Genomic DNA, 576,716 nt, shown 5'->3' with positions numbered 1-576,716 from the left:
TGCCTGAATAGATTTTTAATGCAGACAAAAATGCCCTGTTCTAGGGGATTAAATGCCATAAAGGACATTTATTAGTAAGGAAGGTAAGTTAGCACTAGGATTTAGCCAGGAAGGGATGGGCTATCTCTACTGTTTTGTGCAAATGCAGTCAGGAATATGATCAGTACTGCCTTTATCTATAAAGCTGTTAATCTCTGAGCCTTGAAGGAAAAAGATAAACACAAGCTGCCAGTCTTTGGTTTATAAACAATAATGCCAGCATAAGAACACTTTTTCTGAATTAGTTTCATTGGTGCTTTGTCCCTGAAGTCAGGAAGCACCTTTACAGTGAGGGACTACCTTTTAAAATTCTTTTGATAATGTGCAATGCCCCAGGCCACCCAGAACCCCATCAGTTCAACACTGAAGATGTCAAAGTGGTCTACGTGCCCCCAAACACAATGTCTCTAATTCTGCATCTAGATCACAAGTCATAAGGATCTTTTAACTCTTCACACGTGGTACTCTATAAAAACGATTGTCAATGCTATGGAAGAGAACCCCAATAGAGAGAACATCATAAAAGCCTAGAAGAATTACACCATTGGGTATGTTATCATCATCATAGAAAAGGCCATGAAAGCCATCAAATCCAAAACAATCAATTCCTGCTGGAGAAGACTATGTTGTGCCTGATTTCACAGAATTTATGACAGAGCCAATCCAGGAAATTATGGAACAGACTGTGGCTATGAAAAAAAAAAAAAAAGGTTTTTGTTGCCATTGCTTTTGATGCAAAATTGACAAATGAGATTTAATTAAACTAAAGAGCTTCTGCACAGCAAAAGAAACTATCATCAGAGTGAAAAGGCAACCTACAGAATGGGAGAAAATTTTTGCAATCTATCCATCTGACAAAAGGCTAATATCCAGAATCTACAAGGAACTTAAACAAATTTACAAGGAAAAAAAACACAATACCATCAAAAAGTGGGCAAAGGATATGAACAGACACTTCTCGGAAGAAGACATTTATGCGGCCAACAAACATATGAAAAACTCATTATCACTGGTTATTAGAGAAATGCAAATCAAAACCACAGTGAGATACTATCTCATGCCAGGTAGAATGGCAATCATTAAAAAGTCAGGAAACAACAGATGTTGGAGAGGATGTGGAGAAATAACGCTTTTACACTGTTGGTGGAAGTGTAAATTAGTTCAACTATTGTGGAAGACATTGTGGTGATTCCTCAAGGATCTAGAGCCAGAAATACCATTTGACCCAGCAATGCCATTACTAGGTATATACCCAAAGGATTATAAATCATTCTACTATAAAGACACATGCACATGTATGTTTATTGCAGCACTATTTGCAACAGCAAAGACATGGAACCAACCCAAATGCCCATCAATGATAGGCTGGATAAAGAAAATGTGTCATATATACACCATGGAATACTATGCAGCCATAAAAGGATGAGTTCATGTCCTTTGCAGGGACATGGATGAAGCTGGAAACCATCATTCTTAGCAAACTAACACGGGAACAGAAAACCAAACACTGCATGTTCTTACTCATAAGTGGGAGTTGAACAATGAGAACACATGGACACAGGGAGGGGAACATCACACACCAGGGCCTGTCGGGGGGTGGGGGGCTAGGGGAGGGATAACATTAGGAGAAATATCTAATGTATATGACAGGTTGATGGGTGCAGCAAACCACCATGGCACATGTATACCTATGTAACAAACCTGCACGTTCTGCACATGTATCCCAGAACTTAAAGTATAATAAAAATAAAATAAAAATAAATTTAACCATAAAAAAGGTGAGGGGTGAACGGTTGCAACATATGAATCTTGGAGAAATTCAAGAGCTAATAGACACCACACCAGAGGAATTAATGGAAGAAGACCTGTTGGAGAAGACCTGTTGGAGATGAGTGCTTCCAAAGTAGTACCAAAAGATAAAAACAAAGACATGGAAGAAGCAGTGCCAGAAGCAAGTTGCTATAAGTTAATCTAGCAGAGGGGTTCTCATTTTTCAAGATGTTTTTGACTTCTTTTACAACATGGATCCTTGTATGATACAAAACTAAAGCATATGGTGGAAGGAAGATTAGTACTGTATAGAAATATTTTCAGAGAAATGAAAAAGTAAAAAGTCATATATTATGATGAATTTCCATAAAGTTACCCCAACTGTGCCTGGCTCCTCTGCCTCCCCTTCTACCTCCTCCATCTCATCTAACTCTTGCCACTCCTGAAACAGGGAGACAAACTCTCCTCTTTCTCCTCCTCCTCCTCAGCCTACTTAACATGAAGATGACGAGAATGAAGACATTTATGGTGATCCATTTTAACTTGATGAATAGTAAATACATTTTCGCTTCCTTATGATTTTGTAACAACATTTTCTTTAGTTTACAGTATATAATGCATATATTGTAACAATACAATATATAATAGATACACAAAATACGTGTTAATTGACTATGTTATTGGTCAGGCTTCTTGTTAGCAGTAGTTAAGTTTTAGGGATATCAAAATTATACATGGATTTTTGACTGTGTGTAATCATTCGCAAAAGTACAGAAAAAATCATGTATTCATTTATATTAAAGATTCAGCTAAGAAAATAAAGCATTGTAATGCTAAAAACAAAAGCCATACTTCTAGCCATAAGTTTCAAATTAATATTCATTGGGGATATGTGATACCCAGCTACAAAATTAGTTTCAAAATCTCCTATTCATTTAATAGTCAAAATAACCAGAATTGACATGTTAGCTTTTGTAGTCATGAAAAAGGTTACAGAATAGGTTACAGAACATGATTACAGAATAGAAGAAATTGAGGAAATTTTCTATAGAAAACAATCATATTTTTGCAGATGGTAAAAACATATGAGTATATATATAAGAAAAGCCAAAATATTTGGTATAATGATCTGCCTGGCTATTCATTAGTTATTTCACTCCACTTTATTTTATATTGCATAGAGATACACTCATGCCTCAGAATCATTATAAAATACACAAATGTAATTCATAGAAAATTTTTGTTTACAATATATGCATTTGCTTTTTCTTCCACGTGATTGCAAATAAATAGCATAATTTAACTTATCCATATAACTTGCAGCTGTTGAGATGTTTCCAAATATAAATATTGAGCAAAGAAATACTAAAAAAATGAAATGTGCTAATGGTATTATAAGTAAAATATATATATATTCATGATATTTTCAGACCACATTGTTTTCTGTACAATTATTTAAATGGTGAAACCAATGTTTCTATCATCTAGATGATGGTTAGAAAAAAGCATTTTTCATTTAAGTATACACTGAGCTGCCAAATTTCAAATTATACAAAGAAACTCAAGTGTCAGGCTCAGTGCAATGAAGAATACTTTTCTCCTATAAAACAGCTTAATGGCACAGAGCTTGCATGAGTCATACATATCCAGACCTTGAACTCACTGATGCATTCAGAAGAAGCCAAAGATTAATGTTTAATAAAGAGCAGGTCAGCTCTGGCCATTTTAATTGCAGGAAGATGGTTTGCAATCATTTGGTGCCTTAGGCCATTGTGGTGTTCTCTTGACTATTCCACAAAAGAAATCAATCTTGCTTTTCTAAACTGTTCTGATAATCAGCAGTAGAAACCAGATTTTTAACCAAATTAGAAGTTATTGTTCAATATTATGTCATACATTTGCAACTGTTTCTTCTCAAAACACACACTGGGCTACAAATCCAAGAAGCAATTTTTGTAGCGTGTTTTCTCATTTCAAAGTAATTAATAACACTACTGAAGCCACATGGCTAATAATAGCTAGCTTTTATTGAGCATATACTATGTGTCAGTAACTTTTCTAAGCAGTAAATCAATAATTTATTTAATCTTCACAATACCCTTCTGAGGTAGATATAAAGTCCCTAACCTATAAATGAGAAAATTGAGCACAGGTTGTTTAAGTAACTTGCCTGTATAATAAAAGCTGGAGTCAGGATTCAAATCCGGGTTGTCTGGGTTTAGCAGTCACCCTCCTAATGTAAGCTATGCATGAGATACGTGATTACAAGCAAGTTACCTATTCTTGCTGAGCTAATCTTTCCTATCTATAAAATGCGAATAATCTTGAGGATTTTTTTTTTTAATTTAATGGTATAAAGACCATTATTTGTCAGGGACTTTTTTGCTGTTGTTGCAATGAATGGAAGTATACTTACGGTACCTGTAGCCACCCAGGTACAACCATAAACCATTCTATGCGTTTTAACCAGGTGAGAATTAAGTAGGACTTCATTGCACAGGTAACAGAAAAGAGCTAAGAAGCCAAAAAGGGCAATGAAGCAAACTAAAGATTAATAACAGCACAAAGCAGCTACCCCTGCTAGGCTGGAAGGACATGGGAGGTTAGCAGTGCTACCTGAGTCAGACAGTGGCAAAGGTAGGGAGCCACAAAGGAGATAGCTGCTCTGAAGTCACTGCCCAATGCAGAGAGAGAAGGGAAGTTATATCCTGTTTCTCCCTTCTTCCCGGCTCCTCCGGAAGTCAGCTGACACAGGAGACGGAAAAGCATGACCCAGGAGATGGAAAAACATAACCATCAGAGGCCAGTCCTCCCACCAGAGATCCGACCAAAGCAGCTGAAGAGTGAGGAAAGGATCGGGGATCAAGAAGTCCATGAGAAAATCATAACAAAATTGTAAATCCTAACAGATATCAAGTTTTACATCTCACTCTTCTATATTTCATTTCAATTTTGCTTGAGGATACTTCCTCCACTCTTACATCTCTCAGCCTATTAATTGCCACATTGCACTGTTAAGATTTGTGTGAATGCCACCTTAGTAAAGTAGGGAAGTTTTGATGTATAGTAATCATATTTTGAGGATTATCATGATTTATATATAATGTGATAACCTTGACTTTGCTTCCAATCTCCATATTTAGTATTAAGGTTTTTGATGTGTTCTATTTTGTTTTTATTTGTATTAATGATTTCCCATAGAAAGCTAAAACTTTGCCCCATGGTCTAAGTTAGAAGTGAGAAGCAAATCAGAAGATAAAAGGAACTCACCTCTGATACTAGATGAAGACTTTGCAACCAAAGTTTTATTTATAGGTGACAGAAAGAATGTGATAAACTAGATCTTCAGTAACAGCTTTGTAGTAAATGAGAATGGCTGTTTGTTAATCAACCACTAGTGAAAATCAGGGTCATGCCCTTCAATTTTACTTAAATTATACAGGGGACCATATTGTGAATTTCTGATGTTTTGGCTTGACATACTTAAAGATGCATTTCAGTATCCCTTTTAAGAGGTCTATAAGTGATGGGGACAGGACGCAGAGAAATTCTAGGCATAAAAGGGCAGGTTCCCAGTGAAAACCCCACCCTCAAGCCAAAAAGCCTGAAACTGCGGCCCAAAGTGACAACTTACATCCCCGTTTACCCACTCAAATGTTGCCTTTTTCTAAACTCATGACCCCGCCCCTCCCTATCCTGTGCCTGTAAAAATCCCAGACACAGGTGGTAGAATGGACTGTGGCTAGATATCAGAGAGAAGTGGCTTGACTTCAGAGGGACAGCTTGATGGCATACCTTCAGAGAAGAGTCCCCCAGGAGAGAGCCAGACTCCAGGGGAAGATTACCTATCTGTCCCTCCCCATTTCAGCTCCCCTTCCCGCTGAGAGCCACTTTCATCAGCAATAAAATACCCTGCGTTTACCATCTTTCAATTCGCTTGTGCAACCTCATTTTCCCTGGATGCCAGACAAGAGCTCAGGAGACACGAGTGTAGATACAAAAGGCTGTCAAGGCAAAGGGCCCACTGAGCTGCAATGTCAGAGGTAAAAGAGACGGTAACCTGCCCCTGGGGTTTTGGGGGTCGCACATAACCCCACAGGGATGCTGCTGGGGGTACCGCATGAAGTTTGCTCCTGCTAGCCTACAAAAGCAGTTGGCTGGTTCCTGCATTCGCTCACTCCATTTCCTGTACTCATTCATTTGCATGCTCCCTCCTGTGAGGAATTGAGAGCAGCTGGCTGAGTAAACAAGGCACCTCTGTCGCGAGTCCCGTGAAGGGTCCGGGGAAATATCCTGTATCATAAGTATATGAAACGTCTATATATTCTATGTTAATATTTCATCATTTATATGTTAGCTATTTTACATTTACACAGAAAGAAAGAGTCAAAAGTGAAGCGATTGCTAGTTGGGTTTCCTAAGAATAGACCATAAGCCCTAGATTTGAATGCAGGACGTTTACTGAGGAGTGCTCTCAGGATCACACTTGTAGCCCACTGAAATGAGCTGGGTTGGGTGAAAAGAAGCCTTAGACTGCTATGCAGTCACAACAAAGATCTCAGCTACCTTGCCAAAAGCCCTGGAGCTAGGATGAGCACTCAGAGCTGTCCAACCCTGGGGCAAAGGAGCTGGGCTTTTAAAACTCAACATTCATCAGTCATTAGAGGTAGGCTATTGCCCAGGAAGGGAGTGACCTTTGGCAATGGAGCTGAAGCCAATTTCCAAGTGGAAAATCACAGTTGAGAGGTGTTATCTACCAACACTCCTAGCATCTAGAGGAATGAGGGCTTCAGGCCTCAACATGGGGCAGGAGTAATAATTTCAGCATTCACTGCAATAGCAACACTCAATATCCAGAAAGTACTACATACTAATGAGAAGATGACTGGCTGAATTTATTAATTGCTATAAATGTTAATTTAGGTTTTATCCCAGTTTTTTGGATACCATTTCCTCAATCCTAGGTACAACTAAAGATGGTAGATAGCCATCTAAAATGGCACCCAAAAAGCCCTGCTTGCTGGTATTCAAGCCTTTGTGTAATTGTCTCTTTTGTATCTGGCCTGGACCTAGGGACTTGCTTCTACCAAATAGGGTATGGCAAAATGATGGAATGATATTTCTACAATTAGGTTATAGAAACCTGTGACGGCTGGGGGCGGTGGCTCACACCTGTGGTCCCAGCACTATGGGAGGTTGAGGCGGGCGGATCACAAGGTCAGGAGATCAAGACCATCCTGGCTAACATGGTGAAACCCCGTCTCTACTAAAAATACAAAAAATTAGCCGGGCGTGGTGGCACGTGCCTGTAGTCCCAGCTATTTGGAAGGCAGAGGTAGGAGAATCGCTTGAACCCGGGAGGCAGAAGTCGCAGTGAGCCGAGATCGTGCCACTACACTCCAGCCTGGCAACAGAGTGAAACTCCATCTCAAACAAAACAAAACAAAAATCAAACAAAACCTGTGACATCTTTATGGTCCTCTCTGTCCTTGTCTGACTCACTTCGATGAAACCAGCTGCCATACTGTGAGCTGCCTTTTTGAAGAGGCTCCCATAGCAATGAACTGAAAGTGTGGTCTCTGGCCAAGGATCTTAGGGAGACAGACTTCCAGTCCAGTAGCTGACAAGGAACTAAATCCTACCCAGAAAAACTTAGTGAGATTGGGAGTATATCCTGCCCTGGTTGAACCTGAAGATAACTACGAACTTGGCCAACATCTTATTGTGGCCCCGTGAGAATCCCTGAGTGGGAGAAAACAGCTACACCATGCCAAGATTTCTAAACCACAGAAGTTTCACAGTTGTGAAATAGTAGATGCTTTGAGTCACTAAGTGTTGGGGTGATTTTTTTATGTAGCAATAGATAATTAAGCAGGTATTATCCATTAAACTTGTTTTTTTTTTTTTTTTTTGTTCAAGGTCTGGCATGGTACCATATCAAAGTCTTGTTAAATATAATGTTTAGTTCAACTAAATATCTAAGCTCAACATAGTTCTGCACTTCAGCATTGAGAAAAGAAAAAAAAAGGGAGCTAATCCATATGATGCTATACTAGCTCCTCCTTTTTCTGTTTCCCAGGAGGTTCTTTTTTAAATCTTGGTATTTCCCACAGTTTTATCCTTAGTTCACATTTTTGGTTGTACTGTTCAAGACTATATTAAAAACCTTCCAATGAGCATTGATGTAGGGGAAAAATGCTGAAATAGTGAACATAAACAGAAATTATTAAGGTAATATCTAACACAGCGAGCAAGGAAATTATACCTGATATGGGAGACAATCTAAATGGAGTATCAAAGAAGAGACAGTTTTTCAGGACTGAACAGGTTTAATCTTTAAAATTCTGACTGCAAATGCTATATTTGCAATAGAACTTTAATATATGAGAACAATGTTTTAATTCAATAACTCACTATGTACCTAGTTTATACACTTGATACAGAAAGAACAAGGGTCTGTGACTTAACTTCTACCTCCTCTGAACCCACAATCACTTAAATGTGAATTTCTGAATGTCAAGACTTGAAAGATTTCTAAAACAAGTCTTGCTTTTAAAGTGCTATGAGAATAAAATATTTGACTAATAATTGTAGAACAGTGAATAGTTTACCCAAATCACAAAGCATGACTAAGAGGCTAAGAGGATGTTTTAAAATGAAACAATGCAAAGAACTTGGTAGGTATAACAAGCAAACTAATGATCATGTAGATTGCTCTTGGCCTGTCTTGATAGACGCGAAAGTAATGATCATGGTAAAAATGACTTTAAGATAGTAGAAATAAGGCCTAACTAGAAACAGTAACATGAAATTGAGTAAAAGAAAATGTAGTTTAAATATCTTAAAGCACCTGTGTAAACCCCATCATGTCAGCCTGTGGAACACTTTTCCAAGGGATATCTTCAAATCCCCTGTGGCTGAGTAATTTAAACATGAAATGAGGAAAGGATTGAAAAATACATTATAGAGAACAACTTCTCTTCAGCAAAGGAATGTGTTGGATGACTTAATAACGATCTATGGTGCTGCTGCCTACGGTATAATTTGTGTGGCACCATAATGAGACAGGAAGTAAATTGTGATGAATTCAGAGATGTATGAGAGTGTGTGCATGTGTATATGAATAACATGTGTATATACATATAGATAACATGTGTTAACATGTATATATGTGTTTATTTATTATAATTTTCTATTAACTCATTTTACCATTTAAAAATTAATGACCCAAGGAAGAATTTGTTTTTTTTCTTGAGAATAGTGTTTCCAGGGAAACATTTTGTAAATGTAGGGCTCTTTCTTCCTGCTGAATTTAAATAAAGCAGATATTTAATCTCTTTTCTTGTCTATTTTCCTGAACATCACTAAGGTCTGTTCAGCACAGCTAATTTAAGTCCTTAGTGTCTTCCATTTGTTTCTCTTGAACAATTCTCTTTGAACAATTACAAAAAGAAACAAATGGCACTTTTTGTAATTTCTCTTTAAAAAGTCTTTAAAAATCATAGTAGCAGTTCATCCTGAGGTGAAGGAAAGGATGCCTAGAGGCAAGGCATCAGTGAAACTCCACTTCAAACTAGTCTAGTGAGCAGCCCATGCAGAAGCTAATGGGGCCATTTCTCTGCTCAGTGCTCAGCACAACCTACAGAGCTTTTCTTTAGGGCTTAGGTTGAATTGTTCCTTTCCTCCCTCCTTCACATACTTCAAGCTGAAAGATATGTTTCCTTTGGTGGGAACACAGTGCAAGAGGTGAAATCATTAACAGAGATGCAATGTCACTGGCTCCCCAGATCTGTGTCAGCTTAAAGTGCCAACTGTGGTACCCTTTCATCTTGGACCTAACAATGAGTCCCAATTCTTATAAATTAAAAACTATACACCAAAAGGTTGTGCTTATTTAATCTTCTATTTTTTTTTTGAAACAAAGATGAACAATTAGAGAACAATTATAGTATATGGACACAGCTGTTCGCCAGTTCTGAAAAGAAAAAAGAAAGAAAGAGTGTGGGGGAGAACCTATATCATTTTGTTTCATTGGATCTGCTGCACCAATTTGCCGTCAAATTGAAACAAAGAATTGAATTCAATAATAAGAATAATCTTATCATTAGTATAAAAACTTGTAAGCCCAGAGTTAGAAAAATAATACAGTATTCCTGTGTCAAAATTTAACATGTAGTATCACTAATGTGATATCATTTCAACATTTCTTGAAAATATTATCTTATTTTTCCAAAGGTAGAATCTACCCAAAACAAAAATGAGTGAATATCAGAATTCTGCTTTTGCTTGTTTTCTTCAATGTGAATTTTACAGAATATGTATAGTCAAATGGATGTTATATGCTGAGAATCTAAGTTATTTGTCAGGTAACTAAAGTCTAAACTTTCATAGCTTTGAAATGATATGGACAAATGCTTCAAGTTGTAATGGAAAGCTTTTAAGTAGTTAGAGCTGTCATTGAGTTCTTTACATCATTTTTAAATACTAGCAATATAGCATTCTCCATTTGCATGATTCCTCACTGATCTTTTTAAAACAATAAGGACCAGGTTCATTTTAAGAACATCTAGTTCTTAATTTGTTGACACTCTCAACAATTCTCATTATTCTTTGAGATTCATGTTCCCCTTTACTTAAGTATAATGAGTCATCTAGGATTACATAATAATCACAGACATTTTCTTTTCATTTGCTAAATGCTTATCCATTAAATAGTTTTGTCACCTCACATGTTCATAAGTGACAATCCAGGAGATAAGATTATTATCTAGACATTGAGAGACTCTCTTTCTCATTTAAATTTTTGGTGTGGTTTTATGTTTGTTTGTTTGTTTTTTTGGGGTTGTGGGGGATAGAGTCTTGCTCTGTCACCCAGGCTCTAGTGCAATGTCGAGATCTCAGCTCACTGCAACCTCCACCTCCTGGGTTCAAGCAATTCCCCTGCCTCGACCTCCTGAGTAGCTGGGATTACAGGTGCACACCACCATGCCTGGCTAAAATTTTTGGATTTTTGTAGAGACGTGTTTTCACCATGTTGGCCAGGCTGGCCTTGAACTCTTGACCTCAGGAGATCTGCCTAACTTGGCCTCCCAAAGTGCTGGGATTACAGGCGAGAGCCACCACACCCGGCCTTTGGTGTGGTATTTAAACAACATTTATGGGAGAAAAAGAATCAGGCATTCGCATCAGAGAGTTCACTCCCCACACCAAAATGGCTAGAGACAACAAAAAACAAAACAAAACAAAATGGCTGCAGGGGCACTGAGTTGGGATCAAAGCCTCATGTTGACATTTTCATCTTAAATCACAAGTAGAAGAATGGTGATAGGGAGAAAGGAGAGCGCAGTTGAGTGCAGTACAGGACCATTTAGCAGAAAAATCTGTTGAAGAGACGGTCCTGCTTCCATAGCTCCAATCCCCTACTTCTGGATGGCTGAGGTCCTGTATATTCTGTATTCCATTGCATGCAGGTGAACAACTGGGGTTTGTCTAGAACGGTTTCAAAAATTTAATTCATTTCCTTATTGACCACTATAATCTACTAACTTAGGAAATAGGGCAGATGGCATAGAGAGATGCTCAATAATCACTTGATAAAAGAATGAATGATCTCATAGATGAAACATGTTCCACTTAAAGATAGTTATTTTAGCTTCGTGGACTGCTAGAGTGTATACTCTCTGAAAACACAGACAGTTTCTGTCTTCTTTACTGAATTACCAATACCTAATATAATATCCTGGCACATGGTAGTGAAATGAAAAAAAAAAAAGAGAAAGGTCAGATGAAAGAATTAATACTCATATGATGCAGAAAGAAAAATATTTGCATGAGGTAGCATTTCTTTTTCCTCAAATGAAAATGTAAGCAGTTTTAAGGTGGAATAATGTTAAAATAAATGTACCATATAAGGGGGAGATGTATTTTCATTTTACAATATGTGTATCATATTTGGGGGAGACTTGAAAATTGAATGTCATTTTGTTTTTCCAACTCAAACTTTTCATCAAAAAATATATCAAAATTAGGACGTAGTCTCACTGTTTACCATAATCATTACAATATCAGATAAACAGACATGGGTTTATCATCATTTATCCTGTGGATGTATTTATTCTCATATTTTTAAGAAACTAAATACAGAAAGGAATTACCCCAGAAAAAAATAATAATTATGATAATAAAGTAATATCACTTAGATATAAATAACTTAATTTGGAACTGTTATGTCTCTCATAAAATGGTAAAAGGAAATCAATTTATGTGGAAAGCATTGGGATAATAATATAGATCACCTTGAAGACAGAGCAGACAACCCAAGGAGGATCTTCATTCAATGAGCAGTTTCAAAAACTGGGCCTTGGTAACTCCAGTCAATTGGCAGCCCTTGCTAAGATGCAAGTTTGGTCTAACAGGAGGGAATAGGGCTGACTGTTGGAACCAGCGGTAAAATAAGTAAGTGAAGGGCATGGACTCAATCTGGTTTCCAGGAAGTTTTCAAAGCATGAAGCTGGAGAGCAGGCACCAATTGGCTTTCACAGGGCATAGGAGAAAAACCCAGTAGGCCCCCGCAAAATCTCAGCCTTCTTCCTCCAAATCTAAACAGAGGGCCCAATCTCTTAAATTAAGAGAACAATTAACATTTTCAAACATTTCGGTGGAAACTAATAACTGTTTTCTGGACACCGTTTTCTCTAACTAGGTGAGTAGAAGCTTTTACCAAAAAAATGTTTTGTATTATTAACAATAATGGTAATAATTTGTAACATGATTGAACAGCAACTGTATGTCAAGTTTGTCATAACTACTATGCACAGATTATCTCATTTATTCCTTACAGCAACTTCATGAGAAGGCATTGTCATTCCCATTTTATAGATCAAGAAATTGAGGTTCAGAGAGTTTAAAGACATTGCACATTTCCAAGGTCATACAGATAATTAGTACGACAGTTGTCATTCCAATCTAGGTGCACTGAGGATGTGGGCCACACTGATAATCATTAGGCCTTATTTCAGACTGGGCTTCAGTACAACCTGTGAAAAGGTGGGTTGTTATGTTGGCAGTATACTCATCGTATACATTAGTCAAGGATAGGTAGGAACTGGAGAAAAGTAGTTCGCAAGGCACCTGGTGAACTTTGATGCTTGTCTCAATTTGATTAGTATTGTTTTATTCTTTAAAAAAATTAGTATTATTGGTATTTAGCCCTCGTTTATTCCTAATTATTTAGTATTGTTTTGCTACTAGAAATATAATTTGTATTTTACCCTTTTAGTCTTCTATAACTTTCTTATTACAAGGCTATGAATATATATACACTGAGAATACAGATAATCTAAAAAAAGATGAGCCTGAAAATACACTCTCAGAAGCCTGTAAAACAAAACCAAAGAGAAACTTATTTATAGGACTGATTCAACATGTCGGATTTATCCACCTCCATACATTTTCATTTGGGCCATCTGTAATTCTATTTCTAGAATACTTAATTGCATTTTTTTAAATTATAAAACTTGGGGGTACACTATTCAATTATGAAACATGGAATTGTAATAATCCCCTCAGTATATGCTTAATTTATTTACTTTTTAACTTTATAGTGATGTGTGGCCATATATTGTAGATACCTTTAATCCTAAAAGCATTAGCTAATGACTATTTTCTGTACTTGCATAATGTCCAACAGCTGGATAAAACTGAGAATTTCAGTCACTATTTTGGAGTTCTTTTTAATTGAGGTCACAAATACTAATAACTGGCCATATCCAGGTGTGGTAGAAGTAATCAGTTGTACACCAGGATCCTTTCCCTCTTTTCTTGGGCGCAAAGCTTAAGCATATTATCCAGCCTGCTTTGCAGTTGGGTAGGGGCAAATGACTGAATTTCAGCTAATGGAAAGTGAGTAGAACAAATGTGTGCCATTTTAAGGCCTTGACCATAAAAGTCTCCCACATACAGCACTCCATACTTTCCCCTTTCAGCTAACCAGGGTGGTGACCACAACCCCTACCCCAGAACAAACATGGAAGCCACTTGTTAAAGATGATGGAGGCATTATCACCTGCATCTCTCATTGTTTGTGTGGAGCAGTGGAGAGCAACTTCCTCAATCCCACTTCCAACTTTCCCACCGTTAAACTGCCCCATGAGTAACAAAATGTTTTATTTTGTTCACCCTTTATGTGTTAGAACTGATTTATTTTCACAGCCCAGGTGACCTACACTCTAGGTGAGTGAATTTTTTTCAATTCTTGGATAGTATTTTCATTTGGTTCATTTTTTTTCAAGGATTGAATTCCATATCAGTTTTTCACTCACTTGAGGAGCATCTCTGGGGACTGTGAGAATGTGCCTTGCAGACCTCCCCACTTCAGGGAGAGGACTTAACCAAGGGTCCCAAACTGCATTTGGAAATCCATCACCTCATTTGAGCTGAGGATGTGCCTGCTACAGCTGCTCACAAGCAGTGAATGAGCATGGCAGGGATACTAAGGCCAATCTGTTCCTGGAGGACCCGAGCTATCCCCGACAGCTGACTTTGGCTTAAAGACAACACAGAGGCTTTGGCAAACTGAACCTTCCTTAGACTGCAGGGCAGTTTAGGATATGTCCCCTCTATTGTCATCTCTACCTTCCCTTCATCCAGTATTAAACTTGCACGGTGATCTGATCACTCTCCTAGACTTATTCAGCTGCTCCAGGCTTAACTGGCTCCTTCTCTCTTTGCTTTCATGCAGGTATTCCTCCTAATATAGATACTAGGATATTTATTTATTTGTACATAAATCTTGACATAGTCCCTTATTGGCAACTGTTTCTCAGTATTGCAGACCCCATCTATTAACAAACAGTATGTGCCATTCGTTACCTGGATATATTTATTAGTTTCTAATTTCCTAGGGCTGCTGTAACAAAATACAACATACTTGGTGGCTTAAATAATCAGAATGTATTGTCTCACAGTTTTGGAAGCTGGAAGTCCCAGATGAAGGTATTGGCAGGGTTGGATCCTTCTGAGGGCTGTGAGAGAGAATCTGTTCCAAGCCTCTCTCCCAGCTTCTGGTGGTTGGCTGGCAATCTTTGGTGTTCTTTGGCTTACAGATGCATCACCCCAATCTCTGTCTTCTTCTTTATGTGACGTTCTCCCTGTGTGTGTCTGTGTCCAAATTCTTTTTTATATAAGGACACCAGTCATACTGGATTAGGGCTCATCCTAATGATCTCACCTTGATTTAGTTACCTCTCTAAGGACCCTGTTTCACATGAGGTCACATTCAGAGGTGCTACGTGTTAGGACTCCAGCATATTTTTTTTGAGGGGGCGCAACTCAACCTATAACCGAACTATTAACCAGTCAATCACAAGATTTTGCTTCCCATATGCTTAGAAATAGCAAATGACACACTTATGGAATCACCTCTTTTTGTAGCAGATGTCTTAACATGATAAAATCCATAGATTATATTAGCAATGGATATAAAACATTATTATTCTTAAAAGTACTTTAAATCCTATGGGAACATGGTTAAACATAGCTCACCAATCTAATGAAATTATTATCCATGATACAATTTTCAACAGAAAATTGTAGAATACAAATCAAATGTCAACCCAAGAGGGAAAACCATGCAAATAAATTGCTGAAGAAACACTGCGATGGTTAATTTTGTGTGTCAATTTGAGCCACGAGATGCCTACATATCTAATCAAACCAAACTGGGTGTTTCTGTGAGGGTGTTAACCAGAAGAGAATAGCATTTGAATAAAACAGATGGCCCTCCCCAATGGGGGTGGGTATCAACCAATCCACTTAGGGCCCGAATAGAACAAAAAAGCAGAAGGTTAGACTCATTCTCCCTCTGCCTAACTGCTGGAGCTGAGCTATCAAACTTTTGCTTTGTATGCTTTATTCTCAGGCCTTCAGACACTGACTGGATTCCACAGAATCAGCTTTCTGGTACAGAGGCCTTTAAACTACACACCCCTGTCTTCCCTGGGTATCCAGCTTACAGAAGGCAGATCATGGGACTTCTCAGCTTCCATAATTATGTGAGTCATCACCTTATATTAAATTTCTTTTGATCTATCTGTCTGTCTATCTATCTATTCTATTGGTTTTGTTTCTCTGGAAAACCCTGGCTAATACAGATGTTGGTAACAGGATTGGTTCTAGAGGAATAGAATTTTAAGGATGAGTTTTCTGAATTGGTTTTGGGGTTCTGGAATTGTCTCTATAATCTTATTAGATTTAAATCTGCTAATGACCTTATTTCTAGTAGTAAAGAGAGCACTTATAGTCCATGGTTGGAACCGGTAGTACAGATATGGAAAATATCTCTTGGGTACTCCTAGTCAATGGCTTATGAAGCAAATTGCTGGCTGATTGTGCATGTGGTACTTTTAAACATTTTCGGAAAGCTAATTAATATAATGATGTTGATTGATTGCTTGCTCCTAATGTTGCTGGACGAAGTGATGAAAGAAGAAGATGAGCTCAGGAATTCAAATTCGCAGCAAAAGTGCTGTATGTGTAATGGTCATGTGCTGTATGTACAATAATGATAATGATTTGTAACATGATTGAACAGCAACCATATGTCAAGTTTGTGATTACTACTATGCACAGATCATCTCATTTATTCCTTGCAGCAACTTTATGAGAAGGCATTGCCATTCCCATCTGATAGATCAAAAAATGTGTGTGCTTCTATGTGTGCCTTTAAGGAGACCCATATCTCTTGTAAACACAGGGCTGAGATTATGGAAAATTAAAGGTACAGTCTCATCTTGTGACTAGCTAAATTATAATGCAAGTTGAACTCCCAGCCCTAAAGGTATCTACTGTTAAAATGAAAATATTGATTGGGAAAGAATGGAATCCTATATATTGGAATGGAGACGTGTAGGAAGATGCGATGAAGCTGGGGACATTGAGCCCCTAAAATTTGATGAGTATTTTTGCCAGTGGAAGAAGTCTCCACAGCCCCAGTGGAAACAGCCTTCCCATTCCCAGTAGTAGCAGGCTTTCTACCCTCATCTAAGAAGATTAATTCTGCATTGCCTGGGGAAACTTAATGGCCTCACCAGAAGTAGTTTCTATGCAAGACAAGGCTGATTCTCTTCAGAACCCACACCTAACACCCCTCTTTGCTTCTAGACCTGCAACTAGACTCAAACCCAGCAGACCCCAAAGGTGAGGTACAAAATATGGCCCATTAGGAGGTGCACTACACTCCAAAAGAACTACTTGAATTTTCTAATTTACATAGACATAAACCTGGAGAATATGTGTGGGATGGATGCTAAGGGTATAAAACAATGGTGGAAGGAGCATAAAGTTGGATGAGTTCAATGTTGATATGGGCTCACTAAGGAAAGATTCTGCATTTAATGTTGCAGCTCAGGGAGTTAGAAGGGGCTGTAATTTTCTTGGTTGATTGGCTGAAACATGGACCAAAAGATGGCCCACCATCAGCAAATTAGAAATGCCTGACCTGCCTTGATTTGATGTAGAGATGCAAAGGCTTAGGAGGATTGTTATGTTAGAGTGGATTTGTCATCTAAAACATACTCACCCACACAGGGAGGGTCCAGAAAACATTTTTCCCTGATACTGTGAGAAATAAATTTGTGGAAGGAATCCCAGCATCCTTAAAGAGCTTTTTGTTTTCCATAGGCCAGACCTTATACAGTTGTCCCTTGGTATACATAGGGGATTTGTTCCAGGACTTCCTGCACATACCAAAATCTGCATATACTAATGTCCTGCATTCAACCCTGTGGAGCCCCTAAGATATAAAAAGTTGGCCATCTAAATCGACGGGTTTTACATTCCATGAATACTGTATTTTCAATTGCATTTGGTTGCTAATGTCAAATCTGTAGATAGTGGAGGGCAAACTATATATTAAAAAAAAAATCTGCATATAAGTGAACCCATACAGTTCAAACCCATGTTGTTCAAGGGTCAACTGTAGTAGGAAATGGAGATATTCAATTTGGAAACCTAAATGCAATAGGAGTAATGCTATTCTGGGAGTAATAAAAGTAATTGGATGTAAGTGGAGGCAGGCACTCAATGGCCAAAGGCAAGGTGGGCACGCTTACTGTAAGGGACAGCAAAGGCAAAGCAGCAATTGGATAGTCTGACTTGTGCAGACCTATGACATTGATTTATTGATTATGGTGTTCCTACAATAATCAATTAGTCAGATAGATAGGAAGCCTACTAAAGTCTTACTTGATCTCTATATGCAAAAATGTTCTAAGTCAAGTGAACAAAATTCTAACCCAAATCATGAAAACAGAGAGTCATACCTGACAGGCCACAGACTTCAGAAAAGAAAAAAATGTCATGACCCCTTAATGAGGTCTTGGGCCTGTATACAGACTCAGAACCCCTTGAATGAAGGGGAGGCTAGGAACCTATGAGGAAGGATTCTGATACAGTATCAAAAATTTATACTGTCAATCATTATCCTACCCTTTTCCACAGGCACCTATGGTATTTTACAAAGGTAACTGTGTACTGAAGAAGAGGAAATAATCAAACCTTTCAGGACATACCAGACACTGGCTCTTAACTGACACAAATTCCAGGAGACCCAAAACATCACTGTGGCCTATCAATCAGAATGGGAGTTTAGGAAGGTCAGGTGGTCAGGGAAGTTTTAGCTCAGGTTCATTGCACAGTGGACCCAGTGGGTCTGTCAATCCATTCTGTGTTTATTTCTTCAGCTCCAGAAGGCATAACTGGAATAGATATATTCAGCAGCTGGCAGTATCCCCACATTGGTTTCCTAGCCTGTGGAGTGAGGGCTATTATGGTGGGAAAGGCCAAGTGGAAACCAATAAAAAAATCCCTCTATCTAGAAAAATAGTAAACAAAAAGCAATACCACATTCCTGAATGGATTACAGAAATTAATGCCACCAAAATTCACTTGAAAGATGCAGGGGTGATGATCCTCACCACATCTCCATTCAACTCTGCTATTTGGCCTGTGCAAAAGCCAGATGGATCTTGGAGAATGAAAATATAGGCTAAAACAGGTAGTGACTATAATTGCAGCTGTTCTGTCAGATATGGTTTCTTTGCTTAAATTAACACATATCTGGTATGCAGCTATGGACCTGGCAAATGTATTTTTCTTGATACCTCTTTGTAAAGATCACCAGAAGCATTTTGATTTCAGTTGGCAAGGACAGCAATACACTTCCACTGTCCTACCTCTGAGGTATACTGACTTTCCAGCCCTAAGTCATAATTCAGTTTGCAGGGATCTTGATCTCCTTTTCCTTCAAGAAGATATCATACTAGTTCATTATATTGATGGCATTATGCTGATTGGACTTACTGAGCAACACGTAACAACTATTCTAGTCTTACTGGTAAGGGATTTGCTTATCAGAGAGTGGGAAATATATGTAACAAAAATTCAGAGGCCTTCTACTTCAGGGAAATTTCTACAGGTCCAGTGGTGTGGAAAATGTCAAGATATTTATTCTAAGGTAAAGAATAAGTTGTTGCATTTGGCCCCTCCTGCAACCAAAAAAGAGGCACAGTGGCTAGTGGGCCTATTTGGATTTTGGAGGCAACATATTTCTCATTCAGGTGTGTTACTCTGGCCCATTTACTGAGTAACCTGACAAGCTTCTAGTTTTGAGTAAAGGCCCAGAATAGGAAAAGACTCCATAACAAGTCCAGCCTGCTGTGCAAGCTGCTCTGTCACTTGAGCCATATGATCCAGCAGATCCAGTGATGCTTAAAGTATCCGTGAAAGACAGGAATGCTATTTGGAGCCTTTGGAAGGCTCTGATAGTATTTGAAGCAAAGCCCTGACACCCTCCGCAGATAACTACTCTTCTTTTGAGAAACAGTCCTTGACCTCCTGCTGGTCCTTAATGGAGAATAAATGCTTAACCATGGGCCACCAAGTTATGCAACCTGAGCTGCTCTTTATGAACTGTGTATTATCTGACTCACCAAGCCATAAAGTTCAACAGGCACTGCCACATTCCATCCTCAAACAAAAGTGATAGATATGTGATCAGGCCTAAGCAGGCCCTGAAGGCAAAAGTTACATATAGAAATGACCATCTTAGTGCATTTGTGTTGCTGTAAAGGAATACCTAAAGTTGGGTAAATTATGAAGAAAAGAGGTTCATATAGCTCACAGTTCTGCAGATTATTCAAGAAACATGGCGCCAGGGTCTGCATCTAGTGAGGGCTTCAGGCTGCTTCCACTCATGGTGGAAAGAGAAGGAGAGCCAAGCATGTGCAGAGATAACATGAAAAGAGAGGAAGCAGGAGAGTGAAATTGAGGAAGCCAGAGTCTTTTTAACAACCTGATCTCTTAGGAACTAAGAGTGAAAACTTACTCATCAACATGAGAACAGCACTAAGCCATTCATGAGGGATATGCTCCTATGACCTAAATACCTCCCATTAGGCCCCACCTCCAATATTAGGGATCAAATTTCACCATGAGATTTTGGGGGACAATCATCCAACTTACAGCAATGACCTAAATGCCCATGGTCTCCACTCTGGTTCCAACACTTTCTATTTCTCAGCCTGCACCTATGGCCTCATGGGGAGTACACTACCATCAGGTGAGTAAGGAATAGAAGACTTTGGCCTGGTTTACAGATGGTTCTGCATGATATGCAGTTACCACTCAAAAGTGGACAACTGTAGCTCTGTAGCCCCTGTTGCGGGACATCCCTGATGGACTGGAGTGAAGGGAAATCCTTCCAATGGGCAAAAATTGCAAAAATTCAAATGGTGCACCTGGTTGTTTACTTTGCTTGAAAAGAGAAATAACCAGATATTCTATCATATACTGATCAATAAACTGCAGTCAATGGTTTGGCTAAATGACCAGGGACTTGAAAGAAATATGATTGGAAAATTGGCAATGGGGACATTTGAGGAAGAGTTATGTGGGCAAAAAATGTGAATATATTTCTATGCCATATAAGTGTTCACCAAGGGGTGATCTTAGCAGAGAAAAAGTTTAATAATCAAGTGATTAAAATGACCCTTTCTGAGGAAACCAGTCAATCTCTTTCTCTAGCCACATTGCCATTGCTCAATGGGTTCATGAACAAAGTAGTCATGGTGGAAGGAATGGAGGATATGCATGCGCTCAGCAACATGGACTTTCACTTAACAAGGCTGGCACTGATGAATGTCTAATCCAGCAGCAGAGAACAACACTGAGTCCCTTGTATGGCTGATTCTTGTGGGTGATCAGGCAGCTAACTGCTGACAAATTAATTAAATTGGGTCTCTTCTATCATAGAAGGGCAATATTTTGTTCTTACTGAAATAGACACTTACTGTGGTTATAGATTTTCCTTCCCTGCACAAAATCCTTATGCCCAAATTCCCAACTGTGAGCCACAATCATGCCACTGCACTCTAGCCTGGGAGACAAAGAGAGATCCTAACTCAGAAAAGAGAAGAGAAGAGAAGGCTATGATGACTGAATACATGTGGGGTTAAGGAAGAAAATACTCTTCTCAGCACCACTATGCACTTATTCTAAAATTGACCACATAATTGGAAGTAAAACACTCCTCAGCAAATGCAAAAGCATGGAAATCATAACAAACAGTCTCTCAGAACACAGTGCAATCAAATTAGAACTCAGAATTAAGTAACTCACTCAAAACCGCACAACTACATGGCAACTGAAACAACCTGCTCCTGAATGACTACTGGGTAAATAAATTAAGGCAGAAATAAATAAGTTCTTTGAAACCAATGAGAACAAAGACACAATGTACGAGAATGTCTGGGACACAGCTAAAGCAGTGTTTAGAGGGAAATTTAGAGCACTAAATGCCCACAGGAGAAAGCAGGAAAGATCTAAAATCAACACCCTAACATCATACATAAAAGACCTAGGGAAGCAAGAGCAAACAAATTCAAAAGCTAGTAGAAGGCAAGAAATAACTAAGATCGGAGCAGAAGTGAGGGAGATGGAGACATGAAAACCCTTCAAAAAAATCAATGAATCCAGGAGCTGGTTTTTTCAAAAGGTTAACACAATAAATAGACCACTAGCCAGACTAATAAGAAAAGAGAGAAGAATCAAACAGACACAATAAAAAATGATAAAGGGGATATCACCACTGATACCACAGAAACACAGAGTACCATTAGAGAATACTATAAACACCTCTACACAAATAAACTAGAAAATCTAGAAGAAATGGATAAATTCCTGGACACATACATCCTCCCAGGCCTAAACCAGGAAGAAGTTGAATCCCTGAATAGACTAATAACAAGTTCTGAAATTGAGGCAGTAATTAATAGCCTGCCAACCAAAAAAGGCCTAGGACCAGACAGATTCACAGCCAAATTCTACCAGAGGCACAAAGAGGAGCTGCTACCATTCCTTCTAAAACTATTCCAAACAATAGAAAAAGAGAGACTCCTCCCTAACTCATTTTATGAGGCCAGCATCATCCTGATATGAAAACCTGGCAGAGACACAACAAAAAAAGAAAATTTCAGGCCAATATCCCTGATGAACATTGATGCAAAAATCCTCAATAAAATACTGGCAAACCAAATCCAGTAGCACATCAAAAAGCTTATCTACCAAGATCAAGCCAACTTCATCCCTGGGATGCAAGGCTGGTTCAAGATATGCAAATCAATAAACATAATCCATCACATAAACAGAACCAATGACAAAACGGACATGATTATCTCAATAGATGCAGAAAATGCCTTCAATAAAATTCAACAGCCCTTCATGCTAAAAACTCTCAATAAACTAGGTATTGATGGAACATACCTCAAAATAATAGCTATTTATCACAAACCCACAGCCAATATCATACTGAATAGGCAAAGGCTGGAAGCCTTCCCTTTGAAAACTGGCACAAGATAAGGATGTCCTCTCTCACCACTCTTATTCCACATAGTATTGGAAGCTCTGGCCAGGGCAATCAGGCAATAGAAAGAAAGAAAGGGTATTCAAATAGGAAAAGAGGAAGTCAAATTGTCTCTGTTTCCAGATGACGTGATTGTATATTTAGAAAACCCCATCGTCTCAGCTCCAAATCTTACACTGATAAGCAACTTCAGCAAAGTCTCAGGATACAAAATCAATGTGCAAAAATCACAAACATTGCTATACACCAATAATAGACAAACAGCCAAATCATGAGTGAACTCCCATTCACATTAACTACAAAGAGAATAAAATACCTAGGAATAAACTTACAAGGGATGTGAAGGGCCTCTTCAAAGAGAACTACAAACTACCATTGGAGGAAATAAGAGAGGACACAAACAAATGGAAAAAAGTTCCATGCTCATGAATAGGAAGAATGAATATTGTGAAAATGGCCATAGGGCCCAAAGTAATTCATAGATTCAGTGCTTTCCCCATCAACCTACCATCGACTTTCTTCACAGAGTTAGAAAAAACTACTTTAAATTTCATATGGAACCAAAAAAGAGCCCATATAGCCTGCACAATCCTAAGCAAAAAGAACAATGCTGGAGGCATCATGCTACCTGACTTCAAACTATACTACAAGGCTACAGTAACAAAAACAGCATGGTACTGGTACCAAAACAGATATATAGGCCAATGGAACAGAACAGAGGCCCCAGAAATAATGCCACACATCTACAACATCTGATCTTTGACAAACATGACAAAAACAAGCAATGGGGAAAGGATTCCCTATTTAATAAATGACGTTGGGAAAACTGCCTAGCCATATGCAGAAAACTGAAACTGGACCCCTTCCTTATAACTTATACAAAATTAACTCAAGATGAATTAAAGACTTAAACGTAAGACCTAAAACCATAAAAACCCTAGAAGAAAACCTAGGCAATACCATTCAGGACATAGGCATGGGCACAGACTTCATGTCTAAAACACCAAAAGCAATGGCAACAAAAGCCAAAACTGACAAATGGGATCTAATTAAACTAAAGAGTTTCTGTGAAGCAAAAGAAACAATCATCAGAGTGAACAGGCAACATACAGAATGGGAGAACATTTTTGCAATCTGTCCAGCTGACAAAGGGCTAATATCCAGAATCTATCAGGAACTTAAATAAATTTACAAGAAAAAAACAACCACATCAAAAAGTGGTTGAAGGATATGAGCAGACACTTCTCAACAGAAGACATTTATGCAGCCAACAAACATGAAAAAAAGCTCATCATCACTGGTCATTAGAGAAATGCAAATCAAAACCACAGTGAGATACCATCTCACACCAGTTAGAATGGTGATCATTAAAAAGTCAGGAAACAACAGATGCTGGAGAGGATGTGGAAAAATAGGAACACTTTTTCACTGTTGGTGGGAGTGTAAATTAGTTCAACCATTGTGGAAGACAGTGTGGCAATGCCTCAAGGATCTAGAACCAGAAATGTCATTTGACCCAGCCATCCCATTACTGGGTATATACCCAAAGGATTATAAATCATTCTTCTATGAAGACACATGCACACGTATGTTTATTGTGGCACTATTCACAATAGCAAAGACTTGGAAGCAACCCAAATGTCCATCAATGATAGACTGGATTAAGAAAATGTGGCACATATACACCATGGAATACTATGCAGCCATAAAAAAGGATGAGTTTATGTCCTTTGCAGGGACATGGATGAAGCTGGAAACCATCATTCTCAGCAAACTAACACAAGAACAGAAAACCAAACACCACATATTCTCACTCATAAGTGGGAGTTGAACAATGAGAACACATGGACACAGGGATGGGAACATCACACACCAGGGCCTGTCAGCGGGGTGAGGGGCTAAGAGAGGGATAGCATTAGGAGAAACACCTAATGTATATGACAGGTTGATGGGTGCAGCAAACTACCATGGCACATGTATACCTATTTAACAAATCTGCACATTCTGCACATGTATCCCAGAACTCAAAGTATAATAAAAATAAAAATAAGAAATGAAGATAATTTTTGGAGTTCTAATTTGGGCAAATGGACACATTATAAATCATCTAGTATAACAGGAAAGAAAAACAGTTCTTATTCATCTACAACATCAGGTTTATTTAAAATAAAAATGTATTTTCTATTTGTTATTAAATTTATCACAATGGTTCTTTTTTTATTGTCACTAGAATAGGGAAGGATTTTATAGGTTTTTACTGTTGTGTGTTTGTACCTAAGGAGAAAAGCCTTTTGTGTAAAGAATAGCAAAATCACTAAAACACCTTAGAGGTCTTTATTCTGTTTAAACAAATTCTCAATGCTAATTGGACATAGATGATTTCATAAGCATGCTCTCTTCAGAATATGTCCCAATATACATCAGAGTACTTACTATGCATAGCCAGAAGTAAAATTTCAATCATTTGATAATTTCTCACTTGCTGTGTTTTCTTTTAGGAAAGGTAAATTATTTTTTTCTGATAAATAAAATGTTTTGAAGTGTATAGCTAATTTTTAAAATCCAGGACCTCCACTAGCATATTCAGACTATGTCAAGGTTGATTTTTAAAGAGCAAGTACTTTCAAGTCTATAAGAGAAGGAAAGGGGACATGAGTGGAGGTTAGGGAGAGACAGAAAGAAAAGAAGGAAGGAAAGAAGGAAGAAAGGGACAGAGGGAGGAAGGGAAGGAGAAAGAAACAGGTAGAAGGCATATATCAGAATAAATATAACTTTTTACTCTGAGGAACACTTTAAAATACACACAATATGCCATATGGTGAGGGCCTATTCTTCCATAATATTTAAGCAGAAGGACTTAAGACATGTAATATATTGCTTTCTGCCTATAATACAAAAAGTTCAGCCAAAAACTGGTAATTACATGAGGAAATAAAATATTCTTGGTGGGGGGAAGACAAACTTCAAATTCCACCATACAGAGAAAGAGATTGAGTATACTGCGAGCATTACTTTAAATTAATCTGGAATGAAAGCATCATAGATCTCTTAAAAACACTAAGTACTTAGTATAGGTAAAACAATAAATTTTGCTCCAGAGAGTACCTCTGTAGCAGTCCAAGTGGTGCTTATGGTAACTTAGAACTAAAATGACATTTCCTCCGCTATTATGAATTGCATCTCTATGACAAAAATGTGTTCCTTAAAAGACTGAGCTGGTAGAGTTTCTAATGTGTATAAATATAAGTTTTCTATACTGGAGAGAAAAATTGCCTTGGCTTATATGAAAATCCTCCCTTCATTGAATCCTAAACTTGAAAAAGATAAACCAATAAGCTTTAAAAATAAATTAAAATGCCATAAAATAACAGCTCATAAATAAAGGCTGCCTATTGCTTCTAGTACCCGAGAACAACTCTAAGTTGCTATGTTTCCTGTTCTATGCAAAGTAAGAAGAATGGAAACCCTTCTAAGCACATTGTCTTGGTGGGGAAGGATGTATTTAAATAAATATGTTTGTTCTGATTGAGTTAATGCAAACAAGGTGTGTTGCTGTAGCAGGGGTTGGTTACACACATATAGGGGTAATTTACAAAGATAATAGAGCATAGGGTGTAACACATGCTCAAGAGTCACACTACTGCCATCCAAATCTAGGCTCTACCCTTTACTAAAAATTGTGGTTTTTTTTAATTTTTTTATTTTTTACTCTTTTTATTATTATGATTATTATACTTTAAGTTTTAGGGTACATGTGCACAATGTGCAGGTTAGTTATATATGTATACATGTGCCATGCTGGTGCGCTGCACCCATTAACTCGTCATTTAGCATTAGGTATATCTCCCGATGCTATCCCTCCCCCTCCCCCCACCCCACAATAGTCCCCAGAGTGTGATGTTCCCCTTCCTGTGTCCATGTGTTCTCATTGATCAATTCCCATCTATGAGTGAGAACATGCGGTGTTTGGTTCCTTTACTAAAAATTGTTGCTCAAAATCCTCATGCTGCAGTTTCCTCTTCTGGAAGAAGGAAGTGATAAAAGTTATCTATCTCAAAGTGTTTCTGGAAGTATTAAAACTTGCATTTCTCATCAGGATTTCTCAACTCCAGTGCTATTGGCAGTGGGGGCTAGAAAATTCTTTTTTGCAGGGGGCTGTCCTGTGCATCACAAAATATTTAGCAACATTCCTGGACCCTTACTAGATGCCAGCAACAACCCCACACAGGTGTGACAACCCCCAAAAGATTCAGACATTGCCAGATGTCCCCTGGGGGTCAAAGTCTCCCCAGTTGAGAACTAGTCATATACAGAAAGTGCTTGTGGACATAATAAGGATTCAATAAATACTAATTAATAATGACAGGATTCCCACTTGATACTTTCAGAAAGCACTCAGTCTTATGAAAAGAAATAAAAGTCAAAGGTATCTTCCAGAGAAAACTATAATTCAATACCCACCACATCCATTCCCCAACCTGCTGCACAAAAAGAAACACATACCATAAAGAATATTCTATCAGCATTCAATAAACTTTTCTACTTCTAAAATACACACAAACACACACACACACACACACACACACATCCTTGTTTTCATAAAAGCTATTTCTTTTTTGTTCTCACTTCTCCTAAATAATTCCTCTAATTCATCTTTGTTTATCCATCATTGCAAGATTGGTTTTAGTGCCTACTCTTACCTCTTCTGGAGCTCCATTCCCTTTCTCTGGAAATTCTCATCAATGTTGACTCCTTCCCAGTGAGTTGGTGGCTTAAACCTCTCAGTCAGACCACTCGCCTCCATTCCAGACCAATATTTCTAATTGAGTAGATTAAAAGAACAACCAACCAAAAATGCACTCGTATTATGTTTGTACCCTAGTCCTCTAGGCTTCTGAAGTTTATGTTTGGTATTTAATATCCAAGGAAAGTTATTTGAATCCACATGCCGCACAATGGTAGACAGCTGAATTCCCTCCTCGGTATGTTTAAAATGTCTTCTGAGTGAGAAAGCTACATATACTCTCTGGGCAGTCATTTCTTCCTTAGAATTCCACTTCCCAATCCAGTTCTCTTTTCATCTTGCTTCTGCCTATTCTTCTAAATCTCTTTTGTTTAAAGAATGAACAAAATGTTGCTTTGGTGAAGTAACAATAAGCATAATCCTGTTGTTTTAAAAACTCTTTTACCAAAGATTTGAGGATAACAAAATGAAAATAAAACAAAAACACAAATTCATTAAAAACTGCATAATAGCTGCTCTTTCCAAGGTTTATAAGCCATCCCTTCCATTGAAAAAGTCTAGTGCTTACTGTCTCTCTTCACATTGTTACTAGGTTTCTGTTCTTCCCTCTCAGACTGTTTTCTTTCCAATTATTTCATCCCTCACTCACCCTGGCTAGAACAACTTTGGTTTTCTACCTCTCATTTTCTATCACAAAGTTCTGTAAAATCTACCTTTCCAAAATTAAAATTTTGACCCTGCTTTTCCCTCTGTATTCCCAAGGAATTAATTTGTATCCACTTACTCGAATTATTATAATTTTCTGTTTCTGTCCATTTATATGAGATGTCCACTAGGCAGATATATATAGAAAAAGTTATATTGGGGTGGGAGGAAAGGGAGATAAGGTGAATATGGCTAATGGGTACAAGACATATTTTTGAAGTGATGAAAATGTGCAAAAATTAGATTGTGGTGATGGTTGCATAACTCTGTGAATACACTAAAATCCTTTTAATTTTACCCTCTATAATGGTGAATTATATCCCAATAAAGCTAATTAAATAAAACCCAAGGGATAGAAAAAGGTAGTCTGAGATTTCACACTACTTGCAAGTAAACCAGTTAGCCTGCCACAGACTCAAGGATGATGGCAAAAGATACAGCATTCCTGGGTCAGAGACAAAGGACTTTGTTACTCATAGCACAGCAAACACCATGAACATCATCACATTTGCCTCAATTCCCCTTGCTCCTGAGTTTCATGGGGTGACACAAATGGGCCTGGGTGGATATATGCAAATGGTAGGTTACATTACATGAATGGAATCCCAAGCTTCAGAAATCTGAACTTTTTATAATGGGCACTAACCCTTCCTCCTTTGTTCCTTGCTCCAGTGAAAGACATAATCTCTATCTCCCAAGACTGTAAGCAAACCTGCGCTTTGCTCTAGAGGAAGACACTATAGTTTCCAAGGCTATTTTGCTGTAAAAACATACTTGAAAAGATGGTCCAAAATGAGGGGCAATCAGTGCCTCATTCACTTAGACATGCAGAAACATGAGAGATCCATGAAAAATTGTTCCCAAATAGATGGTAATTCAAGAATTCTCCATAGCAAGAGAGAATGTTAAAAATCAAATCTGGAGTGAGACCCGAAACAAAAGCCCAAGACAGTCTTATGTTTTCATTATACTGATACATAAAGCAGATGGAAAGCAGAGTATAAAATATGGGGAAGGGTGAAGTGAAGAATTGTAAAAGTCAAGACAGAAGAATAGACAGAGTATTGGGCAGATAACATGGAGTGGTTCCGGATATTTAGTTGATTGTTATTCTTTATAACATCTACTGTATTCTCTGTGAAGCTTTAGGAAAGTTGTCAGGATATGGCCTCAAAATGTACTATATAGTCATCTAACTAGCTACTCAGGCTGCAGTCACACCTCTTCTAGTTTTTGTTTTTGTTTTTGTTTTTGTTTTTTAGGCTGGAGTGCAGTGGCCTGATCATAGCTGACTGCAAACTCAAACTCCTGGACTCAAAGAGTCCTCATGCCTCAGCCTCTTGAGTAGCTAGGACTATAGGCATGCACCATCACACCAGCCAATTTTTTATTTTTTGTAGAGATAAGGTCTCACTATGTTGCACAGGCTGACCCTGAACTCCTGGCCTCATGCAATCCTCCCACCTCAGCCTTCCACAGTAATGGGATTACAGTCATAAGCCAAAGTGCTTGGCCTCTCATAGTTTTAAAATATGGCTCTACTAATATCACTCCCTTTAACATAAAGTTCAAACTTCTTATAACCCTTGTATTCTTTCTTTAATAAGGGAGCGTCTTCCTAAAATAAAGGCAGTCCTTTATATCAAAAATCCACCACTCACTGATGCATGAAGGAAATTTATATTTAGCATCAAGTTTGTTGTCCATATATTGCAATATTTTCTGATCTTTTACATTGATAGCCTGTCTAGGGAACCTAGCCAATATTCAACTAATGAATAAAGATTGCAAAAACAGAACTGAATTAATTAAATTCCATTGTTCCACTTTCTTTGAACATACAAATGTGGCCCCTTCTTGGCCAGTCTGTCAAGACAAAAGAATATTAAGGATGAAAGAAGTAAAGTAGTAGAAGAAGTAAAATATATCTAGTTTCATTTTGTACCTTTATTCAAAAATTACAGTTTCCTTGTCATTTCAATGGGTAGAATATTTTAAGGCAAATCTACCCTATCTGCAGCAATCATTCCTGGTTTTCTCTTCCATCCATAATCCAGGCTTAAATCATTTTATCATATCACAATTCCTTTTAATCTAATTGCTTCATTCCCTTTGTATTGTAGCCTAAAAGCTCTCTTTTACAAAGCTACCTAATGATTGAATTAAGTCCCTGTTTAACCAGATGTATCCATTTTTGAGTGGCTTAATTCTATCTTCATGAAAGGGAAAGTAATATTTTGCATAGAATGAAATTGAAAGTCTGAAAATTTGGCCACAACCAATGGAAGTAGAAATAAAATTAGCCAAGAATGTGTTCTCTAATTTAATTTTAATCTTTTGAATTCTCCGATAGAAATTTGGATCTCTTTCACAACATTGACTGTGGAGAAAACATTCTTCACTTCCATGAACCAAAGGCCTGAGAAGATTGTTTTTTTATTAGCTTTTTTTTCTTTTCTTTTCTTTTTTTTTTTTTTTTGAGATGGATTTTTCTCTCTTGTTGCCCCGGCTGGAATGCAGTGACGCGATCTCAGCTCACTGCAACCTCCACCTCCCGAGTTCAAGCGATTCTCCTGCCTCAGCCTCCCGAGTAGCTCGATTACAGGCATCCACCACCATGCCCAGCTAATATTTTGTATTTTTAGTAGAGACAGGGTATCACCATGTTTGCCAGGCTGGTCTTGAACTCCTAATCTTAGGCAATCCACCTGCCTCAGCCTCCCAAAGTGGTGGTATTACAGGCATGAGCCACCACGCTGGCTGTTTGTTTTTTTTTTTAAGTTCCTGAGGGTAATTTCTAAACATGTCTTATATTCTATTCCACCATTCTCCACATATTGGACATCCCAGTCCCCCTGAATATACGTTAAAAACGAGAGTACAATAAATACCACCAACGTGTGACATTATTTTCATGTAATGGGTAATCACCACGCATCACCAAATATCTTCTAATATGCAGAGGTAATAGAATTCAAAATTACATATCCCTGTCTTTAAGAATCGGAATGTGAATGCAATTTTGGTTCTGCCTATTAGATTCCTATGATAAATATATGAGACTTTAATTTGAGTTAACAAGAAGATAGAGGCAGAATATGATGTGCCTGCTTTGCTAGCATAGATTGTGGTTAGAAGTTTGAGGTTCTTGAATCAATGGTTGTTCCTTAATTCAACAAGGAGCTTCCAATTTCACCAGGTTTTTGCTGAATGAATGAAAGAGTTAAGGCAACAAGGCCCTGGAGATGACAGGTCCGTTACAGACTTCTGCTTCTAAATGTACTGAACATGGCAGAAGCAATAACAACTTTGGTGGCTTAATTCTGTGATATGATTTTGAAAGTTGATCATGGAATTATCACAGCTGTACTTCTCTGTTCTTTCCTGATATTATGTAAAGTCACAGGCACCCATGAAGCTGACTGAGGTAAATAAAAGCATTTAAAAAATCAATTATCTTTAAAGAAATTTCATTATATGCAGAAATTTAAGAATTATTAAATAAGTAGAAGTGCATCAAATCAAAAAGCAACCTATGGAATGGGAGAAAATATTTGAAACCATATATCCAATAAGAGGTTAGTATCCAATGTATGTAAGAAATTCGTACAACTGAATAGCAAAAACTCAGTCCAATTAAAAATGAGCAAAAGACGTGAATAGACGACTTTATAAAGAAGAACATACAAAAGGCCAAGAGTTGTATGAAAACACGCTCAACATCACTAATAATCAGGGAAATGCAAATTAAAACCACAATGAGATAGCACCTGACACCTGTTGGGATAGGTGTTATCAAAAAGTAAGAAGATAAAGAGTGTTACTAAAGATGTGGAGAAAAGGGAACCATTATATATTGTTGGTGGGATTGTAAATTAGTACAGCCATTATGGAAAACTATATAGAGATTCCTCAAAAACTTAAAAATACAACTACCATATGATCCAGAAATCCCACTACAGGATATAAATCCAAAGGAAATGAAATCACAATCTTGAAGAGACACCTGCACTCACATGTTCATTGTGGCATCATTCATCATAGCTAAGATATGGAAGCAACTTAAGTATCCATCAGTAGGTGAATGGACAAAGATGAGATACATAAATGCAATGCAATATAAGCCTTAAAAATGAAAGAAATCCTGCCATTTGTGACAACATGGATAAACCTGAGGACATTATGCTAAGCAAAATAAGTCAGCCATAGAGTGACAAATACCATGTGATCTCACTTATGGGTAGAATTCATAAAGTTGAACTCAGAGAAACCAAGAATAGAAAGGTGGTTAACAGATGTTGAGGGGTTGGGGGAATGGGAGTGATGTTCATCAAAGGGGACTAACATACAGCATGGTGACTATAGTTAATAATATTATATACTTGAAGTTTACTAAGGCAGTAGATTATACATATTCTCATCAAAGGTAACTTTATAAGGTGATGAATATGTTAATTAGCTTGATTTTGATAATCATTTCTTAATAATATATAGCAAAACATCACAGCATATACCTTAAATATAAAAATAAGTAAAGTGCACAAATATAGTGAGAAATAAACTATAAGGCAAAACACATTTGCAAAGGGGCATTTTTATTACATTAAATCCAAATCCTTCTCAAATTAATTTTAAAAATTGAACAAAACCTTCTTGAGATAAAAGTCTGTTAAGTCTACTATATTTCAAAAAATATCTCTTTCTTATCCCAGAATAAACTCTTTCAGCTTCAAAATATATACAATAAAGACAAAATTATCACAAATAGTGCCATCAAGTAAAAATACTATTATTGAAATTTTGGAGTGTTTCCTTTTATGTATTCTTTATTCAAAAATACCTGTTTTATGTAGTTTTGGTTTTATTATAGAAACTATTTCATAAACCACCTTTTTCATAAAACCGTAAGAATTTCTCATATCATTTAAACTCTTCAAAAAAATTACACTTAATTTCTGCATAGTATTTTATAAAAGGGAACACTTCTTTCCACTTACAGCATTTTATACAGTAAGTGGAGCAATTTTCCAAAACACTCATGTCATTTTGAAACACCCCTTACTCTTCCCCATGGAGATGGAACCAATTACCAGGCTTGCGCCCTCATTCATTCATGTCTTCCTTCTTTCAGTCAACAAGTATACTTTAAGGACCTGTAACAAGTCAAGAACTGTTTCAAAGCTGAGGAGGAAGTAATGAAAACAGAAAAACATCTTAATCTCACATTGCTGGCATTTGAGGTGGGTTTAGGGTAGCAAGATGAAATATACAAAATAGGTAAGTAAAATATGGTAGGATGGATGATGTCAAGTTCTAAGGAGACAAATAAAGCAGGTTAGGGGGATGTGAATCCCAGGAATTGCTGTTTCAGATAGGGCTTTTAGATCAGTTTCCTAGGGCTGCCATAACAAAGTGCCACAAATTGCATGTTTTAAAACAGAAATTTATTGTCCGACAGTTCTGGAGGCCAGAATCTGAAATCAAGGTGTCAGCAGGATCATGTTTCCTCTAAAAACTCTAAGAAAATTCTTCCTTACCTCATCCTAGCTTCTGGTGGTTTGCTGGCAATCTTTCATATTCCTTGGCTTGCAGTAGCATAATTTCACCTTCATTGTCCCATGCAAGGTGCTGTCTCTGTGTGTCTGTATTCACATGGTCAGTTTCTTACAAGGGCCAGTCATATTGACATAGGGACCCACCCTAATGCAGTACAACCTCATCTTAACTAATTATACCTGCAGTTATCCTATTCCCAAATAAGATTACATTCTGAGCTGTTGAGGATTACGACTTCAACGTATCTTTTTTTGGGCAGAGTTCAACCCATAGCAGCTGCCAGGAGAGCTCTCATGAAAAAAACCAACTTTTAAATAATAGCCCCAACAAACATGAGAGGATGAGTCATGGGGATATGTTGGGAAAGAATGTTCCGGGCAGAGAAAATAGGAAATGCAAAAGTCCTCAAGCAAACGTATTCCTGGTATGTGCAAAAAACAATGTAGGCTAGAATGACTGAAGCAGAATAAGAAAGGAGGAGAGTGGTAGGTCACTGGGTCAGGAACTAACAAGGGCCCAGATGGCCTGCCTTTTAGGCTATGGTAAGAACTTTAGTTTTTACCATCATATAGATAAAAAGTCATATTCACAGATGAACAACACAATCTGACTTAGTTTCTAACAGAATCACTATGTTGGTATTAGATTGAATAGTCCAAGGAGTAATGAAAGGAACCCAGTTGGGAAGTAATAGCAAAATGCCCAGGTGAGAGATGATTGTGAGGGAACCAGAATATTAGCAGAGGATTTGGTGAGGGGTGATCAGATTCTGAATGTGTGCTGGTAGTAAAATCTATTAGAAATGGGTGCATTGATGATGCTGAAGAGACATCCTAAAGTAGATGAGAAGATGGCATTCAGTACACAAGCTCAAGAATCGGCCTTTGCTAAGAGCATGGCTGTTGGGTGACTGCCATTACCCACATTCTCAAGTGGGTAAAGGTAATCAATGAAGATCCAGAGGGCAGGTTTTGGTCCTTTTCTTCTTCCCTCATGTCTTAGTCGGCTCAGGCTGCCACAACAAATACCACAGACTAGATGAATTAAACGCAAAACATATATTTCTTATAGTTCTGGAGACTGGAAATCCAAAAGCAAGGTGTTAGTGAGGTTAATTTCATTCTGAGACATTTCCTCCTGGCCTTTAGGCACCTGCTATCTCACCATGTGTTCATGTGACTTCTTATTTGTGTGCAAGCAATGGAAGAGCACTCTGGAGTCACTTCTTAGAAGGACACTAATCCTATCAGATCAGGGCCCCACCCTTAGGGCATCATTTAACATTAATTTTTTCCTTAGAGGCTCAATGTCCAAATGTAGCCATACTGAAGGTTAGGAATTCAATATATGAATTGCAAGGGACATAAACATTCAGTCCATAACACCTCTCAATCCAGATTGTTGAGAAATAGTGATCTGAATTCGTACATCTGCCCTTCAGATTCAGTCTTCCACATAAGAGAAAGAAGTTTCTAGTCTAGCCTTTCTGGCTGTCATATAAAGCCAAACTAAGTTTTATCAGTTATAAAGGTGATATTTATTTTTATATAGACTGACATTTTAGCTTTGATATATTCCATTGAGTGGATATACCATATTAACTATCTCTCTGTTATTGGAAATTTTGTTTTTTCTAATCTTTATTCATTAATCAAAAAGGTTTTATAACTTTCCTTACACATATCTTACATATTTCCTGTTAAATTTAGTTCACAGTGGTGGCTTATGCTTGTAATACCAGCACTTTGAGAGGCAGAGGTGGGAGAATCACATAAGGCCAGGAGTTTGAGACCAGCCTGGGAAACATAATGAAACCCCATCTCTAAAAGAAAATTAAAAATTAGCAGATGTGGTAGCTTACATTGTAGTCCCAGCTACTTAGTGAGCTGACGTGGGAGGATAGCTTGAGCCCAGGAAGTGGAGGCTACAGTGAGCCATCACCATGCCACTGTAATCCAGCCTGGACAACAAAGCAAGACCCTATCTCAAAAAAAATACTTACTAAATTTTTCTTTTGTGTGTATTTTCTTTAATTAGGACACTTTTATAAGTATATATTAATATAGTCTATAAATAGTGATATTTTTTGTCATTTCCAAAATTATAGTTTCCATTCCTACCTCAAGTTTAACTGCATATTACAAAACTTATCCAAAAAATAGGTTAACATATAATGGTGTTATTGTCATCATTATATGTTTCTAATTTTATTGGGAATGTCTTTAAAGTTGTACTGCTAAACATAATGTTAGCTGTTTACTTAAAGCAAATACTATTTATGATATTAGCATAGAATCCTATTTCTGGGTTTATTTTTAATAGAATAATTGGGATTTTTAAATAGAAATGGTTGAAATGTTATTGAATGCCTTTTCCTCATCTCTTGAAAAGAATAGTTTTAATATATTTGATCTATTGATGGAATTTGTAATGTGTTACCCCATTTAGGCTGCTCTAACAAGCAACATAAGCCAGTGGCTTTTAAACAAATAACAGAAATTGATTTCTCACAGTTCTGGAGGCTGCAGAGTCCAAGATCAAGGCACTGGCAGATTCAGTGTCTGGTGAGTGCCCACTTCCTGGTTTATAGAAGGCATATTTTGTTATGTCCTCACATGGCAGAAAAAGGCAATAGCTTTCTGGGGTCTGTGTTATAAGGAAACTAATCATAATCATGATGGCTCTGTGGTCATGATCTAATCATGTCCTAAAGTCCCCACCTCCTATTCTAATACCACCACCTTGGGGGGTAGAATTTTAACATACAAATTTTGGGGAACACAAACATTCAGACCACAACATGTCATATTAATCTATATCTTGACATTACACCATCCTTGCATTTCTGGGATACTCTCAGATCACGTATGATAATGAGCTAGGTCAACAAAGCATAAAGGTCATGTAATGAAACTCATATTAACAGCCACTTCCACATTTAGGCAATTCACTATTTTGAAAAACAGTATATTGAAGTATTTTTAATTCTATGTTCATGAGTATTAACTATTTCCATGTTGGGAATGTAAGCACAAGAAGTTAAAAATGTACTCTGCAATTACGTTGGAAAGACCTGTCACCAAAAAACAAAAAGAGGAAGATATGCTCTCGTATCATTTTTCATACCATTTTCCTGCATAATTTTTGGCAAACATCTAAATGTAGCTATTTGCAACAATCAAGGAAATCAAATTATTGGATAGAGTGAGTCAAATAAATAATATGAACAAAATTACTAAATGACTGAATTCTTCATTTTCCAAGGCTGTTTAAAAGCTTATGTAACAAAAATGCATATGAATGTCTTTTTAAGAATGAACATTTTATTTCAGCATTGTCTAAAATGTGCCAAGATAAAATTGGTCTAAATTACAGAGTTGCATTGACTAATCCCTTTGAAATTTCTTCATCTATAATAAGAAGGCTAAATTTAGTTCCTAGAAGTAAGATGGAGCAAAAAGCAATTGACATCTTTGAGTCTTTTATTTCATGAGAAACTTGGGATATGAGTTCTCGGAAAATAGTTGTCACTTTGTTTATCACATTTATCTGTGTATAAGTGTTCATAAACCACAGTTTAATAACGCTAGTTATGAGGGGATGTAAAAGTGTGTATCTGTTCAACAAACCAGAAATATATTTATCTGACTTTAAAACACCACATATATAATGCTGATTTTCTCTAATTTTTTTGTTTTGAAAATATTTAAACTACAGAAAAATTGAAAGGTAAGTACACATATAGTCTTCATCAAACTAAACATTTTGCCACACTTACCTCTTCTTCTGTTTTTTTGTGATTAACTATTTGACAGGAAGTTGCAGATGTTGTATTTATGCCCTACTGCAGCATACATATCCTAAGAATAAGACAATCACCTACATTATTATACTAAGAAAGTCCATATTAATGCAATAATATCCAAAATACACTATGCATTTCAATTGTCCTCAAAAGAAGTATCTTTCTTTTTTCCTATCCAGGAATTAATCCTTACCTTTGGTGTTCTGTCTCTTTACATTTTTTGGAATTAGGATGGTGCTTTCCTCCATTTATATTTTGAGGGTTTTTTTGTTTTGTTTTAAATGGCATTGTGTTTTGTTCAGGCCAGTTGTCTTATAGAATTTATCTACATTCTGGATTTGTCTGCTTATTTTCCAAGATTAAATTCAGTTTAAATATTTTGGCACAAACATATTACATAAGGGATATTACATACTTTTTACTGCACCATACCAAGAAGCATTATCAGTGATGATGCTAAATTTGATCATTTATTTAAGGCTCTGACTTAAAGTTGTAATTTTTTTCTTTCTATTTAGCAAATAATCTGTTGGATAATACACTGGCATCTTATCAATATCCTATTCCCTAAAAATTTTTTACCCCATGGTTTTAACACCTATTGGTCATCTTTTCCTGAATCAGTTATTATAGACACTGCCTATTTTAACACAATAAAAATACTTTCCATATCTGAGAATAACCTATGTGCAGTATTTATAGCTGTCTTCTTTTTAGATCCTCTTTGTGCACTGTAACAGTTAATTGTGTAGCAAATCCATCAATTTATTGCATCAATATCATTAACAAACAACAGGAGTTTTGACGTATTTTGTTTTTTCAAAATATTGTAAATGTCTTTATGAATGTCTTTGAACAAAGTGAGCTTTGTATAAATGGTTATAACATGCTACCAATGATTTCTCTCAAACCATGGCAAAGAAAATATACATAATGGTACCCTTTTGTCTAAAGTGCATCTCCTACCTTGGAGAAACCATTTCCTCCTTCCTAGTTCAGTGTTTTCATTCAGGACATCATTGTTTACATGACTATTTAATCAAACCAATTATCACAGAGTAATCCCAATTTCATAATTACAGTCCTTTCTCTTACTTAGAAGTGCTCAGAATTTACACCCATTTGACAATTAAAGCTCCAAAACAGTTACTAAAGCCTTTTATATCTGGTTTTCATTAGTTCATATTAAACGATTCATTGGCTTGATTTTCACTTCAGTGAACCCTCTCATAAAATCTGGTGAGACATTGTGGTGATATAGCACGTGAAAAGAAATGAATTAATACATCAGCAAAAACACTGCCAAGCTGACTATCTTAACACATTTTATTATCTCGTGGATATACTTGTCACTCATGAGAGATATATCAAAATGAGCAGAGTGAGGACTCTAAGCAGTTTCAAGGCTGAAGGGATGAAATGAGGCACGGGCTCTGCTTTCATTTACGGAGCCAGGTGTGTGTGTAGTCAGCAAGTCTCTCTGGAGAGGCATTATTCAGTGGGCAGTTTCCCAGTATTATAGAGGTTCCCATTAATGCCCCTGCAATTAAGGTTTTTATGGCATTTTACTATTTGAGGCCATAATTTCAGATTGGTACATAGGTTGTATGTGTGTGTGAGAGAGATTTATTTTAACTTATAGTAAATGCTGAGTGCAAACTCAGCTTTATTGTGGAATAAGACTGTATGCATGGCACATGTGTGTACATGTGTGATTGTATGTTTCTGTATTACAGAAGTGTGCATCTTTTTATATCTGAAAGCATAAACGTCAATATTTTTAAATCCAGTAATTTTAAAGGATATACTTTCTTAAGTTTATTCATGGGAACTTAGAGAATGCAACAAAAACTGTATTTGCTTTAAAAAAAAACTTAAGATAGTAGTTTGGATAATCTTCTAAATCTACGTAAATCATTTCTTATAAATGAAGTCAATTATGAAGATGATTTAAATGCTGTTGTTGATCATTGGCTGTGTCTAACAATGTCTGGTAAGATGGAAAGCAGTAAAAACATAGAAACACAGGTACAAGAAACAGCCCTCTGAAATGCAGCAGCCACCTCCATTCTCCTCTAGTAATATTAATAAAAAAAATCTGCCTTAGGATAACTAGGTCTTCAACTTTTCAAAAATACACCTAGACAAAATTTACATATCCTAAGAGATAGATATGGTGCTTTGTAAACTCTAAAAAGTTATAAACATTTATAAGAATATAGAGACCAGGGGCTGTACATTAACTCACCAAAGGTAAATTGCTTTCACATTTTCCAATCAAGAACACAACAGTGGTTTTTATGTCTGGAAATTGAATTTGGCCTAACAGCAAAAATAAGAGATGCAACTTCATTTTATAGTGATGTGAAGACATATCTCACTTCCTGAGACCAAATGTAAATGTCAGGTCAGAAGCACATTCAAACCAGCTCTTTCATTTGCTCATGTGTGAATGTTAAAAATCTTTAAGCCTGTTTGACATCTCCAGAATATAAGATTTTCATTGGAAGACATTTTTGTCATTTTTGAAAAATTTTTTAGAGACGAAGCCTCGCACTGTTGCCCAGGCTAGAGTGGATTGGCATGATCATAGTTCACTGCAGCCTCAACCTCCTGGGCTCAAGCAGTTCTCCTGCCTCAGCCTCCTGAGCAGTTAGGACCACAGGTGTACACCACCATGGCTGGCTAATGTTTTTTTATGTTTGTAGAGATGGGGGTCTCACTGTGTTGCCCAAGTTGGTCTTGAATTCCTGGGCTCAAGCAATTATCCTGTCTTGGTCTGGGATTGCAGGCATGAGCCACTATGCCTGGCCTTGTCTGTTATTTTTTGAACTCTTTATCCCTAGGCTGGTAAGTAGTAGGTGTTCAATAAATATTTGTTGAATGAACATTTGTTGTTCTTTTCTCTAGTTGCAGATCCTTCTCTTGTTGCTTAAGCATTGAGCTAAAGTAGTCATTATACTTTTCAGAATGCTCTTCTCTCCCTAAACTCTCTTCATTAATACATCAACTCAGGGCTTCCTCCAACTTCTCTTTAGATATTGGTCCAAAAGATACTTCTCCAACACTAACTACTCTCACAAGTTCTAATTTCTCCATTAGTTGACTGATGCTTCACCTCAGTGTCTTTCGGATTTAAAATTTGATGTAATTATAAAGAGCCCTGGATTTGGAATCAGAAGATATGATATCACATCCTAGCTTTGTTAGCTACAAACTGCACTGAAGTTAAATGACATTATCTGGGTCTCTGAACTTCTGTTTCTTCATCTATAAAGTAGAGATAAAAATAATTAACTCCCTAAATTTATGACAATACAATTAAATTTGTGTGAAAAGCTTTTTGTAAAGCCCACAGCATTGTATACATGTAAGGGAGTTATCATTGTCATCATTATTCCTCATGCCAAGCTTGTGTCAATTTCCCCATTGGTTTATAAGATCAGTCTTTTACTTGACTTCCTACTTGGCTAGAAGAGTTAGGAGACCCTAGTAGCAGATGACTTTTCCTAAAGCACAACTCAGATTATGTTATTCCTTCATGCAAAATTCTTCCACGCTTCCCTGTTTATCTATTCCAATGTCCAAACTCTTTTGTCTTGACTTTAAGATCACATGTTACTTTTTCTTCTGATTCATTTGATCCTTCCTCCTATTCATTATGCTCCTGTGAAATATTATTTCACATATTAGTCATCAAGCTTTTCCTCTTTCAATTCCCTTTTCAAATGGCTTCTGTCTCCTTGAATTCCATTTCTCTTCCGGTGTTCAAATCTTGTCCTTCAAGACTCAATACACCTGGTGTGTTCTGCTCTCCCAAGAAACAAATGTCAATATCGGATTAGATATGTAAGAGATTATTTTTTTCAGAAAAGGCCTGTAAAATCTAAAGAGGAGGGAGAAGAAGGCAAGGACCTACAAGTCTGAAACGTGAGGAAAAAGTAAAAGGAAGGACAATCATGGAGGAAGTGTATTATCCTTCAGCAGATTTTTGTGAAAGTTTCAGCCAGACCAGTGTGAAATCTTCAATTCCGAGTCTCCTATTAGAGAAGCTCCACATCTCAAAGGAATGAGCCAGAATTAGAATCACCACTCCTATGACTGAATATTTGTGTCCTCTCCACCAAATTCATATGTTAAAATCCTAATCTTCAAGGTGGGGGTAGGAACATTGCGAGGTGATTAGGTAGTCCACCCTCATGATTGGGATTAATGAACTTATAAAAGAGGCTGGAGAAAAATTCCTCATCCCCTTGACATGTGAAGGCAAAGCTAACATGCATAGTCTATGAACCAGAAAGTGGGCCCTCACCAGACACCAAATATGCTGGCACCTTCATTGTGAAACTACCAGCCTCTAGAACTATGAGACATAAATGTCTGTTGTTAGTAAACACCAAGTCCCTGGTATTTTGTTATAGCAACTCGCATGGACTAAGACACATGCTCAGTGATTAGCTCATTTGATCCTATAGAAAGGGTGGCCTAAGCTCAAAGACAGCAGTAGACCCAGAGAGCCACCTGTTGGAACTTGCAGTTAACTACTTTCCCATGAGCAGGGAATCTGAGTGGTATATTTTCATGGCCTCCATGCACGGCAACCTATAAGATGTTTCACCCATCCTTCTACTCAACCATCATAGAATGTTACCTCTGAAACTCTCAAGAAACTTATCACTTTCAACCTAAAATTTAGTTACATATGTAATAGCTTGCCTACTAGATTATAAGCTCTTTTAGGAGATAAACCATTTCTGTTTCATTTTTGTTTTTTCTAATGCACACATTGGATTTGAAATATAGCTGTGGACTGGGTAGCCATGAGGGAGATGCTCTGAGGGACTAAAATCTAGCTGTGGGGGGAAAAACCATGTTTTGATTATCTATTTGTAACAAACTACTTCGAAGTTTAGTGGGTAAAATATTAGAAATTGATTATTATTCCATGATTCTGTGGTTTGATTGGGTTGATCATGAAGCTCCCTTTTTTCATGAGATATCATATAGGCCCCCAGGTATAATTAAAGGTCCAAATGGCCTCACTCATGTGGATGAATGCTGGGGCTGTTAGGCAGGGACTTCAGTTCTCCATGTAGATTATTCCATATAGCTATTTGGCCTACCTCATATTATAGTATGTCTGGGATCCAAGGAAGATGTTTCAAGAAGACAGTTTAGTGCCTGATTTTAATGTTGCATTGGCCAAAACTAGCCACATGAGCAAGCCTAGAGTTGATATGGAGGGAACTCAGATGGGCATGACTATCAAGGGGCATGCATCAGGGGGAGCCAACAAAGTCCCACACACCATTTAGATGATACATGAAAAACTGGTTCATCAGAATTAGATTGTTAAAGTAATTGCAAGGAATAGAAAAAGGGTAGAGGAAATAGGAATAAGGAGATAAGATTTTGAAAAAAGATTTGACAGAAGAAGATAGACTATATTATCTTGAAGACTACTACTTTTGAAATTATATATAATTTTTAAATTACATCACCAACTTTACATGACAGTAACATAAATCTCAGACTTAAGCAAACAATACTAATTTGGGAGATGTCCAGAATAGACAGAGTTTTTTCAAATATCCAAAAAACACACATACACACACACACACACACACACACACACACACACACACACACAGAGTTTTGTTTGAGAATCTCATAACATTATGCCCACAAACCTCATGCATGCTAGATTTTATTAAATATTCTGAGAATAGAAATAATATTTAAAAATCCAGAATACAATGAAAAATAGGAAGAGAAAATACAATTAAAAATAGGAAGAGAAATTAACATGAGCAATTTTAGAGTTGTAATGCCTTTGACCCATTTCATTTCTAAAAGCATTCAGCCAACTACAATGACTATATAATTAACCAAATAGAGAATATTTCAAGATAAACTTTTAGCAAATTATCTTAGTGTTTAAAATGAGCAGATTTTCAAACTGTAGGGCAGTTTCTCCAAAGGGATTCACTGTACCCTTAGGTGTCTGGAGCTAGTAATGAAGGGTCCTTGGGCTGTTTTATAAATTTAGAAACATAAGATATATCAGCTAAAGTAAAGGAAATCACCAAGATATTTTGCTTTTGCCTGAAGTTATATCAAGCCAGTATAATAGCCTTAGTTTTTATCTAATAATCATAAGCTCAGTTAGAAATTTGCTTATGTCTTTTTACTATGAAATGAGAAAATATTTATAGCTCTAAGAGGAGAACTATGTCCTCAGGACCTTGAATAGTCCTTGATTTACAGTAGACAACCAATGGTATTTGTATAATAAATAAATGAAAGCAAATTAATCTGGTGATTTAGTAGAGAAAATATCTCCAAACACGGGATTCATGAAAGCAAAACTATAAATGAAGTCTTTGTTGAGAAGATAGGGAGTCTTATGTCTTCTAGGTACTAAAATATCCCACCCAATATCACTAGAGTCATTACTAAATATGAGTAACTACATACTCCCAAACCAATGAACTAATGTCCACGGTGATTGGCTCCAAACGTTAACTGGGTTATCACTGGACAATAAACAGCTATAATTTTTATCTTAAACATGACTTTAAGAATCATTTTGATGTACTGATGTAGTGGAAGTTGAAGCAGAAGGCTTTCTGTACTGCAACTTCTGTATTAATTATGGCTTCAGTTTTATATATGTCCCACTCATAGTTGCTAGGGCTATAGAATTGTAACCCTCCTGCCCCCACACATGGCAACTTGATCATTGAAGAGTATTTTAGATGCGAGAATATATATTTCCTTTTTCTTTAGGACACCAAGTTACTTAAAATAATTGCTTATATTTTAAAATACCCAATTCTAAGGCATTCATAATGCTTTTGAGGCCACTTTTCTTATCTCTACAAGAGGGGTCACATACTCAGGTTCTTCTTACACAACTCTAAGGGGTAACTTGATGACTTGTTTGTAAAGTCACTCATGGAACTGAGGAAAGAACATAGATTGCTGACCACAATTCTACACCACCTTTTCTAGTACACATTTCATCAACTGTACTATATTTAAAATGCTGAAAAGCATCACACCTGCAATATTTTTTTTACTAATTTTACCTAATATATTAATTTGAAATGTATGTATTTGAAGTATTACATCATATACTCATTAAAAAATAAAAATCAGTAGCCAATAAATATTGCTATATAACCAAAAGGTGCTTTACTGAACTCATAAATTCAAATTCTGAGGTGACCTAGAATAAACATAATATATATGCTTTTCTCAGGTAAATTGTGTATGCAAGCAAAATTTAACCAAAATATTTCTTCTAATATCTAATATGATAATAAAAGTTTTGATGACTTAAATACATTTTGATATTTATCCTATATTTACATGAGAGCCTAGAATGGCTCTATTAGCAACATCATAATATATGCCTATACATTTAAAACTATAGTTATATATATTACCAGGAGACGAATGCTCACGTATAAAGTATATTTCCAAAGTAAGCATAATAACCTATTTGTCTAGGTCTTAAATATATGAGAACATATTACTCCTTTCACTACTCTATGTGCAATTTTTCAAGATATACAAATATCATTGAAATATTTAAGCGCTTTGTGAACATATCATTGAAAGGCCTTAAACATCTTTGCAAATATTATTGTGAAAACACTTGTAGGATCAGGAATAAACTCTTCTGATAAACAAATCAGCTCAGTCACTGTGTAATACTAACTCTAGTAGAACATGGCTAAATATAATTAGATCCTCTTAAAAGAATAAGCCCTAAATAATACTTCTTGTCATTTCTTTCAAATTGTTTAAGTATTTGAGAGATTAAATATTCTAATGGATTATTTTCAAGTTTTGAATCTTATTTTTAGTAGTAAGACTTTAAGTATTATTGGCAAGGAAAACTAAGTGAAAGTCGCTCCTTATCTGGGAATGACAGTTACCAAATTGATAAAACAGAGTTTGACTGTGAAGGATAATTGTTTTTATGTCAACTAGGATTCTTTAATTTGATTAGCTGTTCAAGTGCTGCACATTTTAAAAATATAAACGTATATTAAATGGAAATACAGCATTTGTGAACATTAATATATTCACTAACTATTGTTTCAAAATGAGTTATTAGAGCCACTAGTTACATCAATAAAGGTAAATTTTGTTTAAGCAATAGGAGTTTCAGTTTTGAATATAATGAAATAGCCTCCTTTTACCTTAGTCCTTCTGCTAAGTACAAGTAAAAATCCCCCCACATAATAAAGCAAAATAAGAAGAGTTTGAAAGGTAGAAAGAAGGAGGCAGATCTTGAGATTTGAGGAATAACAGAGTAGTGAATTCCTAGGTTGTCTTTCTGTTTCTCACATATCCCTGACTAGGGGCTGGAGAAGCTGGCAATTCAGAAATGCCAACAGGCACAGATAAAAATTGGTCCAAGAAAAGACTGTTCTGTCTAGCCAAAGAACCAGGAAAAGAGTGGCTTAGAAGAATAGAAAACCTCAACCAACACCACAGGAAAAACAACATGTTCTTCCCACCTCATCACCATCACCTCTTCTTCCTCTCCAGTGGTGTCATCAGAGTCCAAGTGGAGAGCCTGGGCCTCCATCATCATCAGATGGGCAGTAAGCAGCCCTCTGCTTCTCCTGTGCAGTGGGGAGGTTGGGCTTGCAACCCCACTCAGCTTTAAGAGGTGGGGTTATACTACTCCAATCCTGCTAGTGCCAGAGGAGGGCCACTGGAGAAGTTGGACCATCTCCCTGCACTGGCAGGAGGAACTCCTTCCCCTCCCAAATAGAGTGTTGGGCAGAATTTCAGAGAACAGAGGATAGAGCTAGTAAAAAGCATTCTTCAAACTTATATAGAAAGTCCTTAGCAAATTATTAAGATGCCCACATGAGAAATCTACCAGATTTAATATGGCAAAAGATTTGAGAGCTGAACTGCTGTGTGGAAAATCACACGAGTTTTCAGATCAGCCTTTGAGTACCACACAAAGAAGAGCAGAATAGCACTGCAAAGACTCTGAAAACAAAATTATTGTAACCACAAAAGTAGGCCAGAGCATGTATGCTAATCCTAAACAAGGTAATGCCCAATAAAATAGAAGTTTTAAATAGGATCTAGAGTCTAATAATACCAGAAATTTCTAGGATACATTTGAAAATCATTGTAATATCAACAACCAGAATAATCACACTAGAATTAGCAATTCATAGATACCAAGGCCAAACAGACACAGTTATCAAAATTATCTGACGGAATTTCAGTGCAACTATCCAAAAACACTTCAGTGAGCAATTACAAACACTCTTGAAATAGAAAGTTTCAATGAAAGAAGATTGTTTTAAAAGAACCGAATGAAAATTACAAAATGGAAAAACACAAAAACCAACATAAACATTTCACTGGATGTACTCAATAATAGAATAGAGATAACAGAGGAAAGAATCAATAAATCTGAAGACTAATCAATAGAAAATTACCCAATTTGAGCAAAAGAGAGAAAATAGACTGAAAACAAAACATGAACAGAGCTTTGGGACCATGTAGACAATACAGAAGATCTAAAACTTATGTCATGGAGGTCCCAGAAGGAGAGGATAAAAAGGGTCAGGCTGAAAAAGTATTTGATAAAGTCATAGCTAAAAATTTACCAAACTTGGCAAGAAGAAAAACTCTATGTATTCAATAAGATTAATGAGTCCCAGAAAGAATAAACTCATCGAAATACATATTAAGACACATTATACTCAAACTTCTGAAAACAAAAGAAAAAATCTGGAAAACTGCTAGAGTAATATGGCTTATGAGGCAACAATGAATCAAATGACAGCAGATCTCCTCTGAAACCATGGAAGCCAGAAGGAAGTGGCAAAACTTGCTTTAAGGGCTGAAAGGAAAGAACTTCAATACAGAACAAATTTCTATATACCTCAAGAAAGAAGGAAAAATAAAGACATTTTCAGATGACAAAATTAAGATAATTTCTTGCCAGATAACCCAACCTACATAAATGGTTAGTAGGTCTGCAGCTAGAAGGGAAATTATAACAGAAGGAACTTGGAACATCAGAGGAGAAAAAATAATATTAGAATGGGAAAAACAGGAATAAATAGAGTATTCTCATCTTGAGTTTTTAAGTCTTTAAAGTTAAAGACTGTTAAAGATTTAAAGCTGCACTTTCCAATACACAAGCCACTTATGATTTGCGGCAATATAACATTTGAAATGCAGCTACCCTGAGTAGAGATGTACTTTAAGTCTAAAATACACACTCCATTTCAAAGACTTAATACAAAAAAACTGTAATGTATTTCATTAACAGTTTTGTTGATTATATATTGAGACAATAGTATTTTTGACAGATTAGATTAAATGAAATGTTACTGAAATTGAAATTAACTTTATCTGTTTCTGTCTCATTTTTCTAGCGTGGCTACTAATAATATTATATATGTGACTCCCATTTGTGACTTGCATTAAGTGTTTATTGTGTCACGTGCAGTTGCTGCATTAGGTGGACAGGTGTCGGAATGAGCTTGAGAAGTCTGAGGATGAGTAACTCCCAGACAAGTTAATCTGCTGCTGAGAGAAGAATAGGCACTTCTGCATTGGGCTGGGTCTGTCTCAGGATTGTCCAGACAAAGGATATGGGCATATTTCCAGGAGACCAGATGTAGGCCCAATGTGAGATAGCCTGGTGAGCTTGCATTGAATCTTTTGCCCAGGAATTCCACTCAGAGGGGCAATGGGACCCCAACAGTGAGAGAGAGAGTTTATGTGGCAGTGAAACACTGAGAACCAGGGAGAAGAAGATAGCAGGAGAGTGAGGGCATTACCTAGTCAAGGGAATTGTAGGAGAAGATTCTCGTTGAGCCATTGGGGTCACGCAGATCAGTCTCCAAAGAACCCACAAGTGTATCCCATGAGGGAAAAGTTAGCTTTAAATGCCTACCTGCTCAAAGAGCGCATTTCAACTCTGAACAGTATTAGTCAAATGTCTAACTCCTTTCTTTTTGTCCTCTCCTTTCCCATGCCACTTAGGGGTCAGACACTATAACTGACAAGATGAAGAAGGGGCACAGATGCCAATTGGAGAAACAGCAGACAGCACCCCTCTTTCCTGCTTGCATTGGCTAGCCTTACCACAAGCACAGGCTGAGAAAGGGGGTGTATTAGTCTGTTTTCATGCTGCTATAAAGAACTACCTGAGACTGGGTAGTTTATGAAGAAAAGACATTTAATTGACTCACAGTTCCTCAGGCTGTACAGAAGCATGGCTGGGAGGCCTCAGGAAACTTACAATCGTGTCAAAACATAAAGGGGAAGTAAGCACATCTTACCATGGTGGAGCAGGGGATTGAGAGACAGAGAGAGAGACAGACAGACAGACAGAGAGACTGAGACTGCTACACACTTTGAAACCATCAGATCTCATCGGATCTGGTGAGAACTCTATCACAAGACAGCCCTAGGGAGGATGGCGCTAAACCACTGGAACCCCCGACTATGATCCAATCACCTCCCACCAGTCCCCACCTTCAATAAGTGGGGATTACAATTTGACATGAGATTTGGGTGTAGACACAGAGTCAAACCATATCAGGGGGCATAGTTAGTATTTTAAATGAGCTTAAAATGTTGAATATTACCATGGACTGAAAATATTAATTACTGTTTAGAGGAGATGTCATCATCTGAAGTAACTAGGTAAGCCTGAACACTTGCCCTAAATTTCATCCAAAAAAAGAACTATGACTAGGGGAAAAATTAATAATCAGAACAAATAAAAAGAGGAGAAAACAAGAATAAGCATACTTTGTGCTTATATCCCACTAGACATGCTTGATCCACTCGTCGGCTATTTTGGGAAGAAAGAGGAAAGACTAGAGGGGAAGCTGTTCACCTATATAGCAGTAGTATTTGAAGAGGCAGTAATGAGATTACTAGTGGTTTTTATTTTCCTATTCTCTGATAGGATTTTTTTTTATCTTATAACCTAATGGGATTCACACTTTAAGATTTCTTGTGCCTCCAGATCAAAACAAGATGCCTCTCTTCAGTTAATATACAACTTTCTCTCAGAAAGATGGAATGGTTTCTTACTAAGAGCTGTTGCATGCCTACAAAATATTCAGATGCATTCAAACTACAGTTTATTCTTTAACATTTCAACACAATATATTAAACATCATTTTTACTATTATATATTTTGAAATTTTTAAGTTGCATTTAACAAAAAAAAATCATTTACGGTGTGTTTAAAAGGGTTAGTTTTTAGTCTGAAGTTAATGTGGTAGAGTCAGAGATCTTAGGGTTGGGCACTGGAAATAACAGGATATTGGTACGTGCACAGAAATAATGCTTCATAGGTCCTCATTCATGTTTCTTAACTTCACTTAAAAAGCTTATATACACACACATACATACAATATTTTATATATTCCACACCATTTTGCTCATAAAATTATGTATTTTTGGGAAATTTACTACAGAAATACATAGTTTATAATATCATTTGTTATCTTTCAGGGACTTTTTCAATAAGTTTTTCTATAAGAAATCTTTAATTTTTTATTACATATATTTAAGGGTGTGCATTCCTGGACAATCAGAATGATTTAATTCAAAACTTTAGTTATAATTTTTTTTTTTTTTTTGAGATGGAGTCTCGCTCTGTCACCCAGGCTGGAGTGCAGTGGCACGATCTTGGCTCACTGCAAGCTCCGCCTCCTGGGTTCACGCCATTCTTCTGCCTCAGCCTCCCGAGTAGCTGGGACTACAGGCGCCCGCCACTACGCCCACCTAACTTTTTTTTTTTTTGTATTTTTAGTAGAGACAGGGTTTCACCGTGTAAGCCAGGATGGTCTCGATCTCCTGACCTCGTGATCTGCCTGCCTTGGCTTCCCAAAGTGCTGGGATTACAGACGTGAGCCACCATGCCCGGCGATATTTTTTAATTTATAGAAATGCCCAACCTCCTTCAGAGGAGCATTGGAATTTAATTAATCACTTGACTCATGAGAATATAAAGTGTTAGATCAGTGTGAAGATTTTTTTGTTACAGTTTTTTCTTTGTCCAGAGTACAGAGCTGTGAATTAATTTCTACTTCACCCTCATAAAGAAAAATATTTTTAATGTAAATAAGTATTAGAAGAGATTATTTGAAGTGTCAGTCAATAATTTTGCTGTTTGGGTGATGGTGAGTATGCAATTGAATGTCACGAGAGAAAAGATGCATAGAGAAACTTTCTTTATCTTCTTCATGTTGTTTTCATGTATCAGATGGGATCTGGTAGCTAAAACAGCGAAATATGACTGAACTAGTGGAAAAACAAAGAAATCAAATATTATAAGAAGCTGATATGTCTACATTGAAAAAAGTAATACAAATACATATGTGCATGGATGTGTATGTACGTATATATATGTGGAGAGAGACAAAGACAAACACACAGAGGGAATACCAGGAGTGTTGTAGACAGAATTCCAAGATGGCCTCCAAATTTCTTGTTCTCTGCTATATTTGCCATGTATATGTTTTTCTCTTGAGTGTGGCCAGGGCTTATGGATATGAGGGGATATTCCATTTCCTTGATTAGATTACATAAGACATGATCATGGCAAGCTTGAGAGATTAATTCTCTTGATGACTTTTTAAAAAATAAATTGTGATTCTATGAGAAGGCCAAGGCCTAGGCTAGCCAAGGCTAGGACCAGAGGGCAGCCTTAAGGAACTGAGAATGATCCCAGAGCTGAGCTCCTTTCTGCAGCCTCTACAGAAAGCATGTTTTCTAGCTGTTTCCAGCTTCCAGAGGACACCTACATTCTTTGGCTAGTGGCCCCTTCCCCCATCTTCACACCCAGCAAGTATGGTTCAAGTACTTCTCGTATCAAAGCACTCACTTCTTCTAATTTCCTCCACATTTAGAAATTATTGTGATAATATTGGACCCAATGGAATAATCCAAGAAAATCTACCTCTCTTAAAGTCAGCAGATTAGCAACTTTAAATCCATCTGCTACTTTAATTTCTACAGATTTGCCATGTAATGTAACATATTCTTAAATTCCAAAACCATGGACATCCTTGGGGAGCCATTATTCTGGCTGTCAAATACCTCAACCAAAAATGGGCATTAGGGTAATGATATAAAGACAACACAAACATTTCAATTTTAGGAGTTTATTCAAAAAATCTTAATTATATGCTCTTATTCACATTTAGAACATTTGCAGTTATTAAAACACAACAATGCTAAATGTGCTTTATATCTTTCTATGTCATTTCTCATACATTGTAAAGGTTTTTTTTCAAAATAAGTTAAACCAATATTATAAATAGAAATGTTAATACACACCTTAATAAAGACATAAAATATATTCAAAAGTAGTATATTAAACTAGTATTTATTTGACATTATTATCTTCCAATTAATTGTGTACTTTAGTAAAAGAGCCAAAAGCCTCTCCTTATTACTTAGGATAATCAGGTATGTTGGCAGATTCATGTTATATTAAAAGCTTCCTTTTTATTTTATGGAAAATTAATTTTATGAAATAGCAAGATTAGCTCTCTGAATGAAAATCCAAATATAATATTAATATAAATATGTTAAGATAAAATATTTATAGAAAAAGAGTAGGGATAAACTGTATGATCTCACTTCATTATTCCTTAAACCCATTCCAATTAAAAAAAACTACAAGTCAATTCTGCTTATAAATGCCACTAATGATATTCATTATATTACAAAACTATAAGTCTACTTTTTCCAGAGCCTGGTGAAAATTCTTGTTCAGTTAGTATTATTGAATTACAGACTCATTATCTCTTAGAAAACTTATTTTGTCTGTCTGTCTCTGTTCACCAATTTAACTGTGCTCACCATATATCATGGGCAATGCTCCTCTCGTTCAGAGAATGATTCATGATAAATATGTTTATGAAATAAGCAAATACATTCCTTGGTGAAAACAAATTGTACTATGGAGCCTTTTGCTCTAAACAAAGAAAAGTTTTACCTCAAGGAAAGAAATACATAAAATCAGCTCAACAAATCCTTGTGTTCTCAGCCACAGGCAAACAAAAAAATATGTATCAACCTGTGGGGCTTGTGTAAATAATATATAATACTTGAAATATTATCAGACAAATGAAATTTACTTTAGATTGTATACTCTAAACTAGGTGGGAGGTGGTATGAAATTCATTGTAATTTAAAATATACACATATTAGCTTAGAAGAGGACAAATATGTACACTAAGACTGACGAGATCACTGTAATCAATGCTGTAGTTTACAGTCTGATGAATGTGGCAATTTTTTGTTTGCATTATTTGTTAGTTGCTTTTTTGTTTATTCTAAATACTGCATTATGCCTTATAATGCAAATTCGCGATTTGAAAATACTTTAAGAGACGGTGTCAAAGGCCCTTTAAACCTACAGTCTGGCCAAATTAAACAATGGTGTGGTGTTATAGTTCTCAGAGAAATTACTCTACAGGATCCTCTTATATTCAACAACTATTGTGCTTGAACAGTGTATTGAAGATGACAAGACCAGCAAGCAAGAATCCCTACTGATTCTCCCACTTTAGAGTGGGTGGATTTATCAGTGAAGTTAAGGGCAAATATTCTTTCAAGATTCTCCTGCTAAAAAATCAACACAGACAAATCAGTAGCATTTCTGAAAAAGAAATCAAGAAAGCAATCCCACTTGCAATAGCATCAAAAATAAAATATATAGGAATAAATTTAAATAAAAATACATGGGAATAAATTTAAATAAAGAGATGAAAGATATTTACATAAAAATTATGAAACATTGATGAAATAAATTGAAGACAAATATATCCTTTGTTCATGTATTTCAATAATTAAAATTTTTAATACGTGCATATGACCCAAAATGATATACAAACTTAATGCAATTTCTATCAAAATTCCAATGACATTTTTCACAGAAATAGAAAAAGCGATACTAAAATTCATGTGGAAACACAAAAGATGTCGAATAGCTAAAGCAAAAAGCACAAAGTTTGAGGCACTATACTACCTGGATCTCAAAATCTACTAGAAAGCTGTAGCAATCAAAACAGTATGATACTGGCATTAAAACAGAACATAGATTAATGGACCAGAATAGAGATCTCAGAAATAAACTCAGGGATATACAATCAACTAATTTTTGATAACAGCACCAAGGAGACACCATGGGGAAAGGATAGTTTTTTTTTCAATAAATGGTGTAGGGAAAATGGGATATTCACATGCAAAAGAATGAAATTCGACCCTTGTCTTACAACATATGCAAAAATCAACTCAAAATGAATTAAAAACTAAATGGAAGACCAGAAACCATAAAACTCTAGAAGAAAACAGGGGAAAAGCTCCTTGACACTGGTATTGGCAACACTTTTTTGGATGGGATGCAAAAAGCACAGGCAATCAAACAAAAATAAACAAGTGAGACTACAACAAACTATAAAGCTTCTGTGCAGCAAAGGAAATAAAATGAAAAGGCAATCTGGATTGGGAGAAAATAATTGCAACCGTTTATCTAATAAGAGTTTAATATACACAATATAGAAGGAACTCACACAACTCAATGGCAAACAAAACAACCCAATTTAAAAATGAGCAATGAACCTGAATAGACATTTCTCCAAAGACAGTTGGCAAGGGTGCAGAGAAAAGGGAACACTCGTGTAATGTTGGGAATGTAGATTAGTGTAACTATTGTGGACAACAATATGACAGTTCCTAAAGAAATTAAAAATAGAACTATCATATGACTAAGCAATCTTTCTTTTGAGTATATTCCCAAATAAAGTGAAATCACTGCCTCATAAACAGAGCTTCACTCCTATGTTCATTGCAGCATTTTTCACAATAGCCAAGATATGAAAAAATTTTCAGTGTCCGTCTACAGATGAATGGATAAAGAAATTGTGGTATATGCATACAATGAAATTTTATTCATTCTTAAAAGAGGAGAGTCTGCTGTTTGCAGCAACGTGGATAAACCTAGAAAGCATTATGCTAAGTTAAATAAGCCAGACACAGAAAAAGAATCAAACGTGGAATCTTTACAAAAAAAAATTGAATACATGGAAACAGAATCAAGCTGAGGCTACTAGGATCAGGAGAAATAGCAAGACGCAGGACAAAAGGTACCAAGTTGCAATTTTGTAGAAGAAATGTCTAGAGATCTAACAAATACCATGAGAAGTATAGTTAATAATATTGTGATTGTAACGATAATTGGCCAAGAGAGCAGATTTTTAGGTACTCTTACCACACAAAAAAAGGAAAGAAAAACAAAAGTAGTTATGTGAGATCATGGGTATGTTAATTTGCTTGACAGTGGCAATCGCTTGACTATACATACGTATATCAACGAAAGAATATCAAAACATCATGTTGTATACATTAAACATATACAGTAAGAATTATTTAACTAGTTAATTAAAATATAATACAGAATTTCCTGCATATACCTAGATATACAGTTCTGTAAAATTAAGATAGTTGGAAAATTCTGAGTCAAGTAGCACTTTGAAGTGCTCCCAAGAAATTTAGTTGTCCAGAAATCTAGAGTTTTACTGGAGTCCTCCGTAAATCTCAAACATATGTAATGGCATCCCAACTACAGGCAAGTTCCTGTGGTTTAGAGTTCACGAGAAACCCCTGGGACAAAAATAAAATAAAATAAAAATGAAGTCATATTCTATTTAACCTCTTCTCATTGTGTTCCCAGAAGTGGGAGAGAGTTCCTAAACACAATTTTCAATCCCACTTCAGTTATTACGAATTACCAAATGCCACAAGTTGACAGTGTGCACTAAATGAAAAGTGTGTACAAAAGAATGCCTGGCTTGTGGTTGTTGTACAGGATGAATGTTCAGTAAATGCTTGGAATTTAAACCAAAATGTACTATATTCTGATCTTGTATATAACAGTATTGTTCTAATATACCTCATAATGACATATAATTGGATTAAAAATGGTTAGCCTAAAATCTCTGTCATAAAATATCAACAGTATTACATAAAATATGCTTAATGTTTGCTATGGACTGAATTATGTCTCTCCCTGCTAAATTTACATGTGAGGTCCAATGTGAGCATATTTGTAGATAGGGCCTTTAAGGATATAATTAAGGTTAAATAAGGTCACAAAGGTGGGGCTCTGTCCATAGGATTAGTGTCCTTGTAAGAAGAAACACCAGAGATCTCACTCATTCACTCTTCATGCACACTCAGAGGAACAGCCATGCAAAGACACAGCAAGCGGGAGGCCATCTGAAAGCCATGAAGACAGCCCTCACCAAAACTGAACCCTGCTGACACTTGGTCTGGAACTTCTAGCCTCCAGAACTGTGAGAAATAAATTTCTGTTGTTTTGCTATGGCAGCCCAAGCAGACTAGTAGAGTGTTGCAACTCATACATGCTATTTTCCTTCCCAGAAAGAAATTAATCTATTTCATCTCATTCCTTGGCTATTAGACTAAGAAAACACACACACACACACACATACACACACACACACACACACATAAACACACACATGTGCCTGTTTCCAATTTTTCTTTATCAGTTAAATCACTGTTTAATTCCACTTTGGATACTATTTTTATATCATCCTTGTATGGGCTTTTTCATAACCTATGTCTTGGGATTTCCAATTTCATGTTCTTAAAACTGTATGAGTGACTCTTCCTTATCTAATTTTCCCAAAGCAGACCTACATCTTTTGCCAACAGTGCCAAATATCTCCAGAGAAACCTCTTACAAAATCCCTTTGACTCAGGCACAATGCCCTTTAGGCTACTCAGAGACTTTCTGAAATCCACAGGTTATTTGCTTGTGTTACTCCCTGTGATTTATTGTATAGTAGGACTTTACAAGATAGTTGCTAAATCAATGAGTAGAAAAGGTGTATACTTCTTCACCCCTGTTTTGCTGCTTAGGTGCTTGAGATGATGGGCTGAGTCTACCTGACTCTGACCATACACTTGCCTTGTTTATGATGCTCATCCCCTTGAGACCTCAAGAGCTGACCTTGAGACTTTGCATAGTGGCTTGAGACAGTGGAACTAACTGGCTAACCAAGAACCAAGAGGTTTTTTTGGCCAGAGTTTAGGACAGAAGTCCCTACAGCAGGGCTCTAGAGACTGCATACTCAAATCTAAAAAATCTGTTAGTAGGATACTTGCATATTAGATGTCCATTCACCAAGTTGTCTGAGAACATTTTCTGCAAATGTGGCAGACAGTGACAAAGATTTCAAAAGTTTGTACAGCTATGGAGAAGATTATAGACACCTTAGGAACACCCTTCTCCCATATTACCAGTCATAGAGTAATCTGTTGGCCAGTCTTAGGAGAGAGATTAACAAACCTCTAAATCGACACGTTTAACGGTACAGATCCAATGCCAAGTATATCAAATTAAGACCCAAGATCTTGTTATAAGTGATTGTGTCTATCGCTCTGTGTGTGTGTGTATGTGTGTGTGTGTATGTGTGTGTGTGCACGTACTTGGCTTTGTTTTTCTATACAGCTATCATTCATTGACGAATGAGGAACTCAGTAAAACACAGAAGTACTCTAAGTGTTTAAGAATGTGAAGGGCAAACTCCCTACTTCTCTCTCTATTAATAAAGTGGTTTCATTTGTTTCACTAGTTTGAAGTCTATGGTTTACCAGTAATATTACCAATAAAAATTTTCAAGCAGCTGTCACAAAAAATATGACCTTCCACCACAGCTTCTGATGCTAGTGCTTAAAAGTTATGAACCCATGAATGGAACACTGTGTGTGTTCAACTTCTGGGTTGGTTGGATTTAGGTAATGAGAATCCAGAAATCTTTCATTGTTATAGGAAGACATTCATTTGGATATAAACATACAATAGACTACATCACTTTAATGACATGATGACCTCTTTCTAGCATATACAGAGCAGGGGAAATCAGAAACTAATATGACATGTCCTATGATATTAAAGAAGGAGAGATGAAGTTAAAGAAAAGGCACAATTGAGTCAAAATACAGTGTCATGCATGAGAATACAGGTTTCTTCTATGGATGAAAAAGCAGAAGATAAGAACAGGGAAAAGTTAATCAGGTCACTGCATAGGTATACAGCCATTTCTGGTTATGCAAGGTTCTGCCATGAGTTTGTGCGAAAAATGAAGCAGCTCCACTTACGCATATATATCTGCAACATAATGAGTATGGAGAGAGAAGAACCAGCTGCAATAGAAAACATCACTCACTTATTGAACCAACAAATATTTATCATGTACTTTTTAGATGTCAATTTCTGTTGTGTTGTTCAATATGGTAGCCATGACCTGTGTTGTCCAATATGGTAGCCATCAGCCAAGTGTGGTTATTAAAATTAAATTAAAAATCCAGTTTCTCAGTATTACTAACTGCATTTCAAGTGCTCAATTGGCACATGTAGCTAATGCTGCCTTATTGGAAAGCACATACATAGAACATTATGATCATTGCAGACTTCTATTGGACAGTCCTAGTCTCCAAATAGGGATACAGCAGTGACCATATCATAGTTTCTTTCTCCACAGAGCTTACACTATCATTGAGGAAACAAAATAAACAAGAAAGTTTAATATTTGATGGTGGTAAATCCTGTGGTCAAGGAGTATATGATATGCCATGGAGGATGGTTGGGGGTCAGGGAGAGATGTGTTACTTTACAAAGAAAAATCAGGGAAGGCCTCTCTGATACAGTGACACTTGAGCCAATCCTTCAAGAAGTGGGGTCACCCCACAGAATATCTTGGGGAGGAATAGGCAGGAACAATAAGTACAAGGGCCATGATAAAATAATGCAGTACTGGGAGCACCAGCTTTAGCTTTCCCAAATGCTTGAAACTCTTTAATCTTTGTACAGTGATAACTCTTAAGACAAGAGGCACAGGACTTTCTCAAAGGTAGGAAAGATCTGCTTGCATATATCTCAAAATATTTAGCAATGTGGAATAGAAATAGGGATGATACGAAAGGTTTTGCTTGCATGTAACTGCAATAATAACTTAGTCAACTTTTATTGCTCTCAGATAAGTAGATTTTACAAGGAAGGTGTGGTAACAACCACACTGCCCAGAGAATTGCCTACTGGGGTACACCTCACATGTCTCTAAAACAATTGCTCCATCCTTATTGTAGGGTCTTGTATTCAGAGCATATCCCTGAGTTTATTTGTGCATTGCATATATTTCTATATGATAAGCCTATAAAATAGAGCATCCCAGCCAGATCAAAAGAAATGTAGTTGAGTAAACTAATGGTAGCTCAAAATCTGATGGAATCTCAGGAACTAAGGTAATTAAACTATGTGGGGAATAAGTCTTGAGCTCTCGGCATTATCAAGAGCTTGGGAACTCAGATCAGAAGATACAATTAGCTGCCTTTGCAAACACATTGTTAGAAGGCAAAGAATAATAGACTTAAATCAGTTTTGTATTCTGAATTACAATCTTGCTCTTACATTAATGGACCAATAACCATGTCAAAGTCATAGATGATTCTGAGATTAAATACTATGAGGTTTAAAAAAATCTTCATGCTCTCAGTAATGCCATGGATCAGATACTAATGATACAAGGTCACATTAAGAAAGGGCAATTGGAAGGCACCTGTTTGCTAATAAAGACCTATTGAAGTCATAAGCAATCAAGACAGACTTTGATTCTGAACATAAACAGCAAACAGAATATTTCATAGTGGAGGTAAAAAATTGAGTCTAGTTTCCAAAACAGCAAAAGTCAAGATTACTGCCAGAGCATCCTGTGTTGGTGATGCAATCCCTGAGTGGGCAAGAATGACCTCATTATGTGGTATATTTTGGGCATTGTTCAGAGCCTCGTTCCCCCATCCACCCAAAGATTCTGTGAGCTACTTAGAATTCCTTAGTCAATTACATTTCCACTTGTGTTAGCTAGAGTTGATTTCTGTTGTTTTCAATAAAGATCCTTGACTGACATTTTGCTCTCATATAGTCAGAGGATTCATCACTTCCAATAGATACTGAACAGATCAGTGATGGAAGGAAATGGTTCGAGCTAAAATTTAAAGGAAAACAACTCTCTTGAGAAAATCATGGTTACTATTTTCCTCCAATTGTGTTGGGTTTTAAAATTTTGAATGGGAAAAACTTTTAAAAGGGGCCTGTAGAGACATAATGGCAAGTTATGGTGAAAAGATTAATAGTAGTATCTCCTTTTTGTTTTTACCAAGTGCCTTTATTCTTTTAGTCATGTAACATATTAAAATGTGAAGAATTTTATTGTATATTCACATTCTTATTCATCCTGAAACTCCTGCCAATGTTGTATAATAAATGCTTTGTTTTAGGTTTGAGCATGAGTAGAGTTCAGAGTCTTATGTATACTGGGAACACAAGATGCCAATGTACTTAAAGCTTTTATAATATAATTTAAGGGAAGTCTAGTAAATTCTTGATCTTTACATCATTAGTCATTTACAAGGGAGCTTGAATCAGATGACAATACCTTTCTCTAAGGAGCTACAAGAACTTGGCAGGTATTAACTTATTCATGTTCTCACTGATTTTAGTGTGATATTACCATACTCATTTTAACATCAGTGTAACTAAAGGACAGGAAAATGAAACATTAGTGTGAAGTCACACTTACACATACTGCCAGAAATCATGTCTACTCTTAAAGCTTATAAGGAAAAGAACAACTAAAAAATTAATCTCTTCTTTAATGTCCTCCTCATTATGAGTGTGCATAATGGTAAGAATGAAAATTGTATGCTTTGAAAACTTGAATTTTATTCTACTAAATTTTTATCTTGATGACTGAATTACAAGTGTAATGCCCAGTTTTATATGTCAACTTGACTGGGCTAAGCGATAGCTGGTAAAACATTATTTCTGGGTGTGTCTGCAAGGATGTTTCTGGAAGACATTAGCCTTTGATTAAGTAAACCAAGTAAAGAAGATCCTCCCTCAGTGGGCATAATCCAACCAGTGAGAGACCCAATAAAGCAAAAAGTCAGTGGAAGGGAAACTTCTCTCCCTCTTTTTGAGCTGGGCCATCCATCTTCTCCTGCACTTGAGTTCCTGGTTTGCAGGCCTTTAGGCTTGAACTTAAATGCGCTGTAAGTTTTCCTGTTTCTCCAGCTTGCAGAATATCTTGGGACCTCTTGGCCTCCACAATCACATGAGCCAATTTCCATAACAAATATCCTCTTATATGTATCTCTTTATATCCTGTCGGTTCTGTTTCTCTGGAGAACTCTGATAATACAATGAGACTCTTCAGAACATGTCAATCTCACAGTTAATTTTAAGTTTTTGAGGGTTTAAGTAGGTCCCTTGAGATTTCAGCACCCCAGCATTTTTTGTCACTGAAATCATGAAAATTCTGACTAGGCCTTTGCTTGCCTGCACAAAAGCCAACATCCCTTGTTCCCACAAACTAAAAAATTACAAACTGCTGATGCACTATTTCTTTGTCAAGCAGGAGGAGATAGCTTCAGGGTCACAAGAAAATTTTGCAGAAGGAATGAATGTCTTTATGCCTTTAAGGACATTGCAATCAAACTGCTGACGCCCAGAAGTCTGGTTGTTCAAGATGTTATCTGAGACTGAAGAAACACAGATTTTTCCCTTGGTTCCTGGCAACTCCCCCTCTCTTATTCTCTAGCTGCATAAAAACTCCCTGCTGATTTTTGTTGTTATTGTTGTTAAGATGGATTTGAGAGTTCTTGCCCTCCTGCCCTCTCACTTTGGCCAAATCCAATGAACCTTTCACATCTCCAACCACCTGTGTGTCGGTATTTGGTGTCAACTGCACATCAGGTACATAAGCCTCAACTTGGGCTTCTATAACAAAGTCACAAACTATTACTGCATTTATTCATCATCTTCTCCCATAATCTACCTTTCCATCATCCATGAAGACTAGAACTCAATAGATAGTCCAATAAGGTCCAGAGGTTCTGATTTGGTTCCCTGTCTTCTTGCTTATTCTAATAGATGATGCAACTAGTGCACAAAGCTAAATGTCTTCTTTAAGCTTGCATAAAATGCGTGGCTCAGTGATTGGCATGCTGTTCTCCGCGCCCCCCCTTACATCCACAACCAATTCTAACCAGTTAATTCTTCATTTTATTTTAATGACCTATCCCAGATAAAAAGCTAAAGACACCCCATTCAGCACCATATAAGAATTAAAATGAAAAGGAAAATACTTGTTTATTTGTTTTTTAAGGCCCTAATGCTTTGATGAAAAGCTGCAGCAAACAAAAAATTCAGCATGAAATTTCAGGTGGGTGATGTGTGTGATTGAAGGGGTTGGGCTGCAGGAAGAAAAGTGAAGAGAATACTGAAGGAAAGTGGATGATAGTAGTAGCAGTTTAGAGCTAAGATCTCTTCTGACAATTTTTCTCACTGTCAGAAGTCAACAGAGTGTCCTGAATAAGTAATACAAGGTTATTCCAACAATTTTAGTTTGAAACTCAAGGCGAAGCAAAGAGAGCTGCCTTGTGTCTAGAGTTTGGCTGGAGGGTCCTCAGAGTCTACTAAACGTGACAGCCAGCCAAATCCCCTGTATCAGAGGAAGGCAGAAGCAATAGACCAGAAACAAAACCCTATGGTCCAAGGTTTGAGAAACATGCCCAGTAGTTTTGTGCCAGGGAGAGTGGAGAAGGGAAGGACAAAACAGTAGTTTGCACATTCAACACATTTTACAGGCAGACATCAAAATTAGTCATTACCCTATAAATGGAACATCTTTGCATTAAGTGAAGCTCGTGGTTTGTTAGACTTTTTTTCCTCTCTCTGTTTTTTTTTTTTTGTTTTTTTCCAATTTTGGTACTTAATAAAATTCTGCTACATTTACACTACAACAAACAAAGGAGTGAATTAACCTTTCACAGTTTCACAGAGCTTATATTTGGAATATTAGTAATTTTCTTTTCTTCAGAGATGGCCAATATGTAATCCAAAAGAATGGGTGGTGGAAAGTTGAAAGAACTCAATTGTGATGTGCAGATGACCTGAGGAGTTTAAGGAATTTCAGTGCATGTGTTACTGCTAAGGAGATAAAGAAAGGTCATGTCAATTAAAGTATTTTTAAGACCCTTTTTACCATGCAGCTGTTGATCTTCTGATGTAGTTACATTTCCTAATTGTCCCAAATAGCCTCTGGGTTTCACTGAATATCAACAGAAGGATCTCATTTATCACTCCCTAATCCAAACCATAATTCATGTTTTCAGTTTTTCACCCTTTTCCTAGACTCATCTTCTTGGACAAAGGACTTCTCCCCTTGAGGCTATTCCATCTAGTGATCACTCCCTACATCACTTACGATCTTTTATAATCAATCATATCAACAATGGGGAAGTCACTCATCACTAGGTTCTTTATGTTTCCATCATGATTGTCCATGGGAACTTAATGCCTGTTCTAAGGCTATGCAGGTCAACATCAGCGACTTGTTCTTTGGAAGGCCATATAGCCATTTTGAAATGGAATAATTTGGCAACTCTTGCCCAAAGAATCACATCCTAGTAATTAGAAAGAGGTATAGACATACCTAATATTTAAACCTACAGAGATACCTCTGGATGCAAGGTCAGTTCTCTATTTCTTAAACTGTTTTACTCATCCCTCTCCCCTACTTTTTTTTCAACTGCATAGATGTCTTGTTTTCTCTACAGAGACACAATGAGTCCAGTCAGTTCACCTCAAATATTTCTCAATTTACTCCCATTAAATATGGAAGTATGTGGGCTTTTCCTGTGGGATAATAAATGCACTTGAAAATACTTCATGTCTAATCCTGAATTGAGACTGCAGGGCAATGTGGAAAAAGCATGTCCTTTAGATCTTGTTTGAATCTTTGCTCTGCTAGTTACTACCTACACAGCTAAGGACAAGATCTTCACTTTTCCAAGCCTCAGTGTCTTTAATATAAAGATGATAATACTCAATTTTTAGAGTAGTGAGAATTCTGTGAGATAATGTATACAGAGCACTTATCCCATATTTTTTAAGTTTAAAAGTTTATTGTTATTTTTGTAAAACTGATACATTTTCAGAGTACTTTCTTTATGTGGTATTCTAAAATATTAAGTTTCCAAGAGCCCAACATCTAATTAAAGGGATAGCAGTCATGTAATAATACAAATTATTGTACAAATGTACAGAGTTCGGTTCAATTATTGATCAACTCAGGTCTACAATGTTTGAAAATTAAATAATTCTAACTGTGCAAACTGACGTTCAATTTTTTTTAGTAACAGCAAAATTGTAAATTTTAAATAATGGATTAGCACCATCACATTTCTTTACTCAAGAAATTTCACGAGGAAGTATGTATTACTGACAGCGTTTTCAGAAAATATACAGAGCCCCTGACTTACAATGGTTTAAGTTTTTTTTCTTTTTGCTGGGCTTTTCAGGGTAATAAATACATTATCGGTTTATAATATTTGTGACTTAGGATTGTCAGATATGACACCATCATAGTCAAGAAGCATCTGTATAAAGAAACATCTTTTTCCTTGTAGTTTTAAAGTGTCTTATGTTGGCACCAGGCTAGATGGCTGTGGCTTCAGAATAATTTTTTAATCTTCCCAAACCCTCCCATTAAAAACAAAGCAACCAAGATAACAAGACATAGAATAAACAAACAAACAAAAACCAAAAAAGCCCACTAGCAAAATAATAAAAATTGAAGTGGAAATTAATAAAATATAAAAATAACAGAGAAAACAGTAAAACCAAAGTTTGCTTATCAAGAAGATCAATAAAATTGACAGACTTTAAGTAGACTAATAAGGAAAATAAAGAAAATTCATATTAAGAAAATTAGGAATGAAAAAGTGTACATTACAATTGACATTACAGAACTAAAAAGAATTACAAGGAATACTATAAACAATTATATGCCAACAATTAGACAAAAACACAAAATGGATACATTACTAGAAAGATACAAACTACCAAAGTGACTCAAAAAGAAACAGAATATATGAATAGACCTATATAAGTAAAGAGAATGAATTAATAATAAAATATTTTTTACTGCAAAGAAAATCCCAGGCCCAGATAGATAGCTTCACTGGCTAATTTTATCAATCATTTAAATAAAAATTGTGACCAATACTTCACAAACTCTTCCAAAAATAGATGAGAGTAGAACCTTTCCTACTCATTCTATGAGGTCAGTATTTTCATGATAGAAAAATCAGATACCACAAGAAAACAAACAATTACAGATCAGTATCCTTTATGAATAAATACAGAAAAATACTCAAAAAAAATAGGAAACCAAATCCAGAAACAATAAAACATGTTATACACCATGACCAACTGGGATTTATCTCAGAAATGCAAGGTTGTTTTAACATTAAAAAATCAACTAACTTAATATATTAATAGAAAACAGGGCAAAAACACATAATCACCTCTATAAACAAAAGATACATATTTGACAAAATCTCACACCCTTTCATGATAAAACACTCAACAAACTAGAATTAAAAGGAAATTTTCTCGATGTGGTAAAGCGATCTATGAAAACCACAAGGGAACATCATACTTAATGGCGAATGACTAAATACTTTCCCTGTAAGATTAGGAAAAAGATGTCTACTCTCACTACTTCTATTCAATTGTTGTACTGAAGGTTCTAGCTAGGGAAATTAGGCAGGTAAAAGTTAAAAGATAACAGATTAGAAAGGAAGAAGTTAAATTATCTCTATTTGTAGATGATATGGTCTTGTACATAGAAAATCCTAAGGAATCTACTTTTTTAAAAGAAACCATTAGAACAAATAAGTGACTTCAGCAATATTGCAAGAGGATGCAATATCAATATACCAAAAGCAATGTAAATATATAAAAATGAAATTAAGAAACAATTCCATTCACAAAAGCATCAAATTGAATAAATACTTAAGAATAAGTTTTACAAAATAAATGCAAGACTTGTACATTCAGAACTACAAACGTGGTTGAAAGAAATTTAAAAAAAGAATAAGAAATTGCATGTTGACAGATTAGAGGATTTAATATTGTTAAGATGGTGATACTTCCCAACTAGATCTATACATATATCAAATTACCAGCTTACCTTTTAACAAAAGTTGATAAGCTGACCCTAAAATTGATGAAAATGCGTAAAAGCCAAAATAGTCTTTAAAAAATATAACCAAGTTGAAGGACTCACACATTCCAACTTCAAATCTTTCTACAAAGCCACAGCAATCAAGACAGATAAACATATAGATCATGTAGACAGACATACGTCAATATAGCAAAATTGAGAGTCCAAAAATAAACCCTTGCCCTGACGGTAAATTGATTTTTTTATTATTATTATTATTATACTTTTCGTTTTAGGGTACATGTGCACAATGTGCAGGTTAGTTACATATGTATACATGTGCCATGCTGGTGTGCTGCACCCATTAACTCATCATTTAGCATTAGGTATATCTCCTAATGCTATCCCTCCGCCCTCCCCCCACCCCACAACAGTCCCCAGAGTGTGTTGTTCCCCTTCCTGTGTCCATGTGTTCTCATTGTTCAATTCCCACCTATGAGTGAGAATATGCGGTGTATGGTTTTTGTTCTTGCGATAGTTTACTGAGAATGATGATTTCCAATTTCATCCATGTCCCTACAAAGGACATGAACTTATCCTTTTTTATGGCTGCATAGTATTCCATGGTGTATATGTGCCACATTTTCTTAATCCAGTCTATCATTGTTGGACATTTGGGTTGTTCCAAGTCTTTGCAATTGTGAATAGTGCCACAATAAACATATGTGTGCATGTGTCTTTATAGCAGCATGATTTATAGTCCTTTGGGTATATACCCAGTAATGGGATGGCTGGGTCAAATGGTATTTCTAGTTCTAGATCCCTGAGGAATCGCCACACTGACTTCTACAGTGGTTGAACTAGTTTACAGTTCCACCAACAGTGTAAAAGTGTTCCTATTTCTCCACATCCTCTCCAGCACCTGTTGTTTCCTGACTTTTTAATGATTGCTATTCTAACTGGTGTGAGATGGTATCTCACTGTGGTTTTGATTTGCATTTCTCTGATGGCCAGTGATGGTGAGCATTTTTTCATGTGTTTTTTGGCTGCATAAATGTCTTCTTTTGAGAAGTGTCTGTTCATGTCATTCGCCCACTTTTTGATGGGGTCGTTTGTTTTTTTCTTGTAAATTTGTTTGAGTTCATTGTAGATTCTGGATATTAGCCCTTTGTCAGATGAGTAGGTTGCCAAAATTTTCTCCCATTCTGTAGGTTGCCTGTTCACTCTGATGGTAGTTTCTTTTGCTGTGCAGAAGCTCTTTAGTTTAATTAGATCCCATTTGTCAATTTTGTCTTTTGTTGCCATTGCTTTTGGTGTTTTAGACATGAAGTCCTTGCCCATGCCTATGTCCTGAATGGTAATGCCTAGGTTTTCTCCTAGGGTTTTTACGGTTTTAGGTCTAACGTTTAAGTCTTTAATCTATCTTAAATGAATTTTTGTATAAGGTATAAGGAAGGGATCCACTTTCAGCTTTCTACATATGGCTAGCCAGTTTTCCCAGCACCATTTATTAAATAGGGAATCCTTTCTCCATTGCTTGTTTTTCTCAGGTTTGTCAAAGATCAGATAGTTGCAGATACACGGTGTTATTTCTGAGGGCTCTGTTCTGTTCCATTGATCTATATCTGTGTTTTGGTACCAGTACCATGCTGTTTTGGTTACTGTAGCCTTGTAGTATAGTTTGAAGTCAGGTAGCGTGATGCCTCTGGCTTTGTTCTTTTGGCTTAGGATTGACTTGGCGATGTGGGCTCTTTTTTGGTTCCATATGAACTTGAAAGTATTTTTTTCCAATTCTGTGAAGAAAGTCATTGGTAGCTTGATGAGGATGGCATTGAATCTATAGATTACCTTGGGCAGTATGGCCATTTTCATGATATTGATTCTTCCTACCCATGAGCATGGAATGTTCTTCCATTTGTTTGTATCCTCTTTTATTTCCTTGAGCAGTGGTTTGTAGTTCTCCTTGAAGAGGTCCTTCACATCCCTTCTAAGTTGGATTCCTAAGTATTTTATTCTCTTTGAAGCAATTGTGAATGGGAGTTCACTCATGATTTGGCTCTCTGTTTGTCTGTTATTGGTGTATAGGAATGCTTGTGATTTTTGCACATTGATTTTGTATCCTGAGACTTTGCTGAAATTGCTTATCAGCTTAAGGAGATTTTGGGCTGAGACAATGGGGTTTTCTAGATATGCAATCATGTCGTCTGCAAACAGGGACAATTTGACTTCCTCTTTTCCTGATTGAATACCCTTTATTTCCTTCTCCTGCCTAATTGCCCTGGCCAGAATTCCCAACACTATGTTGAATAGGAGTGGTAAGAGAGGGCATCCCTGTCTTGTGCCAGTTTTCAAAGGGAATGCTTCCAGTTTTTGCCCATTCAGTATGATATTGGCTGTGGGTTTGTCATAGATAGCTCTTATTATTTTGAGATACGTCCCATCAATACCTAATTTATTGAGAGTTTTTAGCATGAAGGTTGTTGAATTTTGTCAAAGGCCTTTTCTGCATCTATTGAGATAATCGTGGTTTTTGTCTTTGGTTCTGTTTATATGCTGGATTACATTTATTGATTTGCATATATTGAACCAGCCTTGCATCCCAGGGATGAAGCCCACTTGATCATGGTGCATAAGCTTTTTGATGTACTGCTGGATTCGGTTTACCAGTATTTTATTGAGGATTTTTGCATCAATGTTTATCAAAGATATTGGTCTAAAATTCTCTTTTTTTGTTGTGTCTCTGCCCGGCTTTGGTATCAGAATGATGCTGGCCTCATAAAATGTGTTAGGGAGGATTCACTCTTTTTCTATTGATTGAAAGAGTTTCAGAAGGAGTGGTACCAGTTCCTCCTTGTACCTCTGGTAGAATTCGGCTGTGAATCCATCTGGTCCTGGACTTTTTTTGGTTGCTAAGCTATTGATTATTGCCACAATTTCAGAGCCTGTTATTGGTCTATTCAGAGATTCAACTTCTTCCTGGTTTAGTCTTGGGAGGGTGTATGTGTCGAGGAATTTATCCATTTCTTCTAGATTTTCTAGTTTATTTGTGTAGAGGTGTTTGTAGTATTCTCTGATGGTAGTTTGTATTTCTGTGGGATCATTGGTGATATCCCCTTTATCATTTTTTATTGCGTCTATTTGATTCTTCTCTCTTTTCTTCTTTATTAGTCTAGCTAGCAGTCTATCAATTTTGTTGATCCTTTCAAAAAACCAGCTCCTGTATTCATTAATTTTTTGAAGGGTTTTTTGTGTCTCTATTTCCTTCAGTTCTGCTCTGATCTTAGTTATTTCTTGCCTTCTGCTAGCTTTTGAATGTGTTTGCTCTTGCTTTACTAGTTCTTTTAATTGTGATGTCAGGGTGTCAATTTTGGATCTTTCCTGCTTTCTCTTGTGGGCATTTAGTGCTATAAATTTCCCTCTACACACTGCTTTGAATGTGTCCCAGAGATTCTGGTATGTTGTGTCTCTGTTCTCATTGGTTTCAAAGAACATCTTTATTTCTGCCTTCATTTTGTTATGTACCCAGTAGACATTCAGGAGCAGGTTGTTCAGTTTCCACGTAGCTGAGTGTTTTGAGTGAGTTTCTTAATCCTGAGTTCTAGTTTGATTGCACTCTGTTCTGAGAGACAGTTTGTTATAATTTCTGATCTTTTACATTTGCTGAGGAGAGCTTTACTTCCAAGTATGTGGTCAGTTTTGGAACAGGTGTGGTGTGGTGCTGAAAAAAATGTATATTCTGTTGATTAGGGGTGGAGAGCTCTGTTGATGTCAATTAGGTCTGCTTGGTGCAGAGCTGAGTTCAATTCCTGGGTATCCTTGTTAACTTTCTGTCTCGTTGATCTGTCTAATGTTGACAGTGGGGTGTGAAAGTCTCCCATTATTATTGTGTGGGAGTCTAAGTCTCTTTGTAGGTCTCTAAGGACTTGCTTTATGAATCTGGGTGCTCCTGTATTGGGTGCATATCTATTTAGGATAGTTAGCTCTTCTTGTTGAATTGATCCCTTTACCATTATGTAATGGCCTTCTTTGTCTCTTTTGATCTTTGTTGGTTTAAAGTCTGTTTTATCAGAGACTAGGATTGCAACCCCTGCCTTTTTTTGTTTTCCATTTGCTTGGTAGATCTTCCTCCATCCTTTTATTTTGAGCCTATGTGTGTCTCTGCACATGAGATGGGTTTCCTGACTACAGCACACTGATGGGTCTTGACTCTTTATCCAATTTACCAGTCTGTGTCTTTTAATTGGAGCATTTAGTCCATTTACATTTAAGGTTAATTTATTGTTATGTGTGAATTTGATCCTGTCATTATGATGTTAGCTGGTTATTTTGCTTGTTAGTTGATGCAGTTTCTTCCTAGCCTCGATGGTCTTTACAATTTGGCATGATTTTGCAGTGGTTGGTACTGGTTGTTCCTTTCCATGTTTAATGCTTCCTTCAGGAGCTCTTCTAGGGCAAGCCTGGTGGTGACAAAATCTCTCAGCATTTGCTTGTCTGTAAAGTATTTTATTTCTCCTTCACTTATGAAGCTTAGTTTGGCTGGATATAAAATTCTGGGTTGAAAATTCTTTTCTTTAAGAATGTTGAATATTGGCCCCCACTCTCTTCTGGCTTGTAGTTTCTGCTAAGAGATCCACTGTTAGTCTGATGGGCTTCCCTTTGTGGGTAACCCAACCTTTCTCTCTGGCTGCCCTTAACATTTTTTCCTTCATTTCAACTTTGGTGAATCTGACAATTATGTGTCTTGGAGTTGCTGTTCTCGAGTAGTATCTTTGTGGCGTTCTCTGTATTTCCTGAATCTGAATGTTGGCCTGCATTGCTAGATTGGGGAAGTTCCCCTGTATAATATCCTGCAGAGTGTTTTCCAACTTGGTTCCATTCTCCCCGTCACTTTCAGGTACGCCAATCAAACGTAGATTTGGTCTTTTCACATAGTCCCATATTTCTTGGAGGCTTTGTTTGTTTCTTTTTATTCTTTTTTCTCTAAACTTCCCCTCTCGCTTCATTTCATTCATTTCATCTTCCATCACTGATACCCTTTCTTCCAGTTGATTGCCTCAGCTCCTGAGGCTTCTGCATTCTTCACGTAGTTCTCGAGCCTTGGCTTTCAGCTCCATCAGCTCCTTTAAGCACTTCTCTGTATTGGTTATTCTAGTTATACATTCATCTAAATTTTTTTCAAAGTTTTCAACTTCTTTGCCTTTGGTTTGAATTTCCTCCTGTAGCTCAGAGTAGTTTGATCGTCTGAAGCCTTCCTCTCTCAGCTTGTCAAAGTCATTCTCCATCCAGCTTTGTTCCGTTGCTGGTGAGGAGCTGCGTTCCTTTGGAGGAGCAGAGGCACTCTGCTTTTTAGAGTTTCCAGTTTTTCTGCCCTGTTTTTTCCCCATCTTTGTGGTTTTATCTACTCTTGGTCTTTGATGTTGGTGATGTACAGATGGGTTTTTGGTGTGGATGTCCTTTCTGTTTGTTAGTTTTCCTTCTATCAGACAGGACCCTCAGCTGCAGGTCTGTTGGAGTTTGCTAGAGGTCCACTCCAGACCCTGTTTGCCTGGGTACCAGCAGCGGTGGCGCAGAACAGTGGATTTTCGTGAACCGCGAGTGCTGCTGTATGACCGTTCCTCTGGAAGTTTTGTCTTAGAGGAGTATCTGGCCGTGTGAGGTGTCAGTCTGCCCCTACTGGGGGGTGCCTCCCAGTTAGGCTGTTCAGGGGTCAGGGGTCAGGGGTCAGGGACCCACTTGAGGAGGCAGTCTAGTCTGCCCGTTCTCAGATCTCCAGCTGCGTGCTGGGAGAACCACTGTTCTCTTCAAAGCTGTCAGACAGGGATATTTAAATCTGCAGAGGTTACTGCTGTCTTTTTGTTTGTCTGTGCCCTGCCCCCAGAGGTGGAGCCTGCAGAGGCAGGCAGGCCTTCTTGAGCTGTGGTGGGCTCCACCCAGTTCGAACTTCCCAGCTGCTTTGTTTACCTAAGCAAGCCTGGGCAATGGTGGGCACCCCTCCCCCAGCCTGGCTGCCGCCTTGCAGTTTGATCTCAGACTGCTGTGCTAGCAATCAGCGAGATTCTGTGGGCATAGGACCCTCTGAACCATGTGCGGGATATAATCTCCTGGTGTGCCGTTTTTTAAGCCCGTCGGAAAAGCGCATTATTGGGGTGGGAGTGACCCGATTTTACAGGTGCTGTCTGTCACCCCTTTCTTTGACTAGGAAAGGGAACTCCCTGTCCCCTTGTGCTTCCTGAGTGAGGCAGTGCCTCGCCCTGCTTTGGCTCACGCACAGTGCGCTGCACCCACTGTCCTGCACCCACTGTCTGGCACTCCCTAGTGAGATGAACCCAGTACCTCAGATGGAAATGCAGAAATCACCCATCTTCTGCATCACTCATGCTGGGAGCTGTAGACCAGAGCTGTTCCTATTCGGCCATCTTGGCTTGACCTCCCGGTAAATTGATTTTTGATAAGGGTGTGACGACAATTTAATGGAGAAATTTTTTTAGCAAGTAATACTGGAAACATTGAGTATCACAAAAATTAAGCTGGAAGTCTTCCTTACATGTATACAAATACATTTTTAACTCAGAAATGTATCATGCACCTAAATGTAAGACCTAAAACTTAGGAAAAAACACAAGAGTAAGTCTGGGTTACTTTGGATTAAGCTAAACTGTAGGTATGACACTGAAAGCATAGGTGATAGAACAAAAAAATAAATAAATTGGACTTCATCAAAATTAAAAACTTTTGTGCTTTAAAGGGTACCATCAGGAGAGCAAAAATACCACCCACAGAGTAGCAGGGGATATTTGAAAATCATCTGATAAGAGATCTGTATTCAAAATACATATTTTAAAATCTTGTATCTCAGAAATAAAAAGGCAATTTATTTGAACAATTAGTAAAGGAATTGAATGGATTTTTCTCAATATAAGACATATAAATGATCAGTAACACATAAATAAAAGTTCAACATCATTAGTCTTTAGGAAAGTTCAAATAAAAACCACATGAAATATTGTTTCATACATCATTATGTCTATCCTCAAAGAGACAAGCAATAACAAGTATTGGCAAAGATGTGGAGAAACTGAAGCCCTGACCCACTGCTGGAATTGTATATGAAATTGTGTGGTTTCTTTAGAAACAGTTGGCAATCTCTTAAAATGTTAAACATGGGCCAAGTGCAGTGGCTCAAGTCTGTAATTCCAGCACTTTGGAAGGCGGAGACAGGGGGATTGTTTAAGGCCAGGAGTTTGAGACCAGCCTGGGCAACACAGTGAGACCCTCTCTCTACAAAAAAAAAAAAAAAGAAAAAATTGAAAAAACCAAATTAGCCAGGCATGGTGATCCATGCCTGTGGTGCTAGCTAGTAGGGAAGCTGGGGTGTGAGGGTCACTTGAGCCCAGGAGTTTAAGGTTACAGCGAGCTATGATTGCACCATTGCATTTCAGCTTGAGTGACAAAGTGAAACCCTGTCTCAAAAAAAAAAAATTACTATATGGCCCAGTACTTCCACTTCTACATGACAGAATATGTCTCAAATGCAAAAATGCAGGGACAGGCCAAAGTGCAACTCCTGAAAGACACATGACGTAGCAGCAACCATGTGGGAGGACATAAAGAGAAGCAAAGAGATTTCCAATGGTGCAGAGAGTTAGAGACTCCATGAAATGAATCATCAACAAGTACTCATTCCCAAATAGGAAATTCTCCCATCTGCATGCAAAGTTCAGTGGGCCAATTGGGAACAGCAACAGAGACTGGAAGAGGCCAAAGCAGGTGCCAATTCACAGGTGAACGAAGGAGACATTGAAAAGTGTAGTCAGTACATGGCAGTCTGGGCCCTGTAAACTCTAGAAGTCAATCTACTTAGCTGGTTTCCAGCACTCAGTTCATGCCAAAAAGAAATCAATGAAAAGCAGCTAAATTGAGAAGAAAGGGGGCACTGGGGCAAAGAAAAAAGAAATTCCTTTTCTTTTGAAAGTAGGGAGGGGGCAGACAACACAGATCTCAGAGTGCACAAGGCATATTATTAAATATCTAGTGTTTATAAAAGAGGGTGAATCCCTAAAGGTATGAAGCTAGCAAACATATCCTAAGCCATACCTCCTCTACTAAGAGAATAGTGGTTCTCTTAGCACAACCAGTGGTTGTGCCAGCCAAGCGCATATTAACACTCAGTTTCAAATTCATCCTTCTATACTCTGCTCTGTGCTCGGGAGCTGGTACTCTGCAAACTATTTGCTAATTGGCATCCTGTTAGGTTCTGTCAATAGTAGGAGATACTCGAGCAGAACTTAAAGGCAGAGAAAAGGAGAATGATTTCTTCCTTTCCTGTTTTCACACTGTTCATACAATAATGCCCATAGCAGCAGTGGTTTGTTGCAGTCTCTATCTGCCTTGAGCACTCCAGAACTGCGCTATTCTCCCCTTCACTGTAATTCTTGGCAGTTGAAAAGGCCTCCTGATCAGATATTCTGAGTTAATCTACATGAGGTCTTCATCTAAGCTTTGGATGTTTTAATAAACCCAACTTCTTCCCTGCACTTCTCCAGGCCTAAATGTAATAGCTGTGTCCACAGCTATAATCACCATATTACCATAGTGTTCTCTGTTTATTCAATCAGACACTCAGCACTTGTTTAATCAATTTATGTATTAAGTTCCCTGTATTACAATATCTAGTTTGGTTGTTGTGTTCCTGTAGAGACCCTGAGAAGGCTCTTTGGTTGATTGGTGCTGTTTTTGAATGCAGGCTAGATTTATGGCAGTTGTGAAATAGAATCTGAGTAATTCACAACATCCAGTGGCATCATATCAATTAAACTGTAAGCTGTTGTTGTTTCTGACAATGTGGCTATTGGAGTAAATATCTTGGCAGATCAAATGGTGGTTGCCCTTTACAATTGCAAAGTAGTGGGAATGATAAGACCTATGGGGAAGAATGGCTGCTGCTTCTTGCCTTAGAGAGTTTTACAAAAAGAAGGTGGCAAGTTTGAGACTTTAAACTCTTCATTTAAGTCATAGTAAAAGAAACAAAGAGTTTCTATTCTATGACAAATCTAAAGGAATCGCTTATTCCTTACACCCACAGAGCCAACCCTGCTGAAGGTGAGACTACCATTTAATTGTACGGGTTGAAGAAGTGCAATGTAAGTTGAATTTACAGATTTACCAACTGAAAGAGCTTTGTTTGAGAAGGCTGGAACCCTGTGGTTTGAAATGGAAACACATGGGTGAACTTAAACAATGCTGAGCATCCAGAGACTCCTGGGTTTTCTAAGTCGTCTTTACCAGGAAAGGCTTCCCCTCCTTTCTCCAAGGAAACTAGCTCTCCTTTGCTTGAAGACCATATAATAAATGTACCTGAGGCAGCAGTATGGTAGGGAAACATTAAGTACCTCAAGACCTACCCAAACTACCCTTTACTGGCTCCAGACCTATATTTTGTGTCAGATCTCAGCAGGTTTGTAGGAAACAAATGTGAACCAAGAAAAAGTTTATATTTCAAAATAATTGTAATGTTTTGTTCATCTATATCATCAGAAACCTTGGGAAATATATGTGAGAATGAATTCTAAGAGTGTTAAACCATCAAGAACAAAATATAATTTTTGATTATGCCAAATGATTGATATGGATGCACTTAACAAAGACTAAATTTAATGTGATGACTTCTTCAGCTAGTAGCAGCTCTAGTAGTTTTTATTTTTAACTAAAATGTGGACTAGAAAGTGGCCTATATTCAGTAAGGTTAATATGCTAGTATTTTAGTAAAATGTAGAAGAAGGGATCTGATGGTTTAGGAAGACATGGATGTGGAAGTATATTTATTATGTGGTATTTGGAGACAATAACCCTTTCAACAAAATATTGAGAAATACTTTAAACATGGAGGCTTCCTGAGAGTGAGTGGTACAGAAGACCAACACTGAATTCTCAATGTCTTTTATGACCTATCCTTACAAATCGCACACCATCACTTCCTCATTATATTATTGGTTATACAGTTTAACCTGATTCAAGGCAAGAGGGAATTGTACAAGGACATGAACAGCAGGAGGGAAAGATTTTTGAAGGCATAAAAATAACATAAAAACTAAAAATATTTGGAAGCTGGCTACTACAACTTGTTTGTGCATTTGACCTTAAAATAATCAAAATACCTTAAAAGATTATGTTAAAATTAGAATAGACATGTCTGTCATAGCAGTGTCTTAAACTATGAAGGAAAAGTTGTAATACTTAGGTATTCTAATTGACTATTGATTTGCTAGCATAATCAATGTGAGGAAATAAGTAACTAAATACAAAATTTGACCATACATCTCTTGTTTGACAGACACAAAACACAAAAATAACTGAAAAAATAATCTCAAATTTTGTGTGTGTGTGAACATGTTGGTGGTAGTTCCAGTAGTGTTTTTTTTGAAACTGTTATATGTATATTATATTTAGAATAAAGCAAATTAGCAATTATACTGGTGTCATCAAGGACATGGATTTTCAGGTATAATATCAATGAAGTCATATACAATTCCCATTCAATTAGTTCCACATTTGGAATTCAAAGATTCTGCATCGACTCATTAAGTATTACATATGCATCTACTAGCTCTTCCTTTGAAAAGGCCTAGAAACAACAAATTAGCCTAGTTGCCTTACTTCACTAGTGCTCAGATTAGAGTCTGTATATATCATTTTCTATAAAAGGGAGCCAGCAGCTCCTTGAGTGACTAATTCCAGTGCTGGGGGAAAAATGTATGAGATGAGTCTGGAACATTTTGTCAACCCGAAAGCAAAATAATCTAACAGAGACTGCTGGGGTTTAATCAAAAGGACTCAGAAGGCACCTTGAAGCATCCTCTACTGGAAAATGAATTAAAATAAATCAAACATCATTAAATCCATGGGCTCTTAAGATTCTTTTAAAATACAATAGAAAAGAAAACTCTTTGTTCACCTTTGGAAGATGCTATTCATTATTTTGAAAAGTGGTTAACACAGAAAAGAATTAAGCATTTACTCACTTTTTTCTATATCAACTGTATCTCAGGGCAACCAAGTATGTCTTGAGCAGTTTCACCTGATAATTAGGTTTAGCTAGCAAGTGTAAGAGATATAATTATAGTATCAGCTGACAGGAGGGCATAGGGTTATAGAAGCAAAACCAAAAGACCTTACTTAAAATTCTATACAGTCACACCTTCTGGGGAGGGGGCTAAAGGGAAAGGGAAAGAAGAAAAAAATATATTAGGGGGAAATGAAGAGAAAAGAAAAAAAAATCCTACCTGCACAAAAAATAATCACAAAAAGTAGAAGTGCCAAAATCTGCGATAAGAAAGAACCAAACAGTGCAAGAATTTTGGCACCATGAAAAATCTGAATGTAGTGACACCACCAAAGGATCACATTAGCTCTCTGGCAAAGGTCTCTAACCAAAATGGAAATGACAGAAATGACAGAAAAATAATTAAAAACAAAAATTGAAAGGAAGCTTAACAAGATCTAAGACAAGGTTGAAAATCCACACAAAGAAATTTGTAAAGCAATCCAGGAAATGAAGGAAGGGATGAACATCCTAAAAAAGAAACCAATCAGAGTTTCTGGGTTGCAAATCTCACTTAAGAAATTTAAAACTACAATTGAATCTTTATCAATAAACTGGACCAAGCCAAAGAAAGAATTTCAGAGTTTGAATACCAGTCTTTCAAACTAACCCAGTCACACAAAAATAAAAAGTAAAGAAGTTTTTAAATGGACAAAGTCTTCAAGAAATATGGGATTATGTAAGGCAACCAAACCTATGAATTATTTGCATTCCTGAGAAAGACAAATAAAAGAACCTGAAAAATATATTTGAGGGAATAATTCAAGGAAATTTTCATAATCTTGTTAGAGAAGTAGATGGCCAGATGCAAGAAATACAGAGACCACCTGTATGATACTATAAACAAATGAACATCACCAAGGCATATAGTCACCAAACTGCCCAAGTTTAATGCTAAAGAAAAAGGACTCAAAGGCAGCTAGAGAAAATGGTCAGATCATGTACAAATGGAGCCCCATCAGGCTAACAGCAGACTTCTCAGCAGATACCTTACAAACCAGGAGAGATTTGGGGTCTATTCTCAGCATTCTTAAAGAAAATAAATTGCAACCAAGAATATCATATCATGCCAAACTAAACTTCATAAGTGAAATAAGAAATCTTTTACAGACAAGCAAGTGATAAGGGAAACTGTTACCACTAGACCAAGCTTACAAGAAATCCTTAAGGGAATTTTAAACATGGAAACAAAAAAACCATAACTCCTACCACAGAAACACATTTATGAACACAGTCCGCAGACCCAGTGAAGCAACCAGACAATAGAAAATACAAAGCAACGGCTAACGACTTTATGGGAGAATCAAAATTTCATATATAAATATTAACCTTGAAAGCAAATGGCCTAAAGGCCCCACTTAAAAGGCACAGAGTTGCAAGTTGGATTAAAAAAACAAGATCCATCCATCTGCTGTCTTCAAGGGACCCATCTCACAGGTAATGGCACACATAGGCTTAAAGTAAAGGGTGAAAGAAAGATCTATCATGCAAATGCAACACACAACAAAAGTAGGGGCCATTATTCTTATATCAGATAAAACAGACTGTAAACCAACAACAGTAAAAAAGGACAAAGAAGGGCATTACACAATAATAAAGAGTTTGATCAAACAAGAAGACTTAACTCTCCTAAATATATAAACACCTGAAATTAGAGCACTCAGATTGATAAAACAAATATGTCTAGACCTGCAAAAAGACTTAGACAGCCACACAATAATAATGGGGGACTTCACCCCACTTACAGTATTAGATCATCAAGGCAGGAAACTAACAAAGAATTTCTGGACTTAAATTCAACACCTGACCAATTGGACCTAATAGATACCTGCAGAATAACCCACCCATCAACCACAGAATATACATTCCTCTCATTTACATGTGGAACATACTCCGAGACTGACCACATGCTTGACCATAAAGCAAGTCTGAATAAATTCAAAAAAATCAAAATTATACCAACCATAATCTTAGACCACAGTGGAATAAAAATAGAAATCAGTATAAAGAAGATCTCTCAAAACCACACAATTACATGGAAATTAAACAACTTGCTTCTGAATGACTTTGAGTAAACAACAAAATTAATGCAGAAATAAAAAATCATTTGAAATAAATGAATACAGGGACACAACATACCAAAATCTCTGGGATGCAGCAAAATCAATGTTAAGAGGGAAGTTGATAGCACCTAAATGCCCACCTCAAAAAATTAGAAAGATCTCAAATTAACAATGTAACATGACACCTAAAGGAACTAGAAAAACAAAATCAAACTAACCCCAAAGCTAGCAGAAGAAAAGAAATAACTAAAAGCAGAACAAAACTGAACAAAATTGAGACCCAAAAATGCGTCTTTAAAAACCCAGTGAAACCAAAAGTTGGTTATTGAAATAATACACAAGATTGATAGACTGCTGTCAAGGTTAACAAAGAGCAAGTATCCAAATAAGTACAATCAGAAAGGACAATGGTGATATTACAACCAATCCTACAGAAATACAAAGGATCCTCAGAGACTATTATGAACAGAAACTCTATACACACAAACTAGAAAATCTATGAGGATATAGATAAATTCCTCAAAACACATAATATCCCAAGATTGAATCAGAAATAAATTGAGGGGCTGGGCATGGTGGCTCACACCTGTAATCCCAGAACTTTGGGAGGCCGAGGCAGATGGAGCACTTGAGGTCAAGAGTTCAAGAACAGCCTGGTCAACATGGTGAAACCCTGTCTCTACCAAAAATACAAAAAAAAAAAAAAAAAAAAAAAAGCCAGGCGTGGTTGTGAGTGCCTGTAATCCCAGCTACTTAGGAGGCTGAGGCAAGAGAATTGCTTGATTCCAGGAGGCAGAGATTGCAGTGAGCCAAGATTGCACCACTGCACTTCAGCCTAGGTGATAGAATGAGACTGGTCTAAAAAAAAAAAAAAAAAAAAAAAAAACTTGAAACCCTGAACAGACGAACATGAGTTCTGAAATTGAATCAGTAATAAAAAACCTACTCACTCACAAAAAGCTCCAGACCAGAAGGATACACAGCTGAATTCTAGCAGATGTACATAGAAGAGCTGGCACAAGTCCTATTGAAAGTATTCCATAAAATTGAGGTGGAGGGACTCTTCCCTAGTTGATTCTATGAAGCCAACATCACCCTGATACAAAAACCTGGTAAAGACAAATGAAAAAAAAAAAAAACTATCTGCCAATATGTTTGATAAGCACAGATGTAAAAATTATCATTAAAAAAGTTAATTCTACATGATCAAGTAGGCTTCATTCCTGGAATGCAAGGATGGTTCATATATGCACATCAATAAATGTGATTCACCACATAAACAGAATTGAAAACAAAAATCGTATAATCATCTCAAAAGATGCAGAAAAAGCTGTTAATAAAATCTAACAGCTACTCATGAAAAGAACCCTCAAGAAACCAGGTATCCAAGGAACATACCTCAAAATAATAAGAACCATCTATGACAAACCCATAGCCAACATCATACCAAACAAGCAAAGCCTGGAAGCATTCCCCTTGAAAACTGGGAAAAGACAAGGAGATGTAGTCTCATCACTCCTATTCAATACAAAAAGTCTTTGCCTGAGCAATCAGGCAAAAGAAATAAATAAAAGACATCCAAAGAGGAAAATAAGTCAAACTATCTCTCTGTACCAATGATATGATTGTATACCAAGAACAATCCTAAAACCCCTGCTAAAAGTCTCCTGAAACTGATAAATGACTTCAGTAAAGTTTAGGATACAAAATCAACATACAAAAATCAGTAACATTTCTATGCACCAATATGGTTGAAACTGAGAGTCTTATCAAGAACACATTCCCATTTTCAATAGCTTCAGTGAAAAATAAGATACCTGGGAATACACCTAACCAATGAAGTGAAAGATCTCTACAAGGAGAATGATAAAACACTGCAGAAGGAAATCAGAGATGACACAAACAAATAGAAAAACACTCCATGCTCATGGATAGGAAGAATGAATATTGTTAAAAAGACCATACTGCCCAAAGCAATGTACAGATTCAATTCTATTTCTATCAAGGTACCACCATCATTTTTCACAGAACTAGAAAAAAACTATTATAAAATTCATATGGAACCACAAAATAGCCTGAATAGCCAAAGCACTCCTAAGCAAAAAGAATGACCCAGAGGGATTACATTACCCAATTTCAAACTATACTAGAATGCTACAGTAACCAAAACAGCATAATACTGGTACAAAAACAGATATATACACCAATGGAACAGAATGGAGAACCCAGAAATAAAACTGCACACCTACAACCCTCTGACTTATGACAAAGTTGACAAAAATAAGCAATGGGGAAAGGCATCTCTATTCAATAAATGGCTAGCCATGTGCAAATGAATAAAATTATACCCCTATCTTTCACCATATACAAACATTAACTCAAGATGGATTAAATATTTAAATGTAAGACCCCAAACTATAAGAATTCTAGAAGAAAACCCAGGAAACACCATTTGGGACATCAGCCTTGGGAAGGAATTTATGACTAATTCCTCAAAAACAATGGCAACAAAAACAAAACTTGATAAGTGGGACCTAATTAAACTAAAGAACTTCTGCACAGGAAAGAACTATCAACAGAGAATTTACAGAATAGGAGAAAATATTTGACAACTATACATCTGAGAAAGGTCTAATATCCAAATGTATAGGAAATTAAACAATTCAACAAGCAAAAAACATATAATCCCAGTTAAAAATGAGCAAAAGACACAACAGGCATTTCTCATAATACGATAGAAATGCAGCCATCAAACATGCAAAACAAGTTCCACATTACTAATCATCAGATAAATGCAAATCAAAACTGGAATGAGATACCATCTCACATCAGTCAGAATAATTATTATTAAAACATCAATAAACAAATGCAGGCAAAGCTGCAGAGAAAAGGGAAAGTGTAGGTACTATCGGTGGGAATGTCAATTAGTTCAGCCACTGTGAAAAGTAGTTTAGAGATTTATCAAAGAACTTAGAACTACCATTCAACCCAGCAATCCCATTACTGGGTATCCATCTAAAAGAAAATAAATAGTCCTACCAAAAAGACACAGTTACTTGTATGTTCATTGCAGCACTATTCACAATAACAAAGGTATGGAATCAATCTAGGTGCCCATCAATTGTTGACTGGATAAAGAAAATGTGGTATACATATATCATGGATACTATGCAGCCATATGAAAGAACAAAATCATGTCCTTTGCAACAACATAGATGCAACAGGAGGCCATTATCCCAAGTGAATTAACACAGAAACAGTAAACCAAATACCACATGTACTCACTTAGAAGTGGGAGCTAAACAATGGGTACTCATGTACGTAAAGATGGCAACAGTAGACCCTGGGGACTACTAGAGCAGGGATGAAGAGAAGGGGGCAAGGGTTAAAAAACTATTGGGTATTATACTCAGTACCTGGGTGACAGGATCAATCATACCCCAAACGTCAACCTCATACAATATACCCAGGTAACAAATCTGCATGTGTACCCCCTGAATCTAAAATAAAAGTTGAAATTATTTTCAAAATAATAATAAATATCACCATTTTGCAGTCCATAGTGAATTAATGAATTTAGATAAATGATAGATTTGGAAAAAGAGGCATCCACGCTTCCTTTTGGAAATACACAAAACATCCTCTGAAGTATTTATGCCAAAGAATCTAACCTGAAGATGATCAAGCCCATAGATCTAACTTCCCAGTTTCAGGAAAAATGAATCAGAGGAACATATTACATAATTCCATAGGAAAATTCAGACTGTCATGAATTATAAGACGAATGACTCAGCTTCTTCAAAACGTAAATTGCAAGATAAAAGAGAGAAAAGTATTAGTATTTTAAAATTAAAAGACTTACATATATAAACCAATTACAGTCCGAAAAGTTGTTTGTCTCTTGGTCTCACTTGAACATTTTTGTGAAACAACAGGCCATATTTGAACATGGACTATGAGATTTTCTATTAAGTTATTATTTTTAGTGTAGTAGGGATATCAAAAAATTTTTAAAAGCTTGTAGTATGTAGATATATGTATTGAATACAGATTAAAGATATGACTGATATTTGCTTCAAATTAAAATCAAGGAAGGTGAGTGTGGCTATAAATGAAACAAACTGGCACTGAGTTGTAATTGTTGAGTTTGAGTTAATAGGTATATGCCATTGAATTATATTATTTTCTATACCTTTACATATATTTGGAAATTTTTATTTTTTATATAGATATATATAAAATATATATGTATATATATGTGTGCGTGTATATATATATATGTGTGTGTGTGTATATATATATACTTTTTTTTTTTTTTGAGACAGGGTCTCGCTCTGTCACCCGGGCTGGAGTATGGTGGTGCCATCTCGGCTCACTGCAAGCTCCACCTCTTGGGTTCATGCCATTCTCCTGCCTCAGCCTCCCGAGTAGCTGGGACTACAGGTGCCCGCCACCACACATGGCTAATTTTTTGTATTTTTAGTAGAGATGGGGTTTCACCATGTTAGCCAGGATGGTCTCGATCTCCTGACCTCCTGATCCGCCCGCCTCAGCCTCCCAAAGTGCTGGGTTTACAGGCGTGAGCCACCGCGCCCGGCCTATAATATATATTTTTAATTAAAAATAAAGGATATGTGTTTTAGATTTTTGCTATAAGGCCATGAAAAGCACTTTTAATTTTGATGGTTGTATCACCACGTCTTGTGTAGTCCTACAATGGTATACATTTCATACATGACAATTCCTATGATTAAAGTAGCTTCTCCTTGATCTGTTTTGTTTCTGGCACATGAGACACCAGCAACCTTATGGATTAGGACATGTCTTTATGCCCAGGCTCTAAGACATGAGGCTAGAGCTAACAATAAAAGTAATGACTAAGCACTGTCTGTTATTTACCTTTAGTTAGATGCTCAAAGCTTTGCTTTGAATTCAACAATAAGCCAATGTAGTTTTGGCTGAAAATAGTCACTTAATTTTATAGCTTATTGACTTTGACAGTCTAAGAGAACATGAATTGTAGAGAGATTTGATGTACATGGGAATAAAGTGATTGGGCTAGTGTCTTATTATCCTTGCACCTCCACTTTTTCCCATTGTGCCTGGCATACAGTAAGTAATAAATAAATTTTGATTTATCATTTTAAAAAGGAAGAGAGAGGTTGAGGGAAAGAGAGCTAGAGGAAGGGAGGGAGGGAGAATGGAAGGAAGCTGTACCATTTATCTATTGTTGCAATAATGCTGTGTAAAAAGAACCATGAAACCTCAGTGGCATACAAAAATCAGCTTTCTGTGCCCAATTGTCTGGGGTACTTTCTAGGTAGATCTGCTGAACTTTATTGCATTTGCAGGTCTCAGATGAGACAACAGGAATATATTGGCTGTACAACATGTCTCTTACAGTCTAGCAGGCTAGATCAGGTATGTCCTCATGGTAATAGAAACAGTACAAGAGAGAGAGCAAGCTCAATCATTCAAGTACTTTTCCAGCTTCTGCTTGGTCGTGTTTTGCTGCATCCTGCTGACCCAAGCAAGACACACAGCCAATCTGAGAACATTACTAAGTTAGATGACAAAGGACACGAATACCTGGAGCTGGGAAGACTAAGGCCTTTTTTTTGTTTGTTTTGGCCATCTTCCACAACAGAAATAAAAATATTAAATACGTGGCTGAGCACATGGGAGCTCTGAATATTGATTGCTTTTCTCTTTCAACTCCTAAACAAAGACAATTGGAATTATAGTGCCAATTAACTGAATTAACTTTTGGCTTTGATTTTTTTTAGTTCCATTGGAGCTTTTATATCATATTTTCATTAATCCAACAAATATTTATTGAGTTCAACCTCTTTGCAAATATCTGTATAAAGCATTGTCATTTGCACATGGTAACTACTTGATAAATATTGACTTAAACAGCAATTTTAGTCATAGATTCTTTGTCTATGTAGCCCCATTTCTTATTTGGCATCATTATCTCATATCCAAGAGTTGTTCTAGGTGAATCAAGTGTTAGCCTGCTTCTCCACTCCTTATATTTCCTTGGATATGGAGGGAGCCCCATCTTCTAGGATCCTTGGCCTCTGTATCCATATTCTGACTCCACATCAGGTGGACAGCTTTTTAACTAGTGAGCATGGAAGGAGAAACTGAGCACTTGTAGTTCTATCTTTCTATTTCTCTTTATAGAACAGTTTTAAACCAAAGCTATTTTTCTACTTTGATCCTCTAAGAAGTCCCTGTTACTGTGGGAAGAATCCCACCCAATTTGGGGCTGAACACGAAGAAGCTTACTTTGCCTTCCAATAGAAGCCTCCAGTATTCTTTGTATCCACAAAAGAGGCATTTTGGTTTCTGTTTCCTTGATTCTGGTTTAGAACTGGTATGTGGAAAATACATTCTAGTTATGCTTCCCCACCTTCGAGATACATCCAGTAACTCATATTTTATTATTCTCCAGTGACATATTGTACTTATTATCAGAGTGTTGGTAGTCACATGCATTAGAACTAATCCAAAGTAGAATACATGAATACGTTGCCCAGACTACATAATCAGTGGCTTCCTCAAATGTTTTTCCAGGATGGCAGTGTGCATACAGTGCTAAATGCTTGACCAAAAGTTTTAAATATAATCAATTATCTGATCTATAAAATGATTAATATCCAGAACTTTGAAAATATCAAAATGACACCCTTTCTTATATGCTTTTCAGTGTCAACTTTTGTCTGCGGATTTAATTTAAAGTCACTTTTACACTGAAAATTTCAATAGCCTCCATTTTCAATAACATGTTTCTTTTTATTTCCCAAATGATCTACTAACTTTAGTTTTGTGTAGTGTATTTTATGCAAGTATTTTCCCAAACCAGTTGTATAATATATTTTAAAAAATCAAAGATAGCTAGCTAATCTTGCAAATAGAGATGCTGGATATACAAATTTTAAGTGACATCAGCCCTGGCCTATGTTTGAAAATAAAGAGTAGTTAATTTCCGTGATTTACTATTATTTACACTTATTTGCTAACAACTTATATTTAAGCTTATTTTTAACCATCAAAAGAGTATTTCCAGGTATGTAATATAAGTGTTTTGTTTATGAGTAATGAAATTATTATAATTATACTCACAGATTACTTATTTGGTTCCAAACTGAACGGTGAGTAATAATAAAGTGAATTAAACATTATTTATGAGTTAAGCTGTACCTTTTCATGACCTACTGTGCTTTCAGTGGTAAGCAAGGGCATAGGAAAGATAAGATCTATCATATCTTATCTTTCTATCTTGTATTTCTATCTCCATAGAAATACAGTTCATCCTTCTTGTTCAAAAAGTGTTTGGATAGGGTTCACTACTGATTTGAAATTTAAATAAAATTTTGCTCCGGAGTGAGAAGATTTTGTTAGTCATGCATGTATTGCTTTTTTTCTAATATGACCTCTGTTTTCAAATGAATGACTTGTTCCTCTTCAAAAGCTGATGGATTCTATGAGGGGGAAAATCTACTACAGCTTTGAAAGACAACTATTTGCTTTTAATGCTTATTTCAATATTTTTTGATGCAGAAGCTAAAATGCATCAAAACCAATTTTCCTGGTTTTATTTATATCAGGCTTATCATTTTGGAAATGTACTAGGTATACGAATTTAATGGAAGGACTGTGACTTTTCATGCAATCCTAAACATGGCTCTTAATTTAAACATACTGAAAAATGTGAAAAGTGTGGGATAAAAATAACATTGCTTTACTTATACTAGATAGTGGGTCTCTTTGGTTGCATTATATGACTGAGTTGCAAAACAAATATATAGAGTACATATATTGTGTTCTTTTCATATTACCTCTTTTATAGTAGGAAATTGACTGATGTAGTTGATTAAGCCCATTTCACCAGAAAATGAGGCAAAGTTTATTTTACTCTATCTAAAAATAATTTTAAAGGCCAACTCTAATCTCATATGTAAATAGCTATTAGCTAGGTACTAGAGATGCCTTTCATTGTCATCAAAATTAAAACCTTTATATAGCACAAGAAAATAGATTCATTTTGTAAAATAATACTCTTTCATTCTGCCTGGGAAGCCTTGAGGTTTTAGCAATAATAACTGTAGAATTAATATTAACACTTATTTTTGTTCATAGAAAATTATATTTACAGAGATTTAACCTTTTAATTTAAAGATTTAACATTTTAAATTTAACATTTTAATCAGTGGAGTTTTCAGATTTTTTTTTAATTCACAATCGCTGTTGTCCTTAGATGTTTTTTATAGCTCAGATAATTCAAAAGATGAGCATAAATTTAAAAAGCTTAGCCAAGGTCTACCATAAAAGCAAAAAAGAATTATACAGCTCTCTGTGTACAATGGGTAAAACTGTAAAACAAAAATCACTTCTTAAAAAGTATTTTATTGTTCTTTTATTAAATCATTGGACATATATTAAGTGGCAACTTATGCTAGCTACAGCACTAAGTCTGTAAGAAAGAAGGAAAACAAAAATCTGCTAGCATATTTAAGCTTTGTAATTATTTTAGGACACAGGGTTGGGTACTATTATACTCTTTATTTTCTAGATGAACACACTGAAGCTAGCTATGTTAAATAAATTTCCCAGGCTATACAGCTGGGAAATGGTAGAGATTGAATCTGGATTTATGCTTTTTGGCATTATATCATAGATGACTCTTTTTTACTTGATGGTTTATTTGCTTATTTCCTCCACTAGACCCTAAACTCCTTGAATTCTGAAATTTATACATTTTCCTCCCCTTGAAAATACCTTTGCGAATCACATTATCTGGAACTCACTAAATGTGGCACTCACAATAAATGCTTAAACAGTCTCCATTTAAAAGTCATTTTTATTAGTGGGTCTTTCCTATCATATTTAAAATTATAAATCTATCCCATCCCCCCACACCAATTTTCCCTAAGTTTCAACTCTGTCTATTTTCCTTATTCTTATGACCATTTGACACACACACACACACACACACACACACACACACACACATATATATATTTTTTTTATAGGTTTATTATTATCTTTCAATCTTTGCTGGAAACTAAGCTCTATGAAATAAAATGTTTTTGTCTGCTTTTCTCACAGCTGAGACAAAATAGTGCTGGAACATAGTACAACATTTAATAAATATTTGTCGAATGAATTAATAAACATCCGGTTATCGGGATATAAAATAGACATCAGAGAAAACCCAGCTTGAAAGCCACTGCAAAAATCCAGATGCTGACTAGCATGACTAAAATGGTGGTAGTGAAAAGAGGAGAGAAAATAATGAGTCTAAGAAACATTTAAGGGATAAGCAAGGTTGGTCTTGCTTACCAAATAGATAAACATTAGGCAGTGTCTTTTACATGTGCAAAGACTTACATGACATCAAATGAATTCCTGGCATCTTAGAGCTGGAAAAACTTAGACCTCAAGGTCATCACACTTTGTCCCCTCAATATGAGGAGGAAACTGAGATTCAGGCTGGTTATGTAACATACCCAAGAGTTCCCCTACTACGACATGTTTCTTTGGTAAGCAGCAGCATCTAGGTTTATAATGTATCATTGTAATTTTTGTGAAGGTAAAATTTAATATGAAGTTTTGGTTAATTTTGGTATGCACCAAAATCAGTTGTGAACTGAACTAATGGGTCCCTCTGATTAGTTCTTATGTATTTCTAGCCATTCAACCACTCCTCTCTAACCCAAATATCAATATTTTGCATATGGAACTAAATAATAGCAAAGTCTAAACTTAAACAAAATTCTAAATGGGTAATGAGAAAATTAGAAACTATAAAATACAGGGAAATTCCATAATAAGAGTTTGATAAGATTATGCCTTTTGTACTTGCAATACATCTATTAAATGTTAAAATTGATCTTTAGAGCTAGCTGAATATAAACGTTTTTCTGATACTTAAGAATGTTACAAGAGGAAAAAGTTCATCTTAGCAAGGTTGTAAATGAAATTTAAAAAGGTTATTTCAGAGTACAAATTTGAACCATAACACAGAAAAACTAGCATTTTAAAAATTTCCTTTTATTCATAAAATTAAACTTGAAAGAGTGGTTTTAACACCATGCTATTCCAATTCTCAGACTTGTTACACTCTAAATAAAAAAGCACAGTGATGACAAGTCTCCACAAATATTTGTAGATACAATTAAGCACACATTTAATATTTATATATGTGTCTTTAAAAGATTACCAATAAATAAGTGGTGAAATGGTGATGTTAACTAGGCAGCATTTTATATGTTTGTTATAACTTTGCAAAACCCTGGGCAAATTAATAATATGGGTCCCAGAAAGATGACTAACCTGGGTCCAGACAAATTAACTATAAAACAAGTTAAACTTCATAGGAGTGCTAAGATGTTATTATTTCACCCCAAATTTTTTTAGTTTACAAGATTTGTTGCTGCACTAAAATAGCACAAAACAAGTAAGATTTGAATTTTTTTCTTTTTCTTTTTTTTTTTTTTTTTTTGACACGGAGTCTAGCTCTGTCACCCAGGCTAGAGTGCAGTGGCAAGATCTATCTCTGCTCACTGCAACCTCTGCCTCCTAGGTTCAAGTGATTCACCTGCCTCAGCCTTCCAAGTAGCTGGGATTTACAGGCGCATGCCACCATGCCCAAATAATTTTTGCATTTTTAGTAGAGACAGGGTTTCACCATATTGGTCAGGCTGGTCTCGAACTCCTGACCTCAGGTGATCCACCCGCCTCAGCCTCGCAAAGTGCTGGGATTACAGGCGTGAGCCACTGTGCCCGGCCAGATTTGAATTTTAACCAATTACCCATGATTTATGTATTTTTTCCCCACACTCCCCACGTCCCTTTTGATGACTTCCTTGCCTTGGTGGAGTCAGAAAATGAACAACCATCCCAGAGGCCAGGGTGTCACTCTATTCTGAGGTCTTCCAAAACTGGCATAGGTGCTATTTTCTGCTTCTAAAAGAAAAACACAGGTAGCCATATAAGTGTTAGTGTTTTCAAGCCTACACCTAGTTCATCTTGTAACTTCACCTGAACCTGAAGCTCCATGATAGTCAGGCCCCATGTTTAGCACATTTGGGCTTCTGCTCTGTCTACACTGCTTCCAGGGCTGTAGCTTCATAAGCAGCTGCAGTTGGCCTCACTCCTGATCTGCTGGTTGTTGCCTAGCTCACCTGTATTCCACACTTTTTGAGCCTGCAATATTTTCTGTTTCATGGCTGATGACTCTGGTTCCCATTTCACTGGGAAAATACAAGCACTAAGAGAAGTTTCTCCCCATTCTTATCACCATATTTCTTAGTCTAGCTTTACTTCTGCTTTTTTTGTGAATATACTCTCCATGCACCTATGAAAGGCCAATCCCTCTTATCTTCTGGATACCATGCGTTCAAACACACCATTCCAGCCATTGTTCCCTTCCTCTTCTACTTTTTAAAATATTTTCTTCACTACTCATCCCTATCAACATACAAACATACTAAAATGCCTCTCTTTAGAATGTTTCCCTTGAAGCTATATGCTTTTGAGTTACCATCCAATTTCTCTTATGTCTGTTTAATCATCCTTCATATTCCTTCAGCTCTCCTTTCTCGCTCCCCGGTCATCTTGACAGCTGCTCCTGACTGGGGGCCATCCTGCACCTTAAAACAAGAAGACGGTGGCAGAACATGAGATTAAAAAGTCACTGAAGTCCATCAACTCTAGGCTTCAACTCGTTATTAAAAGTGGAAAGTATGTGCTTGGGTACAAGAAAACTCTGAATTCGATCATGCAAGACCAAGTGAAATTGCTCTTCCTTGCCAACATTCTTCCTGCCCAGCTTTGAGGAATTCCCAAATAGAGTACTACAGCATGTTGGCCAAAATTGGCATCCATCACTAAGAATATTGAATTTGGTCAGTGTGCAGAAAATACTGCAGAGTATGTACACTGGCTGTCACTGATCTAGGTGGCTGATATCCTTAGAAGCATGCCAGAACAGATGGGTGAAAAGTAAACCATGCAAAATTTTTCTTTAATAAAACTTACCAAAGTTTGTTTTAAAAAGTAATTTACAAGAGAGTTCCATACTGTCTTCTTTCATAGTCTGTTGAGCCCTTTCCATCCCCTAACCTGTCACCAAAGTTTCTGATAGCTACTATATTGCTAAATATAATATCAATTTTACTCCACATCAGCAGCTTTTGACAGAATTGCTCATACCCTCCTCAACATATTCTCTTCACTTGGTTTCTGACTACCACATCTCCCTCAGCTCCCCCTGTACTTTACTGGCTGGTTGTTCTCAGTCTTCTTTGCTTGTTCCACTACATCCTCTCCACCTGCAACCCAGAGCTTAGTTCTCAGGCATCTTCTCATCTCTAAGCACACAAACTCCCTGGGGGACCTCATTCTATTTCATGCTTTTAAGTACAATCTAAAAAAATGGCAACCCTCAAATAAATATTTGCAGCCTAGACATGTCCCTCTGACATGTATATATTCATCTGTGTCTTCCACATCTCTACCTGGTTGTCTCAATATTACCAGATCCAAAACCAAACTTCCCATTTACCCCCACCAACCCTGTATCTCTCATATTTTTGTCCAGCTCAGCAAATGTCAACTTCATGGTTCCATTTTTTTCTAGACAAAATCTTTGGAGTCATCTTTGACTCTCTCTCTTTCTCATACATTGTGTCCAATCCACCAACAAAACCTATAGGCTATAGATTTTTAACATAATCATCTTACTACCTTTACTCTTCTTAAAATAACCATCCTATTAAAATAACCATCTTACTACCTTTACTGCTACCACCTCAGTCCTGACTATCACTGTTACAGGAAAAATTTGGGATGCTAATGTCCCCTCCAAACTGGGAAGGAGCTGAGAGACCAAAGAATGACTCAGGCAAGTCCAGTTTGACAAGATGAATGTATTAAGACTTACATACAGCACACCCCTGGCTGGTGGCAGGACAGCTCTAGAGATCCATGCAGCCTCCCATTACTAAGCTGCTTTTAACTAATTTTCTTGCTCCTTGCCTTTTGTGGTTGAGCTTTGATAAGACTCTTTTTCTCAGTGGGTTCTCATATACTCTCTGGGATGTTTGGGTTCTCAGGGACACCTGCTCCTTGGCTAGGCACCATGGTCTTGGCTCACTGCCCAGCCTTCAGGGTTCAGGCAGGGGAACATACACCCTTATGTAGTCTGGTCGGGGACCTATCATGCTATAATAATCATTTCTGAGATTATTGAAACAGCTTTCTAACTAAAATCCTTGTTTTTACCCTTGCTCTCTCAAAACTATTCTCCACAGAGATAAGTCACAACAATCCTTTTAAAGTCTAAGTCAGATCACTGCCATTCTATGCTGAGAGCCCTCAGTTGCTTCCTGTCTCATTCAGAATAAAAGGCAAAATCCTCAGTGCCCTCTAGTTCTGGTTCCCTGAGGCTTCTTTGACCTCACCTTCTCCACTCTCCCCTTTGTTCTCTACTGACTTTCGATGATTTCCTTGCTATTCTATGAAAAGACCAACCTTGTCACCTTGGTACCTTGGCTGTTGCAGTTTCTTCTGCATAAAATGTTCTTGTCCAAATATTGTCACAGACTTCCTTCCTATCTCTGATCTACTTTGTTTCATCAGACAGGCTTTTCTTAAACTCATATAACAGGGTAACACTCCATCTTTGACTCTTTTTATCTCCTTATTATACTATATTTACCTCCATAGCACTTACCACCACCTGACATATGCCAGCCTCCCACACTAGAAGGATGGGTCAAGGAAGAAACATTATTTGGTGCATTGGTTTAACTCCAATACCTAGAACAGTGCCCAGTAAACAATAGCTGTTCAATAAATGTTTGTTGAATGCTGTTGTCACCCATTACAGCTAAAAGGACAATTCTATGCTTGCTAAATGCAGCCAACTCTTTCTTCAGACATTTTAATCAAAACAACAAAAATTTGGTGGAATTCCATGTAGCTCTTTATTTCCAATATGTATGTCTTGGCAAATGTGCTCCTTGGTTTTATAATCCCTTTCCTTCCCACCTTGGTCACCCTTCTTATGTTTGTCAGCATGGATTTAGAAACTTAGCACTGTCCATTTCATTAATGACCTGTAGAGTAAATTGCTGCAAATAATTGCCTCCAGCACCTAAGATGCAGAGAACTAAAGTAACAAACACTATACCCTTAAATCCAAAGGAGGTCTTCAACTCTGCTGCGATTAGAAGATTTTTACATAGTAGATTCTGCTTACTATTTGAAGTGTCAAGTGAAACTTTGTTCCCAGATTCAAGTCACCTTGAAAAGCTTAAATCCCTGGTATAGAAGCCAAGCACAGTAGAGCTTATTTCTCCTGTAATTAGATGAATAGGCTTCATTGGAGGTTAGCTAGACATATCAGTACAGCCTTTTGGCTGCTAACTAGTGCAACTGTGGGTGTTGGCACCATGGGGGCTGGCTGGATACATTTTGGAGCAGGTATCAGCAATCTTTTCCTGCAAAGGGCCAGATAGTAAATATTTTAGGCTTATTGGCCACATACTGTCTCTGTCACATACTCTTTTTCTTTTAACAATTCTTTAAAAAAATGTAAAAACCATTCTTACAGCTCCAGGGATGTACAAAAACAGGTCACATACTGGATTTGGCCCATTGGCTACAATTTGCTAACCTCTGATTTAGAGTTTAGCCTCTTTTTGTAACAAGTAAAATGGGTCATAACAAGTAAAATGGGTCAAATGTAAGATTCCCAGGACCCAGGAGAAGAAAGACCTATAGAGATGGGGTGTTAATAAGGGAAGAAAAATTCAGGAGGCTAAGGCATGCAGATCACTTGAGGCCAGGAGTTTGAGACCCGCCTGGCCAACATGGCAAAACCCAATCTCTACCAAAAATACAAAAAGTACCAGGCCATGGTGGTGCATGGCTGTAATCCCAGCTACTCGGGAGGCTGAGGCAGGAGAATTACTTGAACCAGGGAGGCGGAGGTTATAGTGAGCCAAGATCCTGCCACCGCGCTCCAGCCTGGGTGACAGAACAAGATTCTGACTCAAAAAACAACAACAACAACAACGAAAACTTAACAAGCCACTGAAGAATGTCCTAGCCAACTAGTAATCAGTCGAACAAGTGGAAATTCTAAGTGTAGGCCACACACAGTAAGCTACATGGAATGTTATTTCAAGTGGCCTTACAAGAGGCAGTGGATGAATGTCAAGGCAGGTGAAATATAACTCCGGTGTAAAATAGATCTGTTGGAAAAAGGCGGAAGACCTGAGGACTGGTCTTAAAGGCCTGAGTTTTATTTCTATCCTTGTGAAAAGCATGGCACACACAGAGTTTCTTACTGGGAAGAACCCAGATGAAGCAGTTGACCAAATATGTAGCTACCATTTATTTGGTGTTCATATTTTATGGAAAACTTAGCATGTGCCAGCTATTCTTCTAGGTATTGTAGGTATAGTAGGAGACAGATCAGACAAGGTCCCTGGAATCATGTAGCATGCATTCAAGTCAGGAAATGGAGACAGTGAAAAAAACATGAGTAAACAAGATCATTTCCAATATGGTAAGTTCTTAGCAATCAGTATAGAGGTGGTAAATTAGGATAATGAACCAAACTGAAAGTAACAACCAAGGCTTTAATCACTTGCTGCCAGCAATGAAAACAAGAGGCAAAATAAACACTGGCTCACCAATGTTCCATTTTCCCCCATAGAACAGCACAGAACATGGGGTCAGATGGATGAAGTGCAGGTGGGAGAATCATCTATCTCACTGCCTAGAAGCCCCAAACAAAGGGCTCCTGCCTCTTTATGTATCTATGGGCTGGAGGAGGAGGGGGAAGAGCTAGGAGTGTAAAGGTACTTAGTCAAAATACATGTGCTGAGCCAAGGTCCCTGATAGACAAAGAGGCCTTCAAATGCAGGGGCCTAGGCTAGCAATGCAGATATGCCTCTGAGAGTATAAGCATTGTTGCTGGCTGGGGGAGGGGATGCTATGCTAAGTCCTTGACTACAAACTACCTCCAGAAAAGAATCAGAAACTGCAATGCAATGGCTATGGCGTAGAGACAGCGCTCATCTTCCCACTCCCACCCTAAGGCCTGCCCAGCAAAGCCTTGTAATTGCCTATACTTGTGCCTGAAAGATCACATGTAGAATTTGGGCCTGGAAAAGGACTCCCACTTAGAAGAAAGCTGTGTGTGTGTGCCCGTGTGTGTGTATGTGTGTATAAAAGGAACGCCTCACTGAGAAGACACACTAGCACACCATTAAGCTGGCACTCAAACAACAAGAAGGAGGTCAGTACACAAAAAGTTGTAAGAAATAGCACTCCAGCCAGAAGAAGAGCAATTCCAAAGTGATACAGCAGAAGCTAGGGAGATTCAAGGAACAGAGAAAAGGCCACTGTGTCTGAAGCATTGTAAACAAGGAGAGTCTGTTATGAGATTAGACATCTCATCGCCTGAGCTCCTGCTGTGCTCCAGGCACTTGGCTGGAAGCTAAAGTTATTGCCACAAATAAAACACAGTCTCTGCCACCACTGCATACCCATTCAGACTCAGGTATACTCATTGCAATTAAAAAGAGAAAGCAATTAAGATCAATATTTATTGAGCCTCCGCTGTATCAGGGACTGTGGCAGGAGCATTTTAGTATTGAGTCCTCAAAGCAACCTCGTAAACTGAGTTTTATAATCTGTGTTTTTACCTAGGAAGCAAATACGTCTCATTGAGGTTAAAAACGTTATCAAGTACAACCACTTGGTAACTGCAACTACAGCCTATCTTCTTGCCTCTGTACCACAGTGACTGGCAGTTCGGAGACTGTGATTAAGAACTAGGGTTCAAGGGCCAGTGAAGTCCATGAACTAGGGTAACTTGCTGTTAAACTTGTACCTACTTTCTTGAGACTCTATCTACCTCTGTCCAAGTTTTAGACAAAGGTAGATAAAGGTAGGTAAAGATTTATTTCAGAGTCTTACATGATGCTGAACATACATACTGTCTATGTGGCTAAGACTGCAAGTGCTAGAAGCTGCTGAGAAGGTCAGCATGCAGACCATTATTCCAGCAAACCTCTCAATACCCCACAAGCAGCCTGGGCCCTTTATCCCTGGGCACCCCAGGGTCATATTCCTCACAGTGTGCCATGACTCAATTTTACTTCCACATGGTTTCAGAAACACCATTCTAGCTTACATCTTGAATGGAAACACAGTCCTTTAGAAAAAATGATGGCTGATTAAAAGAAAAAAGCAGTAGGACTTGGCAGAATAAGCAAAAACCTGAGACTGAAGCACTCAAAGTTATTAGACTGGCTCAAAAATAAACCACTGTGTCTGCCTGGGAGATTTCTCTCATCTTCTCTTCCATTTGGTTTTATTTTACTGAGAATATGAATGTGTCAATTTGTAGCAAAAAGAAATGTGTGTCCTAGTGTTCTTATCTTTGAAATGGGGATAACATATACCTACGTTCCGGGGTCTGAGAGGGACAAAGACAGCGTGTCCTGCTCAGCACACAGAGTCTGGTGACGCAATAATCACAGTATTTTTATGGTCTGAATATTTTCTCCCATTGTGTAAGACATTTCTCAAGGCTCAAATGGAATGTCCCCATTATTACCTTCATTTGTTACTATGTTTCTTCTCTTGCATACCGTCTTCCAGGATTACAAAGAGGATGATTAATATTTTAAAGCAGCAGCACCAGAGTGTTGTTACAGACTGTCATTCTAACCAGGGCATTTTAATGCAATTGTGCAATGTGACTGGAGTGGAGACCTCAGGTTAATGTCTACTGTCTTTCACTTTCAATTTAAACAGTAGATTAAGGATGATTTGCTCTTTTTGAACATGACAGAGACCTTTTGAGATGAAATGTCTTTAAGCCAATTTGGTTGCTGAAGTTGTTGGACCCAAATCCCTGAGGGTAAACATTATAGTGACTGCTGAGAAATATCTCTCAAGTTCTTAGAAATGACTGCTTTTCAACTGCAGCAATGACAGGGAGGAATACCAAAACAAAATGCAGCATCATTTCTGTCCCTCACATTGAATCTATTCATATCAAGACAACACTTTCCTTAGCAAAAAAATTACAGCTTATTTCTATTCACTATTATCTTTTTTTCCTTTTATTGAGTGGTACATCATTGATTCTTCTCTTTCCTGAAAATATGCTATACATCCTTATCCACCATAGTTTTAAAAGCTGTATCATCCAACTCTTAGTTTTTCTTTGATTCAATTCAATGCTGCCATGGGCTGTCAAGCATTTCTGATGCGAGCTTAGGCAATTAACCCCTCTTCTGTATTGTGTTCTCAATTTTTTTTTCAGTGGGGGTAAACCAATATAAGCTTAAAAAAAAGCTAGATACTATGAAATGAACAAACATTGTCCTAGAAAACCATAGAAAAAAATTAATTATTCTAGTCATTCATATGCAGATTTATTTTTCCCCCACTGTTGCAGAACTTTGCACATAGTAAGTGCTTAAAAAATGGTTTTCTTTTTAATTTTGTTTGTTTTTAAGGAGCAGGAATGAATGATGCATTTTTGCGAAAGTTTCTCTCCAGATGAATTTTAATAAATCTATGCATACACATGTGCCTGAAAGATCTGTGAGGTCTTAGCTGTTATAAGCATAATATAGTCAGTGACTAAGTCACTTACATTTTATAATCTAAAATCCTTTAGGGGCCTGAAGTTTCAGGACATTCCCACTACAGAAGAGTCTTCAAACAAAAATATTCATAGTGTTTAAAACAGCAGAAAAGAGAAAACAACATTAGAAAAAGTACTCTGAAGAAATTACAATGAAAGGGGGAAAAGCTAAATTTACATAAGACTTACATCTAAGGCTGGGCATGGTGGCTCACGCCTGTAATTCCAGCACTTTGGGAGGCCGAGGAGGGCGGATCAGGAGGTCAGGAGATCGAGACCATCCTGGCTGACACGGTGAAACCCCATCTCTACTAAAAATACAAAAAATTAGCCGAGCATGGTGGCAGGCGCCTGTAGTCCCAGCTACTTGGGAGACTGAGGCAGGAGAATGGCGTGAACCTGGGAGGCGGAGCTTGCAGTGAGCCTAGATTGCCCCACTGCACTCCAGCCTGGGCCACAGAGCAAGACTCCATCTCAAAAAAAAAAAAAAAAAAAGACTTACATCTAAGACTAGGATAATCTCTCTTACTTTTTTCCAACTTACTCAGTGAGAAGTGGGAAAGTTCAGTGAAACTATATTTTAAAAGATTTAATAAGAAAAAAAGGTAAAATTGTGCCATGTTTTTGCATTGTATCTTCATCTCCTTCCTGTAGTATGTTTAATATATTTATAATTGAATCAAAAACATTCCAGATTGAAGTAATTTTGTAATTGCTTTTATATTTATAAAATTTTTAATTTTGAAGTATAACTTGTTTTTAAAAACCAAATGTAGATTAAGAGCTTCCACTAGAGAAAACCTAGCCTAAGAAATATGTATTAGGTAATGATTCACATAGCTTCCTCTTTGTCTTAAAGCAACAGATGACATTATTTCTCTTAATTCAATCACACAGTCAATCAGATGTGCATTCTTTGCTCCTCTTGCTTCTAGTTCCAGAAGCATTAACTTTGCATCAGAAGCAAACTAAGATGTTTTATGTTTCAGTTCTCAGCTGGAAAGAACACATAGGGTTACTTCTTGGCTACCTCTCCCGGGAATGCTCCTCCTACCGGCTTTTGACTGTATCACAGTGAAGTAAATGGGGCTGTGATCTTTTTCATCCCAGTTTCCTTGTGTTCAGAAAAGTGGCTATGTCAGAGCAACAATCGCTCAAGCTCAAAATTTCACACTTCAACTGAAATTCAAAGAGATTTTTATTTGAAAAGAAGCTGAGAATACCACTATGTTAGTACAATATACCATATTGTATATTGCAATCCTCAAAGTCAGGGAAAAAAGTCTCTGAATCTATGCTATGAATTTTTCCTCTGCATTTACTCTCTCTCCTCTTCCATCCCTCCTCCTCCCCTATTGATGACTGAATTCCTGAAGGATACAGAAGACACACACAGCTGGGCCTAAAAAAGTTGTATGCATATATGGATTGTGTGTATTAAACTATTTACACTGGTGTGTAGGAGAAAGCGAGAGATTTTGTTGAACGATAAAGAGCTGGGAAAACAGAGGAATGGGAATTGAGAGTAATAAATGTTAAGAGCCTCAACAGCTGACATTTTAAATGTTTACAAACCACAAAATTTCCATTAACATAAGCTGTGTTATTATAAAGCAATAAGACACAACATAAAGGGACACACGTACACAAATAATCTCTATACATTTCCTGCATCAGAACAAATGGCACTAGATGACGTCTAAGATTCAGGAACGACTACCTTAGTCTTAGTTCATGTACAATATAGATATTTGTAGAGTTCAGAAAATGCATAAAGCATGAGGACATTTCCCTCTTAAATTGCAACTAATTTCTTCCACAGAACATTATGTTCTAGTGTTCCCTAATGGCATAGTCAACTTCTATAAAATATCTATTTATATTAAAATATTAAGCTCTAATAATGTGCTTAACTTTTTTTCTTAGTTCTCAACAAAATACATTAGTTCAATGCAGGCTCCTTGATTTTTCTAATCATGTTTGCTAATCTGCAAAATTTAGTAATTTGCAATGGATCTCCCGGTCATTAGTGTCAATTAAGGAGGCTCTCCCTCATACCAGATGGTACTGAGGGAACAGAACAAGAGAGTGGGAATAAAATGTGTTTTCTAAAACCCTCCTACATACCACTTTAAACAAAAACTGTGTGACTTTTAAAGAAAAAATATAGTAAGAGTTGAGAACGTAACATCTCATACTTGTGTAGCATCTTAAACCCAAGATCCAAGAAATAAAGAACTGACTAATGACACCCTTATAAGCTGGGTGTACAAAGACCATACGACAATGATTTCCCTTTGCATATAAAACAAAAATGGTAGTCCACACAGGCAAGTTCCTGTTTTCACACTGCCCTGTGCTTAATTTTAAAACCTCCATCATTCACAAATGAAGAACTAGCAAATCCTCCTTATTCCATCCTATCTACTTATGATTTGTTTCCTGAGACAGCAAGAAAAAACTAGGAAATAATCTCAGCCTTTACAAGGTCCAATACATTTCATTAACAGTGAGTGTCCCATGAACGGGAGCCAATTTTTCTTTTTCCTTTTTTTTTTTTTTTTTGTGAGACAGGGTCTCACTCATTCTGTTGCCTAGGCTAGAGTGCAGTCAGTGACGTGATTTTAGCTGGCTACAACCTCCACCTCCCAGGTTCAAGCAATTCTCATGCCTCAGCCTCCCCAGTAGCTGGGATCATAGGCATGCACCACAATGTCTGGCTAAATTTTGTACTTTTACTAGAGAGGAGGTTTCATCACGTTGGCCAGGCTGTTCTTAAACTTCTGGCCTCAAATGATCCACCCACCTCAGCCTCCCAAAGTGCTGGGATTGCAGGCATGAGCCACCACACCCGGCCTAGGAGCCAATTCTTATCCATCATTATGAGGTGTCTGCCTTAGTCATGGGCACATTGCAGGTTGGAAATAAGTAAATGATGAATGAGGGAATAAAGGAATAAATAACGGAATGAATGAATGCGGTCTGTCTTCATCCATAAATTTCTCTTTCTGACCATCCTAACCACAATGCTTCTGCATCCTTTTATGCCTCCTTGTCTTAGGTTAGGTTCCCTCTAGGAGAAAAGCTGAAGATAATGATTTCAGCGTTATAGCTTATTTGAGAAGTGATCCCAAGAAACACAAGTACTGGAGTGGGGAAGTGACAGAAAAGGAAGTTTATACAAAATATGTCAATGAGTAGATCAATATGGCACAGTGCACAGCTGGGGCTCAGTCCTGATGGGGACTTCTGGAAGACTCCATAAAGTAGGCTGTATAGTGGTCCCACCCAAGGGGCAATGAGGTTGGCTATTTATATGTCAAATGCTGTCCATCAATGGTTGAAGTCTGCTCCTGGAAATGTTAATAGCCAGGCATTTCTAGCTTGCCGCACAAAGCATTGAGAAAGAGAGAGTCACAGGAGCTTACAGGCAGAAGCCATGGGCTTGTACAGACAGTGAGTGCTGAGGAGAAATGAGCAGGATGGTGACTGGTACTATCCCATGTAACAACAGACCTTGAAGGTTTTTGCCACTATTCTGTATGACAAAAATGACATAGAACTAAGTTATGGCAGTCTAAACCAATTACATTTTTACTGGCATTTAGAGACAATTTACCTATACAGGTACAAATATGCATGCAGGTAGAGGCAGCATCCTGTATAACTCAATAAGCAAAAACTTAATTCATAACTTTCTTATTTTTTTCCATTAAAACCAACTCAGTCAAGACCCATATATAAATATCAAGCTATCAAAACAGGTCAGTTATTTTAAAAAGAAGGATCATTTGCTTTGGTGTCAGTTCTGTTAAAATCTGTGGAGTCCTTAGGGAAAAATGAGGCATCTCATCATAACTCTTGTAGGAAGATCACATTCCAGACTGGTCCAATACCAGAAATGGTTTTCTTGATCTTTGTAACCCTACCACATTAGATACTTCCAACCAATTTTCAGGACCCATCATCCCAATGAAATATATTTTGTTAGTATTCAAAAGTGAGAAATTAGCTCCACCTTGGCACATAACTGACTTTAGAACTTTCTGTCCTCATCAAAATAGCTTATTATTATAGCATCCGCAATAACTTGATTTTTTGTCCAGAATTATCCCACGTCTTCATACTTCACCTTCCTATTAAGAAAGTTTAGAGCTCTCAGTATGAAATGACTTAAGGGCTATGATTTGAAGGAGGAACATGCACCAAATAGGAGTTTTTGGATGGAAGAAATAATCTAAGAAAGTTTCTAAGTATGCTACTATACTTGAAGTCCACAGGCCCATATGGCCCCAACAATCTGTGTCTCTGCCCACATAGGAACTCCTGACGTGCTTCTGAATGTAGTCAGATGTTCCCTGAAAAACACACATATTTAGGGCATTTGTTAAAGCCCAGATTGTAGGAACAACCACAGGAGGGCTTATTAGTGTAGTTACTGATGGATATAAGAGTTACAAAGGCTGCTGCTGAATCTTAAATCTGACCAAAATCCATGTCACTACTTTAAAATTCATTCCATTTGCTAATTGTCATCAAATGTATTGCTATGAACACTCCTTTTTAAGATTTTCTAGTCTCCACTTTCTAGTTAAGGTAAATTTGAGATTCTCTTTTCCCTATTTTCTTTCTCTCTTGCTCTCAATTGAAAATTTTATTTGACAGATTAGGAAAAGCTAATGCTTAAAAAGATTAGTCAAGTTTTCCCAGGACACACACTTACTTAGTGGCAAAGCCAGGATGCTCATACACAACTGACTGCAGAGCTTAAGCCATTGTCCCCTGTGTCGTGTTTGCAGTGACAACATGACAGAGCCCAATATAGAGAGAGGGTGAGGGTTGTGGTGGAAGTATTAAGAAATTAAGGAAGAATCCATCAACAACTGGGAAGAGAGGAAGGGGTCACAGGAGAAAATAATAGAGAAATAAGGTAAGAGTCAATGAGTTATAACTGTATTTTGCATTTATATAGCAGTATCTTTTTCCTCAATCTTATCAATGCATTTTGTACACATAAATTATCCAATATATATTCAATATTTGTCCGTACCTACTATAATCCAGGTACTATTCTAGAAATTGCAGATAGCAAAAAAAAAAAAAAGCCCTAGGCATCCTAGATTTTTCCATTGCAATGGGGCAGAGAAATAACAGGCAAAGGAAGAAATGGACAGATAGCTAATAGAACATCAAGTAGTGAAAGATGAATCACATTCAGCAAAGAATGAACTATTAAATTAATGCATCTAGTTCATTCTTCCAGTTCTAGGTTATGCATGTAGTTCAAGCATCAAGTTTAAGTATCTAGTTCATTGTTGAATTAATTAATGAACTAGTGCTGTTTCAGATAGGCAGGCCTCACTGAAGAAATAACACTGATTATCACTTGGCTGTGATTGTTACTCCAAACACTGCTTCAGGGAGGCAGGAAGGAAAGAGAGCATTCTCATTTCCCTGAGAGGAATTAAAGTCCCAGCTCAGTGAAGGGACTTGCCTATTTTTGTCATTATAAAATCTGGGATGAACTAGAAAACTTCAGATACTCAATTCACTGTTAATAATAATTGTGTTTGTGAGTTTGTTTTCTATATCCATAATCTCCTCTGCCATATGTCCCTATTGGCTAGACAGGGCTTACCTCTTCTTACTCCCATGGTTTTTTTTTTTTTAAACTGATGAGCAAACTCAGGGAAAAAATTATAAGAAACTTACCCCAAAGTCAGAGAAGGAAGGGTCTAAGTCTTAAGTAGAGTTCATTCTTCAACCCTCTGTTCCTGTGTTCTTACTGCGTACTCCAGTATCTTCCGCTGGATCAACAGGCTTCTAGTAAATATTGATCCACTTTCTGCAGTAGTAATTTAAGGGAGTGGACATATTTCAACAAATGTCACCCACCATCCACTCAGCCTTCTTAAAATGAGCTGTGCTATATTTCAAAGAAATGTATGAACAAATTTCTTAGTAGTTTGTCATGTTCATCAGTCATGAACATTTGTTGATTTTTCTAGTCTTGGGTTTTTAGAAATCATGGATCCTTGTAAGAATATGATGAAGATTATGAACAGCCTCCCTATATGAATATAATTTCAGGAGGCACTTTGAGACATGTTCTTGAACTCACGGGGGTCAATGGACCTCCAAGTTAAGAATTTTTGATAAGGACTATTGCAATTGTGGGCCCACACATCCCATAAAAGCAAACAAATTAGCCAGCTTTCCTTAGTTATATCTTCTGCATTTTCAAATGAATGCAGTGTCCATCAGGAGATTAAGGGAATGGAGGTGGGGGGTGGTCAGAAAATGTACATAATTAAGAGAGGGGGCAACCTATGACCTGAGTCACACAGAGCTGGTTTATTTATGTGAGCTTTATATTCTAGGACATGGTGCTTAATGTCTTTGAACCTAGTTTGCTTATCAATAAAATGTGGAAATGGTCACCAATCATCTTAAATGAGATAATGTGTGCCAAGCACTGAGGACATTGTTGACACCTTTGTAAATACTTCAGCATTGGTCCTTATTTGGTTTATTGTTATTGTTGTCATGGTGGCGCTATGACTAATAGTGGGTTACCAATCCATCAATAAATTACTATACTTCACGTGATAGAATTTTGACAAAAGCTCTTATTTGGTATGAGAAGTTATTAATAAACAAAGTTCCAAGTTTTGCCAGAAGCAAAATCAGGGAAATGATCAGAAAATAAACCTCTATATGTTGCACATAATATTTTGTAACATAATATTATTTAATTGAAATAAAGTATAAACAAAAAAATAGTAATTGATATTTCAGATTTTTTACATATTTAAAAATTTTGTTTGTGAGCAAAACACATTTATATGCATGATATTTTAATTGGACACATTTTCCATCAGCAGGATTATGTCTCTATGTTTTGAAACATTATACAATGAAAAAAAGGATTAGCAGAAAGGCAAGAACACCCCCAAAATATTTTTCACTGCATCTGGGGATATGCTAAACAACATCTGAACAAAGATAGCTGACTTTTCACTGCCCCACTGATGCATTTGGATTTATCTACGAGAAAGATGAGACAGTCGGTGTTTATCTATTTGAATATATTTGCTTTAAATATTTACACCATGCAAACTGCTAGAGCATTTTGAGGATATTTTGTGAATTCCTCATAAAGTTTTAGTTCAAATGAAACTTGTTGAAAATGTCAGCTTGAATGAAACCATTTGTTGACCAGAATGAGCCTTATGTTATCAGGATGATGGGAAGTGAGGAAGTGTGTAGGTACAGATATTCATTCTAACTGACCTCAGTTTTTCTCACCCATAAAATAAGATACAATTGAGCTCCTCCAATAAAAACTGAGTTCTCAGTACTTCTAAAAGGACTCTTATTTGTTCCAGTCCCTCTGTTTTCTATAATCATCACATGGCAGATACTGTGAATTGTCCAAATGCACACTCATTCTCTTCTACTTTGTTAGTAACAGAAACCCCATTGTAGCCAGGAAAAAATACTCACAGCCCCTTCAAAACCAAATATGATCACTTAATATTTGATTGACAAAACATAAAGAGAAATGATTTGTGGGACTTCTGGAAAATCTCCTTAAAGGGTGTGCCCTTTGCCTCCCATTCCATGTCTCCGTTGCCTGGGGTATGGACCTGCTGGGAGAATTGGCATCGCCGTCATGGTGGGTTCATATGGGGCATTCTAGGGACAGCAGGGCAGTAAAATACATGCAACCTAAGAATCTGATGAGTGTGGAGCTTCTACACTAGTCTAGGACCACCTACCTCAGGATGTAAAAATGATAAATTTCTATCTTTTGCTTTTCTATACTTTACAATGGCAACTAATTCCAATTTTTATTAATTTTTATCAGCAAATCTCTTAAACCGATTTTCTTGCCTCCAACTTGATAGTTGGCTTTCATTGACCACCATTCTTTCATACACTTAATTCAACAAATATTCAGAAAAAACCTACTGCATGTCAGTTGCTAGGCTAGCAGCTGATGGTTGATCAAGAAACATAATAGATACAATTAGGGAGCTTATAGTATAGCATGGGGCAAACCATTAAACAAAGAAGCAAACAAATAAATGTATAATTATAAACTGTGGTGTAAAAACGGAAATAATGTGAGGAAGGTTAAAACAAAATATTGATTTAGATTGAAGTCCCAAGCAAGATTCTCTAGAAATGATATTAACTGAAACCAAAGGATGCACAAAGTCACTTGGAAGAGATTTTAGAAGAGAATAGCCTGCCAAAATAATGAAAACAAGGTAAGAGTTTAATTCACTTAGGAAACTGGAGGAAAGTCAGTAGAGTCAGCACGGCTGGAGGTTATAAGGTAATGAAAGGGGAGGCAAGAGATGCCTCTAGAAGGGCGTGCAGAGGACACGGGAACGAGAGTCTGTTGGTAATGCTGATTTGAAATTTTGTTCTAAGGGCAATGAGAAGATATGGAAGTGATTCAAACAGAGCATAAATTTATTTTTGTTTTAGAAATATTATTCTTGTTGTAGTGGGAAAAATGGATTGGAGGGGTGCAAAAGTGGAAGATGAGAAGAGAAGATCAGAGTTAAACACAGGGATCCAGGTGAGAGAAGCTGGTAACTTAGACCAAAAGTGATGGCAGGGGAGATGGAAAGGTGTGCATATTTGAAATCCATTTTTCTACTTGAGTTGACAAAATATTTAAAAAGATTAAATATAGAGGGGTAGTTGGAACAAAGGCATGATGGCATGAGCACCTGGGAGTAAGGAGGTACCATTCCTGGAATACAGAAGCCTGGAAGAGAAAAATGTTTGGAAGGAAATAAAAAATTTACTTTTAAACTGGTAATAGTTTTACCTCCTCATAAGACATCCAACTGGGAATGTCAAGAAGGACATTGGATAAACAAGTAGGGGGCTTTGAAATGTGACTTTAAAAAATGCGAGCCCCATGTATCTCTTTCCTGCTCAAAACCCTTCAATGCTTCTCATTGTCTACAGGTATGAAAACATTCAAACTCCTAAGCATGGCACTCTACTCCACTTACGAATAAGCATTAATCCACTCTTTCAGTTACATATCCTGCTACGTCTTCCAAATGCCCTGAATCCTGGTCACACTGGTCCTTGAATACACCAGTAATTTTCACAACTGGGTGCCTTCTTTGTTCATATTGTCTGCAGCTGGTATACAGTTTCTACCCCTGCCTCTTGCCCATATTTTTAGCCTAAAAATAGTGCCTATTGGAAGGCACAATTCAAATTCCAAATCCTCTGTTTTCCTTAATTCCTCTCTATTATTCCTTCCTCAGTATGATGTCCTCAGTCTACTTACCTAGGTATGCAGGAAACATTTTCCAGACTTAACTTGCCTTTTTTTTGAAGCCCATATTCTACCTGATGACCAAAAACAAAAACAATGTAATTTAGTCAGCTACAATGTTTCTAGGTGGTTTCTCAAACATAAATTTATCTCAAGCACCAAAATATTTTCAGTCGATTTAAGATTGTTTCAGTCATTTCAGGATCCCACACTGCTTCCTCTTTTCTCTAAACAGATACATTATATTTCCTTGGGTACTTAGGCACTGGGGAGTGGGTTACTTGTTATCTAATAACATCCTCCACATTGACTGATATCTCTTTATGTTTTCCAGCATCTGGACATCACCCTCATCTTTCCTGGTCCCCCAGTTCATATGTTCTTCCACTCTGCAGCCTCCTTCTCCCTACTTCAGGATGGAAGTCTCTCTTACCTTACTTCCACACACTCTATGACAGGAAAAATGTGGTGTTCTCTCATGTTGACACAGGCTCAGAAAATGTGTTGGGATTGTCTTGGGCTTTCTGATTCTTCCCTGGAGGCACATAAACCCTAGACATCCATTTCATTGACATTCCCATTCCATGGGGATCTTCTGAGACATTGCCAACCCCTGGTCTTCCAGCCAAAAAAAATATATATATATTCTGTCCACATCTGCACTACTGCCCAGATCCCTAGAAGGATTATCTGAGGCTTTTATCACTTGCCCTCTCCCTCCAGGTTTTTAGAACCCCCCCTCTGAGGCTCTAATTCACTTGCCTCCTCATTGACTCTTCTTCCCAGTCCAGGCTCCTCCAATTTCTGAGTAAGGGGTACACCTGTCCTCCCTGTCTGCCCTTTTAAATACATTAAGAACATGAACTTCATTTCAATACTCCTACCAGCCTAACTATTTGAAATTCAGAAATCCTGGCTCTAACGCATCACAAATCTTGGCTCAAAAGACTAATTACCTCCCTCATGGGTTTAAAAAGTCAATTTAGATATTCAAAAGCCCAAAACTTGGCTCATTGTTCCCTGTGTTCTGTGTCACCATTCTTCTAAAGTAATACTTGGCTCCTAGGGAGTAGGGGTGTCTCCTGGGAGTAAGGAAATAGAAAGTGAGGAAATGATGAGGTTTACACAATTGTAAAACTTAACTCCACCACAAGTCTTCCAAAGATAATGCACTCTGCTTATATTATAGTTCACTCTTTTTGAAAATCTATCCATGCTTTAAGAGAGGTAGTCTTTGAGATAGTTAAAAGGTCCACAGCTTTTGTGTCACATGGTCTCAATTTAAATCTCAGCTGCACAGCTTACCAGCTGAGAGGCTTTGGGCATTGTCATTAGCCTTTCTAAGCTTCAGTGTATTCATGATATTAATTGTACCAAAACTCAAAAGATTGTTATGAGAATTAAATTACATAATCCATATTAAGCACTTACAACAGTGCTTTGAAATGTAACTAAGAAAAGCTCAGAAAGGCCTAGTTTTAATTATTATTGGCCAAAAATATATTCCTTGAGTTTCAGAGCAAATGAGACCATATGGATTATCTAATCCAACACTGTCATTGTGCAGACAAGGAAAACAATTTTCTAAAAGACATGAAGCCTGGACTCACTGAGTCTCCTGACTCTAGTACTTTGTTTTCTTGCTTTATGTATTACACCACACCAGCTACTCAGCCACTTCACTCAGCTGAGGGATCATAAAGTCTGAGTCTATTTAAGGGATTATGTTGTATTTATTAGTAATAATCTCCAACTAAAGATGTACAAAAGAATAATATTGATGCTGAACACTGATCATGAAAATATGCAAGAACCTTAGGCTATGTTTGAAGACCCAAATCCGTGAGTCATCCTTTCTCTATATTCATGAAAAAATGCATTCAAAAGACATTTAAGGCAATAAATGTAGTTTTATTGCTGACTTGAGCTTAAAAGTTAATTCCTCATCCTTAAAAAAAAGTCTCTCAAACTCTAGTATTTATCTTCAGTAATCTAGGAATTCTCCAAATTTAAAAAAATATTTTCCTTTTGATGATAATCTAAGAATTAATAAAAGTATATTCTGAGTCAATCTTTTGTCCACCTTCTAACAGAATAGGGCCTATTTTTGTATGTAATGCATAGGGAAAAGTTGGTGCCAAGAGATTATATTAAGTGATATTGTTAATGTATATTGGTTATATGTTTAATTTTAATGTATCTTACTGAAATAAATTTTGGATGATTGAAAAATGACAGCAATCATTCCCCATTCATTGTGTATATTGTTTGTTACACATGGAAAACATTACATTATGTTTGCATGCTAATAGGAATAATAGATTAATAGAAAAAATCTGATAATGCAGAAAAGAGGTGATATATTTGCAGAGCAAAATTCCTTGAAGAAAATGAGTGGAATCAAATACATAAGAATAGCATCTTCTATAAGAGCAGTAGTATTGGATGCATGTAGCAGGAGGGAAGATATATAGGGACACGTGTATGTATTTGGTAAATGTGGTGCCAGCAAGATAAATAAGTTTTCTTCTCATTGCTTGAATATTTTTAGTAAAATAAAAGCAGAGCCACCAGATCAGTCCATTTTGAGATTGTGAGAGTGAATTCACTGGGAAATATAGTGGATATTGCCTGGAAGTGCTGAATACACACTTAAAGTTTAACCTAACCAACAAAAATATCCCTATAATAATTGGAAGGAATCATTGACAAAAAAGAGAGAATATGAATAAAAATGCAACCAAGCTGTGGCACTAAAAAAAAAATTTTTGATAAAAGTGATTTTTTGGTTTTTTAAAATATAATAAAGGGGTGAAGAATGGGTGCAGAAGAGCAAAAACACTTAGGTTGACGCTAGTCTTCTGAAGGTACCCTATTGCAAGTTGATGATGTGCTTGAAAAAATGGAACCAGAAAGTAATCCACTAAATGGCGCAGACAACTGACAAGTACAGAAAGTGGCAGAAAAATAAAGCCAGAAAATATAATCTGTATATGTCCAGAAAATGCTTCTGGACATATACTAGAGGCATAAAGACAAAATCAGTGTTTGAAAATGGTTGGCAGCAAGTGAAGATCCTGATGTAACTGATGTCCATGAGATATTTACTCAATTTCAGGAAAGAGAATGCCAGAAAATCCTAAGCATTTGTTAGGAGAAAAATGAAGAGTGGCTCCAACCATCTGACGATTTTTACAAATAATAAAGTATTGAGAGGTAAGAGTGAGCATTTAGGCCCACCTAGGAACTACTTACCATGTGGATATAATTTGTGAAAAGGTTTCTTTCAATAATCTAAAGCTGGAATCACTAGGGCCATTTTATCTCTATGGTACCAAATCCATGCTCTAGAATAACAAGGAAATAGCAAAGATTCTGTAAACATTGTTTTGGTGCTTATTGATAAGATATTATGAAACCAATTCCAAATAATCTTAGCAGACAAGTGAGAAGTAAAAGCAAATAGAGACATGGGTTCTTTTACATTAGTTGATGAACTAGATATAAGTAAAACATAAAAACTGAATCTCCAGCCAAAATTTTGAGAAAACCATGAGTATAAATTGAATAAATCATGATTAATGTATGTGGCCATAATAGTATAAATAGCAACTTTCAGGGAACCAGAGGCTTGCCAAGATGGGCCCCAGCTTTCACAAAGTTTCCAGAAAAAGCAATAGAGCACATGCAATTAAATTAGCCTTACTTCCATGGCAGGAAAGTTATAGGCATAATCCTATTTTCAGAAATGTAATCTATTGAGATCAAGGCAACATTAATTCTCAGTTATCTACTAGAGTTATTTGGGAAGGACACATAAATGGATGGACAAGGAGGAACTGGTGGATAATTGTTTCTGACAGAAATTTTCAAGATGTTATTAAGCCTCTGTAATAGAATCACATTCTGTTGACAAGGCAAGAAATGATTTTTTTAAGGTCTTTGTAAAATAGCCAGTTGAACCTTGTCTTCTAACCCACCTCACTTCCCACCCTTTCCAGAGTCCAAAGAAAATTATCAATATAACATAAAAGTAAGAATCTGTACATAAAAATATCAATAGGTGCTATTCACATTCCGAAAAAATGTCATGAGAAATAATTACCATACTGCAGTGCAATTGGGTCCAAAAGATGTCTTTTGTCTCCTTTGCTTAAGAAGGCAAGCAAGGGAGCAAGTAGAGGAGATTTGATCCATTTAACTTGAAAATATGAGAGCTGGAGTTGAAAGAAGGCCATAGTCCAAACTGGATACACTCCTCATGGTTTACTTTCCCCATTAGAATTCCACAGCTGCACAGAGGTGTTCCACACAGTCTCAGCAAGTGGAAGGATGGCAGGGCTTCCACCTGACATGAGGGTGTGAAAGTGAGGGCAGCAACAGTAAGAAGGCCAGAGAGTATCATAAACATACATTTGTAAAAAAATAAAAGCTAAAAAAGGCCAAGCAGAAAATAAATAGTAGATATACTTGATTTTTCAGACAAAAAATTCAGTAAACATGACGTCTCCTGGAATTTCATATTCAGTCTATGCCCTCTTCCCACTGTACTTTGACTCCAGGATCTCTGCACTTGTCACATAAGCTGACACAAGCTGGCCCTTCAGACAAAAGCAAAACAAGAAAAAAAAAACTTTAATAAACACACCAAATACGCACATGTGCGTGCACACATACACACACACACACACACACGTAGACACTGTATAGATCACATTCTGTGACCCATATTCAAGTGAGAGAATATAGAAGGAGAAGTTGGTTTAGGAGCAGCATTGATAGAGTTAATTTTAGACATGTTGACTTTCAGGTGCCTGTGACAGCCTGGGAGGAAATGTTTGGTTGGCACCTGTGGTGGGCTCCCTCTGAGGGGGTCCCCACTGTTCCAGGTCCTGGCATTCAGGCTCTTGTATAATCCCTTCATCTTGAGGAAGAGTGGACCAAATGACTCACTTCTGATGAACAGAATACAGCAGACGGGATGGGTTGACACTTCCAAGATTAAGTTATAAGAAGATTGTGATGTCCTTCTTGCTTGCCATTCTCTTATGCTCTCACTCCTAGGGAAGCCCTCTGCCTGATTATCTGCCCAGTGGAGTGGGCTGTACAGGAAAGAAATTTAAGAAAGGCCTCAGGCTAACCCCTGGCAAGAGCTCAATCCTTCCAACAATCATGAGAGTGATCTTGGAAGCAGATTCTCCTCCAGCTGAGCCTTTAAATCCACTACAATCAAAGCAACACCTGGATTGCAACCTTGTGAGAGACCCTGTGCTAGAGGACCAGCTAAGTAGGGCCCTGATTCCTGATCCACAGAAATTATTATGAGAGACTGTCTGTTGTTTTAAGCTATTAGGTTTTTGGATAATTTGTTACACAACAATAGATAACTAATACAATACAGTAATTGAATAGAGCAGTTTGGAACTCAGGGTAGAGCCTGATTTGGAGTCTGAGGTGGAATTTTAGGGAAATCAGTGTGTAGGGATGTTGAAGTCATGGTTAAGAATGAGATAATTCAGAGAAACTCTTTAATGAGTGGAAAGAGGACCAGTGAGCGAAGTCTCCATGTTAAGCAGGCTAGCTTACCTGCTCACAACCTCACAAAATAATCTCTTTGTCTTTCTGTAGGATTTTTTTTTGTTTTGAAACAAATTCATTTCATACACAGTGATAAATAAATATTCAAAAGCATGTCAACGTCACATAATTAGTGACTCTCTCTAAGCTTGAGATTATAATTTTTTATACAGCGTAATGAACACAAATATCACTCTGGCTGCTTCTTCTCAGGACCAACTATAAAATAGAAAATTGCTAGCTTACTGAGATATTTTTATTCTAGGTCAGAGTGTTCACCAAAAATGCCTTTGAGTTATTTTTAACTGAGGCTGCTTTCTGAGAAAAGGCAAAATGTCAGCAACAACCAGTTAAATTAGGTTTTTCTCTTGGTTCGTTTCATTTTGTATTTTTGGATCATGCATTATGCTACTTGGGGAAAACAATAAAGAATAATTGGAAAAATAAATTGCAGCTAAAATTAAGTAATTTAACCTTTTTCTTAAATGATGGTAGGAATAGTAAACCTCATACTATGGTGATATTTTAATCATCAACATTTTCATGCCAGCGTCAGCAACCCCTGCTGGCTTATGTTCTGTCATACCTGTGGACATTTAAATTCCGAAAATATGGTAGAAACCATCTCTATGTGAAAGATATAAGCTACTCATATAATTTATTTACATTTTTATAGCAACAAAACTGGTTATATTGCAACAATAATTTGAGAAAACTCTTTGGCCTTGCTGAGGTCCAAATGTTTGCTACAAAACTTAAATTTCCTGGGCTTCTTTTTTTCCATATTATAAAACAGATTGCTACAATGGAAAAATTGAGAAAATGACTGAGATTACAAAAGGCAGCTAAGTATAACAGTCAGAAATTGCAGACAATAAATTTTAAAAAGTAACCTTTATGGTAAAAAATAAGGTGTACTATTCCTTTGAATGAAATGGAGGCATAGATTATATAATTTTACAAAACCTGGAGCTTAGTAAAAAGTCTAACCTAAGATAAAACCCAGCAGTTATTATTTCTTCTTTTTTCTATAATTTTGGGTATGCTTTTGACCAGGAAGTAAAGATGAAGGACAATGCACAAAAGATTGCTCAGAGTCCAATCATCCCCGAAGAAATATCCTATAATTTCCATAGATCTTTCCTATTGGATCTTCCTTTACTTCCTCATCAATTCCACACTGGTGTGCTGATTTCCTCAGTTTGCCTCTTCACATCAACCCTCCATGATTCTTCATTCTGCTCTGTGTCCAAAGAGAATGACATTGATGGGCTGCATAAACCAGACCCTCTTGTCTTCTACCCCTGTTTGGGTTTGGCCTGTGGCAGACATTGGTAGGAAATCGGAGGGCTAGAACAAATAGAAGTCAAGGTATCTATTTCTCTGGGTCCTTTCCTATCACACCACAGGCTTTGGCTGGTGGCAACAGGTAGTTCCTGGTATTCTCTACCAAAGGCATTTTTCCTAGAGCTTCAACTTACTTCAGGTGTCACTTCCTTCCCTCACCCCTCTTCTCCTTTTCAGCATAGGATGTTAAAGTCCCTTCATTAAATTCCTCTCAATTATTTCATTTGGGTATATCGTGTACCATCTATTTTCTGCTGGGACCCTGAGTAGTGACATGGCCAACACATACACTATATAAATTGATATATTTATATAAAATCACCAAAAGAGTCAGTGACTTTTTTTTTTTTTTTTTTTAGGGACAGGGTCTCACTCTGTCACCCAGGCTAGAGGGTACTAGCACGATCATAGCTCACTGCAGCCTCAAACTTGTGGGATCCTCCTGCCTCAGCTTCCCCAACAGCTGGGACTATGGGCACATGCCACCACACCCAGTTAATTTTAAAAAAGTATTTGTCAACATGGGTACTCACTATGTTGCCCACGCTGATTGCAAACACCAATGGTTTTTAACTAGAAGAATATATATGCACACACACACACACATATGTATATAATTCCATATGTGTATAACTATATATTAGGTTATGTGTATATTATGTATACCCATATGGAAATACTAGCAGGCCATTTTTTTTTCTTCTTATGTACACTTGCTCTGTAAGTTCAAAAAATAAAATGTTAGGAAGGAGAAAGTGTCTTTGGGCTCAACAAATTCCCTTTTCTTCCAGACCTTAATTGCTAATTTTCAACTCACTTAAGAGCAGTATGGGCTGCAATAGCACTCTCTTCCCCGCCTAAAACAATGTACTCTATAATAGCAACATCCCAGTCTTATCTTTCAATTGATAAGTGACCCACTTTTAAAATGTTTACATCTGCAATTGGATACTTCCATTCTTCACAATTTACCAAGATATACAGACATTGCTGTTTCCCGGGGTACCTATTTGATTCCTGCCCACTGTCTACTACTCTTCCAAGTGGTCACGTAAATAGAATATAAAGGAAGTAAAGCACAGAACCATCGTCTTCTCTCTGATTCTAATGTCCCACCCCTTCTGCTGTGAGCCAATAAATAAATGAGCCAGAGCCTTATGTTCTTTTCATCAAGTAACGTCTTCACTCTTCACAGCAATCCCTAAAAATTCTGCACATTTTTCAACGTTGAATCTGAAGCTTGGTCTTTTTCTCCAGGAAAGGTCTCTTTTCAACTTCTCAAGTTGGCATTTAAAAACCATAAACTATGCTATGAACTGCAACGTAAAAGCCCTTTCCTACGAAATGTAAAATGCCAAAGTGATATTTACAGAACTGTAAATATCTTCCTCATTTAATTTGGAACTGTCATATGTAAGGGCAAGAAGTCACTCCTTAGTAGTGCTGAGGAAAATTAGAACAAAGTAAAATAAGTAACTTTTCAGTCACGGTTCACCCTCACAGTTTCAAATGTCTCTGTTGTGGAAAGTCAAATAGGAAACAAGTGTGTCATGGCAAGACCTAAGAAATCATTCTTCCTTTAATACATGGAAAATAGGCCTTGAGACTAAAATTTACCAGAATTTTGTCAAAGCTCCATTCCAAACATGAATAGTTATTAGACTTGTCTGGGCCTTCTTATCTGTAAAATGAAAATAGTGCCATTAACTACAGCTCTTGAGAAGATATTGTGCCTTCTTCCTAGGAGACCTCATTAAACGTTAGATCTTTTCTCCATCACAGCCTAGTAAAGGAGATAAGACATATCCAGACAAAACAAATTAGGCAGATGATACAACATTTCGTTTTAAAAAGTATAAATTCCTGTTAGAAGGGAGGTAGTCACGTCAAATATTAAATTCGGGCAGTAATGGGTAATGGGGAAAAAGTAGGGGGTGAGAGAGAAGAATTTTAATACTGTGTGACATGTTTTAAAGAGAACAAGATATGTTTAATGAAAGGAAGTCATAGTTTTCCAGCAGACTAAGTCACTTTTCAAAAGATCTTATAGGAGATAAGTCTGGAAAAGTGAGTCTGTACCAAGTTATAGATGATCTTGACAGCTTGGAAGAGCCCTCTAAAAATTTTGACCTCAAGTCGATAGGTAATAGGAAGCTTTAGTTTCAATGAGTTGCTATTTCTTTGTTTTATTTTTATCCAAATGCCTAGAGACAGGTTTTAGGAAAAACTCATTTGCAGGTTGTGTATAGATTGAATTAGAAAAGCAGCTCTTGAGGGTGAGATCAGCCAGGAGCTGCTGAGGGCAGCCCTAGCGATGATGATATGAACCATGGTGGATGCAGAAGAACCAGAAAGGAGCAGAGAAATGTGAGAGATGAATCAGTGACGGCTGTAAGGGCGGTCAAGTTTGTTTGAATTTGTTCGTTTGTTTCATTTTCAATCATATTCCAGTGAATATTTAATAATCATTCCTCTGTCAGTCTGACATTATGCTGGTTTCTTTCAGAGATGTCAAAGAAGATTTTTTAATGCTTTTTTTCCTTCCAACTCTTCTTTTAGGTTCAGGGGGTACATGTACAGGTTTGTTACATTTTTGTGTTGCTGGGGTTTGATGTACAAATGATTTTGTCACGCAAGTGAGCATAGTACCTGATAGGTAGTCTTTCTATCCTCACCCTCCTCCCACCCTCTATCCTCAAGTAAGCCCTGTGTATATTATTTCCCTCTTTGTGTCCAAGTATACTGAGACCATGTGGCATTTGGTTCTCTCTTTCTGCTTTAATTCACTTACAATTATGGCCTCCAGCTATATCCATGTTGCTGCAAAAGACATGATCTCATTCTTTTTTACAGCTGCATAGTATTCCTTGGTGAATATGTACCATCTTTTCTTTATCCAGTCCACCATAGATGGGCATCTAGATTGATTCCATGTCTTTGCTATCGTGAATTGTGCTACAGTGAACGTATGTGAGCATGTGTCTTTATGGTAGAATGACTTATATTCCTTTGAGTATATACCCAGTAATGAAATTGCTGGGTCAAATAGCAGTTCTATCATAAGTTCTTTAAGAACTTTCTAAGATGCTTTCCACAGTGGCTGAACTAATTTACATTCCCACAAGCAGTACATAAGCACTCCTTTTTCTCCACAATCTTGCCAACCTCTGTTATTTTTTCTTTTTTGACTTTTTAATAACAGCCATTCTGACTGGTGTTAGATTGTATCTCATTTTTTTATTTGCATTTTTCTAATGATTAGTAACGTTGAGCGTGTTTTCATGTGTTTCTTGGCCACATCATGTGTATGTCTTCTTTTGAGAAGTTTCTGTTCATTTATTCATTGTTCATGTCCTTTGTCCTTTTCTTTTCTTTTTTTTTTTTTTTTTTTTGAGACACAGTCTTGCAATGTCACCCAGACTGGAGTACAGTGGCATTGCAACCTCTGCCTCCCAGGTTCAAGCAAGTCTTCTGCCTCAGCCTCCTGAGTAGCTAGGATTACAGGCACCTGCCACCACACCTGGCTAATTTTTGTATTTTTCATAGAGATGGGGTTTCATCATGTTGGTCAGGCTGGCCTCAAATTCCTGACCTCATGATCCTCCTATCTCGGCCTCCCAAAGTCCTGGGATTAAAGGCATGAGCCACCATGCCTAGCCCCTTTGTCCACCTTTTAATGAGGTTGTTTGTTTTTTGCTATTTAAGTTCCTTATAGTTTCTGGGTATTAGATCTTTGTCAGATGCATAGTTTGCAAATATTTTCTCCCATTCTGTAGGTATTCTGTTTATTCTGTTGATAGTTTCTTTTTCTGTGCAGAAGCTCTTTAGTTTAATTAGGTCCTACTTGTCAATTTTTTTTTTTTTTTTTTTTTTTGCAATTGCTTTCGAAGTCTCTGTTATGAAATCTTTGCCAAGGCCTGTTTCCAGAATGGTATTTGCTAAGTTTTCTTCTGGGTTTCTTATAGTTGTAGGTTTTACATTTAAGTCTTTAATTCATCTTGATTTAATTTTTGTCTAAGGTATAAGAAAGGGGTCCAGTTTCAATCTTCTGTATATGGTTAGCCAGTTACCCCAGTACTATTTTTTGAATAGGGAATCCTTCCCCATTGCTTGTTATTATTGATTTTGTTGAGGATCAGGTGGTTGTAGGTGTGTGGCTTTATTTCTGAGTTCTCTAATCTGTTCCATTGGTGTATGTGTCTACTTTTGTATCATGCTGTTTTGGTGACTGTAGCCTTGTAAGTATAGTTTGAAGTCAGGTAGTGTGATGCCTCTGGCTTTGTTCTTTTTGCTTAGGACTGCTTTGGCTACTTGGCTCTTTTTTTAGTTCTATATGAATTTTGTAATAGTTTTTTCTAATTCTGTGAAGAACGGTGTTGGTAGTTTGATAGGAATGGCATTGAATCTCTAAGTTGCTTTGGGCAGTATGGCCTTTTTAACAATATTTATTCTTCCTGTCCATGAGCATGGAATGTCTTTCCATTTGTTTGTGTTGTCTCCGATTTCGTTCAGTATTGTTCTGTAATTCTTGTTGTAGATATCTAAACATTAAACCCAAAAGAGAACAAGTAGGTGAGTGTGGTGGCAAGTGCCTATAGTCCCAGCTACTTAGGAGGCTGAGGTGGGAGGCTCACTTGACCCTAGGAGTTTGAGGCTGTAGTGAGCTATGATCATGCCACTGCATTTCAGCCTGGGTGACAGAGTGAGACCCCATCTCTAAACAACAACAACAACAACAAGTAAAAGATGTTTCTGTGAGGAAAAATGATGAGTTTAGGTTCTCATATACTGACTTTGAGCTGTGAGGACATCAAGATGGTCATATTCAGTAGAGGGTTGAAAAAAAAATCTGAAACACAGAGGGTCCTCAGTTCTGGAGATATAAATTTAAGAACCAATAAAGTTGAATACTGAAGACACAAATGCAGGTGAGATCAAAAGATAAAAATAAAGAGTACTAAAGGCATTGATTTTAAAAAATGCCTATATTGATAAAGTGGAAGAAAGGCTATTTGAAGAGATATAATTAAAGAGCTCACCGGAGTAGGAAGAAAATCAGGGTATCATAGAGTATTGTGAGATAGTATTGCATATCATTTAAGAAATTACATACACTACAGTAAATCCAATAGTATGAGAAGAATATTTGGTAGCATGTTTGGTACACTTACTATTCAATAAATTGTGTTAATAATAAGAATAAAGTAACTTTTTTCTCAAAAAAAAAAAAGTGAAATTGATGAGGTGTTAGTATTGTTGCCATTTTACAGATCTGAAAAAGAGGCCAGAGATGTTAAGTACCTTTCTCAAAGAGCCGTAAGAGTGCTCCAGGCTCTGTCTGACTCTAGAATATGTTCTTAACTGGTAATAATTGGTCTTTGGTGAGGCAATTTGTACTGAAATTCCTTGGAAAATGATTTATAGTTAACACCTATTCAAGAGTGTATATTCCTGCTTGCTTTCTGAAATCTTTTGTTTTGCTACACAAATTTGGTTTTGCTCAGAAATCTGGAAGCAGTGGCTTAAATAGCATTAATTATCAAACATAAGTGTGGGTATCATCAATTAATTAATTAATTATTAATGCCCACACTTGGCCTCTAGTCCCCAGACATTTTGCCTCTAAAATGTTGCCTAGACAGCTTAAATTTGTTTTGTTAAAGGGTTCCTGGGTATACAAGAAAAGTACTAGAAATTGTGTTGCTTTCAGTTTGTAAAACATTTGTATTCTGGGCTTCCATTTTGAGATTAAATTCGGAAATGAATTAACTAAATTAATACAATTAGCTCTCCCTTGATTAGACACCTGCTTTGCTGAGTTATAAAAATATTGTCAACCAAAGCAAGTGCATCAACCACCCAAAAGAACCCCTTTTTTATTATGTTAGCTATTAACCTCTTAAGCCAAAATAAGGCAGGATAGCATACTGAAGATACATATATATGTAAACCTACACATCACATGTATATACCTATAAGTTGATTAAATTTCTACTCTTAAATTCTCTAAGAATATATTTTTCAAAATTTGATAAATACTATCCAATATGCCCCTTACAAGACAAACTTAAATCATTAGTGAATGTATTTAAAAGAAAGATATCAACAAACAGTAGTTAGAAAAAATAGTTTATATAGCTTTATTAATATCGAATTGAAAAAGCTTCAAAGCAAAAGGAACTTCAAGAGATACTGATCACTATGTGAAAATAAACATTACAAATTACCAGGAAGCTAGCCACTTTAAACATGTATGTTCTTAGTAACATAGCTTCAAAATTGAAAAATCAACTGTTATAGGTGGAGATTTTTAATACATCTCTCCCAGTAGCTGATAGATTAAAGAGACAAAACCAACAACAACAATGAAAATAAATTAAAGTTACTTGCCTCAAGATGGATGAATTTCAGAAGCACAATGGTGAGTAACCAGCAAATCACACAGAATGTAGATTAATGATGGTATAAGGTTGAGGGCTACAAGGAGGAATAGGAAGTGACTGCTAATGGACACAGGTTTCTTAAAGGACAATTAAAATGTTCTAAAATTAGATTGTGTTGATGGTTGCATGATCTGTGAATATACTAAAAACCACTGAATTGTATACTTCAAATGGGTAAATTTTATGGTATGTGAATGTCTCAATAAAGCAGTTTTTATAATGTCACAGAAAACTGTCCAGAGTGTAGATACTACTCGCTGCAATTAAGAGGGCATAAGAAAAATTTTATAATACATATTTTAAAATATGGCATTCATGGTAATAAACATATGTACAAGATAATGATAAGGGCAAAGTCAAAACCGTGCTGTTTCTTATCCCTGGCTGCTACCACAGTATGCTCTATTTTTCTGATTAGATACCTCCATAATTTTATTGTTATACTTTAAAATTTTACATGTTACGTTATGTTCTTTCATCTGTATACATTATTTCATAATTTAAAAACACTGATAACCGGTTTCATATCAATTCTAATCATTTGTCCTCTCATCAAAAGTCTAAATATTGTAGATACGACTACTTTTCAACACAAATTCACACATATTATCTCACTTTACCCTCACAAATAACTGAATCGGGAAACCAAATATCATCATTCTGGCCAGGCATGATGACTCACACTTAAAATCCCAGCACTGTGGGAGACCAAGGTGAGAGGACTGCTTGAGTCCGAGAGTTTGAGGTTGCAATGAGTTATGATCACGCACACCAGCCTGGCCAATGAAGCGGAACCCCGTCTCATTTAAAAAAAAAAAAATCATCATTCCATTTTTTAAATGAGAAAAAGAAAAAAGTCCAGTTGAGTTGATAAGTACAGAGTCATTGAATAAAACTGTAAATTCTTGTTGGTGGCAGAACTAGCACCCACATCTTTCAACTGAGCCGTGCTTTGTTGTTGTCTATTTCTTTAATTTTCTTCTCTAGAAAAAAACTCTGTGGAGATAATGAAAATAATCCACAAAAGTAACCTGCCACTCATTAAATCCACTGTCAGCAAGAATCTCTACTCTCATTATGTCATTTAATCCTTAAACAACTAACTCTGTGTTGTAGGTACTGATATCCTGATTTTACAAGTGAGAAAATGAAAACATAGAGAAATGTTTACTTACCTAAGATTATAAAGTTAATAACTGATAAAAATGTCATTCCAAAGCCCAGGCTTGTGTGGTATCAGATCAACATTTTCAACCAGCATATTATCTGGCTAGAATTTAATGCCAAAACACTGACCGCAGTTAAGAGGGCATAAGAAAAGTTTTATAATTTCTATGAAAATACATTAAATGCATGTAACTGACAATACATAATAATACAAAAATTAGTACTTTAGGATTTTGTCTCCTATTTTCCTGACATTAGCAAATGATTTACACACTAAAGAGAACACTCCCCACATTCATTTCCTGAAACTGATGAGTTTAGTTCCTAGATTTATAATTTTATATGTCTTTCTTAACAGATGAAATTTCTAAATTTCATTTATATCAGTATAATCTCCAATGCCTGGAATAAATAAATGTCTCAGTTTGGGAATGAAATTTATTTATTTTAAGTTGGAGCTTAATTGTTGTTTTCAAAGAAATGTCATGAACTGGAATATAGGGTAGGGAACTCGGTAAAAAGATAGGTGATAGGCTTCCAATATAAGATGAATCCATTGCGTTCAGACCACCAGTGTCATTCAAGGGACTGCATAAGTGACAGAATTTGTAAAACACCTATTTTTCTTTTAATTTGTTTGATTGTGAGCCAGGCAAACATATTTTTTGATATATAGGTGAGTCAGATAGAATATTTGGATACTCCTTAGGGTTAGTACCAAAATGAAAGAATGCAATACCTATCCCTTCTAAGAGAGGGTCAGTGTTAGCCCTTATCGCATTGCTGAATATCAAGCTCTAACGTGGCAAGTCAAATTTCCATGTTTAGAATTTAAATAGCACTGTCAATCATTACTTTTTAAAAAAATTTGTGAAGCACACCAACAGAAATGCAACAACATCCGCAATTTTCTGCTGTATTTGGGGGTGTTGCTGAAGGAGGGAACTTATGTTTGCAAATGACACATGCTCTGTCTCCACTTAAGTTCTTTCATGCCTCTACTAGGAACCTGACTGCTCCCATCCATCTTGAGAATAAAGGCTATATTATGGTCTATTCGATGTATGAATAGTGTTTATCAACAAAAGATTGAAAATTACGCTTTGCAATTATTCTGTGAATTTTTTATGTTGGCTTCATAATTATCAAGCTTATTTAATCATTCTGACATAATCAAATGGTAAAGAAGATATATGACTGTACTAAAGTTCTAATATTGTGTTTTTAAATTTAAAAAAGCTCTCGGCTGGGCGCGGTGGCTCAAGCCTGTAATCCCAGCACTTTGGGAGGCCGAGGTGGGTGGATCACGAGGTCAGGAGATCGAGACCATCCGGGCTAACACGGTGAAACCCCGTCTCTACTAAAAATACAAAAAAAAATTAGCTGAGCGTGGTGGCGGGCCCCTGTAGTCCCAGCTACTCGGGAGGCTGAGGCAGGAGAATGGTGTGAACCCGGGAGGCGGAGCTTGCAGTGAGCCGAGATCGCGCCACTGCACTCCAGCCTGGGTGACACAGCGAGACTCCATCTCAAAGAAAAAAAAAAAAAGCTCTAAAAGGAATGTTGGCTTATTCTGTATCAGTGGCCTATTATATTAATAAAGATGTTTAAATTTCCTTTGGATTATATTTCATTAAAGTAGATATTATACAGAAAAAAATAATTACTTTGGTAAAATGCCTGGAAAGTATTTATGTATGTTTGCTCTAGCGTAGTGTGTATGCCCAGTTTCATGTTACTGTTTCTTAATGGACTTAATCTCTTGTAGTCTTTTTATTAATTAATATATTTTAATTCTATTTGACTAAGCTACCATATAAAATGTTGATATATTAAGGATTAATAATGAATAGGTTATTAATCTCGAAGTTCAGTATATAATTAAAAAGGGAATAAAATATAAAGTTTGAAAATAAAAATTATTTTAAATCCTTTAAAATGTATCCATGTATATTTAAATAAAATGAATGTATACATGTAAAATAATTCTGGGACTAGAAGAGTGTAGGGACCACCGAGTTCTGACATGAAGTGAGGCTTTAAGATAAATGTTTGGGATTGTTGAAGGCAGAAGGAAAGGGCACCATAACATGACAAGCTTTTGGTGATCAGGCCACACTCCCTGCCAGGACTTCTTGTCTGTGGGATGAAGACATTCAGCTTTACAGAAAAACTCAAAGACTCTATTTTGTCCACTTTCTAAAACTGGATATTTGAGAATCAGGGAATCCTATTTAACTTCCTGCTGCCTCCATGATGTGGAAATAAAGAGAATAGAAGACCTCCGTATTGATGAGGCCCACGAGCTTAATTTGAACAGGGCAGATCCACTGGGTTTCCAGGATGTGCATATGTGATTGAGGTGACAAGAGTGAACTCAAGTTTTCATAATTTTAGGGGTAGATTTTTAACTCTTTTTCCATAGTAAGAAGGACCTTGGGGTTCCTAGTGAAACTTTAAAATTATCTGCTCTACTGAAGGCCAGGGCCAATGGGAATATAACTGTATCAGAGGTTTTCAGAGGCTTTGATTCCTGGAGCATACTGATCAATTGCAATGGAAGCCCTTGAGGAAGATATAAATCCCAGGAATTACATACTGAGTGGATTACAAAGCAAAAACTTTGTGAAAACTGCAAATGTGTGATGCTGCTTTGAAAAACGGGTCAATGAAAGACAGCTGGAAGACCAGTTTTCTAGCCTTGTTTACATCATGGAAATGTAAAGAAATAAAACCTTCTGGGAGAAAGAATAAAACACGAAAAAAGAAGAGTTTGGGAAAGAGAGATTAATGCTTAGGAAGCAAACCAAACAAAGTCCAGGAAAATAATCACATAAGTTATAGAGCCTTAAAAATAAAACCTAGGAAACACTGCAGTACCTCAATATGCTAAGGGTAACAGGTAGTATCCTCAGGCCGCAGACAAGAGGGGCTCCTGCTCTGTTTCTTATGCTTTATAGGGTCCCACATTATCATACACACATGCGTGCATGTGTGTGCTTGCACAAATGGATTCAAACACACATAGGCAACTCCTTACTTTGATCTTACACTCAGCACTAACAGAATATGACCATTAAGACACCACAGAAAATGCTTCTCCACATTTCTGGTCCTATGAGTTCAAGTAGGTCACTGAGTAGGAAAGCCATGAAGGCTTGCAGGTTGTGCTGCTGCAAATGTAAGAGAAGAGCATGGTTCCTAGTGAGAGGGATTTGAGTGTGTGAAATTGCTCCAGGAATAAAAATGACAAATTAATTTTCTTGTCAAACCTTTTCTCCCAGGTACCATGAAGAACTGAATTCCAGTGTAACAAAGTATCAGTCTCATTAGTGCCAAGCATTGATTTTTATTGTTTTGCTTTGTGTTCCCAATAATGCCCCTAGAGGTACTCTTGAGTTTGAGTGGTATTTACAATAGTTGCACATGATGGCTGAAAAACATTTTGTAACATTAGACAATTCAGATTCCTCTTGACTATGCATATGCTTAGGTCTACACATAACCAGATGGGCTTGAGTGTTAGAATTCAAACATTCAAACATTGTAATTTTTTAAAATCAGATTTTATTTTTTAAATATAAAATTATCACATTTACTTATATAATTTTCAGTTTAAATATATTTACTAATTTTAATTTGTATTTTCTTTTAATTTTAATATATGATTTGAATATTTTCAAAGAATATGTTTTTATTTGTATTCAATTTAATAGCACAGTACTCAGGGTCCAGTCAGGAAAACAGAATCCACACCAGTTATCTTTACAAAAGGAATTTAATATGAGAAATTTGTTAAATAGGTTTTAGGGGACTGAAAGGGGAAAAATATAACACTGAGTAATATAAAGTTAGCAACTGCTGAAAGAAGCTACCACTCTTTGAGTGGGGTGAACAAAACGAAAAGATTCGGTTTTTAGAACCTAGAAGTTTATGTGTAGCCCTACAGAGCTGAGACCCAAACCTTTTAAAGAATAATACTAACCAGACAGTGCTGGTACCTCAGGGGCCTGGAAAAACATCCTCACGCAGCTGGAACTAGTAGCTAAGGAAGCTATGCCAACTTTCTGATACTGGTATCTCTTTGGGGACATAATGAGGCTGGTTCTGAAATATGAAACCAAACAAACAAAAACAGGAAACTGAAAGCAACAACCATTGTCAGGATAAAGAAACATTGCCAAAGGGACTCTAACAAGAATGGGAAGTAAAGTCATAGGGAAACAAGCCCTTCTTTCTACTGTCTTTCCTCCTTAAAAATTAATCAAAGAAATTTCTGTGTAAATCTTCAGTAACCTAAAGACTAAACTGCAAGATTAAACAACAATCCTTGAAGAAAGCAATAAAGTGGCATGCATATGTAACAAGCAAGGGAAAAGATGCCCAGAGTTTAAATCCCTCATGCCTATAATACAATTGACCAGGAGTCCCTAATTACTTTTCTTACATTATCCATTTTATGTTACCTTTGCCCTCAACGAGAACCTCGGCTGGTTGGGGTTCTTTATCTTACAGGAGGAACCAAAACTTCATTCCTAAAGAGTCTGAAACCCTAGTGTTTCTTACCTGTTTGTTTACCTTGCTGTAGCTGTTCATTAAATTTTACTATCAGATATGGAAATATTAAAAGGGACCCCAGGGAAACCACTAGGTTCTAGCCATAGTCCACCACAGCCTCATTATGAAGGAGGATCTCAATTTCTTCTTGATAATTACCACAGCCATTAGAGAGCCTTTACCAAGCCTTTCTTGCCTATTGGTTCAATAGCATAAAAATTCCAATATACATGTAGCAGTCCAATTCAGCGGAATTCTTCTCATGACCACTGTCATGCATTACTCCTTTGAATATTAATGCTCTAAAGCAATGTAACTCTTAAGTTGCAAGGACTGGAAGCAAAAAAAATAATCCTGTGGGTGAGTTATTAAATGTATTAGTGAGAAGAGCCATTCCCATGTCTACCCCTGAAGCCCAGAAATTACACAGTGAATTGGTCACTGATTCAAGCATAAACTACATTGTTTCAGAGTACTGTCTCCCAACTAGTGTAATTGAGTGTTATTAGGAAAACATCTTAATTTACCAACACATAGATGAAATATAATTTTAATTTTTGACATATTATGTTTAGTATACATTTTTGATGAAAATATATTCCATTTTGAACTCTTTAACTGTAATTACACTTTATTTCATAAAACCTTAGATTATGTTGATTGCATAATCATAATTTCATTCTAGAAATAAAATATGTTTGAATGGAGCTCAACAAAAGATCCTAAAAAGAAAAGAAAAAAAAAAACAGAAAATCTGCAAAGAGTTGATCTTCTTATGCTTTACATATGCTAACAAGTAATGCCAGCTACTCGAGAGGCCAAAGTAGGATGCTCACTTGAGCCCAGGAGTTGGTAGCCAGCCTGGGCAACATAGTGATACTCACCTAAAAAAAAAAAAAAGGTGTAGAAAGCTAACAATAAAAGTGAATAGATGACATGCAAAATACACAAGTGAGATATTAAAAATACTTAATGATGCTTTAGTTACTAATAAAAACATAAAACAGTACAAATATCATTTAATTATCAACTTAAATTGATGAGATGAAATAAGACATATTATTTAATGTATGTTATAATTAGTAATTAAAGCAACAGAAATATAAAAGAGAACTACCCATATCAAATCCATGATTCACAACTAACAAATGTAACTCTGGACTGCCTGTTAGAAAATGAAGAGAATTATATTCATGCTGTTGGTAAATTGAACAAGGGAAAAAACAAAGGTTCTTGATGATTAACTATGTTTATTGGGTGGTATTTCTGGAAAGTGGTGATCATCATTTTGAGAGCATGAGAATATCTCTAACAAAACATAGTGCTAGTCAAATTTATTAATACAATTTTCCTTTCTATTATCCTGGCAGAATATTTATACTTATATTTATTCTATACCAAAAATTATTTCAAATATAGAAAGAGACTTTAGAAATGGGCTATTTTAAAATTGTGATAAAATATACATAATGCATATAAAATTTACTGTTTTATCAATTTTTTTTTTTTTTTTGAGACAGAGTCTTGCTCTGTTGCCCAGGCTGGAGTGCGGTGGCATGATCTCAGCTCACTACAAGCTCCGCCTCCCGGGTTCACACCATTCTCCTGCCTCAGCCTCCCAAGTAGCTGGGACTACAGGTGCCCGCCACCTTGCCCGGCTAATTTTTTGTATTTTTAGTAGAGATGGGGTTTCACTGTGTTAGCCCAGATGGTCTTGATCTCCTGACCTCATGATCCTCCAGCCTCGGCCTCCCAAAGTGCTGGGATTACAGGTGTGAGTCACCGCGCCCCGCCCATTTTATCAATTTTTAAGTGTACAGCCTAGTGGCATTATAAACATTCACATTGTTGTACAATCATTACCACTTTCCATCTCTAGAACTTTTTCAACTTTTTCACTATTTCAAAATGAAACTCTTTACTCATTAAACAATAACTCCCCATTCTCCACTCCCCCTAGAGAAATGTTCCTTTATATTCCAAATGCAAAAGCAAAGTATTTAGTTTCTACTATTAGATTTTTCACAACCAATCTTCAAGATCGACTTTGGACTTCATTTGTGTATTAGTCCATTTTCACACTGCTGTGAAGAATAACCAGGGACTGATTAATTTTTAAAGGAAAGAGGTTTAATTGACTCACAGTTCCACATGGCTGGGGAGGCCTCAGGAAATTAACTTAAAATCATGGCAGAAGGTAAAATGGAAGCAAGGCACACCTTCTCAGGGCAGCAGTAGACGGAGAAAGATTGCAGAGGAAGTACCACACTTTTAAACCATCAGATCTCATAAAAACTCACTCACTATCATGAGAACAGCATGGGAGAAACTACCCCCATAATTCGATCACCTCTCACCAGGTCCATCCCTCAACATGTGGGGATTACAATTCGGGATGAGATTTTGGGTGGGGACACAGAGCCAAATCATACCAATTTATGATGGGAAATATTCGAATTAGCAAATGAAAGACCAAAGTAGGAAACATCACTTGCACAGAAACACACACATACAAACAATTACTAGAACCAGGGGCGAAAAGAGTGAGAAAAACAATAGGAAATCAATAATATTCAACACAGATGAGTAAATGCCAATATAGAACACTTGTCTCATGCAACCAGAAGCACCTTTCAGGAGCAAAAAGATACCTGGGCTTCTGTTCTTTATGCTTGTACTCTAGGCACCTACATCAGTGTCAAGCTAAAATTTTGTTTCTAAACCATGTTATGTAAAAGTGCACGTATTTAATCTCTTTCTTCGGGATAATAGGAATTCTCACTTAGAGTGTCTATAGTTTACTCGAAAAAGGTAATAAGAGACCATTCAGTACTCAGAAACTGCAGAGTTAAAAAATAAAAGAAGTTTCTATTTGGAAACAGAGTTCCATTGCTCACATTGTGAAAGCCACTCTCCTGTGAGCCTGTGGTTCCTAACCACCATGTGGCCTGGCTGGCCGTCGGGGTGCTCACCCACGTTTGTGTGAACATGTGCATTCTCCATTTCCTCCTTTCCCATGGGCCCAGGACGTACATTGGCATATTAAATAATACATATGCCATAAAAATCACACAACTAAAGAATTCTTGGTGTTCAAATCTGCAGAGAAGTATCTGGTCTTTGAATAACAAAACCAAAGTTTGCTAGCCCACAATGCTTAGTTATTTTCTGTTTCTATTTTAGGTATAATTCCTCCCATTTTAAAAGAGCATTTTTTTTAACTTATGCGTGTGTTCCCTTTTGTGAAGAGTGAGAGAAGGTATTTCTTTTAACATAGCAGTTAAAAAAAAAACATGTGGCTGGGCGCGGTGGCTCACGCTTATAATCCCAGCATTTTGGGAGGCCGAGGCAGGCAGATCACGAGGTCAGGAGATCGAGACCAACCTGGCTAACATGGTGAAACCCCGTCTCTATTAAAAATAACAAAAAAATTAGCCGGGCGCGGTGGCGGGTGCCTGTAGTCCCAGCTACTCGGGAGGCTGAGGCAGGAGAATGGCATGAACCCCGGAGGCGGAGCTTACAGTGAGCCAAGAATGCGCCACTGCACTCCAGCCTGGGCGACAGAGCAAGACTCACTCTCAAAAAATAAAAAAAGTTACCTGTATTATTTTGGTGTGTTTTTTTTTTTTTGTTTGTTTGTTTTTGCTTTTTCTACCTTTTTCCATTTCATGGAAGAACGCTGTTAGCATAAAAACCAGGAGCTAGTGGGTAGTGACCCAGTGAGGTGGGTTGTCAGCCACAGATAAAAAGGCAAATACATTTAAAAGGCCATTTGCTTTCAATGACTTATTAGGTAAGAGATTTAAGCCCTTGAGTTTCCCCTACCCCCACCCCGAGGGCATTGTCTTTTACTCTGAAAGAAAAGAGAAAGGAAACAATTTTTCTTTTTTTTAGAGAATGCCAAACATAAAGTAATTTTTAAATTTATTATATTCTTAAAGGTTGCAAAAATGGATGGCATAAAGAACTGATAAATCTATCACTCAGTTTTGCCCTCTAAGTGACTCTAAGCGATTTAGATGAGGTGCACATTGAAATGGGAGAAACGTCAAATTGAGCTCGGATACCTTTGTCACTCACCTGGCAAAATTAGCTTAATTTTGTATGAAACAAAGTTTTGGGAACTGCTTTCGCTATTAACATTTTATGTTTAGACATGGGTAGGAAACTTTTATTTGCATGACTAGAGCCAAACAAACTTTTATATTATTCAGGAAAAAAGATACAGGCACAACCAAAGGAAAAATTCAAAGGATGTTACCAGGAAAAAGAAGGGGAAGGAATAGTCTCACAGTGATGTTAAAAGACACATGATTTTCAAAATGGAGAAATATGCACTTCTCAAGCTATCTATGACAAAGAAGAAGGAGAACGGACAGCCCTAACTCCATCAAGTTCAAAAAGTAGGGCTCTGTTGTCATTCTGGAGCCTTGACTCCTTATGGTTGGGGACCAGGTTAGGAATTTCTTTCTCTTTTCAGGTAGCTGGAAGTGGACTCCAGTAAAGCTGACAGAGAGGCCATAAAGACCTGCACTCTTCTAGGCCACTTTCCAGATGGAGGAAAGAACAAAAAAGAAAAAAAAAAGCAGAAAATCATTTTCACCACATTCAAATGTATAAGTAGAGCCTCAATTCCCATAAAGGCTCTCCTTATACATTTTATTTATAAATCATATTAATCCTTGGAAGCCAATAAGAGGCCAACTAATGCACAAGAAATGCTCCTTTATAGTATAAATGGATGACACCTAAAACTCTGTACAGTGCTGTAAGTTAAACACATGGACTGGGAATCAGCTTCTAGCATTAAAATGTTAAATTCAGCGGCATAACTTATATATACATACACACACGTGTGTGTGTGTGTGTCTAATGCTTTAATCAACCAATCATACTGGAGCAATACTAAAAAAGAAAATACAAGCCAGGTGCGTTGGCTCACACCTGTAATACCAGCACTTTGGGAGGCCGAGGCAGGTGGATCATCTGAGGTCAGGAGTTCGAGAGCAGCCTGGCCAACATAATGAAACCCCATCTTTACTAAAAATACAAAAATTAACCAGGCATGGTGGTGCGTGCCTATAACCCCAGCTACTCGGGAGGCTGAGGCAGGAGAATCACTTGAACCCGGGAGGTGGAGGTTGCAGTGAGCCGAGATTGCACCGCTGCACTCCAGCCTGGGTGAAAGAGCTAGACTCCGTCTTAAAAAAAAGAAAGTACAGAGCTATGCGCAGGTCATTTGTAAATGTCAACACAAGTTCATCACCTTAAAGAATTTTCCATTTCTTTTTCCTGTCTACCATTGCAGCCAAATAGTTCTGTATAATCTCATCTAATCATCAGTAAATTATATCTAAAGAGGCCAGCCATGCGCAGATTTCATTTCACCTACACTCTAATTTTACTCTCCTGTAGTATCCTTTCTTAAATTAAACCAGGTAGTTTAGAAAGGTATTTGAAACTATATTTGGAGTTAGTAAAAGAGCAAGAAAAAGGGCAGGACATTCTTGTTGTTCTCAGGGATACGAAACATGAACCAATATAAAACCAAGAATCCAGACTTCTGTGAAACTCCTCTAGAAAGGCGGTGATATATGGAGCATTAAAGGTAGTAACACAGTAATTATATTTCTGTAGTAAATAGCAATGGTTACATAATCATTGCAGTCATTTAGAACATGTTGAATGTATCAAAAGAGCCATGTGCATTTGTGTATGGATTTTCTGGTATGTATATAATTTCCAGTGTTTTTATTCAAAAGTTTGCATTTGAATCAAAAAGAACTATTTAACAAATTGTATTGCTTTCCTGTGAATTCCCAGGCACTTAACTGTTCTACTGGTGATACAGCCATGTACAAGCAGGCTTAAAATCCCTGCCCCTATTAAACTAAAATTCTGTTGCAGTTTTTATTCTCCAGTTTGGGTCAATGTTCATCTTCCAAATTGTGAATGGTAAATAGAAGTAGAAGAGAAAATATAATTAAGAAGCACCTTTAAAAATCATGTAGTTGTACTATAGTCCACTCATTTTAACTTGGGGAGTATAACTGCATAAATATTAAGACATATGAGGATCATCTAATATCAGAACAACTAAACATCAGTCTATGATAAAATTCAGCACGGCTCCGAGCTATAATAATCTGTAGATCATTGGTGATATCCAAGTTTAAGAGTTCTGGGGAGAACAGCCTCCAGCAAATCTTATGAGAAAGCTGAATATTTTTAAGAGTTGATTTTGGCTCTTTGTACAAGTTGAACTCTAATATCCTCAGGCGGCTCACTACTAACCTAACCACAGCTGTCACCCTTCAAGATTTGGCCACTTAAGATTATACCCATAAAAATACAGCCATCGAACAAGGAAATCCAATTCTCCAACCAAGATATAAACTGGATTTTCCTTTAGATAACTAAATAAAACTCAGTGAAAATCAGTTATAGATTGTTGGCCAGAGAGGTGGGACCCAAGGGCCCTACTTTCCACCAAACCTATATAGGTCAACCCTGTAGCTGCCTGCCTGTCTGCCTTGGTTACTACTGAGGGCAAAGATGGGGCTTTATGATAACCATTTGGGGGTTGCCTGATATAAAAGAAGAAAGTAATAAAACATGGACTTTATGACAACCTTTTGATTCTCAAATAGGGATCAGGTGCCAATCACAAGTAAATCTGAAGATGTCATTTCATGTAGCTTTCTCCATTGATTTTGCAAGTTTTAGAGTCTTACTACCACTTGTTGCCTCCTTCAATGAAAGGCCACTCCACGTGGAGTGGAGATAAGACAGCCTGGGACTTCCCAAAGGTCAAAGCCTTCTGGAACTTATTTCCATGAATTTTGGAAGCCTCTGGGCTCTCCAAACTCAAACTTTGTGACGCAGATGCTTTATGTTGTGGATATGAGCTGATGACAACAGTGAACTCAATGAAATCGAGCCACAAAACTTAAAAAGAGAATATGACAGGTCATGCTGATTGAAATTTATTCAAATATTCCAGCCTGATACAAATTCCATTTTCAGTGATGTACATATAGAAAGGCCACTTGTCATAAAAGCCAGATCTAGTATTTAATATCTCTTTTCCCTCTAATTTTTATTTTTTGGAGATGATACAATTAAACACACACACACACACACACACACACACACACACAACTTGTGTATAAGCATTGTATCACCCCTGAACCTTTTTTCCCCACATAAAATAAACTCAATGTCTTTTTCTCATACTCTTTCAAGAATTTTCATTAATTATATTTTGTTAATAAGTAACTCAATAATTTGTATTTGGAAATATTTAACTCTTATATTAAAATTGTTCAGAGGGAAATGTATTTCATAGACAAGATGAAATTTCCCCCATCACAACGTTATGAAAACTGAATTTCCTCTGTTTCACATTAATTTCTATACCTTCCTAATTTTGTTTAATATTGATAGCACTTCCACTACACCTGCTACTCAGGCTGAAAACTTCAGGGATTGCAGAATGATGTCTTGTTTCTCTATTCTCCCTTCTTTCCTTTCTATTTCCCCCAAACTTTCATCTGTATATCATTACTAAATATTAGGTAAAATATTCTCCTTCCTCTCTAAATTCCTTCCCAAGCTTCATCCTAACCCCAGTTGTTTGGACTTCTATACTGTGACTTACATTTAGTGCACATCCCCTTGTCACTGCCTTATTCTATGTGAGTGCTTGTTACAAAGATGGAACTTAGTCCTTTAATCCAACTCACTTATCCCTTCCTGGAAGCCAAATTTCCAGTCAACCTCTGCATGGTTTATACCTCAAAGATAAATTTTAGGTCCTCTGATTCTTAGGAATTGAACGGGAAGCATTTGGGCTTGACCCTCAATTGACGTAAGAAGTGGCACCAGTCTCAGCTCTTTAATGTTAAGCCATGCTCCCTAGTGCATTCCTCCAGGGGTTATTTCCCTCCCCATGCACCCCTCCCAACATGTGCTAAGTGCTTCTCTACAAGCCCCTTAGATTCTGGGTTTAGCATCCTGAATTTGCAATCCTGGATATGCTGCTCACTAGATTTGTGAACCTAGGCAAAGTGATCAGCATCTCTGGGCCCCGGTTTCCTACCTGTAAAAAAGGAAACACGGATAGCACTTCTTTCATACAGTTGTGAGAACTGAGTTAGCAGAAAGTTCTTAGAACGATGCCTGGAATCTGAAAAGCACCAAGAATATTTTCCATTATTTTATTTGAAGGATACATAAATTGGAAACATCTCAAGATTCTTTTTCAGTTGGGCACTCTAGTTCCTCTTTAGTGGTTTCTTCTCATGTGTAGTTTCCTGCCTATCCTCTCTCACCCCTTAAACTCAAGCACTATTCATCACTTTAACATACTGAAATGCACCTGCTCCAGGAAATATTTCTATACATACCATATATCCCTCCTATTACTTTGTTATTCTTAGTCCTAATTCAGGCAGGTGCATGCGCACGCATGCATGTGTCTGTGTGTGTACATCACATATACGTACACATACATATATAATTCATTGGCATAATTTTAAACAAGTATTACAACTGTCCTAAAATTACCCACATATTGGTTGCTCATCTCCTCAATTAGATTTTAAACTCTCTATCCGCTCATTTTTCCTATCTAGTCCAGGACTGTAGCAATAGCATACTAATTCATTTTTAAAACTCTTCCTTATTATGTGCCAGGTACAATTACATGGGACATTACGCTTAATCCTCACAATGACCCATGAGGTGAATATTATTACCCCCACATTGATGAGCAAACTGAAACCTTGAGACTACATAATCTGCTCAGGCAGGACTTAAATCTGAGCTTTCCAGGCTCTTAATAATTTTCTTTCCTACAGCGAGTTTACCTACAGTACTTAGAAAGCACTTATAGAGAAAAGAAGTGACTAATCTGAATGCTGTCATGAAGTAACATGATCTTCTCTTAGACAAGTCCAGAGAATTAAATTTTAAAAGTTTCTGTACTTATAGGAGTATAAGTTTTAAAGTCTGACTGACTTATGGTCAATACTTGGCTGCAACAATTCCTGATGGCATGAGCTTAGGCAAGTAATCTAATCCCTCTAAGACTTGGTTTCCTCATTGATAAAACAGGATACTATCAACCTCAAAACACTTTTTAGGAATCAAATGGACAAAACCATACAACGCACATAGCTTAACTCTTTAAAACAACTCAACACAAGTGTGGAAAAAAATTCCATGGAACACTTAAAGGTGGACTGATGTTTGAGATGAAAAACAAAACAAATATCAGAAGTATTTGGAGAAGCCGAAGTGGGATGACATGGAGGGTAGGGGATGTGGGCGAATTTGACGTAATTAAGTCTTTATCGCATAAACCTAGTTCTGCCTTTATATTTAAAAATTAACATGGTTTATCATTTGTTTCAATTTTCTCAAGTATGTAAAGTGTAAGGAAATCTAAGGATTCATTATACAGTTTTGGTTCTGTAGAGTTGTCATGGAAATACTCTATTTTGTTTATCTTACTTATTTATATATTCTTCCTCTCCACATACACAGATAGCTTGTCTCTGAAAGGCAACCAGTTTCACAATTCAAACGAAAAGATCTCCTCCCACCTCCTGGAAGTAGAGATGATCGAGCTTGGGTTTCAGTATGACGGCTCATACTGAAGAAAGGAAACCAAAACAACAAATTAAAAATCATGAGAAAGCAAAGAAATTCTAAGTTCCTCTTACATTTATAAACCTACTTCTGAATATCCTCAAACGACTTTCTTAAAACTGAATTCATTCTAACGCTATGAGTCATTAATGTGGTAAAATAGTAGAAAACAAATTTCAAAGTGACATAATCTCATAATCTTTCCTTGTCAGACTCCCATGTCATCTCCTAATTGTTACTGTATACAATCTACACTGGAGAAGGGATGGCATGAGTAGGTGACCAAAAGGATGCACCTTCTAGTGCCTTCCTAGGCGATCGGGCAAGTGGACTTCTGCATGTATGCCATGAAGAGTATTTTATATACAAATGATGATCACAGTAAACTGACTGATAGAGATAATTTTGACATGTTTTATTTTAATCAATAGTAAGGTTATTAATTAGCTATCTTTCACAATAGAGAGCTTTGGCCTCACAGACTTGTATCATCAGTTCCATGTATCTTCACTTTCTCAAGAGTCCTGAGCATCCCCAAATCAAAAACGAAATTATCTTTGGCAAGAGTAATATGCTGTTCAAAAAAGGATAATGCTTGATACAAGTTCTTGGTCATCTAAAGTTTAATATTAAATCTTGCCCTTATCAAAATATTAATACTGCTTCACAGAATAAACATGGTCTTATTACCCACAAAGGGAAATTTCTTTTTATTTTTTTCAACCCACTGTAGCAATACTGCTATTCTTAAAGATTGTGCTCAAATTTGTAATATAATATTCTTATCTCCTTTCATCATACTGCAATATATTTTTTCATGTGGATAAGACTTATAGGACTACAGTGTCTCTCTCTTAGTTGCCATATTCAGAAAAAGAGTATTTTGATAGCTTTCAATATTCTAAAAGTTTAGTGCAGGTGTCAAATTTAATTAAAATAAGTGTGTATAAGTAAAAGTTGTAGAAAATCAGGCTGAATATAATATATTGATACTGGATCTTCTATTTAAAAGGTCATTTTCAACTTAAAATAGAGATGCTGAAAAATCCAATTTTCTGATACCTACTAATTTTCCTGCAATTTTCTTCTTAAAAATTCAATGAAGATGGCAATCTTATCAACTGAGTATATTTTTATTGAATATATTTTTGCATATTCTTGCATATGTATGTATGAATGTACATATTTAACACGTCACACATTTACTTCTAGTAGAGTGCCTGACATATATGAGTGGCTAAATAATATTAAATAATTTTAAATACTGGAATTTAGATCTTTAGGGTGAGGGAGGAGCATCTAATAATGTTTTCCTTAAATAAAAATATTTAATTATACAGTGAAAGTGGGCCATGAAAATGTCTTAAAAATTCTATCTAGTTGACAGGACATATTTTTCAATATTATTTAAAGAAGAAAATATTGGAAAAAAGTTCTGTGCAGCTCAAATATTTAGATAAATCTATAGAGTGAACTTTAATAATTAAATATAGCCTAGTGGATAGTTAATATAAAGCATGATGCAGTGCACACTTTTATATCTTAATATTTTTTCTTTTATGTTTGCATTGCTCTTCTAACATAGTCCATGCCTATATTAAACATTAGATACCAGAAAAGTATCTGTTTTGAATAGAGAGGCTTTAAAAGCCTAAACTCTAGATGAGAGTATGTTTTGTTCTTTATCTATGCATTTTGGTATTATTTAAACATGAATTTAATGACCAATGCAGGCAAAATATGCACTTATCTAGTATATGGGTTCCTACACAGCATTCGCTTTAGGTACTCACCTACTTTAATTCCTTATAAAACAATATTACTAGTAGTCAGATTTCACAACTCACGCTGCCTTTAGAACATCAAACTTTTTTTATTACTGTCACTTCATTACCTTATTCTAAATCATACCAACGTCCTGTGACCTATTTCATGAAAGGCAGAAATTGTCAGGAATGAACTATCATATTTAAAATCAATATATTCCCTAAAGCAATCTTCTATAAGTCCTTTACCTCCTTTTAGTTGTTGCTGTTAAATCAACTAGGACCTCCCTTTTAATTGATGCTTTTGTACTTTTAGTGACTCTTCTAACAATGCTTCTATTATTGGGCATGTGTTTTGAATAGGTTCCTTTTCATGGAGTCATTGGAATAACTAGGAACAAAAATAATAAATTTGATGTATTGGTTCACTGGAGATTTAATTTTCTGTGGATCCCTGCTTTTACATTTAGTTAAGGTTTAAGAGCTCAAAGTATTATTCTTGACAACATGTTAAATGTTTGAGGTATGGATGTATAATGGAATAATGCAATAAATGTCTTGTGTCCATATTGATTTTTTAGATGAATCTGCTTTGAAAATTCTGGCACCCAGCAGCCCAATAGTATTTAACCATGGTAACCTTTGAGTTTTTTTAAAGAGTGTGGCACTTCTATACTCAGGTGTAATCCCCAGCAGACTCTTAGCGAGAGAAGGAGAATTGATCCTAATCCTCTCGTGCCCTAAGGTCATTTCAAGGAATCAGGCTCTCAAGGGCCACACTGCCAGGAGAGCTAGGCAGCACCAACAAGTCAAGCCACAGTGTGATGTTTTCTACATTGTCTGGTATTACTTTCAAGAAGAAAGTGTTCCTTAAGAATGAAGGAATGACTGGCGCACATAGCTCTGCAACATGTGACAAACAGCAAGCACTATTTCATGCCTTCACATGAGACTTGTTAATACAAGTTTTTTGATGACTTTATGAGATCCCTTAGAAAGTTGGATAAACTAATAAAACAATGAAGGCAGTCTGCCTTCACTGAACATAACTGAAGGACCAACAACATGTGGAAAATCAAGGAAAGTATTTATCGTGCATGGTAGATGCCTCAGGATTCATGCATACATGTGATAGCAAAGACAGGCTGTGAAGGGAACGAACAATTGAAGGAAAATAAGGGCATGTTATCTCTCAGGGTCTCCTTCATTTTCAAATCTCTATACTTTCCTGGTCCACATCCCTGGCATGCGTTAAAGTGAGTAGCTTCCTAAAAGGTCCCTTATACCTGTCAAAATTTCAAAACAGCTGTGGGAATCTTTTTATATAGCTTTCATTTTCCTAAGGTTCAACACGAAGGGAGGGAAGGAAGGACAGAGAAAAGAAAGAAGGAAGGAAAAAATGAATGAACAAATAAAAGGATAAACAAACTGGTCTTTAGTGAGAAACTTTGATGAAAGAAATAGAACCACCAACTATATTACAACATAGCTTTTTTTTTTCTTTTTCTTTCTCAGCTTTTATTTTAGGATCAAGGGGTACACGTGCAGGATTGTTACAGAGGGATATGGTGTAATGCTGAGGTCTGCGGTATAACAGAAACTGTCACCCAGATAGCAAGCACAGTACCCACTCGTTAGTTTTTCTGCCTGTGTCCCCTTCTTTCCTCCTCCGTTTTGTATTTCCTAGTGTCTATTGACCTCTCTTTACGTCCATGTGTACCCCACGTTTAGCTCCAATTTATAAGTAAAAACATGCGGTATTTGGTTTTCTGTTACTGTGTTAGTTCACTTAGAATAGTGGCCTCCAGCTGCATCCATGTTGCTGCAAAGGACATAATCTCATTTTTATTATGGCTGTGTATATGTGGTATATACATACCACATTTTCCTTATCCAATCCATGGTGTATATGTACCACATTTTCCTTATCCAATCCACCATTGATGAGCACCTGTGTTGATTCCATGTTTTTGCTATTGTGAATAGTGCTGCGATAGACATACGGGTACATGTGTCCTTTTGGGAGAAGGATTTATTTTCATTTGGATATATACCCAGTCATGGGATTGTTGGGTTGAATGGTAGTTCAACTCTTAGTTCTTTGAGAAATCTCCAAACTGCTCTTCACAGCAGCTGGACTAATTTACATTCCCATCAATAGTGTATAAGTGTCCCCTTTTCTCCACAGCCTCATCAACATCTGTTAGTTTTTGACTTTTTAAGAAAAGGCATTCTGACTGGTATGAGATGCTATCTCATTGTGCTTTTGATTTGCATTTCTCTGGTGATTAGTGATGAAGAGCATTCTTTAATTTCTGTTGGATGCTTGCCTTCCTTTGAGAAATGTCTGTTCATATCCTTTGCCCACTTTTTAATGAGGTTATTTGTGCAATTTTGCTGCTTTTTATTTCTGTTTTCTCTTGGTCACTTATCAAGGAGCAATTTTCAAAAAAAATCATAACAAAAAGCAGTGGTATCCTTCTTTTTATGTTAAGTATTTCTGTTTATTCTGATGATTTAGGACACAGGTGATTTCAAGTTCATCTTTAGAGCATGTTTTATTTTTTATTACTTTCTTTCCTTTAAAGAGCTGAAAGTAGAAAATTATTGGGGAAAATTATCTTCTATTCATGTTTCATTGTTAAATGTATTCATGTCAGTTTGGCAAAATCACTTTCATCATCCTGAACTGATTTCACTAATATTTCCTCCAGATTGCTTCCATATTACGAGTTATATTTTGACATGCCGCATTCGCTGTCTTTTAGGGCCCTCATCCACACATTCAACAAAAATTTCTTGAGTGTCTCAGTCTGTTATGTGCCCACACTTGTCTAGCCCATGGGGTTACAGCAATGACCCAGGAACCCTTGCTTTCAGGTACTTAAGGGGCTGATTCAATAGCACAGTGATCCAAATCATAAATATCCACTTTGTACAAAACCTTTTCAATAACATCTAAATCATTAGGCACTTAATCATACATTACTGCTCTTTCTTCAGAGCACCATAAGTAAGCAATTGAGAAAAATAATTCTAAGTCATTTTCCTGAAATAGGAAAAAAATGATTTTTATAAACTTCTAAACTTTGCTTCTAATACAAGTACATGTTAGTTTGTTTGCTTCTAATTTTTCAACTTGGTAAAACATCTGTAATGTTAATTGGATCATTTGTCAATTGTCAGCATGTTTTTTCAAATTTAAATTCTCTTCTCAGCATTCATTTGTCATATCATTTAATATTACAGGGTGCACCCTTTTAAACTGTGTGCCCTACATACAAAACCATCTAGCATAAATAATACCTGAAACCCAGAGTAACGTTAAATTCTTCAACTAATAGAATTGAGCCCTATGAAAACAATATGTAGGCCAGTGAAAATAAGTTTGTTTTGGACAATCCTGACCCCAATAAAAAACTTTCTAGAGTAGAAACATTGTCCAAATCTACAGCAGTGGAAACCAACAGTAACTTTTAAAATTCATGTGTACCTTTGGCTTAAATTTTATTGGATTAAGTGGCATTTAAGAAGAAAAATACATTCTGTGTTCCTTTCACACTATTTCACTACTGCCAACAGATTTTAAACTTAAGCATGTTAAGCTTAAGTTTAAACTTAAGATTTTAAACTTAAGCATGTTGAGCTTAAGTTTAAACTTAAGATTTTAAACTTAAGTGACCCCCCCCTCCAAACAAAGCATTACGACTATGAAGGACTCTAAAGCAATTTTGTAAAATGTTAGTTGAAGTCTCTGAGGCTGCTAAAGGCCAAACATATGGAAGTTTATTTTCCATTTTTACTGACTGTAGTTTTATCCAGACCAATGGGCCTCTTATTTCATAGTATTTTCTCAGTCCATTGCTCTAAGTTCTTGGCTTTCACCACAATCAGGATGATGGAAGAAAGCAGAGCTACAATTACCACTGTGAGATCCTATCTGACACACTACTTTCCAAACTGCTATAGCGCCTTAGACTGTCTTTGACCTTTTCCTCATCTTGGTGAGCTAAGAAGAAGAAACTCTCCCTGAGCTGTTATTTTTCTCCTCAGATCCATAACTTGTAAAGCCTTCACACTGAGATATCCTGATCTTAAGAGCATACAATCACAATCTATTACCCCAGAAGCTTCCTGGAGATTCTAGGTTACTGCTTTTGCTGCTTTTTTTTTTTCTTTTTAAAGTAGTACAAAACACTGGTTAGCAGTTGTTTCAAATCAGAAATCAGTCTAGCTAGTGAATTTTATCTGACATAGCATAAATTCATGACTGTGCTGTTTTTGTCTTGCTGAATAAGGACATATTGCAAATAATTGGAGTGAGGAAAAGTTTCATTGTTTTCTTCTTTTATGTTCATGTGTTCTTATACTTTGCTGTAATTTATGAATATACTGCCTTGTATTGTTTCATTATATTGTCTCGCTGTTGGAGTAAGGAAAAGTTTCCTTGTTTTTTTCTTTTATGTACACTTGTTCTTTTCTTTTATGTACACTTGTTCTTATACTTTGTTGTAATTTACGAATATACCACCCTGTATTGTTTCATTTATATTGTCTCTCTAGGTGGACTATAAATTCCTCAGACCAGTGAAGAGATTTTATAATTTGTAAAAGCCTCTTTTCATGTCCGACACTGAATAAAATGTAATAAGTAAAGCCTTTCTGAAATAACTAATTGGTTAATTAAATGACCATTTGCTTTGAAAGAAACAAATTCTATAATAATTATTTATAAAATCAAGCATTTTATTTCCAAAGCATCAAAATTAATTTTGAACAAATTCATTAATATTTGTAAGGTAGAAAAATAAAAGAGGATACAAACAAATGGAAGAACATTCCATGCTCATGGGTAGGAAGAATCAATATCGTGAAAATGGCCATACTGCCCAAGGTAATTTACAGATTCAATGCCATCCCCATCAAGCTACCAATGCCTTTCTTCACGGAATTGGAAAAAACTACTTTCAAGTTCATATAGAACCAAAAAAGAGCCCGCACTGCCAAGTCAATCCTAAGCCAAAAGAACAAAGCTGGAGGCATCACACTACCTGACTTCAAACTATACTACAAGGCTACAGTAACCAAAACAGCATGGTACTGGTACCAAAACAGAGATATAGATCAATGGAACAGAACAGAGCCCTCAGAAATAGTGCCACATATCTACAACTATCTGATCTTTGACAAACCTGAGAAAAACAAGCAATGGGGAAAGGATTCCCTATTTAATAAATGGTGCTGGGAAAACTGGCTAGCCATATGTAGAAAGCTGAAAGTGGATCCCTTCCTTACACCTTATACAAAAATCAATTCAAGATGGATTAAAGACTTAAATGTTAGACCTAAAACCATAAAAACCCTAGAAGAAAACCTAGGCATTACCATTCAGGACATAGGCATAGGCAAGGACTTCATGTCTAAAACACCAAAAGCAATGGCAACAAAAGCCAAAATTGACAAATTGGATCTAATTAAACTAAAGAGCTTCTGCACAGCAAAAGAAACTACCATCAGAGTGAACAGGCAACCTACAAAATGGGAGAAAATTTTCGCAACCTACTCATCTGACAAAGGGCTAATATCCAGAATCTACAATGAACTCAGACAAATGTACAAGAAAAAAACAAACAACCCCATCAAAAAGTGGGCGAAGGACGTGAACAGAGACTTCTCAAAAGAAGACATTTATGCAGCCAAAAGACACATGAAAAAATGCTCATCATCACTGGCCATCAGAGAAATGCAAATCAAAACCACAATGAGATACCATCTCACACCAGTTAGAATGGCAATCATTAAAAAGTCAGGAAACAACAGGTGCTGGAGAGGATGTGGAGAAATAGGAACACTTTGACACTGTTGGTGGGACTGTAAACTAGTTCAACCATTGTGGAAGTCAGTGTGGCGATTCCTCAGGGATCTAGAACTGGAAATACCATTTGACCCAGCCATCCCATTACTGGGTATATACCCAAAGGACTATAAATCATGCTGCTATAAAGACACATGCACACGTATGTTTATTGCGGCATTATTCACAATGGCAAGACTTGGAACCAACCCAAATGTCCAACAATGATAGACTGGATTAAGAAATTGTGGCACATATACACCATGGAATACTATGCAGCCATAAAAAATGATGAGTTCATGTCCTTTGTAGGGACATGGATGAAATTGGAAATCATCATTCTCAGTAAACTATTACAAGAACAAAAAACCAAACACTGCATATTCTCACTCATAGGTGGGAATTGAACAATGAGATCACATGGACACAGGAAGGGGAATATCACACTCTGGGGACTGTTGTGGGGTGGGGGGAGGGGGGAGGGATAGCATTGGGAGTTATACCTAATGCTAGATGACGAGTTAGTGCGTGCAGCGCACCAGCATGGCACATGTATACATATGTAACTAACCTGCACAATGTGCACATGTACCCTAAAACTTAAAAGTATACTAATAAATAAATAAATAATAAATAAATAAAAATTGTTTGCATTTTTCTGTGGTAGATAATACATATTATACTCAGTTATTCATAACACATATACACTATACATATGAAATATAGATATACAAATATATCACAATACTATCAACTAAGTTGTGAAATCATGTGGCATGAAATGAACCAAGTCCTCTTTAAATTGTAAATACAGAATACTGTGTGTTTTTATCAAAGGAAAATATTTATAGTCTATCTATTCTCACATTCCTAAGAGTTATTCAAAATCTTAGCATTAAAAGTCTCTAAGAATGCAGTTGTATATCCAATGAAATCGATTGTTTTATCTAATCATCTAGATAATGGCTTAACTTTCTGGGTAAAATATAAACTGGCTGGAATCTTTGTTTATTCCCCGTGGACAGCAAGTCTCTGACTGTTTTGTTTTTTTGTGTAATCCAAACACCGAAAACAGTGCATGGTGCTTAATAGGAACTCAATAAATATTTGTTGAGTAAATGGCTTCTTATTGTGTACAAAAGAAAATATGTGAGTTTACATTTCATGGAGTTATCTAAGTGAAGGAGACAGGATAAAGGGTTTTGCAGGGAACACCATGTGTGCAAAAGCCCTGTGCGGAAGATAATGAGTAATGTTTGAGAACTGAAAATCCCAAGTGGCTAGAATACAGAAACTGGGGGAAAGTGGTTTAAGATAGCCTCGGAGACATAAACGGGCCATATTATAAAAATCTTTTCAGGTCATGTTAAGAATGCGGTCTTTATCTTTAAAGCAATGAGAAGTGGTGTGGAATTTTAGGCAGGGTAGTGGCATAAGCTGATTTGTATTTGAGGAAAATTACAGTTGTAAAACTGAGAAAGGTTGCAGGGGCAGCATGAGTGGAGGCAAGGAGCCCAGTTAGGAGGCTGTCTGGTACTACAGCCCAGTTAGGAGGCTGTCTGGTACTACAAGTGGCAGATGATGTGGGTTGCACTAGACAGTAATGGTGACTGTAGAAAAAAGTTTACAGCTTTGATGTAAAGTCACAAAGTACTGTGTATCACCTCCATGCCATTTATCAAACTTTGCAATTGCCCATTTGTTTCTATGACTATAGAGTGATGTCTACCACTACTGATCTCTGCCCTCCATCAGGCTGACACTAGGTCTAATTTGGCTGTCCATTCTACCCCAGTGCTGAATACCTGGCACACAGTAATTGCTCCATATAGATTTGTTGATTACCTGAATGGAATTATATTCAAAATTAAAATTGTGTTATCACAATACATAAAAGTAAAGAGAGTTTTGCTAAACATTCTGTGTCCAAAACGCTTAATTTTAGAACTTTAAAAGAAATTTTAAAGTGTATAAAAAACCATAAAATATATAGGAATCCTAGAGTTTAGTATGTCTCACAGAGTTTCTAAAAGCTGGATGGTTTAGGTAGCTCCACCATGAGTTAGCCCACTATCTTATGATGTAATTTATTGCATTGGCAAATAACTGGGTTTTAAGAGTAATTCTTACAATATGACAAAATCTATATTCTTTTCACTTTCACTGTTAATTCTAGTTCTGAAGTCTGGACCAACATACAAAAATTCTAATGCTTTTATTATTTCAAAGTTATTTAAATATTTAAAGATGGCTCTGCAGAGTCTACTCTTTCAAGTCTAAATAATTTCAGCTGCTTTTATTTGACATGCTTTCTAGACTTACCATCCTAGACTTCTGAAAATTGTGATGCTTTTTTCCAAATGCCTTTCTTTAGATGCATTTTTGTTTGCCAATGCTTCTAAAACGTATAGCTACGTTTGGAAAGCACCATATTGTATAAATATACAGACATGTATTTTTAAAGTTTATGAGACAAAGAGTCAGCACCATGCTGCAACTGTGGTTTGATCAGCATTGTGTGCAATGGGTTTGTTGCTTCCCATAATCTTAGCATCATTCACAAACCATTTAAAAAACTAAAACTGACTGAGAAGAAGTCACATGCCTAAGTTGGGATGTGCTGATTCTTAGTCCATGCTTTCTACCTGCATAATTAGATGTACTTCTGGATGTTTACAATAAAAAGATGATGATCAAAAGAATAAGTGATCTTTACCATAATATACTTCCATTGCTAAAAATATACAATTACTATTGCACATCTAATTTCCAGACAAGATCTCAAAGCACTTAAGTGCAAATATTTTTTAATAAATTAGTCTGGTTTTCATATAGGCACATAGATAATGTTGTCGTTATAACTAAAGTTCTCTTTATATGAAATATACCTCACCAAGGGAATGTACATCTGTTTTCTGAAAAAGAAATTCAAATTGAGAACCTTGTCAGTATTAATTAGGATAATAATACAAACCACACTAGTTTAGTTATTTTCACTCATCTAATAAGCTCTTCAATAAAGATCTAAAAATGTATTTAAAACACATAAAACAAAATCATGTCTAATTATGAAGGGTAGTTGCTATTTTAATCTGCTTGCAGTTTTCAAACCAGATATAATGTTTTAGATGTTGTATCTGATATACTGAAGTCCAGTTACTATAGGATAATTAAGTTGGTTGTTAATTGTGGGATGTAACTGAAACAGAATCCATTATAAACTATAATATCTATTATTAAATGACAATTATTCCTATAAATGTTATCATTGGCTTAATAAATCAATATAGGTGATTTGAGAAACTATTAAGAAATGTCTAATTTTAAAATGTATTAAATTGTACCTTGTCTTATTGGATCTTCTAATAACAGATAAAATAGTACTTGTATGAATTTTTAAAACACACTGATGTGGACAAACACAGAAATACTGAATCTGCATGGCAAAAATACATGTCATAATGTATCATACACACAGCTAACATTTATTTTACAATCAACATTTTTTTTTACTGAGTACCTGATATGTAAAGTAGTATTATGCAATCTCTAAGAAATTTAGGTTAGAATCTGTTTTACTTGTGTTGTATAATTTTAAATAATAATGTTTAATAATATACATATACTACTTTTTAAATATATAAACACTATGTATAATATATGCATGTTTTCATATGTGTATATAATTTTAAACTGGAACACACTTAGATAATTATATGTATTCATTTTTCTATAAGCAGAGTAGTCATTAGTTTTTCAATAGATTAAATATTGAATGTAATTAAATTCCGATTCAGATTCACAGCAGGCTCTTTACACATAGCAAGTCTATGTGCTAGAACAACAATTATTAGTGAGTACAATAAATAAGTCTCATCTCATAAAATTCAAGAAAAAAATATCATCTGGACAGTAACCTAAAAACTAGACCAGGTAATCACCTGAGGTTCCATTTATTTACATTAATCTTCATTTCTGCATTGTAATTTTCATTTGTTGAATAAATTTCCTCTTACTGCAGATGAGAAGCATTCTACAAATATACCAGAACTAGTCCAGCATTTTTCAAACCTCTATTTTGATGTCACCTAAACACATTTTGAAAGCCCTTCACAAAATATTTAGTTGTTTAATTTTTCATAAAATTCTAGTCATTGCAAATTATATAATTTTTTAACATGTTGTAATTATTGACTTTTAAAATAAAAATTTTATGTCATTTAAAATGTAGCCAGTGGTGTCTACATACCATGGCAATTTTATACTTGTCATTATTCATATAAAAATACATTAATACATCTTTTCAACTGTCCAGAAATGTAATGTCATGACTCTTCTACTTGAACTTATATATCTATTTCACTTACACCGACAATTTTATTAAAATTTAATGAATTATTAGGTTTTAGTCTTTTATTGTTCCCCCATCGTACTTCTCTGCTTTATAATATGTATGTAAATTTAAATTTAATTTTTGAAAAAGTTTATCTGACTATAAGGTGCTGAAGTGCTAAAAATTTCTTTTGATAAAGACATAATTGCAATAATTAGTTGTAAAAATGAGTAAAACAACATAAATATATTACGTTTTTAATAAATTTTATACATAAAGAGCAAAATTTTATTGGAAACTCATTTCTTAATGAGATGGAAGCAGTTCTATTCCCCTGATTAATTTATATATCTGAGGATGAAGATTACTTATTGCCAGACAAAATAGTGGTTCACTATCAATTCTATTCTATTTGATCCACTACCAAATACCGAATCAATTAGATACTCCTCCAAGTTTGTTGAAAGCAAAAAATTCGAAATCATGACGTGCAAATGGATTTGGTATTGTTATTAGACTTATGTACTTCCTCAAAGCAAACACTCACGTTTGTAATTGTCATTTTATTTAATACTGAGAGTAGGGTTTCTACACTATAAGACAATTCAACAATGGTTGCAACACAAGATAGAAGAAAAGGATGCCCCTTTTTTGTGAAGTGTAAGAGAAGGGCAATCGTAGAAGGAAGTGGGAAAAGAAATCAGGCTTAATTTCTCAGTCATGCTTTTTCAGGCTGATACATATTATTTTTAGTACTTATGAAAATTAGAAGACCTCTGATCTATTTCAGCATTCCACTAGCAAAACAATCCATTCTGAAACAACCTTGAGAGGTATTAACAAATATTCCTAGCCCTCCAGGTCCACATTAGCTCAATCCAAGTTTCATTGTCTGAGATGTTCTCATTTTGGAAAAGAGGCAGGGCTGTGGAGGAGGGATTCTTTTGTCCCTCACTAATATCCAAAAATTCCACCCACTTCTTCTGAATTTCCCATTTATCTTAATTGTTCTGGACAGCAGTGAGACTGAGAATAATGATAATATGTACCAAACCATCATGAGACCTCTCTTCCTCTGATGATCTTAACCAAAATCATCATTCTAGAGAACGATATACTTTTAAGGCATGGTGTCATCTCTCCCATCCCCAAACACAGGCACTTACCATTTAGAGTCGGAAGGATCCATTTCTGCAACTACTGAGGATTCAACTTCATTGATTGAATTAACTTTGTTTTACTAGTAACACCGATCATAGTTGTTTTACTTCATTATATAGGTCACATTTTAACATCTTGTCCATACTTATATCAGGGAAAAACTAACCCTCTATGGCATTCCCTTGAGTTAATATAGGCAAACAATTGTCCAGAAAGAAAATGGTATTACATGGATATAAATTTTCTTAAAGACTCTTGCTCCTACTAGTGAAACTTAACTTATATTAAAGCTCACAAATCATCTGACCTAGAGTTTTTCCATGAATTGATATAAGCGTACCAAAATGAAATATTCAGGATTTGCCCATTTCCCTTTTTTGAAAAGTACTTGAACATTTGCCAGTTTTCCAGCCTTAAGTCGTCTCTACTATTTACATTCATTTACCAAATATCAAAATCTTTATATATCTATATGCATATATGCATTATTCTCTGCCCTAGGATTTAATTTGCATTTACATACACACTGCTAATATAAGACATCTAAATTGATTTTAATTTCTCTTAAAATGAGTAACTATTTTACTCTCTGCATTTTGAGAATATTTTCTTGACAGAAAAATAAGGAAGCACCAAGGTGGGAGGACCACTTGAGGCCAGGAGTCTGAGACCAGCTTCAGCAACATAGCAAGACTCCCATCTCTATTTAAAAAAAGACAGCTGGTTTTGGTGGCACACACGTGTAGTCCCAGTTACTCGGGAGGCTGAGGCGGGAGGATTGCTTGAGCCCAGGAATTCAAGGCTACAGTCACACCACTGTACTCCAGGCTAAGAGACACTGCAAGATCCTGGAAAGAAGAAAGAAAAGAAAAGAAGGAAAAAGAAAAAGAAAGAAAAGAAAAGAACAGGAGAGGAGAGGAGAGGGAAGGAAGGAAAAAATAAAAGAAAGAGGAGAGAGGAGAGGAGGAAACAGAAAGATGAGGAAGCAAAATATTAATTTTATTAAATTAATCATAATGTGCTGTTTCTATACTAATTACAATGTTAGAATGCTTTCTGTTTTCATCAATTAGAACAACAATGTATTTATATTTTTGAATGCAGCATTTTAAATATTGGATATCATCTACTTAAGCAGACATGCAAACATAGATGCTTAATGTGTGAACTATTGCATTTCCATAAGCATTTAAATCACTGGTATATATTCTGCTAAATGTATTCCACTGAGGTGGTTATTGTCTGAGGACTTAATTTCCCTTAGGGCAGTTTTTACACTCTAATATTGTCCTTAGCATAAACATATTAGGATTTTTTCATGTGGTAATATTGATATCTGTTCTCAAGACTCAAGCTACAACCTTAAAATTTTTCTCTGAATGAGATCTTTTATATAGTCTTCACAAAATAAATATTACTCATCTCTAATAATTTGTATTAACTAGAAATATCAAATTATTGTCAATATTCTGATATTTAATAATTCCAAATATTTAATAATTCAGGATAGACTAAGAGTGAACTGGAAAATTTCCCAGTCTTAAAAAGTGACAACACATTAACTTAGTCATAACTACTCATAACTTAGTCATAACTAGTCATAACTTAGTCATAACTAGGTGCATAAGAGATGAAATGCCAAAGTTAACACCAGGTCCAGGTAAACTTAAAAAGCAGAAATACACAAACAGGCAGGATAAATTGGAGCACATGAGCCTTCTATTTTCATATGAGTCTCAAATGGATGGATGTCAGGATTGGAATATTTCTAAGTTATTATTCTAATCAAGTCCTGTAGCATTTTTTGAGGACTTTACTCTTACAGGAGCCATAATAGCACCTAGAGATACAAACTTCTTAGCCATAAAAGCTATTCTCCATGTCATCACACTAAAGAAATGAGCACAGATATGCCAATAAATAATGTGCCCAGAGCACGGTGGCTCATGCCTGTAATCCTAGCACTCTGGGAGGCTGAGGGGGGCGAATCACGAGGTCAAGAAATTGAGACCGTCCTGGCCAACATGGTAAAACCCCGTCTCTACTAAAAATACAAAAATTAGCTGGATGTGTTAGGCACACACCTATAGTCTCAGCTACTCAGGAGGCTGAGACAGGAGAATTGCTTGAACCCGGGAGGCGGAGGTTGCAGTGAGCCGAGATCATGCCACTGCACCCTAGCCTAGTGACAGAGCAAGACACCATCTCAAAAAAAAAAAAAAAAAAAGAATTGCTCAGGGAAGGGAGTTATCTTCCTCTCTGGGAGAGGTCGGTGACTATTTCATAGATAACAACTAGGCCACTTTGGTAGATGAATACTCATTTAACAGGGAGACACATAGCTAGTGAATATTAAGTTCTCTTCTGCTCATATGAGATAAAAAGTTGTCATAAGAAGTGACCAGGGCCCACTCCTGCCACCACTGACACATGTGAATGCTGCTGGGAGACCTCAGGACCAGCCCACCCAGTGTACTAGTCTTCAGCAAAGCCTCACCACAGCCTCCACAAACAACCACAGCCTAAGCCACTGAGGAGCTCAAGGACAATACTGATGTTGATCACAGCCAAAGAAATCATATGGAGACCATACTATGGTGCTCACCCCGAACCAAACCAAAGTACACTACCCAGCCAACATTATAGATCCATCAACAGAAAAAAGTATTTTTCTATGAAAATAATTTAATAGGAAAGCTATATCATAAATTTGGAAGAAATTACTGTTAAGCTAGATGCACAAATATTAACTTAAAAACACAGGAAACATAAAAAAGTAAGGAACCTAACACTTTCGAAGGAAAATAATAATTTTCCCATAACATACCCCAAATAAAAGGAAATCTATGAAATGTCTGAACTGAAAAGGAATTCAAAAGAATGACATTAAGGAAACTCAATGAGACACGAGGGAATACAGAACATATAATCAGGAAAACAATTCATGATCTGAATAAGAAATTCAACAAAGGGATATTGTAAGAAACAACTAAACAAAAATAGTGGAACTAAAGAATTCTATAAAATAAAAATACCATCAAGATGTTAACAAGAGACTAGATCAAGCAGGTGAAGTAATTTCAGAACTTGAAGAGAGGTCTTTTGAAATAGCACAATCAGACAAAACAAAAAAAGAATAAAAAAGAATGAAGAACGTCTACATGACATATGGGACACCATCAAGTGAACAAATAATACAATTTTTGGAATTTCAGAAAAGAGATGAGAAAAGGCATTAAAAATCTATTTTATGATAAATCTCCAAACTGCTTTTCACAGTGGTTGAACTAATTTACATTTCCACCAACAGGGTATAAGTGTTCCCTTTTCTCTGCAATCTTACCAATATATGTTATTTTTTATCTTTAATAATGGCCATTTTGACTGCTGTGAAATGGTACCTCACTGGGGTTTTGATTTGCATTTCTCTAATGATTACTGATGTTGAGCATTTTTTTTCACATATTTGTTGGCCACAGCTATGTCTTCTTACGAGAAGGTGTCTTCATATCCTTTGCTCATTTTAATGGGGTTGCTTTTCGCTTGTTGATTTGTTTAAGTTCCTTATAGATTCTGAATATTAAATCTTTGGCAGATGCAGAGTTTGCAAATATTTTCCCCTATTCTCTAGGTTATCTGTTTACTCTATTGATAATTTATTTAGGTCTACCTTGTCAATTTTTGTTTTTGTTGCAATTGCTTTTGGGGACTTAGTCATAGATTCTTTCCCAAGGCTGATACCCCGAATGGTCTTTCCTAGGTTTTCACTAGGATTCTTATAGTTTTAGGTCTTACATTTAAGTTTTAATCTATCTTCAGCTAATTTTCATATAGGATGAAAGGTAGGGGTCCAGTTTCATTCTTCTGCATATGGTGAGCCAGTTATCCTGGAATTTAGGTATACCATTCAAGTCAGCAATCCCATTACTGGGTATATATTGAAAGGAAAATAAAACATTCTACCAAAAAGACACAGGCACTCATATGTTTATTGCAGCAATATGCACAATAGCAAACACATTGTGTCAACCCAGATGCCCATAAATATGAACTAGATAGGGAAAGTATTTGTACATATATGCCATGGAATACTGTGCAGTCATAAAAAATGATGAAATCATGTTATTTTCAGCAACATGGATGCAACTGGAGACCATTAGCCTAAGTGAATTAACACAGGAACAGAAAACCAAATACTAAATGTTTTCACTTGTAAGTGGGAGCTAAACATTGAGTACACAGGGGCATAAAGATGAGAACAATAGACACTAGGACTACTAGAGGGTAGAGGATAGGAATGGAGGCAAGAGTTGAAAAACTATGAGGTACTATGTGCACTACCTGGGTGATGGAATCACTTGTACACCAAACCTTAGCAACATGCAATTTCCCCCATGTAACAAACCTGCACATGTACTCCTGAACCTAAAATAATTTTTTTAAAAAACTAATAAAATAATGAAATAGGGGAAAATTTCTTAATTCTTGGAAGACATATAGACATCAATATTCAAGAAGCTAAAAGTTCCCAAAAGACTCAACCCAAACAGATCCTTTCCAAGGCACATTATAGTCAAACTGTCAAGTCAAAGGAAAAGAGAGAGAATTATATTTTTAAAAAAGCAGGAGAAAAGCATAAAATCACATATAAGGGAATTCCCAACATATTAACAGCAGATTTCTCACCAGAAGCCTTATAGGCCAGGAGAAAATGGGATTATATAGTCACATCAAAAGAAAAAAATGCTACTTAAAAATACTTTACCCAACAAAGTTATCTTTCAGAAACAAAGATGAAATAAAGTATTTCCAAGACAAGCAAAAACCAAGGGAATTCATCACAACTATATTGACCCTATAAGAGATGTTTAGCAGAGACCTACATCTGGAACTAAAGGATAACATCTACCATCATGAGAATATATGAAAGTATAAAACTCATTGGTAGAGCAGATATGCGAGTGAGAAAGAACAAGAAATAAAATATTACTAAAGATAAACAACAGATTGCAAAGATAAACAATAAGAGGCGAAGAAAGGAACAAAGGATATAGAAAACAATCAGAAAACAATTATTAAAAATGGCAAGAGTAAGTCCTCATCTATCAATTAAAAACCTTGAATGTAAATGGTTTAAATTTCCCAATTAAAAGATAAACACTGATACAGCAGATTAAAAATAAAAAAAAAAACAACAACTATACACTGCTTACCAAACCCTTACATCCCTATTAAGTCACACATAGATTGAAAGTAAAGAAATGGAAAAAAAAGATATTCCATGCCAATAGAAATAAAAAATATGCAGGAATACCCGTACTTATATCAGACAAAATAGACTTTACGTCAAAAAACAAGAAAAAAGATTAAGTTTATTATATAATGATAAAGGGGTCAATTCAGCAAGAAGACAAAATACCTTTCAAAGTATTTGCACCTACCAACAAAGAACACAGATATGTAAAGCAAATATTATTGGAGTTAAAGAGAGACATAGACTCTAGTACAATAATAGTTGAGAACTTAAATACCTCACTTTCAGCATAGGACAGATCATTTAGACTTAAATTCAACAAAGAAACAAAAGACTTAAATTGCACTGTAGACCAAATAAACTTCAAAGACATTTATACAATATTTCATCCAACAGCTGTAGAATACATATTCTTCTAATTAGCACATGGAACATTCTCCAGGATAGAACACATATTAGGCCACAACAGGAACTTCAGCAAATATTTTCTTTTTTTTTTTTGAGACAGAGTCTCACTCTGTCCCCCATGCTGGAGTGCAGTGGCACGATCTCGGCTCACTGCAAGCTCCGCCTCCCGGGTTCACACCATTCTCCTGCCTCAGCCTCCCGAGTAGCTGGGACTACAGGTGCCCGCCACCAGACCCGGCTAATTTTTTTGTATTTTTCGTAGAGACAGGGTTCCACCATGTTAGCCAGGATGGTCTCAATCTCCTGACCTCATGATCCACCTGCCTCGGCCTCCCAAAGTGCTGGGATTACAGGCATGAGCCACCACGCCCGGCCAAATTTCAGTAAATATTTTCAAATGGAAATTATATAAAATATCTTCTTAAACAACAATGGAATAAAACTAAAATTCAATAACAGGAGAAACTCTGGAAACTCTACAAATATTAATCCATGGAAATTAAATAGGTGGTCACTTCTAAGACAGCCGAATAGGAATAGCTCCGGTCTGCAGCTCCCAGCAAGATCGACACAGAAGACAGGTGATTTCTGCATTTCCAACTGAGGCACCTGGTTCATATCATTGGGACTGGTTGGACAGTGGGTGCAGCCCACGGAGGGCAAGCTGAAGCAGGGTGGGGTGTTGCCTCACCCACGAAGCACAAGGGGTTGGGGGATTTCCCTTTCCTAGCCAAGGGAAGCTGCGACAGACTGTACCTGGAGAAATGGTACACTCCTGACCAAATACTGAGCATTTCCCACAGTCTTTGCAACCAGCAAACCAGGAGATACCCTCCCGTGCCTGGCTCGGTGGGTCCCACACCCAGGGAGCTTCGCTCACTGCTAGCACAGCAGTCTGAGATCGACCTGTGATGCTACAGCTTGAAGGGGGAAGGGGTGCCTGCCATTGATGGGGCTTGAGTAGCTCACAGTGTAAACAAAGAGGCCAGGAAGCACGAACTGGGCAGAGCCCACTGCAGCTCAGCAAGGCCGCCTGCCTCTATAGATTCCACCTCTGGGGGCAGGTCATAGCAGATTAAAAGGCAGCAGACAGCTTCTGCAGACTTAAACATCCCTGTCTGACAGCTCTGAAGAGAGCAGTGGTTCTCTCAGCATGGCATTCAAGCTCCGAGAACGGACAGACTGCCTCCTAAAGTGAGTCCCTGACCCCTGTGTAGCCTGACTGGGAAACACCTCCCAGTAGGGGCTGACAGACACCTCAAACAGGCGAGTGCCCCTCCGGGATGAAGCTTCCAGAGGAAGGATCAGGCAGCAATATTTGCTGTTCTGCAGCCTCTGCCGGTGATACCTAGGCAAACAGGGCCTGGAGTGGACCTCCAGCAAACTCCAACAGACCTGCAGCTGAAAGGTCTGTTAGAAGGAAAACTAACAAACAGAAAGGAATAGCATCAACATCAACAAAAAGGACATCGACAACAAAACCCCATCTGTAGGTCACCAACATCAAAGACCAAAGGTAGATAAAACCACAAAGATGGGGAGAAACCCGAGAAGAAAAGCTGAAAATTCCAAAAAACAGAGCACCTCTTCTCCCCTATAGGATCACAGCTCCTCGCCAGCAACAGAGTAAAACTGGACAGATGATGAGTTTGACAAGTTGACAGAAGTAGGCTTCAGAAGTTTGGTAATAACAAACTTCTCCGAGCTAAAGGAGTATGTTCTAACCCATTGCAAGGAAGCTAAAAACCTTTCAAAAAGGTTAGATGAATGGCTAACTAGAATAAACAGTATAGAAAAGCTCTTAAATGACCTGATGGAGCTGAAAACCATGGCCCGAAAACTTTGTGATGCATGCACAAGCTTCAATAGCCAATTCGATCAAGTGGAAGAAAGGATACAGTGATTGAAGATCAAATTAATGAAATAAAGTGAGAAGACAAGATTAGATAAAAAAGAGTGAAAAGAAATGAACAAAGCCTCCAAGAAACACGGGACTATGTGAAAAGACCAAATATACATTTGATTTGTGTACCTGAAACTGATGGGGAGAATGGAACCAAGTTAGAAAACACTCTTCAGGATATTATCCAGGAGAACTTCCCTAACCTAGCAAGGCAGGCCAATATTCAAATTCAGGAAACACAGAGAACACCACAAAGATACTCCTTGAGAAGTGCAACCCCAAGACACATAATTGTCAGATTCACCAAGGTTGAAATGAAGGGAAAAAATGTTAAGTGCAGCCAGAGAGAAAGGTGGGTTACCCAGAAAGGGAAGCCCATCAGCCTAATAGTGGATCTCTCGGCAGAAACCCTACAAGCCAGAAGAGAGTGGGGGCTAATATTCAACATACTTAAAGAAAATAATTTTCAACCCAGAATTTCATACCCAGCCAAACTAAGCTTCATAAGTGAAGGAGAAATAAAATCCTTTACAGACAAGCAAAGGCTGAGAGACTTTGTCACCACCAGGCCTGCCTTACAAGAGCTCCTGAAAGAAACACTAAACATGGAAAGGAACAGCTGGTACCAGCCACTGCAAAAACATGCCAAATGGTAAAGACCATTGATGCTATGAAGAAAATGCATCGACTAACAGGCAAAGTAACCAGCTAACATCATAATAACAGGATTAAATTCAAACATAATAATATTACCCTTGAATGTAAATGGGCTAAATGCTCCAATTAAAAGACACACTGGCAAACTGGATAAAGAGTGAAGACCCATTGGTGTGCTGTATTCAGAAGCTCCATCTCAAATGCACAGATGCACATAGGCTCAAAATAAAGGATAGAGGAAGATCTACCAAGCAAATGGAAAGCAAAAAAAAGCAGGTGTTGCAATCCTAGTCTCTGATAAAACAGACTTTAAACCAAAAAGATCAAAAGAGACAAAGAAGGCCACTACATAATGCTAAAGGGATCAATTCACCAAGAAGAGCTAACTATTCTAAATATATATGCACCAATACAGGAGCACCCAGATTCATAAAGCAAGTCCTTAGAGACTACAAAGAGACTTACACTCCCACACAATAACAATGGAAGACTTTAAAACCCTGCTGTCAATGTTAGACAGATCAACAAGACAGAAGGTTAATGAGGATATCCAGGGCTTGAACTCAGCTCTGCACCAAGTGGAACTAATGGACATCTACAGAACTCTACACCCCAAATCAACAGAATATACATTCTTCTCAGCACCACATCACACTTATTCTAAAATTGACCACATAATTGGTAGTAAAACACTCCTCAGCAAATGTAAAAGAACAGAAAACACAACAAACTGTCTCTCAGACCACAGTGCAATCAAATTAGAACTCAGGATTAAGAATCTCACTCAAAACCGCACTACTACACAGAAACTGAACAACCTGCTCCTGAATGACTACTGGGTTCATAACGAAATGAAGGCAGAAATAAAGATGTTCTTTGAAACCAATGAGAACAAAGACACAATATACCAGAATCTCTGGGACACATTCAAAGCAGTGTGTAGAAGGAAATTTATAGCACTAAATGCCCACAAGAGAAAGCAGGAAAAATCTAAAATTGACACCCTAACATCACAATTAAAAGAACTAGAGAAACAAGAGCAAACAAATTCAAAAGCTAGCAGAAGGCAATAAATAACTAAGATCAGAGCAGAACTGAAGGAGATGAGACACAAAAAACTCTTCAAAAAATCAATGAATACAGGAGCTGGTTGTTTGAAAAGATCAACAAAATTGATAGGCCGCTAGCAAGATGAATAAGAAAAGAGAGACACATCAAATAGACGCAATAAAAAATGATCAAGAAGATATCACCACTTATCCCACAGAAATACAAACTAACCATCAGAGAATACTATGCAAATAAACTAGAAATTCTACAAGAAATGGATAAATTCCTGGACACATACACTCTCCCAAGACTAAACCAGGAAGAAGTTCAATCTCTGAATAGACCAATAACAGGTTCTGAAATTGAGGCAATAATTAACAGCCTGCCAACCAAAAAAAGTCCAGGACCAGATGGATTCACAGGCTAATTCCACCAGAGCTACAAAGAGGAGCTGGTACCATTCCTTCTGAAACTATTTCAATCAATAGAAAAAGAGGGAATCCTCCCTAGCCTAATTTTATGAGGCTAGCATCATCCTGATACCAAAGCCTAGTAGAGACACAACAACAAAAAAAGAGAATTTTAGGCTGATATCCCTGATGAACATTGATAAGAAAATCCCCAATAAAACACTGGCAAACTGAATCCAGCAGCACATCAAAAAGCTTATCCATCATGATCAAGTCGGCTTCATCCCTGGGATGCAAGGCTGGTTCAACATAGACAAATCAATAAACATAATCCATCACATAAACAGAACCAAAGACAAAAACCACATAATTATCTGAATAAATGCAGAAAAGGCCTTCAATAAAATTCAACATCCCTTCATGCTAAAAACTCTCAATAAACTAGGTATTGATGGAATGTGTCTCAAAATAATAAGAGCTATTTATGAACAACCTGCAGCCAATACCATTTCTGAATGGGCAAAAACTGGAAGCATTCCCTTTTAAAACCAGCACAACACAAGGATGCCCTCTCTCACCACTCCTATTCAACATAGTGTTGGAAGTTCTGGCTAGGGCAATCAGGCAAGAGAAAGAAATAAAGAGTATTCAATTAGGAAAAGAGGAAGTCAAATTGTCCCTGTTTGCAGATGACATGATTGTATATTTAGAAAACCCCACTGTCCCAGCCCAAAATCTCCTTAAGCTTCTAAGCAAATTCAGCAAAGTCTCAGGATACAAAATCAATGTGCAAAAATCACAAGCATTCCTATACACCAATAATAGAAAAGCAGAGAGCCAAATCATGAGTGAACTCCCATTCACAATTACTAAAACGAGAATAAAATACCTAGGAATCCAACTTACAAGGGATGTGAAGGACCTCTTCAAGGAGAACTACAAACCACTGCTCAACAAAATAAAAGAAGAAACAAACAAAAGGAAGAATATTCCATGTTCATGGATAGGAAGAATCAATATCGAGACAATGGCTATACTGCCCAAGGTAATTTATAGACTCAATGCCATCTCCATCAAGCTACCACTGACTCTCTTCACAGAATTGGAAAAAACGACTTTAAAGTTCATATGGAACCAAAAAAGAACCCACATAGCCAACACAACACTAAGCAAAAAGAACAAAGCTGGAGGCATCATGCTACCTGACTTCAAACTATACTACAAGGCTACAGTACCCAAAACAGCATGGTACTGGTACCAAAACAGAGAACGAGCAATGGAGAAAGGATTGCCTATTTAATAAATGGTGCTGGGAAAACTGGCTACCCAAATGTAGAAAGCTGAAACTAGATCACTTCCTTACACCGTGTACAAAAATTAACTCAAGATGGATTAAAGACTTAAACGTAAGACCTAACACCATAAAAACCCTAGAAGAAAACCTAGGCAATACCATCCAGGACGTAGGCATGGGCAAAGCTTCATGACTAAATCACCAAAGGCAATGGCAACAAAAGCCAGAATAGACAAATGGGATCTAATTAAAGAGCTTCTGCACAGCAAAAAAAAAAAAAACACTATTATCAGAGTAAACAGGTAATCTACAGAATGGAAGAAAATCTTTGCAATCTACCCATCTGACAAAGGGCTAATATCCAGAATCTATGAAGAACTTAAACAAATTTACAAAAAAAAAAACCAACCCCATCAGAAAGTGGGTGAAGGATATGAACAGACACTTCTCAAAAGAAGACATTTATGCAGCCAACAGACACATGAAAAAATGCTCATCACCACTGGTCATCAGAGAAATGCAAATCAAAACCACAATGCGATACCATCTCATGGCAGTTAGAATGGTGATCATTAAAAAGTCAGGAAACAACAGATGCTGGAGAGGATGTGGAGAAATAGGAAGGCTTTTACACTGTTGGTGGGAGTGTAAATTAGTTCAACCATTGTGGAAGACAGTGTTGTGATTCCTCAGGGATCTAGAACTAGAAATACCATTTGACCCAGCAATCCCATTACTGGTTATATACCCAAAAGATTATAAATCATTTTACTATAAAGACACATGCACCCATATGTTTATTGCGGCACTATTCACAATAGCAAAGACTTGGAACAAACCCAAATGACCATCAGTGATAGATTGGATTAAGAAAATGAGGCGCATATACACCATGGAACACTATGCAGCCATAAAAAAGATGAGTTCATGTCATTTGCAGGGACATGGATGAAGCTGGAAACCATCATCCTCAGCAAACTGTCACAAGGACAGAAAACCAAACACTGCGTGTTCTCACTTATAGGTGGGAGTTGAACAATGAGAACACTTGGACACAGGGTGGGGATCATCACACACCAGGGCCTGTCAGGGGTGGGGGCTGGGGGGCTAGGGGAGGGATAGCATTAGGAGAAATACCTAATGTAAATGAAGAGTTGATGGGTGCAGCAACCCAACAGAGTTGATGGGTGCAGCAACCCAACATAGACACATGTATACATATGTAACAAACCTGCACGTTGTGCATACGTACCCTAGAACTTGAAGTATAATAAAAAACAAAATTAAATAACATTCACCTGAACAACCATTGAATCAATGAACAAATTAAGACAAAATTAATCGAAAAATTTTTTGAAACAAATGAAAATTGAAACACAAAATAAAAAAAATCTATGGGATATAGCAAAATCTAAGTGGAAAATTTGTAGCAATAAGTGCCTACCTTTAAAAAGTAGAAAGATTTCAAGTAAGCAATCTGACAATGCACCCCAAGGAACTAGAAAAGCAAGACCCAACCAAACCACAAATTTGTAGAAGGAAAGAAATAATAAAGATCAGAGCAAAACTAAAGCAAAAGAGACGAAAACAATACAAATGATTATTAAGAAAAAGTGAATTTGGTTTTCTGAAATGATACAAAAATCCACAAATTATAAGCTAGATTAAGAACAAAAGAGAGAGGACACAAATAAAATCAGAAACAAAAAGGGAGACAGTGCAACTGATACCACAGACATGCAAAGGATCATTAGAGCCTATTTTGAACAACTATATGCAAGCAAATTAGAAATCATAAAGGAAATGGATAAATTTCTGAATCCATATAAACCACCAAGATTGAACAAGCAAGAAGTAGAAAACCTGAACAGACCAATAGAGGTCACAAGGTTGAAATAGTAATAAAAAGTCCCCCAAAAAAGAAGTGTCCAAGACAAGATGGCTTTCTTCCTGTATTCTACCAAACTTTCAAAGAAGAACAAATATAAATTCTTCTCAAAATATTACAAAAAATTAAAGAGGAAGAAATTCTTCCTAACTCATTCTATAAGACCAGCACTACCCTGATATCAAAACCAGAGAAGGACACAACACAAATTAAAACTACAGGCAATATTCTTATGATTATGATGCAAAAATCCTCAACAAAATACTATCAAACCAAATCCAGCAACATATCAAAAAGATAACACATCATGATCATGTGGCACCTATCCCAGGAATACAAGGATAGTTCAACATATGCAAAAAAAAATCCTGATAAATCACATCAACAGTATGAAGGACAAAAGCCATATGATCATCACAATTGATGCAGAAAAAGTATTTGATAAAATTCAGCATTCTTCATGATAAAAACTCTCAACAAATTAGGTACAGCAGGAATATACCTCAATACAATAAAGGCTATATATGACAGACCCACAGCTAATATCATACTGAATGGGGAAAGCTGAAAGATTTTCCTCTAAGAACTGAAGCAGAGAAAAAAAGGCCACTTTCACCACTCTTATTCAACATAGTATTGGAAACCCTAGTCAAAGGCAAGAGGAAGAAATAAAGGGCATCCAAATTGGAATAAAGGAAGTCAAATAGTGCCTCTTCACGAATAACATGATCTCACATGTAGAAAAACCTGATACTCCACCAAAAAACTCTTAGAACTGATACGTGAATTCAGTAAAGTTTCAGGATACAAAATCACCATATAAAAATCAGTAGCATTTCTATGCATCAATAATGAATTACCTGAAAAAGAAATCAAGAAAGCAGGGTGGAGTGATATGGCAGAACAGAAGACCACATCATTTATAGCCCCTGCAAAAACACCAAATATTGACAACTATCTGCACACAGGAAAGCACCATCACAAGAACCAAAAATCAGGTAAGCAATCCCAGTACCTAGTTTTAAATTCATGTCATTGAAAGAGGCATTGAAGAGGGTCAGAGAGACAGTCTTGAATCAGAGACACCATCCCTCCACCCCCAGCAACGGCCATGTAGCACAGAGAACCTGTACACTTGGGGAAAGGAAAGTGCAGTGACTGGAGGACTTTACATTGAACTCAGTGCTTCCCTGTTATAGCTGAGAGCAAAGACATGCTGGGCTCAGCCAGTGCCCGCTCATGGAGGGAGCATTTGGACCAGACCTAGCCAGAGGGGAATCAGCATCCAATTAGCCAGAACTTGAGTTTCTCAGCAAGCCGCACCACCATGGGCCAAAACCTAGGTAAACTTGAAAGATAACCAAGGACACAAGAACTGCAATTCCTTGGCAACTACTGGGCTGGCTCAGAGCCAGGGAACTAGAATGGCATGTGACCTAGGGAAACATGAGCTAGGGTTGCTAAGGAAGTGCTTTCACCACTCCTCCCCCAACCCCGGTCAGTGTAGCTCACAGCAATGACATTGTCTCCTTCCTTCTGCTGAACGGCAGGAGAGTGAAGAATAAAGAGGACTTTCTTTTGCATCTTGGATACCAGCTCAGCCACAGTAGGAAAGGGCACCATGCAGAGTCCTGAGGTCCCCAATCCAGTCCCTAGCACCCTGCAACCAAAAGGAAACCTGCTTTCTTGAAAAGAAGGACCCAGTCCTTGCAGGATTCATTATCTGCTGACTCAAGAGCCCTGGGGCCCTGAATAACAGGAGTGATATTCAGGTTGTATACCGTGGGTCTTGGGCTCTGAGTCGTGTTGACTACAGGTGTCACTCAGAATATTTCCAGCTGTGGTGGCTATGGTGGAAGACTCCTTCTGTTTCATAAAAGCAGAGAGAAACGTAAAGAGGACATTGTCTTTTACCTTAGGTACCAGCTCAGCCACACTGGGGTAGAGCAACAATCAGGCTCTTGGGGTCTCCAATTCCAGGACTTAGCTCTTGAACAGCATTTCTGGACCAGCGCTGGGCCAGAGGAGAGCCCACTGCCCTGAAGGTGAGTTCCAAGCCTGGCAGAATTTACTGTAAGAGCCTGACTGAAGAGCCCTTGGGCTTTAAGTGAACACTGATGGTGGCCTGGTGGAACCCCCATGTGGGCCAGTGGAGGTGGTGCCTATAGGAAGAGGCTCCCCTGCCTTGAAAAAGAGGAGAGAAAACAGGAAGGATTTTATATTGTGGTCTGAGTGCCAGCTTAGCCACAGTAGAATAGAACATCAGGCAAAATTCTAATGCTTTTGACTCCAAACCCTGGCTCACAGACAGCATTGCTGGACCTGCCTAGGGCCAGGTGGAGCCTGGCACCCTGAAGAGTAGGACACAACATGACTGGCTTTGCCACCTGCTGATTTTAGAGCCCTAGGGCCTTGAGAGAACATAGGTGGTAGCAAGGTAGTGGTTACAGTGGACCTTGGGCAAGACTCAGTGCTATGCTGGCTTCAGGTGTCACCCAACACAGTCCCAGTGTTGGTCACCGCAGGGGTGGTTGTATCACCACACCCCCTGTTCCAGGTGGCTCAGCACAAACAGACCTTTTTTGTTTGGTAGAAAGTAAGGGAAAAGGGAAAAAAGTAAGGGAAAAGTTCTCTGTTTGGTAATCCAGACAACTTTTCTGGATCTTATTCAAAACCACCAAGGCAGTTCCTCTACAAGTCTGCAAAAACCATAGCACTACTGGGCTGGGGGCCCAAGTCCCTTTGAATACCTGGAAGGCCTTCTCAAGAATGGGGGGAAAACACAAGCTCAGACTATGAAGACTACAATTTAAACATAATTATTCAATTCCCAAACACCGACAAATGTCTACAATCATCACAATCATCCAGGAAAACATAACCTCACCAAATGAACTAAATAAAGTACCAGGGACCAATCCTAGAAAAACAGAGACATATGCCCTTTCGGACAGATAATTCAAAATACCTGTTTTAAGGAAACTCAAAGAAATTCAAGCTAAGACAGAGAAAGTATTCAGTATTTTAGCAGATAAACTTAACAAAGGGATTGAAATAATTGAAAAGAATCAAGCAGAAATTCAAGAGTTGAAAAATGCAATTGACATACTGAAAAATGCATCAGAGAAACTTAATAGCAGAATTGATTCAGCAGAGGAAAGAATTAGTGAGCTTGAAGACAGGCTATTCAGAAGATAAAGAAGAAAAAAGAATAAAAACAATAAAGCACACCAATAAGATATAGAAAATAGCCTCAAAAGGGCAAATCGAAGAGCTATTGGCTTTAAACAGGAGACAGAGAAAGAGATAGGGGAGAAAGTTTATTGAAAGATGTAATATCAGAGAACTTCCCAAATCTAGAGAAAGATATCAAGATACAAGTACAAGACGGTTATAAAACACCAAGCAGATTTAACTGAAAGAAGACTATCGCAAGACATTTAATAATCAAACTCCCAAAGTCAAGGATAAAGAAAGGATTCTAAAAGCATCGAGAGCAGAAAACAGATAACATACAAAAGAGCTCCAACACATCTGGCAGCAGACTTCTGAGTTCAAACCTTACAGGCTGGGAGAAAGTGGCCTAAAATATTTTAAATGCTGAAGGAAAAACTTTTATCCTAGAATAGCATATGAAGTGAAAATATCTTTCAAGTGTGAAGGAGAAATAAAGACTTTCCAAGACAAACAAAAGTTGAGGGATTTCATCAACACCAGACCTGTCCTACAAGAAATGCTAAAGGGAGTTCTTCAATCTGAAAGAAAGTATGTTAATGAGCAAGAAGAAATCACCTAAAGGAACAAAACTCACTGTTAATAGTGAGCACACGGAAAAACAGAATACAGAAAAACACCTATAAAAACACAGAATATTATAACACTGTAATTGTGGTGTATAAACTACTCCTATATTAATCAGAAAGACTAAATGATGAGCCAATCAAAAATAATAACTAGGCTGGGTGCAGTGACTCACACCTGTAATCCTAGCACTTTGGGAGGCTGAGGTGGGTGGATTGCTTGAGTCCAGGAGTTAAAGAACAGCCTGGACAAGACAGCAAAACCCTGTCTCTACTAAAAATACAGTAAGTTAGCTGGGTGTCGTGGCTTGTGCCCGTAGTCCCCGCTACTTGAGAGGCTGAGATGAGAGAATCCCCTGAGCCCAGGAGTTAAAGAAAAGCCTGGGCAATATGGCAAATCCCTGTCTCTACTGAAAATACATTTAGCTGGGTGTGGTGGTGTGTGCCTGTAGTCCCAGCTACTTGAGTGGCTGAAATGGAAGAATCACTTGAGCCCAAGAAGTTGAGACTGCAGTGAGCTGTGATTGTGCCAGTGAACTTCAGTTTGAGTGATGAGAGAGAGACCTTGTGTCAAAATAATAATAATGATAATTAGTATCATTATTATTATAGCTACAACAGCTTTTCAAGATATAGTATAATAAGACATAAAGAAAAACAACAAAAAGTTAAAAAGTGGGGTATGAAATTAAAGTGTAGAGTTGCTACTAGTTTTCTGTTTGGATGTTTGTTTGTTTATGCAATAAGTGTAAAGTCATTATCAATTTAAAATAATGGGTTATAAGATAGTATTAGCAAGCCTCACAGTAACATCAAATTGAAAAACATACAATGGATACACCAGCAAATAAAAAGCAAGAAATTAAATCATACCACCAGATAAAATCACCTTCACTAATAGGAAGATGGGAAAGAAAGAAAGAAAAGGCCACAGAACAACCACAAAACAAGTGACAAAATAGCAGGAGTAAGTCCCTGCTTATCAATAATAGCATTGATTATAAACGGACTAAACTCTCCAATCAAAAGATATAGAGTGGCTGAATGGATGAAAAAACAAGACCCATTGATCTGGTCCCAGCAAGAAACACACTTCACTTATAAACACTGAAAATAAAGGGGTGGAAAAAGATATTCCATGTCAATGGAAACCAAAAATGAGCAGTGGTAGTTATACTTACAACAGACAAAAGTAGATTTAAAGACAAAAACCATAAGACAAAGAAAGTCATTATCTAATGAAAAAGGAGTCAATTCAGCACCAGGATATATTGATTTTAAACATATATGCACCCAACACTCGAGCACATAGATACATAAAGCAAATATTATTAGACCTAAAGAACAGGATAGACTTCCATACAATAATAGCTGGAGGCTTCAAAAGCCCACTTTCAGCATTGGACAGACCTCCTGGACAGAATCTCAGCAAACATTGGACTTAATCTGCATTACAGAAGAAATGGACCTAATAAATATTCACACAATATTTCATCCAAAGGCTGAAGAATACACATTCTTCACAGCACATGGTCAGTGTCAAGGACAGACAATATCTTCGGTCACAAAACAAGTCTTAAAACATTAAAAAAAAAAACAGATAAAATCAAACATCTTCTCTGACCACAATGGAATAAAACTAGAAATTAAACGAGGAATTTTGGAAATGATACAAACAAGTGGAAATTAAACAATATGCTCCTAAATGACCAGCAGGTCAATGAAGAAATCAAGAAGGAAATTTTAAAATTTCTCAAAACAATTGATAATGAAAACACAACATAATAAAACTTATGGGATACAGCAAAAGCAGTAGTAAGAGAGAAGTTTATAGTTATAAGTGTGCACATTGATAAAGAAGAAAAATTTCAAATACGTAACCTAACAATGTATCTTAAACAACTAGAAAAACAAGAGCAAACTGAACCCAAAATTGGTAGTAGAAAAGAAATAATAAAGATCATAGTAGAAATACATGAATTTGAAATGAAGAAAACAATACAAAAGATCAATAAAACAAAAAAATTGTTTTTTTTTTTTTGGACAGATAAAATTGACAAACTTTTAGCTGGATTAACAAAGACAAAAAGGGAGAAGACCCAAATAAATACATCCAGAGATGAAAAAGAGACATTACAACTGATATCACAGAAATTCAAAGGATTATTAGTGGCTACTGTAAGCAACTATATGCCAATGAATTGGAAAATCTAGAGGAAGTGCATAAATTCCTAGACATACACACTTACCAAGATTGAACCATGAAGAAATCCAAAACCTAAACAGACCATAAACAAGTAATGAGTGAAAAGTCTCCCAGTAAAAACAAAAAGCCTGAAACCCAATATATTTAAAGAACTAATACCAATTCTACTCTTCTACTCAAACTATTCTGAAAAATAGATGAGGAGGGAATACTTCCAAACTCATTCTACAAGGCCAGTATTATTCTGATACCAAAACCAGACAAAAGCACATCAAAAAAAGAAACCTATAGGCTAGCATCTCTGATGAATATTGATGCAAAATCCTCAACCAAATACTACCAAACCAAATTCAAAAGGATAACTGATCATGGGCAAGTGAGATTTACTCTAGGTATGCAAGGATGGTTCAGCATTCACAAATCAATCAATTTGATATATCAACAGAATGAAGCACAGAAATCATGTGATTATTTCAACTGATGCTGAAAAAGCATTTAATAAAATTCAACATCCCTTCATAATAAAAACAATAAAAAAAACTGGGAATAAAAGGAACATACCGCAGCATAATAAAAGCCACGTGTGACAGACTCACCGAATGGGGGAAAAACTATAAGCCTTTCCTCTAAGATCTGGAACATGACAAGATGCCAACTTTCACCAGGCTTATTCAGCGTAGTACTGGAAGTCCTAGCTAAAGCAGTCAGACAAGAGGAAAAAAAATAAAGTGCATCCACATTGGAAAGGAAGAAGTCAAATTTTCATTGTGTGTGTATGATATAATCTTACATTTGAAAAAAATCTAAAGACTCCACAAAAAACTACTAGAACTGCAGTATACAAGATCAACATACAAAAATCAGTAGCATTTCTATATGCCAGCAGCGAACAATCTAAAAAAGAAATCAGAAAAGGAATCCCACTTACAATAGCCATAAATAAAACTAAATACCTAGGAATTAATTTCACCAAAGAAGTGAAAGATCTCTACATAAAAATTATAAAACACTCATGCAAGAAATTGAACAGGACACACAAAAAAAGGAAATGTATTCCAAGTCTGTTGATTGGAACAATCAATATCGTTAAAATGTCCATGCTACTCAAAGCAATCTACAGATTCAATGCAATCCCTATCAAAATACCATAATATTCTTCAAGAAACAGAAAAAAATTCTAAAATTTATATGAAATCAAAAAAGACCCAGAAGAGCCAAAGGTATATTGAGCAAAAAGAACAATACTGGTGGAATCACATTGCCTGACTTCAAGTTATACTACAGAGCTCTAGAAAACAAAACAGCATGATACTGTCATAAAAACAGACACATAGACCAATGAAACAGAATAGAGAATCGAGAAGCAAATCTGCATACCAACAGCAAACTCGTCAACAAAGGTGCCCAAAACATGTATTATCAATAAGTAGGAACTTACTCCTACCATTTTGTTATTAGTTTTCTGGTTGTTTCGGGGTCTTCTCTTTTCTTCCTTCCTGTCTTCCTCTTAGTGAAAGCGATTTACTTGGTGCTATGATTTAATTTCTTGCTTTTTATTTTTTGCATATCCCTTGTATTGTAATTTGAGGTTACTATGAGGCTTGCAAATACTATCTTGTTGCCCATTACTTTAAATTGATGATGACTTTACGCTTATTGCATAAACAAACAAACATGTAAAAGAAAACTAATAGCAACTTATGCTTTAACTTCATGACATTGGTTTAAGAAATGATTTTTATATGACCCTAAAACACAGGCAACAAAGCAAACATAGAGAAATAGGAACATATAAAACTAAAAAGCTCCTGCACAGAAAAAGAAACAATCAAGAGTGAAGAGAGAACATGTAAAAAGAAATAAAATATTGCAAATTCATTATCAAACAAGCAACAAGTTCCTTGTGAATACACAAGGAACTCAAACCACTCAGCAGCAAAAATTAATCCAATTGAAAAATAGGCAAAGATTCTAAACAGACATTTTTCAAAAGAAGACATAAATGATCAAGTATATGAAAAAAATGCTTAACATCATTAATCATAAGAGAAATACAAATCAAAACCACAGTGAGATATCATCTCATCTCAGTTAGCATATCTATCATCAAAAACACAAAAAATAACAAATGCTGGTAAGGATGCCATGGAAAGGGAACTCTCATACACTGTTGATGGGAATGTAAGTTAGTATAGCCATTTTGAAAAACAGTATGCAGGTTTCTCAAAAAAACTAAAAATAGAACTATTGTACAATTCAGCAATCCCAATACTGAGTATTTATCTAAGGGATGAAAAATAGGAATACCAAAGAGATACCAGGACTTCCATGTTTATTGTAGCTTTATTGAATAAAGTTCAATTTTTAGTTCTATTTTTAGTTCTTAGTTTTAGTTTAACCAAGACATGGCCTCAACCTAAATGTCCATTGCAGGCGAATGGACAAAGAAAATGAATATATGCACAATGGAATACTATTCAGCTATGAAAAATGAAATCCTATCATTTGGGGTGACATTAATTACCTGGAGGACATTATGTTAAGTCAGGTAGAAAAAAGGCAAATTATTCTCCCTTATGTGTAGGAGTGTGTTAGGGCATTCTTGCATTGCTGTAAAGAAATACCTGAGACTGGGTAACTTATAAGGAAGAGGTGTAACTGGTTCATGGTTCTGCAGGCTGTACAAGCATGGCACCAACATTTGGTTGGCTTCTGATAGGGGGCTCAGGAAGCTTACAATCATGGTGGAAGGTGAAGGGGGAGCAGGCATATCACGTGACAAAAGCAAGAACAAGACTGGGTGGTTGTGGGGAGGTGTAACAATTTACAACAACCAGATCTGGTGAGAACTCACTCATTATTGCAAGGACAGCATCAAGCCATGACCCAAACACCTCCCACCAGGCCTCACCTCCAACATGGGGGATTACAATTCAACATGAGATTTGGTCAGAGACAAACATCCAAATTATATCAGGGAGTTTATAAAAATTTTTCTTATAGAGGTCGAGAGTGGAATTGTGGTTATTAGAGGCTGGGAAGGGTTGCGGGGAGGAAAGTTTAGGGAGATGTTAATAAAGTTACAGCTAGACTGGAAGAATACTAGTGTTCTGCAGCACTGAAGGGTGACTATGGTTAACAATAATTTAGTGTATATTTTCAAAAAGCTAGAAGGGAGAATTGTAAAAGTTTACAACACAAGGAAATGGTAAATGTTTGAGATGATGGATATGCTAATTATCCTAATTTGATCATTACCTATTGTATACATGTATTAAAAGATCACTGTATCCCATACATATGCACAATTATCATATGTTAACTAAAAATAGAAGGAAAAATAATAAACGTGGATAAACGTTAAAAAAAAGAAGGAAATTATCTAGGGCTGGGATAAACAGATAATCCAAAGAAGGTAAATGAGATCATACATGGCTTCCATCCCCACGTTCTGGCCATTGACTATGGAAGGCATAGTTTTGCAACTGGAGGTTTGTAGAGATTTATAGAGTAAGAAGTTGGATGCACTTTTCTGCAACTGACTTTGAAGGGAAAGAGATGCCCTGTGTGCCCCCCATGCATGCCGGGAGAAAATATGACATCAAAGGAGACCATCAGAGACCCAGGCGGGCATGAAGCCAAATGAGGTATCTACAAAGTCAAAGCAGCAAATCTACCCCAGAAGGGGTGAAATTCTATAATTTTGAAACATGACTATTTATATCCTCTTTGTATTCTGTTTTGTACCTCTTTCTAATATAATACGGCCACTTTTGAAAATGTATTATCTCAACTGTTTTGAGGGAAACAGGCTGCTGTCCACACTTGAGTAAGAATGGGAGAGGGTACGGATAGCCTTACAAAGAAAAACCTTCAAGAGGAAGTGAACCCTAACAATACACGGGGGCTGCAGTGGGGAATAGAAAGTTTAGGATGGAGTAGGTGTTCAGAAATGTCCTCAAAACATTTTGCCCTATGCCTTTCAATGAGAGTGCCCCTGTAGAGGACTGATTAAACTTGATATATTGACCCTTCTGTGAGGTAAACAGAATCAGAAAGGAGCTGGCTTTACGATGCTCACCAGGAGAGCCTACTGTTTCAAAGGCCTACACAGACAGGCCCAGCAAGTGGATGGCGAGAAATACAACACTGATTCCAACACAGAAATGCTTGCTCTCTGCTCTGTTCAAAAAGGGAAGCAAGGACTTATATGTTTATGCAATCATTTATTCCTTTAATCATTTTATAAATATTCACTGGCCACCTCCTAAACTTTGTGTTTTGTGCCAATGGCCAGAGAAAGGCAGAGCTGCTCTGATGTGGTGCAGGGAAAGCTCAAGTCTTGCAGGGAGTTCAGAGACTCCCACTGCTTGCAGGAGAGGAAGCCACTGCAGCTCTGGGTTAGTTCAGCATTCAGACATGCAGAATTCTGCAAGGCCTGTAGGTGTATGACCCACCATATGCTAACCTTCAGACAAACCAGGGCAGACAGGAAACTGCTCTATCACTCAAAATGTTATTAACAGGTTTGGAAAAGATTTCTTCAGCCACTGAAGCCTGAGTATGAACATGAATGGTAAATATATATAGTAAAATTAGAAAAAAACAGAAGTAATTTTGCACGAGAGAAAAGATTAAACTAAAGGGAAGATTGCAAGGTGAGGTGGCATAAAAGAAAAAAATTGGACTTGGTAGGAAAATCCTATTTTGCACTTACTATATACCATGAATGATATTAGGTCATTTTATATCCATTTGTAGGGTGATACTTCAAAACAACTCTATTTATTCCAATTTTATCATTCCCTATTTAAAGATAGGTAAACCAAAGTTTATTTAGTTGGTTTAAGTAACTTGCAGAAAATCATACAGCTAGTAAAGATCAGAAGTGAAACTGATATCACATATATTCTATTCCAGAGTTTTTCCAATATGAGCAGAAATCAGAAGAGATCATCATCTGGTGTTGAATCTGTCTCTATCTTTCTTTGGACAAGTAAATTTGGCTTTTGGGGCCTCAGTTTCCTTATCTATAAAATTGTGTTCCCTTGGGTCTCATCTTAATTATGATTGAAAAATTGATCATGCTTTGGTTCTTTACAGAACATAGGTGGAGAGAAAAAGGGCAAATGTAGAAAAGGCTGAAGTCGTGGGAAGAATGGGCGGTAGAAGGATACAGAGTAAGAGGTTAAAAGGTTAGAAGAGGATTGGGAATTATAAGTTGCAAGGAGGGTAAAATTTTAAGTGTATACTCTGTGTAGGGGTGTGTGTGTGTGTGTGAGTAAGGGTGTGTGTGTGTGTCACGTACGTTAGTATCACTTGGAAATGCTGGAAAACTAATGACAGACAAGTACTGGTCTGAACCCCAGAAGAAAGAACTGGTTCACACACATACACACACACACTCCACATCTCCCACATAGCAATTACTAATCTTGAAAATCTGGGCAGGTTGCCTCACAAGGAAAACATAAAATGCAGAGGCTACTGTTAGCCAAGTGGCATTTGATCTGGTAGCCAGGCATGCATTCAGGGATAAGCTAGCTTTTCCACCCCCAGGACTCACATGGCTTCCAGCATGACCCTCATTTGCCTCAGTCCGTTCCTCTCTTCTGTTAAGTCAGCCTTATGTATCCACAAGTTCTGCATCCACAGATTCAACCAACCACAGATGGAAAATATTTGAAAAAAAAAAGCAGCATAACAAAAAATACAAATTAAAAACAGTACAGTATAACAACTATTTACAGAGCATTCACATTGTATTAGGTATTATAAGTAGAGATGATTTAAGGTGTACGGAAGGATGTGCATAGGTTATATGCAAATACTATGCCATTTTACATCAGGGACTTGAGCATCTGTGGATTTTGGTATTCTCAGGGGTCCTAGAACTAATTCCCGTGAATACCCAGGGACGACTCTATAAATTCCCTTCCAGGAAACTCACAGCTGGGCTAGAAAGGCTTCTGCATCTACTTATCAAAGCAAAACTTAAAACACAATCTTTTCTGTAGTGTATGGAAAATTAATCCAATTCTGACAACTTCTTCTCTTTATATAGTCCAAATTCATCTATTTACAACACTATCAAAACAAAGGAAATGACATTATACTCCCAACCTCTCAAGAATAGGAACCTTCAGTACCTTCAGAGGAACACAAGAAACACCCTTTGGGTGTGACAAAGGTTGTTTATGCTCCGGGAAACCCAGTTAACTGTCTGGAACTTCTCTCTGGCATCCCTTACTTGTTTGGCATTAAAAAACTACCTGAAATTCTCAGCATTTAGCTCCTGCTTATAAGTGAGAACATGTAATATTTGGTTTTCTGTTCCTGCATTAATTTGCTAAGGATAATGGCCTCCAGCCCCATCCGTGTACCCACAAAGGGCATAAATCTAGTTGTTTTTATGGCTGCATAGTATTCCATGGTGTATATGTACCACATTTTCTTTATTCAGTGTACTATTGATGGGCTTCTTAATACCTGAGTGATGAAATAATCTGTACAACAACCACCCATGATACAAGCTTACCTACATAACAAACCTGCGTACATACCCTCGAACTTAAAATAAAAGTTAAATCAAAATGAAACTACCTGAAATATATAATTGTGTGAATGCTCAGACATCTGCATATAGACTTTCCCCTATTTCTTTAGTTTAACAAGTGGATAGGAAAGTTTATAAACACATAGTACATATACTATTTTTCATGGTTGGTTTAAAGGAGTTCAAACATAATTTTGACTATAATTATTTTCAATCTCAAACCTAAATTCAATGGTTTTACTAATAATATTTGTGTGTTGCTTTAGTTATGTCACATATGTACGATTCATTTATTTTGTGGCCTAATACATGAAAATACAACCAAAATAAAAATTATCTTTGAATGACATTGTGGGACCTGCAATTCAGTGTCACCCATACAAATGGAAATAATGTAGGATTTGAACTATTCCGAAGTTTTTAAATGGGCCAATTTAAAGATATTATTAAGATGCTCAGGTTTTGAAAATTATGACATAAAATGCAAAGAAGAGCAATCAGACAAGTTGCTACCAGGAAAAGCATTCATTTTTTACTTTGCAGCTCAAATCAACATCTCCATGACATTCATGTATTTATAAGCTCTAAAGCAGAGCTTCACAGTGGGGGCGAGGTGGGAGACTATCAGAATCACCCAGGAAGCCTTTTCAAACTACACCAGTCCTCCTCTCCCTGCAGTCCCTCCTCCCCCTGAGATTCTGCCTAGATGTGTCTCTGAACTTGAGCAACACCATCTGTTCACTTACAAAGAGGCATTTTTATCTCTAAAAGGGCAGGTTTCTGCACAGGAGCCTCTAACATGTATAGAAGGCAGGGAGGGGAAACCCTGAAACATACATCAATAACATAATCTCCCAATTGAATGCTGACATGTTAAAAGATGGATATGTCTATAATATTTTCTGAGTGATATATTCAATTGGTTAGCCTTTATGCTAATGAGATGAAAATTGCTATTTTAAATACACACATAGGTTAGTAAGCTTCATTCTGCAAGTTTTCCATAAATTCAGGCTTCATTCTTGGAAATTTTCATAAATGCAAGCATTTGTAGAATTAAGTAAAAGAGTGTGGCAATCTCAGCTCAAATCAACTAGTGCTATTAGAAAAGCATGGTGGGTGAGTAACATCAGCTTTCCATCATAAGGAATATGAAAAGCCATTCTTATTATATACACATTTCCCATTGGGTGAATTCCTATGACCAACATGTCACATTCCCTTGAATGTTTTCCCTCTTTAAGAAATATTGTGAACATTTGTAGATATTGTTCTATTCTGCACAGAACTGACCTTCTAGGTCTCCTTTGCTGCAAGTGTTACCTTGAGTTTGTGAACATAAGGTATAAACAGAAACACGCTGCTCACATTTTTATGTTATAATCACATAATTGAATCATTTTCTTCTATCATGCTTTTGCCAATTTATTTGGAATATGGAATATGTTGAGGTTTTGAAACTAAGTATTCATAAACTATTTCATTTTGAAGAGTAAAAATATTTGTATGAGTGGATGTAGCATTAGATCATTTATGAAATAAAAATACTTAAAATGTTACAAATATATAGTCATGTGTCACTTAACATCAGGGATATGTTCTGAGAAATGCATCCCTAGGTGATTTTGCCATTGTGCGAACATCATAGGGTGTCCTTAGACAAACCCAAATGAAATAGCCTACTACACACCTAGGCTATATGGCATAAGCCTACTGCTCCTAGGCTACAAGCCTGTACAGCATGTTACTGTACTGAATACTATAGGCAAATGTAACACAATGGTATTTGTGTATCTAAACATAACTAAACACAGAAAAGGTACAGTAAAAAAATACAATTGGTATAATCTTACGGGACCATTGTTGTATATGCTGACTCTTGTTGACTGAAACATCGTTATGCAGTACATGACTATTTAATATAACAAGCCATTTATATCAGTGACATGACTAAAAGATTTCTGAACCATCTTTTACAAATAGGTACTTAGTAAATTATAATAATAATTTTTAAAAGCTTATATTTATTAATGTTTACTCTATCCAAGCATGATTATTAGTGAAGTATGTGAATGAATTTGTTTGACCTACACAACAATATTACAAGGTAAGTACTACTATAAAGTGGCTATTACTATCCCAATTTATAGACAGGGACAGATAACTTATAAGCAGCTCATGAAATTTTCTGTGGTGACAAAGTTAGTAAGGGACACAGCAGGAATTAGAAGTTAGGAGGCATTTTTGCTTCAGAGTTCATGCTCTGAAACACTTGACCACGGTAGAGGTGCGCTGGTGCCCCGTGGCTCATCCTTGTGTTGAGTCTTGCTAGCCCTGCAGCACACGATTACTACCCATGCCCTTGGCTTCTACCAGTGTGGAGATCAAGAAAGTTACTATGGTTTTTTAACTAGTGTTACCTCCTGTGTCCTTTTTCACTAAGGGCATTCAGGATGTCTCTGATGCAAAATTGCCTTCGATGCTCAGAATGCAGAATAGCTTCCTTTAAAAAAAATTTTTTCCAGGGTACATCATGTTGATATAAGGTGATCTCCCCCTCTTAACTTAACTAGAAGTTTCTATTATTCCTTCCCTATTAAATACACCCCATGGAGAGCAATAGAAACAAAGACTTGACTTCTTTGTTCTTTGGAGCAAAGTCCTGTGCTACTTTGCATTGGAGTAGGTGATGATGATTTAAATATTACTATAACACAGTAAAATCCTTCTTGAGAAGCTAGCTAAAAGTCTAGAATAGTAACATATATAAACAAGCAGGCAAATCATTGCAAGGCATTTATTCTTAAAAATATCTAACTTGTAATATTTTCATAAATTATAGTGTTGGATCGCCCACTGAATCCTGCTCCATAATACCTGGCTGTTCTTGGCTAGTGGGGTAGTGGCCCTTGTGGGTGATTATCTGAACTATTGCTTCCTTACTATTTAACTTCATCTCATTCTTTGGGGACTTGTATTTCACACAGTTCTGTTTAAAATACCTCTAGAAAATTCTCCCTTGAATTGTTTTACTCCTTCTTTCTTTCTCTGTATTTTATATTTGTTTTCCTCCATGTGATGACAAAAATTTATTTCCGTTTTTACCTTCTTTGTTCTTTTAATTTAATTTCTTAACATACCGTAAACAAACAAAAAACAACTATGATCAACATAAGGCTAGTTAGCACTAGTGCAACACCTATGTTAAAAAAAAATCCTTCTATTTCCTATTGAAATTAGACATGAAACAAGAAGAGGGGCTTCACGTTTGGAATTGTTGGAAATAACATGAAATGAACTTAGAAATCTCCTTAAAAACTTTACACTTTCCTCCTCATTCTTCTTTATTTTTTCTACAAGTATAGAGATCAAATGTTTTGCTTTTGTTTCATTTAAGTTATATTTGGATTGGATTATATATGCTGTAATAGCATTGTTTTCCACATAATGACAGATGATTAACAAGATTGTGTGGGCTGAATTCCAAACCATAATTTATGGCATGTTTCTGCAGGATAAAGCACAACACATTTCTAACAATAAAGTTATAAGTAAATTTAGAAAAAAAAGAAAGTAAAAGATTTCTAATTATAATGACTGATTTAGGTTACATACTATAAAATATTCTTATTTATTATTTTACTTTAAGTTATTTATTTATTTTTAAAAGATTTATTGATTACCTTCTCTGTGCCAGGTAGAGTTTTAGGGACTTTGAGAAACAAATAATATGGCTATATATCCAAAATGTTGGTGAGTCATTACAGTATTTCTTGAATAAACGATTTAAAGGCCCAATGAACACCAGTAATCCTAAGAAATTAATGTGTCCCACTTTCCTTTAAATCTTATTTTTAATTCTTTAATGACTTTTAATTAAGTTGAGGGTGGCTTACTGTTACAAGTAGTTTTTCAGGGTTACATAGTTTATTCTTAATTATATCATGAATATTTAATAACATAAATTTCTCATCCTGTGTTCTGGCAGTAGTAACCACCATCCCAATCCGGCATCTTGTATATATAGCCTTCACTCATTTTCTGCTTACTACTACTTACATCCAGGCTCTCGCTGCTTCTCATCTTGATTGTTGGAATATACTCCTAAATGGATACTCCATGATTTTTCTTCCCACTTTAGTCCAGCTTGCACATTGCTGCAAGAAATGGTCATGTTATTACCTCATTGCCCAAAGACCTTTGGTCACTTCCTATTCTATGCATAATGTGGGACAGACTTCCTAGCAAACCACAAAACACCTTTGAAAAAATAGCTCTATCTTCATTTCCAAATTTTCCTGCCAGTATTTGCCTGCATCCAGATAAATTCAACTTCAGATCCTAAGTTGACACTAATTTAGCATAGGCAAGTTAACCCAAATAAACCTCAATTTCCTCATGCTTAAAATGAGGATAATAATGATACCACTTCATATGTAGTATTGTTGTGTGTATTAAATGAATATCTCTCTTTATACAAAACAACGTGTTTGATTAATGAGTGTTCAAAAATGTTAACAATTATAATTTATATAATGATAATGATAAGAGCATTAAGCATGATGCTTTCTGGCCTCCAACCTAAGTCACTCAGTATTTGCTATTCCTGTGCTCCTTTTGCCTGCCGTGGCTCCAGTTCTTTCTTCTCCCCAACTCAGCAAAAGCAAATTCTATTTATCCTTCAAGACCTGGGTCTAATGTGCTTTCACTTAAGATCTCACTGATTCCTCAATGTGAAGTAAGTGTCCTTTCCTCTCATCTCCCATAGTGATGTTTCTATAACTCTCTCACCGCACTTTTCAGAGTCAGCCTATTTAGTTCTATAGTCTGTCTTATTTTCTATTAGCTTAGTAATACTATCAGGGAGATTGTCATTTTATTTATCTTGAGCTTAATCTGAGGACACGATTTCTCACACTAGGCACATTAGACACCTCTTGCTGCAACAGTGCTGCATAAAAAATTAACCCTGAACTCGGTAGCTGAACACAAGCACCTTTTTTTTCTTGCTCATGAGTCATTTGGTCTGATGCAACTCAGGCTCTGGGCTCCACACAGCAAGCACAAGGCTCCAGGCTGCCCATCTCTCCATGTGTCTCTTATCCACCTTGGTTTGGTGGTTACCTGGAAAATGTTCTAATGCCTTAGGACTAATGGTGAGAGCACATGAAAATGAGTAGAGGTATGCAATGGGAGCAACTGGCACACTGTAGCACCTGCCCAAGATCACTGGCCAAAGCAAGTCCCATGGCTAAGCTACCATCAGTGAGAGAGGAAGCCAGTACGACCCACAGTGCAGTGGGTGGTCCTGCAAGGCATAGTGCAAAGGAAATAATCGGGTAATTCTATTAACTGGAAAGGAGTAAAGAATAAAGAATACTGCAACCTATCATCCTCTGTTCATTCTAGAACTGCTTTTTTAAGGACAGGAGTTCCCTGTAATGGTCTTTGGAAAAGCAGGTCTGGGGCAGTGAGGAATCATTGAATAAGATTTTAGGACAGTAAAATGACAGGTTTTACATTTTAGAAGGTCTTTCTGGGAGGTGTGGAGAGCATGGATTAGAATGTAAAGGCAAACTAGCTACTAAGGAAATAATTACAAGACCTCTCGGTAACAAGCAAATATATTGTGAGTCTGTAGGGCTGGTGATAATGGGATAGATCCTGTAGCCCTTTAAGTAGTGAAATTGAATGGACTTATAAAATAGTAATTGAATAGGTGATGTGGGCAAAGGAGGGAGATACTGAGAATAGCTCCAGAGGTTATACTAGGGTGGTATCATTCATGTATAGAAAGCCACATCACTAATACTATTCTTCAGATGATTATGTAAATTAAGTACAATAGACAATGTAAAGCATATCTTACCATAATGACATCTTCAGTATAGACATATTACAAAGCACTTTCACACAGATTTTATAGTCACAGGAACTTTGTGCATTCATATTGTTATCATTTCTTATAACAAATACGTGCAAAGAACTTACAGGGATTTCTGAGCAAATAACTTAGATAAATGGAGACTTAAATTCATGTTTCCTGATCCGGAGTCTTCCCACCATTCCATTATGTATTTTATTTCTTCCATCTGTAAAATGAGAAAAACGACTATGGTCTAACTTGGCAGATAAATTTAAAATAAAATGAGATATTAGAAAAGCTCTGGTAAGCAATAATTATAATCTCTATCCCCAGTAATACTCTTCTAAATTAGATATTCTATTATTTTCCTTAAGTTTTTATTGACCTTTTCATTGTTTGCTCCCTCTAATAGCAGTTACAACATGCTACACCAATGCAGAAATCACACTGGATTTTATTTATCTCTTCCTTTATTTCTTCTTTTTGTCTTTCTTCTTTCCCTTTCTTCCTTTGTCCCCTGCATCCTTTCTTCTTTTCTCCCTTTCCTTTCTTTTTTCTCCATCTTTCCTGGTATCTTTCTTTATTTTTTGCTTTGCTTCTTTTTTATAAATATTATTTCTACAGTCCAACTATAAACTCCATGAAACTCTACCTCAATGCTACACAATTTCCAAAAGTTCAGTAAATACACTTTAGTGAACTGAATAATGGAGTCCTTTCCATCTTTCTATTTCCCAATGTGATAGAAAACACACTCACCCTTCCCCTGTTTTGGAGACTCCAGAGACTGAGGCAAGAGGATCACTTGAGGCCAGGAGTTCAAGGCTGTCGTGCCCTATAATTGCACCTGTGAATAGCCAGTGAACTCCAGCCTGGGCAACATAGCAAGACTCCATCTCTAAAAAAAGAAAAAAGAAAAAAGAAAACACTTTCCTCCCTTTTCTCCTTTTTTTCTCAACCAACTATAGAACTATTTTTCATTTACCTGTAATTCTTCAAATACACCCTCAAATGCCCTGTCTTAATGTCTTTCTTTCTGTGCCTTCCCCTTGTTGCTCCTCTCCAACAGAGTTGTGTCCAACTCAGATGATCTGGCCAACATGCACAACACCCTTCTCCTTATCCACCATTTGTGATTGATCTTAGGGGGCTATTTGACAGACCGTCAAGGAAATGGAAACTACTTGGGCTGAGGGCTTCCAGAAAAGTTATTTGGAAGGCATCTAGGCTAGATGCAGCCCCTCAGGACTGTTCCACCTTCTTCTGCCTGAAAAGTGAAACATGACTCCTGGAGGTGGAAAAGCTATCAAGCAACTGTGAGAATGAAAGCTGTACATTCTGGAGCATGGAGCCAAGACATGAAAAGAGCATAACTGAGCTTCCACAGTGGCCATGTACTGTCTACTCCCAGGTTCCTTATCGTTAGAGATAAATACACCCATTGTGTGAAGAACAGTATTGCTGATACACAAGTGTGTGTCTTACTTTTAGGTAAATCTTCTTCTCAGGCTCCCATATCCTTATATTCCCACAACATTTTTGTGTTTATTTAAAATCCTTTTGTTTATTCATTTATATTGCCTGTAAGATTCTGAGCCATTGCTACACAAGGACTATACCTCATGCATATTTTTCCCTAGGGATCCTAGAGTGGAACCACAATATAACAGGGGGGAAGTGAAAGTTTTCTGAATTGAATTGGATTTAATTCTTCCAGTCAGTTAATGGGAAAAGCAATCCACAGGGGGCTGGCTGCTCTTCAGCCTTTCTTAACTAGTGCTCTTCTTTTGCTACAGTGATGTGTTGTTGCACAAAAGCCTGGAGAACTCATCTTGCCTCATATACCACAGAATAGGGATTTGTTATTTTGTCTGCCCTACATCCATTCTCTTTGGCATCTTTTTTTTTTTTTGTATTAATCATTTTCTATTGTATCCTTTTGGAGAACCCCTTATCCCCATTTTCAATCCAAGTTTCCAGTTGGCAAATATTGGCACATGACCAGGCCTTGCCATTCAGTATATGCCAAACATCTGGCCATGGTAATTGCCTCAGTTGTGAGTATGTGGCCCAAGATAGGCCAGGGCCATAATTCTGTATTTATTTTTTGCCATTTGGAAACGAGTGTGCTTTGTGTTGAGATTGACAATGATAAAGACAATGTAAACCTGGAGCTGCTGGGAATCCCAGGATGGAGATCATAAGTCTGTGAATGAAACCAAAACAGAGGAGAGCATAACCAAGATATTGAGGGTGGGGGGAAGTACTAAGTCCCATGAGTGATATTTAAATTCATGGGTCTAAGACATCATCCCTCAAATCAGACTGTCGCTAGTAAATACTAACTGTGTGTGACCTTGGGCAAAGTTACATAACCACTCTGTTTCCTCATTTATGAAACGGAGATAATAATGGCACTTTCATTCAGTTATGATGATTAAATGAGATAGCACATGTAAAGAGCTTAGAAAGTGCCTGACACACAGTGAGTGATAGTAAATGGTATCTATTATTAAATAGATATTTCTTATCCATAGTTTTTGAGTTATGCACAGTGATAAATTATCTTTTTGCTTAAGCTGGTTCGAGTTGGGTTTCTTTCACTTGCAACCAAATGGGTCTTATCTAATAGAATTAATAAAAAGCAGAAAGCCCTAGAGAGTTTTGGTTTATGACAAGTTAAATCTCTTTCTCTGGGCTAAGGCAGGGAAGGAGGATTGAATCAACTGAATCTAGACCATCTGGCTCTCCTTCGTTGATGTCTATCAGTAACATTATGTGAGGTCTCTGAACTCCCAACTTGTAGGAAAGGAGTTTTCCTCATCACCATCCTATTTATTCACTAAAATCCTCTTTCTCCTATGTTGCCAGTTAATGCAGTTAATAATATCCCTGGTATGAAGATTTATTTTTAAACCTACACAAAAAATATAAAAAGTGAGGAATCAAACATATAAGGAGAGAGATACAATGAAAGAAAATATTTCCATAATTAAAATATATGATCAATTGTTTTTGATTTAAGCTTTAAACTGGAAACTTTTTCAGTACTAGTTCCGAGTAAATGATATTATTATGAAGCAGCCTACATGCTAAATAGCATACTTTTCTTGGTGTAGATTTCTGGAGGGATATGCAGGGGATTTGCATGCTTAATTCCCATTAGCACCTGTCACTGGGATTTATTATCCTAGAGTTAATTCTCCACTCACTGCAGCCAAGAAAAAGAAAGCCCTTGTATATGGATTTAAATGAAGCTTTTCATTTTTCAAGATGAGATGAATTTCCTGTCTGTTCCTTAAACACCTGCAGTATTCCAACCCTAAAAAGTCAAATTCCAATAAATTTTTGGTGAAAATTTGGCAAAACTTGATTTTATTCAACAACTAGAAAAGCCTACTCATAATTTGATAACTTGAGAGGCTGAAGAGGAGAGGAAGAAGGTTTAATGAAGGACTTAGCTCAATTTTAAATCCATTGGTTCTGATTCAATCCATTCAATATTCAGTAAGTATTTATTGATCACCTATTATGTACAAGGTATTGTTCCAGGTTCTGGGTATAGAGCACTGAATGTATTAGAAAAAAATTTCTCCCCTGAGAAGCATACATTTTATTGCAGACTGCATATATATATACATGTATACACACACACACACACAAATATATATATACACATATATGTACATATATAAAGTAAGTGTTATATGCAAAATCAAAGCTGGCAAATGATATTTTGGATGATAGATTGTTGCTATTTTAGGTAACTTGATCAGTGAATGCCTCCCTAAGCAGTGTCATTTGAACCCAGATCTCGATGACTTTAGTAAACCTATTCTCAGGAGCCTATAAAACACTATTATTTCTCTCATGAGGAAAAAATGTGATGATCAACAAAAGTAGTCAGGATGTTAATTCACAAGACAAGTTCCATCTGTACTTGTAGAGAGCAGGAAACTTGCCTGCTGTGTAAAGCTGATGTATTGCTGGTGTTTTTCCTGTCCTTTGTGTGGTGCTCTCACTCTCTTCCCCCTTTTCCACCTCATTACTCTATACCACTTCTCAAACCATTCTCCTGCCATCTTTAGGCTGAATTTCAGTATTTAACTACATTTCCTCTTTTAATCTCGTATTCTTTATTTTAAGGAACTAATTGCATGTGGTATCTGTCACTGAGTACCTCAATACCCCAAACAGGAGTAGGCGACAATTTCAACCTTCTTTAGCTGTCCTAGACTTTGAGGAGTCTTCCCCATTGAGCTTTTTTGGCAGGAAATCAGTCAATATTGATTGAGTACCAACTATATATCAGGCTCAGTTTAGGAGCTGTGGTTGAAATAATGAACAAAGGCAAAATCTCTGTCTTAAAAGAGTTAAATTCTAATTTAAGAAGACAGGCAATAAAATTGTAAATAAATAACTTTTGGATGTCGTTGATGTGATGGTGAGTATGTGTGGAGATTTCTTAGTACTTAAGCTGTTGTCCTTCTTAGTAAAATTGTACATATAAATATAAAGTATAATAATAATCCCTTGTGAAGTCATTCTCAAAATACTTGACAAGTTATTAGTGGCCTCGATACACCATAAAATATGGTAGCTGCTGGCCACATGTGACTATTTAAATTAAAATTAAATAAAAATTTCCAATTCACACTAGCCACATTGCATGCAAGTAGCCACATGTATCTCATAACTACGACCTCAGAAAGTACAGATATGAACATGTTCTTCATTGCAGAAATTTCTGCTGAACAGCACTGGTGTAGATAGCATGAGGCTAATGGGAATTTTTCATCAATGGTAAGAACAGCAGTTTACAATTTTGGCGTCAGGCATTTTACATATGTTTAACTTACATAATCCTCAAATAACCCTATGAGATAGTTCCTGTTACTAGACCCATCTTACAAATTAGGGAAGAGAGGCACCTAGCTTTAATGTTCAATATCAGTCAAGTAATAAGAAATGCTAAGAACTGAAGGCAGACAGTCTGGTGCCAGCACCCACCCTGTTGTCAAATATCTTGATGTCTTGGTATGGAGAAGATGAAGAGAGTGAAGAAGGGTTTTGTGTGGTGGACAGAGTCTCCACAGAAATAAGAAGTGGCCAGTTTTGTCAATGTCTTTGGCAAATACTACCTTTTCGGATCTCCCTGATTCATCCGAGATAGGTCTTATTGCCTAGATGGGGCTGTGCAGGCAGAATCATAGAATGTTAGAACTTAAGAGAACTTTGAAACTATCAAAATATTTCACAAATGAAGAAACTGAGACATTCACAGGTTACCTGACTTACCCAGGGTAACAGAGTAGTTATGACCACAGCCAAAATTAGACCTCATGTTTCCTGCGTGTGTGTGTGCATGCGTGTTTACACATGGCCCCCTTGGCACCAAGAGCATAAAATTCCCTGATGTATTATTAGTTTAAAGACATGCTAATCTTGGGAAGTGATTTTCTTTTTCCCAAAATGTTGTCTGTGTCTGTGTGTTGACCTTTTAATAAATTCACTTTCCTTTTGTCTAGTCTTATTTTACCCACCCAATCTTGCATCCCTCCATCATGACCACAGGGATTCACAACCCAGCTACGTAGACAATTATTTCCTGTAGAAAGGTAAACAAATTCATAGCAGCTCGAGTTCTTACACACACTATTAGAAATTTGAAAAACATGTTATAGGCTCCACCATCACTTTGAGTATCTACAAATTTTGCTTTGCATTTTTTTTTTCTAAGAGAGTTTCTCTCGGTATCGCATCACCACCCTTGTCAGCCACCAACATGCACGCAAAGAAAGCACTGTTGCAGAATGAGTTTCCGTCGAGCTTTTAGTTTCTGTTCCACTGCAAAGGGGTCATACGCGCTCAGAACATAAAGCAGTCTGACTGGCGCTGACAACCCCAGGACAGCAGCCGGCTGGGGCAGTGCAAAAGCTTCATGCCTTCTTCCCCAACCAAGAAGGACTTCAGTTCGAGCCCGCACCGGCTTCGTCAACCGCGAGACCCGAAGTCGTAGACCGAGTCCAGTCCTAGGGAATTCGGCTGAGGCTTTGCCGGCGCGGCGAAGAAGGTGGCAGGCGGCAGGCTGAGCTCCACTGGACACAGCCTAGTGGCCCGGGGCGCGCCCGCTGCACTCCCGGCGTCCAGGTCTGGCGCACCGCGGGAGGCAGGCGCGCTGCCACTCTCCGCAGCCGCTTCGTCCCCTGGTCTGTCTCGCCTCGGCTTCAGCGGGCAAACCCACAGCTGGTCTCCTGGGCGCTGATCTCCCTGCAATCCTTGCTTACATAAGGCGGGCGGGCGTGCTCCCGCCCCCGGTTACCCCCCAGAGGAGTTGTGCTGCGCCCTCTACGCCTCCTTGGCGAGCGCCTTCGCGCACCCGTGCGCCCTACTCTAGGATGTGAACCTCCTTGGCCACCCAGCAGCGACAGCCGGGACATCTCTCCGCCGGCGTGAGAACACTGAGATTGGAGACCAGAGCGCCTGACGGTGCCCAAGCTTCCTCCCTCCGTTCCCTCCTCCTCCAACTCCCCCCACTTCAACCCCCACCCCCACCCCCACCCCCGGTGTCTGTGTGTGTTCCTCACAGGCGAGGGGACCCGGAGAGCAGTCCAGACTTCGGCGTGCGGCGGAGCTGCGGCTGCTCCTGCTGCTGGGGGGAGCGGCGGAGGTGGCCGCCTTGCGCCTCCCTGGACTTCCCAAGTGGGGGCAGAGCAGTCGCTCGCGGGAGACGTCAGTTAGAAGGCATTGGGAAAGAGGGACCTTCAAACTCCTCCTCGGCGTCTCCTCTCCTCCCCCTTTTGGCCCCTGCCTTTGGAGAAAGTGGAGTGTGGCGCTTGGTTGTCGTTATTTCTTCGGACTGCTTCGCGGTGCACGGATTCAGCTTCTGCCCAGTGGGGCTTTCAGCTGTTTGCGCGTCTCTCTGTCCCCCTCCCCTCCCCCCGGCACACCTCTGTCTACGATGAGGAAAGGTCTGCGGGCGACAGCGGCCCGCTGCGGACTGGGACTGGGATACTTGCTGCAAATGCTCGTGCTACCTGCCCTGGCCCTGCTCAGCGCCAGCGGCACTGGCTCCGCCGCCCAAGGTAAGGGGGTCCGCCAAGCTCCGCGGCCACCTCCCTTAGCTTCTTCCTTCCCTCCTTCCTCTCCTCCTCCCCAGTTCTCTTGACTTCCTCAATTTGCCTCGTTGCTTTCAACTGGAAACCACTCTAAATTCCACTTTCCCAACTAGTCAAGAAGCTTTGATTATAATAATAATAATTATTATTATTATTATGTTTAATCTATCTTCTGAGATGGGCACGAATGGACCAGGGACGAACGGGGTGTGGACACGCAGCCGATCCGTCTCCATACGTGTGGGAGCCTGGAGTGTCTTGTGCCCTTTCAGCTCCGCACGCGCACGTTGTTGCATATTGCACACACGGAGGTTTGGAAAGACTCTCGGTGCGGGTGGCTGTGTGACATACCGTAGATGCACCCCGAAGCGCATGATGCGCAGAGGCTCCCCGCGCTGTGCCAAGACTGGGGTAGCAGGATCTTCACTGAGTCTCTGAGCACACTAGACCCCGAAGGGCGCTCAGCTAAGGAAATGTGTCCATTACTGTCAAGGACTCAAAAGCACCCGTCCCCCTCGCCTGCTGCTTCAGGTGCTGTGGAAATACACAGCTCACCCGAATCCGCGTACCCGGCTGGAGGCAGGCCCGGGATGTGCATGCCTCTGCACTCATACATACCCCGCTTCATGCCTGCTTCCCACCAGGGGATGTAGAAATGAAAATCCCGGAGCTCTGGGGGAACCGGCTGCTTGTTCAAACCAAATCCGAAACTCCCCGGGGTAGTCGACCAGTTTATAACTCTGACATTTTAATTTAACGCCTGTGAACTTTAACATAAGTGACCGGGGCCCTGGGCGAAGCCGGGTTGGGAAGAGTGTGGCCGGGAGTTGGGGATGGGTAAGGGAGGAGGGGAGGCTCCGGAGCTGATCGCCCGGCTCCCTTCTTGTCCGCCTAGTTTGAAGTGTTAGCAGCAGCTCCCAGCCTTCAAAGCCGGGAAAGCTGACTGGAAGGGAGCGCAGAAGAAAGAGCCAAGGCTGTCCCCTCCGGGGTCTCTTTCAGGTCACCTGGGCCCCAAAACTTCTGGCCAAGCCCAGCTCCTACTTGGGTCTCTTAGCCCACTTCAGTGGTGATAGCCGGCTCAGGCGAGGCAGCTCAGCTTTTCCTGGAAGAGGAGAGAATGAAGGAAGCTTATGCAGCATTCAGAGGCAATTCAGGGATTCTCCCTTCACTCTCGGTTACTCTTCCTTCCAAATTTGGAGAGTAAAGGGAGGCTTTACGATAGCCCCAACTCCCCAGGTGATGTTCAGACACCCTAGGGTTTCCGGACAGCATTCCCTCTGATCTTAGAGAGGCGCTGGGGGTGGGGATGGGGGTGTTGGAAGCGGAGGAGAGCGCCTAGCATAGGAGTGCGGTCTGGGTGGAGAGGTAAGTGATTAGCAAGGCTTTGTGAATTAGCGATAGCTTCTTCGGAAGTAAATTTTCCTGCTGCCCTGCTAAGTGGCCCTGCTCATAAATCCTTCCTTCCTTTCTCGCCAGATGCCTCCCATCCCTGAGGTTCTGCTCTGGTTTTCTTATGCACACCTCCAGAGTTCATCTGTCTGTCTATTTAAAAAGGAATCTCCACCGAGAATCATAGCTTGTGGATTTCCTAAAATTGATAAGAAGTTCTCAGGGCGCTAGCCAAGGGTGCTTAGAGGGGGGTGTTTGGAAGCTTAAGTGAACAACCTTATGAATAGTCGTGGAATCAACCGCGCGACTCCCTGTGGAATTCGCCTGCTGTTACTGGGCATACAAAGGACTGAGCCATGGGGGTGGGTGGCGGGAGAGGGGGACGGGGCACGGTGAGAGAACTGTTTGGGAAAAAGACAAGTTAAAGTCCCCAAAGATGCCAAACAAGAGATAGGATTCCTGCTAAGAGCTTACAATAACCAAATTAAAAAGACTGGGTAGAAAAAGGATCAATAAAGATAATCAAACAGCAGATTGTAAATGGATTAATATTGAAAGAAGAAGGGAGAAGAGATTAAAAAGAAAAGATGCTTAGGATAGACTTTTTCTCTTGCACTTTTTGTAGCGTAGGCAAGTTAAAGATTGGGGACTGATTCTCATCTTAAGTGGAAAAAGAAAATGTACTCCGTTGGGTGTATGCATTTCACTGCAGTTCTTGTCCATTTCGTTTATTTAGTTCCTTCAGTTTTTGATTAGTAAAATTTTTGTTTGAATCTCATGGTCTGTAAAATGCACTATTCCACCGCTTTTATCTTTGTTATCCTCCATGTTCCAGGGATAGCAGCTCTTCCTGTGTTGTCTGTTAGTTATCAAAGGAAGGATAAAGCACCAAACTCCACTATCAGCTACTACCTTCATCACTGCAGTACAGTAACCCAGCCTGTTTATCTTGAGCCACCGTTAACACTTTCCTTGCAGAATCACACATTTTATAAATGGTCTGATAGTCAGACCTCCTTTTCCTTCTTATTCTTCTTCTTTCTCCTTTCCTTGGACTAGAACACTAGCCCATACCCTCAAGGTATGATTTCCTTGTGGTGATGACTTAAAGATCCAAATGAACTATTTCTTATGAATGAAAGTCCAAGAGCAATTAACATGGGAAAGTTACTTTAAGCACTTTACAATGTGGATGAGGTTTTTATTCTGTTGCTGAAGTACTGCAAAAATTAGAAGTATGTATATATATCTTCAGAGATAATCAAGGAAACAACAGATATTTAAGATAAAACATAGAATAGGCATTATTTGTGAGTGTACTGAGTTTTGTAACTGTGGTTTAGGCAGCAGTCATTTTCAATAGGTCCTTGGGAAATTCTCTAGGCTGTAGGCAACAACTTTCTCCTTTCTGGCTATGCCCTAATTGTTTCATTCAGGATTGCTGGGAACTCCTAGCTCCAGGGAATTTGTAGTGTTTGTGACTTCCAAGAATGAAAGATTTTACTAGTAAAAGGCAGTGTGTGTGTGTGTGTGTGTGTGCGCGCGCGCGCGTGTGTGTGAGATCAGTGTGCTTCTGAATTAGGACCCTCCTGGTTTATAAATGCATTTTATCTGGGCTACACAGCATTGATATGCTGCTTATCTAGCTCCAACTAGTGTTATGAGTGTTAACACCACCAAACTCAGGACAAAAAATTACTGAAGTCTCTAATTAGATTGGGATAATTCCCTATTATCTTAATTCATAGTTTTTTTTTTTAAATAACATATGTCTTCCTACAAAAGAGTAAAAATTCCTTTATGCATGTTTGCATATTGGTGTGGTACAAATAGACAGTCAACAGTGAAGACAACTAAAGTTCATTACAATTCTATCGTATACTTTTTCATTGTAGGAGTACAGAAAGTTTATGAATTCACATTAGGAATATGCAATAAGGAAAAGTAGGCTAGTTTACTTCTGTTTAGAAAAATAATTTTGTGTATTCTAGCTTAGAGAATGCTTAAAATCTTCAAAGAATAAACTTTTCAAACACTTGCAAAGAATTAGGAATCATTAGATTATAACTGACATTTATTGACTCCCTGGACTCCTGTATTCTGGATACTGAGGGTAAAGAGTTAAATAAGACAGGGTCCTCGAACACCTCCTATTGTAGTTTGGAGCTGGTTGTCCTAGTCAGAACTTGTATGGGTCTATTTTAAGCAACCCCCCCTAAGGACATGAACAAGGCATGAGCTCTGCTAAGTAAACCCTGTTAGCTTATTTAGAATTATTGTTGAGACTTAAACATAACTGTTCTCTAATGTATGCTAGGTTCTCCAATTAGTGCCAACAGCAAGTGTGCTCTATTAGGCCTTAACTGCGTTTAACACTTTTCTGATTTAGGTCATGGCTTTGCAGAAGCAGCAGAGGGAGTCACTCTCAGAAGAAACATTAAAATTACAGGCTGCAACCACTTTAGGAAGATAATGGGGAAAATTGTGGGGGTTGAGATTGAGCCAGTGCTATTGCCTTGAAGTTTTAGCCTACATATTTTTTTAGTTTGACTTTTATATTTGTGGCAGTTAAAAACAAACCTGTTCACATTTCCTCACAAATTAGAAACAATGGCTTCTATGGATAGAGTATGGTATTAGAAGTAAAGTTCTTAAGCAATTATTGTGCACTCATATTGCATCCTAGGCTGAATGCTATTTGTTAGAAACGGAATGTAACCAGGCAGTTTAAGCCCTACAGGAAGACAGAAGTAGAACCATGGAATTATAATTCACTTTCTTAAGTATAAAAGCGGACACAGGTATAGTACTTTCTGGATTCAGACATCCGAAGATAGTAAACATAGGTGAAGCTAGGATTCTAATGTGAGTGGTGGGTGGGGGGTTCTAAAATTTCTACACAGAAGAACGTGGGAGCAGTGATTTGGCTGGAAGTTGTATGTTCTTGAAGCTAAGTTTGCGTTGCAACAGCATTTTACTTAGATTTAATGCAAGTTTCATCTGGCTCTGGGGAGGCACAGGCTAAGAGCTGTTAATGGTGTATGCCCATTCTGTCAGTTAACATAGTGATTACCAATGTTTCCTAATACTGCTTCCAGCACCTCCAGCTGTGTGACTATGAGCAAGACATTTAACGTTTCCGTGCCTTAGTTTCCTCATATGTAAAAATGAGGATAATATATACTACAGGTTACAATTAGAGCAGCTTTTAGCTCATAGAAAATAAGTATTATTCCTTGACTTTCAATTCTACAAACCGTTGGCAAAGAAATCTAGATGTAAAAGAAACTAAAGGTCAATAATTTTGAACTCAGAGTGATGATAGCTGCTGACACTGCTTCCCCAAAAGCAAGAAATGGAGCTATCTGAAGAGATGCTGCGGAGTAGATCATTGTAAACTCCTGGACAGAGTACAGTTCTCTGAACAGCCTGTGGGAATCTCATTCCCTTCCACAGTCTCTTTTCTTCCCTTCTGTTCTCTCTGGGAAAATTAACCTAATATTAGTTCTAAAAATGACACGTTAAGTCACTCCCAGTTAAGTCCTTGCAAGAAGCTCGTCCTTGACTTTCTATTTTCTCAAGGGATACTGAAAGATAACTTTTCATAAATCCATGAACACTATTACAGAAAAAAGGTACACCCCAGGATTTCTGATAAGGGTTTGGGGAAAATCAGACCTTTATGTGAATGTGGACAGTTTTTCTTTAAAAGAAAATGGACACAAGTATATACTCTAAAGAACATAATTGGTTTTCTGTTCAAACAAAATAAACATAAAAATAGGTCAACACGAAGGCAAAGAAAATTCACCAGAACTTTCATTTATTCAAACTATATTTGCAATAGGAAGTTTCGTTATCCTAATTTAAAACAGCACAGATAATCTAGATGACATATATTTTGGTGAAATATTTGCATCTAACTCTTATTGTTTAATGGTTATTGCCATTCTTTGCATGTTTGGAGCAAATGTTTTCTGTCAGACTTTTGAGATAAAATAAGAGATTTGTAGGGCATTTTATATTACTTACGGTTTAGATTTTTCTCCTACAAAATTGTCATTCTGCTTCTATTATTGGTTCTGGTTCTGCACTCTTTCTTTTTTAACCTGATTTCTTAAACCTATGTATGGATGCTTCTTTGGTTTCATTTCTTACTTGGATTTGTTATTGCTTATGTATTTGTGGAGGAGGGCTACATGAATATGAGACCTTTGGTATTATTCCAGTATCTCTTAGCTCAAGGATGTTTTACTCACAGAAACTTGGTGCTGTTTTTTAATGCTACTTTGAAGTAGAGTAAGTTTGCCTTGAGCGATATTCAAACACTAGTGTTTCCCTTTTTTCTAGTTTTAAAAAAAGAAACTTAGTAATGGGATAATTTATAGTTTCTCTTATTTTAAATATTTGTTATTTTCAAACTTACAGAGATTTTAATAAAAACATTTTATAGGAACACTTTTATGAGCTAACAAGATCAGAAATAGAAAACTTTTTTTTTTATCCTGTCTACCTGTATGGAGCCACCAGAAGAATTTCTGCCTTTTCATGAAAACCCAAAACATATATCATGTTGCAGATATTTGGACTCTTTATGAACAATATGTTTGAAAATATTGAGCTGAAATTTCAGAATTAAAAAAATAGTTTTGTGTTGAAGTTGTACTGTGGTTTTTTGTTTTGAGCATTGCTGCTCCCCAAAATGTTGCTCATATATAATGAGATTTTGAAATACACAGAAGAATGTTTCCAGATTTTATAAGTATTTAAAACATACCTCCCCTTCTACATGGAGTACATAGTGTTAAAGTTGCCATGACATTAATTAAGTTGAAGTTACAATTTAGAAAGTGAGCTATAGCTTTGAAAGTGCCAAATATGCAGATATTTGTCCTTAGGTCAGTATAGCTTTTATTAGCAATGAGCAGTGATTCAAAAGTGCCTTGTGTGGCAAAAGTGAAGTATAACATCTGAAAATCCCCATGTTTGGTGAATACCCTCTTTTAGTTAAATAACTAAACACATCTTATTGCCAACGTGGTAGTGGAATGTGAGCGTGAGGGGAGCCGGGTGAAACTTCATTATATAGATATGCCTGTTAGAGTTCTTATTTTAAATACCAGGGCTCACAATAATCATATTAACAGATGATATTGATTACTCAGATTTAACACCAGAGTTACCAGTCTTACTTATTTTAAAATGTTGTGAGGATAGGGGGTTTTATCTTCATTAATCATGTTGTCATGTGGATCCTGTGGCTAGTTTCATTTCTCAGCAATTATGAGAGCTATAAAAATGCCTCATGTAGATGACCATGGATTATATCCTCTTCTAACTGACGATGTGAAACAACAGAAACTCCCTCAGCACACTTAACAAGTTCATTGATGCATGCTAGTATTTCTCAGTTTTAGTCAATCTCTTAATTGATTATTTAATCATGGACTGCCTGAACTCTATTCTTATTTATTGTTTTCTCTCTTTTTATTTCTGTTCAGAAGAACCACCTTATATGTGGATATTTCTTTCCAATAAAAACAGAATAGTGCTTGTTTATTAAAATGCATCTACAGTCCAGTTGTAAGGGATATATCCATAAATAGAAATATATCCATAAATAGAAATGCAGGTTTTCTCAAAATTAAAAAAACTTAGAGTATATAATAATATAAAATATAAATATGTAGTACAGAAGTAAAGCACAGCATTTGTAGATAAAAGTGATCATTTTAAATTAATTCATAAAATACATTCTCTTAGATAATAGAAGTTTAGTGCAATCTAATGGGGTACGTGATATAAAAGTATCCACTTATAATTACAAGTAAAAGAAATTCATGTGCAGCAGTCCTTCCTTAAATGCAGGAGATACTTTCCAAGACCCCCAATGGATGCCTGAAACTACAGATAGTATGGAACTCCCATCTACACTGCTTTTTTTTCATCTGATAACCGAGATAACTACTAAGTGACTACCAGGTGGGGAGTCTATACAGCATGGGTACATTGGATGAAGGAGTGATTCATGTCTGAGAGATTTTGTCACGCTACTCAGAGCTCCATGCAGTTTAAAACTTACGAATTGTTTGTTTCTGAAATTTTCCATTTAATGTTTTTGGACCACAGTTGACCTCAGGTAATTGAAACTGCAGAAAGTGAACTGCAGATAAGCAGGGGGACTACTTTACCTTTACTAAAGGTAAAAGGAGCAATTTGGGACTCTTCTATTCTCTATGAATTTGCATATTTGTTACTTGTATTCAAATTCAATATTTTAAATAATTCTAATATCTTTTTGGAATTTCATATGGCCTTAAAAACCCTTTGAAGAACTAGATCAAAGATTATATTTTAGCCAGTGGTATTCCATAACTTTTATAGAAACTAAAAATGATAGTCAGTGAAAAGAGCACTATGTTATTATACATGATTTTTGGAGATCTGTATTATTACTAATCAAAATCAAACAAGTAACCAAATTATTACCACAACAAAAACTTTATGATTGGAAATACAAAGTAAATAATGGTAATTTCACTTTGAACTGTATGTCTATGTGAAATACATTGACATTTGAATTTCGTTTTTGATTAAGGGAAAATGATATATTTTATCTCATTGAATAAAGTGTTTGGCAAATATACACATTGTAGCCGCCCAGTGGAAGTGCTCAAGTTTAGCAAGCAGCAATCTTGAAGTCATTCTAAATGAAACATTGATTATGGTGCCTGTCATTTTATTTAGCAACTTTCCTTTTTCCTTCTGGATCTCCTCTGTAAGATGATGAAAGAATAAAGCTTAAAAATGTGTTAGGGATCAAATTCAAGGATTGAAGGAGGCTCAGACATTCCCCGCCCTGCCTCCCACAGCCATCACCCACAGAGCATGCAGGGTGGTGGAAAACAGAAGCCCATTTGAGTAACTGCTCTCAGAAGCTGAGGAAAAACCGACATGTTCAAATGATTTATTTGTGCTATCCGGAATAGAGACCCTAGATCAGTATTTCATCATAATATTATTCAACAGGCCCTCTGACTTGAAACTTTTACCTAAATAGAGTCTTGATTTGCACTTATTTCAATTAATATAGCAAAAGAATTTGGGAAGTATTTAAAAGGTATAAACTTGTAAGAAGTTTGAATTTTATTGGAACTATTTGGGCAGGATGTGCTTGTTTGAGAAATCTAGATTTAAATCAGTGCTATACTAGTATCCTCCAGGGGTTTTATAAAATGCTACTTCCTAAGCTACTCCGTTAAGAATTGTTGTCATTTTTATTTTTGTTTATATTTATACACACATATATAAATCTGTATAGAATTAAAATGACCACAGTGAAAAATATTATAGTTTATTTACTATTACATGGTAAAAAAAAAAAAAGTAGAAGGATGGCTAGGATAAGTTTTGGCAGTAAGTATGTTTTCCCGGTAGCAAGGGAGAGGAGATCATTTTATTGGATTTATTAGACGTGGTGATCACATGAAAGATACACATGCCATTTTTTATTGAATTAAATAAATATGGAAATATTTCCTGGGAGGGTGTTTCCAGGCCGATTCTTAACGAAATGAAGAATGACAAGGAGAAGACAAATATAGTTCACTAATTCCCTGTGAGCATATATGTGCTTACACAAATTGTATGTGAGTGTGTGTGTTTGTGTAGCTTTTTATGTTTTAGGAGCAAGAGTTCATTTTCAAACAGACTTGGCAATATCCTCAAAAAACCAATGGAGTCTATCAAACCAATGGAAAAAACTTTTTAACTTATAAAACAAATTCATAAAGATAGTCAAGGACTTGAAACTTGGATTTAATCACTGATTTCTGAATGAAGAATTATATCTTACTTTTCTGAGAAAAGTTGCCTTGCTCTTGGCAAATTGCGAAGTCATTTCCCCAGTTTCCAAAGAGATGTTTTTGTCTCATTAGTGCAGTGGCTTATCTGATGGAAACAAGTTCTCTCCTGTCATCCAAGTGACAGAGACTAGGGGATCTCCACTTTCACTGACTTGTTTCAAAGCCGTGGAGGAGAACTGCTGTTGTTTTCCTACACGGTGGACTATAATTTGTTGACCAAAGGAGACTGTCGACTTTTATGCATGCAGTGCACGCAGGAGTAAAATCCTTTCTTCACATTTATGAACCCCTCTCTGGGTGCTCTCTGGAAGAGACAGCATGTCCCTGGTAAGCACCCTACATGAGGTGACCTCTCATGTGGGCTGATTGAAGAAGAGGTCAGTTGTACTGTTCTTCTCTGACCAGAATAAAGTGATGGTTTGTTTCAAGCTCTTAATCAAATGGAGTTATGTTTGATTTTCTTGGACACCCTCATATGCCATATTGGTGGCTTTATTTCCAGGTTTATCCATTACTTCCATTTAAAGCTTTATTTAAATGGATGAAGATAAAGTCAATTGCGAGGAAGGAAAGCTTGTTACTAAAGAAAGAATAAACATAATTTTATTCAGGATATAGTGATATATGCTTCCTTACTTATATTCACTACTGTATTAAATACAGGTTAACATATGAATATTTACATAATACATCAATATATAAACATATATTGATTATTATTGTCATACATTCCCATATCACTTGGCATTTTTGAACTAGGATTTTTAAAGTGTGTAAGTAAATTCTAGGATTAAGCAAACTGTTTTGAATGTTTTCTTTCATACATATACCATTCATTGATGATGTGGGGTTTTCATAGTGAAATATGTAGTGCACTGCTAAGAACAGCAAAATAAATAATAATGCATTACAAAGTTTTCAGATTACAAGTCTAAATCCTAATGAGGGAGGTTGCCTGTTTAATGCTGAATGCAAGTTTAAAAAGAGGGTCTTAAAGATAACAGCGGACTCCAGAGTCCTTGAGTTTGTTTTGCATTCAGTGACAGTCACTAAATTAGGGAAAGGAATGTTCAAACAACACACTTGAGGAAAAGTGATTTTTATAGAAAGGAGCCATTTCTGCTAATAGCCAGTAACTGCACATAACCCCGCTGACATTAAAAGTCCATTAGCTAAGCCCAGTTTCAATAGCAGCTGATGCAGTGTCAGCTAAATGTACATTGGAATTTTTTCATATAATGCAGTAATAGCAGTTCTATAATTTTTTTCCCTAAAACTACATACATTAAGTAAAACAAATGTCATCTGATAGTAGTGGCAGGGCTGCTAATAAACAGGCAGAGATTTGTGATGAAACAAAAGTAACAGTCTATATAACAAGAAGATAATAAATAGTAGTGATGGTTTTTAAAGGGAGCCTTTGAGAAAAATCATATGGAGAAGCTTAAGCTGACATTCAGAAAGAGTTGTTTCCATAGAAGCACATATTAACATGAGCTACTTTGAGAAATTTATTTAAAGTGAAGTGATTTTTTTTACTTTTAGCTGAGTGTCTGGTTTTTCAGTGTATTTTGAAACTATACGACGCTCCCCCCACCCCAAACACTGTTATGTGTGTAAATGGGAGAGAGAGTAACGAAATTAGAAAAGAGAGCAAGTAAAAACAGGAATGTGTCCTAATATTTTTAAGGTGATCACTATAATAATCCTTTTGAAAGTAGTATGATGCATTATTGCTGTCTGAAATGAAATTGAAGTTTGACACACCCATATTATCTCCCCCAAAAGAGTTGCTTATATATACATTTTTTCATCTTTTGAATATTTTCTAATCTTCATTTCAATCATCTGAAAGGCAAGAAGTTTTACCGCAAATTTACACTAGTATCCAAAGTTCATTAGTAAGTCGTCCTAACATATTCTCTAGGACAGTGTTCTGCAACTATGAAGCCATTGTGGAGACAAACGAGATTGCTTAGTAATCTAATGTGTGTTGAGAACAGGGCAGTAATTAATCAGTGGCTGTCGTGCTTACACCACTATAAAGTATTACGAGAACCTCCACGCCGACCTTCCCCTCCCCTATTATCAGACCATTAGTGAAGCTCTGTACAAGTAACAACAGTGGAGCCCTGCTTAAGCATATGACCCCAATAGCTTGTGGATAAGCTTTGTGAGCATTTTCACAACGGTCACTTGAATTCTCATTATACTTTCTAGTAGTCAGAATTATTTATTCAATATTCTAACCAGAGGCATCACATCTTTTATTTATTTATATTTTAAAATTAAGTCCATATTTCCTTATATGGGTTTTAAAAAAAAACTCTCACATAACCCATCATTTGTTGGAAAAAGAGAAAGCAAAGAAAGGAAAAGGAAAAGCTTACTCTTAACCGTAGTGGGGTGGCAGAGATTTCCCCCTATGTTAATAGATTTTCATACATGCATTTCTTAATAAAATCAAGAGGTACTCTTTGGTGTTGTTAACTGTTTTAATTCAGTTCAGGCCATTGTAAAAGCTTATTTTGAGTGATTTGGGAGCTTACATGGTCAGGGTTTAAGCAATTAAATTACTAACCAAAATCCCATTTACTAACATATTGCATGAGGGACTTGATGAATAATCTCGTCTTTAGCATATAACTCAAACATTAATAACAGAAGGAAATATGCCTCAGTTCAAGCCATGGGCTTTGATTTTTAATTCTAAACCCATTTTATTTTTTTCAGACTCAAATATCTATTAAAAGTGACTATTTTCCATATGTTTTTCCTTTTGTATTGCATAAAACTTAATTCTATTGTGAAATGAATAAAGAATGTCATTGTATTTGGCCACACAATAAATTTACACACATCTATGAACTAGTATTATGAAACTGAATTATGTTGAAAATAACAAGATGATGCCAGACTGACTGAAATAGGACAATTATTACATTAGATTTTGGAATAGGTTTTAGAAAAAAATTACCCTGCACTGTTAATGCACTGTTACTTTCATGGATAACTTTAAAAGTGTGTTCTTTTTTTCTGTATGAATGACACTAAAAAAAAATATATTGAGTGGCTGGGCGCAATGGCTCATGCCTGTAATCCTAGCACTTTGGGAGGCCAAGGCCGGTGGATCGCCTGAGGTCAGGAGTTCAAGACCAGCCTAGCCAACCTGGTGAAATCCCATCTCTACTAAAAATACAAAAATTAGCTGGGCATGGTGGCATGCACCTGTAGTCCCAGCTACTTGGGAAGCTGAGGCAGGAGAATCACTTGAACAGGAGGCAGAGGTTGCAGTAAGCAGAGATCGTGCTATTGCACTCCAGCCTGGGTGACAAGAGCGAGACTCCATCTCAAAAAAAAAAAATATATATATATATATATATATGTATGTATGTATATGGACTGCCAACACATTAGAGTATGGATTGATCCTTACTTGATTATTTATTATTTATGCTTATAAAACTTTTATTAAAATAGTCTTTAATAACTTTCATTTTTTAAAGTATATCATGGCTGTGTTTCCTTGAGTGAATGCTTTAAGTCTCTTTTTTTCCAGCTCAATCTTTCTTTAATTGCTAGAGAATTAAAAATGTACTGGATGTGTGCATATATTTGTATGTATGTGTGCACCCGTGTGTGCGTGTTTGGATCTGATAATTTCCTGATATAGGAAATGAATCAAATTACTTTGAAAAAAATATTAAGATGTACAACCAAATATATTCATCTGACACCTGTACTGGCCAAATACTAATGGCAGCCTTTATCTAAGTCTCTTGGTAAAGATGAATAAATTGTGCTAAAATATGTCCTTTGCAAATTGCATACAAGTTAAAATCTTAGTTTCACTTCATATTTTCAAGGCGAAGATTCCAATAATAATAGTATTTACATCATAGAATTGTAATTAACAGCGTCATCAAAAGTGAAGAACTGAGAATAGCTCCTGGCACCAAATAACACTTAATGCACATTAGCAATTGTTGCTGTGCCGTTTTATTCTTATCATGTAAGTCTATGCTATACAATGATTTTTCACTTGACGTTACTATGAAAATAATTAGATATAAGAATGACAAAATTGCATTCCATTAGGGTTACCATCAGGTGAAAGAATGTCATATGGACCAATAAAAGCATGTTGTCAAAGGTAAAATTCTTAAAATAAATTGGTATGTTTTAAAATCACATTATTTTTTGTACCCAGTTAGGTTATGAGATTCTGATTTTACAGTAAAACTCTTTGGAAAGTCAACACACTTTTGTTCCAGTTTTATGAATAAGCAAGTTTAGGTGATTTCTTTTTTCCTGTGCCAGGTTCTGAATCTAGAATATATTTCTATAAAACTACTACTTCATAAATTTTAATGAAAAAAATAAGTTTGTGCTTTTCTCCACTGTACATTTGCTGTATTCGTAAAGACAAAAATAATTAGAAAGCAGGAAGAATAGTTAGCAAACTTTTTACCCTTTGCTAACATTTAAACTCTTTATAAAGGAACAGAAACAATTAACCTTCCTCACTGTATCAGAAATTTTAACACAACGAAGTCTTTACTGATACTAGTATAAAAGCAAAAATTAATTAAACTGAAATTTCCAAGCAAGGTCAAAGTTCTACATTTGCGAGGGGACACATTATAGTATAAGCAAAAAAGAAATTAATTAGGTACCCTACTCTTAAATATATATGTTTTGACTGACACATATTGCATTTAATAAAATATTCCTAAAATGGACTAATGAACAGACTAGTTAAACTCTATAGTTTCTAACAAGCATATATGTGTTAATCATGATGTAATTAAGGAGAAGGGAATGGAAAAAATATCCAAAGATCATAGTTCTACTTGAAAATGTTTTCTAGTGTGTATTTGTAAAATGAAAGTGTACTGTTGCTTAAGTAACAACTTTATTTTGAAAAATAATATGAATAAAGAAAAAACCTTTCAGCTACAAAGAATACTCATTCTTATTTGTTTTGGTTCACTGTGACATTTCTTTTATATTTTTTAAAATGTGTCATTGTAAAATTAAAACAAGACAAAACGTAAAAAATTCTTATCTTCAGAATGTGTCAACTTGATAGGAAGAACATAACCCAATATATTTATAACCCAAATTAATGCAATGGTGGATCTTTAGCAAACATAATGTAATAGACGCATTAACTAACTAAATAAACAAGGACAACTCAGTCACCACTTCAGGATGATACCCCCACAGGAAACACTTTAAGTAGGTCTATAAAACTGATTCACTTGTAATTTTCTTTGTCCGAAAATCAGGTTAACACTCTTTTATTTTTTTAGCCCAACCCTCCTCCCCAACTTCCTCAAGTGCTGTGCTGTAGGGAACGTTCCACGTTTAAAACTCTGCAGTCAACAGTATGGTTTAGTCCCTACATAATTATAAAAATGTTTTATCTTTATAGGATATTATTCCATCTAAAGAATCCAACAGAAGCAACTAGAATGCTTTTAATGATTGATTAAACTGCTTATGTGGGGTTTTATGCTACCTAGAACATTGAATTTGTAGGAATTTTTATTTGAAGATTTCCAGGGAGGAAAAAACAAAACAACAAAAAATATGAGACTATTTAGAATCCCTTCTTTCAGGCTATATCTGTGTTGTTTTCTGAAATAAAAACACGCCTCTCAAAAACTAATTTTCTGAATATTAAACTGTCTTAGGAAGTTCTATTGAATGATTACTGCCTTTTTTGTTTTTGTTTTCAAACTAACAAGAACGATGCTTATTTTGTGCCATAATGTATTATTTATTTGCTATTACTTCATCGAGGATGTAGAAGAGCAATTCAGAGAGCCAAGTTATTCAAACAAATAAAGAATTAAATTATTTCCTGGAGTCCCACATATTTACATGTTCACAAAAAATGTAAACATATTCAAACATTTGACGATGTTATATTTAATGATGTATTATTTAATGATATCACATTAAATGATAAAAATTATTTTATCATTTAAAATATTAATAAAATAATATTATTCATATTATTTTTCTTGTTTTTTTCTTTTTTTGAGACGGAGTTCTGCTCTTATTGCCCTGGCTAGAGTGCAGTGGTGCAATCTCGGCTCACTGCAACCTCTGCCTTCCGGTTTCAAGCAATTCTTCCTCGGCCTCCCAAGTCGCTGGCATTACAGACGCCCGCCACCATGCCCAGCTAATTTTTTTTGTATTTTTAGTAGAGACGGGGTTTTACCATGTTGGTCAGGCTGGTCTCGAACTGCTGATCTCGTGATCCACCCACCTTGGTCTCCCAAATTGCTAGGATTACAGGCGTGAGCCATCATATTATTTTTCAAAATAAAGTTGTTACTTAATGATTAAATGATGTTACCTAAATATTTTTAAAAATATGTCCATTTCTCTCAACTGGTTCACTGAAGAAGGTTCTTCCTGCTTCCTGTCCTTTCTCACTCTCCTCAAACCTCCACACTGAAGTCAGGAAAATTCTAAGAGACACCATCAGTAGAACTTTTTTTCTTAAAACCTTTTTTTTTTTTTTAGCTTTACTAAACAGTTACCTTTAGAATATGATCTGAACATCTTACCATGACTGACAGGAGTATTTGTGCTACCCTCTGACTCTATTCCCTGTCATTACAATCTCCCGGACCATGAACCCTCCCAAATTTGGCACAGGCTGTTCCAGTGCAGCCCCAGTAGGTGACATCCTTTAGGGTTTTCTCACAAGCCACCTTGCTCACTTACTATCAGCTTTCGCTTAAGCTCTTTCATTTGCTATGAACAAGTGTTAATTCCTCAGATTCCCTAGTTTAGATCTTCACCCCTTCTTACAGCAACCTTTCCCATCTCACAGGAGCACTCTTCTTTTCCCTGTGTCCCCAGTTGGTAGGCCAGCATGATGAGTACAGGAATTGATGAGTTGATTCTGGTGTCTCCAGGATGTGATACAGCTTTTGGCACACAGCCAGAATGTAATCGGGATTTTTTTTTTTTTTTTAATGATGTTGGGTGAATGCATATTTTGTTGATGCATACATAACGCATCTTGGAAGGACTTTGAGGACTCAGGTTGGTAAAGTTCATTGAAACTTCCCAGGTTCTCTTCATCACCCACTTTGAGAGTTACTAGACAGAGCAAGGTGAATGTGAAGTTGTAGGTGGAAATCAAGACTATCTCAGGAGTGAGTGCTTCCCATCTCTTAGATTCTAGCTAAAAGGCCAATCTCCTCACCCTCAGAGATCCATCTCTAACTTCAGACTTTCTACCCTGTGATTTGGGACTATTAACTAATGAAGAACTTGGATTCTGTTGTAGTTGAGCAAATAAACCCCAGACAATTGATGTGTAAGCATTAAGAGCACGGTTGGGCTCTAACTGGTTTGGTCAATTTTGATTTGGTCAATTTACCTAAAGACAGAATTGGGAATTAAAGAGGTGTACAAGTCAAACAGCACTGCAGTACTGCCAGAGAATCTTTCCTTTTATTCAACTGTAGAATTCTATCTTATGGAATATTGACAAAATACATTGACTTTCAAGTTGAGTGATGAAATTTTGTTCTATATTGGGGTTATTGTTGTGCCAAAAATCACCCTATGGTGTATTTTTCATTTTTCTCCACTATAAAGTCAACAAGTCTCGTGCAGGGCACAATGGTGTGAGTGTGAGGTGGTGGGAAAGGATGCCTATAGGAACAGGGGTAGAGTAGTAAAATAAAGAAAAATAAATATGTTTTGGAGTACATATTAAACCCAGTGTTTCCCTGTAATTGACTATTGTCTGAAAATTCTTTTGGTAGGACCACAGCCTATTATTTTTGGGCAGGATATTTTGATTTTTTGACAAGGAAATAGTACAGTGAAATGTATCATTATAAGGTGTTATTGAATAAAATATTCTCATAAGCACTTTTAAGGTAACCAAAATATGTTGTGGATTATGCTACACTGCTAGCAAAGAGGAAATTATAACAAGTAACTGCTTCTTGTTTCCTAAGACTTCAGTAAACACAGACCCAACTTGCCCTGCATAATTACCGCAGAGAGCTGTGCACTGGTCTTTAACTGGTAGTTGTTTGTAATCAAGCAGCCTGAATCTTGCTTTGACATAAAGCAGAGGAAGTGGTTAGGAGACAGACCTGTAATTATCAGCAGCAGGTGCCCATAATGGAATGCCAGAGAGATGTTTAAACATTACTTTAGGAAAGACTTCAAGACTGTCAATTTAGACCAAACAGCATTTAAGGAAAAACTGGCTTGAAAACAGTCTTAAAAGAATACTTCTCTGGAAACAAAGAAAAATTTAAGAATCCCATTAATGCAAGTTAACTTAGTCTTTCTTCCATACACCTAAATACTATTAAATTATGAAGTCTAAAACAAGGCTGGACTCCACTTTCAGAAAAGGGATGATTTAACAACATTAGACTTTCCGGTTATTAAAAGGTTTATTTATGATGTAAACAAAGCTTTGTTCTTTATTTTAGTAAGAATCACATGAATATATTGGATGAATGACACACTTCCTTTTTTAAATTAATTTTGATGGTTTCAAAGGTCATCGAATCTTGATTTCATATTCATATATGACCAAATATATTTACTTGTCAAGTGCTGCACAAAAATGCACCTTTCAGCAGCAGTTTTCAATTTTCACTTTTTTTTCTGAAAAGTCCTTTCTAAATACAACTTATGAAGAATAATAAGCCATATGATAAGATGCTGTATCTTCGATAGAAACTTGTAATCATGTTATAAAGGAACTGTTAAATGTCAATTGATGATGCCAGCACCACTTTTAGAAATGCACTTAGCGTTGTTATTTTGATAGTGCAATATACTTCAATATTTCTCTCAAGCTATGCACTACTGTGGTTAGTATTAACTTACAGGAAATTCTGTTGTATGAGGCATAGACTAAAGAAAGCCAACAAAACATAATTGCCTTGGTAGTGTTTTGCATTTTTAAATGAAGAATTTTATTTTTCTTTCTTTTCCAAGTAAGAATACACTTTTGTGTTTGTTTTTCTGTTGTGGGAGTGAATGAACTTTGTGGAACTGAACACCTCCTAATGGAGAGGGGAGTCATGATATATCTGTATGACCCCATTCATTACCAGATGTGCTTAGCATATATTTTTGGAAATACTTATTTTCCTGCCTAATGCTAACTATATATTTATCATTATGAAAACAAATGGAAAAGTCAATCATTCACTGCACTTGCCAGAAATGCCTTCAGCTCCCACAATAGTTATATGTCAGAATCTTGCCCCACTTAAAAGCAAGACAGAAAATTTATTCTGGAAATTTACCAGGAGAGACCAACCCTCAAAAATGTAAAGGAAAATATCTCTGTAGCTAAATAAAAATAAACTTAAGTCACACTTGATGCATTACACTTAAGATAGCCCCATCTAAAAATATATATGCAAGTTGCAGAGCATTTCAGTTGTTGTTCAAAGTGGACACCAAATATGGAAGACAGATTCAAGAATTACCTAAACTTCGGTGGATTAAAAAAGGAGTGTAAAATTTTTATGATTTGTCATTTGTCTGCATATTTTGACTTATTTGGAATTCTTTTTTCTTACATTGTCAAGTAAATTAAACTAAGCCTGACATTAGGCACACAGTTTATGTAGTTGTAACAAAGCATCAAAGTAATTGAATTCTCGCTAGGGAATTTTTAAATTAATTTATTATTACCATTTTTTTTTTGAGACAGGGTCTCGCTCTGTTACTCAGGCCGAAATGCAGTGGTGCGGTCACAGCTCACTGCAGCTTCGACCTCCTGGACTCAAGCAACCCTCCTGCCTGAGCCTCCTGAGTAGCTGGGACCTACAGGGATGCACCACCCTGCCTAGCTGATTTTTTAGTTTTTTGTAGAGATGGGGTTTTGCCATGTTTCCCAGGTTGGTCTTGAGCTCCTGGTCTCAAGCAGTGTACCTGCCTGGGCTCCCAAAGTGCTGAGATTACAAGCATGAGCCACTGCACCTGGCTGGTATTCTAAAATTTATATGAGGATAAATGTGACTAGAAGTATAGATGTGGAACTTTGTATATATATATTTTTTATGTATATATATAATATATATATACACATATATACATATAAATATATATACACATATATACATATAAATATATATACATATATACATATAAATACATACATGTAATGTATTCTCTCAAATCACAATTCAGTTTAGTTTTTTTAATGGAGGAAAAAAATCAGTACAGCTGAGATGAATCCAATTCTGGAAGTATTAGTTAGTATATCCCATAGAGAGAAATGAGACAGAATAGCATAACATATGGTACCTGCCTTTAAGAAACTTAAAATCTTGTCAGGATGATAAAATATTACAGATAAAATGTATAAAATCATAAGCTGGTAAACGGATATGAAAAAAATGAATAAAAATATTTTGGAAGAGATTAAAGGAGAGATAAATGTGCTTTGTTAACTTTCTGCTGGAATGAACTATTACCTAATTTTCAGAAAAAAAAATCAAGTAACAACTTTCATTGCCTTTAATAAGAACTGTTCTTTTAACTCACAGAGGCTACTGGAAGTGTTTTGTTACAGCCATGTACAGTTATATCCTCTCATCGCCTCTTTCCATTTTCTTCACCTTTCAACTTGAGAGCCTATCTTCCCTGGGGCCTCTCCTTTTAACAGCTCTTGTCTTTACCTTGAAGTGGGGAGCTGCACAGAGTCCCTGTCTCTAATTTCTTGAGTCGCTCTCTACTTGGCTCTCCCAGGGTTATACTACATTTCTGCAGTGCAAAATGGGCCTCCAATCCAAATTTAGCTGTTTTATTACATACTCTGTAGCTAAGCCACTTTAGGCCAGACATTACCACATCTCTCAGCAACAGAGTTTGAGTTTGTCAAGTTGTGCACATTTGTTGTCTCCTTTAAAATACAGTTTTACGTCTTTTAAAACTTGTTTGGATTTTGAGTAATGGTCTCATTGGTCCTCTGATGTTTACAAAATGATGTCAGTGCTTGAAGGTAAATGGTGGCAACGTTAGATATTTCTCCTTTTCCTTGAAGGCCGTATGAAGGGAGGGAGACCCCAGTGCATGAATCTCCATGGGTGCGAAAATTGATAGAGTTAAGCACAAGCAGCCTGTAGAACTACTTCAAAGTCAGTTTTAGAAATTTCTATAATTAACTAGAATTCTTCAGGTAAGTTCAAATCAAAGGGGCTAGAGGACTTTGTATGAAGGACTCTGAAAATTAGATTTTAAATTCAAAACATAAGAATGTTTTGCCTAACAGCTTTCACAAATAAGTTTCAAAACATAAACAGATTGTTAAGAGATATATATTAATTTTAAATTTGATCATGTAATAATTTTTAGAACTGCAATTTCCTTACTCTGTAATCCTCCCACTAGTAAAAGCTTTTTGAACTTTTTCTTATGTCTTTGTCATTTGGAAAAACTAAGAGTATTTTTAGAGTAAACAGTGTATAGGATGCCCATGAATATTTCTGAAGCTCTGGTATTTTCTAGTTTTAGGAATAGGAATGTTGAAAACAAAAATGTGGGAGGAATATAGGGGAATAGTGTAAAGTGATTTTGCAATATAGTGTCAGAGCCATGCCTGTGGTAGGCTTTTATTAAAAATTTCTCCATCAATTGCATTAAAAAAGTAAAGAAACTTCATATTCTAGATTAATAAGAAAATCACCCCACATTCTCTCAAATAAAGTTTGCATAATTCCTATGAAATTGCATTCTTTTCATTTGGCATGGAAATTATATGTCCATAAAAATAAATTTCATTTTTCTTTAAATAGGTAAAAATAGTAATTACAAAAGCAATTATAAATCTTTACTATGTTAAATATATATGCACACAACTATGTATTGAATTGACAGCTATATGATAGCAACATAAAGACCATGAGGAAAGACGGAGGCTGAGAAATACTCCAATATTTAAAAAAACTCAAGTTTGCACAGCTTACCAATTAAGTATCAGGAGTCTTTCTTTAATTTATCAAATCAGTTTGGTCACACTGATCAGAAGTCCTGATTTGCAGTTGTATATTTTTGTGATTTAAAGTGAGTTAATTTATTATTTCCCAGTAAATGCAATTTATTAAGCATGAAGTATAAAACAATGTCAAAGGCAGGAAAAAATGTTTCAAAGTCCTAAGTGAAGTAAAATTAGGCAAATACTATTAACGTGTGTGATGCGTTTTTGTTGTTACTAATATATTGGGAATTGAAATTGACAGCATCTCTTGAGTTCAGTTAATTTTTGTCACTGGATTGTAAAAGTAACTTGTTTGAGGATCTTCATTTTTAGGAAGTTTGTGAATAGGGTAAATGCATGGGTATATTAACTCATTTAAATACAGAGTTTTGCGTTTGATTTTTAAAATATTGTCACTTAACTTGAAACTTTATCCTAAAAAGCTATCATACTATGCCTGTATTAAAGACATGTTTTGCTTTGTATTATTGGTTTCTTTTAGTGCTACATATTCTTTTAATAAAATTCAACTTTCAGCTAATTTTATTTATTAAGGACTTAGTAGAAATAATTATTCTTTTGTGTTTTTATTGTTACTTTGTACTATTGGTAACACAACCATGTTAAAATCATTTTTTTTCAATCCACATGAGTAGTTTCATAGAAATACAGAACAAAATTCACATTGTGAAACATATTTTAAATTTGGGAAATGAGAAGACCATTTAGGCCCCATATTCAACTTTTTTTTTAACTTTAATTCATTATACAATGTTTAGAATATAGTTTTTTGTGGTGATTATTTAAATACTCTGGGATTTAATTTGCCTTTGAAGACACAAATTAAAAACTTGATAGATAATGGAAATGAGACATTTGTATTACTTACTAATTTGGTAATTTTAACCTATTTCTGGCCATTTTTTGTTATTGCTTAGTAGACTTAAATTTAAAGTATAGCTTGACTAAAATTAGTGTGGAAGAATATTTATTTACACTTTGTATTGTAAATCTTCCTTTTAGAGCATTTTCTTCAACAGGTTCATTCTTATTAAACCTACATGTCTGTCTATCTACAGCGCTGCATGAAAGATTGGGTGCATTATAGTGACTCAGAGGTAGGGAGACCACATAATTTATTGCCTAAATTGGGTCATTTTTGTGCAGGAAAGGGAAAGTTATTAATAATTGTTCCTTTACAAGTATAAACTGAGATTGTCCTGGGTAAACAAGATGGATAATCACCCTACCAGGACACTGCAAGATCATGTAATACCTTCTTAATCACTAGGGGAAAAGTTAGATCATGCTCACAGTGGATTTAGAATTAAATGTACTATATTCTGTGTCTTTGAAAAGTCGTTGCCCTTTCATGAATTTGAAGAAAATAATTGATTAGTCAGAACAGTTATCTTCTTGCCCATGTCAAATAACAGAGTATGCTTTACCTGTGCACCTTTAGTCTTTCATTAAGCCTATTCGAATTTTTAAAATTAAATGTGTTTTAGAAAGTAACACAGTTGGCTTCTTATGACAGATGATTTTTCAAAAAGCCTAGAAATTAAGATTTGTTAAACCGGGAACAAGACAAACCTAGAATCTATTTTGCCAGAGTTGATATAGCCCCCTTACCTCCCATTCTTGTTAGCTCTTATTCCACCACTGGGAATTGTCACTAATTGACTGTCACTTTTGAGTAGAGTAGTTACTCTATACAACAACAGAACACAAAACAGAGAAAACCTTGACAGTAACTTTCTGTAAAGTTTATTTGCTTGACACTTCCACATCCAGTATCTTGGACTTTGGCAAGATATATTAGCTGTGTATGTCTTTTTTTTTTTTTTTTTTTTTTAAGAAATAGGCTTTGCACACTGCTATGAAAATTGAATATGGGTTTTTTAATGTACTGTCTTAGGTGAGAACTTGAGTATCACATTTCGAGTTACATGTATTTCACATCTTTTTATCTTGTGGGATTTACAAAAATCATTTGATTAAAAATTTCTAGAATGAAAAACACCAGCATAAATCTTGACTGAATAGAAAGAGTGAATAATGATAAGTACCTGGAGTCATGAGTTTCAAAACGTAGTTCTGCAAAGTTATAAGAGTATATGGCTGGAATTTTGCTCAAAGAGAATTATAAAGCAGATATAATTTATTTTAGTACTTGAGCATTCCTAGGTATTTTAGGCAGAAGAATAAACTTGAGGGAAACAATTAGTTCTATTTACTCAGTTAGAACTAATGCATTAGGCCAGCAACACAGGGGAGTGCATTCTCAGAATTGCTGCTCTTATGTATGTTAAACTTCCTTTTGGCATTTGAGCTTCCAAATGTATCCCATCAACTCTGTGTGCAGTGTTTCTTTTTTTGACAGGAGCATTTGGAGGGAGGGCTTTCTCTAATTCAACCAGGCTTCGGTGACCCATTAATTTGGCATCATTTTTAAAAAAGAACAAATGAGAAACTGAAACCCAGATGGGGAACTGACTTGCCTTGTGTTCAGAAACTTGACCTACCCAGAACATATATTTTACAGATGAGGAAACAGACCCCCATAGAGCTCAGAGTTCACACAGGAGTTAATGTAGAACTGGGGCTACAACTCATGTTCCTTGGCTCCCGGTTCCAGCTGCTTTCTACCACACAGCACTGCATCTTCAGCTGCCCCCATGCAGATTTATATTGCATGCCTCTGAGTCTTATGCTTCCTTGGCAAACCAGGCAGTCGCAAGCTCCAGTGCCTACTGGGACCAATGAGGTTACGTGAGTAAGTGGGCTGAATGTAGTACAACAGATTCTGCTGGAAAGTGTGGTGATCTGGAGAGCACATGTCCCGTCTAAAACAAAAGACTCCAGGTTCTCACTGCAGGAATATGGGCCCAATATGGTGGCAGCTTCCAGTTTTCCAAGAAAACCCAGATCTCAATTTTTATTTTAAATGTCTTATGCAGGACAGGCCAAAGAACATGCATGCAGGTGGATATTTGCCAGCTGCCTGACAGATTGCAGCCTCCACTTAAGTGCATGTTTCTTATCTCCCTAACAGCAGCAATAATAATCGCCCCTGTTGCATAAAACATGCAAGGCATCATTTATGTCTTATCTCTTTTAATCCTCACAATAACCCAGAGAAGTGTTGAAGATGAGGCACTGAGGCTCTACCAGTTTGAAGTAATGTACCAAAGTCAAACTTAGCTAAATGCAGGGTTAGGATTGAAACATAGATCTGTCTGATCCCACAGCTTTCAATCTTACCCTAACACCCTTAGCCTTCCTGATGCTTCATCCATTGCTGGTTGAATTAAAGCTACCAAAAATCTATAGAGTTTTTCAAAGTCCATTTCAATTCAACTTTTCCAACATGTTTTTAAACGTGTATTGAATCATCACTATGCAAAAAGGATTGTGTGCTCTGAAGAGGACCAAGATAATTTCTAGAATTTAAATCACTTCTCTCGTGCATTAAACTTCCAACTGCTCATTTTGTTGGCTTCTACTTGGGCTGACATCTATTTCTTCTTATTTTTCTTCCAGGAAAAAAAATCAATAAATTATTTGTGAACCTTTTATAGAAATGGAATTAAAGCTTTTAAAATTTTTATTAGGGGATTGATACTTTTGACATTTATTTCTAAAGGTAACATTGTTTGAATTTGATTTATTATGTATTTGGTAATTGGAATGCTAAGTGACTACGTTTACATGTGTTTTTTTGTAGTACATGGTTTTAACAGCAATTGTAAAAATTATTTTGTTATTAATTATCTTGTTCTTTCAACTTCCAATATAGCAACATCCTAGTCACTTTGGTGAAACTAGCAGAATAATTTTTTGAAAATTGATTTCTAATATTTTTATTATTTTTTCTCTCTCTCCCTCTCTAGTACAGCCATGCATTCTTTCACAAGCTATACCCCTAATCAGTTGCATAGACACGTTTCATTCCAACTACAGTCATAACTTTTCATCTATCCTAGTGCCCGTTTCTGCTACGTGCAGAGATGATCAGTTATGTCAAAAGAAAGGTGATGGGAAATCTCTAAGGAATGGACACACAGTGGATGCTGTTGCTTTCCTGTCCTATCTCCTTTACTGGCCCAGTGCACACATCCCCCAGCTGCTGTCCTGTTGGCGGCTAAAGGCTCACAGCTGCCCCCTTCTCCCCTCTCCAAGGAATCTCCTTTGACTGAAGCAAGAGCTGCTTTGCCTGGTAGGTTTCCTCAAGGTGAGAACAATTCTGTTGGGCAGTTCATGCTCCAGAGGGTCCAGAGGCTTGGTGAGGCTGAAGCTTGCCTCTGGTGGAGACCACATTCTTGCTCAGCCCCTCCTCTGCCCTATCCTGACCATCTCACTCTCCCCCTTTCCTGTGGGTGTCCCTAGGTGAGTCACATTCACAGACTCCCTCTGTGGAGCTCTTCTTTTAGGGAATCCAGGCAAAGATAAGACAAGGTACCCATCAGTGTTGATGAAACACACTGTAATTTTCTAGAAAATGTGCCTGCAACTGTGGGGCACTTTCGTTTCTTGTGCTTTGCTCTGGTCCCTGGCATTGCAGAAGACCAGAAACCACAGATCTTGGAGTGTTTGAATAGAACAATTACGAGAACATGTGACATAGAATACAGGATAGTCTCCCCAGCAGTTCCAAGCACAGATAAAAACTCACTATTAGGAGAAAAAGAAAGAAGAGGTTAAGATTAAAATATTGTAATGATTTCAAAAATTATTCTGGGGACTATAAAGCCCTTTGTATTGAAGGTTAATGGTGATAAGAGAATTTACTGTGATTTTAGAGGTTGACTCTCAACTCTGAACTTTTAAAGACTAATTAAAAAGTCAGGATACTTTCTTTTCACCATTGATTTTTTTAAGCTTTTTTTTGTGTGTAGGTTGCTTTTCATGTTAACTTCTTCATAAAGATGAAATTGTTAAAATTTTAATATAACCTCTCATTCTGTAATTTCTCTCCCTCTCTTCCTCCCAAACCTCTTCTCTCTCTCCCTCATGTCTCTCTCTCATGCACACCTGTGTATGCTTTTACTTTTATATCTTCATTCAGAATAGCTTTCATCCAGCCTAATCTATTTTTACTGAAAGAAATATTAGCATTGCACTTTAAAATCGATTGTTTAAAGCTCCTGCCCATTTGGAGGGTACCAATGTATGAACAATTGAGGATTTTATATTTTAAATTATTTTATAGGAAGGGTATTTTCCAAACTTTTAAAATATAGAGTATTAGAGTATTACTTAATATATAGAAATAAATAATATAAACTATACCTTTATACAATGTTTAAATAATGTCTTTTGTCACATGCATCTGTTCAGCCAGGGACTTATTTGTAGATGATCTTGGAAAATTGAATACGATTTACTATATACAATTATATTAAACTAGAAATAAATTAGTGGAAGAAATATGGTCATATTTTTTTCAGAAAAAAGAAATGCACATTTCTGACATTTATTTTCAGTTTGATATTCATTAAGTTGAATTACACAATTTGTAACTGCCAGTTTTCTCATTCACCAAGCCAAGACCAAATTGAATGATAAAATTAAATAGAAAATTATGTTTACTTTTTCATAATTGCACCATTTAGTGTTATCCCTTGCATTCTGTGATATATAAAAATGGATAGGAACTTTAAAAAATATACAGTCATTTCTTTTTAGAGTCCACATTTTTGGCAAGTATTTTGGAAGGTTTATGAATATCTACGTAGCTTTCTCACATTTTTCCAATGGATGTTTGCTATGGACTGAATGTTTGTGTCTCTCCACAATGTGTATGTTGAAATCCTAAGTCCCCAATGTGTTGGTATTTGGATGTGGGGTCTTTGAGAGGTAATTAGGACTAGGTGAGGTCATAAGGATGGACCCCTGATGATGGGAATCAATGCCCTTATAAAAAGAAGAAGAGGCCAGGCGTGGAGGCTCATGCCTGTAATCCCAGCACTTTGGGAGGCCGAGCCAGGTGGATCACCTGAGGTCAGGAGTTCAAGACCAGCCTGGCCAACATGGTGAAACCCCGTCTCTACTAAAAATACAAAATTAGCCAGGCATGGTGGCACATGCCTGTAATCCCAGCTACTCGGAAGGCTAAGGCAGGAGAATTGCTTGAACCCAGGAGGCAGAGGTTGCAGTGAGCTGAGATTCACGCCATTGCACTCCAGCCTGGGCAACAAGAGCGAAACTCCACCTCAAAAAAAAAAGAAAAAAGAAAAAAGAAAAAAAAAAGAAGAAGAAGAGACACTAGATCTCTCTTTCTGTATGTACCAAGGAAAAGCAATGTGAGGATATAACCAGAAAGAGCCCTCACCAAGAATCTAATCATGCAGGCATCCTGGTCTCGGTCTCCAGAACCATAAAAAATAAATGTTGTTTTAAGCTGCCTTGATTATGCTCATTTGTTATAGCAGCCTGAACCCATTTAAGACAATGTTTCTTGGAGGGGTACTAAGATAGAGAGGGGCATCATTATTTTCCCAGGCTACATAGGAACAACAGGTACCCAGGTTACAATAAAGAGGATATACTAGGCCGGGCGCGGTGGCTCACGCTTGTAATCCCAGCACTTTGGGGGCCGAGGCGGGTGGATCACGAGGTCAGGAGACCGAGACCATCTTGGCTAATGCAGTGAAACCCCGTCTCTACTAAAAAAATACAAAAAATTAGCTGGGCGTGGTGGCCGGCACCTGTAGTTCCAGCTACTCGGGAGGCTGAGGCAGGAGAATGGCGTGAACCTGGGAGGCAGAGCTTGCAGTGAGCCGAGAGGGCACCACTGCAGTCCAGCCTGGGCGACAGAGGGAGACTCCGTCTCAAAAAAAAAAAAAAAAAAAATACTAGATAGTTTTTCTGAAAAATGGTTTTTAAATGTGGCTTTCTTGATGGCTCAAGAAATTGCAGCTTCTTTGTTCCATTTCAGTCATTTATCCAAAGAGATAATGAATATCTCCTTAGGCGAAAGTATTTATATCAGAGTTCAGATACAAACTTCCATCATATTTTCACCATTATGCATTTTGGAGCTTGTCACACCAACTAATATAACCTGACAAGTACAATGAGTCAATCGGTGTTAAAAAATGAAAAATGTTTAAGTGTTGAATTTTACTCTTGACTTATATTTGAATCTTACGGTAGATAATCCTTATCTTTTAAAATTAATTGTATTATCTTGAAAGAATGACACGACAAAATATCAATATACTTACAAATATATTTTATATTCTATTTTTAGAGGTGATATGATCTGTAGAAAGATCTAGAGATCTCTTCCTAGGTTGAGTATTTAGAGACTTGATAAGCTCTGTGACCTTGGGAAAGTCATTTTACCTTTTTGGAGCTTCAATTTCTTCATTGATCTCAAAGTGTTTGGAGTGTTGCGAGAGATTCCTACCTACTTCCTCTTAGCGGAAAGCATAAGAATCCATCTTGCTTTGCTCATTGAATGGTTTTGTATAATTCCCAGTGGTTCAGGCACTGAATGTCTGGGTTAATGACTCTTTTGGGAGTACAGCTTCTTCATTATGAAGTCAGCATGTTCCAAAATGTCTTTATAAATCATCTCTATTAAAGATGCAGGCATTTGCAGTTATGCAAGACAAAAATACCTTCAGCTATGTTTGCAGTTTAGGTTTGAAGGAAAGTAGGGCAGACAGTGGGAGAAATGGGAAATCCATAAAAAGTCTTCCCTTTCTGTTCCCTTATGCACACTGGGCAATTAAAACACATTTAATTGATTACTCTTCCAATTAATTCCATCACTAGTATTGACAAAAGAAACTGTTTGCTGTGAGGCAGTTAAGCAGGTAAGTTGAATTTACTTTAGTCCAATGAGTTCCAGTCAAAATGTTGCCCAATCAGCAGCTGAAGTAGGAAAAGTTTGTTTTTTTTTTTTAAATGTGCTAATGTGTGCTTATGTTAGCTTTTCTGTTGAAGTTTTTTGAGTTAACAATGCAGTGTTTTGGGCCGTTGGTCATAAATAATGGTGTTGGCAGTGATGATGAAATAAACTTGGGTCCATTCTATGGGTCTCTTAAGGGGGAACATCATTTAATCATTCTGGAATGATCAGAGTGGTGTGATGGCCTCTAAAGAGGTCTCTGGTTTCCCCTCCAGATGGATTCTTATTCCTCTGGGGTCTTCAAGGTCATGCTGACCTTATTGTAATAGCTAGATACCAGGTCCTATTGCTGAATGGGCCTCAGATGTCAATTACTACTCCCCTAGAATTTTTTTTCTTAACCCATGCTTGCAGTTTAGCAGACTACTCAAGCATCATAATAAAATTCTCTTTAACTCTCTATACTCTATGTCTTGAAGCAACATTTCCCAAATGTTGATTTAACCATGAAGCAAGTTTCCCAAAGTATGGTCCATGGAACACTAGTCCTGAAGGGTGTAATACCTAATAATCCATAGAAAATAGAGACTTTCTCTAGTCAAGTCCCTCCCAACCCCAACTCTGAGCTTCAAAATGAAATTCAAATAAGACACTTTGGGAAGTAATACTTTAACTTTATTCCAATCTCTCTAGTTCTGTAGTACCAAGGTATCCAAGTCAACGTATTTCTCACTAGATCCTCCTTTAAAAAATATTGTATAAGCTTACTTATAAGGACTTAAATCTTTGGAGAGCAACCTCTTCATCAAAGAGATGTTAATGTTTTATTTAATTATACTTTGAAATCAAGTAAACCTCACACAAAGTAGATCTTGTTTGATTGCTTCTTTACAAATGAAATGAAAACATGTATCTTAAAGATAAATGCCTGAAAAGCATTTTTAAAGTGAAATGATTGTTATTCTGCATATTGAAAATTATGTATAAGTCTCTTCCAAGGTGAACTACTGGAGTCACAGTTAATTTCCTAGGCCTTTCTCCGTATTTATCTATGTAACATTGGGACTTCAGATAGTTTTCTGTATAAATATGCATATTTAAAGTCAATTTAAAAAATATTTTGACTATATTTTGCAGCATAATTATGAAATCAGATTTTTCCATTTATATTATAGTTTTACAGAGTTTACATCTTCTCATTGTATATGGAGTCTTGTCTTTAGTGACCTCTTCTTTAGGTTACAAAATTAACAGATAAATGAGGTGTTGCTAGAAGAAAGGGAACAAGGATCATCTTTTTGTTCAATGTAAATATTGGGTGCTAGATAGTCCATGATTTATTTGGAGTGAGAAAATGGGCCTTGTTTTTTCAGACACTATCCCCAGTGACACATAGGCCAAACATAAAGGAGATTGCCTACCCTTAGTTCTGGAATTCTGATGGAGCAAGGCCTTCTCTCTGGTGCTTTATTAGTTCTTGGACAAGGACTGAAGGGTTATGTTGAATAACACGTTCACTATCTCAGTCTTTTCTCCTCATTAAGGAAAAAAGAAATCTGCCATAATGTGATCCATGATTAGAGTTAATGCAGTCTCTAACGTCTCCCAGATGTTTTAACGTCACTCACGTCACTTGCAGAGTTTATAAATGTGATTTGTCTACTGGTTTATTCCTTTTTGTAGCAAACATTATCTTTCTGCTTGAGAAAAAAAAATCTAAATCAGAGACTCAATGAGTTACTTAACATAATTTACAGCGTGTTTAGAAACAGTGCTAAAATGCAGAGTATGTAATCAATGGCACATTCTCATAAAGAATGTATTTGCACTTTGTAACAGAAACGTGATCATGCCAAAATGACCAGATGTCTCTTCTTATTGGTATCCCGTTTTTTGGTACTGTGCCTCCATTCCAACTTTTCATGGCCATAAAATATTTTCCTTTATTTCAGTACAGGGTTGGGAAGGCTGTAATCCCAACCTGGAAGAGTATATCTTTGCAGTATTGGGTTACAAGTTTAATTTTCAAAATTGTTATCTTTATCCTGATTTTTTAGGAGCATTTCAATAAGATTATCCTTTTTTGTTTAAGTTTCTGCATGCATTGGTTCAGTTTTTAGTTTTGTGTATATGTGTTTATGATACAGATGGGACTCCCTCTTTTTCCTTTCATTGTGTGTGCTAGGCACCCTACCTCAGGTAGTCCGATATTTATGCATAGTCAGCCTGAATCCAGTATAAGGTCACTGGGAGTTAGAAATCCCCTAATTCATGGATTAAAACATAATTGAACAACAGATGAAGAAGATGCAAATTTCAAGAAGTAAGAATTGTATTTGGAGGAAGCAGGGATTTTCTGAGTTGGATTTGAGGAATAAGATAACAGTATCTTGCATTTAAATAACAGTTTAATATTTTTATCATTATTATCATTAATCGTTGTTTGTATCTCGCTTTACAATTTTTAAAGCACGGTTCATATGCTATGACATTTGGCCTTCACAGTTAGTTTTTGAGAAAAAGAAACAAAATTGATGTTATCCCTAGTTTACAGAAAGGAAACTGATCAGTGAGTGACTGAGCCATGAACACATCCTTCCCAGTCTGTGCTGTTGCATGACATCATGCTCCCCGGAAGCCTCTATCCTGGGGACTTCAGTTCCCTTTTCGTAGTGCTCTCCATGTGTATGTACAACAGGAAACACGGTAACTTGGCACTCGCTGTAGGTCCTTTAGGGCACACAGGAAGTGTCATTCCAAGAAGAGATTTTAAAATGCCTGGTCGAAATGAGGCCTTCTGTTGCTTGGCTCTCCAAGATGATAAACACCAGATGCAGACATTGATGTAACAATGATTATCCAGGCTGATGAGCATGTTACTTTGATTACAAGAGCCATGGACTTAGAAGCAGGACTTGGGAAAGCTTCGGGAGCAGCAGGAGATTTTGCAAATCCATTACTCCCTCCACTCTAAAGGCTCCAGCGTCCACTATGAAGAGGGCGGCCGACTGCCACTGGCATTTACACACACTCCGCCCCCAGCTTTCACCATACACCAATCAAATGTCTCCGAAAACAGGGAATTTGGTCTTTGTAATCTGAAAAGTCAGCCCAGCTTCGAGCAGTTTCACAAAAATTGGAGATCATGTGTGCTTTCACTCTTCATTGGACACTCAGTGCTCAGCATATTTTGGTTGAAGAAATGGAGGATATTCCAAACCAAAGAACCTTCTGTCCCAGTCAATACTGTTTTCATTTGCTTGATATTTAGAACCTCCAGTCCACAAGGTTCACATTGAAGAATTGTCTGTGAGGAGCCATATACTGGGACAAATGAAGATATCATATTTTAGTTAAATATGTGCTAATTTAAATCACATTTTATTTTTATTCAAGCAGTATAATTAACTATAACTGAATTATTTTTAAGGATTCAATCTGAAAACATAGGTAAACATTACTACCATATTACTGAGAAAAAATGACAATAAATATTTGTTTCCTACACAGATGATCCAGTCCAAAAGCATGTACAGTTACAGTTAATTTTTTACTTGATTTGTCCTATTTCAGTTCACTTCAACGTTTTTATATGAAATTTAATATATTCATACATACATGCACATAGAGCATTAATATATGCATACATACAAAATACCACATCATTAGGGATTGTTTGGTTAATGTTTACACAAATTTCATGACATCTATATACACTGTTTAGACTGCCAAGTTTTTCTTTGGATGAAGCCAGCATACAGCCCTAAAATAGGAAAATATGATGTCAAAAAGTAAGAATTGCCAAAATTGTTGTTTGTGTGCCAAAATTGACCTTCGTTTTAGGATGCATTATTGCAAATAAAGTCCTGTGTTAGGTTAGATGTGGTAGGTGTTTTTTCCCCTTAGATCTGTTGGATCTATGTTGAACATCTGTTGACTATTGGCTATGCATAGTGGATGATTACAGCTATTTAGCTGCATTATCCATGCTTAACATTCACTCTCTAACATAAGGGAAAATTTTACATGCTTTCAATTATCCATTTTCCTCAGCTAACAAAAACTGAGGCTCACTAAGGAAAACCTAATACGTTAAGCAGAAATACCTTAAAGTTCAAGCTATTAAAATACTAATTAAGAATTCTGCCATTGGGATTTCATTCAGACTATAGGGCTGTGCAGATTCAATTCTTTCAGTATTACCTACTAAGTGTTTAAATTTGGGCAAACCCTTAACATTCTGAGCCTCAGTTTGTCCATCTGTGAAACAGAGGCAGTAACACCTTACCCAAAGACTCTAGCAATTATTTGAGAAGATACATGTGAAAGCAGCATGTACTATAATTAAGAAATAAATTACAATTATTAAATTAATTACATATATACTACTAGAAGCATATATTGTATAAGAAGTGAGATATTCTTGATGCTATTTCTAATCATTGTTAGCTTTCCATGTTACATATATAAAGTATGTGTAAAACAGTTGATTAATTTCCTGTCATTTAAGTGTTATAAATAATATAGTCCTTTGCAAATTAGATATATTTAAGATCTTTCATTATGGAGATGGAGAAATATCAAGGAATATATCACCATTTAAATATCTCCTCATTTAGGGCCAGGCATGGTGGCTCATGGCTGTAATCCCAGCACTTTGGGAGGCTGAGGCAGGTGGATCACAAGGTCAGGAGTTCAAGACCAGTCTGGCCAACATGGTGAAACCCCGTCTCTACCAAAAATACAAAAAATTAGCCAGGCATGGTGGCACCCACCTATAATCCCAGCTACTTGGGAGGCTGAGGCAGGAGAATGGCTTGAACCCAGGAGGCAGAGGTTGCAGTGAGCCAAGATCTCGCCATTGCACACCAGCCTGGATGACAGAGCAAGACTCCATCTCAAGGAAAAATATATATATATGTGTATATATGTATATATATATATAAAATAAATAAATAAATATATTTATATTGCTGCTCTTATAGAACACACAGGCTAATGTAAGAGATAAACACTAAAGAGATATATAGAAAGGAATTTAATTGTAATTGTGATAAGTACCTTGAAGGAAAGATACAGTAAATTATAGAAGTATATAATAACTGGTGGAGATTGCCAAAGAAGGCGTCTCAGAGATGATTTAACCTCTAAGAGAGTTCAAAGAATTAAGGCCAATAGAACTATAAAATTTTGTAAATTGGTCAAAGCATACCAAGTTCACCCACATCTCTGAAATATCTGAACTTACTTTATATTTATACCTAATTAAGGAGCCTAGATTATTTCTGGTCTTCCCTTAATTTATATGCACAAACTGAATATAGACATTTAAATATAAATACAAATTTTGTTACTATTCCTTAACCAGTCAAGCTTATCTATAACAGATTTGATACTGGGTTGTTATTTACTATTGACAATTTTTGAACAATTATCTTGTATGAACATGTTCTGTGGAATGAGACGATGGAAAAATGAGGAAAATGTTACTGTGGAAATGACAACACTGGTTATTCTCAGAAAGCTTCTTTGAGAAACAGGGAGTTTATTTATGGCTAATTTAGCGAATTTGATATTGATTCTGAAGTATACCATCTGCCCAGATCATGGGGTAGCACATATTTTATATAACCCCAAATTATTCAAGTGATGGGCTTTAAAGTTTAAAAGAAAGTTAGGTTAAGCAATTTATGAGCTCTAAAATTAAAATCTATGTATTCGCAAAACAAATGAATTTCCCAAATAAGTTAGACATACATTTAAGAGACTTGTCATGATGGTTGACAATACATGAGCGTCCAAGAAAAATATATCGAAGTTTGAATATTTCAAACTCCCAGAATATTCAAAAGGCTTTTGCCAGCCTGCTCTAAAGCTGTTGCGTTAATGCCTGCCCCTCCTTCACCTGTTTCTCTCTTAAATTTGATGTGATCTATCTATGTATGTCTATATATTCAGCAATACAAATAAAATAATTGAAATTTACATTTTAATGTGTTGTCTTCATGTGTCTTGATAATATATATTAAGCTTGAATTTTGTGAGGAAATTAATATGATTTACTAAGAAAATTTCAGCAAAATTTGTCTATTAATGAGGGGAAAGGAAAAGTAGAGGTCATACTTAATAATGCTGACAGATCTTTATGTTTCTAAAAGATTTCAGTCTACATCAGTGGAAGCAATGTATATTAGAATGTATTTGTTTATCCAACCATTACCTTCTTATCACATTAGGAATGAAGGCACCACTTAGCACACTGGGCTGGTGTGCGCCTGGCATTCTGAACCTTAATCTGACTAATGCTCCCATTGCAAGATGTAAATAGATTACAAAGAAAAATTCAATATTTTCTCCCTTCTCCCACCAGAGCAGCCCACATTAGTTGTTTCCTGCCATATAATTGCATTACATGCCGGGATGTAATCCATGGTTAATGGCAGTCACAGTCAACTGTCACTTTGCTTTTAGCCTCGGTCATTCAGTATGATTTACATATTTAGCAACCATGACGAGACCTAGATTTGTCAAACCACTTGTGGAGGTTGTGATGCTAACTGCTACCAAGAAAATTTTTGTTGTTGTTGTTGAAGGACATCTTTGCAGGCGGTAATGCACGTAGATGCAGAGCATCTGTAATGTAAATTAATTAATTTATCAAGTATTTTTGTGTCCTTAAAAATATTTACTACATTACTGGATTAATACTTCTGATTAATAATTTTCATTACCTGGAAATTAATTTTTGTTTTAGTTTCTTATCAATTAAACAAACTTTTAAAAATAAAAAAATTACTTTTGCTTAGTAGTAACAAACATATAAACTTGTCTCCATAAACCTGGCATAAAAATGTTGAAAATCTAATTTATCACAGCTATTAACAAAACATATAATTGCATATAATAAATCTTTGAACCCCATTGAAATGTCAGAGATGGTAAATTTTAGGAGATTTTGTTATGTAAAATTGATATCAATTTAAATGCACTTAAGTCATTTAGTTATTCATATGAAACTCTCCTCCCTGGGGTAACTTGAATGCCCAAAGATTGGCAGAATGAAAGGTGAAGGCCTCTCATTGCTTTATTTTATACATGAACTCTCTTTTCAGAACCATGCCTGGTTTCCCATAACACATCGTTCTGGGAGAAGAGGGTTAAACAATTATTAGCTGTGAGTGAGGAATTCTTATTGTTTGGTTGAAAATAGTCCATCCAGTTTCTTTGTAAAAATCCCGATGATCTGTAAGCCTAAGAATAATTGCCTTACTCCAATCCACTTCTCATACCTTCATCAGAGTGGTGTGCCTGTGTGTATGAATATGTATGTAAAATACAAAAGTAATGATTTTTTACTTTATTTTTGCACAATTTTCGTGTGTTCCCTCATCAAGTTCCAGCTTGAACCTTTAAATGTTTCCTATCGCCAACTTAAAGGAAATCACAGTTCCCTGTAGGAATGGGGCATGCCAGGTCCTCCACCTTCTCGCTCCTGCCTCCTGCCTCCTTCTCCAGACCCATTTTCATTTCCATATTCCACTTACAGTGCCATGTTCTCCCAGCACTTGGTGCCCAGTGTCTGATATGCTACTTCCTTCGCATCTAACAAGTAGTCACATACCCTTCAAGTTTCTGCCAAAACAAGATGATCTGAACAAAGCAACCTTCTTCCCTTGAATCTTCTTCCAGACAATACCCAGAATGTAGCCCCTTCCCCAACTTCCTCAGAAGAAAACTTCCACCTCTTCATTTCCACAGTAATTGGTACATATTTAAATTTGTATTGATTTTTTTTTCCATTGCATTGGTCTGAATGTCGACATCTTTCTCCCACATGTACGAGAAAACCCTTCAAGGGAAGGGAGTGTTGATCAGCTTTATCTCCTATGCATCTAGCAGGGGACCTAGCTAAAATGAAAGCTGCGTTGAGAGCAGATCTGGTTACTGTTGTATCCATGAAACCTAAATAGAGGTTATGCAAGTATCTGCTGAAGGAATGAATCAGTGTACCTACTAAGTGAAGAGATGTGGATTGTGTTCTGGTGGTTCAACATTTCTCTATCAATTTCTGTATCTTGGTGTTCATTGTTTTCCTCCATGTAATTTAATTATGTTGGACATTTAACACTTTTAATACTAATGGCATGTGGAGGAGAGGCAGCTTCCATTTTTCCTAATAATTCAGCAGAGCATTTCTATTATGTCTAGCCTGCCATAAAAATGTTGACGTCAGAAAACACTTTGATCCTGATATTAACACTTTGATCCTGATATTAACCCGATATTAACAAAAGCAATCTTTTGTTAAAGAACCCCCCGACAAATACAATTAAAAATATGCAAGTGTTGCTAAACTCTCCTTTGTGGTGCTTAGGTTTGTCTTCTGCCCTGATATTATTAGCTTCTGCTAATTTGACAAGGTCAGCAGTGGCACTATCTGCCTTGCCATTATCAAAGGTTGTAAGGCATTTCTCTTGGATGAATCACAAAATCATTAACTTCTCTATCACTGAAAGAGCTTCCCAGCTATTCTTTCTGTCTTTCTGAATCAATATCCCCAGGGTATCAGTGTCCTTTTATATTCAACAGAAATTATGAAATCATTCCACCCGTTTCTCAGGGCACTAGCTAATGGGGACCTGAAGAAGACTTTAATTGTCTCTGACAACAACTCAACCACTTTTTTCTTCATATGTGGATCCTGTTCTGCCCAGTAAAAGAAGGGACAAACCAAGTTAGGAAAATGCCGAGGCAAATTTCGGACAGTGTTGAAGAATATTCCACAGGCTTTTATTAAACTCCCATTCTATGGAGATTATATAACATTCATTAATGTACTTTATACCAAAAGATGTTCCTTGATTTTCAGTGTCAGAGATGTCCAAGTTACTGTATGACAACTTGCCTGGGAAAGTCTGGTTATTTGATTTTTCTACAGCACACTACCCTTAAGGTAAAAATTTAAAGATAATAAATTCTGAAGGACTAAATAACATTAAAGGAATGTATTAAAACCATTTTCAAATCTATATGCCTATGTGTATATGAAGAGAGAACTAGTACAGAGATATATGTATATGACTTGCTTTAATTCTGTATTCTCAGTGGCTGGTACACAGTGGGCACTGAAAAAATAGTTTTGAATAAAAAATTAAGGAAAAAAAGAATGATTATTAGCTATAGCTAGTGTTTTTAAGGCAGCTATAGTCATTCACGTATTTATAACTGAGAGCAGAGTGTGGCTTGCCCTCTAGTGGTCTGTTTTAGCGAACTTTAATCCTGGCCTTTGAAAGATAAATATTTACTTGATAATAGTAAAGTATTTATAGTAAAATATTTACAAATGGATGGTAAAATAATTTTCATTTTTAATAAACATATGTCTAATAAAGCTTTCTTTTGTCCATTTTAAAATTTTATGGTGAAACATCAAAGAGAATTTGGAAAACTAGAAATAAAAGGACTTTACCTTTTAGAAAAATGAAAATATTTAATATATGACATTGATATTTTAAGCCATATATTATTGTTTTTTAGTTATACTTCCAATTTCTGTGCCTTACGTAAAATACGGAGAGGACTTTAAATTGTTTTTCCTGTCTTCTATTACATGTCAAGTGTTTCACAGATGGAAAACAGAATCTATCTAACAATATTGTAATTATCGACGTGAAACGCAAACGCACTCTTCTTTTGGAATGTTCTAATTATGGCTACTTAGGAAACTACTGACAATTTATATACTAGTGTGGCTGATTAATACTTACCTTTTCATGTTATTTATATTGTTTATATTTGATTACTATTATGCAAATAATTATTTGAATTAAAATGGCCTGCTACTCTAACATCAAATATAATAATATACTGAGAATACAATTAAATGAACATACATAAACACATTTCACGAAATGTATTTTTCTCTCAAGAATTCACTAATTATCTAGTAATTGTGTTCAGTCTAGGTAGTTGCAGTTATTTTTAAATGAATTAATAACAGGGTACACACATTTTAAATAATATTTTAAGCAACAGGCATTTAATCAGTTATGTAAAAGAATGGATGTCAAGCTTCAGATTTTTTATTAAATTTCTTCATCTTATTTGTTGATTTTAGCATCTTTCTTTATTTTAGTTTATGATTTATATAATAGAAATAAAGGTGGAATTTTTCTAGCTACAATTCAGGGCCTAGAAATTAGGAGTTGAGGGCTGAAATATGTGCAAAGGAGCATAGAATTATAGACTAAGATTCTGTGAGGAATCAAAACTTTAGTCTGTATTGCACTATACTCTGACTTACTATCATCAGATATAACATTAATAGTTATATTGAAAAGTATAGGTACAGACTGCAAAAAAATGTATGGTTACTAGAAAAAAACTACAAAAAAATTTTCTCTGGGCTTCAAAGTTTTTAATTGTGATAATAATCGAGAATAAACTTAATCAGATGTTATTAAATATTTTTTATTTTTGGTATTCCACTTATATATGTCAAAATTCCTACTTGTTAGAAAATTAAGCTTTTCACTCAATTCTCCCAGATTTACTTAAACTCATTTTTGAAATTCAGCATTATGTAGGAATGCTACATATCATTTCCATAGGAAATTGTGACTGTAACACCAGTTTCAAAATTAAAATGATTTTCAGTTCTCTTCCTGAATCTAGAATATTCATGTCTAGATTTCTAATAGTTTCTGGAAGAAAGAAGATGTTTACTCCTCCAATAAATTTGGGATACTATATTAAAAATATTCTTTACTGTAGGACATCTCAAGGCCCATTAAAATTAATGTGTAATATTAATCTCCAAGATGGGTTATAACATACAGCTCATTCTCAAGTTATTTGAGGATTCCTTTTTCTAGAAACTTTGACCAATACCAAATGCTGATCTGGTTTTTTCCTTTTTGGGAACAAACTAGACTTGAGTAAGTCACTGAAAAATGAGTAACAGTAAAAATGGAGAGAAACGAAAACACATCAAAGAAAGAGGGACATAATGAGTCACAGCATGAATAAAAACATAATTTCAAAGGGCATTTTTTTTAGTTCAGCCTGTCTGGAGCAGAGAATTCATATTGACAAATACTGTTTATTGAATTTGAGCCAATAACAAGATCAGATTGTACAGAGTCTAATTGCCAGGTTAAGGGATTTAGGCTTTATCATATAATGTACAAGAAGCCATTACAAGTTTTTAATAAAATAGATGATAATGTCCATCATTTATTAAGCACTTGTCTTAGAAGCTTTTCTAAGTGCTTTCCCTGTATTAACTCATTTATTTCTCTCAACAGTCCTTTGGTGTAGGTAGAGAATAACGGAACAAAATGTCAATTAACTTTCCCAGGGTCTATAGCCTAGTGGATGTTGGAGCTGGCATGTGTAGATCCCTAAGCAGTGTAATTCCAGAATTGTTGCCTTTAAACCCTATTCTATGGTATAAAGAGTATCCTGTATAGGGAGATTAATCTGGAACCATATGAAGGATGGATCCAAGAAGCAGAAGACTGGAAGAAAAATTGGTTGGTCAGGAGGCTTTTCCAATAAACCAAGTGTGAGATCCTAAAGTGTTTAATGGGATGCCAAGAGGAATGGAAAGAAAAGGGTGAGGTTTAGAGATTCAAAGAAGGTAACATTGATACTAAACATTTGACTTAATTCATGGCTTCACATTGATCCAGGGAAGTGGAGTTCCCTGTATGCGTTTTAGCTGATGGTAGCATTAACAACAAGATGACAGAGAAATTATGATACCACTGACAAAACTGAGGAACTCATACAGAAGAAACAGTCATAGGGGAAGACGATGAGTCTGAGTTTTGAAGATCTTTAGTTGGAAATGATGTCAGCATACTAGAATTATGTGACTCTATATCGAGAGGAATAAATGGCTATACATAGAGACTTGGAGTCTTCAGCACCAACATGATGGTTGTGATCAGGGGAGGCTACGAATTTTTTCAGGACAAGGATGAGACAGGAAGAGCTGAGGCTAGAGAATGGGTCTTGGGATCCGCTAAGTGCTACAAGTGTGTAGAGGAAGAAAAATCAGAGAGGAAACTAATATTTTAAAAAGGAAATTGTAATGTTGCAGAGCCATGTAGACAAATATCCTTAAAATGATGACATGCAACACTGTAAAAAAGGACAAAAAAGAGAACCAGGAAGAGGGGTGGCAGTTAAACCATCTCATTGGTTTGGACTGTTTAGATGTTGTTAAAAAGAATTCAGTGAGTCATTCCAGAGTTAGCAGCTGTCGTTTATCTATCCTAATTATCTAATGGTGCCTCATTAGCTCATTTTTTCTGGTCAGTTTAAATAGATAAACACTTTCCTTTGTATCTGCTGATTAATTTACTTGGTATGATATTATATTAAAGAAGAATTGAAAATGATTATTCTCCCATCATTTAAAAAAGTATGTTTGATAGTTTCAAATTCATGAGAGTAAAAACTTGGAAAACTGAAGAATGCAACACATTTATCAAATTCCTGGACGTTTGTTGACTTCCTACTCTGCTTCTAAAATTGTAATGATTTTCAGGTGATTTAAGTGCAATTTCTAGTCATTTAGTGTATATGTGTGTTTCTGTGTATATGCACATACTATTTATTATTTGTTATTTGTATTATACCTTGCATGTATAATATTTATTAATATCTTACTTACATTTATTAATATAAATAACCCTTAAAATCAAATGTACCCTCAACATCAAAAAGTGAAGGCATTAGAAGAGAGTAATAGTGAAAGAAAATCAGATGTATCCTGGATATTATCATTGGCATATAATATATATATTATTATCACCATATTGTGTGTATATATATGAAAGTATTTATTAGTTTTCTTAATGCAGTACAGCTATTTAACAACCCCAGATTGCTAAGGTTGTTACTGATTAATTTTTCCCAGATTTACCATCTGTCTGGGCTGACTACATAGCCATTTTGCTAGGGTTTTCTTCCCCGCCTCTGTAAAAATTAGCCTTACTCAACATGACGACTTTTTTAAAAATGTAAAGTAACACGTCATATATTATTACATCAAAGACCATTCAAAATAGCAACTTTTAAATATGTGAGTGACAGGATAAATTACTACCGAGTATTATGCTTAACATCACTATCACCTAGAGCCAAAAACCATCATGCAGTGTTGGTGGTTTGGTGACATATTTTGACTGGAATGTGCTGTGCTATTGGGCATCAGTCAAATGTGGTAATTTATGATAATTACTCATCTGAGGCAGATAAGAAAGCAACATCCTAAATACAAATACTGTCATAGCACTATTGCCCTGAACTGGTTGCCGCAGAGTTGAATATTCTGCAACAACTTTGTGATTTTACTTCCAATTTACTTTTGATTATTCTTATATGATATATAGAATCTTGTCTACTTTTATCTACATTTCCTGAGAAAGTAATAAAAATAAATGGCCCCACCTGTTAAGATTAAGATGAAAATTGAGATTTCATAATGAAAATAAAAATCAGATGGATGATGTAAATTTTAAAAAACATGTTTTCTCATCCTTTTCTTTTTTCCAGATACTAAGAGAAAAGGCACATGTCAGCATATTTTCTAGTCTTCTGGTAGCACTTTCAATAAAAAAAACCCTTTAGAGTTACTCTTTACCCTTGAAATGAGTTCAGTCTTGTATTCTTTGTATCTACTCTTGGTCTTCCTCAAAGACAAGATAAATCAGAGTTGTGACCTTACTCCTACTCTTTCTAGAAGACAGATTCTCATTTCTTTCAGAAACTATGGTGTTTGCCTTTTCAACATCTCCTGTATTTAAAAATTGACAGTCCCAGCAGTTTTACAGTTAGATATAAGGCTATATTGACACATATTTTCCCCCAGTAGTGAAGCAAGTGATAAATTCTTATGGAGAGCATGAAAGTTTCTAGAACAAAAATGCAATGTGCTTCATAATCTAAATCTGACAAGTGTTGAGGAAGAACTTTTCAAAATAATGATCAGACCAATTCGCTTTAGTTGCTTAAAATATTATGTCACCCAATGACAGAACCAAAAAAAGTGTTTATAAGGCATACTGCATAATTAGGAAGTAAATTCCTAAGATATATGGCTAATACAGCAGGGTTTGAATAGCTCCATTTCTAAAGCTGAATCATGGTCTTTGATGAGAGTGGGTTATAACAATGCAGGCTTTGAGAGCCTTGCAAAATCTCAATTAAGTTGCTGAAATGTTTCCACAGTTTATTTTTCTAGGATCTTTTCCATGACTGCTCGCTCATAAAGACCTGGCTGTGGAAGGAAATTGGACAGGAACTCTTGAATTGGCCTCTTGTTTGCCTAGTTCTATTGACCTGTACCAGGGTGGTTACACTTTGGAGGCCGTAAGTTGTTCATTTGCTACTGTTCTTAATCAATAAATTGTTCCTTGCCAATGAATAATTAGAATCAAATTCTGATAACGGACCAGTTAAAGCAGGGAGCAAAATTCTGAAATTAAGAAGTGAATATTTGTTGATTTTTCTCTTTGAGCCCCTGTCATATATAGCGTTGTCATTTTTATTTAGTAAGAGATTATTGGAATACTTGGGTAAATAAGCGTAAGTCTCTTATTTTAGATGGGTTGCATTTGAACACCTTAAAAATATAGAAGTTTTTTAATGAAAGCAATTGTATAAAAAATAAAAATTAATATCATAAGATCATAAAAACTATAAAACAGACCACCCCCAAATTTAAACTGCAATGAATGACATCATAGGGCAAAGACATTAGTTGATGATTCATATTAATGAGGGTATGCACACATATATGCATATGTAATATCTTTGCAAAAGCTTTTTAAAGAGCTGTTAATTTGATTTTGGCACAAAGGTTAATTTTTCGTGCCTTGTTATAATGTGTCAGCATTTTTTTGAAACCACAGCTCAATTTTGTTACTATATTTGTAGACCTGAAGTGACGTGTGTTTTTCTCCAATTTAAAAGAATTTTCTCCTTGCCTTTAAATAATAGACAAAATCCGTAATGAAATACCCCCTGAATTATTCAGTACCTTGATCATGATTATAATTTATGCTAGCTTTTTCAAGAGTGCTATTGAGAAGTTTAGTTTACAAAGATGTGATTCATATAACACATATATATGTTCTTTACATGTATCTGCCACAGACTTGGGTCAAGAGGAAATGATAGTTGCCCCAAATGGACAACTAGGAATTTGAAGACAGAAAGTTAAAGAAATGCTAAAAGTGCTGTTTGCTTTTTTGCTGTATTTAGAACTGAGCGGTGGGTAAGCTTGTTCAGAGGGGAGTGCTGTTTGCAGTAAGTAAGAGGCAGAAGCCCTAAGTGTTCAAAGACAAAGAAAAATGAAATACATTTGCCAAAAACTGGAGGACCAGGAAGTGCCATCTTATATTACCATCCACTGAATGTTCATTATTTCATAGAAAATGTCGGTGGGACTTCAAGAATAGGAGTCATGTTTTACTGCTAACATATGTGGAGTTAAGATAAAATCATGCATTACAAAACTGTAGGAAATAAGTGTTTAGGATTCTTAGTGATATTACATAGTGGTGATTGATTAATGACATAAATTTGAAATTCCTCTTGGACTGATGTGAACTGATAATTAGGGACTGTGGTGAAAGAGAAGAAAATGCCATAGAATTCTGAAACTAGAATTTGTTTTGTTATATCAAGGATACAAGTGAAAAATTTTCACTGAATATAAGTGAAATGGTGGGGGAGCAGATGGAAGCGGTCTTAACTGACAGCCAACAATGAGGAATTTGGAGGAGTGATGAGGGGCCATGCTATTTTATGCTTTTCTTAAAGAGTTGGCTAAATGGTTTTGAATATTCTTCAAGTAAAAGGACAGAAATATAATAAAAAGTACATAAAGCATGTTGATTATTCTATTATTTTAGCATCTTTTAATAAAGTTGCTAAAGGGTTTATTTTATTTGACATCTATTCTTTCAGAAGGTTTGTGTCCTGATGGCAGCCAGATGATATTAGAAAAAAGGAACTGAATTTGTTGCATTAGAAAATTATGTCAAATGACTCTCTAATAGACAATAAATTACAATTACAAATCAAAATAAAAGCCAACTTATTAATGTTACAAAAGAAGAGATGTATTGTCCAATAATTACAAACTTGAAGAAAATGGGTGACATATTGTCTTAGTTCATTTTGTGTTGCTATAACAGAATACCACAGACTGGCCAATTTAAAAAGAAAAAAAGTTCACAGTTCTGAAGGGTGGGAAGTTCAATATTAAGGTACCGGCAACTTTCTAGGGCCTTCTTGCTGTGTTATTCCATGGTGAAAGGGGAGAGGGTGAGAAAGGACATGAGAGAGAAACCAAGAAGGGGCCTCTCTTTTGTAACAAACCCACTCTAGAGTAACAACAATAATTCATTGATGAAGGCTGAGCCTACATGATCTAATCACCTCTTAAAAGACCACCTGTCAATACTGTTATATAGGGGATCAAGTTTCCAACACATGAATTTTGGGAGACACATTCAAGCCATAGCACATATGAACCAAACTTTTTCACTGAATAGGAAGTTAAGATATGGAATACACTTAGTGAATATAAATAAAAGTTAAAAGAGTAAATTTTGTAATGGACAAAGAGCAAATGTAAGGTTAGTCAGAGTCCAGGATAACATCATTTGAATAATCTTGGATGTGATATCTGTGCGATTCTTTGCGGGAGAGAAATTTTAAAGATTATGGTAATAGTTAATACCACTATAATATTCAATATAACCTGAACTTAAATCTGTGCTTTTCCCTAAGAGGAAGTTACAGGGAACAATTTTATTAAGATTTTCATACAATAAAACTGTCTATTTTCATTTTTAGTAATAATGAAAATGGTAACTGACATGTACTGAGTGCTTTCCACGTGTGTGTCAAGCCTGTGCTGAGCATTATATGCATTGTCGTGTAACTGCTCAGATTAAATGTAAGTCTAGCACAAAATGTTTGTCCATATAAGTCAAAAAATGTTGGCCGAGCACACCCCTATAATCTCAACACTTTGGGAGGCTGAGGCTGGAGGCCGGCTTGAAGCCAGGAGTTTAAAGACCAGTCTGGGCAACAAAGCAAGACCACATCTCTACCAAAAGAATTTTAAAAATAAGCTGGGCATGGTGGTGTGCAACTGTTGTCCCAGCTGCTTGGGAGGCCGAAAGGGGAGGATCGATTGAACCCAGGAGTTCAAGGCGGCAGAGAGCTATGATTGCACTACTGCAGGCAGCCTGGGCAACAGAGCAAGACCCTGCCTCTTTAAAAAAAAGTTTATATGATAATTATTTTCTGTTACATTTCTAATAAAGTTTCTAATCCAGTTTTTACAAGGTGATTGGGGGCCAGTCATAATCCATTGTTGCAACCAATCACACTGGAAGTAACATGTTCGTCATTAAAAGACCAACTGTAAATGCTCCTTTACTTTTGTCAAAACTAGTAATGAAGTAAGAACACAGCACCATGATACGAATTTTAAACATTCCTCAACTAATGGGCCATACTTTTAGAAGAAATAAAACAGTGGTCACTTCTTCAGAGGCTGATTTGTCAACATAACACTAAGGGAAAAGAAAAGTCCTCTCTTCTTCTGCTGTGGCTGAATCACCACAGGCTTCCAATCAAAAAATAAATATTTCCAACATAAGAGGAAGGAAGCTTTGGTAAATATATGTATATATTTTTCAAAAACTGTTTTACATGAAAGAGGTCATTCATCACTGTAAGAATATTTTCAAAGGTAGCATCAGACGTGAAATTCAAAACTCCCTCAAAACTGAATCCTGAAAAAAGAACTATAACAGACAAAAGAATCCTTGGGTTTATATGTGTTCCTGGATTCTCTGATTTGCCTTTATAATACTTTCACAAGCTATAGTTTATTATTTTTAAAACCACTTTACTTCAAAATTATTGTATTTCAGCATCTAATCCATACACATGTAATAAGAGGAGCCAAATAATTTATTAATTTAACAATAGTGATGGAGATTTCTGCACTCATTAGCATGTAACAATATTCATATTTGTTAGGTTGAAAATGACCTTTGCCCTATGAAAAGTTTTGTTAAGCTAATTAGTAACAAAAAATATGTTGCAAATGGACATTGTTAGCCTCCTTAAAAAGCAAACTTCTTTTAACTTCTCTTAATTAAATAGCAAAATTATGTGTAAATACTGTATTTGTGGAATGATTGATACTTGTTGCTGACCAAAAAAGCCCTAAATTATAGTCTAGTTTTCAGAATTCTGAGCCAATAAAAAAAATGCCTCTAGCTAGTTCTTTTAAAGAACACAAGCCCACACTGAACAGAGGGCTAGCTGCTTATATGTCATTAAAAAGCAAAACCTAATTGTACTATCATGTATTTATTGCGTCTATAAAGCACCTTCCAAGAACTTAAGTAAGAACATTAATTTGTACCTGTATTTTAATGCAGAAGTAGAATTCCATCTCTTTCAGTGCTTATGAGTTTGGTGTTTTAATTCCACCCCAAATTACCTAAATTCTACAAATATTTATTAACACACAGGGAGTAGTATTATTCTAAGAGTTTTTCGACTAATGATCATGCAGTAGTATCTAAAATAGCTATTGATGTTAGAAAGTTGTAACATTTCTTTTCCATGTAATAGCACATGATATGCCCAAGGGAAAAAATATACGGTATTTGTACATAAACCCAATCAAGGTGATATCAGTGGGACTGAATTTTTCTTCCTTAAATAACCAGTAAATGAAAATTGCTCTCTAGCATCTCAAAGGAGAAAATGCTAAAAACTATTAGCTAACAGAGCTTTCTGCCTGGCTGCATTAATTTTCTATTCATTTTAGTAAAAGGAAAGTTTTGATAGGCCTTATAAATTACAACATGTTCCTAGTAGACTAATAGCTTGAGGAAGAACATATAATAGCTCTCCTTAATCAAAATAAGAGCAAGTTGTTGTTTATGCAGCTGAGGAACCTTGGATCAAGGGTGCTGATTTTATTATTTCGATGCCAAAACAAAAGTAATCCATATAAACATGACCAATGTTTAGAAAGGTTAGGAAAAAACTTATTAATGTGGCTCTAGCAGGCAGAGTTTTTTGGGAACTCATCCATTTTTTATAACTAGCTTGTTTTTTTTAGAACTTAATATGGCCAGACATTGTTGTATAAGCACAAGGGCCATCATATTGAGCAAAACACTTCTATAGTCCCTGTTCTCATGGAATTTATTGTCTGGCAAGAAACCAAATGGGTAGAATAAGGTTTGTAGGACTTTAAACTCCTTCAAAACTGGAGACCATCTAACTATTTATTCGTTGTGGCATGATAAGGTGCTAAGAATGAAACCAAAATGGAAATAATATTTATGTTCTATTAATATTAAAAAGAAAATCCTGCAGCACTTCTGTGAACTGGGTGTTATAGGACTGGCTGATCCCAAAACAAAACTCCTACGTTTTTATCATTTATATTAAGTTTCCATGTCAATTGGTTTTACTGGTCAAACTACCTTTAGTTCATCTACTATTGAGTCAGACACTAAAGGTGTATTAAGTCTTCCAAGGATGGAGGGATTATCCTCATGTGCCTACTGTTTCCTGAAATTTAAATCTGCACTGAATGGCCTAGGATGTATAGACAGTTAACCTCCCTGAAACACAGCCTATCCTTTTTTGTTAATTTCCACAGTGAATGACAGTTCTTTAATATCTATCTTTTCCTCCCCAGTGCTCCCATCTTATATATGTGCACATACATACCTCCAACTTCTAACCGGACATCAATGTAAACTTACCTTAATAGCTTTGGCAGATACCTGTGATCAAGGGGAGGGAGCTTACTGGAGTGTGTTTGGTCTCCCTGGAAGACTGAAGGGGTTTAGGTTTCCTGTAATTGACTCCTGTGCTCCTCCCTTTTTCTCCCCACAACTTCACTTCTCTCGCCAGATCAGTGTCAGTAGGTAAGTAAATCCATTATTTGAAAGCTGTCTGTTGACCTTTTCTTCATGATTGATTGCATGAAAAGTGCATGGGAGTGAGATTTCCAGAGAAGAGAATGGTCATGCTACCTGCCCTTGCCACTTCTCCCAGAATATCACTGGGGTTTCCCACAGAGGCAAAGGCTGCTTGGATAGAAGCAATACCTGAGAATGCTCTCAAGTAACCATGGTGAAGCTGAAAGCCACATCCAGCATTGCTCCACAGCCGGTGAGAATTATTTATAAAGACAGGGCAGGGGCTGAGTGGTTTATTGGCCTTCAAAACATTCCTGATGGGACAGTGACCAGGTCTGCAGTTGCCTAAGGGTGTTAAGCCAACTTTTAAACCTCCACCTATTATATCCAGAGTATTCCTTCTAACTTGGACTTGAAGAATAACCAGATTCCAACCTTTTCTCAAGTTGGAAGTTACATAATGAATGATAGCTGTCCTAGAATAAGAAGTATATTTTAAAACTTTATACCTTAAAATATTTTTCTTACTTGAGTCTGCATTTCATCAGGTCTCCTGTAAAGCTTTAGTTTTCTTCCATGTCCATGAGGAAAAAGAGGTTTCATTATCAAGACTCTTCTAATAGTGAATATTTTAAACTTGCTCTGGAAAAAATTAAGCACAAGTACGTTTGGAGAAGTACATTTTTATTTTAATAAGACAGTAGATTTGTTGCAGCAAAAGATAGCAAAGTATCAGTAGTTGAAATAGCGATTATATGTGTCTTGACCAAACTTAGAATCCTTATGAAGTTTTACATGTCATTTCATACAAATCAACTCCAAAATAAAATTTTAAAGGCAAAATTTGAATTCAGTTATAGTGATATATGATCCTAAGGAAAAAAAAAAAACACTGTATGTTCCAATCTGAAAACATTTTTGGAAGGAATAAAACGATAAAACAGAAGGGGTTTTTCACTGTTTTTAAAATTTTATAAATATGTAGAGATTGGCTTAAAGTTTGGGATACAACAAATCAGTGAAGAAAAAATCGTACCATTATATGTTAGCATCAGCTAACATTTGTATACACTTTTTACTTTTTAGAGTACTTTGGTAAGGAGTATCTCATTCAGTGTTTTTAGAAAAGATGGAATGTTTTCCTTTTTTATGTAACACTTTTCAACTAGTCAAAGGAAAATGTTTAATTTTAAGTACAGCTACTCTTGCTTTCCTTTGCTTATGGCTTACTGAATGATCTTTCCTTTTGCTAAAATAATTAATACTATATAATTCTGATTTGAGGCTAGAAAATAAGAAACTCAAAGATCATTACAACTGGTAAGCAAAGTTGTGCATGGGGCTGAATAAAACAACTCAAAAAGAATGATTATTCAAAATATTGTTACCTAATTCTGCAACATTAAGGGAATTATAAGCAGTAGTTGCTATTTCCTTGTTCTCTACTGACTTTCGGGGTCCATGATAGATGTTTGGTAAATAATAGTCTCTGATGCTTGAAAAGCCTTAAAGCTACTTATTATTATCCCCATTTTACAGATAAGAAAACAGAATGTGAAGTGGTAGAGCAATTACCTAACTCTAAACCCAAGTCTCTGAGATTTGGAAGCTGTGCAGCTTGTGCATTATGCCATGACTATGATATATCTGCTCACTAAGTTGAATATCATGTAGCTATTTAAAAGCTTATTAAAGAATTATGTAGGATTATATGAAAATACTTGGGAGGAATAAATGACAATTTTGGTCTCAATAAAATGCGTATTTTTTAAAAGACTGGGAAAAACACAAGATAAAAATGGTTTTCTTATTATGCTTTTCACCTTTGCTACAGTTTCTTAACTTTCTCTAATACCATTATAATTATATTGCTCAAAAACATCTATTTTTAAATAATAAATGGATCAAATGGTCAAGTAGTAAATGAGTATGTGGAAAATACTATTATTTTATCTGTGTGCATTTTGTAGTGTATTAAATTCATTACATTAAGTCTTGTTATTTGTTTACACCACTGAGAGACCATTAGTGATTTCCACATGAGTATAGCCCATGTCTTATCTACACAGCGTGAAGACCAGCACAGTGATTGCCCTATAGTGTCTGCTAAATAAATCCCAGGTGAATGATCATTGAATAAACAGGGATCTTTCTTAAAACTTATTAATAATAAAGAGTTTGTGAAGTAAGTGTAGAATAGAATTAATAAGTTTAACTGCTCTTAAATGGCTTATATAGCATATATCAATATGGATTTATATTTTAAAGTAAGTGCAAGCTGTGGTTAAAAGCAGACACTTTTACACTGCTGGTGGGAATGTAAACTAGTACAACCACTATGGAAAACACTATGGAGATGCCTTAAAGAACTTAAAGTAGAACTACCATTCAATCCAGCAATCCCACTATTGGGTATCTACCCAAAGAAAAATAAGTCATTATATAGACACATGCACACGCATGTTTATAGCAGCACAATTCGCAATTGCAAAGATATGGAACCAACCTAAGTGCTCATCAACCAACGAGTGGATAAAGAAAACGTGGTATGTATATACCATGGAATACTACTCAGCCATAAAAAGGAATGAAATAATGTCTTTTGCAGCAACTTGGATGGAGCTGGAGGTTGTTATTCTAAATGAAGTAACTCAGGAATGGAAAGCCAAATGTTGTATTTTCTCACTTCTAAGTGGGAGCTAAGCTATGAGGATGCAAAGGCATGGACTTCAGGGATTTGGTGGGTGGGAGGGGAAGATTGGGAGAGGGTGAGGGATAAAAACTACATATTGGGTATGGTGTACATTTCTTGGGTGGTAGGTGCACCAAAATCTCAGAAATCATCATTAAAGAACTTATCCATGTAACCAAGAACCACCTGTACCTCAAAAACTATTGAAATAAAAATAAAAATTAAAAAAGTACAAATATCTATTTCTTGTTATATTTGTCCTCAATGCTACTGTCATTTAGTACCCAATATTTATGTTACTTGATCAAATTAGGGTTCTCTTGGATACAAAGAATGTCTGTTTTAAAACCTAGGATGAACTAAAAGTGATTCTTTTGTTAGTGGCACATACTAAAATATTTTAAGGTTAAAGCTTACAAATGACTGAGGATGGGAAGTTCATAATTTCCTAGTTAAAATGACAATCTATAATTGTTTTCCCTTCTATATATTTAAAATACATTATACACCACAAATTTAGGGATAGTGTAATTTGAAATACATACTCAGTACTTTTAATTTTCCATCAGATACTAATATAGTCTTCTTGACCAATCTAGGTCATTCACTTGTTTAAAAGAAAAAAGTTATTAGACATTTTTGGTTAAATCCTAATTTCTGAGGCTCAGTAAATGTTTCTTTTGAAAGTCAGAAAAGAGCTAAAATATGTAAATACTATATACACTGTCAGAACAGGATGCCACTCTTCTTGTTGCTAAGTTAATGAGTAAGGATTTATGCAATAATACTGTTTTTCTTCAGAGTAGTGTAATCTTCTAGTCCTCAGATGTTTCAGTTAGTTGTAGACATTTTGACATTAACAAAACATATGTTTCTATGTGCCATGTAGATAGGATAACGTATGTAAAACACCTTAAAATTGCAAAGTGCTATACATATGAAAAGTGTTGCTATTAATTTATGTCTCTGAATAATTTCTATTTCTCCATATGAATTGAATATTGCTTAAAATCTGGGTACTTTGTTACTCATTTGAACTTTAGTAAATCTTTGAATTTTCTTCTCCTTTTTGGCCCTTCAGATTGTTGTTGCTTCTGTAGTCGACAGAGTTTTCCACTAATTTCATAATTTTAAAATGAGGATGATAGAGTTGGCCTCTAAAAGAAGATGAGCTCTGGAGTCAAAACATGGGATTTTAAATCCTAGATCTGCCATTTAATAGCCATTTGAACTTGGACAGTTATTTAACTTGCTGAAGCCTTGGCTCCTTATCCATAAAATATGGATTTTAACCCATGTCCTAATTTATTCACTGAGATTGTTGTGAAGATTCAGAGAAATCATCTATGTGGAGTTAATGTGATCTTTATGATGTTAAGTACATATCAATTATTATCTTTTTATTATAATATGTGCAACTCAATTCCAAATAACATCTGCTATCCTCAGGGGTTTCATCAGTGCCACAGAAAGATACTGTGCTTAATTTTGTTTTGAAACTGACAATCTCTTTCCCTCTGGTGTTAGAGGCAATGGTTTTATCAATTTCAGGGGCAGCTTTTATAGACCAATAGATCCTGACCTCTATACTGGGTACAATTTGTCTTAAAACTGACAGAGTTACAAGTGATAAAAGGAATATAGTGCTGTTGAGAACATTCCCAAGAGAAGGGAGTGGGGAGTGTGTTAGAATCTTGTTTTCAGTTAGTTTTAGAAAATAAGTGATTACTTAGAAAGAAAAAAATAGAGAACAATAATTTGCCCTTTGAAATGAGAAAAATTAATGTAGATATGAGGCACTAGGGAAACATATAAAAATTCTTTCCAACTTAAATACTAGCTGACTTCATTAAAATAATTAGAAATGCCTATATTGATTCACATGCACAACTGTATATAACTGTATCACTTTGGTTACATTTGGAGAAATAAATCCTACTTCCAAATATTCTCTATATATGGTGGCCATATATATTCATATAAAATATTAAATGTTATTAAAATTTATCATGAAATCAGTTTTTCCCCAATTAATGTTTTCAATTAAAGGCAATAGTGAGTTACTTCTGGCTACTTACAATAGTGAAAATTTCATAGTAAGTTGCAACTTTAAAAATTTGTATCAGTTCTGCTCTTTAAAGGCATGTAAATATGTTACATGAACATCATTTAAATTGTATATTTAAATGTTTTAATTTTAGCTAAGATTTAGTTTAATAAGTTTTAAGCTTAGCATTGCCTCTTAGAAACAGAAGACCTCTGTCCTCCATTGACCAGATTTGCTTTTTCTTATGTGAACTTTACTTCTCCAATTTTAAGAATTGTGTTTAATATGGGAAGGCCTTTTAAACAAAGATATGTCCTTGAGAGGCATTTGTGCACTTTCTTTCTATAAAAGCATTGAATTCTGTTGGCTATACTTAAGGGGTGGGGAGGACAACAAGATCTGAAAAATATCTCCAGTGCAAATTATGGGGCCTCTTGGTCTAATTTTCCAACAGCTGAAAAATTTCATCAGCACTAACTTTTTTAAAGGTTCTGAAATCTTTTGAATGAATAACAAGTTGCCATTACTAATAAGCCAGTTGAATATCTTTACATATCCAACACACTGGACATTGTTATTGTATTTTAAATGGCTTGCTTTCCTATAAAATGTAAACTGATTTAAATATCATTTGATTCACACTTCACATTTGCCAAATAGCACCACTCTTCAAGCCTTTCCACTGAGTTAAGCAGTATCAGCTGAACATCTTTCCTTTTTTACTCATTGATCATTTGAATGATTTTTCTTTCTTGTCCTTTTCAACCTGGGGAACATTTTTAAGAACCCTGGAGTGAGCCGAAATAACTGATTCCTGCAGTTTTAATATCTCCTTATTGAATTTTGATATCATAGTTTAAATTTAATCATGAAATGTATCATATAGTTGGCATCTTTGGCAGATACAATTTTTAAAAGCGAAAAAATGGCGTTGTAATTGATAGAGAATATTAACTGTACATAGTAGTGGAGATTTCCTATCTATCATTTGCCTTCAGATTGTTTATTAATATAGCAGAATTGGCCTTTAGGTTGGAATATTGTTGATCAGTCCGCTGTCTTTTGACTTAATGATTTGCAAAACCTGCTGAAACAAGCAGGAATATACAGCCAGCTTTTGTCAGTATTTCTTAAATTCCTAGCCCAGTTACTGGATGCCATTAAAAACCTAGACAACTTTTGCCCCACAGTACACAGTTAGAAATGAGTACTTAAGCACACTTAAATTTGAAGGAAAGAAAATTTGAAAGAAATTTTTTTTAAAACTTAGTGTGTGTTTTGTAGTACCATTTTTTCCCAGATTAAAAAAAATTGTTAAAGTTTAATAAAGCTCACCATCTAGTGTTTCCATCCACTGACTAAAAAGTGTATTGTTGGATAAAAATATTCAGAAAATTCTCTTTAAAAATAGAGTGTACACAATAAAACTTCGGTTCGCAATTCAGTGTTTAAAAGTCTGTTCCTGACCATATTTCCTGCCATCTTTCCAACCATGAATTCCGCATTGTAATTGGATTGTTGTGCTCCCAGTTTTCCAAAGAGGTCTCTTGACTTCCTAATTCAAAGCTATATCCTTATTTCTGGCCTGGAATTCCTTATAACTCCTTTCCATTCCATTATGACTTCAGATTCTAGCTCCCGGAACATCTCATCCCTAATAGCTGCAGCCCATGGTCATTTCACATTTACCTGAATTTATTATTGCATTCATAATCTTTATTTTAATTTGGAATTAAGCTTACATTATTTATAATAATGTTGGTTACCGTTAAAGCTGCCTCTAAATATGTCATATGTTGAGTGCTCTACAACATGAATCCCGACATATAATCGGTGTTTAATAAATATTTTTTAGCTTTTCTGTAGTTTAAAAGGGTAGTCTGAATCAGTCAAAATCAGAATTGTCTATAAATTTTAAAGAAATGTTATTTACTACTCAATATATGCCTAGCTATCCAAATATTAACAAATAGGAATCTTTGGATAACTCCTCTGATTAATACCTAGGTGAAAATGACATCAAATAAAGCAAAAAATCACAATTATTTCAAAAGTTTTTTCTGTTTAGTTAAACACTGCATTTGAAAGAATTTGCTCTTCTGATCTCATTAGATAATGGATTTCTCTCAGAGTAAGAGTAAAGTTCATCACAGCAGGCCTCTCCATTAGTAACTTAATCTCCATTAAAGGTGAAGTCAAGATTTTTGTGTGTGTGATAACGTGAATTTTTGTGTGGAATTATTACATTTTCCTTTTGGACCTTGAATAAAATATACTTTTAAATCTTAAACACAGCTAAAAGCATTAATGCATAAGGTAACATAAAGATAAACCTTTAAGCTATCTAGTATATATTTTATGCGTGGTTATCATAAAAACAAAGGACAGATAATAATTCAGTCTTCTAAGGCTGCAAGAGAGCAGCTTAGTAACTGGATGCTTTCTGCTAAGATTATTCCATGTTAATTTTAACAGGAAGCAGAAACATATTCAAAAATTGATACGACAAAACGCTAAGCACATTCTAATTTTTAAAGAAATTAACAATAAATGGCGGAAGTAGCATGATAGAAGCAAACACATATAAAGAGTTATGAGCTATCATAATCTTGGCTACTCGGGGCAAGAAAACAATAAATTAATTAAGATAGTGTAGCTATTCATAAAATAAACCTATAATTCCTTCCCCAAACTATACATTGCTATTTAAATAGCATAGGAAATATAGCCTATTTTATATTAGAGATTTATTTTTATCATCCATCTCCCTATTTCTTTTCCTCACAACTACACACACACCCTCACACACACAGACAAAGCAAGCTTTCTTGTAACATTTTGCACAATAAATAGTAATTAGATAACTAACACACCACACTTCAAGAATTTCAGTATATTTCCCATGTTTTACACATACATTTTGATATAAGCCAAAATGGTCTGGCTGTCCTTGATGCTCCCAAACAATGTCAGTGACAGCGACATTATAGAGTTTGGACACATATTGATATTTAAATGGAATTTTCTGTTTGAGAATAGAACAAATCAGTAAATGACTCAAGAATGCCTTAGTAAAAAATAAATAAACACAATGCAGAAATAAAATCATCATTTTATTTGGAACACAACATATTTTACTATTGCTTTATAATTGATAGTTATAATTTTACTATTGCTTCATAATTTTCAAATACATTGTCTCATCTGATTTCTGGAACTATCTGATGTGGTAATTACTAGCATTTGTAACCCTAAGTGGGTTCACTAGCGGGTGAAGGAATCAGGATTTGGATATCTGTTCCTTGTGACTGTCCAGTGGATTCCTCTCCAAGTAACAACTAACTGCACAGTAAGCAGAATGAATTATCCAAGAAAACTGAATGGCTATTTTACTGACTTGTCTATATATAGATGGGCAGTTTTTCCATATGTAAGTCTTTAAAATGTTCATTAAAATAACTTTTGTTTAGTCTCTTTGCCTAACACCAAATGTTTCTTATCCTAAATTCTACATTTCTTTCTATCAATAAGTGAATATGATCACTTTTACAAAATATTGTTTCTTTTCTATCTTTAAAATAGCAATACAGCACTATATTGAGGCGATTTTCCATTTGTGCCTGTAATTATTTTGTCAGCCTCTAGTTAAACAATTTACTATGTTCACATTTTCTTACTTGTGTCATGCAAAGTTCTCATATATACCCACTTTTTTGGCCCGTCATTGAAAAAGTTTTGTTTGCAAATATTTTATTTTAGAAGGGGGCAATTTTGTGATCCCCCTCATCTTACTTTTCTGCTACCACCTTCCCATTGATTTGTTCATTCAACAGACATGTATTAAGCGCCTACTCTGTTCCATGTGCAAGGCATTACACTAGATAAAAACATTCCCTACCAGAAGTTCTCTCTGTCTAGCAGAAAACAGGAACTATATAGAATTAAAGAAATCAATTATATTCTAAACTTGACCTAGTACAATGAAACGAGACCTGCCTGGCTATATAATAACTTGATAAATTATTTGATAAATTGTTCAATTTTTAAATCATTTGTTACAGCATATTATACCTTTTAAAGTACTTTACTGTTTGTCCTTTAGCACAAGTGAAAAACTTCAGAGTTAACGGCCTATCTTTAGATGTTCCCTTAATCAATGTGACTAAAGAGTTAAATGTATTCAGAAACAAAATTTTATTCTTAGCAGGAGGATTATTGAGAGAGAACTACTGAATGATAATTTTTTTCCATTTATATTTGTGGTTATGCTGATCTTTTAGTAATATTTTACTGAAGCAATAAGGTAACTCACTAAAATGCAGATGAATCTATTATGTGTGTTACTTATGCCTTATTTCATAGATATATACATGCAGAATCTGAGACATAGTCAAGATGTTAATTATTTTATAGTGATTAGAATAAATTAACATAGGGGTTTTTTATATATTAATTAAAAGTTCACAATGGGAGCAGCTAAGCAATAAAATGTGACTGAATGCTTATTTTACTATGAACTTTAGGTTTATTGGCAGAACTGTCTTGAAAAGTTCAAACTTTTTAGAGTTGTCACTTTTTAATGCCTTTTTTTCTTTCAGTGATTTCTCTAAGGACTTGTGATAACTTGCTATATTTGATTTTGGCCAATGTGACCCCTTCCATCTTCTGGAAGTGCATCTCTTGATTGCCATGAAATCGTGTTCCGCTTCCCTTTTGCCTCTCTTCCTCTCAGATCTGTCCGTCTCTTTCTCCTTTCCTGGCTCTTCCTCTTCTCCACAACTGTTAAGTGTCCAGGCCTCAGGACTCCATCTGGGGTCCCCTTCTCTTCTCTGTGTACACATGTATTTTCCCCAGTTGTGTGCCATGGTTCTGATTATCCTTCTTAGGTAATCTCATTAAGTTCCATGGACTGAAATTTGACTTATATGCTAATGACTCCTAAATTCACAGTTCCAGCCCTAACTTTCCACTTGAAATCCAGAATCATACACTCATCTGCATAGTTAATGTCTCCACTTGAAACAGGCTCCTCACATACAACCTATCCATAAAACAAAAGTTGTTTCTCCCCCTTCTTCCGTTACCCCAAAATTCCTCCTCTGCATCCCATTCCATTCGTCAGCTTCTCACTGTGTACTCCAGTTATCAACATGTCCTGAGACTGATTTCACGGCATATGTAGAATCCATCTACTAACAGTCTCCCACACATACATCTCTCCATCTCTCTGCTCCCTTCCAGGGCAGGACTCTCACATCTATAATATGGCAGTAATCTAACTGTTTCTTGCTTCAACTCTTGCCCATCCAAAACACATTCTGCCCCAGACAGTGAGGATGGGCTTTTAACATCTATAGTAGGTCAGTGACTTTCTACCATGTGATCTTCTAATACCTCATCTCTATCCTCAGAATAAAATTAAAAAATTACTCTTCATCGTGGCCTGCAATGCCTTGTATCATCCCACTTCTCTCTGCCTCCCAGGTCACATCTTCTGCCGCAATCACTATCACTGAGTTCCACTGGCCTTAATTCTGTTCCTTAAAAATCCCCATGTGCTTTCCAACTTAGGGCCTTTGGTTCCTGTTTGCAGTGTCCCAACCTCAGAAATTGAACATGTCCTTTCTTACAGGCATTTGTTTTGTGTCACCCTATCGTCATGTCTGAAATCTTATAACATATATTCTTATTTTTCCTTCCTTCCTTCCTTCCTTCTTTCTTCCTTCCCTCCTCCCTCCCTCCTCCTCTCCCCCTCCCCCTTTCCTGCCTCCCTCTCTCCCTGCCTCCCCTCTTCCCTTCCTTTAGTCCTGTCTTCTTTTGGAATATACTCATTTTTATTAAGTCATGATACCCTCATCCCCTTGGTGCATAACACAATTTAACATAGCAGAGAATAAATACATGCCAAATTGGATGGTTTAGTCAAATTCTTATTTTTTGAACTGATCTTATGTTTTCTGAGGATACAGCCCAAAGCTAGAGAGCACGCATAGTTGTGTGAGAGTGAGCTGCTACTTTATCTAACATTATTTTTATCTAAAGTTATCTAAATATTTGAAATATTCTATGCTAACAATTTTTGCCTCCTCCTGAGGCTGCGAATAGAACTATTCTCAGATGGTCCCAAAGTTTCAGCACATTACGGCAGTTAACATAAAGCTTTTGGAAATGTTATATTAACCACTAAGGGGCATGTGCTACCATTAATCTGTATTACGAGTTCCTGTTGTTAATGGTAGAATTTGCCTGAGTGTGCATTTTTCTCCTTAAATCATGTATAATAGAGTATTGGTTCTTAAGAAATTACAGATACCAAAGAACTGATATTAAAATACTTAAAACATGTTGAGTGTGCCTGTTAAAGAACCAGTTCTCAGAAGCTATGGAAGTACTGCTTTGTTTTATCTTAAGGAAATTTTAGTTGAAAATCTGCTTTAAAAAGCTACGGAGAGCTGGACTATTGCTGTCAAGGAGGATATAAAGTGTAATTCGTTTTTCTTTTTTCTTTTGCATTTATATCAAGTAAATTCATGCAAATCCTTCTTAGAAAATATTTCTGTTTAATTGTTGTTATGAATAATATTGTCAGTATATTGTGTACATAGCACTTTCAGATTTTATGTATCTACTTATATTCAAAGAATTTACATAAAATAAATAACCTTAATATCAGTATTCCTGCTATTGACTCAATGGTTATTTTCAGAATATTTCCAGGATAGAGACTGTTTAAAATGTCATTTGGGCTTACCGTAGTTTGACTGAATGGGACTAAATTGCTTTGTTGATTGGACCAGTGTGTTAACCAAAGGAAGGTGAAAGGTTATCACTATCGTTAGTCCTATACAAAACATCCGAAAAGTTTTGAAGACAATGGGATGGGATTTACTAAAATTCTCTTCAACCTTCTTGTAAACAGTCTACTTAAATTAAAAAGACGAGCCTAAAATTTTGATACTATAGCCCAGGAGGAAGGAGTTAATCGATAAGGAATGCAAGGTCATAAAGTATACTTTCTATTTCCTTATAAGAAACTAAGGCTATAGTTTGACTTGCTGCTTGCCAACTTACCTATATGGTTACCAGAGTAACTTCCTGTTCTAAATTATGCTGTATGAAACTTACGTGTATTTTCTTAATTTAGACCCCAAATTTAGATTCTATTTATAATAACTAGGATGTGGTAGGAGAGAGTTCTCTAATAACTTCACATTTGTAGTTTCTTGCTCAAAATGAAAAACTTTTTGGTGGCACATAAGTATTTATAGTAGTGTAAGTCAATACACAGCACATTTAACCAGATCATAAATCAAAACAGTCTAAATAAAATGAATTAGGCAAAAAGCAGTTTTATTTTGATTGATGATTTTATAGTATGAGTATTAAAAAGTATACCATAGAGTTAATGTTTATTTCCCTTCTGTATCTCTTGTGGCAAAATAGGTGCTAGAAATTTATGAGCATATTTTCAACTGGGCATAAATATTTATAGAGCCTTAGAGAATATGCTACCTCCATCCTTTAATAAAACCTCACATTCAGGTATTAGAGATAACTATTTATGCACTCCTTTGTTTATTCAACAAGCATGTACTGTTCATTGTGAGCTACAAAGCAATGTGCTAGACACCAAGGATCCCAAATCAAATGTTCTATTTATCCTCAAGGAGACTAGAGGGAAAGATGGTGTTTTAGTCTCTGCTGCTATAACAGAATACCACAGAATGGGTAATTTATAGTGAACATGAATTTATTGCCTCATGGTTCTGGAGGTTGGGAAGTCTAAGATCCAGGGGCCAGCATCTGATGAGGGCCTTCTTGCTGCATCATTCCATGGGAAAAGGCCAAAGAGTGAGCGAGAAAGAGCAAGATATGAATGTGTGGTCTCAAGCCCTTTTATAATTGGCCTTGATCCATTCATGAGAATGGAGCCCTGATGACCTAAATACCTCCCATTAGGCTTCACCTCCCAACCATTGCATTGGAGATTAAGTTTCCAGCAAATGGTTTTTTGGTGGGACACATTCAAACCATAGCATGTAGCAGTATATCAATTTTCATAGTACATTGTGATAAGTTCTATAAAAGAGAAATGCTCTGGGTGCCAGGGTCTTGGTGGAGAAGCATCAAAATCAAATGATGGGATTCAGGATGTTTTTCTGGAAGAAGAAATACATTTAAAACATTTTCATCAGAGGGTAACTCAAGCCATCAGATTTGCATTTTGGAATAATAACTCTGGTAGCAGTTTGGAGGCTGTTGGGAATAAGGCCAGACTGGAGATATGGACACCCATTCTTGGGAGATCAGCGTGTTAAGTGTAGGATAATGGATAGTATAAATATGGACACCATATACTTGGGAAACCAGTGTGTCAAGTGTAGGATAATGAGAACCTGAACTATGTCAGTGACAGTAGAAATGTCAAGAAGAGATGCCAGAGTATCAACACAGCAATGATTTGGAGTCAAAGAATTTTAGAAAGTGAAGGGATTGTGGATGGTGAAGGCCTATATTTATACATTAGGAAACAATAGCCCAGAAAGTGATGCATACATATAATCTAAGTCTTAGTCAAAGGGGATATTATGACTTCAATATTCTCAGTGATGAACATGCAGTAACTTCAGAAATGTTTTGTGCCTTAAGATTAATATAATAATAATTTCTGTAATGGTCATAAATTCTAAAAATATATGTTTTATTTTATGTATATTTGACTTTTAACCTTGAACAAATCAGAAACTAAAAAGATAAGCCTGGTTTTTTAATCAAAGCTGATTAAATCATATAAATTATTTGAGCCAAAGGTTGCCTCTTAAGTAACCTAATATTTTTCAGAAAAATATTTTTATGGTTCATTTCCAACATAAATTTATAAAATCATTTTATGTCATGCAACTTTTTTTGATGATCGCAGGGTTCTTAATTCTTAATGGAAAAGATATTGGAAAGTTGTATAATTAAATGCGTGGTTGGACCTGTGGATACTGTGTTACTATTAATACTCATAAAAGTGACGATCTGAGTAGAGCATAAATGTAGTTTATAGAACCCTACCTGATAGGCTTGACCATTTTAAAACTATAGCTGGATCTAATGACAAATAAATTATAGGAAAAAATGACAAACTTTGATCAAAACAACTTATCTTTCTCTTTTCACCTTTAAGAATGATAACTAATATCAAGATATAATTTATATCTGACTGTAGTAATTCAGGGACATATCATCATCATTCAGTTTTCAAGTGCTTATATTGTTAAATGCACAGAGCAAATATAAGGTGTTCGACTAATTTGTGGTGTTAATGTTAGTTTCCTTTGGTGCCACATGAAGGTTCTTACATATCATGCTCTTAAAAACACTATAAAGTGGTTTACATAAAGATTTGACCTTAGAAAGATGAAGAATTTCTTCCTTTGATGATGATTCAAGTGCCTACAACAAGTTCTTACAGATCATTTTCTCTTTACTACACGTTTCCTAAATAAATAGCTTGTGGTATTTCAATTTAGGCACATCTTTAACATTTGGGACAACTTGAAGCACAACTCATTTAGTATCATTAAAATAGTACAGACTGTCATATTCTGTCTTAGCATAAGATATCTGGTAATTCCCAAGGCAGTTTAGTTCAGTGAGTTTAAAAAATTACATGTCTTCTTATTAGAAATTGTTGCCAGAACACATAATGAATATGATACCAATTTCCACTATATGGAAATTTATATTTTTTCAAAAGATATTACATTACTAAAGAAAGAAAGGCAGAATATAAATGGCAGATATTCATCACTGAATTTGTTTTTGAGACCACTTATAGTAATTATGTTACATAAGCCCAAAGAGTTTATATATGCTTGGATAGATTATATTTGTCATTTTAAGCATTGTTTTAACCAAGGATACAAATTTATGAAGTGTTTACAGGTTCAAAAATAATTTCCTATAAAAATAACATGAATAGGTCAAATGATTTGACTTTACCTTCAAAACTTATCCAGAATCTCACCTTCACTACTTTAACCTTGGTCCAAGCCACTGTCATCTCAGAACTGAGTTACTGTACTAGCTTCCCATTTAGTTGATTTCTTCGGAACAGGCTAGGCTTTAGCAGCAGTTAACTCTGAACTCTCCAAACCTCAGTGGCTTAACACCAAAATATTATGCATCTTCTTCACAAATGTCTACTTTATGTTTGCATGGGTAAGGATACTAGAGGAGCTTCTTATTGTCACTCAGGGATCCAGTCTGACAGAGGCTGAACCATGTATAAGGTCACCAGTTGAAGCAGCAGGGAAGAAAGAGACCGGAGAATCTTGTAGCCTCAGTATAGAAGAGACACATGTCACTAATGCCCACAGGTTGTCACCCAACACCAGTCATGTTGCCTCAACCCCATCTACACAGTGGTTGGGAAGCATACCTGCTCGTGAGCCCAGGCAGAAATGGGAACAGGATACTACTGGGCATTCATAATATCTCTCACACTGGTTTGGAAAATCCAAATTCCTTCCTTGCTACAAGAAAGTCTCAATGGGGCAGCCAAAAATGGTCATTTTAATGTGTTAGGTCATATCACTCCTTTGCTCAAAATCTTTGAATGGATGCATTTTTCACTCAGAGGAAAAACCAGTGTCCTTATTATGAAGCACAAAGTCAAATATACACCCACCCATGTGGCTCATTCCCTGACTTCCTGTAGGTCTGCTTAATAGAGAAGCCCTTCCTCATTACCCATTTTATTTCTCTCCATAGCACTCACCACTCTGATATTCTAACCAATATGGTTTTTTTAATATTTTTGTTGATTGTTTGTCTCTTCCTACTGGAATGTGACCTCAAAAGTGCAAGGACTCTTAAATTCACCATTTAAACCCTAATGCCTAGAATGGTGCCTGACATATTAGAATATGAATGAATGAATGAAATGCCCTAAAAACTGTATTGTGAATCCCATTTCCTCTGTGTAGTTAACTTGTTTGTCCTATCGTATTCCTCAAGAACTGGAGGAACTTACTTTCTTTTTTCCCTTGTTTCTTGAGGCCATCACAAAAATTAGTCGTAGAGGGACTTGTCCTGCTTAATGGGATCCAGGTTGAAAACAGTAAAAATAAGAGATTACAGCCAAACCTGGGGAACAGCTACTCTATTAAGAGATGTTATCAAGGAGAGGGAACCCTTCAGGTCAGCAGAGGCCTGATTTGGGGTGATTGTAAGGATGGCTTCTGAGTCAAATTGAATTAATGAGAATACAATATAGAACCATAAAAGGGTCTGTTTCTCAGCCTTACTAAATTCATTCTTAGGATGGGATTGTATTTGATTTTTGAAGTGAGAAAAGCTTATCAGAATGCCATTTTATATACAAAAATTGTAGTACATTTAAGATTTCTAGTGGGCAGACTCATTATTAACATGAAAAGCAGATGAAAATATATACACGTTATTATATATGTACACATTTCTATTAGTAAAGGGGTGAATATTTACAAAATAAAGAGAAAGAGTTAAAGATAACATAAAAAGTGCTGATCTGACTTTAATAGTCGCAAAAGGAAGAATATTAATACCCTTTTAAGTTCACTTGACAGGAGGTGAACTGTCAAAGAAGGAAAGACAGAAGGGAGTCTGGGTGAATTATTTGCTGGTGTGAGACTGAGGATTTTTATGCCTGAATGGAACTTGAGTTCCTTGCCAGTGGGCAGTCTAATATACCAGAGCCAAAACCCAGGCATATACGATTAGCAGAAGGTCTTGAAAACAAGGTAGTCATGGGCTGGTACTTTTTTTTTTTATTACTGCATGTGTTTTTATTATTATTATTATTATTATTATTATTATTATTATTATACTTTAAGTTTTAGGGTACATGTGCACAATGTGCAGGTTAGTTACATATGTATACATGTGCCATGCTGGTGTGCTGCACCCATTAACTCGTCATTTAGCATTAGGTATATCTCCTAATGCTATCCCTCCCCCCTCCGCCCACCCCACAACAGTCCCCCGAGTGTGATGTTCCCCTTCCTGTGTCCATGTGTTCTCATTGTTCAATTCCCATCTATGAGTGAGAACACGCGGTGTTTGGTTTTTTGTCCTTGCGATAGTTTACTGAGAATGATGATTTCCAATTTCATCCATGTCCCTACAAAGGACATGAACTCATCATTTTTTATGGCTGCATAGTATTCCATGGTGTATATGTGCCACATTTTCTTAATCCAGTCTATCATTGTTGGACATTTGGGTTGGTTCCAAGTCTTTGCTATTGTGAATAGTGCAGCAATAAACATACGTGTGCATGTGTCTTTATAGCAGCATGATTTATAGTCCTTTGGGTATATACCCAGTAATGGGATGGCTGGGTCAAATGGTATTTCTAGTTCTAGATCCCTGAGGAATCGCCACACTGACTTCCACAATGGTTGAACTAGTTTACAGTCCCACCAACAGTATAAAAGTGTTCCTATTTCTCCATATCCTCTCCAGCACCTGTTGTTTCCTGACTTTTTAATGACTGCCATTCTAACTGGTGTGAGATGGTATCTCATTGTGGTTTTGATTTGCATTTCTCTGATGGCCAGTGATGGTGAGCATTTTTTCATGTGTCTTTTGGCTGCATAAATGTCTTCTTTTGAGAAGTGTCTGTTCATGTCCTTCGCCCACTTTTTGATGGGTTTGTTTGTTTTTTTCTTGTAAATTTGTTTGAGTTCATTGTAGATTCTGGATATTAGCCCTTTGTCAGATGAGTAGGTTGCAAAAATTTTCTTCCATTTTGTAGGTTGCCTGTTCACTCTGATGGTAGTTTCTTTGCTGTGCAGAAGCTCTTTAGTTTAATTAGATCCCATTTGTCAATTTTGGCTTTTGTTGCCATTGCTTTTGGTGTTTTATACATGAAGTCCTTGCCCATGCCTATGTCCTGAATGGTAATGCCTAGGTTTTCTTCTAGGGTTTTTATGGTTTTAGGTTTAACATTGAAGTCTTTAATCCATCTTGAATTAATTTTTGTATAAGATGTAAGGAAGGGATCCACTTTCAGCTTTCTACATATGGCTAGCCAGTTTTCCCAGCACTATTTATTAAATAGGGAATCCTTTCCCCATTGCTTGTTTTTCTCAGGTTCGTCAAAGATCAGATAGCTGTAGATATGCGGCGTTATTTCTGAGGGCTCTGTTCTGTTCCATTGGTCTATATCTCTGTTTTGGTACCAGTACCATGCTGTTTTGGTTACTGTAGCCTTGTAGATAGTTTGAAGTCAGGTAGAGTGATGCCTCCAGTTTTGTTCTTTTGGCTTAGGATTGACTTGGCGATGTGGGCTCTTTTTTGGTTCCATATGAACTTTAAAGTAGTTTTTTCCAATTCTGTGAAGAAAGTCATTGGTAGCTTGATGGGGATGGCATTGAATCTATAGATTACCTTGGGCAGTATGGCCATTTTCACGATATTGATTCTTCCTACCCATGAGCATGGAATGTTGTTCCATTTGTTTGTATCCTCTTTTATTTCGTTGAGCAGTGGTTTGTAGTTCTCCTTGAAGAGGTCCTTCACATCCCTTTTAAGTTGGATTCCTAAGTATTTTATTCTCTTTGAAGCAATTGTGAATGGGAGCTCACTCATGATTTGGCTCTCTGTTTGTCTGTTATTGGTGTATAAGAATGCTTGTGATTTTTGTACATTGATTTTGTATCCTGAGACTTTGCTGAAGTTTCTTATCAGCTTAAGGAGATTTTGGGCTGAGACAATGGGGTTTTCTAGATATACAATCATGTCATCTGCAAACAGGGACAATTTGACTTCCTCTTTTCCTAATTGAATACCCTTTATTTCCTTCTCCTGCCTAATTGCCCTGGCCAGAACTTCCAACACTATGTTGAATAGGAGTGGTGAGAGAGGGCATCCCTGTCTTGTGCCAGTTTTCAAAGGGAATGCTTCCAGTTTTTGCCCATTCAGTGTGATATTGGCTGTGGGTTTGTCATAGATAGCTCTTATTATTTTGAGATACGTCCCATCAATACCTAATTTATTGAGAGTTTTTAGCATGAATGGTTGTTGAATTTTGTCAAAGGCCTTTTCTGCATCTATTGAGATAATCATGTGGTTTTTTTCTTTTGTTTTGTTTATATGCTGGATTACATTTATTGATTTGCGTACATTGAACCAGGCTTGCATCCCAGGGATGAAGCCCACTTGATCATGGTGGATAAGCTTTTTGATGTGCTGCTGGATTCTTATCAAGGGCTAACTTGTGAGAGCTGCTTCTGTTGCAGCGAATTCCATTGTGATCATCTTAATATGCTCCTTTTTTGTTTTTATCTGAGGTGTAATAAGTAGGCTGTGTATAATGGTAGAAAATGACATAGGGTGGTCTTTGAGAAAATTCTTCACAAGATTCTATTATGTATACATGAAAATGGTAGCATTTATTGCTCATTTCTGAGGACATGACAACTAGTATTTTTAGACAACTCTTTCCTAAACTATTAAGTATTGCAGAAGTCATAAACTAAAGCCCTATTAGTCATCTTTCTCCAGAGAACCAGAGCCAATAGGCTATCTATATATACACACACAAACACATATATGTATATGATTATAAATATATATGCATTATATACATTATGAATGTATATATACATGTATACTTGTGTATACATATATATGTACATACATACACACATTTATTTATTTATTATAAGGAATTGGCTCAGACAGTTATAGAGACTGAGAAGTCCCAAAATTTCCAGTAAGCAAGTTGAAGACCTGGAAGTGCTGATGGCATAGTTCCAGTCTAGGTTCCAAGACACAGGCCCGAGGTGTAATTTCCAGTCTAAGTCCATGTCAGAATCCAGTGGCAGAACTAATGTCCCAGCTCAAAGACATTCCAGGAAAGAGACAGAATTTTCTGTTACTCAGCCTTTTTGTTCTATTCAGTCCTTCAACAGATTAGATGAGGCCCGTTCTCTATGGAAAAGACAATATAGTTTACTCGGTCCATTGATTCCCATGTCAATCTCATCCAGAACACCCTTACAGATATGTCAGTAATAACATTTAATGAAATATCTGGGCACTCCATGGTCCAGTCAAGTTGACACATAAAATTAACTATTGTATTCATGAAAAATAAATTCCTTTTTTTATGGGGATTGGTTTTCTGGTTAAAAAATATATGTTCACTATCTTGGGTATCTTATAAACTAAGCTATTCCTTATGATTATGAGGATTTTCTTTCTGCGAAAGATGGTTCATTCGCCATTTTTGGATCTTCCACTGGGTACTATAGTTGTCAGTTTCAGAACCTTTGTATGTTTCAGATATTCATTTAGTTAACTGAGAGGAATAAACTGTCTACTCAAATAATAACCCAATTTCTACCCACTGTTGTGGTTTATACTACAAGATCTCAATCCTGGGTGCATAGCAGTATCATCTAAGGAAACATATCTCTTGCTTCTGGCATGATTTTTAATCACATGCCCAGGGATCTATCCAATGGTCTAAAATTCCATATCACCTAAGCCCACATAGAAACGGTGATCACAGTTTTTAATCAAAAATAGAGACACACAGTGAGGAAGAATGTACATATAAAGTTAATGGAATATAATATTTGAAATCAAGACAAATCTGGACAATGAAAATTCATATAACTCTTTATACAAGTCAACATAAGAATAGAGCAGGTAGGCATGCAATTTCTAAAGGTAGATGCTTGTGTTAGTCTGCTTTGTTTTTCCATAAAGGAGTACCTGAGGCTGGGTAATTTATAAGAAAAGAGATTTATTTGGCTCATGGTTCTGGAGATCGTACATCTTCTCAGCTTCTGGTGAGGCTTCAGGAAGCTTTTACTAGTAGCGGAAGGCGAGGAGAGCCAGTGTGTCACATGATGAGAGGGGGAATAGGAGAGAAAGCAGGAAGGTGCCAGGTTCCTTTTAACAATCAGTTCTCACACGAACTAATGGAGCGAGAACTTGCTGATTACCATGATAAAGGCATCAAGCCATTGATGAGAGATCCACTCCCATGACCCATATACCCGCCACTAGGGCCCACCTCCAACACTGGGGATCAAATTTTCATATGAGATTTGAAAGGGATAGATATTCAAACTATATCAGTGTTCAAATAAACTATAACCTGGATTTTGGACATTAGAGTCAATTGTATCTACTATTGACAGAGTTAAAAAACAAAATAATAAAATGCAGATTGATTAAAGAAGAGTCACTCTAGGCTAACTGAATTGCTTGTGGGGATACATACACATCAGTGTCATTTACAACAAGGGTGTGGAATAGAAATAACCACTCAGATATTGAAAGGGGCATCAACATCATACTACTGTTCCTAAAGATAACAAGAGAGATATATGGTGAATTTGAAGCAGCCCTGAACCATCGAAATCGGTGGAAGAACGTTTAGAATCTCATTAGCTGATATGCAAAGCAAATGTCAGGTAGAGATTGAGAGATTGTTGAGTAGTCTTGGAGAAAGTGGCAGCTGAAAACAAGAAAAATGAAAAACCCCAATCCTTGTCCTTATTCTTGTCCTGTCAATCATGGAGCTTAGAGACAACCGAGGCACACAGAAGGTTCAGCCTTTACTGGCAAGGATTACTAGAGTAAAAAAACTGATGCTATCCATAATGGATAGGGTGGTGGTAGGAGCTTGAGAAGCAAAAATAAAAATGAAGAGGAGATTGTCAATTAAGAGTGGGTGTAAGGACTAATAAAGACTTGTTCAAATTTGGTATTGGGTTTTGGGAGTGGTAGGAGTGAGCTAAAAAACCTAGTAATAATATTGATAATAACAATATTCATAACATTTTGTTGAGTACTTATTATGCACCATGCACTGTTCGAAGCACTTTACATATATGAACTTATTTAATTTGCATGTCAACCTGTAAAGTAGGTACTATTAATTGGTCCCAGAGACAGGCTACCTCATTTGGTTAGGGTGACACTAGAGATGAAATTCCAACCCAAGTGAGCCAACTCCAAAGCCTGTCCTCTTAAGTATAGGTATGTGCTTATTATACTTAAGTTTGTGCTCTGAAGTATGACAACAACTAAAGGCATCTGTGTCTAGATGGCTCTTCATGAAAATCCTGCTTTTTACACGCACATCATTATTGTGGATGTAGGAAAGTTTAAATGTAACAGGAGTTTGCTGAACAAAGGCTAATATGTTGTCTACTAGGCAACCCTTTTATAAGGCTGCTGGGTGAATGAACATGGACAGGGATGAGCACATCAGAGTAATTTAGGTTCCAGAGCTGCTGAGCTCTAACAACTTTGTCTCTCCATCTCATGTAGGAAAAATTCTGTCTGGGAGGCAATGGTGCCCCTCCCCTTTAGACAGTGCTTAGAATGGCTCCACCAACTTCAGTTTCACAGAGCTGGCCCTTTCTCCAGTCCACATTAATTTCCCATTAGGCTGACATTTTTTCTTAGATATGTTATTATTACTTGAGCCTTTGGCCTGGAAATCAGAAATCTCTTCAGTGTTGCAATTTCTTTCCTCTGATCCATTTTGTGATCATTTCATATAGTTTAACCCTCACCGTGTAATCTTATTTCCAAAAATGTGGCCTGCCTATATATATATATGATACAAAAGGAATAAGAAAATCACTTGGCTAAACAGGACCTCAAGAGGGAACCTAATATATGTCATAGCCAGTAGGCAAAATCTTCTCCTTCCCAATATATATAAGCAGTCTAATTTAATCATCCTAATGGTTATCTTTAGACATTTTTATTTACATTAAAATGAACATTCCATTTCTCTTGCTGTCTCTGTCGCATATTTGTGTCTTTTGTGTGTAAACGTGCACACTCATGCACATAGTCACAAACAATCATAATTCAGATTCTGGATATGTCCAAATGAATGAATTTGGTGTGAGATTCTTTCTCCCCATACAAGGTTGTGGAAAAGAGCACAGACCCTGGAGGCATTCAGACCTGAGCTAAAAATCATGAGTGACTGAAGAATTACTTAATCTCTGCTAGCCTTGGTTTTCTTATCTGTAAACTGGGAGTAAGAATAGTATACACCTAATAGAGTTAAGAAGTTTAAACAAGCAAAAAAAATGGACAAATTCTTACTGCAATAATATGTATTATTTAATACTAAACAACTATAAATTTTATTATTTGAAGTAGTTGCATGCCTTTCTTCAAAGCAGCATTGTTTTTTCAGAAATATTTGAAATTCTGTGTCAGAACAGAACGAACAATATTTTGGAAACTATCACAAAATATGAATTCGTGTTTTTAAATTTAGCAAAGGTAATAGGGACAAAGGAAGTCTTCTCCGAAAAAAACTAAAGGACACCCCAGTTCTAAAAAGTTATATTTTATTTGGTTATGTAATTTGTGCAATATTTCATCTATAATCTACTGTCACCTTCTGGGGAGAAAAAAATAGCTCAGTCTGTCATCCCCAAACTGTGACATTCCTTTTATGACTGCAAAGTACCCTGTGGAGATGGTAGATGCCAGGCTTTTTAAGACTTTACAAAGACTGGAGGCCAACTGCTTTCAAACAGAAATATTTACCGAGAAGCTAATCCATGTATCAGAGATCTGAAGAGAGAGAGCATGACTAACCACTGAAAATAGGGCTCATTAATGGAGCAATCTGCAATGAGCCCAGAGGGAAGTTCTCTCATTCTAGAAAGGATGTGTTTAAAAGGAAAGGCCAAGAAATGGAGTTAGATCAAATGATATATTTGAAGTAAGGAGTTGAACAAACTGACTTGAGTGAATATTAATCATAGTGAACAAAATGGGCCCGTTAAGTTATTACAGTTCATCATATGGTCTTCATTCCAAAATATTTACTTATCTAACTGGGAATGTTGACCAGTACTTGATATTTTATAATAATGCAGGTAAGCATAATGTGTGCCTGACATAATTATGTGAGCTTTTGAAAACACTTTATTGTCATAAGATGTAGCGAGGACCTGCTGATTATCATTAGACAGCTTGTGTATTTAGGTAATGAATGATTTGGTAATAGTTTTTATTCAGGCTTATGCCAGAAACAGATTTATTTTTAAATTATTTTGCTAAAAGATAGGAAAAGCTGACATGTGATGTTTAGCAGTAAGTTTTCCCAGGTGGGTAGCTGTTTGTTTTAGTATGGGAGAACTTATTTTTAAAACCCTTTTTTGTGAGTTTAAAGGGGCAATGGACTTAATTGTTCTGGTCATGCAAAATATCTTTTATTCTGGATGTCTTCTGACTTTATATTTTGAATATATATCTATTTCAAATATCTATCTATCTATCCATCTGTCTGTCTATCTGTCTGTCTTTCTCTCCTGACTGTCACAGGACAGAAGCAAAGAGAGAGGATCCATCAACTGAAGAGTCATTAGCACTGGTTGTTTTTAATATACGCCATCATTGAATTCTCTCAGCAACCCTTTAAAAATTGGGTGTTATTATTACCCTCCCTTTGTAAATTGGGAAATTGAAGCAACTTCAATTTCCCAATTTCCCAAGTAATGAATTAAGTAAGACCCAAAATGGGTCTTGGATTCAGATTCCGTGTTCTCACATGTTCCCTTCAATAATGTGGATCTTTCATGGGGTCCCCAGTGGTTTTCATCATCTTAGTCAAGAGGAGAGAGTATAAAGACACCCCTTAATTTAAGACTAGATTATCCCTTCATCATTGGGAAAGTTGAGGCATTTGACCTAAGCTAAAAGTGAATGAAGCAGGAGGTAGAACCCTAGGACCACTCATAGATGGAGCTGCTTGTTAGACTACATAGCAGGCTCTGGCAAGTGGGCTCTCTGGGATGAAGTGGTGCAAGCAAGGGGAGAAGATCAATATAAACGTGCTTGATGGTATAGGGTAATTGATATTTATTTCATACCAAGGCACTGTAAAGTGAACATAAAAAGTCTTAAAACTGTGGAAAGAGTCATCTGTGGTGTTAGAAGTCAGAAGAGTGGTTATGCATAGGGTGGTGAGTAGTGACTGGAAGACAGCACAAGACAGGCTTCTGGAATTCTGGTAAAATCTCTTTCTTGATCTATGTGCTGGATGAATAATGGTTACAATTTGTAAAATTCAAAGAGCTCTACATTATAATGCATGCATGTCTAAGTTTTTATTATTCTCCGTTATGTTTATTTTATTCTTTGTTTGCATATAATTGTATTTCTGTTTCCACATTATCTGGTCCCAAAGGTATTAGTTTTTAACAAGTTAGTCAGTGTCTTTTAAAATTATATGTACCATAGGCGAGGCACAGTGGCTCACACCTGTAATCCTAGCACTTTGGGAGGCCGAGGCGTAGATCACCTGAGGTCAGGAGTTCGAGACCAGCCTGGACAATATGGTGAAACCCCATCTCTACTAAAAATACAAAATTAGACAGGGGTGCTGGCAGGCGCCTGTAATCCTAGCTACTTGGGAGGCTGAGGCAGGAGAATCGCTTGAACCCAGGAGGTGGAGGTTGCAGTGAGCAGAGATTGCACCACTGTACTCCAGCCTGTGTGACAGAGTGAGACTTCATCTCAAAAAATAAGAAAAATTACATGTATGACAATGTATAATAAAACTCACACACGTGTGTGTGTATGTCTCAAGCCTGGTTTGATTCCATCTCAACTTTGTGGCAGTGGGACAGTCACAGAAGGCAAATTGGCTCTGAGAAATGCAATCACATTTTTGTGCAATATAGACAAAATGGGAAAAAATAATACTAATGCTTTCTGAATGAAAGGAAAATATCAAGTATAGAATCATTGAAGGAAGAATTTATCATTGAAAGTTTAGGTGATATAAGCAAGGAATTTGATTATATGAAATATCACTGTCTCCACACAGAGAAAATTGAAGGCTGAAGAAAAACATGTTTTGTGATTATAGCTTACCAATGTTAGAAGGCCCTGTGATCTATCTCAGGGATTTGGACCTTGAAATCAGGTGGAAACTATTATCCTAACAAACACTTCTCTTCCAAAATTCCATCCTTCTGAAACTGTGCTGGTCTCTCATAATTAAGTCATTTATAGCTACCATCTCCCCTCTGTAGAAGTTTTTAGTGCAAGTGGTGTTAGACTTGGAACATGGCACAGAGGAGTGGAGATCTTAATGTTTCTTGACTAAATTCCACATAGGTCACTGACTGAAAATCTGCCTGTGTGTGACCATCTCTAATAAAACTTCATCTTATGATAGGCTTTTTGCAAATAAGATACTTAAGAATAACACACTTCAATTTACCATGGATTATACCTGTATCAGGACAACATGAAAGAAAATTTAACCATTGTAAAGGACAGATCAATTTTAAGTGGAATTTGCTCTTATCACAAAGTCTAAAGATAAATGCAGGCAAATTTCTCAGCAAAAAAGAGAAAAGGATACAACACATTGTTCATAAAATACAAAGAAGCAGCAAGCTCTCAAGAGACAAAAAGAGAACAGATTGCTTAACTACAAAGTGGGAACTTAAGCTTTCCATTCACAGATGTAAAAATAAAACAGGACCCCAGGTTACCATGGATGAAGATATGGCAGAAATCTTAAGCTATTGTATCTTTGGTTTTGTAATCAAAATCTAAGCAATTGATTAAAATCAGGTTGCAGATATTTTCAGTATAATTGTCCCTAATCACACATTCCAAGAGGAAGTTGTAATGAAACTTTTGAGTAGAAAGTCAAAACACAAAAGAAGAGTTGGCATGAATTACCCTTGGGTGAGTGTATCATGAGGTTAGATTTTGAGGAACACATTAGGAGTTAAATTCCAAATGCCCTGTACTGTTGGGAGCAAGGTATAAGATATTTGAGTAACAGTTTCATTATTAACTAATTTGTGATCTTTTTATTTCAGTGGAGCATAAGGGATATGATAAAAATTTGCTACAAATAAACGACAGCTTTGTTGAACAGGAACACATTTTTTTTTTTTTAGATTTTACAACAATAGAACGGGCCAAATATCCTTGTAAATTACATTAATGAGACAGATTGCTACTTTTAATGGAGGCTCTGTGCTCTACATTGTGCCTTATGCAAATTTGCCAGTTAATAAGCCTGAACAGTGTTTCTGTTTGAGGAAAATGAATCTGAAACGATTGTCAGATTATCTGTTTGGCATGCCTGGCTGGTGTCTGGAATGGCACTTTGCTAATGTGCTATTACTCAGTGTCATTAACCCACACAAATGATTGAAAGGTGAATTTATATGTGTACCATGGGGCTCAGCACAGGGAACAGGCTTCAGTGAAATGAGGCTGCAAAGGATAAAATGAACCATTCATTTTTTACCTCGGTTTTCATGTGCTCACTTTAAAGACAGATGATATTTAAATACATGAAAAAGAATGAGACAAAACTATTACTTAAAAAACACAACTTTGCATTGCATTAATGAATTAAAAGTTATGTAGTTGAAAGATGAGTATTCCTCTCCCCCTCATGATCCTCATACCTGGGAGATAGTGGCAAAAAGGGCATATCAATTAAATACCTTTGAATCTATCTCATATAAGAATATTTTGGACACTTTAATTTAAAACTCATGATGGAAATGTGAAATGAAAGGCTTCTCCTTCATGAGAAGAATTTAATTTACACTTCTGCAAATTAATTAAAATACTTTAAAATGGAAAACTTATTTTTTAAAATAATACAGATTAATACAGCAAAGCCATCAAATGGAAGTTATGAAATATTTTCTAGTTTGTCTCTTTAATATCTTGTTTGATATTTCTTCACTGGGTATTTTAACACACATCTATCCTTTTGAATTTCAAGGGCATTGGAAATTTTGAATAAGCCTGTAAATAAAAGTTCACGCCCTTATTCTTACAAAATAAACAGAAAACATCCTCTTAATGTGATTCTTTCTGCACAGCTAGACTTATTTTCAGACTTAACAGAGACACTTGAGGCCTAAAATACCTCTAACCTAGCTGGTCTTACTCTATGTTTTAAGGCTATTTGGAATTTAAAAAGAGAAAAGAAATCAGACTTAAAAAAAAAAAGACAAAATGCATACAGGCGTAAAGTTTTTTGACAGTGCGTTTATGGAACTCATCCTTACATCACGTGCTGTTAAGATTCATAAAGAAATTAACAGGGGCATCCCCTCAAAACTGTTAAAGTTATGTATGTGCCTATATGCCTATGCATGAAAGGAAATTTGACGTAAAAATATAGAAAAGCAAACTGTGTTAAGAAAAAAATTACTCTTCCAATAAGATGTCATGATATCAATGAATTTGAGGGCCATGTTGACAGGCAGTGAGTCTTGGGTCAGGGTGTGGTAAACTGCATGTCAGGGGGGTCCAAGTACTCATGTAAACTGCAGGTTCCCAGGAATGCTTTCTTGTTTATCTCTGAAATGCTGTGTTCAGTGGCTAATTTTCTCTGCTGTGATATTCTTTTACCCAGGAAATCCCTTTATTTAAACACTGCGTAATTTCTAATGACCTTTTTGAGTGGTGTCATCTTTCTATTCCTAGTACATTCAAAGGTCTTGTAAATTACATGTTGGTACACTTACATGAAGTATATAATCCATGAAAACTTATCCACACATTGTTATGCTTTTAGCGTAATATATTTAGGTTATTTTTATTCATCCAATTTCAAACAAAAATCACCATTTCCAAGGAAAATCATTTTTTCTACTTTTAATTCCAGCCTTCTCAGTAACGGCTTACCACCCCCACCCCGCCCTCATAGAAATAAGGAATTTTAAGTTCCAGCCAGTCTTCCTATATTTAAATTTAAGAAGTTGCATGAAGGATATTTCCAAATTTCCTAATTTAGGCTCATTTTACTTGGATAGTGATTTCCATCCTTGGATTTTTTTTTCTTTCATAAGGATAAAAAACTTCAAAAGTATATCCTGACACTCATGATGGCTAGAACTTTTTCAGTACCATTAATCTTGTTGAAAAATTAAATATTTCATACTTCTTTTTTGTTTTTATCAAGGAAACCCTTACAAATTAAAATGAATAATTAGTAATTTCTGCTTAGCTAAGCAAATAGACCACGAGAGTAATTCAGGCTCGTGAGAAATGGCTTTTCTTTATCGTTTAAAAATATTTATCAAATCAAAATGTTGCTTCTTTTCCTCCTCTAGTTATAAATGCTTGTTAAGTATAAACTTTGATGTGCATCTGACTTATTTCAAAAGCATTTTGCAATAGCCTTTTGAGTGTGCACTTTGTTCACGCTTAAGTTTATTGCCATCACATACTGCTATTTTTTTCTGACTCTTCACTCTGCCCTTTATTGTCCACTACCTGCCCCTCTCCCCCAACACTAGAGCTACTCAAGGTGGGCTGCCCCTTCCAAGGCTATATCTCATTCACAGGCACAGTCCCTATCTCCTTCCCAGATGTTGTATACTCATGGTGCCGTCCATTCTCTGTCGACCAGGTAACCCAAGGTAAACTGATCAACAGAACCATGTTAATTTGTTCATTTATTCTTCTTTTTAAAATACATTTGACCCTTGAACAACATGCGTTTGAACTAAGTGGGTTAACTTATACTTGGATTTTTAAAAAATAAATATATGGAAAAACATTTTTGGAGATTGTAGCAATTTGGAAAACATTGCAGGTGAACTCGAGTAGCCTAGAAATGTAGAAAAAATTAAGATAAAGTTAGGTATGTAATGAATGTAAAAAGTATACATACATACTAGTCTATTTTATCATTTACTATCATAAAATATACACAAACCCATTCGAAAAACATAAAATATATCAAAACTTATGTGCACAAATACAGTCTGTGCATAGTACTATTTGCAATCCAAAGAAATGTAAACGAACATAAAGATGCAGTATTAAATAATAGCTGCATAAAATTCACCTTAGTACATACTGTAATAATGGTGTAGCCACCTCCTGTTGCTATTGCAGTGAGCTCCAGTGTTAAAAGATCCACTAAAAACACTCTTTGATGCTATTTATATCTGCATGAGCAATTTGTCTCTCCAGTAAATTGTGTACCACGGTAAAAGTGATGTCTCTGGGTTCCCACATGTTTATTTTCTTGTTTAGTGCAATACAGTAAACTTTGATTAACACCATGGGACCTACATGAAGTGCCACTAGTAATGCTGAAAGTGCTCCCAAGAAGCAGAAAAAAAGTCATGACATTACAAGGAATAGTTGACTTGCATGATATATACCATAGCTTGAGGCCTGCAGCTGCAATTTCCCATCATTTCAAGATAAATGAATACAGTTTAAGGACGATTGTAAAAAAAAAGAAAGGAAATATGTGAAACCGTCACTGCAGTTATGCTAGCAGGCATGAAAACCTTGTACTTTTTGCAAAATACATTTTTATCTTGTACTGAAAATGCAGCCTTTATGTGGGTGCAGGGTTATTATAAGAAAGGCATACTTTTGACTCACATATGATTTGAGAAAAAAATGAAGACATTGTATGACAACCTAAACCAAAAGGAAGGTGAAAGATCTGAAGCTGAAGAATTTAATACCAGCAAAGGATGGTTCGATAATTTTAGAAAGATTTTAAATGTCAAGATAACAGGAGAAGCAGCTTCAGTTGACCAGGTGGCAACAGTGTCCAGACTCCATTAAGAAAATCATTGAGAAGAAACAATATCTGCCTGAACAAGTTTTTAATGCAGGCAAAAGTGACCTAGTCTGGGAACGAAGAAATGCCGCAAAAGAAATTTACTGGTAAGGAAGAGAAGTGAGCTCCAGCAATTAAGGGAGGGAGGAATAGGCTAACTCCAGTTTTTCACGCAAATGCAGTCAGGGTTATGACTGGAACTGCCCTTATCTATAAAGCAGTTAACCCCTGATCCTTGAAGGAAAAAGAAAAACATCAGCTGACAGTCTTTTGTTTGTAAACAATAATGCCTGAGCAAAGAGAACCCCTTTTGTGAATTGGTTTCACTGATGCTTTGTCCCTAAAGTCAGGAAGTACCTTGCCAAAAAGGGACTGCCTTTTAAAGTTCTTTTTTTATTGAACAATGTTGCTGGCCACCCAGAACCCCATAAGTTCAACACCGAAGGTGTCAAAGTGGTCAACTTGCCCCCAAACACAACATCTGTAATTCAGTCTCTAGATCAGGTGTCATTAAGACCTTTAAGGCTCATTAAACATAGTCCTCTATGGTAAAGATTGTCAATGATATGGAAGAGAACCTCCATAGAGAGAACATTATAAAGGTTTGGAAGAATTACACCATTGAATATGCCATCATTGTTATAGAAAAAATCCTGAGAGCCATCAAGCCTCAAACAGTAAATTCCTGCTGGAGAAAACTGTGCCCAGATGTTGTACATGACTTCACGGAATTTATGACAGAGCTAATCAAGGAAATGATGAAAGATATTATGGATATAGCAAAAAAGATGGAGGGTAAAGCATTTCAAGATATAGATCTTGGAGAAATTCAATAGCTAATAGCCACCATGCCAGAGAAACTAACAGAAGAGGACTTGATGGAGATGAGCACTTCCAAACCAGTGCCAGATAATAAAAAAAGACAGAGAAGAAGCAGTACCAGAAAATAAGTTGATATTAGACAATCTAGCAGAAGGGTTCTGATTATTCAAGGCTGCTTTTCACTTCTTTTACAACATGGATCTTTATGTGATATGAAACTAAAGCAAATGGTGGAAGGAAGATTGGTACTTTATACAAAAGTTTTAAAGAAATGAAAAAACAAAAAAAAAAAAAACCCAAAAAACAGATATTATGATGTATTTCAGTAAAGTCCGCCAAGTATGCCTTCCTCTCCTGCCTCCCTTTCACTTCCTCCACCTCTGCCACCACCCTTGAGAGACTACAAGACCAACCCCTCCTCATCCTCCTGCTCCTCAGCCACATGAAGAAAATGAGAATGAAGACCTTTATGATGATCCACTACCTATTAATGAGTAGTAAAGATATTTTCTCTTCCTTATGATGCTCTTAATAATATTTTCTTTTCTCTAGCTTTCCTTATTGTAAAAATACAGTATAAAGTATATATAACATACAATATATGTGTTAATTGACTGTTTATGTTATTGGTAAGGCTTCCAGTCACCAGTAGGCTATTAGTAGTTAAGATTTGGAGAATGAAAATTTATTCTCAGATTTTTGGCTATGTGAAGGGTTGGTGCCCCCTAAGCCCAGCATTGTTCAAGGGCTAACTGTATTGACCCTTCCTAAGAGACTTTCCTGGAATCAATACTTTTATGCAGTGACTATGCAGACACAGGGCATCATTTACCTTTCAAATAATTTCACGCTCTTATTTCTTATCTTTGGAATCCATGTAGTAATTTTCATTAACTACAGAAAATGTTGCCACATAATGATGATTGTAACTTCCAGTGATAATGTGAAAAGAAAATATATGCATGCTGCAAGGGTTGTGCCTGCTTCTCCCAGCCCCATTCTCTCTCTCTGTTTTTATCTGTGGGTTGATCTTTATATGTTTCTCTCTCTCCCTCTGCACACACACACTGATTGCATTTCCTGTTGTTCTATTCCTTCTCTATCTTCCAAAAAAAGTGATTGCATTCATTATCTATTGCTGCGTAACAAATTACCCCAACATTTAGCAGCTTAAAACAAAAACATTGGTCATTTCAACACTGGTTCTGAGGGTGGGGAATCTAGGAGTAGCTTAGATAGTTGGCTCTAGCTCAGAATCTCTCATTAGAGAGCAGTTAACCTGTCAGCAGGGGCCAGAGCCATCTGAAAGCTTGACCAGGGCTGGAGGATCTGCTCCCAAGTTGTGTCAGTCCTGTGGCTGTTGGCAGGAGGCCTCAGTTTCTCATCATGGCTCGAGTGTCATCATTACATGACAGCTGGCTTCCATGGAGCAAATGATCTAACACAGAGCAAGGTGCAAGCAGGAAGCCACAGTACCCTTTATTACCCACTCTCTAAAGCTGCACACCATTAGTAGTGAGTCACTAGATCCAGGCCACACCCAATGGGAATGAAGTTAGACTCCACCTCTTGAATGGCTAAATGACGTCGTATCAAAGAAATATGGACACACCTTAAAATCACCATCTTTCTTAAGAAAGAAAATATCTCTGGTCACTTCAATAACACTATAATGTGATTTATGAATGGCTTTTAAAAGTAAAACAATGAGTATCTCCTTTGAGGCCTGGGATTTTTTTTTTCTCGTATTCACCCTATGTCCATAGCTCAACTCAAGCATAGAACCTGGCAGATAGTAGCTGGTACTGAACAACTATAGCATTAATTAATTAATTAATGTCTTCAAATGCTGGGATATGTTTTCTAAACACTTGGAGTTTTACTACCAACATTTGCTCCTCTTGCTCTGCTTCTAATAATGTTAAACAGGGGAAAATGGAATTGAGGGTATTTATTCCTTTAATTAAAGATTGATTTAAAAAGTTACAAGCATCATAATTTATCTCTTAATTACTGTCCAAATGTATGTGAAGTTTATATGTAGTTTCATATATGTTGATTATCTGCTTTTAGAAGTCTTGTTTATTGTCTGTTACCTTCACTAGATTTTAAGCTCCGCAACGGCCAGGATTTTTGCCTATTTTGGGTAAGGCAGTATCCCCAAACTATGACATTGTGTGACTCTATGAGTAGGTACTCTATGAATGTTTATTAAATGAATTAATTAAAATTTTCACTAAGCTAAGGATGTCAGAACCTTGTCATTTGCAGGGATTTTGCTTAGACAATTATACATTGTCATACTTACTTGGAGATCTTCAAAATCCCTCTCCTTTTTCTCTGGGCTGAAGACTTCAGCATTAAAAACATATGATTGAAACACATACTTATTGCTGTTGCCAGTATACAGGCTCATCAGAATGACCAGGTTTACTTGACTAGCTTGTCGCTATATACCTTGGAAAGCATAGGGTAAGATAATGGGCAGAAAATCTCTACAGTCAAAGTATGGCAAAGAAAAGCTCTGAATATTGGTGAAGATAGAAAACATGTTCCAAGGCCCGGGCAGGAGTGCAGAAAGGAGAAAGGTCACTGGGGAAATTGCTTGTTTGTAATACCAGTCCTGAAATTAGAAATGAAATAGCATGTGCAAATCCAAACTTTTTTTTAACCTGACTGCTTTGGATCCATCTGTGTATTTTGTCATCATTAGCTTTTCTAATTTCTAGGATACAAATTGCTGTAGATCCTAAAATAAGCTACTGAATATTCTCTATTCATTTTTACGCACCCCATATGTTACCCAAAATGATGGGCAAATCTACCTTAAAGAACCACCAAATCTGTTCAGAAAGGATGGCACTGGGAGAAAGACTATTTGGCTTTCTTCCTACATGGAAGAAAAGAAACACCTCCAGAGGAGCTAGGACATTTTGTGAACCCTACACGATATTGTAGCATAACACAATGATTCAAATACTTGTCAAGTTCAAAGTGACTTTAGAGACTACATATTCTAACCTCCCCTTACAACATTAGATAATTTGGATAATTTTCCACTTCAAGTATGTCAACACGATGGTTTTGATGATTGCACTTCTTTTGTTCCTACTTTAGAGATGGGAGGGACTGGCTGCAATATACCTTGAGAGGCTATCCCCTGGCAGGGATTAGTCATGTTAGGAGTCTCTTCAAAATAACTCATCTGCTTCCCTTCCTCAGCATTCCTCTGTCTTTGTGGCTGTTTGTTTTAAATTTTTTATTGTTTACTTAACATAGCCTGCAAGTGACCCATACGGTATTCATTTGGAACGATGCGCCTTAGTGAGGCTTTTTATGACACCCTGCAGATGTTAGGCAGCAGTCCCACGGTTCTCACCATCACTGGGGACACACGTTCAGCCTGGATCATCTCTCTGTGAAAAGCTCCACAAGAATATCTTTTTCATTATTTAACACCCACTTGTCGTATTTTATTTGAACATTTGATCTTCAGGTTCACTTATTTAGCCCAAAGTGAAAATGTAGCACCTAATACCGTTCTAAAAACTAGTAAATGTTCTAAGTTCTGAAAATGGGAAAGAATTATGATTTTTCATAAAGTTTCAAAACTTACATGAGGTATAGGTGGGAATACACCCTCAGGTTGAAACAAAAGCCTATTAGAAACTTTTTTCATGCTCATGATAAGAAAATAAGACAGTGATTTGTTTACAAAAATCATACAAATAATTCTCAAAAGCCATTTTGGTTACAAATAGATATGAAATTATTTATAATTAAGCAATCTATGATGTTCGGAAATTATCATCGGTAAAATGTTATCCTCTATTTAATTATGCATTCTTGTTGATAATGCATAAATCCCTGTGATTATGTTCTTAAGTTAAGGAATTTAAAATAGCTCTATTTTAGATGCTCCTACTTTTCTGACTTAAAAAAAGCCTTTCGTATACCAACCAGGATACCATCCAATAACAATTCCTAAAGCTTGGAAACTTCTCTAATCAGACTCTTCTTAATGACGCTGTTCTCAATACTTGTCATTTTTAATTGTAGATGGCAAAAACAGCAGTAGCAATTTCATTTCTGTAGGAACCAATTCATTATTATGCAGCCTGCCAATGATGCTCTTGTTCCAACTCCTCCCAGCATGCCAACTTAGCCTTCACCAAATATTTTTCCTTTAAAAGTAAAACAATACAGAGCTTTTGAGTGAGTCTTGTGGTGTGGTTCAGTATCAATAGTTTCCAAATCGATTTTATTGGATCAAGAAAATGAGATGTTTCCCTCCATCTACATATCCAGCACCTTTCTGTTACGTAATAGAAATGGTACCTTGTGAATAATATTGTTCCTTATGTCATTCTTTCAGCTTACGCAAAAGTATTTATACCGTTGTATTTCATTTTGCACTTCCTGAGAAGACTGGTTTACAGTAAAGATACGCAGTTATTTTATTAAAATGCTTCATTATTTAAGGTGAATACTGGTGACTTAATAATAGTTGGAGAGTTTAAAAATACTAAGGACAGAAACCTCTTTGTGTTCACATATCTTTTGCCCTCTCTAGACTGTTCCTAGGGGGCAAGACCTGTTTCTTATTCATCTTTGTATATGGAGTACCCAATACAGTAGGTTGAAAATAAGGAGTCAACAGTTCTATTGAATAAATGAATTGATGGTTAAATGGATATAAATGTTGCTAAAAGTCATATGCTGAGATTTGCAGTGTTCTGAGATTTACATTTACAATAATCTGAAAATTAAAATACCCTACTATTTTGATACCTTCTCTTTTCTTCTTTTTTCTCTTTTGTCTCACAAGTCATGTTAACTAAAGCAGGTTACTCATAGATTTTTACTAGGAAGATGTTTCAGACCTGAAACCCCCACGTTTCCTCCTCTGGCCATCTGCTCTGTGCTCTGCTTTCCATTAGGATGGGTTCATTTTCTGCCTCATGGTTTGGACTCTGAGCCTCAGTCTCTGCTTGTGCTTCGTTCAGTGTTCACCATTCATGGCATGGTTGGGCTTCTTACCCTTTAAATCAGGAGAGCCTGGCATCTTCCTAAGCTGAGACTGCTCTTACCACGACTTCTTCCTGAACGCCCTTCCTCTTAGCGGCAGAGCCTTCTTGTTCTCCCTGTTAGGGATGTGTCCACATATTCAGCGGCTCTGCAGTCCCCGCAGCCACCCGTCTGCGGGTGTAGGTCACAGTTAGGCACTGCAGCCTGGCTGACACTCCAATCACTGGCCATATTCATCAGCCCTTTCTTTAGTGCTCTATGTGGCTAGAAGCCTGGTTTTTCTCCAACATGAAAGCCCGGTGTTTAGTTAGTGGAGAGAGCACAGCATGTTTGAGGGCGGCAGCTGGAAGACTACCTTCCCCACCAGAAACAGATCAAATGGTCATTTGAGATATTTCCAGGTTTCCTTGTTTAAAAGGCAGACAGATCAAAGACACTGTCACCCTCAAAGATTTGAAGACTAGCAGAGCAGCCTCAAGGCCATCACCCCCTCATGACCCCTAACTGTTCACTGTTTGTGGTGACTTTGCACTATGTGATCTGCCTGTCTACCTTAATCAAAGGATCTAGAGAATCAAATACTAGTACACTTAGTATTCTGTCTTGAATATCAACAAGAATAGGGCCATTTGTTAGTTATTTGAATACACTGGAAGAAAGTAATCTGCATATGTTGTTTTTAAATTTGCTACATAAACCCAGGACACATGCTAGTGATGGTTGTAGTTTCTATATTTTATTTTTAGGAAATGTCTAAAACATTACAGCAGTTAAGTCTTATTTCATTCAGAAAGCTTTATCTGACTTTCCCTTAAAACCGAATTACCTCCTGTATGTTGCCATATTACAAGAAGTTACCCTAGAACTAGGCATTTCTCCTGAAATTTTCATTTTTATAGTCAGGGTTAACTTGACTATATTCTGCACTAGAGTGATTTTAGGCTGATAAGGTCCTTTATGAGCAGAGGATGGATCTTATTTATAATTTTTACCCGTAATATCTAATATAGCACCTGAAACAAGTTTACCACTCAGTAAGTATTTCTTGAATTTGTTAGTATAAATTCCTAATGTACATTGTGCTCTTGTCCTGTGACTAGTTTGAATGTCCCATTTTTTTGTTGTCTACATTTATAACTATTTACTGTATATCTACTTTGGTATAATATGTGTACACATACATATGTCAAACAGAAGATATTTAGAAAGAGAAAGGGGGGGAAAGTGAGCATTGAGGAAATGTTTTGCCCATGCGGTAATGGTTAAAAAACAGCAATGGATTTTCTTGAACGCGGTTATATTTTATGGTATTTCAGCATATAGCCTTTTCTCTATTCACTCACCTAAAAAAAAACCCAAGGCTCTATCAACTTGATTGAGGAAAGGATTGTGGGAATCACTAAAAAGATAAAAAGTCAATAAATAGTTCCAACTGCCAATCATATAACCACAAGATAAAAAAAGAAAATCAAAACAGGCAAATACATGTTTCATTTTATTTGGGTAAATTTCCACATATGAAAGAATATCTTGGGTTAGCAGGGAAAGCAATCTGACTTTACCAGCAGCTTTGCAAGCATGGTCACTATCATCGCCACGCATCACCTCTGATTGACTTCCTGCTTGCTACCAGGTTCGGTTGGTGCTGGATTAGAAAACACAGAGTTTGAGCAGTGCAACAGCATGCTGCCGGTGGGCTTGCCAAATTAAAGCCCCAAGCCCAGGGTTGTCATTGTTGTTATTTTCATAGAAAAAGACTAAGGATAATGTAACAGAAACAATTCAAATGGCCAGAAAATATAGGAAAATGTGTCTTTGTTAACAGTTAATTCTATTAATCAGCTTGAGATATTTGTAAGGTAAAATTGAAATGGTATTTAGATTAGTGTAAATACTTGATTCTCTTGTTTGGATTGTAATTGTATTTTAGACAAGCCAACAATAATTTATAATTTTACTTTGGGAATATTTTTCTAATTATATTTGATTACAATATGTTCACAATACAGTATTTTAGTAACAGAGCATAACATCTTCTTTTTTTGATTTCTCTCCTTTGTCATCTATTCAACTTGCTCTTGCCTTGTGCTTCATGTTGGAAAAGGACTGTATCACATCTTAACTTCATGGGAAGAATCAATCAAACATTAAGTGAATTATTATACATTGCATGCCTTGCACTATCCTTGGAGGAAAAAGATACTTTGCATTAAGAAGTCTTCCCTTCAAGTCTTTCTGAAAAAGTAAATGATCTATTTATATCTTCAGAGTACTTAACTAAGCAGAATAACTATCATTGTCAATAATTTAAAATTATGATTTATGAACATGTTCTACAATAATAAAATGTTTGTAGAATTTAATATGCCAAAATATCAGAAAATATTTTAAACCATCCATTGTGCCTACATAGAAAGTATGCTATTTATAATTTTTGTGAATAATAAGCATCTTTCATATACCTATGTGGCAGTTAGAACTCTAGGATGGACCACATGATGGCTTCCTCCTGATATACAAACTCTGTGTAATCCTATCCCAGTAATAGTGGGTGGACCCAGGAATGTGATGAAGTATCACTCCCATGGTTATGTTACATTGTTTGTCAAAAGGGATTTTGTAGACATAATTAAGGTTCATAAACAGTTGACACTGTGTGTATTAGTCTGTTTTCACATTGCTGATAAAGACATACCTGAGACTGGGTAATTTATGAAGAAAAAGACGTTTAATGGACTTACAGTTCCACATGGCTAGGGACGCCTCACAATCGTGGCAGAAGACAAAAGGCATGACTTACATGGTGGCAGGCAAGAGAGAATGAGAGCCAAGTGAAAGGGGTTTCCCCTGATAAAACCGTCAGATCTCGTGGGACTTATTCACTACCATGAGAACAGTATGGGGGAAACCGCCCCCAGTATTCAGTTATCTCCCAGCAGGTCCATCCCACAGCATGTAAGAATTATGGGAGCTACAATTCAAGATGACTTTTCGGTGTGGACACAGCCAAACCACATCACTGTGTTGGACAAAAGGAAGATAAGCATGTTGCTAACTATTTAAGTTATTGCTTAGAGAAAAGTTATTATTAGAATGGCTATTTAAAATTTAGTATTATGAATTCATACATATACATGGATAGACTTCTTGAAAATTCAAGTTATAAAGAAATACGAAAAACACCAAAAAAAAAAAAAACACCACATGGACAGTTCCATCCACCAACAAGAGCATAAAATGCAGTTACCCACAGACAATCCCAGTGGAGGTACTTGCTGGTAACTTGTGACTCCTACTCCTTTTTAAAAGTGCTGTTTTCTTCTATTTGATTCAAAGAAAAATTTATTTCCACAAGAAATAACTGGAATCTGAATTAAGTACCTGTCAGTATATTTTGATTCTCGCTATTATCAATAATAATCTGTTGCCATTTAAAATAATGCATAAGTGCTTAATGTTATAGGAATTATATTTCATGCACATTCTTAATCCATGAGTGAGTGACAAATATGCTATATATTTATAAAATTATGAAGAATACTTGTTTCAAACTTATGGTAATGATATTATCATAATAAATGAGTGCTATTCTATAATGAGAGCCTTTTAGGGAAATTCTTTTAGGCCATTCTGGGATCATGTGGTGAACCACCTTTAGAATGACATTCAAGTCTCCCTGTTTTGAAGAAGTTGGAACCTATACTAACTGCTCTTCCTCTAACTATGTTGTCCTTGATAAAACAGTCTTTTGCCCCATTGTTCAAATATTTATAACTTACAAAAAAGTTTATCAAATCCACTGCATTGAATTGGCTTGTAATTATAGTCTATTGTATACATTGATTGCATTTTTTCCATCTACAATGTGACTTATGAGTCTGATATAGTCTCAGTCAATTACATGTGTATAATCATTATTGAACCAAAATAGACAATGGCAGGTCTGGAGCCAGTCTAGTCTGATACCTTAATGGGCCTTTAGAGACTTTTAATACACTGACTACTGGAATAATAGTCAGTCTACTGAATGACTTTGTATATTTTGATTTTTTTAAACTCTTGAGGTACAAAAGAAAGTTCTTAGAGGAAGGAACATTAAGAGTAACAATCACAATGCCATATGAAAATACTTGAATTCCAGATGTACTTGACTATGCTCCACATAGGAAGCGATGAGCAATTTGAAAAGAAATTTAAGAGTTGCTTATATTTGGAACCACTGTAGTACTTTTGCCTCTAATCAAAGAAAATATACAGTGGGATTCAGAGTTCCTTGTAACTTTATGTTCTTTCTAAAAATAGATGTAGTGGACAAATAACCCAGGAAAATTCCTAAAAGGATAACAGGGGTGTAAATCAAAAGATACTAGTAATATCCACATATACCTAGTTCAGAATTTCAAGATAAGAGTAACTAGAAATCTTTTTAGAGCAATCACCAATAAATTATAATTCTATACTTCATTTATTTATATGTTAAGGGATAAGGCTTGGGGTAAGTTAAAGTGATATATATAAATTCCCATCATACCATTTAAAATATGGGATTACTATGAAGTTCAATATTCTATTAAATAATAGTAATAACAGCACTTACTCATTGGATCATTATGGGGATTAAAAGAGTAGGCATATGCAAAGCTATAGGAAGTACTCAATTACAATATAATTATTATCATTCATTTATTCCTTTACACCAAAATTTCATAAGTACCTATTACCTGTGTGACAGAGAAAATATATTTTAATAATCAAACTACCCTGAAAATGAGTTTTAATCTTGAAAGACCTTAGAAGAGGTCTCACTGAAGTCTTTTCCATTCTTCAATTAGCTCTGGTAAGGAAGGCTATCAATTTTTGTGGTTCAAAGGAAAGAAATGAAAAACAAATTTTAAAATTTTTGAAAGAAAAAAGAGATGGAAAAGACAAACTGAAACTATATATTTGTCAGCTCCATGAAAAAAGAAAGAGATATCTAACGGGAAAAGCAGAAAATTCTACTGTATGTATTTTTCAACAATTTTTTTACTTGACAGAACAATCATATTCAGCAAAATTCTATTAATAGATATGATACAGACCTCTTCCAAACCCTGTTTTTATCTCAGTTACCCCTATTTTCTAGTCAAAACAGAAGTAAAAATATCATACTACAATGGGACAGACTCACTCTTTCCAATGCTGAGCTCCATTTTGGTTCATTTGAAACTTCTAAACGCCTAAAAATATTCTGGCCCTATATTAATAATGAGCAGCTTGGAGCCTCATTTCCTTGTAAACTTGCATTGAAATTATGTAATAAAAAATTTAAGTGACGGAGGAAATGTACACACACACTACACAAACTGATCTTAGATTGGAAATTGTGGACTCTTTTCTAAGGATAGATTCTCCTAGGTTAGCACCACACAAAAAGCTGTTCACATTTCTCAGAGTTCTATAGAACAGAATGGGTTAGCAGAGTTCTCTGTCCAATCTCCTCAGGCTAAAATTAAGTTGTTAGCTGGGGCTGCCATCTCATCCGACGTTCAGATCCTTGTCCACATGCTTTCGTTGTGGTTGTAGACAGAATTCAGTTTCTTGTGTTGTAAAGCAGAATTCGCTGTTTTCTTGCTGTAAGTCCTTAAAAAGACCATCAGTCTTTCTATTTCTTTTTCTATTTCTGTGTCTACCTTTATCTCAATCTCTGTCACTTCTCCCTCTCTCTCTCTTTCTCTCTCTCCAAGATCTGTGACTGAGGATTCAGAATTAAATAGTTAAAAACTTCAGTTTGACCCTGGTACTCCAGCTGCTGAAATATTAACAGCATTAAATGCGGGCAAATGGGAAACGTGAGTGTAGACCAGAAGCCGTTCAGCCGTGTGCTCTTGTTTTGTTGGTTCCTGAGAGTAGAATCTCTTGTGCTTTTCCCAGACAGATGAAAAGTGACAAAGGTGGTAGAAATATTTGATATTGTTACCACAATTCTTTGAAAGCAAAATTTGGCAGATGGATAGAGAAGATAGGGAAGGGGTTAATGTTCATGTTTGTTTTCTTTTTTTCAAGAAACATGCTTTTAATATGGTGTAAAACACCCTAGACAAATCTGTACCCTATATGAAAAATGGTTCCCTTCTTCATTTTTTAAAGTATATTTGTTTGCAATCAGTACATATAACAGGTTTGAAAAAAGGAAAATAACAGGAAATAGGGATATTGCTAATGTTTCTCAATTCAAATTGAAATGAATTCAGAAAACAACATTGAATAACATATTATATTGACATAAAATATTAATGTGTGTAAACATATAGGTAAAGGTATTGTGGGAAATTTCTGATTAGCTTTTAACTTGGTCATTGAAACATTATGTCAGTTGATTCACTTAAGAGTATCTAATAAGTTCTGCAAATGCACAGAATTTTCTGGGAACATTGAACTTAGAAATGAACATAGTATTAACATCTTATTGCCCATGTTACTTAAAATATTAAAAGTCAGTCATTTCTTCAGTGAAAATAATTATAGTCATAGAAAATGTTCTAATTTGCTTTTAATTTTCTAAACAAATAAATCTCAACCTCATATTTGCATAGGGAACTGAATCTTTTAATAGTATTTGTATAAGTCTCATCAATGAATGTGTTCTATGCATGAAGTATGGAATATCTAATTATATTTTTAAAAAGAAAAACTTTCATTTTTACACATTGGTACATAACTTCACCTTCTTCAACTTCCCAGACATTTCCAATGTCCAAATTTTGGTTACGTCCTTGAATTTTTGTTATTTCCTTAATATGTCTGGCTTCAGGAATTTTCTTCTTTTAAATTAAACAATATCTGTTATCTGAAAATCAAGTGTAAAGGCAGCCATTCACTTCATTTTCAGGATTTATATTGAACACTAGAACCAAATTAATCTCTTGCACTCCAGAATTAAGAAGGTTCTAATGACACAGTCAGTGAAAATGTACAGAATTATTACAGTTGAGTTTACCAAAGCAAGTTAGTCTATTTCCATCACCACTATGATTAAGTTCCTTTAACTCAATGAATTCCCCATTCCCACAACTGACTTTCCTGCAGTCTTAATAGCCAACTTGTATACTTTCCTTATACCTAGAGGATTTAAATATGAAATCAACTTATACTGTAATTTTATTTTACTTGAACACATTTTCTCTTTTCATTTTTTTATTTTACTTTCTTAGTCGGTGGTGTGTTCCTCCATATTAAGGCTTTCATTGCCTTATAATTATTACCATTATACACACGAAAGATACAATTGAGGGGAGTACCTTTACATGCAGCCACTCAGCAATATAATGAGCTGTGTGTTTTTCACATGGAACAAAGTCCCTAGATGTCACTCACAGGCCTCACCGGGTAGCAGTCATTTCTTTGGCATATCAACTACCATCTATCCAGCTGGCTTTCAAACTTGTGGTTTCAGACACTGGTAAATTTAATCTCATTTCATAGGAATACTGATGTATCAAACCAAAATTGCAATTTAAAATGAAAAACATACTTGTTACCTGAGTGGAATACTCCTATGGACATGGTGGATGTAGTCTAAATACATGAGAAGTCAAATTATGTAGAACGTCAAGTTATTAATAACTTGAACTAATATCTCAAGGACAAGAATATCAAGGTCTGTATGATGAAAGCATTTTCTCTCTGTATGCAGATGCACATGGAAAAATAAGTAATAAAGGTTGCTCAGAATCAGAATAAGGATAATTAGATAAGCCACTTTATTTATATATTTATTTATTTATTTGAGACAGAGTCTTGCCCTGTCTCCCAGGCTGGAGTTCAGTGGTGCAATTATAACTCACTGCAGCCACCTCAAACTCCTGGACTCAAGCAATCCTCCAGCCTAACCTCTCAAGTGGTTTAATTTTTTGTAGAGATGGAGTCTTGCTACTTTGCCCAGGCTGGTCTCAAACTCATGCAAGCAATGCTCCTGCCTCAACCTCCCAAAGTGTTGGGATTCTATGTGTGTTCCACCACACTTGGCCTAAATTGCATGCTTAATGGTTTTGGGCCATTACAGATGGACACCAAATGCAATCGAGGTTTTGTTAATGGGGAGGGAACAACATAACCCCTTACCTCTATCTCCAGCTTAGACATCACTTTGCCAATGGGAAAGAATTCCTGAAGTTTATTGCCCAAACCTCATACTTTTCTACAATGTTTGAAAGATACTTTGAATATTGACCTCTGTGATGACTCTTTCAATATGATCTCATGGATGATTAATACTCTTCTGCCTTCCCAGGGATTGGGACACTATTTTTAATACATGTACTCTATACATTTTTCACATTTCTCTCTTGTTCCATTCTGTTTCAGTCTTATAATGTAACATTAAGAGAGCAGTATAATTTCTTATTATTTTCAAGTTTTTGAGAAATAACTCATTCTGGGCTGTAAATATTGATAAATATATACCTCTTAATGTCTTTCCCATGCACTTAATTTTTATAATCTAACTTAATTTTTAAATTTAAATTTAAATTAGAAATGTTCAGCGATCTTTGGATACTGATATGATCAAATCATTAGAAAATGAGTTTTATAGGTGTCAACAGTTTATGCTATTAACCACAATGACAACCAGAAAATCATTGAGTCATAAAGTCTCATTCTACCTTCTAGAACACTTAGTGAAGAACCTGGTAGGTTAAAGAGTGAATCAAGTATACCTGTAGCTAATTTTATAGTACTCCTAATCTACCTCTTCCTCAGTGTATCATTTCCCCTCCTCCACAAATCCCACTTGCTTGTTTTCTTGCAAAGCTGCCAAGAAACTGTGAACAAATTTACTGTCTGAATGACTGATTGCTCTCTCAGTGACCTTGAAAAATTGCTTGCATCATTAAAAATTCATAGAAAATAACGTTTTGGAGAATACTCATATGTAATCACAGTACCTCCTGCTATGCTACTATACTATTACAATCTTCTGAACTTTAAAAACTATCTCAAAGACATTAAACTTGCTCTAGGTATCTAGTTAAATCAAAAGTTTCTTGCTGATTTTTCTTTCTCAAATATTCTGCATATTCTCCATGCAGAAAATTCTTCCACCTTTTTCTGCATATGGAGAATAAGAAACAGAAAATCAGAGTGAAGAGTCTGATTGACTCTAAATTTTTGCGACATGTCAGAATGCCTATTTCAAACTGCCACAAAGTATCAAATGAAGAGTGTCAGTTGTTCTTTTAATTGAGGTGAAATTCGCGTAACACATAATAACCATTTTAAAGGGTGAAATTGAGTGGTTTTTTTGTGCACTCACAATATTGTGCAACTACCACCCCATCTAGTTTTGAAACTTTTTAACCCCGCAGAACATCCTCTACCCTTTAAGTAGTAACTCCATACTTCTCCCTCTTCCCTTCTTCTGGCAACCACCAATGTGCTTTCTGTCTCTATGGATTTGCCTATTCTGGATTTCAATCGTTTTAATTTTAAATATGTACAAATTACAAATTCTGCTTATGCATTGATTGTATGCCTCATTTTTCTTGAGGAATGAGACATGGAGGACTAGGATGTGAAATCCTAGTAATAATTCCTGGAAACTCTGACAAGATGGTAAAGTCTCACCATAAGCAGCCTTCTGATCTCTCTCCCAGAACAAGTATCACCCTCTACTGTAATGATCTGCTTATTTGTCTGTATTCTCTTCAAGACAGTAATCACTGGTGGGCTTTTTTTCAAACTGTAATGCTTAGCACAATGCCTTTATATGCTTCAGTCCTTGGTGTTTGCTGAAGGAAATGAAGGGGAACAGGAAGAGAAGAGGTGGAGCTCATTAGTGATGTTTTGACCCTAGATGAATAAATGAAGAAATGATTTTACTGGGTTCTGTTTCTTTTTTGTTTTTTCTTTCTTTTTTTTCTTCCTTTTCTCTTTTTTCTTTTTCTTCTTCTTTTCCTCCCGATGTCTGATTTTCCTGAAATTAGTTTGAAGACTATGGAATTGGCTCCAGAATATACTTATTGTATTAAAATTGACCTTACCTTGTCTTATCCAACATTTGGCTTTATTAGCATATAAGCAATGATTATGTGTCATGTATTATTATCTAATTGGTAAAGAGCTATGTTTAATTATCTGGGTAATGCAATCTGATTTTGATCTGTCTGTTTTCTTTCACTAGGCTTTCTTTCCTCTTGCACAACACTTGTCTCTCAACCCACCCCCAGCACCTTGCCCAAAGCATTGGTGCTTAGTCTGGTAGGTTCAGTCAATGAACACTCACCCAGTGTTAGAGTGAGATAACTAGTTAGATGACGGCCTATGGAAAAGGGAGAAAAACTAGTTTCAAATCCCTTCCTTCCTGTATATTTTCCGTAAAATCTGATTATTTTGCATGGAATAGTAGGAAATATGATCATATGAAAACCCAGTGTCAACCACATTCAATTTCCTATAAGACAGCTTCCTTTTAATGGGCAGATTGCCCACAACAAAGAGTAGTGAGTATCATTTCAGCAATGGATAAGATAAGCACTTTCTTTTACCTTACCCTCTTTCTTTCACTTCATGTTTGAAGATAATGAATGCTGGTAGATCTGTGTTGTATGTCTGAAAAAAGCAAATGGTAAACAAAAGCCTCCCCTATAATTCTTTAAACCTCAATGCTCATGTGCCTTCATTCTCTGTTGGCTTGAACAAACAATTCCTTCATAGACGAGGCATTAGGAATGTATTTTAATCTTGTTTCCAAAGTTCTGTGAAGATAGTGCTACCTATTTGATTTGTGGAGAAGAATGGGTCCTTGTTGATTTTACAGAATTTCTAAGGAAATTGTTTTCTGCTCATTTCATCTTTCCTCTGGATAACACGTCACATTATCTTGTATGGTAGTGTCTGCTGTTCGCTTCTCAGTGCCATTAACATACATCTGGGCCACCCTTTGTGTGGAACTGTCCCCTGGTGAAACCCTCCGTGGTCTGGGGTGGAGAAAGACTGCAATTTACAGAGTCCATTATCACCTCTGGACGTGTAGAATGATAATGGAAGTGACAGAGGTGCAGCTGAAAATTGGCTCTTAATATTTTATGTGTTCAAGCAAAGGATTGGAAATCTCATGCTGCTCTTTAGGGAAAATGAAGTATGTGGGATTTTTTTTTTATCAGAAAGTTATATGCAAAGAGTTGACTGCAGGATTTCAAATAAATTGTTACACCATATTCATTTCTTGTTAACGAGTACTTTTCACTAGGGAAAAATACTTTTGTGTGAAAAATTAATATATGGAAGCAAAATGTATCAGCATTGAAGCAAATTTAAAATAATGTACCATATACATTACCACTTTGTTTTAACCAATATGCTATGTCTATAGAGTCATAAATATTTGCTTTAAAAGGTTATCTTTAAATTGTTTGGTTGCTTTTTGTTACTTTCCACCTAACATATTCTTTTCTGACTTACAGACACGACCATGTTTCAAGAGCTATCACGGTCATGTTGATTTTGGAAACGGAAATTTTGGGTCAGATATTTTAGTGTTTAAGACATATAGTATAAGATAGAAAACAAATACAGTTTCTGAAATAGTTACATTGATAATTTAACATTTATCTCATTTGTTATAATGTTTATTATTTCACTAAAGAGAGGTGTTTATCAAAAGAATTCTTTCTTGAAAAATATAGTTGCTTTCTGTTTTGACTAAGACGTGAAACAATACAGTGTCTGTAGAAGAATTTTATTACTTTTCATCAATCTGATCTCAGACAAAACAAAAGTAGTAAGACAATATTCTTTCTTACTAATAAAAGATTAAACAACTTGAAATTTAGCAAATGTTAGGATATGTTTTTATTTCCTTAATGTATATTTATGATGAGAATTTCCAATTTCTCTACTTTACCAAATAGTAACTATTAGGGTTATTACTATATCACTATTGACTTATGGTTAAGATATCGAGATTTTACATTTTGAAGCATTTGGAGATGAAGGGATAAACTTGGTGAGGTTTTTCAGTAACATTTCAGAAATGACAGACTACTTTTTCTTATATGTTTCTGTCGAAGTTTCCTTTCTGGAAATGAATATCACTTTACTAAGCTGTAAGCAGGAAAAGTTTCAAGCTGCTGTGGTGGGCTTCAAACCTAATTTAAATCAGCATTGCCTGCCATTTTGAGTAAGGTCCCTGTAGATCAGTTTATTTAGATGTGTAATGTGATTCAGATGCCACTGACAAGATCAGATTAACAAGACTTCCACGTTGAGATTTAAAGTGACTTCTAAATGCTACAAACACTCTACTAGTGATGCTCAACTAATTGCTACGTAAGTCATAGATTTTTCATATTTTTATGAAACAAATGTAGTTTTTACATTGTATGGAATCAGTATGAATACCTTTACTTTAATCACTAACATTTATTGAAGATTTATGTGCTAACAAAATTATAGGCACTTTTACATATGTTCTTTATGCTACATTAGTCTTTTGGGGCATGCTTATGAGGGAAAAGGTGATTGTCCTGGTCTTCATTCGCCCCAGACCTAGTTTAATTCCTGGAAATTGATAGGACCTCAATAAATATTTCTTGAATGATTTAAGACATTACTTAAGCCATGATGACAAGGATATCTATGTAAACATTTTAATTTACCTTTTTCAAATAAGCAACTTGGAAAATATGTATTAAATGGATGACTTTTTTAGTTTACTCCATGCCATGCACTGCAGTTTGTGGAAACACGTCACTCTTATTTAAGCAGCATTACTAATAATAGATAATGAAGAAATAAATTTCTCAGAGAAATAAGACGGAGAAAGGAAGCTGAAAGAATGATACCACTCAAATAGTTTTTCACAGTGCAGTTCAAAACCATTAGATCTTTGATGTAAGAAGTACCACCAAGGCCAGGTGCAGTGGCTTATGCCTGTAATGCTGACACTTTGGGAAGCCACACCAGAAGGATTGCTTGAGACAAGGAGTTTCATAGTGACACACACTCTCTACAGAAAAAAAATTTTTAATTAGCCTGGTGTGCTGGCATGCACCTTTAGTCCCAGCTACTCAGGAGGCTGATATGTGAGGATCACTTGAGCCCAGGAGCTTGAGGCCTCAGTGAGCTATGAACCTATGATTGTGCTACTGCACTCTAGCCTAGGTGACAGAGCAAGATCCCATCTTCAAGGGGGTTGGGGGAAGAAGCACCACCTTACAATTTACATCCTGCTAATTACCTATAATGCCTAGATGCAGTGATGACATGGTGGAAAGGGCAGATCTGTTATCTGTTCTCTCAAAGGGAAATGATGTATAGATAGAAACAGAGAGATTCTTATAAAATAGAATTCTCCTTGGTGAGTTGCTGACTAAAATTAAATTGACATAAGTAAATAAATCTTGAATAGTTCAGGGATTGTTCGTCCCTGCTGACAGTAACAAGAAACTTGGGTACGGGCCAGATTTTCCACTGCAGTCTGAAGAACTTTGATTTCTTGAAATGCATGTCACCAAAATTTGACAAATGCTCCAATATTTAAACACTACTAGAACCTAGAACTTTCCCATACAAACAATAAAATGTAAGACTAAAACTTAAATGACTTTATTGTTTCAATAAATATAAGACTAAAGTTCTTAATAAAGTCACTAACAGATATCTTAGTTGGCAGATTTACTAGAAGAGTTCTGTACAGGGTTTATATGTAGATTTGTTCAGTTACAAGTTTGAAACGTTGCAGAATTTCACATTCCACTCTTTATACAAGCTTCTATTTTCTGACTAAGAACTGCCACCACTTTCTTAGATGTCTTTATGTTTTCCTCATTCCTGTCAATGGCTTGAAGAATTGGCATTCTTCTGGGGAAACATTTTTCATGAGAGAAAAAGATTTTTGTTATTTTATGAGCATGAGAAAATTAGCTATGTGAGATGTGGATGCTGCATACCACCATACACCTTACAGGAAGTCAATATTCATTATAACAAATTTAGAATTATTTTTCATTGATGAATCTCATATTAAAAATTAAGTGTTCAATCCATAAGTGTCCGTGATTATTTTTAAAGGGGCTGGTTTCATGAAAGGCCTGGAATTTTGGTGGTCATGACAGGCAATGGCCCTCTCATTGCTTTTGCGTACCAAGCATGTACATAAATAGAATTCCAGAGATAAAAACTTCATCAAGTTGAGGGCTTAACTGGTTTGCTGTTTTGAGAAGGGCCAGGTAACAGTGGTCTTTCTTTTTGTTACCAGGTATGGATGTTCCCTCTGGGTCCTGCCAGGTCTAGAACAAAGTAGCAATATTTCAAGTGTCTTTTTTGTTGATATAATTTGTTTTTTTTTTCCCAGTAGGAGCAAGTTTGCATAATCAGTATGTGGGGATGTGTGGGGAGTAAGGGGAAGGCAATGGATATGGGGTCTTACCTGGCGTAGCCTTGGATCAAATGGCCCCATGACATTAGAAGAGTCTACTTAGAGTCCCCAAAGAAAAGGGGCACCTAGAACAGATTAATAACTACTTCTGTTTTCAAGTTAAACTGGCCAGAAAACACATGAAAACAATTTTAGCATCCAAATACAATGAATCATTAAGTGATATAAAATGTTTATCTCGAAAGAGAGTGTATCCATTACTTAGAGCTTTTCTGTGTAAAAATGTATTTCCCAGGTGTAATGACATTAGCATATACTTTCATGTCAAAATTCTGCAGGCTTGGTAGTTGTAATTCAATTTATTAAAGGAACATACGTGGAAAATGTTATTGCTCTGTTCTTTCTCACACCACCATATGTTACACTTGCCACCATTTTCTCTCAACTCCACCCTGAGTTAAAGCTGCTTTTCCCAGGATTTGGAGACATTTTGCTTATCTTTCCTTAACTCGATCCATTATGTGCCATCACTAGAATTTAAAATTGATTTCATATCCATTTAAATTAATTTGATCCTCACAATAATCCCAAGAGGTAGACAGAGTGGATTGTATTGTTAGTGAACTTCTTTCTCATATGAGGAAAGTAAGGCCCAGAGGGGTCGTATGGGTTGCCTCTGGTGATGAGGTTTTCGCTTTTCAAATGTTGCATGTGTGGCTACAACCATGCTTCATTGTTCTTCCCACAGAAGACAGTGTCCACAAATCAGGCTTTCTCTCTCTCTCTCTCTCTCTCTCTCTCTCTCTCTCACACACACACACACACACACACACACAGAGACACACACATTAGCAAAACTTGAATACTTGTGACATGCTAACATCACCACCATTTTCTCTCAGCCCCGCCCTGACATATCAGGGTGAGACTATCAGAGTGGAGCTGAGAGAAAATGGTGGCGATGCATGTTAGCACGTTACAAGTGTTGCTTTTCTCAACTGGACATTAGCTGGAAAGTGTCAGCAGGAAAGAGATTGTTTGCTCTACTGATGAAAGCCCTTTCCTATTAATCTGTCAAAATTCTGTCTATCCTATGGTGCCAGCCCAAGCCGCTTCTTCCTGAAAGAATATCCCCTTTCCTACAGGTTTCCTCTGTTATTATATTCTTTACAGTCTGCCTTACGGTAGACTATTTATTTCCTATCATTGCGTCTTAATGAATCTAAAATTAGGCACAGGCTGGGCGCAGTGGGTCATGCCCATAATCCCAGCACTTTGGAAGCCGTGGCAGGCAGATCGCCTGAGATCACGAGTTTGAGACCAGCCTGGCCAACATGGTGAAACCCCGTCTCTACTAAAAATACAAAAGTTAGCTGGGCGTGGTGACAGGCACCTGTAATCCCAGCTACTCGGGAGGCTGAGGCAGGGGAATTGCTTGAACCTGGGAGAAAGAGGTTGCAGTAAGCCGAGATTGCGCCACTGCACTCCAGCCTGGGTGACAGAGTGAGACTTCGTCTCAAATAAATAAAAAAATAAATAAATAATAAAATTAGGCAGGCCTGACTTTTATTTTCAGAACTGTCACTTTAACTAGCTATGTGACACTGGGCTAGTTGTTACATTTTGTAATATAACTTTCCTTGTCTATAAATCAGGGCCCTTGTCTCAGTGAAGTTTTGAAGCTTAAAACATGTAAATAGTTAAGCAAAATGTGTGATACATATAAAGTGCTCAATAAATGGGACCTGCTATTATTTTTGGATTTCGTATCTCTCTGGAGTTTAATTCAGATATTCATTTTCCTATGAATCTAGAATAGTAATTGAATATAGAATTTTATAACAATACATATATATGTATTTCTAATCTCTAGCTCTTCAATTTTTTACTAGACAAAATAGATTCAGATCTAAGAAGATGTATCTAGATAAAATACAACATTATGATCATGCTACAGAGGAACACATCTTGATTCTATAACTCCAAGTATTATGAATATGAATAATTTTTGTATGCAGTCAATTCCTGATTAGGTCAAACAGAGAAAGAAACTTAAGAATAGATAATGGTAAGATTCTGCCAGTCTACTAAGCTGTGCATAGGGAATGATAGAGAAATGCTGTGGAGACCACCTTGTGCATGGATAGCCAAGATAAAACAGTGGTATACTGGTCATGCACAATCAACAGACGTATTTAATGCTCCATTATTGAAAAACCAGATAATCGCAGAAAATGAACGGATTTTTTTAAAGAAATTTATATTGAGTAAAATTCACCCATTTTAGTGTACAGTTTTATGAGTTTTGAAACGCAGTGTGTAACCACTATAGTTGTGTAGCCAACACAATCAAGATGTAGGATATTTACTGTTGTGTGCCAGTGAACCTGAAATCAGGCAGGTTTAAATTTAAATCTGCGATCTGCCACTTTCATTAGATGCTTGTCATTGAACATTTTCCTCACCTCCAAAATATACCCTCATGTCTACTTTCCGTCAATCCCTACCCTTGCTCCCATTGTCTGGTCACACTTACTTGTTTCCTCGCCCTGAAGTTTCTTTCTTTCCCAGAATGTCATATAAATGTAATCTAAATAATCATCATTATGAGCTTACTGAGTATTGCACAATTACTGTATGTAAGAATTTGTATTGTAATATTAAGTAGTCCCTCAGAGTCTATCACCATATGGAATGCTCATTTTCCGTGGATCGAGTCAGATAACTATTTTTGAATTCTTGTCTTCCATTTTGTAGATTTTTTTTTTCCTACAGCCTTTCCCTCTGTCTTTACAGCTTGCCTTCAGTTTGCTCTCTGGCTACATCTTGCTATGCTCTCCTCTTCTTATTTGCTACTTATTTGTATCATAGTAAATCAGATTAAATAACTTGTTGAATCGTTGGTTACTTAAGAACAGATGAGTTCTGAATGAGGCCGGTCTCTTTAGGCACTCTCTTGAGACAAAGTGTGTCCTTCCTTTATTCTAGGTACTTTATAAAATCTACCTTTATAAAAACCACTCCACCCCCCCACGTTGTTTTTTTTGTTTGTTTGTTTTGTTTTGTTTTTTTTGCAGGCTCTTTGTTATCTTCCAGAAACGTGATATTCTTAGTAAGTAACTTCCGGTGGTGCTATCTTAATAATAACAGGGAGTCACATCGCAAGCTTTCCCTCTCCTCCGCTCCAGCACTGAACACCTGTGTTTCACTGAGCAGCTGAAGACTTACTTCTTCCACCTCTTCAAAAATGTGTCTTGATGACTCCACTCGATCTACATTTCTCTCACATTGCTCAGAAAATTCATTTATTGCTTTTTTGCATACTCATTTGTTTCGCAGTAACTTGAGGCTTCTCGGCAACAAAATTGTCAAGAACTTACTTGTACTTTCTCCTCTAAATGCTTTCCTTCATACTAGACATATTATTGCCAAACCAATAAATATTTACCGATTTGTTGCTTGATTCGCTGGTATAAAGCAACATAAACAAGAGTATCCTTATCTTACTGAATTTGTTTACTTTATGTTACTGATTCTATCACAGGGTGTACTATTTTTAAAAAGCCAATTCTACAGGACTGTTGTTATCAAGAGCGGAATTGGAAAACATGCCAGCTGAATCCGAACGGAACAGAAACCTAAACTGCATTCAGCTGCATTCCCTCCCCTTTTCACTGCAATTTATCTAAAAGAAAAAAAAAAGATTCATTTCTCTAATTAATTCATCTAGGAAAAAAAGGGTTGGAGGGCAGATGAAATTCAGGAGAAAAAAACTAAGAATGGAAATGATGTATAGTTGCAAGTAGGGAAGGACAAAATAAACCTTAGTAATTTAATTTACAAATCATCCCCTGAAAATTGATATATATTTGTTATATGAATTGTCTCTATGCCCTCTCCATTACAAAAATAGAAAAGCAAAAGGCAACTAATAATGAAAATAAGTTGGGTGAGGTGACAGCTTTGTCATTTTTTTAATTGGATTCGCGCTCTCCTTCCCTTCTGAAATGACGCACTCAAGACTCTGCCTCCACAGCTGTCAGTTTAGTTCCCTCAGACATTATTAAACCCTGCAATGAAGCTTCCATTGGAATAAATCTACCAAAAGTGGCTCTTCATATGTTTCTCTGTACATTTCTAAATATAATTGAAAACTGTTTCAGTATGGTATTTCAGTTAATTTTTTTTAATGGAAGCAAAATCGCGGAGTTGCAGACTGGTGATAATCCCCTGCAGATATAGGACTTTCAGAGCTAGCCCAAGAGCTCTGAATACAGGGAGTCAATGGAGGAAAGTTATTGATTTGCTCCTCCAGTTCTGAGGACTGTTTTACTGTGTTGTACCTACGGTACTTTGTCCCCTTGGCCAATCATACAGGTTCCTAAAGTGCTTTAAAAGGCAATGCAGGCCCGGCGCGGTGCCTCACGCCTGTAATCCCAGCACTTTGGGAGGTTGAGGCGGGCGGATCACGAGGTCAGGAGATCGAGACCATCCTGGCTAACACGGTGAAACCCCGTCTCTACTAAAAATACAAAAAATTAGCCAGGCAAGGTGGCAGGCCCCTGTAGTCCCAGCTACTCGGGAGGCTGAGGCAGGAGAATGGCGTGAAGCCAGGGGGGCGGATCCTGCAGTGAGCGGAGATCGCACCACTGCACTCCAGCCTGGGCGACAGAGCGAGACTCCGTCTCAAAAAAAAAAAAAAAAGGCAATGCACTCCAGCTGCCTATTTACTTGCTGTCAGACAAGCAAGTATCCCCACTTTATAAGTGGGATTGCTGAGGCCCACAGTGAACTTCCAAGACCCCATGGTGAATAAAGGAGAAAGAGGTCAATGAGCAGGTCTTTATCTGCCAGTGCAGTTTTCACTGTAGAACCCCACATTAGCAGAGATGAGCTCAAGTCTGTTGTCCATCTGTCCATTCCCAGTATAATCTATGGAGTTAGTTTCATGCTCTCAAAGGATATTCAGGAGACCATTAGCATATATGGAGATGCGCTATATTAATAGCCATCTCCATGGTACAAGACTAAGGAATTCACTCTGTCAGTATTCAAAAATGGTGATGGAGTCTTAATGGATTAATATATGTTTATGTATATAAAATAAAACATTCATGGTTTAATTAAAGTGTTTGTAAATTATCTTGATTTTATCTTAGTGAAAAAATAGGGTGTTTGTATTATTCAAGAGAGAGTAGATCAAATCCTACCAGTACTTTGATTGAAAATTCTGTAATCTCACAGAAATTCAATAAAGAATAATAATAAAAAGAAACAATAAATATATAGTTCAAATAAACTTTTCTATACCCCTTAATATTGATAGAATTCTGTATAGGAACATCATTTTCATGTTGTATCTATAAAAAAAGCACAAACTGAAAATAAAAGATGGTTAAATAATAAAAGGAAAACATTTTTAAATGTCAAATTTTCAGTGAGTTCCAAATAAAAGAATTATTTATTACATTCTCAAAGGTCCTAGATTCCTCTGCATCCTTGCAGCAAATGATTGGCAAATTGCTTTGATTGTTCATATAATATCAGTGTGCATTTAGAGTAACAGAGACCCTCAGTCATTTGAAGAAATCTTTTGAAAGTTAAGAAATGTTAAAGAAATAGTATTTAACATACTAATACATACTGTGAGTAGCAAAAATAGGTACCCTGTTACTCTCTGGTAGTTTCTAATTATACTTGAAAAATAACAACACAAAAATACACAAAGACCTCTGAGGCCCTCCCTGATCTCTAAGATGTCCCTTGCCTGGCTGTGTCCTTTCTGATCTGATCACGTAGTATTCTTTTCCCTGTGTGACACTGACTTTCTTGCTGTCTAATTGTTTAGACTATCCAACCTGCTTGCCATATCCAGCCTCCTACATTAGCTGTTTCCTCTCCTTGGGATGTTCTTATAGCAGATTTTGTATTATTTCCTTATTAATATCAACTAGTCCTCCCTTAATCAGTCTGGCTAAAATATCCCCAGCTTCTCACTCTTTCTTTTTTTGGAATTAGCTTATCTCCTCATGCTCCCCAACTGGAATGCGAGCTCTTTGAAGGCAAGGACTGTCTTCTTCATTATCATGTCCTCCAAACCTAGGAAACATCTGCCAGCGTTACCATTATGATAAATAATACAAGAAGAAGCTATACATACATACATAGCATATATTTGCATGAATATGTTTGTGTGTGTATGTGTGTGTGTGTGTGTGTATTGGCGCACACACTCATGCATGGACTTTTAGGAAAGAAATTAAGGACACGTCTGCATACATTACTAATTATTTGGCGCATTATTATATTAGGCTACATTTGTGATTGATTCTATATAAGACAGCTATTATTTTACCTCACCAAAATTCTTCCAGCTGTGAATAATAGAAGCAGAAGAGAATATATATTGTTAAAAATGATAAGTGTGCCTGTAGTCTCAGCTACTTGGGGGCTGGGGTGAGAGGACTGCTTGAGCCCAGGAGTTGGAGGCCAGCCTGGGCAACATAGCACGACTCCATCTCTAAAAAACAGGCGGGCTTGATGGGTCACACATGTAATCCCAGCACTTTGGGAGGCCAAGGAGGGAAGATCGCTTGAGACCAGGAACTTAAGACCAGCCTGGGCAACATAGTGATACCCTGTCTCTACAAAAAAAAAAAAAAAAAAATTAGCTGGGCATGGTTGCACATGCCTGTAGTCCCAGCTACACAGGGGGCTAATGTGAGAGGATCACTTGAGCCCAGGAATTCAAGGCTACAGTGATCTATGATCACACCACTGCACTCCAGCCTGGGCAACAGACCAAACCCTGTTTCAAAACAAACAAACAAATAAACAAACAATCAAAAAACAGTAGGGTCCTTCAAGACTTTGAAAGTCTTGAAGTCTTCAAAGATAATTCAATCTCTTTCTCTCTACCCCTGCGCTACTACTGTTAAGAGAGTTAAAACTCAAAAAGTTGACATGGTTCACAGCGTCACATGTCTAGTAGACTATACAAGCAATTCACCAAACTGGGCTCCTGAATGGAAGTCATAAATTCTTTACACTAACCAGGTTGCCTTTCTTTGCTCTGTGCTGGGTGATCCACCAACTGACCTGCTTAGCGTGTTAATCTTACTAGTTTACTATACTATTTAGCTTCATGAGAGCAACTTATTCTGAACAGTGCTCAAGAGTCCAGCCTCCTGAAACAGACTGTTTGGGTTTGAATTCTGACTGTACCATTCACTAGATATATTGCCTTAGTTAGGTAAGTCACATCACTGTGCCTCACTTAATTCATCTGTAAAACAGTGATAATGATACAGGTCTTTTGCTGTGATAATTAAATAAAATAATTTATGTAATTAGTTACATTACATATATTATGTGTCTATGTATATATATGTATTACATATTCATATACAGAACAGTGTAATTATACCTAGTTTTTGCAAGATCTCCAAAACATTGATTTGCAGAGTTACTTAGAATAAAGAAAAATTGAGTGCTAACTTAAACAAATAACATTAGGCCAAAGTAATTTAGCAATTTCTTTATTAGTCAAATATTGATTGAAAAATAAAACAACCTGGGCATATTTTTCACTGATAATCACAGAGTCCTCCTTCGTTATTCATTAAATAATTTTAATATTATCTTTTGAAACATACAATTTTGAAAGTGAAATTTACGCAAAGAGCATAATGCATTCATTTGAAGTTCATTTGGAAGGATTTCTGTATTAGCAGTTCCACTGCTTCCTTTTGTTGAGCTAGGAAATGAGGACATAGCCATATTTGTTCAGGAATGAATAGAAACATGACACAAAAGCAGAAGTCTGGTGGCCTGACATTGAAATTGTCCTTGTATATTAATTTTTTAAGCAGTTTTTAAGACACCGTTGAATTTAAGCAGCCTCCATAAAGGAATGCTTTTATGTGGTCAAAACCAAATTTAGAAATCAGAAATTCTTAATTCCAATAGTATATAGACTCTATTTCCAATGACCTGTCCAGTTTCGTTTTTATTTCTCTTTTTTAAAATTGAATGTGGCTTATATTTAATATTTGTGAAGTCCTTTCAGATTCTTCAAATGAGCGACTCTATATAAATGCAGAAATAGCATTGTTAATTCCCAAGAGTATTATAAAAATTACTTAATGTTTGTAAAGTACATTGAAGATGAAAATTGTGATGTAAGCAGTAAGTGTTAAGTATTATTTATTAAAGAAAAGCATGTTAGAGCTATGGTTGCTGATAAGTACTTTTTAAATTTCACCGAGTTTCTTTCAAGTTCACTGAGGCATGGCCAAATGTTATTCAAGCACTCCAGGAATCTTCCCTCCTTTTGGGACTTACTGCTTTTTTTTTCGGTGTCAGGTCTTCGGAATCTTAATTTTCTCTTACTAATTATCACCATTACTGCTATCTAAAAACCTAGAATGCCTTAAAATTATATACAAGTGAAATTAGCTATATATGCAGTATTTTTGAGTGGAAAGAAGTAAGTAGAGTCTTCTACTCATACTTTAATTAAAAGTCATACCAATATTTGAAATAATCATGAAAGTACTGAATAACTGGAGAGAGCCTAACATCCTCTCTGAATGGTATATGATACTAAATTGCTGTTAATGAAGGTTGAAAAAATTGGTCTGTTTTGTTTGAATTTCTTACATTTGGAGAGCAAAATATTTTTTAAGATGTGACTAAATTCATCTGGGTTGTCTCTTTTCCACATTTATTCCCTTCTCTAATACTAGCACATAGGGAAACAAACAGAACAAAGGCAGCAAACACAGGTAAGCCACCTCCTACTGAAAACAATCTACTGTCTCCCTTTCTCCATTACGTGTACTTCTGGCTTTCCTATCCGTGCAGAACAATAGCCTCTCTGTGATTTTATAATCTCTGCAGGAAAACCAACAAAGGTATCTGAGGGTCGCTGCATTGCCAGAGAACAGCAGAGGCAGAACCACCAATGGAAAGCAGAAGCAGCAACAGGTGGCCGATTTTGCACAAAATGCAGGAGAGAAATGTCTCCTAGTGCATAAGGGAAAATAAACAGCATGATTGAGTAGGTCAGCTCTTAGCTTGTCCTCTCTTCCTGTATTCTCTCTTTTTTTCCTCTCCTTTTCTAACATTTCAACCTCTAGGAAGGAGTTGGTGACAGAGTGGTGCCATGAAATTAGAAGAAAAAGACTGACATTCAATTTCTTAGTGCCTGTGGGGTCAATACACGCCCTGACATATGGGTTTACGTTTCCCACCCAATTAGCCAGTCTAAATGGGAATATTCATTGTTCTAAGCAAATCCAAATTGACATCAGCATCTCCCAAATTTATTTGACCTCAGAACACCTTTTTTCCCAAAACACCATTAACATCCTGCTTCTAGAATGCACTTTGGGAAATGATGCTTTTTATACAATCAAAAAAGTTTCAATTACATATTCAACTTATCACATTAACACGGAAGTATGTGACATGTTTTTGGAAGGTTTCCTTCAAATAAAATATTTTGTTTCCAGAAGTATTTCTCTTTCATCTATCAAAAGCATATCTGTGACTCTAACCATATCCAATAACAAAGGGGATGCTTGTGCTTTGTGTTAAATAAACTTTCCCTTAAAACATAAGAAGGAGAAGAGGAAACAAAAAAAAAAAAACCAAAACCTCATGTAACACTTCTTTTTGCTAAATGATTCAGATTTTTCCTCTTGAGTTTATGGTTCAAACAGCCTTTGAACCCTTCTTTACATCATCCACGCCAGCCGTGCTTATAAATCTTTTCCATTCTAGAAGCTTGAGATGTTTTATTATTTATCTGTATTTGTTGGGGCCAGCCTTGATAAAGCAGATTGTTTATAATGGAACTGCTTACTGCAAGGGCCTGTAAAAGAAAAATAAGCTCAATGTGGCCTGTGAACTTGGATATGCACCAGGGTATAATTTTTCCTGCTACATGACAGGGTAGAAAGAGACTGAAATCACTGATAGAGTTTTGGGAGATTTAAAGATTGAAAACAAAGCTACCTTGTACCATCTTCACTTGGGGAGAAGGAAAGACCCTTAGCATTTAGGGAAGACCTCGTCCTATCCTCCGTTTATTGATGGGTTTCCTCAATGATTATGGATAACTGGAAAAGGAGAAGATAGGTATCTAGAGGCTCATTTCTGGAAAACTAAATATCTACAGAAAGCAGCAATGCTCTCTGCAAAGTTTACAAATAAATCAATCAATAAAATCAGCTGTTTAGGAATGCACACACAATATTTTATATTCTGGTACATTTCATAGAATGTGTGCTTAGATTCATCAGATGCAGAATGGAAATAATCATATAGCAGTCCTTCCTTATCTGCAGGAACTATGTTCCAAGAACCCCTGTAGTTGCCTGAAATGATGGATAGTACCAAACCCTATGTACACTGTATGCCTAGCTCTTAAGGATTTTTGAGTGATAACTATATTATTGCTATCTCTATGTATCAGCAAAAAGCTAAAAACATTTTTTGCAAACCAAATTTTTCTGTTTTGAGACATATACTTTTGCATTATGCTATACTTTTCATGTATTTTTGTGTTCATTTTATTTATATGATATTTTCAAAAAGAGACGTTCCTATAGTTGAATTATTAAATAAGAGGATATCTGTTCCCAGAAAGTTATCTTGGCTCCAGAGCCACCAGAATTCATTCTTCTAATCTGCACTGATAAATATTGATATGTGGTAATTTGGGAGCTTTGTTTTAATGGGAGAAGAAGGTTTTTAATTTTCACTGGTAGTACTTTGACATGGTCATGGAACCTCTGAGTTCAGGTCCAGGGTCCTCACCATCTTTCTGAGAAATATCTTATTAAAACTAGAGTGGTCCCTGGCAAAAGCAATAACAACAGCAACAGCAAACAACAAATTTTTAGTTATGTTGATTGACTTACCTAAAATCCTGATCTGGTAGAATGGTGCCAATATATATCTGTAAATGGAGATCCTGTGAGGCAAAGTTTCTTTTACCATGAGTTTTGTTATAGTGATGGAAAAGAAAATTCACACATAGTATTAATGAATTTAGAAGCATGAATGTGCAAAGTTTACCTGCAGCTCTGCCTTTATCTTTACCATCCAAATAAACCACAGCTAATTAATCACACGGAAGTCCTGGGCTCTGATAAAGATCCTACCACTCTATTTTATTTCTTTGGATGCTGCAAAACAATTTAGCAAAGTTTTCTTAGTAGGGCTATTGCTTTTCTTACACAATCATGTGCCATTGCATGAGACCTTACCACTGATGCTCTATCAGCGTCAATGGCAGACCTTCATTTCAATAATAGGGCCCAGGTAATTCAACTTACTTGCAAATTTGCAGAGTTGCAAGAAAGCTAATTACAGTTGTAGTAGGTACCTACAAAATATGGGTGATGTCTGATAGTCAAAAATTTTCTGTAGTTTATTTTATAGTTTCTTATTTTATCATGTATATGCATGAAAGAAGGGCTATCTCCTTTATTTCCTAAAGGTTATTCAGCATCTCTTATAAAATTCTGTATTTTTTCCCAAGTGCTACAAGTTCCTTTTACAATATGCCACAGAAATAAAGAAAAGCTTTTTTTCTCATTTATACGATACTATGATTTGTAGATATTCAGTAAATGGAATTATTGGTCTTAATAATTTAAAATCTTGTGTACTTTTTGAATCCTTGAGAATTTTAGATTGTAGAAAAAGAACTATGATAGTATAGAAATGCAAATTCAATATTCAGGACTATCTAAATATGAATTTTTTGTAATATTTTAAATAAAATACATTTAATATATAAGAATTGACATGATACACTAATGTAAATCTCACAATTAGAATTGCATAATTGATTCACATCAATAATAGACCTATATTTGATGTTCAGCTATGCTTTTACTGACTTTCAAATGGTTTCTGTTTTGCTTAATTGGTTTGGATTTGCTCTGTCAGGTTTTTTCCCTTTATTTCCTCAGTGAGAAAGTTGCAGACCTGCTGTTTTATATGTCTCTGTTTTTTTTTTTTTTTCAAGAAAGAAAAAGGCAAGCAAAAATCTATGTTCGATTAAAGGCAGTTTATTCTGAGTTTATGAGCACTTCAAAAAAATGTCTCCTGCCTTCATTGAAGCATTATGAAAATCCCATAGTACATCTGTCATAGAAATTAGATGCTAGAAAATTCCATTAAAGATCATTATTTCTAAGATTATAATATTGGCTGTGTTCTAGAAAAATAGAGCATAATGTCATGAGGGCATCTTTCCCACACCCTTCCTCAATTGTTTTATTAGCTTATTCTGTATTTCTATTGGTTATAGATTGACTAGCATTATTCTTATATATATTAGCAAAATATTCTGATATTTCAGCAGCTTGAACGTGTTCATTTTTCCCTGAGTTACTCCTAGACTTAATTAAGAGAAACAACCTGGGGCCTTTTGTTGAGTGACCAGTCTTTACATTTTTAGCAAGAAGACTGCCTCAAAAAAAGTGCCCAAACAAGGATTAGACCATCCATCCATAGCAGTTTCTGTAATTAGTTATATATCTGCACAGCTCACAGTGTAATATTTGGACAATCACTCTGGTTACAATTTGTCTTTAATTTAGTAATTATGAGTTTTGTTTTTACTCTTTTTCCTATGGAGGAATCTTTTCTAGCTTCAAAAATATTTCAGAGTCCACCTCCAAGAAAATAATTCTTGCAGTTTTTTGAAAATATTATATATTATTTAATAGAGGGGTACTTCCTCCATTTCAGAAAAATATACTATGGGTTATTACTTTTTATCTAGCTGTTAATGATTGATCCTATGAATTTTCTCTTTGGATTTTTTTTTTCATCAGATAAATTATAATTTCTCATCTCTCCAGTTATTACCAACTCTGAAAATGGGTAATCTGTGGATATTATTGGAATAAAAATTATTTTAATATAAATTTGCATCTCTATTATAGGACACTTTTAAATTGTGGAGAAAAGCTTCATAAAAATCACATAAATAACAACAGGAAATTGTCCAATCAGTTCTGCTATACATGACATAAATGTTCCTTAAATTTATCTCACTATGCAAAATTGGAAATAAAAATCACAAGAGTTTGTGGGGGAAATAGGATTGGAGCATAACATGCAAAATTTGAATTAAATACACACAAATATAGAAGCCTAATAAAACTGATGGAATATTTCTACACATGCAAATGGTTAAGAAATATAAACGCTACAATAAATATGGACTTCACCTTGAAAGAGACCTAAGTTTGCTTATGGAAGAGGATGTTGGAAGAGTTGCAGCTTGGGAGTTACTGTGAAGAGGTGGAAGGAGGGTTATCTGAAATCAGACAGAAAATTGTAACACCAGATGTGGATGGGTATGGTCCCTAACACACATGGCAAACTGAGATACCTGTTAGATGTTTGAAGGGTTATGTGTATGTATTTTGTATATTGCTATGTAGCTTGGTTCATTGGATGCAGTTTTCTATAGTCACACATTGTTCCTCACAAGTAAAGTAATGCATAATTAGATGGGAAATTTGTGTCATGCTCAAATTTTTCCCTGTTAGTAATTCATGTTTTTAAAATAAGAGTTATGACAGAAGACTAAACATCTGAGAGACAGGCACTCTAACTTTCTAATTGAAGACGGTGAACCTAGCTGTGGTAAAAAAGAGGTGGCTATTTAATAATGTCACTAACATAAACATAATTAAATGACAACATTTTGATTTTTCTGTGTACCATTATGAAAAACTGAACATCAACCTCCCTGTCCAACTTGATTCATTCATTCACACTGGGTTTTGCACTGAGAAGTGACACCTTACTTGAAAGGGATATCAGAATTGGGAGGGCCACTTAGTAATCATGCAACATTTCAAAACCTTTTGTTTGTCTGCTTCCTTGTACTCTATCTCTGGAATTTGTGATTCCCAACCAGTCAGTACAAGCAACCATGGCACTGTATTCATTTAATGAATGAATATATTTAAGGGAGCAAATGAAAGTGTGGGACATGCAAAATGTATTCAACTATCCATTTCCTGTTGTACGTTTTTCTGCAAGAGCAAAACTCTTCTGTGATGTGTTGCTGTACTCTGAGAGAAGTTAACAAATATTGGTAGGGAATGGGCTTTGACAAACTGCAGTGCCTCTGTGGCCCTTGCACTGCTGTGCTTTCATATTCTGGAGCTAGACTCCAGTGTACAGAGTAGAAAAATAATAAGTTCTTTGAGCTGAAACTTCATAGTCACTGTGGGATATTCAAGAAGGAGACCAATGCGGAGAAAGATAATATAGTCATGGCTTTGAACTTTTCCTAGATTTTACTTGCCAGAAACCAAGCGAGAGTCACTCTGACACCTTATTATTACTAGCTCTCTTTCTCCATGTAGGGAAAAGTGCTCCACAGTCCATGTCAATAAAAGTGAAAGGGAGTTCACACATGAGAGAGAAGGTGGTCTGAATTTAGTGTGTAAAGGAAGTATATAAAGCTAAGATCTATTCCAAGCCTCAGCTTGGAGGCCACCTTCAATGGCAAGTCCGTCTTTTCCTTTCCCTCCGATTCAAGTAAGGTGCCCCTTCTTGCGTTTCCAGAACACTTTTCAGACTGTATTATATGTATCTGTTTCATTGTCGGGTACAGAGTAGGTGCTTAGTAAACATGTATGAATGAATGAATAAGCATTGGATCTCAGACCTTACTGTGAAGAGGAAGAGATAAAAGATAAATTTATAAATTGATTATGAGATAATGTGATGCATTATTGTAGAATGAACAAGTAATGTCCAAGAAAGAAGAGATCAAAGAGGGCTATAATTCATTCAGTCAACTGCTATCTGCATCCTGTTTCCCTGTGTTAGATGAACTAGTGGATTAGAAATATATAGTCCCTACAATCATGGAACATGTAAACTAACAAAGCACACAGACATTAAACAAAGAAAACATAAACATGTATAATTCACATTTTGATAATAATTATAGAGCATAACTGGGAAGACATAATCTATATGGGCAGGCAGGGAAGGCATTTTTAAGGAAGTGATATTTAAAAGTGATGATCGAAGATGAGGAGGGACAAAAGGAAGGATTAACTTGTGCACAGGCTGTGAAGGCATCAAGAGCTCAGCTGTGTGAGAAAAAGAGAGAAGGCTGAAGATGAGTGAGCTGGGTAGGCATGCTGGGCTGGCATCGTGAGTAGAGAAACAGGCTGGAGCCAGATCATACTTGGTAGAAGGTTTGGATTTTAACTGAGATGAGTTTGGATGCATTTGTCAAAACTCAGTGAATGTAAACTTAATATTTGTGAATTCTATTTTGTGTAAATATTGCATGAAAAAAATCTAAACAAATATTGAACTCTGGTTAATGATATACATGTTTAAATATTTACTGGGACGGTTCTTGGGTTTGTAATTTACATTGAAATGCATCAAAAAGATAAAATTGATAGAGGAGTGGATAAATATATAGAAGTATGATGAAACTAGTAAAGTAAGTTACTAATAAATTGAAGTGGTAGATATACAGATATTCACTGCAAAATTTCTTCAACTTTGCTGTATGTTTGAAAATATTCATAACAGTTTTGGAAAAAATAAATGCTCCAAAATGAAAATAAGGAGATATATAATAATCATACAAAATCCCAAAACCCAAAAAGAAGGATTATTCTAGGATATTACCATTTGATTCTTGCTCTGTGATTTTTTATTTTTATGGAATTGATACCTGCATTTTAAAATAATAAGCATATCTCATCACTTTAAAGAAATCATTTTAAATTATTTGCATCATTTTACATTACTTAAACTATCAAATCTTTGATGAGGTATTTCTTTGACTAAGTATAAACACAAATCTCTTAGACTAGAATGCATCAATCCTCAACTGTCCACCCAGTACCTGTCAGTGTGGCAGAAAGGAGGTGAACACACTGGAGTCTATTAGTGTAATCAGTTCTCAGCAGAAGATTCTACTTTTAAAGTTTTTTAAGATTTGTGGTTGACGTAACTGACATAAAAGAAAGAACAATTGTTTCTTTGAAAGTAGCTAAGGGTACCCAAGAGTCTCAGTGTATTCAGTAGTTTAGATTCTAACTTGTTTCTGTGAAAATGTAAGTAGCATAGTGTGAAGGCTGTGGAGCAGATTGCTCTTTTCCTTGATGAGTTGCTACCCACTATGAGCATTTTGCTGATAAATTAGTGCATCACACAATGTTAGAAGCCTTGTGCTTGATCTCCCCATGTTTTCAATGAAAACATTTCCCTTTTATTGATGTTTGTTCTTATTGACCCTTTGAGGTCAGAAGACAGAGTTTCTTTATTAAATCAGTAAATCAGGGGTATTTAATTGGCTCTAGAAACTTCTGAGTGGTTTTGGCCTATTCCAGCCCCAAACAGGGTTCTGACCAACCACTGTGAATTCTGCTTTTCCAGGAAGGTAGGGGGTGAGGGATTATAACAGGCTCTGTGTAAATTGTCACTTGCTCATTGCCTTCAAAGCACTGGTTTTCTTGGTGTAGGCAAAACGCCAAAATCAATGTTTTTGACTCACATAAAGAAATAGTTTAGCATTTGGAAAACTGTATGATTATCCCTCTTTTTCTGACAGGCCATCAGACATTTAAAAAATAAAATATGTCTTAGGTTTTTACAGAGGAACTTATTTTTATTCTTCATGTTACATCAAAAATAATGACATGAGTGTTGGCCTTAGCAACTGTGTTAAGATCAATGATACTGCAGGAACGATGAAAGTAGACTTTTATAATGAGAGCAAATGGCCCGGAGTCTGTGAGAAATTGCTGAGGATCCTTTTACCGTAGCACCATTGCTAATTAAAATCTAAGAATCAACACCAAGATTGTTCAGGAAACACAAATACTGATTGGAGAACCAAACTTGAGGGTCATTCCAATTTCTAAACTATCTTCATTGGAATTTAACTTTTTAAAAAATGTCTCCAAAGCGTCATAACCTCACTTCTATTCATTTCCTTTTACATCTCTTACATTTGTTTCCCTAGGCTTTCTGTTCTTGTGCTTGAGATCATTATTACTTGATACGGGGCAGTGACAAATGAGGGAAGCAATTTGTTCAGAAATCATGCCTGTGGCAAGTATTTCTAGACTGGAGAATGTAGCCTCATTTATCATCATCATTATCACTGAAAAGCTATAGGTCAGGAATGTCTTAAGTCCCCTGTGTTTCAGCATTGTCTATTAAATTGGGGTTAATTAAAATGTCTCTTCTAAAGGTACTTCTCTTGAATACACACACACACTTTAACTCTGGTCTTTTTTAGCAGAGCCATTACTCTATTTCCTGTAGGGAGGAATGGAATGACATGTGTAGGACATGATTTCATTTTTTAGACTAGAAAAGGAAAACCACCTAGAGAGTTGTGACCTTCAGACATGTCGACGGTTCTACTCCCATGTAAAGTCTATAGTCCACTTTTAAAACATTTTTTTTTAGTCTTTACCCCTTATTTTATTGATATTTTAAGAAAGGAAAAGTAGCCTCAATCTGTGTTTTTATCCTTCCTAAGAATATATTTCCCACTCTAGTGTTTCTGAAGTTAGAATACATAGGTATTAGCTGGGAAAATTATTTAAAGTACACATCTCTCAGCCCCATTACCAGAGATTTCAATTCAGTAAGACCAAGATGGAACCTAGAAATCTGAGTTTTAACAGGCTTTCGAGATGATTCTGATACCTGTGGTACTTGGACACATTTTTGAACTCTGCTTTCTACCATCACTATAGAGTGGTATGGGGGTGAGCATAAGGGGTGCTAGGAAACTGCACAGGAAGGGAACCTAAATTAAAAGATGGTAGCACTGAGATTCGAGCTGAGAGCTGAAGGTCGCATGGGAGTTACCTAAAGGCAGTTGGAAGTGCATGGGGTATGAGAGGGTGAAGACATTTTAAACTCAGGTTTACTTGAGTAAAAAGACATAGGGGCTAGAGAGAAAATGGTACTTTTAGGGTCCACAAGTGTATAAATCTGGATGAAGAATGATGTGTGAGTGGCTAAGGAGGTGGGATGTAAAGATGAGCTTGAAGAAGTGAGTGGAGGTCAGACTGTGAATTCCTCAAAGCCATGTTCAAGATTTAGGAAAACATCCTGCTAAACACCACTAGGACTTCTGTAAGCTGTGGAGCTCACCACCATTCATGGGTTCTTTCACGTTCTTAGGCTGCATATAGTCTTGGGTCTATCATCATGATAAAAGGAAAGCTGCTTTCAATGTAATTTTCATTTCCACTGCACCTTCCAAGGGTGAGACCCTACAGAGAAAAACAGGTCATGAAGTAACATGCAAGAGGAATGGCTTTGTGAATATATTTTATTTGAAGATAATTGGTACTTAATAATTCAAACAGCTTACTTCATTGACTTTGAACCATAAATATTAGGAAGAGAACACTAGAACTGTGGTGAGACAATGTCATGTGACAAAGATTAAAAGGAAAACAAATGGTCGAAGATTCCACCATTTGTGTTTTGTGGTGTGTATTTTGAAGTGCATTTCTTTTCTAATAGGTAATTGAAGGTAAACCAGGCATTTTTATCATTGATTTTGGGTACATTTAATCATGACACTTAAATAAATAATCATCCTCATCCTATTCCACAAATTAATGTTTGAATACATGTTAACCTTCCGACTGAAAATTATTTTAAAGACTTTTTGAAGTTCACAGCAAATTTGAGAGAGAGGTACAGAGCTATCCCACAGATGGCACTCCCTCCCACATATGCATAGCCTCCCTCATTATTAACATCCTGTACCAGAGTGGTACATTTCTTACAGTTGATGAACCTACATTGACACATCATTATCGACCAGAGTCCACAGTTTACATTAGGGTTCACTCTTACTGTTGTACATTCTGTGGGTTTTGGCCAATGTATAACAACATGTATCCATCATTATAGTATCATACAAAGTATTTTCCTTGCCCTAAATATCCTCTGTCTTCTACCAGTTCATCTCTCCCTCCCCACTAACCCCCAGCAACCACTAATCTTTTTACTGTCTCCATAGTTTGGCCTTTTCTAGAATGACATATAATTGGAATCATACAGTATGTAGCCTTTTCAGATTGGCTTCTTTCACTTAGTGGTATGCATGTAAGTTTCCTCCATGTCTTTACAAGGCTTGATAGCTCATTTGCTCTGAGTTTTTCAATGCTACCCCTACTTGTTTTCTCTTCCTGGTTAAGGATATGTGTGTATTTCAATATGTGCTTATGTGTCAATAACTGCCAGTCAGGAATGACAAGAATATATGTTAGAAATGTAAGAAAATTGCTAACTTGAGCTTAAATTGGATGTGTTGACTCCACTGTTGTGAATGAGGCTTCTTTGGCCCCGATCTGATTCGTGTCAGTATACAAACACCTCGAAATGGAAAGCTTACAGCCTGCCAGGAAGAATAATTTTTTTTCTTCTTTTTTTTCTCCATTTAACTTTGAAAGTGGGAGGATTTGAGTTTTTGATTGCCAAATAGCTGTCAACTTAAAACAACTAGATTTTATTTTCTTATAGTTAATTTCTTGATCTGGATCAAGTTCTGAGCAAGAAAACAACTACCACTGTAAACAGCTATTGGGGCAAGAAAAAGTGTACTTAATATAGTACAGACACAATCTGTGGTCTGTATGATTGGATGGTAAAATTCCAATTTGTTGGCTTGTTTTTTTTGTTTGTTTTTTTTTTTTTTTTTAAGAATCACTAAGTATTATTTAAAGGGAAGATCTGAAATGCTCCAGCAAGTAAAAATCAAATCCTTAAGATAGTTTTTAAAGACAGTTTCAGACATGTCATCTAAACGCTAGTTTTAAAGTGCTACCTAATGAACTAGAAGAGGCCTTGATTAGCAAATTTGCCTGCATTTGGTCTACTGAGTAGTGAAAGCCTTGTTTATGGTGGGTTCTGCTTTCTCAAGTTGCCCTCCTTAAACAAACAGAGCAAGAGCAGAAAGCTTTTAGATGTACAACATGAAGCCTTACAAGAAGCTGAAAGTCAGCCCATGAAAGAAAGGAGCTGTTTAGTGGGTTTCCAGTTAAGGATCTGGGTGGTGCTGGAAACAGAATGGTAGATAATAGACTCCTAGTGACGGGGCTGTCAGGAGATAGAAAACTGTAGCAGCTTTGTGGGAAAATAGAATTGCTGGGTTTGCCCACTTGACCTTTACTCTGAATAGATGGGCTTAAGAAGATCACAAAGGACTTTGCAAAAAAGTAGTCTGCTCAGTTCTTTTGGTGCCTGAAACTCCTTTTTAATTCTGGGGAGTTTTAAGTTTGTTTCTTGGTATTCTTAAAGGGATTCTGTGAAATCCCTATTGTCATTCCATAGGTATGTGTTTTAAATGAAGGCATTGCTCACTATATGGCCATCACATGTCCTGTGCAGCAGTGAAACTAACTGTTTATGGGAAAGGATTACTGAACAGGGACTCCAGCATCTGTACACTCCACATTATCACTCCTATCAAAGGCATTCATTGAGCCCCTTTCCATGTTTCTGGATAATTGCATAATCTTATTTAAATAAGAAACGCAATCACCATTTGAAGGCAAAATGTGTATCAAATGCATATATACTGCTATGTAGATGAAAGGCTTGCAGATTAATTGGCAGCATTTTCAGAAAATAGGGCTTGACAGTAGCAGTTCATGTGAAAAAGATCTGGGAGGTTTTAGTTAAGTACAAGTTGAATATGTGCCAAGATTACGATGTGGTGGCCAACAACCCAATTTAATCTCGTAATAGTTACATGTATAGAATTACAATTTTCTGCCCTAGGATGCATGGACACTGATTGCACATTTTAAAAATTATGTCCAGTTATGAACATCACACTCCTGGATAAAATTAGCAAGCTTGAGAATATACAGAGGAGACTGAAAACTCTGGAAAAAAAAAAAACAAAACCCTAAGCCCTTTAAAGGAATTGATCATAGTTAACATAGAGTAGAAAATCTAGCGATTTGGATGGAAGAGAAATGGTAGTCATGAATACAAATTTCAAATAGCTGAAGGCCTATTATATAGAAAAATATCATTTGTGAGTTTTCAGAAAATTTATAGTTCTTCAAACCACACATAAGAATAAATAACAGATGGATTAAAGAGACAGATGTGGGAAAATATAAAGAAACCATAAAAACTGCAGAAGAAAATAGAAGCAAATACGAACATACCTCAAAGATATTGTGGGTTTGGTTCCAGACCACCACAATAAAGCAGATATTACAATCAAGTGAGTCACGTGAATTTTTTGGTTTCCCAGTGCATATAAAAGTAATGTTTACACTATCCTGAGTCTATTATGTGTGCAGTAGCATTCTATCCGAAAAACAATGTACATACCTTAATTTTTTAAAAAAACTTTATTGCTAGAAAGATGTTCTTTAGCAAGTTATCATATTTTTGCTTGTTGAGGGTCTTGCCTTGATGTTGATGGCTACTGACTAATCAGGATGGAGGTTGTTGAAGACTGGGTTGACTGTGGCAATTTCTTAAAAATAAGAGAACAGTGAAGTTTGCCGCAACAACTGACTCTTCTTTTCATGGGCGATATCTCTATAGCATACAATGCAGTTTCATAGTATTTTACCCATAGTAGAACTTCTTTCAAAATTGGAGTCAATCCTCTCATACTCTGCTGCTGCTTTAGCAACTAAGTTTATATCATATTCTAAATCCTTTGTTGTCATTTCAACAATATTCACAGCATCTTGACCAGGAATAGATTCCACTGGAAACTACTTTCCTTGCTCATCCATAAGAAGCAACTCCTCATCCATTCAAGTTTGACCATGAGATTGCAGCAATTCAGTCACATCTTCATGTTCCACTTTTAATTCTAATTCTCTTGCTAGTTCCACCACATCTGCAATTGCTTCCTCCACTGAAGTCTTGAACCCCCTCAAAGTCATTCATAAGGATCACTTCTCCTCTCTAGCTATGAAAGTCCTACATGGCATCTTCTTCCAATATATGGCGGTTTTGTCTACATTAAAAATCTGTTGTTTAGTGTTGCTACCTTCATCAATAATCTTAGCTAGATCTTCTGGATAACTTGCTACAGTTTCTACATCAGCACTTGCTGTTTCACCTTGCACTTTTAAGTTATGAAGATGACTTCTTTCCGTGAACCTCATGAACGAATGTCTGCTAGTTTCTAAGTTCTTAGCTTCCTCAGTTCTCTCAGCATTCCAACAATTGGAGAGAGTTAGGGTCTTATTTTAGATTAGGCTTTTGCTTAAGAGAATGTTATGACTGGTTTGATCTTCTATCCAGACCACTAAAACGTTCTGTGTATCAACAATGAGGCTGTTTCACTTTCTTTTCATTCGTGTGTTCACTGGAGTAGCACTTTTAATTGGCTTCATGAAGTTTTCTTTTGCATTCACAACTCAGTTAACTGTTTGGCACAAGAGGCCTAGCTTTCAGCCTCTCTTGAATTTTGGCATGCCTTTCTCACCTAGCTTAATTATTTCTAGCTTTTGATTTCAAGTAAGAGATGTGCAAATCTTCCTTTCACTTGAACACTTAGAGGTCATTATAGGGTTATTAATTGGCTTAATTTCAAAATTGTTGTGTCTTAGGGAATAGGAAGGCCTGAAGAGAGAGAGAGATGAGAGAATGGCTCATTGCTGAAGCAATCAGAAAACACATAACATTGGTTGATTGATTTTACTGTCTTATATGAGTGTGGTTCATGGCACATCAAAACAATTACAATAGTAACCTCAAAGATCACTGATCAAAGATCACCATGGCAGATTTAATTATAATGAAAACTTTGAAATACGGCAAGAATTAACAAAATGTGACATAGAGATATGAAGTGAGCACATGCTATTGGAAAAATGGCACAGATAAACTTGTCCGACACAGGGTTGCCAGAAACCTTCAATTTGTAAGAAATGCAATATCTGCAAATACAATAAAGAAAAGTGCAATAAAATCAAGTATGCCTATTTCTAACTTCTTTTGGAGGTGGTATGGATGATACCGAATGAAAAAATGTAAAAGGAAGTGCTGCTAGTTATGATTAGGAATATCTGAATTATTAAAAAACTCTTTGAAGTTATAATAAAAATTTAAAACATGAAGCTGAAGAAATTATTAAAATTACATTTAACAGTACTTAATGGTATGAATAAATGTGCACAATATAATGTTGACTAAAAGATCTCTAGATCAAACTTTAATTTTTAAAGTTGAAATATATGTATTTAAATAACTACTAAGAAATCATTTTTAATCAATTTCTTTGGGTATTCAAATTATACGCTTTATGTTTTCAGAAAGGTATATAAAGTAATGAATATAAAAAAACAAGTGAGTCAATTATTTAGACTTTCTGAGTAAATAAAGTTAACAAGGCCGGGCGCGGTGGCTCACGCCTGTAATCCCAACACTTTGGGCGGATCACGAGGTCAGGAGATCCAGACCATCCTGGCTAACACAGTGAAACCCTGTCTCTACTGAAAATACAAAAAAATTAGCTGGGCGTGGTGGCGAGCGCCTGTAGTCCCAGTTACTCGCGACGCTGAAGCAGGAGAATGGCGGGAGCCCGGGAGGCGGAGCTTGCAGTGAGCCGAGATCGCGCCACTGCACTCCAGCCTGGGTGACAAAGCGAGACTCCGTCTCAAAAAATAAAATGACATAAAGTTAACAAAAATAAGATATTTCTAACAATTATACTTTTAACAATGTCTTATGGCCTATGGGCTGTCTCCTTCATTAGAAGAATTTGTGTAGAAAATCACTGTAAATCTGAGATAATATAGAATAGATTTCCTATGGTAGGAAGGGATCCTGTATTTGGTGATCTCAAACGCCTTTTCAATACTGACCTTCTAGAGGGGAAAGGCAATTTACAATTTGAAACATTTTGCAGATTGGAGTGGAAAAGTGACAAGTAACATTGAAATGCCTAATTTCAACTTTAGACATTTTTGAAATGAAAAAAAATGTAAGTCCAGAGACTTAAAATGATCAAGAATACAGCCGACTCAAATTTCCTGAAGCCTAGTCCGGTCCTTTCCCTTCCGGTAGAGACAGAATAGTTTGGTGGGTAAAAGTGTCTGGGTTTGAATTTAAGTTAGGAGCACCTCCTGTTTCTAGACTTCCCTGTGCCTCAGTTTCCTCATCTATAAAAAATCTGGGGCGGGTGCGGTGGCTCACTCCTGTAATCCCAGCACTTTGGGAGGCCAAGGAGGGCGGATCACGAGGTCAGGAGATCCAGACCATCCTGGCTAACACAGTGAAACCTGGTCTCTACTAAAAAATACAAAAAAATTAGCTGGGCGTGGTGGGGGGCACCTGTAGTCCCAGCTACTCGGGAGGCTGAGGCAGGAGAATGGCATGAACCCGGGAGGTGGAGCTTGCAGTGAGCCGAGATTGCGCCACTGCACTCCAGCCAGGGCCACAGAGCAAGAAGCTGTCTCAAAAAAAAAAAAAAAAAAAAAGAAAAGAAAAAAAAAATTCTGAAGCCCTGTTACATAGAAAAATATCATTTGTAAAAACTTAACCGTACTTACAATGTTGCTGAGAGAATTGAGCACTTCAATATATATGAAGCCGTCAGCCAGTACCCGAAATATGTGAGAAATCGGTATTTCCTACTCTTCATACACTGTGTATATATACACAGACACGTATATATGGTAATTTTGGTATTTCAATTTTGGCTTCCGTGTGTACACACACACATACACTTGGAATGAGGGGTGGGGGTAGGGAGGGATGTCAAAGGTTATTCCGGTTTATTTTTTTATTTTCATGTTATCTTAGTACCTTCAGAAGTCACTCATCAGGGTCTTCAACATTCAATATGATTTACTAAAAATTCCATGAATCAGTGAGAAAAAATAGAACCCTTTATAATTTCCCCCATTTAAAAGGTGACACATTTTTACATGTGAATTAATGCTGACCTTTTTATTTAGAGTTTAATAATATTTAATTTAGTTTGTGGAAACTGATCAATTTTGTTATATAGTTTTCCACCTTAAGACCATCTAGATTGGGCCATAAGCATATTTCTATTCATTTTAGAAACAATAATCACTATACTAAAATGTTTGTTTCCCTTTTGTGTGTATCCTTAACTTTAGAAGATTAAAAAGATGTTCGAGAACGTTTACCCCAGTGTTACTATAGCCTGGCTCTTAATCACACCAATAGAAATGCTGACATGTACATGAACTTTTCTGTCATGTGTGCAGGAATGGGCACAGATAGAGTCTGCACCTTTTACAGAAAAAGCCTTAGATGACTTATGCCTCTGGAAATGTACTCTTCATTTTAAAAGACATTTCTTCTAAGTCTTCTTTAAATGTCTTCTGTGTGATTTATCTCCCCAATTTCCAAACATTCTAAATACTGAAAGACGAAAATCTCAAAATGTATTTATTTGGAATGGTAAAGAATACCATGGGAACTTTTTCTGTCTTTTTGAATGTATTTTATTGTGACAGCTTTTTCAGATCTTGTAGTGATCCATGGATAGAATCCCTCACATACAATTCCATGACCTCGTAATTCCATGGCGTTACTTACATTTTTAAAGTATAACTGCATTGAGAAAGGTGAGCTGAGAGCAGGCAACTTACTTTCTCCTGCCATACAGAAACAGCCAGTGGGCTCAGCTGCCAGGGAACACAGGTGGATAATCCCTGTGCTTTCTGGGCAGCATGGCCAAAGCACTGTTGTCTTTAATGCCACAGAGGTCCAAAATACAGTTTTATGTCCTCCAATTCCCAGAGAGAAATTCCTGTCAGTCTACTCACATGATTTTTAGGCTCAGGAAATTCTCTCTAGCAAAAGATACAATCCTCTCATATAGTAAGTGTTATGGTTGCAATGGGGCTTGTCAAGGGATTTGTCTGCATTAATAAAGGTATTCCCTGGGGTAGTGGGAAAACGTCTCATTGTTGAGCAGAGACCATCACCACTTTATGTATATTTAATAATAATGCTGTTCCTGAGCTTTCAAAAATCAACAAATTTAAAATTCTGAAATTGTAGACTGCTATTAATATTTTTGTATTATATGTGCTATGCCTAATCCCAGCGACCTTCCTCATAGTATTCATGTTTTGGTTTGTTTGGTTTTTTTCTGCATCTGGAAGAGGAAACACATATAACCACACATGTGTGTGCAAATACGCATATAAATGCAGCAGAATTATCCACTGGCAGCCATATTTGCCAAACTAATTAAAGAGAATAGCGTATTAACATGCACACCGTAAAGCAAACTCCATTCTCTGTAGAGCATTCTCTCACTGAGATACAAGGACTTTATCTTTGCACAGTGGGTCTGAACTAATTGAGATGTCTTAAAAAACAAGTCAGTTAAGAAGGTTGAGGCGACGGATGTTGTTGCAGAATTGTCAGTTTGCAAGAAAACATTCTTTGGAAAAAAATACAGCCCCCGGTTGCAAATCTAATCAGTGGCGGGTATGGGAGGTGGGGAAGAGAGCATAGAGAGAAAAAAACATGTCTCAAAGAGAAAAAAAGAGCAAGACCCTAATTGAAATGGGAAGCATTCTCATTTTAGAAAATGTTTTCTTAACAGATTGCTTTAGCCCTCTGCCTTAAGGTTTTTGATTAAATTAATGATGGGAGTGATAAGCTCCATTAGTGTTGCTGTTTCCAGAGGGAAATTGTCTACAGCCTACTCTTTTCCTTCCTTCCCCAAATCTCAGGTATGACAATAGAATTGCTAATTGAGACCATAACATGCCAAGAAGATGAACTTAATATTACTATGCAAATGCAGACAATCCAGGAAATTAATATTTCATGTGTGCCTACCTAAACGAGTAACGTTTCCATTATGGGCTTGGTGTCACTCAGCTGGGAAGCTGTTGCTGCAGCTTGTTGTCGTCAGTGAGGTCTTGAACTTCTCTTTTTTGTTTCATGTTGCCTGCTGTCTTGGGACCAGTCAGCACATCTGACATGTGCTCTGTTGGCCCTTGCTGTTACCACAGATCTTTTGCTAGTGCAAATAAATGAAGTTGTTATGATCCATAGGACATTATCAACTTGATTTCCTGTCTTAGTAGTAAAGTATTAGAGAAAGAAAAGCAGCTAAGTCTTCGATAATAAAGAGGAAAAAATATGTCAGTAAAATGAACCATAAAATCCATAATAGGAGATATGATGGGGACTTTTCCATGCAACATAATTAGCAGACTGAGTGCTCTCAAAAACACAGTAAGAAGAGTGTTACTTTGAGGGCCTGAAATAGTTATAGTAAATTATTCATAAACGTGTGTTTGTCAAACATGATTATATTTCATAATCTGATGAGAACTATTGTGTTAACAATTAGCAGTGTGTGTGTGTGTGTGTGTGTGTAAAAGAGAGTGTATAGTAGGAGTATGAAGCAATCTTGGTTTTAACATTCTGATTCTTGTTTTGAATGAAATATCAAATAATAGATATCTCCTTAAGAGCAGAAACCAAAACAAATCTTTGAAAAAAAAAAAATCTACCATAGTACCTGAAAGAACAACAAGCATTCAAATAGATGTTCGATAAATATGTTGGATATAATTTATTTTTACTTTTCCAATTTTGTTGAAAAATAGATGTATCCTAGAAATGAAGGGTGGCAATGTAGGCCAGAGAACAGTGGGCTTATTGGGGTCTCCCCTGTTCTCTCTTATGCTGTCTGTCTGCATGGCCAACCTTTATGAAGAATAAACTACAGTTATACTACAGCTATTCTATAGTAAAGAAACTTTTAGAGGAACTAGAGTCATAAAAATCTGTTCCAAAAAGATCACATGGAAGTGATTCTGATGTAAAATTTTGAGGATCCAGTATAATTTGTTTGGATAGAAATGACTGGAGAGGGGATTTTAGGTTGAAAATACATGTCTAATAATGGAGAAGGGGAGAAGTCTTGGTCCTATTTGCCCAGATGGAGTGAAAAAGCTGAACAAGAACATTCTAGAGATTGAAGATAGGATTCTTAGAGAACAGGTCCCAAATTTTAAATTCTAATAGGTAGCAGATCTGGAATTAAATGCCAGGAAGGCCTTGGTTTTAGGCTTCATAATCTTAAGTGCTAATCCCATGATTTTATAGAATTTGATCAAAGCAGCTTTTGTCCTTATTTAGTGGAAACTTTTCTTCATTATAAAGTTATGCCTCTTTTAAAATGTAACCTGGATTATTTATATTTCCCTTTTCTAGTCCTTCTTTGAGTCTCATGTATCTTTTCCATGTCACCCACAGTGATGGTGTATTCAGCCACAGATGCCCCCTGTGAAAGATAAGATAATGTTTTCTACCTTTTTATTGAAACCAGTTTTTCGTTGAAATTGTTTACTCTTATAGGTCATTGTTGTAAAATCTAAAAGGCAATTCCATTTAAAAGAAGGAAAACAAATGGACTAATGAGTTTAGGCCAATTTAGAACTCTAAAAAATATTTTATATATTTTAGCATATGCATCAATAAAACATAGTTGCATAAGGTTTTATTGGGACATATTTATCAATTCCCTTTTAAAAATAAAAGAGTGTAAGGGCTAATAACTAGAACAAATTAGATTTGTTAAATCTCTAGACTTATGAAAATATTGATTATTTTATTATGTGTCCCCATTGACACAAATATGTCTAGCATTCTCAATGAAATTGCTTACACAGTAGACTAAACCTTCCTGGATTTTATATTAGACATGAATGTAACAACAAAAAATAACAAGAATTAGAACCTAAAGTTACTGTCTTGGTACTTGTTCAATGAGCTTTCATCATATTTTGGAGGGAATAGGTGGATAATATTTTCCAATAAAACGTTTAACCTGATCCATCGTTTTTCAAACACACAGTAAGTGTAGAATAAATTAACACATACTAATTGCTTATGGATGCTTTGTTTTCGCATCTGATTATAGGTATTCATACTTAAGACATCTCAAGAGGAAATGTTGATAATGTCATTTCTTTGTAATAAAAAGACAGACCATCAAAATTGTGGAAGTATTGTGTTATAAGATATTTTTAAACATAAAAAGCCATTGTAAAAAATATCCATCCTGTCTATTTCTGTAAGAACATCTGAGCTATTCCGAGCTTACATTTTAGGAGTTAAGTTCTAGAGGCCAATGATCCTTTGTTTGGGGTATTGAATATTATCTAGTATATCCAGTACAGGTTTAAGAGTAGTTGCTATTTTATAAATGTTCAACATGGACCAGAAAAGCATCAGTCTATAAATGGATTCCTTGGGCCCAGAGCTCTGACAGAAGAAAAGTTTGAGTGTTTGGGGGTAGTGGGGTGGTGACTGCATTACTATATTACTGCAGCATTTCTGGTTTATGTACAGTAGCACTCAATAAATATATGTTTACTTTAATTGAGTAGGCATAAATAGCATTCACCAGAAATCCTTTGCTGGCAGCCAGCTGCATTTGACTGCTGAGAGCCATAGCATATCCTCTCTGAAGTTGGAGGGAACACAATCTCTTTTCAGTGTTCACCTTTTCTCAAAAAGCCAGAAGATCAATTATGATTTCTTTATGTTCACAGGTAAAATGGTTTAACAGAAAGTAAATTTCATATTATCATAAAGAACCCATGGGCAAAAAGGCAAATGGAGTAAAATGCTAGGTTTTATGACAGTTATTAGAGAATTCTTAAGGGTTTTTATCTATTTTAAACATTAAGAATTACTTTTTTCCATATATGTTGACATTATGGGGTTACCTTATCATCTTAACTTCCCTGATACAAAACTGAGGAAGCTTGGTGGTATACTTAGAGACCAACAAAAGAACCACCTGGGGATAATCTTTCTCCATCTCCACCCATCATTTAACACCAATTTGATATCAGTGTTTCAGCTGTTCGAATACTGACTTATCTAAGGAAGTCTATATTTTTGTTTATATTATTTCAATTCTAAATATCTCTTTATGGGAAAAAATAAGAGATGCTTAAATATTGAAGATCATCGTGTCTCATCTAATGAGGTGGATCTTCCAGAATCAGACTAAAGGCAGATATACAGAAAGTGAGCACCAGGAAAACATTCTGAAGTCGGGGCAGGAGGCAGGGGAAGGGCAGAACAGAGGAGGAGGAATGGAGTTCGTCCTAGACTTTGGGCTGCACATGTGCTGTGAGAAATTGGTATTGGCCCCTGATTGTGATGAAGAACAGGGACTTCTCTGTAATTGTTTATCATCTTTCTAAAGAAAGTTGGATATTTTTTTATTACCACTGAAAGCTTCACATGTTCTATGTAATGGCTAGAGGTATTTGATAACATGTTTTCTATTTTTCTTTTTCTAGTTTTTAAATAGATGGTCAGGAGTCAGAGAGGCATGGACAGCTGGTGCTTACTCAGTAAATGATATTCATGTTATTATAGTAAAAAGTAGGCCTCAAGTTACTATAAATATTATACTTCTCAACCCCAGAATGGCATCCCTATTCAAATATACATTTTAGATCACAGCATGATTACTTGTAATACATTTTGTTTTCATCATTTCTTTCTTAATTTTGTTTCTTAAAATTCCTAACCACATTTAGTCTAAAAATTGCTTAAAAGATAATGTAACACTTCTCCTGGTTTACAAAAATTGTCAATGAATCAAAGTGAAAAACCTCTTGTCATCGCGTTTCTAATGAAACTTGTATAATTTTAGAATTGAACATTGAAAGAGAACAATAATCACAAACTGATATTTCAAAGAAAAATGCAATTGCTTTGAAATGTAAATTATTCACTATAGCAAGACTAAGGCTGTGAAAATATGAGTCTAAAGTCCTGGAGGTTAGGTCCTCACTGCTCCTTCACCTAAGTGGAGGAATTGTCCCTAAGATGAATTTGGAAGAAGCAACCCATTCTAAAAACAGTTCCCCAATGACTTTTTGCTCATTCGCTAACCTACTATCACACCACATGGAAGAAGGAGTCACCATAAAGTTTCTAATCACTTCTTGAGACCATTAATTGCCTTAATATATCAGTAAGTCATTTTCTTTGGAACAAAATACAGCAAGAGTCTAACTGATGCTCAGAGGGACAGGAGTAAAGGTGCAGGAAAGGAAGCACAGGAAAATGAATTTCAATTGCTTTGTATTATCTGTGTTCATATATAGTTGTTTTAATTGTGTTTGAGAACAGATCAAAGGAGAAGAAAGAATTGATGTGGTGATGATAAACAACAGCAACCACATTTTTAGTTGGACTTGGCACGATGTCAGAAGCATACACGCAGTCCTATGTGTGCACACTCACCTACTCACCTACTCATTCCCTTTGTGCCTGCCCCCGTTCCTTCCTGCCTTGGCTCTGCCTCATACATAATCATCTTATGCATAAGGAAATACAACTATGAAATGTTATGTCAATTATAGAGATTTTATGTATTGCTAATTAGCTTAGGAACTGAAGATGCTTGCCTCCTTTTTTCCCTAAATTGGTTTTTAATCAATCTGAACAGCATCCCAAGGAAACATTTTGAAAGAGAATTACAAAATGGTCATCAGGAAGATTTTTCCTACTCACTAAATGTGAAAATCACTATGCAACAAGTGCATGATGTCAAATACTAGAAGTTTATTAATAATGATAATAACAATATAGGTCAAAGAGCTCTGTGCGTGTGGAGACATATTTAAAACAAATGATTAAACTTAATGCACATTCAGGACTTACGGGGCTAATATCTGTGAAAAGATTTATTAAATCTCCACCTGGCAAAATCATTTCCATGTGCAGTTCATTTTCCGGTGTGCCATTGAAGCTCTAAGTCTTCATACTGCAGAGATCCCGACGGCACTCATTTTGAAATGTATTAAAAATATATGTAAGAGCAAGAAAAGCATATGGAGTTCATTCAGCCCAGTTTTTTGTTCAACAAACTTGGATTTAAATCTTGCTTCTCACACTTACCTTGGGCATGTTCCTTGGCCCCCTTTTCTCCCCAGTAAGAGAATTGTCATAGAATCTACCTTATAAGGCTATTCCAAGAATTAAATGAGACTACAGACTTGTCACTCTTTAAATTTCTGGACCAGAAGTGAGCTATCATAAGCATTCAGTAGCTCTAATATATGCATTCAGTAAATCTTTGTTGAGTGTTTACCTGGTGACAGGATGGGCACTCTGCTAGCTGTAGGGTCCTTTCAAACAGCTTTACATTGCACACGCTATTAAATTCTGACTTTTTCAAGAAGTACAAGCTATTTAATTATATCAGGTATTTGGTTCTGCTGCTCTGTGATTTGGACATGGCATGTGGACATTTTGATAATGATACCATAGAAGTTTTGAAAGTGAAAGCATATTTTTGCAATGCTGATAAAAGCATATTTATGTGAACTGGATCTAACTGTCCTAATTGTCCGAATGTCTCCATTTAACCTGAATCAAATAATACCTGTTTTTCACTTTCACATATTATTTTTCTTTCTACCTCCTAGCCAGAGAATTCATGTCGCACTTAATATGACAGCAGAGGAGTGCCATCATACCCGCACCCTTCTCCCCTCACTTTTTTCTTTGAGACTTTATGCTAGTCACTGTCCCCAAGATACTCCCTACTGTTCCACTCAGTTCCTACAGGCTAATACTGTTCAAGGATGAACTGAGGAATGAACCTGTCTTAAACTAAACTTTCTAGTTCTTTAGGGAAGCTACAGTGCACATCACGATGTAAGCACTTCCTCACTCTAAAAATTCTTATTTAGCCTGTATTCTTTCCAAACTCTTAGTCTAGTCCCTAAAGTAATACTGACAGATGTTTCCTTGGTCTCTGCTGACCAGCCAGCCCATTCTGTAAAATAAGCACTTAAAGGTTCTTCCTCACATGGGCTTAAATCTTTCTACTTTCCATTCTCCAGCTATTTGTCTGCCCTCCGAACATTCACAAATAAATGTATTCCAAAGACTCCCTTCCCTTGCTTATTTTTTCAATTTTATCTTAACATGCCCATTTCCATCACGTTTTATATGATCTGATTAGCTTTGAAGTTGGGGATTGGGGGATGAGAGGAGACATAATTGTCTTTCAGTTATTGCCAGAGTGAAAAAAAAAACAACAATTTTAAAAAGTGACTTTCAAGGCACTTGAAATGTGGTCTCAAAGTAAAGATCTTTGTTTAGAATGATAGGATCATTCTTAGGGTTGCCATTTAACGCCTGTACTTTCTGAATTTAAGCAATAAACCTACTCTAGTTATTCCATACTTTCTAATTTACTCATCATGGATGAGTAAATTATAGCAATCCACGAAGGTTGCTAACCATCAAGTTGTTTTGGGAATGAGTTCTGATGCATATAATAACCCTATTTTAAAAATCAAACTTTACAAAAATGAGTCATCAAACTTACGAAAACCAGACAGTTGACCTTATGAATAGTGTGTAAATAGTGACCAGAGACAAGAAAAGTGGCACATAAACAACCCTCAATAAATATCAACTCAATCATTAAATGATTTTCATCTACTTGCCTTTTTTGTTTGCTTCTTTGGTTGGTTTTCTTAAGGACAACTCCAAGAGTTTGCTATGAATCATCTGATCCCTCCTCTGAGATTTGGTTTCAGAAAGCCACGTTAGGGATAGGAAGCTGTAGGGTTTTGTTTTGTTTTTTTTTTAACAATTTTAATGATATCTTTTGCTGAGCTACTTGAGGATCACTGCCCTCTTGTATTTGGGAACTTTGAAGTAGAAAGCTGTGACTAAAAGAAGAAAGTAGGAGGGTGCCAATAAATGTAGACTATGTTGAGACAAATATTAATGGCAAATGAAACTTTTGCATGCCTAGAATTTTAGAAAATTATTTACTTGGTTCTTTTACATGCATGCTTCTGGTGATCCCTTTAAGAGTTAAAGGAGTCTGTGACAGCTCTGGCTAAAGTATCCAGAAGACAAGAAAAGAAAGAAATCCTTGGCTGCGATGGCCCAGGCTCAAATGGATTTATAATCAAGGGAGAGGCTTACAGTTATATGAATTTAATATGATGAGTAAATATTATTGTACTGAAGATTTGGATTTTATCTTATTTCCCACTTGTAAAAGAAAGGTCACAATAATCTCCAAAATTCTTTTCTTCATCTTTTCAGCATAATTATCCAGATCATTTTCTCTCCTTCACTGCACTGTATAACCTCCTTGAAGAAAATGTGTTTAAGTTCAAAGACATTTTCCTGAACCTGAATAAATTACCTCAAAATAGTAGGTTATGGGTTTCTGCCTCTCATTAACATCATGTGGATAAGGTTATAGGCATTAATATCCTCATATAGAGGAGAATTTACTTTAAATGTACGTGTATATTTTATTAGAATAGAATGTGGACTAAGGGTTAGAGAAAGCTGACATCACGAAGTGTTCACATCCCTGTGGCCACACAGTAATAAGCTCTGTGTTCATGTTAAATACAAAAACAGCTTGGTCTAAGGACCTTCGTTGCTAGGTATTTTCTTTATACTCTGCTTTTGCCATCATCTGCCAATAAATTCAGGTAAGACCTCCCATTGCCTAACAGAATTTAAATCACTGCTGACAGGCTTCACAGGAAAGCCACCCGAGTGGCCTACTCAGCTTGTGTCTGGGGACACTGGCAAGCCACCCGGGAGGTGTTGGCAGCATAGAGTGGCCTTTGTAGGAAGTGTAGACCCTTGGACCCTTGCTTAATTTCTTCGTCAGTATGACCCTCCATCTTCTTTTTTCTTATCTGCTCTTTTTTGGTAACTTTCTCTCTCTACCAGACCTATTTTTTGTGGGGGGGAGGTGGGGAAAAGGGGAAGGAAAGGGCAGAAACTGCAACAGGAAATTTAAGGGGATTCCAAATATCTGATAAAAGAACCTCTCCTTAATTTCAGATTTACTTACCAACCATTTGAGCTATTGAATAAATTAACCTGGTGTGATATTTGGGGGTAACACATACATCTGATCAAAGAGAAATTGGTAGTTGCCCATGTGCCTCCACTATTTAATAAGATACTGACATATTTGGCTCTGCATTTGGATCTGAGTGCAAATTATGGAACAGCTTTTCTTTGATGGTAAAGACACAACCTTCCCATTTGCAGGCTGTCTCTTGCATAGAAAAGGACAACCAGGGAGCTGTTCTGCAGCTAATTTGACACCTGTACATTTGCAGGGTGTGCAGTAGGGAGCTGTGTAGCCAGATGACCCAGGTAGCTGCTATAGAATATTTATGTTCTTCTGCTTTCTTGGCTGTTGCAGGGACTTGCAAATAGGCTACGCGGAAATGGTTTCAACTAGTTGAGAGAAACATGTTTTTAATGAACAAGTGTTATTATTTGGAAAGGAACAAAAATGAGGTAGAACACAGTCCCAGAAAACACTTTCCGCAGTCTGTGTAGCTTTCAAACCTTCATTTCCACCACTGGGAAGATGAATTCAGTTGATTATTCTGAATCGTATTATATTCAATAAAGTGCAAAGGTAATAAGACCCTCCATACAAATGTGGCATAATCAGAATAATTAGATGTTAGATGATGCCTGGATGATGAGCTTGATGAATGGCAATTCTGAAAGGGAGTTTGGCCTTCTGTAGGAGATTGCTGGCAGCCAGGCCCCACCATGGGTGGGCCTTGAGAAAGCAAGGCTGAGGAGGCAGCAGGGAAATATAGGTCAGCACTCTTGTGGGCATCTCCAGAGAGCTAGGAAAATCCTGCTTGCGTTGCATTTACAGTGCTATGAGAGATCCTGGAAGCAGAGGAGGAGAGGCCACTGCAGAAAACTGACCAGGGTTTGCCTCAGGATTATGAAAGCAAATTATAACTCCAACAAATCAAGGAAAGCTGTAAATCAGGAGGTTGGAATGTGGCAAGGGCTTTGGCATATGAGTTTGGGGAACTGAGTGTGGTAAAGAGGGAAGGTGAGTTTATCAGAGGGTCACATGGGATTCATTCTTTGCTTACCAATATGTTTTGTACCTGTGAAATAAAAAATTTCCCTCTTGACTTTTGTTCAATTCGCAGAAGTGAAGGAAGTCGAGAGAGAATCCTGGGTATGTAGATGGAAAGTAAGTACTCATGCCAGGGAAAATTAGGAAGCTGACAAAGTTGCTTTAATCCTTCTCTACTGTTCCTGTCCATGCCAGCCTCACCCTTTTGCTACCTGGCCTTTCTCTTACCACCTATTTCTTGCAACGTATGCTCTCCCATTCTTTCTGTTGACAGCGGGAACCCAAAAACTACTTCAGGGTCAGTTGGTGACTCATTGTGTTAACTCTCACAAGAATATTTACATATTAATTGTCTTACATGAATAAGGCAATAAATCATGTATGAAATAAATTGTAAATGGTAGATTTTCAGGCATCAGTAATTTTTTTGTGGGGGAGACAATTGACTTCACACTGTTTCTCATATCATACCAAATCTGGTGACTTCTCAGTGTATTCTTAATATATTCATTTATCCAACAAACATCTATCGAGTGTCCATGATTCTGTGTCAGGCACAGCTCTCAATACTTGAAAAACAACCTCAAGATAAAGGTCAGTTCCTTCAAGGAGCTTCCAGTCTAGGATTGGAGGGGACCTAACATGAGATTGCCATCAAGTGTGAGAAAAGAAAAGCAGGGTCCTTGGAAACCTCCCCTGGCACAGCTGTGCCACACAGAAGGTGTTCAGGGGGCACATTCTTCATGGAAAATACAATATTAATATGAGATTGGAATTTTGTGTGGAGCGATATTAACGTGGTGAAGAGGATTGAGAAGGGTAGTTTGGAGAAGATGGAGAAACAGGTACGAACATTAAAAGGCTTAAAGCAGCACACTCTGGAGAATTACAAGTCAGTTGGCATGACTTGAATGTGAGTGTTGAGGAAGAGAGGAGTAATGACCAGAGATGAGATGAAGAAGCTCACGCAGGACACTATGCCAACCAGGAAGTGGGCATTTATATTGTAAAGAAATAGGTCAGATTTAAAGCAGACACTGACATGACTAGAATTAGGTTTTAGGAAAAAAAAAAAAAAACATTCCACAGCATTATGGAGAAGTGGTGGGAGAGAGTGATGACAAGAGGCCAGGGAAGGCCACTTAGGAGACTCTGGCAGTTGTTAGGCAAGAAATGAGAAGGTCCTTAACGAAGACAGTAGCAGTGGATACAGGCAGGAGAGGGCCGGTTGGAGGGAACACAATGACTAGTCTGAGATCCAGTTACCCCTGCTGAAATCCATCAGAAAAGTTTCAAGTTAATAATTAACTGTATTCTCCTAAATATCACTTAGCCAACTAGTATGATTTTAAATTTACAAAGAAAAGAGATTGCGATCCAATTTATGAATTTCTAATCTGCCTAATTTCCTCCAGTGAAATGCAAGTTTGTACTGCAGTATGTGAATTATTTAAAATACATGCACTTTTCCTGTAGTGTGCAGATTTACGGTTGGATACAAAACAGCCTGATGCTAAACATATGTGAACATTCATTTTTGAAAATCAGGAAACCAGAGAGTTACTATTTCCTGCAGGAACTTCTAAAAGAAACCAAAAAAGTAACATAATGTGCCAGAAAGCTCAAGGGAATGGATAAAGTAAATTGCAAGGTTGGGAAATGTGGCCACCCAAAAGAAGATAACTTTCTCTTTAAAATTCTGCACTATGTACCCCTAATCAGATAGGCTGAGTGACTTACAGAGGATCCTTTGTGGACATCTGAGGGTTTTTTTTGCCCCCTAGACCAAAAACATAAATCTTGTTCCTCTAATAAAGACGTTTCAGGCAGAAAGTTATGATAGTATACTCAATATCTTAAAGTTAGATATGCCAAGACATTGGAAGACATCCATCTTCCCTGTCCTGGTCATTCTCTGGTTTGTCCCGAGGGGCTGTGGCATGTGTTTTCTTTGAAATTTTCAATAACAGATAAGAAAATAATTTCTTTTGGATCATCAGCTTCCCCTGCTGAACTCCTGCTAGGTTGACTTGTAGAGACAATTAAACCAAGCATTTGCCAGTTTAGGTGGACATTGTTATTGCAGCATTTGTCCCTTTCCTGACAAATTACATTATTCCTCTGCCCTCCAAACCATTAGAAGGTCCAGAGGGAACCAGGTGGTGGTGAGGAGGGGCTGATCTCACATTTGTCAACCCTGAGGCAGAGCTAGGCTGAGTGTCCAACTCCCTTTGATTCTGTACACTGGGCGAGCAGGGTGGGGGCTTGATTGGGGTAGGATCCACATTTGAATGCTGTCATTTGCTTCTGAGCAGAAGGCCATCATCTCTAGTGTTCAGAGTGAATGTGATGCCCCCAGATCTGTTCAATAATTGCCCTGATTTCTGCCTGAGGCTTGACTTTCTTCTAGCTAAACGCTGCATCCCCTAACACTCTCCCCCAGTACTAACAAAGTGGCTCTTTCATTCTGCTCTGGGCGGTAGCAGCATCTTTTGCCTGCACTTCAGCTCTGAGTCTGATTCAGCATCACAAACTTCCCTTTGTGAGCATCTCTGACTCCACCCTCTTCTCTTCCTCACTGAAAAATAATGGGGTATTTTAGTGAACGCTGAAACATCTGTTGAATTCTAAAGAAGAGGTGGAGTCTTAAATAAATGTGCATAAGTAAGAGAAGGCAGGTAACCCCTTGGGTGAAATCCATTTGTCTTTTTTCCTTTTTTCTTTTCATTAATGAGACTGGGACCTAGTAGGAGGTATCATGCATTTAGAGTGGTACAGGGACATTACAACCCAGTGGATTAGGGCTGGTTTTAGGAACATGCAGATATAATTAAGAGGTGCATCAGTCCAGGACAACAGTGCCTAACTTCTCTGAAAATCAGCGGTGTCATCTGCAAAGAAGAAGGAGTAATACCCTCCTTACAGGCTGGGGTACAAGTATTATATAATACATAGTAAGGTACTAACATGGCATGCTAAACACCCCAAAATCACTAGCAGTCACTATTTTCATTGCCATGGTTGATTTTCTGCTTACACTGTGATCATCTACTATAAGAGGGTAGAGCCATCAGCCCACTGGGAGATTGGGTGTGGAAACATTGGTTTAACGTTAAGTCAGCTGAGCTACACAAAGCCCCTCATTGATGTCAGGCCAGCCCTAGGCGCACATAGAGGCATACAAGAGCAGCACTGCTTATGCCCTGACAGACATTAGCCTCTTGTGACAGGTGAGGAATGGAGCAGAGCAGATCCTCAAACAAGTCAAGAAATAGATAGAATGCTTGTGAATGCAATGAAGAGGAGAAAGGACTGAGATAGGGAATGGTGGGCAGAGTGGGTGCTTGATTTAGTTTGCCTGGTCAATGAGGGCCTGTCCAAGAGACATATCCCCCAACTGGACTCATAGAGGATATTTTTTTTCAGTACCAAAAAATTGTGCCCACCTTCACTAAGTAGTTGTACTTTTAATATCCATTGATTTGAGGATACATAAAGATAAAAGGCAATTGTGAATGCAATAGAAAGCTTTTACACAAGTGTGTATTTTATTCATCAGAGCAACATTAATGCACATTTGAAAAATAGAGTTATACATATGTGTAGGATATATTCTTGATTCCTTCTGAAGATAATGCTGGATTTGAATTTGGAGTTAAGAATGTGGACATTTTAACCTTATCCTGAGTCCCTTGAACTGTTTGATGTCTGCAGGTTGGGAGTGATGGATGAGAGTGCAAAGATTAGACAGGAAATACAAGAGTCCTGAGTCATATTTTCATTTTTTTTCCTAAAGATAAACAAAGAGCAAAGAAGTCATTTACCTCCTTTGAGTCTTTTTTGTCATTGGAATGAGAATAGTAATGCTTGTTATTTAACCTCCTAATGATTGTGTGAGGTGGAACTAATCTGATAGATAGGAAAGTTCTTGCAAAGCGTTTTGAACTATGTGAGGATAAAGCATTGACAGTGGCTTGAAATAAGAGAATCAAATAATCTAGAATATAAGTCAATTGTTATTTAAAAAAACTAACTTGTCAAACTGTGTACTTCACCTGCCTCTTTGTAAATTCGGATCATGGGTAGCTCTGCTAGCATTGGCTATCTCAGTCTGTTCATTTCTCTAAATGATGTGGGTGTGAGTCAAATCATAGGCTCCCAAGTGAAAGGGGGTATTATTCTCAACCCTCTAATCTTCAGGAAGGTTATTCCATGTTATACTTAAGGTTATACTTACATGCTGTAGATCACCCTTATCTCATATTTGAAGAGAAATGTCTTTCTGTCTTTAAAAATCTCTCTTGTATATATTTTCTGCTCTCTTGTGTATAATGTAAACCCAGAAATAAATTTTTACACATTTTTATATTAGAAATATTTCAGTGCCCTAAGCACAAATATTTCAGTGTATTGAAAGGCCAAACTTGATTCTCTTTCTTATTAAACGGTTCAGTGTTCAGTTAGTATATATCAAATAATACTGACTGTGCTGCTTTTTAATACTTGGTAACAAATGCTTTACTATTGAGAGAGGAAGATTTCCCTTAGAAATCTAACATACAGAAGATGAGCAATTCAAAAAGATTCTATAGTTCATCATGTTTTAATATTTTATATTTAGAATGATTGACTCCAAAGACAAAAGCACTAATGAAAACAGACTGAATGCATTTATGTGATACAGAACAGAAAAGGAAAGTTGCAGGTGAAAAATTTTGGTATCTTATAGACAGAGAATTTTAGCTAGACAATCAGAAGTATTTTCATTTCACAGAAGTCTCAAAAATACTTCCAGCCATTTAAAGCACATAGTAGATTAGATATTTCAGAAGCATCTGAATATCCTATGACAATGAAATATGCTTGCTGCATTTTGTATTCAATTTTTATAAAAATCTGCTTTGAAGTCTTTATTGAATTAACAATTTATTTTAAAATGAATGTATTTAACAATACATTAACAACATAATGGAATTACTTTAATTTATAGATTAAGTAAATGTGTAATATATTTTTACCATAATAGTAAAACATGACATTTTAAAAAGCCAAATAATTCCTTACTAACTGCTGAGCAACCCACTTACTTTTGACTCTAATCATTTCTTCTGGTTTTTACCCAGGTATTCCTAAGTAAAGTGTTTATTCTATTATTCTTAACATTTTTAGCCATCTGTGATTGACTTTCAACTATTGCAAATTGCAATTTCACCCTGTTATGAGCCCTTTTTCCATTCCATATGCTCCCCTCTCCTAGCTGCCCAATACAGTAATATAACGCCTTTTGGATAAATTAGCATTAAGTGTTTACAGCCTCTTGGTTGTACAAATGTTATTTGAAGGTGAATCATCATATTAATTTATTTACTTTCTTGTATGACTTCTTGTTTTAATTGAAGTTAATAACTTGTCTCTTTGTGCCTCTCTCTCTCTCCTCATCCTTAGATTTCTACATACTAAAATTAATGTATCCCTAAGTGCTTCCATAAAATTCCAGAAAAACTACACACATCATGTAATTTGTCTGTTTCTCTTTGGATGCAATCCTTCTGGAGACCCCTGCCCTTTGTCTCAGCTGAGCATGATTGGTTTTAGCTTCAGGAATGTTGAACAAGTGAGGTGTCCACCTGCGATTTCTCTGCCCACTGCCCTGCCTCTACCCTCTCACTTTTACTGTACACCCTCCCGCTTGAAATTCCTCACATCCCATTGTATGTTTTACTCCCCACAGCTGGTGAAACATACCCTTTAGCATCTTCCTCAAAATGAATAAGTAGGTAAAATTTTAGTGCCCTCGTATCCCAAAAAACACCTTTATTCTCTTCATATAGTCAATCGATACTGTGCTGCATATAAAATTCTAGATAAGAGCTTTATAATCTAAAACTTTAGCTTTTAATAACTCATCTTATTTTCATATTCAGTGTTTTTGACAACCTTAATCTGCTATTGTCTACTCTCCCATTCTCTTTGTTCTAGTGTTTGTAGCTTTTCTATTTCTTCACTGGAATTGGGGATTTCAGGAGCAAAGTACAATCATTTTTGTATAATCAATAACTTATACCTCCTTCTTGAAGCCCCTAAAAATGTCCATTTAACATTATGTCTGTTAAGTTTGCCATCTATAACCACTGAATTATTTTGATTTTAAAGGCAAATGTTTGCATTTTTGAGTGAGCATATTTTTAAATCATGAAATTGTTGAAAATATAGTTTGAAGTGAACTAGCTTTTGAAAAATATATAAATTGCTTTTTCTTAACATTTTGAAACCTTAAGATTTGAATCTGAATTTAATTCTCCAGAAGCATATAATGCACTTATTTCTCAGTCTTTGATTTGCTCTATAAATTATACTCAGAAATTTAAACTTGGAAATAAAGAATGAGTAAACGTTGTTAATGAAGTAGAGTGGCTTAAGGGACTGACGGTGAAAGAAATCAGGGGTTTTGACCTAGTTTTGTTATACAACCTATTTTTTTGCCATGTACTGATAAATTTGGACTGTGAATCAAGTCTGCCCTAGTTGCATCCCATATAAGCCCTGCCTAAACTACAGTTGTCAGGTTTCATTTTAGAGAAATGAAATCAGGGATGGACCTAATGGAATCAAACAATAACTTTTCAGATGATGTCAAGGTCTTTGAAAATCCTGCCACGGTACCTATGGATCATGGCACCATCTCCAGGAAGCCCATGCTGTATAATGCAGAACATTAACTGGAGGGGAGGGCACTGCTCACCCAACCCAACATTAGTGCAGATGAAGCACTGCTACAGATGGGAAGCAGAACACTGAAAAGCAGGGACATGGGAAACAGGACCAGTAATTTGGTTTTTCATGTCAGGATGAAGTGAGAAGTCATGGTATTGAGGAGTCAAGAAATATTGAAATCATACCTTTACCTAGCATAAAAGTCGATTTGTTCCTGTTTTTTTCAGTCCTCGTGACATTAAAGCAGTGATCTCAATTTTTTGCTAGTGCCACGGAAAACTCCTAACATTTGTTAATCTTCATTTTTAACAAACAGAGACGCCTTGGACCCCTGGCCTCTGGCAAGCAAAAGAATCTAAGTAAATGATGAAACAGAGTTGTATGTTCATTTCACATTATGGTAACCTATTGATGACAGTTGATTCTGATTTCCATTTACTGTGATGACATACAGTTTCCTCTTATAATAAATGTGCTCAGTAAAAACATTAATACATTTCAAAGAAAATATTCACAAATAATAGTAAAGGCAGTGAGAAAATATATCAGAAATTGTGAGCCTGGTGCACACACAGCTAACGTGTGGGAAGTTCAGGCACGCAGCAATAAAACAGGAGACCTGGACTTCGGTTCTGTCCATGGCAAATATATGACCTGGGCAGTTCATGTAACTTTTATTTGCTTCTACTTCCTCATCTAAAATGAGGAGTCAGCTCAGATCTCTTAATAAACCCCTTATATTTCTTAAATGTTGAGATTTCAAGGATTTTCTTTGCGCTTAATATAGGCACAGGTTGTTTTGGGTTCGCAGCAACTAGCAAGGAGGAAAAGATCATGAAGCAGCTGATGATAACCACCCAGGTCATCCCCCTGAGGATCACTGGAATGATAGAATAACAGACTAACTGTCTCATAGAGCTTTAGAGCTTATAGTGAAAAGGAAGAGCTCTTTGATTCCCCTCACAGGGCCACAAGACGTGTGACAGAGGTGTGGCTCACCTGTTCAGTGCTCCCACCACTCAAACCCCTTCCGTGAGGGGGAGTATGCAGATGGGCACATGTAGAGGCCGGGGCGAGTACTTTGGGCTCCAGCTCTGCAGTAGTGTCTAGGGGTGGGTGCCTGCAACCCGAGAGTTACAAAGCTCTTTCACCTTTGCTGTCCTCAGATGGCTTGAATGTTAACGGGCTCAATGGACGCTCTGCCTTTTTGCAAGAGCAGAGGGCCAATATGATGCTTTCTGTACCCCAAGCTCTTGTCCAGCATCCCGGAAGATTCGGGTCACACACTCGAAGAATGAATGCAAGGTTTTATTGAGCAGTGGAGGTAGATTTCAGCAGGATGGATGGGAAGCTGGAAGGGGGGCATGGAGTGGGAAAGTGATCCCCCACAGGAGTCGGGCCTCCCACTGGCTAAACTCCTCTTCAACTGCCCCCAGCCAGACTCCTCTCGGCGTTCAGATCTTCCTCCTTTTCTCCCTTTCTCTGCCACGTTGTTCCACCATCCATCTGCTGATCTGCTGGCTTGCTGCTCTGCTCCGAAGTTTGGGGTTCAGGGTTTATATGGGTGCAGGATAGAGGGCATGGTGGGCCAAATGGCAACTTTTTGGGTACAAAACCAGAAATTCCTGTTCTCATTTAGGGCCGCAGATATACAGGCTTGAGGGTGAAGCCTTTGCCAGAGAACCACCCTCTTGTATCTGTATTTCCCTGTGTCCTGTCCACATCAGTAGCACTCTTAGAGATCATTAAGATGAATTCTCCCTGCCAACACTCATTTAATAAATGAGAAAACAAGTGTCCCAGAGAACGTATGTGGCCCATTATTATACAGTTGAATAGTAACAGGCAAAAAACTATTTATATCCATGGGCTTTGGCCTAGAACCCTGGCTCCACTTTGGTTCTCTTCATTGCATATCATTATGGCCTTGGAATATGATTTTCCTGACCTTATAATGCTTTTAAAAAGGGAGAGCGATACCTGGGTGCTGATTTTTTTTTAATCCAGTACTTTCAGAAATGAAATGAGTTTCATCAATACCAGCAGCTAATCAAAATAACTCAGGGCTACTTTTGTTTCTGACATACTTTGGGTAGTTTTGTCCAAAAATATTCTATTTCCCTTTGATGGTTAGATCTAACTGAAATGTGGGATATACCTGGACCTCTCCCCAAGAACGTTGTGAAAATAAGCAGCAATTATAAATGGCTTAAGAATTGTATACAGTTGCATTATTAATTTATGTTTTTTGTCCATTGGTGATATAAAATAAAAGCGATTCTTTTCAAAAAAAATGGAAGAGAAGAAAGTTTACATGCTTTTTGGTTTTTCCCTCCCAGGCCTTTAGAGTCTATTGACTGTTCATCAATTTAATTATTGTGTTATGTATGTCTAATGTACTCACCACACAGGAGGCTAAGTAGTTTCCTTCCCCCAAGGTAGCTTTCAATGGCTGGAAAACGATCCATCTGTGAGCCACACTGGCCTCTTCGGAAATACCCTCCTATTGATTACAAGAGAGAATTGTAAAAGATTATTCAAGAGACACTACTGAGGAAACATATCAGTGTTACTTTAATTATGACCTAAAGCAAATTCTTGAAACAAGGATTGAACAAGATCCACAGAGCACCGAAGAACTGTGCAGTGGATGAGTAAGCCAGATAGAGATGGACAAAGACCAGAGGAGATGCACTTGGGAAATGGTAATCCATCTGTAGCTGCTACGAATATGGAAAACATCTATTTATTTTATTTCAATAATAAAGGTATTATATTTAAAATATTTACAATGGCTCCCAAAGTGGGGCAAGGTTTTGAAAAGTAGCAGAAATAAAGTGAAAGTATTAGCAGGTATTTATTGAGTACTATTGACTTCCCTGAAATGAAACTTTCAGTGGCCTCCTGCTGTCTATCAAATGAAAAGCCTTCTTGTCATCTCCACACTGAGCTGGTTCCCAAGTGTGACTCCCAGCTACTGAGCAGCAGCGGGGTTCCAGCTCACCTGTCCTGTTCAAGAACATGCCCGAGATTGCTCTACCAACATGAGTTTGCTCAGGCTGTTTCTTCAAATGTTCTTCTCCCAGCAGATTCCAGTTTCTGCCTTTGGGATTTCAATAATACTCAGAGGCTTATTTCATGGCCTTACTCTGAAAAGCCTCTCCTGATTATCTCAAGTAGATGCAAGCTTTTTCTCTTTTTTTATTTTTATTGCCTACCACACTTATTCCTTGTTCTACTTAGTAATTACTGGCCCACGTGTCTAATTTTCTCTTTCTTCCCCCAAGACTGTGAAGTTCTTGACATCCTATGGAACATAGCAGTAATTTATACTCATCAAATTGAAAAGATATCTTAAACACCTTACAATGTATTTTTAAAGAAATAGTATCTCATACATGAAAAAGTGAATCACTGAAAATTCAGATCACTGTTAGGACCATAGAAGAAATGTCTCAAAGAGACTTATTAGTTTCTTAATTTAGAATAAAGGGAGCAATCTCTTTAGACTAGGGGACTCTAAAGAAATTGCTGCCAAGGAACTAGGATTTAAAATAGATTTAGAAAGGTTTAGCTAATTGCAGATAATAATCTAGAGAAATGGCATGGGCTAAAGTGTAGAGGAGGAAAGTATAGGCTGCAATCAAGAGACATAGTTGCTAAATGTGTGTTATAGCATATTTATATAGTGATAGAGGGTTGCTATAGCTTGCAAAATATTTTTCTTTATATTATATGTGTCCTCAAATACTACCCTGTAACACTAAGGTGCCATAATGTTTTAAGGCCCTCTGGGATTATCTGTTTATTCTTCTCTCCTATTTATCTGTGTGATCAGAAACAGAGGGAACCATTATTATGCACTTTTATTCCCCTCAAGGCTAAGCACTTTTTAAATAAATAAACAAATGGAGAATGATTGTGCTGATTATACAAAATAAGTCCCTGAGAGAAGTGTGCTTGATCACAGAGCCCACACTTAAACATAAGGCTTCCTTGTCTGTCCAGTGCTTCTAGCATGCTAGGACAGCAGGCCTAGGCAGAAGAGAGAAATCTGAAAATGTACATCTGATGAATATGATAAATAGGGTAGCAGCCATTTAAAAATTAGAACCAATGGAGTAAAACAGATGATATCTAAGATGTATAATGGCATCAATTAGAAGGCATTCTGAAAAAAATTACAAGTAGGTAGAAGTGGATTTAAATGAAGATATTGTATTAGTAGCATTACATTTCACAAAATGAATAAAACTACAAATGATACATCTTTAGAAACAGCTTTTAGACAAAAACTAGATAATTGATATGTGAAATTGCATGAAGACAGGAGAAGCAGCATTTTGCCAATCTCTCTAGTAATAACCACTGTCCACATCTTCAAGAACCACAGTAAGATACCACTTTCGAAAAGGCATCCTTGACACATTCCACATTCCATTGTACTGTAATATCTCTTGAGCTTTCAATTAGAAATCTGTATTGTTTGATTGTCAGCTATGCATCTGGGGATTACAAAGGTGAATAAAATATTGTCCCTGGCCTCCTCCCAGAGGGAAGTATATCACACAACTCTGCTCGGATCCACTGAGTCTCACCTCCTTCGGGCTCTGGGCTACTTGTTATGCCCCAAGTAGGGGCTCTGACTCAGCTTCTCAGGGTTAGACTGAAAATATCACGAAGAGGCGCTGAACATATATGTTGAGTTCTTAGGATTATTACCCAATCTGTATTAAATTACTGGGGTGAGGCACAGTGGCTCACTCCTTTAATGCCAGCACGTTGGGAGACCAAAGTGGGAGGATTACTTGCCCAGCAGTTCAAGACCAACCTGGGCAACATATTAAGCCCTCATCACTGCAAAAAGCTACAAAAAAACCTTAGCCTGGCACAGTGGTGCACTCCTGTAGTCCCAGCTACTCAGGAGGCTAAATTGGGAGAATCACTTGAGCCTACGAGTTCAAGGCTGCTGCAGTGAGCCATCATCACAGCACTGCACTACAGCCTGGGTGACAAAGTGAGACTCTGTCTCAAAAAAATAAAAAAATAAAAATAATAAAAATAGGAATAAATACATTATTAGCTCCTATGTTTTGCTCACAGCTTTAATACCCCCCTGAAGTTCCCCTAATTTATGCCTCCTGTATTGCACATGGTAGGCACTCTACTAAGAACAAATTGAAGCTTCCAAATTAACAAAATATATTGAATAAAAAAGAAAAATACCTCAAATGTTATATCTCAAGGACAAAAAGTATTTCTTTTAGTGAGAAAATCGTCTCAAATATAAAAATAAAAAGAGAATACCTTAACATCCAAAAACTCAGTCGTTAAAATAAAAGAAAATGAGAATATCAATGAAGAAAGAATCCGTTTGCTGGCAATTTGGCTCCATATGTGATTTGGCAGCTGTATTAGTTTCCTACTCCCCTGTAATATTTACCACAAAATTAGCAGCTGAAAACATCCATTTATTATCTCACAGTTCCTGTGAATTACGTGACCAGGCAGGGCTTACCTGGGTCTCACAGGCTGCAATGCAGCTGTTGGTCAGGGGCACATCCTCATTCGAGGCTCAACCCAGGGTGGAGTTGGGGACTGGAAGGTTGATCCACTTCTAGGCCACCTCAGGTTGTTTGCAGAATTCATCTCATTGTGGGCCGGGCGCGGTGGCTCACGCCTGTAATCCCAGCACTCTGGGAGACCGAGGCGAGTGGATCCTGAGGTCAGGAGATTGAGACCATCCTGGCTAACACGGTGAAACCCCGTCTCTACTAAAAATACAAAAATTAGCTGGGCGTGGTGGCGGGCACCTGTAGTCCCAGCTACTCGGCAGGCTGAGGCAGGAAAATGGCATGAAACTGGGAGGCGGAGCTTGCAGTGAGCCGAGATCGTGCCACTGCACTCAGCCTGGGTGACAGAACGAGACTCCGTCTCAAAAAAAAAAAAAAAAAAAAAAAAAAAGAATTCATCTCACTGTGGCTGTGGAACTACGGGCCACATTTTCTCGCTGGCTGTGATCAAGGTCTGCTCTGAGCTCCCACAGGCTCCTTGACATTTCTCCTCTCTCAGAATATAGCAGCTTACTTCTTCAAAGCCAGCAAGGTATAATGTAACCTAATGATGGGAAAGACATTATGTCACCTTTGCCAGATTCTGTTAGTTAGAAGCAAGTCACAGGCTCCTTCTGCACGCAAAGAGAGGGGATGATGTAACTCATTATTACCTGCTTAGAATGTGTTCACCGTGACAATGTTGTCCACTACAGTCTATATATATGCAAATGATTGGCTACCTTTATCTATAACAATGTCAGAAACAAAGTCTAATGACTGGGAAGTTGACCATTATTTCAAGATATATTCCTGTGAATATATGAAGGCATTGTGCTCAATTAGGGGTAAACAGTGGAGATGCAGTCCCTATAGCTGTAAAGCATAGTCTAATGGGGAAGACTAACATGAAAGACAAACAAACAAAAATCCTACTCCCATACATAATTAGTTTCTAATAAGTACTGAGGAGGAAAGGAGCAGGGTTCTAAGAAAATGACTAATGAGGAAAATCCACTCTGGTGCTATAAAAGAGAATAAGAAAAAGTACTTTGAAGTTGGTGATCAGGGCATGCTTCCCTAAAGAAATGTCATTTGACTACCTAAAGAATGCCTAGAAGTTATTCAAGAGGAAGAAAACTTGAGGTAGAGTGAACACAAGAGCAAAGGCCCTGAGGCAGGAACAATTAGGTCTTTCGGAGAAAATGGAAAAATACCAGTGTAAATAGAGAATATGCCCTGTGGATAGATAAAAGTGGGGAGATAGGAAGGGGATTCAGGCCATCATGAGGATTTTACATTTATCCTAACTGCATGGGAATCCATTGAAGAGTTTTATGCAAGGGACTGACATAATCCAATTTGAAAATCACTAAAGGAGAAACAATCTTTTGCATTTTTAAAAATCCTCATTAACTTGAAAGGGTTCTTGCCTCTTGTATGTAGTGTGATGCTTTTTTGTGGAGTTGTTGACAGTATTTCCCAGGTAGTCTCTAGGGAAGACACTGCCGAAATTAAAGTAATTGGTATTTAATCATGTCTTAGTTAACATTTTTAGAATACTGCTTTTAGCATGATACTTCTTCCTATGTCATTTTTTTGTCCTTTTTAAAACTAGTGATTGCATTTTTATTTTAGGGACTTAAAAACATTGCAGGTGGCATACTTCTGTTCATATTTGTTATCCCAATTTTGTCTAAGGCATTAGGAAGACCTATGTGATATAAATAGCAAGTTTAAAGTAAACTGACCTTATTTTTGATGATTTCAGTAGAGAATTAAAGAGACTAGATTCTACAGTTTTCCTGTATTATTCAGAGAATTCATGGAGTAAAATATTTCAAATTTCCTCTCCAGTAAGAAACAATACTTTTTTTCTGTGATTTTTATCTAATTAGCTCTAAAGCAGCATTTATATCCAAAAGCTCTCTACAGCAACTCCATTCCCATGTAGAATTCACTGTAGGCAGAAAAAGGACACACTGTTGAAGTTTTTTGCTACCAATTAAAAAGCAAAATAGCAAAAACCATCCCACTGAGAAGGCACAGACTAAACCTTATCTCATTAAGACTAAGTCTACATGCTTTATTTACTTGTGGTTGAGAATCAATGCCCTATTGTCTTCTAGACATACATAATTTGCAACAGAAACAAGAAACAGGAGATACATCTTCATTGCTTTGTCTAACCTAGTAATTAAAATGAGGGTTTTTATTTTCAAATGGACAGTATTAGCAAGTCAACAATGGCTTAGAATGATACAAACACTACATGGAGAATTATCTGCTACAGTAGAACTTTCCTTATTACCTTGTGCTTAGCAAATACACAATTGTTGAATGAATGAATGAATGAATGAATGAGTGAATGAAGTTAGATTAGTGCATTGCATCTGTTATCTCACTAGTTTGGTAGACAGTTTGCAGAATCTGTCCACCAAAGTTGGGGAGCACTGGGGTCAGGATCAAGGGATGATGGTTTCTTGGTTTCAACTTTGGTAAAATGAAAAGTAGACTCAATTATTCAGCAATAGAGGATACCTTTCCATAATATTCTGGGAAGATATAATAGTTTGTTCTACTACCCAAGTAGTTTTGATGAATCAGGTAAGTGGTTTGGATGATAAGCATGGAATCCTGTGTTTTCATTTGCATGTGTTTAATGATATAAATTTTCTTCCTGTACTTTGGGAGCAAGGATGTATGTTATCCACTGTAGCATTTTACATAAGCAAAAAAAAAAAAAAAAAAAGCTACATTTGGCTACTTCTCATTGGGAAATTGTGTCCCAAGGGTGCAATAAATATGCCAATTTTATGCAACAGATGTAGGACTGGACACATTGAATTATGAAGATGGGGCAGAATGCAGACAATTAATAATGCTACTGCTCTAAAATATAGATGAGTTTTAAAGAAATGTTTTGATAGTTGTCTTGATGTTGTATAATAAGATGATTTCTACTCTTTGCTTTGCACAGTTAATTTAAATGTTCTTTGTTCTGTAAAGTCTATGTCAAATAGTCTGAAGGGCAATCAAAACTTAGATGCTATTTTTTCAGTATACGGACATTTGTCCAAAGGATTGAATTTTAAGGATGGTATTGGCCACATCATGTACGTTCATGTCCTATGTATTGAGTGACACAAATATGCAAAACATATAAAAAGAGTTATGTAAGTTTCTATTTGCAATTTATCCTGTTCAATGTGCTTTTTCTACTTTGGAAGAATATATTTAGGATGTACGTAAAAAATTAATTATTAGTGTAATATTTAATGGGAAATTAGGAGAGCTATAAAGACACCAGGTTCTTTGTCTAGGGGAGAATTAACTAAATCCTTTAGATGCCTGAGTGTTTTCTTACTAACTTTTCTTTAATGTTACTATTTAAAACTCCTTGGTAGAATGGGATTAGCCAAATATCAAATGTGAATTATCACATCCATATTTGTTTAGTTGAAAATACAAGGGTGGTGCAGATTTAAATGCACCAGTTTATTAACCTTGGAGTTTGTTAGACATTTTTGTTTTGTGTAAAGCACTTATATTTTTCAGAAACATTTTTGTTTTGTGTAAAGCACTTACATTTTTCAGAAACATGAGTGGAACTTCTGTTACGTTCTTTAAGAAATTCCTTTTAATTCCCACTTGTCAAAAGGCTGCATTTCCCTGCTGTAGACTCTTCCTTTGGCACCCAGACAATACACACAAGACTGCCCACCCTTCCTTTTTTCCCTGCCCCTTCTCTGGCACTCAGCCTCCTGGCTTCCTCGACCCTGAATGCATCAAACCCATGACTCTGCCATAGAGCCTAGCACATGAGAGGGGCTTCGTAAATGTTGATATGCTTAAGCTTTTTGGGCTTTGATTCCCCTACCTGTAAACTTGGTATAATGACAGTACCTACTTCATAAAGCATTCATGAAGATTAAATAAGCTAAATGCAAACTAAATTAGTTCAGTTGTTAACATAGGGTCACAATCAGGGATAATGGTTTCTTGGTTGCAACTTTGTTAAAATGAAAAGTAGATTCAGTAATTCAGTAATGGGAGTTTTTATGGGCTTAGAATGGGGAAATGCATGCTGATGGGTCCACGGGTGGGCTTGGAAAAGCACCATTCGATTGGGTGAAAGGCATCATTCAGAAGGAACCAGTCGAGAGAGGGTAAGACAGGGATAGAAGTTTTCACTCCAGTGGTGGACTCCATCTGGAACTGCCAGCTCGGTTTTCAGGCTTTAAACTGTCCTTTGGCTTGAAGGTCGGGTTCAAGCCATCCCTGTCTGCCTAGAAATTTGTCTGTCTCCTGCTGCTATCATCATCATCAACATCATCATCATCATTGCCTTTAGATAAAATTAAATACTCATTACAAGTAGAGATATTTCCCTGAGAAAAGAAAATGTATATCATTTCTCTCCTCTTCTTATCTCACAGACTTAGTAAATTTTCCAAGGACCCTTGAATCATGTCTCTAACACCTTTGCTTTAAAGTGAAAAGCAGGAAATCCAGGGGGTTGGAATATCTTACCCAAGATGATAGAGCTAATTAATGAGCAACATATCCTGAATTCATGTGTTCTGATATCTATGGGTCAGCACATGTTTTCTACACAGCAGAATCTCTCTCTTCCCCTGTAGCTTCTGAAGTTGCTAAAGACAAACCCTCCTATTAATATCCTCTGGGTTTATTCTAGGTTGAAACCTTTGCCCTCGTTATTGGTTATCTGTTAATGATAGCCTGCCGGATGGTTCCTAAGGCTCTTACTGCAAAGGCTGATACATAGAAACATAGAAGTTTCCTTATGATGAAGCCAGAGAAGCTGTGCTGCTCTGAAAGCTGCCCATCTGTGTACTCCAACTCTATGAGACCCAGAGACAGGCCAACAGGCCAGTCTTCATGGGCTTGTGGCTTGAAGGCTACTGGACCTTAGAAGGGCCCCATGCTTGGTCTAATGCTCTGCTGTGGCTATCTTAAAATTCTTAATGTTCTTTGAATGAAATTCCACATTGTCATGTTTCTCTCTGCCCTACAGCTTTTTTGGCCTGTCTGCTGAAGAAATAGTGGATCTTTGTGATAAATCCCTGGGCACTCAGGGAACTACTGTTGTATGGGAGAAACTGCTATGCTTTTAATAACAAAAGTCAGGACTAGAAACTCCCCCGATTAGTAATATAGATGAAAACTTTATTTTCATTAGAGCAGCATATATTTTTTCTAACAGGACTTTTTAACTTTGATATGACAGAGGAAGAGAAAAGACCTGCTCTCAGGCAGCTATACCCTTAGTGTCTGGGAGGAGGACACTAAGAGAACTCTATAGATTTAACCTGGACAAATTCCTCTCAAGCACTATTTAAAGGGACTTTGTTCTAATTTTTTAAAAAATAAAGAACATAATTTGACATATAAGAATAAAGTTAATAATGCTTTGATAAAACCTGTGCAAAAGGAAAATAGCTTTATTGAGACATTCACCAGCATTTTGACCATACAACTAGACTAATGGCTTTGTTGAAAAGTAAGGTAGTAAATTCAAAATCACAGAAGTACATTCCCAAAAAGCAAATAACTTTGCATCCGATTAGCATTTTATTCTAGACAACTGGAGGAGCTCAAACTAATACTATCCATAATATGGGCCCACCTTTATACACTGGTATTGAGAGAGGCTTGGCAAAATGACATGCCCACCATGGAGAGCTCCACCATATCATTTCCCTCCTGGGCAGACAGGAGGGCTGAAGAAGCAGACTGGTGAGAAATGGGCAGCTCACTCTGAATCTTTGCCCTTTGAGTTAATTCTAGTTGACCTACTTGAGCAATGATTGAGGAATTTTTGATTCAGTTTGCCCTGATCTATCCCCTGGTGAGCATGGGCTTGTTATTTTTTAATGAAACTATTTTCACAGCCTGTTGTTTTTGGTGTCAGAGATAGAGGAGAGTGAAGTTATTTTTTTTTTTATTCTTATTCCATTTTTTTCATCAATCCTAGTGCCGCTTATGCTGCTGAATTGCATTTTACTGGTGTCTTGCAGCAAAGCATACTTTCTAGCAAACAATGCAAGAACACTAACAAAGGATAAAAATAATACCAGGCAATGACCAATGAGAAAAGCACACACACACACACACACACACAGCAAATACCTTTTCATAGCAGATGCCAGAATTGTAATTATATAATTTTGTCACCTTTCTTGCTTTATGTAACAATATCTGTTGGGAAGTACTTGTCACGAAATTGAATATTTCTCACCCAATTCATATCTTATCTCTTAAAATCAATGTAAAAGTACTCCTTTATATTTTTTGTTGGTAAAGTGAACTCTGTTTAGTTACTCCAGTTTTCGCCCTTTGGCAGTTAGGGTGGGTAAAAGTCGATCCCTGTTCTCCCAAGAGGAGTTTTCCAATTAGATGCACTTTATTTCTAGAATAAGGAGGATCTGACTACACAGTTAGCACCCCCCATTCGTGAGATTTCATCACCTCCTTTCAAAACTTGCGTTAGTGGGATTGGAGGGTTTTTTTTTTTTGTAAATTACTATTAAAGTTTCAGAAGTGGATAGAAATCTGTTATTTAGAAAGCAGCTGGGTACAGAAGTCAAGCTGAGCTAACTTTTAAAATAAATCAAATGGAGAAGCAATACTGCAGAAAAGAGTAGATTTATTTCACAGTATGAGCTTTAGTACATTAAAAGCACAACTAAAGGCAATGCACTAACAATAGTCAGTACAGATTTGCAGATAAGATGTCCTTAGCTACCCAGCCATACATCTTCATTTGTTTTTCCATTTCTTAATAAAACGATCAGAGAATAGGTTTACAAAACTGAGTGTCATTATCATGACTTTAATCTTGTTTAAATTCAAAACTGTCCTCTAGGCTTTGTGTCTAAAGGAGAGATTTATAGCAATCTGTTTTTTTTTAAAAAAAAAAAAACAGTAGATTGTATAAGAATTACTATTTGGATTCTATATTTCTAAAGAAAGCAACTCTGTAATTTTTGGAACAGCTCACTGTAATAAAACATCAGTAGGCTTTTAATTTCAAATGAATAAGCGATCACGGGAAGAATGTATCAGCACACTGAATATTCTCTAAAGCTGGTAAAATAACACTCATATCTGTAATTCAGGGTCAAGATGGATAATTGGACCATAGAAATAACATCTACAGTCAATACTTAGACACAACAAAAAATTAAATATTTGGAAATGTCAATGGTATTCAGTGGAACTTCCTAATCAAGTCCTGAGTGCCAAGTGGAATTACTCTAACTTAGAAAATACTTCAGGAGCAGCTTAAAATATAGAAAATGTCCAGTGGGCTTATCACACATAGTATGTGTGTCATAATCATCTCCAAGTGACAGCCTTTTGCCTCTTTACTTGATATTCCCCCCTTGATTCCTCCAACAGTGTTCCACCATCAACTAGTATGACTGGGTCACGAAAGTTCCATCTTGGAAAATTCAAATTACTTACATTCACTCAACACTTTGTGTTTAATCCCTTGACTTTAAAATAATAACTCCTAATATCTTAGGGAGGAGGAAGTGACATTACAGTCAACAGTCATGGCTTTTAGATTCCTTCTGAACCATCTAAGTCCTCCATCTGCCCTACTCCCACCTTGCATTTTATCATGAAGTGACACATAGCAGAAGAGCAGTATAATAAAGTTAAGCCAGTGACTTACTACTTTCCCCAAGGGTAGAAATCCCCTCTGTTTCTTTTCTCTTTTGTTTCCAGGTTAAAGGGTGCATTTGCAGACATCTAATACCATGCATGCTGATCTGAAGGAATTTCCCTGGGGGAATGTGAGATGTATATGTCTTTTTTATAGTCTTATGGGAGACTTTTACTTTTAGATAATCACAGGTAAATCAATATGGTTTTAGTCCCTCTGAACCAATAATATATGTTTACTGAATTGGATTATAAAACATATTATAAATTAAAATTATCTTATTTTCTTTCTTAAGATGCTTTTTAATACTTTGTAGTGATAAGATTTCTGTAGTGGAATAGTCTATCGAAAAAGCGTTTCAGCCAGGCTCCGTGGCTCATACCTGTAATCCCACCACTTTAGGAGGCCGAGGAGGGAGGATCACTTGAAGTTAGCAGTTCGAGACCAGCCTGAGCAACAAAATGAGACTCTCTCATCTCTAAAAAAAAAAGTTTTAAAAACTTATCTGGGCCTGGTGGTGCATGCCTGTAGTCCCAGCTACTTGAGAGGCTGAGGCAGGAGTTTCGCTTGAGTCCAGAAGTTCAAGGCTGCAGTGAGCTATGATCCTGTGCATTGCACTCTGGCCCAGGTGACAGAGTGAAACCTGTTTTTTTTTTAAAAAAAAAAAAAATGTTTTGATACTTCAAACTCTTAAAAATTCCTTTGTTAAGTATATAAATTATGCCCAAAATTTGTGCCATTTTAAAACTGAGTAAGCATTTTAACTAGAATACTTTATCTTAGCCTAAAAATGTTATCTGTTATATAATTATTTTCTATTGACTCACAGAAGATGCTAGAAATAACTATATAATTACTCAATAATGAGCTAAGTTTCTAGGGAGTGAAGGGAGTTATCCTTGCTTAAAAATTGGGTAATTTTTTAAACTTACCCAGTTTTTAAGGTTAGCTTTTCTAGGGCTTAAAGATACATTTCTGTAAAAAATACTCATTTGTTTTTCAACCTACATTAAAAGAATATTATGATTACCTCTTTTTTATTTTGAGATGGAGTCTCACTCTGTCACCCAGGCTGGAGTGCAATGGCACGAACACAGCTCACTGCAGCCTCGACGTCTGGGGCTCAAGTGATCCTCCCACCTCAGTCTTCAGAGTAGCTGGGACGACAGGGGTGTGCCAGGGGTCAGCTAGAGCTGGGGTTTCTCTACATGGCCCAGGCTGGTCTCAAACTCATGGTCTCAAGTGATCCACCTCTCTCAGCCTCCCAAAGTGCTGGGATTACAGGTGTGAGCCACAGTGCTTTGGCCTCTCTTTAAAAGTGCCTTTTTTTTTTTTTTTTTTTTACCATGAAAGGACAAAGCTCACTTTATATTTTGTAGAGCATGGTATTTGAACAAAGTTAAGGGATTGGTCATCATTAAAATAGTTATGACACTGTCTACTAAATCATTTGTATCTATATTTAATACATCAATACAGAGTTATAGAAGTTCACATATAAAATGTGGTATTGACAGTGGAAGAAAAGGAAAGAATACAAGATATATTGGAAAGAAATGACAGATATCTGATTTTCTAGCTCATCTCTTATAAATGATTTAATACATGAAAATTATTCAGCATAATTTCTGTGATTGTCAGAAAATGACAATCAGTATAATATACTGAAAAATGATTTAGATTAGTTGTAGTCCTAGGCTCTTCACTTTCTAAAAATGTGTCAGTTTATCCCAGCACATTAGGAGGCAGAGGCAGAAGGATCACTTGAGTTCAGGAGTCGGAGACCAGCCTGGGCAACATAGTGAGACTTGGTCCCTACAAAAATTAAAAATAAGTTAGCTGGGTTCTATTAGTCCATTTTCATACTGCTATGAAGAAATACCTGAGACTGGGTAATTCATAAAGAAGAAAAGGTTTAATGGACTCACAGTTCCACATGACTGGGGAGGCCTCACAATCATGGCAGAAGGTGAAGAAGGAGCAAAGACACATCTTGCATGGCAACAGGCAGGAGAGCGTGTGCAGGGGAACTCCTATTTATAAAACCATCAGATCTCCTGAGACTTATTCACTATCCTAAAACAGCACAGGAAAAATCCACCTTCATGATTCAATTAACTCCCACCTGGTCCCTCCCACAACATGTGGGGATTATGGGAGCTACAATTTAAGATGAGATTTGAGTGGGGACACAGCCAAATCATCTCACTGGGCATGGTGGTGTCTCAAGCCTGTAGTCCTAGCTACTCTGGAGGCTGAGATGGGAGAATCTCTCGAGTCCAGGAGTTTGAGCTTGCAGTGAGCCATGATTGTTCCACTGTACTCCAGCCTGGGAAACAGAGCAAGACCCTGTGTCAAGAAAAAGCCTGTCACCAAGTTGCTCTGAGTTAAATAAGTGGAAGTGGTGCTATGGAAAATGTAAAGCATTATGTAAGTGTCACCTTCTTAGAATTCGTGTAGAATCACCAACTTTAGAACTAAAAGTTTGTAGAGACCCCAAGCCTCTCTGACTCCATTATGGAAATAAGGAAATAGGCCCAGGGAGGTGGGGACAATTGCAGGACTTGGACCTCAATTCAGACCTCTGGACACATTTCATTTGTTTGCTTGTGTGTTTATTTATTTTTGTATATTTACTGTTGGAATGTAGTCTAAAATAGAACACCATTGGGATCATTAAGAAGTGTATTGTTGTGTCTTTTTTTTTTTGGAAATGTGGAAGCCAAGAATGAAAATGCTGTAGAGATTTCTTCAGTTGCATCCTCCTCTGTTTAGAACTTCTGGGGAATGTGCCTGTCTTTGAATAAATGGAAACATCCCTTGCAAAAGTTGTCTAGCTAGTTTCAGGCTAAGCATCTTAACAAATCCTGGCTTTAACCTACCAGTCCTATCTGAAGTCATGGAATGAGTTAGACACCCCATGTCTCCCAGTTTTCCCTTTTATTTCAGGTGATTTAGCACTTACTGAGTCTCCTTCATAATGAATTAGTATGATACTTTTTACTGTAGCAACTAGAATGGAGATTATGATCGAAAAATAATGTCATTTCAGTGAGTTTTGGGGCATACTATTACACTATTTTCAAGACAATTAATGAACTTACAGTCATACTTTCTAGCGTAATGCTGTCCAATAGAACCATAATGGGCACTACATACTTAATTTTAAGTTTTCTTGTACTCACACTAAAAAAGCGAAAAGAAGCAGCTAAAATTATCTTAATAATATTATTTTAATTCAATATGTCTAAAATATTTCAACATGTAACTAATATTTTTAAACTATTAATGATAGATTTTGCATTCCTTTTTTTAATACTGTCTGAAATTCAGTGTCTATTTTATACTTACAGCACATCAAATGTGGATTTTAAATTTTCATCAGAAATACATGATCTGTATTTGATTTCATAAAATTTATATTTGAAAAAAGTAAATTTACATACCCAAGTTATTCCAAAGATACTTAAAATTATTCCAATAACAGAAATAAGCATCAGTCATTGATTTAAATTTTAAATCAATTATTATAAATTAAAATTAAAAATTCAGTTAATAAGTTATATCAGCCACATTTCAAATGCTAGATAGCCACATATAGCTAGTGGCTACCAGATAGAATTATCGTTCTAGATATTCAGTGCTGTCACCAGGATTATTGCTGTAGAAGAGAGATAAAAAGTTCATCTATCCATCTATTTTATTTTATTGACTAGTGCTTTATTTTGCAATGCAAACATTACCTACATACCTTCTGTAATTAATACTTAGATTTTCCTTTCAATATTGAATAGTAAAACATCCATTATAAGCACTGATGGGAAGATAAACCTTGGGAAATTGCCTTAACTGTGATTGTTAGTACTGGAATTGACCAGATTTTCTTTCCAACAGCTTTGCATGTTTTGTGGGTTTGTATAACCATGTGCCCTGCTTTATAAATACTTTCAGTTTAACCTGCTTTGTTTCACTTGATTGCTCTAGTATGGTTAAAGACAAGTGTTTTTGAATAACAGCAGGCCTATCAAATTGCCAACTGGGAAATCCATGGAATATGCTTAGGGCAGCTTTTTGCAGCATTTCCTGTACCTGGCAAAGAATTTTTGAAAAAAATGTTAAATAGCACAATGGATTCTTAACTGGCAGACTCTAGGAAACACTTTTATATATAATATATAGGCTTACTAGTTGCCATTACTTTTTAAAAAAATTAGGGCTTTAGGCCCATGTAGAGAGACAGTATAGCAAAGAAATTAAAAGCATGATTCTGGAGTCAGAACCATTTAGAAATGATATGAATTTGTCTGAAGTTACTTTACCATTCCAAGCCTTAGTTTCCTCATTCTAGAATGGAGATAAGATTAGGACCTACTCAATGAAGTTATTGGAGAATTAAATGATAATATGTCCTTGACTTTGTACCTGTCACAGAGTAAGTGCTCAGAATATGAACTGTTACTCTACAAGACTAGTGGAACCACAGGCATCATTACACTTGAAACTCATCACCAGGAGTTAAGAAGAAGGAAAGCAAATACTGTACGTGACCATTGTGAAGTTAATTCAAGGAGCATAAACCCTAAAGAGTGGCATACCAGTGGCCTCATCCCCGGTTTGTTTATTTGTTGTTGTTTTTAATTAGGGTGCAAAATCTTTACATCAAGAAGCAAAAGGAATTGTTCATCAGTTTCACTATGTGATTTTTGCTTTTCTTTACCTGTTCCAAGATGGCTAGTTTGATTATATTGTGAAACAATAACTTATAAAAAAATTCTCTAAAACCATTCTATGAGTAATAGATCAGACTTTTAATCAAGGTATTATTTTATGTTCTGCAAATTATAGCAAAGATAAACATTGTGAAGTACATTTGCTAGTTTTATGTAGTGCCAGATTGGTAAATTACTGTACTTTTTTGCTGTCCTATTATTGTTGGTGGTGGTTGTTTTTTAATTTACATCATCCTTCATGTTCCTAGACTCCTATTTCTCAGAGCCCTTTTCTGTATTATTATTATTAATGTGGCATGTTTAATGTTTATAGTATTTCCATAAAAATAGTTCATCTCTGCTAGGTAGTTTTCAATGTTAAAGCAAATGTGCTTACTCATTGAATATGAAAAATATCCCTCTGGAACAAATGTAGAACCATCCATCTCTTGAACAGAATTCTTACGGGTTTTACTTATCTGCCTAACTGCCTTGAAAACAGCTTGGAAATCATTCCCATACTTTTGGGGAGCAGTCAATCATTTAGACAGTTTCCACTGAACAGCTTAAAATAATCAGGTTATTACAAGTAAAAATATTTTAGGATGGGTATCTATGCCAGCTAACATGAAAACCCACACTGAACTGATGTTTAAGATGTATTATTACAGGCAAAAAGAAAAAAATCTTACTTTGTTTTTTGCACTGGCAGATTACAAAAGTTCATGGGACAGCAGTCATAGAAACACAGAGTTTTAGGATGAATTATGCATTATTTTAAAAACCTTTAGTATTGAGTTGTTAGCCCTCCATGTGGATAGAATTTCAGAGCCCTTATTACATTTTAAAAGTGAAGCTAGGGCAGAAAGTGACTCAAAATTAGAAATGTCAGGATCTTCAATTTTGAGGTATGGCCATTTATTCTTAAAGATACTGCATTCAAACAAAAAGGAGTCAGCTGAGGTGGCTCACGCCTGTAATCCCAGCACTTTGGGAGGCCTAGGAGAGAAGATAGCTTGAGCTCAGGTCATCGAGACCAGCCTGGGCAACATAGTGAGGCCCCCATCTCTACAAAACCAATTAAAACTAGCCTGGCATAAGGGTGGGTGCCTATAGTCCCAGCTACTTGAGAGGCTGAGGTGGGAGGATGGCTTGAGCCAGGAAGGCCAAGGCTGCAGTGAGCTGTGACCACACCACTGTACTCCAGCCTGGGTGAGAGAGTGAGACCTTGTCTCAAAAAAAAATAAAAAGAGAGAGAGAGTGAGATAGAGAGACAGAAAGAAAAAGAAATAGGGCACCATTTCAAAGAAAACATAAAAGCATTTTTTAAATATTACTTCTTTATGATTTAGAATGGATATTTTTTCTTCCAGAAATGAAAGACAAGTGTCTCTAGAAGACCAGACTTTAGAATAAACATTGCAGCAAATGTCCAAGCCTTGGCATATACCCCATATTTTGTTGGCATCTTGTATAGGTTTCTAATCTTATATTATAACCCATATGAATGTCCACTGAGGACCACAAAAAGATCTTCATGGAGAAAAAAAACACAGCTTCACACATTAAATTAAGCATAAGAGGAGCACAAGACTCGGGCTTTTTTTGGGGGGAAGTGAGAACAGCTCCAGCATTCGTTCTTCCCAGCAAAGGTGAACATATGGCCATGGTGTCTCCTGCTATCAACATTTTTGCCCCTGAGAGAGACTAGCAAGTCGGAACTGGTTAGAGACCATCAGAGAGAAAGAGAGATCATCTGCATCTCAAAGGATTAAACAAGCATTGGATAGAGAGGAACAGAAGGCTTCAGGTAGAGACAGTGGTGTGTGATCAAAGCCATTCATGTCTTAACTTTACAACTGTGTGGAGAGCTCAGAAGGAGGAAATATGTGAGCAGATCAAAAGATCAGTGTTGCAGTAAAGAAAGAGATAAGATTGAAAAAATGTGGAGAAGTGAATACTCAGCCCATAATACATGCAGAAAGTATTATCTGGGCTCAAAAGTTGTTGTGGGGTAGGGGGATGGGGGAGGGATAGCATTGGGAGATATACCTAATGCTAGATGACGAGTTAGTGGGTGCAGCGCACCAGCATGGCACATGTATACATAAGTAACTAACCTGCACAATGTGCACATGTACCCTAAAACTTAAAGTATAATAATAAAAGAAAAAAAAAAGTTGTGTCAAAGAACTCAGTTAGAAATTGGTTGTAATAATACAGTGGTGAGCTAGGACAGAAGGAACAAAGAGATGGGAGAAACATTAGAAAAATTACCGGGAGAAACACTGACTGCAGGTTACAATGGCTGGTCAGAAGTGGGTCAAGACAAGTTTCCAAATGGGTACCAGCAGTAGTAGTGGTACCATTAACAGACACTTTGAGGAGAGCGAATGCCAGGAGATACTGGTTGGGGAGGACTGAGGCTTTTTGGTGTTTTAACTTCGTATAAAACAGAGTAACTTTTAGGTTTCATTTTATGTAACAATTTTCATGCTATAACAGAGCTTGATTTTTCTCAGGTCATTACTAAAATATCACCAAAGAGAAGAATTCTGGATATATTAGAATTCAAAAAGATATTAAATAGAAAAACAAGACTGGGGAATATATTTCTTAAACATGTGTAAGATGTTTGCAGGTTACAAGCAAACCTCCATGTAGTCTGTCTACTGGAAGAATCATGATGGGACTGGACCTTCAACCACTGGCAAGCACTAGAGATAAAGTATGGATAGCCATCAGTAAACATAGTAATTTTGTTGTAAGAATAGGTTAGATTTACAGAAGTCCTCTCATGGCCGTGTATAAGCACTTTTTTTTTATTTCCTCTCTCTAACAGAAGAACCATCTACTTGATAGCAGTGGACACTTTTGATGCTTTTAATTGTAGAATCTTGGAATAATACACTGTGCTATTAAAATTGCTCTTCTACTTTCTATAGTTCTATGAAATGGAAAATCATTTGGCTTTAGTTGTTACTTATTTAGTGATGACAAAAATGAATTTGAATGAAAACACAAATTTTTTACAAGAACAAAATTGAGCAGTACAGCAGTACGGGTTTATCCATCTTTCTGCAAGTAGTCATCTACCATTTTTATAGGTTACGAGCACTTCCGCACATCGACACAATAGGAACAAAATCATAAACAGCACAGTTATGTTCTTAGAACGTGTTTGAAATAAAATGAAGTCTTTATGAGCATGAAAAGTTTTTTTTTCTTTGACTGCAAGTCTACAAAGCACTGTGAATGGATAATATGAACAGGGTGCCCATAATTGTTCTAATGGTTGAGAACATTTCACCTCAGTCTGGAGGATTTCTCATTCCCACTTCCAAATCAGCTCCAGACCTCCCCCTGGGCACAAATACAACATGAAGCACTCCTGTCTCTTCTCCTTTTTAACCCTGTCCTATCTGTACATTCTCCACCTAATTTGTTAGTAGCACCAGTCTTCCAAGGAGACACTTCATTCCTAACTTGTCCCTCCCCTCTAGTAACCACATACAATCAGAGGTCTAATCTCAATTTAGCCTTTAAGAATCTTAAATTTTGTTCCCTCTTCTCCGAAGATGCTATTTTGGTAGAGGCTCTCCTGGTCTCTCACCAGCTTTGCAATATCCCCCTGCCTACTCACCCGCTTTCTGTCTTCTATCCCTCCAATCCCTCTTCCGCATATCCTACAGCATAGTCATTTTCAAATGGAAATCTGGACTTGTCATTTTCCCCCTGAAAAATTATTTAATGACCTCCTGCCAGGATGTCATTCAAGCTTCTTGATTTGACCCATTAGGTTCTTACCCACTCTCCAGCCTTTATCTACACTCATGCAGTGTTGACTGTGGTCCAGCTTTACCACACTCCTGGACGTTCTTCGTACCTGCTCTGCTCAGCCCCCTCCTGGAACGTGGTGAGTGTTTAGAGTGCCCTGGACACACACTCCCACCTAAGTGGCTCATCTTTCAAGGTTCCGCAAAACATGATCTCATCTAAACTTTTCCCCTGCATGCCCATCTGTTCCCTTTGCTTCACACTTATACTATTACTCCTGTATTTGTAATCATTTTCAACCTCTCTCTCCATGACACCGTGTGCTTTTTAAGGATAGAGGCTATCCATAAGCATTCTGTTTCCAAGACCAGGTACAGAACCTAGCACGTAATAGTTATTCAATAAATATTTCTCTCATGAAACTAAAAAAGTAGGTACAGATGGGCTTCACATTGGGCCCTTATATCTGTACATAATGAAATATTTGGGCTTGGAACATAGCATCCTAGTTATTACTTTATCTTAGAGTAAATCATTTTTGAACACTGTACTACTAATTAATGGCTCTTTATGAGTTAAATTAGTTAATACTATTTACAAATGTGTTTAGTATTGAAGTAAAATAACATTCTGAGACAATCTAGTTCCCATTTTTTAACCAAAGAGACAAGTTTGAGTTTCCTGATGTGAAGAGGAAACCATTTGGTCTTATCAAAAATTAAGATGGAAAGGTTACATGTGCAGTTATTTGCTAATGTAATGAGAATGTCCATGTCTCCATTTATTAAAAACTGGGAAGTTTATATTAAAGCTGATTGTCATGCTTCAATTAAGTTAGCAAATATGGATGTCAATTTTATCACAAATGCAATATTAAAACTGATGTTTGGTCTTGTCTTGAATGCAATGATTAAATTCAATCTAGTACTCAACTCTCTCATATTGAATAAAAAGTAAACAGCCTGGTGTTTTCCATATCATGGAAATCTCCCTGGTTTGCTGTTGTTGGGTATTTATACATACATGCAGTTAGCAAAAGGTAAGCAGATTCATCATTAAGTTGTTGTATTGAATCAGTAAGGTGATAATTGAATCTTAACATACCAAAACAGAAATCTCAAGAATGGCTATTATGGGACTAGTTTTATAAAAGGGGAAAACATAAAATCAGTAGAAGAGATTTGCTTTTAACTTCCCAGTATATCGTATGTGTTTAACAATAACAATAAATAAAACCCATGCACATATAATTGAATGTGCTTGTTCATTAGTTTGGAAAAGAGATCTGCTCATTAGTTTGGAAAAGAGGTATAACAATAAATAAGTGTGTGTGTGTGTGTGTGTGTGTGTGTAAACACACACATATTTATATTTCTCAGATAACTGATGTGTCCTTTGCTGGAAGAAGAAAACTATGAGAAAATGTTGGTGATATACTTTTTCTTCTTCTGTTTTTGTATTTGTTATTTTTGTGCTTATCTTTAGTTTTGATATTGGATTAAACTTTGGCAGCTTTGCTTACTGTTTATTCTAGGGATGCTTCTTGTATGGGGCCTCTGTTATCATATCCTGCTAACAATACAGTAAATGGAAATTTGGGGAAAGCAACAGTAGGAACTGCTGTGTATCTGCGGTTAAGTTAATCAGATTTTGATACCCCAAAACCAACACAGCCCACAAGACTGATAGCCCAATGCTGCAGTAAATTGTTTCTTAGCAGGAAATCCACAGTAGCAGTGTAATTTGGACAATGGAGCATTTGACAGCTAACCCATCAAAAGCAGTGCACCCTGAGGAAGTTGCTCACTTCTGGCTTTACATTCAGCCAAGCATTGATAAAGCAGTGGCTAAGTAGGAGAATCAATTTAAAATCAAATGATAGCAAGGCTATTTATCCCATTGCCAAAAGAGGACAGAGACAGAGAGTAGATTATTCCACCTGAGGACTCTATACTGTCCTTACCCAAATGAGGGGATGGGTCAATTATGCCTTCTCAATTCCTTTTGAGTGCCAGTTTTCTCATATATTAATATTTCTCATATATTAATATAAGCATGATTAAAAGCTAAGCTATTGTCTATTCTCAAAAGATGGATTTATGCAAAATGATTTTGGATTATTCATCTTAATGAAAACACTCTTTTTTTTTTTTTTTGACAGACGGTCTCACTCTGTCACCCAGGCTGGAGTGCAGTGGTACAGTCTCAGCTCACTGCAGCCACAAGTGATCTTCTTCCCTCAGCTTCCCGAGCAGCAGGGAGTACATGCGCATGCCACTATGCCTGGCTAATTTTTTTATTTTTTGTAGAGACAGGGTTTCACTATGTTGCCCAAGCTGGTCTCAAACTCCTGGACTCAAGCAATCCTCCCTCCTTGGCCTCCCAAAATGTTGGGATTACAGGTGTGAGCTGCACCACCTGGCCTGAAAGTTTTTAAGCTTCAAGTCCCACAGAACTTAAATATGTTCCTGAAGGGCCACAGTAATGATCCTGGTAAAAAGGACAAACACTTATTGAAACCTGCTACACTTGACCTGAGCAAACTCATTAGCACCAATTGTGGATTGACTGGGAAGCTTGGAGACAAGCTTCTTACTTCGTCTGGGACTCCTGAGCTTGAGAGTGGATGCCTTAGTAACCCTACAGTTTGGGATTTGCTCTTTTCTTCTAAGAGACTATTACCCACCAACTGCCCCATACACACACCTATACCTGCATTCCAGGGTTGTGATCAATAACCAATCACTATTAAACTGGCATCATACCAATATGAAAGTCCTCCGCTGTCTCAATATCCCAATAACCACAAAGATCTATAGTTCTGATTTAACATTTTAGCAGGTTTTTTTTAATCTAAGCACTTACATTGCCATTTAATCAATGTATATGCAATACATCATGCAATAATTTCAGATATTCATTGTTGACAGTAAAGCACTCAAAATTTAGACACAAACTATCAAATAATTAAGTGGTACAATTTGATGTGACATTCTAATATCTGAGTTTAGACATATTCCAAATTTAATTTTTTTGTTAAATTTAATACCACTCAAGTTTACTGTCTCACGGACAGTGATATATGGTGGTAGAGGAGGAGGACTGGTAGTTCTTCTTTCTGGTAATAAAGCTAGAAAAGGCATGTTTGTTTGAAAAGATAAAATTAAAAGACACACAAATAGGAGTTGTTGCCCCTTCACTCCAGTTTTCTTCTAGAAACTTGGCATCCCCACACATACACACGTTTTCCTTTCATACCAGATCTGCTGTGAACTTCAGGCCATTCCGTACATTCATAAATAATGTCACAGAAATACACAATCAACACATCCAGCTCCATGGTATAGCTCTTCAAAGTGGCTCTCGTGGATGCACTATGATGTTCAGTGATGATGAGTGTTCATACTCAGAAGCAAGCATACATCTCACTCTGTACCTATAAGAAATTTTTTTCTTGTTTGATGATAGTGCAATAAACTTTTTTTAAGTATATGTTTCTAAAACAAAAAGCTCCTTAAGAATGTAGTTATACAAAGTAATTATCTCAGGTATTTGAATTAAGAATATTAAATCCTAAATACGTTGTTTTCTTCTCCTATGTAATGAGTAAAATCATCTTTAATATAAATTACATACTTAACAAATATTCATTGCAACAAAGGTTTTAAATTGGTATGGTAAAATTGCACAAAATATGAACTTTCACACTGCAGTTGTCACATGGTCCCTGGGAGAGCCATCCTTTCTGTAATGAGGTTAAGTTAATTAAAGTGGGCTCAATGCTATTAGCTGCATGCAAAACTGAAGGTAAATGCTTAATCATAGAAATTAGAGATGATTATTTAATGAATTCTGAATAAATGTAAGGTTTTAGTCCAGCACGTTTGCAAAAGGGGATTGTTTGTTACACACAGAAAGGTAAGAAAAATGTCATTATAGAAAATCTGGGATTTAGTTCGCAGGGTTTTTGTTTTGTTTTGTTTTTTGTCTTTTCTGGGTAAATGGTGATCTTAAGAAGTTATGTTAAAAATAGTTTGTAGGCCAAGCGTGGTGGCTTATGCCTGTAATCTGGTGATTTGGGAGGCTGAGGCAGGATGGCTTGAGGCCAGGAGTTCGAGACCAGCCTGGGCAACACAGTGAGACCTAGTCTCTCAAAAAAAAAAAAAAAAAATGTTTCTTAAGTATTAGACATGAGGAAAAATAGCAATTTGTAGTAATAATTGTATTAGTGATCTCAAGATTCTTTATAATGTATGATTTCTATCTCTCTAAATTTGACCATGTTAATGAGACAAAATGTAAACTGATCACCTTGACTTTTTAAAATAAATTGAACTGTTCTATATTATTTTAAACATTAAATCCAAAATATTTTTAGATACGTATAAAGTACACAAAGGAGCTAGATATGGGAATATAGCTAAAACAAAAGTAAGAGCATGAGAAAATGGGACAAAATATGATTGATTCCCATCAACGTGGACAAAGAAGCAGCGAATCAAGACAACAGAGAGGGCATTAAAATAAAGTAGGGACCAAAGAGAATTTTGGAAGTGGAAACCTTAAAGAAGATGTTTCAGAAAGTTTCTAATGGAGTAGGAGCAAAGTAATCAATGAAACAAATGCTGCAATAATAGGTATCATTTTACGTCATGCAGCCACACGTCTTTCAGCCACCATTTATGTCTTAACACACCTACAAGCCCAAACTAACAACCCTTCTCTAAGAGTAGCTGACAGAACTAACGAAAGCCTGAGGCAGCGCAGCCATCTTGTCACCTCCGTATCTTAGCGCCTCTGCCCTCTCGGACTCCTTATCGCGCCTAAGAAGTACCAAGCCGTTCTTATTCTGATGGCTGCGGAGAGCTGATCTACCACCATGTGAAACTAAGTCATGTGAAACTAAATCCAAAATTCCACAAGGAATGAGGTCGATCTATCAGTGAAAATAATAGCCCATTTGAGCGCTTCTTCTTTCTCTGACCGGAAGGCAAGCTCTCCAGAGTCCACTGGGGATATTTCCTAAAAACACTTTGAAAGCTCACACATGTGTACTGTGATTTTTAGAAAGCAGGATACTCCGCTTGGGGAATAGGAAGGCCTCTGTAACAATGAAAAATGGTAGAAATGGGAAAGATTCATGAACATGTCCAGAGAGGTTTTCGCATAATTTAATGTTGTTTGTATTTTCTAAAGCTTAGATAATTGCTTGTTAAAGACTCCAGCAAGTTTATAGATAGAGTGCTTGCTACATGATAGTCATTGTATGGCATAAACCTATTTTAGCAAATTTTCCAATAGTGCACAGCATGCATCTGTGACTGAGACAAAAATCAATGCTTATGGATTTAGCAGTGTAATCCTATCACTTGTTTTGTGAGATATGATTTGAAATGTAAAGTACGTTAAGACTTAAGTGAACTTGGAGGCATGGAGTCTCTGGGGTGTTTCTTAGTATCCTATTTATTATTGATCAGACTATTTCTTTATTGTCTCTCTACTCCTCGCCCCAGTTATCCTTCCTCCCCTGCACCAATAGTTTTTAAATTATGTGTATCAGAACCAATAAGTTATCCTTAGTATGAGGGCTTAGTTCCTACTTCCAAAGTAAGGAATAATATGTAATTTTTCCTACCCAGAACATAATCATGTAGCCAGTCAATTTAAGTCTTAGAATAAAAATACTAGTAAAATGTTAGCTCAAGTTTCCAAGCTTTGCAAAGAAGACTTGGTGTTTTTTCTAGACACATTTCACAAAGACAGTAGTAAATCAACTACTTCTAAGCAACTTTAAATAACCCTAAATTATTGTGCTTAGTAGCTATAGGAAGTCACTAGTGTAAAATTTTAGAAATTGTAGTTTTTAATCTGATTTTGTCAAGATTTTAAAACCACATGCTTGCTCTACTCTCAAATTTACTATGAAAGAACAATCAAATACAGTTTGAAGTAGTTCTACCTACCTGGAATTATTCATTCATTAAATAAATATCTATTGGAGATCTATGGTATGCCATGTACTGGGACAAAGTCCTCAGCCCTTATAATGCTTTTATTCTGGTGATCCATCAAAAGCTATTACTCTGTGGAGGCTATTACTAATTAGAATTTGCAAAAATTGTGTTTGTTTAAGTAAATGCAAAAAGTCCGACTCTTTTCTTAGCTTCTGAAATGATCATCAGCCACAATACCCTTAAGATATAAAAATTATGATAGTTACGTAGGCTTTCTTCAGTACTTCAACCTAGCCTGATTTGAGATAAAATTCTGTTGAATTTAGTAAATGTTCTTCTTATTAATAGATTATATATCTAAGGATCTGATTTTTAATTCCTACTTTGAAAGTGAGTTACATTTTGCATTTACTGTACACTTTTGATGTGGCCAATTCAGTTGCAAACTAACATGAATTGTTAAAACTATAATTCTCATTTCCATCAGCGTATTCCTTTGGGAAAGAACATAACCTGTCCATGAAAGGATACTCTCTCTATATATAAACTACTGAATCTTGGATTTCTATTAACTATGTGGCTTTTAGACATAGGTAAATGTAGTGAAAGAAAATAATGTGAGCTTCCATCTAATAAGACCAGACTCTGTCTTTGAAAATAATTATTGGAAGGAGGGTGGGGAAGGAACCTGTGCCCATTCACATGAGCTCTACTTGCTGTATATTTAAAGCAAGTCAGTTATCGAGAAGGAATCCTTCAGAATACCGCGAACATATGGAAACTAGCTGCTTATACATATTGTCTAACTCTTTTAAAAGTTATTTTGACTTTAAAAGACCAAATCCACAGAATGACCTTGAGCTACTATTAATCCACCTAACTGTAGGGCGTGAACACAGAACACATCTGCCATCTGTCAGCTGAGAATTCCCCTGGCACCACCCAGACTCCCACTCCTCACAAAGTCCTCTTGGGGCTAAGATGACTTAGAGAGAGGTCTTTCTTTGCTGGCAAAGAAGGAGTGCATTTAGACTAATCATTAAAACCCATTACCTAACAAAGTGCATGTTCTTAGGGAACACAGAGATACTTGCCAATGAATTAATCAGCAAAATAGGCTAGGAGAAGGTGGGATTAGCAGTCTCAGAAAAGATCAGAATCCATGAGATGCCAAAGCGGTTTCACTTGCCATAAATCTTCACCCAATTAGAGGGATTTTTATCTTAACATTTCAGGGTTCTATCTGGATTTAGTTTCTTTGTTGCTCCACAGTATGTTATAGCTGGGGCTGGAACAACGACCAAGGTTTTCCTGGAGCTTGATAGGGAAAATCATTTATTTGAATAATTGATCATTCAATTAGCAAAGCAAATGTTGAACAGTTGGACAGCTCTTTTTATCAGTGTTGATGGGAAGTAATTGGCTGTAGTTCATTACAAAGCAGAAAATTGAAAAGTGTGATTTTGAAATAATATTAAATACAACCCCCACCAATAAAGCCCTCCTGCCTACTCCTTTTGTCATTGTTGTTTGGTTTTCTTTTCCCTCAGTGCTATTACATTCCAAAGTAAAAATCAAGGAACTGATTATGTTCCCTGGCTACTACTGAACAGTGATTTCCCTATACCAGTGTGTCTAGTGTTAAATAATTCTGCAGAGTAAGGCCTGCAAGTGGAGAATGATATTAGCACTTCGCTGGCTTAAAACAACAGCAAAAAGGCAGACAACCAGAACTGTTGTAAAGGGAGCACTGGAGGGGCTCTTGGGCTCAGCTGAGTTTCCACTCAATTTGTAAGAAGAAACCATATTTTCAGTAAAAATACTTGCATATTAAGTGGTCAAATGTGAATTTTTAACAATAAAATATTGGATGGATGTAGAGTGTATTCATTATACACAACAATAGTGGTTTATCTTAAAAGTAATTTGAAAATACTTAGAAACAATTTGATACAATTGCAGCCTATTCTTATTTCAAAGTAACTTTAACCCTTATGTCAAATGACTGTATTTTGGTTCAAAATCATGTACTCATAAATCAGTTGTCATCATAATAAAAATATTTTATAGGATCACTTGAACATTTCAAGAGGTTCTTATAACTTGGAAAGAGTTATTTAAACTGATTTTTCAAAATAGGAGCTTCTAAAGGTATAAATTGATTCCTGGTTCTCAAGCTGACCCTGTTTTTAGCCAACATAAATATTGATAAATCAGCATAGCATTTATATATACTTGTTCATATAGAATATGAAAACGATTTTAATGTTTAAAAGGAATCTATTTTCTTTTAGTCTCTAATATCATATAACCTGCTTCTTAGAGTAGAAACTGGATTACTGTATAGTTCAGCAGTACAGAATTAAGAACAAAATAATTTACTGAAAACAAATATATATTTGTGTGTATGCATATATATATACATACACATAAGATATATATGTATAAATATGTATGTATTCATACATATATGAGATGTATGTGTAAGTATATATAGAAAGGAACAGATATCTCAAGGGAAAATTTTAAAATGAGTTAATGAATCAAACATTGATTCTGTTTATTCTGTATATATATATATTTTTGTTTGTTTGTTTGTTTGTTTTTTGAGACGGAGTCTTGCTATGTTGCCCAGGCTGGAGTGCAGTGGCATGATCTCGGCTCACTGCAAGCTCCGCCTCCCAGGTTCACGCCATTCTCCTGCCTCAGCCTCCTGAGTAGCTGGGACTACAGGTATTAGTATTTTTAGTAGAGACGGGGTTTCACCGTGTTAGCCAGGATGGTCTCAATCTCCTGACCTCGTGATCTACCTGCCTTGGCCTCCCAAAGTGCTGGGATTACAGGCGTGAGCCACCACGCCCGGCCTATTCTGTATATTTTAAAACTATTCTTGGATGAGAAATAACTTCCACAATAATGCTAAATAATGAGCATGCTTATTTTATTCCTGGATTTAAAGGAAATTTCTGAAGAATTTTCCCATAAAGAATATTGCGTTTCGCCTTAAGATAGGTACTTTGCTATTAGAAAATTGTTCTTCTAATCTTATTTTCAATGGTTTTATTAAGAATGAGTGTTAAATGTCATCAAAAACTTTTTGCCTCAAATTAATTGTATGATGCTTTTGTGGGTTTTCAGATTAGCATTTTATATTAACATGTTTCTTTATAACAATCATCTTTATATTCCAACTTTTATCCTGTTTCTTCATTGTAAAAGGAATACTGACGTATTTCTTGAAAATGGTCTCCTTTAAAATAATCCATTGTCATTTTTTTACCCTGTTTGGAAGTATGGATAATGTATTTTTCTATGACATGAAAGAATCTTAAGAGAAACTACTTTGATATTGGTTTCTTCTTATTTTTACCTAAGTTTTAAAATGCTTTCTTCAATTATGTTCTTCATAACCAATTCTAATTCATTTTTATGGTGATTCTGAACTCCTATTATGTATCTCTGTGTCTGTCATTTTCTCTCATCATTTCTTAATTTAGCTTTTGTTTGTTCATCTCCTTCTTATCCAAATGTTTATTGTGAGTCTACTACGTGACAAATTACTAGGCAAGAAGGATGAAGGAAAGATAAATACAATAAAATATCCACTTTCCAGTCTCTGTTAAGCATTTTTACTACATGTTACTCTAACCTATATTCTTTTCTATATCAATTCAACTGTTTCATGCTTGAAGTGCTGATTTAAATATTCAGCATTATAGTTCAACCTGCGATGTTATTATAATTTAGCAACCATAACATTTTTAACTTCCTGAGAGTCAGTACTGTAAATTTTTCTAAACTTTGTATTTACTTTATATGACATATATATTATACTTGATTTCCATACTTTTCTGCTTCTTTCATGTCCTCTTGAGAAGGAGTCTGACTGCACCAGACCATGCCTCACTTAGACTGGGTTAGATGGCCTGCCACCCTGGGCCTCCCTCTCCAGAGGGTCCCCATTTTGAGCCTTTCCCCAACTATGCTCCTCCTCACCTACCTTCTCTTCTAGATTATGCCTTGGGTAGTCAAGATTCCAGAATTTTCTGCTCAAATGGCTCTAGCTTGCTTTCCAGGGTCTGCATGGATCATTTGCTTGGGCCTGTCCTCTCAAGTAGAAGCCTTGCTGTCAGTGTGTAAATCCCTGATTCTGAGGGGAGGCCAAGGAGCGACTGCTTGTAAGGGGTGTGGACAGAGCATGTGCAGTGGACCAGGATGGCCATAGAGGCATATGCAGGGCTGCTTATGGCAACTAAGGAATCTGGTCATTGAAAACCCGTGACACTCAAAGCACTTAAAGAATGATAATTTGGAACTTAGCTTTATAATATATCTCTAGAAGATATATTTGTCAAGATTAGAGGATAATAAATATTTTACTTAATACTTTGTTGCCTTGATATATAACCTTGAAGTATCTAGGCATATGGTGTGCAAACCTCCATTTGCACTCTTATCCTGAGCCCGGCAAATGTTGAGGGCAAGTCTGCATTGAAATATTATTCTCCTTTGTTTTCTTGAATTATTTTCATAATTCATTAAGAAGAGTCCTGAGGGATGTTGCTTTGACATCTCCTTCCTGTTTTCTTAACATCAGAGTACGTGCTCCCCGAGTTTTTTGTTGGTATGTCAACTTGCTTATAATGTAATTTAAGGGCTAATTCAGACCCATTCTTCAAATGCAGGAAAAGATCACAGTTGGAGGCCAACTGGAGATCAGATCTCATGTGTAGTGATTCCATTAGAGATTGTCATCAAAATAACTTCATCATATTTAGAATGGCTTAACAAACTAAGATGAAATAATTTTTACTCCTGCTTTCTTATTTTGAAGCATAACATAGTTCAACATCAGAGGGACATTAATGGAAGCTCGCCACCCCCTTCCCACATTTGTAAAATGAATCAGTGTCTTTCCATCCCATATTCAACAGCTAAGCTATTTATGTCCCATAAACTCAGGGCTCATTCACTTATTCAGCAGCTATTTCCTGAGTGTCTACCTTGTGCCAGTTGCTGTGCTAGTGCTGAGGATACAGCCGCGAAACAAACAAACTGTTAGGACATTTGGGAGGAAGAATCAGATAAACATCATATCAACACATCAACAATTGCCACAGTATTGGGCAGGGATAAAAGTCACCAAGAAGAATGAAATGGTGCGTAAGGAGACGGATCACAGTCAGGGAAGTATTCTTTGGCAAAGCAACAGTAGAGAGTGCTCCTGGATGCGTGGAGGGAGCAGGATATGTGGATACCTAGAAGGATATTATTTAGTAAGTATTAGAGGAACACCAAGAAAGTCTGAGTGACTGGCACAGATTATGGGAGGGAGAAAATGTTAGGAAATAGAATAAGAAGAGGGTCAGCTCATATAGATGTAGGGCATTCTAGGCCATGGTAAAATGAAACCATGGAAAGCCGGGGAACAGTTAAGTAGTGTTGTGGCATGTGTTTACTTATGTTTTTAAAAGATCACTCTGGCTGTTGCGGGATAGTTGCGTTTAGGGGTCAAAACAAGGAAACCTGCAAGGAGGCCATTACTATAGTACAAGACAAGAGATAGTGAGATGATGGTGGTTTTGACTCTGTTGGTAGCAGAAGACGTTGTAGGAGTTGAATCTGAGGTATATTTGGTCTTTAGGAAATCAGAACTTAATCCTAGCTTCAAGGAGTGCTGGCAGAATCTGCTACAACCTTGTATTGTTTTTACTCTCCTGTGATGGTGTAGCTGCTTGAGGATTCTTCCTGATCAGGACCTAGGGCCTGGTGCTACTTCTTACACCCAACTTTTCAGAAATCTAAACTGAACTCTTTTGTTATATTTGTGCATCCTCTGAGCACTATAGAATGATGTCTCAGTACCTTGCATAGAAGCAGAGCAAGAAAATCTCTCCTGTGTTAACAAACCACCAACCACACATTCGTTCTGCCTGTAAGTGCTATATTTTATATCTATTTCTATTGTAATATGCCTTAGATCTAATTTTGAATGTGGAACGAATACTCATTTTTAATAAAAATGTAATAGTACCCAAACAGGGCCAAAGAAACTAAAAATCAGGATGTTAAATCCCATAAAATGTTTTTGACTATTTCTCAATTTTATGGAATAACAATAAGAGGAAGAATTAAGAAATCTCTTTGAAATCAATAATACCTAACAGAGCAACCTTTCCCGTTTGGAAATCGCTTTTCTGTATGTGATAGGGGATGTCATCCAAAATATCATGGAGACCATTATGTCTGCATTTGTGTCAGTGGGTTTGCCTAATTTAGGTCTCAAATACATGGATGCCAAACACTTAGAAAGCAGCTGTTCTTCTAAATGTATTAAGCAATTTACTTTAGGTAATGTAGCCTATAAAATTTTAATTTTGGATTAAATAAGCCATATCCTGCAGCATGCCTACTGCACCTTGATATTCAAAAGATGAAATACGGGCATATTTAGTGAATTTCTTCTCAGGATGCTCCACTGGAGAAGGGTCAATAGTTTCCTAATGAAAGTAGTCAATAGCAATTCCTCTTAGGAAGCTCAAGGAAATTAGCATTAAACAACAGGCATGGGTGTCTAGGGTTTTACACAATTATGTGATAGGATTGTTACATGTTTCAGGAAATGGTTTCAGGAGGCATTGCACTGAAGAGGCAATTGATAGGAAACAGTGCAATTGTCCTGGCTCTGGGGCTGGCTGCATTACAATGTAGAAATCAGAAAGACACATAGCTTGAAAATCTATACTAAGAAATGCAGAACATGGTTTTTATAAATAAATTGCCAAAGTTAGTAAGGGTTATTGCATTTTAATGTCATGATTTGGAAGAGAACAGATGTTTTATTGGGTGAAAATTTGAGTTAAATACCCATTTGATTTCCAGCTTCTCAAGTGTCCTTTATGCTACTGTGAGGTTTTGAGCTGTGAAAAACTATTTATTGAACAAACACTTACGTAGCCCTGGTGTTTCCAGTGCTTTGCACATGTTAACTTATTTAATTTACATAACAATACTTTGAAGCTGGCGATTCAGTTATCCCTGTTTCTCAAGTGAAAAAAACAAGACACAGAGAGGTTAAGTAACTCATCCAAATTCACACAGGTACTAAATAGTGAACTCAGGCAATGTATGTAGATGCAGGACTTGCCTCTAAACCATCAGATTATGCTGCATCTTCCTATCAGTTTTCATCTTTTCCAACTCTAACCTCAATCACATTTGATACTCCCCCCCCCCCACAAAATATACTGTGTTTTTATTTCTTTCTTATCATAGCTGTAGGTTCAGCAAATGTTGAAGAACAGTGACAGGTCTGCCTTATGTACAGTGGGGTTTGCAACATTTTAAAAAGCAGTATGGATTTTTCTCATCTTTTATGTTTCTTTTTATTTCATGTCCGTTTTTCTGTCAAGATATAACCTATGGAGAAACGTTATGAAACAGCATTACACTGAGGAGACTATCACAGCTAGGGGAAGGCTGCCTCACTGAAGTGTTACTGAAAACAGACAGGCTTTCAATCCATGTTTTTTGGACTAAACAATGTTTAAAGTAACTTTATCAATAAACAACTAGAAGTTTCTAATTTCTAAGTAATTGGCATTACTCTTTTCTTAAATAATGTACTAAATATGAATAGATAAATAAACCTAAAAACTTCCTAATGGCCCCAGGACCCTGCTATGTATTGTGATCACTAGATAAACAACGTCAAGACAAGCTTAAACCTATAGCTTTCCCTCTACAGACCGCTTACTTATTAGAAAAACGAATGACCACTTTGAACTACGTATTCTTTTGAATGACATACTCTTTTGTACAACCCAGTGATTATTTTATTCATATAATCATTGGAAATCATGTAGTGCTTTTCTTATGATGCTGTTGTCTTACTGTGATAAAGTATAAACCTGTACGCGGTAATTACATGGAGTCACCCACAATGGGTGGTGCAGTTTGCTGCTTTTGCAACTTCAGAAGAATGAAAAACACAAATCAAGCTGCCAAATATAAGTGAGCAAAAGAAGGTTAACAAAACAAAACAACAATTAGCTGAAAATGAGTACAAATAAACCTTTCTTTTCATGTAGGCTCTACTTTTCATGAGTGTACCCAATTTTGCTTGCAAAAGCCAGTGACAGGAAACCAGGTCCTAAGGCCCAACTGTGGCCAGGAATATGCAGCCTTTTCCTGCTAGCATTTTTCCTGCTAGCATATTGGTGAATATCAGAAATCGCATGTACAGGCAATGCTGTGACATAAGCAAAAGTAAACTTTCTCTCTAGATGATGCTATATAATATAAATATAATATGACCACATATGAAATTTAAAATTTTCTAGTAGCTGCATTAAAAAAACAAATGAAATTAATCTTAGTAATATAATTATATAGCCCAATATATCTAAAATATCATTTAACATGTATTCCATAATAAAATATTATTAATGAGATATATTACCTTCTTTTATGGCCTGAGTCTTTGAAATTTAATCATATTTACATTTAAGCCACATCTCAGTTTGGATAAGCCATCTTTCAAGGCTCAATAGCCACATATGGCTACTGGCTAATGTGTTGGAGAGCGCAGCTCTAGACCAAGCCTTTCTCATTCTTTAAAAGAATTTGAAATGTATGCTCATTAGTTTTTTTCTACCTCTAAAACTATATCCTGTGTATTCTTGTGGACAGTGAATAAACAGATGGTAAAGTTATTCTGGGAACACAATATGATAGAATAATTTTGGAAACAGTTTTGAAAAAAAAAAGGGGGGGCTACAAAAAGCAGTTTTATCCATACTTGTCATTTCAACTCGTTTTCTTCCTCTGCAATGCCGTCCTTCCTATTTATTCATATTTTACCTACCGCTGTAGTCGAAACTTTCTTTGTTGCTTAATTTTATTTCTATCTGTGCTATCCAATATAGCGGCCCCAGTTACATTGGACCATTGATAACGGTATCAATGGTATTGCTAATGTGACTGAGAAATTTTTAATTTTATTAAGTTTTTGTTAATTTAAATTGAAAACTGCTACTGGATGCAGTTATTAAGAAACTTTTTAGTACACTTGGAATATTTGGATAGGTTAATCTCCTTTTTTTGGAGATGCGATCTCACTTTGTCGTTCAGCTTGGAGTGCAGTGGCGCAAGCAATCTCGGCTCACTGCAATCTCTGCCTCCTGGGCTCAAGCCATCCTCCCACCTCAGCCTCCCAAGTAGCTGGGACTACAGGCATGCACCACCACACCCAGCTAATTTTTATATTTTTTTGTAGAGTTGGGGTTTCATTATGTTTCCCAGGCTGGTCTCAAACTCCTGACCTCAAGTGATCTGCCCACCTCAGCCTCCCAAAGGGCTGGCATTACAGGTGTGAGCCACCACACCTGGCCTTACTTTTTGAACTATAAATTTTATGAAAACCGAATTAAAGTCAAGTATTTCTGGTAAAAATTTAGCACCAAATTGAGATTGCAGAAAGTATACATAAAAATACACACTGGGCTGGTCGCAGTGGCTCATGCCTGTAATCCCAGCACTTTGGGAGGCCGAGGTGGGAGGATCCCTTGAGGCCAGGAGTTAAGGACCAGTTTGATCAACATAGTGAGACTCCATCTCTACAAACAAATTCAAAATTTAGCTAGATATAGTGGATGTCGAGGATGCAGTGAGCTGTAATTGTGCCACTGCACTCCAGCCTGGGTGGCAGAGCAAGACTTTGTCTCAAAACACAGACACACAGACACACACACACACATACACACACACACAGGATTTTATAAACTTGGTACAAGGAAAAAAATGTAAAATATATCCTCAATAAAATTTAATGTTGAATATATTTTGCAATAACAATATTTTGGACATTTTGGGTTAAATAAAATATATCATTAAAATTCCCTTGTTACTTTTTACTTTTTTAAAGTGATGACTTGAAAATTTTAAATTACATATGCGATTTGCATTATATTTGCAATGGACAGTGCTGGTTTAGGTCTCACCTGGACTTTGAGAACATCTCAAACACTTGATTTGGAGAGTAATGGCCAAGAATATAATGCATTCCTAAAACCTGTAAGTCATAACTGGCTTACAGGTGGCCTCTTGAAAAAGTCACAGGGTTTAATGAAGTGCATCATAAATATACATTAGCTGTCATCAGAGACAGCCTACCTTTCAATTTATTGCTCTTTGAAATAATTTTGCCTTTTTTTGTTTCTAGAATTATTTGTTTTTCTTTTTTCATTTATTTACATTTTTAAATGAATTGATAATTCTTACCAATGCCATAATGGGATGTGAAATGTAGTAGTAAGCCTATAATTTGTAAAGCATTTTGAAATTGATTGGTTTTTTTTTTTTTCAAAAAAGATGTTATAAAAACATGTTATTTTACTTAGTTTCTATAGACAGGAAAAGCACATAGACTTATTAGCTTATTGAATTTGCTTTTCTAAATATCTCAGTATTGAATTGAACTACTCATTTATGATATAATTTCATACATCACAGATAGCTAGACAGTGTTATTTTAGACGTCAAAATGTTTTTAAATCATGAAAGGGGTATTCATACGCTATGCTAACAGGCTGTCAGCACACCAGAGACTGATTTAGACTGTGTCTGGGTTACTTTCATGACCTCTAATGCATCTGTGAAAGCATCTATTCACTGCACCATATCTGTCTTTCATCAGAATGAATTTGTCAGCCATTTCTAGGGAAGATAATGTAAAATAATTTTCCACATGTCTTATTTGTATTTCATTGCTAACATGATCTATAATGTTCTTAGATAGAAGCTGATCAATTCAAAAAGAATTTCTTAAGCACCTACAATGGGCTAAGTATGGTAGGTAATATAATTGATCTCCTTGAAACAACTAAAATTTACAGAGTCACTGAAATTAGCCTATGTGAAAAGTTTAAACATCAGAGTAAAGAAAGATAAGTTAATATTATTAGGATAAATAGTATGTTCAAAGTTTGATTATCATCAAGGTAACATAATTAATATTCTTATAGTCCAGTTGTCTAGGAGTTACCAATAAGATTTTAGAGAAGAGGTGATCACATTTTTAGAGGGTAAGTATAAAATATTTAATATATAGAATATTTAAAATATTTAACATCTACATTCAAATAAAGTGGCAACAAAGCATAGTGTTAAGAAGGACAGGAAAAGGCCAGTACGGTGGCTCACGCCTGTAATCCCAGCACTTTGGGAGGCCAAGGTGGGAGGATCACTTGAGACCAGGAGTTTGAAACCAGCCTGGGCAACATGGCGAAACCCAGTCTCTAAGGAAAAACATAAAATACAAAAAAATTAGCTGGGCATGGTGGTGTACGCCCATAATCCCAACTACTTGTGAGGCTAAGGTGGGAGAATCACTTGAGCCCAGAAAGTGGAGGCTGCAGTGAGCCATGATTTGCCACTGCACTCCTGGATTTTTCTTTGAAAAAAAAAAAAAAAAGAATGGGAGAAGTAAGAAGACTCAAATTCTAGGTCTGACGTACCAGTGAGCAGTGGTATGATTTGGGGATATGTTAAGTTTTTTGAGCCTTTATATAATATGTTAAATGGGGATTAATAAACTCTGCCCTACCTAATTGACAGGGTCTTAGTGAAGATGAAATGATACAGGTTTGTGAAGGGTTTTGCTGAACTTCAAATGACTAGTCAAATGCAAGACATTATTATAAATGTAACTTCCTAAATTCCTGTGATGGCTTACAATATCCCTCTGCTGCCAGCAAGCCTGATGGCATTGCAAATTATACTTGGGCAAAAACAGAAAAGTTTTGGTATAAATTGCCTCACAAAGAAAAGTTATTTTTCTTTTGAAATAACAGCCTCAATGTTTAGCTCTGCTGTTTTAATGTGACAAAAATTCGCTTAACAATTAAAAAAGAAACAAAACCAAAGTTAGGTTTGACTGGACTTAATCAGAAGACCTCTTAGGGTTGTCATCTGGAGCTATAGCCTTTGAAAATCATTTTGCACTTAGGTTTGCAACTAGCAATTTTATGTTGACAAAGGTCCTACCAATAATTGCTTCTTGTTACATTTTACAATCAACTTCATGACTAGGTTAGTATTTGATTGTTTTATTCAAATAGAAGATTTTGGAATGTGAAGCAATTTCTCAAAACATAGAGCCATCCAGGAAAGAGATTGGGATTTTAATTGTGTTGCCTTCATTATTGTTGGATGCTCCAGGCAGTTAGAGTTCCTCAAGAAGTTTAGGATAAAAGAATACAGTGACTCATCTCTTACAGTAAATCTTGGATGAAATATAATTTGTAAGTTGATCAGTGTTTTCAGGATCACATATTTTATTTTATTTACTTTATTTTATTTTTGAGATGGAGGTCTCACTACATTGCCCAGGCTTGTCTTGAACTGCTGGGCTAAAGTGATTCTCCCACCTCAGACTCCTGAGTAGCTGGGACTACAGGTGCACACCAGTGCACTCAGCCCATCACATGTATTTTATTAATACAAAATAATGCTTACCTCGACTTCACTTCCTAAAACATCATAAAATTGTACCTTTCTCTTTTGAAAAGTAGGTAACTCCAGGCCCTTTGTGACAGGACCAGATAGTGGGTTGGCAGTACTTTGCTGTAGGATATTCCACTGAACCAAATTTAATTTCTCTTCAAATGGAAGAAAACATAGCATATTACAGCTTATAATTTTGATTTAAAAAAAAAAAACTTCTCAGAAAATTCTTTAGAGCAGAGAAATCCTGGGGGAAAAAATCACATCACTTTTTACATAGCAGCTAAACCCTAGATAAAAAGGAAAATAACACCTGGTAGATGAGTGCCTGAGCTCAGATCTCTAGAAATCATCAGTCATCCCAGACAACTGGGTCTTGCTATTGTACTTACTTTAATGTTGTTTATTCTCAGTGATTTTTCATGTGCATTGATATTTAGAACATGTCTCATTTTAACTCTATGTATGTTAGAAATTGATCTGCATTTGAAAAGATAAAGATCAATTGGCACTTTGACACATTTGAGCATTGAAAAGAATATTTTAAAATAGGTTTGAGCCATTAGAAATAACATTATGAAATATAATATTTAAACAGAATTATAAAATTTTCAGTAAGGGTATTATTGTAATAGCAAAATGGAGTAGTACTTTTAGTGATATATTTTAATTTTGAAAATATATATTTATCTTTTACATTATATATTGTTATATTTTTACATTATTTATATGAAAAATATAGAAAATAAAATATATATTATATTAAATTTTTGTATTATATATTTTTAAATGTTATATAATTTTTTATTGTATTATGTTGTATTGTATTTTCTTTATTTCTTTTCTTTTTTTTTTTTTTTTGAGACAGATTCTTGTTCTGTTGCCCAGGCTGGAGTGCAGTGGCACAATCTCAGCTCACTGCAACCTCCACCTCCCAGGTTCAAGAGATTCTCTTGCCTCAGCCTCCTGAGTAGCTGGGACTACATGGACATGCCACCATGCCCAGTTAATTTCTTGTATTTTTAGTAGAGACAGGGTTTCACCATGTTGGCCAGGGTAGTCTCGAACTCTTGACCTCAGGTGATCCGCCTTTCTCGGACTCCCAAAGTGCTGGGATTACAGGTGTGAGCCACTGCACCCGACCTAAATATTTATTTTTTACATGTAAATAAATATATACTTAAATATAAATATATCTATATTAGTTACATTGTTTTGTTTTGCTTATGGTGTCCTTTCTTGATAAAGAATTTGACAGTGCTTACAAAAATACATAAACTGCAATGAATAAGATAAATCCTTGAGAAAGTTAGTAGGGCAGAAAAATAAGGCAATGATGATAATGATTTGATGACGATGAAGTGGTTGTTCAGTGTGGCATCAATACTAAGCACTGCTGTAGACACTTTTGATGTACTTACTCATGTAATCCTCACAATAACCTTAGAAATATCTTAGGATGAAAAAGAAATTAAGGTACATATTCCAAGTCACAGAGTTAAAAAGGCACTCATTTGAAATCTGTCACCCGGCCTTTGAGCCTGGGCTCTGGGTCACTGAGCTCCCCTGCCTTCTCCGTAAAACCAGCAGGTAAAATTACATATACATTTTACAGGGTGCCACACATTTGGTTCTAAGACTTAGCAGCTAAATCAAAGCTGCAAAAGCAATCATAGTGTCAATAGGATAAAATATCAGTCATTTTGAAGATAAAGTGAAATGCTTTACAGATTTACTTGAAACTACCTCCACCAAATATTGAATGCTGTGTCAAATTGTCCCCATATCAATAATGGGATATAGTTCTTGAAAGCATCCACACCTCCTAACATCAACATTTTAGCAGCATTTTGGTGTATCAAAAAGAGGTTTCCTTTTCAGTATCTCCAGACACAATGATGTAGCTTGTGCAGTTGTTGGTGGAGTCACATGTTCTGTGCCAGGAAAGCAGTGTTGTATTTTGCCAGCTCAGCTACAGTCAAACCTGTCAGCCTTCAGACCTTTGGTATTTTTGAAATGCAGTCCAGGAAGTGCTCCAGAAAGTTTCACGGCATGGTTGAGAGTGGCAGCAGAAAGTGGGACCAGGAGTCATTGAGATGGGTCATTTTGAACATGCAGTCAAGTGGCACATCTTAATATGTTGGTAAACACAGATGTAAAAGTATATCAATATGTCACCCCCACACTTTATCCAAACACTTTGCCCAGTATAGTTCAAATGAGGTTTTCAATTGCTTCCCCCAGAAGTGTGAGATTCAGCATCTACGTATGGTAGGCCAATTGCCCCAAGCCTAGGGCTGATGCTACCTTGCTGTGCAAGGAAAGAGGTGATTAGGTCTAAATTTGACTCCTGGAGTGAGGCCTCAGGGTGGCTCTCCAAGGTGTCAAGGGGTACTGTAGCTGTTATTTCACCAGTGAAAAGCGGCATCTGCATGAAACTCTCAGAGGTTTTTTGTTTTTGTTTCTTTTTTGTTTTGTAGCTAAACAATGAACTAACTTGGCACTGTTTCAGAAGGGGCATTATATCAAAGAACATTCTTTCACTCTCTTTTGTGACTGACAAGAGACAAGCAAAGCCTCTTTTATAGAGTGCAATTAATCACTATCAAAACACACAGCTGTTGCTTTAATTTGGCTACTAATTTACTTATAGTTTGATTTTGCCACTTAAAATGAAGTATTATCACTGAGGCAACAATGTGAAAGTATGCTGTTGTAAACGATCTCTGAGTCATAAAATCTCCACTTGTTTTGCCAAAAACTTAATCTGATGTTCAATGAATCTCCCACTGCCCGAAGACCTCTGTAATCCTGGGATGCGACATTTTGTTTGCAGACTCTTGATTTAGTGGTGCCTCTGCCAAATGATCACTAACAAATGATAGCACAGCCAAGTGAGATCAGTGAGATTTGTGTCTGGTTTGTGTAATGGTAAGCCGGTGGTGCAGCTGTCTGCCAGAGACTCCCCCTAAAAACTCAGATATAGTGAGCAATAATCAGCTCATTAAAAAATGAAACAGCCAAGAAGAACCGTTATGGTGATTGAAAACACTTGCTGGTGCAAGTGTGTCCATGGCCCAGTCCACCAGCTGGCAGAGGTGTAGCTAGGGTTTCTGAGTGTGTGTAACTCCAGGGGGTGATGTTTACATAAACTACAATATGAACGGCGCCCCCTAGAGCTGTGTAATATGATATCCCTGCATTTTGTAGTCTACACTTTTTACCTTTTCCATGGTATCCTATTATTATTTAACACATTTGTATTTCCACTTGCCTATAAACTCCTTTATAACTTGTTTCATTTTCTTGATCTTCATATTCCCAGGCCCTAGAGTGCCTATGGCATAGAGAAGGGGTTTTCATTTAAAGTTATTCAATGAATGAAATAAAAGTGCAAATATATTTTTCAAAGCCAAGGATTTTAGCTTTTGTGTTTTAACAAGTAAGAACTTTCCAAAAATACCATTCATATTGGTATGTCAGCTCAGTTGTCACATGATATAACAGTGAGGAATCCTGCGGGTGCAAGTGAAAGAAGCCCAAATCAAGCAGGTTTAAGTCAAAAAGATAAAAAACACATTTATTGGTTCATGTAACAGAAAATCCCAGAATTAGACCCATCTGGCTCCATCACAGTCAAATCCATTGCTCTAAATGATGACCTGACCACATTCTTGCTCCATCTCTCAGCTGTGCCTTTCTTTGTGTTGCTCCATGCAACCTCGCTGTTTCCATCCCACATCAAGATGGCCATGAACAGCGTCATACTAACAGCCAGTCTTTCAGCAATCATTTTCTCCCCATCACAGCAAAATCCCAGATTTCATTGTAATTACACTGCCTTGGGTCATGTGCTCATCCTGAACCAATAATTGTGGTCAGAGGATTGGAACGCTCCGATGGGCAGGAGGGGAAGCGAGTGGGAAACCGAACCACGTGGCCTAAGAGGGTGGAAGAGGTTTCTTTTTCAAAACAAGAAGAAATAGATGATAGAAAAAGGAAAAACAAGATGTTTTCCTGACATCATTCCTCATTTAACAGGTGTTGAAACTAGGGCTCAGAGAAGACATGTGACTTGACAATGTAAGTCTTCTGACACTGAGTCCAGTGTGTTTTTTACCTTATCTTTCATTAATTGTTGGGCTGTTTCAGTTTGTAAGTGATTAGAAGTAAGATATATATATATATAATAGATAATAGATAATCTGTTTTTTATATATATACGTCACGTAGCATGGTGCTCTGAGAACACTGAAGAACAAGAAGGAGTGAATGGGTTGATTGATCATTAGAATCATAAGACTATTTTTTGAGCCTTTGGTTCAGTATGATTCAGCTTGATTTCCTAATCTGTGAAAAAAGGCAGTTTGATTTTTTTGACAGATCATACAAGTAGGTAGAAGCTTTTTCGGAATTACTGGCAGTGATTTCAACAAAAAACAATCCAATGCAAATGGCTGTCTTATTTCTCTGCACTCTTGACTACTGAAATGTTTGTTTTGTTTGCTTTGATTTGGATGTGGTTCTAGTTTTGGTGAGAGTGAAGTGGCACTTTGGCCTGAAGGACTGTGTGTTTTAGAGAGTCACAGACATTCGATCTGCAGCCCACACTCACAGGAGACACTTTCATAAATGCTGCATGATTCCATGTCCACATCTGCACAGAGCAGCACATCCTTGGTGATCACATTTTATTTTAACTTAGTTTTGTTTGCTTTTTAATTCACTTTTTGTGGCAGTTCATCTTGAAGGTATGAAAAGGATAATGATTTCACAAGAACTTGAGTTGAACGCATGCAGAAGAAGAGAGAGTTAAAGGGACTGCCCTGAAATCAACCTGCTTATTTAAGTAGATTTGAAGAAAAACAGAGTATGAAAACAACAAATCAGCCTGACTTATCTAAGAAGAGTGGATAAAATAGTCCCTGCAGGAGGAAATGTGTAACCAAATCCAGTACTTTATCACATCTTCATGAAACCTTGAAATAGCTCTATGAATTTATATTGTTTCCGAAAGACATGTGATCCGTGCTGTCTTATCCTGCCCCACTGTGAACCCTGAAATCAATCCATTGCTCTCTCAAACTTTGGGAAAATGATATGCTGGAAATGTCAATGAACTAGCTGCAGTCACAGAACGTGTTTTTACTTTCTGAGTTTACTGAAGTGGAAGACAGAAAGGATGCCTTCCTAAAAAATAACCGCATATACTCACAGACCTATATTTTCTAGACATGAGTACGTTTCTATTAAAATGCCTCCTTAACATGAGAAAACCTTGTAATTACTTTCTTTCACAAATCATTTGCCTCCTTTATATTTCCAAAGATGGCCAATTCTAATTTCTTTTTTGGAGGTTTAATAAAACAGAGGCCTTGGAGAAAGGAAATGGATACCGTTCAAAGAAATCCACCTCCTGAAACACAAGAGGCCAGAGTTAGATCTTTGGTGCTTCCATCTTTCCACAAATCACTCTCGTCTGTTTCAGCTTACATTAGCTCATAATCATTGTTTTGTATTGTAGATATTCTGAAGAAGCACACTATCAATGGATAAAATGCAATTTAAGATTTCTGGCTCATAAGGAACAGTGAAAGGTGGCTAAACATTACAGTTGTATTGCACTACTTAACTTGGAATCCTTTCCCTGTATGTTTTTTGCAAATTTTCTGTTTGTTTATTTATTTCACAATACTTTTAACAGTGCTAATCTCTTACTCTGTGGAGCAGTTAACAATTCTCCAACTGGTTATACATATCCTGTGCCATTCGTGTCTTACTGCTCCTCTTCATATTGTGGACAATGATTTGCTAAGTCTTTTTCCTTTAACTTACAGATTACCAGTAATTTTAAATTCACAGATAACTTTTAAAACATTTTTATAAATATATTGGTTAAATAAATTAGAAAGTAATGCAAATGAAAGAATAATAAGAACATGTCATTGTAATCTCTGAAGAGACCAGTATATATAGCATGTATAAACGTATTGTTGAAAAGGTAACATCTGTATATTTCTCGTTTAGACCTATAACTAATAAATAGATGTTGGTATCTCCTTGGGAAACTCCACAGAGTTTATTATTCATCAGATGGTTCTCTAAGTCTATGTATTGAGTATTTGTCAAGCAAAAAGGGAATGTTTGCTACTTACTAGCTTTATAAACATTGGGCAAGTTAATGGACTTCTCTGTGCCTGTTTTTTAATCTTCAGAATGGCAGTAATGATATTACCCACGGTGCTATTGTGAGAATTAAATGAGGGAAAATATCCAAGTCCTTAGTAGGATACCTGGCATATTGTAAGTGCTTCTTAAGTATTTGTTATTCTTTAAAATATTTTTTTCAATATTGTTACTAACCATAATACTGTTAGAGAATTATTTTCAAAACCAAGCTTTCACATTTTGGGAGGCAGTGTCATGTTTACAGCAGTCAGGCTTACCAAGCCAGAGGTACCTAGATTCCTTTCCTAGCTCTTCTATTAAACAGATGGATAGTCTTGGGACACACTCAAAGTTTCAAAACCCAAGTTTTCATCTAGGAAAAACACAGGGAGCTTTAAAAAGTTGCGTCCCAGAGGGTAGCTGAAAAATGAGAAGGTAATATTATTAAATAATGTAGAAAAATGGCTTCATAAAGAAAACTTCTCTCACCTTTTTTTTTTTTAGAAACAGTATAGGTAGCAATTATTAAACTGAGAAAACACTTCTCTAGTTTAACAAATGATGCTGAAGCTTGTCGTTAAATCTCATCCAATTTTTTTTGCCCTAGAGCTGAACACCTTTGGCCAACAAAAGAAGTTACATGCCTGATTCTTAAATTTGTAAACAAATAAAACATTATTTTCTGTTTATTTGTACAATGTAGAAGTAGGTCTAAAGTAATTGGCAACTTGGCAAGTTTTTATTTTATCTCAACAGTGAAAATACTTAAGCCATGGCATAGCCCCAGACTTAATTTCTTATATCATTCAATCTTCACTTTTGTCTTCTGATAAATGGATACTAGCTACTTAATTCTTAAATCCAATATGATTTCCAAAACAAACTTATTGGGCATGACTTCAACTATACTGGTTGGTTAATCTTTTACTTTTGATGTAGAATTTAATTACAGACCTCAAATATAACTACCTCCAAATACAACATGAAATCTTAAAACTTTAACTGCCTTTAAGCATAGCCAGAGTCCTTGGAACTTTTTATTTATCTGCAGACTTCTACAGAATAACAGTTTCATGGCTGTGGAAACATTTGTCATATTTCAAAATCTAGTCTTTATCTGTGGCCCTAAAGTAGATTTAGGTCTTGCAAGATTTTTTTATCTTATAAAAATAGCTCACTTCTTTCAACTTCATGTAAAGATTGCAGGCTGGGCTAAAGTGACAAAGAATGCCTTAAGGGGAACTTTGAATGAATAACTTTAAAGGAAACTATTTTCACCAAAGACTTGTCCAGATTTAATTAGTTATGAGGGTCAAAGGGAGGGAGAAAAGGCCAGAAGCCTGAAGGGATTGCCAGAGTAAAATGTTAAGGAGAAGTGAGGACTCACGTGGAGAAGGAAGTGTAGCCACTTGAAGTTTTAATAATTTTGTGACCTGGTGTCAAGTATTGTGATTTCTAAGGGCAGGAGAGGTAAAAATGTGAAATATTAACCAGCACTGTTCATTGCTAGAGGTGACTCATACCCTTACCATCTTCTTCAGTATATTGGGTATATTATCCTTCAAAATAATAAATTTTGGAAGAATGTCATTTGCTCCATCAAAAAGGATGAAATAAATGTGGTTTATAATGAACATTTTCTCTCAACAGAGTTAACACTCTTCTTGCAAAGCCACAAAAAAATGAATTCTATCACATGCCACAAGGAAACTATGATTTTAAAAAAGGACACACATGGATCTAGAATTGATCTACTTTAAGCTAAAGGTAGAAACTGCATTAATAAGGATTGTGATGCTTTTTTGTTTTTGTTGTAAAACACCTGCCAAAATTTTGGTACCATGTAAACATTACCAAAGCCATAAATGTGCAGTGGTGTTTTTTTTGTTGCTTGTTTTTTTGTAAATATTGTATGATGGTAGCTTATACTAAACATAGTAGGTCAGCAGTTGGCACATAATTGGTTTATGATAGCACCAAGTTTGTAAGGGATGGATCAAGTGAGGCAGAGTATTTATTTAAAAAGCAGTAGTCAAGACACAGAACATGTATAGCATTATCCCATTTATCTGTTTTTGAACACTGTATGTGATTCACACACACACACACATTCATTCTTTACTGTAAAATTTTAGCTACTAACATATGTTACTATTAGTGTTTTTTGTGGTTGTCATTTTTGTTTTTGTTTTTGTTTTGAGACAGGGCCCTGCTCTGTCACCCAGGATGGAGTACAGTGGCTTGATCATGCTTACTACAGCCTCAACCTCCTGGGCTCAAGTGATCCCTTCACCTCAGGCTTCCCAGTAGCTGAGACCACAGGCATGCACCACCAAACCTGGCTATTTCTTCCTTTTTTTAATTTTTTGTAGAGACAGAGGTCTTGCTATGTTGATCAGGCTGACCTCGAACTGCTGGGCTCAAGCGATCCTCTGGCCTCAGCCTCCCAAAGTGCTGGGATTACAGGCATGAGACAACAGGCCTGGACAGTATTTTAGTTTTTTAATAATAGCTTTTTAATAAGGAACATGTAACAGCATAAAAAAAATGCAAGGCCAGGTGCAATGGTGCACGCCTGTAATCCCAGCACTTTGGGAGGCTGAGGAGGGTGGCTTGAGGCCGAGTTTGAGACCAGCCTGGGCAGCATAGCAAGATCCCATCTCTACAAAAATATAATTTAAAAAATTATCTGGGTGCAGTGGCACATGCCTGTTGTCCCAGCTACTCAGGAGGCTGAGGTGGGAGAATCACTTGAGTCCAGGAGTTGGAGGCTGCAGTGAGCTATCATTGTGCCACTGCACTACAGCCTTCTATGTCACAGAGTAAGACCATGTCTTTAAATAAAAAAAAAAACAAAAAAAAGGAAAACAAGAAATCAGTAGTCCACAGGGGTAGCTCAAAATTAAGAAGAGAAAATAAACCTCAGATGAATTAGAAATGGGTTGGAAATGTTGTCACAGACCTTACAAAGTCAGAAAATACATAGCAGAGCCATGAAATTTTGATACTGGCCTGGAAGGTCTTCCCCTTAATACCTGTGCAATCTCAGAAAAGTCACTCAGACCAGTTGCGCCCAGTTTCCTCTTATATAAAACGAGACAGTTTTACCAACTCTAAAATTCACTGTAGATATTTACTTATGCAACAGATTACTTCTCTATAACCTCAAGCAATACTCACTCATGTTTTCCCACCCTACAGTTTTGTAACTGCCAGTTAGCCAGTGAGAATGGCCACAAAGAAAGGAGACATTTCTCTGGACCTCTTTCTCTTGCCTTGTTACCCAGGCCTCTCTCTCACACAGTCCTGATACACAGCCATGGTGGAAGCACAGACTCCTAGAGTGCTAAGGGACTTCTAGACTATATTCACTTTCTGGAAACTGCCATTTGTGTGTATGATGTCTTTACAACTTGGATTTTTGTTTATAGAATATGAATCAATCCATCAGCTCACTTAAACACACTTAGAAAAGGCAAAAGATCATTATGAATGTGGCTGGAACCAATACCAAGGCCTCGAACTCATGGTTCAATGTTCCTTTCACCACTTGCTGATGCCTCCCAAGCAGTACTTGAAAATAAACAAATTTTGGTAAGTGATATGGTAACTGGAATTTCTACATAGGGAGATTTTTAATAAGCAAATTCTGAAATTTTGATTATAAGTTATAGCCTAAATTTTAATAGGGAGAGAACTAAGATAAGACAAAAACAATTTTGTATACCATAGGAAAGAATGAGGAAGAACGAGGAATCTGTTTTTTTTTTGTTTTGTTTTTTTTTTTTTTTTTTTGCTACAGGGTCTTCCTCTGTCACCCAGGCTGAATGAAGTGCAGTGGTGCAATCACAGCTTACTGCAGCTTCTAACTCCTGGGCTCAAATGATCCTCCAACCTCAGCCTCCTGAGTAGCTGTAACTACAGGTGGGTGCCACCACACCCAACTAATTTTTAAATTTTTTGTAGATACAGGGTCTCTCTATGTTGCCCATGCTGGTCTCAAATTCCTGGACTCAAATGATCTTCCCACCTCAGTCCCCCAAACTACTGGAATAAGAAGTGTGCACCCAACCAGTAATAAGGAGTCTTAACAAGGCATTAACACAAAAACTAACGTATTGTTTATTAAAAGTAGTAAAATGAAGAGTATTGACTTTTATATTTTTAAAAATTGGGGGAAACATAGTTTTAGGAATCTCTATGTATTCATCCATTTATTCAGCAAACCTCGTCTTTTATTTATCTTTGGTTTTGCTATGTACCAAGAGTCCCTTAGCACTCTAGGAGTCTGTACTTCCACCATGGCTGGGTACTCCAGATTAATAAATGAAATGCACAGAAACTTGTTCAGATAAACTCTGTTTCATGCTGGGGGGGTGGGGCGCAGAAAAGAACAATGTAATATATTACTGTGTGATAGGCACAACGGTGCAATGATGCCCATTGTGCACTGGTAGCAGGGGGAGATGGCAACAACCCCATGCTGGAAGGGCCCAGAATGACTTGCTGGAGGAAATAAAGCTTAAGGTGAACTTAGAAGACTAGGAGTTCACCAGGCACAGGAGAGAAAAGACATTACTGGTGGAGGGATTAAAGAGTACTAGAGCTCAAGTGTATTTAGGAAAATGAGAGAAGCTTGATACCAAAATAGACATTCAACAAGAAAATAAGGCAAGTAGAATATTTTTATATGTGGATATCTTATCTTGTGGTCATCTCTAAGCTAGGTCATTTACATTCCCTTATTTCATGTAACCCACACACTGTCGCCACATTGCCATATCTACAGATTTTATAGCCACAAAAACTGAGATTTGGTGAAATGTCAGAAGTCACATACCTAATAAGCAGCAGTACTCATATTTAAAACTAGGTCTGTGGAATCTCAAAGCCTATTTTTATAGCAATTACACAATTCTTAATCTATGAGAACAAAATCTATATTCTTTCCTAGATACAGACAGCTCTGCAATCATTTATTCAAAAAATACAAATTCAACTCCCTGAGCATAATAAGCACCAAGTATGCAAAGATGCATAACAGCCAGCTAGTTAGCTACAGAGCTAATTATAAAAGGTAGTGTTAGAAATAGATATAAGCCCCTAACAAGTTGAAGATACGGGTGGGAGAGAGATAGAAAATGGTTCTAAACTGGCACAGGTGAAGAGAGTCAGAGAAAACTTCCTAAAAGAAATGATGCTGGCTGGGCATGGTGACTCACACCTGTAATCCCAGACAGCACTTTGGGAAGCCAAGGTGGAAGGATCACTTGATCCCCGGAGTTTGAGACCACCCTGGGCAGCATAGCATGACCCCATCTCTACAAAAAAATGTAAACATTAGCCAGGCATAGTGGTGCATGCCTGTAGTTCCAAGTACTCAAATAAGGCTGAGGTGGGAGGATGGCTTGAGCCCAGACATTTGAGGTTACAGTGAGCCATTATTGCACCACTGCACTCCAGCCTGGGTGACAGGACAAGACCCTGTCTCTTAAAAAAAAAAAAAAAATATATATATATGGAAGAGTTAGGTAAAATACGATAGAAAAGTCATTGAAGACAGAAGGTGTAGAAACTGCGTGTTGTGTGCATAGGATGATACAGGGTCTGTGTTTTTGGAATGTGGAGGGCAAGGCAGGGAGTGGTGAAAGATGAGGTTGGAGTGGTCAGCAAGCTATGGAGGCCCTATAGACCATGTGGGCAAGCTTGGATTCATCTTATAGGAAACGAGGAGCTACAGGAATTTAAACCACAGGGGGACTTAGTCAGATCTTACCTTTAGACAGCAGGCACACAACAACAGTTATGAAGATTTGAAAATGTTTAGGCAAAAAATGATGATAATAGTGGAATCCGAAACAGAAAGAAACAGATTCAAAAAGTATGTAGGTCATACAATGAGTAGAACTTCGTTGTTTTTATGTTGGAAATGAGGGAGAGGAAAGAGTCAAAGATAATTCTTAGATTTCTAGCTTGGGGCAATCCTTTGATTTTGAAGGTTTTCTGTGCTCATGAACTTCATTAGGACTTATGGACTTCTGTACTTTTCATGTGTATTATTAACAAATCATTTCACTGAATTGAAGTAATAACTTCTACATTCTATAGTCACTAAAATAGTTTTTTAATTTTTAAAGAAAATCTTAAATTAGAGTTTTTAAATGGTTATTTAGTTAAAATATACTTTAAACCATATGGTCTTATCGTTGGTTATAACTATTTTTAGTGTCACAATAATTTTAATGATAAACATTGTACCACATCAACTAAGTTTTCTTTTTTTAAATAAACCAAATATTCTTATTTTCAATATATTTCTATTTTCTTTTCATAGTTTGCAATATTATAAATTTAATTCTTGTTTTCAGTTTGGTGATGTTAGTCTCCTTCACTATCTTAGCCTAACACTCTGATATAATTTTCCATGCTTGTGACTTCTAAATATTTATAAAACAGTTTTTTCTTTGGAACAAAATTGGCACAGTGTTGAAAATTTCTTGAAGATGGGTTATAGGTACTTGAGGTTCTTTAATTTTGCATATACTTAATTTTTATAATATTATGAAATATATAATGCATGCATATTTTTGATATAGATAGATATGGTTAGATTATATTCAGGTAATTTAATTTATAATATATAATCTATCCATGGGGATGACATTAATTTTCTTCATAGTTCTTGAAACAAGTCATCACTTTTAGATGTGTTCACTTAAAATGAAAAGTTTTAGAACCCGCTTAGGTGTGTGGTAGAGCTGACTGCAGTAAAAACAATTGAGACCCCCAAATTGCATTAAAGCATTTTTACAGTTGAAGAGCAAGTAATGGTTTTATCTGGGAAGATCATTAATAGATTTTTGAATGAACTCAAAGTCATTAAGGAATAAGGCATTAAGTGCAGAATAAATAAGTGAAAGTGGAAAAAATTTTAAAGGCTATATTGATGGAAAATAGAATCACCAAATTTGGCTTTGGTGGAATGGTATTAAGTGAAATGGAAATTAAATAAGCTTTGGGCCATGTTGTGTGGAATGCTGAAAGTTTCCAGCAGAAGCTGTTATAATTCCACATTCATTTGGGAATGCTAATGTAATGATGTGGCATAAATGGAGTTGAGAGAAGAAAATCTAGAGCAAGGCAAATCAGTATTGAGGCTCTTGTAACAATTCAAATAAAAATGATAAGGACCTCAACTTGAGTCCTGGTGATGAAAAGGAGAATAGGAGTTGAGGGTGAGTGAAATAATGAAGAGCTGGTATGCACTGTAATTGTCAATGGATTAGGCCTGACAGGGAGAAGGAATTCCAAGCTTTTGAACGATCTTGTAGTCTGGATTGGGGAGCTGTGTCAACAGGGGAAGGTAGTTTTAGAAGGAAGATAAGTTCATCTGATGTCAAGTGTTGAACAAAATGGACAAAGTTTCTGATCCCATAAAGCTTGGAGTTTTATTGGAAGGGAAAGGAAATAAACAACTAACTTAGTAAACAAGCAAATTTGAGAAAATGATAGGTAGTAAGAAATAATCAGATAGAAGGAAACGTTCTTGGAGGGAGAAATAGACTTGAGATACAATGGTCAAGAATCCCTTTGTCCAGGGTACATCCTGAGCTGAAACCTAAACGGCAGTGAGAAGAGGAAATATCCTTCCTAGAGAAGTGAAGGGCAAGTGTGAATACCCTAGGGTGGAAATGAGTTTGGTGTGTTCAAAGATACAAACACCAGTCTGTCTGTCTGGAGCATGGCCTTGAAAATGAGACATAGAGGCTGGCAGCAATCAGATCAGGGGAGTTCTTTTCGGCCTTAGTAAGGAGTCTGATTTCATACTTGGTCAGTGCAAAGGCATTGAAGGGTTTTAAGAAACAGCAGAGTGGAGTGGAAGGTTGTGTATGTGACATGATCTGCTAACTGAAGCCACAGTTGGGATGAGATGCCTTGGGGAGAGACTAAAGGAGAAAGCTTGGTAAGTATCTGACTGTATCCAGGCAGCAAGGAAGAAAGGGAAAGGTCGAAGACATAGGACAGGAAGCAATAGAGTGCTAATGAACAGTCCCCCAAAGAGGAGGAAGTTTGCAAAAGGAGAGAGTTGGTGCAGTGGGGTCAAATGTCAGATGAGGCCGAGAGGTTGAAGGGGCACTGTATTCAGAGGTGTCATCTTATTTCTCATTCACAACACGTATTAGAGTCAACTTGAATTATTCAGTGAAGGAATGTATTTAGTCCAAGGCTCTACACATCTCATGGTGGATGGCATTAGCACTTGCATAGAAGATACATATTTTTTTTAATTTTTAATTTTTTTTAAAGACACAATCTCACTCTGTCAACCCAGTAGGAGTTCAGTGGCATGGTCATAGCTCACTGTAGTCTCAAACCCCTGGGCTCAAGCAATCCTTCCTCCTCTGCCTCCCAAAGCCCCAGGATTACAGGCATGAGCCACTGCACCTGGCCACATAGAATTTTTTAAATGTGGGAACTGGATCTGTACTTACAAACACTAAAGGGACAGTTTTTAAATATGCACATTTCTGTTTTATTTTGTACAAGGATTTCTTCCAAAGTTTCATGATTTTGATTAATAGAGTAATTCCTATAAACTTCTGTCTTATCTTACAGAACCTCTTTAAGAACCACAATGCAAATTAAAAAAAAAAAAAGCCTAACCCTAAAGTCAGGTTTACTGCCTGACCCTGAAGTAGACATTGGTTATGCAGCAGTGAGTAAGATAGGCACTGCCCTTCACCCTCTGAACATGCCATCTCATGGGGAAGAAAAGTGAACCAGGAAAACAGCAAGGAGCAAAGGGAGAGGTTAGCAAGGGCTAATGTCCAGGAGTGGGGAGGCCTTCAGGTGAAGGGGCATTTAAACTAATATCTGAGAAATGTGTAAGAGTTATGAGAAATGGTGGGGATGACATTGCGGGGAGGAGAATCTGACAGTGTCTGCCTGGCCAGGCTCTAGTCCCCAGTTATTCAATCAAACAATAATCTAGATGTTGCTCTGAGAAGCTTCAGCTCTGATTTTAAGGCCTTTCAACTGATTGAATCAGACACATCCAGATTATCTAGAATAAGCTCCCTCACTTAAGGTCACTAATTGTGGTCTCAATCACAGCTACAAAATACCTTCACAGAAACACCTAAGTTGATGTTTGATTGAATAATGGGGAACTCTAGCCTGGCCAAGTTGACCCATATAATTGACCATCACAGAGATTTTTCCAGAGAAGAGAGCATGTGTCATGCAAATACATTGTAATAATGAATTTTCAATCTTTATTAGATTATTCTATATTATAAATCATTCTTATTAGTTAGCTAGTAAGGCTTAACCCTATGTTTAAGTTGTCCTATTTGTCTGTCAATAATTATTGAATTTTTACAATATTCCTATGGGTAATCTTTTTTTGTTCTTCAAATTCCTGAGGTTCACAATACTAGTACAGGGTATGTAGCTCTAATCATTAATAGGGAGTAAGGAAATGGTAGAACTTTTTTTTTTTTGAGACGGAGTCTTGCTCTGTTACCAGGCTGGAATGTAGTGGCACGATCTCAGCTCACTACAACCTCCCCCTCAAGGGTTCAAGTGATTCTCCTGCCTCAGCCTCCTGAGTAGCTGAGACTACAGGCATGTGCCACCATGCCCAGCTAATTTTTGTATTTTTAGTAGAGATGGGGTTTCACCATGTTTGGCCAGGATGGTTTTGATCTCTTGACTTCATGATCTGCCCACTTCGGCCTCCCAAAGTGCTGGAATTACAGGCGTGAACCATCGCGCCCAGCCGGAACTTTTTCTTAATTCCCTATGTAAGACCCTCCACATATTAGCAAACGTTTCTGATATCCTAAAATTAAGCACGTTAAAGTGAATGTCAAGTACTAATGAGTTACAAATTAGTTATAAACATGATATTTACATAACTAGACTAATAGACCAATTTCTATCATAAAGTCAGATTATCTTAAATTTACTATCTTCTATTTCATGATTTCTTTTTATAAGTAAAAAGATTTCATTGAAATATAAAGTGTGGCTTCCACTATAGTAGCTAAGACAGTCTCAGCAAATAGAAAGTGATCAACCAATATTGATTTCTAAGCCAAATTTGAGAAAGCTACTAAACTATGTTAGTTTAAAGTCAGAGGTCACAGACATGAGGACGTTAGGGCATTGGAAAATAGAGAAAAATGAGATAAAGGCAGGAAGAATTAAAGAAATGTTACACATTATACTTACAAGTACCATGGTCTATAAACACAGGTTTTAATGGAGACATCAAGTGATTTTTTTTATAGAGTCAGTATCACTGATTTGGGAGGGTTGAATTTAATGAAGAGACTTGTGGTTATTCTAAGCTGAAGTAATAGGTTGCATGTGGGAATATTTTATTTCTCTATCTCTTGATTTGAATAAAAGCTCAAAAAGCAGAAAAAATAGGAATCACTGATAATCTAGGATTTGAAAAATCTGTTTCAAATAAAGGTTAAAATCCCCCATAAAGCCCTCCAGTCCTTTTCCCCAGAAGTAATGACCATCAATGTTTGTGTGCATCAGCTTCTAGGTTTTACCTTATATTTCTTGTAATGTGTGTGTGTGTGTGTGGGTGTGTGTGTATGAGGGAGATACAGCCACCCACCCACACACACCCACACACACACACACACACCCTTTCTCTCTCATTCTTTTTATTTTTGTCTGCATTTTAAAAATTTGTAATTTTTGTGGGTTCAGAGTAGGTGTATACAGTTATGGGGTACGTGAGATGTATTGATTCAGGAAAACAATGCAAAATAATTACATCAAGGTAAATGGAGTATTCCTTACCTCGAGCATTCATCCTCTATTTGTGTTACAAGCAATCCAATTATACTCTTTTGGTTATGTTGAAATGTATAATAAATTTTTGTTGACTGTGGTCTCCCTGTTCTGCTATCAAATACTAGATCTTATACATTTTATCTAACTATGTTTTTATACCCATTAACTCTACCCCCTCCCGCCCTCCCTCTCACTACCCTTCCCAGCTTCTGGTAACCATCATTCTATTCTCTTTCTCCATGAGTTCGATTGTTTTACTTTTTAGCTCCCACAAATATGTGTGAACCTGTGAAGTTTGTCTTTCTGTACCTGGCTTGTTACACTTAATATAATGTCCTCCAGTTCCACCTGTGTTTTTGCAAATGACAGAAACAGTCTTTTTTTATAACTAAATACCATTCAGTCATAAAAAATCTTTTTTATAGATTGTAGTTTTCATTGGATTTCTGTAATGATCAATGGTGTTGAGCACCTTTTCATATACCTGCTTGCAGGTAGTTTACAAATGGGTACTTTGAAAATGTGGTAGATATACACAATGGAGTACTATACAGTCATTAAAAAATACTTTTAATGACTGAATAGTACTCCATTGTGTATATCTACCACATTGTGCATATCTACCACATTTTCTTTATCCGTTCATCTGTGGATGGACACAGGTTGCTTTCAAATCTTGGCAATTGTGACTAGTGCTACAATGAACATGGGAGTGCAAATATCTCTTCAATATACTGATTTCCTTTCTTTTGGGTATACTTAGCAGTGGGATTGCTTGATTGCATGGTAGTTCTATTTTTAGTTTTTTGGGGAACCTCCAAACCATTCTCCATAGTGGTTGTACTAATTTACATTCCCCCCAACAGTGTATGAGTGTTCTCTTATCTCCACATCCTTTCCAGCATTTGTTACTGCCTGTCTTTTGAATAAAAGTCATTTTAACTGGCTTTACTGGTCATTAAATTTCATTGTAATTTTGATTTGCATTTCTATAATGATCAATGATGTTGAGCACCTTTGCATATACCTGCTTGCCGTTTGTGTGTCTTCTTTTGAAAAATGTCTTTTCAAATCTTTTGCTGATTATTTAATTAGATTATTAGATTTTTTCCTGTACAGTTTGAGCTCCCTATCTCTTCTAGTTACTAATCTCTTGTCAGATGGGTAGTGTGCAAATGTTTTCTATCATTCTGTAGGTTGTCTCTTCACTTTGCTGATTGTTTCCTTTGCTGTGCAGAAGCTTTTCAACCTGATGTGAACCCATTTGTCCATTTTTGCTTTGGTTGCCTGTGCTTGTAAGGTATTATTCAAGAAATCTTTGCCCAGCCCAATGTCCTGCAGAGTTTCCCCAATCTTTATTTTTAGTGGTTCCATGGTTTGAGGTCTTAGATTCAATTCTTTACTCCATTTTTTATTCAATTTCTGTATATGGTGAGAGATAGGGGTCTAGTTTCCTTCTTCTGCCTACGGATACCCAGTTTTCTCAGCATCATTTATTTAAGAGACTGTCCTTTTTCCAGTGTATATGTCTGGCACCCTTGGCAAAAATGAATTCACTGTAGGTGTATGAATTTGTTTCTGGGTTTGTTATTCTGTTCCATGAGTCTGTGTGTCTGTTTTTATGTCAGTACCATGCTGTTTTGGTTACTATAGCTCTATAGTATAATTTGAAATCAGGTAATGTGATTCCTTCAGTTTTGTTCTTTTTGCTCAAGAGAGTTTTGGCTATTCTGGGTGTGTTGTGGTTCCATGTAAATTTTAGCATTTTTTTTCTATTTCTGTGAAGAATGTCATTGATATTTTGATAAGGATTGCATTGAATCTAGATTGCTTTGGGTAGTATGGACATTTTAACAATGTTGGTTCTTCCAGCCCACGAACATGGAATATCTTTCCATTTTTGTGTGTCCTCTTCAATTTCTTCTGTCAATGTTTTACAGTTTTCATTTTAGAGATATTTCACTTCTTTAATTAATGCCTAGGGATTTTATTTTATTTGTAGCCACTGTAAATGGGATTATTTACTTGACTTCTTTTTCAGATTGTTTGCTGTTGGCATATAGAAATGCTACCGATTTTTGTATGTTGACCCTGTATCCTGCAACTTTACTGAATTTGTTTATTAGTTCCAATAGTTTTTTGATGAAGTCTAGGTTTTTCCAACTATATGATCATCTCATCTGCAAACAAGGATAATTTGACTTCTTTCTTTCCAGTTTAGATGCCCTTTATTTTTTTTCTCTTGTCTGATTGCTCTAGCTAGGACTTCTAGTACTATGTTGACTAACAGTGATGAAAGTGGGCATCCTTGTTGTTTTCTATATCTTAGAGAAAAAGCTTTCAGATTTGTCCCATTTAGTATGATACCAGTTGTGGGTTTGTTGTATATTACTTTTAGTGTGGTGAGGTATATTTCCTCTATACTCAGTTTGTTTTAGTCTTTCTATCATGAAAGGATGTTGAATTTTATCAAATGGGTTTTCATCGTCATATGTTGTTGATTTTCATTCTCTCAATAGGATGTATCACACTGATTTGTGTATGTTGAACTATCCTTGAATGCCTGGGATAAATCCCACTGGGCAATGATGAATTATCTTTTTAATGTGTTGTTAAATTCAGTTTGCTACTAGTTTGTTGATGATTTTTGTGCCAATGTTCAATATCAGGGATACTGACCTGTAGTTTGATTTCTTCCGTATGTCCTTCTGGTTTGGGTATAAGGGTAATACTCACCTGATAGAATGAGTTTTGAAGTATTCCCTGCTCCTTCATTTTTTTGAAATAGTTTGAGAGGATTGGTATTAGTTCTTCTTTAAATGTTTGGTAGAAATCAGCTGTGAAGCCATTGGGTCCTGGCTTTTCTTTGCTGGGAGACTTTTTATTACTTCTGTGATCCCCTTACTTGTTAATGGTCTGTTCGAGTCTTGGATTTCTTCATGTTTCAATCTTGGTAGGATGTATGTGTCTAGAAATTTATCCATTTCTTCTCCATTTTCCAATTTATTAGAATATAGTTGCTCACAGTAGACTCCAATGATCCTTTGAATTTCTATAGTATCAGGTGTAATGTCTCCTTTTTCAAAAAACTTGAAAATGAAACCAACTTTTGTTTCATTGATCTTTTTTATTGTTTTCTTCATTTCAATATCCTTTATTTCTGCTCCGATCTTTATTATTTCTTTTCTTCTACTACTTTTGGGTTTAGTTTGCTATAGCTTCTCCAGTTTATTAAGATGAATGTTTAGGTTGTTTGTTTGAAGTTTTTCTACTTTTCAGATGTAGGCACTTAAAGCTATAATTTCCTCTTAGTACTGCTTTTGCCATATCCCATAGGTTTTGGTATGTTGTGTTTCCATTATCATTTGTTTCAATAAATTTTTAAATTTACTTTTTAATTTCTTCATTGACCCACTGGTTGTTCAGGAGCATATTGTTTAATTTCCATGTGTTTGTACAGTTTCCAAGATTCCTCTTGTTATTTATTTCTAGGCTATTCCATTATAGTCAGAGAAGATACTTGATATAATTTCAATTTTTTAATTTTTTAAGACTTATTTTGTGGCATAACACATGGTCTATCCTTGAGAATGATCTATGTGCTGAAGAGAAGAATGTGCATTCTGTAACTGCTGAGTGAAATTTTCTGTAGATATCTATCAGGTCCATTTGGTCCATAGTTTAGATTAAGTCTGATGTTTCTTTGTTGGTTTTCCATCTGGATGATCTGTGCAATATTGAAAGTAGGGTGTTGCAGTTTCCAGCTTTAACTGTATTGAGGTCTATCTCTCTCTTTAGCTCTAATATTTGATTTATATATTATATTTGGGTGCTCCAGTGTTGGATGAATATATATTTACAATTGTTATGCCCTCTTGCTGAATTGACCCGTTTATCATTTTATAATGACCTTCTTTCTCTCTCTCTTTATATAGTTTTTGTATTGAAAAATCTATTTTGTACAGTTATTCCTGCTCTTTTTTGGTTTCCATTTGCATGGAATATCTTTATCTGTTCCTTTATTTTCAGTCTATGTGTTCCTTTATAGGTGAAATGTGTTTCTTGTAGGCAACAGATCATTGGGTCTTATTTTTTTTGTTTTGTTTTATAATCCATTCAGTTACTCTGTGTCTTTTGATTGGTTTAATCAATTCATAGTCAATATTATTATTCACAAATAAGGACTTATTCCTGACATTTTGTGATTTGTTTTCTGTTTGTTTTGCAGTCATCTTCTCTTCCTTCTTTCCATTCTCCCTGTCTTCCTTTTAGTGAAGGTTTTTTCCTCAGTTGGCATTTTTAAATTTCTTTGTTTTTTATTTTATTTTGTGTATGTTTTCTGATTTGAGGTTATCATGAGGCTTGTAAATGATATCTTGTCATCCATTATTTTAAACAGATGACAACTTAACACTGACTTGTATAAACAAGCAAACAGAAAACTAATAAAAACTCTACACTTTAACTTTGTCCCCTGACTTTTTAACTTTTTGTTGTTTCTATTTATTCTTTATTGTACTGTCTATGTCTTGAAAAGTTATTGTTATTATTTTTGATCAGTTCACCTTTTGGTCTTTCTACTCAAAATATGAGTAGATTACATACCAGAATTATAACGTTATAATATTGTGTGTTTTTCGTATACTTGCTATTACCAGTCAGTTTTGCACCTTCAGATAATTTCTTATTGCTCATTAACATTTTCTTTCCAATTGAAGAACTCCTTTTTGCATCTCATGTAGGGCAGGTCTGGTGTTGATAAAATCTCTAAGCTTTTGTTTGTCTGGAAAGTCTTTATTTCTCCTTTATGTTTGAAGTATATTTTCTCTTGATATACTATTCTAGGAAAAGAAGATTTTTTTTCCTTCAGCACTTTAAATATGGCAGGCCACTCTATCCTGGCCTGTAAAGTTTCCACTGAGAAGTCTGCTGCCAGGTGTACTGGAGCTCCATTTTATGTTGTTTTTTTCTCTTGCTGCGTTTAGGATCCTTTTTTTATCCTTGAGTCTTTGGGAGTTTGATTATTAAATGTCTTGAAGTAGTCTTATTTGGGTTAAACCTGCTTGATGTTTTGTAGCCTTCTTGTGCTTGAATGTTGATATCTTTCTCTAGGTGTAGGAAGTTCTCTGTTATTATCCCTTTGAATAAACTTTCTACCTTTATATCTCTCTCTACCTCCTCTTTAAGGCCAATAACTCTTAGATTTGTCCCTTTGAGGCTATTTGCTAGTTGTGGTAGATGTGCTTCATTTTTTTCTCATTCTTTTCTAATTTGTCTCTTCTGACTGTGTACTTTCAAATAACCCGACTTCAAGCTTACTAGTTCTTTCTTCTGCTTCATTAATTCTGCTTTTAAGAGACTCTTGATGTACTCTTCAGTATGTCTGTTGCATCTTTCAGCTCCAGAATTTCTGCTTGCTTTTAATTATTTCCATTTCTCTGCTAAATGTATCTGATATAATTCTGAATTCCTTCTCTATGTTATCTTAGATTTCATTGAACTTCCTCAAAGCAGTTATTTTGAATTCTCTGAAAGGTCATATATCTCTCTCTCTCCAGCATTGGCCAGTGGTGTCTTATTTAATTTTCTCGGCATGGTCATGTTTTCTTGGATGGCCTTGATACTTGTGGATGTTTATTGGTGTCTGTGCATTGAAGAGTTGTAATCTAAGTTTTTGGTCACTCCAGCTATGTGTGCATTAGGTGGCATCCCAAGCCCAGTAACACTATGACTTTTGCAGACTCATAGAGGTCTTGTGGTCTTGGATAAGATCTGGAAGACTTCTCTGGATTACTAGGCAGAGAATTTTGGTCTCTTCCCTTACTTTCTCCCAAACAAACAAGCAGAGTCTCCTTCTCTGTCTACTGAGCTGCCTAGAGCTTGAAGAGGGGTGACATAAGCATCCCTGTCTCTACCCAACACTGGGACAATGCTGGGTCAGACCTGAATCCAGCACAGTACTGAGTCTCACCCAAGGCCCATGGTAGCCACTGCCTGGCTATCATCTATGTTCTCTCAAGGCCCTAGGGCTCTGGCAGCAAAACTAGCCAGGCCTTTGTTCTTCCCTCCAGAGAAGCAAGTTGCCCCCAGCCCTGTGCGGATCCAGAGGTAACATCTAGGAGCCAAGGCCTGGAGTCAGAAACCTTAAGAATCTACCTGGAACTCTATTCTACTGTGGCTAAACTGGCACCCATGCCACAAGACAAAGTTTCTCCCGCTCTTCCCTCTCCTTTCCACCATCAGAGGAGTCTTTTTCCATGGCCACTGCCACTGCCACCCCAGGCCCACAGCAAGTACTGCTTGACTACCACCAATGTTCACTTAAGGCCCAAGGGCTCTTCAGTCAGCTTGTGGTGACTCTTCCTTCAGGGCAGTGGGCCCCCCTTTGGCCCAGGGCAGTTTCAGAAATGCCATCCAAGAGCCAAGGCCTGGAATTGGGAACCTCAAGGGATTCATGTGGTGCTCTGTCCCACTGTGGCTGAGTTGGTACTTAAGGTGCAAGACAAACTCCCTTTTACTCTTCCCTCCCTTTTTCTCAAGCAGAAGGAGCCTCATCCCAGTCCATTCTCACTACAGCTGGGAATGTGCTCAGTCTGAAGCCATATGAAGCCAGCACGTCTCTGAGTCTCACCCCAGAACCACAGCATGTACCGCCTGGATATTGCTGCTGATTATTCAGGGCCTAAGTTCTCTTTACTCAGCAGGTGATTAATTCTGCCAGGACTTGGTCCTTCCCTTCAAGGTAGTAGTTTTGCTTCTGGCCCAAAGCGGCTCTAGAAATGTAGCCTGGGAACTATGGCCTAGAATATGGGCCTCAGGACTGCCCAGTACCCTATCCTACCGTGGCTGAGCTGGTAGCTAAGTGGCAAAAGAAAGTCTTCTTTACTCTTCCCTCTCCTCTCCTCAAGCAGAGGGAAGGAATGTCTCCTATAAGCTGTCAGCCATGCTGCCCATGGTTAGGGGAGGGGTGGCACAAGCACTCCCTTAGCCAGCCTGGCTGGTATCTCACTAGGTAGCATGTTCCCCAAGTCCAGTGGTTCCGAGCCTGGCATAGAACCATTATTTGCCCAAGAATTGTAGTCTTTGTGGCCTAGACTGCCTTTCAAGTTTATTTAGGACCTTACAGCCCTTAGCCCATGGTGGCAAGGCTTAATAGAACGCAGGTTCTGACGGTAAGGATGGGTGAGTCCCCTCTGGCTAGGGCAGTATAAATGCTCCCTCTGTGGGCCCCAGCTGAATTCTGCCCCATTTTGGTTTCTGCTGTGACAGGGTAGCACTCTGTTCCAATGCAAAGTCGCACAATCACTGCCCTCTTCCTCCCCCAAGGACACAGATTCTCTCTCCACACCTCACAGCTACTGCTGGGAGTTGGGAGAGTGGTGACATTAACAATTCAAGACTGTCTTTCCTACATTCTTCAGTGCATTTTTCAGTGATATGAAGTTAAAACCAGGTACTGTGATCACTCACCTGAGTTTTGGTTCTCATGAAGGTGCTTTATGGTGTATATAGTCAATTTGATGTTCCTGCAGGGAGGACAATCAGTGAAGGCTTCCATTTGGCTATCTTGCTCTGCTTCCTCCCCTCCCTTCCTCCCTCTCTCCCTCCCTCCTTTCTTTCTTTTTCTTTTTTCTTTTCTTTTTTTCTTTCTTTCTTTCTTTCTCTCTCTTTCTTCTTTCTTTCTTTCTCTCTCTTTCTTCTTTCTTTCTCTCTTTCTTATAAAAAAAATGGTATAATTCTACACAAACTGGCCAAAAACTTGTTTTATTTGCTTGCCCTTCTAGGTCAATACGTACAAATCCACTTTCTTATTTCTATTGGCCAGCCAGTGTACTTTTGCTTGGATGTTTCAGAAATTATTTAACCATTCCTCAGTTGGTGGTCAGTTGTTCTCAGTCTTATTCAAATAAGTAATTCCAGCTGCCTTTTGTTGTAATATATCATGTATTCTTTAGACAAATAATGCTGCAGTGGACATCTTCGTACATATGTATTTACACTTTCATGTCATTCTGTCTGTAATATGGATTCCAACAAGTGGGATAGCTTATTTGGAGATATGCAGAGATGTAATTTTTACTTATATTGTCAAATTCTATCTTCTGTGATACCCATTTACACTCCAGCCATATATGCAATTGCACATTTCTTCACCTCCTCATCAGTCATTGAGTATTTTTTAGCTAATTTGGTAAGCAAAAATTTTCTTTTGCAAAAAACATCACATTGCATTTATTAAATTATTTGCAAAAGGGGGTAAATGTGTTTGTGTGAAAATGTCTTCTAAGAATACACTGTAGACTACATGGCAGAGGTAGAGATGATAGGCTGGAAAACACTTAGGAGGATAGATTAATTAATAAAAGTCAGAGTTCATGAAGGCTTAAGCGGGCAGAAAATGGTGCCCCCTTTTCAGAGTTAAGTGGATATCAACTAGCATATTAGCTGTATATTATTAATAATGTATGGGCATGATTTGGCAAGTATTTCTTTAAAAGCAAAAAAAAGTTTGTTTTGAAGTTAGAAATCATTCAGTACTTCCAAGTTGTGCAATACATTTAAGGCATTATGTAGTCAACGACTTGAATTTAAATGATGAATCCATTAATATATTGCTTGAAATATAGACCATAGTCTTTGTCTTCCTGAGGATATTTTAATCAAAATATTAAAAATAAGCTGGAGTCTCATTCAACTAGTTAATTCCAGCTGCCTTTTGTTGTAATATATCATGAATTATCTCTCTGATGGATGGGTAGCCAAATGCAGATAACATTAGCTTTGCAGTCATTCATTTTAAATTGCTCTTGAATCACTTGGAAGTAAATTCCATTTCAGAGGAGTATGCTTCAAGTCTCAGACAAAGAGATAATGGTCCTATATTTTATGATATAAGCAATAATAGTTTAAGTCTTATGATTCAGAAATATAGAAACTTATGTATTAAGTTGATGAAAATTAAGGCTTGATATTTAGCAATAAAATCAGCAACCTAAAGCTCCCTAGATTGATGTTCATAGCATAATATATTCCTGTGAAGAATTAGGTGGAATGAAAGTCTATAAAAATAATACATGGTGAAAAGCTTTCTCTTCTTGGGTATAAATGAAACAGCAAAAGCCTATGTGAGATAACAGAAAAAAGGAAATACTGAGATTTATTGATATCAAGATAAAAATGGTACTACTGTTGGAATGTCAGTATTGAGTAATAGTAGAAAGTGGAAAATTAAGTCAAATATCAGAGGAGGGTAAAATGAATAATAGCGTTACATCTAAATCAAAAATGCGTTAAGTTAATACTGAATTCAATGTACAGAACAAAAGCAACTCTGGAAATTTTACCTTGTTAATTTGAATGAACTACATGTACAAAACGTGTTTCACAATTTAATTAATCAAGTCATTTTGCCCAGATAGCACAATGCAGTCAATACCAGCAGCTGGGGTGTGCATTTATAGAAAAGGTAATAATTTGGGATACCTGTGGCATGTTGCCAGAAATAAGTTCACAGTCTGAAGTTGCTGTTCACAAACTGAATTCTTATTATCACCCTAATGTCACTCCTTCAGATATTTATATTAAAAAATAAAGTGGTAAGAGGATGTACTCACTGATGTCCTTGAAGAAAAAAAAATCAATTTTTTTATAGCTCCAAGTTTTGCAGCATGACCTTAAGCTGTTTTTTTCATTTTGTTTTGTGGGGTTTTTTTGTAGTATGGTAATATTAATTGAATTGAAGGTACTGATCTCAGTAAACAGTCTACCACTTCAGGGTGGAATCACAGATTTTCTTATCCCCATGGGTTCAGCAGTCCTTTAATGCCCTGAAAAAGTAAAAATTTTAGCATGGCAGGGATTTTACTTATTTTGGAACAGAGGACCTTTGATGGGCACTAGGGAACATCCAAAGGAAGGCCACAGACACATAAAGTCACACACCTTCCCTTGCACACCATTGCAAATACGCTTGCTTAGAGAATTGATATGAGCCTGAGTTTCTCAGTCTGAACAATTGTGTTTTCCTTTAGAAAATAGCTAATTACCACAAGAAGCTGGAAAACAAACTAAGTTCCAAAATGAATATCCAGTAATAAAGATGCAATTTCATTTTTCAGACTTTCCATGAAGTGAGATGCTCATTTACCTGACATTTGTAGACAGGGCTGGTTTCACGGGTATGTGACCTCTGCTGTCACACAGGACCAGTGTTTGGTTTAATGTTCTGCTGTCACAATCTCAGAATTCTTAATAAATTTTTAATCAGGGATCTTGAACTTTCATTCTACACCGGGCCACACAAATTTTGTAGCCAGTCCTGTTTGTAGATATTTCTATTGTTAAAACATCTTATAATTGTAAATGAATCTGAGGCACTATAAACTCTAAAATTCCTTGTGAATCTCTTAGGAATGATCAAAGTTGCCATTAGTATAATATTCATGCATTTGTAAGATTTTTATTGACCCCATATAATGTGCTAGACTTAGGGAAAATGAAAATGAAATCAATATAGTCCCTGCTTTCAAAGAGTTTCATCTCTAGTGTTAAGCATTTATTGTATATTTCAAGTTTTTTGAAAATTGGTAATAGTCTTATAAAACCAATTGCAAAACTGAAAAGTAGATTCCTCCACTTGTATGACTGGCAAATGCATTACACAGAGGAGCTAAATATTCATGTAGGATAAATAGTATTTGTAGCTGATCACTTTATCTTTAAATACATGTAGCTATAGTCATGCTGGATGTTTAAATTAAAGTTTTCATCTATTATTTCAGTTGAAGAGAATTGGCTTGCTTGTTTCATTTTCAAAACTTTCTCTAGAATAGAAAAAAGTTAGGATACAGTTTCGTAAAAAGATGATTTCTAAAATAACACTGTATCTGAGAATTAATGCTGAAACTTGACAGTTTTCTATGGAGCAAGAATCAGAAAGTGTTCTTTTAGTATGTTAACTTGATGGTGGGACCAACTTCGATGGTTGAGTAAGGTACCCAGCTCATTTTTGTATGTGGAGAAGGCAAGGATTTCACAACAGGGGTGAGCCCACTGATAATCAGCTTATTTGCATTTTATCATATCTGTCCCACTGTACATATCTACTAAATCAAGTTCTTGAATTTTCTATATTAATATCATTCTCAACAACTGAGTTGAGTAATAGAAGTGATATGCCATATTGCCTATAACAGGAATTCATCCAGGGCATAGGCTTGACTTTACTTTGTGAATATTATAGGAAATCTTAATAAACTACTATGCTGTGGTTGGCTAAGGCATCTCTCTAGATAAACTTTTAACGATTGATTCTGCAGAAACTATAATGATATGCAAAGAAAAACTGGATTTATTAAATTAAAACATTTCTAATGATAGAAATCTTCCTTAATAAGTTGCATTTTCAAGTGTTAACAAACATCTTGAAAAATCAATAACTGTGTGAAACCTCAAACCAAGATATAGGTTCATCTCTCTTTACTTGTGGTGATCATGTTGTCTTAAAAGTCAAAATTAAGGAAATACAAAGTTAGTTTGCCCATACATTTTCTAAATATATTGTTAAATTATCACTTTTTTCCCAGCATTTAACAGAGCTGCTTTTGACTTGAAAATGTGTGACTTTTTTGCTTCCATTTGTCTTTTCAGTAGTTTACAATAAAATAATCAGAAGAAAGAGATACATGCTTTGGCAAGGCAGAGTAATCAATTTTTAGTGCCTATGAAGTTTTTCTATAGCATGTGAACATTTAAATACTTTTGCTATATTATTGAATAAGGTAAGGTAGTATACAATCATCTGTATCTTGCAATCATTCCTTTTCAAGTTTTACCTTCTGAAACAATGGCTGAAAGATTTATTATACTTTGCATGCTTAAATAAATAGTTATTAAATACAGTCACATGTTTTATGTGTACAAACATAGTTAAAAAATAAAGTCTAGTTGACCTTCCACCTTCATAAATAGTAATAATTAAAACCAACAGCTAACTTCTATAGAATTTGAGTCATGTTTTGCGGAGCTTTATTGATTATCAGCACTGTCCATCATCACATATAACAGTAAGTGCTTTAGAAGAAAAAAAATTGGTTAAGACCTTCAAGACATCAGTTTCATGCTGATGGATTTGTCAATAGTTCAGTTCCTCATCCCTTTGCCTTTCTGAGCTATGTTTATTTAAGCAGTCTTGAATGTTCTTGCATATTGACTAAAGGAGCTGCAATTGATGGAAACAAGGTTATTCTTTAGTAAGCTGACAATTTTGGTCCTTGATGTTCAACAATGGAAAAACTAGAAATGATGCCCTGCCAAAAGAAAGCAAATTAAGGAGGTAAAGTGAGAAGAAATATCTAGGTATAGGAAACAACATTTACATTTCAGTGTCAAAAATTTACTACTGTGGGCAGCTTGGAATGCTAGTTTTGTCAGTGATGCAAGTGAAGTCAATTTTTACTGCAAAACAGAGTAGCAGAGACCGGACATCATTACTATTTGACAGCTATCTTATGACTTGAATGAAAAAAGTTCCAAGCCAGTTTTCTTAGTGGACAGATGTCCACTATACCAATGGCTATCTTCCAACACAGGGCAACAACTGAAGGAGAAATAAAATGACTTTCAAGACAATATGTGAGCAACCAGCCTTTAAGTACCAATACCATGCTCTATATTTACTACTGAATATACGTACATTTAAAGAACTTGTAAAAAAATTTTAATTTTGACATCAGAGTTTTCAATTACGTATTTGTAACCAGTTTGGGGAATTAGTAATAGCTCTGTTCTCCTCTGTCCCAATTGGAAGATTATTATTAGGCTGAACTTATTTATGGTGTGTTGGAAAGACTGTTTTTACCTTGACTTTTGTAAAACACAATAATAGGTTTTATTATAAAAAGCACATTTATTATTAATTTTTTATTTTGAATCATGCAGAATCCAGGTTTAAAATGTATCTCAAAGTGTGCAAATTATCTAAAGTGGTTTTTAAATTTTGGGTTGAATGAATATTTCACACAATGACATCTTTTGAAAATAACAACAGATTTGAATTGGAACGTAAATATCCTTAATTAAAGTTTCTAATATTTCTGCTCGGCTCCTTGCAAAGTGTGTAAGCTTTATCTATGAGCCTTATGATTTTCAAATACATGTTTCTAATGAAGTTGCTCTTGCTTTTGTCTGCTCTCAAGGGTGACACTCTATAATGGGAAATGTAGTGATACATTGGGAAGATCATGGTTTTTAATTGAGATACACATGAATTCCAGTTTCAGCTCTGCTATTTACTACCTATGTGCTCAGGGCAACTTACTTATCCTCCCTGATGTTGAGTTTTGCTGTGTATAGAAATGGGAATAATAATCCATATCCTTAAATGACCAGTCAATAGATCTAACATACAGCCTGGCACACAGCAGGCATTCAAATCACTTAATTACTGCATTTATAAGTCACTATTTTTACATGACTAGCAAGTAGAAGGCAAGTTGTTACAATGTGTTAACCATCTTCCACTTTCTTCTTCTTTCTCAGATGATGACTTTTTTCATGAACTCCCAGAAACTTTTCCTTCTGATCCACCTGAGCCTCTGCCACATTTCCTTATTGAGCCTGAAGAAGCTTATATTGTGAAGAATAAGCCCGTGAACCTGTACTGTAAAGCAAGCCCTGCCACCCAGATCTATTTCAAGTGTAATAGTGAATGGGTTCATCAGAAGGACCACATAGTAGATGAAAGAGTAGATGAAACTTCCGGTGAGTTTTCCATTGCATTTGCATTGCACTTCAAGATTCACTTACTCACTACTCTAGCATGTGGACATACTGTTATTTCAATTAGTGGAATGGAAAATGGAGTTATTCTCTGACAAAAAGTTTTGAATTGGTTTGGTTAAGGTTTGGTGATCTTGTTTCATGTGTTGAAAAGTAAAATGGTGTGAATAAATCTTGACTTGCTTCCTGTTGGACTACATGAAATTAAAACATGGTTCATACTTAAGAAGATAAATAATGCGAATGAATAGACTGACAATGTTAAATGCCCAAGCAAATAATAATATTCTTGAATTGCACCTGCGTGGTAGTCAGATCTAAATATCCCGAGATCTGGGGAGCATTTTTAACTTGGATAAATTGAACGTGTTTACATTAATGTCTAATGTTAATCCATGTGCATAGTTTGCCCTTATATTTGTTAAGGATTTGTAAATGTCATAGATTCAAAGTATCTTATACTCATAACTTACATCCAAAGTGAATCCTAACTTCCTAACTCTTATCTAAAATTAAATTGAGGGTGATTCAGAACAGTGATAGTGTAGGATTCATGAACAGAAGAAATGGTAATTGTAGCCCTTTCTCAGAGGGTCTTGATCTGATTATCTTTGCCCCTGGCTTGGTTAAAACTCCTGACTTTGCTGCTCTGTAAATACCATCCTTAAAGATAAAATACTAAAGGCAAAGAAAGGATGGAGTAGATTCTAATAACCTGTGGGATTTCAATTAGATATAAAGGATAGCAATTTTCTGCTACACAATGGATAAATTAGGGTAGTTGTGGAATCTCCTGGAGTTCTTTTAAATTGGAAACATATATATCTTTCCATGGTAGCATACGTGTTTTTGCTCTCCAGCAGACAGAATAACTCTTTGAACTTTCAGATCTCTTCCAGACTTATGATTTTGTAATGTTGACATATATTTAAGTATTAATACTTTATTATTCAACATTTTCAAGCCAAAGAATATCAAGCATGACAAAAATTGAAGCATTTAAATATCTTTTTTACCCTTACTAGATATCTCTCTGAACCAAAATGGATACACATGTTCAAAATCCAAATTGTAAATAATTCATATTTGTTCCCAAATGTTGGATTAACCAGAGACAAGTAGAGACCAGCACTTGAGGGCTCTACTTTCTACTTTCAAGATCTCCGACAAGATAAATAGCATATTGATGTGACAGAACATAAAGAAATAGAACAGACTATGAGAGGACTGAGAAGAGGCAACTTTTTAAAAAGCATGTAGGACATATTCTTTATAACATAAATGGTCTTTGGAAAATCAGGTGGCAACTCTACATAATTGCTTGTCAATTTGTGAATCAATATGCTCACTGAATGCAAGCTGATGACTGCAGATATAACTGGGTATCCAATTATAGGGTAGCTTACTTCAGGGAATTGTCCCACCTCTTGGTCTAATTACTCAGAAAATAACTCCACCAGATGTCTTCAAAATCTCAAGTGGATTGAGTTTTATTTGTTTCAGCTCATGTATTTGTATAGATTTCAAACAAATAAGCTTTAATGATAAAAGGAAAGAGAAATAACAAAAACTCAAATACGTTACAACATATTCAGGCTTATCTTTACTAAAATAATGACATGCCTATATAGGAAGATTATAAATAGAAACAAAACTATTCTTTTTTTATTATTATACTTTAAGTTTTAGGGTACATGTGCACAATGTGCAGGTTAGTTACATATGTATACATGTGCCATGTTGGTGTGCTGCACCCATTAACTGGTCATTTAGAATTAGGTATATCTCCTAATGCTATCCCTCGCCCCTCCCCCCACCCCACAATAGTCCGCAGAGTGTGATGTTCCCCTTCCTGTGTCCATGTGTTCTCATTGTTCAATTCCCACCTATGAGTGAGAACATGTGGTGTTTGGTTTTTTGTCCTTGTGATAGTTTACTGAGAATGATGATTTCCAATTTCATCCATGTCCCTACAAATGACATGAACTCATCATTTTTTATGACTGCATAGTATTCCATGGTGTATATATGCCACATTTTCTTAATCCAATCTATCGTTGTTGGACATTTGGGTTGGTTCCAAGTCTTTGCTATTGTGAATAATGCCTCAATAAACATACGTGTGCATGTGTCTTTATAGCAGCATGATTTATAGTCCTTTGGGTATATACCCAGTAATGGGATGGCTGGGTCAAATGGTATTTCCAGTTCTAGATCCCTGAGGAATCGCCACACTGACTTCCGCAATGGTTGAACTAGTTTACAGTCCCACAAACAGTGTAAAAGTGTTCCTATTTCTCCACACCCTCTCTAGCACCTACTGCTTCCTGACTTTTTAATGATTGCCATTCTAACTGGTGTGGGATGGTATCTCATTGTGGTTTTGATTTGCATTTCTCTGATGGCCAGTGATGGTGAGCCTTTTTTCGTGTGTTTTTTGGCTACATAAATGTCTTCTTTTGAGAGGTGTCTGTTCATGTCCTTTGCCCACTTTTTGATGGGGTTGTTTGTTTTTTTCTTGTAAATTTGTTTGAGTTCATTGAGATTCTGGATATTAGCCCTTTGTCAGATGAGTAGGTTGTGAAAATTTTCTCCCATTTTGTAGGTTGCCTGTTCACTCTGATGGTAGTTTCTTTTGCTGTGCAGAAGCTCTTTAGTTTAATTAGATCCCATTTGTCAATTTTGGCTTTTGTTGCCATTGCTTTTGGTGTTTTAGACATGAAGTCCTTGCCCATGCCTATGTCCTGAATGGTAATGCCTAGGTTTTCTTCTAGGGTTTTTATGCTTTTAGGTCTAACGTTTAAGTCTTTAATCCATCTTGAATGAATTTTTGTATAAGGTGTAAGGAAGGGATCCAGTTTCAGCTTTCTACATATGGCTAGCCAGTTCTCCCAGCACCACGTATTAAATAGGGAATCCTTTCCCCATTGCTTGTTTTTCTCAGGTTTGTCAAAGATCAGATAGTTGTAGATATGTGGCATTATTTCTGAGGGCTCTGTTCTGTTCCATTGATCTATATCTCTGTTTTGGTACCAGTACCATGCTGTTTTGGTTACTGTAGCCTTGCAGTATAGTTTGAAGTCAGGTAGTGTGATGCCTCCAGCTTTGTTCTTTTGGCTTAGGATTGACTTGGCGATGCGGGCTCTTTTTTGGTTCAATATGAACTTTAAAGTAGTTTTTTCCAATTCTGTGAAGAAAGTCATTGGTAGCTTGATGGGGATGGCACTGAATCTATAAATTACCTTGGGCAGTATGGCCATTTTCATGATATTGATTCTTCCTACCCATGAGCATGGAATGTTGTTCCCTTTGTTTGTATCCTCTTTTATTTCATTGAGCAGTGGTTTGTAGTTCTCCTTGAAGAGGTCCTTCACGTCCCTTGTAAGTTGGATTCCTAGGTATTTTATTCTCTTTGAAGCAATTGTGAATGGGAGTTCACTCATGATTTGGCTCTCTGTTTGTCTGTTGTTGGTGTATAAGAATGCCTGTGATTTTTGTACATTGATTTTGTATCCTGAGACTTTGAGAAATGAAACTATTCTAATATCGAACGCTTATAACAATTTCATGCTATGTTGGTAACACACCCACACACACATATACACATATATTGAGAGAGATTTCTTCTCTGTGAAATCTTTATTTTTTATAATTGTACATAAAAATTAATTAATATTACATACATCAATGAATAAGACTACCTTATAAATTAACTGTAAACTAAAATAGTTTGCATGTTTTCATTTAAATTCAGGAGAGATAGATGAGAACTAAGAGAAGATTTAGGAAATTCAGTACTTTCTCAGTTCTCCTGAGATTCAGGAATGGAGTAATATACAACATAGCTTTATTAGGAGCTTTCATTTTCATCCAGAACTTTACAGAAAAGGCCAGCATCCAGCCAAAGGCTGACATACTAGACTCATGTAGGTATTACCTTTAAAGTTTTGAAAAACTTGGTGGGAATGTACATTAGTACAACCTCTATAGAAAACAGTATGGAGATTTCTCAGAGAACTAAAAATAGAACACCATTTAATCCAGCAATACCACTACTTGGCATCTACCCAAAGGAAAAGAAATCATTACATCAAAAAGATACCTGCACTCATATGTTTTTCATAGCTCTATTCACAATAGCAAAGATAGGGAATCAACCCAAGTACCCATCAGTGGATAATCAGATAAGGAAAATGTGATATATACAAACAATAGAATACTATTCATCCATAAAAAAGACTGAAACCATGTCTTTTGCAGCAACATGGATGGAACTGGAAGCCATTATCTTAAGTGAAGTAACTCAGACCCAGAAATATATTAATAAATGCCACATATTCTCACTTGTGAGAGCTAAATAATGTGTACATGTGGATGTTGAGTGTGAAATGATAGACAACAGAGACTCAGAAGGATGCAGGTGGGTGAGGGGGGTTGGTAATGAGAAATTACTTAATAGGTACAGTGTATGTTATTCAGGTGATGGATACCCCAAAAGCCCTGACTTTACCACTATACAATCTATTCATGCAACAAATTATACTTATATCCCATAAATTACTACAAATAAAAAGAATGAAGTTAGGAAAAAGGCAAAGATGCCCACAGATACCATTATTAATTGGTATTATTCTAATCTACTAGCCAGTGCCATTAGACAACACAAGTAATGAAGAGGTACAAAAATAGTGAAGAAAGTAGAAAATTATCATTTATGACAAATTATGTGATTTTTTACTCCTGGAAAATGTATGCATTTTAAAAGAAAAAAAATCTTTAAATGAAGAGAATAGAGAAAATAGGTGATAAAAAATTTGTATCACCAACCAACTTTCCTATGTACAGACAGCCAATTCAAATTAAAATGCAGTAAAAGATGTCATTTAGAATAGCTATGTAAAAGAAAACATGTAGGTATATACTTATCAAAAATTTTGCAGAATTTTATAAAGGAAATTTAAAAATCCTACTTAGAGGCAAAAAAGATATCATGACTTACATTAAGGAAAGACATATTCTTGAATGGAAAGGTCGAATATGTTTAAATGTCTAATGCTTATAAATGAATCTGTAATGTCACCATCATTTTATTAAAAATAATTTGGGAAAATAGCTGAGATAATTCTTAAATAGTAGAGTAATGAGGAAAACCCAACTCATTATAAATATAATGCTAAAGAAGTTAAAAGAGTTTGATCTTAGCAGAGGACAAAACGTACAGATTAATAGATTAAAATAGAGATCAAGAAACACTAAAAGACCTAAGGCATTTGTACCTATTACATTACCTAGAATGTAATAAAGATCAGTTTTTCAACCAGTGAGGAAAATAGTTTATTCAATACATGAATTGATATAACAAGATAGGAAGTTGGAAATAGAAAAATAATAAAGAAAACTTGAATCTATCTCATTCTTTAGAATAAAATAAATGCTAGATGTTGGGGCTTAAAATCATCATCATCATCGCCACCATCACCATCATCATTAGTAGAAAATTTGGCAGTTGGTTGGTTGGTTTCAGTGGTGGGCATAGTCTTTTAAATTAAGACACACAATCTATAAGTCTTACAGGAAGGCATTATTAAATTTGAATATCCAAAGCAAGAAAACCACAAACAAAACCAAGAGACAGATTTAAAAACTAGTTATAGTATCTGTGGCTATATATTAGCCAAAGGGCTAATTTTATAAATACATAAATATCTCCTAAACTATATTTAAGGAAAAGATCAGCAACCGAATAGAAAATCGAGCAGAGTTGTTGATATAACAAGATACAGGAACAGCAATGTAAATGGTAATTAAGTATCTAAGGAGATGTCATCAGGATCCAAACATTTGTTAATATGTAGTGTTGATTAAAGGCATAATTTCTTGATGGGTGTTTAAATTGATACAATCTTTTTGAAGGCCCATTTGAAAATACCATCAATATTGAAAGGTATATAGATTTCACTGATTAGTTACAAACCTAGGAACTATCTGAAAATATAATTCCAAATGTGCACAAAGCTTGTCCATTGAACCTTCATTGCTGTTGCATAGCAGGGACTGTTTATCCCTACTGTGATACTTTTAAATTTATTTTTTATTTTTCTGGAAACAGTGTCTTCCTCTGTCTTCCAGGCTGGAATGCAGTGGCATGATCATAGCTCACTGCAAGCTTCAAACTCCTGGGCTCAAGTGATCCTCCCACCTCAGCCTCCCAAATAGCTACAACTACAGGCACACCACCATGCCTGACTAATTTTTCATTTTTTGTAGAGATGGGGTCTTGCTATGTTGCCCAGGCTGGTCTCCAAACTCCTGTGCTCAAGTGATCCTGCTGCCTTAGCCTCCCAATGCACTGGTGAGAGAGGAGAGTTCCCTCCACCCCTTCTGGGACATGGAACAGGGGTATGGCTCATTTACTCTTTAAGCCACACTCAAACAGCTTTCGAGAGGGGGAGCATGCAGGTGAGGGGGTGCAGGAGCTGGGGCGAGTGCCTTTGGGCTCCAGCAGGAAGGAACCCTTTACCAGCCTGCAGCAGTGAGTAGAAGTTGCCTAAAATTTTCTTTTTTGGTTGTGTCTCTGCCCGGCTTTGGTATCATAAATCAAAACCACTATGAGATATCATCTCACACCAGTTAGAATGGCAATCATTAAAAAGTCAGGAAACAACAGGTGCTGGAGAGGATGTGGAGAAATAGGAACACTTTGACACTGTTGGTGGGACTGTCAACTAGTTCAACCATTGTGGAAGTCAGTGTGGCGATTCCTCAGGGATCTAGAACTAGAAATACCATTTGACCCAGCCATCCCATTACTGGGTATATACCCAAAGGACTATAAATCATGCTGCTATAAAGACACATGCACACGTATGTTTATTGAGGCATTATTCACAATAGCAAAGACTTGGAACCAACCCAAATGTCCAACAATGATAGACTGGATTAAGAAAATGTGGCACATATACACCATGGAATACTATGCAGTCATAAAAAATGATGAGTTCATGTCCTTTGTAGGGACATGGATGAAATTGGAAACCATCATTCTCAGTAAACTATCGCAAGAGCAAAAAACCAAACACCGCATATTCTCACGCATAGGTGGGAATTGAACAATGAGATCACATGGACACAGGAAGGGGAATATCACACTCTGGGGACTGTGGTGGGGTCGGGGGAGGGGGGAGGGATAGCATTGGGAGATATACCTAATGCTAGATGACACGTTAGTGGGTGCAGTGCACCAGCATGGCACATGTATACATATGTAACTAACCTGCACAATGTGCACATGTACCCTAAAACTTAAAGTATAATAAAAAAAAAAAAAAATTAAAAAAAAAAAAAAAAAAAAGAAGTTGCCTGTGACAGAGCTCTGGAGCCCCAGAGGGCACATGTTATAAACAATGCTATTTTAGCTTTGCCTCCACGGATGGCTTAAATGTTAACAGCTCCGTGAAGAGTCAGTGTGACAGCCTTTTTGGGTTCCTGCACCCAGTGTGTCCTGAATTCTTTTTCATCATTAAGGAAGAATCAGGTCACAGGAACAGTTTATGAATGTAGAGGATTTTATTAAGTGGCAGAAGTGGCTCTCAGCAGAAGGGGAGCTGGAAGGAGGATGGTATGGGAAGAAGGTGATCTTTCTGTGAAGCCCGGCCATCTGCGGCCAGGCTCCTCTCCAAAGTCATGCAGTCAGAAGTTATACTGCCCCATATCACTGGGGCTACAGGGGAAGAGGCCCTAATACATTTTAAAACAATGAGGTTGCTCCAGATATGAAGCTATAGAAAACTCTCTGAGATAAAATTTAGAATGAAAGCCAAAGTAGAGAACACTGTGTGTGATATGCTTCCATGTATAAAGAAAGAGGATGCATGTATATTTGTATGTGCATTGGAATTTTTCTGGAGAAACATATAACAAGCAGTTGACAGCTCAGAGTCTGGGGTGATAAAGGGACTTTTATTGTTTGAGTTTTTTTCAATCCTGTGAATGTGTTATTTTCATAATAAATAATGAAACCTGAAAAAAAGCCCATACCACTTTATTGCCTCTCTTTGCCTGCTATCATAAATCCCCAATATGGACAAATATTGGTGGAGAAATTTGTAGGCTTTTTACGTTAAAGCTTTTTGCTTTCCTGTGAGATCAGAAATATTGTGAATGCAATTGAAATAAAGGCATTTGTTTTTTTAGGGGTGGAGGTTGGGGGGTTTTCCCTGAAGCTAGATCCACCCTGCAACTTTGGTTCTCAACTGGAGTCTGACTGTAGTATTGTTGGGGACTTAGTGGTTCTTAATAGCAAGAAATGTTAGAATACATTAAGTCTTGAAACGTATTTCAAATCAGGTAAATTTTCTTAGTATTTGAAAAAATCAAACCTGGTTATCCTATGATAAGACAGAGAAAAGACATTGCAAACAAGTTGCTTTTATACATACCTCTGACTTATAATCATATTTAGAAGGATATTTAGTGACAAGCTACATTACCTTGAGACTAAGAAAAATTGACTACATTCAATAAAATATCTATCAAAGGTAACTTCATATTAAAAACCTGCAAGACAATAAAACTTAAACAAAAATTTATTCTCCAACTCATAAAATTTTATTTTAAATTATGAAATCATTAAATAGGAAGCAAATAATTATTTCTACTCACTGAGTATATCTATCCATTGATCATAACAAAATATACTGATTGAAGATCATTCATTACCATTACTCTTTGCCTTTCCATCATTTAAACCACAGTTGCATTTCTTACATGTATGCAATATAAGAAACAGAAAAGTGGAAAGCAGCTTATAATAAATGATTCAGAAATTTTCAATATTTGAAAGTTCTTGATTTGGTAATATAGTAATACATACCTATGTTGCCTTCAAAATTCCATAGAAATCATGATCTACTCAATATTTTGTGGTTACATTTTTAAGAAGAACTCAGGCTCAGCTGTTTGCTTTCTATTTACTTGAAGCCTTTTCAACTCTTGTTTCCATGGTACCTAAGATCTACCATCTAAAAGCAAATATTTTTTTCTCTATGAAGAAGCAAAGGAGATTAGAAAACCATGGTTATGTTGAAATTGTAATAATCCCTGAGATTTTCCTTTTTCATCTTTAATTATTCTCAAGTTAGCAGAAAATATCAATAAGGTCAACACAACAAAAATAAAAGTTCCAGGCCTTATACTGAGCACCTTACATGTATTCTGTTCTTTAGTCATCACAAGTGTCTTATGAGATAATTTCTAAGATTCTCCTTTGGTAAATTAGGAATCTGAGGCTCTGCAGGATGAAGAAACAAACTTGCCTCAAATCACTTAATGAGGAAGTGACACAGCCAGGATATGAACCCAGAGCTCTCTGCTTCCAAAACCTTTGCTCTTGGCCCTGCGCCTGGTGTCTCCCTAAATTTTACCATAACTACTGAACACAGAACAGTTAGTCTAAAAAAGAGCTATGCAATACAATTATTTGTTTTCCCAGGAAGAGAAGGGCTGCTTCAGAGTGTCAGCTGTATGTGCATTTTTCATGTTTTATTTGCCTTCCTTGCCTTGTGTCAGGTTTTCCACATGCAGACCTTTGTGATTCTTTAACATAATAACATAAGCTAGTGCTTAGGGTCTGGTTTTCCATTCTTGAAGGCCTTTGCTCTTTGGCCAATTAGCAAACAGTCAGCCTTAATGGAAAAAAGGAATTGATGAAGAGAAGCTATAATTGGGCATAAATTTAAGTGAATTGCTTCTAATCAAAACCTAGACTTAGGTATACTGTGCTTACTCAAGTCCCCATTTGTTGCAGGAGTGGGAACACTGAAAATCTTCCTCCTTTTGTATTCCTGTTTCAGATACCTCTTCTCTCCATCCAGGCACCAAAAATTAAAATCTCAGCTTCATCCTTCACTCCAACAAGCAAAATGATCATCAAGTCTTGCCAATTTATTTTCAAATTATCCTTCTGTTTTAAGTCTTGCTTATACTCCCCTTCTACTCTTTAATATATAGCTCTTTGATTATCTAAATAGCCACCTACATCTTCTTTATTTTGGCCTTTTTCTTTTTCCAGCAGTTTATTCTCCAAGTAGTTATAGGCCTAAAAAACAAGCGTTCAAATGGTTTTTCCAAGTGGTTGTCATTCCCCCTCTTAAAAATATATAATGGTTTCCCTTTGTCCATGAAATAAAGCACATCCTGCTTGATCTTATCTTCAGTCTTCAGTATAATTGGCTCCTAATCAAACTTTCTAGCTTTGTCCCATAGTTTCACCTTTACCACATGCCTTATATAGTAAGCCGATATGGTTTTTCCTCTTAAACTGTCTTCAACAAACCACCAGTGTCTTATAAGTTCTTAATAGATGTTATTTTGGAAAACAAGAAAACAAAAGCTTTGCAGCCAATTTAGGAAACACTGTAGTAATTATATTCCCGTTTTGGAGAAAGTGTTAAGTCATCTTAATCCATTTGGGCTGCTGTAGCAAAATACCACAGCCTGGGTAGTTTATAAAGAACAGAAATTTATGTCTCAGAGATTTGGAGGCTGGGAAATCCAAGATCCAGCAGATTCATTGTGTGATGAGGGCCTGCTTCCTTCTAGATGGTGCCTTCTTGCTGTGTCCTTACATGGCAGAAGGGGCAAAGGGTGCCTCTCTTGCCTCTTTTATAAAAGCAGTAACTCATTCTTCATGACAATTGCCCCCATGGCCTAGTCACCTTCCAGAGGCCCCACCTCCTAATACCATCACCTAGGGAGTTAGTATTTCAACATACGAATTTGAGGGGATATGAATGAGACCATAGCAAATGTATATTAGCACAACAGTCCCCAACCTTTTTGGCAGGAGGGACCGTTTTCATGGAAAACAATTTTTCCGCAAAGTGGGAGGGGGATGATTTAGGGATGATTCAAGTACATTACATTTATTGTGCACTTTATTTCTATTATTATTACATTGTAATATATAATGGCATGATTATACAGCTCACCATAATGTAGAATCAATGGGAGCCCTGAGCTTATTTTTCTGCAACAGTCCTATCTGGGGGTGATAGGAGACAGTGACAGATCATCAGGCATTAGATTCTCATAAGGCGCATGCAACCTATATCCCTTGCATGTGCAGTTCACAATATGGTTTGTGCTCCTATGAGAATCTAATGCTGCTGCTGATCTGACAGGAGGCAGAGCTCAGGATGTAATGCTCCCTCACCTGCTGCACACCTCCTGCCATGTGGCCCGGTTCCAGTACTGGTCCCTGGCCTGGGGGTTGGGGACCTCTGTATTAGCATGTGAAAGTCTTAGGAAAGGTCTGTAGTGGGAAAACCTTATTTATTTATTTATTTATTTATTTTTTGAGATGGAGTCTCACTCTGTTGCCCAGGCTGGAGTGCAGTGGCATGATCTCGGCTCACTGCAACCTCCGCCTCCCGGGTTCAAGCGATTCTCCTGCCTCAGCCTCCCCAGCAGCTGGGACTACAGATGTGTGCCACCATGCCCAGCTAACTTTTGTATTTTTAGTAGAGACGGGGTTTCACCATGTTGGCCAGGCTGGTCTTGAACTCCTGACTTCGTGATCCACCTGCCTTGGCCTCCCAAAGTGCTGGGATTACAGGCATGAGCCACCGCACCTGACCCGAAAACCTTATTTACTATTTGTCAACTGTAATCTTTTTCACAGAATCTCTAATGAAATATCATGAGATCTTAATGTCACACCAGGAGATGATTTAGGAAATGCTGCTCACACATTTTCAAAGGGGAACTACGGGAGATCTGTATAAATTCTATCAAGTGATGCCTACTCTTTTCTTTACCCTTTTGAGCATTATAATCATAGAAACATGAAGTTTTGAGAACTATGGCAGTCATTTAGTTCAGCTTAATTAATTATTGGCATGCTCTTCATTAAATTGAGTGAAACTAATTTTTTATTATCTTGACTTTGTGGACCTACTTACGTCAGATGGAACTTCAGAAAATAAGTTTGTTCACATCCTGTCCTCTTATTATTAGTCTTAGATAACTTGAAAAAGACAATTATCACATCTCTCCCCTCTTCAGTCTAAACATTATAGCTGAAGAGAAAGCTCCATGAAATCCGGGGTCGTGTCTGTGTTTTTTACTGTTCCTGCTCCTGCTTAACATGGTGTTGGGTACTTAATAGGGGCTCAACAAATACATTTTGAATGAATTAACTATCCCTTATACCATAGTTTTCTTCACTCCACCTCTGTCAGCATCTTACTCATTCTTAAAGAAGTATCTCAAATGCAGTACTGTGAATGAATCTTTCTATATACAAACCCAAGTCATAGGTAAATATGTCCTCATTTCTGTTATTTGTACTTCCATTTTCATTACATTCATGGTGATTGTGGAAATATTTTGATAATTCATATGAAATTATCAATATTTGACCTTCGGCTTTTTCTTTTCTTTTTTTTTTTTTTTTGAGACAGAATCTCGCTCTGTCACCCAGGCTGAAGTGCAGTGGCATGATCTCGGCTCACTGCAATCTCTACCTCCTGGGTTCAAGAGATTCTCCTGCCCCAGCCTAAAAAGTAGCTGGGACTACAGATGCTGCTGGCATGCCTAGCTAATTTTTGTATTTTTGGTAGGGACGGCATTTCACTGTGTTGGCCAGGCTGGTCTCAAACTCCTGACCTCAGGTGATCCACCTGCCTCAGACTCCCAAAGTGCTGGGATTATAGGTGTGAGCCACCGTGCCTGGCCAATATTCAACCATTTTTGAAGTGCAAAAATCACAGTCTTATATTCAATATCATGTGTTATTTATTAAAGTTATATTTATGTATACATATATTAATAGATGTGCATGTATATATAATATATGTAATCTCTGTCTCTTCAACTAGATTGGAATGGTATGGTATAGTTTATATTTTGTAAAGCTTTTTCTTTTCTGTAGTTTATAACAAGGTGCTAAGCACAGGCAATGATCAATGACAGTTTATTTTCTGAGATTATAGCTACTCATCCTACTAAATTTGTGGAACTGAAATTTAGTGAGACAAACCAACAGTGTGTATTTGGAATATTTCATGAATAAGTAATTTGAGGAATACATAAAGATAGCTTAATCTTCTGTAAGAAGAGTTACTTTATACAATAAATATACCTATCACACCAATTGTTATTCTCCATGTAATCATTTTAAATTCAGTTCTCATTAACAGAGTGAACAATTTCAAAAGGAAGTTATGTGGGTTTTGCTTAAATTTTAGTAAATGATGCATAAAATTTGAAAACTCTACTTGAACCTCATTCCATAATTTTTTATTTAAGTCAGTGGGAGTATTGCCTTGGCAAGAATGGAGCTTTATATCTGTAATACAGTTGTCTGCCAATGAAGATAAATGATTCTGGAATTTAAATCAATTATTTATTTGATTTCTTTCTCAGAGGTACTTATTTCAATACCAGAAACTAACAATTTTTCTTTTCAGTATGAGGCTGGCCCCAGGGCTGAGTAAATAAAAATAGAAAATTGATAAGGACCCATGTAGTACATGAAGTCTGTTTCACTGAGTTAATCTGATAATGTCACAAGATGGTAGTTGCTGGTTAGTCATAACAGAATATCAATTGTCCCGGATTGAAAGGTGTAATGTTTTCTCACCTTTACTTTGCAATCATATTCTAGGCCATATCTGTGCAATAAATAGATGCTATTAAAATTTTCTATACAGTATGAAGATTCAAACATTAAAAATCTTCCCCATGGGATACTGAACTATATAGTTCAGCTTATTTTTCATTTATTAGTGTTCACAATTGATTCATCCTTATTTCACATTGACTTTGTCTTTAAACACCTGGGCTAACATGGCCAACATAAACTCAGCTGCAATTACAAAAACATAGTTAGATCAGAGTTCTAGAACTTATGTATTTGTTGCAGTTGCTTCTATTATATCACGCAGATGAATCTCTGCTAGCTGACTTATTTGGGCTCACCTTCTGCGTATAAACGTTTTTGTTTTCATTCTTTTTCTGACTTACAAAAAGAAGAGAAAATTGAAAATTTTTAGGCTACACATTTAGATTCTTTTTGTTTCTAATCTATTGTTGTCATGAAGTTTTTATTTTTATTGTTATTTGTTCATTTTTGGTAATTCCGATATTTGCAAATATCAGTATTATAGACCCTGTATGTACTCCAGAGCACCCCGACTATATCCTATTTGCAGAACTATGTAATTTTAATTTAATTATATCCCATGGGGAAGATTTTTAATGTTTGAATTTCATACTGTATAGAAAATTTTACTAGCATATATTTATTGCACACATATGGTCTAGAACATGATTGCAAAGTAAAGGTGAGAAAATATTACACCTTTCAATGCAATTTTAGCAAGTTGTGTTTCACTAGGGGAAAAGAGAAATTTTCTAAAATTATATACAGTGAGAGTTTTTAGTGTAAGAAACATAAAGGAATTCTCCCCTGCCAATTAACACTTAGGGCAAGGTTACTTGTAACACATAACTCCTCTTCCTTTCCACAGTGAAGATGAAAGCACTGATTAATACAATTTAATCAAGAATATGCATATAAGTAGATATGTAAGTACAGACACACATGTGTGTGTTTTTCCAAATTTAGAAGAGAAAAAATCAAATCGTGTCCACCCTCAGGCCCACGCAGAGGCTACAATAAGAAGCAGGAGTCCAAGGACCGTTCTTCATCCAGATAACATGCTACTGAAACGGACATTTCAGGAGCAAAATTAGTGATTGTGTTGCTATAGCAATTTTGCCACATGCTCAGCAACCGTGCATATGCTGTGGCCTGAGTTTTAATATGACCACTTCAAAGTGAGAATAGAACAATTGTTAAAAGCCATATTGTACTTTTTAATCTAACCTTTGGCTAAAGTATGTGAAGGGTTTAAGAAGAGTCTCTTTTACTTTCTTTTCTTTTCTTTTCTTTTTTTTTTTTTTTTGAGATGGAATTTCTCTCTTGTCACCCAGGCTGGAGTACAATGGCATGATCTCCGCTCACTGCAACCTCCACCTCCTGGGTTCAAGCAATCCTCCTGCCTCAGCCTCCCCAGTAGCTGGGATTATAGGCGCCCGCCACCACACTGGGCTAATTTTTGTATTTTTAGTAGAGACGAGGTTTTACCATGTTGGCCAGGCTGGTCTCGAACTCCTGACCTCAGGCGACCTGCCCACCTTGGCCTCCCAAAGTGCTGGGATACACAGGCGAGAGCCATCTTGTACTTTATTTTTGTGGAAGAAACATGTTTTTAAAAGTTTGGGGTTGTCATACAAAACAGATTAAGCATCATTTTAAAAGAAGTTTAAGAAACAATGTATGGTTAAAAGAGATGGTCCGCTTCCAAAAGAGCATAGCTTTTCTCCTAAAATTTAAATATTATTGTTGGGTGTCTGAACCTATTGTGCTAAATATAAGTAAACTGGTTGGTAATTATGAGATAATGATCCAGGCTGTTGTTCCATTCTATTTGTTTCTGTACCACTAAATCTTAGTACCCATTATTCTCTCAATAATTTGGTCAAAATCTTGATGCTATTTCTCTCTCCCCACCCTATCATTTTTTTGGCATCTTTGAAAACACAACAGAGAACTTTTTAGTTAAAAATTTCCACAATCGATGAACAATCAAATGTGAACCCTTGAGTTGGGAGGACATTGCTAAATAGCTCTGGATCATGTTGTCTTCCCCCGTGTTTACCATCAGTCCTGAGTCTTCCCTCAGCTAGTGATTCTCAGACCAGTCCTGGGGAAGCCTGTTGAAATATCCATTCTTGCCAGATCCTCTAAATAGTACCTTTTGGAGATGTAAAAACCAGCCCATGTAACATGAGCGCTACCATTTGCCAACTATCAGGGTCTGGCAAAAAAGTAAGCACAGCATGTAGGAAATACAGTATCTTGCAATGAAAAGCAATTCTGATGACGGAGCCTTGGACTCATTTCTAATTTCATCAAAGGCTTAACCTGATTATAAAAATTGTGTTCTGGAAGAAAGTTTCCAGAACATGAAGGCAAGAGCCGCAAGGAACTATTAGGGCAGGAAGTGTCAACCCTGGCTGCACTTGACAGTTACCAGGGGGGACTTTTGAAAACACCTAGGTCCTGGCCCCAGCCCCAGAGATAATAATTTAATTGGGAACAGGCCATAGCTTTTCCTCTGTGTTTGTTTTAAGCTCTCTAGTAATGCTAATGTACAACCAGGCTTGAAAACCAGGGTACAAGAGAGATGTTATTTATTGTAAAAGTGTGGCAGAGAGGGAGTACATAGATGTTCTGTTCAAAATCCATGACCTAGATACTTTACTTGGTGCTGTAAGTAGAGACATAACCAAGACTTGATTACTGCACTTAAGGATATTCCAGTCTGGAGGGAGCGAAAGAGAGGAGGGAAAAGAGAGATGGGGGAAAACGAGTATGCTTTACGATTTGCTCAGGCTTTCCTCTCATTCTGAGAATAAATTCATGAAACCCCTTGGTAGTCCTATGGTATAGAGTTACATGGATAGAGCTCCTGCTTTCTTCAATATCCTTTCCCCTGTCTCTGCCTATTAAACTGCTAAAGCAGAAGGATAGCAGCCTTCTGAGGGAAGTGTGGGGAACTCTCAGGCTTAAGTGAATTAAAATTTCACTGGCAAAACCCAGGGGAATGTTCTGTACAAGGCAAGTCCAGGAATGGCAGGCAATGAATGGCATGCCTCTTTTTATAGCTACACCCTGGATGACCCTGGACAATGATGCCCTCTGTATGAAGTGACCTCAGTGACTAAGAGGCTGCCTCTCCACACCCATTCGGGGGGCATTTGTGAAACCAGAAAAACACTGCATGGCAGACAGTTTTTTCTCACCTTTTTGCTCTATCAGATTTCTGCATCCAGGCTTTGAATGGACAGTAAGTGCCCTTAGTCACTGCATTTGTCTCCTAGGCTTAAAACAACAGAAATATATTTTCTCATGGTTTTGGAGGCTAGAAGTCTGAAATCCAGCAGAGCTGCCCTCCTCGGGGAGCTCCAGGGGAAAATCTGTTTCTTGTCTCTTCCAGTTTATGGTGGCTGCCCTGGCACTCCTGGGCTTCCAGCTCCATCACTGCGATCTCAGCCTCCATCTTCACGTCACCTTCTCCTCCACATCTGTCTTCCTCTCTGTGTGTCTCTTCCAAGGACTCTTGTCATTGGATTCTGGGCTCACCTGGATAATCCAGGATATTATCCTGGATTACCTAAAAGTCTTGTTTATATTTTTCAAGGTGAACATATTTTTATCTGCACTTGATCTGTATTTTCCCCTCTGCTGTCCTCCCAGGCTGTTCATCTCCTTATCTCAAGATCTTTAACTAATGACTTCTGCAAAGACCTTTTTGTCAAACAAAGTAAGATTCACAGGTCCCAGGGATTCAGACATAGACATATCCTTTGTGGGACACCATTCCGCATTCAGCCCACTACAGCCACCAAGCATTTGTCAAGAAAAAAAATCACTTAATATGACAGTGCAGGAGGGAAGTGATGGTGGAGAGACCGAGTAGGAGTGGTGGGGGTTGAAAGTAAAGGCACTTACTTACCTGGCTGTTTTTCCTCATTTGGTCGGTATTTCTAAGGTAACTATAAATGGAACAGGCAATGAAAGCATTCCCTAGTGTTCTTTACCAGCTTTCTGAGGCCTCCCCCAGTCTGCTGCCTTCTACTCGGGGCCAGAGACAGGAAGAGAACTGCTCAGCCTGGCTCTGCATAGCGCTCATTTTCCTCCTGCTCACAGCATCCTTGCCAGCCCCTGCACTGTGACAGCCATTCCGTCTCATTCTCATTGCCACGTTTCTCATACAAGTTCTTTCTCCACATTGTTGCCAAAGCCAAACCAAAATAGCCAATACAATCAAAAGAGCTTCACTTTATAATTTCCTTTACACACGCACATATACACATGCACACACACGCACACACTTATTTTTGCTTGGCCTAGCAACACAATGGGAATGTAAACACGTTGTTAATGCAGCCGCTCTCAGTTGGCTTCCCAGATGGCTTGAATTCAATAGATTTTTCCCCCTGATTTCCTCAGCTTCTCCTAGCAAGTGCTAAACAGCCATTATGCCTTTTCCTGCACATTGAGATTCATCTGCAACTACTAAACTGCCTCCAAAGTGCTTCAATTTTGCATGAGCGCTAAGCTGGGCACTGGGAGACATTACCCAGTGCTGAAGGCCCAGATCATTAGAAAGAGCATGTAAATCCTCTGAACCAGAAATAAAAAGTGCAGAGATTTCCTTTGTGAAGTCCCAACTGCTGCTTTATGTAAAACATGAACCTTTGGCAAGGTTATATGTGGTCCCATTCCCTTTTATTTTTGCTTTTTTTTTTTCTTTTATTTTGGCATATGTGTTCTTTTTTTTTCTGAGCAGTGAGATTTCCATCAGGAACATATGAAATTACAGCCATTCTCTGTCATTATTTTTCTTTTTAGGACCTCAGATCCCTCTTCACTTTTTATAGGGATAATACCTTGAAGTATTGCTAAAGGATCTCCTACATGATTGACTTTTTAAAAAACTTGCTGAATACCAAGAAACTTTGAGGTGGGATGGATTGACATTTATAAGATATGTACAGGGGACAAAAATCTATATTATTTAAGTATAGATGTAAGGAGTATGCAGATATTGGATTATGGACAGAAGTTGGAATACAAGCTAAAAGGGATTGTGAAAACTGTTAATGAGAAAGCAGTGGTTCTATTCTTCTCATTTTTTGATAGGTATTTCCCTGTGCATTATTACCTAAAAGTCTTGTTTGTATTTTTCAAGGTGAACATATTTTTATCTGCACTTGATCTGTATTTTCACCTCTGCTGTCCTCCCAAGCTGTTTGTCAGACCATCTTGCCACAAATTAAAAGTGTGCCTGCGGTCAGCTCCGAAGCGCCTATGAGAGGGTGGGGATGCTAGGCTTGGAATCCTGAGAGCCCCACGGTTTTGCATGCTGTGGGGTTGGGTCCACACTCCAAGTCCTTGGCTTTGTAACAAAAAGCACTTATGATGGACAGGTTGACTCTCCATCTTTATTTATTATTTCCTTTGCAGTAGGATTTTTTGATCAGTTGTAATAACATTTATTTTGATCTATCATGTACCCATTTAAGAGTAATAAACCAGGCTCCTTTTACATGTTTTCTCTATAATTATTTCCCTTTTTTCCATGTACATATATAGTAGGTCATGCTATCTTCCTTTTAGGATTCTGAGAGTAAAAATGTGAGCTTGATGTACACTTAATGATCAGATACAGCAGTTCATTATTTATCTCTAAACACATTTCCAAGGACATTTATTAACCACTGATTTATTCAACAGTGAATATGCAACTGAAATCTGACAGAAGTGTTACCAAATGGGCTTATAATAAGATATGAAGTAAATGCATTCCAACTTGGAAGTAAAAAGAAAATACTAGATGAATAATATGCATACAAATGCACACAGAGACATTAGGAGCCTATGTATACTCTCTGTGTAATATATCCATTTTTATGCTGAAACTCAGTTTTGTTTGTCAGCATGTTGTATGTATCCTTCAAGCTAAATATTCCTATCCGTTAATTTTCCTTTACTAAAAACATAGCTAATCATGCAAATGTCATCATCTTTATTAGTGCTAGTATCATTGCAAAATATTATTTACTATGATCCATACCTCATGGCTCTAACTGCATATATTAAATAGCTACCTTTCCTGTTCTTCTTCTAGTGGAAATTGTTTATCCACAAAAGTATGTGTCCTTTGAAGCAATACATTTGTAAAATAAAGGAAGAAGAACAAAACTTTGCCTGGAGATATGAATAGACATGATTGAAGCTGTTTGTTCGATTGTCAATATTATACAGTTACATAAATGTCTCAGGGAATTGGAGCTCATAGTGGGAAACAATCATTTTTCTTTTTTTTCTTTGTAATGCTAGTGTAGAATAGACATAAAGACATTACAAGTTCCAAAAATACTCAGAATCTGGGTTCACTCCTGACTAAGGCAGGAAGAGCTGCCCTGAACAAGGTCACCTTCCTAAGATTGTTATGACAATGAATGTACCATTCTAACATGTTTCAGCCATTCCATCTTGGGAGTAGGGGGTGTCTAAATGTTACAGCAGCTTACCATAACACAGACTTAAATGATATGGAATATAATATGCTTGGCACACAGTAGGTTTTCAGTAAATACCTATTGAATAAATGAATGAAAAAAATACTTATAAAGTCCATGAAACTTTGTTGCTTTTTTACCATGATCCAATGCTTACCTCCAAACAATTAAAATTTATTTTTAATTTGACATTTTTTTAGATACACAAAGACGGATTTCCATTAATTCTGAGGGTTTTCAAATATCTGAATATTTGATTTTAATATTATGCCCAACTGCCTCAAAATGCAGATGAATTTACTATGTGACAAAATATTATTTTCACAATTTCATGTTTGCAATATTTTTCAAAATGTATTTTCCAGTATAAATGTTGAACAAATTGACGTGAAATACTAGGTCATAGTGTTTAAGTACCATTATCATTTTCTTTACAGTCAATCATGTTTTGATGTTTTTGCAAGAGATAAAACTGAAACCACAGAAAAGTGACATCTGATTTGTGAAGAGCCTTGAATAGCAGCTAGAGAGCTCCCTGAGGGGGCTCACATTCTAGTTGGAAAGTGAAGGAAGCCTCCAGAAGACATGATTATACTCATGAATTTTATATCTTTTTTAAAATATGGATGTTAGCTTATTCTGTCCAAAATTAGTCAGAACTAACCTACTTAGTAATTTCTGTTCAATTGCTTAATGTCTCTGCCTCACCTGTGTTATTGAATAGGGATCTAGGGAATGCCTGATAGAGGAGCTGTGCAAGCATTGTGGTTGTCAAAATAAGTAGACCTTATGCACTTTGATTCTTCATGTCAGGATAGCTCCGCTATATCTACACTTCAGGATGGTGGGGTTCTGGAGGATTAGTAAAATTCCAGGTGGCTTGGCTGAAGGAGAAGAAACTTAAAGGCAACTCCCCTGAACTCATTTCTAGTGTTCAGAATCCATTTCTAAAGAACCTAGCCTCATCTGCATTGCCCTGAACAACTGAAATCTTCACTCAGACTTGACTTGCCCGAGTCCACTGAAAATTCCCCAAACCAGTCATGTCTTTCTCATCTGGGTATGTGACTAATATAGTTTTCAATTAGTGGTGCTCTTCTCCCCTCCTAAGTCTTTATAGTACCTCAAATGATAATTTTGTGAATAGAATACAGCTTTATTCACAAGATAATTATGATGCAGTACATTTTAAAGACATTTTATGGATTTCAAGTACTTTCATAACTGTTATTTCGTTCCTTTTCTCACAATGCAGCAAGACAAACACATTTTTAGTCTTATTTCACAAGATGGGAGACCAAGGTTTGATGAATTTAAGATTTGCCAAAAGTCAGCCAATACGTACAGAGCAGAATTTACTTTCTTATCTCAATAAATCACTAGGTTGTTTTGTGTTAGATGAATATGTTTTCAGTCACCTAGTTGCAATAATAATTGTCCTGGGTGAGTGGAATTTTTAAACATATGAATCTTTATAGTATGCTTTTTAAAGTTGCATTAAGATTATGAAACATATTGCTTTTAAGATAAACAAATAGCAATCCTCAATAGAACATACTATGTGTGAACTGTTGTTAAGTGGTAGTCACTCAGAAGTGATTGCTCTTAATGCTTGTTTTCAAATCATTTGGAATAAATGCAAAATGAAAGCCCATGAGGATGAGTAATTATTATTCTGGATACATATACCTGGTTTCCACTGTCAGACAGTGTTTTTAGAGGGTCAATAAGGATATTGCTCTTAACACTTATGATTAATGACTTGATGTAAGATCGAAGATCTGAAAACCATTTTGTAATAATAATTAAAATTAAAATTATTAAAATTCCTTTAAAGTAAGTCAGTGTATCCTTGTTTACTCATAGAGACAAATTAATCTTCCTGCAGCATGTCATTTTCAAAACTGTCATTTTACCAATTTACAATTTTCACAATCTCACTGCTCCAAAGAACCAACTTCCCTAGCTGCCATTCACAGCTCTTCATGAATCTTCTCTTCTATCTAATTCAACACTTATTCCTTTACTCAATGAATGTAAACTACTCTCCCCTAGAGTGCTCCATGCATTTTCATCTCTGCTCTTTGGCTTCATGCTATTCTCTCTTCCTGAAGTGTCTTTGATTCCTTTCTCTAAATCTTTAAACCCAAACCTTGTTTCAGTGTCAATCTCAAATATTCCACTTTGCCATGGTCCCTCAATCTGTCCATCTGAAATATTTCACTATACCTTTTGTCATGGGATTTCCAGAATTTTCTAAGTTTTGGACTATTTTTATTCAGTAGATCAATGTAGAGAATGCTAAACAAAACCATACTGAGAGCCATGATGAGGTGAGTTTCTGTGGCTACGTTGACTGTAGGGCTGTGTGGTTTAACAAATTGAGGGAAAATGATGCTAATCTGTACTAAACAGACTTCTTTACTACAGAACTTCTGACCAATGCCTTCAATATATGGATGGGCATTCTGAGTTTTGTAGAGGAGGGTGTATTGAACAGAAATTCCCAAGCTTGTTTGACCATGGAACTCTTTTCTGAGACATAGTTTCAGGAATATTGGTGTAGTGAAAGGAATAGGAACATTGGATTCAGACACATGTGGATATAAATCTTTATTTTGGTACTTATTGGCTATATGAACAATTGTTTAGATTCTGATCTGTGCTCTTTACATATTTATTATAGATTTGACAGTATGAATCCCCAAGGATTGTTATGCAGATTAACTGAGATGCACAGTAGCTGTTCAAAAAATACTAGTTACCTTTACTCGTCTAAGCTACAATTAAGTTTATTCTATGCCTGGGATTAAACACTTTATTTTCTGTTGTAACTATATATATGTACAGATCATTCACTTATTTAACATATATTAACTGGACAAATATTATGTGCCAGTTACTGTACTGATGGATACAGAATGCATAGGACAGGGCCTATGCTCAATGAACAACTATTTTATCTCTAGTCTTAGTATCTTCTGAAGGGAGGATTCATAAGCATTTCATCAGTGTGGCCACCTAAGAAACTATCATAATGAATGAAATATGTGCTTAAGAATTATCTTCATACTGGAATGTCACCCACAGGAGAACAGAGACCTTATCTCCTTACGTGCTTTCTTTTCTGGTTTTGGGGTTTTTTTTGTTTTTTGTTGTTGTTGTTTTTGTTTGTTTGTTTGTTTTTTGAGATTGGATTTCACTCTGTCACCCAAGCTAGAGTGCAATGGTGCAATCATAGCTCACCATAAGGTCAAACTCCTAGGCTCAAGCAATACTCCTGCCTCAGCCTCCTGAGCAGCTAGTACTGTAGGCATACACCACCGTGCCTAGCTAATTTTCTGATTTTTATTTGTAGAGACAGGGTCTCTTTATGTTGCCCAGGCTGGTCTTGAATTCTTGGCCTCAAGCAATCCTCTTGCCTAGGCCTCCCAAAGCTCTGGAATTATAGGCATGAACCAGTGTGCCAAGGTGATATCTTCTTTCTTTAGCACTGTATCCTCAGCACATGGAAAAGAAAAGTTCTTGTCACATAGTAAAGTCTCAAGAAATATCTATTGAATGAATGACTGGACAAGACTAATAGTGAGGTCTATAATTCACAAGTGTATAGTTAACTAGATTTCCACGAACACATTACTATGCCCCACTTTCGTTAACAGGCATCATTTTGTTAAATTTTATTAAAATTGTATTAAAACTACTCATGAATGCCTGAAACAAGGAAGCAAAGACATGCATGTAGTAAGATTTAGGTCATAATTAGGAATTATATTTTCCAAGAAAAATGTTGGAATATACATTCAAATATGTGTAATATATTCGGTGTTTTAGGACAAATATTTAGAAGAATGTTGCATTTGCTAATTCAGTGGAACATGCTTTGTTCCCTTCCAAATTAAACAAAGTGCTGTCATGTATTCACAAAATTGTTTTTTTTATATTCCAAAGAATATTGACACACAAGGCATAAGTTAATTACAGAAAGCATTTTAGCTGCCCTTTTAGTATCAGAAAGTCTTCTTTGCACACATTTGAAAGATTTTTTTTTAATCACCAAAGTTAAAAAGAATTAAATGACAGCTAGTGCTTGTAAGGTTGATTTCTAGCAATTCGTTGCAACTTTAAATGTAAAACAGAAATATTTTGCACACCCACCATTCAAGTTATCCCTCAGATATGGACTCTAAGTTTGATGTTAGTTGGAAAGTCAAATCAAAAATAGAAGGCCTAGTTCTCCTGTAAAACTCAAAACCTGATGCTCGCACAAAGGAAAGAGGAAAACTGTGTTATGATTGCCAGAGTAAGTTTTATTTTTCATTCTATGTAATATTGTCTTATAATTAAAATTTCAAGTTTTAAGGCAGAAAACCGTGCGTTGATCTATAGTTGTCATAGAGCTTTCTAGAAGCACTAGAAATCCCCCCCCAACCCAGTTACACAATCCAGTGAATATTCTTCTCAGTTCTAGACAAAACAAAAATATAACAAAGCACAGATCCTCATTTGACACAGGCTGCCACACAGAGCCAAGTTCCTAAAAACTATGGCCATAAAAAGGAATTGAGTCAATGACCTAGAAATGCTTCCAAGCAAATCCCTTGAACCACTCAGTTTCAGTCATATAAATTATTTAACTTTTGAATAAATTTAGCCTTCTACATTTATTAACAGAATTGTGTATATTTATGGTGAATAACATGATGTTTTGAAATATATATCATGGAATGGCTAAATCAAGCTAATTAACATATACATCACCTCATATATTTCTCATTTTTTTTGTAATGAGAACACTTAAAAATCTACTGTCTTGGCAAATTTCAAGTACACAACACATTACCATCAACTGTGTTCATCATGTTGCACATCTCTTGAACTTACTCTCCCTGTCTAACTGAAATTTAATATCCTTTGACCAACATTTTCCCAGTCACCCATCTTGGGACCCCCTACCCTCTGTGAACCACCATTTTTGCTCTGCTTCTATGGTTTCACCTTTTTTAGAATCCACATATAAGTGTGATCATGCAGTATTTGTCTTCCTGTGCCTGGCTCATTTCATTTAACATAATGTTCTCCAGGCTCATCCAAGTTGTGGCAAATCAAAATATTTCCTTTGTTTTTAAGGTTGAACGTTTTCCCCTGTGTATATGTACCACATTTTCTACCACCACTCATCTATTGATGGACACTTAGGTTAATCCCATGTCTTGGCTATTGTGAATAGCCAAGTGCTGCAGCGAATGTAGGGGAGCAGATATCCCTTTCAAATACTGATTCATTTACTTTGGGTATACACCTATTAGTGGAACTGCTGGATCATATGGTAGTTTTATTTCTGTTTTGTTTTGTTTTAAGGAAACTTCATACAGTTTTTCATATGGCTGTATTAATTTACATTCCCACCAACAGAGTGCAAGGGTTCCCTTTGCCCCATATCCTTTGCCAACACTTGTTATCTTTTGTCTTTTTGATAGTAGCCATTCTTCCAGGTGTGAGGTGATATCTCATTGTTTTAACTTGTATTTCCCTGAGGATTAGTGATGTTGGACATATTTTAATATACCCTTGGCCATTTGTATGTCTTCTTTTGAAACGTGTCTTTTGGGATCCTCTGCCCAGTTTTTTAATTGGGTTCTTTTTCTTGCTCTTGAGTTGACTGAGTTCCTTATATATTTTATCTATTGACCCTTTATCAGATGTATGGTTTACAAATGTTTTCTCTCATTCCATAAGTTGTCTCTTCACTTTGTTGATTATTTCCTTGCTGTGCAGAAGCTTTTTAGTTTGATGTATTCCTATTTGTCTATTTTTGCTTTTGCTGCCTGTGTTTTTGGGGTCATATTAAAAAAATCATTGCCCAAACTAATGTCAAGGAGCTTTTCCTCTATGTTTTTTTCTAGCGGTTTTACAGTTTCAGGGTTTATATTTAAATTTTTAATCTATTTTGAGTTGGTTTTTGTATATGGTATGAGTTAAGGGTCTAATTTCATTCTTCTGCCTAGGGATATCCAGTTGTCCCAACACTATTTATTGAAGAGACCGTCCTTTCCCCATTGTGTATTCTTGGCATCTCTGTCAAAAATCAATTGACCATAAACATATGGATTTATTTCTGGGCGAGCTATTTTGTTCCATTGGTCTGTGTGTCTGTTTTCATGCTAGCATTATGCTATTTTGATACTGTAACTTTATAGTAGATGTGGAGATCAAGTAGTGTGATGCCTCCAGCTTTGTTCTTTTTGCTCAAGATTGCATTAGCTATTCAGGGTCTTTTGTGATTCTATATGAATTTTAAGATTGTTTTTCTAATCCTGTGAAAATTGTCATTGGAGTTTTGATATGGATTTCATTAAATTTGTAGACCACTTTGGGTAATATGAACATTTTAACAATATTAGTTTTTCTAATCCATGAACATATCTTTCCATTCATGTTTTTCTTGTTCTTTTTTTTTTTTTTTTTTTTTTTTTTTTTTTTGAGACAGAGTCTCACTCTGTCAGCCAGGCTGGAGTGCAGTGGCACAATCTCGAATCACTGAAACCTCCACCTCTCAGGTTCAAGCAATTCTCTGCCTCAGCCTCCCAAGCAGCTGGGATTACAGGGGCCTGCCACCATGCCCAACTTATTTTTGTGTTTTTAGTAGAGACAGAGTTTCACCATCTTGGCCAGGCTGGTTTCAAACTCCTGACCTCAGGTGATCTGCCCGCCTCAGCCTCCCAAAGTGCTGGGATTACAGGCGTGAGCCACCGCACCTGGCCTTCCATTAATGTTTTTCTTCTTCAATTTATTTCTTTCATGTTTTATTGTTTGCAGTGTACAGCTCTTTCATCTCTTTGGTTAAATTTATTTCTATGTATTTTATTATTTTTATAGCTATTATACATGGGATTATTTTCTTTGTTTCTTTTTGGGAAAGTTTATTATTCATGTATAGAATCATTACTGATATTTATATGTTGATTTTGTGTCCTGCAACTGTACTGAATTCATTTATTAATTTTAACCGTTTTGTTTAATTTATAGGATTCTCCAAATGTAACAGCACATCATCTGCAAGCAGAGACAATTTCCTTCTTCCTTTGTGATTTAGAATTTTTTTCCTCTTGCATAATTGATCCATCTAAGACAGTACTATGTTGAATAGAAATGGCAAGAGTGGGCATCCTTGTCTTGTTCCTGATCTTAGAGGAAAAACTTTCAACTTTTCACTGTTGAACGTAATGCCAGGTCTGGGCTTGTCATATATAGCTTTATTGTGTTGAGCATTCATTTTCTATCCAATTTGTTGAGAGTTTTTCTCATTAAAGGATGTTGAATTTTGTCAAATGTTCTTTCTACAGCTATTAAGATGATCGTATGATTTTTATCCTTCATTTTGTTGATGTGATGTATTACATTGATCGATTTGTAAATGTTGAAACATCCTTGCATCCCAGGGATATATCCCACTTGATAAGGGTGCATGATCCTTTTAATGTGCTGTTGCATTTGGTTTGTTAGTATTTTGTTGATGATTTTTGCATCTTTGTTTATCAGGGTTATTGGCCTGTACTTTTCTTTTCTTGTAGTGTCCTCAGCAGGTTTTGGTAAGAGGATAATGCTGGCTTTGTAACATGAATTTGGAAGTAGTCTCTTTTCTTTAATTTTTTGGAAGAGTTTGAGAAAGGTTAAGTTTAGTTCTTCTTAAATAAAAGTGCAGGTCCTGGGCCTTTATTTGATGGGAAACTTTTTATTTCTGATTTAATCATCTTACTGATCATTGATTGGTCTGTTCAGGTTTTCTATTCCTTCATGATTCAGTCTCTGTAAGTGTTGCGTTTCTTACATTCATCTTAATCACAAAGATAGTAGCTGTAACTTTAACAAAATTATACTCATAATAAAGCTAATACACCAGCAAGTTGCAATTCCCACTTGCATAGAATAATTTTAGTTAAATTATATAGTTTGCTTATATATTAAACATTATATTAAAAATTTAATTAAAACATTTCAAAGAGTAGGTAAATTTTGTGTATACAATGTCTTCCTGCTATAGTAGTTAAAGATTGTTAAGTGACTTCATGTAACACATGAAGTCTTGATTCTGAAATTCTGCCTTTTAAGTTATCACACTTTAATTACTTTAACGAGAGTTATAAGATGCTGAAATAATAATCAGTTTTTATAGTATGACATCCTTCTAAATAATGACAGGGTGTTTTGTGATTTAATTAATATTAAGACATCTAGAACTGATATGTTTCATATTTTAAATAATACTAGTAAAAGCTTATAATAGAATGAAGCACTGGAAGAAAGAACCAAAAGATCACACTAATTCAATAAAACTTTGTAATATATTCCAGAACATCCCAACCTGCAGCTTTGTATATTTCTTACCAACCTGTGTCCTAACTGTGAATGTACTATAATGAAATTTGGTGGAGGGAGCTCTGCAGTTCTTCTCCAATTAGAGAGATTGCTGGAGAAAGCCAAATTGCCAGGCCTGCACAACATGATATCTTAAAACTTCCTTTTGCCATAAGAAAGATAAAGCCATGGAGAGGAATCAACTCAGGCATACATAATACCTAAGTCTAAAGTTGAGTTAGGATACTTTTGAAAGAAATATACATGGAGTATCAGAAGGCGCAAATTCACTATCATGAAAATGTGTTTTAAGATGATGTGTGATTTTTTTCAGTGTCACCTAATAAACAAGATATGTTTATAAAATACATGAAGAGGCAGGCGTGGTGGCTCATGCCTGTAATCCCATCACTTTGCGAGGCCGAGGCGGGTGGATCACGAGGTCACTAGATCAAGACCATCCTGGCTAACATGGTGAAACCCCATCTCTACTAAAAATACAAAAAATTAGCCAGGCATGGTGGCAGGCACCTGTAGTCCCAGCTACTCCGGAGGCTGAGGCAGGAGAATGGTGTGAACCCGGGAGGCAGAGCTTGCAGTGAGCCAAGATCGCGCCACTGCATTCCAGCCTGGGTGACAGAGCAAGACTCCGTCTCAAAAAAATAAATAAATAAAAATAAAAATAAATAAAATATATGGAGAGCTTAAGGCTAAGTAATGTTTGATTCATCCTTACATTTCTGCAACTTAGCATAATATCTGTTATTAATGGACTTTAATACTTACTTTATTTGATAGCACTGTAGATTACATTTTGGGGAAATACAGATATTATTTTAAGTAATCATTTAATTGGATTAAGCATGTATTTGTGCTCACTTTATGGTAGTATCCTAGAAAAACAGTATTTGTGGTGCCTTACCACTATTATGAAATTAAGCATATGCTAAAAATAAGAAATAAATGTCATGTCATTATCAGGTCTTATTGCCATATTCATGTATGACCTCACAAAGATCCAATCAGAGGGTTGCATTTGAATCTGAATTTCTATATTCATTTGAAATGTATTATTAACAAGTGCACACTCATACTCATCATAAGACTTCTTGGAATAACATGCTAATTACTTTCCTGCACTCTGGCTCCCAAACTACAACAAATCCTATTATAAAAACAAATCACTGCAAACTTCAAACAGCATGCATCCTTGAGATGCCACTATTAAAGGAAGCAGCATGATGGGAAATCTTTGATGTTATCAGATGTGATGGAAACTACACATTTGTATTTGAGTAAGTCCTGTAGACCAAAGCATTTCCCCCACCCTTAAATAACCTGAAACCAATTTCAGGTTCCCAAATGCTCTTCAAAGCAACCCACCTTAGAAGTAATGCTGATGGCATTTCAAATTCAAGGTAGTTTGCTTTTTCCATCTCCAGACTTCAAGCAGATTTGAAATTATAGGTTCAAAGAGAAAAAATATTATCTACTTTTACCCAAACCACTAGGCTCTGGTCTGATGAACAAACTCTCATAGGTAATAAACTTACCTATGGTTATGAAAATATGGCATGTAACCAAGTAGCTCAGAGTCTGAATAATGCAGTCAATTCTACGGAATTCTTCTGAGTCATAAGTATTTAGATACTTCATGCTTCAGTTCTTTCTTATTCTTGTGTTGTTGACCAAAAGTTGGAATGTAAACTTTGGGCTATGTAATAGGACAACTGTACACAACTCAGCTCCTCCTGAATGGGACATCTGTGAAGCTGAATACAAAAATCAGTGTGTGCTTGACTCCAGTGCCCACAGGGAGCCTGAGCCAAACAATTCAGAGCATTCAGACTATGAATAACTCCTGTAGCAGGAGGGTTGGTCTGTGGCTTTTAAAAAGGCTTCAGATTTGTGGTCAGTAGAACCATCCATGAGCCTATTTGAGCTAAAGGATACAGTGGACCTACTGAATTCCTCAAGCATTTAATTAGGCTTCCTGTAATTGCTTTAAGTAAAAGTGGGGGAGAATGAGACCTGAAGTTATCATCTTGGGACACCAAATATTTGGATGTGGTTGTAATATCCTGAGCATATTAGTTGCTGCTCTGCATCGTATAAAGAACCATTATAGTTCTAAGGAAACACATATTGCAAATTTATCAGCCCTTTGGTGACTGTAAGTTACTACAGTAATCTTAAAGGAAGAGGTTTGTTTCCAGTAACTGAATTTCCCCATGAAGAGGGAATGTATAAATAAGTAAAGCAGGGAAAAACCATCAAACATCAGAGAGTAGGGGGAAAAAAAGAGAGAGAGAGAAAGATATGGGGACTGGGGAAAGAGGTTGTGATTCCATCTTCCCATAGATTTCCAGAATTGGAATAATGTGAAAAAATACAATAAGATAAGAAAATGAGAGGCCTGAGTAGGGACCAGGAAAGAGGAGGCAAAGTGGTGTTATTTGTTAATGGCCTAGGATTGTTGCTGAGAGGATTGTTACATTAGTTAGACATTGGCTAACATAATCTACTAATCTTCTTTCCATAGAAGGGTGATGGATTGGAATATGCCACTTACTTGGAAATTCTTTTTAAACTGGTTAATATATAAACATACAAGGATTGCTAATTTTCAAAACATTGAAATAATTTTGAATGTACTTCATAAGCTTTTCACAATAGAGTTGCCCCTTAGGATCCTGTCACGCCTTGGGATTATAAAACCCACCGTCTTGGGCTTCATTACCATTTAGCTAGTCATTAATGGGCCTATGAGCTTAGTAGTTTCTATGACACAAGCCTCATCAGCTCTTGATAGGAAATATTGTTTGTTCCCCCAGTGGGACAGCTCCTACTCCCATTGGGTAGTTGTTCATTTCCCTGAGTGTGTTTAGTCATTTGAATATTTTCTAGGTGTTAAGGAAAGTTCTAAAATACAGTTTTTAAGGAGTTCCAGAAAATATACCCTCTCCTGTCACCTATAATCAAACATTTTGAGAAATTATAACTTTTATGAACTTATTAAACTATAAAGAATTGAATACACATACACATACACACAGATATACACATGTACACATACACATACACACATATCTATTTTATATATCATATATGTATATATTTAATTCTCATCTGATCATGTCATCTACTTGCTTAAAACACTTTAGTAATATCCATGGCTTTTAGGAAGAAACTGAAAATCTTTGAGACAAAGTCTCGCTCATTGCCCAGGCTGAAGTGCAGTGGTGCGATCTCGGCTCACTGCAGACTCCATCTCCAAGGTTCAAGCAATTCTCCTGCCTCAGACTCCCGAGTAGCTGGGATTACAGGCGTGCGCCACCATGCCCAGCTAATTTTTGTATTTTTAGTAGAGATAGGGTTTCACCATGTTGGCAAGACTAGTCTCAAACTCCTTACCTCAAGTGATCCGCCTGCCTTGGCCTCCCAAAGTGCTGGGATTACAGGCGTGAGCCACAGTGCCTGGGGGAAACTGAGAATTATAAACATTGTAGATGTGAGTAGTTCTGAAACTCAGCATGCATTGGGATTACTTGGCAGGCTGGTCAAAACACAGATTGCTGGACCCCACCTCCAGAGATTCCTATTCAGTGAGTTTGGCATGGAGCCTGAGAATGTGCATTTGCAGCAGGTTCCCAGGTGATACTGATGAAGCTGCTCTGGGGGCCACACTTTCAGAAACACTGGTGTGCACAACTATGTAAACTAGACCCTTTCTTGTCTCTAGCTTCATCTCATGCCACTATTCTCTGTGGTTGGTGCTCAGTTGTCTTCTCCTAAATTCTCAAACTCCTAATTCCCTTTCCTGCTCTTTCCCATATGTCCTGTCCCTCCTGCTCACCATATGATTGAACCAAGCTAACTCATACTGGATCCTTCACACTAGATTGGGTTCCCTGATTACTCACACTCATTCCTATGCCCACCTTTGCAGCATTGAATGCAATTGAACCTAAATAATAAGTTGTATAATGCATTGTTAACATGATACCTCTTCACAATAACATAAGTTCATTGAGGGGAAGGACTATCTTACTGATTACTTTCACAAGTGCTGATACATTATCTTTTACATAATTGATACTAAATAAATATTTATTCAAAGAATAAATGAATAGATGGACATATGAATAGTGCAAAACAATATATTTAATCATTCTTACTATACCTATACTTGACCCAAAGCAAATTCTCCTCCTCCCTAGGGGTGTTCTGCTGGTTCCCTCAATGGACACTCCATGCTGGAAGTGTGTGAGTTCAAGCTCTGGGAGAACTGGCAGTTGCCCACATATGTTGTTCAGATAACCCCTCTTGCTCAGGGCAAAGAGGCACATTGAAGAATGAATGTCTGAAACAGCCTTGATAATTCAAGATAAATACCTCTAAAATGATAATCCCAGATGCTTAGTTCAATTTTTTGTTATTCAAGATTACATAATGCTGTGAAATAAATTCCAATTATTTGAGCATTTTAGCAGGAGGCTACTTTACCTTTAACAGGGTTTTAGTATATTACAATTACAGAGAAACATTTTGGGCTTTCAAACTATTATGCATGAAAACTTTAAAGTTATATATTCTTCGGATACGATACCAGAAGCTTGTTAACAAAGGTTAGTATCTGTTTCAAGAAAAACGATGTGCCATTTAATTGAAACACAACTGCTAAAGTAATTTAGTTATTAAATAATCACAATGACTGTTGGTTTTAGCTTTGTAAATCTGTGTACATACGTTTATTTTACCCACAACTATATAATTGAGGTAAAAACCCTAGAAGATGTGAAACTCAAGTTTATATTTCAATATAGAGAGGAAGGTTAAAAAATAGCAAGCTGTATTGGGAAAGGAATTACTTTGTGGAGTGATAGAGCCCTTCTACTTTCATCCTCAGAATAATCCAGAAGATGTGAAATAGCAAATAAGAGAATGAAAAAGTTGTTGAGTAAAATAACTGGAACGAGAAGAAAGTCAAAAGAGATGAGAGACAATATCTGGGTTGTTGATCTATGGCATCAAAAGGGATGACTGGGGGAAAAATATGATGTGATGGTTTATATTTCTTTAGTATGAATCTTGTGTTGACTTAAATCTTTCTTTTTCTCTTGTCAGGTCTCATTGTCCGGGAAGTGAGCATTGAGATTTCGCGCCAGCAAGTGGAAGAACTCTTTGGACCTGAAGATTACTGGTGCCAGTGTGTGGCCTGGAGCTCCGCGGGTACCACAAAGAGCCGGAAGGCGTATGTGCGCATTGCATGTGAGTCATTGTACAATAAGCACCTTGGGTCTCAGAAGTTGATACACATAAGGGAAAGTTTACACTGTGACTACTCCAGCACCAAAGAAAACTGGTCAAAAATCCTGGAAAGGCCAGGCGCGGTGACTCACGCCTGTAATCCCAGCACTTTGGGAGGCCGAGGTGGGCGGATCACAAGGTCAGGAGATCGAGACCATCCTGGCTAACACGGTGAAACCCCGTTTCTACTAAAAATACAAAAAATTAGCCGGGCATGGTGGCAGGCGCCTGTAGTCCCAGTTACTCGGGAGGCTGAGGCAGGAGAATGGCCTGAACCCAGGAGGCAGAGCTTGCAGTGAGCCGAGATTATGCCACTGCACTCCAGCCTGGGCTACAGAGCAAGACTGTCTCAAAAAAAAAAAAAAAAAAAATCCTGGAAAAAAACTGCTCCCAGATTTCTGCATTTGAGCCACATATTCCTCTTAGGTCGCCAAGATTTCATTTTATTTTTAATTTTCTTTTTTATTTTTTAATTTTTGTGGGTACATAGTAGGTGTATATATTTACATGGTATGTGAGATGTTTTGATATAGGCATGCAATGCCTAATAATCACATCATGGGGAATGAGGTATCCACCCCTCTGGCATTTATCCTTTTGTGTTACAAACAATTCAGTTATACTCTTTTAGTTATTTTAAAATGAACAATTAAGTTATTATTGACCATAGTCACCCTGTTGTACTATCAAATAGTAGGTCTTATTCATTCCTTCTATTTTTCTGTACTCATTAATCATCCCCACCTCCCCGCAAAACCCTGCCACTACCCTTCCCAGCCTCTAGTAACTATCTTTTATTCTCTATGTCTGTGAGTTCAATTTTTTTCCTTTTATTTTTTGTTTTAAGGCACTGAGTAATTTTTCTTTAGGGATGTGAAAGAACTGTGTTACTTTCCAAAGATTTTGATTTTGTAAAAAATCTAGTAGGAATTAGACTGTAGGAAAATCAATCCTTACAATGGCATATATCATTCCTTGAATGAGTTCATTCTACCACTTTAAGACAAAGTTGAGTCGTTTTCCTGTTCAAAATAGAGATTACCAAGATAAAGCTTCTCTATTTATTTTGGAACCATTCTAGTACATTGGACCACACACAGCACTGTTTTCCAAATTGTGTTAATTTCTAGAGCATACATGTTCAGGAAGAGGTTAAAAGGTACCTTGCAAAAAAGGCTTCCATAATCAAATAAATGTAAGAAATATATTTTTTGACAAAGTTATAGAAGCTTCATTGCAAAACTTCTCAGATGATTTAATACACTAATATGCATGTTATCACCACGAGGGAGAAGGAGGCTGCAGCTTGCAGAGCCCTTTCCTCAGTAAATATTCTGTCTGTCTTAAGCAACATGGATGCCACGTAACCTGTCTCAAGGTTTCATATTGAGAAATGTTCTCATACATGAGAAAGCGCTGAAATCCATATATTTTCTTTTCTGAACCCTTTACATCTTTGCATTTTACTAATTCTATTTTGTGTTGGATGCCAATATCACTTAGCTCTAAGTCCCATCAATCCTGCTTCTAAAGCATTCCCCAGTTCTATACTTGTCTCTGACTCCCTTGCTTCTTCATTTAGATGTGGACCATTGCAGATCTTCCAGTTAGTCTCCATGGCTCAAGTCTGTTCTCTATTCCAGCCCTTCCTCCCTGTTACCACAAACACAGTCTTTCTAAAACTTAGGTCTCCTCTTGATAAGGTTTGGTTCTGTGTCCCACCCAAATCTCACCTTGAATTGTAATCATCCCCATGTGTTGTGGGAGTTAACTGAATCATGGGGGTGGATTTTCCCTATGCTGTTCTATGATGGTGAATAAGTCTCATGAGATCTGATGCTTTTATAAAGGGGAGTTCCCTTGTACATGCCCTCTTGCCTGCCACCATGTAAGATGTTCCTTGCTCTTCCTTCATCTTCCACCATGATTATGAGGCCTCCGCAGCCCTGTGGAACTGTGAGTCCATTAAGCCTCTTTCCTTTATAAATTACCCAATCTGGGGCATGTCTTTATTAGCAGCATGAGAACAGATGAATACACCTCTCATCTTGCCTCCATTCCTGCTTCACATTTTATAGTGACATGTGAGATAGGCAAAATTCCTTATAATGGCATATATCATTGAATTAGTTTTCTAGGGCTCCCATAATAAAACACCACGGATTGGATGGCTTAAACAATAGAAATTTATTTTCTCACAGTTCTGAAGGCTGGAAGTGCAATCTCAAGGTGTCAGCAGGTTTGGTTTCTCCTGAGGCCGCTCTTCTTGGCTTGCTGGTGGCCTCTTTCTCACTGTGTCTTCACATAGTCTTTACTCTGTGTGTGTGCACATCCCTGGTGTCTCTGTGTGTCCAAATTTCTTCTTCTTATAAGGACACCAGTCAGATTGGGTTGGGGCCCACCCTAACAGCTTCATTTTAACTTGATCACCTCTTTAAAAGTCTTATATCCCAATATAGTCACATCCTGAGGAACTGAGGGTTAGGGCTTCCCCATCAGAATTTGGGGGAATGGGATGTAGTTCAGCCAATAACAACTACATTTTGTGGTTTACATATCCAACCTATGTTTCTAGCTCGGAAGGGTAAGGATTTCTACATTGTAATCACACTAGATTAAAACTACTTTGATTTCCATGCCTTTCAGCTATTCTTCATGCTGAAGCATTGCACCCTTATCTTACTACCTTTCACAACATATATATGTATATGTTTGTATGTATTTGTTCACTTAGACAAATACTAAGTGAAGATTCACTCTGTTCTTGGGACAATTGTGGGTATTGGGGTTGGTACTAGAAACAAAACATGCAACCATCCTTGCCCTCATGGAGCTCATGTTGTGGTGAGGAAAGGCAAACTCTAAATAAAATGAATGATCATCAGGTCTAGAGCAGATGGTAAGTGCCACGAAGAAAAAATACAGCAGGAAAAGGGAATTTGTAGGGCTGGGAGGGAGTGGTCAGGAAGCTTTGCTGAGGAAGTTGACAGTTGCGAAGACCTGAAGGAGGGGCAAGAGGGAATCAGGCAGAGGGGACAGCGGCTGGCACAAAAACCCTGAGGCAGGAGTGTGCTGGTGGGTCCCAAAGACAGCAGTGAGGCCAGAGTGGCTAGAATAGTGAGTGAGAGGACATCCACAGATGCAGCCAGAAAGGTAAGGCCTGGGCTAAAGATGGGAGCAGTGTGTGCAGTTGGCATAGGGTTCTGTAGGTGTTGAAATTATCTTTGGTTTTGTTTGTTTGTTTGTTTGATTTTTGAGATGGGGGTCTCATTCTGTCACCAGGCTGGAGTGCAGTGGCGCAAACACAGCTCATTGCAGCCTCAGTCTCGCAGGCTCAGGTGATTCTACCACCCCAGCCTCCCAGGTAGCTGGGACTACAGGCATGTGCCGCCATGACCAGCTACTTTTTTGCATTTTTTTGTAGGGATGTAGTTTCACCATGTCACCGAGGCTGGTCTCAAACTCCTGGGCACAAGCGATTTCGCCCACTTCAGCCTCCCAAAATATTGGGATTACAGGCGTTAGCCACCACACTCGGCCCATATTTGGTTTTGAGGATAAGTTGGGAACACTTTGGAATCTTTTCAGCAGAGGAACTCATGACCTGACATCCATTAGCAGAGTCATCAGAGTCATCTGGCTGCTGTGTTGAGAATGGACCATGCTGGGCAAGGGGAGAAGCAGGAAGACCAGTGATGAGACTGCAGCTATGAGAGATGTTAAGCTACTGTAGATTGGAAGCAGTGGAGGTGGTGAGGCCAGGATTTCAGATATATTTAAAAGTAGAGATAACAGCTTTTGTTGAGACCTTGGATGTGTGATGTGAGAGAAAGAAGAGAAAGGATGATTTGAAAGGGCTAAGCCTTATCAAGGATTTCTTTCAAATGTCTTTAGTGAAGCCATTCCTGCCTCACAGAGGGAGGAGGCTGGGCATTCCTTTCTCAATACTTTCAGAGCAGTTTGTCCATACTCCTAATATAGTGCTTGTCTCATTTCAATTATATTCACTCGTAAAATTTGTGTTTCATGCCAGTGAGTTCCATGAGATCAAGAATTCTATTGTACTTAATTTTATATCTCTCCTGCTTAGCACAATACCTAGAGTATCACAGATGTTTAACAATTTTCTTGAATTAAAACTGTTATAAAGAATTCCCAGTGAAGTTTGTTCAAATGCTCGACATTAATCTTTCCTCTCTGAGAATGTCTAAATAGATTTTCTCTTTGTCTTAAGTGGAATCTCCATGAAATACTGTGAAATGGAGTCATACATGCAGCCAGTGTATTGAGGGGTGCCCTTAGGAACAATATGCTAAGGGTACTAGGATATCAGGTGGAGGAATAAAGGCAATGGTTGGGCAGAGGGAGAAATTGACCTGCAGAGCAAATACAACACGTGATGACTCCATAGGAATCTGAAGCTCACATGGCCCTTCAGAGTTATAGCACCCTGAGGCTGAAGGGGTGAGCAGACCTGTATTCCCCTACATAGACTAGTCAGTGGATGAAGACCCTCCTTTACTCCCTACCCCACCAGCATGTGTAACCAGGGCCAAGTCAGCTCTGCACCACTGAGGGTGATTCCAGGAGAGAGAAGCTGAGACTTTCACCGTCAACACTTCCAACAGGTGGGACCAGGCCTGAAAGGGGATCCTGGTAGCATACCACAACATCCACTGCCACAAATTCTGAAGAATTGATTTTTTATTAATTATAAAGAAAAATACTTTTAATCATGTTTAAAAAGAACAAAAAGCAAATGTTTCAGTCAAAGATTTAATTGAATTCAAAATCAGTTTCAAACTGTAATCAAAGGAGGCACAAGGAAAGAAAGCTATTCTTTTATCTTTCATTTCTATGTATTCATTAATAGCAAGCACAATATATACTTAAAATTGCCAGTCTACATTCCACACTACATTGACTTGCTAAAGCTGAACTTTAAGAGCTGCATAGTTTCAAATAATGAATTTTTAGTTAATAAGCCTTCAATTTTCAGTAATTTGCAGAGACCATTGTTGTGCCAATTTCATATATATATATAATTATATGTGTTTGAGTAGATATATTCTTTTTCAGCACACAAACATTAAGTACATATAGGTATAAGACCCCTTTCTTTGCAGTATGTTCTATAAACTTTGCTATTTACTTCATGGCTTTTCAATCTATTTTCAAATAAAAAAACAAACTCTTCTTCTAGGTCAACATTATTTATCCAAGGTACCTTTTCACCCTCATGTAATAATATTCAAGAGCAGTTCACCTATAATTCTGTAGCTAACTGAACTCATATGTGTGTACCGAAGGAACCCCACCTAACTTGTAAAGATTGACTCATAAAGATATGCATCATAATGAGAACAAAAAAGGTTGAATTTTCAAATTCTCTCTGTACAGGCTGATCCTTATCATTAGAAGCCCCTTGCTAATGTTGCAGAAGTTTGTGGGGTTTTTAGTTTTTGGTTTTTGTTATTTTTTGAGAGAAAGTCTTGCCCTGTCCCAGACGGGAGTGCAATAGCACAATCTCGGCTCATTGCAACCTGTCTCCTGGGTTCAGGTGATTTTCCTGCCTCAGCCTCCCCCCCATGTAGCTGGGATTACTGGCATGCACCACCATCCCTGGCTAATTTTTGTATTTTTAGTAGAAATAGGGGTCCCTCCATGTTGCCCAGGCTGGTCTCGAACTGGTGAACTCAAGCAATCTGCCTGTCTCAGCCTCCCAAAGTGCTGGGATTATAGGCGTGAGCCACTGTGCCCAGCCACTTATGGGTTTTCTACTCTGTCCTGTATCAAGTGAACTGTGGTGCTCTGCCCAGTAATACTTGACCGAGGGCCATCACATAAATGGCAACTTAAGTTTAAACTCATCAGAGGTGAAGATCACCACGATGCTAAACTTAAATAAGTATGATTACCTCTTACCTAATTAGATTTATGCTCATTTGATGTACTGTGGAGGGGCCCATAGTTCTTTCATGAAAAAGCTCTATTTTCAGTTTATAAACCATAAATGAATATTGACTATTAATTTATGTATTTAAGCTTGCTTACAATATTTCACACATTCAAACCATGTAAAATGTAAAAATAGGTTTGTGAGACAATCAAGGCAGAGGAAAAAATGGAAATATGAAAGTTAGGATTCAGCCAGGCTGTGCTGAGAACATAACACATCTGCTTTAAAATCCTGCACATTAACAAGACAGCAGTGCCAAATTTCCTAGGCGGGTCTGGTAGTTTTCATTCAGAGAAAAGTTTATTCTGAGAGAATTCAAGTTGCCACTACAATGGTGTCCTGTGCAGAACCCTTACTGTAATACAGCTCCCAGTGTCATCATGGGGTTGTTTCTTCCAGTGTCTCTTGTTACAGGCTGATGAGTGAATCCCAAAGCTTAAGGTTCAGGCAAAATATTAACATACAAGGTCTTTCCTCAGGAACAATTTGGGTTTCAATAGTGCCGCTCTTGATGTTACCATTGTTGACAATGTTGTGATTGTGTTGTGGGGGTAAGGATATGATGGAAAAAGCAGCATAGGAGACTGGTTAATAGCACAAGCTGAGGGACAGATTGACTCATGTTCGAATCCTAGTGCCATGACTTCCTACTGTGACCTTAGTCAAGTTACTTGACCTCTGGGAGCCTTAGTTTCATCAACCATAGCATGAAAAAGAGTTATTTTAAGATTAAATGAGATAAACTTGTAAAACATATGACATAGTGCCAGACACAGTGCAAATGCTCAGCGAATGATAATAGGTGTTCATAAAAATGGATATAACCATTTTAAACAACTTTATATGTTTATTTTGAAACATCAATACTGAGCAAACTTTGAAAACTGAAAAGTCTGTCTTTCCTTTACCATTTCATGTCCCAGGGCTAGACTGTCAATCCTAGAGGTTGAAATTCTCTGCTGATTCACATAAAATTTGACTGTAATTTCCAACCCCTTCTGCCCATGCCTGAGGATGGAAGAACATGCCATATGGTCACCCTTATCCTACAGTCATGAGCTATAATGGGATTTACATGCACCCAAGATTCATCTTCCGGGGAACAGCAGGATGGCTCCTCCGGATTTCCTCTCGATCGTGTGTGCAAACCAATAAATCACAGCCAGCATCACAAAGCCTGCTGGCCACAAAGAGGAATAAGGTAGTTCCTAGAAAGAATTAAGGATGATCAAGGTGGCCCCTCCTGGCTTCCTCTCACAGCTCACTCATCATTTTCACTGAGAGAATAACTACATTTGTGACCCACCTGTGGATTTGGATCAAGTCTTGTTCATATTCGTGAGTCTATAGTATCCAGCACACTGTCTAAAACAGCAGCGTCCAATAGAAATATGCCAGCCACAAATACTGTTTACACTTTTCTAGTAGCCACAATTTAAAAAGAAACAGATAAAATTATTTCGGTCATGTATTTCACTGAGTCCAGTATGTCTAAACTATCATTTCAACAGTATTACCAATATCAACAAGTATTTATGAAATACTTTTCTTTCTTTTTGTCATACTGGTTTTTCAGAGCTAGTGTGTGTACCCTTACAATAGCTTCAGTTATGACCAGCTACAGGTCAAGTGCTTGAAAGCCTCATGTGGTTTGCATTGGACAGATAGGCTCCAGAATAATAATACTGATAATAATGGAAGTGCTGTTTCAATCATGTATTATGTATTAGATCATTCAGTCTTTGCAAGGACTCTATGTGATGAGTGTTATTATTATTCCCATTTTATAGACAAGGAAATTGAGAGCAACGGGAGATTAAAAATCGCCTGAGGTTATACAGGTGGTATATGGAGCAGTGAGTCAGGCCAGCATCCAAGTCCATGTGTTTAACCAGTACACTGGGTACAAAGAAGGGAGGAGGAGACAAGGATTTGTAGATCAGCTGGCAATTCACAAAAACATCTTATTCTCTACATGCATAATGTTTATAACTGGTGCAATGTCTTACGTTGTAATCCCAGCACCTTGGGAGGCCAAGGTGGGAGGATCACTTGCACATAGGGGTTTGAGACCAGCCTGGGCAACATAGCAAGACCTTGTCTCTAATAAAAGCCAAAAAAAATTAACCAAGTGTGGTGGTGTGCACCTGTGATCCCAGCTGGGATACTACTGTCAGCCCAGAAGGCTGAGGCAGGAGGATCCCTTGAGCTCAGGAGGTCAAGGCTGCAGTGAGCCATGATCACACCACTGTACTCCAGCCTGGGTGACAGTGAGATCCTGTCTCAAAAAAAAAAAAAAAAAAAAAAAAAAAGCTCACTATTATTTATAATACAGAAACATAAACAGACCTTGGCTTCCTGCCTCTCTTCTTATTGCTTTGTCTGCTCTAACCACATCCATTTCCTTGTTTCCAGAATGCAATAGATTCATTCCACATATAGGCTGCTTGCAAGAACTGTTTCTTCTCACTTGAAACATTCTTACCCCAAGTCTAAAACTGGCTTACTTTCTTCTTTCATTCAGATTTATACTGAGATGTCACTCCTATAGAGGGGTCTGTCTATCCGGGCCTCAACCCTGTCACTTGCCTAATCCTAATCCTGCTTTATTGTTCTCCATAACATTTTTCTTCATCATTATTTGTTTTCTTTTGAGTTAACCATCTGCCATACCAGAATGTAAGCTTCACAAGGACAGAGACTTTCTTTTCTTCCTTGTTGTCTCCAGTGCCTAGAAGACGTCCCTTGCCTGTGGCTGCTGATAAATAAATTAAAACATAAAAAAATGAAATAAAATTGAATTAAATTGAAAGTACATGATGGGGAAAAGTGAAGATACTATTCAATGTGAATCATTTGTTCATTTAATAAAAATACTTTTTTTCCCCAAGGAATTCAAGAACATCAGGTAGCTGGACGTAATTGCCTCTACACTCTTGTACTTATTACGTTTCTGCATAGCACTTCTCACCTTCTAAACCATCATACATTTACTTATTTATTAGTTAATGGTTTGTATTCTGTACCCCCTCACCCCCTTAGAAAGTAAGGTCCACATAGGCAAAGATTTGGGTTTGGTTTTTTCACTGATTAATTCAAAACGCCTAGGGTGATTCCTGTCACAATGTAGGGACTCAAGAAATATCATAAAGGAATGAATGAATTGACATTTCTGTATTTAAGTATCTCCAGTTAAATATATATGTAATCTCCGGGAGGCTGAAGCAGGAGAATGGCGTGAACCTGGGAGGCAGAGCTTGCGGTGAGCTGAGATCGCACTACTGCACTCCAGCCTGGGTGACAGAGCAAGACTCCATCTCAAAAAAAAACAAAAAAAATTTATATATATATATATATATATATATATATATGTGTGTGTGTGTGTGTGTGTATATATATGTATATATATGTGTATATATATATGTAATCTCATGAATTATTATATTGGTTCACATGTACAGAAGTCCTGATTTGTGGCCTTATGTGTTACTTTTTTATTTTCTACCTGTCTACTCTACTTGGCATAAAACAAAATTAATTATACAATTTAACAAAAATAATGCATTTCTTTAAACAAGCATCCTGAAAGATGAAGGTCATACTATAAACAGTTCTAGTAGCCTAACACCAAATGTACTGGCAGGATTCAGCAGGCTCCCCTGTACACCAGAATAAATGGCATTTTTACTAAGGTACATTTCTGAGTTGTAGTATGATACCTTGTATAACAACCATTAAAGCCCACATTAATCCAATTATAAGTAACAGAGGCCATATTTTGAATTGGATAAGATTAAATATATACTTTAGACATTTTTAGATAAGGGAAAAATATTTAAACAATAAATTAATTAATACTCTTGTTTTATATAAATCTTGACAGTTGTATTATCAGGTTATTCCTATTTCAAGATTAAATATTATAATGTATACCTGATTGTGTCAGTCTATATTTTTTCAAACATATTTGCTTTTGTAGATGGTCAGAAGTTCCCAAGTTTCATGGATGCCCCACAAATTCTTAGGCATTTATAGCTCATATTTATTCTGAGAGGTAGACAACGAATTCATAGAACACAGTCTCATAAGTCATATTTTGGGGGAAATCATCTATACGTATGTTATAGGCAGGGCTGGTAACACACTGGACAAAAATGTGTTATTAAAGTATGTTTTATGCTGTATGAAAAGTGAAGTTTATGGCTAAAATGCTTATTTGCAAGAAAACAGCTTGTCTGCAATCATTGCATTCTTTTTTTTGTACTCTGAGAAAAGAGCCTTAGCTTTTTGGTATGTCAGTTTCCTCATCCATAAAGTTGGCATATTTCTTATTATTTATCCCTAAGACATACCTTAAAAAATACTGTGATGACATATAATCATTTTTTTTCTGAAACTAAAGATGCATTTTGAATATAAAAGAGTGGCTTGTATGGATTTTTTTTCTTCCTCTTTTCTGTAGTGGATGTCATTTGGAGTGCTAGCTGAAATATTTATTTTTTTAAAAAACTCTTTAACAAGACTATCTGAATACAAATGTGTTTGTCCTATAAATGCCCAAAAGTCAAGAAATAACGAAGAATGGCTGAAATTGTCCTCCCTTCTAAAGAGTCTTTGTTCCCTGGAATTTCTCTCATTTAAATGATCTCAGTGCAGTAAGTGATAGCCAGGGCTTGGCACGACTGAAGAAATTACCAAGCTTACCTTTCTGCTGACTTGCTGCAGATCATTCTAACCGCTCTTCCTGGTTATGAGTTATGATATTATGAAAGTGTTTGTGGTAAATTCCTAAGAGAGAACGAAAACTTTACCCCTTACAAAAGCAAAATGCGGTTATAAAACAACAGGAAAAAAATCAAAGTCGATTGTCCTTATTCTTTCTTCTTTAGTCTCTGTCCTAGTAGCCAACATTTATTATATGCTTACTGTATGCCTAACTCTGTTATAAGACCCTTGTTCATGTTAACTATCATAATCTTCATACGACATCCTATGAAGTAAGTTCTGTTATCTTCATTTTGTAAATAACAAAACAGAATCATGGAAATATTAGCTAACTTGCCCATGTCACCTGTTTAGGAAACACTGAATCTGAATTTTAAACAAACTTTTCTCTTTGCAGTCCAGTTCATTGCACACAGTTGCAAAAAACATACAACCATTCTTGACTTTTCAAACTATAGAGGGAACTGCATATAGTTGATTTTTGTTTGTTTTATTGTTTACAATATTTGAGAAGGAAAGATAAGTTAAAAAAAAAAAAACACCACCAAACTTTTTATTTCTTTAATTTGTTTTTTCAGAGACAGGGTCTTGCTTGTCATCCAAACTGGACTGCAGTGGCATGAGCATAGTTCACTGCACCCTTAACTTTCTTGGGCTCAAGCGATCCTCCCACCTCAGCCTCCCTAGTATCTGGGACTACAGATACCTACTACCATACTCTGCTAGTTTTTCTATTTTTTGTAGAGATGGGGGTTCTCACTTTGTTGCTCAGGTTGATTCCAAACTCCCTGGCCTCAAGCGATCCCCAATCTTGGCCTCTCAAAGTTCTGGGATTATAGGTATGAGCCACTGCACCGAGCTTCAATTTTTAAAATATTCTATAACCTTTATATTTACAAACCACAATAAGAGTTGCTTAGCATAATAATATTTTTCTTTATTTTTAAAAATTCCAGCAAAAATCAGATACTCTATTCCTGGAAAAGAAAACCATAGCTAACATTTCAGGGCTCTATGGCATTAAGTCAGGCATTTTTCACTTTTAATAAATGCCCAAAGCTCTGAAGGCCAATCTAGTTCTTCCAAAATATGCTTCACTGTTTGGTTCACAGCAGTTATTTCCTGTTAACAGCCAGATTTGGTGATTTAAGCATAAATTCTAGTCTGCTATGACAACATAATTAGCACTTTCCATCATTATTGGAAGAAAGATACATTTTTTTCCCTTTAAGAACACAGTATTATTACTTTGAGTGACCATGAAATCATTTGCTAGAGGAGCACTTTGAAAATATATTAAAACAGCTTTTTTTAAAAAAATATTAGAATGTGTTCAACACCATTGTTCAGTGAGTGTGTAAAAAGAATTAACTGAAAAGCACCTGAAAATATGAAAATGTGAATCATAGTACAGCAGCTGTATTTGCTTAATGCAGGGTCAGGCCTAGGTCAGAAAGTGAGTAAGCTGGCCAGCAGCAGATAACAACATGAAGCTCTTCTAAGTACAGAATTTCCACAGATCGAGGGCCTTTTTGTCAAGACCAGTTCAATTTGGGAAGCAAGAAGCTTATTTCTGATATTTGGAGTTTGGCTTCTTAGTAAAATTTAAAGAAATAAATATCAGTACAACCATCAACTCTGTGAACACTTGACAGCAATGCTGATTTAGGGGCTGGAGGAAGTGGGTATGTAAATGAGTACATTGACAGAGGACTCTTTATGTAACTGCACTGTCCTAAGTGTGCTATTTATATTACCTTTTAAAATCATCACAGTAATCCTATACAATATGTAATAGAATTATCTTCATTTTATGGATGAAGAAATGAAAACATAGCAACCTCAGTAAGTACAGAACTAGGATTAAACTATGGCAGAGCAGATCCAGGCTCCATGCTTGTAACCACCACAGCAGGATAGATAATGACCCCCAAAGGCATCAGGTCCTAATCTCTGGAATTTGTAAATATTAACCTTATGTGGAAAAAGGATCTTTGCAGATTTGGTTAAGAATCTTGAGATGGAGAGATTTTCTGACATTGCCCAGGTGGGCTTTAAAGGTCATCACAAATGCCTTGTAAGAGAAAGACAAAGGGAGATTGACACAGATTGAAGAAGAGAATGCAGTGTAACCACAGAGGTAGAGATTAGAGGGATGTAGCCACAAGCCAAGGAATGCCATCAGCCACTGGAATCTGGGAGAGGCAAGTCATGGTCTCTCCCTAAGAAACTCCAGAGGGAGCGCATAATCCTGCTGTCCCTTTGATTATGGCTCAGTGAAACTGATTTCAATTATTTGGCCTTTAGAACTACAAGTGAATATATTTCTGTTGTTTTAAGCCAGGAAGTTTGTGGAAATTTCCACTGGAAACAAATACAGCTGCTACGCGGCATCCATTTTCCAGCAAATTCACATCATGGAGTAATCCACTTCTAAATAGCTGGTGAGCTTGAATGAGTGAGTTAGCCTCTCACAGTTCTAGTTATATAATCTGTAAAGTGCTGGGCACGGTGGCTCACGCCTGTAATCCCAGCAGTTTGGGAGGCTGAGGCAGGCGGATCACAAGGTCAGGAGATCAAGACCATCCTGGCTGGCACGGTGAAACCCCGTCTCTACTAAAAATACAAAAAAATTAGCCAGGCATGGTGGCGGGTGCCTGTAGTCCCAGCTACTCGGGAGGCTGAGGCAGGAGAATGGTGTGAAACCAGGAGGCAGAGTTTTCAGTGAGCAGAGGTCGCGCCACTGCACTCCAGCCTGGGTGACAGAGCGAGACTCCCTCTCAAAAAATAAATAAATAAATAAATAAATAAATAAATAATCTGTAAAGTGAGGGGGTTGGACTATGTGACTTGTAAGACATTTTATAGTTATATATCATAAGGGAAATTGTTTCCAGGCCTTCAGTAAAGGGAATTGCCAGATTATTTTGGGAACTGAATTTAACTCAGCATTTACTAAGGCACTGCTATATACCCAGCACCAAGCACCAAGATTTATTTGATCTCAAAGTATTTTTTAAATTTTAATATGTAGCATTCAAGGCTGGGATTAAGTTTGTTTTTTGAAGTAAAACTAAGCAGTGACATGATATCGGATAAAAACATGGCCATAACTGTGCAGGCACATTGCATATCAGGAGTTTCTGTGCAGTGAACTCTAGGCTGAGGATGCAGATTCATTGCATCTTGCCTGTTAATCCCTGCTCCGCTGTGGCCTCCCAGAGTCCTGTGTTGGAGCAGATCCTGAAGCTAAATCCAGACTCTGGAGAAAAGAATATCGTGGTCAGTTAGGTATAGACACACGAGCTGGAAGGGAATGTAGTGGTTCCAAATATTTGCCATTCCTACTCTAAAGAACAATAATTCAGATCATAACCACTCTTAACTGTTTCCTGCTATACCTGAAAGAGCTTCAGGTTTTTCTTCAAAGCAATTGTAGAAATGACAACATTGGTTCCGAAAAGAATGTAGAGACATTTTTATTCTAAGTAATCATCAAGAATTACAGAAATGACTGCAAAGTGTCTTTTCAGCCATCAAGAAGCTTTTTCTTTTCCTAACTCAGGTGCTATTGGTTTACATTTATTAAAAATGTCAGCTAATCTTCTGAAGTGCCCACATTTATGGCCTAACATTCCTTCTGAAAGTAGGTAAAGGAGTATAAGTGAATAATTATAAAATATGAATTTATGAAATGTTATGTATGCAATCCTACTAACAAAAACAGCTTTACTCACCAACATCTCTTGTTGGCTTTCTTGGTTAAGTGTCTGACAGTCAGAAGCAAAAGGCTCTGGGGATTTTCTCTTGAGGTGAGAGAGAGGCCACAAGAAACATTAAGGTAACTTGACACTTTCAGCATTGAACTATCTGGACCATTGGTCTCAAAGTAGCAGTCCACAGGTGCAATATGGCATCCCACTTTTTTGGTTTAGTCCTCAAAATGTTGGCCCACACAAGTATTTTGATAAAGTTTTAAGTAGCTGACAACATATACAGTTAGAAAAAAAAATCTCATAAAACTCCATATTACCAACTTCTGTTAGTCATCAGATTTGGGGTCTGTGGCCCATTGAGCCTGCATTCCTATTGGCACCATGCAGCCGGAGCTAAGTAACGAGAGTAAAGAGGAAGCTGATTGATTGGTTTTGTACCCACATCTCCATTAAAAGTTAGAAACAAAAGACAACCCAGGTAGGTGTCATGTTTCAAGAAAAAAAATCTTATGCCTAGCTTTCTCCCATTTGTTACCTGAATGGCCCCTGGAGACATATGAAACTCAAGTCCTGTGCTAGACAATGTCAGCCATCAGCTGGTACAAAAGTGAGCTCTGGGACTCTGTGGACACACCAACACGGACCCAGTAAAGCAGGCATTTAGAGCCACCGTGCAGAAGCAGATCTGCATGGCTCCCCACAGCCTCCTACAGTGCCCACAGTGCCATGCGTAACTTGGTGTTCCATAATCAACGAATCAATTCATCAACCAGTGCTTCTCAGATTTTAGTGTTATGCAGAAAACACACCTGTGGAGTTTGTTAAAACTGTAGATTCCCAGGGCCCAACCTGAGTGTGGAATCTGCAGTTTAATCAAGCACAGCAGGGTAATACCTGCATATCTCTTTATGAAACATCACCTTCAATTATTAGCCCTCCCAATTGCTTTGTCTCACTTGGTTATGTTTATTTTGATTAGTAGTGATAACAGTAGATGTATAGCCTAATAAAATTTATTAATACTTCGGGGAAAAAGTAGAGTGGGGGATTATTATCTTTTGGGCACTTACTATATGCTAGGCATGTGCTTAGAATTTTATAGGTGACCTTTCCTATATAACCCTGTGAAATTATACCCATTTATAAGCTGATGAAACTAAGGCAGGAAGAGGTTAAGCAATGTGCTTAAGGTCAAATGGATAGTCAAGTGGTAGGGTCAGGACCTAAACCCAGGGTTTTGTATGCCAAAACCTTGTTCTCAGCCACAGTGTTAGCCTACCCAGTGGTTTTCAGACCTTTTTGACTTACAATAAAAAATAGGTTGATATCATGATCCACTAGACACATACCCGCATCCTTACACACAGAAACATATGAGTGTATATACACAAACACATCTATAAGACTATGTATATCTTGATAACTTCTGTTCATTCAGTTTCACACTTTTTAATGCTGGGTTTTAATCCACTGAATAGATGTTGTAACCCTCTCAAGGGTCATAACACTCAGTTTGAAAAACAGCAATAAACCTGAAATTCCATAAGAACAATAAGGAATATTAGATACTATAGTTTATGGACCTTATGGCCAAAGTGTGTGTGAGAATTATGTGTACAAAATTTATGCAGATGAGTAATCACCTTTCATTTCAGAACTCTCTGAGTAATAATAAATGTAATTATAATAATTTATTACATACGTTGTGCTTTATAATTTTCCAAACTTTTCAGATTCAATATCTATTTTAATATTCACAAAACCTGATGAAGTCTAAAAAAAGAACAACAGTAATAATGTAACATATCATTTATGTCTTATCATTCTGTGGAATTTAAGGATTTAGATTTCCACTAGAATAGTCTATTGAAGTATACCCATTGAAGAATTACTTGCTTCATAATATCAGTCTATCACATCACCAATATTTTGTTTTCTTAAAAAAAGTTATTATGTGCTTAACGATGGATAGAAAAAAATATTTTATTCTAATAAATAAATCTTTCTGCATAATGAAGTACCTTTGGTGAGATAATAAATATTTAATAAATGTAAATCATTTTTAAATTAGAATAAAACATGCTTATCTTCTTCAAGGCAATAGTATCCACAACCTGCCTGCTTAGCTAACACAGGGAGATGCTTTTGCTGATATTTTCTCCTAGTCTTCTAAAATCAGCAGGGCTCAAAGGTGGAGAGATGTTAGTATGACCCATGACAATAGAGCCTCCACTTTCCTATTATAGGTCACACTCACCCTTTTCAGACAGTGACAGGCAAAGTTGCTCAAGAGATGGCACTGGGAAGAGGCAGGATGTTCTGCCCCTTTTGTAAATACGCACATTGGCATGACAGGCTTTCTTCCACACTGTTTTGGATAGGCATTTTCCTCCCCTATCCTCTCTGTCCCATGGAGACAGACAATTAGTTTTGTCAAAATAATTCTTAGTGCATTTACAATCATCAGGGCCTGAATTTTCATCTGCTTTTGTGGATTACATTATATTACTCTCCAGGATTTATACAAAGAATTTGCTAATTTTTTTAAATACCAAATTTCTGTAACCCACTTCTCTCCCTAGTTTCTAACTCTTACTCACACCTGTAGATCCAAGTGTCCAAAAAGTTCTGTGAAAGTCGTTCTGAGGAGAATATTATAAGCTGTTGTCTTCAAAGATGCGTCAACTCCTTGACTTTTGAAATAATTTCTTCTATTATTTCTCTTGGACACATAATGGCAACCAAGAAGTACCTTACTCCACAAAGGATAAGCTTTTCCCCCCTAAAATGTGTATTTAAAATCTCAGTCTGTTCAGTAATAGGTCCTTACAGCAAAATCATCCTTCAGAATTATCTAGTAATTCATTTTCATTTCGTAAATATGGAAACTGAAGGCCAGAAAATCTGTCTCCCAGTGAGTCTTCTTTTCTGCTAACTGCATTTTTTTGTCAAAAAGCAGAGCTAATGTTTGCAGAATGCCATGAATCATGTATTCTGCATCACAGCTAATTTGTAGCCACAGTATATTGTGCAAAAAAAAAATCACTGAAAGCATCAAAATTCTACCACCCAAAAAATGAGACTTTGTATGCACATGTGTGTGTCCAAAGGGACTTTCTTTGGTTATGTATAAATGGAAAATAGAAATCTATATTGTTTCAGGTCTGATTCTACATCTGCTAATTGGATTTCAGTGTATGGATTTATTAAGCCAATATTCATGTTCTTAAGTAAACATCTCTCTGAAAGCATACATATGACGATAGCTTTTAATTGGCAGAATCAATGACTAAATTAGATGCATGCCAAGTTGACTTTGCAAAAGTAATCTAGGTTATTAATGAAAGGACTTCATACTTAATTTTAGTAGCAGTCTTATAACTAATGGAAAGAAAGCAGAATGTAGAATCCTAAAGGTCTTCCAAGGGCAGAACTTCGTCTTTTTTTTCTGACAGGAATGGCCACATTATTCTGAACCATTCTGTTTTACATCTAATTCCCAGCTGACAAGTGTTCGTTTTTCATTCTTATTCATTCGTCACCCCTGTGTTCACTCTGCCTGCAAGGCAACTGGCCTGCCTTCTATCACATCTCTCCAGATGATAAAAGATATGCTTAAAATCTTATCTACCCTCCCTTCGCAGAGTAGCGAGGCAGCATGCTGAAATGAGCGGCTTCTGTGCTGCACGGCCGCGATATATCCTATGCTCATTACACAATCTGAAAGCCAGAGAGGAGGTTTTACGGCAGGAATTAAAAGCGTTTTTCAGGAAGAAGTATTGCCTTGTAGGGGGTTAAATGTGAGATCATTCTAGAAATTAGATAAAATTTACATAGAGCTTAAAGCCAAACCCTTAAAATAATTCTGTGGTATTCAGTGATGGTTTAGTTAAACCTGTCTCTGGAAGTAGATGCCTGTAGCTGTCGCCATTCTCAATTAGGAAATAAGGGCCTACATAAAATGTGCCTTTATATGGCAAGAATTAGAAAACTGTGCCAAAAATTGCACCATATTCTAAGAAGAATTACAGCATGCTGCACTCAAACCCACTGCCCGTTAATGGTGCTACTAACTTCTGTCACCTTAAAATTTTGGAAAAGAGTAGTAGATACCATTGGGACTTAGAAAACAATACCCCAAAATGAAGGCCTCAGAAGCAAAAGTTTTCTCTGACCTTCTCCTGCCCTCCTGTCTCTCAGTCCATTCTTCCCCAAGACCAGCCATGGAAAAGACAATCCCTCTTCCCCCGAGGCGAGTCATAGAAACCCCCTTAGTCCAAAACCAGCCACAAAACTGAAAAATATTATTCTAAATTTCCATCCTCCATTTTGTGTAAAAAGTGACCATAAAAAATTTATCTAACCTACCTTGTGTGATCATAGGTCATAAGACCCCCATTCCAGAGAGGGTCCTGCCTGACACCCAGATGAAGGAAGGAATGAATGCTCAGAGAGGCCAGGAAGAATCTAGACCCACAGTCTTGCTGGGCCTCTCCACTTAGTCTGTTAACATTAGGTCAGATTCTTTTTGTCCAATCATATTTCTACATGGCTGTCCAGACTTTGTTGAACGGAAGCATAAAAATGGACAATTATCCCTGGATCTTTATGTCTTCATTCCAAAGGCTCCCATGTGTACATGTTAAATAAAATTTGTCTGTCTTCTCTCCAATTAATCTGCCTTTTGTGACTTAGTTGATTTTCCAGTGAACCTTCAGAGGGCTAAGGAGAACTTTTCCCTCCGCCCCTACAGTACCCAGAATGGTCATTTCCCCACTTCCTGGCCACTCCTCATCACAACTTGGTTTCTGCTCCCGGTCACTCCTAAACTTCCCAGACCAATGACTTCTCTCCTATGAGTACTTCTGAGTCCTTCACTGCATTTCTCCTATTGACCTCCCCATTTTTTAAAATTTTATTTTCCTCTTGGCTGCTCTGATGCTAACTTCCTTGGGTTTTCTCCTACCGCTTTGTTCACTCTATATCATTGGATGACAGCTTTTCCTCTTGAATGTCACTGTCCTCTTTTTTTTATGCTGCAGTCTCTCCCTGGTGATGCCATCTGTTTCCAGTGCTTCAGCGATTGCCTAGTTGGTGAAGCACAAGAAATCCTACCAGGCCTTCTTTTCCAAGCCCTAGACCTGTGGTTCTCAACTGGGGGTGACTTTTCCCCTTAGGGGACATTTGGCATTGTCTGAAGGCACTTATTTTGTTAAGGTTGGGATGGGGTTCTAATGGTCTCTAGCAGGTAGAGTCCAGGGATGTTGCCAAGTATCCTGCTATGCAAAGAACAACTGTACCGCAAAGAATTACCCAGTCCCCAAAATTAAAAGGGTTGAGGTTTAGGAACCATGATCTAGACTACTATACTTTTCAGTTTGAATGTTTCATAGATATGCCAAACCTAACATGTACCAAAATGAATTTATCTTTCTCTCTGCTTCCCTGCCCATCTTGATACTATGCCACTCAGTGTTTGTACCAAGTTAACAATGCAGTAGCTGAGAATATAACATTATCCTTGCCTTCTGGCGCTCTCCAAATACCTACATCTTCTTCAAGGTATGATATATTTATTTCTAGAATTGCTTCCTCCTCTTCCTGTCCTCTATCACTAGCTGAGTTCAGGACCCCATCATCCCTCATGGTTTATTCAAATGAGTCCCTAACTAACTTCAGGCTCCTCACCACCGCCTCACTCCATCAGTCACTCTGATGGACACCCTTGTTCTCTGATCTTGCTCCTTTGAGGGTTTGCCTTTCCATAGCATGACAGAAAGGCTTTTCATAAGCACACCTCAGCTTACCTTTCTAGTCTTCTTTCTGTGTCTTGTACATCTTCATCCTAAGTACCTAATAAAATGTCTACCATATGGAGACAATGAATAAATGTTAAATGAAATTGCTCTATTTAAATACATATATGCCTTACTTTTTCTTGTTCTTAGCCCTCATTTTGTGATATCTTGATTAATTTAAATCAGAGTGAGTCACTATGTTATTTAATTTGAGAACTCATTCCAGTTATTATGTCTTTGCCCAACCCCACATCAGGCAGAAGTTTCTCAGAATCATTTTTTACAAACAAGATATACTTTGTCAAGAACATTGAAGCTCATAAATGATATTCACTGCTGCTCTTTTTATTGGTATCTGGTGTTTCATCAAATTTTATCTCAGTGCAGATCAAAAAAACAAGAGAAGCCACCACATCAGAAGAGAAAATTCTTAATGTTTCCATTGGAAGAGTACAAATTAACCAAAAGAGATGTCGGGGGATGTGTGGGGTGGCAAAATGTAGAAAATCCGTATCAGCAGGTTCTAAGGCAGCCATTGATTATTATGCTGTGAGGCTCCAGGTAATTTGGTCAACATGTTTTTTGGAAGTAAGATAATGACATGGTTTAGATAACTTTAAAGTTATGATAACTCTGTGGATTCCAAATGTTCATTTCTTGTTGTTGTTGTTGTTGTTGTTGAGATGGGGTCTCACTCTTTCACCCAGGCTGGAGTACAGTGGTGCAATCTTGGCTCGCTGCAACCTCCGCCTCCTGGGTTCAAGCAATTCTTATGCCTCAGCTTCCCGAGTAGCTAGGACTACAGGCCCACGCCACCATGCCAAGCTAATTTTTGTATTTTTAGTAGAGACTGGGTTTCACCATGTTGGCCAGGCTGGTCTCAAACTCCTGACCTCAGGTGATTCACCTGCCTTGGCCTCCCAAAGTACTGGGATTACAGGCATAAGCCACTGTGCCTGGCCCCAAATGTTCATTTCTACAATATATTCAATGTCTTGACAATCAAATTAGAAGCATTTTTCTGATAGAAATTCTATCACATTTGGAGGTCTCTTGTCTTGCCTCAGACCCTCATAGATCTATGATTTTCTCACAACCTTTATAATCTTGAGGGTTTTCTTCTGCTGAGAAATTCAACAATATGGCAAATGTGTAACAATGCAGTCCTTTCTCAGTGCATTTTTTTCCAGGTGCTTTCTGGTAGAGCTCTATTAGGGATATACCTTGCGAGCAGGGGTCACAACCCCTGGGCTGAGAACTGGTACTGGTCCGTGGTCTGTTAGGAGCTGGTCGCACAGCAGGAGGTGAGCAGGCTAGTGAGCATTAACACCTGAGCTCTGCCTCCTGTCAGATCAGTGGTGGCATTAGATTCTCACGGGAGCATGAACCCTATGTGAACTACAGATGCGAAGGATATAGGTTGCACACTTCTTATGAGAATCAAACTAATGTCTGATGATCTGAGGTGGAACAGTTTCATCCCAAAGCCATCCCCCCCATGCCCCGCCCCAGCAGTCAGTGGAAAAATTATCTGCCATGAAACCAGTCCCTAGTGTCAAAAAGGTTAGGGACCACTGCTCTAGAGTCTTCAGGTTTCCACTCGCTAGTTCAATCCACTGCAATGCTGCTTTCAGATTCTTATGTCTTTATCAGGGACCTGGGATAACAGAACAGAGGCATTAATTTTTTATTAAAATTCACTGGGTAAAATTCTAATAACTCTTTAATGGAAGGAACTGAACTGTACATGCATGAAATAAAATTTTTGTAGGCATTTTAAAAAAATGCTGCTTCAAAGTTCTATGATTAAATTAATTTTCTAACTTTAGAAATTAGACTAAATGTATATAGAGTTTAAAGCCAAACCATTAAAACAAAATAATTATATGGTATTCAGGGATGATTTAGTTAAACCTATCTCTTGAAGTATGTGCCTCTGATGTGTTTAAAATGACAAACTGGCTTCTAACATTTTTGTGCCCATCTAACAACAGTTTGTAAAACTCAGCTGCATACTCCTGTATCAACTATATCTATATAAATACATAATTAGATGCCTGGGATATGTGAGCAGAAATGACTAGTCTTCTAATTAAAGAATGGCCATATGATTAAATGTAGTGATATCTTGGGACTGTTCTCAATTCTCTTTTCTCTGCCTTGTACTTGAGACACCTGAAGAAGTTATGTTTCTTCCTTATAGATTCCAGCATTCTGTTTTCCACTTTGAAATGGAAACTCACTTAGAGTATTAATCAAAAGATTCCAGAGTTACTGGAGCTTCAGTAGTATCCATTGTGAGAAAAGAGGAAAATATGTATATACATAAGGGAATCTGTAGGCATAAGAATCAAGAGAATGGGGTTCTTTTGATTTAAAACTGTGATCATCATAATTGATGATCAAAAAATCCTAACAAAAAGCAATTAATGAACTTTATTAATTGTTAAAATAAGGACTGCCAAAGGCTTCCATTGAAGTTTAAAGTAGGAACAGTTCATAACCTCTGAATTTCACAATTTATTCCACATAATATAGTCACCAGATTATAGTAAAGTGCTAACAACATGTGGTTAAACAAAAATGCAAGTCCAGGCACCATGGCTCACACCTGTAGACCCAGCACTTTGGGAGGCTGAGGTGGGAGGATCACTTGAAGTCAGGAGTTTGAGACCAGCCTGGGAAACATAGTGAGACTCTATCTCTACAAAAAATTTTTTTAAAAAAATAGCCAAGCATGCTAGCATGCACCTGTAGTCCCAGCCACTCAGAAGGCTGAGGCAGGAGGATCGCTTGAGCCCAGGAGTTCAAAACTACAGTGAGCTGTGATCACACCACTGCACTCCAGCCTGGGACACAGAGTGAGACCCTGTCTCAAAAAAAAAAAGAAAAAAGAAAGAAAAAAAAGCACAGATAAAATACTAAGCCAGAAAATTTTTTGTACTCTCTGTAAATGAGAAAATGTTGTTTAATTTTGACATGTATTTTGTCACTTTTACGTTCCAGATCTACGGAAGACATTTGAGCAGGAACCCCTAGGAAAGGAAGTGTCTTTGGAACAGGAAGTCTTACTCCAGTGTCGACCACCTGAAGGGATCCCAGTGGCTGAGGTGAATAACAACAATTCTTTGCATTTAGCAATTGGCACTAAGTTATTCTAACAGAGGCCTAATCCATGGCTAATGGTGCAGTGAATTAGGGTATGGCATGATGAATGGTTGGTAATAGAGTCCTAACTGCCTGCTGCTGGCAAAATAGATTGATTGGGAACTGATTAATGACTTGGGAGTCAATTAGAATGCCCCATTGGACAAAGCCACAGGCAGCTTGGTTTAGTTTTGTCATTCTCTTTCAAGAAATCAGAAATACTGCTTTATTTTGTCTGGCACTTATCATAGAGAGATGGTATGACTTAACAATGTGCCATCAATTTTATTATTGTTCTTGCTGATATGCGAAAAATGTGAGTGTAAGAAGAGAGTGTGTTTTTCTGTGTCTGTGAGCCTGTGCACCTTACATATGTATTTTCCATTCCATGATGAAGTCATAGACATACCTAAAAGCCATGCCCACACACCTTGCATAAAAACACATTTTAGGAGTAAAAGGTGTCAATTAGTTTCATCCTATAAACTTTCCATCAAGTCCTACATTTTCCACTTTTTGTTTCTGCTAGAACAAAGCCTATTGGTTGCTAATGAAGTATTACAAATCAGATGCATACCATGACTTTTCATTAGCAACACACAATACCATGTCCTTTGAAAATATCTCTCTTTGGGGAAGAGGACTCTGTGACCCAGAAGAGATTGCAAGCACTCACCATCATCTTAGATCACACTGTTGAGGAAAACTAATACTGTGTCTTTCATTTGTTAACAAATAAATCCTAAACTCTAAAAACAGGTTACCCTTTAAATGATTATTAGGAGACATCCTTATATGCATCTGACACTATTGCCCTAATTGACCCCGTGTCCTACAAGTCCAAGCACACATTAATTTGACAAGTGGCATAGCTGCCAGTTTGGTGGTGGTCCTTGTTGGCCTCCAAACTACACTGAGTCATTTGAAAGTTTTACTCTCTATTGCATGTGTTGAAAGAGGCATATTTCAGTTGTTGCAATTGGGACCTATATATGGGTTCAATGTATATGAATTTTTAAAAATTAAGCCCTGAAGTTGTGCCTATCTCTGAAACGGAAAAATAATACTAATGAGACTTTCAACATAGTCCATAAAGCAATTAATAATTAATAATGTACTTACTATTTTACTTCTCATAGTTTTCCATTTTTTTCAAGAAGTAAAGATGGGGTCAGGTAGTTAGCTGGTCCCCTGACAACAAGCTCAAACATCTGATTGTTCTTTTAATAGTAATAATAATAATTAATTGAAAATTTAGGCAGAGTCCTTATGAAATAACCCCATTTTTCTATCACAGCCATTCATATCTCTATGAGTCAATGCAAAGAACTCAAAGGAAATTTTAATGAAATTCCTTTTTTTTTACTTTGAAAGAGAGTTATTTTTTTGCCTTAATTTGGCATCTCATGCCAATTGTATCAGAGATTTTGCTTGATAGTAGCTATTTCATTCAACAGCATCAAAACCTTATCTCGCAGCACTAAGACACAGTATGATTTAATACGACTAGGAAGGAGAAAACTCTTCTCTATTCAATATTTCATTTTGATAATGACAATAGTGCATATGTCTTCTTAATGGTATTTCTAAAATATTAATGCACACCTCCTCCATGAAACCACCTTAAAACCCAAAACAGATCATGAGCAACATGGGTATCCATGGCATCATTTTTGCTCAGGGCTTCTAAAAGGTAACTGATCCTTGCAAAGACTTTAGGTGGGGGGAGATCTTAGTAATTTCTTCATTTTTTTCAGTCTCCTTGACAAAGTAGTTCACTTTGTCAAGGAGTAAAGATTCATGACTGCAAACTAATTGGCTGTGAATTCTATTTGTATCATCACTAGGGAAGAGACCAATTAAAACTTGGCAAGCTCAAAAATCATATACCCATTTGACATTCAAAGAACTATATTTAATATGCATTTCTTTTTCATTTTTTAAAGTCAGAAGAGAGATCAAACATACATGCTCAAGAGCAGGCTAATAAATTCCTGTGTAGATTCTTTTCAACACTATTAAAATCACCAAGATCAGAAAACTAATGAATACCTTAACATGACATATTACAACTGCCATTTGCTCAAGAGGAGCAGATACGTTAAAAAAGAAAGGGATGAAAGGTAACTTAGTGAGTTAAAGGATTATACGACCATTTTCCTTCTAATATAAATGCATTCATTATTTAATATTTCATTTATTTGTTTAAAGAATCTTTAAGCATAAAAATAGGATAAAGTGAAATATTGATCTTAAAGGAAAACCAGCAGGTAAAACTCATGTGTTTTGTAATAATTAGATCAGTCGTTGGGAGATGAGGCCAGACTGGATTTGTGCTCCTTTTGTCTCCAAGGCAAATGATTCCAAGAAAGAGTCAGGCAAAATATGTTCAATGAACATATGGCTGATTGTTTCAATTGATCTTTGTTGTATAAGCATATGGCTAGTTCTATTGAGGAAGTAGTCAGGTACATTCTTTGCAGAATGTCAGGAAGCAGTAATTCCTTTTCTCTCCAAATCAATAAGTTTTTCAAGAACTCTAGTCTTAGTTTTGATATACCACTTTGGCTACAAATAATGGCATAGGCATTTCTAAGGTAATAATATTTTACTTCTTCCCTATTTTGGCATCCTATAGTCTCCACCATAGAATGTTTTCTAATTTTCTTACAGAATTCCAGGTTCAAACCCAAACATCACCATTTTTTACTTTGGCCAAAGTATTTAAATACTGTGAACCAAAGTATCCTCAACTATAAAGGGGAGATAATAATAGTGTCTTTGCAGAATGTGGTTGTGAGGTTTAAATGAGATAATATATGCAAATCACTTAGAACATGTCAAAAGCACTCAAGAAACATTGGTACTATTGTTATATTATAATTTTTTAATTCACACAAGACCAAACTCAACCTCTTAAATTCAAAATTCTTACTGAGTACCTTGCCCCTCTTCTTGGCACTGTGGGGTATGCAGAGGGGAAGCTTCTGTCACCAAGATTCTCTCCTATGTTCTCTAGTCAGTTGCTTTGGCTGGAGTCCACACACGCTACAAATGAAGACAATATTGTGAGCTTTAAAATAAGGAAATGCTCTTTCAACAACACTACCAAATAATTGGTTAATGAAACTATTTATAGCAAGTCATGGTGTACTGCTGCCCTTACCCTGATGTTTTGTTTTGTTTTGTTTTGTTTGACACGGAGTCTTGCTCTGTCATCCAGACTGGAGTGCAGTGGCGTGATCTTGGCTCACTGCAACCTCCACCTCCCGGGTTCAAGCAATTCTCATGCCTCAGCCTTCTGGGTAGCTGGAATTACAGGCGCACATCACCACGCATGGCTAGTTTTTGTATTTTTAGTAGAGACGGGGTTTCACTATGTTGGCCAGGCCGATCTCAAACTCCATGCCTTAAGTGATCTGCTTGCCTCAGCCTCTCAAAGTGCTGGGATTACAGGTGTGAGCTACCACGCCTGGCCCCTTACCCTGATCTTTAAAGCTACTATTGTTCATTCAGTCCTTATCAACTCAGGACACTAGACCAGCCCTTATATTTTCTCCCAAAGAGGAAATTTAGCCTGAGGCTACTCTTTGTAGGTCTTCTTTTCAGGGCCCAGGGAAAGAGTGTGACAAAGTAAGTCTCAGAGGAGGAAGAGGCCAACCGAGGACTCCTTATACTTCTTTAAGCCCTTTCCAATAAGAAAACAGGGGACCCTAGGGCTGAAGCACAAGAGTTTCAGAACTCTAGACTTGCCTGCTCCTTCGTCTGTTCTCCCTAAAGTCCTTTCTTTATATCTGGGGACTTTATTCCAAAGATTTAATAACTGCATGGCTTCCTTAGCACGAGAGCAGACTCTTGGGGGCCTAGCGCTCTATCAGATATAACCCTTTAGCCACCGGGTCACAGGGTATCCAGAAATCCCAGGGAGCCAGCCAGGGCCTGCGGGTGAGGGACACTCAGTAATTTAGCAACAGATACAGAACTGTTTCCACATCGAATACCTGGCATGGATGAACCAGTGTACCTGGCTAAATTGCAGCCCCCACATGCCACAATTTTATATAGCTCTGCCTACCGATTGTATTGAAATTTATCTGTTTACTCTTCTTCTTGCCTGACAAGCTCATGATGAAATAAGAAGCAAAAAGTTTTTTGTTCATGTTTTATCTCTAATGCCAGCAGGTTATAAGTCACTTAGCAGATTCTCTAAGTATATTTAACTAAATGACAGAAAGAGGCCCTGCTGGATGTGACATGGAGGCAGCACCTCAGGAGATGGAAAGCTCTAGAAAAAGGGTGTTTCTCGTCCCTGAAGATGCAATCCTATTGAGAGATCTTGGTGTGGGATGACAGACTCCATCAGTCTGAACCCTGAGGGCAAGGTTCCAAACCACTAGGACCAGGAACCAAGGCCACTGGGAGTGGGAGACACTTGAGTTCCAGGACTATAAGGGAGGTGTCAATAATAATATATAAATTTTCAAGTAAACCAGGTGAAAGAAAGAAAAACAAATCCCAGGAATACTCTAAAATGATATAGCTCAGTGTTTCCTTTAATAACACTTTTGTTAGGATCAAGCCAAAAATGTGATTGTTTTCTTCCATTTCTGGTGAGGCATTTGCCTTTCTTTCAACAGATAAACCTTCCCCCCATCTCCCTGAAGAAGCAAGAAAATTAATACACCCATGGAACTGGTGCTGGGTTATTCCACTAGCATAATAGCAGCACTCTATGAAATTAATCCTCTTTGCTCATTTTATTTTATGCCTAGAAAATGTTACTGTCACATGGAGAGCCAGAAATATATTCCGAGATGCTTTATCAGATTATCTCTTTTGGAGAGTACTAGGATCAAAACATCAATGGATACAAGATTTGTTGGCATGGCAGAAGGAGCAAAGCTGAATTTTTCTCTAAAACCTGTGATTTCTTTCACCTTTAACAAGGGGATAATTGCTTCTCTAATTATAATTGAGCTATTTCTCATAGGAGTTTAATTGGAGGAACAGGGCACAATGTTCAACTTATTGACCCAGTTGTGCTTAGAAACTGTCATCTTATTTATCAACATTTGCATCTCTAATTAGCAAGTAGGAAAATATGGGGTGAGGTGCAAAAGAATAGATTATTTTACTGAGTATAGTCGTGATAAACAGGGAACAGATTTTTTTAAGCTGATACTGACAGGGCAGAAAACTGGTGGCAGCTGGAGGCTCCGCCAAATGTGCAGCATCAGGTGGCTCTCCATCTAATTGATTATTCATATGGCTGCTGAACACTTTGTTTCATGAGTCCTTCACGTTTCCTTGCCATTCTTCCATAATAGGAACTTCATATTGATGAATTTCCATGCAGCTATATTGTCTCCAGAGTGGTGCTTTACACTCTTTTCAGGCAAAAGAGTTTAGAGAGGAAAGAAGAATCTGAATACTGGTTTGGAGGGAGATGTTGCTTTCAGTGCCCAGTAATTACCCATTGGAATTTTCTGCTACCACGTGTGTAGCTACAAGACAGAGTTTTGGTTATGATATGATTCTCAGCCTTGAAGACGGGTTTTCAAAAGTATTAGGTTCCCTTACTAGCAGTCAGCCTTCAAGCTTTGCTTTGGTCCAATCAACATTCGCCAAAGTCACCTCCTTATTATGATCATCCCATACTTTTTGGGGTGAAAAAGTATGGGAAAAATCCCATATTTTTTTCTGATATCTGCCTCTAATAGTTACACACAGAGATCACCACAAGCCCAGAAACACTGTAAGCCAAATTAAAATTGCAATAAGTTTAAGCAACATAAACATGCATTTTAAAGCAAAAGAAATAACAGATTTTATCTGACTTATTATACATCTGTGGCTTGATTTTTGCATGTACTTAGTGGTTGCTTTAAGCCTATAGTATAAAATGCAGATTTCTAAAAATCATCAATTCACTTATATAAGAAAGATTTACTGCAGATGCATGGTATGCCAGACATTTTTCTGGTTGTAGGAAATACGAGTCAGTTAAGTCCCTCGAGGAGAAAAACAATAAGCAAGAATGTAAGAAAAATGAGTGAGATATTTTCAGATAATTACAAGTTAAAGGAAATTACACAAGGTCATATGAGAGAGGGTGATGGTTGTTGGGGATTGCGGATGACTTTAGAATTCAAGGAAAGTCTATTGAAGAGACAGTAATGGAGCTGAGATCTGAAGGTAAGGAAGGAGCTAGTCTTGAAAAGATCTGAGTAAGAAAGCTCCAGGTGATGGGAGCAACAAGGACAAGTACCCTCAGGAGGAGGTGATTGGTTACAGGGTTAAAAAGGAGGCCAGTGTGTCTGAGACCCAGTGAGCAAGGAGGAAGGCAGGACGACATTCAGTCAGGAAAGAGGGAACGAGGGCGCAGACTTGCAGAGACGGTAAGTGATTTGGAGTTTTCTTTAAATGCCTGAAAAGCCAATGGAGACATTAAGGAATTGTCGAGACCTGACATTCACCTTTAAAAGATCATTCTGGTTGCTGCATGGAAAATAGATTTTAGAAGTGCAAGAATGGATTTAGGGACACCTTTATGGGTTTATTTAATGATGAAAATCTAGAAAATATTTAGTCTTTCAGAAGAAACTGAAATGTTCCATGTGGAAGTTCAGCAGACCCACCAGAATGAGCTTTATTCAGATGACCTAAGATCAATGGTTAATAAACCTCAGCTGTGGCCGGGCGCGGTGGCTCACGCCTGTAATCCCAGCACTTTGGTAGGCCGAGGCGGGCGGATCACGAGGTCAGGAGATCGAGACCATCCTGGCTAACACAGTGAAACCCCGTCTCTACTAAAAAACACAAAAAAATTAGCCGGGCGTGGTGGCGGGCGCCTGTAGTCCCAGCTACGCGGGAGGCTGAGGCAGGAGAATGGCGTGAACCCAGGAGGCGGAGCTTGCAGTGAGCCGAGATCGCGCCACTGCACTCCAGCCTGGGCGACAGAGCGAGACTCCGTCTCAAAAAAAAAAAAATAAATAAAAAATAAACCTCAGCTGTGTTCGAGCACGGTCTCTATCTCAGTAGAGATTCAGCAGCAGGCAAAGACCTAACCTGTGCCCATAGTCACAGAGCAGGAGGGTTTTCAAAAATTTTTGTTGGCCTTCATTTGTTCAAAAAAGGTTTTTCTTCAATAAGTTCCCTTGCTTTGGGATTTCTTCCAATAATTTTTATATGCCTACACACACTATCATAAACTCATTATGGAGTCAGAGAGAGCAAAAAGCATGTATTTTTCTACAGATGGTCAGACTTAGCTATAGACCTGAACACTTTTAACTGGTAAATAAGAAGAAAGGCTGAGAGTTACTTATCCTGAAAGGCAAGTTTATAGTAAAAACTGGTTAGGAACTAGCTACAGATTAGTCAATTTGTTGCCCTTTTGCCCTGTAAAAGTTAGCCTTTTACGGACACTTCAATGACATTTTGTTCCCTTGGATGGTGTTATTACATATAGTCATTTTACTTTAGGTTTTGGTTATTTTATTTTATTTGGTTGTTGTTGGTATTAGTTCATTTGTCATCATGCTTTTATCTCCTCATAGTTGAACTTAGGTTTTAGAAGTTTTCAGATTTCAAGACAAGTTCACCTCTGCAATATGGCCTATGTATGTTCAACCCTCAAAAGCAATAAGCTAGACATATGTGCAATTAAGAGAGTGTTTCCCCAGCAGGAAAACAAATTCCCTTTCTTGGCAAATGCCTTTCCTTTACAGAAGTAACAACAACTGAGCAAAATGCCACTAGTTTCCACTTGGTATTTTTATCCTTTGGCTATATTTTTTACCATTGTCTAAAGATATAATTTCAGCTTGCTTAAAGACCAACATTTTTTTTAAAGCACAAAAATACCCAGACTTGCACAAACCTACTGAAAGGTGCAAAGTATATTTCACAGTGGTCAACACAGAAGTGAATGGATACTTGTTTTTTTCCAAAACTGAGAAGCAAAAATCTACAAAGTAGCCTCTGGTTTTTAGCAAGAGAGAACATCCAGCATAATTATCCACAGTAGAGAACTTTTTTGATTGTTTAAAGCACCTACAAGGGAAGGTGAGATACCTTTCACCAGTGGGAGAAATAAGAAAATAATAGTAGGACTTCAAACTCCGGAGCAATTAGAGCCAAACCTACCTGTGAAAGTCTACAGAAGAGTATTAGCTATCAATGTCTTTTAGAATTGTCAAGGCTTTGGCCAGGTACGGGGGCTCACACCTGTAATCCCAGCACTTTGGGAGCCTGAGGCAGGTGGATCACCTGAGATCAAAAGTTTGAGACCAGCCTGACCAACATGGTGAAATCTCATCTCTACTAAAAAAAATACAAAATTAGCCGGGCGTGGTGGTGCATGCCTGTAATCCTAGCTACTTGGGAGGCTGAGGCAGGAGAATCACTTGAACCCAGGAGGCAGAGGTTGCAGTGAGCTGAGATTGCACCATTGTACTCCAGCCTGGGCAACAAGAGTGAAACTCGGTCTCATTTAAAAAAAAAAAAAATTGTCAAGGCCTTGCTATTCTAACTGTGGTACATAGATTATCTACATCAACACGATCTAGGAGCTTAGAATCTCAGACCCAGAACTCTTAATGAAAATCTTAGCAAGATCATCAAACCAGTCTTCACCAGGCACAGTGGCTCATAACTGTAATCTCAGCAGTTTGGGAGGCCAAGGCAGTAGGATCACTCGAGCCTAGGAGTTCAAGACCAGCCTGGGCAATGTAAGAGAACCCCAACTCTACAAAAAATAAAAAAATAAAAATTAGCCAGGCATGGCGGTGTGTGCTACTCCAGGAACTGAGGTGGCAGGATCACTCGAGCCTGGGAGGTCGAAGCCACAGCTGCAGTGAGCCGTCATCACACCACTGCACTCCAGCTGGGGTAACAGAGCAAGACCCTGTCTCAGAAAACAAACAAACAAACAAAACCACTCTGCAGTACTGGTTCTCAGAAGTGGAGGCACAGTGGAATCACCTGGGAATTGTTAGAATCTACCAATGCTTATATCCCACCCAGAGATTCTGATTTAATAGACATGATATATAGCCAGGTTATCGAGATTTTTTAAAGCTCTCCATGTGATTCTAAAATGCAGTTTGAAAAGCTCTGGTGTAAAGGACAAAGTTAAAACAAACAAATACACAAAAACGTCAGATTTGTCACTTCCAAACCAGTCAGTAAAACTTGGCAGATTCCCAGCTACTAGCTAATGCTCCTTGGAGAAGCTTGGCTTGGCTGAGTGTACATTTGATAATAGCCCCATAATTGCTTTTCCCATTTGTTTGATTAATGTACCTATAGACAAGGATTCTAGGCTAAATCTCCATTCTTTTAGGTGTGCACACAGTTCTCAACTCTGCTATATCATTTTCAACCTGTGCTCTGACTTGATGGGCCTCAGTATGAGTTTAACAGAGTAACCTTTCTGATAGACGTGGAGTTTTCTAGCTAATGCTTGCTGGACTCACTTTTCATGTTGGGTGGCATGTGGCAGTTTCCCTCTGTTAATTAGAACAAATGTGCCAATTATGTTAACGTTTCTCCCGATACCAATCAGTGAATAATTAGACACAACACATCTGTCTTTCACAGGAGAGTATAATAAGAAAACTGCAAGATGTTTTGCTCTCTATTATTGACATATATGATTAGACAATTCCTTAACCAATCATAGGGTTAACAAGTTTGTGTATCAGAAGGGCAAAGGATGCCAAAAGTGGTTTTTGGAGCTGAGAACCTCTCATTGTTAGCATGGTCCTGACCAAAGTCCACCTATCTCTGAAGTATCTCTGCAAAGAATTTAATTGGTCTTTCCTTCCTTTTTAACAACAACAAAACATTACATTGCCCTTTTGGTAAAATGCAGGGATGTTGTTTATTTATCCTGAACTAAAGAAATAAACAAGTTCTTAGGTATTTGAAACCCTTAAAAAGTCAACTTTATGTAAAAGGTTACACTAAAAGAAATCACAGGCCGGGCGCGGTGGCTCACGCCTGTAATCCCAGCACCTTGGGAGGCCGAGCGGGTGGATCACGAGGTCAGGAGATCGAGACCACGGTGAAACCCCGTCTCTACTAAAAAAAATGCAAAAAATTAACCGGGCGCGGTGGCGGGCGCCTGTAGTCCCAGCTACTCCGGAGGCTGAGGCAGAAGAATGGCGTGAACCTGGGAGGCGGAGCTTGCAGTGAGCCGAGATCGCGCCACTGCACTCCAGCCTGGGTTACAGAGCAGAACTCCGTCTCAAAAAAAAAAAAAAAAAATCACAAAATTCAGCCTACAGGATCATATTGAAGGTGTTATAAACATGTAAATCAGAATCAGATTATAATTTGTTATAATTTCTACTTATATGTTTCCATGATATATGAACTTTGGAGCATTCTGATTGATGGGGAAAAAATGATTTTTTTTTTGTATTGTTATTTACTGGCATTTGCATCCCATACTTGGCAAGGCTTTAGAAAGAGATGGGGTTATAGTCCAATTATTTCATAATATAAGCAGTGCCTGCTTGTATTGATTCTAAAAGTATAAGGAAGACACTTATAAAATCAACACATTAGTCTTCTTGAAGATAGTCAAAGTGTATCAGAAGATAAAGCTTTTTGTTTCATTTGGAATTAAAAGTCTATACCTTCTGCCGACTATGGCTCACATTCCTAAATGCTTAATGATATTCAGCTATGTATTTGTATCATCTAAAGGTGCAACATCATCCTTTCTTATCATAATGTCTATATTATTGTGATTACAAATATATTCTCCCTCTTGTTAGAAACAGAAAATAAGACTTGAATGTCAGATTATAAATTTTTTTCTTACTGTGACACTAATTTGCTTATTTTAAAAAGGAACAACTCAGAAAATACATTAAATATATTGGAAAATAGCTATGATTACTACTCCTAGTGTCAGACATTCCAGGAAACCCCCAAATATATGAATCACCCTGGGACACATTCCTTCTGCCCAGGGCATTGTGAAGAATGCAGCACTGAGGGAGAGGCCATAGTTGTCCTTTTTTAAAATTATATCACTTTGCCCCAGATATTTGTCTTCTGTTTTTTAATAGTAAAACATGAGCATAGTTATAATTCTAAAACTTTTGATAGCAAACCATGAGAAAAATTATTGGAAATAAGTATTGTTTGGAAAATAACTGTCTTATCTAAATGGGGTCCCATTATATACACTCTAAATACAAGAACATTGGAATCTGTCTTTGGTAGCTTCATTTTTATCATGTTTAATAATAAAGATGAGAGGGGAGTGAATGGAAGTGAGAAAATGACTACGGAAAGTCAAGATAAAACTGGATTATAACTTATCCCATATTTAGTGACCAGCTATAAATGGATAATCCACTGGAAAATTTAATCCATATTTCTCTGTCTTTGCTGATACTGTAAATAAATAAAAATTTAAACTGAAGAATAAAGTATTTAGGAAAGAGGTAACAGAGCATTTTTGAAATGTGAGGGTTGCTGAATGCTGGAGTTGCTACTCAAAAGAAATTATGGAAGCCTGAGCCATTGAAAAATGATCTCCTTGTTTTGCTACAAAACTTCTCTTTCCCTGACAGGACTTAGGCAGCCAATGGTTCTGACTATTATAAAATAGCAGTAACAGCGAAACTATAAAACCATGAGTCTAGGAGCTATAAAAAGTTGCTCCTTAAATCACACTGCACACAAGTAGGGATGGCAGTTTTATACACCTTTTCTGGGAACATACCATATACTGTCAATATGCTCTAGTCCTAAAAATTGTAATCAAATTAGGAATCATTCATATTCGTTAATAAAATCATGTTAGTATTTTGAGAACACTGTACCAGACTGAAGGCGTCAGTAGAATTGAATGACCTCACTGTTGGAGGGATTTCTAAACACTTTCTCCTTCTACTGCAAGAGCTGGAATTGGTCCCCATGTAGAAAGGCTAGAGATATGACATCTCTTCTGTACATACACTAGCAGGGATTGAGGCTGTAAATAAGACGACACTTTCCTCACTGGGAGTGTTTTATGTATGAAGACTCATAAACCACTACCTATAGTCCTGTGCAGTGGTAAATTGAAAGTCAGATTTCTTTCAGGTGTTTTTTTGGAAGATATTATTAATTTGGTATTATGAATTTGAAGATATGTACATGTACTTCTTAATAGAGACACTAAGAGGCACTGAATCATCATTGTTTAAAATACATTTAGGTAGGTATAGCTTTGTGTAGGGTCAAGTTAGTTCTAGGGAAGAGGCAATTAAATTACACTTATTGACTGTCTCCTAATTCCAGGTGCTTTCTTTTCGTATCTCATTTAAATCCCCCTACAACCCCAGGAGGGATGCACCCTCCATTTGTACAGGTGAAGATTATGATTCTGGGAGCTTATAGCCTGCGCAAGGCTGCAAGCTCAATTAGTGGGAGGGCTGGGATTCAAAGCCAACTCTGCCTGACTCCAAAGCACTGTTTTCCTTATAACAAAAAAAAGTTTTTTTGACTGTATGTTTTCAAAATTTGGTTCATTATAATGACACAAATTGTCTGTGTGATCTCATTTGATAATTTTCATAAGCTAATCAGATAAACCCCAGGCAAATATGTATTTGGGGAGAAGTCATTCATTTAAAAAGTGTCACATCCATCTCATCAATTTTCTAAAAGTAGAGAAAGCACATTTCATTGTGTTGTGTGTTATTATTTATACACACTTCATAAATAATGAAAATTTTTAGAAATTTTTGAATGGAAAAGAGAAATTCAACTCCAGCATCCATTAATGATTTTATTATTGAAGAAGAATAAGACTGGAGGACAAAGTTTATAGAGAGAAGGCCAATGTGAGGAGATATTGTGATGGATTCACACCTATTGCAGTGTGAATCGATCACATCATATTCAGCACTTATTATGTTTTTTTTGTATTTGTTGAGCATCCAGATGGAATTATCTAAAAAGTAATTGGAAGTATGAATAGAGCTTAAGAAAAGTTGGGACTGAAGATAACGATTTGTGAGTTGTCAGCCTTGAGAGTGAATAAAGTCACTCAACCAGTGCATATCTCATTCTCAAACCTGGCTGCACATTGAGGTCACCTGAGGAGTTTTTACACTGATTCTTGGGCCCTTTGTCTGCCCAATTAAATAAGAACCATTGAAGGTGGGGCCCCAGGCATCAGGATGGCTTAAGCGCTCCCCAGGTGATTCTGATGCAGGACAAAGGACCATGATATAAAGTAGAAGGAGGAGAAAATGAGAGAGAGGGAGATCCTTGAGAAGGACTATATGAAAATGCTGGATGTTATAAAAGGACCAGTGAAAGAGGTTTGCAAAAGAACAGATAATCAAGTGGCAGGAAAGACAGCAGAGGGAGGCTTTTCAGAGGGACAGTGGAGCTGTTTGCCATAGAGAAGAGAAGATGCCTTTGGATTTAGCAACGAGAAAGGCCACTGATCACCTTTGAAAGTGAAGTTTGAGTAGAGTGGGGATCAGGAATCCAGACATGGCTAAATGGAAGAGTGAATGAGCAGGTGCATAGAGAGGGATTGGGAATATTTCACTCTTTCAAGGAGTTTAGCCACTAAGGGAAAGAGAAGTCTGAAGCATAGCTGGGGAGGGTGGGTGTGTCAGGCTTAATTTTGTTGTTGGTTTGTTTTTAGGTTAGAAGAGATGCAGGCATGTTTCTGTATTACTTGAGACTCAAAGAAAGAGCATTGGGGGAGTTGATATCTTTTGGACTATTCAGTTTGTTGAAACAGACATATGCCATCTGCTCAGATTAAGGAAAATTACAAAAATATTGAGTACTTTGTTGGTGACCCAGGGTCTCAACAAGCCTACGAGGACAAATATTAGAAAGTTACCAGTGAGTGAATTTCTGAGTGCAAGATTTCAATTGGGCATGGTCTTCAGAGTGGCATGTAAACCTTCAAGTTCATGTCTTCTGAATAAACTTTCTCCTTTTTCCTAGTTGCTAACACGTTTCAGCTGAAGTAGGATGACCCTATTTTTGTTGGTCTTTCATTGATTGTTGAATAAAGACTCACAATGTGAAGATTGTTCCTTACAGAATTATATCACACTGTTGCTCAGCATCCTCACCCCAGAGCATATTGCCTGAGAAAGAAACAAACCACAGTGTTCAGTTATGCTGAACACTGTGAGTTCTAGCATCTGGAAATGTATAAATAGATGGTGTCTTTAGGACAGAATTTAATGGAAAATGTATCCATTGAAAATATTTTTAAGTATCTCTTATTTTATGCTAGATATCATTCTTCCCTGTTTACTAAACTTTTATCTTAGTTTGTAAGTTATTTAAAGTAATAAGGACATGTTGTAGAATAAATTATTTACTATGTGAAGAAATCACCATAACACCAGCTCAGAGTTATACAGAAGTCATCAAAAGTGCTTTGACATATAGTATCCTTTTCAAACCTCACAAGAACCTTATGAGGAAGTTAGGACAGATATTACTTTTCTTGTTGTAGAAGTAGAAAAATAAGGTTGAGTGATTTTATGTGACTTGCTGAAGAGCATAGACTCAGTGAATGGCACAGCTGGGTCCTATCTCTAGGCTTTTGGCCTTGAGACTTGAGTGTCTTTTGGCAAAATCTCACTGGGCTTCTGTGAAAGTGCAGCATAAACACAACTGCAGAGGCATCCAGGAGACATATTTGGAGAGTTCCATTCACTGACCTCCAACTCCCACTCCTATTACCCTGTTCTTTAGTCTTCCCAGTTCTCAGCCTTCCTCATTCTCCCCTGGTAGAATTTCTTGCTTGGTAACAGAACCACTATCCTCTCATGCCTTTGTGAAGTGCTCTTTAAAATTTTTGCTAGCATATCCCTAAAAGACTTAAAAAATACATATCTCCTTGCACATTTTATGTTGGTATCTAAAAAATATTATCAAAAAAATTAAATAGTGGGAAAAGATGCCATGTCTGTGTATATTATAAACATTTGACATCTTTAAAAAGAATTGTTGACTTAAAGTTATCCAATGGAATGCAGACACCATAATGATGTCTTACTCAACATTACCGATTAAGAAAATGTAAGAACAAACTCTTCTTTAATAGTAGGAAAACTTGCCAGGCACAATGGCTCACACCTGTAATCCCAGCACTTTGGGAGGCCGAGGCAGGTGGATCAACTGAGGTCAGGAGTTCGAGACCAGCCTGACCAACATGGAGGAACCCCCGTCTCTACTAAAAATACAAAATTAGCCAGGCATGATGGCACATGCCTGTAATCCCAGCTACTTGGGAGGCTGAGGCAGGAGAATTGCTTGAACCCGGGAAGCAGAGGTTGCGGTGGGCCAAGATCACGCCATTGCACTCCAGCCTGGGCGACAGAGTGAAACTCCATCTCAAAAAAAAAAAAAATAGGGAAACTTACAGTATTCCTTTTTCTATTTTAACTTATATTTCTATGCCATTTCCCCCATAGGTTTTTACTCTAATAGAATAAATTTTAGGCATAAAAATTTCCATTGGTCATCATATTTCTCTGTAATAAAAATTTGCGTATAAACTTTATCTCCTTTGACCATAGGGATCAAATTGTTAATTTTTTTTAAAAAACCCAAATGTACTACAAGTTTTGATAAATAATTACTTGGCATAAAGACTGAATTTTTATTGGAAATACAGCTTTTAATAGGAGAAATGAGGTTTTCATCCCTGCTCGCCTGTCTAGGTAGCTCATTTAGCCTAGTTTGAATGCTACTGCTGAAATGAAACAGGATGAAATCAATTACATTTCTATCTGTCATTTATAATGAATTCAAATACTGAGAACCTTCTCATACATAAGTAAGTAGAAATACGTGGACTTATGTTGTAACAGTGTCCCTCAACTCTGCACGTCTTCCAAGTTACAGGTCAAAAATTACATAGCGATCTGTCATCAAAATTTATGTTCAGTGACCCATCATTTGACATATTAGGCCCTCCTTCAGTTTTGATGAAAGCAAAGAATTTAAACCACCTGATTTGCAAAAAGGATTTGTCGCCCAGTTATTACAGTCCCTTATTTTCTCAACTACAACACTAATATTCCCAATTATTCCCTTATCTGGTGCCCTAGAGGTTTTTACACTCTCATGTAATATATGATGGCAAGATTTTCATGCAAAAGATGTCTTTCTTCTGAAAAGCAGAGGGCAAGTTCTTAGAGATATTAGTTATAAGAAGGAATGCAGACTGGGCGCAGTGGCTAATGCCTGTAATCCAGCACTTTGGGAGGCTGAGGCCGGCAGATCATGAAGTCAGGCAATCGAGACCATCCTGGCTAACACGGTGAAACCCCATCTCTAGTAAAAATAGAAAAAATTAGCTGGGCATCGTGGCATGCCCCTGTAGTCTCAGCTACTCAGGAGGCTGAGGTAGGAGAATTGCTTGAACCCAGGAGGCAGTTGTTGCAGTGAGCTGAGATCGCGCCACCGCACTCCAGCCTGGGCGACAGAGCGAGACACCGTTTCAAAAAAAAAAAAAGGAATTCATATGGAAGTTAAAGATATACTGTGATTCCCTTAAAAATATTTTTGTTTGTATATCTCTTAGAAATTTTTGCATAGTGCTGGATACTTGAATCCAGCCCTATCTTGAAATCCTAGCACCCTGAACTCCTCTTTATCTGCAGTGTTCCCTTAGTTATTTATATGCCATGTTTTAGGAAACTTTATATGATTTAGTTTGTTATTTCTCCAGGTCATTTACATGTGAAGAGATCCTTCTAATAGTGGAATTTAAAATTGGTCTCTCTTAATGACATTTCAAGTCATTGTCAAAAATTTGGGGGAGCAATTTTGGAGGGTAAGGAGGCTTTCCTGATGCCCCTAAAATCAAAGCACACCCAATTCTACTGCTAGTTCTGAAAGTAAACCTGTATTGGTCCTATGAGTGACAGGGTCATGTTGATAACAGAAAGTGTGTCCAATGCTTCTTTTCTAAGGACCTCTCTGCTTCCCTGGGGACACCAGCCTGAGGACAGCCTCAACCCAAGTCCTGGAGTAGCTAAAATGTATGTGTCTTGGTGTCCCAGCTTTTTCCAGCCCCTATCTCGTAATCTGCAGCCCACTCTGTCAAGGCTGAAGTCTGTAGCACTGTAGTTGGCTCCTCCTGGTTCTTGGTTTTATGGACAGAAAAGAGTCCAGAGCTCAGGCGGTCCTGAATTTGGATCTCTGCTCCTTTCTGAGCTTATAAACCTGTGCAAGCTCTTCTCTGTGAGCATCATTCTTCTCATCTGAAAATTGGGAATGCAACTACTTCTTTCACAGGCTGCTGTGAGGAGGAATCACTAAGTACAAAGCACCTCGCTGGGGACCTGGAATGCACCATACAAGCTTCTTGTTTTTCTCCTTTTTTACCCTTGGGCAACTTCTCTCCATTCCTCCCAACTGCTTCTCTGTCGTCCCAATTTCAGCACAAGGAAAATGTTCTTCTTTTGAACTCTCTCTGCTCCCTAAAGCCAGGTCAGGATTCTCATGATTTGCATTAGGGAGTACAAGGTGCCCTCTTCCCCTCAAGGTCACATCCCCTACTTTTCCTACCCTAAAGAATGGTCATTATTCTTTAACACAGAATGTGTCCCATAATTTTCACTTCTCCTTTCCCATTAGACCAGCCCATCTGCCCCAGAATCCTTTCTGTGGGGAGAGAGAAAAGCAAAGAAGAGAGCTCAGGGACAACTATTCCATGTGTGTCATCAAAGCCATGGATCGAAGGCTGCTGGAGGTGGCAAGGTCACCAAGTCTGCCCAGAAAGCTCAGAAGGCTAAATGAATGTCATCCCTAATACCTGCCACCCCAGTCTTAATCAGTGGTGGGAGAATGGGCTCAGAACTGTTTGTTTCAATTGGCTGTTTAAGTTTAATGGTAAAAGACTGGTTAATGATAACAATGCATCGTAAAACCTTCAGAAGGAAAGGAGGCTGTTTTGTGGACTACTTTGGGGTTTTTTTGTTTCGTTTTGCATGTGGCAATTATTCGTTTTTAAAATCTATAGTTTTTAATGGAAACAACTTGACCAAAAATCTGTCACAGAATTTTGAGTCCCATGAAAACAAAGTTTAATGAGGAAAAAGATGGGGGACAGTCCCTTTTTGGGGACCAGTGCAGTCATAGGACCAACATAGGTGTACTTTCAGGGTGGTAGGGAAAGCAGAGGTGGCTGGAAGAAAATTCCATCTCTTAGGGACATGGATAAGGGTGTTGAAGCTAATGATGTGTATGCCATGGTATGGGGCTGAGAGACTGATGTCATTAAAAGAACAAGTAGACTGGCTTGAAGTACTAGGAGAAAAGAAATGGAAAACCCATAAAAGTAAATTAAAAATTATAAAAATATAGATGGTCTAGGTAAAAATAATAGTAATATAAATTGCCTATCATTTATGCCTCATTACCAAGTATGATAGTGAATATTTCTTTTATTTTAATAACCTGTGTTTCATTAAAAATCTTTTCTACTTATTTTTTTAAAACTGATAATGTTTTCTTATACTTTAGAATTAGAAAATAATTTTTATGAAGATTAATTAAAATGTTAATACCTATAAAGCAAATGCATGCTAATGACATCTCTAGAATTATAAACTCATAGAGTTTAAAGGAAAATATGTATTTAGGGTTAGCATACAAACAATATTGGCCAATTTAATACTCAATTACTTACATATTTGTAGTGCAATCTTGAAGAGTTATAACCTAATATTGAGTGGACTTTGCCCCACAGAAATGCCAGCGAAGGCTGAAAGGACTCAGGTGTTAAATATTTTTCTTCTAGTTTTTAGATTAACACCATTTCTCTTTTATTTTTTAGGGTTGTTTGGGGTTTGTCTCACCGCTTTTAGTATATCCTTAACTAAATGTTAATAATTATTTTCAAATACTTAACTGTATGCCAGACAGTAGGTGTCTTGTGTATTAATTCATTTAGTTTTTAAGAACCTTATAATGGGTTCTAAAATTATCCTCATTTTGTAAATGAGGACTCTAAGGCATACAGAAGATAAGACACTTGCCCACGGGAGACATAAACATTAGCTCCAAAATCGCAGAGTTCAGTTTTGGGCCCAAGCAGTTGAAAGCAGCCCTCTTAGCTGGTACTTTAGGAACTGCTCCTTAGAATAAGATGGTCGAGGCCGGGCGCGGTGGCTCACGCCTGTAATCCCAGCACTTTGGGAGGCCGAGGCGGGTGGATCATGAGGTCAGGAGATCGAGACCATCCTGGCTAACAAGGTGAAACCCCGTCTCTACTAAAAATACAAAAAATTAGCCGGGCGCAGTGGCGGGCGCCTGTAGTCCCAGCTACTCGGGAGGCTGAGGCAGGAGAATGGCGTGAACCCGGGAAGCGGAGCTTGCAGTGAGCCGAGATTGCGCCACTGCAGTCCGCAGTCCGGCCTGGGCGACAGAGCGAGACTCCGTCTCAAAAAAAAAAAAAAAAAAAAAAAAAAGAATAAGATGGTCGATTACACATAGTGGGACTAATAACACCAAACAACAGCAGAATAGGCAAACAGGTCATTCTAATATTGCCGTGTAACTGTTTTTAGTACCTGTTAATAAAATCCCATGCCTTTATAAACACTTGAGTAAATTAGTTCAAATATGCCCCAAATCATTGAAAGGACTATAGTTACTGAACCACAAGGACAGAAATTGTTTGAACATTATTTTGCATCATTGCAACCATGACAACAAGTCATGGTTTATGGTTGAAGTCTTTTATTGTTTTCTGAACTCCAACCTGTTTTTCTTTCTCTTGGAATATTTTTATGTAACTAAAAATAATTTCTAACTCAGAAAGACTACTTTCTTGTATAAATCAGTTTGTTCAATGGAAGGAGTAGAGAAAAGAGAAGCCTCAGGTTGAAATCAACAAAAAGCATTGAAATGACCAAAATATGAACAGAATTCAGTGGCCAGACCAGAGTACTGACTCCTGGTTAACCAAGATTAGCTTACAAATAAATAGCTTTGCAACAATATAATTAACTACATACTATTCAATGCAATAAATTTCTAACACAACAAAAGATTCTGTATTGTTTCTTGGAATTTTATATACAGTGTATATAAGGAGACTCATTGTGGAATTGTTTCACATGGAAGAATGTTAGTTTAGTAGTGTGTGTTCTGGAAATACTGCATGAAAAGGTTATATGTTTTAAATTGTATGTTATGGCTCTTATATTGATTTGCTGATTCAGACAATCCTTTACATGATAAACAGAATTATTCTCACACACTGTTTTCCTTTCCATTCATCTTCTAAGTTTTATTAACGCTTTATCATTTTTATCTAAGCCACAATGGTAATAAATGTTGTTGCAGCCATGCTGGCCCTGCAAATATCCTTTTTATCAATATCCATGTTCAGTTCTTAATGCTAAGATAAAGCTGATCCAAAAGAAGCAGAAGTCCTCAGGGTTATTTTTAAAAATTATTTCAAAACTTTAAGAGAAAAACTCACTTTGTTCATGGAAATAATGGGAATTTTTAGCAACTTACCTGTTGTCAAAATCATGCTGTGCTAGCTGGATTCCTTGTGAGATCAGCCAAATCTGAATCATTATCCTTTCTACCCTCAATTACTTTCTGCCTCCTGTATCCCTGCTCCGTAAATGGGTCCTTAAGCCAGAAATGGAAGATGAGTGCCCCTTGCACCCCCCTTTCCACATACCGTCAACTCATATGTCCTGTCCTCTGTCCCTTCCAATTATTGTCTGAATCCATTTTTTTTTTCTCCCTGTCTCCTATCCCTATGCCACTTTTTTCTTTTCTTTTCTGTTTTTTGGAGACAGTGTCTTGCTGTGTCACCCAGGCTGGAGTGCAGTGGTGCACTCATAGCTCTCTATATCCTTGACCTCCCAGGCTAAAGCCATCCTCCTGCCTTAGCCTCCCAAGTAGCTGCAAATACAAGCACATGCCCCATGCTCTACTAATTTTTGCATGTTTCTTATAGAGGTGTGGTCTCACTATGTTGTCCAGGCTGGTTGTAAGGACTTCAGCGCTGACACTGAGTAAGAGAAGGAGCCATTAGGAGGGTTTGAGATGAGGTATAGTGTGATGGTTGATAGTGAGTGTCAACTTGATTGGATTGAAAGATACAAAGTATTGATCCTGGGTGTGTCTGTGAGGGTGTTGCCAAAGGAAATTAACATTTGAGTCAGTGGGCTGGGAAAGGCAGACTCACTCTTAATCTGGGTGAGCACCATCTATCTAATCAGCTGCCAGCACAGCCAGGATAAAGCAGGCACAGAAACATAAAAAGTCTAGACTGGCCTAGCCTCCCAGCCTACATCTTTCTCCCTCAGCAGCACATTTAGCAAGCGTCCCATGCTGGACCCTTCCTGACCTCAAACATCAGACTCCAAACTCTTTAGTTTTGGGACTTGGATTGGCTCTCCTTGCTCCTTAGCTTGCAGAAGGCCTATCGTGGGACTTTGTAATCATGTGAGTTAATACTTAATAAACTCATATATATATATATATATATATTTATTTAGTTCTGTCCCTCTAGACAACTCTGACTCATACATATAGTATGCTCTGACTTACAGTTTATGGATCACTCTAACTACAGTCTTGAAAATAGACAGTTGAGTTTTCAGAGGAAAAGCAGAAGATAAGACAAACAGTGTTTGCAATAATTCAGGAAGGAAACGATAGTGACTTGGACCAGGAAGAGGTGGGAGTGAGGGAATGAGAAGTGGTCCAATTCCTAATGTGTGCTGCTCTAACATTGAATGGGCTAAGAAAGAGGAAAAAAGTGGTCAACACTAAGTCAGGCTTTTGTCTAAGTAATTGGAAGGCTACAGTTGGCATTAAGTGAGGTGCATAAGACTGTGAGAGGAGCAGGTTTGGAAAGGCGGTTCAGGAGGTCATTATCAGACAACCAAGTGGAGTTGCATGAAGACAGTTGGATATACGAGTCTGGAGATCAGCGGTGGGGTCTGGGCTGGAGATAAATTTAGGAGTCATCTGTGTGAGACTGGATGAGCTCACCAAGGAAGTGAATATGGATAGAAAATAGAAAGCAGCAGAATTCCAAGGACCGAGCCACAGGGACACAAATGTTAGCCTAAGGAAGCTGTGAGGCATGAAGCAATGTAGGACAAAACCCAGGAAAGTGTGCTGTCCAGAGAAAGCAAGTCAGGAGGAGGAAGGGAGTAACCGGATCACGTGCTGCTGTGAGTCAAGTAAGATGAGCACTAAGACCTCAGCAGCACATTTAGCAAAGAGAAAGGAGCAGCTATGGTGAAGCAGTGGAAGTGAACACAGATTAGAGCGGGCTCAGTGGGGAATTGAAGACAGCAAATGTAAACAACTATTCCAAGGAGTTTTGTAAGGCAGGGCAAGCAGAGAAATATAGGTGGTGGGCGGGGGGTGAGTAGAGGCAGAAACGGGTGAGAAGGGTTTTTGTTCTAAGTTTTGAAAGCTAACAGCACATCTGCAGGCTGGTGGAAATGATTCAGTATCAAGGGAAATTGAATAATTTAGGAGAGAAAGAAGAGAATTGCTGGGACTTGCCCTTGAATAGAAGAGCGAGACTAAGATACGGAGTACAAATCCGAGGTGACAGATAGGAACACAGAGAGCTCCCCCAGTGATAAGAGACAGGGTGCAGATGGGGGTGAGGACACAGATAGTGGGAGAGCCCTGGAAGATGTCTTGTGATTGTCAGTTTTCTCAGTGACATAGAAATCTTGGTCATCAGCTGAAAGTGAGGCTAGAAGGGGAGGTAGTGGAGAGGAGTGTGAAATAGTTATCTAGGAGAAGGAGAAAGTGAACAATGAAAACATAATGTGCTTTCTTGGCAGAAATAAAGGCCCACTTGTGATCTGTTATGAATTTTAAGATGAGCCCACTCTCCATGGCTATTTACACCCATGTTCCACCTCAAGAACACAGAGCGGGGTGCCGGGCATGGTGGCTCACACCTGTAATCCCAGCACTTTGAGAGGCCAAGGCAGGCAGATCACTTGAGGTCAGGAGTTCGAAACTAGCCTGGCCAACATGGTGAAACCCTATTTCTACTAAAAATACAAAAATTAGCCTGGCATGGTGGTGGGCACCTGTAATCCCAGCTACTCATGAGGCTAAGGCACAGGAATCGCTTGAACTCAGGAGGTGGAGGCTGGCTGCAGTGAGCTGAGATTGTACCACTGCACACGGTGAGACTTTGTCTTAAAAAAAAAAAACAAAAAACAACACACAGTGGTGTTGTAGGCAAATAGTGGCCAAGTGAATATCTTGAAGTGACAAAGGGATGAGAGCATTGACAGTATAATGCAAGAATCATATATAAAGCTAGACATTGGAATTTATACTTGAAAGTCTGAGAAACAAATTGGTAAATTCAATAGATTGTAGGTGCTGGTGAAGGATTATTGAATTCAGTATCTTAGAGTGAATAGGAAAGACAGAAAAGGGTAAAGGAAAGGATAATTGGAACTAAGTTTATGGAGGAGTTGTAATTGATGATAAGGACAAGAGCTAAATCATGCTTCTCAAACTTTAGTGTGGATATAACCCCCTGAAGTTCTTACTAGGATGCATATTTTGATTTGGTAATAGGTGGGCAGAGCCTTAGATTCTATATGTCTATCAAGCTCCCAGTGACACTGATGCTATTGATCCAGGGATTGCATTTTTAAGGGCAATGATCTAGACTGGTATTTCTCAACCCTAACAGTAAATTACAACCCTTGGGGAGCTTAAAACACACTGATGCTAGACCAGTGAATTGGAGTTTTTGTGGGTTGGATTTAGCTTCTCTGGGTTGAATTTAGAATTAATATATTACAAATGTTTTCCACATTATTCTATTGTGAAGCGGAGTTGAAAACCTTTGGCCTAGAATGTGTGACCTTAGAGGATAAGGTCATTGCAGGATGGAGGGTCATGGAACTGAAGGGCCAAGACGTTGGAAGCGTCACCTTTGTGGTTATTAAACTCTTCAGAAATTATGCTTTAGATAAAGTGACTATAAGCCCAGAGGTCTGTAAATAACTACAAACAAAAAAAGAGTCAAAATTGGGTGATATAATCTGGTGACATGAGATTCAAGGCAAAGATGTTTAGAGAGAACAGTCTGAAAGACACAATGCTGAGCAAGCACAGCACTTACCCATCCCCAGACCCAGTGGCACATTGGATTTGGGAAATCAACATCCACCCCTTCAGAGGACTTCAGAAGAAACAATGGCATCAGAAAGACCTAGACTTTAGTATGAGAAAAACGTAAAGGAAACAATCTAAAAAGAGACCAAAATGTTAGAAGATTTTCATGCTGTCTTCCAGGCGGTATGGAAGAGTGTCAGGACTTCTGGAGTTGGTGATGTGTAGCCCCTGGTATTACAGCACAGGAGGTGAGGGGCGGCCTGCAGTCCTCACTGAGCCTTTCATGGAGATGATTGTCTCAAAGCAGAGTGCTGTGATATGGCTGGCAGCACTGGGGTGTTGGGGACTGTGGGGTCTTGTCAGAAGCTGGAGGAGTCCTGGGCCCCCCTCTTCATTCCCGCAGCTATTTTCTAGCTGTAGGACCCTTTGCTTCTTGAAACAAAGGCGTGAAAGCAAATCCAGTATGGAAAACAGATAAAAGCAGAGTTTCTGTGATTCAAGTGGGAGTTAAGGGAGGAGAGCAGTGTCCCCCACAGGGGTCGTCAAACACTGCTGGGGCTTCTCAGGGGTCCTGAGGTTCAGGTCAGAACCACTGCTCCAACACAGGCAAGAGACACCCAAGGCAAATGTGTAATTATGTATAATCGAGTGAAGATCATATACCCAGCAATCATGTCTCTTCAAATCTTTTGTCAACCATGCAGATTGAACACTTTCTTCCATGTAATAAACTCTTCATACAAACAAGTGGTTTCTAATATCCCTTGGGACTTCTTTATGTTGTTTATGATTAGGATAACATCACTGTTAAACTGACATCATTTACATAGGAGGAACCGTAGTTTTGAATAGCTATGGGTTCTCCAGAGGCAAACCATGAACCAAAGGTATGAATGTGAGTAGTTTTTTAAGAAAGTGCTTCCAGGAGAACCCTGTAAGTGGGTGAGCAAGCAGGAGAGGAAAGAAGCCTAGTACAGGTTGAATGTTCCTTATACAGAATGTGTGAGACCAGAATTGTTTTGGACTTCAGGTTTTGGAGTACTGGCATATACATAATGAGATATGTTGGGAATGGGACCCAAGTTCAAACATGAAATTCATTTGTTTCATATGCATGTTATGCACATAGCCTGAAGGTAACTTTATATAATATGTTAAACAATTTTGTGCCTGAAACAAAGTTTGTGCACACTGAACCATCAGAAAGCAAAGGGATCACTATGTGAGTCACTCATGTGGACAATCTATGGTTGTTTGGTGTCACCGTCATTCCCTTGGGGATGCTGAATAAACTGTGTGTTACGCACCTGCATTTTGACTGCAACCGGTCATGAGGTCATGTGTGGGATTTTCTACTTGTGGTGTCACGTTGGTGCTCAAAAGTTTCAGATTTTGGAGCATTTCAGATTCCAGATTTTTGGATTAGGTATGCTCCATTTATAATAGTGTCAATTCAGGTCCAGTCTCAAGGATGTAGCTGCAGCCTCATCCCTGCAAGGGACTTCTGGAAAGTTACAGCTCAGATTCTGACCCAATGAGACAGAAGTCATATTTCTGCACCCATTAGTCAATGGCTAATGGGGCTAATGGGGAAGTTATAAAAAATCCTTGGCAAAAACAATCCGTGAGCCTGAGGGCTGCTCTTCAGAGAAGAGGGCCAGGTATGAGTACTTGAAAGAGAAGCACACTGAGCACAAAAATTGTAGAAGGGATGCAAGAACAACTGAGACTAAGGGAGCCTGTCCATGCTTTGTGTGATAGGAGGCTTTCTTTAGAAGGGCATAGATAACCTAGGTAAAGATTCCACTCAAAAACTATTAATTTCAACTTTTAATTATCATCAAAGAGATTTTTAACAGTATAAATTGTGCCACCTTCTCCCGTGCACTTCCAGCAGGATCGTATTTCCACACATAGGGTGAAACGTTGAGAAAATCCAGGTCAAGTGAATATGAGTATATATCTCAGAGATACTCAGGCATATCTCTGACTGAATGTAGAGTCTGTATTTGGAAACAAAATACATATTTAAAACACCCACTGTTGTAAATAGATTCTATTCTTTTTCTCACTACCCTGAGTGCAAATATCAAGAATGTTTAGCTTTTTCAGCATTTACATCATTACAAATAGTTTCTCTACTCTACAACCTCATATGTTTCTATATTTCAGGATTGTTGTTGATTTTTATTTTTCTCTATAAATGTTGGCTTCTCTTCTAAGGATTAGAGGAGCATTATTTGAGAGTCCCTGCCTTAAGTGTAATTTAGAGTTGTGCAATGTCAAACCCACTGACAGATTTAGAGATTAATTTCTAGACGTCTTGTGGTGCTAGAGTAGCTCCTTAAGGTTTTGAAAATGGCAACAATATTGACTCCCTACCACTAAAGGTTACCTGTATCCACATTCACCCTAATGCAAAAGGAGAGTTTAAGTGTGGTAAATATCAACGTTGTTTGTTGTTTTGCTTTATGGAAAAAACTGTGCATAGAAAAACAAAAGGCAACTGCCAGAATAAGAAGTAGTTTACCTCCAGAAGAACAGCTTATACAGGTATGTTTCCTCTTTTTATTCAGCAAGTATAACATCACTATTACTACATTAATATTATTCACATAGAAAAAAATAGTTCAGTAGTTTTAAATGGTCATGTCTTAAGGTCAGGTTCCCCAAAAGCACACCCTGAGCCAAAGATTTGAATGTTAGCATTATACAAAAGGAGGGATTTGAGTATGATTTGTAAGCTATTCAGATTGTATTAAGAATTGGTAGAAAAACTTAAAAAAAAATTTGGCTTAGATACATCTCCAACTATGTGTTTTGCTACATTTTGAAAGGTATTTTCAGGGATATTTAATCCATACGTTTCAGTGAGGCTACACGTAAACCATCCAAATGTTATTTTATTACAGCTATGTGATGTCTAAAATGCCTTTTGTGCTTTTAAAAATAGTCTTTCTATTCTTTTCTGAAAAGCAGCAGGTAAGTTGCCAAGAGTAAACAAATCAAATAGTGAAAGGTTTGAGTTCAGTTTGAAACGCTTATCCTATTATTTTTTATTGGGTTCTGAACTTGGCAGCACACATTCCCCATTCGTGCCTGCAGGGCAAAGTGAAAACAATTTGAACACTGTATTTCCCAACTGGTTCACTGACATTTGAGAATAATGTAGTACAGACAGAATCAGCATGTTTGGCAGGTGAGTGATACTTAACATGACCTTGGAAAGTTACTTCCCACCAGTTTGCAGAAGTTCATGGCCTGGAACAACATTGTACATATTACAAAACACAGGTATCGCTTCTCGGCCTTTTGGCTAAGATCAAGTGTACAAAATGCAGGTTAGGACAGACAGCCATCAGGGGATCCATGCTGAGGATTTATCTACTTTTCTCATTTATCTTTAGGTGGAATGGTTGAAAAATGAAGACATAATTGATCCCGTTGAAGATCGGAATTTTTATATTACTATTGATCACAACCTCATCATAAAGCAGGCCCGACTCTCTGATACTGCAAATTACACCTGTGTTGCCAAAAACATTGTTGCCAAGAGGAAAAGTACAACTGCCACTGTCATAGTCTATGGTGAGTGGCCCTTCAGGGTCTCAATCTAGTTCATGTTTAACTGCAGTTTCTCGTTGGCATCGGTAAAGCTAGAAGCCCTTTTTTTAAAATTTCATATTATTTGAGACAGGGTCTTGCTCTGTCACCCAGGCTGGCGTGCAATGGCATGACCGTAGCTCACTCTAGCCTCAACCTCCTAGGCTCAAGGGATACTCCCACCTCAGCATCCTCTGGAGTAGCTGGTATTACAGGCATGTACCACCATGCCCGGTTCTAGAAGCTCCTTTTCAATCTCCATCGCTGCTTGCTTGCTGCTTTTCACAGGGGCAATGAGGTTTAATTGCTTTCCTCGTACTGATATGAAAGGATAGGCTCAGACAACCTCAGCCCTTTCTCAGTCAGCTTCTAGGAAAGCGAAGGAAGCCTACCTGAGTGCCTGCTGCTTCTATAAGCCCTCTTCTCTCCAGAACCTGCACCACCAAGATCTAGATTGAGTTCTAAAGATGAATATGCTTCTGTCAGCCTGCTGATGTTTCTGTGGACCTAACACCTCAGTCTTATCATTGCAAACCCTCAGAAAGCGGGAGCTGACCTATTCCCAAAATACATTAGAGCAATTTTAGCTTCTTATAACTCATTCTACTCACTCCATCAGAGGTGTGCAGAGTGAAGATAAGGGCTGCCTTATCTGGCCAAGTGGCCCTAATCCTAACGATATGCTAAAGTCCAACGAAGCAACTTCTTAGGAAGATTCCTCCCACACCCTGGTCCTTTCTAAGCCAGCTCATCTCTAAACCTATCAATTCTCTGGAAGTACTAAGCAATTTCATACCCCATTCTGATGTGGCACATATGCTTTTATCTCCCTGTGTGGTTTAGCACTCAGTTATTTTCTAGTCATTTCATGAGTAGATTCATCTCCCCAGCTAAAGTTAAGCTCCTTGATAGACTGAGAGACTGGTCTATATATTTACATATTTCTCACAATGTTAGACCTCTAATAGTTCCTCATATTATTGATGTTTTACTGTCTCAGAGGAAATTGAACAACCTGGGAAGTATTTAGAGGTTATGCTACCTCCAGAATGATGTCCCCATGCCTCACCACCTCTTAGAACATAATGAAGATTTTTATCACTGTTTTAGTGTTAAACTCCGTGGGCCTTGGAGTCTTACTGACTGAAGGAGGGGGAGACCCACTGGCAAGTATGTGGCTCATAGTACAGTCAGTCATGTGTCACTTAATGATGGGGACACATTCTGAGAATTGCATCATTAGGTGATTTCATCACTGGGCAAACATCATAGAGTGTATTCACACAAACCTAGATGGTATAGCCTACTGCACACATAGGATAGATGGTATAGCCTATTACTCCTAGGCTACAAACCTGTATACTGTGTTACTGTACAGAATACTGTAGGAAACTGTAACAAAATGGTAAGCATTTATATATCTAAACATAGAAAAGGTGCTATAAAAATAAGATATCAAAGATAAAAAAAAAGATAAACCTGTATAGGGCACTTACTATGAATGAAGCTTGCAGGCCTGGAAGTTGCTCTGGGTGAGTCAATGAGGGAGTAGTGAGTGAATGGGAAGGCAGAGGACATTACTCTACACTGCTGTAGACTTTATGAACACTACACTTAGGCTATAGCACATTTGTAGAAAAAGTAAAGTAATACACCACAATGTTACAACAACTATGAGGTTATTAGGTGATAGGAATTTCTCAGCTTTGTTATAACCTTATGGAACAGACCATTATGGTATATGAAGTCTGTCCTTGACTGAAATGTTATGGGGTACATGATAGGACTGAAGGAGTTAAGAATTTGTCACCCCAAAATATGCCACTTGGCATATTGACTATTTTCTGCATTAAAGGTCCTTGAGAAACAGCGGGCTCAAGATCACTCTGCTAGTCCTGTCTCTTAAAAGCAGGAGAGGAGATTTTCAGCTGAAAGATGGCTTCCCTATACCAGAAGGAAAGTAACATTCTTATCCTCAAGGACAGGAAGTTGAGACCACGGGGAAGTTACGATCCAGATAATTCTGTATCGATCTTATTAAAATAACTCTTAATCTTCTTTTAGCCTTAACACATAATTGACTTTTTCATAACTTGCTACTCTTTGTCCAATTCAATATATAAGCATTCAACTATAACTGCATCTTTGGGTCTTCATTTTCTTAGGCCATGTAAAAGTTATATTAAGTAAATTTACATGTTTTTCTCCTGTTGATTTGTGTTACACCAATTTAATTCTTAGGCCCAGCCAAAAAAAAAATCCTAAAAGAGTGGAAGTAAAATATTGCCTACCCCACAGTACCATTCAGATGGATGTGTGTTTATGAGAAGAGAAACCACTATGCTGTTCCAAAGGATGAATGTAGTGCTGCTTTAAAAATGTCATTTTAATTACAGGAAAAATGGCACAAAAATTTTTTGATCCTCTGATTACCCTGAGGTTTAATTTCCTAGTCCAGATAATGGCTGTGTTGAATTGTATGCAATTGCCTTTCTTAAATCACAATAAAATGTTTTCTTCTTCTTATCTCTTTTTAAACTGCCTGAAAGACTTGATTAACAACATTTGAAATGCAAGAAAGAAATGGGGCACAATCACAGCATGTGCCAGTCATAAATAACTAATGAAGGCAGACTATATATAGTTGTATTATATAGATGTTTAATGCACATGCAAATCTCTTCCTATGTATATTATGCTTTCAATATCCATAAATACAATGAATGTGTTGTCTTTAGGAAGGATCAAACGCAAGTAACTTAGTATTTAGAATTAAGGAAATAGCTTTGGACTGGGGTCAGGAATATTGGGTCATAGGAGTATTTCTGTCACTACCTGATCTTCAGAGGGTCTTTTAACCAGGATTCTCTGAGCCCTTGCCTCCTTCTCTGTAAATGAAGGGATAAACCTACGATCTTCAAAGACTTTTTCATCTCTGAAAATTTCTGATTATTCATTTCTCATTAAAATCCCAGCAGAACAGTACATATATCCTAAACCCCAAATATCAGCTTGCCAGTATGCTAGTAAGCAGTTTATACAGACAATTCCATGGCAGGGAATTTTGTAAACTTGAGCAGGTTAAGTTGCTTTTTGGAACACTCACTGAAACCCTACCTATCTACCATCTGCTTGTCCTTTACATTAACTCCTAAAATAACTTGTCCAAGCCTCATAGGTTGGACTCACCAGAACTCCATAGAAAACATATATATCTAACCAGTATTTCATATTTAGCAACTGTTTTATATATTTTTTGTTAATGTAATTTTTAGATTGCAAATATACATCCATTAAAGAAAATTTGGAATACAGAAAAGGTCAAAGAAGAAAATACCTATACCTATAATTCTGCCACCCAGAGATAGCATTTAAACAAAAATTATATGTATACTACTTGAATTTTCTTTCTTTTTTTTTTATTTTTTTATTTGAGACAGGGTTTCACTGTCGCCCAGGCTAGGGTGCAGTGGCGCAATCTTGGCTCCTGTAACTTCTGTCTCCTGAGTTCAAATGATCCTCCCTCCTCAGCCTCCCAAGTACCTGGGACTACAGGCATGTGCCATCACACCTGGTTAATTTTTGTATTTTCTGTAGAGATGAAGGCTAGTCTCAAACTCCTAGACTCAAGCAATCTGCCCATCTTGGCCTCCCAAAGTACTGGGATTATAGGCATGAGCCACTGCACCTGGCATATACTACCAGTACTTTATATGTATACATAAGATTTAAAAATAAGCATTATACATTGTTATATTATACATCTTTTATAATTTAAAATGTATAAATACATATTAAGTATTGTATACATATTATATAAAATTATATACATATACATTATGCATAATGTATCCATAAACATTACTTTTATTTAAAACATACTGAAACATTCATGTATTATTTATTTATTTGGAGAGAGGGTCTCACTCTGTTGCCCAGGCTGGAGTGTAGTGATGTGATCATAGCTCACTGCAGCCTCTACTCCTGGGCTCAAGGGATCCTTCTGCCCCAGCCTCCTGAGTAACTGGGTCTATATACACATGCTGACATGACCTGCTAATTTTTTTTTTTAATTTTTGTGGAGCTAGGGTGTTGCTATGTTGCCCAGGCTGGTCTTGAACTCTTGGTCTCAAGCAATACTCTCTCCTTGGCTTCCCAAAGTGCTTGGGTTACAAGCATGAGCCACTGCACCCAGCCTCATGAATTATTAAATAGCCTTCTACAGTATCACTTTTAATGGCTGTCCAGGAGTCCATTACATGAACATATGTGGCTGGCTTTGCCATTGTCTTGTTTTTGAACATTACAGTTGTTTCCAATTATTCATCTTTATATTAAATAAAGTTGCTGTAAAAAATGTTTCTGTCTGTAAATATAACATTCATGATTATTCCCTATTGTATAGGTTTCTAGAAAACAAAATATTGGGCAAATGCTGTGCACATATAAGGTTTGTGTTACTTGAATGGCTAATACACTTCTTTAGTATCAGGAAACAGATGCATATACTAGTTGTATTATATTTTAGCTACAAGGAAATAATTTTGTTAGAAATTGTTTAATTACAATATTGTACAGACTCACATTATTGAAGTATTAAAAATATATATCAAAGTATTTTCTAAAGAGAGGTCTGCAGAACTGAATAGTGTGCAGTCTTACGGTGTAGGTTTTACAATCACATATGCTGACAGCTCCATCAGACATCATAATTGGCCTTTATACACAAAGTAAGTGTTTATTTCAATATCAACTAATCGCCAAGTAACTCAAATAGCCAGTCAATTTGTTTATAACCCCAGTACTGTAAGATTTTATTTTTTAACCAGGTTCACTGGTTTGTGCAAGTGAATAAAAATCCTTAAAACGTTGTAAAGTTTACATATGCTTAAAAAATCAATCTTTTTTTTAAGGCTAAATTATTTTATTCTGTTCCCATGCTATAGATTGACTTGCAGGCTTTTCATAGAGATGTAAACATTTATTATTTGAGACGAGCTGTCAAAAGTAATTTTGGAGCTTGACTAGGTGAGGAGATAGGTGTATTTTTTAAGAACACTGGCCAAAGAAAAGAGAACACATACAGTCCTATTTATTTTTCTGAGTAGGTGAGTAAATCTTGACAAACTTTTTTTTTTCTCTGTCTATACAATAAAACTTTGGATAAAATGAGGTCCATGGTCTCTTCTGGCTTTGAAATTTTGGATTTTTATAATGGTCGCTTGGAAAATAACTCTTTGTTTACATATTGTGTCTGTTTTGTGTGTCCATGTGTGTTGTGCATGCACACATGTTTAATCCACTTTTTACTGTTTGCCTCCTTTCAGTCAACGGTGGCTGGTCCACCTGGACGGAGTGGTCTGTGTGTAACAGCCGCTGTGGACGAGGGTATCAGAAACGTACAAGGACTTGTACCAACCCGGCACCACTCAATGGGGGTGCCTTCTGTGAAGGGCAGAGTGTGCAGAAAATAGCCTGTACTACGTTATGCCCAGGTAAATAAACCAGTCCTCTCATTCCAAGTATCTCCTATTATTCAAGAAACATGCTTTTAGAGAATAGATACACAGACTTTATTCTTGATCTGAATGTGTGATGAACGTTATTTAAATCCATCCTACTCACTGTTTACATTGCTGGGAAATCAAGTATTTTCCTCCAAAAGAATACTTAACTTTGTTACCAAAACATGCAAAATTGTACAAAACAGGAGATTAAACACTACTGGATATAATCCCTTTATATTATTCAACAAAACTGCTGGGGCCAAGATTGCAGATTTTATAATTCAAAGGATTTGAATGGCACTGGAAGCCACACATTTTAGGAATAACAATCCTTGATCTTCAGAAAACCGTAGAAATTAATTGGAACTGAAATTTAGAAAATGTTTTAGATGGAAATATTTTATATTTGGTGTCAGTTTCTGGTGAAGGGCAAATACAACATTTGAAATGAATTATAAGGAATGCAAAGTTTTTTGGTACTTGGGATAATGGATTCTGAAACTACAATGCAGTCAGTTCTTTGTTATCTGTAAATGTTGGTCATCTATTTTTTTGTTATTTGCTGTAGTACCTACAGCAAGAGTGCATGCATCTCTCCACCTCTTAGCATCTTTCTGTACTATCTCATATTGCTACCAGCTCTTATCCCTAGGTAAATCGAAGATAATATTTGCCAAAAGCAAAAACAAAACCCTTTAAAATGCCTCGTTATACAATATATTCCAAAGCTAAGCTAAAATTTTGAAATAATCCATAAATTTACTGCACTCATTGGAGTAGCTATTGTGTTTTCAATTTTATTGTTCAGATACACAGCCTCCTTACTTCTCCTTTTTGCCTAATTTGGTCATGTTTATCCTTTAACCTTTATCTTTTAACCTTTCTCAGAGATGGGCTGGACAAATGAACTGGAGAGATATACATAATCTACACTTTACATTCCCAAGTGTTGATTTCCAAATGTCAGAGCAGTCTCCCACAGTGAGCCCTTTGAGAGCTTTTATTTATGAAACAAATTTTGACACTTAGCTAGCTTAAAATTTCAGATTTTGTTTTATAGGAGCTGACTCCCACAATTAAAAATGCACTGATCAATTAGAGTTGAAATAGAAATGTGTGTGTGTGTGTGTCAGTGTTTTGGTACACTGGATTGGTGCAGGTCAAAGCAAATGTTTTTGCTCTAAGTAGTTGGGACTTGCTTATACAGCCAGTTCTGTATGACTGAAATATTAATGCTTTTCTCATTTTTCATGTGGGTATGTTTATAACCATATCCACATTATACACAATATATTTACATAATAATTTGAATATGAAATCACTTAGATTTCTCAAACTATGTAGACTATTAAAATGATATAATTTTTACTAATATGTAGATATAAAAGGTTAAGGTGTTCAAGAAATGATGTTTAGCATTGTTTTACATTGAATCCTTGATCATCATAATTATATATTTCAGGGAAAATTAATATTTTAAAGCTCTTATTTCAATATTTTTATCCTATTTTTGTGAGAAGCTTAAGCTGCATTTTGAAGTGTGATTGAAATTTACTATATCTTTTTTCAAACTGAGACTTAAGTTGTGTGCTTTTAAAATAGAGATATCTAAGTTCATTATCTTTGAAGTTGCTGACAAGCCAGCCACCAAAATTAGGAAGAAAGTAAGTCAGTTCTAAATGACTGAATCACAAGAAATATTAGGGACTTACCTAAAATTTTTTAATAAAAATAGAAACAGAAACATCATCAAATAATAAATGAAAAATAATAGTGTTTTCATGAAAACATTACAGGTTTCAGCAGAATCAAGCAGGCCAGATGAAAAAAGTAAAATAAAAAGACTATATAAAATGCAGTTGAAAGAGAAGAGATAAATAGATATATACCAACTGGATGAATGAATGGAAGGTTGGATAGATTTCTTCTCCACCGTACCAACCTCTTCTCTGAATTCTCACATGAGCTTACTTTCACTGTCCACATGGCCCTAGGAATGAAGGAATCCTGGATCCAAAGAGAGCCCTCCTAATTTTCAATACAAAACCCAGAAGCTCCCCCATTAATAGGAAAAGGGAAACCATCATGGCCTACTTTTACATAGCTCCTGGTGACAACTTTGGATTTTGTATGTCTCAGTCAGCCTCCCTTGGCTTGGTCAATGAGAAAGCACTCACACACTCTATAGGAAAAGCTCACCAAACCCAAATGATGTAGAACATGCAGTTCCCAGCAATTGAAATGAATACAGTGCTTCTCAGTAGGGCATGCTTGTTCTTGTTTTGTTTTGTTGTATTATATTTGAGCTCTGCTCCATCCCTTAAGCAGCTGCCTCTCCCTCTGACCTCCTGCTGCATTTTTTCCATGGCAGTGGATGGCAGGTGGACGCCATGGAGCAAGTGGTCTACTTGTGGAACTGAGTGCACCCACTGGCGCAGGAGGGAGTGCACGGCGCCAGCCCCCAAGAATGGAGGCAAGGACTGCGACGGCCTCGTCTTGCAATCCAAGAACTGCACTGATGGGCTTTGCATGCAGAGTAAGTCAATTTAAGCAAACTGCAGACATTGAGGGGGCTGGAGATTGAACCATTTGGAGTTTTTTAAGGAAACATTAGAAATAAAGAATTCTTTCAACAACAATAAAATGCAATAACATAGCAATATTCTAGCTTGCTCTCAAAATTGGAAAAAGCGAATTTTCCAGGAACCAGAATAAAAAGTAACTATGTCCGGCTAACAAATGGCATGCAATATTGCTTTTTCATGAGCAAGGGTTGATTCTATCACTTATATGGAAGGGAACCATTACTTAGTTTTATCAGAAAGCACAAAAGAGCACTCTAAACTCCTCACAGAGTCAAAACAAGACTTCTAAAATGTAAGCCGTTTATTCTTAATTCATGGCAGGTACCTAACGAAAATGTCCATGGAGTGTAAAATAGATGTAAAGATGACAAACATTTCTGTAGGTAGATTTACCTTAGAACGAATGTTTAGTGAGAACATCTCTGCAACCTCTTGAAAATTCTGGGTTTGTATTAGAAATTATAATGCGGGTATGATTTAGTTTATTTAAAGGAAATAAATATTGATAAAGCATACATTTTTAAAATGAGTGCCGAAGATTGGCTCAGGAATGTAATGGGTGCTATAAGCTAGATATTCTCCATTTTTTTCACGTCTTTGTTCTTTAGATTTTCTTAATTAAGTGGTAGTTTGATTTCATACTTGCAAACTCTGACCCCTTTATTGAGGAGCCCTCAGATGTACACAGTTTACTATCTCTTTTCATGACCATAAATTGAGGTATTAAGAATTATTCTGAAATCATACCTATTCAGATTAATGGATCAAAAAATGTGCTGTCTTTGGATCTGAACTAATGGTTGTCTAGTGTTGACATTTCTCATAATACATTACACATTGCTAGCAGAATACAAGCAGCTGAAGGTGTTTGTGCAAAGGTATTTGTACTTGTCATTTAAGAATAAAATATTTTGTTTTTACCACACTTATGAAATCCTGTTTACTTTTCAGAGTCTATACACACAGGAACCTTTAGAAAGATATCTTACTTAAAATACAAATAAACAATTATGTTGCTCACACAGAATAAAAATCCAATAGGCCTCTTATTTTTATGTTCAGGGTACACTGCATTCCCCAAGAACGGGCTGCTGCTGAGTGTATAAAGCACAGCTTCTGGTAATGATGTGGGGCCTGCCACTGTGAACCTCACAAGTTTGTACTAGAAATGCATAAATGAAAATCGGCTTTGCTAACCATTTATCTAGAGGTACAGAGTTTGTTTGGGTTGAGGATTAAAATAGCAACATACCACATACAAGTTAGTCTTTTTAACATTTTCATCACTTAGTATTTTTCCTTTACTCTAGAACAAACTGATTCATGCGATTGCAAAGTAGAAATAGTTGGACTTTTTCTATCTTTCTGCCTTTCACGTTCTTTCTCTCTCAATGTACTATTTCAATCTTGGGTGATTTAATGCCTACTACTTCCATTGTGCATATTTACAAATCCTCAGAACAACCTCTTTAACAAGGAATACAATGCCACGAGACAGAACCTTTTATTAGTCATAGAAAATGTCACATTTTAAATTATGACAAATACAAACATGATATATTCAAACTAAGACTTTCATGACATAGCAACCCCTTAGCTTCTAGATCATTTCTTAGGCATTCATAGAATTTTTTCCTTATGATTGGATATTTGCCAGTAATGATGGCATGAAGTGTGTGTCTATTGACAGGGAAGAGGAATGAGGCTATAGGAGGAGATTTTTTAGTTGTTTGTTTGTTTGTGTTTGTGTTTGTTTTTGTTTGTATTTTTATCACGTCTCTTGTTTGATGGAAACATTTTGCTGTTCGGGTTAAAATCATTCCATTTAAAGCTATTTATTTCTGCAGCTCTGATTTGCTATAGTAACAATCCCTACTAAGTCAATAAACTCTTTCATCTGCCCTCCTGTATCCACTCCAGTCCAACAGAGAATTGTAGTCTATATCACTATTGATTTCCTCAGTGATAAAACCACAGAGATATTCTGCACTGTGTAATTACAGTATTTTACAGTGAAAGCTATAGTTTCTGTTTACCAGTTAGTTTAGTGTATCTGGGACAGCATTACTGCCAAAGTCTTGTAAAAAAATAATATTGTTTGGCCATTATTTTGGAAAACAAAGGCTTCTAACAGTGAAAGTGCAAAGTTCGCAAGAGGGACAAGGTCAGTATTAAGAAAAAGAATGGGAGTAGAAAAGATAGCCAGAAAGTTGTAATCAGCAATTAGGAATTATCATTTAATATTTATTTCCTTTGGGAGAATTAGTGTCTGGAATGCATTAATAAATAGTCCTTCAATGATATCACAATTTATCTCAAAATAAAGCTAGTCTACTTTCAGTGAACCAGGTAAGAACTACAACCTCTGAATCTATTCAAAATTGTATACAAATAATTCTGATATAAATGTAGGTGTACTGCTAGATAGGAGAAATTCAGAGTTCATAATGGATGTTAGTAGGATTCAGAGTTACCTAGATAATGTAGCATAATATTTTTTCAAAAGCTAACTTGGTACTTAAGAGGAATACAATGTGAAATATATAGAAAATATTACTGTTGATATTTATTTGTTAATTTGTTCAAAACGAATTCAGATATATTTCCTTGTTAAGCGCTTAATACAAACACCTTTGACTGAAAATATATTAAAATGTTGGATAAAATATTGCAAACTTAGTAGAGACATACATGTGCATGCAGAAAGAGAGAGAGAGAAAATACGTGGTCCAAAAGAAAGAAATTAGAGAAATCCTCAAATGCCAAAAATGAAGCTGCAACTCCAAGCTAGAGAGGTAACGGTGTGAGTGGACACCAATATAACCAGGAGCGGGGAGCTGGATATGGACATGGGTCCCGGGGACTGGAAATCAGGGTTTCAGTTTTGGCACAGAGAAGAAGTCCTGGCTTTGTGAGACCTAGACTTGGAAATAAGAACCCTAAAGAAAGCTGAAACTCACAAATGCCTGACCTACCCACAAGAAACAACTATAACATTTTTGCCCACCAGCCAAGGGAAGACATAGAAAAAAGTGGTAGGAAAAGGGAAATGAAGACTTCATTTAAATAAAACCCATAGTAAAACCATAACCTCACCCTAGCTCTGGTATGGAATCTAAGATACAGTGCTAGAAGCAAAACACGAAAGATGTATAATTAAGCTTCTAGGACACCAGCAGAGCAAACAGCAAGCCACTATCTAAGTTTCCTTTCATAACTAAGTTCATTAGTCTAAGACAAAAATAAGCCACACCTGTCAATAAGCTTACAATACAAAGTTCCCAATCACCCAAGAAAATTGTCCACTGTAAGGGAGAGTCAGCAATAATAAATGAGTTAGCAGTCTACTAACATGAACTCATAGAGCAATCTGAAGGAAACTATAGAGTAAAGTAGATGTAAAAAGACAAACCATATTTTTAAAAGGAACATAAGCACAAATGAAATAACAGAATATTGTTAAAAAGACAGATTTGGAGAAAAAAACAAATGGAATGTCTAGAGAGGAAGGCATAATGATTGAAATTTAAAACTCATTGGAAGATGAAAAATCAGATACAGCTTTAGATAAAGCTGAAGAGAAAATTTATAAACTGGAATGTAGATCTTATGAAACTTCTCACAATACAGGGAAGTTTTGTTAATACATAAGTGAATATGTAAAAGAGAGAATAAAACTAATGGAGGATAGAATGAGAAAATCCAACATTTACTGAATAAAAGAACAAAATTTAAAAGATTTTCAGGTAATCAAGATAGAGAGGATTTATTACTCATAAACCTTACTGAGTAAACTACTGAAAATGAAAAACAACAATTGGTTCCTTAAAATAAGATGAGACCAATTGAGGAGAAGCTGAAAATAAGATGGAGCTAAATGGTAGACAATATTAACATGGAATATGGGAAGGTGCAAACTAAGTTAAAAATTTCCATTTTCTATATATTGCTCAGGAAAAGAATAGTAATGGTATTTACATTAGACTTCCTTGATTCCACTGTTATAGCTAAAATGTTAAGACTTGAGTACACACATAAAAATTGAATGCATAAATTCAAAATAAAAATTTTAAGGGTAGGAAATTGGCAAAAGGAAAACTAGTAAATTAAAACAATAAATGAGATGGTGGAAATAAAGCTACATATATCAGGGATCATAATGTAAATGAATTAAACTCACCTGTAAAAGGAAATCCAAAATTGTAGAAAAAAACTCAGTTTTATTCTGTTTATGAGTCACATACTTAAATCATAATTATAGGAAAAGATTGAAAGTTAAGAAATGGAACTTACAGTATTGTTGAGTATGTAGGTATGTATGTATGTATGTATGTATTTATTTAGAGACGGAGTCTTGCTCTGTCGCCAGGCTGGAGTGCAGTTGCACTCGGCTCACTGCAACCTCTGACTTCCTGGTTCAAGTGATTCTCCTGCCTCAGCCTCCTGAGTAGCTGGGATTACAGGCACACACCACCACACCCAGCTAATTTTTGTATTTTTAGTAGAGACAGGGTTTTACCATGTTGGCCAGGATGGTCTAGATCTCCTGATCTCGTCATCTGCCGCGTCGGCTTCCCAAAGCAGGATTACAGGCGTGAGCCACTGCGCCGGGTCTGTTCAGTATTTATTTTAACATGTCCAATTAATGGCTTTTACTATCTGATTGGGCTATTCTTTATTCAATTCCATTTCCCATTATACCTAAGTAATATATATTAGAGATCATTTTTGACTCATAGTTTGAATATAGAGTTTTATTATGGGCTTTATAGTTTTTAGAATGCTTAATTTCAACTGAAAAATTAATCAAAAGTTTTCTAAATTGTTTACCAGTTTGATAGTGTTTGGATAAGACATGTTAGAAATCTATTTCTTTCCTCAAATTTGACACCAATTGAAATTTTTCATAAAAAGGCTTTGAAGGTTACTTATAAAACTAATGAATACTTTAAAGATATAATAATGCTAAATGTTAAACAAATGTGTAGTTAAGTGGAAACTTTTGTACTTTGCTAATGGGAATAAAAATTTTTATGGGGAAGCAATTTGACAATATAAGTCAAGAGTTTTAAAGTTATCATACCCTTTGACCCAATAATTCTACTTGAATGCATAAGTTTTAAGTAATTAGTATGAATAGCTAAAAATATATACAGTCAGCCCTCTGTATCAGTGAGTTGCACATCTGTGGATTCAACCAAGTGCAGGTCAAAAATATTTTTAAAAACAATAAAAAAATACAACAATTAAAAATAAAATGTTAAAATACAGTATAACAATTTATTTAACATTTAAATTGTATTAGGTATTATAACCAACCTAGAGATGGTTTAAAGTATACATGAGGATGTGCATAGGTTACATGCAAATACTATGCCATTTTACATAAGGGACTTGAGCAATCTCTGATTTTGGTGTCGATGGTCAGGGGTGGTTCTGGAATCAATCCTCCTTGGATACTGAGGAGCAGCTGTATGCCAACTATGTCTATATTCTTTGTTATTGTAAAAAATGTAAAACCCAAAAGTCTAATATTAGGATGATGGTTAAGTAACACATAGTACTTCCATTAAATGGAACATCATTTATGATGTCCGCTAAAATATTTATGAGGTTTTAACATGGAAAAGCAGAATATGGATTTATATATGTATTTAGTGATAAGCGTGTAAAGGTATGCTTAGTAAAAGATGAATGAAACTTATGAATTTTCTGGGATAATGAGATTACAAGTATTTTTTTTCTTTTTCTATATGCTTTCTATTCTTTTTTTTCTTTTATTTATTTATTTTTTATTATTATACTTTAAGTTCTAGGGCACATGTTCACAACATGCAGGTTTGTTACACATGTATACATGTGCCACGTTCGTGTGCTGCACCCATTAACTCGTCATTTACATTAGGTATATCTCCTAATGCTATCCCTCCCCCCTCCCCCAACTGCTCAACAGGCCCCGGTGTGTGATGTCCCCCTTCCTGTGTCCAAGTGTTCTCATCGTTCAATTCCCACCTGTGAGTGAGAACATGCGATGTTTGGTTTTTTGTCCTTGCGATAGTTTGCTGAGAATGATGGTTTCCAGCTTCATCCATGTCCCTACAAAGGACATGAACTCATCCTTTTTATGGCTGCATAGTATTCCATGGTGTATATGTGCCACATTTTCTTAATCCAGTCTATCATTGTTGGACATTTGGGTTGGTTCCAGTTCTTTGCTATTGTGAATAGTGCTGCAATAAACATATATGTGCATGTGTCTTTATAGCAGCATGATTTATAATCCTTTGGGTATATACCCAGTAATGGGATGGTTGGGTCAAATGGTATTTCTAGTTCTAGATCCCTGAGGAATCGCCACACTGTCTTCCACAATGGTTGAACCAGTTTACAGTCCTACCAACACTGTAAAAGTGTTCCTATTTCTCCACATCCTCTCCAGCACCTGTTGTTTCCTGACTTTTTAATGATCACCATTCTAACTGGTGTGAGATGATATCTCATTGTGGTTTTGATTTGCATTTCTCTGATGGCCAGTGATGATCATTTTTTCATGTGTCTTTTGGCTGCATAAATGTCTTCTTTTGAGAAGTGTCTGTTCATATCCTTTGCCCACTCAAAAACAAGAAACGGGGAAAGGATTCCCGATTTAACAAATGGTGCTGGGAAAACTGGCTAGCCATATGTAGAAAGCTGAAACTGGATCCCTTCCTTACACCTTATACAAAAATTAATTCAAGATGGATTAAAGACTGCAATGTTAGACCTAAAACCATAAAAACCCTAGAAGAAAACCTAGGCAATACCATTCAGGACATAGGCATGGGCAAGGACTTCATGACTAAAACACCAAAAGCAATGGCAACAAAAGCCAAAATTGACAAATGGGATCTAATTAAACTAAAGAGCTTCTGCACAGCAAAAGAAACTACCATCAGAGTGAACAGGTAACCTACAGAATGGGAGAAAATTTTTGCAATCCACTCATCTGACAAAGGGCTAATATCCAGAATCTACAATGAACTCAAACAAATTTACAAGAAAAAAACAAACAACCCTATATGCTTTCTATTCTATACATTATTTATGCTTAGTATTCCATTATGTTTATAATAATAAATGACATTTTTTAAAAAGAACTGTTGAGGATAGGCCACAGCATGGTCTTGGAAGCATGGCTCTCTGAATTTAAGAACTAGCAATGTCACTGACTTTGGTCACATTGATTCAAATTAGATTACCAAAAAAGTATTTGCATAAAATACTTGTATAAAACCCTAGTTGTATGAAACCCTAGGGTGCAAGACTTATAGCCAGTAACACAAGTATTTTGAAGACATGGGGATTTGGAACTGAATTATAGTTTTACATTATTTCCCAGTTGCCTATCACATACAGATATATAGACACATATCTGTCCTTGCAATCATAATTTAAACTCTTATACTGTGTGATAACTTGGATTCATTATGTGATATTGTGTAATTTCATTTGTGAAATATAATCGTGGTCTTAAACAATTTCAGAAGCTCTATTACATTTTTATACCACTCATACATAGTAGTTCATATTGTAAGTACTGTGTAACATATAATATATATGTATTACACTGGATAAAGTCTCACTGGCCTGAAAAAGTAGTTCCTACGCTGGAGATAATCAATGCCTTGGTGCCTTCAAATTAAGACCTTTACAAAATTGATGTTATTTCACCAGAATGCATTACTAAAGAGTAATTAGAAGCCATCAGAATCACTTAAGGTGCCAGAAATAACTTGGACATTTTGGGTTCATAAGCACATACTTAATTGTTTTCAAAACTACATTTTAAAAAGTGGAGTTCTGTGGTACACTAAATGACATGGATTGCATTGAATAAGAAAGGTAAGTTAAATGACGAGTTAATTGGGTGCAGCACACGAACGTGGCACATGTATACATATGTAACTAACCTGCAAGTTGTGCACATGTAACCTAAAACTTAAAGTATAATAAAAAAAAGGTAAGCGATTTGGCGTGTTTGTTGCTATTGAAAATAATTGAAAATATATGTCTGATCTAAAAAAACTTAACATTAATAACAAATATCAGTTTTTACTTAATAATACTACAGAATCAGTATTGGAAGACCAGTTGTACTGTGTACATATTAAAATACTTAGGTTTCTTTATATCATCCCTAAACTGATGTGAAAGCAGCCACCCCCCACATTTTACAATATATTTTTGAAATAGGCTTTACATTAAATGGTTATGACAAGAGAGAGAGACACAGAGAACAGGACACATAGAAAGATACAGAAGAAGCAGAAAACACTTAAGAAATCTCAAAAAATGCTAAGACAATAAGCATATTATATTTACCTTTTAAGTTGAAATACAATTGTATTACTGAGACCTGATAACTTTTAACTTTTATAATCTTTTCTTTCCTTTTTTTTTTAAATGTGATGGAGTCTCATTCTGTTGCCCAGGCTGGAGTGCAGTGGCGCCATTCTGGCTCACTGCAACCTTCTGCCTCCTGGGTTTAAGCAATTCTCCTGCCTCAGCCTCCTGAGTAGTTGGGATTACAGGCATTCGCCACCCTACCCACCTAATTTTTGTATTTTTAATAGAGATGGGGTTTCACCATTTGGCCAGGCTGGTCTCGAACTCCTGACCTCAAGTGATCTGCCCACCTCAGCCTCCCAAAGTGCTGAGATTACAGGCCTGAGCCACCACATGGGGCCTAACTTTTATAATCTTTATAATGAATTTTTAGTAAGATCTATTTGTCATGGATAGCATATAATATGAATAGTTTAATCACTGCTTACTTCTTCCTTTTGAAAATAGCAATTCAATACTATATATATGGCCTAGTCCAGAAATGCAAATTTATATATATATTTATCAATACAGTAGATTGGATTATTAAGTTACTGCAACCATTCCTATAGATTTTAGTTTTTATTCTCTTTGTAAGTTTGGAGTTTCTCATAGGGATTTTTAACAGTTCAAATCTGAACTTAGAATTACTCCTTGCTGAAGACGGTTCATGCCACAGTAGACAAATTTAAAATTGTAATTTACTAACAAGAACTGCTTGGAATTGTGTCTGCATCAGTGAACTTCCTGACTTTGGGAAATTAAAATGTTAGGCATTCTGCAAAGTTAGCACTTTCAACTCATTAAAAAAATTACACGTCACACAGCTCTTCTATTAATTCTCAGAAGTACAGAGGAAGTGGCAGAGCTCTCCATGTGTAAACTGTGGTGTGGACACACTGCATACCAGGGCCCCCAGAAGCCCAGGTGGATTTAATGTGGGGAAGTAATTTACCTTACAAATACTCATTTCTTGACTTTAGAATGATACGTTTATAACCGCCTGTGGTAGGCATTTGAGAAGGTGCTAGTCATTTCCCAGTGAAATTCTTGTCAACACAGCAGTTTGATAGGAAAGCATAATTGTGAGTGGTAGACAGTGAGAGCTTTTATCCATAGTTGGAAGAAGTTGATGTCATAGCTGTGTTTGTGTAGTTCTTGATATGTGTAGCGTCCCAGCTGGCAAATAAATATTCTGTACATGGCCTGCCTGCCCAACACAATGCTACACAGTGTCCGGTATAATAAGTGTGGTTTGCTTTTGTTTTCCTTTCTGGTAAAACATTTTCCTGGTTTTGAAAGCAGGGATGTGGTTAGAAACTTTAGCCTACAGAAGCCTAATGAACACCTACGGAGCACCAAACAGGTTAGAAAACAAATGCAAGGTCTTTAGATTCTAGGTGGAAAGGGACCTCTGAGGGGATCAAGAAAGGTGCCACCAAGCCAGCAACTACAGCAAAGCATGGGCTCCTTCGAGATCACGGGGGTGCAGGTCCAGGGCTGCAAGCTCAATTTTCTTCTTGCTAGAAATCTAGCAGATAGGTTCATGTATTCTAGAAGTCAGTCACCTTATACATCAGGACTCTTCATCATTTTACTTTTTCTATCAGGTGTCTTTACTACCATGGAGGGGTTCTGGTATCATTGCTTTTGGATTTATAATTTATTTTTCTTTTCTAAGAAGCATTGACGGGGATAGAGTCCATTATATAATATAACACTTATATAAAACATATATAATATGTTTTATAATATAGTTTACATAATATAGTTTATGTAATATATTATAGTTTATATAACACTTATATAAAACATAATATAGTTTATATAACACATATAAAAACACTTGAGTAGCTGATCTATGAGTTTGATATTAATGAACTTAGTTTAAATTTCAGGCATTTATGCTTCACCTACTGTGAATCATGAGATAAGACATTTACATCCTGGGATGTTAATTATCTACTATTCATTTTCAGAAGGGTGTGGCTGGTCACTGTAAGGAACAGGGCTATGAACCAGCTTAGTGAGGTGTGGCCATTGTCCTCAGCAGGCTGGAGCAGTAAATTACCATGGCAATTTAGATAACTGACATCAGTGATAAGCAAATGTTCTTTTTAATTGTTGTTGTCATGTCCTAGGATTTATGTATTCATTTATTTGGAGTTCCTTAAGCCCTATCAATAAATAAACCCTCAGAAGAGTGGTAAATTATAATAAATGACCCTGGGTGTCTTTGACAGACCTGACCTTTGACATCATTAGTGCAGCCCTGATGGGTTTGCTAGATAAGAGCTGACCTTAAAGGATAAAAGAAAATCTGGACATGTTTATTTTGAATGGCCCTTGAGGTTTTAATAAGAACATTTGCATCAGAACAAATGTAATTGGGGTGAAAAAATTGCCCATGTTTTGGCTTAGTGTAAAGTAACTGGCAAAAAAGAAGACCAAGCGGCCAGGTCAAGGAGAGGGGATTCTTCTAAGGATAGGATCAGAAAATGAGGAACAATCTTATCAAGTAGCCTAGTGGACTTAGAGTAGATAAATATTACTAAAACTAACCAAGACCTTTGTGACCTAAAAATAGCTACTTTTTTAGAATATGTTTAATGCTTTTATAAATGACATTATGTCATATGCATAACTTGCATCCTAGCCACCCCCATAAGATATGAATCTATCATCTATTGTGCTTAATCCCCACAGTATCCTAAAATCTATTTACGGGTATTAAGGTCATAGAAGCAGCTCCATATTGAAATGTAATGAGTAAACCTCAAAGGCAAGCAGGACACCTCCTAAAACTCTACCTATCTCTTTTTTGGCCAAGTATCTGATACTAATGTAAAGACAAGGTTTTAATGCCCAGACACCTACATATAGACTTTAGAGGGCATAAAAAGTACCATATCTTATATGGTAGTTTAAAGATATTTCAGATTTCATTTTAATTCTGTTTGCTGTCCACCTAATACATTGATTTTAGGCCCTGGCATTAGTTGCTTCTGACCCCAGTCTACTGTGTCAGACATGACCAAGTTAAGAAAAAATTGAATTGAGCTCAATTTAATTAATACTCAAAAGGTAGAAAAAAAACCTTACAAACAGAACTTTTGTTAATCCCCTAACAATAGTTCTCTTTTACAAAGGAAGAAACTGAGGCATATAATTGAAACAGCCCTCCCAACATCCACAGATGAGTGCTGGAGCCAATGTGTGAAGGCAGATCTGTCTCATTTTTAAGCCTGTTCTCATGCAGGATCTTGGATGCCAGAAGCAAGTGGTTGTCAGCTTTTATTGCTTTAAAATAGGCAAAGGATGCCCTATTTAATGAATGGTGTTGGGAAAACTGGCCATATGCAGAAAACTAAAACTGGACCCCTTCCTTACACCTTATACAAAAATTAACTCAAGATGGATTAAAGACTTAAATGTAAGACATAAAACCATAAAAACCCTAGAAGAAAACCTAGGCAATACCATTCAGGACATAGGCATGGGCAAAGACTTCATGACTAAAACATCAAAAGCAATGGCAACAAAAGCCAAAATTGACAAATGGGATCTAATTAAACTAAAGAGCTTCTGCACAGCAAAAGAAACTATCATCAGAGTGAACAGGCAACCTACAGAATGGGAGAAAATTTTTGCAATCTATCCATCTGACAAAGGGCTAATATCCACAATCAACAAGGAACTTAAACAAATTTATAAGAAAAAAACAACCCCATCAAAAAGTGGGCAAACAATAAGAACAGACATTTCTCAAAAGAAGACATTTATGCAGCCAACAAACATGAAAAAAAGCTCATCATCACTGGTCATTAGAGAAATGCAAATCGAAACCACAATGAGATACCATCTCACACCAGTTAGAATGGTGATCATTAAAAAGTCAGTAAACAGGCTGGGCACAGTGGCTCACACCTGTAATCCCAGCACTTTGGGAGGCTGAGGCAGGTGGATCACCTGAGGTCAGGAGTTCGAGACCAGCCTGGCCAACATGGTGAAATCCATTTCTACTAAAAATACAAAAAATTAGTTGGCCATGGTGGCAGACGACTGTAATCCCAGCTACTCGGGAGGCTGAGGCAGGAGAATCGCTTGAACCCAGGAGGTGCAGGTTGCAGTGAGCCAAGATCGTGCCACTGCACTCCAGCCTGGGCAATGAGAGTGAAACTCCGTCTCAAAAAAAAAAAAAAAAAAAAAAAAAAAAAAGGAAACAACAGATTCTGGGGAGGATATGGAGAAATAGGAATGCTTTTATACTGTTGGTGGGAGTGTAAATTAGTTCAACCATTGTGGAAGACAGTGTGGTGATTCCTCAAGGATCTAGAACCAGAAATACCATTTGACCCAACAATCCCATTACTGGGTGTATACACAAAGGATTATAAATCGTTCTACTATAAAGACACATGCGCACATATGTTTATTGCAGCACTGTTCACAATAACAAAGACTTGGAATCAACCCAAATGCCCATCAATGATAGACTGCTTAAAGAAAATGTGGCACATATACACCATGAAATACTATGCAGCCATAAAAAAAGGATGAGTTCATGTTTTATTGCAGGGACATGAATGAAGCCGGAAACCATCATTCTCAGCAAACTAACTCAGGAACAGAAAACCAAACACTGCATGTTCTCACTCATAAGTGGGAGTTGAACAATGAGAACACACCAACACAGGGAGGGGAACATGGAACATCGGGGCCTGTCGGGGTGGGGGGCTAGGGGAGGGATAGCATTAGGAGAAAACCTAATGTAGATGACAGGTTGATGGGTGCAGCAAACCACCATGGCATGTGTATACCTATGTAACAAACCTGCACATTCTGCACATGTATCTCAGAACTTGAAGTATAATTAAAAAAAATGGAATTTTCTTCTGATGTGTAGAGCTCCTCCAATTATTGATGTTTATTCCTTTTTTCCACATGGCATCATTTTTGAGGGAAATGATGTTTCTCCTTTAAATATTTACTTATAGGGTTTTATGCCAAATGCAATGTGATTATCATGCATTAACAACTACATCACTCTAGCAAGGCTCCCCAGTCACATTAGAGTGGAAATGCTGAGGTTTGGTACACCTCTTTGCTTGCCCCACACTTGTAACAGAAGACACTGTTTGGAAATTTTTTTCATGTAAAGGAGACAACCTCTCTATGCTATTTTTGGCTTTATAAGTGTCATGACTATAAATGATAATATTTCAAATGGAGAGATATTTTACAGTCCAAATCAGCAGGGTTATCTCATGCAATCACCAAATTACAAATTAAGCCAGGTGCCTACCAAGCCCTCTTCTGTTATTTCCTTGTCTCTCCTCATTCGAATCTACTAATTATTGCTCACATAGTACTTAAGAAGGACGGTGGAGGTGTAGCCTGAGGGCTGGGATCCAACCCTGGCTCTGCTGTTTCACCAGCTTTATAATGTTAGACAAATCCCTTTACCACTCTATACTCAAAGGGTTAAATTAGGGAGTTCCAATCAATGATCTATTTTCACTCCAACATCCTGGGGGTTTGCAAGTTTGTGAGAACATAGACTTGGTTTTGAGGATTTAAACCTGGCTAATGATGTTCAGAAGTTATGACATTTCTCACATCAGAATATTTGCTTGATAATTATTTATATGAAAGTATGTAGTATGGCATAAAAACAGTTTGAATTATTTTTTTAAAAAGTAGTAATAAAACCATGATCATTTTTTGCTATCTATCCATATGGCTTGGAAAGAAAAAATTTGAAAAGGCTAGAAAAATAAAAGTAGTTGCTGTTTATTGGGGAAATGAAGATTTACATTTTGTTTCTGGCATTATTCTTGAGACTCTCAAATATAAACCCACCAGACAGGCTACATTTAGGTATATTGTTGCTCAGTTACTGGGTCTTGGCTGTGTACTTAGGGATAATTTGATATTACTTCCTTCAGTGTAAACACCAAGGAAAGCTCTCTTGCTCTCTTTCTTTTTTTACAATACTTGGACATGGGCTCTGATCTTTTACAATGGTTGGACATCACTAAAAAGTTCGGGCAACCTCACCTCTAGTCTAAATGATGACCTTGTGCAAATTAGAAAAAAGTCATTCGTTCCCTAAGTCACTTTACTACCAGCAGCCAGGAAATGGTTCTATGATTAATCCAAATCTACAGTAAACACAAATATGAATGCTGCCACCCAGAGCTGGACAATGCAAAATTATACATTGTCAGTTTTATTGACCCAAATTTTAGTTGGTAGAATATCAACACTTTGGGTAACTTTGCAAACATCCTTTCTCACCTTTGAGACTCTGTCTCCTCATATGAAAAAGATTGAATGAGACAATCTCCTGAGATAATGTTTTGAGCAATTATGAGATGGTCTTCAAGTAAAAGGAGCATTGCATGGACTGTTTAAGACATAGCCTGCTCTTGCTCCAGTTTTCAAATATTTTTTCTTCACTTAAAGGTTTTCTCCATATCGAATCTCCTTTAGTCTGTATTCCTGCAAGTCAGGAAAATCTATGCTTTAAAAAATAAATTTTCTTTAAAAATACAAGTTACAGCTGGGTGCGATGGCTCACACCTGTAATCCCAGCACTTTGGGAAGCCAAGGTGGGAGGATTGCTTGAGCCCAGGAGTTCAAAACCAGCCTGGGCAACATAGCGAGACCCCATCTCTACAAAAAAAATTTTTTAAATAGCCTGGGTGTGGTGGTGCAGATATGTGGTCCCAGCTACTTGAGAGGCTGAGATGGGAGGATTGCTTGATCCCAAGAGGTGGAGGCTGCAGTGAGCTATGATCACACCACTGCACTCCAGCCAGCATGACAGAGCAAGACCCTATCTCGAAATAAATATTTAAAAAAAAAAAAAAACATTGTTTTAAAGTGGATATAGGTTATAAGCAGTTACCCTTGAAAAAGCACTGCTCTTGAAAAAGCAGTTGCTGAGGCCACACTGTACCCAGGGATAACAAGCCTCATACCTTTCCCTGAACGCCATGCCTGTTCTTGCCTTCTCAGTCAAAAAGAGGTGATTTTGAAAGTTGTTATCAAGGGAGGTGGATTTTGTTCTGGGCCATCCTTTCATGGCAAGATTGTTTCTTTCATTGCAGGACATTCAATATCCTTGGCCTCCACTCACCAAATGCCAAAAAACAACCACCTAATCCTTATGACAACCAAAAAAAAACACCATCCCTACCCCATTTCCAAACACCCTCTTGAGAAATTGCATCACTCTTGGTTGAGATACCTTTTTACCATCAATTTGCACTCTGGCCTTGAAAATGTGCTTTGGAAACATACCACCATATCTTTTGCCAGAAGCCACAAAGGACAGGCATAAGCCTTTTTACATGAAGAGAGTGCAAGAGTCCTTAGAAGAGAGCATTGCATACGGCTTCTCTGAAAAACTGGGCTCCCTGTCTATGTAATAACTGGGGAAACAAATTCAAACGAGTTTCCTAAGATCACTCATTAGATAATAGGCTATGTTGACTCTACAGATAAAATCCCTTAAGGACCCAGCATCTTAGTATACCTTAGTAACGTGCATCATAATTATATCAATGTCATTGTTGGTCATTTCTTGATTACTGGCAATGTACCAGCACCTTACAAATCTCATTTATCCTTTCCACAGCTCTAGATGTAAGTATTCATATCCCCTTACACAGATTAGAAAACTGATACTTAGAAAAGTGAAGTAGTTCGGCAAAGCTCTCCCAGCTAAGTGGCAGAGCTAGGATTCAAGCTGATGTTCATGACACTGAAAAGCAGTGTACTGGCCCATGGCCTGGTGCTTTTCTTAGCCCACCTTACTTTGAAGTAGCAGGAAAGTTAACTGAAATCCCTAACTTTTGAACCAGGCTGTCGGTAGCAACCGAAAAACAATTATTTTGCACTGTGTTCCGCCGGAGATGTTATTTTTCATTATTGCTAGGACTACTCTCAGCAGGGTCACCTCATTAGCTGAAGAAAATGTTCCCTGTTGTTCCGTGAGAGACGGATCAGATGGAGAAGCATAAAAACAAACTCCAGAAAGTGATTCTGTGTTCCCCTCATTTAGGGGATGGAACAGTAATCCCCTTCTTCTCTGATTCCCAGCCTGCTAAGTGATGTTTTACTTCTGTAGTTGCAGAAGTGTTTTGAAAATGATGGAAAAAGTTTTACAGGGATGCCTTACATAACTTTTTATCAGTGTTTCCATAACAGAGTAAATTGGAGTGTCAAACCTTTGGTGAGTACACTTAATACTGGTCTGTTTTAAATTTTCCCATGTAGGAAAATAAGAGTTTGGCTAGATTGGTCCTAATTGCCTGTGAGGAATAACTAAAGTAAGTGAGACTTTGTAAAATATTTTTAAAATTTTTTAAATATTAAATATTTTAATATTTTAGAGTGAGGCGATATTTAATTTTTTTAATATTTTATTTTCATTCAGAACAACCTCAAATGCAAACACTTCATCAGTTATATTATACACCTATTGACAGATATCTCCCAAGCCATGTGTTATAGAAGCCATCTGTAAAACCCTATCACCTTGCTCCATTTGACAATCCATATCTATAGAAACCAAAGTGATTTTTTTCAAAATGACATTCGATCACAGGATATGCATTTCACTTAGAATAAAATCAAAACTCACTGTGGAGGCCAGGTGCAGTGACTCGGGCCTGTAATCCCAGCATTTTGGGAGGCTAAGGTGGGCAGATAGCTTGAGCCCAGGATTTCGAGACCAGTCTAGCCAACATGGTGAAACCCCGCGTCTAGTAAAAATACCAAAATTAGCCGGACATGGTGGTGCACACCTGTAATCCCAGCCACTCGGGAGGCTGAGACAGGAGAATCGCTTGAACCCGGGAGGCGGAGGTTGCAGTGAGCCGAGATCGTGCCATTGCACTCCAGCCTGGGTGACAGAGCAAGACTCCTCATCCTGGCCCACCAGGACGTGACCTGGTGCTGCCTGTCCTCTGACCCCACCTCCTCCCTTTCCTTTCTTGCTTGCTCCCCACCCTCTAACCATTCTGTCTTTCTGTCAGGACTTTCGTATTTATTGTCGTTTCTCATCAAGCACTTGCCTCCTGATCTTAACTTGGCAGATTCTTTCTTTTTTTCAAGCTCCAGGTCAAATTTCATCTCAATTAAAAAAAAAAAATTCTTCCTTAATTCCCTAAGTTGGCCATCCTGATATCTCCAAACACATTATGTTCTTTTGGTTTATTTTTAAAAGAACTTTTTTACTATTTGAAATGATCTTATTATTTTGTTTACTTGCTTATTTTCTGTTAAACTTCAGTAAAAACAGGAAAGTATCCCCATGTCTACAACAGAACCCAGAATATAATAAGGTTCAAGAGTATTTGCTAAACGGATGATGAATGAATGAATGAATGAATGAATGAATTCCAATTCTGTGCCTGGAATGAGATTGCAGTTTCAGATAAATACCATAAGGCACAAAACATTTATTGAGTAGTTTAAATCTACATAATATTTGTGAAAGTTGACATTCAAATCGAAGTTACGAAGTTATATTCTCTATTCTTGGTCTGCCTATCAAGAACAGGAATTCTGGTGGGAAGCAGGGACAAAAAACTCAGAACTGCTTTACAGGGAGAAATTTCGGACCACGTGATACCTAGCTGGAGATAGGCTTTCCTTTTGCAAGACGCAGCTCTTCTGCTTATTCAAGCAGGACCACGCTGATTCTTTTCTTTTTATTTTTTGAGACAGATCTCGCTCTATCACCCAGGCTGGAGTGCAGTGGCGCAATCTCTGCTCACTGCAATCTCCGCCTCCCAGTCTCAAGTGATGCTCCCACCTCAGCCTCCTGAGTAGCCGGGATCACAGGCACGCGCCACCATGCCTAGCTAATTTTTTGTATTTTGGGTAGAGATGGGCTTTCACCATGTTGCCCAGATTGTCTCGTACTCATGAGCTCAGGCGATCCACCTGCCTCAGCATCTTAAAGTTCTGGGATTACAGATGTGAGCCACCATGCCCGGCTGCCAGGCTGATTCTTACCAAAAGTTTCAGGATGAGCATCATAGCATTTGTAAACATGCCTTTTATACTCATTTCCTTGCCTCTTACCTGCAAAAATAAGTCTTTTGACATTCTTCTACTTAACATCATCACTTCCAGGAAGATGGCATTGTGATCTGGTCTCCTCTACTAGCAGTGAACTTGTTTTGTGTTAAGTCTTTGGGTTTTGAAAATAGAGCCTGTGTATGTCCCAGATGTCCTTTTATTGAGTTCACAGAATACAAATGGAAAAATTTTATTACCAGGCAGTGGTGTTTAAAAATGAAAATCAAACCTAATACATGGACTCAGACAACTAGAATAAGGAATATAATATTTATAAAACTGAGTAGGAGGTTGCAATCATTGCTCTAAAATAAGGCATTAAAAATGAATTCAGAGCAAACCTATCTGTGCTACAGCAAAGCTCTCTTTCATTAAGGTAGCACTGCATGTTTCTCCAGAATTAGTTCCCCCAAATAGGTAAATAGCTTGTAAGAACTGAGTGTTCGGCAAACTACGGAAGTGCTACCTGAGGCACGATTTAGAGTTGCTTTTAGTATTACAGCTTTATAGACCTTTCATTTTGAACCAGTTAATTGTGAAACTTGTTTTCCTCTGTTTTTTGCCCTTGAGTATTACTAGGAAGGTTTAATTCACAGGCTTCTTAGTCATCTTCATTTTATTAATCCAAATGGTGCTGTATCATTTGATTAATTCATATGTAGCAGAATAGTAAATCTTGGAGAACTGTGGTTACCAGTATAAGATATACTTTAAAACTTTCCATAGGTTTTTCATTTCAAAAAGTTTGTGTTGCACATATTTTAAGTGACTTTTCCCTATCTTATTCCACTTCACATTATTATCATTATCCATATTGCATTATTATTGTTAGTTTCCACCTTCAGAATACACTAAAAAGGAAGAGAAATAAAATGCTAGTGCTATTTCTGCATTTTTCTATTGAGATGAAAGTTTTTATTTTTCCCAATATACACCATTTCTCTGAAGCCCTAAAATAAATACCCTTATAACCTCTAGGCCCTATTGATTTTCTAATGATTTCAAATAAAAAGCATCCAGTTTCCATTGCATTGACAAACTGTTCAGTCCCTAGGCAAAACCTATCGAACTCCTATTAAATGAAGGGGGCAAGAAACAACAGAAAATCCAAAAAGTAGATTTGAGATGGAGCGGGGGAGAGGTGGTCTCAGCTTAGCTCAGTAAATGGGTACTTAACCTTTGACCAATGATGACAGGTCTTCTTTAGTTCTCTTAGACCAAGCACAAGCTGTTATGATTAAATAAAAAAGAAAAAAAAACTGTTTAGAGCCTTACTGAATATGTCCTGGGAATTAAAGCATATGGCAGGGATAAGGAAAAAAGATTTTCCTTATGCTAATGACCCCTGATGTCTGAAATAAATTAGATCCATTAGAGTTTATGCTCAATAAAAGAAAGACTTTAAGCACTCCAAAGTTAGTGACTCGAGACCAGTTTTTGCTCTAAAATTCAATCTGCCTGCTTATTAATTCTTAGTGAGGCTCCAGAGCAGACAGGAGATGCAAAATCATAATTTTATACTGAATCAGAATTTTAAAAGACCACAGGTTTCTTTTCCTTTTAATTAAACCATTTTTCATGCTTCCTATTTTCTTTCCCTCATTAATTTGATTTTGTTCCCATTTTTGTTTCATTTTTTTTTCTTTTCAAGGTTTCATTTATCCCATTTCAACTGAACAGAGAACCCAGAATGAATATGGATTTTCTTGTAAGTTTGATGTTTGGATTTTATGTTGCTGAATAATCATTTAACGTTATTGCCCCTAGTTCAAGTTTACCTTTCTTCGGATTACAGATGTGCACACAGGAAATAGGAGCCTAATATATTCTAACATGAAAAATAAATTAGATTTTTGCTGCTGAAGAGAAGAAAGGGTCATTTCAAGACTCTGCCAACTTTAAAATCTATCAGTCTACCATTCAAAGCTTGAGTCCCAGTAGCTGACAAAACATATCATGAAATGTGCTGATATAAGTAAAGGGCAGGGTTCAAATACCAAAACAGAAAGGGTTGAAAAAAGACAGATGGGTTGAGCTAGAAATCATGAATGTTGAATAAGTAACTATGACCTGGTAAAGTAAAACAATAAGAATTTAGATATAATATTCTGACCAGAGTTCAGAATCCTGCAGCAGTGCCTCAAATAAAACCCAACAGAGAAGTGAAGTAAGTACTTTGAAAGCAGCACTCACCCAATCACGAGTATTTGTGATATCACTGGTTTTCTGAAGAAAATTTGCTAACATTGACTTGATTGATGGGAAAGTGAATATTCTGGAAATGTTGGGAAGAAAATTATTTTTAAAAGAAAGCAAAATCCTTTTGGATACATTACATTTAAACACAAAATGCCAAAAGAGATAGAGCAATTCCCAATAAAGAATTCATTTACACTGCTAATATGTGAAAGATTCCATGACATTAGAGTGTGGGTTGTCTCATGAGCCACTGGCAAATGAAATGATGAGTTATTTCACCATGTAAACCATGTGGCTGTGAGCGTTAGGAGAGGGCCGTGGTTCCTCACATTTTAGGAGGTCATGGGACCTACAAATTGGAAAGTTCTCTCTCCCTGAAAAATGTACATGTATATAAAATTGACCATAAAATTCTAGGTTGTTCTCGACTACCTGAAGTACCAATTTAACAACCTCTTTTACAGTGAGTGGAGCAGCTTTGATTAATTTTGCTGAACATGTTTTTGTGCATCACAGAATACTAAAAACAGAGACTTAAAAATGTCAAAGGGGTCCACAAAGGTTTCATTTCATTTGTTTGTTTTAATTATCAGCTTCTATCACCTTTTCCAGTTAGATGCAAGCATGTTCTGTGCCACCAAGGCAACATGCAACATTTATAGGAATTCTGTTCCAGAAAAAAGACCTCAGTTGACTGACACACTGTGTTGGTCAAATGCTTATTTGCCTTCTGGGGTAGTCTGAACTTTCTGATCACTGAACCAGGCCTTTGTCTTCCTTAGTGCACAAGAGAGCTATATTTTATTCTAGTAATGAGTAGCTCAAATGTAAATCTCTGACAGGGGACCGTGAGAAGCTCAGGGTTCTCAGAGATAATACTGCATCTGTATCAAAGCCTGGACTTAGAGAAGGTTATCAGCATTAACCTCTGTCCCCCAGATCTGGGCCCTCTGAAAGCACACCTTTCAAATTTAATATGTTTGCTCCTAGTATTTGCTTTGCTTAGTTACACCATTCCCACCCACCTCTCCATTGATTTAGGGGAAAGTGAGAAGAGTGCTATGGAAAGTCATTTTATGACTTGGAGTGATACTTAGGAAAATATTCTGGTTCAATAAATATGCAGATTTAAAACATGCCAGATATTTCTAACAGTGTTTATGTTTATGTTTTTAAAGAACTATCAGTGAATTCAAAAACCCTTCCAAACTTTTCCACCTGAAATGAGTAATAAACTTTTTTTTCCTGTGGGTTGGGATGGTTTTAGTTCCAGTTTCTTTATATGCCTAGTAATAAACAGTCTGTTATGCTGCCCAATTATAAGATAGATTAGTGGGTGGATAGATGCAGAGTGAGAAAGGAAAAGAAATCAGAGACAATTTTCCACTGAAAGGCCACAGCCATTTTATATAGCTTTTGAAATAGATTTGAAATTAACCTATAAAAAAGGCAGTAAATGTCTGAAAAAATTATAGCAATACATATGTGTACTGTGGGAAATTTCTATAAGCAGCTGGTTCAATGTTTCACTCTCCTCTCTAGCTGCTCCTGATTCAGATGATGTTGCTCTCTATGTTGGGATTGTGATAGCAGTGATCGTTTGCCTGGCGATCTCTGTAGTTGTGGCCTTGTTTGTGTATCGGAAGAATCATCGTGACTTTGAGTCAGATATTATTGACTCTTCGGCACTCAATGGGGGCTTTCAGCCTGTGAACATCAAGGCAGCAAGACAAGGTCAGTTGACATTCCACTTCACACCCTGTTACTTATGCATGTAAGCAGTTTCAAAATCAATGACTTTAGAGTCATCTCATTCAGCTAGAATGTAAGCTCCATGAAGACAGCAATTTGAGTTAATTTTGTTCATTACTGTATTGATGTCATTTACATAACAAATTAGAGTTAACAAGATAAATCCTCTTTTTTTCTTTTCTGACAGATTGCTCTGTCACTTTTTAACTTCTAATCGAAAAGAGTACCCTGATTGGTTGACTGATTTCTTGAGTCTCTTTTTTTAACTTCCTTTGACAAGATATCTTGTATTGCTATGAATAGAATGATTTACCAATGAACCCAAATCCAGTATAGACCAGGGAAACCATAGCTAATCGTCACCTAGTGAGGCTCGTTGTTCAATCCAATCTGTTGAAATAGCCAAATACCTTGGGCATAATGAGTAGACATCAAAGCAAATTATAGAATGAGCTTGACCACTTACTTACAGCCAATAATAAAAGAGCTGGTAGTTATCTGATTGCCCTGTTTTCAGTAGAGCCTGTCTATCTATCTCCGATATTAGCTGAGCTGCTTTACTTTCGGCTCAGAAAGTGTGAGGGGGAGTCTGACTAATGTAGGTTGGCCTGAATGGAGAATGCCAATGGGATTATTTTCTCTTTCTGACTCAGATCTGCTGGCTGTACCCCCAGACCTCACGTCAGCTGCAGCCATGTACAGAGGACCTGTCTATGCCCTGCATGACGTCTCAGACAAAATCCCAATGACCAACTCTCCAATTCTGGATCCACTGCCCAACCTGAAAATCAAAGTGTACAACACCTCAGGTGCTGTCACCCCCCAAGATGACCTCTCTGAGTTTACGTCCAAGCTGTCCCCTCAGATGACCCAGTCGTTGTTGGAGAATGAAGCCCTCAGCCTGAAGAACCAGAGTCTAGCAAGGCAGACTGATCCATCCTGTACCGCATTTGGCAGCTTCAACTCGCTGGGAGGTCACCTTATTGTTCCCAATTCAGGTAATTCCTAGAGGTTTAAATTGCAAAGAGGCAGCTTGAAACATATTTTTCCATACCAAAATCTTTTTTGTTCGTGGGATGTTTTCATTAGGCCTGAAATGTTAAATGTGACCTATCCAGCCCAAATCTACTTTCAATGTAAACAGAACATTACTTCAGACAAATCAGCAAAACCATTTCTCTTCCTCCAACTAATTCTGAAAACACTTCCTCTAGAAATTCTATACTCACAACTTTCTGCTGAGGTGTAATTTAGAACCATCATTGACCTCCTTTTTACTAGAACTTCAGAAGGCAACATCAAGCCACAAGTCCTAATGTTGTCATTATACTTTAAAAGGACGAATTAATTATTAAATATATCATTTGATTAAGTTCCAATTTACTACATGAAGCAATAATACAGAAAACAAATTTTTTGATCATCAGAGGTATCATAATAGACATCAAATCTTCATTTATTAACCTAACTTGATCACACAGTCTTTCACCTCACAGTATTGATAGTGTACACTGTACTCACTCCTACCTCTGATATTTGTATCCAGAATCACCAGATTCATCAGGTGTGCTTTTGTACTATTACTTGGTTTCAGTTTATTATGTAGTTTCTCTGCATCTAGACAATAAGCCTCATAAAGGTCTTTCATGGTGAATGAAGGTTAATGCCTGATACTGTTGGATTAAAAATCGATATTCATTAATCAATATTAGTAATGAGCTTGGAACCATGGGTCATAAAAGGGTTAATGGCTTCCTCTCTAAATCTATCTAATTCTTTTGGGCAAGGCTGTGAGTATTTTGTAAATACAGTAATACCTAAAATGTAAATACCTAAAGTGTTGTCACATTGAAAAAACATAATATGTGTATACTCAAGGAATATACAGACCAAAGAGTCTTCAGGCCTGAATATGAAATTTTATTTGATTCTTCCTGTCATTCACTCTTTCATTTCAATGCCTTGGCAACTTTTACCCTAAACCTTTAAAAGTATATTTTAACAAAATCAAAACATTTAATAAAATATTTTTTTCTTCACAGTTTACATAGCTGAGATCATGTATTATATAATGTTTTCCACCCTTTTCTCATTAATCCTCATGCTATTGCATGCTCTTTAAAATCATGATTTTAAATATCTTTATAACAGTCCATTATTGAATGAATCAAAACATACTTTAAGGTTCTTCCATTGTTTAAACATTACAATTGTTCTCAAAATAGTTCTTTTCCCTCTGAAATGTATTGGATTCTGCCTTTTCTTCCCATTTCTACCTACCACTTTTTCATATGTGCATTATTATAAAGGCCTCTTAAGTGGAAGGGAGTGAGCTAGCATGTTTTAAATTCTTCCTATGTATTAGGCAATGGTGATCAACATATGATATTTTATTTAATGGACAAACAATAGTTACCTATTACTTTATATTCATAATGCTGTTTCATCCCTATAACAAAGATTAAGGTATGTTTTATGTTTTCAATGAAAAAAATAAAAGCACTGAGGCTTGGTAGCCTCATGTGTGATCTTCCTGCTGTGTCCTCCACAAATCATTCTGTACATTGACAGTCCACTTCCTACAACACCAGGGCTCTCACATTACTCTCCTTCTCAAGAGGTCTGTGGCTCAACATCTTCAACCAGTTACATGAAGGCCTACTACCTCTTAACTCTCCATTCTTTTTTCTTGAGACTTTCCAGTGTGGTCAGGCAAGTTTTCATATTGCCCCACGCTCATTTGGCATATTCCATTTCCTCGCTAATTAAATTATGAATTACTCAAAGACAGGAAGACTATCTTTTCCTTTTTGAAATTCACAACAGTGTCAAACACTGTACTCACAAGGATGCTTCATAAATTTGTATGGAGCTGAAGGAAGCTGGATTTTAGGGGAATCAAATGATGGAGCCAAACATCTTTGGAGTGCTGTCCACACTGAATCACTCTTTGTGATGATGAGCAGTGGTGTGGGCCCCAGACCATCACCATGGGCATCACCTGGCAACTGGTTGAACTAAAAAATCTACCCCACACCCCATATCTCTGAATCAGAAACTCGGGGTAGGGACCAGTAATCTGTGGTTTAACAAGCTTTCCAGGTGGTTCTGACCTGAGCTCAAATTTGCAAGCCACTGCCACAGCAGACACAGTTAGCTTAGAACACAGCCCAATCTAATAGTTCTGCCAAAGGGCACCGATTAGCAACTAACTAGAAACGCTTTGACCTGCTGTGACTAAACTAGGAGTTAGTGTTCACTTTCTAGAGTTATGTATAATAAAAGGTCTTCACCAATTCTTATACCATTGTGGAATTACATTGATGCTAACCGGATATTTAAAAAATACATGTTGTTTTTTTTTTTATGTTGAAGTTGGCATTTCCCTGACTTTGAATCTTGTGGGGATTTTAAAAAAAAATGGAAATGATGCATCATTACAGCTGTTTGAAATTTTGAGCAGTTGTTGGTTTTCCCCTTGTCTTGCAAGGAAAACAACAGTGGAACCATCTGTCTGTTCCTCAAATAAAACAAGAGTTTAAAAAGTTACATCATTCCTTTAAGTAATTGCATAAGAGTTCAGAGGGAGCCGTGGTAAGGAGGCCAATGAGGAAGGAAAATGGAGCAACTCGGAATATTTACATGTCTTTAGAGAAAATGAAGCAGGCTTATGGCTGCGCGGTCACAAAATCTCCTCATTCCCTTTTACGTGCTGCAAAAGTCTTAAATGACTGCTTTTCTCTTTTGCTATTCAGGAGTCAGCTTGCTGATTCCCGCTGGGGCCATTCCCCAAGGGAGAGTCTACGAAATGTATGTGACTGTACACAGGAAAGAAACTATGAGGTAAATATGCTTTTTCTGGTGCACTGACTTTACCAATGTCTAACTTGGAGGAGAATTGTACAATAGACACAATAAACCCAACATATTTTTGTCTCAAGTGCCTTGCTTCTGGCATACATTCTTTTTCCCTTGACCTACAAAAGGTCAGGTTTTACTTCTCTTTGTCTTTGAGGCTCCAGACGCTTTTGCAGATCTTGAATATGGGTAGAAGGCTAGAGATCTTTTCCCAAGTGGACACGTTGCCATATTTCCTGGAAAAATGTCCAGAAATGTGATCCCTAGATTGTCCAGAGAGACAAGTGGGTAGACACAGAGACGTCGACTTCATGGCATCTGGCTCAGGAATCCAGCCTGTTCCCATTACAGAGTCAAAGGTCACAAAGGATTGGACAACTCCTCCAATCCCTACCGCTCCCACTCAGCCTAGCCCTTAATTCTGACCCACGATTCTTCCTTTTGTGACTGTCTTCTAGCTTAAGTATTACTAATTTCCTTCTTATGTTTAACACTTATAAATTCCACATTAGGCTGTTCAGAATGGGTCTAGGATTGATTAAAACTAGATTGAATTAAAAGGTTTTGTTTAGAATGTTTCATAATCATAAAGAAGAAGTTATTTTAAGTAAAAATAACAAGAGGCATTGAGAAGTCCTAAATTCAATTTTCAGTTTGGCCTCTAACAAATCGTATTGGGTATTTCTTGATTAGTTTCCATGTAAAATGCGTGTGTTAAATAGTGCTTTAGAAGCCTGATTAATGCTTCTGAAGTACACCAAGATCTTAAAATGAAAGATGTTGTTAAAATGGAGATCCTCATCATGTAATTATCATTGTTTTTCCCAAGGGGAAGAGCATCGGCTCCTCAGCCCTGAGCTCTGAATATAAAGCATGAGTGACAATGCAGAACTAGGTTATCATTATAACACATTATACCTTTTCTTTTCCCAGCTCTCATCCTCAGAAAAACGTCCATTTTTAGCCTTGTTCTTCACTAGCCATAAAGCTTTTGTATTATGCTCTCAGGTGGAGATACTGGCATTTATAATTGGTGTGACCCAGAACATTTTTTTCCTCGGGTGGTGTACTTCCACCTACATAAATACTAGCCTGTCTAAGAAAATAATACAATTCTTGAGCATTATTCATGCCTTAAATTTGAGCAACAGAAAAATCACTAAAAGGCTTGTATTTACCCACATCAAATATTCATTTTTTTCATTCCCAATGCAAAGCAACATTCACAGGCCCTCAAAGCTCCCTTCTTTTGCATCAGGAGAAAAGAAGATCAGCAAACTCCAAGATCTCTTTATTTTATTTTATTTTTCTTTCTCTCTTCCAGAGTCAAGGTTAGCATTAAGTACATCTATCCATCAAGGCCTTTGTCAGCGTGGACATTTTGTTTAAATAGAAATAAGTATTGGCTTGTGCTTTATGGTGAGAAACAGTAAGATGCCTGAGCTCTCCTATTTTCCATCAGATTATCATTATCTGCAGCTGAAGATCAAGCCTTAAGGGGCTGCTGCAGGCACGGGCTGAAGCTGAAAGAGGTGTGCACTCACGTGCCTGCTCTCCCCATACTTTCCTTGGCAGCCGAACCAGGATAATTGTACATTTTAGATGAAAGAAAGAGAAAACAGAAAATTGATAAAGCTAGACACTTTTCTGCTGTTAGGGTTCTCTGCCTTTGACTATAATGAAACGGAAACTATAAATCACTCCTTGCTATGCCTACCATCTGAAGTTAGGTGCAGAGGGAATTACTCTGTTGAATTTGGTGTGCATAAAAGAAGTTCTGTTTATAAAAATGAAGCTAGGAAAACCTCAAGATCTCAAAAGAAAATATGCACTACAGACCATGAACCAAGAAACAAACACAGGAGGATAACAGTTTCAGATAAATGAGAAGTCTTCTCTTCACTAGTTTTCTGTTATGAACCAGATGCATTTTTATTGTAAAACACAATGGCAAGAATGTGCTTTAGGATATAGTCATAAAACAAAGCATCCCTGCCCTTCATCCAGCAAACTCTTAATTTCATTTACTTCTCACTACGTTCTGCAAGCTGTGATGAGCTCCACTTTAAAGATGAAGAAACTGAGGCACAGGGGAATTGGGTTCCAAAGCCAAGGTTTCAGTTAGTACCTTAGCAAGGCAGAATTCAGACTCAGGCTTTTCTGATCACAAAGCACTTTCTGCTTCCTAATGTGCCATCCTCCTCCATTGCACCAATGCACAAACCAAACCTCTGCCTATGTATTACGGTGCATTTTTGGATACACTTTCTATTGCTCACTAAAGATCCTTTCTATCCACACATGATACAAGACAGAACTTCTTTGGAAGAAGACTCTGTGAGGACATCAGGAGCTGTGATGTTACTATGCATTCGTAGGAAAATTCTGAGCATTTTTCTCCATTTTCCTTCTCTCTGATTACTTTTATTGCATCCCAAACTGGGTATGTTTCCAGCTGGATGGTATCCAGCTGGTCATCTGCGGATGTGAATTGTCTGAAGGGAGGCGTGAACTTAATTACATGTGGCATAGTGAATGTGACAAGAGGGGTCTTATCATTGCTGAATATGCTCTAAGCGAAAGTGCAGGCTGGCAGCTGAACAGCCTGAATGAGCCACAGAGATGGGACAAGCGGTCTCTGACCAAAGAGGGTGCAGAGCTGCAAGGCTGTGCTCAGGATTTCTACCTCTCCTGCTTTACAGATCTCTGGAAAGGCGGCGACGCCTTTGTTTTCCTGGTGGATACAATTTCCACAATTAATGCTGCTAACATGGGCCTTTTTGCCTTGTTTCTAGTAGCAGTTTGCACAAATGAACCCGACCTAGACTGAAATTTTGTTCTTTATTGATTCTTGTTGGAAAACAATTGGAATTGAAGATATGAAAGTTGATTTTCCCTTTTCTCTGCATTCTGTACTCACCTAGCAGTTTTATCAAAGGGTGAAGAAATCAATTTAGAAATTGCAAATACAAAGGTAAATAGAACACCCTTTCTGTAAACCGCAGGGAGCCATGGAAAGTTTCTGAGCAGCTGAGTGACGCAGGAATAGCAGCGCTTTTTAAAGATTGATCCGGTGACAGTGCATGGAATGCATCGGTGGAGGGAACAGAAGGACTCGCCCAGAAGGCTTGGTGCCTGGGTGGGCCCTGGCAGTAATGCAGGTGTGAGGAGAGAGGAGGAGGAGGAACCGGGCCGGAGGGTGAGCCAGGTCCCAGTCTGAGAGAATGGAGAGGGTATGGAGAGAATCTATTTCAGAAGAGAAAGTATTTCACAGCTGGCTAGAAGTGTTGCAAAGGAGGGGCAGAACACACAGAATAGATTCAAGAATCAAGCCTGGGGCACTGTGACAATTGTGAGAAAGGTGAGAAGCAGCAGTGGCTCCAGGGGAGAGGACAGATTCCAGTTTGGATGCGTTCAGTGTGAGTGGGGATGTGGATTCCTGCTAGGGACGTGGAAGTGAAGTCACGGCAAGGAAGGAACCTCCAGCCGAGAAAATGCAGAAGCAGAAAGAACTGGGGAAAGAACTTTAAGAAATACTCCTGTGAAGGTTTGGGTGTGATGAGAGAAACTAGATAGAACATGTAAGGATAAGGCAAATGAAGAGTTTGCATCTAGCACAGTACTTAACATATTACTGTGTTAGGAGTAGTGGCTCCTCAATGAATATTTCCTAATGAAAGTACGAAGGTTTGTAAGGGTAGACAGACAAACCGCGGTATAAATAGGATCTCAAAAATCAAAGGTAAAAAGGGCTCCAAGATGGAGCCTCAACACGAGGTGTCATTAAAGTAAAAATGTAAAGAAAGAGGAAGAACAACAAAAAGATTATTAGATTTGTCAACTGTGGGGCATTAGTGGTGTTCAGAACTTTTTTTTTTAATTGGTGGAATCCCCTTAGCAATGGTTTAAGATGTGAGATAGTAGTGTGGCAACTGACACTATCATATACATCTATTAAATATAAATAATAAAGCAATGTGTGAGGATAAAGGTCCAAAATTCCCTATGTAGGTAATTGTATAGAGATAGATTTGCTTATCATGTTATTTTTTGGAATTTTGTAAAATAGTAGTTGACATTATTCTGTCTCAAGGAAACACAGTGATCTTTCTCCTTTTAGTAGAGTCCTTTCTCATTCATGAGCCTCAAGTTCCTCAGTTTGAAGGAAGAGCCATAAAAAGGCTAACAGTGGGAGTTAGTGAGTCCAGGTATATTGAAATCTTATCCTCATACTGTTCTTGACAATGTTCATTTATTGAAATCCTACTTAGAGAGAAATGCTTCAAGATAGTTTACGAAAACACTTCTCAATAAGAGAAATAAATTTAAATAAGTGGATAAAAAAGGTAAGAAAATGGGGAAAATAAAGTTATAAAAGATAAGATAAAGTAGGCGAGCGGTTAGAATATAAAATAGTTGGTGTAATTCCCAGCACATTTGCTAGTACCAGGTCGTGAATTTACTATTTCTAAGCCTTTCAAGAAGGGAATGTGTTAAGTTACAAGATCCGCATGTCCATGAGGAAAAAAATATGCTCAGAAGAAACCCAATTATTTTTCCTTTGGTTCCTCATAAAGAAGACATTTTGCTAATGCAGTGAACAGCATCCTTAAAGAAAAACAGCAATGAGTTTCAAGGGCTGCTTCTATCAGTGTCCCTCAATGGAGGTAGATAAGCATAATGCTTATCAGTTCTGGCTTAATCCAGGGATAGATTTTGGCCTGTCTAGGGAAATGGTGGCACGCCCTTCGGAGTGGCTTTCATAAATATTATTTTTGCACAATTGAGCTTTTGATAGCAAGTGAGTTAGATATTCCCTGTCAGGTACCTAGAGTGCAAATATTTCAAGTTGCCAGTTATGTGTGAAGGCCTGTGCTTTAAAAGGCAGCTGAGCCTAGGGTGGGATTATCATCCTGAGGGACCAGATAAAAGACATGTCCACTACTAGAAGGCATCTCCTGTTCCCACAGAGGTGGATGGAGACAGATTCTTTCCTTGAGCCTGCTCTAGGAAACAGACAAGAATAGTTTCGCAAGGACTTAAACCCACTCTAAGCAACCCAAAATACAGCATCGTGTGAAAGAAATTAAATGATTTGTGTTTGAAACCTACCTAGCTTTGCATCCTTAGGCAAGTGTGTTAATATCTGTAGATTTCAGTTTCCTCTTCTGGAAAAGAGGTAATAGACATACACTGCCATACAGGTGTACCATGAGCAGCAAATGCAATGGCTTATGTGAAAGTTTTGTAAATTATGCACTCTTGATTAGAAGTTCTCCTCACTGATAATGACAAGCAAAGGATGAGAAAATATTTCTGACAGGAAACTGAAATTTCTCTCTGTGGGCTTTGTCCTAGAGGACTCAGCACCCATCCAGCATTTACTGGAATATTATCCTTGTTGGACTTTGGAAAACATTTAAAATTTTAATCATTGTTCTTTGCTGAAATTTCTACTTAATTGATGCTTCTGAAGCTAATTTTTGCTCTATGTTCATTTCCATATCATCTGCAATTAATATTTACAGACTGCTTGAATTGCTTAGAAAACACATGAGACATAGAGAAGTCCTTCTCTGCAAAAACAAGAATCTGAGATATTTTTATTTTCTGCTATTTTCTTCTATGTGATTTAATAGCTTCCTTTGTATAAAGGAAATGTGTTACACACTCTGACCTTAGTTTTCACATAGTTAAATCTTATCCTGCGTAACTCCTTACATATATGCTCAGATATTTGCAATTTCAATGCTATTTATGTCATCTTGAAAGCCTATAAGAGAATCTTATCATTATTTCTTCTTTGTTTTTCATTCCCTGTTAAGAATTCCACTTCACCACTTCCCTATTCATTACATTCTTGCACCTCACTGGGTTAATAAATTCTTTTGACACCTACTGCCCCTCCTTCCTCCCTCCTTCCCTTGCTATCCCTCCTCCAAGAATGGTGCCCATCAATATTGCATGCCAGGGGTGTACTTGGAGAGTACAGGTCTGACAGCTCCCCAGCCCAGCAGGGAGCCTTCTCCCTTCTGTTCCAAGTCAGTGATGAGAAGGACCCCTCCTCCTTCCTGCCTCAAGCACCGGCTGCTAACACCAGACTGAGAGATAGATGTCTCCAATCCCCAACTATATTGCAAAGACCACTTGAAATACATTCCACTCTAGTCTCCTTCCTTAAAAGTTTAATGTTCACTTCTCAAGGTACACTTGTAACTAGAAGGTAAGAGTTCTGCTCAGAAAAATGCAATCATTGGTTTTTTCCCCCTCCAGGAGAGGAAAAAATAGAATTAAGCAATAATAAAGTCACTCCTTAAGGCAGATAGTATAGTATTAACTATGACACGGTGAAAGCAGAACTTGACTTGTGTTCTAAGAGAATGAATTTCAGACTGGAAGAAGGACAAATTGGGTTAAGAGAAAATGAAAACCAAGGTGGTAATGGGGATAGTAATGAGGTCTCAAGTTGCTCCCAATAACCTTATAGTTCCAAATTTAAGTACATTCCCAAGTACCTAAATAACTTTAGCTATAATGGAGGAAAGGGTATTGTTATTTAAAGAGAACGGAAATGCTATTAAAAGACTAAAAGTAGGTAAAATTTGTGTTGGTTTTCTAAATAGGAAGAAAGAAAAGCCATAGGTTGGTGAGATCCTGGTGCAATTTCAGAATAAGTGAGGAAGCACTGATAGCCAAGAGTTATTAAGGGGAACATATACCAAATTTTAATTGTGTTCTTAGAATTAATAGTCAACTGTGGAAGCTCTAAGATACAAACTTACTTGTGAGCTACCAAGTTAGCTGCTACAGTTTTATGCGTGCTGATAAAACACACAAGTCTTGTGGATCAAAGACAACAGACAGCTTATTACCCACAGCGATAGCATTATACAGAGTACCATCATGTTTGTGCCAATTTTGTGAGCCCCATTTTAGAAATGGTGATGCAAAAATGTTCAGATGAAGTCTACACACTCAATGGTTGCATTCCAGAAAAGGATCTATGAGCTTAGGGAACCTGAGTCTTTTATAATGAGGAGTAGACAGGCCTGCCATTTGCTCCAGAAGTAGACATTGTCTTTATCTTTCAAGGTAATTGCTATACAAACATCCATGCATAAACATGAGAAATCCATGGATAATTGTCTTCCAACAATATTAACAATAATAACAACTGCTACCATTCATTGAGTGTTCAACGAGGGTACCCATAGATAAAAGCTAACTTCTGGAATATGTAATAAATAATACGTAAACCATAGACAAAAACTAGAGAAAAATCCATTTCAAGTGACCATTGCAATTATAAAGGAATTTGATGTGTCCCTTGTCATATATATGTGAATTCCATCAAAAGATGTGAACCAAACAATGTCCATTTTAATGGGTTTATATTTGGTGGAACTAAATAGCTCAAAGTATTGATATCAGACTGGAAAGAGGTTCCAAATGGTGTCCTTGAAAAGGTCTCTGCCCTTGCCCTGTTCTTGTGTTGCAAAGTTATCAATGGTTAGAATGAGAACATAAATGGCAAGCATATCAGATTTAGGGAGGAGAAAAGACCGGAAGAGATAGCCAATGTTTGGAGGGAAGATAGAGCATGAAGAAATAGATGACCCAAAATTTACCTTGAAACTATTAAGTTCAAATGAAAAGCTAAATGTAAATTTCTGTACATAGGTTTAAAAGCCATCATTACAATCATGGAACCAGACTTAGCCTAAGAGCCTTTCATGTTGGGAATACTTAGAGTGGTTAGTTTAACAAATTTCTTAACTTCCTTGGAGCTTCACTGCTTCATTTTATAAAGGAAATGCTTAACCATACTATCTCTATCTTCCCATGTAACTGGAGCCTGCTAAATAATATTTGTAAGTAATTCCTTGATTGGGAATAATCAACAGCAACAATTTTGTGAGGCATGAATACAAACACAGATGGCAAATCAAAGAAAATACTCTCTCATACTATTTGAGTGTTGAGTTCAAGGTGCCACCACTTTAACGAGGACCTGGAAAACAATGACAAGCATCCATATGAAAATGAAGATAGAAACCCGAGGAGAGATCTGGAAACCATGCTATTCCAGCTGAGGGTGGAAACATTGAGGTTGTTTGGTCTGTAATAAAGAAGACTGTAGAGACATCATAATGATCTCCAAATATATGAAACAGTGTAGCATCAAAAGCAAATCAAGGATACATACAGAGAAATTTCAGGAAGTCAGGTTGTGCTCATTCTAAGTAAGAATATTTTGTAAATTTGAGTTTATAGTAAACGAGGTGACCTTTTAGCAGTAATGGAACAATTCTGGATGTGTCTATAGCACTAACTATACGTCAGCCATGTTTTAGAGGGGTTCTGGCTGGATGGAAGGTGCTGCCGAATGACTTCCAAGGGCCCTTCTAAAATTCTGTGAGTCCATGATTTCAAAAGCTATGCTCTTCTGATTGAGTGAGTAGTTTGACTGTTGTCGTTGAGAGGGCATTTATTTTCATCTCAGCACTAACTAGCACTTAGTTGTGAGACTTGGGGCAATCCACTCAATACCTTTGGAACTATATCTTCACAAATTTACTGATAGGCTAGGTTAATTTATCCATTTGCTTGTTGATTACAGTCCTGTTAGGGAAAAGATTAAAGGCAATTTTTATATATAAGAATAAAGAATCTGCATATTTTAGGTTCTTTCTGCCCAGATTCTCTGAGCATGAACTATACAAGAGATCTCATTTTAAGTTGCTGTATAAATACAGTTCTATATTATTTCTAGTCATATTTGAAAGAATGAATCTGCTGTACTAGCCTAAATTATTCCTGAAAGTCATTTGGACTAAGTTTAGTTCTAGAGTGTCCTCATTCTGAAATGATTTTTTAAAACTATTTTTCAAGTCAGGTCCTGAAACCACAAAAGTATTTAAAACCCTGTGAGACCAGTGGCAAGAATTATCAGAAAATCTGCTTATGTAACTTCATAGGGACTCTGTTCATTCTCATTCCATCTTGAAAGTGTCTGTACATAAATTTGGAGGAAGCTACCATAGAAAGACCAGTGTCGGAGGGAAGGGGATCAAAGAGATGCTGGCAAGTTTATTGTTATCATAAAGACTTCCAGTCCTGCAAGATCAAGGTCTTGGTATAGAGAGCATTTAATTCTGTATCACCTATTTCCTCTCCCCAACCCCCCAGAAAAAAAAAAAAAAAAAGAATTCCAGGAGAAAACTACTTGACCTGTTTGCCTTCAGAACCCAAGTGCATAGTTCATGAATACAATGGAAATGTCACTGAAGCCATTCTCTGCTCTCCTCCTAGGCCACCCATGGATGACTCTCAGACACTTTTGACCCCTGTGGTGAGCTGTGGGCCCCCAGGAGCTCTGCTCACCCGCCCAGTCGTCCTCACTATGCATCACTGCGCAGACCCCAATACCGAGGACTGGAAAATACTGCTCAAGAACCAGGCAGCACAGGGACAGTGGGAGGTGAGCTGCTGTCGGGATAAAGATGCTATGCAAGAATAATCCATGCAGATAAGCAGGAGCAATTATGGGAGGCCTTTTATTTATAAAGCAAAACATGAGTGGAATTTTAGCTCACCCTCAAAATGAGAGAGAAACAGGCAGGCAGACTAGTTCCTGAGTGTTATATCTTCTGATTGACAGGCACACAGAAAATGATGGTCACTCATTAGATAACTCATAGGAAAGGTGCACATAAGAGTTGTAGACATGTTCCTTTTGGAATATAGATTATATATATGTCTATGTATATATATTGTGTATATGTGTGTATATATAATATATACATATATATGTATATGGGGTGGCTCATGCCTGTAATCCCAGCACTTTGGGAGGCCAATGCAGGCGGATCATGAGGTCAGGAGTTTGAGACCAGCCTGGCCAACATGGAGAAATCCTGTCTCTACTAAAAATAGAAAAATTAGCCGGGCGCAGTGGCATGTGCCTATAATCCCAGGTACTCGGGAGGCTGAGGCAGGAGAACCGCTTGAACCCGGGAGGCGGAGGTTGCAGTGAGCTGAGATCGCACCACTGCACTCCAGCTTGGGCAACAGAGTAAGATTCCATCTCAAAAAAAAAAAAAAAGTATATGTATATATACGTATATAATTTGCAGGTCAGAAACATTGCAACTGGATCAGAAAATGTTAGGCACTTACTTGCAGACATGTACCTGGGATACAGTTCTTGTGAACTTAACCTTGGAAAACAGAAAGGGTGTGTCTCCAAAGCTCCACTAGAAGGAAGAAAATCTGCAGCATTCTGGCTGTCTGCAGCTGCTGTCATCAGAACTTCTTAAGGACAATGCTTTAAACAAGCCTAGTTCTTTATATTAGAACCCTCCACTTAGCACCTATATTTCAGTAATATGTTTATCCAAAAATACTCAATAATTTTAAAACTATACTATACATTTATACTTGTATAAAATGTAAAACATATAAAATAGGAAGTTATAATATGCAAAGTATATATTATATGCTTTGTGATTACTTATGATAATTTTTTAGGAAAAAATTCTTAGAAAAAATACACATGAAGATTCCAGCTCCTAATATTTTAAGAAAATATAGTATTAGATGTAGACGAGTACCAGAGTATCCCTGGGATTCACTGGGATTTCCTTCCTATGGGCATGTTCTACTCTTGACCATATCAGGGGATCACTGCTTGCCGAAGCGTACATAATAAATAAATAAATACACTTTATGTTGAGTTAGGACCAGATTTAACCAGATCTAACTTTCATTCTGTTTAAGCTTTAAATGATGTATCTGAAAAACATCCCGTCTTAATCCGAAGTGATCCTAAATTATTCGCATGATTCTCTTCCTATTACCCTATCCATTTCTGGGTTTGAGTAGTTACAATAACAACGACATTAACAATAAACTGAGCAGATGAGGGAAGTAGAAGAGGACAGTCCTCATGAAAGCCCCCTTGTACTTGTGAGTGACTGGGACGTGGGCATCGTTACTCTTTGGCCATGTCTTCTAGGAAGCTTTCTGCACCATGTCACCACTAGGGGATACCGGAGGCTTTCCTTTGTCCTGGAGAAAGCAGCTGCTTTCCAGGTGTCCTTTGGGACTGGAATAAACCTGGAGGTTCTGAGCTTCTCTCTTTTCCTTTTTAGGGGCTTCCTCTGGGGGCATAGGTTCAGTAGAAGAAATTATTTCACTGATGCTATTAAAACACAGCTCTTATTATAGCTCAGATCATGTTGCAAGGCCTAATAAATAATAACCTAGGTGGCAACCTTTCACATCTTTGTGTAGCCCTCTGAACTAAATGTATAACTAAGTGTTCATTCACTGTTTCAGCAAATGGTTGTGGGACACACACCCTGAGCCAGGCCCACTGGAATACAGTGGGAAGCAAAGTCGACATGATTCCTGCCCCTGCAGAGAGACTGACTGACTCTTGTCTCTGACAGTGCAGAGACTGACTCATGCTCACGCGTGGATTTCTCCTGCCTGAGATTTTCTTTTAAATTCGAGTTAATTAAAAGTTGGAAGATTTCACATTAAAATCTGAACTTCCAGCCTGTCTTGGAACATGTGAGGCTTTGTCCATACTTGGCCTGCATTCCTGCATAGCAACCGTAGGCCGAAGCCCAGCAGAGGCTGAGCTCTTTAGACAGGCATGCACTCTGGTTCGCCACAGTCTCCATCATTCCTCCTTGTCTGTGGCCCTGCCTACTTCACATGCCTCTGTTACCTGGTTGCCCCAGGATGCATTCGGAATCCCAACCCTTGGTTTTTGCATCCCATACATGGTCTTTCAGCTGATATATTCTGTGGCCTGAACCATATAGATGAATCAAAACTTGGTTGAATTAGTAACTATTTTTTAAAATAAAAATCATCACTTCCATTTATTTTTATTTCTTGCTAAATGTTTTCAGTGTCTGAAAGAGTAGACTGTTTAATGACACATAAAAACCCATCTCTTTAGACTGAAAATTTCACTGACTTGTCTCCTTCAATTTAGCTTCCAGCTTTACTGCCAGCTGCTGCCTTTAGAATTTCCCTGAGCTCCTTCTTGTGAGCTCACACACCATCCCAGCCCACCCTGCCCTCATCCCAGCTCCCTGACACCAAGTACCATGTCCTTGGCCCCTGGTCATCTAGGACTTGGGACAGCTGCCTGCTTGGCCAATCCTCTGCTCAGCCATCAGTCATCAGATGACGACTCAGGAACAACTGCTCACATGATCTAGGTTGAGTGTTTTCCGTTTAAACCTTTTTGCAGCAAAATCCTGCTTTCACATACACACACACACACAATATGAAATCCTAAATATATAAAACATGTTAAAAAGTTGTGGCTGGGCGTGGTGGCTCACACCTGTAATCCCAGCGCTTTGGGAGGCCAAGGCAAGTGGGTCGCTTCAGCTCAGGAGTTTGAGGCCAGCCTGGCAACATAGTGAAACCCCATCTCTATCAAAAAAAATTAGCCAGGTGTGGTTGCACACACCTGTGGTCCCAGCTACTTGGGAGGCTGAGGTTGGGGGATCACTTGGGCCTAGGGGACGGAGGTTGCAGTGGGCTGAGATCTTGCCACTGAACTCCAGCCTGGGCAGTAGAGTGAGACTCCTGTTTCAATTAATAAATTAAATAAATAAATAAATAAAAGAAGTATACTGACCCAACAACAACAAAAAAAGTAACAGAGAAATGTATCTTACGTGTCATGGAATTTGTCAGGTCTTGCTTTTCTTAGAATCTGACGGCCAAGATTACTTAGAAAAAGCAGTGTATTTCTTTAGGAAGAAACTGTCAGGTGAGTTTTGAAAGAACATAGTAGAATTGCATATTAATATATTATTGCCCAGTTCCTTAATTTATCTAATTCTTTTCACACGTACAGATTTTTAGGGAAAATGTAGATTCTTAGAAGATCAAAAAATGCAAACTGAAAGACATCTAAATAAATATTCTCAGTGTAAAGACAATGGTAGAAAGAGACAGAATGATGAACTCAAGTAGACAGATTATAAACTCTGAGAGAGAAAAAAGACCAAGTAAAGGATAGGTCCTGCTCTACTCACCATTCACCACCATCCCTGGTGGCCGGCATGCGTCCTGGGTGACTTAGCCATGGCCCTTCCCTCTTGTCCCCCAGGATGTGGTGGTGGTCGGGGAGGAAAACTTCACCACCCCCTGCTACATTCAGCTGGATGCAGAGGCCTGCCACATCCTCACAGAGAACCTCAGCACCTACGCCCTGGTAGGACATTCCACCACCAAAGCGGCTGCGAAGCGCCTCAAGCTGGCCATCTTTGGGCCCCTGTGCTGCTCCTCGCTGGAGTACAGCATCCGAGTCTACTGTCTGGATGACACCCAGGATGCCCTGAAGGTAAGTGCCTCCCACCTAGCCTGCCCTCTTCACCTCCACCTGGAAGCCAAGGTTTTGCACGGCTGTGCACACTTGGAGATGTGGCTGTGTGTGTGCACCCAAGTGTGTGGACACGTGTTTGGCCCAAAAGGATGCACTTAAAAAAGATAGACATTTCTCTGAGGCCATGCTGATATATGAGCTGTTTACACTGATTCCTCCCAAGGGCTACTTTGTTTACCTTCCTTGATTTCTTTTAATGAAAAATTTAGAAGAATTTGGCAACGAGACCCGTGGATGGTAAATAATCTGCTTCCATGTTTATCTCAGCTGCGTTCTTCCTATAAAAGGAATTGGCATAATTGCTCACACTGTATGTTCCTCTGGTGTGCTGCTTCATTTATATGCTTTCCTATTCTTTTTATGAGGGCTGTGAAGGAGCGGGTTAGCATTTGACAACAGGCTGCTGCTTTGCAGAATAAATGAGCTTAATTCCTGGTGTGATTATTGCCATTCATTTTATCCCATTCGAAGCTTTAAGGGATATAGTAAGTGCCTTTGAAGAACTTATGATATAGAAGGAGGAATAAAAGAAGTATGCCAAGGTTGAGGAGGTAAGTCAGAGGGTGAGAAATGCCACAGTGGCTGACATGCAAAGTGCTATATGGGAGCTCAGGAGACGGAGGCATCATTACTTTGAGGAAATCTGAAAAGGAGCTAATATTTGATGATTGGCCCTAATGGAGGATTGGGTTTTGACCAGCAATAGTAGAGGGAAAAATACAAGATTTCTAGGTGGAGGGAACAGCGTGAATAAACACAGAAGCAAACAATAAATAAAGACCCTCGGCCGGGTGTGGTGGCTCACGCCTGTAATCCTAGCACTTTGGGAGGCTAAGGCGGGTGGATCACGAGGTCAGGAGATCAAGACCATCCTGGCTAACACGGTGAAACCCCGTCTCTACTAAAAATACAAAAAAATTAGCCGGGCATGATGGCAGGCATCTGTAGTCCCAGCTACTCAGGAGGCTGAGGCAGGAGAATGGCGTGAACTGGGGAGGCAGAGGTTGCAGTGAGCCGAAATCGCCTCACTGCATTCCAGCCTAGGCGACAGAGTGAAACTCTGTCTGAAAAAAAAAAAAGAAGACTCTCTGCAGGCATATTATTTCTGGTAAGCCTAGAATAATAGATAGGAATTTTGTCTAGATGGACCTTTACGGCCAGAGAGAGGAGCTGAGATTCAGTTCTTGAGTTAATGGAGATTGGAGAGGTTTAAACAGAAAAAAGACATGATTGAAAATACATATTAGAAATATCAGCCTGACTTCAGTGAAAAGGTGAGTCAAAGTATGCAGGAACGTGTGATGGAGCTGAATGATGACAGGGGAGTGAGATGGAGAGAACAAGCCTAAAAAGTCCTGTTCAAGTGGCCTTTCGAGAATCCCATGACGAGCGCTCAATGGATGGGGCGGAAGGTCAAGTTCCTGCCTCTGAGTCATAGAAGCAAACTCAGGGGTCAGGATGCCTTGGGGTGTAGAGATTGTGCCTGTCTTAGACAGTTTGGGCAGCTCTGACAAAGTACCACGGACTGGGTGGCATAAACAACAAACTTATTTCTCACAGTTCCAACCCAGACTTCCAGTGTGGAGGCTGAAAATCTGAGATCAAGATGCCAGCATGGGTGGGCTCTGATGAGGAACTGCTGACATTTTGCTGTGTCCTCACGTGGTGGAGAGCTGGGGAGAGAGCTCTCTGGGATCTCTCTTACAAGGCTACTAATCCCATTCCTAAGGGCACCACCTTTATGACCTAATCACCTCCCAAAGGCCTCACCTCCTAATACTATCACACTGGGGGTTAGGATTACAACGTATGAATTTGGGGGGGGCACAGATATCACTCCATAACAGTGACTGTGCCTTTTCTTTTGGAATACTGAATTAGAGGTATAAAAGATGCCCAAGGCACGGTTAGAAATACGGATATGGTTCTCTGAACAGAGAGCAGATTTTGAAACAGAGATTCAGAAACCAACTACGTTATGTTGATAATTGTTATCCACAGTGGTCAGGAAGAATATCAAGAGAGAGTAGAGGGAGAAGATAATCATAAAAATAATCAAGATGACTGAGAGCTTCTATATTTTTGGCAAAATTCTAAATATTTTATATTAACTCATTTAATCTTCATTTTATCTATAAGGCACCATTAACTCCACTTTATAGATGTATCATCCAAGGCACAGAAAGTTTAAGTAAGTTGCCCTAGGTCACACAGCTGTTAAGTGGAGAAAGCAGGCTTCATGCCCAGGCAACTGGCTGCAGCCTGGCTGCTCTGCCCCTAAGCAAAGTTGCTTGAAGACCTATACCCTAGAGCCTGGGGACCAGGGAAAGCCCTGGCTTTGCAAGGAAGGAGGAAGGGCAGCCAGCAAAGGAGCTAAAGAAGGATAAGCAGCCAGATTAGGAATAGAAATGGAAGAAAAATGAATCAAGGAAGCCAAGGAAAGAAAGTTTTTCTGAATATCAGGGTATTTCCATCTGGAGCTTCCGTTCAGAGAGTAGTACTTGGTTATGAACACTGAGCGTTCCAGGATAAGTCCACTGGGAAGCAGGCTCCAGGGGAAAAGACTGTAGAGGGCACGAGTGGAAACAGGAAGGTGAGCTAGAAGCCTGTTGCCATCATCTGTTCACCATGGTAGATTTGACCAGCATGGTCTTGGGGAAGGGATGAGACCTCTTGGGTCAGCGCATATAATTTTGATAGTCAAGCCTGTAAGATTTTCTGATGTCGAATAAAAGTTGTGAACACACAGCTCTAATGTAAAGCTTAAGGTTATTTCTTTTATATTCCTTGCAAATGTGATACATCCAAAGCACTGTCAGGATAGGAATCATGCTGGGTTTGAATTAGGGAAAATGGTATCTGTAGGGGAGCCATGGGGTCTGATTAAGGCAAATCTTTTCAACAGTTCCAAGAAAATCGTTGCAAAAGCGTACCATAGAAGACCTACATCATATTTGAAGTGTTTGATTTACATATTTTATATTCACACACATAGTTCTCTCCTCAGCCACCTTGTTTTCCCAATAAACACACACAAATACATGCAAAAATAGAATATTTTATAAAAATAATTCTGATTATTATAATTAGTGAACCCAAGACGCAAATGGTCAATAGTGAGAAAGAGTGATGAACAGGTTTAAGCAGCAAAAACAACTCAAGAGCAGTTTGTATCATGGTCAATGCTTTCTAAATAGACATTTATAAATTCTCAGCATCTGGGGATCTAGCACTTAGCCTGAAACAAACATGAATAATGGATGAGGCTTTCTTGCACCTCATGGCCTTTTAATAATGCAGAAATACCAAAATCCTAGTTATAGGCAAATGGCCTCTCCAACATACCGAAGAGACAATTATTTCAGTCACGCCATCTCTTCCTCACACCCACGCTTGAATTGGAAATTTGGGGCTGATTAGCTCAAAAAGCCCTTTATTACTAAAACTCTGCCTTCTTGGCGCCCTGCTAATGTTCCCAACATACTCTCTCCCATCTCGCTACTTCTCTAACCACTGTTGCCCAGAAATACTTCCTCTTGCAACACACCTCCTGAAGGCCTCCTTCTCCTTCAGGCCTGCCCCCATCCTGACTCACGCTCATGCTCTTCCAAAATCAGGAATTCTCAGCGCACAGAGGAAGCAGGTGGAAGCTTTTATAAAAACCCACTCCAGGGCCTCACTCCCACAGGTTCTGATCTAATTGGTCTAGGTATTGGGGCATTTTATTTTCTTAATACTCCCTGGGTTATTCTATTGTGCCACCAAAGTTAAGAGCTATTATCCTAAACACTTTCCCAAATCTTTTTGGAACTTTAATTCTACTAAGAACAAACTTTCCTACAACCTCACGTCATTCCCTTTCCCATTGCTCCACCTGCTCTCATTAACTGCCAGTGGATCTTCCTGGTAACACCTCACAATGCCTCCAGCGAAGACTGTACCCCTAACAAACCCCAAGGCCAAGAGGAAATGTGCCAGTACTTCTCATACCCCATGACCCTTTCTGGGGCATCTCTTCACTGCCCAGGCTGGATGGTTCTACTTCTACTCATGCCCACTTCAGTTCCTTTGCACAGAGCTCTGTGGATCCTGCCCTACCAGTACTTGCCTTGTGGTCTGTCTTTCCATCCATTTTATTCCCATCATTCCCTCAAATTCAGTGTCATGACTTAAATCACAGTCTCTCTGCCCAAACTTATTCTAGTAGCATTCACATCATCTTACATTATCTATTCACTGGCATAGATGTGCTCTGGATTTCATCTTCATTAGCAATTGCTCCACTGCCAAGATCTCCACCTGTCAGACTCCCCCTTTCTGACTACAACCATCTGACCTTCCATCTCTCTCTCCCACAAGATGCGTGGAAGCTACCCTTTGTTCTTAAGGAGAGGCTCCCTCACTGGGCACGGTGACTCACGCCTGTAATCCCAGCACTTTGGGAGGCCAAGGCGGGTGGATCACCTGAGGTCAGGAGTTCAAGACCAGCCTGGCCAACATGGTGAAACCCCGTCTCTACTGAAAATGTAAAAATTAGCTGGGCGTGGTGGTGTGCCCCTGTAAATCCCAGCTACTGAGGAGGCTGAGGTGGGAGAGTTGCTTGAACCTGGGAGGCGGAGGCTGCAGTGAGCAGAGATCGCACCACGGCACTCCAGCCTGGGTGGCAGAGCGAGACCCCATCTCTTAAAAAAAAAAAAAAAAAAAAAAAGGGAGAGGCTCCCTCAACCTGCTGCAGTTTCCCAGTCCAAAAACCCTCCCCTGGTCTTACCCGTATGGGCAGCAAACTCGCTTCCACACTGAACTCTCTCGTCATTATGAGCTGCTGCAGCCTTTTCTAATTTATAACCAAGGATACCCTCCACTGAATAAGCCCACTACTTCTACTTCCAGGTTGATGAGTTGCTATGAAAAATCATACATTTCTGATTGGGTCTATTATACTCTCAAGATACCTGTTCTAAGGGATGCCTTCCCTGCTTCTCCGTAATCCTTTTATTTAGCTCTTCTTGACTTACCCGATTCCCACGGCAGTTCTTCCATGTATCTTCTGCTCTCAGGAAGTCCCTGGCTGTTTTAAAGCCCGCATCTTGCCTAGCAGTGACCTAACCACTCAATGAAAGCTCCCCCAGCTGCGGTCCTCTACCCTCCAAACCTTTTACTTCAGCCTCTTCTCACTTCATCTGACTCTGATGAAAAGGATCTCTGCTTCCTTGTTTGTGCTTTAATCCAATTCCTGACCACCTCCATCTTCAGCATAGCAAATGATGCCTGAGGCTGCATTTACCAGCATTTGATATTTTCGTATAGTAACTGCTATGTGCTGGGGATTCTTTACAAATTGCAGAAAAATCCACAGAAATGCTGGACTAGGGCAGAGATAGAAGCCCAGTGGAGTACTTATTCTCAGGGAATGAGTCCAGGAGAGCTATTGCAAAAAGACTGCCCCAATGTCTGGAGCTGTGTATTTCAAGAATGTGAATTATCACTTTTTATTATTATTATATGTGGTTATATTATCCATGTGGATAGATAATACATTTATTTATATAAGTATATATCCTATAGATATATAATTACATATATAATATATAAATATTATATATTACATAAATATAATATAAAAATATATATTATATATTACATAAATATAATATATAAATATATATTATATATTACATAAATATAATATATAAATATATATTATATATTACATAAATATAATATATAAATATATATTATATATTACATAAATATAATATATAAATATATATTATATATTACATAAATATAATATATAAATATATATTATATATTACATAAATATAATATATAAATATATATTATATATTACATAAATATAATATATAAATATATATTATATATTACATAAATATAATATATATATTATATATTACATAAATATAATATATATATTATATATTACATAAATATAATATATATTTGTACATTTATTTATATTATCCATATGGATGGATAACACACTCAGTCTTAAGCAACTGTGATGCATTTTTTCTTCTCCCTACTCACCTCTTTGAGCTTGGCAGCTTTTGTAACAATTTTCCAGGGTTTTGTTAAGCCTTGGGGCAAAAATGGTCACCTGAAACTTAAAAGCTGTGTTTAGCAATTTGAAAGCACTGATACAGAATTAGCATGTTGGCAGTGACTACCAGAGCAAAAGTCAAGGCTGATGGGCAACAGTGGAATTATTTTATACCTTTCAGGAGGGCTTTTTCCTGTGCATGTGCTTGAAGGACCACTGGGAGCAATGCTCTAGTTGTGTTCACATAAAAGGATAAAGATGCTAAGAATTGTGAGAATAGTTTGGAATCAATTCAAATAGAGAGGTCAAGTCTATTGAAAAGGTTGAGTTTGGTATATCAGAGCTTTTCTTTTTCCCCCGTCTTCAGGTGATTAATGAAAAAGGTGTTTTCCTTTCATTATTTGCAATGACTTAAATCCTAGTATAAATAGACCAGAAATTAACCAAGAGCAAGGTTATATTTGGAGTAAGTTTAAAAACACCTAGGAGAAACATACGTCTATGTGGAAATAAGTCATTTCTGTCCCAGTATCCAAAGGGTACAATACCTGACAGTCTCTTTTTGGAATAAAGGGTTTTATACTAAACTCTGAGATTCAGAACCTAAAAAAGGAGTTATTTTCATACATTATGGGCAGTGTATGATATTTATTGAATTTCTGACAAATGTATTTGTGATATAAATCAAATAATGTGTATTAACATAACCTGGCTTTTTTTTTTTTGATGGACTCATTGGGCATGGAGAAGACCTTCCTTGGATAAATTTCATGTGCCCTAATCCCAACTGTAATAGAGTAACTCTGTGAAAGCTTGTATTATGTGAAAAGAGAAGAGAAGAATGAAAGAAACACTGGAAGGTGAAGAGAGAGAAAGGAGGTTGGCGGAAGTCTAGTTGAGAATTGTGTGATGCTCACGTTCTTGGGCCACAGTCATGGACAGTCAGACGTGGCTTGTTACAGGGAGAAGGTAGTTATATTTTTATCCTGCTACCTGTCACATTCCTCACTGATGTCCTCCTGGCATTTCCTCGGCAAGCTGTGACCTTACCGAACTCTGAACTCCTCACGCTTGCTTCTTCTAGGTCTTCTAAGGCTGATCTTCCCTGGAATTATCCTAGTATCCATACCTACTCTTATAGTTCCCACAAACAACCTCAAAAATAGCCTTACCTGTATACTTTCAGGATCCTGGCCTCTGGAGTTAAACTAATATATTCACATGTGCAACATGTGAATTAGAGACCAACAACAAAACGTGTGTTAAAGGTTCCTAGTGCATCATTGCTGCTGTGTGTATGGGAGGGAGCGTGGTACAGCAGCAAAGCTCGAGTCAGGCTGGCTGCCGTGACTGGCTGTGCCACTTATCAGCCTGGTGGCCCTGGTCACTGAATTTGACCTCTTAGGACAGTAATTTGGTCTGCATCAAGGACTCTTTGAAGTTCTAAGGACATCAAAGTTATTAAATCTCCTGGCACAAAATAGACACCAGACACTGTTTGCCATGCGTATGTGGGCATTTAGACTTCAGTGGCATTTTGAAGATAATGGCTTAAGGAAGATATTAAATCTAACTGGAATCTAACTGTGGGGTGAGTTTCAGGTTTGGTAGCGGTCTGGTTGATTAGACATTTAGTCACAGGGATATTTTTGGTGCCTCTAAATTTACCCCATTTTTATCATCTTCTGATGAAATCTGGCCCTGGGTCTATCACCTATCTTAGAAATGACTTGCCATGTTGAACTTACTTTTTGAAAGAGAGAGAAAACAGAAAGAAAACAGAAGTTGTGGTATGCAGAATAACACCCCTGCCCCCACCCAAGGATGTTTACAGGTTAATATTCAAAACCTGTGAGTATTTTACCCTACATGGCAAAACAGTCTTTGCAGATATGATTGTGTGATTTCAGGAGATTATCCGGGACCATCTGGGTGAGTCCAGTCTAATTACATGGTTTTGAAGGTGGAGAACTTTTTCCAGCTATGGTCAGAAAGGGATATGACTGCAGAAAAAGGCTCAGAGAAATCTGTCATTGTTGGATTTGAAGACAGCGGAAGGGGACCGTGAGCCAAAGAATGTGAGAAACCTCTGGAAGGTGGAGAAGACCCAGTACAGATTCTCCTCTCGGGGCTCTGGAGAGGAGGGCAGCCCCACTGACACACCTTGATTTTAACTCAACGAGAACTGTGTTACTCCCACCCTCCAGAACTGTGAGATAATCAGTTTGTGTTATTTTTTAAGTCACTATGTTAGTGGTGATTTCTTATGGCAACAGTAGAAAACTAATATAGAAGTTTAAAAATAATGTGTTAACAGGAGAAAAGAAACACAAGATGACTTCAAAAGTCCTAGAAAAACCTACAAAGTCCTGTTCCTAATACATAGATGTGAGAGAGAACTGTTGTCCTAAGAGCACGCCCAGAGGTAGACAAGTGACACGCTGCTTGCCTGAGCACCACCCGTTGGCATTTGGCTTTAAAAGTGTCACAAACTGCCCTGACTGTGCAGGCTGGAAGTGGCAGCTCAGACCAAGCATCCGTGGCCACAGCAGCTGTGGGAACAGCAGGCAGAGCCCTAGAAACGAAGCAACTTGACGGGGAGATGTTTGCAGATGGGCACCAGAGTCCAGCCTTGTTATTATTAGGGAAGAAGTAAGGCAGACAAACTCAGGGGGAGAGCAGAGCACCCTGGCGTGAACACAGGAAGGGAAAGGAGCAAAGCCAGGCCGGGCGCCAGGGATGGCGACCCGAGCAGGTGGGAGAGGCCGGGCTGACAGTCAGATGTTCTCCACTGCCTGGCTCAGCAGTCTGAGGCCTGCAAGCCGGAGAGGAGGGGACAGAGCATGGGGGGCTGACAGCAGCGTCGCCGAAAAGCTGGCAGAGAACAGGAGAGAAGGGCGGCCGCTCTTTTTGGCCTCTGCTTCGGTGGAGTGCAGGCCCCCACAGCTGTGACAGAGACAGCAGTGACAGCCACCATCGCAAAGGCACAGATTTCTCAGCCCCAAATGACAAGGGCAGGTTTTCGACACATGATAATGAACAGAAGAAAGGCAGGTTCCATGAAATCTGATGGCAGATGTGATTTTTTTTAAACACCAGCCAGCACAGTCATTGAGGGCTGGCCTTTTGAAGTTTCATATGAGTGGCATGCTGCACATTTGCTGGTCTGTTCTTTGTGTCTGTGTCCCAGAATCAAGGTGAAGGTGGGGCACCGCTGCAGTACAACTCAGCCTCCTGTGCCGGCTCCAGCACGGAGAGCGGTTCTATCTCCAGGAGCCAGAAAGCCGAACCAAAGCAAAAAACAGCCAGAGTGCCAGGCTGGCCACTGCTTCGCTTCCTGCCTTCTGTGCTGTCCTCTCCATGTAGCGATCTCAGCGACTTTCCCTCAGTAGCTACCTCCACCTGCTCATGCTTCTGCTGCTGATGCCTGGCCTCGTGGCAGCAGTAAATCCAGCCAATGCATGGTTCTGTGTTTCTCTCAAACATGAAGACTGCCTGGAGAAATAACATCCAGAAACAATATAAAGAAAGAAGCTAGCAGAGTGAAACACATCCTGGATTTCATCGCCTTCCAGCCTTCCCTTCAAGAGAGATTTCAGTGGGTTATATGAGACTTAACTTTAATCATTTCTTTCATCCTTTCTTTAGCCTGTATGGTTTCTAAAAAGGGAAAGAAAAGAAAGACAGAAAAGTAGTTGGAGAGAGAACAAGAGAGAGGCAGAGAGGGAGAGAAAGAAGCTATGGATCATATAATCCACAAATAGCATAACTGCCCCTTGAAAAACTGGAAGGCATAACACATGCCTTGAGGAAGAAGGTGGTGCAATTTTGGGGCACTGGAGTGAGAGAGGGGCAAGTTGTTATGCAGGGCAAGGGTGAGCAGAGGAAGAGGTGAGCAGAGAAGTAGGGTGAGCAGGGGAGGAAGTGAGCAGGGGAGGAGGGTGAACAGAGGAGGTGAGCAGGGGAAGAGGTGAGCAGAAGAGGTGAGCAGGAGAGGAGGGTGAGCAGGGGAGAAGGTGAGCAGGGAAGGAGGTGAGAAGGTGAGGAGGTGAGCAGGGGAAGAGGTAAGCAGAAGAGGCGACCAGGAGAGGAAGATGAGCAGGGGAGGAGGTGAGCAGGGGAGGAGAGGTGAGAAGGGGAAGAGGTGAGAAGGGGAGGAGGTGAACAGGGAAGGAGATGAGAAGGGGAGGAGGTGAACAGGGGAGGAGGTGAGAAGGGGGGAGGAGGTGGGCAGAAGAGGTGAGCAGGAGAGGAGGATGAGCAAGGGAGGAGTGAGCAGGGGAGAAGGTGAGCAGGGGAGGAGGTGAGCAGGGGAGGAGGTGAGAAGGGGAGGAGGTGAGAAGAGGTGGGCAGAAGAGGTGAGCAGGAAAGGAGGGTGAACAGGGGAGGAGGGTGAGCAGAGGAGGGCGAGCAAAAGAGGTGAGTAGAGGAGGATATGAGAAAGGGAGGAGGTGAGCAGGGGAAGAAGGTGAGCAGAAGAGGTGAGCATGGGAGGAGGATGAGCAGGGGAGGAGGGGAGGAAGTGAGCAGGGGAGGAAGGTGAGCAAAGGAGGAGGTGAGCAGGGGAAGAGGGTGAGCAGAGGAAGTGAGCAGAGGAGGAAGGTGAACAGAAGAGGTGAGCAGGAGAGGAGGATTAGCAGGGGGGAGGGGAGGAGGTGAGCAGGGGAGGAAGGTGAGCAGAAGAGGTGAGCAGGGGAGGAGGTGGGCAGGGGGAAGGGTGAACAGAGGAGGGGAGAAAGGGAGGAGGGTGAGTGGGGAGGAGGTGAGCATGGGAGGAGGCTGAGCAGAGGAGAAAGGTGAGCAGAAGAGGTGAGCAGGGGAGAAGGTGAGAAGGGAGGAAGGTGGGCAGAAGAGGTGAGCAGGGGAGGAGGGTAAGCAGAGGAGGATGTGAGAAAGGGAGGAGGTGAGCAGGGAAGGAGGGTAAGCAGGGGAGGAGGTGATTGGGGAGGAGAGTGAACAGAGGAGGCGGCGAACAGAGGAGCAGGTGAGCATGGGAGCAGGAGAGGAGTGCGAGCAGGGAAGGAGGGAGAGCAGGGGAGAAAGGTGAATAGAGGAGGAGGGTGAGCACAAAGTGGGGTTGGTGGGGAGGGTGAGCAGAGGGTGTAGGCAACAAAGCCAGGGTCCGGAGCACTAGCCCACCAGATCCGCTGTGGGACCCTAGCACCTCACAATTTTTGGCACAAAATCACCACTGTGCAGGGCTCTGTAACCCAGCTTCAGCCTGGACCCTGGGGGCAGACTTGTCATACTCTAATAGATATACTTCAAAGCATCCAAGTATATGCCACTCTGTTGCCTGGGGGCTCCCAGTGAGCAATAGCTGTAAGCCTGATACTTAATGGAAATTTGCCCAAGCATGGAAGGAACAGGCAGAGAGACAACAAGAGAAGCAGATGAGGCAGATGAAATCTAACCCGGACATAATGCAGAGTGGGAAACTCGGGGGCTGGACAGACCAGAGTGGAGGAGTGGCTTGGCTCGCAGATGTATCCTCCCTCCTGCCTCTCTGTCAAGCCTTAACGAGGGGAGATCCTCTCATCTAAGAGCCTGGGAGCATTCTGGGTAGAGGCCAGAGGTGCCTCCTTTGTGCACACAAGCCTTTAAAACAGCCTGGATTTATTGTGGCTCTTAAGTGGCCCAGGCTAATGGCTTGGCATGGATAATGTCTTGGTTTAATTGGTTATTGTGAAAGCTGCTTGTTTCTACTGTGGAATCTCTTGTCCTGCCTTTGGAGCAATCCCTCACAGGCTCCCTGAATCAATATAGCCCTCACTCTGGGCCGGCCAGTCTGCTTTGGAGGCAGCGCCCGCAGTGGGGAAAGAGGCCCTCCCACAGGATTGCTCAGATCCCTGGCGGACGCTGGGCTCTGAGGCAGGTGGCCTGCTTCTGGTGACTGATGGTTCGCGTGTGTAGATGTGCATGGGCTACAGACACATTTATTGATGACCTACTCTTGAGGGTGTCTTTGCAAGGAAAAGTTAGAGGGGTGCAGATAGAACTGTACAAGGGGGGCTGGGCGCAGTGGCTCATGCCTGTAATCCCAGCACTTTGGGAAGCTGAAGTGGGAAGTTTACTTGAGTGCAAGAGTTCAAGGAGCAACAAGGCAAGACTTTGTCCCGACAAAAAAAAAATTTTTTTATTCTACTTTAAGTTCTCGGGTACATGTGCACAATGTGCAGGTTTGTTACATATGTATACATGTGCCATGTTGGTGTGCTGCACCCATTAACTCCTCATTTACATTAGGTATATCTCCTAATGCTATCCCTCCCGCCTCCCCCCACCCCACAACAGTCCCCGGTGTGTGATGTTCCCCTTCCTGTGTCCCTGTGTTCTCATTGTTCAATTCCCACCTATGAGTGAGAACATGTGGTGTTTGGTTTTTTGTTCTTGTGATAGTTTACTGAGAATGATGGTTTCCAGCTTCATCCATGTCCCTACAAAGGACATGAACTCATCATTTTTTATGGCTGCATAGTATTTCGTGTGTATATGTGCCACATTTTCTTTATTCAGTCTATCATTGATGGGCATTTGGGTTGGTTCCAAGTCTTTGCTATTGTGAATAGTGCCGCAATAAACATACATGTGCATGTGTCTTTATAGCAGCATGATTTATAGTCCTTTGGGTATATACCCAGTAATGGGATGGCTGGGTCAAATGGTATTTCTAGTTCTAGATCCCTGAGGAATCGCCACACTGACTTCCACAATGGCTGAACTAGTTTACAGTTCCACCAACAGTGTAAAAGTGTTCCTATTTCTCCACATCCTCTCCAGCACCTGTTGTTTCCTGACTTTTTAAAGATCACCATTCTAACTGGTGTGAGATGATATCTCATTGTGGTTTTGATTTGCATTTCTCTGATGGCCAGTGATGGTGAGCATTTTTTCATGTGTCTGTTGACTGCATAAATGTCTTCTTTTGAGAAGTGTCTGTTCATATCCTTCGCCCACTTTTTGATGGGGTTGTTTGTTTCTTTCTCGTAAATTTGTTTGAGTTCATTGTAGATTCTGGATATTAGCCCTTTGTCAGATGAGTAGATTGCAAAAATTTTCTCCCATTCTGTAGGTTGCCTGTTCACTCAGATGGTAGTTTCTTTTGCTGTGCAGAAGCTCTTTAGTTTAATTAGATCCCATTGTCAATTTTGGCTTCTGTTGCCATTGCTTTAAAAGTAGCCAGGTGCAGTGGCATGAGCCTGTAGTCCCAGCTACTTGGGAGGCTGAGGTGGGAGGACTGCCTGAGCACAGAGGTCGAGGCTGCAGTGAGCTATGATCACGCCACTGCACTCCAGCCTGTGCTACAGAGCAAGAAAGAAGGTGTCTAAAAATATTTTGAATAAAAGAACTGTGAAAGGAAGTCAGAAACTGTCTCCCTTCTCACAGAAGCAAAACAAGCTCATCAAAGCAACAGGTGGATTCACCTAGAGCCAAACTAGGCCACTGAGGTGGGGGAACTCCCAGTAGGAAGGACAACTTCTGCAAAGGAACTTGACGTTCAGGTTTCTGAGAACAAAGAGGCCAGATGATCCGCATCCTTACTATAGCATTTCTTTCCAGGGTCACGATATTTCTCTTAAGTCTTCCTAAATCTTCTGACATTAAATATATTTTGTTCATATTCTATTTTAAGGTGTGTGAAATATCCTAACCTTTGTGATTCAAGAGCAGCCTGTCTGGAAGTGGTTTTAGACCTGAGCACACTGTGTTGTGGTTACATGTTTACAGGTCACCCCCCAACCCCCATGAACCATTAGCCCATTAGCAGTTTAAAGCAGTGACAGGGACTTACTTGTCTGTGTGCTCCAGACCTGACATGGTTCCTGGCAGCCTAACGTGTCTCACTGATGTTGAATGAATGTTCCCAGGGAGAGGAAGCAGAGGAAAACATTGAACTGTAAAGCCATGTCTTATTGAGTTGTATATTTGTTATTTTTCTGTCCTCTTACATATCTGTATCATATAAATAACCAAAATGAGATCATGTGCGAAGAATTCAGAAAATCAAGCAGTGTGAAATACAAGTTGCAGCATATTTTTAAGTGGAATCTGCTGGAGTAAATCTCAAATTGTAACACTTAAAATGGTAACACAAGACAAAGCCTGATTAGCCTTTCGGGCAGGCTTGCTTCTTCTATCATCTGACACAAAACTCTATTTGAGATTCGCCGTATGTGACGAGTCAGCTCCTGTTCCTGTGTGGTTTTAGATTATACTCGTTTCCCAGGAGTTGCTGGATGATCGACTGAGATCTCTTTAACTCACACCATGGTTTTTGTCCTCTCCTTTTTTCTGTTATGCTTTCCTATGTCATGAACGTCTTTAGTGCAACGATACCAGTTGCCACTTTGCGGGAAGGGGTGTTAAGTGTGGTAAGGTTACTGAATCCTTCACTGCTGGGCTGAATTCTTCCCCAGGTACTAGTGAAAGGACAAGCTGTCTGAGCCAGCAGTCTCCAATATGGAGTTTACACACCCCAGGCCCAGTGAACCACTGGGACCAAAAAAAATACAGTATTAGTACTTAGCTTTATGCTAAGACAGATTAATACAGGATCTTATGTATTTTTAAATTTTATGTATATTTTATAATGCAATATATTAACATACTGATAATAGAGATATGTAATTTATAAATATGCATGCTCAATGTTTTGACTGGTAGACTATTCTGGCAAACATGTTTATAGCCTCTGCTCTAAGCATGGGTGTGTCCTGATGGGCAGTTTGTCTTTCCCCAGGGTTTATGTCCCATTGGAAGGGAGAAAAAAGTCAGGTTCCTTCCAGCCCTGTGCTGCAGCTTTGTGTCACTCCTGGGTGATGGAGAAATGGCGAGCTTAAGTCTATGGAAGGAGTGTGTTCTGTGGCCCCACTGTCTTTAAAATGGCACTTGGTACTTTCTATCCAAAAAAGGGCTCCTCCAAGCCAGTCTAGGCTTTTTCCCCACTAGGGAGAATTCTTCACCATGACTTTTCAAATCATTGCTGAAGAAACAAAAAACTGAGCCTGATTCTTGGGCTGACTCCCATGAAGACTCTGCACTCAAAATGCCGTGTTAGATTTCCTGACTTCAAGGTCATGGCCAATAGGCAGTTTGGGTTTTTTTCAATGTCCTGCCTGCCAAGAAAACTGATAATGCTCTTCATATCCTCTGGCAGTCTATGTTGATTGTAGGAATGGGGTGTGGATTATACATTGTTGGGTACAATTACCTCCTGGAATACAATGCATCTTCTTTTAGACATCCCAGGGAGATAATTTCGACATAATGAAGATCTATAGTAATCAGATAATTACTATCGATTGCTCTTTAGACGTCTTGATGAGGTAATTAGGGCATATGGAAAGAAAGAAGCTGGAACTGATTGATTGGCATGACTGTAATCTCAAAGATTTCTAATTATGTTTCTTTTCTTCTAATGGCTTATAAACAAACATCATTTTAGCTTTAGAATTTGTCAGGTGCCAGGTTCACTGGGAACATCAGCTTTCTCTATTATGCTAACTAGACACCAAACATGATCAACATAAGCTCATTATGCCTTCCTGCTGAAGCAGAAGAAACTGCAATTAACCCTCACTTTTCTTCTTCTTCTCCACTTCCACATGGCTCTATTCTTGTCGTGGAGTGGGGTGTCATGGAGTGGGGTGTGCCACGTTCTGTGAGGAGCGTGTGTGACTCAAGGCTGGATGGGTCTGTATGGCCTACGGGAGACCCTCGGAGCCTGCTGAGCTCAGGCACAGCAGACTAGGGGGACAATGACACAACATATGTGTCAAGGTGTCTGGCTGACTGTGGCTGGGGGCTGGCTGACTGCTCGGGCTCCTGTCACAAGCCATAGCTACTCATCAGCCAGCAACATTAAGTAGCAGGTCAATACTCTCAGGCAGCTGGACCACACACTTGTCTACGTCAGTGTGCTATTGCCTCATCTCTTCCATTAGATACTAACTAGAGGACGCCCTGTCTGAAACCACATTCCACATTATCCTAATATTTTTTTACACCTTATAGGACCTTCGAGCAGCTTGCATGGTTCAGAATAGTTGCCTCACCAAAAGATGACAGATATTAAGAACCACTAACGCAGCATCTTGAAATGAGCTGTTTGCATGTAATCAATGATCGTGGTAGCCACCACACTTACTGCTCTACAAGTGCATGGGTTAGAATTCGTTCAACAAATGCAAGGTGGATGCATTTTTCTGAATATGAGGCAATCTGGTTCCCATGCCTGAAATCCTCCACTGCGACCCACCTGTGCTTGGTACCCTGGTGGGTACCCAATCCATGCATGTTACAGTCTGAATGAACACCTGTGTTCTTGAATTCCCTGCTTTTTATTGAAATAGCACCAAAGAAAAAATTATATTTTGCTTTTTTTCTAAAATCCATATATTCCTGGACCCTTATTTTAAAATGGGTCACAAATTTCCTGTGTATTTGTACCATTAAAACTTTTAAGGCATGAGAGGAGTAACGTGCATAGGGATGGTTCAGACAGCAGAGGAGACCCAAGATAGTTTGTTCATTGATAACTAATGGTTTGCTGCTGTTTGGATAATTACAGCTGCAGTTGGAAATGCTTCATTAACTCCCATTAACTAGCCTGAGAAATGGAAGTATATATAGAATCTGTCTTTATGTTGTATCTGTATAGTATAAGAAAATTATGTAGCAAATTTTTTCATCAGCCACAATTCTCGAGAAACAAAAATATTCTTTTGAAAATGTAATTGGAGTAACTGTTTAGTTCAATATTTGGTGTTTAAAAACCTTCCTAATCTGTATCGGAATATTTTCCTTTAATAGAATATATAATTAGCATATTCTAATTTTTTTAATAATTGGGAATTATGCATAAATCATTTTAAGCAAACTTTTTATATTTTTATTTCTGTACTTGAAGTAACTATAAGAGATTGAACTAAATGTCTAAAACAGGTTCTAATTTTTTATTTGTTGTTTGGTTTTATCAAGTCCAAGGAATGAGTATCTCTTCTAGTTATTTGTCCCTTTTTGTAAAAGTTAATTGAAAATCTACTTTCTTATCAATCAGTTTGTCTACATTTCTACCTATTTTTTCTTTAATTTATGGCTCTCTGGTTTTGAGTTCTGATGTTATTCCCCCATATTTGATAAATACTCCACTCATCAGTCGGTAAAGGGCAAACTGTATGAAATTGCTCCTCAACAGTGTGATGTAGACTGCCAAAACATAGTTTGTTATTAGGGTCTGGTCCCATACAAAATGGGAGGGGCTTTAGTTAGTTTAGTTAGAGGGTCTCGAGGCTGCAAAAGTGGGTGTTCAAGGTGTTGCACAAGTTCCGCCTGCCATTCAGGAGGCAGTAAAGAAACTTATTCAATGAGAGAGCTGACAGAAGTGATCCAAATCAATAACGTGCTTTGGGTTTGGGGCATGTCATTATAGGAAATTTTACATCTTGAGAGACAGATGGGAGGACAGCTCCTAGAAGAACCTAAGGCTCTTCATTTTAAAGGCAGCACCCACAACCTGCGCCTGTCAATTCACGATATCGCCCATTCCCTCTGGAAGAGCAAATTGCTGGCTAAATATCAGGTAAGGTTCCCAAGCCGAACAAAAGGTCTGGAGACATCTCTAAGAAAGAGGTCTAAAATTATATAGACATAGGAAATCCCCTTCCTTGAAATTAATCATATGTCATTACTTGTTTCTCCAAAATAGTTTGGGGTTATTTAGGATTTTTGAGAAACACAGACATATTTGAGGGAATGCTTTTTAAAAATTCTTCCTTTAAATAAATGTACTATCATTGTTTTATTTTTAATAAATGAAAGGCTTCCAAATCCATCATTTCAATTAATTTTCATACTAAATGTTCACATCAATGGGTAAAAACAGCTTGAAATGCATTCACAGAAACAAACAGAAGGACATTTTTATTCCATGGGACACAAATTAGGCTTCAGCCTTCCTAGGCCAGTACCCTTACATTGAAAAATTAGAGGGAGCCCTACTTTGGAGAACTGAAATAGCATGTAAAAGTAAAACCCAATCAGGATATTATTAAACAAGAGACAAGAAAATACTGGTCCCAAGTGTCATTTGTATATACCTGGGGGAAAATCACATGACCCTCAAGGAATTTTCCCCTCCTTCATCCGTCAGCCTGAGCTCTTGAGAAAACCACTTTGGCGGGATTGCAAGCCTCATATGCCATCCTAGGAGGGGCAGACATATTTAGAGAGCTGTGAATCCATGTTGATATTTATGCAAATTCAACCCAAACCCCAGCATTGCCTCTGAACTGGTAGCTATTTCCTGATGTAAGCCAATGAACATACTGGAAGACTGATGGGAAGACATTCTGGCTCCATTCTCACTCTCATTGGTCTAGTTCCTACACATAAATTATGGGAAACAAGCCTACTGGTTTGTTAACAATCATGAGCTTTGACGGAGGTTGCATGCCAGACTCTCTATGCACAGCTCAGTCCTTGATGGAGACAGAAGGCTTCTGACTTACTCAGTATACCTCTTTCTTTGCTTTCTTCTTTCCTCTGTGTTGCAGTTGTCATAAAATACTATAAATCTCCCTGTTTTAGGAGTAATTTCTTTTATACAATTATAAGAAAATACTATTTTAATGATAATGATAATATGATATTAGTTAAAGCTAAGCCTGGCCGAATGCTTACCATCTGCTGGACACTCTCTTCATACATTGGTTTAGCTCATTTAACCCCAGCAGACCTACGAATGAGAAGCTCTTTGTTTACTCTTTTGCAGATAGGAAAACTGAGCAATGGAAAGATTAAGTAATTTGCCCCAGGTTATCAAGTAAGCGAAATAAGGGGTTCTTATTTGTACTGGATTTGGCTCCGAAGCCACTGCTTTTTACAGCCATGCTCTCCCATTTTTTATGTGGCAACCTTTTCTTTCCTTTATTGAAAACAGATTCTAGGATAGGCTCTGTAAGGTGGTCTAGACTTTTAGAAAATTAAAGCCTGTTCGATGCTTGGTGCCAAGAACTTTTCTGTGGCAGCTAATTGAGTCTGAAGTTTCCAACTGTAGTGGGTTTTGGCTTCCCCTGTCCTGGGCAGAGGAGGATGTAAAGCATGAAAGGGAGCCACATCAGTGCAGTATCCTTTAGACTTTCTTTGCTTTTCTCCAGAATGTCACGACAGGGATTCTATTAATGAGCAATGGCTGGTGTGTGCAAGTTTTATTTTGGGAATTGTATAAACTCTTTTTTTTTTTTAATCATTTACAATGGTTCCTGTTGTTGTAAATTAGAGACATGTGGCAGACTGGTTAGGTACATGGATTCTGGAGGCTGACTCCTTAGGTTCAAATCTCAGCCCTGCTACTTACTTGCTGTGTGATTTGGGGTAAGTTATTGAACCTCTCTGGCCCTCAAGTTTTTCATGTGATAAGGGTCCAGGATGTACTTAAACATAGGGCTGTTGTGAGGATTAAATGAGGCCACAGGTGTGATACTCAGAGTACCTGGCAGCAGACCATCTGAGAGTTATTTTTGGTATTAGTCCTTCAATTGTGGTTAACACTTTCATATCCTTTAGGAAATTCCATTTTACCATGTTTGGAGTGGATCTCAAAGAAACCTGCACTGCACCTTCACTCTGGAAAGATTTAGCCTGAACACAGTGGAGCTGGTTTGCAAACTCTGTGTGCGGCAGGTGGAAGGAGAAGGGCAGATCTTCCAGCTCAACTGCACCGTGTCAGAGGTAAGTGGCTCCTGTCTGTCTGAAATCAGGGGAGAGTGCGACACTCAGGAAGACAGAGTGTGTGGGCTAAAAGGGTATCTCAACATAGTCCATATGGGAAGTCCTCAAAAGCTTTCTATAGATCCTATTTGTTAATAGAATAATATTTGTAATGAGCAATGGAAGCTAGCTGCAGAAAAAAATATATATATATTAAGGGATCCTTTTTGAAAAACAAGTCTTAATTTTTATGACATGAATTTTAAGAATTATGTTCTAACTTGTAAAAACAGATCTGAATTTCAAGTAAAGGTTTAATTTAAGGAGCGTGCACATGGAGTAACTTCTCCCCATGCATCCCTTAGCGTGCCATGTTCCCCCATCCTCCATCTGTCTCTCCTCCCTTTCTGCTTCTTTCTCAGCAACTCTCCTCCCTTTCCCCTAATCACCTGCTGCTGGGTGGAGTGGAAGAAAGGAGAGGGGCTTCTCTGCTCCCTTTTTCTTCTTCTCCATTCAAAGGAAGAAAGGAGAAATCTCTTGATCTCCTTTCTCTCTATCATTCTCTAAATATAAAGAGAGATACACTTTCCTCCGGGATGGGGGAAATATGCCACAAATAGAAGTAGAATCTCCGTATTTCCCCCCTGTGGCCATCAGCTTTGCCTTCCTTTGCTGTGATCTTCACACACTTCAGTTGGCTATTTCCCTGTGTCCATATTACAGAAATAATAGTGATCACTGCTATCTAAAACTTCTCCTTAAGGAAAGAGGAAGTGCCCATGACCTTCCTTATCTGTTACCTTGGATCCAAAGCCTTGAAAATTGATAACCCTTCACACCAGAGGAACAAAGGGAAGAGAAGAAGCCAAAAGGGCAGAAGGCAGCCTCTTTGGGGCCTCATGGAGCTAAGCCCTGTGCTGCGTGCTAAGCCACAAAGCACAAGATTGTCATATGTGAAAATGACAGCGGGCCAGTATATGATTTAAAATACTACCTCTCCCTCGTTGTGTCATGCACAGTGACGAATGCAATGTCAGCATGTTCAGCTTGTCTTGCTTCACATGTCATATTTAAAGACCATCTTCCTTAGCAAACCGAGTGGGGAGAAAAGCACATCAGCTTCCGCTACACTCCATCCTTCTTTCTTTCCCACAGCCTGCCGAGGTGCGGTCATCATTTCCTCCTGTAGTTTCATGAGACTTTTGACTCATAAACAACTTTAGTCACAGCCCCCGGTGACATTCATAAGGAATGATCTCGGTGTCAGGGTGCCATGGCAACCGCCAGGCCTTCGGATGCGCAGCCCTATCTCCCAGGCACACAGCACCACCCCTGCTGGCTCGGGAGGGTGTTTTCACTTTCCAGGCCCAGCAGGTCTGCAAAGTTCAATAACCACCCAGCTCCAGTGACAACAAAGGCTGCGGAATTTTGGAGGGGGGTGAGGGGGTCTGGTCCTTTGATGCTTGCTTTCTGTTCCACATGAACATTGGCTGCGTGTTAAAAAGGTGGATCAGATGCAGCCACAAATGAAAGAGAGCTGCTCTGTGCTCTCCCGCGCCAGGGCTGCCACCTCCCTTCAGAAAAAGGACAGTTTTGCATAGTGTGATCACAATTTAAGGGCTTTTGCTTTCTTATGGCAACACAGAGGAAAGATTACTTCTTTTGCAACACGGTGTCAGTCTGCTCAAAGAGACCAGCCTTCAGTCATGTCAGAGGCATCTGCCCTTGTGTGACAGACAAGCATATTTAACTGAGGGCGGGGAAGAAGTGAGGGGAGTCAAGATGACTTTGGGGGATTAAGGGGCACTCTGCGGCTTTTCCTTCTGGGTCACTGAATCCCACTGTTGTGGTTAGCATTTGAATGCGGGTGCTGGGTGCGCAGAGGAGGGAGTGTGGATGGGTGTACTGATGTTGGAGAGGAAGCCTCTGCGCTGAAGAACAATGGACTCTGTAGAGTTATGGGACCCAGATCCTCAACAAAACCTTCAAGAAAGGGTACAAGATGATTGACAAACCATAAACAAGTAGAGAAAAGGCTCCATTTGTGGTTTCTTTCTTCTGAACAGGGCTCCTTCCTAGGGTCACAGGGCAAGATGGCAATGAGGCTGGGGTTCCCGTTCCAATGTCCTATCTCCCAGGAATGAGCTGGCTTGCCAGAAATGTGCTGCCCCTCCCTCCAGCCACCCACCACCGGACGCACTCACCAGTCGTCATTTATAAAGCTACACAGCCCTTGGCCTGTCCTGTCAGACAGAGGACCTGTTGCCCACCCCAGAGACCAGGCTGTGCGTGACATGTACTCTGATTATTTCAAGGGCCAGCCAGTTGTCTCTGGGTGATTTAGCCAGGGATTCCTTAACTAGAGACAAAGGCTTTAATTAATTTCACAGAGATGAAGTTTAAGAAGGAAAATGTCTGGAAGACTAACTAACTGTATTGACACAAATGAATGTCAAAATGTAAAAGATGATAAAAGATTTTGTTTGTTGGTTTCATAGACAAGTGCAGAGAGAGTAACCAGGAAGCTACTCATTATCTCCAAAAGAAAAGAAAACATGGTGCAGAGGACAGATGATAAATTTACAGTTTTTTCACATCTTCTATTTTGTTTCAGTTACAGGCAGACATCCATCATGGGAAATTCCCAAGTAGGCTGTTCCATGGAGATAGATAGGGCCAATTACTTAATCCTTTCTTGCCTCAGTTTCCCCATTGTAAATTGGTATAGAATATTATCTTGGGCCAGTGTGGGAATTAAATGGGAGAATGTTTGTTAGTAAGTAAGTGTTCTAAACAGAACTTGGCCCAGAGCACATGCTTAATCTATGTTCACCATTTTTACTGGTGCCACTGATGCCATAAGGATAACAGGGCTTTTGAGTCAACTTTGCTACTTCAATCCGTGGGGGGGGTCTGTCATCAATTGAGGTTTCAGATTTTCTTTCTATCATCAATCAAAATAAACACAAAAATAAAACTCAGATCCTATATAAATAAATGAAAACTAAATATAAACAAAAATTAGCTCCCAGAGAAAAGAAGGTAGCATGTATCCCCAAGTTGGTTTATCACATTGCTTTACTTGAAAGCTCTGAACCCTGAAAAAAGGTGCAGTTTTAGGGGGCAGTATTTATTAGTCAGTCATCTTTTTCTTTTTTTTTTTTTTTTTTTGAGAAGGAGTCTTGCTCTGTGGCCCAGGCTGGAGTGCAGTGGCACGACTTCAGCTCACTGCAACCTCCGCCTCCTGGGTTCAAACAATTCTCCTGCCTCAGCCTCCTGAGTAGCTGGGATCACAGGCATATGCCACCACACCCAGCTGATTTTTGTATTGTTAGTAGAGACAGGGTTTCACCACGTTGGCTAGGCTGGTCTCGAACTCCTGAGCTCAGGTCATCCACCCACCTCAGCCTCCCAAAGTGCTGGGATTATAGGCGTGAGCCACCACGCCCGTTCTCATCTACTTTACTTTAATAATAGATTTATAGGTAATAAAAGCAATTATAATTAAGTTTTATATTTGCTAGATCTTATAACCTCTTAAGTTGTGGTGCACAGCACTTCTGTATACACAAATAATATTTATTTAAAATAAATGTACAAAGTAATATCACTCTGCTACAGCCATTTCATCTGTTTACATCTTCTGCTTTCCATAACCTGCTCAAAATGACCATTGGGAAAATCTAGTTTTTCTAAGCGACTTTAGGAAAAGTCCAAATATCAGAATAGAAAGTTGTTTCAGGACTGTGGAGTCCTGAATATGTGTGTCATCACCCATAGCAGCTGTTTGACTAATGTTGAAAAATCATATGTTTACATAAGGGAATCATAACATCAAAGACCAATGGTACTGATATTATAAATGATTATTGAAATAAGCATTCTGTGAGAGTAAACTCTACTTTTACCTGGAAGTAAAGGAAGAACTAATAGCAACTAAAATTACTAGATGAAATGTAAATGTATAAACGTATTTTACTTTAACTTTCAAGGCTGTTGTCAGCCATTTGATAAGAGAAAGAAACAAAGAAATGATGCCCTATTGAGCTTGTTTCATCTACACAGAAATAAATAGGCTGAGTGAGTAGCCAGGGATAGAGAGCTCAGGACTTCAATGCCCACATGAAATGCTGAGGAGAGTTCTTTATCCACAAGAAAATGGGGACAACATGAATATGTGAGCACGCCTTCCCAAGATCCATGCCTATCTATCTTCAACTGGCCTCTCATTTCAGGATTTAACTTCCACATTTAGTTGGAAGGCAGCTCAACACCCTAGTCTATGGGTGGGCTTCTATCAGAGGTTGGCTTCATCTTCTTTCTGTACTAAGGACAAATATTTTCTCTCATTTCAACAAACAAACATTAATTGAGTAGCTTCTTGTGTGTGGGGCACAGTGTTATCATAGAGGTCTGAGGATGATTGATTGATTGATATACTCTCACCAAAAAGAAAGAAATGTGAGAAATAAAAGGCAGTAACCTACAAATACAGCCAATGTGCACAGAGCAGAGTGTGAGGAGCACAGAAGAGCTGGGAGGCACCGAGGAGACCTCCAGGCCTGACGCCTAGGGTATGCTCGCCCAGGGGGGCCCCAGGGCACAGGACTTTTGGACCAGGCTTTGAGGACTTTGCCTGACAGAGATCAAAGAAAAGAAAGAGCAGAATAACTATTAGAGGTGCATCCTTAGAAATGGCATGAGAACTAGTGAGTGGTGCTCAGACTCTAAGGAGCCTATGAGTCAGGTCAAGTCACGGTAAGGACGGGGCAACCTGAGATTAGATTGTGAAGTGGTGGAAGCACAGGTGAACAGCCCTACTCCATGTCCGACTGCATTCTGCACTTCACATGGTCACCTTGCAGCCTCATACCAGCCAACCAGGAAGGTCATATAAAGATCCCTCACTGGGCCAGGTATGGTGGCTCACACCTGTAATCCCATGACTTTGGGAGGCTGAGCTAGGAGGATCACTTGAGCCTAGGAGTTTGAGACCAATCTGGACAACACAGTGAGACCCCATCATCTCTTAAAAAAAAAAAAGGCAAATTAGCCCAGTGTGATGGTGCACACCGATAGTCTCAGCTATTTGGGAGACTGAGGTGGGAGGATCGCTTGAGCCCAAGAATTCAAGGCTGCAGCAAGCTATGATCACACCATGGCACTCCAGCCTGGGTGACAGAGAAGTGTCAAATGCCCCTCCTACCACATGAAGACCTTGTCTCTAAATACATATATATATGTATTTGAGGACAAATACCATGATCACAGCCAACAGCACTGTGCATACCATGGCAAAAGATTTCAAATGCCCTCCACACCCCTGGATTGACCCTGTTCCATGGGATTGCATAAGCCTAGAAGTGAGCACTTGCTGCTGATCGCAGAATGTGGAACATACTGCTAATCAACACTGGCACACAGGCAGTTGCAACCTCACCGCCTGCAGTGCCAGTGCATTCACGGCTGGGGAGGCCACTGAAGCGGTGCAGGGCAGCATATGGGGGGCGCTCTGGGTGATGATGGTGGTGTTGAGCCCCTGAGCTGAGCACTCAGCAGGAACCAAACACTTCATGATGGCTGAAACTGGGTGTGGCCAGTTAGTTCATCCTCTGGCAACTAGTGAGGAACACCAACAAGTTACGTGCTTTAAAAAGAGAGAGACAGCCGAATAGGAACAGCTCCAGTCTACAGCTCCCAGTGTGAGCGACGCATAAGATGGGTGATTTCTGCATTTCCATCTGAGGTACCGGGTTCATCTCACTAGGGAGTGCCAGACAGTGGGCGCAGGTCAGTGGGTGCGCGCACCGTGCGTGAGCCGAAGGAGGGCAAGGCATTGCCTCACTCGGGAAGTGCAAGGGGTCAGGGAGTTCCCTTTCCTAGTCAAAGAAAGGGGTGACAGACGGCACCTGGAAAATCGGGTCACTCCCCCCCAAGTACTGCGCTTTTCCCACGGGCTTAAAAAACGGCACACCAGGAGATTATATCCCGCACCTGGCTCGGAGGGTCCTACGCCCACAGAGTCTCGCTGATTGCTAGCACAGCAGTCTGAGATCAAACTGCAAGGCGGCAGCGAGGCTGGGGGAGGGGCCCCCGCCATTGCCCAGACTTGCTTAGGTAAACAAAGCAGCCAGGAAGCTCGAACTGGGTGGAGCCCACCACAGCTCAAGGAGGCCTGCCTGCCTCTGCAGGCTCCACCTCTGGGGGCAGGGCACAGACAAACAAAAAGACAGCAGTAACCTCTGCAGACTTAAATGTCCCTGTCAGACAGCTTTGAAGAGAGCAGTGGTTCTCCCAGCACGCAGCTGGAGATCTGAGAACGGGCAGACTGCCTCCTCAAGTGGGTCCCTGACCCCTACCCCTGAGCAGCCTAACTGGGAGGCACCCCCCAGCAGGGGCAGACTGACACCTCACACGGCCAGGTATTCCAACAGACCTGCAGCTGAGGGTCCTGTCTGTTAGAAGGAAAACTAACAAACAGAAAGGACATCCACACCAAAAACCCATCTGTACATCACCATCATCAAAGACCAAAAGTAGATAAAACCACAAAGATGGGGAAAAAACAGAGCAGAAAAACTGGAAACTCTAAAAAGCAGAGCGCCTCTCCTCCTCCAAAGGAACGCAGTTCCTCACCAGCAATGGAACAAAGCTGGACAGGGAATGACCTTGACGAGCTGAGAGAGGAAGGCTTCAGATGATCAAATTACTCCGAGCTATGGGAGGAAATTCAAACCAAAGGCAAAGAAGTTGAAAACTTTGAAAAAAATTTAGAAGAATGTATAACTAGAATAACCAATACAGAGAAGTGCTTAAAGGAGCTGATGGAGCTGAAAACCAAGGCTCAAGAACTACGTGAAGAATGCAGAAGCCTCAGGAGCCAATGCGATCAACTGGAAGAAAGGGTATCAGCGATGGAAGATGAAGTGAATGAAATGAAGCGAGAAGGAAGTTTAGAGAAAAAAGAATAAAAAGAAATGAGCAAAGCCTCCAAGAAATATGGGACTATGTGGAAAGACCAAATCTACATCTGATTGGTGTACCTGAAAGTGATGGGGAGAATGGAACCAAGTTGGAAAACACTCTGCAGGATATTATCCAGGAGAACTTCCCCAGTCTAGCAAGGCAGGCCAACACTCAGATTCAGGAAATACAGAGAATGCCACAAAGATACTCCTCAAGAAGAGAAAGTCCAAGACACATAATTGTCAGATTCACCAAAGTTGAAATGAAGGAAAAAATGTTAAGGGCAGCCAGAGAGAAAGGTCGGGTTACCCACAAAGGGAAGCCCATCAGACTAACACCTGATCTCTCAGCAGAAACTCTACAAGCCAGAAGGGAGTGGGGGCCAATATTCAACATTCTTAAAGAAAAGAATTTTCAACCCAGAATTTCATATCCAGCCAAACTAAGCTTCATAAGTGAAGGAGAAATAAAATACTTTACAGACAAGCAAATGCTGAGAGATTTTGTCACCACCAGGCCTGCCCTAAAAGAGCTCCTGAAGGAAGCACTAAACATGGAAAGGAACAACCGGTACCAGCCACTGCAAAATCATGCCAAAATGTAAAGACCATTGAGACTAGGAAGAAACTGCATCAACTAACGAGCAAAATAACCAGCTAACATCATAATGACAGGCTCAAATTCACACATAACAATATTAACTTTAAATGTAAATGGACTAAATGCTCCAATTAAAAGACACAGACTGGCAAATTGGATAAAGAGTCAAGACCCATCAGTGTGCTGTATTCAGGAAACCCATCTCACGTGCAGAGACACACATAGGCTCAAAATAAAAGGATGGAGGAAGACCTACCAAGCAAATAGAAAACAAAAAAAGGCAGGGGTTGCAATCCTAGTCTCTGATAAAACAGACTTTAAACCAACAAAGATCAAAAAAGACAAAGAAGGCCATTACATAATGGTAAAGGGATCAATTCAACAAGAAGAGTTAACTATCCTAAATATATATGCACCCAATACAGGAGCACCCAGATTCATAAAGCAAGTCCTGAGTGACCTACAAAGAGACTTAGACTCCCACACATTAATAATGGGAGATTTTAACACCCCACTGTCAACATCAGACAGATCAATGAGACAGAAAGTCAACAAGGATACCCAGGAATTGAACTCAGCTCTGCACCAAGCAGACCTAATAGACATCTACAGAACTCTCCACCCCAAATCAACAGAATATACATTTTTTTCAGCACCACACCACACCTATTCCAAAATTGACCACATACTTGGAAGTAAAGCTCTCCTCAGCAAATGTAAATGAACAGAAATTATAACAAACTATCTCTCAGACCACAGTGCAATCAAACTAGAACTCAGGATTAAGAATCTCACTCAAAACCGCTCAACTACATAGAAACTGAACAACCTGCTCCTGAATGACTACTGGGTAAATAACAAAATGAAGGCAGAAATAAAGATGTTCTTTGAAACCAACGAGAACAAAGACACAACATACCAGAATCTCTGGGACCCATTCAAAGCAGTGTGTAGAGGGAAATTTATAGCACTTTAATGCCCACAAGAGAAAGCAGGAAAGATCCAAAATTGACACCCTAACATCACAATTAAAAGAACTAGAAAAGCAAGAGCAAACACATTCAAAAGCTAGCAGAAGGCAAGAAATAACTAAAATCAGAGCAGAACTGAAGGAAATAGAGACACAAAAAACCCTTCAAAAAATTAATGAATCCAGTAGCTGGTTTTTTTAAAGGATCCATAAAATTGATAGACTGCTAGCAAGACTAATAAAGAAAAAAAGAGAGAAGAATCAAATAGACGCAATAAAAAATGATAAAGGGGATATCACCAATGATCCCACAGAAATACAAACTACCAGCAGAGAATACTACAAACACCTCTATGCAAATAAACTAGAAAATCTAGAAGAAATGGATAAATTCCTCAACACATACACTCTCCCAAGACTAAACCAGGAAGAAGTTGAATCTCTGAATAGACCAATAACAGGAGCTGAAATTGTGGCAATAATCAATAGCTTACCAACCAAAAAGAGTCCAGGACCAGATGGATTCACAGCCGAATTCTACCAGAGGTACAAGGAGGAGCTGCTACCATTCCTTCTGAAACTATTCCAATCAATAGAAAAAGAGGGAATCCTCCCTAACTGATTTTATGAGGCTAGCATCATCCTGATACCAAAGGCTGGCAGAGACACAACCAAAAAAGAGAATTTTAGACCAATATCCTTGATGAACATTGATGCAAAAATCCTCAATAAAATACTGGCAAACCGAATCCAGCAGCACATCAAAAAGCTTATCCACCATGATCAAGTGGGCTTCATCCCTGGGATGCAAGGCTGGTTCAATATACGCAAATCAATAAATGTAATCCAGCATATAAACAGAACCAAAGACAAAAACCACATGATTATCTCAATAGATGCAGAAAAGGCCTTTGACAAAATTCAACAACCCTTCATGCTGAAAACTCTCAATAAATTAGGTATTGATGGGACGTATCTCAAAATAATAAGAGCTATCTATGACAAACCCACAGCCAATATCATACTGAATGGGCAAAAACTGGAAGCATTCCCTTTGAAAACTGGCACAAGACAGGGATGCCCTCTCTCACCACTCCTATTCAACATAGTGTTGGAAGTTCTGGCCAGGGCAATTAGGCAGGAGAAGGAAATAAAGGGTATTCAGTTAGGAAAAGAGGAAGTCAAATTGTCCCTGTTTGCAGATGACATGATTGTATATCTAGAAAACCCCATCGTCTCAGTCCAAAATCTCCTTAAGCTGATAAGCAACTTCAGCAAAGTCTCAGGATACAAAATCAATGTACAAAAATCACAAGCATTCTTATACACCAATAACAGACAAACAGAGGGCCAAATCATGAGTGAACTCCCATTCACAATTGCTTCAAAGAGAATAAAATACTTAGGAATCCAACTTACGAGGGACATGAAGGACCTCTTCAAGGAGAACTACAAACCACTGCTCAAGGAAATAAAAGAGGATACAAACAAATGGAACAACATTCCATGCTCATGGGTAGGAAGAATCAATATCGTGAAAATGGCCATACTGCCCAAGGTAATCTATAGATTCAATGCCATCCCCATCAAGCTACCAATGACTTTCTTCACAGAATTGGAAAAAACTACTTTCAAGTTCATATGGAACCAAAAAAGAGCCCGCATTGCCAAGTCAATCCTAAGCCAAAAGAACAAAGCTGGAGGCATCACACTACCTGACTTCAAACTATACTACAAGGCTACAGTAACCAAAACAGCATGGTACTGGTACCAAAACAGAGATATAGACCAATGGAACAGAACAGAGCCCTCAGAAATAACGCCGCATATCTACAACTATCTGATCTTTGACTAACCTGAGAAAAACAAGCAATGGGGAAATGATTCCCTATTTAATAAATGGTGCTGAGGAAACTGCCTAACCATATGTAGAAAGCTGAAACTGGATCTCTTCCTTACACCTTATACAAAAATCAATTCGAGATGGATTAAAGACATAAACGTTAGACCTAAAACCATAAAAACCCTAGAAGAAAACCTAGGCATTACCATTCAGGACATAGGCATGGGCAAGGACTTCATGTCTAAAACACCAAAAGCAATGGCAACCAAAGCCAAAATTGACAAATGGGATCTCATTAAAATAAAGAGCTTCTGCACAGCAAAAGAAACTACCATCAGAGTCAACAGGCAACCTACAAAATGGGAGAAAATTTTCGCAACCTACTCATCTGACAAAGGGCTAATATCCAGAATCTACAATGAACTCAAACAAATTTACAAGAAAAAAACAAACAACCCCATCAAAAAGTGGGCGAAGGACATGAACAGACACTTCTCAAAAGAAGACATTTATGCAGCCAAAAAACACATGAAAAAATGCTCACCATCACTGGCCATCAGAGAAATGCAAATCAAAACCACAATGAGATACCATCTCACACCAGTTAGAATGGCAATCATTAAAAAGTCAGGAAACGACAGGTGCTAGAGAGGATGTGGAGAAACAGGAACACTTTTACACTGTTGGTGGGACTGTAAACTAGTTCAACCATTGTGGAAGTCAGTGTGGCGACTCCTCAGGGATCTAGAACTAGAAATACCATTTGACCCAGCCATCCCATTACTGGGTATATACCCAAAGGACTATAAATCATGCTGCTATAAAGACACATGCACACGTATGTTTACTGCGGCACTATTCACAATAGCAAAGACTTGGAACCAACCCAAATGTCCAACAATGATAGACTGGATTAAGAAAATGTGGCACATATACACCATGGAATACTATGCAGCCATGAAAAAGGATGAGTTCATGTCCTTTGTAGGGACATGGGTGAAATTGGAAATCATCATTCTCAGTAAACTATCACAAGAACAAAAAACCAAACACTGCATATTCTCACTCACGGGGGAATTGAACAATGAGAACACATGGACACAGGAAGGGGAACATCACACTCTGGGGACTGTTGTGGGGTAGGGGGAGGTGGGAGGGGGGAGGGATAGCATTGGGAGATATACCTAATGCTAGATGATGAGTTAGTGGGTGCAGCGCACCAGCATGGCACGTGTATACATATGTAACTAACCTGCACATTGTGCACATGTACCCTAAAACTTAAAGTATAATAATAATAAATAAATAAAAAAGAAAAAAAAAATAGAGAGAGATGGCATTTATAGTAGATTAAGTAGATTTTCTTTTATTGCTTTAATAGTTCCCAGGCACCATTTGCTTTTGCTTTTCCAACCAGCACAAGTGATCAGAAAATGATTAGAATTTCTCCTGCAGATGAAATTCAGATTTTGCATTTGTGCTGTTTTATGAGCTGAGACTATCTTAAGAGCCAATTTATGGTTTTCTCTACTAAAATTAGATTTTTAAAAAATAAGGATATACAGCAATTGGAGGATGCCATTAACAACTTGCCCTAAGGCAATAATATACTGTGTTTACCATTTTCTTTTTTAAGAAATTAGCCTTAAGTTGATATCATTTAGAGGAGAGCTATGTTCCAGTTCATTCAACAAAAGCAGAACTGAGACATCTTCTGTGGAGTTTAGCAGAACTACTGGAGCATTTGCCCAGGACTTTCTCCTCAAGGTCAGGCTGTTTCCAGAAGCCTTGAATCTCAGATCTATTCATTCCCAAAGCACTGCCCTTTTGAACATTTTCCTCTCCTGAAATTTAAACCTTTAGGAGCTCTGATATTCCCTCTCTTCTCTCTCAGCCTGGAGAATCCCATTAGTAAAGCTGTTATCGAATCACACCAGAGCTTTCCATCCAGCCCAGTCCTCACCAAAGACTCACAAATCTGAGGCTATGCAAAGTTAGCTCAAAATGTATGTACCTCTATCTCTGAGCCAGGTTACATCTAGTGATGCACAACTTTCAGGCTAAGAAGAAGCCATTCTTCCTAAGAAGAATAACAGCATTCATTCTTTTCTTATCACTCAAAGCAAGGCATTATGTTGATTGGTTCAATAGAGATTGCTTTTGTCCTCAGAAATAATGCTGTGTTGTTCCTGTCCCTGAACTACAGGAACCTACTGGCATCGATTTGCCGCTGCTGGATCCTGCGAACACCATCACCACGGTCACGGGGCCCAGTGCTTTCAGCATCCCTCTCCCTATCCGGCAGAAGCTCTGTAGCAGCCTGGATGCCCCCCAGACGAGAGGCCATGACTGGAGGATGCTGGCCCATAAGCTGAACCTGGACAGGTGGGTATGGTCTGGCCCCAAGACTAGCTTCTTTCTGTTAGTGCCCTCCAGGACCGATAACTATTAGACGTAGGGTTAGCTTCATTTTTTTTTCCATCCACACATCTATTTAATTTTTCATTTTGCAAATATGCATTAAGCTCTGTCCTTGTACCTTGCACTACGGGCTTGCAAAGAGTGCTAAGAGACATTCTGAGCTTATCTGGCATTGGTAAGTATCAAGTTTTGTGATGCACTTTGCCAAGCTGATGGGCTAAATTCCCCAAATCATATAGCCATTCACTACCGTAGTTATTGCTCCTCCTCTGCAGTTGAGCAGGACCTAATGTTTGATTAATAATTAGCATGCCAACACAGCACTGATATTAAGTTATAAAGAGACCTCTGGAGCGTCTACTTTGTGGAGTGTCACCGTCACTACCAAACATAACATGTGGCATGACCTGTCAAAGATCATCCAAGCCTGGACTAGAAAGAAAACATAAGTCTCTTGATTTCCTGTTTAGAATATGACCCATAGACATCTTGTCTCTTAAATTATCTCACTCAGAGCTGAGGTTCACAAAGTTAAACATCACATCCCCTGTCTGGGGCTGATCTAATTAAGCATGGGCTAGTTATTTAGGATGGCTCACTGTCAGCCACAATGGGACCAGGAAACTTAAAGACAAGTAGAGAGACAGAAAGGTTTAGCTGAGGAAAAATAGATATGTAAGTCACACTGTTGAGCACATTTTCTCTTTCCCAATTACAGGTACTTGAATTACTTTGCCACCAAATCCAGCCCAACTGGCGTAATCCTGGATCTTTGGGAAGCACAGAACTTCCCAGATGGAAACCTGAGCATGCTGGCAGCTGTCTTGGAAGAAATGGGAAGACATGAAACGGTGGTGTCCTTAGCAGCAGAAGGGCAGTATTAACCACCATGCTGGAAGGGGAAATGAAGGACAAAAATGCACAGGGAGTCTGTGGCCGTCCAGGTGAATCACAGCTGAGGAGGAAATCCAGATGAGACCAATGCACTTCACAGGCAAGACTGCAGCAGGAGCCAGAAGGAAAACAGATACAACTGCCCATGTACATGCCCACTTTACTCGGACATCATCACGGGAGTTAAGAAAAATTGTGTAAATTTGTACCTTGAATTTAGCTATCAACCTAATTTTCCTCTTAGTTGGGCTGTATGCTGTGTGGTACAGGATCTTACAGTTTCCTAGGAAACGCTTTTTATTGCTATCCAGATATATGGATAAACTTTCTTAACAAACCCAATTTCTACAAATGTTGTTTACATCAAATTGGACAGGGATGCAGACACTGTCCATGGCTCGTTCTATTTTTGTTCAAATCATTTGAAGTTGAAGCTGTGGACGGTTTGTTGTGTCTATTTCAGATTAGTAATTTACAGAGAAATCACAGACTTTTGCTACAAATCGTGTGCATCAAGTGTCTCAGATAATCCTCCCATCAGTGTTCTGTTTCTAGAACTTGTAGAACCAGTGTTACTGTTTGTATCAGGGAAGTGGAGAATCTAAGTGTAAAAAAGAAATAACTAAGACTCCTATTCCTTGGAGGGACCCTTCTGGTGCCCTTTGGGAATAAAGCTGTAGCACTGCAGGGAAGACAGTGATTCATGTTCAACCCCACAAACAAGCATTTTTTTCACAACATGTGTGTTTGTTTGTAATATGCAATATGAAGTGTTTTTTTTTAAAGGTATTATTATTATTTACAGGTATTCTGGTAAAATGATTTTTTTAAATTTCTATTTTTGTTAGCAGTGCTGTTTGTTAGTATTTGGTTATTGACTAGACCTGTCCCACCTTTTCACCTATCAAGGTGGGTGTGGTCATCAGTTTAATTCAACATGCATCACTTCCTTGACCTTTTACCTTTCCCTTATTCCACCCCAGAAAGGTGATTGATAAATGCTGAATGGCTTTGTCAGTCTGTTCCTTCAGCTTGCTCAGGCAGGGTCTTTCTTTCTCCTCTGAGGAGTCTTAAGGAGACGTGTTCTCTATTAAGTTCACTTAATATTGCCGTTGTGTGGCCCCACGTCGACTCCCTATGGTGCTCTACTCTAGAGGCAGTGTGGTTGGAGGAATGGACTCTAAACTGGAGATCAAGAAACCAGTTCTCATTGTGGGTCTGTCACTGTCTTGTTGCGCCACCTTGAGAAAGTCATTTAACCACACGACCTCAGTGTCCTCACTAGAAAGTGAAAGGGTGGGATTAGATCATCTCCAAGTTCTGAAATGCTCAACTTCCACCGTGATGCCTCCAGTCTCATTCATCAGTCTGAAGACCACAATGGACTCTGACCTGGATCATCATTTAAAAATCATCAGCTGGTCTTTTGCCCAGGCTATGTTACGCCTTTCAAGTAGTTCTGACAAGGAAGATGATTATTCTAACCAGCATTATGATGTTGTTTGTTTGGCCTGAGTCGCTCTGCATCATTGCATTATGCTGTTCACTGAGAGATGACATCCCTTTATTATCATTTTCTTAGCCTCTCTTGGGATGCCCCTGCCCCCAGCCTTCCTGACTGGTTGCAAATTCTGTTTTTTATTATTGTCTTGGCATCTTGATATCTAGACCACTCCTACAAGTTTATCTGGCAGTAGGAACTTGGTGCATTTTTTTCTACGCTACACCCCCCCACCCTTAATCTTTCTTTGCTGTCATAATATTCAGTAGCATTTATAAAAGCTGTCTAGTTAGCTCTTTAAAAACTTTTGTCCTGCAAAATGTTTGTTAGTCAACACACTACTTTGTGTAAACAACTATTATGTTTCCTTGGGACCATCACAAGCTCTTTAACAAACACAAGGACTCAATTCATTCAGCAGGTGGGGATTAAAGAATCAAAGCCCAGTAGCAAAACCAAAACTGAAGAACAAGCAGACATGTGTATGAATCGGAACCTTTAGAACATGACTGTGGTTTACTTTTAGGCTGGAGGCACACAAGTTGCTGAACAGACTTGAATTATACATGTGCTTCCATCTTTCCATGTTTCCGCTCCTATTTTGGTAGCATCTTGAGATTCCTTGATGCCTCCGCCATCCTCATCCCTGAGGAACTGCTGATACCTTGCTATGGAACCTCTTCTTTCTTTCATGCTTTTTATTCCGTATCTTCTGTTTTGGACATACATACATATATTCTATAAAATCTCTCTCAGCCCACCCCCTGCATTAGGATTTCCATATTTAAAATATTTGTACACTGACTGGGGAAGGGAGAGATTGCACTATAAACAAGTTCAGTGGATGTTTGTAGCAATGAGTAAAACTGTATTCTAAATTAAAAATCAAATATATATACACGCAGTTATACACACACATTTTTTAAAAGGAGGAGGAGGAAAGAGAGCTATTGTCCATTCCTACATTTTGAAATAAACTTGTCAAGATTACGCATCAGTACCAGGGTTGTGGAATCATCTATGGAAATCAAGAACTAGAATCTGAACTGAATGGTCAAAGAAACTTCTATGCCTAGTGAAAACTAGAGGGGAGCAACTATGTAGCTATGAACATGAATCAATTCCATAACTGTTACTAAAAACTTATTTTGACTAAAAAGTCACCAACACAGAACTATTGAACACAAACAGGAATTGTTTGTCTTACTGAAGTCACTGAGAACCCTTGGGGTTCACTTCAGATGCTTTTTTGGTTCAACTTCCCACCACCAGAAAAGGGAAAAGTGATTGATTTCGTGTGTGAGGTACTCATCTGTCAGAACCCTTAATGTTTCCTATTAAGTGAATGACAACTTCCATACATACACTATTTATACCAAATAATTTTCACTACAAATTCTGATTTCCTTCTCCTTTGGAGTAAAGTAATAGCTGTTAGATTGCTTTCAAACTTAGAAGGTCCAGATATAACAGTTCATTTCATAGGAAGCCACTTCATCAACCATTCTATGTGATACATCCTGCTTCTTTCTACACCGCTGGAGAGGCAGTTTGGCTGGTTTCATTTGGATAGAAAAAACTATCATTTGTGCATGCTGCCATCTAGTGGTGTACAACACAATCTAACCTGAGTTTAATATTCACTAGAATGTGTTTGACGAAGGGAATGAAAACCTGTAGAGTTCAAGGACCTTTATGACAAACAGATGTAGGGAAATTTTCACTTCAAATTTATAATTTTCTTATTCTCACTTTTTTTTCATTTGCATCACTCATCTCAATATTAGGTCACTGTGAGCCCAGTACATCAACTCATTCATACACAACATATCTTCAGTTGCTTCTTGTAACAGAACTATGTAAAATCTATATAAAACAGTCTTTGAAGAGTTGTCATTTTTAACACTTATGGTTTTCATTGGGGTTTGTATACTTTAAATCTCCTTTTAGTTCCTTAATATTTATCTTTGGAAATGTAAGAAGTATCTGCTTAGAAAGAAATAAGTCTTATATATGCGAATGGAATACTATGTCTAGGGAAGAGAAAATTGGGGTTGTTAATCAAAGGGAAGAAAGCAGCTTCTTTTCTGCTGAATTTGGGAATCCAAAGGCAGAGGTTTCATCCTGTTTTTATTTTCTTCTTATCACACTCTTTCAAGTTTCCTTAATGTATCTGGAAGGAATAGAAGTTGGATTCAGAATTGATAACTGGCATGGTGATGACAAACCTGTGTAACACCAAGGTTCTCACAGCTAACAGCTGTTTCACAAACGGCATCTTCCAAATGAACAGTCACCTCTGCTATGCAGAAAACCCCCATCCTGCTGTGAGCAAGTTAGGCTCTTCAAGAACTGGACAACTTTTGGGTGAGGTGTTCAATATCAAACTGCATAATCATTAGCCATTTTCATATATACTATTTTATAGATTTAAGTCTCTCAACTATCAAAAAGTAGAGCGATTTTCAGGAGAAAAAAGTCGTGGGGACTGAGTTCAGGACACCCTGAAACTATGCGACCAGTAATTTTTTTAAGGTATTTTTTCCTACAAGTAAGGTATCTGAAAAGTCAACGTTTTGAGGGTGGAATCAAGACTTTTCACTTCTCCTGGCAAAGAGCAACAAGGCTCTTGTCTCGTGTCCTTCTGTGTGTCTCTGTCAGGATCACAGCAGCTGTGCTCTTGGTCTGCTTACTCCTCTGTAATCCACGTATGCAGAAGGGAGTTAATAAGGTGATCACCATCTCCCCAGAATTCAAAGGTCTTTGCCTCTATAAGGTCTGCCCCTATGGGGCCAGGAAAATATAAACCTATATAAGGACTTGCAAGAGAGCATAAAGAAGGTAGAAAAGGTTTACTTGTTGGGTTTTCAAGCCTTCAAGTTGAATGAGTCTTAGCTTTTGCTGGGCAGTTGTTCTGGACAAGTCATCAGTTTCATGTGGAGAACTCAGTGTAAGCCCAAGGCTAATGAATGAGAGGGGTCCCATGGAAACACAGCTGAAATGAAATGGGACTTTATCCATCTTCTTTGAGAATGGAAGAGCTTTTGTGAAGCAGTACATCATTGCTCAAGATAATGGTTGATAAGCATTAGATTTTATAGATCTAATAAGGAAAATATTTTATTATCTCAAGTTAACAAAACATTTTTTTACCTCTCGAGTGCCTCATAGGACCAACTATTACTCTTTGGCTTTTATTTTTCTTTTTGTATTATTTTTATATATTCTTTAACCTTGCTGAGCTAGTATTGACTGAAATCTTTAGAACTTTGCCTCTGGGCAATGAAGTAATGTTTCTCTACCCTAAGATATCTATTTGTATAATCTCTGGCTGTAATGATCACTTTGGAAGATTTCCTTTGCATCTCTAATTATTTCTTTTTAATGGAATAAGGCATAAGGGGGAATAAATATATTGTAACCAATGTTATGTAAACCCATATCCATACAGGCCAGGAAAGCCAAATGAAGTCATTTCCAGAATTCTAGTGTGAAAAACCTATTTTTGAAAAGTGGGGAGATGGCTTTGTGTAGAACTGGGTGGGTTTTCTCTGCAGACTAAGTCTAGCCATGAGCTTCCAGATCCTTTAGTTTTATCAGCCTTGTGCTTACCCCATTTTCATAAATGCTACTTTAACAGCCAGTCTTCATAAGTCATGGTTCCTAGGTTTTCCTGTCACCTCATTGTATTCATCTGTGGTAGGATATTAACGGGCTCATTCAACCAAATGTAATGTGTGCCTCAGACCTATTTAGCATGGTTGGGGGGCATCAGCAGGACAAACCAACAGGTACTCCGCAAGTGTACTGGCACAGCAAGCCCACCAATTATTAGCAGCTCTTCATCAGCCTGCTGTCTACTCAGACGCTTGCCTACTGAAGGGACCTGTCCAGAGATCTTCTGGAATCCCAGGTTGGGAATCTCTGCAGAATGTCGTGACAGTTGTGGCCCAACTAGCTTCTGAGTAGAAACAAGGAAGCTACCCTGAGATATAGTCAGCTGCCCACCTGCCATAGTATTTGCTACTGAATGCCAGCCTTTTAACATACCATTTCAGATTTGTCCTTCAACAAAAATATAAATTGCAAGTCATACCATTTAAGGGTCTTTTACAAATATGTCTAAATTGTGTGTCATTTTTAAGTTCCAAAGGTCTACTGGACTAAGTACTATCAGACCAGCTGTAGAACCTGATGGCGCTGATCCGGGGTGGAATAACCCTCAGTACTGGTGTGTAGAAGATGAATTGTAGGCAGGTTTTGCTGATCAGCAGCCTAAGGATTGATGGGCTCTCTTTTGGCCTCTGATCCTGAGCACTATGGAGGCAGCATCAGAGAATGGGGACCTGAGCTACATAGGTTCTCAATGTTAAAACAACTCTGTTCGGAGTGACATATAAGAGCAAGAAATCTACAGCTGGTGTAAAATACCTTTGCCTTTTCTATCCCGAAAGTAACAAATGGCATCTGTACATGTAGGGGTAAAAACTCAGATGTCTACTCCTCCAGGCCATGGACAAGAAAAAGTACAGCAGTCAGAACAGTGGAACAAGTGATTTGCATTCTCTTCTTCACGCTTTCCTAGATCTGCCATTGGTAGCGCAGCCCTCGCCCTCCAGACATAATGCATCGAGCCCAGTTGCAGGGAACATCACTGTGTGTGTGTGATGTCATGGTGTTATATGTGTTGAGTTTAATGTTGAGCTGAAGCAAGTTGGTGACCTTCCTCTTTGCTCTTTGTAAAGAAGACACCAATGTTTGTCAGAGAAAAATCCCCAGCAGTCGTGTTGAAGAGGCAGTGTCATCCACCTACTGTCCCCTTTGGAACAGTTCAACTGCAGAAAGGTCGGATTGAGGTTTTGTGCTTTGTCGTTTTTCTTTTTTAAACAAAACATGACAACCTTGGCTTTTCCGATATGGAACACTTTTGTTGTTGTGGAGTTCCCTCTTGCTGTATCTTCTATGCAATTCCTTTTCTAAAAAAACCCCCCGGCAGAGGCAGAGTGCCCTCCGGATATCTGTCCGGCGCCTTGCTGAGTGGTGGAGGTGAGGGATACCAGCTCCGGGTGTGCCTCTTTTCTCTCCCTGGCTGCCAATCCTGATTTTCCCTGCAGTCCCCTTGGTTTGTAAATTGCCTGCATTTATTCTGTCAGCCAACATGTACAAAATGTAAGAAAGAATTTTTAAACAGGTAATAAATTATATTTATAAGCAACAAAGTGCTGCCTCCTTCACTTAATAACAAGGTTCTCTTGCGTGTTCAGAGCTGCCACGTGTTTCTTCGGTGGGACAGAAAGGCTTTGGGTCCTGCGTGGATGGTGATCACAACCTCCTGCAGGCACAGGATGAGGTTTTAGCATGGTGCTACTAAAAAATCAGCTGCACACTGGAATCACCAGAGAGGCCTTAAGAACTAACGCCAGGGTCACACCTCCAGAGATTCTGATGGAAGTGGTCTGGGGGTAGCCTGGGTCTTGGGTGTTAAAAGCTCCCGGGTGGTACTAATGAGCGGTTAAGGGTGAGAACCAATGTCTTAGAACTTCTGCAGAATTCTCTGGGGCGGGAGCTTCTAAATAGAGTGTCAAGCCCTGCCCCCAGAGATCTGATTTTAAATGAAGCTTGCAAACAACTATACTAATAGGTAGGAAATGAAAGGTAAGCAACTACCAGCAGAGGAGTTCAGCTTGGTACAGGACTGCTGGCCACTGCCTTAGGGCGAGCAAGCCAAGGGCTCCAGCTGTGAGGTGCGAAGCAGCTGTGAGGCTGAAGACTAGAATCAAAGACAGCCCTGTCCTCCATGAGAGAACGACCTGGAGACACTTCCTTAGATGGACTGCCACCTGCCCCCACCCCTCCCCTCAGCCTCCGTGGCTGAAGGGTGTAAGCAATTGCCCAGCACTGAGAAGCTGGTCCATGCCATGGGCTGGAAGAAAGTGACTTAAAACAATCCATGCTGGGATCATGAATTCAAATGTTTCTCCAAGGCTAAGGAAGTAATGGAAATATATAAACTGGAACCTGGGTAAAATCAAAGGGAGATGTAAGGGCTGCAGCTGAGCCAGAGAACTCAAATTCCATATAAAACAATGAAAATACAATGAAAACAATAAAACACAAACAAAAACTGTACTTTACATAGAAAACCCATGGTGGCAAAGGCTCAGCCCTGTTACCAGACCACTAACCCCTAATTAGAAGCTTTGGTAGCTGAGATTCCTGCTGAGAAGGCCTTACCTAGGATGGCATGCAAGCATTTTCAAAGACTTCACTGAGGGCCCAACCTAAGCCCCTGTCTCTCAGTGGAGGTCCCTGGAGAGTTCTGAAGCTTGGCCTCCCTCTGCTCCTGTCTCTCAGTACCAGCATACAGGTGCCAAGCAAAGAACCTTCAGCAGCCCCAGAGATCCCCACAGCTAAGCTCAGATCAGAACCTAGGGTAGAAATTAGAAATTACTTTGCAGAGACAAAACTTCTGAGAGTGCAGTCATCTGTACTTTGCTGCTGTGACCAGATGGAGACAACAAGCTTGCAACTTACAAAATGACCAATGCCAACAAAATAACCTTTTTTCCTCAGCTGAGATTTACTGTCAGTATGCCTGTGAGTTCTGCGAAAAGTTTAACTTGAGCCCATGACACACAGAAGTGGGGTGTACAGAAGGTGGGAGAGATGTACCAATAGCAAATCTCAGCTGGTTTTAAATGTTGCTAATTGTAGATCCTGCTAAACTAATGGCAGGAAGAAAAAGCAGCATTGGCCAGGCACAGTGGCTCACGCCTGTAATCCCAGGACTTTGGAAGGCTAAGATGGGGAGATCACTTGAGCCCTGGAGTTTGGGACCAGCCTAGGAAACATAGTGAGGACTTGTCCCTACTAAACATAAAATTAGCCAGCCATGGTGGTGCATGCTTGTAGTCCCAGCTACTTGGGAGGCTGAGATGGGAGTCACTTGAGCCCAGGAGATCGAGGCTGCAGTGAGCTATGATCATGCCACTGCACTCCAGCCTGGGCAAGACAGAGTGAGACCTTGTCAAAAAAAAAAAAGAAAGAAAGAAAGAAAAAAAGAAAAAGAAGAAAGAAAGAAAGAAGGGAAGGGAAGGGAGGGAGGGAAGGAGGGAGGAAGGGAGGGAGGAAGGAGGGAGGAAGGGAGGGAGGGAAGGAAGGAAGGAGGGAGGGAAGGAAGGAAGGGAGGGAGGGAGGGAGGGAGGGAGGGAGGGAAAGAAAGAAAAGAAAAGAAAAGAAAGAAAGAAAAAAAAGAAAACAGAGGAAGGAAAGAAAGAAAAGAAAGAAAGGGGAAAGAGCAGTATTTCTGAGCACCTGTGATGTACCTGGCATGGGCCCTCACATAATTCAGACACTCATCTTATTGGTTCCTCACAAGAGCGCGAAGAGGTGGGAATTTACAGGTGGGAAGACTGGGCTCAGATTATGTACTTCCAAAGAATGAAAAAAGTGGAAAATGGTGGAATTTAAGCAGGTCAGTCTGAATTCCAGCATCAGGATGCACTCTTTTGACACAAGTGCAGCTGGCTAACCACCACCAATCTCACGCAAACTCTTCATTCTCTCTGCGTCAGACGCAAACCTTCCTGCACTCTCCACTCCCCAGACAATTTTGGGCTTCCCTGGTCCTGATCCAATCTCCAATGGATCCCCTCACAAACCAAACTTCTCATTCTGCCCTCCAGGGTCCACAATGCTTGGAACAATAGCCCTAACACATTCCCTCCCCTTTCGCAGAGGTGACAATTCAGGGGCAGCAGCAACAGCCTCCTCCTTCCACATCTCAAATACTCCACAGCTGGGAGGCAGGTGGGGTCTTTCTCATACAAAACTGCTGATTCCAGATTATTGCATTAAAAACTCAATGCTTTGCATGTCAGGCCTCCCGGCTCAGCTGGCCAGCCCCTCTCTCTGCCTCTCACTGCCTGCGTCCCTTCCCATTCTCCTGTGGCACTGGAGAATTTTGCCTCACAACCTTCCTCTCCCAAGACTGCCACCTTCAAAATCCACGAAGACAACAAATCTAAAGGCCAGGATTTGGGTTCCTCTTTCATCACCAACAATGTTGCCTATGAATTAAATTCACCCCCTCCTGCGATCACACTCTCAGCTGCTCCCCCTCTGAAATCTGACCACAGCCTCTCTCTCAGTAACTGTGGAGATACCACCTCCGCCCCCGCCCCATCAGGATTCCCTGTCCTGGGACCTGGGTTTTTGTTTTGTTTTGTTTTGTTTTTTGTTTTTTTTTTTTTGGTCTGTTAGCTCCTCTAATTAATTCCTTCCCTCCTCTGGTCCATCAGCCCCTTGATAGTAATAATTCTTACCTTCCATGACCTGTTGCTGCGTTTGCATGATAAACCAGTACCCTGAATGAATCCTATCTTCGTTGTCTCTATACCTGTATTTGGGTTGCTGACAAAAAGATAAAAAAAATCATAAACCACAAGAAAAGTGGCACTATGAATTTCTGTTAATACTATAGTTGAGCACTTACCACATGCTTGGTGCATGGATTATGTCATTTCATCTTCAGAACAACTCCAGATAGTGGATATTAACATCATTCTCATCTTCAAGGGGAAGAAACATCTTCAAGGGGAAGAAACTGACCACAGCCCCTCTCTCAGTAACTGCGGAGATA

The 576,716-nt window shown here is 37.3% G+C and overlaps 1 protein-coding gene, 2 long non-coding RNA genes and 1 pseudogene across 7 annotated transcripts, besides 7 other annotated features; 2 read left to right on the top strand and 2 right to left on the bottom strand.

The window, feature by feature from the left end:
* Nucleotides 5,681-6,276: an enhancer, noted in NCBI's record as "OCT4-NANOG-H3K27ac-H3K4me1 hESC enhancer chr4:96650673-96651268 (GRCh37/hg19 assembly coordinates)". NCBI's record gives its function as "activates a minimal SCP1, AML or CMV promoter by ChIP-STARR-seq in naive H9 embryonic stem cells {active_cell/tissue: H9 hESC(naive)}" and the evidence as "EXISTENCE:reporter gene assay evidence [ECO:0000049][PMID:30033119]".
* RPL30P6 (ribosomal protein L30 pseudogene 6) lies at nucleotides 90,508-90,846 on the top strand (annotated as a pseudogene).
* Nucleotides 148,070-186,650, bottom strand: UNC5C-AS1 (UNC5C antisense RNA 1). 2 transcript variants are annotated; one of them, NR_183914.1, is made up of 5 exons: nucleotides 186,567-186,650; nucleotides 180,739-180,877; nucleotides 180,105-180,205; nucleotides 178,173-178,270; nucleotides 148,070-149,535 (listed from the first exon to the last, which is right to left on the bottom strand). It is a non-coding gene; the product is annotated as an UNC5C antisense RNA 1 (long non-coding RNA). The 2 variants fall into 2 exon arrangements; NR_183913.1 differs by lacking the exons at nucleotides 148,070-149,535; nucleotides 178,173-178,270; nucleotides 180,105-180,205; nucleotides 180,739-180,877 and adding an exon at nucleotides 183,338-186,249.
* Nucleotides 149,686-150,885: an enhancer, noted in NCBI's record as "BRD4-independent group 4 enhancer chr4:96506064-96507263 (GRCh37/hg19 assembly coordinates)". NCBI's record gives its function as "activates an origin of replication core promoter dependent on BRD2, P300/CBP, MED14 and CDK7 cofactors, and independent of BRD4, by STARR-seq in HCT116 cells {active_cell/tissue: HCT116}" and the evidence as "EXISTENCE:reporter gene assay evidence [ECO:0000049][PMID:35650434]".
* Nucleotides 186,254-186,383: an enhancer, noted in NCBI's record as "active region_21730". NCBI's record gives its function as "activates an Ori minimal core promoter by ATAC-STARR-seq in GM12878 lymphoblastoid cells {active_cell/tissue: GM12878}" and the evidence as "EXISTENCE:reporter gene assay evidence [ECO:0000049][PMID:35858748]".
* A 174-nt stretch (nucleotides 186,651-186,824) lies between the features above and the next one.
* UNC5C (unc-5 netrin receptor C) lies at nucleotides 186,825-573,294 on the top strand. 4 transcript variants are annotated; one of them, XM_047416346.1, is made up of 19 exons: nucleotides 370,841-375,944; nucleotides 377,460-377,576; nucleotides 379,241-379,403; nucleotides 400,167-400,388; nucleotides 434,049-434,192; nucleotides 457,436-457,539; nucleotides 485,131-485,311; nucleotides 490,654-490,821; nucleotides 493,205-493,369; nucleotides 513,532-513,588; nucleotides 515,622-515,813; nucleotides 516,485-516,829; nucleotides 519,587-519,674; nucleotides 529,002-529,170; nucleotides 532,834-533,067; nucleotides 550,602-550,751; nucleotides 552,737-552,901; nucleotides 565,466-565,644; nucleotides 566,399-573,294. In XM_047416346.1, exons 9-19 carry the CDS (start codon nucleotides 493,363-493,365, stop codon nucleotides 566,562-566,564), a joined length of 1,752 nt encoding a protein of 583 aa, XP_047272302.1. In that variant the 5' UTR covers nucleotides 370,841-375,944; nucleotides 377,460-377,576; nucleotides 379,241-379,403; nucleotides 400,167-400,388; nucleotides 434,049-434,192; nucleotides 457,436-457,539; nucleotides 485,131-485,311; nucleotides 490,654-490,821; nucleotides 493,205-493,362; the 3' UTR covers nucleotides 566,565-573,294. The 4 variants fall into 4 exon arrangements, with proteins under 4 accessions (XP_005263378.1, NP_003719.3, XP_047272302.1 ...); XM_047416345.1 differs by having other exon boundaries at nucleotides 370,841-377,576; XM_005263321.4 differs by lacking the exons at nucleotides 370,841-375,944; nucleotides 377,460-377,576; nucleotides 379,241-379,403 and adding an exon at nucleotides 186,825-187,064.
* Nucleotides 313,662-334,869, bottom strand: LOC124900736 (uncharacterized). Its single transcript, XR_007058194.1, has 3 exons — nucleotides 334,757-334,869; nucleotides 331,854-331,952; nucleotides 313,662-313,816 (listed from the first exon to the last, which is right to left on the bottom strand). It is a non-coding gene; the product is annotated as an uncharacterized LOC124900736 (long non-coding RNA).
* Nucleotides 334,740-335,240: an enhancer, noted in NCBI's record as "H3K4me1 hESC enhancer chr4:96321709-96322209 (GRCh37/hg19 assembly coordinates)". NCBI's record gives its function as "activates a minimal SCP1, AML or CMV promoter by ChIP-STARR-seq in naive H9 embryonic stem cells {active_cell/tissue: H9 hESC(naive)}" and the evidence as "EXISTENCE:reporter gene assay evidence [ECO:0000049][PMID:30033119]".
* Nucleotides 335,241-335,741: an enhancer, noted in NCBI's record as "H3K4me1 hESC enhancer chr4:96321208-96321708 (GRCh37/hg19 assembly coordinates)". NCBI's record gives its function as "activates a minimal SCP1, AML or CMV promoter by ChIP-STARR-seq in naive H9 embryonic stem cells {active_cell/tissue: H9 hESC(naive)}" and the evidence as "EXISTENCE:reporter gene assay evidence [ECO:0000049][PMID:30033119]".
* Nucleotides 480,086-480,380: a silencer, noted in NCBI's record as "tiled region #12130; K562 Repressive DNase matched - State 5:Enh". NCBI's record gives its function as "represses a minimal TATA promoter and a strong SV40 promoter by Sharpr-MPRA in K562 cells {active_cell/tissue: K562}" and the evidence as "EXISTENCE:reporter gene assay evidence [ECO:0000049][PMID:27701403]".
* Nucleotides 515,655-516,854: an enhancer, noted in NCBI's record as "CDK7 strongly-dependent group 2 enhancer chr4:96140095-96141294 (GRCh37/hg19 assembly coordinates)". NCBI's record gives its function as "activates an origin of replication core promoter dependent on BRD2, BRD4, P300/CBP, MED14 and CDK7 cofactors, with strong dependence on CDK7, by STARR-seq in HCT116 cells {active_cell/tissue: HCT116}" and the evidence as "EXISTENCE:reporter gene assay evidence [ECO:0000049][PMID:35650434]".

Source organism: Homo sapiens, chromosome 4, assembly GCF_000001405.40.
Source record: "Homo sapiens chromosome 4, GRCh38.p14 Primary Assembly".
NCBI classification, from domain to species: domain Eukaryota; kingdom Metazoa; phylum Chordata; class Mammalia; order Primates; family Hominidae; genus Homo; species Homo sapiens.
This window is presented reverse-complemented; position numbering and strand designations above follow the sequence as displayed.

Bases quoted from the DNA above. Each gene is read 5' to 3' on its own strand.
- UNC5C (XM_005263321.4), top strand. From the start codon at position 186,941: ATGAGGAAAGGTCTGCGGGCGACAGCGGCCCGCTGCGGACTGGGACTG. The intron at 493,370-513,531 runs GTAAGTCAATTT...TTTCTTTTCAAG, and splicing joins TGATGGGCTTTGCATGCAGA to GTTTCATTTATCCCATTTCA. The intron at 533,068-550,601 runs GTAAGTGCCTCC...ATGTCATTATAG, and splicing joins ACACCCAGGATGCCCTGAAG to GAAATTTTACATCTTGAGAG.